Source organism: Sciurus carolinensis, chromosome 14 (assembly GCF_902686445.1).
Source record: "Sciurus carolinensis chromosome 14, mSciCar1.2, whole genome shotgun sequence".
Taxonomy (NCBI): Eukaryota; Metazoa; Chordata; class Mammalia; order Rodentia; family Sciuridae; genus Sciurus; species Sciurus carolinensis.
Genome location: NC_062226.1, coordinates 31,895,335 through 32,472,050, shown reverse-complemented (window position 1 = coordinate 32,472,050; position 576,716 = coordinate 31,895,335). Strand labels below are relative to the sequence as shown.

Here is a 576,716-nt window from a genome sequence, read left to right as displayed (position 1 = left end):
CCTGTTTAGTAAGTGGGTACATTCCTGGAAAAGTTAACCTAAACTGAATCAGCATTATATAAGGACATTACCACACATCTTAAACTGGCAATTAAATGTAATTAAAGTTTCCTTCCCTTCTGAGTCCCTGAAGGGATGACATGTCTAGGGCCATAATTTCTTACCACACTTGTCAAGACGTTTGTTGATTACTTTCTCCCAGGCTGCAGAGATGTGTCTGATGTCTTTTCAAAAAAATGGCAATGGTAGTTACACTTACTGAGCACTTACTAAGCATGGAGAGCTGTACTACGGGTTTTACATGTACTAATTATTTTATTCTCATAATAACTCTGAGGTAGAAACTGTGAAGACACTCATTTCATGGATGATAGAAGTGAGACAGAGGTTGCTTAACTTGCCCAAAACACTCAACAAGTAAGCAGCACTGCCAAGACTGGAACCAGGCAGTCTGGCTTTAGTACCTGTCCTCTTCACCACCTCCCTTTTGAAAGGATTTCTGGCAAGTCCTAATGGACTGTAAGGTTTTATCACTTCCTTGATCAGATCACCTACCACAGAAAATTCATGTGTTACATATCCTGCATAACACATTTCTGGCTCCTCCCGCACTGTCATCTGCACACCATTATCAGAATCTGACAAGTTCTGGGCTGACTGTGAGCCTTTGATGGATCTCAATCTGCTGCACTTGCTGATGGATCATGAGGAAAGGTCTTTATTACTCTAGTCCTCAGTACTGTAATAAATGTAGTTGCATATGTATGTTACTATAAAAATATTTCTGAGATATCACTATTTCAAATCAACACTGTTTGGGGCAGCCCTAAATAAGGTATGCCAGTATATTATTTGTAACATATTATGTGGTAGCAACATATTTATATTTAAACCAGTTGTTTATTGAACTGCATTCAATAATATGTAATTGGTTTCAGTTAACTAACATATTTGATGACCTTTCTTTTCCATCTTGCAATTTATTTTTCCAATATTTTACTATGAAAATTTTCAAACAGAGAAGAGGTGAAAGAACTCTACAGTGAACATTCATACACCTACCAACTGGAATTTACACTTAACCATATTATAATATTTGCTTCATCACATCTATAAATTTGCACATCTTTCTCTTCATTCATGAATCTATCTTATTTTTTTTATGACATAATGCATTTATTAAAAAGCTTGATTTAACCATTCCACAGTGTATAAATATAACATGCTGTACATCATAACTATATATAATTTATACTTATTCAATTTTTTTAATTAAAAATGATAATATCATATCTGTATACTCTCTTATTTATACATAACTATTCTCTAATAGAAAATGAATCAATTTACTTTTCCTTAAAATCCCAGATTATTTTAATTCTTTTTCTTTTTTTTTTTTATTGTAAACAAATGGGATACATGTTGTTTCTCTGTCTGTACATGGCGTAAAGGCATACCATTTGTGTAATCATAAATTTACATAGGGTAATGTTGTTTGATTCATTCTGCCATTTTTTCCCTTCCCCCCTCCCCTCCCACCCTTCCCCTCCATCTATACAGTCCTTCCTTCCTCCATTCCTGCCCCCCTCCCTAAACCCAACTCCGACCCCAACACTAACCCTTCCCACCCCCCATTATGTGTCATCATCCACTTATTAGCGATATCATTCTTCCTTTGGTTTTTTGAGATTGGCTTATCTCACTTAGCATGATATTCTTCAGTTTCATCCATTTGCCTGCAAATGCTATAATTTTATCATTCTTTATGGCTGAGTAATATTCCATTGTATATATATACCACATTTTCTTTATCCATTCATCAATTGAAGGACATCTAGGTTGGTTCCACAATCTGGCTATTGTGAACTGAGCAGCAATGAACATTGATGTGGCTGTATCTCTGTAATATGCTGATTTTAAGTCCTTTGGGTATAGGCCGAGGAGTGGGATACCTGGTCAAATGGTGTTTCCATTCCAAGTTTTCTAAGGAATCTCCACACTGCTTTCCAGAGTGGCTGCACTAATTTGCAGCCCCACCAGCAATGTAAGAGTGTACCTTTCTCCCCACATCCTCTCCAACACCTGTTGTTGCTTGTATTCTTGATAATTGCCATTCTAATTGGGGTGAGATGGAATCTTAGGGTGGTTTTGATTTGCATTTCTCTTATTACTAGAGATGTTGAACATTTTTTCATATGTTTGTTGATTGCTTGTATATTTTCTTCTGTGAAGTGTCTATTCATTTCCTTAGCCCATTTGTCAGTTGGATTATTTACATTCTTGGTGTAGAGTTTTTTGAGTTCTTTATAGATTCTGGAGATTAGCGCTCTATCTGAAGTATGATTGGCAAAGATTTTCTCCCACTCTGTAGGCTCTTTCTTCGCATTGCTGATAGTTTCCTTTGCTGAGAGAAAGCTTTTTAGTTTGAATCTATCCCAGTTATTAATTCTTGCTTTATTTCTTGTGCTATGGGAGTCCTGTTGAGGAAGTCTGGTCCTAAGCCGACATGTTGAAGCTCTGGACCTACTTTTTCTTCTATAAGATGCAAGGTCTCTGGTCTGATTCCGAGATCCTTAATCCATTTTGAGTTTAGTTTCGTGCATGGTGAGAGATATGGGTTTAGTTTCATTCTGTTGCATATGGATTTCCAATTCTCCCAGCACCATTTGTTGAAGAGGCTATCTTTTCTCCATTGCATATTTTTGGCCCCTTTGTCTAGTATGAGAAAATTGTATTGATTTGGGTTTGTGTCCATGTCCTCTATTCTGTACCACTGATCCACCTTTCTATTTTGGTACCAATACCATGCCGTTTTTGTTACTATTGCTTTGTAGTAGAGTTGAAGATCTGGTATTGCGATACCCCCTGCTTCACTCTTTCTGCCAAGGATTGCTTTAGCTATTCTGGTTTTTTATTCTTCCAGATGAATTTCATAATTGCTTGCTCTATTTCTGTAAGGTACATCATTGGGATTTTAATTGGAATTGCATTGAATCTGTATAGCACTTTTGGTAGTATGGCCATTTTGACAATATTAATTCTTCCTATCCAAGAACATGGGAGATCTTTCCATCTTCTAAGGTTTTCTTGAATTTCTTTCTTTAGTGTTCTGTAGTTCTCATTGTAGAGGTCTTTCACCTCTTTTGTGAGATTGATTCCCAAATACTTTATTTTTTTCGAAGCTATTGTGAATGGGGTAGTTTTCCTAATTTCTCTTTCTGAAGATTCATCGCTTATGTATAGAAATGCCTTAGATTTATGTGCATTGATCTTATATCCCGCTACTTTACTGAATTCACTTATGAGATCTAAAAGTTTTCTGGTGGAATTTCCTGGTTCCTCTAAGTATATAATCATATCATCAGCAAATAGGGATAGTTTGAGTTCTTCTTTTCCTATTCGTATCCCTTTAATTTCTTTGGTCTGTCTAATTGCTCTGGCTAGAGTTTCAAGGACGATATTGAATAGAAGTGGTGAAAGAGGGCATCCCTGCCTTGTTCCAGTTTTTAGAGGGAATGCTTTCAGTTTTTCACCATTTAGAATGATATTAGCCATGGGTTTAGCGTAGATGGCCTTTACAATGTTAAGGAATGTTCCCACTATCCCTATTTTTCTAGTGTTTTGAGCATGAAGGGGTGCTGTATTTTATCAAATGCTTTTTCTGCATCTATCGAAATAATCATGTGATTCTTGACTTTAAGTCTATTGATATGGTGAATGACATTTATTGATTTCCTGATGTTGAACCAACCTTGCATCCCTGGGATGAAACCCACTTGATCATGGTGCACTATCTTTTTAATATGTTTTTGTATGCGATTTGCTAAAATTTTGTTGAGAATTTTTGCGTCAATGTTCATTAAGGATATTGGTCTGAAATTTTCTTTCCTCAATGTGTCTCTGTCTGGTTTAGGAATCAGGGTAATATTGGCTTCATAGAATGAGTTTGGGAGAGTTCCCTCCTCTTCTATTTTCTGGAATACTTTGAGAAGTATTGGAATGAGTTCTTCTTTAAAAGTTTTGTAGAACTCGGCTGAGAACCCATCTGGTCCTGAACTTTTCTTTGTTGGAAGGCTTTTGATGACTTCTTCTATTTCATTACTTGAAATTGGTCTATTTAAATTGTGTATGTCCTCCTCGTTCAGTTTAGGCAATTCATATGTCTCTAGAAACCTGTTGATGTCTTCGAAATTTTCTATTTTGTTGGAGTATAGATTTTCAAAATAGCTTCTAATTATGTTTTGTATTTCAGTCGTGTCTGTTGTGATATTTCCTTGTTCATTCCGAATTTTAGTGATTTGGGTTTTCTCTCGTCTTCTCTTTGTTAGTGTGGCTAAAGGTTTATCAATTTTGTTTATTTTTTCGAAGAACCAACCATTTATTTTGTCAATTTTTTGTATTGTTTCTTTTGTTTCAATTTCATTGATTTCAGCTCTGAGTTTAACTATTTCCTGTCTTCTACTACTTTTGGTGTTGGTGTGTTCTTCTTTTTCTAGGGCTTTGAGCTGTAGTGTTAGGTCATTTATTTTTTGAGTTTTACTTCTTTTATTAAATGCGCTCCATGAAATAAATCTTCCTCTAAGTACTGCTTTCATAGCGTCCCAGAGATTTTGATATGATGTTTCTTTGTTCTCGTTTACCTCTAAGAATTTTTTAATTTCCTTCCTAATATCTTCTGTTATCCATTCATCATATAGTAGCATATTGTTTAATCTCCAGGTGTTGGAGTAGTTTCTGTTTTTTACTCTTTCATTAATTTGTAACTTCAATCCATTATGATCTGATAGAATACAAGGTAGTGTCTCTATCTTCTTGTATTTGCTGACATTAGCTTTGTGGCAAAATATATGGTCTATTTTAGAGAAGGATCCATGTGCTGCTGAGAAGAAAGTGTATTCGCTCTTGGTTGGATGGTATATTCTATAAATGTCTGTTAAGTCTAAATTATTGATTGTGTTATTGAGATCTATGGTTTCTTTGTTCAATTTTTGTTTGGAAGATCTGTCCAGTGGTGAAAGAGGCGTGTTAAAATCACCTAGTATTATTGTGTTATGGTCTATTTGGTTTCTAAAATTGAGAAGGATTTGTTTAACATACATGGATGAGCCACTGTTTGGGGCATAGATGTTTATGATTGTTATATCTTGCTGATTTATGCTTCCCTTAAGCAGTATGAAATGTCCTTCTTTATCCCTTCTAACTAACATTGGCTTGAAGTCCACATTATCTGAAATGAGGATGGATACTCCAAATTTTTTGCTGAGTCCATGTGCATGGTATGTTTTTCCCCATCCTTTCACCTTTAGTCTATGGGTATCTCTTTCTATGAGGTGAGTCTCTTGCAGGCAACATATTGTTGGATATTTCTTTTTAATCCAATCTGCCAGTCTATGTCTTTTGATTGATGAATTCAGGCCATTAACATTCAGGATTATTATTGAGATATGATTTGTATTCCCAGTCATTTGGTTCATATTTAAAATTTTTGACACATCTTGGTTCCTCCTTTATTTGACAGTTCCTTTAGGATAATTCCTCCCTTTGCTGATTTGCTTCTTTGTTTTTTATCTCTTCCTCATGAAATATTTTGCTGAGAATGTTCTGTAATGCTGGCTTTCTTTTTGTAAATTCTTTTAGCTTTTGTTTATCATGGAATGATCTTATTTCATCGTCAAATTTGAAGGTAAGTTTTGCTGGGTATAAGATTCTTGGTTGGCATCCATTTTCTTTCAGAGCTTGAAAATGTTGTTCCAGGCCCTTCTAGCTTTTAGGGTCTGGATTGAAAAATCTGCTGATATCTGTATTGGCTTCCCCCTGAATGTAATTTGGTTCTTTTCTCTCACAGCCTTTAAAATTCTGTCTTTATTTTGTATGTTAGGTATTTTCATTATAATGTGCCTTGGTGTGGGTCTGTTGTAATTTGTGTATTTGGAGTCCTATAAGCCTCTTGGACTTGATTTTCCATTTCATTCTTCAGATTTGGGAAATTTTCTGATATTATTTCTTCAAATAGATTGTTCATTCCTTTGGTTTGTTTCTCTAAGCCTTCCTCAATCCCAATAATTCTCAAATTTGGCCTTTTCATGATATCCCATAGTTCTTGGAGATTCTGTTCATGATTTCTCACCATCTTCTCTGTTTGTTCAACTTTGTTTTCGAGGTTAAATATTTTGTCTTCAGTATCTGAAGTTCTGTCTTCCAGCTGTTCTATCCTATTGGTTATGCTTTCTATGGAGTTCTTAATTTGGTTTATTGTTTCCTTCATTTCAAGGATTTCTGTTTGGTTTTTTTTTCAATATCTCTAACTCTTTATTGAAATGATCTTTTGCTTCCTGAATTTGCTCTGTTAACTGTCGATTGGTGCGATCATTCAATGCCTGCATTTGCTCTTTCATCTCATCGTTTGCTTCCCTAATCATTTTAATTATGTACATTCTGAACTCCCTTTCTGTCATTTCTTCTGCCATGCTGTCGTTGGATTTTATTGATGTAACATCTAGATTTGTTTGGGGCATTTTCTTCCCTTGTTTTCTCATATTGTTCAGGAATTAGTGGGTCATTAAGATATTGCAGATTTCCTCTATCAACTTATAATGTCCCTGAAGATTGCTAGTATATCCCCTCTTATCCTTCAGTAGCCTGAAGTCTTGGAGGAGGTTGATAATGCAGAGCTCCACGAAGAAGCTGCCTCTTTAGGGGTGGTAACCCTCAGGTGGCATATATTCCCTGCTAGTGGGCAGAGGTGCCTCCACTTGTTGACCAATGGTCATCCAATGGGGAAGTAGACTGTGGGCTGAGGCAAGGCCTGTTTGTGCCTGTGTCTCTGGTTTTACCGTCCCTGTGGGAAAACCTCCCCCGGTTGGGAAGACTCACTCAGTGGGGACGTCTCGCTGGTCAGTTGTCCTCCTAGAGGTTCCCCTCAATCTACAACTACCACCTGGGCTGGGCTGTCTTCCTCTGCAACGATCCCAGGGGCCCGGACCTACGTCCTGGGCCTGGGAGCCTCACCCTCTGCAGGCGAGTCTCCTTAGGCTGCCTCTCCCAGAGAATCTGCCCGCTGCCCTGGAAACTTCGCTCCGCCCCTAGGCGTGTCTCTGTGCGGCTCTTCCAGCAAGAAGCCACCTAGCTCCTGGGACCCTGCTCTGCACCAATCGCCTGGCTATGCAGCCCCTCCCCTGAGCCACCACCTGGAGCCCCGTACAATAGCTCTGAGACCCAGAGACCCGCCACACATCTCTTCCTCCGGACAGCCGCCCAGTTTCCAACGCAGTCACTAGGAGTCCAAACAACTCACTTCGCTTCTCCTCCTCCCGCCAACCACCCGTAGCCCTAGGCAGTCACTCCGAGTCCAAGTGACCCGCCCTGTTCCTCCTCCTCCTCCTTGGGGTAGCCCCCCGGGTGTTCAGGAGCGGTGGCTCCGAGACCAAGTGACTCACCACGCTCCTCCTCCAGGCAGGCCACCGGTGTTCAGGAGCGGTCGCTTTTAGTCCAATCAACTCACCACTCGCCTCCTCCTCTGGCAACCGCCTGTGGTTCTGATGCAGTCACTCCCAGACCAAGCGTCCCACCGCTCTCCTCCTCCAGGCAGGCCACCAGTGTTCTGGAGCAGCTGCTCCAAGTTCAAACAGCTCGTCACGCAGCTCCTCCTCCGGCAACCGCCCGCGGCTCTGATGCAGTCACTCCCAGGTCAAGCAACACGCCGCGCTCCTCCTCCTCCGGGCAACCTCCCGGCGCTCAGGAGCACTCGCTCTGAGTTCAAACAGCTCACCACGCAGCTCCTCCTCTGGCAACCGCCTGTGGCTCCGATGCAGTCACTCCCAGACCAAGTGTCCCGCCGTGCTCCTCCTCTTCCTCCAGGCAGTCCCCCCGGTGTTCAGGAGCGCCCACTCTGAGTTCAAACAGCTCACCACGCAGCTCCTCCTCTGGCAACCGCCTGTGGCTCTGATGCAGTCACTCCTAGACCCAAGCGACCCGCCGGGCCTCTCCTCCTCCTCCGGGCAACCCCCCGGTGTTCAGAAGCGGTCGTTCTGGGTTCAAACAGCTCGCCACGCAGCTCCTCCCCAGGCAGCCGCCTGGAGCCCCAGCGGCTGCTCGAGTCCAAGCGCTGTGCTGAGCCGCCTCCTCTACGATGATCCCAGTTGTCCGTGTTTACCGCTCCAGCGGGGGGAGGGGCGTCTCGCCGAGCAACTCTACTTCACAAATTCCCTGCGTTCCGGGGCTACCGCCCCATCCGGGACGCCTCCCCAACAGCCCATCTTATTTTTAATGCATTTCAAAGTAACTTGCAATATAAGAACATCTTTCCTTTAAATATTTTGGCATGTATATTATTAATCAGAGCTTAACATTTATTTTTAGTTCCTTTTTAAGACAAAATGTATGCTTGGTAAAATACAAAAAAAAAAAAAAAACTTAGCTGCAATAGTTGATGAGTCTGACAAATGCATACCTGTATAACTCAACCTATATCAAGTTATGGAACATGATCATAGTTCCAGAGATTTCCTTCATGTTCTTTTCCAGTTGATCCCAACCCACACTCATCAGAGACAACCACTGTTCTGCTTTTTCTTTTCCATTATTTTTTAACCACAGATCAGTTTTTCATGTTCTAGAACTTAATATAAATGGAATCATCAAATATTTGCTTTTGTTTAATTTTTTCATTCAGCATACTTTGGGGGCTTAGGATTTTTTTCAAATTTTTTTTCATGCTGTTGCATAGATGAGTAGTTTATTGTTTTTATTGCTGAGTAATGCTCATTGTTTTAACAGATCACAACTTCTTTTCCCATTCTCTTATATATGGAAACCTGGGCTATTTTCAGTCTTTATTTATTATAAATAAATCTATAATGAATATCCTTGTACCAGTGTTTTTGTGGACATAGATTTCATTTCTCTTAGGTAAATACCTATGAGTGGCATTGCTGGACAATAAGGAAGTTGTATATCTAACTAGTTAAGAACTTCCACATCATTTTCCAAAACAGTTAAATCATTTTACACCAGGCACAGTGATTCAAACCTGGAACTGTGTGATGGCTCACATCAGCAATTCAGGAGGTTGAGGTAGGGACATCACAAGTTCAAGGTTAGCATCTACAACTTTTGACCCTGCTCAAAAAAAAAAAAAAAAAAAAAAAAGACTGTGGATGTAACTCAGTCAGTCATAGAGTGACCCTGGGTTCAATCCCCAGTTCCAAAAAAAAAAATACATTTTTAATATACCCACCAACAATGTTCCAGTTGCTCCACATGCTGTCCAACATTTGGTGATACTAGACATTTTAATTTTATCCATTCTCTTGGGCATTAATATTATTTAGTGTGGTTTTAAACTGCATTTCCCAAATGACTGTTGCTGTTGAGCACATTTTCATGTCCATATTATTGGCCATTTGTGTATCTTCCTTTGTGAAGTATCTGTTCAAATCTTTGGCTTGTTTTTATTAGGTTATTTTTATTATTTATTTTTTTACCATGATGCTTTTCATAAACTCTAAAGAAAAAAAGAAAATCTCCTTCAAGTCCCTAAAGCAAAATACATGAACTGAGCTTCTTCCCCAAGGCACATTTGTAGTCATATCAGAACGTAGGTTAGTAAAAAAAATTAATTTCCTACTGAAAAAACTCAAACCCAAATCTCTCAAAGTGGAATGGTTGGGAATCCTTAGGTTGCAAGATAACAGAATCCCAGTTTGAATTAAATTAGGAATAAAGATGCATTGCTTTGAGTGGTGAAAGAAGGGCAATTTACAACTGTCCCCAAAGACAGAGCAGCCTTTGAGCAGCCTCAAAAACAAACTTCAATACAAGCAACTTCACAACCAAAAATCTGAATCCCACAAGGACTTCCCATCTCCTCTTTGCTTTTTTCTGCAAGTTTTTTTTTTTTTTTTTTTTTAAACTAACTACAAACATACAATGAGGAAACGGTGGCCAGGAGCTACCATATACCACCAGAGAAGAATACACCATACTTTCCCTCATTTATAGTTCAAAAATCAAAGCAATAAGTTCTGACCACCTGTCAGTCATTAACTGGGGTCAGGTTCTAGGTTCATAGGAACAGGGTAGCTCACATTCAAACCAAACGGCTGGCATTCTAGAAGGAGCATTACCCAGAAAGGGTAGAAAAAAAGAATGAAACCTTTGAGGCAGACAAAATAATAGAGATTCGATATAAATATTGCCAAAACCCCAAAATGACTCATGCAGGTAAAGGCAAAAGAGGCTGAGAGGTAGAGAAGGTCGAGCAAAGTTTCATGTGGGATGAAACTATTTGCATGGAGGCATACCTCTTTCTGTTGCCTTCTTTAGATAAGATGTTTGAAAAAGATAAGTAATACTAGTCCAGAAATGTCCCAGCTCCTTACTCCCCATACCTAACAAAGACACTCAATACACTACAAAAGAAATCCTAATGCTTTTAATCCAACCATCTGCAGTCCATTTCTCGGCTATTTCTCCACAACAAACATGCCAAAATACCACATACTTTTCAGATAGGTTGCATTTATTCTTCAATAATATCCATATATCATAAATTATTTGAAGGAAAAAAATGCAGAAATAGTTGAATCAAACTGTTCTTTGGCTAAAGTAATCTACCCTACTCTAAGTGTCTAAGTTACATTTTTATCCCAAATAGATGTATTCATTTGCTGAAGCCAAAAATGGTTTAATATTTAATATTCCTTTAAAATGCAATCTTTCTATTGTATTGAACATCTTCCATAAGTGTTTGTTAAATAAGTAATTCAGGATCCATGAAAGCAGAAATAGATAAAAACTTACCTCTTCCTTTAGAAAGGAAGACAAAAAAAAAAAAAAAAAAAACCTTGTGAGTTCATTAAGGGACAAGGAGAGTCAAGAAACTAGATAAGAGCCGACTTGGTGGTGCAGGCCTACAGTCGCAGTGGCTCAGGAGGCTGAGGCAGGAGGATCTCAAGTTCAAAGCCAGCCTCAGCAAAAGCGAGGCGCTAAGCAACTCAGTGAGCCCTTATCTGTAAATAAAATACAAAATAGGGCTGGGGGTGTGGTTCAGTGGTCAAGTGCCCCTGAGTTCAATCCCCAGTTACCCCCGCCAAAGAAAGAAAAAAAAAAGAAAAGAAAAAAGAAACTAGATAAGACTGTGCAGAAAAGAAGCGTGAACCAGCATGAGAAGGCCGACAGAGAGTACAAATGCGGAGAGGGTCTTGAGAGGTGCAGTAAGAAGAGCAGGCAGGGGTCAAATCGTGATAGGTTTTCTAGGCCATGCCAATCAATTAGATCTTCATTTTGAAAATGATGAGGCTTCTAAAGATTTGTAAATTGGGAGGGGGTGAGAAAGAGGAAAAACTAAACATATTTGTAGTTTCCACATTTTGTAAAAATCATGCTGAAAGCATTAACGAATGAATTGAAATGATCTAAGCCAGAAGTTTATAAAAGGATAGTTTGTTGAATGAAAATTATTAACAATATATGCATACATACATATGGATTTATATATGTATTTACACACACATAATAGAAAGTATACTGGATTCACTTGGGGCTGGGTAACCACCTTCAATGCAGCATCCCCTCAAAGGATCATGAATGGAAATCCTCTTCCTTCAGCTGAAGTAGGTAGTAGGTACAGGAAGCACTGAGGGTATTTTCCACACAGAAATTCTCTCGAAGCCCATGTGCTAACCAGAGTATTTTATACTTGAGCTTGGGTAGCTGAAGAGGATACTGAATGCCCTTGTGAATGGCCTGCAGTTTTCCCAAGTCATGAAAGCCTCCGAGATGAGAGAATGCAGTTGTTCAAGGGGCATAGCAAGGTTGCAAACAGCCGCTGCTGTGGGACTCTGTGCACTGCAAGAGCAGCAAGTTTGACCTGAGATCCTACCGCAAAAAAAGAGGTGAACTATCCTGTGAGCTGATTCCAGTGGCTTGAGTCACAGAATCACACAGTTGTAACACGTGGGCATGGACATACAGCCAACCACCCTTTTACTGTAGGCATGATATAGACCAATCTCTGGAGAGTAAAATGAGTCTCACTCTTGAGTTCTCAAATAGTACACATTTTTCAGTTGACCTAGGGATTCCTCAGGAAGCATTTGTAAAAACTATCAAAGTCGGGACTTATAGGACAGCAAGTCAGAAGGATATCATGTCACCCCAGAAGACCATGATTCCTCAGTCCCAGCTTTCATCAAGATGTTATTGATTGGGTGTTGGAAGATGGCCAAGGAGTGCATGTGTCAAACTATCCCATGATATACTCAGAGTCATCAAAATATACCTGGAAGGATATTGTCTACTAGCCAATAGTTGTAATTACTAGCCAAGAGTTACAACTGCCCTGGCTACCAGATTTATGGACTTACGCCCTACATTCAGGAAAACATGATAATGGTTATATAATAGCCCATTCACTGAGTAGGTCTCATGTGCCAGGTCCTGTGCTAAGAACTGTACATGTATTGGTTCATTTCATTCTCACAACAGCCCTGTGGTAGATAAACAAGACTGAGATCAACCTTTATAGGGTCACATGATCAGAAAGTGGTAGAGTCAGAAATCAAAGTCAGATCCTGTTAGCTCCAATATCTGTGCTCTTCACTCTTATATGCCTGTTCTAATAAGAGTCAGTCGGTGTTGTGCACAAAGGGCATGCTGTTGTGCACAAAGGATCAGTTGTCTTGCTAGAAATGGGAAACAGCATGCTTTTTCTTACAAAAGAGAACCAAGTTGGCCACTTCAGGAGTTGATAAAGCGTAAGTGTTGTCACACGTGTAGAAAGACTCCACGTGTGCATTGATAAGAAGGATCAGCCTTGGTTGTGGGGCAGGAGAAATACCAGGTTCCAGCTCTGTCACACCCCATCTTGGTGATGGGCATAGAAAGTGGGGGCAAAGGCAGACCTTCTGCCTTCCCATTTGAGAATTCTTACCTGTATGTGGGGGAGATGCTCAGAATTCAGGACGGCACACAGCCAGGAAACAAGAACATGGTGGCAGAGAAAAATGAGGGTGTGAGGTAGACTTAGTGGAAGCAAAACTAGCTTGAGCATCCAGTGAAAAGTGGACACTCTTGACTTAGCTTTCAGATACGGCATAATGGGGGCCATTCTTCTCAGAATGTGGCTTCATAAGGGCTTCAGTCAGTCTTTTTCACTGCTAAAAGGACCCCACCAGGACAACTGTAGAGGAAGAAAGGTTTATTTTGGGGCTCATGGTTTCAGAGGTCTTAGTCCATAGATAGCAGGCTCCATTCCTTGGGGCTCGAGGTGAGGCAGGACATCATGGTGGAAGAGTGTGGCTGAGGGAAGCAGATCACATGATGATCAGAAAGGAGAGAGAGAGAGAGAGAGGGAGAGAGAGAGACCACTCTCCAAATAAAAAATATAGACCCCCCCCATAGCCACACCTCCAATGAACCACTTCCTCCAACTATGCCCCACCTGCCTCCAGTTACCTCTCAGTTAATCCCACTAGGGATTAATTTGCTGATTAAGTAAAGGCTATAGTCCAATCACTTCTCCTCCAAACCTTCTTGCATTGTCTCACACATGATTTGGGGGGGACACCTCACATCCAAAACCATAACAATAAGTAAGGACATCTGTGGACAAGGTCCAGGCTTTCAAATCACATAGGAAGCCTGGCCTACCGAATCCAGGCTTCATCATACAAAATGTCCCAGTACCTCACCAAGGAATCCAGGTTCCTTAGTTAGGAATCCCTCTGAAATGTAGAACAGCCCTTCTCAAACTGAGACCCGAGAGGGAGCAAGGGTGAGGCCACTGCGCCAGGAGGAGCTATGAGTCTGTACTGTCAGCTGCAGGGAACGTACATGCGCTCGCGCGTGCGCACACACCAGGAGGGCTAGGTACCTTACTAACATTGCCTCTGCTCCGAGGACTAGGTCTTCCAGTTCAGGAACGTGTTAAAGGTTCAGCACCACTTCAGTGTGAAGGGCTCTCTTGAGCCTCGAGGCCTCATGGAATTCAACCAAAAAACCTGAGTCATTCCTTTCCATCTCCTGGGCAAGAGGCCAAAACCTCATTGACCCCACCTCGTGCTGGAGCCTGGGATACCACTGATGTCGTTCCCATCTGCCGTCATGGCAAGATGAACAGCAACCAACAATGACAGCGTGCTCTGAAAACACAACGTGTCTAACGGCACTTTCATCTTTGCTTCTGGACTCACTTTCTGTTTAGTTTCAGCAACAGAAGAGGAGGCTGGGAGGAGGAGGAGAAAAAGGAAGAAAAAAAGAAAGGTCTAGAGACTTGTCTAGCCAGGACTAATAATAATATTCTGTCTATTACTGTGACAGTTGTCCTATCTGTGGTTACAAAAACTTCATGTGGAAATGACACAGAAGAGTCGTGATCACTGTCCTTGGCCCCTGATGATCACTACTGAAACTCAAGATAAAGTTATTATTTGATCCTGTCCACAGTGACAAATGGGCATCTCTCTTCACTACCTCCTCTGAGGGAATTCAACCTTTCTTGGAGCTCTGTTGAAAAATGAGTTCTCAGAAATTCAAAGCTTCATCTTTAAGAAGATTTATAGAAATTTAAGGAACTAAGACTTGAGATCTGGGAATAAATTAAATACTTTTTAAAATGCTTTAAATAATGTTCTCATTCCATTACTAGAAATGATTGATTACTTCTGAATGTGTAACACTGTTTCAGATTATCTTCCACAACTGTAACTTTCACAGCGAAAACTAGACTTTCATTATAGAATGGGCATGGTGACAACTGAGTTTCTTTTAGATAATAAGTCAATTGGCAGATATATTGTATAAATCAGACATTTAAATATTTATATGCACTCATAATTGTTTAAACATTTGACAAAATAGTCTTGCCCAGAACACACACTATAATTTAGAAAATATTCCTGAATCACTTCTTGTGACTCACTGACCAACCGTCATGTTTGTTCAACATCCAGAGGCATTGATCTTTTGTTTGGGGTCAATTTCATATTTTCCAAATTTAGTCAGATTTAACCAATTCCCTTAATTAACTTTATAACCAATTGTCTTTGTCTATTTTCATTCAGGGAAGCAAGAGTTAGAACTCCAACAAACTTATGAATAAGTTGCTTAACTGCTCTGAAATTAAATCTTCGTTGGTAAAATAGCATGGGGGCAGGGAGAACGCTAAAATTCTGAGTGCCACTAGAATTTGAAATTGTTTTCATTTTCTTGGATCATCTTTCAACTTCCATCCCCCTGTGCCTCTTCATTACCATGCAAAAACCCCTCTTGTTCACCTCTTACGAACTCCCTGTTCCATTCCTTCTAGTGGCCTTTCAAAACTTTCTCTTCCTCTGGGTTCCTAAAATCCCCAGTCACAAGACTCTCCTTCTGGCGTGCTACCTTTCTGAGAAAATAGAAGCTATCCGAGATACTTCCTTTCTTGTCCCCTCTGAATTCCTCTGTACTGTGTATTGTTTTACTCCTCTCAGTACTGAGCTCCAGAATGAAATGTCTCTCCTCTGACAAAGTTATCTCCTTCACCTTCACTCTTGATTAAAAACACTCCCACCTCCTTACTTCCTTGCTCATTCATCTCTCTTTCAAGGGAATCCTTGATCCCTCCTGACCAGTTGTCTCTTCTTCTCCCTTCTCAGGTAGAACCAGTCAGTCTTTAAAACTAATAAACTGAATCATTTCCTTGACCTTGCCTTGCCATCTACTCCTTCCTCCTTTCCTTCACTTGTCATCCCTTTGACACCCAAATTATTATAAGAGCGGTCTTCATTTCTGCATTTCTTCACTAGCCCTTTATTCATAAATTCCCTCTCTAGGATCATGAGTGACCTCCTACACACCAATCCAAGTGCATTCTCTCAAGCTTCCCACAGCACTTAAAATTACTGATGGCTTTGTGCCTCCACCCTTCCTTTGCTCTTCTCAGCCCTGTACAAACCTGTTTCTCCTGACAATGTCCTGGCATGCCTCCCCTGGTTCTTCTTTCCTTCTGCCCTGTGACACAGATGTTTCCATGGTTTCACTCTAGGTCTTCTCTTCATACCTCCTCACTCTCTCCTTTGAAGCTTCTGTTCTCTAAGCCTGTATCACCAACCAGATCTCCAGTCCAAAAACTCCCTCCCAAGCTCCACAGAACATCTCCACTGACAGACAACTTACCCATTAAACTAGGAGTTCCTAAAGGCACAAGTCATATGTTATCTATTTTCATGCCTCAACTCCTCACCACTATCCAGGGCCAGGAACAGGGTAGTAGGGACTCAATAAGAGTTATTTCAACAGTATTTTCCACCATCGCCTGAAACCCAATGGACTCAAAACTAAACAGCCTTCTGGCTCTCCACAATCCAAAACAATCCAGCCTCCTAACTTCCCTGTTTCTCTTACTGCTATTACCAACTTGCAATCCCCAAAACTTAAAAATCTCAGCTCCAACTTTGACTCATTCTTTTCCTCGTCCCCTAAACCCAGTAACTGATCACGTGTTGTTGATTCTGTCTTTGTTATATGTTTTACGTCTATTTAGTCACTTACCCTCCTTCTGTCATATCCTCAGTCTAAAGCTTTAATTATCTCCCACATATTTTATGGTAATAACTTCCCAAATCAGCTTCTTTACCTCTCCTACATACTACTACTAGATGAATCTTCACTTAATATGCTTATGATATGTATATACCACATCTCAAAAATTATTAATGTTCATCCATTGCCTAGCAAATGACATACATCTTGCCCTGGTATTCAAGTTCTTTATAATATGCTTGGAAGGACTAGGATCTACCCAAGTTAAAAAAAATGGAAAGGATACTCATTGACCAACTGATAGCTGCATGAAAACAAGAACACTCTAAAACTCAGTGCCCACCCTGTCCAGCATTGCTGCTTCTGTCCTTTTCCTTCCCTTCCCTCTACTGCCCTGCTTCCTCTGGTCATTCAGTTCCATTCCCTCAGTTTCAGTTAGCATACACTAGCCACTCCCAATACCTTCTAAACCTTGGGCACTCATGCATTGCTCTCAGTTTCTGAACCCACTGCTCATTGGCTCAGTCTTATGATTTTCCAATACCAAATTCTAATGAGTTCAAAACACTCTGTCTATCTTTTCATGGGGATCACAGAAATAACCCAGAACAGTCCATGGATTGTCTGCAATGGCATTAGATGCCCATCTTATTTCAGTCAGCTATGATTCAGTCACATGGTAGGTGGGTAGAACCACAGATCAGGAAATAGACTGTAGAAGCAAAGCTATGGGCAAAAGATTCTTTTAGAAGAAGGTGGAAAAAGCATGCAAAGTTCAACATTTCTAAAGCCAGTCAGTACATATGGTGGTATATATGTATTGAAATACACTGTGCACTATAAATATATATAATTATTAAGTGTTCATTTAAAAATTTTTGAATGTTTCAAGAGAGAGAAATGTTAACTACTATGATTTGATCATTCCAACTGTATGCATTATCAAATTATCACTGCACCCTATAAAGGTATACAATTAGAATAATAATAATAAATGAAAAGAACTTGAATCCCTAAGACCTAACCTTTTCCTGCCTCTTCTATGTACACACCACAATCCTGTCAAAGCAGAATTGCAGTCTCACAAGCCCATTTCACAATTTTATTATTCTAGGCCTCTGCTCAGATTTGGAATAATCTCTACCACCATCTGACTACCTCAAAATCTACTATTCAAAGGACATGAGTGAACACAAAATAATTCACAGAATGGTCAATGCACAAAAAAAATAAAAACTATGAAAAAATTACATCAGCACAATCAAAGAAAGCAAGCTATAAAATGGTGCCGTTTTTTCAATTAAATTAGCATGTACATTATCATGAGAGCTTTGTGTCTTCCTATAAAATATACCAAAACTAAATGCATTTATTTCATGTCAAAATTCTGCAAAGGTGTGCAAATAAAAAGAAGAGAAGCACTCTCAATATCAAGAATTTTAAAAATAACAGCACCACACCAAGTAGTGTTGAGAATACAATAGTTTTTGGTCTTATAAATGGCTGGTGATAGTGTAAAATAATAGGACCCTTGTAGAAAGCAATCTACCAAAGTGATTCATTCCGGAAAATATAGGAAAACCCAATCAGAAAAACAAAATTACTTCTCAATATGATCATCTTAGAGAAAACAACTTTCAACATTTTGGTACATAACCTTCCATTCCCATTTAGTATATACATTTTTACTTTTTTTTTTAATTAAATTTGAGCAGACTAAGTGTACCATTAGTGGTTTTATAACCTTCTTTTAGCTCTATATCATGAACTTTTGCCTACATTAGCAACAGTCTTCACAAATATTCTTTTTAATGGTGTATCATATAAATAAATATTAGATTTCTTTGACAGGGTTTCAGGTTGGCCTTGAATTCCTGGGCTCAAGCCATCCTCCTGCCTCAGTTCCCCGCAAAGCAACAGGAATGACAGGCACTTGCCATCATACACCACTATTATTTTTAACATTAATAACAACAACAACAAATCTCTTAAAGCCAGACTTCAGATTTTGTCTAGAGTTTCATAATTACTGGTGGGTTGTAGTGAACATCCATGTATGTAAATCTTTGGTGCACACCTCTGATTATTATCTTAAAATAAAATCCCAAAGATACACTTGATAAAGCAAAGAACACAACCACGGAAAAGAGTCCTTTAAAGAACTTCTAAATGTTGATTGAACCCATACTGTGACGTTCCCTGTGTTAGAATAGGGAGGGAGAGAAGAAAGAAAGGAATGGATAGTGAAGAAAACTACAGATCCGTTATCCATGGCAGAAAGTCACTGGCACATGAAATGAAAATATTTTAAAGTAAGTATAAGGCTGACATTTTAAAATTGAGGGGTTAAACAGCTGAGAAAGTGGAGGAGTCATCAGGAATCAGGTATGGGAAAAGATGGTCCAGGACACTGCTGTGTTCTGTGTAAGTCCTGCTCTGTTTGACTCTTTTAGTCATGCATCTATATTGGTTTGATAAAGATACGAACCAAATTAAAAAAAAAAAAAAAAGCAGCTTAATTCAGATACACAATTGTAGTGAAATATAGCAGATACACAATTTGGCTTAGATCCCACAATTCTCATAATTGGATAGAAAAGTTCCTCCCCTGTATATATCATTGTCTACAAAGAACCTAAATTAATGATCTTGTGGAGATTTCACTGAGGATCCTCTGTAAACAAAACACATGACTAGATGCTGTGGAATATACTAAGAAATTCTCTATCCTTTTATTTTCTCCAGAGAGAAGACAATTATTGTCAATAGCAGAAATATTCCCTCCACATGACTCAGCTATAGGATGTTAGAAAACTGCCTATGCAAAAAAAAAAAAAAAAAAAAAAAAAAAAAAAAAAAAAAACCTTCAGGTTCTCGCTTAAGAATTGATAAAAATAGAGAAATGTTAAGATTCCAATTCCGCCAATAACATTTGAGAGCAGGAATTTTTTTTCTTCAGGAAAAAAAAATCTTTTATTTTTCCACATTCTAGGCGATACTCCATAGGCAGTCCTCTGCAAAATATATGTCAGAAAGTTAGAAAAATCAAAGGGAGACAAATAGTAGGGAAAATGAGGTAGTGGAGGCCATAATTCTCAAGCAACTTCCTCAGAGATGTCGACATTTGTCCTGGGTAGATGTTCAGTTCTTTTTAGCTCACTTCACTGTGGGGACAGGAAAGGCCAAAAGCAGGAATGTTGTCAAACCTCAGACTGCAGTGCTTTCAGCAGAAATCATTCTTGTGGTAACACTCCCAAATTATCCTCCCTCTTAATCCAGCCAGTTTGCAGGGCTCTCATACGGGCATAATGAACCAAATGCATTTCCAGCACCAGCAATGGTCACATCTCCCTCCTTCATGTCATCTCCCGATAGCACACAGAAAAGGAGCTTTCCAGCCAGACTTGGTCTTGTTCTTCGGCTCTCCTCTCTCTCTCCACTGCACATTTCTCCTTTACTCTCCTCCTCTCACTTTCCACTTCCTCCTTTCCTCAAACCTCATTTCTGTGTTCGCTTTCTCTCTCTCTCCCCCACCACCCACTCATCCACGTCAAAGAACTGAGGTGAGGAAGATTTCTTGTTCTTCCTCTGCTTCCCTACTGGAGAAGAGCCATGCGTTTTGCCCTTGGCTGATAGAAGTCTGGTAAAGCCAGACTCACAAAAGCCAGCTAACATTTTAAATATAAGTCAGACTAAATTATTTCTAAGTTTACCAGAACAGCACAATTTTCTCTTCACACTTGAGTAACTACTATTTTGATTTTCAGTTGTAAACTAAATGTGGAATTATGCTCTCCAAGTCTACATGTATTTACTTATAACCCCTTTAAAATGGTGTGTCTAATGACCTTTATGTAACTTTATATCTGTTTACATGGTACTTCCTTCCCCAGGCTTTATCAAAATCAGTCTCTCTCTCTCTCTTTCTCTCTCTCTCTCTCACTCCCTCCCTCCCTCCCAAAGAGTAGGTCTTTGAAAGGCAAGGGTGAACGTTCCCTATTCTCATCGAAGAACTGTGCACTGATCAACATGAGTCTGTGCTCATGAGTAAACTTATAATGTTCATTCGGTGGGGAGGGGCAGCTACATTCAAATGTCATATCATGAAAGTTTGTGATCATGTCCTCACGGACCCTTGAACTCTAAAAAATGTGGCTTAGAATCCCAACGAGCCTGACTTTTGGAATGAACATTCCATCTTTCCATCAGGATGGAGCTATTACAAGAGGACCCTGAAAGGAGAGGATGAGATTAGGCTATCTGATGAATACATCAACTAAGAAATGGGAGAGGATGCCAGAAATAATTGGCCAAAAAGTAATATGGCAAGTATTTAGATTATTCAAGTAAGTCTTTACAGACTATCTAAATTTCAAAAAAAAAAAAAAATTGTGTTCAAAATTATGCTTAAAGCATAATAAATCCCAAAATACCAGCATAAAGCAATCATATAAATTAGGATAGCACCCGCACGTCCAGGACTAAGGCAAAGCTCATTGCCAATATTTGTTGGTGAATAGACAAACCGATGAATAGAATTACAAATAAATTTAGGATTAGAAAGTTCTGCCTTCTACTAGGCAGTTTTTCTAACTTCTCCTTCACAGTGTCATGAGCTAACAAATTCAAAATTGATGAAAAACTGTAACAGGCCCACTGTATGTTAAGCGTTGTGAGAGGGAATTTAGGGCACTTCTGTGCCCTACATGATGAACAAATTATCAAAATTCTAAATAAAGACAAGATAAGTATTGCCTTAGGCTCCAATATGGCTTGGCAAGGTACCATGACGGATTCTATCTTTATTTAAAATTTCAACGTTTTCTTCATCATGGATTTTTTTTGCATTAATACTATTCGAATATTGTATTAAAATGTTACTTAACCTTGATTGCTAAGTTTTTGCAGTGCCTCTTTAAATTTCATACTCAGGTGGGACAATTAATTTTATGTGTCAACTTGACCTGGCCACAGGATGTCCAGATTAATCTTTCTGGGTATGTCTGAGATGTGTTTCTAGAAGAGACGGGCATTTGAGTCAGTAAACTGAGTAAAGCATATTGCCCTCCTCCGTGTGGGTGAACTTCATCCAATTCATTAAAGGCCTGAATAGAACCAAAGGCTAGCTAAGTGAGGATTCTTTCTGCCTGACTATCTAAAGCTGGGAGGTTGGTGTTCTCCTGCCTTTGTTTAAATTTGAACTCATGCTGAAATTTTTACCATCAGTTCTTCTGCTCCTCAGATCTTCAGATCCAGACTAGAACTACACTTTTGGCTCACCTGGGTCTCCAGCTTGTGACTACAGATCTTGGAACTTCTCAACCTCTGTAATCGCATGAGCCAATTCCTGTAAATAGTAAATTACTTGATTAATTAAATCTTGGTTCTGTTCTCTGGAGAGCCATGCTATATGAGGCAACTGACTCACTTTTCTCATCTGAGTCCTGGCCCTGCTCAGGGTTTATAATCTACACCAGAGTTTGGAAAAATTCTGAAAAGAGCAATAGTAAATATTTTAGGTTTTGTGGCCCTGTGGGCTTTATTGCAATTATTCACCTCTACCATTATAGCTCTAAGATGCCATAGACAATACTTAAATGAATCAGTGTGGCTGTGTTCCAGTAAAATGTATTTACAAAAACAAGTTATAGGCCAGATTTGGCCCACAGGTTGTAGTTTGTCAAACCACTAATATACAGTAAATCCTCAAGTAGTTATCAGTGCTAGAGAGTTACATAATTCTTGTCAAAAATGTGTCTCTAAATATCTAATGTTTATCATTTCGGAATCAATGCCTGTGATTTAACCAGTTTTGATCAAAATTTTCCTAAAATGAACTAAATTTATAACTTCCTCCTTTTAAAACTTTAATGTGGTAAAATTATAAAAGAAAATTTAAAATACCTACAATCACCCTCTTCATCCATAACCACTATTGAAATTTTGATGAACTGTCCTCAAATCTTTTAGGCATCATTTTACAAAAATAAGGGGATTCGGATAGGCCACATCTTTTCTGTAGTAATAAATTAACCCCCACATCCATGTGTCCTGACTCAATAAGGTTTATTTCTCATTCATGCTTACCTATCCATCACAAGTTAGCAAGGGCTTAGTTCATTAAGACCCAGGCTGGTGGAGACCCCACCACTTCTTGATGCATCTGGAACATGTGGCCTCTTAAGAAATAAAGCATAGCTTAAGGGCCTCACACCAGCTCTTCTGTCCCTCTGTCCAGAAGACACACATAATTTTCATCACAGCCCTTGGTCTGGAACTAGTGACATAACTCCAGGCATGGCGAGGGAGTTGGAAAATGTCAAGGAGCTAAAACAGAATGTTTGGTGAGCACCCTCTTTACCGCATTAAAAATCACACTACGCATAAAATTGGATTTTTCTCTCTCTGCCTTTAAAATTATATCATAAGCTTTTCTCCCACATTATTAAATCTCTTCAAAGGCATATAGATATAATCCTCTGCTATATTGAATCATTGTTTCACTATAATAAATATTGCTATGTGCCAGGCATTTTCTTAAATATCTTACACACAAGTTCTCATTGAATTCTTATAACTAGTCTATGAGGAAGATACAACAGTACACACATTTTACAGTGTGGAAAACAGAGGCCTGTGAGCTGGAGTAACTTTTCCAAGGTTGCACAGGTAGTAAATGGCAGATCAGGACTGTAGGACCTTCATCCTCCTAACTGATATAAATGTGAATGAAAGAGCTGTAGTCAAGGTGTGAAGCACATGTCTGCTGCAGTGGACCGTTGACAACAAAGTATATCATCACAAGATTAAAAAAGGACACATCAGACCATCAGGATCCAGTGTTACCTGTAACTTGTGGACAGCAGAAACCATGAAAGTTGAAAAGCAAAACCCTGCTGAAGGCTGACCAAATTTTCCAAGCTTGGGGCTAGGGGCGTAGCTCAGTGGTAGAGTGTGTGCTTAGCATACTTGAGGTCCTGAGATTGATCCCCAGCAATGACAACAACAACAACAAAAATCCAATTCTTCTTCTTCTGTCTCTGCGAAATATTTAGAAAGATGACTAGACTCTTTGAACTCATTAAGGTCCCTGGATTCTTGGACCATTATGGAAGGAGGGTAAACCCTCAAGGTAATCAACTCCTGCTTCTCTGGAAATCTGAAGGTCAGCCAGGTTTCCACTAGAAATAAATAAATAAAGAGTATACAAAAGAATTTGTTTTAAAAGATCTAAACATCCAATTGACTTAATTTGTGTTCTCTAACTGAAGCAAGGATTGGTGTGATTTCTGTGGTACCTTCTTTAGTATTTTTTATATATTCATAGCTTGTCACAATCATTCTACAAATTGTAGGACTCTCTTGTATCATCACATATCTTAAAATTCTTACTGAACTAAAACATTTACATTTTGAAGCATTAGTAATGCAGTCATTTAAATATTACCACTACGATCGTGTTTTAAGGTAACAGATCAAACCACATAACAAACTTAGGCATGCCAAGTTTTGTTTTAATGAGTTCATTCTCACAGTTTATCATGGAGCAGATAGATGAGAAATTTCCAATGGTCAAATTTTGATTACTTACAAGATTTATTAGTTTCCTAGGGCTGCCATAACAAATTATCATAAGCCTGGGTGGCTTTAAATAATAGAAATGGATTGCCCCACAGTTCTTGAGGCTAGAAGTTCAGAATCAAGGCGTCAACAGCACCTTGCTCTTTGTGAGGATGCCAGGAGACAGCCCTTCCTTGCCCCTTCCCAGCTTCTGGCATTTGCCAGCAGTCTCGGGCATTCCTTGGCTTACTGACCCATCACCCACAGTCTGCCTCCACTGTCACATAGCATTCTCCTTGCGCCCGTGTCCAAATTTACCTCTTCTTATGAGCAAACCAGGGCCCACCCTTATCTAATAAGACCTCTCTTAAATTGTTTGCATCTGCAAAGACCCTGTTTTCCAATAAGGTCACATTAACAAATACCTAGGATTAGAATTTCAATGTATCTTTTTTATTTTGGTGGGGGGGAGGACACAATTCAACTCACGATGGCAGACATAAATATATCTTCCTGTCTTGCTTCAGGGTGTGGGTAGGACGGTAGAAGAGAAACCAAGCTCCAGTAAAAGACTCTGTGAGGTCTTGACAAATTTTCACCAAAAGACCCCCACTTCAACCCTCTCTCATAGATTAAACACATAGAGCTTCACTTCCTGAGTGAAGGGGAGAAAACTGGGCACATATACACCCATAAATAACATTCCCTCACCTTTTTTTAATAAGTAAAAGGGAATCCAATCAAACAAACTTCTGTACAAACAAAATTTGGCAAACAACCCATTTGAAATTTAAGAACCGCTTATCATTTTGACCATTACTCATTTTTCTTCCTTTTTCCAAGGGCATGGACTCTTTTGTTTAATACATACTGTTTGTAAATGCTATTGAAATTTATGATAATCCCTGAACTAAATGATTAGCAACTAATATTAACCAATAGTAACAGATAATGATGATGATGACGATGATGATAATGAATATGATACTGCTGATAATTATATCAATAAATCTGAACAGACATTTCTAAGAATGCCATAGCCTTCTGTTTTTAATCATAATAAGTAACTTTTTAAATGTAGATAAATGCATTCAACTGTTTATTATATCTTACATAATAAGTACAGATAGAGATCTGGAGCTTATTTTAAAAATAAAAAAATTAACCAAGGCTCAAAATAAATATATTCAGTAGGGAACAATAGTCTTGTAACAATGTAGCCTTTAGCAGAGCACCTTGGAGTGATGAATCATTGTACTGGATGATCTTAAACAAGTTTACATATAATTAGAGAGGCATGGAAGTTAGGGGCTGGTATTGTTTTCTACAGAAACCTAGCCCAGATATCTAATAAACATTCAGAGATTTGTACTCCTATTATGTAAGAATTACAACAACCCTAACAAAAAAAAATCTCTAGTCAAACTGTAAAATGATTTTTCACTTCCGTTTCTGAGTCATTTATTGCAAATAGCAAGCCAAAAATAAAAGCACACAATCAGGAAGGGAGTGGAGCTAATTTTGTTATACATATATAACAAAATTATATATATATTATATATATATATATTATATTAATTTTCAGAGTAGCAGGAGTCCATTCTCTCTCCCTCTCCCCTCCCTCCATATTTCTCTATTTATGGTTCTGTTATATGCAGTCATGAATGTGTGTGTGTGCACACGTGTGCATGTGTAGGGAGAGAAAGGTCTTAAGATGGTGTCTATCATAATACATCTGTCTGAAGATATATACTGTTTTTTTCAGGGATTGAAACCAGGGGTACTTAATTACTGAATCACATCCCCAGCCTTTTTTGTTTTTTATTTTGAGACAGGGTCTTGCTAAGTTATTTAGGGCCTCCTCGCTAAGTTGCTGAGACTGGCTTTGAACTTGGGATCCTCTTACCTTAGCCTCCCAAGTCACAGGAATTACAGGCGTGTGCCACTGTTCTCAGTAAGACATATACTTAAGATACATTTACATTTTACACATCTGAGAAAAGTTTTCAGGCACTATTCACAAATAGACACTTATGATTTTTTTAACTTTTGATCTGTATTTTTAATACTTAAACCTTCCAGAGACCAATTTTTCTTTTAAATTATTTTTGAGGTTTTATGTTATATAATAAATGCTATTCTTTCCTTCTAAAAATTAAAATCTTGAACAAGACCTCTGTTTTCCCAAATCCTGACTTCTTCTTGCTCGTACCCTAGCTATACTTGTTAGCCTTAACCTTGCTCGACACTGACATCTGGTTGTCCCTCTCTGATCTAAACACTGGAATCCTTTACCACTTAAATCCTTATTCCCTGTGTCTAACCCTGGGTTCTCAGCCCTACTGCTTGTGATCTGACACATTAAGACCTGATCCTTCCAGGTTCATCTGGTCACTCTTCCAGGGGAGAAAAGTGCAAAGTAAGCTCTGATCTCTGACCCAAGGAGCAAAAACCAAAACAATACAACAAAACAAGAACAACAAAAGTAACTCTATCCTCCCTTAGCAGAATCAAACATAATTGCAAGATTTGAATTTAACTTATCTCTGGGGTTATATGTTATATAATAAATGGACGCCTCAGCCCTCTTCTCATCCTCTCCCTGGTCGTCTCTTTACCAGGACCTGGAAGCCCAATCACGATTACATCTCCAAGGGCTGGGGACCATTCCTCCTGGGCTGCTTCAACACTACTACTCGACCTGTGGTCCCCACGTAACCAGGTTTTGGAACAGGATCCATCTACTTCCTCCATCCTGTCCTGAACCTGCTAAAGAAACCTCTGATACATTAGATAAGATAGACGAAAACACTCTGCTCCTCAAATCCTAGAAAATACCAAAGCTCCAGAAATAGCTGCCTATTTTTCCTTAAGTTCCTGAATGCTCAAATAGCTCTATCTCTTCCACTACCAACTCAGTCTGATTCCTAAACATTAAAAAAAAAAAAAAATCTGCCTGCTTTCCACAGAAACTTTCAGTGACTATTTCTGTAAACTCACCAGATCTTTAGGCATTGATTCCGATCATTATCCCTTATCCATTATCCCTTAGAATCTCATTCAGCTATCTTAACCCATGAGGGCAGTATTTTTGCTTCTATGGAAAGAAAGAGGAAGCACAATGGGTTGGTAAGTTAATGGAGTCTAGAAAAACTAGTGCATATCACACCAGGAAATTAAGGGGCTAATAGAAAACTCACTGCCACTTTGCATAGAGAAATTTAAGAAACAAATGTTGATGCTCTACTCAGTAGCAATAGAGTACTATGTTTCTTTGGGTCCCTTATGTAACAGACCAAGAATCCAAGGGGAGGGAGAAACTCAAAAGATGGTTAAATGCTAAGAAAGCCACAACCGTCTGAGAGCATACCTCTGTGGGCCTGACCCTCCTGGCACAATCTAGCAGTTACAAAACTCAGAATGAGTATCAGTGAGCAAGCAGGACCTTGGCGCAGAGACCAGTATGTTCAAATGCTGGTCTAAATAATAGATAATTATTTGTTGCTGGATAAATAATAGAGAATAATAGCCATTGAAGTATTCTAAAACAGATCTGAAATGGTTTTACGTCAAAAATATATACCATCTCAATGTAGATGTATTTGTAGATAGACATATCATTGTTAAAGTTTAAAAAAAAGAAAAGCCACAAGCAAAATTAAGCAAGAGAAATTCTTAACACTCTTTGCCATGTTTAATCACACAGTTCTGACCACTTGCCTTGGTGTGATGGATGAAGCTGATAATGGAAGAATTATATCACCAACAGGCATTATGTTCATGAACTTGATGCAAGGGCAACTTTTCTCACTCAGAAAATTGAATCTTCTCAATTAACAGTCACCAGCCTGTTGGAAGGGTAGTGTACAAGGGCATTATTTATAAGAATAAAAATGGCATAATAATAATTAATGACTCTACAAATAGTATAGAAGTGGATTTTCTTTTTAATTGACCTCTCCCTGCCAATGAAACTGAACATGATACAAGCTGTTTCTTCACAATTCCTGTAATTGAGCTTTGACCACATGTGGAACACTAACACTTATAGATAATTTTGAATGGGCTGTAGTACCACTTGATAATTATATTTGGAAAACATTGAGTTTATACTAACATGGTATAACCATGATACCCAAAAGAGATACTAAAGGTAAATAAACAACCCAGAAGCTCAGTATTCCTATTTCCATACTCAAAAACACTGAGGCAGAAAAGTCCCTTTGATATTCTTGAAATCAATTATAGAAGTTACACATAAACAGGACTTGTTTTACATGACTTTAATATGTGATAAAGAAAAATCACAAATCAGTGCAGAAGTGAAGCAATGCATGATAAACATGCTGTGATAAATTTGCATCTGCATCTCATAAACAAATTTCAGAATTACATGTAAAAAATCAAACTTTATGATGCTTATAGTAATATATATGTATATACGTATATATATATATATATATATATATATACACACACATATACAAATGTACAGAGGGAAAAGGTCATGGAGGTCATCTTGAAAGTCATGAAGAGTTTTTAAAGTAAAAGATTTACACAGCTAACTATGTAGAGCTATTAAGATTCCATATGCCCTAAAAGTGAAAAGTAAAAATTGAAAAGGCAAATACAAATGGAAAAAAATGACACAAGAAATATAACTGACAAAGAGTCAATATATGCAGAGCATGCACAGGTTAAGACGAGAAATCTTAAGATTCCAATAAACAAATTAGAAATGGCATAAGCAGATACTTCAAAAAAAGTAGAAGCACAGACACATGGAAAATGTTAAATCCCACTTGTGATCAAAAAATAAAAATGTGAATAAGATTTTTTTTGCCAACCCAGTTAGCAATATCTTCGTTATTTTTGTATTCTTTTTAGTTCTATACAACATTAAGATACATTTTGACATAATCACAAAAACATGGAATATAATTTGCTCTGATTCAGCCCCCAGCACTCCTCCCTCCCCCAGTGCTCCCCTCCCTCTACTCATCTTCTGCAATTGATTTATAGGTATTTCTAAAATTTCTTTAATTTGTTTTAATTAGTTACACGTGATGGTAGAATGCACTTTGATCCATCATATATAATGGAGTATAATTTCTCATTCTTCTGTTATACACGATGTAGAATCCCACTGGTCATTTAGTCATACATGCACATGGGGTAATCATGTCTGATTCATTCTGCTATCCTTCCTACCTCCATACCCCCTCCCCGCCCTTCACTCCCATATTGGTGTCTTGTGGATGCGCCTGGTGTTGGGATTCACTGTGCTGTGTTCATAAGCATACATAGGAAAGTTCATGCCATTGTTCTTCCCTTTTCCCGTCCCTCCTTCCTGCACCTCAATCCTCTTTCTCTACTCTACTGATCTTTCCTCGGTTTTGATGAAATTCCCTCTCCCATTTTTTTTCTTTCTCTTTCTTTCTCTCACCACCCCCCTTATTCTGGATTAACGTTCACATATCAGAGAAAACATTTGACCTTTGATTTCTGGGAACTGACTTATTTCACTTAGCATGACTGTCTCCAGTCAGCATACAACAGTGACACAGCCACATCAACGTTTTTAGCAGCACAAGTCACAACAGCCAAGCAATATTTTTTAAAGGAATACTTAATTCTACTTCATCCCTACCAGAGTTAGTGGAACAGAAACAGAGGAAATGAGACCTGCTAATTGTAAGGAAAGAAATAAAGATTGCCTCCAGCGAAAGAAGGGAATTAATTACCATCTCTGGTACTTCAAGTAGCACTGATGTCAGAGGTCCTGGTCTGTTCCAATTTGCACACCCAGGCTATTCTCCCTCCAAAATGGTTCTGAACTTTGCCTTTTAAATCCAAAACTATCAAGCTTGACCACACTGTGCTATACCTTATTTCTAGTTATGCACACTCTTTAACCATAATCCTCCTTTTGGTCCTCTCAGTCTTTTAGATGGAATCTAATCTCTGCTGTCTGTTCTGAACTTGACTGCTTTCTGCTTCAGTGCTCCATCTATCTGGTAGAGTGCCCAGTCTTGGCCTCCCCAGCCCCATCTGACATGCTTCTATTCAAGTTGTGTATGGCATTGTCTGTACCACAGAGAAATGAAAGGAGTCAACTTTACTGCCTACCTTCCAGGATCCACGCATCCTGTTCAATGGTGTACACACATTATTCCGTGGTAGCCCTCCTAACCCTCTGGGTTAGCAGGTTCTATTGTTTTTATTTTACCTGTGAGGAAGATGTGCAGTGACCTCCCAGTCACACACAGTTGATGATTCCAGGCCAAATCAATTTGACTCCGAACTTTTCCCTACTGCCTCCCTGAGCACCAGGGGCTTTGATTATAGAATACATCTGAAGGCCATGGTTTGACATACAGAATAAACTCCTGTTATAATAAACAATGTAAACATAAAGTCCTACTGCAGTTACCGCATCCAGCTGGGGAAATCAAATATTTCCTGGGAAACAGCTCAGTACTAAAGTAAACAGAGCTATTTATTATTCTTTATAAACCATCACTCTCTATGGCCTTTCTAGGAATAGGAATTGATAGATTAAAAAAAAACAAATGAAAAACCATACCATCCCATAGCACTGAAAGGCCACAGACCAATAGGAAAACACATTCAAATGTAAAATTGGATATCAGCAGGCCAGTATTTCGAGTAGGACTTTCCCTGTGGCCCCAGGATGGACACTAGTCAACAGGTGAAATCCGCAGGCGCTAAGCCTCTGTATCTAAAGGGACAGACACCTTCTCTCAGGATTTATTAACGGGCGAAGCCAACCCTACCATTGACAGCCATCAACCCAGCCCATACCCTCTCTCTGGTCCATGTGAGAAGCCTGAGGTTGGAGGGCAGTGACCAGAGCCCCCATCCCTGCAGACAGTCAGTGAGGACATTTTTTTTTCCCTCTATCCCAACAAGCTTGGGGATGTGCTACTCCCAGAGAATTCCCTGTAGACTTGGGACTGACTATAAGAGGGAGATGAGGCAGAATGCAGCCTGGTGAGAGTGCTGTAGACAGACCTTGGACACAGAGACGTGGGCCCACTTTTCACTGTGGATCTCTGAAGGTGAGAGGCTTCCTAGAGGTTCCATACAGCAGCACAGCAAGTAAGAAGAATAGGGTAGTCTTCTTGGGAAGAAAAGGTCACACCCCTACCCATGTTTCATGGCCGAAGGCAAGGAGGAAAATCTCTGTGGTATCCATAGCAGAGGAGGGATATGGGGCAAGGAGACACCCAGAACAAATGACGTGGCACCTACCAGAGAGGGGCCTGAAGGCATGGACCACGGTAGAGCTGTTGCTCTCTTAGGAAGTCCTCATTGACAGAGACGAGACCTTTGCCTCAGCAGAGGCCACCAGAAACAGACAGACGCACACGCACCAGAGCAAGACCCAGGCACCTTTCCACAACTGGCAGGTGGCCCAGTGTATGTTGCTGCCTCCTCTATCCAAATGCCCTCACCCCGATCCTGGATGACCTATATGTACAGAGAGAAGGGGAGGAGAGATATCTTAGAAGTAGACCCCCTGCCTGTCCCCCACTCTGTCTCTCTCCCTCTCTCCCCCACTCCCACCCCTTTCCGTCTCCCTAGCCCTCCTTCTTTTCTCACCTCCCTCTCCCTGTCTTCCTTTCTCTTTGCTTCCCTCTTCTCCTCCTCCTCTTCCCTTTCCATATTCCTCTTGGTCTTTTACTCCATCCCCCTCCAATTTACTCATTGGATCCCTTCAGCTAGGGGTTCAAGGAACTGAATTTTAAATTAGTTTTGAGTTTGGATTGAATTTTACCCATCAAAATGATTAGGACATCTGTGGTTGCTGGGGGTTAAGCAGTGGGGAGGGATGGATATGTGGAGCACAGAGAATTTCTAGAGCAGGGAAAAGACTTATTGGTAGATAAGTCTCATTTTAGACTTGTCCAAACCCATAGAATGTCCAATACCAAGATTGAACTTTAATATAACCTGTGGACTTTAGGCAATGCTGTGCCACTATAGATTCATCTATTATAATTGTTGTAGGATTAAATTTCTATGAAATTCTAGAAAGTACAAACTAGTCTCTAGTGACAGGAAGCACATCAGTCCTCTGGGGAAAGGGATAAAAGGAGAAGTGTGTTACAAGAGGGCACCAGGGAACTCTGGGGCGGGATGGAAGTGTTCATTATTTGGATTGCAGTGATGACTTCACGGGTATTACCTATGTCAAAGTTCATCACGTTGTGTCCTTTAAATGTGTGCAGTTTATCATGTGTTGATCACTAATTAAAAGTAAAACATTAAATTGTCAAAATGTTTTGGTATCTACTTACGAGGCCATTAAAGAAGGAAAAAGAAGGTTCTATATAGTAGAAAGAAGTTATAGGGGAAAATATAAGTCCTTAATGTATCCCAACTGAGTTGTCCAAGGTAGGTCATATTGTAACATACAATTCTTTGTAGAACCTTCCCAAAAGTAACCCATTTTAGAGAACAAAGTGCAAGAATGACTGGGGTGCACTCTAATTTTCTAGAGTAGTTTTTTTTTGGGGGGGGTGGGGAGCACTTAATATAATTTCCTTTCCATCACTTAATATAATCACTAGAAGTCAAGGCACCACAAGTTTAAGAATGGAAAAAAAATCAAAGAAATCAGTCAAATTTATGCATGACAGGTGAACCTGAGTTGGACCAACAGCCCCATCCTTGTGACTCATCTTAAAACTACAGAAATCTGTAACCCTGCGTTTCCAGGAGAGCCAGCCATACTGCTCTGCAGATGAGTCATGAGAAACCTGGCCAACCATGCTTGACAGCCTCAAACCACCTCCTGTGGAGCTGGTCGTTTTCTTTCTGCTCATTTTTATTCCTTTTTTTTTTTTCTCTCTCTCTCTCACTGATATTTCTTTCCAGACTCTATCCTTATTTGAATCGGTATATTTTAAGAACATCCTATCTGTCGCCCTATGAAAAGGACAATAAGACTTTCAAAAATCACTCTAACTACAAAGTGATTCTACTGTATGTTTCTTACTTACAAAAGTAAAATGGAATTTTTTTTTCTCCTCCAACAGAAAATGGTCCAGATTCTCCACAGTCTCCAATCTCAGTTTGATACCATGATTGCCATAAATAAATTCTTACGCACTCAAACCAGTTTTGCCCTTTTCCCAGGAGGCTTTTGTAAAGCTCAACATAAACTCAGCTATCTCATATGATGCAATTGTGATTTAGGAAAAGCAAAGACCATCATCAATACACAGTTTCATCCACCCACTCCAACAGCCCAATCTATCTGCAGCCAAGTCCCCAAACCCTGAAACTCCCACCCACAAGCTGCCAAACCCTCTGGTTGCCCTATCACTGGCAGATGCTACGATGCTCTGTCAGTAAAAGGTTTGTGAGAAACTGAAAAGTGTACAAAATCAAACAGAATGCAAAGACATTTTTACTGAATTCAGTATTTCGGGATTCTGGAATATTTAATGCTTTGGAATTGAGAGATTTTGGGATCCACAGCCCTATGCTTCTCTTTCTGGCCCACTAAAAAAGAGTTGCTACCTGCCTACTCTAAGGAATCAGAGATGGCAGTTTGCCCCAAGAAAAGCATCAGATACACACAACTTGGTAAATATAAAACATTTCATTCGCTGGGAGCTTGCATCTGCCATGGTCATTATTTCTACATTTAAGCAGCACAATGAATACTCAAAAGTGGAGTGAAAGTTACTTTGCTGGGGGAGAAGCCGTGGTCCATTAGATTGAGCCATGCCTGAGATGTTGACTTGGTGGCACAATAAGCTGAAATGCTGTGACCACAGCCACGTGACTCCTAAAGAACTCACTGGTCCTTCACCAAATCATGCAGCTTTTTTTTTTTTTTTTTTTAATCTAAAAAGCAATTAATTCCAATACTCCAGGCCCCTTGTTTTACCTATGGGAAAGTTGAGGCCTGGGAGTTTTAAAGATTCATCCATTTCAAACACCTCAGAGAGAAAAATGACCAAAACCCAGACTTTTACCCCCTCTCTTTGTTTCCCAGCCTGACACAAGCCTACTGTTTCCACATACACTCTCCCCACTCAGACCTTACCTCTGCACTATTACCCAGATACTCCAAATCCCAAAAACTGCTTCTCTGCTACTTGGGCCAAATTCCCATTTCCTTATTTTTAATGCAGTCCCTCTTGGCATGACACTGCCCTTTTTCCTAAGACCCCGACCCTTAAACTCAGGCTTCTTAGACTTCCTAACCAGTACCCACTACCTCAGATTTGGCTCCATCCAGTCCCAGGGCTCTCTTCTCTGAAGGCCTCGGGCCTCCCTCAGTTGCTGAGACCTATTAAGGACGTATTTTATTAGTTTTCTGTTATGTCAGCATGGTGTCAGCATTCCACTGTGCTTCAGCAAATTACTACAAATTCAGTCACTTAACACAAATCTATTATTCTGCAGTTCTGTGGATCAGAAACCTTACATGGATCTGACTGGACTAACATCGGATTGTCAACAAGGCTGTATTCCCTTCGGGAAGCTTTACGACGAATTCATTTCCTTGCTTTTTCTATCTTTCAGGGGCCACACACATTCTTTGACTTGTGGTCCCTTCTTCCATCACATGGCCTTATCTGCCTCTGTCTTCTACTTTTAAGGAAACTTGTAACCATATTGAACCCACCAGAATAACCCAGGATAAATTCCCTATTTTAAGGTAAATTGATTAGCAACATTAAATTCCCTTTGCCGTGTAAATTAATGTATTCACAGATTCTGGGGTTGAGGATATGGACATACTAGCGGGGAGTGGATTATTCTGCCTACTACAAGTATCCTTTCTCTCTTGTTCTTGTCAGACCCTTCTCCTCCTCCTCCCTTGACACTCCCCACCCCATATATTCTTCTAGAGAAGAAAGGATCCTGGATTGAGTGAATCTCCAAATGACCCCAGGGGCATAGCTTGTCCCACCCACTCTCCTCAGAGTTCTGGGTAGGTCATTGGCAGGGCCACTCCACTGCCCTCTGTCTGCATTGTACTTTCATTACTCCTACAGTCAGGGAGGGCTGAGGAGCCTAGAAGTAGACTAGGAAATGGCAGGAGATGTTGTGGAACCCAAAGATCCAGAAAGACAAGCACACACACCTTGCCATTGCTGGTCACCTTGGTGCCAATCATGCCCTACATAAATACACAGGCCACTGAAGGTATGTGTTGAGCCTTCAACAGGAAATTTCTTGGGAACAGACTTCACAGTCAAAATTAAGAAAATCCACTACATTGTCAGTTAATCTTTTTGCTTTAGGACAAAAAAGCCACAAATCAGACATTTGCAGTCATTGTAAAATCAGACTTAGTGCCCTATAAACCAAATGTAAAGGCTTACATTTTTTAACTTTGAAACAAAGATTGACAGGAAGTTGTGAAGATAGAACAGAAAGGTCCCTCATGCCCTTCACCCAGCTTCCCCCAATGGTTGCATCTTACATAACTAAAGTACAATATCAAAATTAGGAAACTGACATTTGCATAACATATGTGTATAACTCTATGCCATAATACATTTTTTAAAATATAACTGGACAAATATATATGTCTTACATCCACCACTCAATCGGAACCCTACAAAGTTAGCAGCAGCGCTCTATGGAAATTACAGACTCGTCTTCTACAACAGGTCTGGATTGGGTGGCATCTGAGGACCCATATAAGCCTCAAGTCAAGTATACAGTAAAGCACAGAACTTCACAAGAACCCATGCCAGTAATGTGAAACCACTGCCACAGACTTCCCCTGCCCTGCTCGGAGCCCTCAGTCCTCTTGGCACACCTGCTGAAATGAGGAAATGCTCCTTAAACATTTTCATATGGTTTTCCTCAGTGTACGCCAACTATCTTCAAACTTCAAAGATGCCAAATATCTCAGGGAAGAAAGATGGATAAGCTGATCGACCCCATCTAGGGGGTCTCATTCCTCTCCACACCATGCAGGAATTCAAGTCAAATCCTCTGAATTAGACTCACAAAACATCACAGAATGTTAGACCAACAATGGCCCTGAAAGACTTTCTCATTTGGTCCAATGCTACTATTTACAGATGAGGAAATTGAAACTTGGAGGTGGAGGAAGGATTGCTCAATGATACAGCTAGTGCGTGGTTGTTCCAGTATTAGAACCCGGGTCTTCTAACTCCCAAACTGCACATTTTCTAGTTTCCACGTTTTTCTACCCAAAATATATATCTCCTTAAATTTCAACACGATTTTTATTGAGATTTCAGAAATATGTACTTGAAGATTAGAGAAGCAAAAGAATAACACAGTCAGCCCCATAAGACCATGTAGAATGAATTTGCATGAGGCATAAGTTGATAAGAAGAGACCAGGAAAGAGGCTATTGGAATACGCCAAGGAATATATATCATGGTGACTTCAATTAAAGTGATGGCAATTAAGTTGGAAAGACATGAGAGGATATATTTTGGAAATAAAATCAGCTAACTCTGTCATCTAGGTCATCAGCTACAAATTTCTGAATCCCCCAAGGAGGCCTAAGCGTTTAGACTATAACCATGGAATTGATCAAACATGAGTAACCTTTGATGGGCTATACCTGGAGCTTGGCCTGATTTTCACCATCACAGTAGAACCCACCAACAGCTACTTGGTACAACTGTTCCATTTGTCTTGGCAAGCAACACCTACTTCTTTCACACATTTATAGATCATATTCTCGCCATGTACAGATGAATGCCTAGAAAACTGATACGAAAACTACAGGTTTAGGCTCAGCTGTGCACCTGGAGTAGGCTACTGATCACCCCTCTGTCAGCTCTGCTCTGTTTAATCAATAAACCCAGTAAAAGCTTCCTCCCTGGTGTGCCCCGAAAGGTTGCTGGTATAAACATCAAATGAGACCTGAACCATTTAAGCACTGGGAATATGGCAGACACATGGATTTACCCCTTCTACCCAAGATCCTCTGCTCACTGAAGGAACTGGAATCCTGTCCTGAAAACCTAAGCAGCCAACCAGAGGAACCTGACCTCTTATCTAAGGTCTGTAGCCCTTTCCTGAGACTGGTGTCCACACTCCTCCCTGTATCTCCCATACTCCTCCCAGGCTGGCAACCCAGATGCACCCTGACACCAACTACAACTGCCCTGAAGAGTTTCTTGCTGCTCTCCACATGTTTCTCTTGGATGAGATGCTGGACCACATGAAAGTTGATTTTGCCACATTCTTCCCAGCTTAGGTCTAGGAAAACTTGGGAGAAAATCTGCCTAATTTGTTTATTTTACTGGGGGAAAGAGAATGTGTGAGTATCACATACTGCTAATTGAAACGTAAATTAATGCAAGAGAAATGAGGCAAAATCCAGAAAAGTTAAAGACGCATGAATCCTAGGAATGTGCCTCAGGAATATGAATGATATGTCTACTAAAAAAAAAAAAAAAAAAAAAAACTAGTTTTGTTCACAGCCACTTTATTCTTAATAGCAAAAAATTTTACCAAAAAAATCGTAAATAGCCCAAAGTTTCAACAAAAGGAATGGGTAAGGTGTAACATAGTTATAAAATGGAATATTTTTAAAACATACTAATATATTCAATAATACAAATGAGTCTTAGAAATATTATGTTGGGCAAAGTAACCCAAATTCAAAAGGTACATACTGGATGATTCCATTAATAAGTTTCAGAATAGGCAAATGCTAACTCAAACTATTTCAAAATAGTGATTACTTCTGGTGGGGCACATGGAGTGGGAGTACTGACTGCACTAAGAGAGGAGGAAACTTTCTGGGATGATAGATATATTCTATATTTTGACCTGGGTGGTGCTCACATGATCTTATACATGCATAAAAAGTTATTAAATGGTGCATTTACCGTATCTAAATTAATTACTACCTCCAAAGGTACAAAAATAAAAAGAGCACCAATACATTATCAGTATAAAACGTTTAAGAATAGAAGTTCATTGGATTAGACAAAGGGGAATGCAGGGAAGGAAGTGGGATGGGAATAGGAAAGAGAATAGAACAAATCAGACACAACTTTCCTATGTTCATATGAACACACAGCCAGTGAAACTCCACGTCATGTTCAATTACAAGAATGGGAAGTTACACTTCACGTACGTCTAATATGTCAAAATACAACCTACTGTCATGTGTATCTAAAAAGAACAAATTTTAAAATTAATCCCAAAAAAGTAAGCAAAAGAAAATATTTTAAACAGAGGTAAGAAAAATAGTAAATAAAAGTGTTCACTTCCCACCACTCAAATGTAACTACTAAATCTTTTTGTAATTGTGGGGTTTTTTTAATTCACAAATCATCTGCTTGCTAAACCAATTTTTCCTATGAACATTTTTATCATTTTATTGTTTTTCTCAGAAGCAATCTTCAAACATTTTAGCAGCAGAAACCCTTCCTGAAACAAAATTGTATGTGAACACATAAACACATAAACATTGCCCCTGTCAAAGTTCATTTAGGAAGCCAGGCCCTACCTGCTGGCCCTGTTCTTGTCCTCCTCTGGCAGCCTTGAGCTGTCCTCATCACATCCGCATGGTCGGAAAAATTCACTGTCGCAGTTTCAATTTTAACAGCTGCATTCTGGTTCGCGAGTGACCCACAATTTCTTTAACTCTGACAGTGATGAAAAGATCAACACCTGAGTATTCAGACTCTTCTTTCCACCCACAAAGGAAATTCTGCAGTTGTCTGATGAGAACTGACCCCGTTCATCACCTCGCCCACCCCAAATATCCCTCAAAAAAGATCGTTTTGTCCAGTCCAGTCAGAAGTACTATTTCGGGTAGACAGGGGCACTAAGCCAAAAACACTCATGGAGTCCTACCCGGCAAAGGAAGAGAATCATCAACTGGAAAACAGATCCAGGAAGTAGAAAGTTGAGGAAGAAGATAAAGCTGGGTCCAAAAATGTATTGAAAGAAATATGGGACAAAACAGTAATGCAAAAGAATTGCTATGAATTTTTGTTTGCTTTTTTTTTCATCTAAGATCAGGTCTTCTTTATTGATTTATGAAGTGCATTTTGCATCATTTCTTAACTGCTAGCATTTCTATGATTGAGATTTTATAATTTTATTCTAATTGATAAATAATTATACACATTTATGAGTACAATGTAATGTTTTGATATATGTTTATATTGTGGAATGAGTAACTCAAGCTAGTTAACAAATCCATCACTTCACATACTTATTTTCTTGTAGTGAAAATATTTAAAATTTTGAAATATATTGTGCACTATTATTTATTATAGTCTCCATTGTGTGCAGCAAATCACTGAAGCTTATTCCTTCTAACTGAAACTTTGTACACACTTTGATCCACATTCCCTTGTCCCTACCCACCCCTCTTCCCCAGTTGCTGGTAATCATCATTCCATACTTCTATGGCTTAAACTTTTTAAGATTTCACATATAAGTAAGCTTATATGGTGTTTGTCTTTCTATGCTTGATTTGTTTCACTTAACATAATGTCCTCCAGGTTCATCTATGTTGTCACAAATGACAGATTTCTTTTTTAAGGCAGAATAGTACTCCATTGTGTACACACATTACATTTTTGTTATCCATTCATCTCAAGATGGACACTTGGGTTGCTTCCATGTCTTAGCTGTTGTGAATGATACTGTGATCAGGGGAGTGCAGATACATCTTCAGTGTACTGATCTCAGTTCCTTTGGATGTATACTCAGAAGTGGGATTGCTGGATCAGAGGTAACTCTACTGTTAGTGTTTTGGAAAAGCTCCGGATTGATTTCCCTATGGCCACATTAATTTACATTCTTACCAATGGTGTCTACATATTTTTTCTGTACACCCTCACCAACACTTATCTTTTGTTTTTAGGATAATCGCCATTCTAACAGGTATGATGGGTTATTATTGCACTGTGGTTTTAATTTTCATTGCCCTGATGATTAGTGATAAGGTTGTTTTCCTTTATCTGTTGGCCACAACATGCTTTTCTTAAGATAAGTTAACTAGTGACCCACTCGATGTGATTTTTTTTTTTGTAGTACAGCATTTTCTGCTGATTTAAAATGAATTTGTAATGTCAATAATATACTGATATGCAATATACACTTTGTAACTATTTCTAGGCTTTTGATTCTATTCTTGTGATCCACCTGCCTCCTTCTGAACCAGTTCTGAGGTGAACAAATTTTCAAAGCTTTTTAATATGTTTTAATAACTTACAGGGCAAGTATCCCTTCAGTACCTTTGAAATAATTTTTCTTAGATATTTTAGAATATCTGTGGTTCCATCTACACTTTGCATTTCCAATTTCCAAATTCTGATATTGTGATTTTTGTTACAATTTAATTTATTGAGTAATTTGGGGGACAATTACACTTTCATAATCTTGAGTATTTTCATCCAAAATATATGCTCTACTGCTACACTTACTCAAGTCTTCTCTTGTCCCTCAAAAAGTTTTGATGCTTTTTTCATGTAGTTTAACACTATTCTTGCTAAATTAATTACTGGGTGTCTGTATTTTTTATTGTGATTGTGAAACGAATTTTTTTCTATTATATTTTCTAGGTGGTTTGTATTGATTTATAAGAATGCGATTATACATGCACAAACACACATATACATACATGTATATACAGACACATATGTATGTATGTGTACACACACATTAACCAGACAGCTTACCAAACATTCACATTAGCTCAAATTTTTTCATTTGGGTCTGGAGTTGTGGCTCAGTGGTACAGCATTTGCCTAGCATGTGTGAGGCAATGGGTTTAATTCTCAGCACCACATATAAATAAATGAATAAAATAAGCATCCATCATGCCTAAAAAATTTTTTTAAATAATTTTTTTTTCATTTGATTCCTAACATTTTCTAATTTTTTAAGGTGACAATTTGTCTCTTCCTTTCCAATATTTATACTTATTCCTTGTTCAAAACAATGACTAGGAACACACAAAATAAAGCTAAGTATTTCAGTGACAATGGAATGCATTAATGGAATGCTCCTAAGTTTTCATCATTGAGATGTTTTCTCTTAGTTTCTCATGCATAGGCTTCTAATGTGTTAAGAAAATCTACCTCTCTTAGGAATTTAATATAGTAATTTAATATAGTAGGAATTTAATACAGTAAATTTCATTAAATGCCCTTCTGGGATTATATTTGTCCTTTTCTAGTCCACTTAATGTAATGAATTACATTAATAAATTTCATGTTAAACTACCCACAAATCCCTAAAATAAGTCCAACATTAGATGGTTATGATATAATATCTTTTCATATAGTGCTGAATTTATTCCTGAGTATTTACATCTATTTTCATAGATGGATTGGTACAGTTGTGTGTGTTTTTTAGTGTGGGCATACTAGTTTAATCAGATTTAGCATCAGAATTATACTTACTTCAAAAAGATGAATTGAGAAGATTTCTATGTATTTCTAATATCCAAAACTGTTGCTTTAAAAAAAGAATATCCCTGTCCCTTGAACATTTCCAGAACTTTTCCACGAATGATAAGCTGAAGCTTTCTGGGTGGAATAGACCTTCAACTATCTGATTTCTTCCTCATATGGTTCCTGGTGGGCACAGGACTTCTTTAATTTCTTTAATTGGTTTTGGAAAATTGATACATTTTTCTTAAAAAAAAAAATGACCATTCTGTCGTGACTTTTCCAATCCCTTAGTTACAGCTGAGTGTCAGGCTTTTCTGCGGCATCCTTCCTCTTGTTGGGCCTGTGGTTTCGTGCCCTACTGCTGTAGATGTTTTCCTTTCCTCTTTGACTTATAAGAACTTTCAGTTTTTTTCTCAGCATACTAAATGGATTTACCATCCACCCTCTTTATATTTACCAATTCTCTAATTTCTGCATTTAACTTTGTTAGTTTTATCTTCTACCTATTCAAAGGTATTCATTGTTCTGATTTCTTCATTCATTCTTCTCATTTGTCACATTCAATACTAAAACATGCTTAAGGCTACAAGATCTGTTTTGAGTCTTTCGTTTCTAGAAGATACAACATTGAAATATATAAGACAAACTATTATAAGTACAAGAAGTTGAGATGACCTCAGTAACTGCAAGAAGTTTCTAACTCAACTCTCTCAATAATTGTTAAAATAGTGTATAATAAATAAAAATACATAAAATTTGAATTTGAAAAACCAGCATTATGTATAAAACCTTATACCCTAAACAGACTCTCTGCATTCTTTCCAAATGTCCACATTAAACATTTACAAAATGTGACTATATAGTGGTCCAGACAGAAAATTTCCAAAAGCAGAAGATACATAAGCCAGAGTCTCTGATCACAATGTCATAAAAAATTGAAATTGATAATTAAAGATTAACAAATAAAGCCAAAAATATCTAAGCACTTGTATGTTTCAAAAGACACTCTCTTGCTGGGTATGGTGGCATGTCTGTAATCCCAGCAACTCCTGAGGCTAAAGCAGGAGAATCGTGAGTTCAAAGTCAGCCTCAGTAACTCAGTGAGACCCTGTCTCTAAATAAAATACAAAATAGGGTGGGGGATGTGACTCAGTGGTTGAGTACCTCTGAGTTCAATCCCTGGTACCCACCCCACCAAAAAAAAAAAAAAGGACACTCTCTTAAATCGTTTTTTGGGGGCAAGGAGAAAATGTGTACATTAATGACAATGAAAACTACTCTTAAAAATAACAGAATGAATCAAAAACTATTACCCTAGGTAAATGTATGATTACACAAACGGTATGCCTCTACTTCATGTACAAACAGAGAAACAAGGTGTATCCCATTTGTTTACAATAAAAATGAATTAAAAAAAAAAAAAACTTAAGAGTACAGCCAAAGTTACCAGATCCTCCTGTAGTCAACCACTGTTCTTACCTCCATCCACATACCTGTTCTAGAACTTCATATAAATATAATCATTTGGTGTATATTATTTCATGTCTGGCTTCTTTCACTTACCATGATGTATTTGGATTTGCTTTTGTTGCTGCATACATCAGTAGTTCACGTGTGTGTGTGTGTGTGTGTGTGTGTGTGTGTGTGTGTATAAATTACACCACACTGATCCTCCTGGTGATGTACACTTCTTTCCAATTTGAAGCTAGTATAAATAAGGTTGCAAACATTCTTATAACATGTCTTTTTATGGGCATATGTTTTCATTTCTTTTGGATAAATACCTAGAAATACTTCTAGGTATACCTAGTATTTCTAGGTATTTCTGGGTCACACCACAAGTATATGATTAATTTTATAAGAAATTACCAATTTTTTTTCCAAAATGGTATACAATTTATACTCTAACAAGCAGTCTCTCCACATCCTCCCCACTTCTTGTCTCTTTTTAAATTTAGTCCTCCTACTGGATGTGAAATGATATTCCATTGTACTTTTAATTTGCATTTTTCAAAGACTAATTATATTGAGAAATTTCATGTGTTTATTGACTTTTGTACATCCTTTTTATGAGCAAACTTCTCAGATGTTTTGCCTATTTTGTGATGGTTTCTCTATTGCTGATTTATAGGAATGTTTATTCATTCAGGTCACAAGTCCTTTGTCAAATGTGTTTATTGCAAATATTTTCTCCCATTCTTTTATTTTTAAGGTAACTTTTAATGAGCAAAAGATTTTAATTCCAATTCATCAACTTCTTCATTCCAGTTTAGTACTATTTATGCCTTTTCTAAGAAATCTTTCTCTAAATCACATTTGTGAAGATAGTCTCATGTTTTCTTCTAGTTTCAAATTTCACATTTGGGTCAGTGATCTATCTCAAAGTACTTTATTTTTTGGTATTGTCTTATATGGAATTATGTTCTTCATTGCCTTTTCCAATTGCTTGCTGCTAATCTATAAACATATAATTGATTTTTATACATTGACCTTGTATCATATGGCCTTTGGAAATTCATTTATTAATTCTAGTTGGTTTTTTGAGGGAGAGAGGGAAGCCAGTACCGGAGTTTGAACCCAGGGACACTTAACCACTGAACTACATACCCAGTTCCATTTCTTTTTTTTTTTTTTTTTAAGACAGGGTCTCACTAAATTGTTTAGGGTCCCACTAAATTGCTGAGGCTGGCTTTGAACTTGCCATCCTTCTGCCTCAGCTTTCCATGTTGCTGGGCTTACAGGAGAGTACCACTGCACCCAGCTTCTAGTTGTTTTTTAAATTCGATATTTGCTATCTAAAGAGTCCTGTCTTTGAAAGAGGGTTTTACTTCATCCTCTTCAGGCTATATCACTTTTACTTATTTTTCTTGCCTTGTTGCAATAGCTAGGACCTCCTACATTATCTAATTTTTGTGGTGAGAGGACAGGCATACTTTGTTCTCGATCATGGGGAATGCTTTCAATTTTAAATGTTAATAGGACACCACTAGAGGTGTTTTGCAGATGTTTATCAGACTAAAAAAAAAAAAATTCTTGCCATCCCCAATTTGCTGAGTCAAGAACTATTGAATTTTGTGCGACACTTTCCTGAGTTTGAGAGGATTATGTTTTTCTTTTTTTCTATTAATATGTGAAATACATTTTTGACTGATTTTTTTTGATTAAACAATCTCATATTTCTGGAATAAATCCCTCTTGGTCATAATGTAATAATCTTTTTATTGATCTCTGGATTCAACCTGCCAATACTGTATTAAGGATTTTTGTGTCTATGACCATAAGGAATATTAATGAGAAATTTTCTTTGCTTGAAATATTTTTCTCAGATTTTGACATTTGCCTCATAAAACAGGTTCCTTTATTTTTTTCAGTTTTCCTAAATTCATTTTTTTTCTTCTTTAAATTTTACTAGTATTTGCCAGAGAAGCTATAGAGACCTGGAGTATTTTTCATGGGAAGACGTAAATACAAACTCAAACTTTAAATAGATATAGGGCTATTTAGATTTTCTATTCCACCTTGTATTAGCTTTAGTAAGTGGTGTTTTAAAGGAATTTGAAAACATCCAATTTCTTGAGTTTAATTGGTTAAAAAAAATCATATTTCCTTACTCTTTTAATGTCAATATGATCTATAGGAATATTCCTCTTTCACTTTTAAGGGTGGTTATTTGTTTTCTCTCCTTATCAGTCTTGTTTGGCAATTTATCAAGTCTACCATGCTTTTCAAAGAAACAACTTTGAGTTTTGTTAATTTTCTCTATAACTATCTTTTTTCTATTTGGTTATTCTATTTTCTTCAACTTGGTTAGTTTCTGCTATCACTTACTTCAAGTTTAATTTAGTCATCTTTATCAAAGTTCTTCAGGAGGTTTGGAGGCAGAACAGGCAGTGGGCAAGATCTGTGTGTGAAGCATACCAAATTCAAGCTAGGGTATCACTTTTACTTGAAGTCTTGGAGACTAACTCCAGGTTGTAGACATACATACTCACACAGGATGCTTGGGCTTTTGGAGGTGTTCTTCATCTCTGCACAAAAATTGAGTGGTTCTGTGTATTACAGCACACTCAATGAAATCCAAGGTTGAAGTTCTAAAGGACCAGGTCAATTGCATTAAGCATGTCTGGATGGCCCACTGGTGCATCATGACCCAGACTTTTCGTGAGCAGTTCTTAAACTCTCAGGTAAAGGTAAGGTCCTAATATGTAAGCTTCTTTTTCACATTTCTAAATACTTTCCTAGAAAACCAGCAGGAAAGGGTGGTCTCAGCTTCACTGTGTACATAAACTTGAGCTCTTTAGACACCAGAACTATGAAGGATCATGGGCTCTGGATGTCAATAGCTATAATTTTGTAGGCTTTAGCATCCTGATCAACAAGTAGTGTCAACCAATCTGAATTAAAAATTCTAAAAATGTATTGAGTTCATAGAAGAAAAGATGTGTGGGAGGGGTGGGGTAGGACAGCAATGTGTCAGGATTACTATAGTTCCAAATGTAATTGATGATTCAAAGGGTATAAAAATGAGAAAGTAAGAGAATTGGGTCTGATACACTACTAGTGGGAGGTCTATAGAAGACAGTGATTTCCAAGGAAGTTTTTAAACCTCGAAAGAGTTAAAGCAATGAACTTGGTTTTTGTAGGTATCTTCTACTTCCCTTGATTATTTTCTCCCTATCCCTTTCCACCAGTAAGTAGTACATCTCCTCTGATTAATTTCCTTTATGGCCTTAAATCTGTATTTATTTTTCCACTTAAAATCAAGAAAATTGCAAACAATCTGAAGCAATTACAGACACAATGAGCTAGACCTGCTTCCAGCCTGGAGATCTCCTTCAGTATGTGTAAAGCATCCACCCAGTTCCTTTACCACTCAGATATATACCCAAAGCAATCAAGTAAATACAGAAGTTTTGAGAGCTCTAATGTGTCTGTAGAGAAGACGTGGGGACCATGTACTAAGAACATTCTACTCTCATTTTAAAAATGTAAAACAAGTTAATTTTTTGCACTTTTTAAAAACTGAATATATTAAGGTATTGGATATGCATTTTGCCTTTCTTTTTCTTTTTCTTTTTTTTTTTTTGCCTTTCTTTGATCCTTCCAAATCTAGTTATTGAATGCCTACTACATATCAGGTATTGCACAAGGGATAAAGGGAGAAAATGACAAAGAAACAGAGAAAAGAAAGCTAAAAGGCAGTCATGAACAAAAAATATGGGAATGAAGACAAAAAAAAAAAAAAGGAGTTACTGGAGGGTTCCTGTATGACCGAACACATTGTATGTTCTTGGGCCCTTAAGTCAGAAAAAAAGTAGTAGTTATGCTGGACCTCTGCTGACATGTATGGTGGGAGTGTGGGCTGTGTGTTTGTGTGCACGTGTGTGTGGTGGGTTTTGGAGAAGATAAGGGAGCATAAGGAGAATACCTCAATTTCTGCCCAATAGAAGTGGGAGGATGGAATCACTGATGTTCCAGAAGCTAAGAAAGGAAAAATGTAAATTATTTTCTTTACGCATGTGGTTTGCACAACATCCTCCAACATAAGACTCCCACTCGGGTCCTAAAGTTGGAAAAATCTGGGGAGTAAGGGGAAGGGGAAGAGATCAACAAGCATTAACACAGTATGCCAGATGTCAGCACTAGCAGACCAGCTCCTAAAGGGAGACCCTCCAAAGCTATTCTCAGTTTTTTCAGTCATGTGCATTAGGAACCTAAAACTAATGACATTAACCTTAAATAAACGTAACATTAACCTTAAATAAACGTATTTCCCATATAGGGAAAAAGTGGGGGTAATTTGACAAGCTCTTAAGAACTCCACTTTCTAAAAGTTCTTTCCCACATTATTTCATTGCTTCAGGACCTGTCAATCTGTAATCATCTCACTATAGCCACAGAAGCCGTTATAGCATAGTTCAGTAATTACATGGTATGCATTCTGAGATTACCTTGTTCACCCTGGGCTTCTCCAAAAGTCATTCACATGACTTTGGCGGGTTGTTTTGTTTTTTGCTGGGGGGCGGGTGTCTCTCTTTCCATGTCACTGGGGATGGAACTCAGACCTCACACATGCTAGGCAAGGCTTCTACCACTGAGTTCCTCCCACATCCTGGAGCATGTTTCTTAATAAAAGCTAGGCTAACATTTACTGAAGATGCAAGTGTAGGGTCAAGGGCTTTACATGCATTAACATGCACACTATTCCTCAAGACATGCTCATCATTTTATGGATGAAGAACAGAGGCACATATGTAACTTTCAAATCAAAAATTAGTTAAGGGGCTGGGGATAGAGCTCAGTTGGTAGAGTGTTTGCCTCGCAAGCACAAGGCCATGGGTTCAAATCCTCAGCACCGCCCCCCCCAAAAAAATAACTAGTTAAGTGGGGAAACTGAATTCAAACCTATGCAGACTTAGTTACCATGGTATAGTCTCCTCAAAACCTTTAAGTCACAATATCTACCTTGTAGAGTTGTAAGGATTAGGAATCTATAAGATATTGCTTATAGACTTGAGTACAAAAAGTGTTCAACATGTTCAACACTACTAGTTATTATTCCAGATAAATCAATTATTTAAAAAATTAGAACAGTATCCAGCAAACTCAATTCAACTTTACTGAGCCTTGATTATGTATTAAGTTCTATGTTAAGTGCTAAGATGATACAGTGATGGATGACTTGATTTCTGCCCTCACAAAGCCTATTGAATTCAAGTCTTTTTCTTATGTTACTCCCCCACATAAAATCCTCTTAAGATTTTCTTAATTTCAATTAAATTTCTTACTTCAATTAAAAATCTTAATTCTGCAGATGTTTTCAGCTCAATATTCTTTTTTTTAAATTTATTTTTAATTATAAACAAACGGGATACATGTTGTTTGTTTGTACATGGAGTAAAGTCATACCATTTGTGTCAATATTCTTTTATTTGTATTTCTCCTCATCCATCCATAATTGACCTCTAAAAACTTATATCAAAAATATGCCTATGGGTACAGGGAGGGGTTGTAGAAAAGGAAGAGTATAGAGAGAAAAATATTTAGACAAAACTCTCTAGATTGCTGTGTATTCACCCAGGATGCGGACCATGTCATCAGCTCTTTGATTGTTCTTACATTTATTTTTTAACTTAGTCATTTTTACTACACATGCCTCTAAAACAGTCCCATGCTGACCAGTCCAGGATGCCAGACACAGAGTTCCCTGGAGGCAACCAAGGTTATTTTAGAAGGGAAATCTTTAGCCTGTGTGCTGTGTTTCTCTACAATTTTTTAAACTGTTTTAATTCTTTAAAGTGGTATGTGTTCATTATAAAAAGACCAAAAATACTGATAGGCAAAAACCACAAATAAACCATCATGGTTTTGTATGTGACATTTATTTTAAGACCACAGTGTTCATACTTTTCAGTAAACTGCTTTTCTTCAGGCAACAATATATTACAACCATCTTTCCATGTTATTTACTACTTCCACAATGGATATTTATATTTATTTAAATAAGTGTACATCAAAAGCTATAAAAGCATATACAGTAAAAAGCATGTCTCTCATCCCATCCCCCCCATTAACTTACAATTTTAACCAGGAGCAGCCACCAGTTACCAGCCTTCTGTGGTCCCCCCAGTTTTTTGTGATCCTTCTACAAATAATTCTATGAACATATATATATTGTATATATACATATAGTGTGCACATATATATACACTGTGTGTATATATGTATACATATATATATTTGTTTGTGTATATATATGTATACATATATATATATATATATATATTTTTTTTTTTTTTTTTTTGGTACCAGGACTTGATCCCAGGGGTACCCAACCACTAAGCAACATCCCCAGTCCTTTATTTAGTTTTTATTTTGAGGTAGGGTCTCAGTAGTTGCTTAGGGTCTTGCTAAACTGCTGAGGCTGGCATTGAACTTGTAATCCTCCTGTCTCAGCCTCCGAAGCCACTGGAATTACAGGCATATTACCAGCTATTTTTCTTTCTAAATAAGCGGTAGCAGTGCAGAGTTTTGTGCCTTGCTTTTCTCTCAGTCATATACATATCTCTGTTTTGTTCCTCTTTGTGGTCACAAAGTGTTCTACTGTATGTACACAATGCTACATTCACCCAGTGCATTTTTATGGACACTCAGAATGTTTCTAACCTTTTATTATCACAGTATTGCTAAATATAAGTTTAAAACATATATATGTGCATATCTGTGAATAATTCTATAGGAAAAATTGTTAGAAGAGAAATTTTGAGGCCAAAAAACATGAATATTTTAAAATTTGATAAATAATACCAGAGTGCCCTCCATTCAGGTGATCCTAATTTCCACTCCTGCCAACTACAAATGAAAATGTCTATCCAGTTCCTTACCTGTGGCTGCCCAGCCAGATACTTTTTCTAATTTCCCTTCCCAAACATGCACACACCCTAAACACAGGTGAGGTCATGTACTTAGTTCAGGCCACGGAATGTAGAAATGTTAACAGAAATGGCGTGTGTCACAACCAGGTAAGGTAACTGAGAAGAAATGTGCATTCTCCACTCTATTCTGCAATTCCACCGGCTGGAAACAGAAGAGTCCAAGGCCCTAAGGAGTGATGCAGTCATATGATGGAAGGAAACTAAATGCCTGAACCACCATACCAAAAAAAAAATGTCTACCAACATGGACTATTACAGGAGGCAAAAATAAACCTCTATTGTATTAAGTCACTGAAATGTGGGCACTTGTTATAACATCTTGCTTTATCCTACCTACTACACAAAGATACCCTTTTCTATAAATACCAGATCCAAGGTTCTGAGGACACACTTAGGAAATATTACTCAAGAATTCCACTATCAACTTTTAATGTTAACTCTGTTAATGTTAAGAAAATATTATTCCTTTACCATATTACTAAGAACTGTTTTATGTTTATCAGGAATGGGTATTGATTTATCAAATATTCTTGCCATATCTGTGGAAGTGATGAAAAGATCTTTTTCCTTTGATCTATTAAAGTGATATACTACATTAATATTTCCAAATGTTGAAATAATCTCACATTTGTAAAATAAACTGTTTACTTATATGTTTTTACCTCCTATATTGTTGAATGCTAAGGAATAACCAGAACAAAACAATAGATTTGGGAATTCTTTAAACACAATTCATAAACTTTAAATTCCAACTGAGGAAATAAAAAGTATAACAACCCTTCCAAGGACCAAATTTCTTATTTGGAAAAGTGAGTGAATGAGTATCACACTATCCAGATCAAAAACAAAAGAAATGGAGTTTCTGAATGAAAAAGAAAGAGATCTAGAGGACAGGTCTAAGGGAATCTAATTGAAAATAAGACATTCTGGAGGGAGAGCAAAGACATCCTGGATGGTCTAGGATAATACACAGCACAAGAAAACTTCCCTCAGGAGGAGAATAGAGCTGCTACATCAAAAGCACTCCCTGGTGCCAAGAAAAGTAAGTGAAAAAAAGGCATTCACCTTGATATATTTTGAGGAAATTTCTGAACTGTAAGAATAAGGGAAAATATGAGCTTTCACAAAGAAAGAACAGGTTACTTAAAAATGAAATGAACACAAGATCATCACTGGATGTAATGAAGAAGAACAGGGGCTCTGAAGTAAGACTACCTGGGTTCAAATTTTGGTATGAACTCAATCAAGTTACTTAACTTCTTGTGCTTCTGTAAAATATGGATGATGACAGTACTCAGCATTTAAGGTTGGCTGGAAGTAACCATGAAATAATACACTGAAGAGTCTGGCACACAGTTCAAGTCCCTGTACTTCCATCTGTAAACACCAAAAGTTGTGACAGTGAGTCAAAACTTCAAAGACTTAGGAGGGCATAAGTGTGAACCCTCCCTAGGGCATGGTAGGCAGACCAAAGGCCTGAAGAACTGTACCACAAGCCCCAGCCCAACACCTCTAATGGCAGCTGAACCCCAGGGTAGTAAGAAGTAAACTAGGAAGAGTGAATCTCACTGACACAGACAACCATTTTTTGGCCTGACAACCATTTTTTGGCCTGAAGCTCAAAATTACTGGAGATGAAAAAGTTGTCAGCTCTATCATGATAAACAGACTCAGTGGAGTTTCTTAAAGTAAATGGGAATATTCCTTCAATGAATAAACCATATTACCATCCAAGACCCTTCAAAGTAAAATGATGTGGGATTTGGGGTGCCTGATTTGGGTGTCATAAAAAGTAATTTCATTCATAGAGCAAATGTCTGAGCATATTTATCACGTGTCAAGCACTACTCTCTAACTGTATAAAAGACATGCCAAATCCCTGCCCTCATTTGCATACTTGCATCACCTAGACTTATATGACCCAAATTAGAATGTCTAGTAAGACTCTGATCATACTGACTAAAACCATCTTACACACTGCATCTTTCTCTCTCACACACACATTCCTTTTAGCACAATTACACAAGAAATGAAAATGTCAACTTATAATATTGCCAATCATACAAAATCAGATAATACTTCAATCACTTGGAGTGTTACAAATGTAAAAGCTAGCACAACAATTTGGTACAACTTTTCAGTTGACTACTTAGATTCTTTCAGCCAAGGCACTGTCAATAACTACCTTTTGAAGAAAATACCACATTTTTCACTTTACAACAGGTTACCCTTTCTTCAGTTTGTGTCAGAGATATCTGTCTGACCTCTGAAAATTTAACAAGCCCTTACTGAGCACTTGAAAACAATTAGAAATATTTAAAATGTTCCTCTCTACCTTCTAGCTAAAAATTCACATCTCCAGACAGTTTATTTTCTCAATTTAAAAGAATTAAAATCATACTACACTCAGAATATCATAAAATCCTGTGCAAATATAAACTATTATACTTTATCTGGAATTTCAAATGATAGAGTCTGCATTTTTTATTCAAGTCCATTTCCTGCAATTCTTTACATAAATCAATATTGCCTAATTTCAGCAATGCCAACATCATATCAATTCTTAATATCAACTTTTATTTATATAATTAAGTTGTCACTAATGTATATAGTAATTCTCTAGAGCTGGGATTTAATTACCACTAACCTTATCAGCTTTTTCACTTCCCTCCAGATATCCTCTACTACTGTCACACTAATTTAGCAAAGAGATCATCTAATTGGTTTATTACTCCCATACATATTAACAAATCAGTTTTAACCAATTTGCTTTCAACAATATCTGTGAATTCACTTAACATAATCATAATTCTTTCTCTGTCCTTAATTATTCCATACTGAATTTTTCTCAGCTAAAAATGAGCCATTAATAACCTCTTCCTCCTATTTCTGGTTTTCCCCAACAGGTGGATCCTGATCTACTGCCAGACCTAGTTCTTCTTTCCAAAAATAAAATATATTTATGAAGCTTAGCCATAAACTAAGGATATTAGTTTTATAAAAATTAACTTCAGAACTTCATAATCTCACTAGGTCCATGTATTCATAAAGTATACATTTATAGTTTTCAGAGAATTTTTCCATTATTATATCATAAAAAAATGTCACCAAACATTAAAATTTATAGAAAGGCTGGCCTACTGCAAGCTTCAATTTCTTTAGGGCAAAGATGTTTGACTATAAAGAAAGGCGTGCTGACAAGGCAGTCATGTACCCTAATTCATTTTCTTGTGTCTTAAGCATTGCTATTAGAGATGTATGGCATTGAAATCTTCCTTAGATATAACACAGAGTATCATTAAAATGTTATTCTCTAAAATTTTGGCTCTTCAGAAATCATTAAATGAAGTATTTCCAAACAGAAGTTGAAACAACAAAAACTTCAAAGGACTATGAGAGAGACTTATAATAATCATAACTATGATCATTAAAAACATACTTTTATATTTTTTAGTTGTCGATGGACATAATACCTTTATTTTATTTATCATTATGTGGTGCTGAGGATCAAACCCAGGGCCTCACACATACCAGGTAAGCATTCTACCACTGAGTTACAACCCCAGCCTAACAACACACTCTTACGTGATCTTTCAAGAATGCATTAGGTGTTGCTCCTGAGCCACTGAATCATGGGTAATGTCATTTAATATATTTCATTTCATTGCCATTTAATAGGAAGCAATTATATCACTTCCAAGACATAAATTAAACATCTGGTTCTCAGAACCACTAAAAACTTCACATCAAAACTATAGCCACTATTCTGCATGAACATAAGTGACTACTACTCTATGGCTTTATCCATGACTCTAATATAGGACTTATTCCCATGCCAATGGGCTTATAAAGATACCTACCACGTTCTCTCAGTCCAATAAGAAATTTAGTAACAATGAACTAACTCATATGATCTCTCTACATAGCCTTTACAAAAGTAGATCGTGAACTTCTCAAACAACTGTAGCCTCTACATTTTTTCAGACAATAGATTCCACACAGTTTTGAACCTGAGAAATGTGTTAACTCTCCTGATTAAGGAAAGCCTGAACTAAAGATCCTCCTTAGGTACTCTAACTCTAGATCCTGAGCATTCTCTTAAGAAACTTAATATCTAAAATTCACCCAATCCTGTCATCCAGAGCAGCAACCAAGTGTAGAATCTGGCTCCTCGCCACTAGAGGGGAGTGTTTCTTCTATTGGTTTCATTTCTCCTAATGGGGGCTGACCAGAATTTCTGGTTGAACTAGAATTAATCCTCAAAAAGATCACAACCTGACCTTTATTTCCCCCTTAATATCGTGTGGCCCTGCCCATTTTTTTGGCCTTACATTACTGGTAAAATACAAAATTCAACTCATATTATTTTTCCCACATTATACTCCACTGCCTTTCTTTTGTTGTTCTTTTCAGATATACATGATGGTAGTGTATTGGACATATCATACATGCATGAAGTATAATTTACTCTAATTAGGATCCCATTCCTATGATTGTATATGATGTGGAGTTTCACTGGTCATGTATTCATATATGAACACAGGAAAGTTATGTGTGAATCATGCTTTCTTTCCTATTCCCATCCCCCCCTCTTCCCTTCATTCCCCTTTGTCTAATCCAATAAACTTTTATTCTTCCCCTTATGTGTGTTAGCATGCCTTTCTACAAACAGACTAACAAGCTACACAGTTTATTCTAGAGACCTTGACATTAGTTCACTGGAAAATAATCAGAAAATTCAACTAAGCTTGAGTATCTTCTTAAAATTTTTTTTTTCTCATTTGCCAGGTTCTTAAATTTTCTTTTAAACTACAACAATAACTACCAAAAAAATTAGACCACCATTAGCAAAAAAATTTTTAAAGGAAACTCAATGTCTTTAAGGTACTTACCCAAGATTTCAGGCAGCAGACAGTAAAGCAATAGTGAAAACTCAAATGCCCTTATTCCCAAACCATTTCTGGGTCTACTTACTCTAAGCATGAGTAAAAAGTACTCAGTGAGAAATGGACCACTGCTTATTTAACTCATTATTATTCCTGGAAATCACTATATACTACATCTGTTTGGAACAGTCCCCACTGGCAAGAAAGTCAAGTTGGAGACAATGAAAAAGAAGAGTTGAGGAAGATGGAAGAAAGGAAAAGAAAACTATCAACAATCTTGAGTCTAGGCATAAGATACAAAATATGGAAGAGCATGGACCAAGACCAAATCAAGAAATCAAAATCAGGAATAAACGACAAATGGGAACTGTCCCACCACGAAATACTCAAACAATCCAAAATGCTCCAGGAGAAATGGTGAGTGCTGTTTAGTTCCTTGCTACTTTCTGTTAAGAACGCTGGTCTACAACAGTGTCCCTTAAAAAAGAGAGAGACAAGAAATGGCCGATTAGAATCCATCCTCCATTTTATAAAGCCAGAAGATAGGAGGAAGGAAGCACCTTAATAAAATGATACCACTCAGAATAAAATTAAAATCCACCTGCTGTAAATCTGGTGGGACCAAGTGGATATATACTCAGGTTGCTTTGGCTGCAAGCAACAAGTCTCAGATCACACTGGCTTATACAGTGAGGAACTATATTATCTCACAGAACTGGAAGTTCAAAAGTACAATACAATTAGCAATTCAGTGAGGTCACAAACAGCTCAGGTTTCTTCCATCCTTCTGTTCTGCCATCTTCAGGATCAGCTTCAATCCAAAACAAGTTTCTCTCTCAACTGCCCCAAGATAGCTAGAGCAGCTGTTGCCATCAGACTCGGACATCATCAAAGGAAAAGGAGATGTCATCTCTTTTCTCTCTTTTATGGTCAAGAAAACTTTTCCTGAAAGCACGTGGCCCCTCTTCAGACCTTCCTTTACATCCCACTGACCAAAATAGGTTCCTAACACTTCCCTGGCATGGGAAATGGGATTACTCATGCTGATTACCCAAGCTTACTAAGACTAACCAAAGGGGTGGAAGGGATGCTGAGGAGTCAGTCACCATGACAATACGGTGGGCCATATATAATGAAGAGTACTATTGTGACACTGTTTTCATTTCATAACAAACCTATAATTTAATTATGCTGCTTCTATGATCTTAACTAGGAGGCATGAGCTTTGCCTGAGATTCAGATAATTATTCTTTTCTTACATCCCATACTTATTATAAACTTATTTATCAAATATAAAACATTTATTATGATTTTCTTGGTTAATCTACTATTTTTTAAACTAACATGTTAGAGTAAGAATGATAAGTATGTTTGTCTCCCACAACTCCAATGGATATAGTTACCCTGAACCCCATTTAGAGAACAATTCAAAGTTGAGTTTGGATTCAGTGAGAAGTAAGTACCATGACTGAATAGTGAGTATGTCGTGACTCAACTATAGGCACAACACACAGCACATATTTGCCAACCTTGTTTTACAGAAAAATCTCTTTAACTAACTGCCCTCCAATGAAAATGGGTTTCTCAGCAGCAATCCTCTTTATTTTTATTTTGATAGAGGCCCCTCCTCTCTCCTTACATTCCCCATCTAATTTACATACATATACACAAAACATACATCAAGCATGAACTCCAAAAAATATTTTATATATAATCAGAGTTCCACAGGAATTCTGGAACTGGGCCCCATAAGTAACTCCACAGAAAAGCTTGGCAGGATAGCTTCATTTACATACTGTCTCACTTAAAGCCAGCAGGGGCATCTTGGGGACCCAGGCTGGATGCAAGCATAAGCAGAATAGAGGAAGTAAAGGCAAAAGAGAATGGCAACCTATTCCCAATTACAAGTGAACTGACCCACAGTTGCAAATCAAAAGATATAAAGGAACAAAATCCTAATCCTGGCCAAAGGTAACTATCCAGTAATTGGAAAATGCTTAAATAAATCATGGCAAATATAAACAGTAAGCAGATTTTATATGCATAAATGAAATGCATTTAAGAAGATGAAGAACAACAGTGGTTATTCCTCAGTGGCTTGATTTATGGATTTTTTTTTCCTTTTTCCTTCTGTTCCTTATCTATATTTTTCTGAGTGTCCTGTACTGTACAAGCATGCCCTTTTTAATGAAGGAAAAAGAAAAACAACAAAGCAAATGTTTTTATCTTACACTAGATGTTTTGATTGTTCCAACTAACTTCTTGCTGCCTTTCAGTTAAGATCACTCTTGTCCAGCTATTCTCCTACGACTGAGCAGCGAGGTTGCTTTAACTTTTTGGTATCACAGGCAACAAAGTGGTGGTGAAGAACAGGCAAGGTGGCCTGAGGGAGTTTAGAAGGGAAAGACGCTTGAGGCAATGGCTCAGAGTGGAAGGAAGTATTTATCAAGGAGCTCTAAAATAACCCAAGCAGCTCAGAAAGCACTAGTAAAGGATGGAGGGAATTCAGCTCCATCTGCCTGCTTGGACAGGTTCTCCTTGTAGGACAAAGCTCATAGTTCAAATTAAGAGATGTTTCCAAAATAGTTCATTCACAATCATATTCCCAGCAAATAAGGTCCTGGAGCTGGCCACTGCAGGATGGGGCCTCCAGCAATACCTTTTGGCACATTATGGTTTCCATTCCAACGTACAGGAGGCAATATCCCATACTATTGAACAAGACAGAGGTGGCAGATGAGATGTGCATGAAGAGAAGCAACTGAACTGTATGCCTCTGGAGTGGAGGGTCCAGGCAGCACACCTTCAGCTTCTAGAGTAACAGCTGGTTAGTGGTGACTAGAGAGACACTTCTAGTTTCAACAGTCTTTAAAGGAACCTTATTATACTTAAATTTCCTTTTAACCAGTTACTGCTCCATGAAACATCCTGGTCAGCATTCTGAGCAGCCTGTATTCATTTACTTGCTAACTGCCAGGCTTCTAGTGTTGCTGAGGAAGGCAGAGACAGCATGGTGAAAGACATCTTCACCACTTCAGAAGGTGTTCTATAGGAAGGAAAACAGAGGTCTGTGTTCGTATTTAGTCACAGCAAAGAAAGTGTGAAAAAGAAGTAGATGAATCAGTCTTGTTTTTGGTAAAAAGCAAACAGTACAGAGGCAGATTATTCACAAATGAGGTTGAGGCAACTGATAGTCATTTAGAAAAAAGTAAAGTTGGACCTATTCCTCACACCATATACCAAGAAAAATGGATCAAGAATCAAAATCTAAGGGCTGGGAAGATAGCTCAGTTGGTAGAGTGCTTGCCTTGCAATCACAAGGCCCTGGGTTCGATCCCCAGCACCGCAAAAAAAAAAAAAAAAAGAATCAAAATCTAAAACAGAAACCATAAAAGTAGTAAAAGCCAAGAATTCTTTCATAACCTTGGAGTGAAACAGGTTTTTCTAGTGATGACAAAAATTCAGAAGTCATAAAACAGAAGACTGACAAATTCAACTATATTTTAAAAACCTACATGACAAAAAGATCATAAGCAAAGTTGAAAGACAAATAACAAACTAGGGAAAAACATGCTGCAACTCATATTACAAAGGGCAAATCTCCATATTATAAACAGCAACTAAAAGTGGTTTTTAAATCACCTCCACCTCCCAAAATAGTCAAAGGGTATAAGAGATACTTTGCAAAGAGGAAATATAAAGGGCTCTTAAATGTATGAAAAGATATTCAAATTTACTCATAAGAAAAACAGAAAGTAAAATTACACTAACATTTTTTACCTCCCAGACTGGAAAAAATCCAAAGGTTAAATAATGCATTTTCTTGGCAAGAATATGAATAATCAGGCACTAGCCTAGATTCCTGTTAGGGTATAAATTGCACAACCCCAATGAAGGGCAATTTGGCAACTACTATGGTATTTACCCTTTGGTTCAGCAATTGCATTTCTAGGAATTTACACTACAAATATATTTTCACAAGTGTGAAATAATCTACATAACAAAAGTATTTATTGTAGCACTGCTGGTAATGACAAAGACTGGAAACTTCCCAAATGTCCACCACTATGGGACTGGGGTTGAATAAATGATGATGCATTCACACGACAGTGTGGAAAGATCTCCAGGATACATTAAGTGAAAGACCTCTTGGATTGTTTCCGCTGTTATAGAAAGAACTCCAAGATACAATGTTAAGTGAAAAAGGCAGAACAATGTGTATAAGCTTCCATTTGATTAAAAAAAAAAAAAAAAAAGAAAGGAAAACAATTCATATATGTATTGTTCTTGAAATGTATTTTAAAACTCTGGAAGGATGGTAATTTAGAAGATGTGGGACAGGGGTGGAATGGAAATTTTGCCTCTCCAAATGTTTTGTTGTTTAAATCATGTGAATGTATTAAATTTTCAAAAATTAAATTGGACAATATTTAAATGTGTGGTAGCTATAATTTGAGTCCCTAGTTAATATCCAGTTTATGGCCCCTCAATCTAGAGGTGATAACATCAGGTATGTTTTGTGCACCTGGAGACCTTGAAGAGTAGCATCCAGACCTAGAAAGTGTAGCAAGGGTCTCATCTGATGCCTAGAGATGAATTCACTGTTGAATAGGTAGGCACAGGCCCAGGACAGAGATGGTGAAGAAAAGAGAGGACACCATCTAATAAAAGTCTTATAGTAAAAATGACACCTCAAAATAAAGAGATAAGGCAGAGATAAATAAATGGGGATGTTTGGGGCCAAAAGTGGTTCAATTCCTTTGGATGCCTGGCTTGGTTCAATGTGTAACTCAGGGGTGCAACCAGAAGTCTCTGTAAACTAGCGGCAATGATGGGACAGGGTAGCACAGTTACAGCAGCACAATGACATATAGCAGGTCCTCTATGTTCTTCTCAGGACTACCCCTTGAGTAAAACTATCACAGAAAAAGCTAGTAAGGCTGCAACACTGGTAAGAATAAAGCAAACAGCATATTTTGAATAAGACTTCCTAGCTTCATTCAATCATCAAAATATTTACTGAGTATCTACTCCATATCAAGAACTGCTGCAATTGCTCAAAAAACTCATCCCCAAAAATACACAGGTCCAAAGTGTTGAAACAAAAAGGTGTGTGTGTGTGTGTGTGTGTGTGTGTGTGTGTGTAAGTAACTGGGGATTGAACCAGAGCTGCTCTACCACTCAGCAATATCCCCAACCCTTTTTTAATTATTTTTTAATCTTGAGACAGGGTCTCTCTAAATTGCAGAAGCTAGCCTCAAACTTGTCATCCTCTTGCTTTAGCCTCCCAAGTAGGTGGGATTACAGGTTATGTACCACCACATCCAGCTCAAAAAGACATTTTTAAAGATTTTAAGATAATATAAGCTCCTCTCAAAAATTTTTGAAATATGGAAAGGTCACTGAAAAGTCAATTTCACAACTATAACATGCTATGAAACTATAGTAAATGGATTTCACATTTTGTAGTTTATTCTATTGTTTTAAAAAATGGCAATTTAGCATGTGATTTTAAAATAATTTGTTTTCAGAAATCAGAAAAGTGAGTTAGCTTATTTCAATTTTACTGAATTTAAATAGCAGAAATCTCTAAATATGGCTTTCTATTCTCCTCAACACAATTAATAAAACAGGAAAACATAACTGGAAAAGGGAACTAATTCAGAACAGATGTCAAGGAAGAATTTTTCCAGTAGTGAACTATAAACATGAGGAATAAATACTGGAAAAGGTATTATGGGTAAAAAATCAGAATCAGTTACTAATTACATGATCTAAAGTAGGAAAACAGATACCTAAATATATAGGACAGGAATTAAAAAAAAAAACTAAAATAATTGACAAACCATGTTTTTATCATCTAAAACTGACTTCAATAATATATCAATCGGCAATCTGTTAAAATTCAGATATTTTCCAGTGCCTATAGTCAGCTCTTATTAATCCAAGAGATGTATCCAGCTACAAAACTAACAAGTTTGTAAACAGGATTTACTGTATTCTTCCTGACTGCTTTACCAACATTTTCTCAACACCTTCTTGGTACTTCCTTATGACCTGCCTTAACATTTCACTTTATCTCTTCATGCTCAGAAAGGATACAACATAAAGACTTGTAACCCCAAAATCGCAGACCTTCACTTGGAAAAAGCAGAAAGAGGACAGTTCTGCTCTGGCTGCTATACTTGAGAAGAAATGGCTTATGCCTAGCATGCAGTGAGGATCAGAAAGGAACTGAAGAGGAGCAAACAACAGAACCCATTCCAAGAAAGTTTGCTAATTTGTATGAAGTCAATTTGTGACTCATCCATATTCAAATGAATGTACAAAGACAAGTTCCAAAGCTAAATATAAAATGACTTTTGGACTATCCAGGTTTCTGCTCATTTCTACTTTATGGACAGGAAAGGGCTATGATGCCAGTAGTACATTAACTCTCTTGGGCTACCAAAATCCCACTCAAAAGCCATAGTTAATTATTGTGTGGGCCAAAGCAGTTTAATAAAATACTTCTGCTAATAAAACATTACTACTGAAAACACGTGTGTTACAAGAGTTAATGAGCCTCCTGACTCCAGCAACCAGGTAGTGACAGGACACCAGCACAGAGTTAATTGATGGTTCACAATAATTTAACTGACCTAAGAAACTGTTAGACTGTTAGACTTTAGGAGCTGAAAAATCCTTAAAGATCGTAAAGTGAAACCATTTTACAGTGATAAAGATTAATTTACCCAAGGCTGGGCACCCTCACAGCAGCAATGCCATGAAGAGACCTTCAAGAAACAGTGAGTGCTCTTTGTGACACACAGCACCTCATTCTTGGAGAATACGCAGAAAGAACTGAATTTGTACATGTGAGGCAGCTTTTTTTTTCAGAGCTGGATGTTGGGAAAGAGTTGTGCAGCTATATTTGGAAAGAGTTATTTACTTCAACTCTAGCTAAAATGCAGATCTTATTTCATAGGCATAAATAATATCCTAAAATTGATTTATCACACGTGAGTAATAACTTTTCACCCCCAAATTATTATGGTCTTTCAGAGTCTACCAGTGATTGGGAAAAACATGACTAAGAAATAAACTATGTGTTTAAAGAGATTGGAAGCCTATCCTGTTATTATTACTGAAATATAGGAAAACGTTATTTAATGAGATTTTTAAATGTTATTAGCACTTATACCACTAAGTAATATTTCTGTCTCAGGTTTCTACTGTTCCTTTTCTATAACACAGAGAGTCCTTACTGACCTATTATCTTGCTTTTTTCCTTCTTACAGTAAATTTTAATATTCTAAGTCACATGGGCATATAACAAATCACAATCCCAAAATCTCTTTGCCCAGTTCACCTCTGCAAATATATGGCATCATACAAATTGATTTAAATATATTTTGGAGGCCGGGTGTGGTGGTGCATGCCTGTAATCCCAGGGGCTTGGGAGGCTAAGGCAAGAGGATCACAAACTCAAAGTCAACTTCAGCAACTTACCACGACTTAGTGAGACCCTGTCTCAAAATAAAATTAAAAAAAAAGGGCTCGGGATGTAGTTCAGTGGTTGGGCACCCCTGGTTTCAATGCCTGGCATCAATAATAATTCATACATACAAACACACACACGTATACATATATTTTTTGGAAAAGATAAGGAATTCTTTACCTTTAACTGGTTATACATAGAGGGCATAGTCCACTACTTTCTAAACATCAAAACATTTTTCTAAAAGAGACTAACATTTCCTAGCCTACAGCATCCAGTTCATCACTGAAAGCAGCATAAAAGAAAATGCCAAGAGAGGAGGAAAGAGGTTAGAATTAGAGTCAAACCAAAAGTGTACCAGGAAAAAAAAAAAGATCATAGCAAATCTTCCTACGCAACAAGCCAAACTGCCATTTCCTTGTATCACCATGCTGCTGTCTGTGCTTCTGGCAGGTATGTTCAGTTAGGAATATCAAAAGTTCAGGTAAAGAAAACAATTAATGTATGACCTCATATATGCCCATTTGATGCCAAGAACATCCTAATCCATATAATGTTACCTATGTTATGGCTGCTCTCTATTCGCATTCAAATTAGACGAAGCAAAATTTTATGGGTATTTACTATCTATACTAGACATTCTTAGGTGCCAGAGATATTACTGAGGTATGTGAGGCATGTTTTCGAAGCTTATGGTTTGAGGGGTTGCAGGCTCTGTACAAGAAGAGCACACAGAGAAGGTAGTAAAATAAAAATTATTAAAGACTAAAGCACAGTATGAGTTCACTTCTTGAACTAGTTTTAGAGGAAGGGTAAGAGTTCAATAAGTGGAGAAGAAGGGAGAGAGGGAATGCCATAAAAAGGAAAACTATGAACAAATGTGGGAGGTTGAAAGGATGTTTGAAGAACAGTGAGGACACGAGTTTGACTAGGACAGGGAAATTCTGCAGAAATAAAAAGGCCTTTGGTTTTACTTTGGAGACAATATCCAACTGCTGAAGATTGCGAGGCTGAGAATGATATAACAAAAGCTGTATTTTAGGAAGACTAATTTGGCAGTGATACAATTGATAAGAAAGAGGATATGCAGGAGGTCTGATAGAAAATTACCACAACAGTGCTGGAATTCCTAAACCAGGGACATCTTACAAGATATATATCAATGCTGGCTGAAATTTTTAAAATCTGTGTAGGTACCATAAATATAGTATAGAACTCTGTACTGATTCAAGAAAATGTTGAAAATTCATTGATTTCTCCTTATTTTCACCTCAGGTAACAACTTCTGGTTTAGAAATTTTACTTCACCTTTCCTCACTCAATCTTTACATTAATAAGAACTTTACATATAAGCAAAATCAAAGGGATTACATGTCATTGTTTCATCAGAAAAGCTAAAGCACTTTTAAAATCCCACAGTGTTTGAACAATTGTTTTATATCACACACAGTAAATTTCCCCCATATTTTACTTTCCAAGAAAAAAAGTACTTTCATTCTTGCAGGCAAATAAGGCCCACAAAATAAAAAATAAAATAAAAAAGAAAGGTAGTTATCAAGTGAATCTTTAATAGTTACTTTATGGAAAGAGATTTTAATAATCGGCTGCAGTAAAGATCATGAGAGCAGAAACTGCTTTCTTTACTTTGTGTGTAAACTAGGCCACATATTGTATGTCCCTCTTTTAGGAAAAGGACATGTGCAGAGTGAGGCAGTCTTTCAATATGTTACAGGTTACATTTTCAACATGTCACAGATTAAGGTAGTTTTATTCTATTTGTTTTACCAAACGAAGAGATTTACCTGTAAAGTATTAAATTTCACTTAGTAAAAAATATTGTAAAAAAATTAAAAAGTCATCATCAAAAAGTAATTTAGAGTACTGAAACAGTTATATTACATATGCCTTATACAATACTATGCCTGATTTCTAGTAAATCAGACCTTTAAAAAGACATAGAGGAATAGATATTAATTTTTTTAAAAATAGCAAAAAATTAATTCTGTTTGGGTCACTGAATCACCTGTTTAGGGACCAAGTATTAAGCAGAGGACAGTGTCCCAGTTTGTAAGAAAGCATTGTCTCTGCTTCCATGACTTCCCATTTGAGTGTAAGAACTGCCACTTATCAGTGACCACTGGAACCTCTCCAATGGTCAGTCCAGCTACCTGCCCAGAGGAACTCCAGCCAGGAGCCCTGGGTCCAGCTCAGCACATCAAATAGCCTTCAGCCCAACAAAGCAGCCAAGAAACAGAAACTAGATTGAAGAGCCCAGATACTCAGGAAGGAAAGGATATAAAAGGAGGCAGAAAGTTGGGAGAAAGGGGAGAGGGAGGCACAGGATTCACCAAGACAGAGGTCCTGAAGGCACACCCACTCAGAGAAAAATGCTTTATCTGGAGATTCTCAGTCAGGGATGATTTTTCTAAAAAAATATAAACACGGATATTGGTTTGAAATTCACTTAAGGAGCCCAATTCGTGTAAGTAAACTTGGTTAGTAGCTTTATAACGACTTTGAGTGGGCAAGGACCTTTTAAATATTAACAATTAGAAAAATGTAGCTTATTCAATAAATTCATTGAAAGATGTCATGTTTCCTAAAATCCGTCCCTGATTTTAGGGTTCCTGCTTACAGTGATTCCAGTTCTGCATGAAATTTTAAATTGAAGGGGGGAAATGGATGGGGTGCAGAACACAGATGAAGTTTTTACAGCATGGAAATAAAAGTATTTTTAAACCTTCTTGAGGGTGAAGAGTTAGGCAAGAAGTAATACGTGGAAACTGTCAAGTGCTTCTCTACACACCCACCCACCAGATACCATCGCAGCCGGCTGGGGGAGTCTCCCTCTTCTTGCCTGACAGCTTCACTTTCTTTGAGGTCTGGAGCTGGTGATCACACTGTCCCGTCATGGTATTTTCAGTTAACAAAGCAGTTACTCAACAGGGGAAAAAGCCACAAAGGAGCAGAGCAGCTGCTGCTGCACCCGTGATGCAAGTGCAGGATGAGCCCCGGGCCGCCACCGCCGCCTCGGCTCCTCCGTGACGTCCGGGAGGGGTATCCCCGGCTCTCAGGAAGTGGTGGACGCGGGCAGCTCCGCCCCCACGCGACACGGGGCTGGCCGGGCTGCCGGGTGGCACGACCGCCAGGCCTGCGGAGGACGGGCGGGGATCACCGTCCCTGCCACCAGACTCGCGCGCGCGCCGGGCCCACTCCGCCGCCCGCGCCGCCGCTCGAGGCGGACCCCGCTCCTGCTCACTCCTCTCACAGCCCGCGCACGCTCTCTCCCGCAACTCACACCCACTCACCCCGACCCCCGGCGCTGAGCCCGGCCCAGCGTCGCAGGTCACCAAAGCGGGTCGACCCGAGTCCAAGATGGCGACTCCGCCGCCCCCGCCCCCTCCGCACTCCAGGCGGGGTCAGGACGCCCCTCGCGCGGCGCGCTCGCGCCCGAGGCCTAACTAAAAATAGCCAGGCCCGACTATATTTGGTTCGGCCGGATCCCGGCGCGGCCGCGCGCACCCCGCCCCGCCCAGCCCAGCCCAGCCCCGCCCCGCGCGCCCCGCCCGGCTCCGCCCCGCCCCGCCCCGCCCCGCGCGGCGCTGAATGGAGAAGGGGCGGGGGTGACCGAGGGGAACCTACTCCGCTATCTGCGGCGCGCGCCGGCGGCTGGGCCGGGCCAACCGCCGAATTTAGTAACATCGCCTGCGTCAATCACGCGCCTCGCGTGCGTCAGCGCAGCGCGGCTCCAGGTCCTGCTCCCCCCCGCCAGCCTTTGAATGGATACAATGTAGCAGCGCCCTCCTTCCTTCTGAGACTGGATTGGAACCCGCGGCGGTGCAAAGGCTAGGTTCCTCCCAGCTGGGTCAACTTTCAGAGCATCCTCCCACGGTCTTCTTCACACTAGACTGCTTGAAGTGGACGTGAAGGCGAAGAAAGATAGGCCATGTATTTACATGTAGTTTTGTTTTCGAGTTTCTGTCCTAAGATCGAACCTTCTTCGATTCGAAACGTGCTTGTGGACAATGGAATCCGCCCCCTCAACTCTTACCACCACCACCACCACCACCCACACATGCGCGCGCGCGCGCACACACACACACACACACACACACACAGAGGACAGGTCAAAGAAATAAAACTGTTACATCTGATTCAAGAGGACCACGTGGGGGACAATGTCTGTGCATTGTTTCACTCAAATATTTTCTCCTCAAATTTCTGAAAGAGGTTGCTTTCACTGAGCAGCAACCTTTTAGAACTGGGAGTCTTTAGCTCTGATACATTATTGTTTTTGTTTTCAGCGATAAACTTACACTTAATTCATCATTTCCAGGAAGAAAATGCTCTCCCTCATACAGTGGCCCAGGCTTTCAGCACACTATTTCAAGACGAATGTGTCTCAGGAGACCAGAGCAAATCCCCTAGCAAGGGATTGACTAATAAATCCTGTTGATTGATTTTGAAATGTTTCATTTGGGAGATGGAGGGGGAGGGCATCTACAACCATCAAAAAAGTGAAAGTACGAGTTGAGTTCCATTTCAGACAGGGTGCTGGGGAGGAAGGATGATTTGCAACAGTAAGACTTGCTCAGCTGTTCAACACGTGTGTGTTTATTTTATACACTAAGTTTCTGCTACAGCGAGCGCGTGGATGATGGATGTGCACTTTGTTGGTTTATAATGTGTCCAGTTATAACTCACACCATAAGTGTAAAGAAATAAAATCTTATCCCCAGATCCATCTGCATTCCCGTGCGAAACACGCACCAAGAAACTAATGGCTGGAGGAGAGGAATTAGCCTAGGCTCAGGCCAGAGAGACGTAAACAGTTTTGGGACCATGGCATGAGGAAAGCGCAGCTGCACCTCGGGGAGTCTTCGGGCTGGTGCCAGACTCTTCAACACCCGCTGCCAGGTCACTCGGAGAAGCTGGCTGGCGGAGCCTTCCCTTTCGGAAGAGCTGTCCTCTCCCTTACCCCCTCGTCCTGGCTTCTTGCCTCGGGGCAGCCTCGGAGGCGCGCCAGCAGTACTCCTCCAACTCTACTCCACCCGAGCCTGACAGCTGGGCGGTCCCGCCTGACCCGCCGGCGGGCCACTGCACCCTCCCGAAGACGCGCGCCCAGGCAAGCAACACAACTGCAAAGGGTCTGGCAGCGCGGGTCCGAGAAGCCCCCGAGTTGGGGTCGGCAGCTCTAAGCAGTTTTCATTTTGCAGCGGTGCGAATGGCTGGGGAATGCGCGCGCACACATAAGCACGCACAAACACACTCACACACACACTCACTCACACACCCTCCCTCGCACACGCGGAACCGGCTGGGCCAGGGGAGGGAGGAGGAGGGTGACGTAGCGTCCCATGGCGTCACATTGACGTCTCGCATTCCAGGCACTCTATGGAGAGGCCGCTAGGGCTCCTGTGGCATAAATGACGTGCCGAGAGAGCGAGCGAACGCGCAGCCGGGAGAGCGGAGTCTCCAGCCTCCCGCCCCCCACCCCTCCAGCTCCTGCTCCTCCTCCGCTCCCAATACACAGACACGCTCACACCCGCTCCCTCATTCGCACACACAGACACACGCGCGCACACACGCTCCGCACACACACTCTACTCTCTCCCGCGCGCTCACACCCCTCTAACCCTGCGCCCTTGCTGGTGCAGCACCGCGCCGCAGCCGGACGCCCCTCCTGGGCTCACTTTGCAACGCTGACAGCGCCTGCGGTGGCAGTGGAGGTGGGAACAGCTGCGGCATCCTATCCCCTAGTCGCGGCCGGAGCCAGGACGCCGGCGAAACCTCTCGGCGGCGCTCTCCCATGAGTCGCGATCGCAGCATCCCCCACCAACCGCTCACCGCCTCTGGGAGCCGCTGGGCTTATACACCGCAGCCCTTCCGGGACAGCAGCTGTGACTCCCCCCCAGTGAAGATTTCGGGACAGCTCTCTAGAAACTCGCTCTAAAGACGGAACCGCCACAGCACTCAAGTACGTATGAGATTTGCCCAGTTAATAAGGGGACTTGTTAAAAAGTTGGCGCGCTGGGAAGCGTCGCTCTTGAAAATGACAACTTTGAGTGTGGGGTACCCCCCCACACACACGCCTCCCCGCTCCGGTTTTGCTTGCCAAGCGGCCCGTGGGTTGATCTGAAACTTTTTCCCTTTAGCGGGCTCGCGAGGACTCTGGAGCTCGTGGGATTCCTCTCCCCACCCGAAGAGGCGAAAAGCCTTTAACAAAGAGGAGGACCGGGATTTGTGCAGTAACAGCTCCAGCGATGTAATTCAGGGTATTTCGGCTCTAGTTGTCATGGTAATGATGCTCTCGGCGGCGGCGGCGGCGGCGGCAGCGGCGGCGGCAGGGAGTTGCAGCCCTGGTGATGAACGGCAGTAATTCTCCTGCCTTTTAAGTAGGATTGAAAATAGGGGCTCTGGTGGGTCCAAGTTAATGTACCTAATGGTGGAACGGAGCTGGTCGTCTGGGAGAAAGCTTAGGAGGGAAGAGGCCTGGGCAGTAGCGGCCAGTTTGCAGAGGCGCTCGGAGATCTCAGGAAAGAGGGTGTAATTGTAGGAATGTGGTTTATTGTATTGAAATGAGCCTAGGGCTTCACTAGGCACGTCTGCCTGGCGTCGCCGACTTACCGGTTTACACTTTTCCCTTCGGAGGTAATAGGGTGTAATTGCTCGCTCCAGCGCCCCGACACGCGTGGGGACAGCGTCCCTCTCCTCCTGGCTTTGACGTGGTGTAGGAAAGGAATGCTTTACTTTTCACTGACAGAACTCACGCTTTTGGAGAAGTTGTTTCGAGTGTTTTACTCTTAGTAGAAATGAAAGTTCTCGGTGGTGAGAAGAGAGCGGTGATGCGAGCGTAGCCTGCGGAAACTGACTTCCAAAGGCACCTCTCGAACCTGTTGGTAGCTTCGGGCAGTCATGCGAGGGAAAGCATTTGTCCCTTCATTTCCGAACGTTCTTGGAGATTACCTTTTATCTATGCGCCCGTCGCAAGAGGAAAGAGCTGCAAAGAGTTTAGTAATCGGAAATCTCGAACTGTTATCCCAGGGCCTTGGGGTGCACAGAGAGGGGTACAAGGCGCCGTTCAACCATTCCGTCGCGAATCCAATCCCGGGTCTCCTTTTCCCACGGGGAAATATTTTATAGAACCGAGTTGGGAAAAGAAAAAGCTGCCCAGCGCGGATACTGGGCACAATGAATGAAATTACTTTATTCGAGTTATTTTAGCTGAATAAGGTGCGAGCAATGTGAATATCAAAGACTCCTCATGCCACGACAACCTCCACACCCTCTCATCCCCTTTCCTGGGACCTTGCGCTCGCAGAAATGCTCCCCCGCGGTTTGTCAAGTCTCCCTCGGTCTTTCTGAGAATCTCTGTCTTTGCCTTTCTGTCGGTCTCTCCTCCACTGCTCCTGCCCCCGCCCAACCTCCGCCCCCGCTCCCCAGGGTTGGAAACTCCGCGGAGGAGCCCCAGTCACAATGGTGCGTTTCACGGTTTCCTCCACACACTTCACCGCGGGGAGGGGAACACGGGGGTGTTCCTTTCGTCTGCCCACGAGAAAGAAAGAGGCTTTGACAGAGGTAGTTATTTCTTCCTAATTTACAACCCCGAGGTTCTTAGCTCCCCGGCCCCGGCGGCCGCGAGCAAGAGCGGCAGAACGTGTTTCCAGGCGCCGAGGCTTTGCCTAGGTAACCGGCCGTTTGGGGGGCGGAGAGAGCGGTGGGGCGCTCGGCTGGGCTGTAGGAAGGGTTGTATGGCTTTCTCCGCGAACGCTGGGCGCTTGAGAGGAACCCCTTCCTTGGGGAAGACGCGACCCCCACCCACTCGAGTTCAGAGGTCGCCCCTTAGAGAAAGTCTCTGCTTGAAAGGCTCCCGGAGAGGGGCAGGAATGTGGGCACCCACTGGAGAAGGAGATGGGAGTTGCTGGAAACCCCCACTGAAGATGCTGGGGGATGAAAAGCACATGCGACAGCCGTGGAAAGATCCGCTTGTGCCAGCTCTTCAGCGAGCGCAAGCTTTCGATCAGAGCAACTCGGGCTGGGGTTAGCAAGGGAATCCCCACTTCCTGACTGTCGAGGGTTTCCCGGACCTGGGGTCTCCGAGCCCCTCTCTCTCTTCTTGCAAGCAAGCTCCCGCGTGCGAGTGGCGGGAGACGAAACTTACGCTACCCTTGCGACCTGCACACCCGGGAGATTTTTTTGTTTGGTTTGGGTTCTTTTTCGGTTTACGTTGCTACCCTTCAAGTTGTGCCCACCCCGAGCAAAGGGGGCGCTATTGGCCGGAGTTTGGGGCAGCCTGATCCTTCCCAGAGGGCAACCAAGCGGCGCTTTCAGCTACAAAGTTTCGCTACTCTGTACGCTGAGACATTCGCCTGGGAGCTGCGCTTGGCGCCCTCCGGAATGTGCCCCCTCCAGGTCAGGGGATGGCCCCGAGCCTACAAACCGCCCACCCTCGGGGCATCCGCCGGCTGAGTGCAGAGAACCTCCCTCCACCCTCTCCACCAACTGCAAACGCTGTCCGCCCCATCGCCTGGTTTTCAGCTTGGGCCGTTTTCCGCTGTGCCCTTTTGTTTGCTTGACCCCTGGTCCCCGAAACTCGCGTCTAATAGAAGCGAAGCCCCATTAGCATTTAGAATGAAAAGCGTAGACTTTCTTAATTCCTCGGGGCATTCATGCATTCGTTCCGGACCTTGTGCATTTCCTATGCATCCTGTGAAATTTGTATTTAAAGGGTGGGGGCGAGAGGAGTTGGAAAATGGCTATTTTCCGCTCGTGCACTCACTGACCCCCAAATTCGGGTGGAATTCATTCCTCAACTGTTCTCCTTCCTTCAGTTTTCCTGATTTAGCCAGCTCCGAACCAATTGTGAGGGTAGAGAGATAAATTCCTGGACGACCACAGGCTGCGGGGCTTGTAGCCTCAATTGGCGCGCCACAAAACCACGGTGTGCGCAGTGGTTGCGGACCTTTCCTCAGCTTCCCCCAAGGCAATGTGATGCTTCTTTCTCAAGGACGCTGGGACCCTTAAGCACCTTTACCTCACCTTATGATAATTCTTTGTAATTAACCAGAATTTCTAGACAGCACCACACTCACTCACTCCCCACCCATTCGCCCAGCCCAGAGCGCGGTGACATAGCCTGGTCTCACAGAGATCTCTGTCTTCCTTCCCGGTGCCTGTAGAACCCACTGCGGGAGAACGCAGCCCGGCAAGCCCGGGCCGGGAGCCTGGACCCTCAGCGGAGCCGGGCAGCACCGCCGCAGCTTCGCCTCACCAGACGTCCCCGCCTCCTACACTCTCAGCCTCTGCTGGAGAGACCCACAGCCCCACCATTCAGCGCGCAAGATACCCTCCAGGTAGGTCTGACTGCGCCAGAGAAATGGGTGGAGGGAACCACACACCTAGCGGGCAGACCGGTCATCTTGCCCAGTGCCAGCACAGTGACTGCTGGCCCCGTATTTCACAGCACAGGTGGCTTCCTAGCACGAAACTCCTCTGTATACCACACCCTGTTGCTATCCAGTTGGAGCAGCCAAATTAAATTAAGTGTTCCATTCCTCAAAATTATATTTCCCAAGAAAAATGCAAATATCCAATGAAGGAGGGTCTTTTTACATTTTAATGTCTTAATTTTTGTCCTTTTATATCCAGTGTATGCGTTTAAGAGTTATGGGATCACTTCAGAGCATGAGGAACGCTCTAAAGTAATTTAGCTTCTATAAAACCAAAATTATTTGGGTGCAGAAGTTTGGATGATTGAAGCTCAGAGGGAAAGTGAAAAACATAGAAGCTGAAAGCCAAGAAGTAAATGTAAATTTGGCAAAAGAAAGGACGGCAGGTTTGGTTTGCACCACCTCTTTACAAATTTGTTAAAGGGATACTAGATGCCAGGCCTGTGTAGGCACCAGAGATATGAAGATAAATAGAACACAGTCCCAGCAAGCTCATCTTCCAGCTGGAAACTTCAGAAAAACACAAAGAAAAGCAGTAGGTAGGGAATGGCAGTTAAGAATGAGAGAAAAGACTAAGGGAGAAATCCTAGAGTTGCTGAAGGGAGACAAAATGAAAGACCAGGCAGGCAGTGTTCTTTCTTTTAAATGATGAGCCTTTCATTTCATCCCAACAAATGAACACCAAGACAAGTGATCCTTTAACTACAAACTAGTGTGTTTTTAAGGCCCTGCTTGGAAAAAGACAAGCTTGAACTGGCCTCTCCTCATCACTGCTTCTTCCAACAGGCCCTCATCACCTTTTTTCAAGTCAAGATTGTATCCCATACACGCATGACTCAATCAGATTTGGAAATGTGGGTAAGAGAAAGATGTCAAAGGAAATGTGAAGTACTCATTTTTCTGTTAGTCACACCTTTTACACCGTAGACTACAGACATTAAGTACCAGGTTTTTCTTTGGCTCAGAAAAATCAACCACCGGAAACATCCCATTTTACCAATACTGTTTAGCTATAAAGAAGGAACATAATCAGATAAATCATCTAATAGAGCCAATAGCTCTCAGAGTCTTCTCAGCCAGTTCCACCTCTCTGAACAATAATAAGCACCTTGGATACCAGTTGGTTTGGGACTTACCATAGTCAAACTGGCAAAGAAACCAAGCCTATTCAGAAATTACGTTCTTTTCTAGGAAACTCATTCTTCTGTCCTGGTAAATTCTTAGACTAACTTGCTTATTATGATAGCTATTAACTATTAACTGTTTTCTTTAAACAGCCACTGATATATCTTATTAGTCAGAATTGGGATACACACACACATGTGCAAGTGTGCAGCCTACACACACGTACATACAAACACAGTGTAGCAGAGAGCCGTTTTGGTGGGCGTTTTGTTGCAGCTGCTGGTCTTTTCTCTGCAGATGGCACAAACTCCCCCGAGTCCATTTCCTGGGCCTATGTTCCCACCTCACCACCTAGCTGGCTGAAGTCATCAACAAGGGTCCAGTTCGTGCAGGCTGCTAGAGGAGTAGGGAGGTGGTGGGAGAAAGCAACCACAACGTGTGTGGGCAGTCTCAGTTGGCACTCATAAAATGTTAGAATGTCACTGTCTCCCTTGGCCAGTAAGTCCCACACAGGACATCTTTTTGACTAACTCATAGATCTACAAATCAATGTGCGTGGCTTGGGAGACCAAAAGACTTCCTTTCTCCCAAAATTAACCAATAAGGCATTCCGTGGCTTTTCCTTTGTCCTCCCAGCTTGTGACTGAGGAGTCACTCCAATTAGTTTACAGGACTCAAAGTCACTTTTTAAATACACCTCTGGGCTTATAAGGGAAGACATCAAGTTCCCAGGTCTGGTAGAAAACAGGGCAAGGGAAAGAAGATGGGTATTGAGGTTCCCAGGAGGCCAGATTCTGGGTCTTGTGGCCCCTTTTCAGGATTCAGCTATTTTCCCAGGGAGGAAGAAAGTCTGTGCTAACAGAAAGAGAAGAGGTCACTACTTCTCTGCTTCCCAGAGTAGACAGCAGTGCATCCAGTTGGCTTGTTTCTGAAAGACCCTTTTCCCTGCCTCTGCAGATATGCCCTGCGTGCAAGCCCAGTATAGCCCTTCGCCTCCAGGGTCCAGTTATGCAGCGCAGACGTATGGCTCGGAATACAGCACGGAAATCATGAACCCCGACTATGCCAAGCTGACCATGGACCTCGGCAGCACAGAGATCACTGCCACGGCCACGACGTCCCTGCCCAGTTTCAGTACCTTCATGGAGGGCTACCCCAGCAGCTACGAACTCAAGCCCTCTTGCCTGTACCAAATGCCTCCTTCCGGGCCGCGGCCTTTGATCAAGATGGAAGAGGGCCGCGCGCAGGGCTACCATCATCATCACCATCACCACCACCATCACCATCACCATCACCAGCAGCAGCAGCAGCAGCCGCAGCCGTCCATTCCTCCTCCCTCTGGCCCGGAGGACGAGGTACTGCCCAGCACCTCCATGTACTTCAAGCAGTCCCCGCCATCCACCCCTACCACGCCGGGCTTCCCACCGCAAGCGGGGGCGCTGTGGGACGACGCCCTGCCTTCGGCTCCTGGCTGCATTGCGCCTGGCCCGCTGCTGGACCCGCCGATGAAAGCCGTGTCCACCGTGGCGGGCGCACGCTTCCCGCTCTTTCACTTCAAGCCCTCGCCGCCACACCCGCCAACGCCCAGCCCGGCGGGCGGCCACCACCTCGGTTATGACCCGACGGCCGCCGCCGCACTCAGCCTGCCGTTGGGAGCCGCGGCCGCCGCGGGCAGCCAGGCTGCCGCGCTCGAGGGCCACCCGTATGGGCTGCCACTGACCAAGAGGGCGGCCGCGCTGGCCTTCCCGCCCCTTGGCCTCACTGCCTCCCCTACTGCGACCAGCCTGCTGGGCGAGAGCCCCAGCTTGCCGTCGCCCCCCAACAGGAGCTCGTCTTCTGGCGAGGGCACCTGCGCTGTGTGCGGAGACAACGCTGCCTGCCAGCACTATGGGGTGCGCACCTGTGAGGGCTGCAAGGGCTTCTTCAAGGTGAGCGCACACCTCTTCCTGGCGCCCCCCTCCCCTCTGCAGCTAGCCCCTTAGCTGAAGTTATCATCTTAGTGAACGTAGAGGTAACCCTTGTCCTTCGGGTTTGAGAGGTGTCATCTTTACACTTTAGACCCATTTTCCCCAGGATTTTAACTTCAGGCCACCCAGAGATGGACCTAAGGGTTCTGCACACCTCCTGATCTGACATGGCCTTATGAGCATGTTTCTGAACAGAACTTTCAGCAGATTGTCGAAAGGATCTGTAACCTCTACAATGCAAAAAACACATTGCATTCCTTTTCTGTCTGTCCAGAGTGTCTGAGGTGATGGAATCTGCATGGCAGGCCCAGGACATTTGTATTTCACTTAATCCTCACAGTATGAACTGAGACTCTAGAATTAGCAAGACCTGTGACTGAATTCTGGCTTCTCAATAGCTATTTTGGTCAACAGTGCCTTGATAATTATCCTTATTTCAGAACTGGGGCAATGGAGGGTGAGAGAGGTCATTCAACTTTGGCAGAACACACACTCAGAGTAGGATGGAGGCAGGATGCTGACTCATGTTTTGTGACCCCAAAGCACCTACCTTATTCAGAGTTCTGCTTTGCAGAGTAGATAGTATCACTGGCTAGATGCAGTTTGGGTGACTCCCTTCATAAGAGATAGAAGTTGGGGGCCTCATAAATCCACTAATCTAGGAGCCCTTCCTTCTCTACATACTGCCCACAGTGCCAGGTTTCAACTTTGTTCATTCTCTCATAAACCCAGAGGAGAATTTAACAGTGGGAGGGTCATCCATCTTCCCAGACTTTACCCATGCCATGAGGAAGCTAAACCCTAAAGAATTGAACCCTGGAGCAGGCTGTACATAGTGATTTAGCTGCACACAGCATGGATCCAGCTGGCTTCTCTTGACTTCTGAGTTCAATGCTATTTTCACCCAGGGTTGGGAAGGGACCTCATTCTCTTGCTGCTCTGCCTTTTGCCATTACCAGACTGCTGCAGACATTTACTTCTCTGCCACCCTCTTACCTCCCCACACCACTGACCATTATTTCAGGCATTTGCAAACCCACACAAGTCACTCCCCAGCCTCCAGTGCTGGGCAGGGTAGAGGGAGAAGGGACGCAGAATGCTGATTGGGTAACTCGGACTTGGAGACCAATAGGATACATCTGAAAATGTGCCAGAACTGGGTGAGAAGACTCAAATAGGACCTCTAGTTTGTCACCTACCAATGGCATGACATTATGCATGACACTTCTTTCTAGGATTTAGTTTCCCTATCAGTGAATAAAACTCAGAGAAAGGCTGTATTAAAAGAGATAAAAACATATGCAAAAGCACTTTAGAATTCTTAAAAGGCTATAAACAATAGTTCATTATTAAATGAAAACTACAAAGTATTTGTAAAAATGTGTTTGTGGATGGGAATACTTAGCAACAAGCCACAGTCATTTTGGATGTGGAGATGGTAATCATGTCATTAATTGAATTCTGTAGATACATGATAAAATGCTTATGGAAAGACTTTGCAATATAGAAAGTGCCCTACAGGTATGCAAGATTGTGATGTTTTAAATGCAGAACCTTAGCCATGTTGTTTTGCATGTTAACTACTGAGCTTTATCAGGGCAACTTTGAAGTAACTGCATCCCCTTAGCAGATTTAATTTGTACAGCATTAAGGACAGTTAAAAAAGCAGCAGAAAAGGAGAAAAGAAAGAAAAACAAGAGAATCACGAATAGTCTGCGAATAGAATCACTCCTTAATAACTTAGAGTTGACTGAAATATGGGAGTGGTCATACATTCTGAATCTAGAAATGTCCATTAAGTGCCTTCCAACAGCCTCCCTCTTCTGCACAATCCCTTGAAAACAAATCTATACTTGAAATGGTGGGGGTGGGATAGAGGAGAACAACCCCACAGATCTGTTAATTAAGGGAACGGGAGCAGGTTTTACCCAGTGGCTTTCTACCATTAAATTGAATTCTTTAAAAATGTGACATGAAGTGCAGTTAATGATGGGAATCCAGTGATTGAACCGTAACGATCTCTCTCTGTCCTTAAACTGTGCAGGCACACACAAATGTGGGGAAGGCTTCAGGTTATTGGGAAAATGTATACCTGAAGCAAAATGCCACTAGCACTTAAATTGGCATATCACCTTGAGGATAATGGCAAGAAATAGAGTGTTAGAAATTACTGCATGTTCAATGAAAGAGAGCTTCATTCAGAAAGCACAAGTTTCCTATCCTTACAGACTGTTGAAAATTTAAATGCCAGAAACTCAAAAGTGTGTTTGTGTCTCAGAATTTTGCATTTTAAACTGGGCAAATATATCTTAATCTTGAGATAGGTTGGCTTTGTTATATTTTTTAAGTTTTATATAAGAAATTTAGAAACTATATTCTAAGATAAAATTAAAAGATGACAAGATGCAAACTGAAACATGGGGGCTGAGGATCACTGAAAATAAAGGAAAGGTTGAAAGGAATCCTAGAATTTTGAATGCAAAAGAGGTCACAAAGCCCCAGTTATCTGGATTTTTCTTTTTTTAATGCAGCCAGATTTCCCAAATAGATTTCCAACTTTCTGCTGTATTTGGAGTTGTAGAGATCCAGGTAATTTCTGAAGAATTTTACCCCAAGTGATGAAATGCATCCATTTGTATAAATGTTTTCAGTTTAAAAAACAAGCATTTTTTTTTACATTTGGAGCATAAAATATATTTAATTATTTCTCCATGTGTCATTTTAAAATTCTATGTGATTCTGAAAAATACATTGTTTTTATATCCAAGCCCAAGTTTTTATGATGTATTTTTTACAATATAGCTATTTTGGTGTCTGCATAAATAGTCATTTATGAAATAACCAGTTAGTGGGAATTTTCACTGAAAATATATAACTTTCACATTTCTATCTTTCTCTTGATCTTATTTGTCTCCTGGGGTTACTTCATTCTTCCTTCCTTTCTTTTTTCTTTCTTGTCAGTGACTTTGACATTCAGTTTTAAGATTTTGTTTTAAAAAATTAGAAATAGCCAGTTTACCATATATATCCTTTAATGATAAACTACACAAGCCAATTAAGTGAATTTCTTTTTGAGTTAAAACCTTATTTCTTATGTGCTCTAACAAGACAAATCCTGATTTTGCTTTTTACGATTTCATCTCTATTGGGTAACAAAGCCAGTTACTGAGATATTTGACTTACAATAGTGATAGCATACAAAGTACATCCCAGATAATTTTGATTTTATTTTAATAAGGTCAGCAATAATCAGGGGAGTGGAACAAAGTAGAAAATTGTTCCCAAAGGGATATTAAAAGTGGAGATAATCCAATCCTCCAAGGTATGATATGTTGACCTGGTAATTTCAGATATGATTTTATCATTCAGAGTTGGGTGTCTCCTGAGACTTGCTTCAGAACAATCCAAGATGATTTTCATTGTCAGCAGCTAACACTAATAAAATTGTTTTTCCTGCAGGCTAGCATGTTAGGAAATTAAATTTATCTAATTATACGAATTGCGCTGTCGCTTTTCACATTGTAATTAAAATACATCTTGTCAGGTCCTACCTCTTTCCAGAAACTATTAGTTGACTATCTCTGTATTGTATTTTCTCAGAGAACGGTGCAGAAAAATGCAAAATATGTTTGCCTGGCAAATAAAAACTGCCCAGTAGACAAGAGACGTCGAAACCGATGTCAGTACTGTCGATTTCAGAAGTGTCTCAGTGTCGGAATGGTTAAAGAAGGTACGGATACCATGCTTTCCATCCAGTTTGCTTATATGTATTCTCAGTCATCACACAAAAAATTAATATTTTTGATGGGATACTCAATTTTTCTAGTATCTCTTTCTTTCCAGCATTTTATTTGTGTATTTTATGCTTAAAAATAGTCACAGACTACTAATTCTAATTTCTTAAAATCAATAGACAGCTTGTGTACATGCATCTTTGTTCTATTTAAGAAGGATACTTTCAGAGCTAATTCATTACCAAACGTAAGTATGGGCTGTCTCTTTTACTGCTTGTTTCAACTCTCATTAAATCATTGTTGAGTACTATTTCAAACTTCTTGCCACTTTTTAATGGTTGTTCCTATTAATGATTGTCTAACTATGGTGTATTTTTCTTTTTGTGATTTATGCCTAATCATAACATTATCTCTATTTTCATAACATAATCTTAAAGATTGTTTTCTCTCTCTCTCTCTCTCTGCATCAGTTGTTCGTACAGATAGTCTGAAAGGGAGGAGAGGTCGGCTGCCTTCCAAACCAAAGAGCCCATTACAGCAGGAACCTTCTCAGCCGTCCCCACCTTCTCCTCCGATCTGTATGATGAATGCCCTTGTCCGAGCTTTAACAGACTCAACACCCAGAGATCTTGATTATTCCAGAGTAAGTTTTATGATGTCCTGCTTTGGAGTGAATGATCAGGATCTCTATTCGTGATGCTAGTAGTAAGAGCTGATTGAATGACTGTGCTTGGGACCATGCAAGTCAGTTTTCATACCTTTTCTATATTTCTCATTTTATTTTGAATTTAGTGCATCCATTGCATCAAACAATTAGCCTTATTGGATCTCTAAATGCCTTAACAAATGACCCTGACAATGCTGCACCTGTCGTACCCATTGTTGTGGGGTTCTTGTGGTTGTGCCAATGGAATTCTGCACAGGTGAACTGCAATTTGTAGATTTCTTTTATGGTCTAGACAAAATGACTACTGTTTTTTGTTTTCTTTTTTTCATATTATGATCTTACCTTCTGGGTAAGCCTCAAGTCATTCCTAAGCAGTTTCCCCAATTGCATTGGAATTGATTGACCTGCTGCTTATTTAGAGGAATTAGACCATTGATGGAGAGGAGAGAGCTCTGGCCTTGACATCAGGTGGTGTCGGGAGGACGGGATGGAACGCCACCTCAGTTGCCTCCTGCCTGTATCACCAGGCTTCTCTTCTCAGCTTTCTCATCCCTACAATGGAGATGATCACAATATTTAACCACAGAGGGATGTTTCAAACATCACCTACACAAGAATCATGGAAACACTTTTAAAACTTTAAATGGTTACCCGTGTTGTGATTTAAATCAGCCAAAATATATCACCATTTTTCTTGCATATGGGATATAGTAAAATCTCATCAGTTTGAATCCTGTAAATTTAGGTAACACAAAGAAGAGCCATGAGAGAGGATTTTCTGAGAAAATGTACAAACAGTACTATAAGGCAGGGTTTTTTTTTTACAGGATTTAGAAAAGCAAACTTTTTAATAAAACAGGGTCTGACTGAAAAGGGAAAGGAAGAGAAAAAGATCACAATTACTGAATAATTTCTATAAGCAAGACATTGTAGTTTATTGTCTCATTTAATCCTTAACCATTCATGGACTGTAGGGATCATTATCTCCACTTGAAGACAAGAAAACTTAGAAATACAGAAAAAAGGCAGACCAGCACAGGCGTCCCCAGTTGGTCAATCTGATAGGCAGCAATTACCAGACTGCTTTCCCAGGTTTAGTCAGAATTTCAAGCATCCAGTTGATTGTCTGGCAAAGTGTGCAAGTGTGTCTTTGCTGTGTACCCCCCTTTGCAGTTGTAGTGTTGACAGAAATGACTGATGTACCTGCTGGGATCCTCTCTCCCACATCCCCACCCTCACTAGGCTGTGAAGCCTCCTTTACACCTGATCACAAGACTCCCTTTAAGAAGCACAGTTGATCCTTAGCACCAAAAGCTGAGGACTCTTCTTCTGATTACAAGTAGCAGCTCTTGACTAAAGTCAAGTCTCAGATAATAGTATAACAGAATAATGCAGTAGTTAAGGGCCTACGCTTTGGAAGCAAGCAGGCCTAGATTAAAACCCCAACCCCATCATTTCCTAGTTGGGTCACCTTGAACAACTGATTACATCTTTTAATGTCTCAGTTTCCTCATCTGTGTTATGAGGTAAACATCTATTTCTGGGATCGTTCTTGAAAATTAAATATGATGATACTTGTCAAAGTTTTAGCACAATGCTTTATATGTTATTTCCTTGACCAAACTTTTTAACGTTGCTATTTGTTGAATATACTAATAAGTAAGAACATACATATGTTAGGTACCATGCAATGACACCATTCAGAGAAGTATTACGAGCTCCATTGCATAGTTGAGGCAATTAAAACTAGGACAGGCTAAAGGACTGATTTGCCCAAGGGCACAGCTAGCATGCATTTGAGATAGAATTTAGGAGTCAAATATATGAAACCCAAAGTCTGTGTTCCTTAAAACCAAGCTTCACTGCCTCTCTGATTTCAATGAGTGAATGCTGGAAAAATGTTTGGGAATGAAGAAATACCGCTGCCCTCTCCCCATGCAGTCCATCTATATGAATGAAGCATCTAGGCACTGCCTTGGCCAAGGCTACAACACACAATCTGACATTGTTCCAGGGCCTTGACATCACTCCTCATGGTCAATCCCATGAAGTTAGGCTCCAGAAGTGATATTTTGGTCCCAGATTATCCAATTATCAGCCTATGTGGCCTAATAACTCATTCAGTGGCAAACTTTCCCTAGTACTTTGAGTTGTCCCAGCTAGGAACTGTCTCCACACTGAAAAATCAATCCAGTGTGTTTGCTTGCCTCTGCACCATTCAGTCTGTTCGTCTAGAGTCATCATCCTCATCAACAAACATTTATCCAATTTAATTGTTAGCTTTGTCCAAAATAGCAGATTGACCATGCCAGAGTTTGGGTCACATTGAGACTACCTTTGGGGTCTGGCTCAATTTTGCAAAGCATATTTATTTTAATTGCATTGTTTTGGAATCAGGTTGAACCTTATAGCTTAGGTTCTCCTGCTTTTAGATAGCTTTACAGAATTATCAAAAATTGGACCAAAATCAACTAAATTAAAAGACTTTTTAAAAAATACAGTGAGTTTTCGTCAAAAACTTGGATGAAGGCATAGGAGCATGCTGATCACATTTGCAGATGACAGAAAGCTGGGAGGGATCGCTAATATGATGGATGTCAGTATCAACATTCAGAGTGATCTCGACAGGTTGGAACAGGAAGGGCTGAAACCATCACGAAGAAAGTTAACAAAAATAAATGTGAAGCTCAGCATTTAGAATTAAAAAAAAAAATGGGAGAGCCTTGGCTTGTCAGTGGTTCATGTTAAGAAGAATCTCCGGAGTTTATTCCATAGACACTCAATATGAACCAACGAAGTATGTGTGTGGTGAAAGAGAGGGATGCTGAATTACCTCCTGCAGTAGTAGAAGTACGGGACCAGAACCAAATTTAGTATAGTCTCATGGACTCTGTCCTGTCAGACCACTCTTCAAAAACTGAATTTGGTTCCAAGCTGGGATTTAAGAAGAATGTGGGTACTGTTTCTGGGAACTTGTAAGAGATGATTGTAGGAAATAGAACTAGAGAGAAAGAAAGGAAGTTTTGGTGGAATTAGGTCACTCTTTTGCCCCGTGGCAAAAAGGACTATTGCTCCCACTGGCAGGGCTAGACCTCTTCCCGATCACTCTGAGGTCAAACCAGCTGCTGTCAAAGTGTGAGATCAGCAACACAAGAAGTAAGGTTATTTTAGATGACATTAAGTCCTTTCCCAACTCTTAAGATTTTATGATTCTGAGATTTCCCTTATCATACTGAATGCTAGTGGTTACATATACATATACATGTAAGAATATATAAGGCTAAAGTAACTCGATATTAAAATTAAACTTTCTCTTTTCTCTATCAAAACATTAGCACATGAAATGAATGAAACAAAATGAATTTGTTGATTTTCTACTTTGAGATAGGCACCATCACATATATTTTTATATAATTTCATTTAAGCCCCCTCTGTGGCAAAATATATGGTTTCAGTAATTTAAGACTGTCATTGATTGAAATTCAACTTTCATAACCTTTCCCTTAAAATTTTATATTTCAAATTCACATACTGGAGGTGACCTTGAGATCATCTAATTCAGCCCCAGTATTTTCAGAGAAGTGAAGACTTAAAGGGGTTAACTCGCTTGCCTAGGGTCAGGGCGGAACTAGCATAAAACCCAAGGCACATCACTCAAGGTATTTACATTTCATCATGTTGCCACTCTATTTAATGGCAACTTTATACTAGAGTTGTTTTGGGGTGGTGTACTGAGGATTGAACTCAGGGGCACTCCACCACTGAGCCACATCCCCAGTCCTTTTTTATGTTTTATTTAGAGACAGGGTCTCACTGAGTTGCCTAGCATCTCGCTTTTCCTGTGACTGGCTTTGAACTCAAAATCCTCCTGCCTCAGCCTCCTGAGCCACTGGGATTACAGGCAACTCCAGGGCATCCAGCCTTATCAGAGTTTTAAAGATAGAAACTTTGTTAGGTGTTTACAAATTTACAATAATAGTAATATATACCCATTTTTTAAAAGATATTTTCCTCTTCATTTATACCTGCTAGATCCCAATCCTCAGCAGTAACTTATGTTAACATTTCAATATGTATCCACAATTTATTACATTTTGAATAAGAATTTGCCCTGTCAAGTTCAAGTCTGAGAGCTGATTTCACCAATACAATTTATTAAAGGTGCAACCTTCCCCCAGCGAATCAGGTCAGTAGAGAAAGGAGATGCTTGCCAGCGCTGGTATGTTTTAATCTCCATGTAACAGCATATGCGCCTGGAAGGTAGAAATTGAGCAGTTTTCTCCATTTGTGGGAAGGGAAAGGGTTTTGTTCCAAGTCACAGAGGGAATGAATGCTTCAAGAGGCCAGAACAAGAGCTCCTGAGCTCTGTGACGCATTCCTGGCTCTGGGACCTTCACTTCTCCTTTGGGCCAAACTTCTCTCCCTCAGAAATGAGCTCAGATCATTGTACATCAGTGCAGTCAAAACATGTCACGTTTGATTTGTTTCTTCTCGAAATGCTGCTATTCTCTGCCCCACAGTTGCTTTTAATTTAGCAATACAAGTATATATAGACACTGGGCTTGGCTTCAGTGCCTGCATAATTACTAATGAGAAAATATACTTAATGTCCTCATTAGTTGGTCATTCCAAGTATTTTCAGCACACTAGGATGTTTTCTGGTAATCAATGCCATTGAATGCAGTAACAGACTGCAAATATAAGAGGCGCTGCCCAGACAAAACGAGGCATCAGCAAATAGCGTTTGTGTTCACAGAATAGTCTATAAGAGGCAACGCGGCTAGCACATGTTAAACCTATGGAGAGAGCGGCATGAAGAAGACCAAAAAGGAGTGGTTTTACGAATCTTCACAGAAGACACTCAAACTGCTCACAATTTATTCCCTAGATGATTTCAGGCCAGTTCCTGTCCCTCCGAGGGCCTCAGTTTCCTCATCTGAATGATGATGCGATTATACTAAATATGCTTCTGTGGTCCCTTCCAACCTTCTCTCCCTGACCCTCCAACCATCACACCTGCTACAGTTCTACAGTTCTATTCTTGAGTACAGGTCAGGATTTCCCTGATCAATGATACCCAGAAAAGCTGCAGTGTTTGCATTAAAATGCAGATTCCCAAGCCACACCCAGACCTAATGAATCCGAATTGAGGGAAGAGGGAGACAGGCAGGAATTTATATTTTAACAGGAGCCTCAGATGGTTCTTTGTCACTCTAAGGTTTAAGAGCCACCAGTATGTCTTAATAATGAAAATTCCATTTGACCTTGACTTTCCCAGTTTTTCTTGGGGTTCAGAAAGAATGAACAATAGAGATACAAATTTTTTAGAAAGCATTAATTCATTTAACACATTTGTTGAATGGCTATCAGGTTTCAGGCACTGTAAGCACATTGATTGTTGAACAAGACAAAGCTCCTGCCCTCAGAAAGCTCTCATGCCCAGTCGAAAGAAAAAGGGTAAATATGGATCTATGGTGGTGTCATTCGTTGCGGGGAGGGGAGTTTTATTGGCTTTGACTTTTTGCAGAAGAGGAGAGCAGGCAGTTAGATAGAAAAGAAGAAATTTGTGGGAAATATATTCATTGCCAATTTTTTTTTCATTGCCAACTTAAAAAATCACTTTTTAAAGTGTAAGAACCTAAGAATACATTGCTTGACTCATAGAATGATCATGTCTAAAATTTTTAGAGATATAAAGACCCAGAGAAAAGTAACATACTAAGGGGAGAGAAACACATTCTTAGAATATTTTATATATTTAGCTAGAACTGAAAATGAGACAAACATTTGATTCTACTGTACTATTAAAGCATCACATCACTAATTTTTTTAGGGTTGATGTTGTCCCTTTGAATAACTTATTTTAGGTCTAGGTTGTTGCTGAAATCTGACTTGTATGGTTGAGTTATTGCTGCATGAAATGTGCAGGTGCATTTTCATTTAAATAACAACCATTACTATTGTTTGTGGCTCTGGATATCTTGCTTCAGAGAAATCTCCATTTGGCACTGACTGTCAGTGGACATAATGCAATGTCTTTGACTAGTGGTAAAGCCAAATTCTGATGGATCAAGTGTTCTTGTATGCTGGAATAAAAAATTAGCATAAACAAGAAAAAATTACTAAAGAAATTCTTCTGTATTTGGTCTGGGTTTGATAGGCATAATCAGTAAGCAAATATTTCTAGATTTTCTTCAGTGAACCTAAACTTATCTTTCCCAGAGTCAAAGCACTGTAAGAGAGTGTAGAAACAGGGCTGGGGATCTGGTTCTTCCAACTCCAAGTCTAAACTGCTCAGGCAGGCAAAGAATCTGGAATGTTTTGCTCTGTTTCTTTAAATATTTTGTTCAGTAGAGAAGATGATTTTTCTTTTCCCCTAGCATTGGATACTGACCCTCCAGTCACCCCCAAGGTACTGGTGGTGGCTCAGGCTGAATCCAGTTTGGCTCCAGAATTCTGGGATTTGGACCAGAATCGCTGCAGGTGAAGCCCAGAGGGTCTGGCTGGAGACTGACAGGCTAGGCCTGCTGGCTTTCCTCCTTGCTGGGCTCCATCAGAGAAAAGTACACACACAGGGCAGGCAGGGACCACTGTTCCCTGAATGCAGGAGGCATGAAATGTGAGCCCAGCAGGGGCAGAGGCCTGCAGAGGACCCCAGGTGAAAGCTACCCGCTCTAGTGAGTTCTGAACAAATATTGGAAGCTGAGAGATTGTTGAGTTGTGAGCCACCGTCCAGGGAAGTCAATGCAAGAGGGGGCTGTTAGATCCCATCTCCAGGGGAAAGTTCACATCCTTTAATCTCTCCATTTAACCCACTTGTTAAAAACAAATAATGCTGAATGGGTGTCAAATTCCAGGCAATAACATCATATCTGGTGTGATTTAGCAGTATTTATAATCTTTGAATGCAAGACGCAGAAGAAATCTTAGTGATCAGCTAATCCGGTTGATTCCTGTTTCAGAGACAGAAACAGAACCAGAGAAGTTAAGGGATTTGTCTAGAGTTGCATAGTAGGTCATTGCCAGAGCCTGGAGGACCTGCGACTGGGTCCAACATACTTTCCCCTTCCTCATGCTACTACTCAGTAGGGGGTTTCTCATGTAGTACTGTCAACTTTTAAAAGGAGGTACTCCCCTGAATTTCATCTTTGGAAAGAATATGAAATTAGGTTCATAGAAGAAAGAAAAGAAAAATCCCTCTTTTCTCCTCTGGTTAAGGGTATGTGTGCTGAAAGGAGGTGGTGGGAAATGCCTGTGAGATAGGGCCATGCAGCATTCTCAAATGTCCTTGGGAAAGCCATTCTTCTCCTGGACGTTAGTCCCATGGTCCAGAGCATTGCACAGTATCCATGGTTTCATAGACTCCCAGGAACTGTGTGGGATTGTTGAAACAGAGGAGTCAGAACTTTAAACTGGACCTGATGTTACAGGATCTTAGAAAGCTAGAGTGAAAGTGAGAAAACTCTTGCTTCAGCCCATTCCCCCATTCAATAAACAAAAGCTGAGGCATGGTGACAATTTCAAGTGTCACAACCCATACCCCATCATCGCCATCACCATTCGTTACACTTGTTCTACATGTCAGCCCCTTTCCATACGGTATCACATTTAATCATCACAACGAGATTTTGAAGAAGGTATTATTATCCCCATTCTACAGAACAGAAAACTAGGCTCAGAAAAGTGAAATAATGCTACATTATTTTACAAGTTAGGGGCCAGCTCTGTCTGATATTCCTCTAGTTATGTCTTGATGCTTCTTGGAAAAACACAAATTAAGAAATACCTGATTAAGTCTAGATCTAATGAAGTCCTCATGCCTAGGTAGCTCTGAAGTCAGTAGCTAACTGCTTAGTGACTGTTTCTCCTCCAATCAGCTTTTGGCATTGTGGCTAACCTAGGCACTCCCCTGACTCTTCTTTCATTGAAAAAATATATTTGACAACCATCTATTGAGGGGCAGTTATGTGCCAGCCACTGTGCTGTTGACAGAAGCATGGGGCCAATAAATACATACCTGAAGAGCCCCAATTAGAGTAAAGCAAAACGCTTTTTAAAGATCTCAGTAACCATCCCATGGGCTACCAGCTATGAACAGCCAGGAAGTGAAGGACTTGAAGTCCCAGAGCCATTTTGAGTCCTGGCTTGCCACTATTACTAATGTAACTTGGAAAAGTTTCTTAGTGTCTCTGAGTCTCAGTTTGCTCATCTGTAAAATAAGGATTAAAATCCCTGTCCCTGAGGATCAGTGGAGAAAAGGGATACCAAATCTCACTTAGCCATGTTAATTGAAGGCAATGAAAGACATATTTACATGTGTGCTTCTGCATATCTCTTGAATCTGTGTTGTTGGCTGTCCATTGATTATTATCTTGCTATGTCAATCTTCCCGCCTGAAGCAGAAAAATTTTTCTTCCAGTGATTCAAGCAAATCAGTCCTTCTACCAGACTATAAGAAAGCTAGGTAGAGACTTCATTTCTGTGGTACCATTCTTCTTTCCTTTTGAAGCTTTCTAGATCAATGCTGTCCAGTAGATTTTCTGTAGTGATGGAAACGTTCCATTCTTCAATTGGCTATTGAACACTCGAAATGTGGCTAGTACAAGGAAGAACAGAATTTTAAATTTTATTTCATTTTTATTAAGCAGCTACAAGTCCTGACTCTGAAGGCACAAGGTTGCCTAAGCTCTTCCAGGCACACACTTCACACTTCACCCCCTACACACACACACACACACACACACACACACACACACAGTCCTTTGTTTCTTTTGTCTCACAGAAATCCATCAAAGGAAGCAAAAAAATTGTTCCTTCTCCTATTGGTTAAATCTGTGATTCTCCAACTTCAGTGTGCATGAGAATTACCTGGAGGTCTTGATGAAACCAGTCTGCTGGGCCTACCCCCAAAGTTTCTGGTTAGGTAGGTCTGGGTTGGGGCCAGAGATTCATTTTAGCAAATTCACAAGTGTTGCTAATGCTGCTGGTCCGGAGCATCATCCAGAGCTGCTGGGTTAACACAGCATCTTGTTGAGAAACCACTGTGCTATCATAGAATCACTAGACCCTGGAGGTTCATGCAGACACAAACCCTTAGGGCAGTGATTCTCAATGTGGGCTGCCCTTTGGAATCATCTGGGAAGCTTTTAAAATTCCAGATGGCCAGACCTCACCCCAGACCAATTAATAGAATCTCTAGGAATAGGACCCATACAAGAGCGTTTTTATTTATTTATTTATTTGTTTATTTTAAAGCTCCCCAGATGATTGCAGTGCACAGTCGAGGTTGGAAACCAAAGGAACATACACCAATTTCTTTGTCTATTGAGTAATAATAATGAATTCACTTTATTTATATCACAGGGCCGTTGTGAGAATCAGATGAGACTATGAATGCAAAAGGATTCTATAAGCCTTGGAACCTTAAAATAAATGTAAAGATTGAGGCAGTGATAGACTGCGAAGAGCCAATTTGTAAATGGTGGTGCTACTCTCACCACCATTTACAATCAATCGGGATGACACTGCTCTCTCTGGTTTGCATTGCAGTACTGTCCCACTGACCAGGCCACTGCAGGCACAGATGCTGAGCACGTGCAGCAGTTCTACAACCTTCTGACAGCCTCCATCGATGTATCCAGAAGCTGGGCAGAAAAGATTCCGGGATTTACTGATCTCCTCAAAGAAGATCAGACATTACTTATAGAATCAGCCTTTTTGGAGCTGTTTGTTCTCAGACTTTCCATCAGGTAATTACTATTATTTCATCTTCCTTCAGTCTGTTTCTTCCTTCAAAGAAGATTGCAACCTTCTGTGTTCGCAACCAAATAATTGGTGAAGAGTTTACTCAAGGAACAAATAGGAAATATGATCAGGTATTGGAAACACTAGCAGAAAGTAGCAAAAAGAATACCGACGAGGTAACCAGGATGTCTGGGATTTAGTCCCAGTTCTAAAATGGGTTTGCTGTGAGAGCCTGAGCAGGTTATTGCCTTACTGGAAATCCAGTTCCCTCCTTTGTAAAATAAGGATGAATTTGCTGATGTCTGAAGTCCCTAGCAACCTCAACATTCTATGGTTCTAGAAGATTCTCATGGTGGATATGGTATTTCTTAGGAGCAAGTATTTGCTTGGGAATGCCGTGTTTACCTCATAAGTTTCTATTGCAAGTTATTGTTCTAGTATACTCAATGGGGCTCTAAAGAGTTCCATGTCCTCACAACCCTCAGCTCTTACTCCAAGAGAACAGCAACATCCCCCACCCAATCAAAAGATTTGGTCCAGCCTCTCGTGCTCAGTGACACCAAGTGCAAGAGGAATTGATTTTTCAAAAGGCTTCAACCTCAGATCTCTCTAAGCTCCTCTCGTATATTCCACGTGTAGCTCTTTTTAAAAAAACTTTATTACTGTTTTTATTCGCACATGCTTATTTCCATCTTCCTATCTTTGGGAGATGATGCCAACATTTCACTAAATCATACAGGAAGAAGTCCAGCACCTGCATTCTTAACTCATACTCTGTACATTTTGATTCCAGCAGTCATAGGTCCGTGTTTAAACTCTGAGACTGAGTCATTCTGTCCTGTGTGCCCTGTGTGGCAGAATCAGGGGGAGAGGAAGGGCTGAAATTCCAATTAGAGTGTCAGCAATTAGTTTAATATACAGCCAATTCAGTGCATGCCAGAGCCCAGCAGCAATGTGACTGTCTTCTAATAGGCACACGGCAGAGGATTAAGTAGGGAGTAAGCTCCTTTCAGGCAGGCACCATATCTGTCCTGTTCACCAAGTTTTCTCCAGTGCCTGGCTCCAGGAATGGTGCATATTTGGTGCTCAGGAAATACTTGACGAGTGAAGGAATACTTAAAGCTATTCATCCAAATAGCATGTTAAAGAAATACTGACTCGTGAATGTGACAGGACAACATTGATAAATGTGTAGCAAGATATTTTAAAGTTAAACTAGGATTAATTTAAGGACCACATGGAATTCAGAATTAGTTACTGCTAATATTTTTGCATCCTCCTGTGTACTAAAGGCACTGTGCATGGGCTTTCCAATCCTTTATTTTATGTAATTCCCTCAAAAACCTTAGGAGTTAGCAATTTGAATTCATGTTTTCTGGATAAGGGAAAGGTAGTCCAGAGAGATTTAAGGAATACCCAAGGTCACACTGCTAAGCTATCATGTCCAGCTGGAGGTTCCAGAGCACCTTTCTTAAGAGATGAATGGAATGATTATGGTGATTATGGAAATAATCATTCTCTGATTTTTTAGGGGGGATTGAACCCAGGGCCTCATGTGTGCTAGGCAAGCACTTTACCACTGAGCCACATAAATAGCCCTTTGCAGCCCCACTGTTCAAAGAGAGAAGGAAATACAAATTTAGGCCACTTTTTAGTTTGTGATTGACTTCTGGTGCTTGGAAGGACTTGATGCTTTTAGAATCTGCAGAATGGAATTATAGTAACAGACTCAGGTCTGATCTGTTTTGGTATTTAAGAAAATAAGGGACAAGCCCAACTCAGGAGTCTCCATGGGACCAGTCACTGGGCTTCACCTCCGTAATCCATGATTACCTGCTACTCCATTTCCTGTCCCAGGGCAAGCAGCAACTGATTCGAGGAATAAGACAGCAGGTGTCATGACACTATCTCACCTTGGCTGATGCTCCCCAAGGAGTTAACCTAGACAAGCACTACCAGTTGTTTAACCCCCACCGGTCCCCAGACTTGTTCTCAGGGGTGCCTCAGCATACTTTGAAGCACCCTTGAGGTTCTAAACACTGCCCCTTGGCTGTCTGCCTGTTATCATGTTATCCCATTGGCCAGACCCAACAGACCTGTTTCATGTATCTCCTCTCATCCGCGCCCCCAGGTCAAACACTGCTGAAGATAAGTTTGTGTTCTGCAATGGACTTGTCCTGCACCGACTTCAGTGCCTTCGTGGATTTGGGGAGTGGCTCGACTCCATTAAAGACTTTTCCTTAAATTTGCAGAGCCTGAACCTTGATATCCAAGCCTTAGCCTGCCTGTCAGCACTGAGCATGATCACAGGTGAGCCCCACCTTGCCAAATCCCAAAGCGATCCCAGGTGGATTCTGGCCTTGGCCATTGCACACACCTAAGAAAATTATGAAAATGAACCACTTACATGAAATCTGTGATGGTTTGTCTAGTTTAAACAAGGAAATGTGTCTACAGCTTGCTGTCATGTGCTTCTAGGAAAGAAGATTTCTAGCCTATTGAGTTACCATTGTCAACAAATCCACTGTATGAAAAATCTGCCTTTCTAGCAGAGCTCTGTTGACTGTTGGACTAACTGCTTCAAAGTTGTTTTTACAAAGGTTTCCAAGGAAGATTAGCTTAACCAGCCCATTCCTGTGGAGCAGAGGGTTGCAAATCTTCCCTTTCCAGTCCTTGCCCAGTAAACCAAAGTAAAACCAAAGAACTAGATATATAAACGACAACTTGACTTATTAACTTTGTTGGGAGAGGACTGAGGAAAATGGATATTTGTCAATAACAAAAATAGCTCAACAGTTTTTTTAAAGTTAAGAACCAGAAGCATAAAACAAATATTACTGTCCTTCTAGATGTCTGTCTCCCATTTTCTCTTTAGGGAGATAAAGAATTCCTGGAGTGGGGATTTTGGACAGGGGAGGGAATACCAACCATCTGCCTGTGGCTACAAGGTCCAGCCCCAGCACCCCTTCCCCTCCACACTTGCAGAGTTTTCTGTTAGATCTCATCATTTTCAGTCAAACTAGGGTCTGATGAGGCAGTGATAGCCAGGGGTTATGTCCAGGTCCAGGAAGGACTAGCCAGACCCAGGGCTCATCTCTGTCCTTTTGGTGGGACCCAAGCACAGGCTAGGCTGTTGGACTGAGGTTAAAGGTCAGACCTGATATGCTCGTAGCTGGAGGAATTATTTTTCAGGGAGGTGGTGAGTTTCCAAAAGGCACAGATGGCCCTTTCTTTCAGATGCATCAGAGATGTGTATTGGTTTACCCAGGCATTGGTTGCATGCACCATCTTGGGGTCTCTCTTTTGAGCTAAAGTGAGACATGTTTGTGTGCCTTCAGAGGCTGGGAAGATGCATCTTCTGACCCTACATGGAAAGCAAAGCAAAGTAAATGGTTATGTGCTGCAGTTAGAGAAGAGGCACTCCTGTGTTCATTCCAAGGGGAGCGTGATTTTCGCTTGGTCTTTGGACCTGAATGAGAAACTCACATCTTTCCATGGGGCTTCCGCTGACTTCTAAGAAGGATACATATGCAACAAATACAACGGCAGCCTCAGAGTATGGATTCCATTTAGAGGGTTTCCCAATGGCATGCCAGAACACCTAAGGAAAATAAGCACATTTAAGGCCCAAATGTTTTGTTCCAGCAGGACTATTAATGAAACTGGTTCAAAGGCTTCCTTTGAATTAAAGCTCTTCAACTCAATTTCAGAACCATTCAGCTCTTCCTAGGACAGTTAGACGTTCAGTACTACAAAGTATGGAATTTAGCCCATTTTAAGAAGACAAAAAACAAATATTAGACCCAGCCTCAGTTTTCTGCTAGCAAAACCAGTCCATTGCCACATCTCTATGGAGATGGGTCTTGGGTCTAGTTAACCAACATATGTCCACTTACCTAGGTGCTGTGACACGTGCCGTTGCTTCTCAAGTTGGTGAGACACATCCCTGAACGTGTAGACTCATGCGTGTGAGGTCCTTGATAAGAGCAGAGGCTAAGGGGGAAGGAGTGAGAATTCCAGGCATGAATCAAAAATCAGAATGACTGAAAAATAGAGTGATGGGAGATGCTATTGGGCAACAGGTCAGCAGCGGGGCAGGGCATGAAGAATGTTTCAACCCTAGATGAGGCAGGGGGAGTTTATCTTGAGAGCGGTGGTAGCCACAGACGTTTTGTCCAGAGGAGCATGTTGCCAGGCTCGTACTTTAGAAAGATCTACTCTGAAACCGCTGGTTTTGAGCACAAATTAGGGCAGGAAGGAGACCAAAAGAAAAACAGTGGCCAGGTCTACAGTGTGAGAGCTGTGGCTTAAGAATAGGACTCGCCCCAGAAGTCTACATTTTTTTGGTGGTTGTTGTTTTATGCTTTAGGTGGAAAATAACGGACACCTAAGAGACCAGGATTTGTGGATGCCAGGCAGATCCTACCCGGAGAGATTGACAGTTCAGCTCAGAGTGCAGAGGTGGAATTAGAAGGGTGGGGACAGTCTATATCCCATTTGCTGTGTGCCAGAGTTATAACTCTTCAGCCTGTGGCCCATGCATATGGAGACTTGCTAGAGGAGGTGGTAATTTTGCATGGTAGAAGTAGCATGGAGTTTGGAATCCAACATCTCCTTATTAATCTGGGATGCCATATTTAATAAGTATGTACTACTGAGTAATGCATTTCTTCTCTCTGAACTTCAGTTTCCCCATCTGTAAAGTGTGACTAACAATAGCTATTCCATGGAGTGACAGTGTGTATTACAGAAAATTGAATTTGCAATGTACCCAAACTGGACTCAGAATAGGCACGCAATCCACCTGCATTCCAACTTGGAGTGATGGTGGCAGAGGCCCCCTCAATTTGGTGCATGCCTGCTCCTTCCCCTTGGAAGCCCTGACTGGTCTGAAATCAAAACTAGCAGTGGGAGGAAACAGGTGATGGCTTTAGAAGGCAGTTGATTTGGTGACTAATTCCTTGGACCCTTGAGAGAGAGGCTTGAGGGAGGACACAGTATTAAAATAACTAAGCTGCACTTTCCAAGGCCCCAGTGCTTTAAGGTCCTGTGTTTGGATCTCCCCCACAAGACAGCTCTAGTGCCAGGCCTCACTCCTACAGGCCTGTGCAGAGCTGGCTGTTACAGGGGCTGTGGTTATAACCCACAAGGAAAATATACCCTCTGCTCTGGTTTCTGGTCCTCACAGCACTGTCTTGTGATTGCTGGCTGCGAGGCTGGGTGAGTGTGTGAAAGCGGCAGGAAATAGCAAAAGAGGGGCTGCCTTGGGAAGCGGAACGTATTGTTGTGGACAGTAACTTTCATTTGATTGTGGACTCCAGTGAATCTTCTGAATAAGCTTCATCATCATAAAGAGGACTGTGGAATATCAACTGTGGGTATTAGAAAAATCATCTCAGAATTATCTGTTGGTAAACCAGAGAAGAATTCATAAAAGGGAAGTAGGGTCTTACAAGTTTAGCCAGCCTTGCTTCCGGGATAAACATTAAGAACCTGGATGATATTGGTGACTTAGGCAAACATGGCTTCCCCTCCACTCCAATTATTTTTCCTTCTTCCTCCTCTTCTCTCTAGGCCCCCTCATGAGAAATTAGGTGCTGAGGCGGGGCAGGAAATGGTTTCTTTTAGATCACTCTCCCTTCCTGCAGTAATAGGGAGTTCCCCACAGTTGTGGTTTTAAATGTTTTTAGGTTCCCACTTTATGTACCCTAATCTTTACCTTTGGCCAGTGCTACATCCCTGGAGTAATGGAAATGCTTTACTTCTGATGGGATGCCAGTGTGTTGCTATCTGGTACAGTTGATTGTGTTTAATAAATAAGAAGTCCTTCAAACAGAAAGTTAGGGTGGAATTGCCATATTATAACTATCCATTTATTAAGTAAGTATGTGCCAGGAACCGTGACAGTCCCCAGGGATATGAAGATGAGCAGGCATGGACTATGGTGTCAGGAAGTCACATATGATTATGATATAATGAACTCCATATAAGGTTATTATGGCTCAGATCCTTAAAAAGGACTGATTCTGTGAAGGGGAAGTCCAGATAATTGCCAACTTTTAGGGGGTGAAGACAGTGCAGGTGTTGGTCATAAAATGACTTCTCAAAGAAGTAGTATCAGGACATAGGAAGATATAAAGAACATTCCTGATCAAGGAAACCAGACAGCAAGGGCATGGTAGTGGAACACCTAAGTACATTTGGGGGAAAACATGTGCAGTGGAGTTGCATTATGCATGTTTAAATCATATCTATGATCTCAGTAGAAAGTAGAGGAAAAGAAACAGAGCACAATGACCATATATTCTGGGGTAAGCCTGAAAGAGAAGATAGGAAGCCACTGTGGGTTACAATTCTCAGGCCTCTGGGGTGAGGGCATGTCCTGTATTTAGGGGAAATTGGAAAGATTTTCAGGGAAACAACTGCATCTGTGAGACATTGACCTTATGACCTGATATTATGACCTAACCTCAGAGAAAAATGCATTTTCCACGTAGTAATAGGGGAAAATAGATTGAAAAGATTGTTTTGGACCAGATGGCAGAGGGACTCTCAAATGCCCAAATGCCATTTTGCAAATCACTACACTAAAAGAATGTTCCCCTTGGCTTTCTTTTCCACACTCAGGTCTTCTGTCAGGTGAGACAATGACTTCTTTCTCTTCTATCTGTATTTTTCCTGGTCTTATTGGAACATGACCTCTAAGACTGAAGAGGAGGAAGGAAGGCAGAACCAAGAGCAGAAAGCGGTGAAACAGTGACGTGGCAGGAACAGGCAGGTGGCTGATCCTGCCACACCCTCCACCACCTGTCTTTCCAGAGCTCCCCTGCTCACTCTAAGTGGTTACCTGGTTACCCTGTTCCTGCATCAAATATAGCCATCAGCAACATTGCAAGGAAAACTAAGGGTCAAACTTGGCAGGCTGGTGATGTAGTTTGAAAAAGGGTGGCTTCAGGCTTTGGAGATTGAAGATCAGAGTTGAAGTTTTTACCAGCCCACTTTCTGGCCAAACAATCCTGGTACATTTCTTACCTTCTCTGAATATCGGTTTTCTCATTTCTTAAAGGGACATGGCTTAGGTAAGATAAACAACAGAAATGTATTGCTTGCACTTCTAGAGGCCAGGAAGTCTGAGATCAAGGCAGTAGCAGGTTTGGTCTGTTTCACAGGTGGTACCTTCTTACTGTTCCTCATGTGGGAGAAGGGACAAACAAGTTCCATTAGGCCTCTTCCATAAGGGCACTAACCACATCCATGAGGGTTCTTCCCTGGTGATTTTAAGGCCCCACCTCTTAATACCATCACATTGGGGTTTAGGTTTCAACAAATCTGTGGGACAGGGGGCGACACAAACATTCAGACCATAGCAGATAATGATGCCTCTGTGTAGGTTTTTTGTAAAAATTAAATGAGTTAATGTGTACTTTGCAGAGAAAAAATTAAGAGAAAACTTCAGTGTTATTATTCTAAATGTTAGCTGTCTTACATTTTTTTATGGATTCTCAGGAGAATAGATAGCTCTTCCTGGAAGTGTATAAAGCAAGTATCTGCTACATGCCAGGTACACAATCCCTTATCCTCAAAGAGTCTGTGGTGTTGTTGGAGAGACAGACACCTACTCAAAGATGGTCAGATTGAAAAGTACTACTACACCTCAACACAGATGGCCAAATGACTTGTGGCTTCCTAACCAGCGTGGGCTCCGTGTCTCTGGAGCTGCCCGTTGGTAAAGGATGTCCCATGTGACAGGAGAAGTAGCAGTACATGACTTCCTAGAGAAAGAGGTGGAGCTCAGAGCAGGAAGTCCTGTTTCTTGGTGTTTGGGTTACAAACACATCTCTCCTGCCTCTCCTTACCCTTTGACTGGAATTGCATGGTTGTCTCTGAGTTAGCCTGTGCCCTAAAACCTGCTCAAAAAGAGAGGTCACTTTTCCTTGAGGGGGCTTCTGACAGCTACTACGCATCCCTTTCCTCATCCCCTGCTGCCTGCCATAAGGAAGAGAATTTGATATTCCTTAAATGGGCCTCAGAGGCAGAACTATAAGATGGCAAAATTTAGCTCAATATAAGAAACTAAGAATTATTTGAAACTAGAAGAAGCTCCCCTAGGGAGTGAATTCTCATAGACAGAACTATCTAAAATGGAATGAGCTGCCTTGGGGAGTGAGTTCCTGCCTTGGGGAATGTGAAACGGAGGCTTGATGAATCCTAGGGACAGATGAGTCAAGCAACTTCTGGGGACAAGGACTGACGAGAGCAGAGCTCCAGCTTTCAACTGCACACATGTCACTTGCCATCTTGTTTAGTTACAGATTCTGATGAGGTGTGTCTGGTCAGGGCTTGAGATTCTGCATTCCTAACCAGCTCCCATGTTATGTGGATGCTGCTGGTCTGGGGATCATTCCTTGAGTAAAAGAAACAAGTGAACCTACTAGCAATTGGGATTTTCTGAAAATAAAAACTATCATTTTTAAATACTAAGTGCTGGGCACTGTGGAAGGGCTCTATACATATTAATTTGCTTGATGTTGTTTAATAAATGAATTCGGAATTACCTGATATGGGTTACAGCAGAGGCAGGAAGCAGGAATACTGGTCAGGAGCTTCTAAAACATTTTAGATAGCAGATATTGAACATCTGGTTCAGAGGAATTTGGTACAGAGGAGGAGATAGATGCAAAGAACATCGCAGAGATAATAACTGAAGTTCTTGGGACAAATTAAATTGATGGACTACTCGGGGAAGGAATTGTCAGGTTATTGTGAGAGAGGCGGGGAAGATTGTGATATCATTAATGAACAAATCAGAAACATGACTGATTTGAAAGGGAACATAATGAGTTGAGTTTTAAATATAGAGGATATTTGCAAATATTTATTAAGTGCTCACTAAATGTTCGGCATTATTCCAAATGCTTTACATGTAATAACTCATTTAATTCTCACAACAACCCATGAAGCAACTACCATTATTATCTCTATTTTTAAAATGTGGAAACAGACCCAAAGTCATCAAGCTAGGAGGTAGAGCCAGGAAATCTGGTTTCAAAGCTTCTGATGTGGGAGGTTTTAGTTTATAAAGAAAGCTCTTCGCTATTACTGTTATAAAAACTCCCAATCTGTGTATTTAATCTGAGCACCTTCCAACTTCAGTATTTAACCATTTTTAACATGTCCCTGATCCTCCTCTTATATATTTATTTAACAGCTATTTATTGAATGTCATGCAGTTCTGGGCTTGGTGCTAGAAACACTTTGGTGAGTGAATATAGCCCACTTCCCCACGGACCCTACATTAAATAAGAGACAATTGCCACATAAATATCTGACTTCAAAGTATTATGTCCTGCAGAGGGAATGAGAAGAGTACCATAGGAGAATGTGATCTAGAGACAAAAAGAGAAGCTTCCCTGAAGAAATACTTGAACCACGATCTAAACAATGAGTAGGTCTTAACCAAATGGAGATGGAAAACCGTGAGCATGAACCCAATCAAGCTCTTCCCTCTCCTCTGCCTCCCCCCACCCTCGTTCTCTCGGGCACAGGTGACTACAATGCACAGGCATCCAACTGTGTCCTTAGAAGTTAACTGCAGACACAGGTTAAGATCTGCTGTTTTCTTCTCTGCTTCAACCCCAGCAGTTATAGCATTGCCACAGAATAGGCACTCAATAAATATTTGTTGAAAGAAGTAGGTACACAGAAAGTTGGAAGGCGTGATAGGGAGGCTGGGATGAGGAGGTACTTCCTAACAATTACAGGTGTTCAAAGAAGGGAAGTAGCCAGGTACAAAAGAAGTATCTCTGAGCTTGGCATTAAAGAAGTCTCTTCTTTAATGAAAGAAATTAGCCACTTGGTAATTTTGACCCTGGGCAAGTCACTTAACTCTTTGAGTCTTAGCCTTAACTATTAGTTAAATATCTTTAACTTTGTCCTGCCTAATTAATTCACAGGGTTGTTGTGAGGGTGAGATAAAGTAAATGAGTCTAATATAAAGTGCTATTAAATATATTTTTCTTACTAGACTGAGATAGTGACGCTCACAGTACAGCTGGTACTTACGTCTCATTGTACTATCTCATCATGGAGATTGTTCTCTTAGGTGAAAATTTGAACTAAGTGAATCAGATTCCTTCCAAGTTACATACATAATGATTGGAATACATAAATCTAATACTTAACCATTTTCATAAGTCGTACTTGGAAGTTTTGAATACATATGGCCTGAGTTAAAATACTGAAGTATAGCATAAATATTATATAGATCAAAATGCAAAAAAAAGCAAAGAAACTTGTTTAATAGTGGAGGCAGATATTAAGCAAAATTCTTCTCTGTAAAATTCTCTATCTAAAGGGAAAAAATCCAAATGTCTGATTGCCCCCAGAATGTATGAACGCTCCATACATCAGCTCTGCAGCTATGTTTACCAAGCTGTTAGAAGAAAGGGGTCTCTTCATCTAAATGTCAGTGATTGGGGTTTTAAGGAATTTCAAATGGCTGGGAAGGTACCAGACACTTAGTGACTCCCTAGTGATGTAAAAATCCTGCTGGCTGCTGGCAGTAGTTTGCATGGAGACTGATTTTATCTTAGCTCTTTTGGAAAAGTAAAGAAGCCACAAATCCAGTGGCTGTTCAAAACAACAAAGGAGGGTTGAGGTGCCTTTGGCTTCCAACAGGAGTGTCTCTGAATTCCTCAAGGAATTCCAGGCCTAGGGTTGATCCAGCTGGCAGGAGGTATCGATCTCCACTTGAATTCACTGAATAAATAATGGTTGCCATAGTTATTGAGCAGGCGCAACTGGCTAGAGAGCAGGGAGAACTCTGAGGCCCCTTCTGTGAGTTTGGCCATGAGAAAGTCTGGCTACGGGGTTCTACAGTCAGCCTCCTCCAGAAATCCAGTCAGCGAATTGCTTCGTTCCTTCATCCCCATAATGAATATAGGATCTCCAATATTCTGTAAGATAGGAGGTACTGAAAGGAAGGGAAAACTCACAATTCAGTGCACTGGTATTTAATTCTGAGAAACACATCTCTCCCTGGCTTGTGAATCTAATTTGATACATCTCAGCACTAATAGAATTTAGTATCAGCAAGATGGTGCTTGACCGTGTTATAGCTACTAAAGGCCTTCACAAAGCCAGCTCCCATCATCTTCTATATTAACATTATTATACAAACAGCACTAACCTGGAGATTTTAAAAGAAAGGTAGAAAAGTTATCCATCTCTCTCATAAATATTTTCACATTTTTTGTTTCCTTTCCTCCTCTACATGCAGAAATAATTTTGCAGAGATGTGATCACAGCCTAGATACTATTTACTATTCGACCCTTTATTTGATGATATGGGTATTTTTCCATGTGGCTTCAAACTCTTCCTGTCTGTCCTTTTTAATGTCTGTGGAATCTTTCATTAAGTGGACATACTATTGTTTATGCAACAATCCCCCGATTCTTCATCTCTTTAGCTTTTTCCAGTGTTTTGCTTGTTTGTTTTTGTTCTTGGGGTTAGGGGTTCTTTAAAAGATAATGTGCACCAAACTTCTCTGTGCATACGGTTTTATTTCTCTGTTAAATTTTTCCTTTGGATAAATTCCCAAGAGTGGGATTACTTGGTCAGAGACTATGAACATTTTGTAGCTCATGAAATTTATTGTCGAATTTGCAGCCTGCTTTTTATGTTTTCTTTTTTTTGGGAGAGGGGAATAAAACTTTAGACAGAACATCACAGCAGGCAGAATTTCTTTTGAAGTTCAGGCTTAGGTCCTTTTGAGACTGAGAGACAGGGTCTATGTATTTATTACAGATAAGCCGAGGGGAAAGGTTTGCACCTGGGCTGATTAGCTAATAGTTCCCTGGGGAAAGCAAAGACATGCACTGCAGAACTTGGGAATTAGGGGACATCATTGCTCCACCTTGCTGTTGTGGTCATTGTCTTAAGGTGCTGACTCTCCCATGTCCGTGGTCCGTGGCACTCCACAGTCGACAGAATGCTTTCATTTAATGTCATCTTAGTTGAGCCTGACAACCACCCATAGAGGTGGGTGTTATTATAGTCACTACCCCATCATTGCCATTTTCTTATAAAGACACTGAACCTTAGAGAGATTAGGTCACACCTAAGTGTGTAGTGTGCCAGTAAGTGATAAAATCAGCCCTGGAATTCAGATCTCACTCCAAGCCCAGTACCCCTTTCTCTATATAGTGTTGCTTTGAGAAGAGACACCTGCAAGTTATAATCCACTGAGGTACAATCCATTGCCAGCAATTATCATGGTTGCACTTTAATGCAATACATCAGAGCTGGAAGGGACTTTAGAGATCATTAAATCCAACCTCCTCCCTTGACAGGTGAGAGAGAGAGAGAGAGAGAGAGAGAGAGAGAGAGAGAGAGAGAGAAGAGAGGAGAGAGGAGAGAGGAAAGAGAGGGAGAGAGGGAGAGAGGAGAGAGAGGAGAGAGAGGAGAGAGAGAGGAACTCTCCTGAGTAATATACTACTAGCCCTGCAGGAGAGATTGCAGATTTCTTGGTTCCCAGGTCTCTCTTATTTGGGAAAAGAAAAGAGAAAAAAGGTGTGGATAAGTGCTACATTTTCTGATTGGCTCTTACTTTAGGGAAATAACTTTTCTAATAAAATTTCTTCAACTAAATCTAGGGGAAACTAGAAACTAATGTTTGATTTTTCCATTAGAGGGATGTCTTCCATCTCTTTAAGAATTTTGGTTTTTACATGTAAATATACTGAGAGAAGAAAACTTTGAGAAAACAGAGACCAAGCTCTGCTCTTAGGAAAGAGGTGTTGCTATTTAAAGGCTGAGGGAGAGCTGTATTGGGTGTATTGGGTGTCAGGCTCCTTCCTCGTTCTAGGGAGATGCAGCGGTGACTGCACAAGAGTACAGAATCTGTTTTGAAGATGGGGTTCAAATCCCAGCTTTTAGTGGCTGTGTGACTTTGGGAAAATGGCTCAACTTTATTCAAAAAGTAGACACTAATATTTAACATGTATTGTTTTATAAAATATAAGATAGTGGTATTCGCGTTTTGACATGTTATAAATTGCCTGCACTACATCCTTTCAGGCCTCCTCCACTTTTCTGACTTTTCAGCCTCCATGGCAAGAGGACACATGTGTTTTGTACAGAGCATCAGGTGTAGTTCAATAGGTGTTTCAAAGGGAGGGGAGAAAAAGGAAAAGAAAAACTGGAATCTTCTCAGTGCTGGTTAGTATAAAAACAGAATGCATTTTGGATTGGGTCTTGCAGGGCTCTTGCATTAGCAAATAGAACATACAGCCTCCCCACCTCCCTCAAGTAAATTCATTTGCCTGGATGTGTTTCCGGTTCACTCTGAAAGAGACTGCCTACTGACAGAGCTTTTGTGAGACCTTAGCAGGATAATGGATACAAAATAGTAACAACCCTGTCATGCACTTAGCATGGCTGTGTGCCAGAAACTCTGTGCTTCTCTCCTGTTATCCACCTAAGTAGGCCCTCCCAGAGTTGATCATTGTGTTCATCTCATAAGGAAACAAGGTTCCAACATTAAGAATGGAGGAACTTCAGATTACGTAGAGGGAAATGGGGGGGGGGTAATGAAAGATGATGAATCAGACAGACATCTTTACCTTATGTACATGTACGATTACATGAATGGTGTGAATCCACATTGTGCACAACCATAGAAATGAAATGATGTACCCCATTTGTGTACAATGAATCAAAATGCAATCTGTGAAAAAGAGAGAGAGACAGAGACAGAGACAGAGACTTCCTCCATGGCATGCAGTAAGTTAAGCGGCAGGACTGGGATTCCAACCCTGGTGTTGTTTGATACAGAGGACAGGAACAAACTCTCAGAGGAGGGCACTTTGATTGTAAAATACCATTCCAACTGGCAGGAAGGGGCACAGACCTTGATCTGGGATTTGAAGTGCCGTGAGATAATAGCCGCGCCCTAACCTTGCCCTGTTTGATCCCTCTACAGAACGACATGGGTTAAAAGAACCAAAGAGAGTGGAGGAGCTATGCAACAAGATCACAAGCAGCTTAAAAGACCACCAGAGTAAGGGACAGGCTCTGGAGCCCACCGAGCCCAAGGTGCTGGGTGCCCTGGTAGAACTGAGGAAGATCTGCACCCTGGGCCTCCAGCGCATCTTCTACCTGAAGCTGGAAGACTTGGTGGCTCCACCTTCCATCATTGACAAGCTCTTCCTGGATACCCTACCTTTCTAAGCCGGAGCAGCCTGAGCAGGGAGCAGCTTCTTCTGCTGGCACCTGCTTGCTAAGCAGCAAAGGAATGGGTCTGGACACTATCACTTTCTGTCCTTCCTTCAGAGAAAAAGCAGCTCCTGTAGAAGGCAAAAGACTTCTTCCTTTTTTTTTTTTTTTTTTTTTTTCTTTTTCTTCTTTCTTTCTTTTTTCTGGCACCTTTCCTTACAACCTAAAGCCAGAAAACCTGCAGAGAATCGTGTTGGGATTGTGTTTTATAATTAGGTTTTGGAGGGTGGGGCTGGAGGGGTATAGTTCATGAGGGTTTTCTAAGAAATTGCTAAAAAAAAGCACTTTTGGATGATGCTATCCCAGCAGGGGGGGAAAAAGGATAATATAACTGTTTTAAAACTCTTCCTGGGGAATACAATTAAGGTTGCTTTGTATTTAAAAACAAGAACAGCCAAGGGTTGTTCGCCAGGGTAGGATGTGTCTTAAGATTGATCCTTTTAGATCACACTTTGTGTATCAAGGGTACGTATGTGGTGCAAACAAGGCAGAAATTCCCTTTTGTTAATTTCTTTCTTTCGATTATTTTAACTAATGGTGAAAGATGAAGAATTACCTACAAATCAGACATAGCAAAATGATAATGGCCGTTCGCTTCCATATACAAGTGCAATTTTTTTAAAGTGCTGTCTTATTAAGTCTTGTTCATGAACTCTCCTTTATTTTCTATGGAAATAAAAAGGAGGCAGTCATGTTAGCAAGTGACATGCTAATTTTCCTAGCACAGGCTCCATCCACCTGCCCTGTAGAACCCTTCTGAGGTCTGGCCCATCCAAGATTTTCGGCCATTCTTGATAGAACTAGATCCCTGCTGACTGTTCAGCTGTCCCAAAAGGGGATCGAGTTATAAAATGGATTCTATATACCTGTTCTGGCTGTGTTCCATCGACCCCACCAGAGTGTTCTAAACTTGCTTCAGTTGAAGCAGCTTACTGATACATTCATTCAGAAGCCAGAGAGGAGCATTTGATGAGTCAGTCAAGTATTGGATCCCCAGATGAGAACATGCAAATGAGTAGAAACTGGGTCATACAGGGTAAGTACCAGGGACAATAAGGATTTTTATATATAAAATTTAATTTTTGTTATTGGTTAAAGAGACAATTTTGGAGAGCAAGCAAGTCTTCTTTTTAAAAAAATAGTATTAATGTGAGTACTAGAAGAGATTAGTGGGCTGCGTTTCAACATTCCGTGTTCGTACTCCCTTTTGTATGTTTCTACTGTTAATGCCATATTATTATGAGATAATTTGTCGCAGTGTCCTTATTTGTATAAACATTTGTATGCACGTTATATTGTAATAGCTTTGCCTGTATTTATTGCAAGACCACCAGCTCCTGGAAGCTGAGTTACAGAATAATTAAATGGGGTGTTCACAGTGACTTGGATACACCAGTTAGAAATTAAATAAACAAATATATATATATATATATAAATATAGCAGGTTACATATATATATTTATAATGTGTCTTTTTATTAACCATTTGTACAATAAATGTCACTTCCCATGCCGTTATTTTATGGTTCATTTGCAGTGACTTTTAAGGCAGTACTGTTTAGCACTTTGATATTAAAATTTTGCTTATGTTTTGCTAAATTCAAATAATGTTTGAAGATTTTTAGGTCTAAAAGTCTTTATATTATATACTCTGTATCAAGTCAAAATATCTTTGGCCATTTTGCTAAGAAACAAACTTTGAATGTCAAACTCATGTCACAGTAGTTTTTGTTAGCTTTAAATCATTTTTGCTTTAGTCTTTTTAAAGGAAAAATAACAAAACTATGCTCTTTATATTGTCATTAAATTATACAATCAAATGCCAAATGAATTGCCTAATTGCTGCAAAGTATAACCCAGATAGCAAATCATATACTTTCTTTTCCAAGAGTCATTCTGATATTTGATCATGTATTATGTTTGTGTAAGCTTTTATGAAAGATTATTATTTTTATATCAAGATGACAGGTCCTGGAATGTTCGGACTTTGAAATGTTAGACTTGGAAAGGGCCTGACTTGTAAACCAGTCCAACTTCCTGAAATTCAGAGGAGAAAATGGGCCCATTGAAGGATACAGAGTTACCCAAGGACAAACAACTAGTAAAGAATCAAGACTAAGATTTAATTCACCTTTCCATAGTCTTTCTTACTGAACTTAATGCATCCATAGGAAAACGGGCTTTTACACATAACCACTAACATTAACATTTTACCTGAAGATAACCACGAATAAAGTAGTACTTTTGCTTTAATTGTTTGAGCTTATATGCAAACATAATAAACATTATTAAATATCAGGAAAGCTAACATTTCACACAAGATAGCTTCAGACCAAATTCAAATTGAATTTGAATAAATTAGAAGTACTGGGCATACATAACCTTGTGCACCATGAGTATTTGGAAAGTTAATCCTTGTTTTGTCATGTCTGTGAAGGAAAAGCAAAGCAAAACAAAAATACAGAGCCCTAGAGAAATGCTTTTTTTTTTTTTTTTTTTTTAACATCCATCAGATTTAAGGAAAAGGACTTTTTAGCCCTCCTATCTATTGATTGGAAGGCATGAAGAAGCTTTTCTAGTTATAGGTCCAGACACTTGTACTGAAAATAAAGATGATAGCCAGTGTTCTTCTGTCTTCCATAGTTACTACAACTATGAGAGCCTCCCAAGTCAGCGATCAATTCAACTTCTTTCTCTTTTTTATTTTTTGTCTTAATGTTGACACACCAGTGTATAGAGTGGATGACCACACTAGCTCAGAAGAGGACAGGAAGCATTGAAGCAGGTGATTCTTCCCCTGGTGGGAGAGCTCTCTCAGTGTGAACATGCCTTCCGTGGGCGGAAATCAGGAATCCACCAGCTGTTAAAGGAGAGTGCCTTGCTTTTATTTCAGACGGCAGAGTTTCCCCAAGTTCCTCTGCTCCTCCAACAGCATTGCTCTTTAGTGTGTGTTAACCTGTGGTTTGAAAGAAATGCTCTTGTACATTAACAATGTAAATTTAAACGATTAAATTAAATTACATTTTACCAATGGCTGCTGGTGTGTTGAATAAACATGCTTCATTTAACAGTTTTCTCTTAATCATTTATATAATAGTATTTGCTGTGGACTCTCAAGCACATCCCAAAATGGATTTTTTAAAAGGCTTAGTAATGCTGAAAAATTAATAGGCATTCTGAATTGGAAATAGATTAAACCTCACTGATTGGAAAGAAGGACACTCTAAATTCAATAACCATTTATTGACTACTTCCTGGGGCCAAAGCTCTCCTGCATGCTCTGAGGAAATACAAACACACAGCGTGTGAAACTCCATTTCTCTTCCAAAACTTAAATATATCTTAAATGGAGCTAACAATTTCTTGCCTAACAGTGTTTTTTGTTTTTTGTTTTATTGGTACTGGGGCTTGAACCCAGGAGTACTTAACCACTGAGCCATATCCCCAGCCCCTTTAATTTTGATTCTTTTTTTAATTTTGAGACAGGGTTTCACTACGTTGTTTAGGGCCTCACTAAGTTGCTGAGGCTGGCTTTGAACTTGTGATCCTGCAGCCTCAGCCTCCAAGTCCCTGGGATTGCGGGACGAGCACTACCAGGTGCCATACCTTTAGAGGTATGGAGGGTTTATTTTTAAATCAAGATGACAGGATATTATTTTTTAAGGCTTTATTATTTTTTAAGTTGTAGTTAGACACAATATCTTTATTTTATTAATTTATTTTTATATGGTGCTGAGGATGGAACCCAGTGCCTCACTAGTGCTAGGTGAGCACTCTACTGCTGTGCCACAACCCAAGCCCAGGAAATTAACTTTCTGTGAATGGAAATTGACAAGAATCAGGACCACAGCTCTCAAAGAATGAGCAGTGCTCTGCCTTATTGTTTAAGCCATGGCAACTTCGTTGCTTAGAACCCCTTCTTTGTGGGGGCTGCTCATGCAGTTTTTATTCAACTCTACACAAACCATCATATATTCTCAGTACAAATGTTCTTTTCATGTTGATGGTTCACAAATAGAAAGGTGGGGCTCTCCTAATTTAGTTCATCAGTTCATGCATAGGTGTATTCTGTGACATTCAAGTCATGGGTGTGGTCTAGGGACCAAATCTGTCTTACTGCTTCCCAATGGGACTTTATCAGCTGTAAAATACGATTAGTAAGAAAAGAAGGAGAGATGCAATGGAGCACAATTTTGCATATGAATTAAAGCATAGATGCTTGACTGAAAAAAAAAAAAAAAAGAGGAAAGGGTTACACTCCCTCTTTGGGGACCACAGGGAGAAAGACCTGGTTGGAATGGGGACGGGGAGAAGAAAGTCAGGGCTAAGTAAGGACCATATGCCCAGAGCTGAATGCACAAAAGTAAAGAAACTCATTGTTAACTCTTTAATTGTGGTAAAATACACATTAAATAACATTGATCATCCTAACCATTCTTAAGTGTACCATTCAATAGAGTCATGTACGTTTACACGGTGCACCAATCTCCAGAACCTTTTCTTCTTACAAAACTAAAATTATACCTGTGAAACAACTCCCTACTCCCCCATCCAAACATCCTGGGAACCACCATTCTTTCTCTGTGAATCTGCCTACTCATGTAAATTAAATCATACAGGATGTATACTTTTCTGAGCAGCTTATTTCACTTACTGTATTATGTAGCATGTGTCAGAATTTCCTTCTTCTTTAAGGCTGCATACTGTTCCATTGTCTGTATATACCACATTTTGCTATTCATTGATGGATGTTTGGATTACTTTTACCTCTTGGCTATTATGAGCAATACTGCTATAGACATGGGTGTACAAATATCTCTTTCATACTATGCTTTCTATTCCTTGGGCTAATTGTTGACTTTTCAGCTTAAGTATGATTTAAGTGCTTTCTAAGGATAATCTTGATTTTATGTGGTTTTGGTTTTGGTTTTGTTTTAGGCACTAATTTCAGGAGATCCTCATTTCCTTCTTTCAGGAAATATCTTAGATTGCTCTGCAAGCAAGGATGTTTATAAACCTTTGTTTTATAGCTGGAATAAAACTGAAAGGGCTAAAAGTCTAAGAGGCTTAATACCTGTCCAAATGCTTTTCTTTGAAAAGGGTCCAACTAATCCATCAAGTGTCAAAGGGAATTTCTCTCCCTTCTTTTATTTAATACCCCTCACCATGAATAAAATTACCCAAGAAATGCTTCAGAAAATTCTTCCTCAGGATTGAGTCTAAGTTGCTCTGTGACATTGACCTGGGCATTATTTTGTTTGGCTTGTGTCACAAGCACACTGTCATTTCAGTATTATTGTTTCTGTCTCTGACCCATTTCCTGGCTCCATCATTGAACCCAGAGATCATCAGTTCCTTTGATTACCTGCTGTGATACTGGCTGATCCTCAAGCTGGGCCTCCAAGGGTATTTGATTTGAGGGAAAGAGGACAGAGACCTAATGTTTATTAAGTATGTACAGTGAGCATGAGATATTCTAGTAAGCATGATTATCCATGATCTCATCTGATGCCTTCTACCTTGAAGATAGAGTGGTTATCAGTCTGAAAATGGGGAAAGAGGCTGGGCTAGGTTAAGCACTTAGCCCAAGACCCCACAGCTAGTGAGTGGTATTTGAACACATATAAGTATGACTCTCTCACCCTGATGCCTTCCTGGAGACCCCTGCTCCTCCCCAGAACACAGTCACTTAACTGTGTTCCTTGCTCATCAGCAAATGGTAAGAACTCTCTAAGCACCAAAGCTACTGTCCAAACTCTGACTCAACTTCATTTTTGCTTTCTGTTGAACTTAACCACCTGGATTGCTAATTCTTTAGATTCCTGGACTCCACAGGCCCCCACTGGACTGTCCCCTGTTCACAAACTCTGCTCCTCACTGGTCTTAGATGCACTGAGCCATGTGACAATGAGGCCCTGCTCCACTCTGGTACTCCCTTCTGGGGCTTCCCCATCTAACTGCAAACATTCCCTACCCTCATGGTGGGCCTCCATCGTTCAACCCCTTATTTCTCTTTTCTGCTTTGGGCCAAGTTTCGAATTTCCAAGTGATCTAAAACTTTTGCACAGGCTCTAGCATCGACAGCTTCAAAGTTGTCCTCCTTTGGACTCTGCCACCACCTCTCAGCCCCCTTCTGGCCATTTTCACCAAACCTACACCCACCAAATCCATCACCCCCAAGATCTGCTTTCATTGTCCCCTCAGAGAGCTGTTGGGACAGTGCAGAGATCCAGGCAATCATTGCTCATCTTGGACTTGTTCTCTTTCTAGCAGCCCGCGACTTTATTTTGTCCTGTGAATTTATGAGTCCCCTAACACTTTCTTTTCTTTTTTCTTTTTATTTTTTTTAGTTGTAGATGGACACAATACCTTTGTTTTACTTATTTATTTTATGTGGTGCTGAGGATTGAACCCAGTGCCTCACACGTGCTAGGCAAGTGTTCTACCACTGAGTCATGACCCCAGCTCCCCTAACACACTTTCTGTCTTTAATTTCTAAAACCTTCCTTCCAGCCCCCCAGCCATTTTATCCTTGCTCATTTTTCCCTGCCGGTTTTTAATCAATTGCTCAAAATTATACAAAAATGATTTTGAAGTCTCATGATGTGCTAAATAATGATGTCTCTGCCAAGGACAGATCACATATACAACCGAGGTCCCATAAGATTATAATGGAATATAATTTGCTTCATTTCAGCAAATAATATCCCATGCATGTATGATTATGGCAAAATGAACCCCACTATTATGTATAACTATAATGCACTAATAAAAACATTAAAATGAAAAATAAGTTGAGACAAAAAAACGCTTCAATAAAGTCATTTATTATTTCTTAAAAAAAATTATAATGAGCCGAAACATTCCCATTGCCCAGTGACACTGCAGTCGTCATATTGTCTTAGGGTGATGCCTGACCCACTGTGGTGGCACTGGGGAAACAAAAGGGCTGTACTGCCAGTCATACAAAAGTATAGCACATACAATTATGTACAGTAATAATACCTGAAGATAAAAATGATTATGCTCCTGGCTTCTGTGCTTACTGCACTATGCTTTTTAAACAGTATTTTGGAAAATACTCTTCCTAGTCATTTAAAAAAAAAAAAGTTTACTATACAACAGTGTGCCCTGTAAGGCCAGCAGCAGCCTCAGACATCCCATGTTTACTGCGTCTCTTAATTGCATCAGAGACCATGCAGAGTGACCTGCCTACACCATCTGGGTTTGAGTAAGCACACTGCAATGTTTGCATAATTGACAAGTCACTTCCCCACCGGTCTCAGAATATACCCCTGTCATTAAGCAATGCATAACTGTATAAATGCACATACATACAAACACCCAAGTATGCCATCCTAAGCCAGCTGATCTTACATTTCTTTGTCCACAGACACATATTTAGGGTGTTTTCTTTCTTTAAAATAATAGTCCTCCTTATATTTCTGTTTAGTATTTTACACTGCCAAGATTCTATGGGAAATTAAAATAGTATAAAATTGGAAATACACAACTAACTAAAAAGAAATAAGGTAAACTATGTTGTACATAGAAAAAAATGAAAGTGATTTTAAAGCATTTTATAAATGCAAAAGAATCTTTTATACATACAAAAGAATACTATAACAAACATCTTTGAAACTACCATGCACCCCAAGAACTGCATGCCTCCCTATTGAGTGTCCCTGTTCCCCCTGCCATTCTGAATGTTGGTTTGCCATTGCATGTGTATGCAATCCTAAACAACTCATTGTTTAGATTTACTTATATTTTAATTTTATACCAGTGGTAGCATAAGGTGTGTATTCCTCAGCAACTTGTTTGATTTTCTTTGCTCAAAATTATATTTGACATTTATCTATGGTGTTGTACAGCTAATTCATTAATTTTCAGTGCCATATAGTACCTTTCTTAATGCACTATAATTCTCTATTCACTTTTCTAGAAATGGATATTTAAGTTGTTTCTAGGTTCTTGCTATTACAAGCTTTGATGTTATGATATTTGTATATATCTCCTCATAAACACAGGCAAGAATTCCTTTGGGCTGGTGGTTTTGAAAGTCGAGTCCCAGGACCAGCAGCATAAGCATCATCTGGGACCTTTCTAAAAATGTAAATTCTTGGGCTCCACCCTACCTACTGAGTCAGAAACTCAGTAGGACTCAACAATCTGCTTTAATAAGCCCTCGAGGAAACTATGATGCATACTAAAGTTTGAGACCTATAGCTCTGGGATAACTAAGAAGCAGAATTACTAAATTACTGGCGATGTAAATCATCTCCTTTACTAGTTATACCAATCTCTTGTTATTTCTTATTATTGCTAATCCAGTAGTTACACAATTCATTGTGCTTTATACCTAGTTTTTTTAAGAGAACAAACTTAATATGTTCAAACTACCATTCCCCTTCCATTTAGAAACTTTCTCCTCTCCTCTCCTCCTATCCCAACCCTCCCCTCCTGCCTCTTCTCCTCTCTTCTCCTTTTTGTTTCTATTTCCCCACTTCTGAGATGGTGTTATTTGTACCATCTTGAAGACTAGAAATCTGGGAACTATGTTTTATATGCAGCCCCCTCTTCTAGATGGCATTTGACAGTGGCCTTCTAGAGAATCCTGGTTGTCTGGCTCCAAAGAGTGGTTCTACAAGTGGAAATATCAACCTGGAGAAGAGTCAAGTGTCATGATAGGTGACATTTTCAGATAGTCTATAAACAATAGCTGGCCTTGGAATAAGTCTGATTCATATTGTAACTCACAAGTTAGTGAGCACCTTTTCTTCCTGGGATTGAGTGGGGATTATGTTGAACTGTTTCACAAATAGGGAAACACAAAGACCCCCTCCGCCCGCCCCCTGATCAAGTTTTCTACAAATTCTGCCAATTTTAACACTAGCTCTGGCTTCCAGCTCCCACTTCTGTCTGCTTAACTCTGTGAATGGATTTCCTTGCTCTTTTGCTGGTGTTGTCTGTTTCTCGTGTTGCTCTAGAAATAGGACTCTCAGATATTTTGCATAATTTCCATCCATAAATAATGAAAAACACTTCCCAGCTGCTAGAAATGTATGGTAAGTGACAGCTGGTGATTGTTACCCTTTCTCCTTCATCCCTCTGTCTGTCCTTCCATCTGGTACATGGATGCCACCTTAGACCATGGGGAGAAGGGAACCTCGTAGGGATTGTAGGAAATCAAGATGGAAGAAACTGTGTCCCTGAGGGTTTTGTGAAGTATCACTATAATATCAGCCCTGGTTTACTTATAACTAGATTTTTCATGAGAGAGAAATTAACTCCTTGTTAAACCACTATTATTTTGAGTTTTTCTATTAACTCGAAACTGAACTATATCCCAGCTACACACAGATTGCCATAAACATGACTCATCTGCAGCACAGGTGAAAAAAAGGGTTGCAAATAGTGACTCAGTATGAATCACACGTGTCTTGAGGACATTTTAAAAAGTCAAGACATCGAAGATCACAATCATTTGCTCCTTATTCATTCTTTGATTCACTCAACATTGAATTAGGCCTTGTGTTCCTGTGTCCTCAGAACCTCAAAGACCTGCCCCCTCGAGGTTTTAATTCTTTGTGGTGCATTTCTGTCTTATTCACTTCTAACTTCACCTTTATCCCTAACATCCTATTTGACATCTTCTAAATCCTTTCCCTGAAAGAGAAAGTCCAATTAGTCTAGCTCAATTTTTCACCAGGCCATGTTGTAGGTGCCTGGACCATCTGTGGATTAGGTGCCCTTGGGTTGTCTCTGATTCAGTTGATTTGGTTGAGGAGGAACCCTCAGAAAACACTGTGATTTGAATAGTTTCACCCTGGAGGGGTTGTGAATACACTGGCACCACTCCCATCATCCCCCATCATGTATAATACAGTAGGAAGCTCGACTTGGTGCATGGGACCAATTGTGGGGAGGCAAGTTTGGTAGAACCATTTCCTTTTATCTCCTTACTACCTAGCACAATGCCTAGCTTACTGCAAATCCCAAGAAAATTCTTGTTGAGTGAATTCAAGTTACACCTTCATTGTTGCGGGTGAGAGGTGAAAAACAAAAATGTGTCGCCTTTCCAAGAGAAGAAACTATGTCATGATTTTCAAAGTTGGTGTTCAGAACCAGGGTCTAATTTCATCTTTTTCTGAACTTTAATGCAGAGAGAGAGAGAGAGAGAGAGAGGGAAAAAATCAACAAAACCCCAAGGAAGTTTTGTTTTTTCCTTTTCTTTAGAAAGCAGCTGTCAGTTTAACTTATCCCAAAATACTGTCAGTGATGAGCATGACTGAAAATGCATTTTATCTGTAATTAGAGAGATTACATTAAACACTATTATTTGCAGACACACATTGAATTAACCCTAATCGAGGCTAGCAAATAGTAGAGCCTGCCTATTTTTTGCCTCAAAATTTTTAGAAAATTGTGACAGTTGACACACGAGGGACAATGCTGACGAGATTTCTTTCCATCAAATGCCAGACAGTAATTGTAATTGCCTTTAAAAATGTTTTAAGCAGTTTCGTTAGTAAATCAGAAGTTGCCACAAATCATGCTGATAGTTTCTAAACATGGGGGTTGTTGACTGTGCATTCCAATATGAGTTTAATGAATTGATTTTCTAAGGAATTTAACTTTGCATCTGTTTTCAGGTGTAATTAATTCACTCTGATTAATGTGATTAGCATGGATATCAGTGGATTACACATGATGCCCTTTATTTATTCACTTATTTTTAATCTGCCACAACGTCCTTTGGGAAATTATGTAAGTGATTTTTGGGGACACATCTTGCTGGTGGCTCAGATCACATTGGATTTCTGTAAAAGAAGAATCCTGGTAGGAATTCACTGATTATTCACAGACTGTGCAGCAATGTACTTTTGTTTGAGGGACTTATTAAAGTTTACACAGTCCCTGCCTTTAAGGAGCTTATAATCCAGAGGGGAAGATGAGACAAACATTCCAATGCAAGTCACTCACAAGGAAGAACAACTTCTTTCTCTGAGCACCCCTCCCTAGCTCTCTTAAAATAATGCTCTTATTTGGGTATGTCAATGGTCCTTCTCTGTGCTAATGCTTCTCACTCTCTTGAGCAGTCTCGTATATGGCTTCAACTGCTGCTCCCAAATCTGCATCTCCAACTCAGTCTCACCCTGAGCTCTAGACCAGGATGTGGGTGACAGATGCCTCCATCAAGATATCCCAAAGGTACTTCAGACTCAACATATCGGAACTAAATCCACAACATCCTAAATCCCTCCAAGCTCGCTCCTCTTCCTGTCTTCCCAATCTCCATAAATGGTTCCTCCATTCATCCATCCAAGCTCAACTATTACCATAAATCTCAGGACAGAAAGGAATTCATTTATTTCCCATAGTTCTCAAACTTTAATATTCATCTTTAACATTCACTGAAATCCTCTGGAAAGCTTACTAAAACATAGTTTTTGATACTCCTGCCCAGAGATTCTGATTCAGTGGCCTGGAATGGGGACCCATGAATGTGTATTTCTGATAAGCTCACAGATGGTACCAATGCTGTTGGGCCAGGAGCCACATTTTGAGCAGCACTCCCTTAGAGAATAAAAAGAATGTAGCACATTTCCGTGAACCACTAAATCACTACTATATGAATAGCATTGCTAGAGTATGAAGCCCAGGAAGCAAATCCCCTCTGGAGAGAGTATTTCTGCATCATCCAGAGACAATATAAATAAACAAAATAGCACGTGACCTAATTATTCCTCCATCTACCAACCATGTATTGAGTTTTGCCCTTTGCTAGGTACAATGCAAGACACTGAGCTAGGCTCTGAGATATAGTGCTGAGTAAAACCATCACATGTCCATGTTTACAATCGGGTTTTCAATGAGTCTCAGTCATCTCATCCGTAAAATAGGGACGATAATACCACTGTGTACAGACTTTATGAGAGATGTCAAATAGGAGACTACATTAAATACCTTGTTCAGTGCCCGGCACATTGATTCTCAATAAGGATACTTAATAAGTGGTAGTCAATTCTTATTATTTTTATGTTAGAATTATCCACTATAACGTGCTATGTAAATACCAGTAGTTATTTATTTCATTCCACTTTTGGTGTTGGGGATCAAACCCAGGGCTTCCTTCACACTAAACAGGTATTAGGGTGTTCTACCACTGAGCTACACCCCTACCTTTTGTTATTATTATTTTTAGCATTATGTCAGGGACTCACTCGATGAGCTGAATCAGGTAGTTGATGAGTTTTCAACAAATATGAGAAGAGATTTCAAATCACTGAAGACTTGATGGAACTTGGAAGTTTATAAAACACAGTTTCTTCCATTCTTTAAGATTATTGGGAGTTGAGTGTTAATAGTAGTTTCTAAATTTCCCTCTCAAGGATCTTTTTCCAAATTAGTATATTGTTTTATTATGTGTAATTTTTCCAGATAAACTGGAATTGACTGAGAAACCAAGACGATCAACAAAATCTGATCTTCCCTACTAGATTTTAGGATTCCAAGCATCGGCTCTGAAAGAAGTGGATAGGGATATAAAAAGAAAACTACTTGTTTCTAAAGACTAAATGAAGTACCACCATTGAGTGCTATAGAACCTTTGAAAATGATATTAATTTGAATGTATTGATATGGAAAATGATAACAATAGAAGGCATATTACATAGCAGTATGTATATAATATTTTTATTAATGTGAATAGTTTATTTGTGCATAGAAATTCGTGCTAGAAAGATGTCCACCAAATTGTTAACAGTATTTATTTCTCTTAGGCTTAATCTTCAAAGATTAATCTGTATTTTCTAGATTTTACACAATGATTATATTCGATTGGTGTAGTATCTACAAAAGAGAAAGAATGAGTACACAAGTCCTAAAAGGGACAAGTAAATGGCAGGAGCCCTTAGACAACATTCCTCAGGCTTAGGCACATATTAGTATAACCCTTGGAGTTTTAAAAATATCTAAATGACCAAGCTGCACCCATGATCAATTAAATCAGAATCTCTGGGGCAGTAACCCAGGATTCAGTGATTTTTTAGAGCTCCTTGGAAGTTTTAAATGTGCAACCGAGACTGAGAACCACTGCTTTGGGAGGTCATCTCCTGCATTTCCCAGCTCTTGGAAGCACCACCTGGGAGCTCTGGATACAGGGGATATCCGTGGGTTCCCGCAACCAAGCGAGTCACCAGGACAGATTCCAGTGTTCTTTGGCTTGCAATATCAACATGGTTTTATTTAGATTTCAGACTAATTTTGAAATGGACCAGGGCTAGAAGACACTTTGGGCACTGGATAGATATAGGGAAAGGAAGAAAGAAGTTAGAATTCCTGGTCCTCTGTAATCTGTCCTCTAATAGGGGTATGATCTTGGACAAATTACTTTTCACTGAGCCTCAAGTTCCTCAGAGCTCTGCCTCTCTGGGCTGCTGTTAGGGGTAAGAGAACCAAAACACATGAAAAAAGTTTTGTAAAATGTGAAGTACTGTATAAATATTATCATTTTATTTTGTAACTACTAACATAAAAACGTCCACAGAGAGAGATGGTATCTGAAGACAAGAGAAAGCTCAACTTATTCTCCCACAGGAGACCTAGGTCTCTGTATAGACATGGGATCTAAGTTCAAAGGGAATTAAATAAGGGGCAAATCCATGGGCTGGAATTAAAAGCAACTTGACAGGCCAAACACGAAACACTTCTTTCTCAGAAATCCAGAGAAAAGACTCTGAGAAAGATCTTCCCTTTACTTTTCTGATGGCTTCCAGGAATTTATCCCAAAGTAGTGATGTCCCAGAATAAATAGGTTTTCTTCTCATAATTAAGCCTGAGGTTCTGGGAATGGGCTGAGCACAAGGTTGAATTCATTACTGAGATTGCTTGCAATTTAATTCAGGTCTCAAGGAGGTGGTTCCTATGTGTCACCAGAAAAGAATCCTTGCATCTAGACAACAGTCTACATATGTCTCTAGATTGACTTTGAAATGGGGATTTTTTTTCCCATCTCAACTTAATTTATTCTCTGAAAATAACAGACCTTGGGAGGAACTTCACTGCAACACTGTCTCAGGGAGGAGTTCAGCATTAGAGGGACCATCTGAGACATCTTTGGACATGAGCAGTGACTGAAGAACGCTGAGTGCTCCTTAAGAATGGATTCCATAAATGTTCCATCTTTGTATTCCCTGCATGTCACATAGTGCGGCTGCTCAGAACAACACAGTGAATCCTTGCTTTGGATGCTTCTCCTGAAGACACATTTCCTAGTGCATGGGAGGAAACTGGTAAATATTTGTGGAATGGACAGCATTACCACTGGCCTAGCACACCAAAAATGTTGTGCAAGTGTGTTTTCCCTTTGTTCATCTCAACCCATGATTGGCTGCAACTTGTGCCATAAAATGGATCTATTGTCCACATTTTTGGGGTTCATATGGGTCTACCCTGAAGAAAAACCATAGTGTTTGTCTGGTGCATTCTAATTGTATTATATAAGTAGAACCTCAGAACTTTAGGAAAATGCCTATATCATTCTTCCAGACAAGAGATAAAGGAAGCCTAAGTAAGGAGAGTGGACACGAGAGGGAAACAAGGGGCACACTTTCATACCTGGCTTCTGGTTTGGACACCTGGGTGGATGATTGTCCGGCATACCAAGGACCTGCAGCTTTGAGGGGAAGCATGATGAGTGTAGTTATGGCCACACTGCACTTACCTGACTGCCATCCCGGGGGAGGGGTGGAGTAGACCATTGAAAATGCAAAGATAAAACTCAGCTGAGGGAGTGGGGCTGTGGCTCAGGGGCAGAGCGCTTGCCTACTGTGTGTGAGGCACTGGGTTCGATCCTCAGCACCACATAAAAATAAATAAAATAAAGGTCATCAACAACTAAAAAATATTGAAAAAATTTATTCAAAAAGAACTCAAAGGAGCTAAGGCCATATAGCCCATCTCGTAGAGTGCCTGCCTATCAAGCTGGTGGCCCGGGTTCGATTCCCCAGCACTCTGGGATTGTGGAAATAACAAAAAGAACTCAAAGGAGACAACTGGGCATATATATTCTTCTTGGGAGCCATCAGCCCATACCAGTAATCGAAATTTTTTAAAAAATTAGTACAGGGAGAAGAGTGGCTATGGCAGTTTTAGGGGGAGACAGGTGGCCAAGGCCAGCAGCAGAGGATGGAAGAGAAAGGTGAAAAATGGACCCAACCAGCATAAAAAAAGAGAAGCAGTGTAGAGGGGATAAGAGGACAAGGGGCGGGGGCGTAAATACAGAAAGACTTATTAAATGCTAATGGGAGAAAAATGGCGAGAGACCCTCTGGGCATCTCTTTATATATCCATCACTACATCTGACCATAAAAACCTTCAGAGAGTAATCATAATTGTTTATGCTTTTCAAACTTAGCACATTGCTCTCTTTTTTAAAAATTTGTCCTACTAGTTATACATGTTAGTAGAATGCACTGACACATCATATAAAAATGGAGTATAGCTTCTCATTCTTCTGGTTGTACATGATGTAGAGTTACATACAAGTTGTGTAGTCATATATGCACATAGGGTTATAATATACCATTCATTCTACTATCCTTACTACCTCCATATCCCCTCAGCTCCTTTCACTCCCCTCTGTCCAAAGTACCTCTACTCTTCCCTACCCCTTTCCCCTTATTGTGAATTAGCATCCACATATTAGAGAAAACATTTGGGTTTTGGTTCTTTGGGATTGGCTTATTTTGCTTAGCATAATATTCTCTAGCTCCATGCCATAACTGCCAAATGCCATAGTTTCATTCTTTATAGCTGAGTAGTATTCCATTGTAAATATACCACATTTTCTTTATCCATTCATCTGTTGAAGGGCGCCTAGGTTGGTTCCATAGTTTAGCTGTTGGGAATTGAGCTGCTATAAACAACAATGATGTGGCTGTGTCACTGTAGTACGCTGATTTTCAGTCCTTTGGGTATAAATCAAGGAGTAGGACAATCAGGTCAAATGATGATTCATTTCAACTTTTGAGGAATCTCCATACTGTTTTCCATAGTGGTTGCACCAATTCGTAGTCCCACCAGCAGTGTTATGAGTGTGCCTTTTTCCCTACATCCTCACGACATTTATTGTTGCTTGTATTCTTGATGATTGCCATTCTGACTTGAGTGAGATGAAATCTCAGCATAGTTTTGATTTGCATTTCTCTAATTTCTAGAGATGTTGAACATTTTTTCATATATTTATCGAACAATTATATATCTTATTCTGTGAAGTGTCTGTTCAGTTTCCTTAGGCTATTTATTAATTGAGTTTTTTTTTTTTTTGGTATTAAGTTTTTTGAGCTCCTTTAATATCATGGAAATTAATGCTCTATCTGAGGTGCATGTGGTAAAGATTTCCCCATTCTGAAGGCTCTCTTTTCATGTTATTGATTGTTTACAGAGATGTTGCTCTCTTGGCCAACTGTAACTTAAAATTATACAGAAAATGGATTCTGGGAAATGTAGTTCTCAGTTTAACCACGTTGACAGCGCAAACCAGCATAGTCCACCCTTGTCAGCTTAGCATCTGCACACATACTTCTTTAATTATATTTAATTTCCAAATAAAAACATAACAAGACCATGATTCAACTAATGGGACTTACCATTCATCTGGCACTAAACTTAGTCTTCAAAAGATTATTACCAAATTCTATCAGTTCAGCTGCTTTCAGGTTATGGGAAGATCACTACTGTGTTTGTTCTCTGTAAAGTGAGTTCCTAGAACCAGAAGTAAAGGCCTATGAGATGCCACGATGACATAACAAATAAGGCATTCTGTAAGAACACTGTGTTTCTCCTTCTGAGGTAGAGATAGTCAGATACAATCACTCTAATCTAGGTGCCCATCTCCATTTGGTAGTGGTCTTTGCTGTAGATAGTTGGAGACTCAACCATGGAGGTAACCAGAACTGGCTTTGGAAAGTTCATGTTGCTGGATAACCAATATCTCTGCAGCCATGTCCACCATATTTATGGTTGTCCTTGGCAATGACAGGAATAACTGGGGGAAGAGGCTGACTGACATCCACAAAACATATCATCCACTACCTGACTAGTAACTTCTTTCTTTGGTAAGGTTGCCCTTTGATGCGAGCATTCACATAGGACACAAACACTGTCACATTTTATGCTCCTTTGTGCATTTCTTTATATTTCCCTTCTAGACTTCAGTGGAGAAAACTGGAGAGTTTTCCTATCATCTTCCTTTCTCAGTTTTTGAGCAATTAACCAAACCATTAAGCACTGTCATAACTTGATTGATCCATAATTCTGATCATCTCTTTCCAGACAAATGAACTAACAAGTACACTGCCCACTGGGAATCTTTTCTTTTCAACACTGTCCTTCATAAGCCACACCTGAGTAAGTGGGGCTATAGTGCTACAGGCATCCAATTTCAACTTCTTTCCAGCATTTTTAGAAGACATATTTGTAAACCTAACTCCATTTTTCCCCTTTCCTCAATCCACCTTAAGAGGAAATAGGGAAGCAACCGAACAGAAGTAGGGTTCATGGGAATCTGAACCACTTGCTAATGTAATTGAATTTGTGTCTTCAGGATCTGCTTGAGGCTGACCTCATGCATATCACTGTCACTTGATGGCAAAGTGCTGATGTGCACACCCAACATTATAGCCTGTTTGTTCAGACATCACCCACTTTGTAATAGGCAGCTTAGGTTGCATGGTAACTTGGTGTTCCATAGTTAAGTGTTTAGTCTCTACTAGGGCTCAATAACAAGCCTGAAGCCATTTCTCAAAAGAAGAATAATAATTAGGAGAGAATGACATACTTTTGTTCCAGAATTCCAAAGGTTTGACTCGCCCATATATGTCCATACAGTTGCCATATATGCTATAATGAATCTCTGTCAAGACACTTCAAGAACCATTGTATCCACTGGATCAGACAACCATTCTTAGTGGTCTTTACTAGTGCACATTGAGAAAAAAGCATTTGCCCCACCAATAACTGCCAGAGGATATGCTGTTTTACTTTAGCAAAGCGACTACATCTGGAACTGAAGCAGGATAAGCAGTCATAAAGAAGTGCTATTGGCAGGGTGTGGTGGCACAGTGCCTGAGGATGGCAGATCCCAAGTTCAAGACCAGCTGGGGAAATTTAGTAAGTTCCTGTCTTGAAATAAAATTTAAAAGGGCCAGGGGTGTAGCTCCATGGTAGAGCACTTGCATAGCATGCAGAAGGCCCTAAGTTTAATCCTTAGCACAGCAATTTTTTTTTTTTAAAGGAAGGGAGGAAAGAAAGAAGGAAGGAAGGAAGGAAGGAGTGCTATTGACATGCTGATAGAGCGGAGGAAAGCAAGGGCAATTTGGACCCATTGAGAACCTCTGGATTTGTCCATCTGACCATGACAACCTTCACAACATAATGGCTGTGGCTCCATGTTCAGCTTCCACATTGTGCAAGTTCCTCTTTGGGGGCAACTCTGACCCTGAGTCACAGAGGTAATGGAGAACTGGGAAGCACCATTACCACCTTAACAAAGTTTTGACCCAGCACAAGTCAATACACTGAGCTTTGGGTAGTGTTATTATTTTTTTATTCTTTAACATATACATTTACGTTTATTCTTTTTCACATATGATTCAGTCCACAATTTTAAAAGATTTAAAAATCATTTTTAAAACTGATGTTTAGAAGCTCTTAGAATAGAGACCTGTGTTTTAAAATTATGGGTTTTCTGGGGAAAATTATGTTTTAAGTATGCACACTCTTCCCTTTTCTGAAAAGGGGACTCCTGAGTGCTCAACTTGGCCTGAGAACGGGAATTGGAGAGGGGATTATGGGATGGGGGCCTAGGGATGAACTGGGATGGAGCTGAAGGGGAATGTGAGTCTGGAGAACAATCCTGGAGGGAGGGGGAAGATTTCTGAAGAGAGAGATGACTGCTATCCACAATGGAAAACTGGGGAAATAAGAGAGGTATTTAAATGGGATTTTTATTAAGTTTTGAAAAAGGATTTTCATAACATAAAACTTTTTCGACTAGTCTCTCGAAATTTGGGGTGGACTTTTCATCCATGCGTGGAAGAGGTAGACTGACCCTGGGAAAACCTCACTGTCAAGTGCAGCCTCTCGAGCCGGCCTGCAGCAGGAGCTGCGGCTGCTCCCGGGAAGCCTGCTACACTCCAGTTGCACTGGGAATAAGACAGTGTGGAGCAGTGTTATTAAAACACAGTGAGCAGTTTCAGGCCTGCAAGAAGACACTTGGAAACAGATTGTCCTTTGTTTCAGGGGGACAAAGTCCTGAATAGGCCCTTTAGTTACACAAATATAAAACAAGCTTCCACTCATTGTTCTTGGGAAGATGTGTGATGTAACCTAAATGCTGATATTTCAGCCTAAAAAGCTGAGTGAATGTGCTATAATATAAATTGTCCTGGTGAGGTTTTAGCAGCCAGAATTATGCAACTACAGACTTTGTTGCTTCTTTGGGAAAAACGTTTATTTTCTCTGTACAGAATTAAACTGGGTGTTCTACACCTAGAAACTGTTGCTTATTCCTGTGGAGACGTGTGTGTCCTTGTGTGCAGAAATAGGGAATCACGAGGAAGAGAAAAGCAAGAGGGAGATGAAAGAAAGTAAGAGCTTTTCCTTACCCCGAAATAGTCTTTAAAGACTGGGCTCAGCTGGAGGCATACTAGCTAATGTTCTGTAGTGGGGCCATATAATTAAGAACATGGGCTCTAGGGTTAGACCACTACCATCTGAATTTCCCTCTACCAGTTATAGGTTGTGTTGTCTTAAGCAAATTACCTACCTTCTCTGTTAAGAACAGGAGGGAGGCTAAGGTTATTAAAAGAATTGAAAGGGGCATGGAGTTTAGAACAATGATTGACATTCAGTCAACTTTAGATATTGTTATTATGTTGATATCAAGGCAGAATAAGCTAGAAAATATTAATATTGGGTCATTCGTGATATAATTGTCTTCTTGAAGCCAGAAGGTGAGGCCACATTCCTATAGGTAGGTAGGAGTCTCTCTGGAAGAACAGAAATTCCTGTGCCACTCATCCTCGATGTCAATCTCACAGAAGCAGATGACAGAATGAAAAGTCAAAGATGAACAGTGAAAAAAAGGGGCCAGAAAAGAGTGAGACAAAAATACTTATGGCACAGTGGTGTGCCTGTAATCCCAAGCAGCTCGGGAGACTGGGGCAGGAGGGTGGCGAATTCAAAGCCAGCCTCAGTAACAGCAAGGTGCTAGGCAACTCAGTGAGACCCTGTCTCTAAATAAAATACAAAAAAGGGATGGGGATGTGGCTTAATGGTTGAGAGCCCCTGAGTTCAAATCCAGTAACCAAAAAACCAAAAAATACTTTAATTGAAGTCCCAGATGTCCTGAGAGAAATGGAGAAACCATCTCTGAGATTAACGGTGGAGCCAGAAGTAAGAGCCTCAAAAATCAGAAGAGAGGAAGGCTGTTCAACTCCGATGAGAGGAGATGCTTCAGGGTAAGAAGTCTGTGTGAGTAGGGGGGAGCTGGACTCTACAGCACCCAGAGCGTGCTCTCACTTTCTGAGAGGTTCCCATAGCTATTGCTGCCCATTGAACCACTCTTAAAAATTTGGCGGCATAGAACAATTTTATCGTACTCATAGTTCCTGTGGGAGTAGGAATTGGAGCGCAACAGGGATGGTCTGCATCTGCTCTCTGATGCCTGGGTCCCAGGCTGCCAAGGCTTGAGGGCTGGGGGTTACTTGATGGCTGGGGTTGCGACCATCTGGAGCTGTTTGTGGTTGATGCTGGTTGAGGCTGGGCCACGGTTGGGCTGTCTGTCAGCTGGAAGAAGCACAAATGACCTCTCCGTGTGGTATCTCTGTGTGAGTTAGTTGGGTTTTCCTCACTGCTTGGTGGCTGGGATCCAAAAGGACACCCCACGAAAGCCAAGCAGAAACTTTATCACTTTGTATCACTTGACCTTGAAAGTCACAAGGGATCGCTTCTTCCAAGATCACAAGCCCACCCAGATTCTAGGGAAGAGAACATAGATTGCACTCTTCTGAGGAAAGACAGCCAACATCACATTGTAAAAAGAGCATGTGGAATGAGAGTAATTCTTTTGGTCATCTTTGGAAAATGTAATTTGCCTCAGACGAATGATACTACTAAACTTCTCTCTTGCCTGGACCTTGGGGGATTCTTTTTATGTTCCTCAACAGTTGAGAACCAAAAGCTAAAAGAGTAAGGTATCTCTACTGCTAGGAGTCCAATAGCACAGAATTTCTTTAAAAGTTATATTGGGAAAGATAGACTGGATGATAGATAATTACCTGGAAGAAAGAATTTCTTCCAGTGTAGAGAGTGGAACAATAGGAACCAAAACATCATTTTGGAAAGATGAGAAGCAATGGAAGCAGGCCCTGCTTGGAGGAGCAATTGAGGAGAGTGGAGACAGAACAGAGAACGGAGTGAAGTGGCAGATCGACCTCGGCTGCAAAAGGAAAAAATATTTCTGTGAAATATAGATAAACCTTAGCCATAATTAACCAATATTAATTTAGAATAATAGGCAGCAAACTCTTTTCAATTAGGGGAGTCATTAATTAGGAGACATTATTTATCATTAATGTGGCATTAACATCAAGCATTCTGACATATTTAGGAGTAAAACGTCAAACAGGAGCCAGTATGGACCGTTCTTCTAAGAGGTGGGTGGTACCGTGAAACTGCATCATGATTCACTATCATCACGTCCTATAAACTTGTTATGATGGGTATATCACATTCATTATTTATTATATTAGTTTGGGTTATTTATTATAACAAATATCCATCATCTTAATTTGTGTTGTCTCTGAATCTAGGCTATACTTTCTAGAATTTGTTAAACTATTTAGTCATCGCTTCCTGGAACATTTTAGCACCAGGTGGCAGCAAAATCTGAGGGCTGAAATAAATTTCTTGGCAGGGAAGTAAACACCTAATTAAGAATTTACTTCGAATTTCAGGATGGTCAATAAGGAGTAGGAAATACATGATTTCCTCACTCGCCTTGTTAATGTTTAGCTATTATGTTCAGCCTCTCTGTCTTTCTCAGTGAGTGGCTTTCCAAATCCTGTATACACCTGTCCTTTCCCCATCTCATCACCACCCCCTACACTCACACCTACTCTTGCAAAAAAAGTCAGCCAGCCAAAGGGATGGTCCTGGAAGTGAGGTTCAGAAGAGCAAGAACAACTCACAGAGAGTCAGCAGCATAAACCAAAGTAGAATGTGTTAGGAAAATCTAGGATCTAAAGGAATAGAGAGCAAGTTCAAACACTAATTCCAAAGGGCTGGAAGCAGAATCAAAGACAGGTAGCCAGAGGGGTCAGAGGAGAGATGTAAATAAAGCAAGAACAGGTAAGAAACATAACAATGACTCACCCTTCCAGGTCAGTGAGGCCCTACCATGGTTATTTTGAGCTGGCATAGAGACGGAAAAGGAACTTGACTAGTGCTGTTTTCTTAAACGCATCCAAGAGTTGAAAATATAAGCTCTGAAAAATTCTCCATTCCACCTTCCACTTTTTTTTTTAAAGGCTGGCTGAGTGCTTGGAACCTTCTCTGGGTTTCCCTGTACTTGCTGGGTGACCCAAACTGGCTGTTTGCAAGCTTGAGGTGACTCCCTCTTCAGAAGAGAGTGTGGGTGCTAATATGGTCTTGCTGGGAGAGATGGTAGTGATTTGGAATGGCAGGTCCAATTTGCTCTTATTTAAGAAGCATTGCCTTAGTCACTTCAGATTTTATCTGGCCAGAGCTTAGTACTTAAGCTGTCAACCTGGATAGAGATGCATAGTTTTTAAACACAAGTATGAAATATTTTAAAGTCCATTAAACAGATTTTTCAGTTGGAAAGTAACTCAAAATTGCCAAGCAACTTTATTTTTAGATGTTTCCTTAATCGTGACACAGTTCCAAATAGTATTTTTCAATAATTATATTTTGCAAGCATCTTTAAAAACGAGTATAGAGCTTTTAGGCATTTTAAATCCTTTTTCTTAGTTCTTATAAAAGTCCAGGATTTAGTCCTTGGAACATGTATCAAACCCTCAAATTAGACACCATCATTTGAAGAATCCTTAAAAGGTTTGGAAAGGAGTCTATTGTAATCTTTCTTTATTTCAGGAGCTTTCCACACAGCTGCATATTTCACTGTATGGCTGTAAAAATGGATTTTCATGTCATACGCCTAGAGAAACAGCAGTCTTTGTTCATGGAGCCTTTCAGAAGATTTACAGGTGTTAACAGGTGGAAGAATTCCAGATTTTTCTCTTAGGAAGAAAAGGTCTATTGTGGTCAGTAACCACCTCTTGAGAAGTAGCTGGGTTGATAGCTGACCTTGCAAACCAAGAGGTGGAGTCTTCACAGAACAGGTGTCTGTGAACAACTAGCAACAAGATGGAGTCAAAGTAGCCCATGGAGAAGGATTTTGGGTACTGGGAGGCCTCAAAGGTGGCCCTGGTGTGATCTCCAGGGGCTACACCTCAGGAGCCTGATTAGTCACACGGTAAGAGGATTCTCTCCCCCGTCCCCTCTGTTCACCACCCCCCCATGGACACCACTAACAAGTTCTGATGTATAAACCAGGAAACTCATTTGTTAACTTATAACCAGGGATGTGGATCCTTTGGTAGATATATTTGTCATCTATAGACAGATTTTCAATTATTTTTTTTTATTTTTAAATTTTATTTGTACTATTTAGTTGTACATGACAGTACAATGCATTTATACATTTTGATAGATCATAGATAAATAGAGTGTAATCTCTCATTTTGCACACAATTATTATCAAAAGTCTACTGCTACCCATAAGCATATACTCAGATCAAGGAGCATTATTAGTATAGAATTCACAGGTTTGATAGCTTGATCTCTGATTATAGCCCACTGTACCTATCTCCACAAGAAACAAGACAGATTAAATTCCTCACTTGTTTCTTTGTCTAGACTTAATCTAATAGATTTTCTAGTTTTGACATCTTATACTCGATTTCAACGTGATTTCCATTTTCTTCTGGTGCACATGGACGCTTAATAGGAACTTACAAGGGTCAGACAAACCACATGAGTAGAAAACTGTGTCACAAGATATATGAGGATAAGGAAAGAATACCCCTAACTACTTTGCATGACTTCAAGTCTCTAGACCCAAATAAATTACCCAACAATGTGCAAGAAACGGTTGCTCATCCTGAGACATTTGAAAACATTGTAGAGGTGAGATCAAGTGCTTGGTCCCTAGGAACAAGCAAATGTTCTGATTTTCTAAATAGAGAAATGATTCCAACCTGAAAGGACAGGAAAACAGGTTTAAGGTATATATCTGGAAAAATGTGGGCAGATTATTGAGTCCAGAAAAGAATGCAGTACCAATGCAGCAACCACACCAGTTCACCATCTGTGTTCTGGGTTGGTCTGTTAGTTGACATATTTACTTACTGGTTTACCAAATTTGAGTTAAAGTCCATATTTAAGTCATAAAATCAGCTGAATGGTATTATATTTTCTCTCTATGTTCCAAATCAGTTCATATAGCAGCAAGTGCTTATTCATCAAATCTGGATAAAATTCTGAGTCCTTCCTGCATAAGAATCTGAAGGCAATCATTTACTTTCAGTAAGATTGCTTTTCTTAGAGCATCTCTAAATTCTCCTTTCAGAATTTTCTTCTGAAATTTACTTCTTTTCTACAGGTAGAACATTATTGCCCTTCGGAGAATAGATTTTTAACTTTTTCAGAAACAGTTGGGGCCTTAAAACAAAACAAAACAAAAAAGATGAACTTTGATCTCCTGGTCAATTAAATGAGAAGGTGAGGAAAGAGAACAGCAAAGGTTGAGGGTGTACATATAAACCAAGGGAACTGGTTTAGTTGTGGGTCTTGTGAATTGGCCCTGAAAGCCATCTCCAAGGAAACGTTTGTTTGTTTGTTTTTTAATGGAAGAAAATGTCCTTAATATTTTCAAATTCTTAAAGATTATCTTGCTTTCCAAATGCAAGTTAAAAACCATAAGGTACATTGAGTATGGGAATATATATAGAATTTTTTTCTATACCTTCCTTTCTTCTGGTCTAGCAATGTAATCTAAGCATTATAAATAAATACCTTTACTACAAGAACAGGTTTTATTCCATTACAAATGCATCTTTGTATGTATGATTTTTAAAAATCAGGATAAGAGATTTTATCATCTAATGTTCTATTAGTATATAAATCCCAGCTTTTTTATTTGAATTAAATAGAATTTTTAAAACACACAAGAACAGAGATTCAGGTATTTTTCAGTTTGCATCTTTTCCTAAATTCCTTTGAAAACAAAGTTCAAACTTTAAATGCAAAAAAACTCAGTTACCAGTAGATTTCACATTCTATTCAAGTGTTATACAGTACATTAACCAATTTTTAAAAGTTGGGAGACAGCCATCATGCCAGAAAGTAACCTCTGTTAACATTATTTTTCCAATATATTCCATCCATACGAATTTCTCCTGGGGACATTTCAAATAATCTTCAACAAAAGTTGATTAAATAAGAAATTAAAAAAAAAAAAAAAACAGAAAAAGTTATCTATTTTTAATACACCTTATTAGAATGAATTAAAATTGTTCTACAAAAGTACATAAAATGCAGCAAAATTTTCTAAAAACAGGAGAAGGAGTGAAAAGAAAGTGAACATGGAAAAAATAAGCCAGGACTGAGCAAGGATGCACATTCAAATATCTGAAGTCCTATATACTTGCTAAATTTGGTTTTAGGCTTTCTAAAAGAAGGAAACAATCAGTTCTATGATTCATAAGTTTAAAAAAAAAGTCTATTGTGAAGGGTACGACATCCTAGGCTTTTGAAGCGAGAGGATTGAGGAGTTCAATCATCTGCTAACCTGAAATACTTCCTGGGGGCAATCTAGTTGAAAGCTGAATTTGGTACTTTGACAGAAGGTCTGTGGACTGTGTCACTCCTCTGCTTTAGCAACGTCAGTGACTTTCTATTGCCCATAAATTAACTACAAACTTCTTGATCTGAATTTTGAAGCCATCCTCAAACCAAACTGAGGTGAGCTTCCTGAAGGTAGATACCATTTCTTATTCAGTCTTGTGTTTCCGGATTTATCACAGGATCAGTGACAGAGTAGGTATCGACAAAACTCCAAGACAGTTGAATTAGAAGGTCTCTCAATCAGTCAGGAAAGTTGGCAGAAACCTCTCCAGTCCTCATCTCTCTGACAATAAAGCCTTTCCCTGTCAGCTCTACCTGTTAAATGCCAATTTCTTCAAAACCCATAGCCATAATAATAATATCTTCATCACCACTATAAGTTACAGTAAATCACTTCACATTTATCGAGTATTCTACGGTGCACAAAGCTGACCCCCAAATCTTATTCTACCCTTACAACTTCCCTGCTTTGTAGCCACAGCGGGAATTCCGGTTCACACTCCTTCATGCAGAAACCGTCTTGTACAGGCCACGTCCCTATTAACTGGGAGATGCCATTTCTGCCCGTTTTCCAAAATGGAAGGTGGTCTCTTTCCCTCCTTTAAACCCTCATGGCCTTCAATTTGTACATCTCTTATGATAGTGACTGTACGTTTTATGTAAACACCTTCTCATGCTCTATTTTGTTTTCATTCTCAGAACAATTTCATTGGGAGAAAAATAATAGTCCTCTCCTTATCTTGAGGACACTGCTGTTCTCTCCATATTCTCCAAGAATATAAAAAGTGAGAGCCATTCAATAGATCTGCCCACTCATCACCACCACCACAGCCATTTTATGAAAAAATGGCAAGTAACATTTTCAAGGTGCTTGCTTTCTGGCAAGTGCTGGGAGACTTTATATATATGTCAGATAATACTGCTTCATTTTATGTCTCCTTTGCCTTTAGATCATTAAATTTGACATACACACACAACTCAAAACAAACAAAATCTGAAAATAAAAAAATATATTTTCCTTCCTGTGGACCTCGACTAACGATGAAAGAGAAAAGGCTGGTAATGCTGACGAAGAGCTGCTATCCTTTCTAGAACGCTGCTGCAGTGACTGAATTAAGGACCACTTCTGGCTGGAGTCCGTCAGGTAAAGGACATGTTGACAAGGAATTTCTGATGAAGGTCTCATCAGGTAGGGAAAAACTCCCACAGAGATTTTATTGGTAAGGAAACTCTTCATTCCTCACCTAGGCTCAGTGACAATTCACAGTCAGAAGTTTGGGGAAAAGAATCAAGGTGGAGGCCACCATCAGAAATCTCCCAGGTCTGACGATCACAAGATCTTTGTGCCAAGATACAGCATTACATAATTCCAGGAGGCACTCTTCACTTGGAACACAATGGGCATGGTGCCTTTGGAGTTGTGAAACATGGGGTCCTCCCCACCGTGTCTGGCTCTGTCTTCTGAATCTACTGAATAAGTGCCATAAGGGACATCTGTCTCGGTCCATTTTCTGTTGCTAATAACACAATACCACAGACTGTATAAGTCATAAAAAAGAGGTTTCTTAGCTGGTGGTGCGCGCCTATAATCCCAGCAGCTCAGGAGGCTGAGGCAGGAGGATCAAGAGTTCTAAGCCAACCTCAGCAAAAGGGAGGCACTAAGCAACCCAGTGAGACTATATCTCTAAACTAAATACAAAATAGGGCTGGGGATGTGGCTCAGGGGCTGAGTACCCCGGAGTTCAATCCCCAGTAACCCTCCCCAAAAATATACATATACATATAAAAGAGATTTCTTTTGGCTCACAATTCTGGTTCAAGTTTGAAGGGCTACATCCAGTGATGGTCTTCTTTCTGGTATAGCCCAAGGCAGCCCATGGCATCCCATGGAGAGACAGAAGAGAGCACGTGTGTGTGTATCTCTTTAGCTCTCTCTCTCTTTTCTTATAAAGCCATGGGTATTCAATCCTAGGGCTCCACCCTAATGACTGTCTAATCCTAATCACCTCTCACAGGTCTCATCTCTACACATCATGGTCGAATTAAGTTCCCACCCTTTACCACCTCACAATGGGGATTAAATTTCAACATGACTTTTTGTAAGGGACAAACTATATCTAAATCATAGCAACATCAGTGTCGGAGACCCTCAAGGGAATTCTCAAGTCTTCCCAGCTCATTTAATGACTTAGTGCTTGATGCTTTGATTTTAATTCATTTTATGGCTTCCTGTAACTTCATTTTACAGATGTCTGTGAGGGAAAGAACTGGGATTTTTTTACACACAATGCACTGAGCTGGGAGTATCATGCCAATTGTGTGATTCTTCCCACAATGCAACTCAGGCCCCTTATAGCAAAGATTTCTCTAGGAAAGGGTCAATTTCATCCAGATTGTGTGGCCTTCTTTCTTTTAGCTGTTTTCCTGGGGAAATCAACACCTTTCGAGAAGTGGATTAGATATTATTCTACATCACATTATGGGGCCTGGTAACTATTTCTCATCTGCCCTTTAGGTTGGAGTTCTCAAAACTGTTCTCTAGAGTTATTTAGAGAACTTTAAAAATTTGATGCATGGCACTATAGTTTGGATCTGGAATGTCCTCTGAAGGCCCACATATTTAATATTTATTCCCTAGAGTGACACTACTGAGAGGTGGTGGAAACTTTAGGAGGAGGGACCTAGTGGGAGTTTATGGGTCATTGGGGGCATGCCCTCATAGGGGATGTGGAACCTGGGGTTCTTTCTCTTCCTCTCTTTTGCTTTTCCATCATAAGGTGAACAGTTTTGCTACTTTACGTGCTCCCTGCCATTATGTGCTGCCTTGCCACTGGCCCCAAAAGAAGGGGACCAATTGCCTATGGGTGAAACTTCCAAAACTGTGAGCCAAAGTAAACCTTTCTATTATATAAGTTGATTGTCTCAGGTATTTGTTATAATAATGGAAAGCTAACAAATACAAGCTCGTTTCCACTTCAGAGACTCAATAAATCAGGACATGTGAAGGTGAAGTTTAGGCAACTATAGCTTTTAAAGGTCTCCAAATGACTTTGTGTGTGACTTTGTTCCACTTCTATGGGAAAAGGATTGAGAACCCATGCCTTGAGTATTTTTCTTATTCTTCCTCTGATCTTAGCCAATGACAAACTGAACTTCAGAATGTTTGCCCAGCTGGAGGAACTCAGTTGTGAAACTGAAGAAGACACCAATGAGATCACAAAGACCATGAGACAAACATGTCATCAAAAACAAATATTTACCAAGTGTCACAATCTAGGCCATGTATAAAGTTCTGGGAACACTAAATAAGACAAAGTCCCTGCCCTCACCAAGTTTCTGCTCTGTTTAGAAAGACAGATATATAAGTGATGGTCATACAGAGCAAAATTAAATGAAGGTGCTCTGGAAACAGCGGCTGGAGAGATAAAGGAAGGTTTTGGAGAGAGAAAAGATTTGAGGTGGGTCTTAAGACAGTAATATTTTAATCAATGTGAAAAGAGGCAGAAGGATTCCAAAGAGAGGAATAGACAGGACAAAGCCATTGGAGCAAAGCATTCCTATGACATTGAAGTGTCATAGGAATCTGGTTCAGAAAATGGTGGCCTATGAGGCTGGAAATTTAAATTAAAATTTGGTGAAGTGCCTCAGAAGCCTCCACAAGAAATTGGCAGGTGTCATGTAAGTCAGATAATCTGCATAATGTTTGTCTTTGTGGAAGACACCATAAAGATTTGAAACTAAATAGTGCCGGGACAGATATGAGACAAATGGCAACATGATCTACAAGGACTCTGAGGAAGACATCTGAGTTAGTTCCTGCCTTCTGGCAACCTTCTCTCTGTTTATCTCTTAGCACTTTTCTCTGTTTATACCATCAGGCAAAAAGGTACACAGACACACCACTTAAATTATTCCTACTATGTCAAATAGAGTTTAAGAGTCTGGGGGTCCTCTTGTTGCTCCCTCTACTCTGGAGGTCCTGAACATATACTGTGAGATTTTTTTTTGTACCTTCTAAATATGTCTCTCTGTTCAGAAATTCCTCCCTTCTTTGATAATTCCCATATACTGAATAAATTCTTAGTTCACTGCTCTGTGCTTCTTCCTATAGCATTTGTGCAGAGACAGCTAATATAGCACTTGTTAATTAAATTGTATTTATTAACATGTCTCTCTTTCCTTCCAGATTGTGAGCCCCTGGAGGACAGGAACAGGATCATTACAAACTTTTAATCACTGGGACTCAGCACAGAGGCTGGCATGCCAGGGGCATCAGTTGACTGAATAAATTAGAAAGCACTTACCAGACATTGGAAAAGCTCAAAGTTACCAATTACACCCTTTAATGTTTAAGTACCAGGATTCAGGGCATTTTTTTTTTCCCATATTTAAAACCATTTGCTCAGGTTCAAAACATTGCTTTCTCAAATGTTCACTTACACAAGCAAACTGACAGTTGTTGAACCTATCAATTTATTTCCGTGGAACAAGCACCAACATTTCTTCAGTAATAATTTGCCAAGGAAACATTAAAGTTAATGTATCTTTGGCTAGAGGAAATATAAATATCACTCAAAAAGCTTCTCAAACCATTGAAGCCTACAAAAGGGGGGAAGGAATCCCCCAAGGAGTGTGACAATGGAATTTGGGGCTTGCTGGGCTGTGAAGAGGGAGGGTGGGGCTCTTTGTGGATTTTGTTGATTTCCAATTCTTTAAATGTATTCCACTAGTTGGGGGATTAAAAGGTTTACTGGTGAGAGTGTCAGTTGTCAAAAGACTTAGGATAGATTCTATAATCCTGTAAAAGAGAGCTCCGGCAGCTTCTCCAACAGGAATCTAGAAATATTTGGTGTCTCAGAAATAATTTTGCCCTTTGTTATATTCACCTGGTTCTTCTGTAACAATCCTGCTGCTTCTGGAAGAAATGACAGGTTACATGAACTCAATTTTTGCCCTGTTGCATTCATGCTGTATCCGTAAGAGCCTCTCTTTCTCCTTACAGTTCTTTGAGTTTTTGCCTCATTTATTTTGAGGCTCTGTTAGGTATGGGTGTATACATTCAGGAATTGTCATGTTTTCCCAGATAATTGAGCCCTTTATCATTAGATAATGTGCTCCTCTTTGTCCCTGATTGTTTTCCTTGTTCTGAAGTCTGCTTTGTCTGAAATTGTTATCACTATTTGACCTTTGAGTAGTCTTAGCATATATTCTGGGCTCAACTGTGAACTTCCCAAGAATTCATGTGAAGTCCCAACCCCCAGCACCCCAGAATGGGACTGTATTTAGAGATAGTGTTGTTAAAGAGGTAATTAAATTAAAATGAGATCATTAGGGTGGGCTCTCATCCACTATGAATGGTGTCCTTCTAAGAAGAGGAAATCTGGACACAGACTTGAACAGAGAGAAGATATTGTGGAGACCTAGGAAGAAGATAGCCATCTATGAGCTAAGGACAGGGACTTGGAACAGATCCTTCTCTCAAAGTCTTCAGAAAAATAAAATAAAATAAAAAACCAATCCTGCTGACCCCTTGATCTCAGACTTCTAGTCTTCAGGCTGAGAAGATAAATTTCTACTTCTTAAGCCACCAAGACTGTGGTGCTTTGTTATGGCAGCCATAATATATGAATACAACATGGTATTTCTTTCTCCACCCCAGTACTTCTTAACTGTGTCTTTATATTTAAAATGGGCTTCCCATAAACAATACTCAGTTGGGTCCTGTGTGCTTTTTTTTTTTTTTTTAAATCTACTCTGACAATCAAACTGACCAGAAAATAGTATATTTAGACAATTCACATTTAAAGTGGTTATTGAGGGACTGCGATTGTGGTTCAGTGGTAGAGTGCTTGCCTAGCATGCATGAGGCACTGGGGGTTCCATCCTCAGCACCACATAAAAATAAAACATAAAGGTATTGTGTTCATCTACAACTAAAAAGTTAAAAAAATTAAGTGGTCATTGATATGTCTGATTTAATATGTACCATGTTCCTAGAATTTTCTGTTCATTGCACTTATTTTTTTGTTTCTTTTTGTTCCCCATCCTTTTCTATCTTCTCTGGCTTATCAGTTATACTTGTTTTGGGGAACCGTTTTAGTGATTTCTCTACTTGCAACATACATTTACAATTAATCAAAGCCCACTTTCAAATAACACCATATCACAGTGTAAGTATCTTATAACAAAGTATTCCAGTTCTTCCTTCCCATCCTTTAAAACATTGCTGCCATTCATTTTAGTTATCCATATATTACAATCAGTCAATGCATTGTTACTACTATTACTTCAAATAGACAGTTGCAAGGTTGAAAAGCACTGGAGAGATAACAAGACATACACTAAATTACTGTGATAAAATATAGACAGTAATGTGTCAAGAAAAGTTCATGTTATAAGTCATTTGGAGGAAGGAGACATTAAATCTAGAAATTCCAGAAATATTAGCATTTGGGATAGACATGGAAAGATGAATAGGGTTTAGACATGCAGAGAGGGAGGGGCAATTGATGAAGAATATTCCAGGTGGAAGGCACAGGCTACAATTGGGGGAAGGATTCAGACAAAGAATACTGAAAGGGGCGGAAAGCAGGGAGGGAGGGGGGAAATGCTGGGGAGTGATGTTGGCCAAATTATATTGTTGTATTTTGTGCATGTGTGAATATGCAACAATAAATCTCATCAATATGCACCACTACAATGCACCAATAAAAATGTGAAAAAAATAAAAATAAATAATGATAATCAAAGAATACTGAGACTTTCAATCTGGATAGAACAAAGAATGTTTGAAGGAGAATAATTGCAGAGAGAAAGCAGAATTGGGCTCAAGTGGATTTTCTATTAACTTGCATATCTGTATATGTATCATGTAACTTTGATATTTGTGATAATAACTAAGGTACTACAAATTCCAAGATGCATTTTAATTGCTAAGGTTTAAATAACGTTTAGTATAATTTTAATATGAAGCATGTTTACTGTGTTCTAATTGCAAATGCAGTATAAAGTAAAACTGCACCTTTGAAGGTGAGTTGTGTTAGTAATGATTTGGGTATGAGGAATTTAAATCAGTAAATAAAGCATTTTTCCTTGAAAAAAATCATTAAATTGCCCATAATATCCATTAACCATGACTTTATAAATTCTACCTTACATAATGACTCTTAGGCACACTAGGTTTTGAGAATAGCTAAGGTAACTGCTCTAAAGTACAAAATGGGGGGGATAGAAGGAGGTTTACAGTCAGATGTCTGGTCATGAAAGCTACTCTACAAGCAAAATGATTATTAAATTCCTACGTGGTGAATGGGAGATGAGTGGAAAATCCTCGTGTTTCTGTTTCCCTGCAATGTTTACTCCTTCCAGTTTGATATAAAGTCTTTATAATCTTAACATATATGAACAGTTTAGTGATGGTGTGTGTGTGTGTGGTGCACTTGTGTCTGTGGTGACAGGAGACAATAAAACAGAGTGGGGAGGTTTAAACACTAGTCAGTGAATACGTTATATTCCACTTTAAAATGATTCCATCAGATAGTAAAAACAAATAGGATTTTGTTTCTATGATTGTTAAAACTCTTTTGATTAAGAATAGCAATTCATGTGAGTTAGTTAAAATGATTAAGGAAAAATGAGGGGTGGTTTTTAGAAGATTTGGGGGGGAATAACCAGACTTAAGTGTAGGGATGCAGTTAAGCCTCAGCAGTGAACTGGAACCAGAAATTTGAAAAGTACTCCAAACTCTGTTTCTTTTTTGTTGCTTCAAAGAATCCTCTCTTCCTTCTCTTTTCTTCCTTGGATTTTTATTGTTTTCAAAGTGGTCAAGGTCTTTTAAAAAGATAAGGAATACTGCTGGTATTTTGCCACTATTCAAAGAGAGGTAATAGAAATAATATTAAGGAAGTATATATTCCTTGATTACTAAAGATTTTGTTTTAAATCAAGAATTGATTTAAATTGCTATTTTCCCTTTTTTATTAAGGTACACTTACATGAAGTAAGTATGCAGCTTGATGGATTTTCTCATATGCAATCACACCAGATCAATACATAGAACATTTCCAGCACCCCAGAAAGCAACCCACGCTAATTTAACCCCAAACATAACTGCTATTATCACTTTAACTTTCCTCTGTCTCAGGTGGCCTGATGGTGGAGTGATAAAATGCACAAAGAAATAGAACACGTTCAGAAGTGCAATAGATATTTTAATAATTCATGGCTAGAAAACCAGTGAAGATAGTGGCTTTAATTTAACATGACCTACAATTTTAAAAAAATCATCACCTAGGACATACATATATTTACCTCTCCACACTTACAAATTGATCTACAAATAGCATGTCTCCCGGATTTGCTAATCTATAAAGTCAAAAACATGATGTTATGGACTGAACGTTTGTGGCTTCTCCCCAAATTCATGTATTTTAATCCTCACTTCCTAATGTGATAATATTAGGAAGCAGGGCCTTTGAGAAGTATTTCGGCATTGTGGGTATTGAGCAGGATGAGTAAGTACCCTCACAAAAGAGACCCCATTGAGCTCTCTGGCCCTCTCTTTCACCCTGTGAGCATAGAGTGAGCAGTTGGTAGTTGGCAACCTGGAGGAGAGCCCTCAGAAGAACCCAACCACGCTGGGACCCTGGTTTTGGATGTCTCGTCTCCAGAATTAACTTTTGTTGTTCATGCCGCCCATTCTATGGTATCTGTTATAGCACCCACACTAACACATGGCCACCAAGCATTCAGTTGTCATCATCTTTATTCAGGAAACCAGCTTAGACTAAAGTTAGACTCTTACTCCCAATACTAACTTCCCAAGAGAGAGATTTTATTGTTCTAGTTTGAGTCACATGTCTGCTCCTGAACCAATTTGCTTTGTCAGGAGCCTGGGTTCATGATTAAGTGAACTCATTACCAGAAGCTCATAACTGTTACCATTCAAATCTGGAGGATAAATGTAGTTCTCAGAAAAGGAATGAGCTGGGAAGATGACTTCTTAGATCTATATTATTGTGCCAAATTTAAATTTGACCTCAGGTTCTCCATAAACTTGCTTCATGATATTAGAAAATTTCTTAATTCTCATAGTAAATATATAGTTTTCCTCGTTTGTACCATGCTTAAGTTCTAAGTAAGTAATAATATATAATTTTCCTCAAAATATTTAGCATCTAATAGGAAACAGATATAAAGATGAGAAATTCTGCTAAGTATGATAAATACTATTAAAGTTATGTATAGATTACAATATTAGCCTATGAAGGAGCATTAAACGTGGACTTAACAAGTTGGGGAAAACTACCTAGAGACTTTTGAATCCTAAAGTCTTTACTTTGGAGTGGGGAAAAAGAAGAGGTGGGGAGAAGAAAGCAAAAATGGCATTTCGAGAAGAGAATAATAGTTGTAAAGTCAACTGGAATTTTTAAAACCTGTTTCATTACATTTCATTTTCATTAAAAAATTATAATGGAATTTTGATGGGGGTTTCGCTGAATTTTAAAAATAATTTCAGGGAAACTGATAACTTGACAGTATTGAGGGGATTTTTTGCCAGGAAAAACAAAGTATATTATTTTTCCACATATTTAAGTCTTCATTCGTGTCCTTAATGGAAATATAAAGACAAGGTTAAAAGTGCATATTTGGTTACTCCTTTCATCTAATATGTGAGACCTTGACCTTGGGCAAATTACTTGTTAAGCCTCAATTTTCTAGTCTGTGAAATTGGGACAACTATAGTACCTGCTATTTGGAATTTCCCTCCAGATGTTTTCCTCATATCACTTTGTAATTCTTTCCTTTGTCTCCATCCCCCATCTAGCTTCTCAATTGCTCAAACAGGTTCTATAATGCTTATAAACACAATTTTTTTTTTTTTTTTTTTTTTGCAATGCTGGGCAAGCACTCTACCACTGAGTTACATCCCCAGCCTTTATTTTGTTATTTTTGATGTGATCTTTTCTCCACTACATTTTAAAATTAGTGATTGTCATTTAGAAAAGCTATTTCTCTATCTTATTGAACTTGTTTCTGGATTCTCCTAAAAATAACCATAATACTAGAAATCATAAATTTTTTTCCCATTTTTTTCCCCAAATGCATATTTATCATTTTGTTTTGTTTGGCATTACTGAGTTTAGTTAGATCTCAGGAAGATATCTTGAAGAACAGGCCTGTCACTAACAACTTAAAGGCCCAGGGCAAAACACACACACACACACACACACACAGGTCCACACACCATATGTTCAAATATTTAAAGCTTATAAAACAAGCTAACCAACTGTTACGTTAAAAATATCTATTATCCTACCTGACACACCTAACTTATAGCAAACATACATATAATAGTTTAGAAGGTCAGATTCAAACGCACAATCCTTGAGTACCACATCTCCCTATTGTACTTGAGGTATCCTATTTCAGAATAACACCAACGACCTTTACTTCAAAACGTCATTAAAAGACATTTTGCCATGGTATTGCTTAATACTTCTATTTTCTCCTTAAAATTAAAATTTGATAAACACCTCATTCCTAGGGCTAACTGTAACATAAACATTGGTATTCAGTATACACTCAAAGAAAATCTAAATTGCTTAGAAAATTTTGTGCTTTATCTTAGATATTGCCTTTCAAGACTTTGTTAGCCACCTAATATGTAGTCCACAATTTCTACCTCCACTTTCATGCCACTTGAAGACCTTAAGAACTGAGTTCCTTACAAGTGGCTTGAACATTCTTATGACTTCTGAAAAGGCTATCAGTGGATACATTCTAAGCAAGTCATCTGAATATTCAGATACATAGTTTTAAAATAGCTGGGTCTGGAAATTAGGACATCCAGGGAGGAGGACCTGCACAGGGCTTCAAAATCAGCCACCTGCTTGTTCTTGTGGTAGCAACTGGTCTAACTGGAATAACTTGAGAAGGAAATTAGAAAAACCAGTTGGGAGTTCCAGCTCTGTCACCAACTGAGCTGAACTGCAGTGAGTCACTTAAAACTCTTTGTTGTGCCTCAGAGTCATTACCTATAAAACCGGAATAATGCCTTAAGCATTAAGCACTTCACTGGTTTTTTGGAGAAAATCCCAGTTTGTCTGAACTTCCACTTCTGTGCCTGTTGAAGTTAAGGTAAGCACTCCTACCTTATCCACTTCACAGAGTTTTTGGGGCGAGAGAGGAGGCACAACCTTTCTGAGTTTCGGTTTCTACACATGTAAAGAACAAGAACACAAGGCCGGCCCATCAATAAAATTCTAGATAGGAGAGAGGAAAAATATGCAGGAAAACTTCCAAATGCAGACAGTCATACAAATGTGAATCATTTTACAACAAACCACACAAAGACCTAAAAAACGCTTATGCGTCTCTTTCCGGCTCCAGTGTTACAACTCCACCTTTCTAAACCAAGATCACTATTTTTAAAAAAAAGGCTGTGGTCCACAACAGTCCCCGTGTTCACTCACTGCAGGCTCACCGCCAGGCCCTGCCGGTCCCCGGGGACAGGAGGGGGCGGGGCTCATCCCGCCCCGCCCCTGGTGACGCCCCGCCCCGCCGCGCCTGCGCCTGCGCTGTGCGAACCGACCGGCCTCGAACGCCCCGGCGGGAGGTAAGGGGCTCGCGGGAGGCCTCCTCGGGGGCGTCGGGCCTGACAGGCTCAGTTGGCGGGGCACAGACCCTGAGCACGGGCGAGACGCCCGGCGGGAAGCGGGACACTAGATCGAATGTGCGAGTGCCGCGCGGGCTCCTCCCGGCTACAAGAAGTGGCGGAGCCTCGCCCCGGTTTCGTTTTTGGGAAGCGCTGTTGGAAGTGACTGTAGGGAGGCCGGGACTGGGCGTAGGGGATGGCTCCTGGAACAGTGGGGTGGAAGTTTCTCGTGCCGTCCTACCCGCGTCGCACTGTGGGCCCCAGCTCGCCAGGGTCGTCCGAGTGTGGGTCCCGGGACCTGACAGCTCATCTTTTTGCTGCTGGGCGGGTTGGTGTGTGTGACCCAGTGTGACCCAGGTGCGCCGTGGGTGACCCTGTAAGGGATGGCGCGACGCTCGTGGTTACAGAGGGGAGGCCAGGAGCAAGAGGCCGGAACCTCCTCTTAGCCAGACCAGGAGGTGGTTTGCAGAAGGTCCCACGCCTAGCTCCCTCCTTTTCCATGTCCAAGGCCCAGAGAGGAAACCGCACAGTGGGACCAAGGGCCTTGACCTTTCTCTCCAAATTCTGTACCTCTTGCTGTAGTCTCTGGGCTCATCACTTTTGGGAAGATGTTCATTACTTTGGGGGAATGGTGTTGCCAGATTTTGAAGTTTTTCTGGGAAATGGAATTTTTCACTTATAAATAACTTCTTAAGTACTTTCCTTAACTTTTGAATACTTTTTCATCATCGGAACTTGAGTATCATGTACCCATCTCCTTTTAGTTGTAAGCACTAAATGATAAAAAGTTTGTAAAGCATCTGGTGCACTCCTGTCACCTCTCCTGCTCCAAGTTTTCATACAATGAATTGATTGCATTTCTTTGGCTTATAAAAGTTGCTACCTGTCTTCTATGAAACATCAATTTTTGTACCTGAAAAGACTTCTTATTTTGAAATAACTTTAGAATTACAGAAAAACTGCAAAAGTAATACAGGATTCTCTTAAGACTTCAGTTAATATCACCATTCTAAATGCCATACAACGATTATCAAAAGCAAGAAATTAATCTCAGAACAATACTTTTAACTGAACACCTAACTTTCTTCTGATTTCATCATTTTTTATAGTAATGTTCTTTCTGTAATCTAGGATCCAATCTAAAACCCCATATTTAGTTGGCATAGCTCCTTCATCTCTTCCAATCAATGACAGTTGCTCAGTCTTTACCTGTCTTTCATGACCTTTACATTTTCTGAAGAGTCTTGGTCAAGTATTTTGTAGGTACCCCACAAATGATGTTTTTTCAGTGGTTTGTCATGATTATTTATTAAGGTTATGTGTTTTTGTTAGTGCCACAAATGTGTATGTGCCATTTTTAGTTTGTCTCAGGGTACGTAATATGACTTATGGCTTGTGATATTATAATCTTGATCACATAGTTAAGATGGTGTCTACTGGGATTCTCCACTGCAGAGGTACATTTTTCCCCCTTATAATGAATAGTTGTCTTGGAGAAAAACTTAAATTATGCAAATATCCTGTTTCTATTCAAATTTCCCTTGCTCGATTTAGCATCCATTGGTGGATCTTGCCTTCAGTAATTATTACCTTGGTGTTCAAGTGGTGATTTTCTACTTCCCTCACTCCTTCTTTATTTATTAATTGGAATTCTTCTGTAAGAAAGAATTCTCCATTCTCCCCATTTATTTGTTTTGTTATTTATTTGTATCAGTGTAGACTTAGTTATTTTTCTTTTATTTTGTTGTTGTTTCAGCTTTGATCATTGTGAGTTTGCTTTTTGCTGTTGTTGTTTGCTTGCTTTCTGTGCCCTTTTGATATAGTTCTCTCCTTTATTGAGAATGTTATTTCTTTCTGGCACCATAAAATGTTTCATATGCATCTTGTGTTTCCCCTGCCACACCCCTGAATCAAAGACTCCTGATTTCTTTTTTGGAGAATGGTATTTAGATACCAAGTTCTGTGCTTTAGGTGTGCTCATTACTACTGGGGTGTCATTGCTTTTAGAGCCTTTCAGAAGACAGCTGTATATGTACATACAAGCCCATGCGTACAAGAAGATCTATATTTATTTCTGTATTTATTTACCTATATATTTTTTAAAAACAAAGTTCAGCCCATTGACTTCAATTCTATTCTGACATCCCCAGGTTCATCTAGTTTCATCCCTTACTTTAGCTTATTTCTCTGACAAAAATCTGGCTCTTGTGTTATGTGAAATATTTCCTTATTTGTTCAATCCTATTATAAAGTCATTTCAGAATTTCTAACCTGTATCCTTGTGAGAAACAAATTTACTAGCACACAGTGCAGTTGTTTTTTGTCTTTAACCTTATTGTATTTAGTTAAAATATTGTTTTATGAAATTGCTTATATTATTTTCTTCCCTATTTCTTTTCATAGTTATGTTATTCATTTATAATACAGTTAATGTTATTTTTGATAGTTCATGTTTTATTTTGGATTCCTTCCACATCTTATTGTTGTTTTTAAATTTATATACAGTAGCATTCACTTTTTGTAGTGTACAGTTCTATGGGTTTTAAGATGTGCATATAGTTGTGTGTGTGCCATCACAATCATGATAATAATTTCATAAGAATTTTATCACCCTAAATATTTTATTATATTTTTTAAAGATCTAAAAATATTAATATTAAAATATTAAAAATTAATGTAACAACTATAGGAGTTTGGGAAATTAGTCACTTTTTTGTAGTGTTTTATCTTTTTCTTAGTCATATTTTACACAGGTGAGATCTTGATATAAACCTTTTTTATCCTAATGTTTTAATTATTCAGAAATATTCCAGTTTTATGACTGAAAAATAAAGAAATGGCAAAGTATACTTTCACTCATTAGTCACACTTTTAAATCACATTAAGATATAGAATTAGATTTTCCCGTAATAGCTAACAAACAAACATTTGAGCTATTTTCTGATCAGATCCACTGCTAAACTTTCTGGGTCAATAAATCATGGTATCTGCAATTATTTGCATGTTTCATAAAGGAATTTTATTGTTACTTTGTAAAAATAGAAAATGGTAGAGAAATACTATAAGATACTAGCAGAAGGAGACCAAGAGTTGAAAATCTTCTTGGGAGGTTCTTGGGGGCAGAATATTTTCCCTGGGAGATCTCCCTTGCTGAGATAGGTTTTCCTTGTGCACACAAAGCTGAGGGGCAAAGTCATATAATGTACCTGGAAATGCCACTTTTGGAACTCAAGAAAGAAAACTATTATACAATAATAAAGGAACAAGAATAACAAGCCAAATAGTCAATAATAAGGGATTAAGTACACTACAAACTGATTAGTGGAAGACAAGGCAGAATCACCTGAGTTATATCTCATCTGGTAAATGATACATAAGGCAGGTGAATATCAAAGTGCATCTAGACAGAGGGAACATCATTTCAAAACTAGAATTAGAGAGAGAGAGATAATAGGTGGCTAGATAGATGACTGTACTTATAAACATTATATTTTCTTATTCAAATAATAGTGAATATTGAAAGTTTTTGTGTAGAGAGGTAAGATACTGCAATTGGTTTTTATATAGATTCATTGGTGATAACTTGTGGGGAGAAAAGGGAGAGGGGAAAGAGTCTAAAGGCAGACCAATTAAAGATCTATTATAATGTGCTATGCATATTTTGCCATTTGACTGAAGTGATAGGATTGAAAATAGTGAAGACTTCTTAGCTCAGGTAACATCTATTGAGCAACAGGTTATGTTAGAAAAACGTTTTACTAGGAATGAAAGTAGACCTCAAGTTATTTTCCTATAGTACATAATCTGCATAGTAGAAAGCAGAAAAGGCAACGTGATAAACTGGAAAATGTTAACATTAGACTAATAATTTATGTATTTGGCATATAATAGACTATTGCAAGTTAATAAGAAGTAAACATCCCTTGAAGTAAAACAGATGCATAGCATAAGTAGGTAATTCACAAAAGAAGAAATGCAAATGGCTAATAAATCAATTCCATTAGTAATTTAAGGAATGCAAACTAAAGCAACAATGAGACACCTTTTTCTACCAATTAAATATCTAAGATATCTAAGAAGAATGCAAATACCAAGTGAATTAGTTGGAATATGGATAAACGGACATTATGATATGTTGCTGGTGGAAATGTAAATGGACACAACCTTTGGTGGGACATTTGGGAAAATGTATATAAATGTAGTTTTAAAATGTATCTTCCTAATATTTCTATTTCCAGGCATTTATTTTAAAGAAATAATCATGAATTTATAGGTAGAGAGAATAATTACTGTATTGTTTATAATAGTGGAAAATTGGGATCAACCTAAATAGCTAACAGTAGATGATTACATTATGAATCACATACATAAGATGACACTATGCTGCTATACAAAGTCACATAATAGGAAATTATTTACACGGGAACATTTTTCTTATACTTAATCATGTTATTCAAATAAATCCTTTCTTTTATTCTTTTATTCACTCATTTATTATGTCCAGTACTAATTTATCATATTCAATGCTTCTTGCCATTCTACTCCTTTGATTTTATTTTCTTTACTGTTAAAATATGACTTTAAGTAATTCTTTTAATGAGGGATTTGGTAATTAACTCTGTCTTTATATGTCTGAAAATGATTATTTTGCCTTCACTGTGAATGATAATTTACCTAGGTATATACCAACTTCCTTAGCACTTTGAAGATAGTCCTATCTTTTGATACATTGCTTTGATATAAAGGTTGCTGCTTTTGTTGTTTATATTCATCTTTTATCTCTAGTTTTCTTTTTTAAATTTTTTTCTTTATCCTTGGTATTCTTCAATTTCCTTTCCATATATTTAGTTAAGTTGTTTTTCATTTATACTACTTGGGACTTATGAACTTTTCCAATTTGAGGTCTTACAGTCTTGATTCTTGGCATGTTCTCTTTGAATAATTTCTTTTCATTGTTTTCTTTATTCCCTGTTTGTTCTTTTTTTTTTTTAAGATTTGTGCATTTTTTAAATTGTAACAAATGGGATACATGTTGTTTCTCTGTTTGTACATGGAGTAAAGGCATACCATTTGTGTAATCATAAATTTACATAGGGTAATGTTGTTTGATTCATTCTGTTATTTTTTCCCTTCCCCCTACCCCTCCCACCCCTCTTTTCCCTCTATACAGTCTTTCCTTCCTCCATTCTTGCCCCCCTCCCTAACCCTAACCCTAACCCTAACACTAACTCCTCCCACTCATTATTCTTTATGGCTGAGTAATATTCCATTGTATATATATACCACAGTTTCTTTATCCATTCATCAATTGTAGGACATCTAGGTTGGTTCCACAATCTGGCTATTGTGAATTGAACAGCTATGAACATTGATGTGACTGCATCACTGTAGTATGCTGATTTTAAGTCCTTTGGGTATAGGCCAAGGAGTGGGATAGTTGGGTCAAATGGTGGTTCCATTCCAAGCTTTCTGAGGAATCTCCATACTGCTTTCCAGAGTGGATGCACTAATTTGCAGCCCCACCAGCAATGTATGAGTGTACCTTTTTCCCTACATCCTCGCCAACACCTGTTGTTGCTTGTGTTCTTGATAATCGCCATTCTAATTGGGGTGAGATGGAATCTTAGGGTGGTTTTTGATTTGCATTTCTCTTATTACTAGAGTTGTTGAACATTTTTTCATATATCTGTTGATTGCTTATAGATCTTCTTCTGTGAAGTGTCTGTTCATTTCCTTAGCCCATTTGTCGATTGGATTATTTGTTCTTGAACTTGTTGTTTTTATCCTTTATGTCCCTTATCTTCTTTTCAAAATATTTTCATCTTTTTATTCATCTGTGTTCCAAGTGATATCTTTCAATCAGTACTTCTCTTTTTAGCTGTATAGTTTACCGTTTAATCCATCTTTTGAGGCTTTAGCTCTTGTCTCTTAGCTATGAATTTTTCTGTTTTTTTTTTGGTCTTTGGACTCTGGTTTGGCAACTAACTTTATGTTTCCACTTCCCATTCACTATTGCAGCAATTTTGCCCTCTTTGTTTCTGGCGTTTGAAAATTTTCTTTTTTTTTTTTTTACCTTGTGTCAGACATAAGAACCAAATTACTAGTGGATAGGCAGTGAAGGCAGTCATATAACCAATACTTCAAAGTTTTTCAGCCGTGAAAGAAAGAAAACAAATAGACTTTATTTAGAGTAGTAACTCTTAATGTTTTGCGGGTAGTAGAGCTCTTGAAAGCAACAGACTCCAAAGATAACAGGAATGCACAAAGTCTAAATGTGAACTCCTATCTCTCCGAATCCTCGTCTGACACCATAACCTAATGGGATTAACCTAGTCAGCTTAAATATGAATATTTTAGTATGAGAAAGCTTATGACTGATGAGATGGCATATAAGCGTGGTGTACAATAGTGGTTTTCAAGTTTGGCTAAGCAGTGGAGCCCATTAATTCACATAAGATCTAGTAATCTCCAATTTATAAAATAGATGTAAATAAAATTTCTCCAGCTGAAAAAAGGATTAGGTTCTGGAGCCTGCTCACTTCTAGCCCCTTCCCTCTCCTATCCTGGCCCCAAAGGCATACCCTTGGACTTCCTGGAATGCTGGTAGAAAAATGATGAAATAGAAAAAGCCTCTGATTGTAGTGTCAGGAAACTGGTTTTTATTCCAGTTCTGTCACTGATTATTTGAATCAGTTGCAGACAATATTAATAATTTTGTCAGAATGGGAAGAGTAGATCTAAAGGACATCCATGAGAAGAGTTCTGCATTTTGTTATATTTGATATATGTAATTGCATACATTTTGATAACATTAGAAGTGCAGTTTGATACAAGCAGAAATGTTATGAAATTTTTCCTTCACATTTCACCATTTGACACCTTTTTTTTAAAAAAGGTTATTCAATGTCCAGGATATTTCAGGACATGAAACTTTCACTGCATACTCCTTTTTAAAAAATATATTTAAACAGAAAAAGACCTGGAGAGACATACACTGAAATGTATAGTAGTGAACTAAGGGTGAGGAGATAATTGTTAGTTTTACTTTAATCTTTCCTTTTATTTATATTTTATTTGTAAACAGCCTAGAGTGAATATACATAACTTTCATAATGAAAATTTTGAAATGCATGGTTTCATAAAGAAAAAAGTCAACTCAAGTTCAGCATTAAGTCGAATACATATTTGGAATAAATTGTAAATCTACCTAATTGTTGACTTTAAACATAATGAAAATTGATTGAAAAACATTCTTAAGAAATGTTTCCCTTTTAGGTTTTTCTATATGAGTGGAGAAGAGAGTTATTGCAAGTGGAAGTAACACAACATTATTTTAGGATGTCTGAAGATGAAGAAAAAGTGAAATTACGCCGTCTTGAACCAGCTATCCAGAAATTCACCAAGATAGTCATTCCAACAGACCTGGAGAGGCTAAGAAAGCACCAAATTAATATTGAGAAGGTGGGCTTTTTCATTTTCTACCATAAGAAATGGTTATATAATATGAATTATGTTTGTTGCATTTTTCAGCTAAATTGAGAATATTAGACAAAAGGCTTTGTTAAAATACCTGACTCCTAATGATTTAGCAACATTATTCATTTTTTAAGCTGGTGTTTCTCTTCTACACATAGACCTCTTATATATTTCTTTTTCTAGGAAGTGATATAAGAATCGATTCTATGCCTTCTTTATTGTACATGTAGAGGTTTTAGGCCGTTAGAATTAAAATACAAACTGTTTGATATTACAACCTAATGTGAAGGAGGGGAACTTTGGATAATGGACCTGTTTTAATTTCATTCAGCCCTTGGCAAGATTTTTGAACCTGGAGGGTGTATCAGTCACCCTCCCATCCCATCCTTTTCAGATGCAAGCATATTAAAGAAGTAAATCAATTGTGTGACATGAGGGAATTTCCTTACTTGAGGAAAGTCCTAAATTGAGACATCCTGTGTATATCTGTTGAGGAAATAGAAAGAAGATGGACTAGTCTCAGGAACTATGGCCAAGGTTGTGTAGAACTTACACTGGCCAGGGTCTGGTGGACGGATTTTGGCATTTATGTCAACATCAAGTTTACTAAGCACTGAGTATTGACTTGGCAGGTCATGATGTATTTGCTGTGGGACAGTTCAGCGACATTTGTTCTTTCAAAAGGAACTCTACCTGTATAAGTTTTCAATGTCTCTCTCCATTGGTGGTTTTCTTTTTCAATGGAAGATCTGGTCATTAGTCCTTTCCATATTAACACTATTCATTGCCTTCAACTGAGTAGTTTATACAAGAAAAATGCCAACTTTTTCTACCATGGATACCGTGTATCTTCCAAGTATTAAAGTCCTTTTAAAAATATAGAAAATAAGTGCCAAGAATACTAAGTGGAAATTTAAATGCAAATATGACACTCTCTCTAGAATTCAGGGTTAGTATTTTGTCATTCCTTAATTTCTTTATTCTTTACTCATGGCATATAGGTGATGCCATGACTTTTTAAGGATGGTGAAGTAGTTGCCTGGTAAACTGGTTATTCTTGTCATGAATAGAAACAAATTAAAGAGTTCCACGCTTTGCTTAACAAGAGGGGCTGGTTCTTTTAGCACTATAATATATAAATACAGCTGTTTACTTTTGATTGATCATCTCCATGTAGAAGATTCGATAAGATGTGTTTTAAAGTCCTGACCTCATACTGAAGTGCTCAGTTACAAAGAAGATAGGAATTCAGCAAGTGAATTGATTCTAAAAGGTAGAAACAGGTGGATTATGGTGTATTTAAGGCCATTTCTTCCTTTTATTGTCATAGTTCATACTTTCCCTTTGAGCTTTGACAAGTCTGAGAGTTTTCTTTTCTTATATTTATTCTATATAAAAATGCCTCCTGTCATTATCCTCAGATCCTAGCCACATGAATGACCAAATCAGTCATCACTGGCAAAACCAGAACCTGGGAGAAAGGTAGTTGAGATAGGAAGGGTCTCTTGTTGATTTCACTAATTGTGCCATGTGTCATCAGAAAATTATTCCAGGTTAGTTACATTGATCCCTCTCTGCCCAAACATTTACCATTAGCATTTTGTGCAATTTTTTAAAAATTTCAGACATTATCAGAATAACTACAATTTATAATATGTGATATTATCTTGTGTCAAACAATTAAACTCATACTGAGCTTTGCTTTATTTTATATCCTCGATCATTCTACTATCTATAGGATTTCTAGTTTAATAAGAAAGTAACATTTTATATAGCATTGACTAGTTTATTTTAGTAGTTATATTATGGCAGTTTAAAAACATTTGAAAGCTGCTGTGCTCTGGACAAAAGAGTTAAGAACTAATTTTAGACTCCAGGTGTCTGACAGTGCCTCACTTCAAAAAGTCATATTCTTATTGGGAGAAAGGTGTAGAAAGATAAAATATTTATTATGCTGGCCATCAGTCATCCAATATGAATTTAAAAGAAGAAAGTCAGACTGAAGGGAAATTGAAGGTAAGCCTTAGTGGCGTGATTCTGCAACATCTGAAAACAATGAGGGTAGTGTGCTGTGGACACCTGTGACTGTATTCCATAGGTCCTTCAGCATTTCGTTTCATTACACATGATAAATTTTATTAACATGTAATCCTGAAATACAGAGGGTTAGCATTCAGCTTGCTTGGCTAATGTAAGATAGACTTGAACATAGATAATAGGAATGACATGATAGTAAGCTTTGGAATATGATTTTCTTTGGTTTGTATTGTAGGAATCTGGGGGAAATTTTACTTTGTAGCACATACACAGCATTAGTTAGCACGTGTAAGTATATAATAAGAGTCAAGTTGCAGAAAACCCCAAAATAGTGTATAAAATAAGGTAGAGTTTTGTGCTTTTGTTTTGTTTTGGTCTTTAATCTCTCATGATAATGGAGGTGGTCCCAACCTGCAGTGGCAGATCAGCAGTCATTAAAGACCCAAACTCTTTTTATCTGATTCTCCATCTTCAAATTGTTTCTGTCCTTTTTGTAAAATGTCTACTCTAGCACCAGCTATTGCATCCATGTTCCAGCTTAAATACAGCTACTGGAATTATACTTTTTTTCTCTGTGTGTGTGTGTGTGTGTGTGTGTGTGTTTTCTCCCTCAGTGAGCTTACACACATGTACACACCCAAATACTCTCTATACTTTTCAAAAGAATCCTTGTTTCCTGGATGCAGTATCATATCATCTCTCTATCTTGGTATTGTTTTTCAAAAACTTCTTCTGTTTCTTTGTTTTTCCTGAATGAGTTCTTTCCTTCCTTCTTCCTTCCTTTCTGTCTTTCTTCCTTTCCTTCTGTCTCAGCATATAGAATTATAGGTCTCTTTGACTAGCTGTTGATTTTTAAGAGTGCTAATCAGAAAGTAGAGTTGTGTGTATGTTTCTGTGGGTATATGAGTAGCAAGATAGTAATGGGGGCCTTGTTGTCTAGAGAGGTGAACAAGTGAAGATTATTTTAAACAGGGAGCCACCAGATCTCAATATCTGTAGCTACTCAGGATGCAGAGAGCTTCTAGTCCTAGCTGTTGGGGTTGTTTATCAGAGGTCACGGTGTGACAGAAGTGGGGGTGGGAAGGTTGAAGGGATGGATATAGTATAAATTTTGTGACAAGCCTTTGAGACGGGAAGGAAAAGACGCAAGAAGGAGAGCAGGCTCACTACTATTCAGAGACTCCTGGTCCAGGCTTAATCTTCCTGGTTGTGGTATGGTACCTCAACCCTGCCTTTGCTGTGCTTAGACTCCAGGATCCCTAGCTTCTCTAGTTTGACCTCTCCAGAGGCTATCTTCTAGAGTACTGTCTTCTCTAGAAGGGACAGGGTAGTCATGTGGGTAAGTAGAGAGGGGATCTGGTAGATGACTTGATCTTTACATAAACTTTCAACCAGACATAATCAGTCTTACTTGTTATTCATTTATGTGTTCAAATTTTTTCTTCATATTTATTTGTTTGTTAATTTGTAATTACAGTGAAAATCAGTTTCCCTATTTAGTTGGTGAATATCTATTTACTGACTTTCCTTGCTTCTCATGAGAAGTCTCTGTCATTCTTCCTTTGTTCTTCTGTACTCCATGTCTCTTTAGTACCGCTAGCTGCTTTAAAGATTTTTTCTTTATCACTTTTAAGTAGTTTTATAGTATATGCATTAGTGTGATTTTCTTTTCTGTTTCATTTGTTTGTTCTTTGATTTTCTGTGGATTTATGGTTTTTATCAAATTTGGAAAAACTTTGGCCATTAATTTTTTTCTAATTGTTTACTGCTCTTTCTCTCCTTCTCATGAAATTCAATTACATGGAGAGTGTATTGTTTTTGTTTGGCTCATGGCTCACTGATGCTCTGTTCATTTATCACACTCATTTTTCCTTTCTGTGTTTTGTTTTGGATAGTTTCTATTGTTATGTCAAGTTTACTAATTGTACCTTCTGCATTGTCTTATCTGCTGTTAATCCTATTCAGTGCATTTTACATTTCAGATTCTGTTTTCTAACTCTAGGAATTCACTGTTTTGAAGTTTCATATGTCTCTCCTTAGTATGCTCATGTTTTCTTCTAATTCTTGAATACATTTTTAATATTTATGTCTATTCCATTAACTATCATGTCTGGATCTGTTTCTGTTGATTTAATTTTCTCATTATAGATCATATTATTCTGCCTTTTTACACACATGGTGATTGTTTATTGTATGTCAAACATTGTGAACTTTATTGTGTACTAAATCGTAATGAATTATTTTAAATATATTTGAACTTTATTTTGAGGCACAGTTGAGTGTTTCAGTTAAGTTACTTGGGAACACTCTGAGTCTTTGGAGGCTTTCTTGAAAGCTTTCTCGTGTATGACCAGAAGAGACTTGAGTTCAGGGCTAGTTTCCCCCATAGTGGGCAGTACTTTGGAGTATTCTACCTGATACCCAATGTATTTGAAGGTTTTCTCATTCTTTCTTGTGGTCACATGCAATGTGTCTGGCATTATATGACCATTAGAAGTATTCTACTGGTTTCTTTTCAGTGATTCTTCTTCTGACTACAGGTTCTTTCTTCACATGCATGTGCTAATCAGTACCCAGCCAAAGACTCAAAAGGAAAATTCTGCATATCTCTGATGTTCTCTCTCAGAGTAGTCTTACCAGTTTTCTTCTCACCTTGAGGTTCTCTCCTCTCTGGTATTCTGCTTCATGAATTCTAGGCATTGGCCTCCACAAATTCTCAATTCTGCTTCTTTAATATTAATTTTTCTTAGACTATTATGACAAATTAATAGTGAGTAATAAATTTTAAAATGGTTCATTTCCAAACATGTCTTTGTTTTTTTTCCCCTCAAACTTATATTATACCATAACACTATCTAAAAGAGTATTCACACCAGACCTGATATTTTTCTTATAAATGAAAGTGTTTTGATGATATTTATGAATATATATTTATATATTAAACTTTATATATATTAAATTTATTATTGTTTAGTTCTTAACATAAAAATCTTATGAATATCTAAGAGTTTTTTTTTTTTTACTGCACCATTCACTAACAAATTCAAAGAATATGCAGAATAAAGAATATAAAAATGTCCTAGAAAATTTTTTCAGTACTCTCCTCTTATGATTTATTATGTCTTCCATGCATGTATGGGATATTTTCATTTCTGTCTTTTCAAATCATTGCTAAGTTGATTCTTTTTCAGTATGTAGTATACCAAAAATGTATTTAATGTTATTATTTACTTCTAACATTTTAAATTTTGGATCTTTTGTATCAACCAAAAATCATATGTGATATTTGGTGTTGATGTTTATATGCTATATATAAATATATACACTACTATATTGTTATCACATTTTCTCTGGTTCTTGTCAAGTAAAAAAACTTTCATTATTATACTCATGGAGTTTCCTGGATGATACTCTGAAAACTAAATATTGCTTTGGTAAAAACTGAAACACATATGTTACATCTTCAATCTCAGTTTTGTTTACTGTCTAGTCTGCAGTATTGATGTTACTTTTTTCAAATTCAGATTTTAATTTTCAGTACTTTATACTATCATTGACAAACATTTAAAATTCATAGTGTATAACAAAATGTATAAAGAATGGTGCTGATCTCTTTATTTTTCACATTCTTTTCAAAATTATTTTTATTGTTCTATTTAGTTATACATGATAGTAGAATGCATTTTGATTCATTGTACACTAATGGGGTACAACTTTTCATTTTCTCTGGATGTGCATCTTTTTCACATTCTTTTACGTTCTCATTCTTTATATTTCCCATCTCTAAAAATGGTTGCAATATAGACAAAAATACCCATTTTTTTCAGTAAAATTAAATAACGTAGATCTGTTGATCTTTTGTTTGTTTTATTATTTCCAGAACTTTGTATGTAATATTTTCAAAAACTTCCTACCTATGTGGTCTTTGGAAAGTTAACTACCACCACTAAATCACTATTTTGTCTAGGTGGTATGTTTAAGTTTGAGTAAATGAGTAGAAATTTTTGTGGTAACATGGCAACAAAATAATCCTCTAGTGATGATAAATTGAGTACATTTTCCCTCTCTTTTATGTAGTATCAACGGTGCAGAATCTGGGACAAGTTGCATGAAGAGCATATCAATGCAGGACGTACAGTTCAGGTAAGGCTATTATATTATTTCTGGTAAATCAATATGAAAAAGACCGTCTTGAAAAATTTTTTGCTAAAATAATGCAAGTTGAGTGTCCCTTATCCAAAATGCTGTGACCAAAAGTTTTAGATTTCAGATTTTGGGGGTTTTTAGAATATTTGCATATATGTATGTTATCTTGGGTATGGCACCCAAGTCTGAATATGAAGTTCATTTTCTGTTTCATATACACCTTTATATATATAGCCTTATATATACAGCTGGAAGGTAATATTATACAATTTTTTTTTTTTATTGTATCTGTGTTCTGACTGCAACCTGCCACGTGAGGTCAGGTGTAGAATTTCCCTCCTTGTAACTTCATGTTGATTCTCAAAAACCTTTCAGATTTTGGATCATTTAGGATTTGGAATTTTTGGATTAGGGTGCTAGGTATGACCCTCTGTGCCCAAATCCTTTTTAAAAAAATTTTAAATTTGTTCTAATTTATTGTACATGACAGTAGAATGCATTTATACATTTTGATAGATCATACATAAATGGAATGTAATCTCTCATTTTTCTGATTATACACATTGTAGGATCACATCAGTTATGCAGTCCTATATGTACATGAGGTAATAATGTCTGTTTCACTCTATTACCATTCCTTCCCCCATACCTCTTCCCCTCCCTTCACTCCCCTCTACCTATTATAAAGCAACTCTGTTCTTCCCTATCCCCACCCCTTATTGTGAATTAGCATCTGCATATCAGAGAAAACATTTGGCCTTTAGTTTTTTGGGTTTGGCTTATTTCGCTTAGCGTGTTATTCTCCAACTCCATCCACTTACCCGCAAATGCCATAATTTCATTCTTCTTTAAAACTGAGTAATATTCCAACACACACACACACACACACACACACACACACACACACACACATTTTCTTTATCCATTCATCTGTTGAAGGGCATCTAGGTTGGTTCCATACTTTAGCTATGGTGAATTGAGCTTCTTTAAACATTGATGTGGCTGCATCACTGTAGTGTGTTGTGCCTGAATCCTTTTAACATTATTTGTTACTATTTCCTTAAGGATAGATTTTTTAGTAGGAATTTCTGAATCAGCTGTCATGTATATTTTTAAGGTTTTGTTTCATATTTTCCTATAGAAATGATACATTACTCTCTCCCATTCAATACATTTTCCCAGAAACCTTTTGTTAATTGGCAGGTTAAGATAATGCTTTTTTTTTAAATTGCTTTGAAAGGTGAAGGTTTTTTCACATATGTCTTAGGCAGTAATATTTCTTAATTGCCTGTTTATGTTTCTTGCATATATTGTATGTTGACATCTTTCATAAGAGTACCTTGTAATTTGAAAAATATTTCTTCTTTATATATTATGCATTGCAAATACTCTTTGCTAGTTACTTTTTTTTTTTTTTTTTTTGGTACCGGGGTTTGCACCCAGGGACACTTAACCCAGGGACACTTAACCACTGAACCACATCCCAGCCCTTTTTTGTATTTTATATAGAGACAGGGTCTCACTGAGTTGCTTAGGGCCTCACTAAGTTGCTGAGGCTGACTTTGAACTCCTGATCCTCCTGCCTCAGCCTCCCCAGCTGCTGGGATTACAGGCGTGCCCCACTGTGCCACCTCAGTTTTTTGCTTTTGAAAAAGATAAATTTAAATTATTTTAAATTAATTGTTAAAAATATATTCATATAGTTTTAAAAGTCAAATATAATTAGACATAATTATAGTACCCTACTCTTCTTTTCCAAGTCCTACTTGGAAGAAACCATTGTGAACCTTTTTGGCCATTTACCCTGGTATTTACCTCTTTCTTACTGAATACCATGAATAGATTGGTATTTTCTGATTAGGTGTTACTCTTTATTTCTTGCCATAATAGGTGGAGTTCTAGTTTCTCACTTTACTCTCCTACCTCCCTTTCCCCTATATAATTACATATATTGCAAACTTTGGTTAAATTAGTGCTCAGTATCTCATTGTTTTGGTTATTGAGATATTGTTTTCTGTCAAACCAACTAGTGAAATACAAGTATATACAGTACGGTATAATATACTTTTTTTGGAAGTTAATAATTGCCTTGTTTTTAAAACTTGCCTGACATTCAGTATATTTGTGATTATTTCTTTCAAATGCTCCACATCACTGTCACGTGTTTTCAGGATGTTTTTCATATGCTCAGATGTATCAGTTTCATTCTTTATTTTGACAACTCCCTCCTGAAGCCGTTCTCCCCCCAGCTGCACTGTGTATTCCCTTTCCAGTCTTGCCAAACAGCGCTGCTCTGGAACTTCCCTTAGATGCTCCTTTGTGTTGAGTCCCTGTTTTCCTGAATATCTTGTCTCCCTCGTTTTTTAATTTACTTCAGTATTTTGTTAGAATAATTCTTCAGTGCCTGGAGGTAAATATTTAAGGAATGGTATGTCTAAAAACAGCCTTTAATCCTCTTCTACATGATTGATAACTTTGTTAGGTGTAGAATTCTATTTGGAATTCTCTTTCAGTAGTGAAGGCCTTCTAACTCTTTTGTGTTACTCTTTAAAAAGCTGGTATCATCTGATTTCCCAATCTGTGTAGGACTTTTTTTTTTCTCTCTCTTTGGGAGCTTTATGATCTGCTTATCCCTGGTATTCTGAACTGATAATCTTGTGCATTATGTTGGACCCTTTCAATCGAAAAATTCATATTCTTTAGTTCTGAGAATTTTTCTTTGATAATTTATTCTCCTGTCTTTTCTGTTTTGGCACACATGCACACACACACACACACACACACACACACACAAGACATGTATACATATATATGTATGTGTGTGTATATATATATTTATATATAATACATATACTTCTATTTATATGTATATATATTTACTTGTAGATGGACACAATACATTTATTTTATTTATTTTTATATGGTGTTGAGGATCAAACCCAGTACCTCACACATGCTAGGTGAGTGTTCCAGCCCTTGCTTTCTTATTTTTTATTTTTTAGATCTTCTATTTTAATGGTCAGCAAATTGTGGCCATAGGCATATCTGGCCTTTTGTCTGTCCCATTTGTTTACTTCTTTTTTTGACTGTTTTCATACTATGATGGCAAAATGGTGTAGTTGCAACAGAGACTGTGGCCTATAAAGTCTAAGCTTATTATCAGATCCTTTACAGAAAAGGTTTCCCAACCCCTGTTCTATTGAATGTTAGAACTCTTAGATTGCATGTATAATTTTATCTTCTGTTTTCTGAGAGATTTCCTTAGCTCTATCTTCAACTCTTTGTATTGAGTTAGTTATTCTGTCCTTATGATATTTAATTTATGAGAGCTTTTTCATGTTCTCTTTTTCCTTTTTCATAACCTTTCTTCTATAGGTGTAATAGGTTCTTTTATTTTTCGAGACACTAAAAAACTATTTGCTTGTCTCCTAGTAAGCTTCACTTAAAGGTACTTTGGCAAGTTGGCATTTTCCTTGGGAGAACTGCCAAGTATCAGTATCTGGAGATTGTTCTGGTTCAGTTTCCTAATGCCAGGGCAGACAGGTCCTTAATTTACAGAGATACCGAGGCAGCTTAGATGAAGGCTGTTGGACTTTCTACAGGCTTTCACACAACCCCCCACCTTTTTTTTTTTTTTTTTTAGCTCCGCCTCATGTTTCTGAATCCAGAATCAGTATCTCCAAAAAATACACATCCTCTTACATTTTAAAAAAGTTAATGTAGCTGCAGTATTTTGAAAAGATTGGGATACAATGAAAAATGAATACAAGAGGTCATTAGGAAAGGTCACAGAGGTGAAAGAAATAAGATGTTAGTAGCTTAGAGTTAGGGAAATAGACAAAACCAGATTTGATATGAGATTTAAGTGGAAATAGAATATATCTCTCTGTATTTTACTGTGTGATAACTAGATTATAGGGCTGAGGAGCAGGAACTATAGGTCTATATGTATGTTCCACAGCTGATACTCAAAAGATTCAGTGTTTATCGAATGGTACTGAGCATGTTAATGTTAATGAGATTAAACTGTTCAGTGTATTATTAAAAAAAATCACAGGATTTGTTTGAGATATTGACTATGGTCAAAGTATTTGTTTACTGATTTAATATATAAATGTATATATATGTGTATATATATATATATATATTTACATTATTGACCTCCATCTGGCAAGGAAGATTTGTTTGTATCATTAAAATAATGAGATTAAAAGTACTGTTAGATATAGGTATTTGCTTAGTTTTATTTATATCTGCCTGAATTTTGTGTATAGACTTGTTTTTTCTAGTTTGTGTACAAGTTATTTTTGGAGAAATAATTTCATGAATAGTCATCATAAGTTTTCCAAATTTATCACTATTGCACTTATATAATTAAGAACTCTTTTCACTTTCATTATGGTATCTTTTGAGAGAAAGTACTTTTTAATTAAATATGGTCTAATTTTTCAGTCTTGTCTTTTATGGTTCATGCTTTTGGTGTCGTGTTCAAGGAATCCTCTATCCTGAGATCAAGAAGATAAACAATATTTTATTTGTTTCAAATTATGTTATTAATCTATTCTTAGATACCTTACATTTTAGGTTGTGTGGCAGGGGGGGCTGTGTTAAAATGTTGCTTTTCTTTTAAATTATGCTAATTTTTTGCTGCTATATGTAGATATAGTTAATTTTCCTATGAGCCAGTTATCTTTTAACTATTATAATAGACTATAATCTCTTTGTATCTTCTTTTTATGGTTTAACTATTTGAGTAATATTTTTCTTCTCTTTTAATATCATCCATATTTTTCTGATTCTTTCTTGTTTTGATTCTTTGTGTTTTTTTTTCAATCTGGCTCACTAGTTATTGGAAGAAACAGTTGGTTATAAATAAGCTTATTCAAATATATCTCTTTTTAAAGACTATAAAAAACAATAGCTCCCTCTGCAAAAGAATTCTTAATGCTCTTTATACATGTTATTTTTCTGAAAGTAAAATCTCATTATACTGTATTCCAATTAAATTTTTCGTGATCATTTGAATCATATGCAGTACTGTCTGTTTGAACAAGTTATTTACTATTCTGAACATCAGTTTCCTCAGCTGTCAAATTAGCATAATAGTTCCTAACTTTTGGAATGGTCATAAGGATTGTCCATCATGTGTGTCCAGGGTCTACACAGCCCCTGTAGATATATAGTAGATGTTCGGTAAATAAGAAGAATTAGTAATAACAAGTTTGATTTGATACTTCCACTTTTAACTACTAGATTCAGCTAACAAAATGTTGGCTTTTTTTTGTTTAATTTAAAACATTATAATTGCATTTCTTTCCTCATTTTCATGAACTTGTTATACAGAAGCATGAAATATAATTTTAAAAGCTCAGTCTTCCCTGCCCTCCTCCCCGCATATGTAACATACAGTAACAGTCCTGGTTGATAATAGAGGATTGTGATAATTGTGTAACAATTTCTGCTATGAAGGAACTTGTCCAGATGACAATTCAAAAAAAGTTAATTAAATATTTAAATAATTGTTTAAAATTTTAGTAAAAGTTAATGTAAGTCAGTATGTGATTGTTAAATGTATTACAGAAACCAATAAACGATACAGTTCCAGCTATCTGGGTTCTGGATAAAGGAGTATTATCCTCATTTTTTAGATAAAAAGAAACTGAAGAGCAGAATTTAGTATTTGTCTAAAGTAAAAAAATAAATAAATAAATTTAGTATTTGTCTAAATTTGAGAAATTTAGTGTTTGTCTAAATAAGTGGTAGTAAGGAATCCAATTTATCTGGCATAGTCTCACTGCTCCTAGTTGGCATTAAAGAATCCTTAATGAGAACCAATCCAATGTGGTACCTTAATGTTTTCTTTTTAATCTATAGATTGTTTCAATATTAACCCAGGCAGAAAGGGACTGGGTTCTGCACTTAATACCTGTAGAGTGGGTACTTATTAGATATTTTAATAAATGAAGTACTTTTTCTCCTTTGATTTTTCTTTTTACTTTTTAATGGTTTAATATTTTAAGCTATTCAGATATATGTATATATATTTCCATCATCCATTCTTTTCTTGTAAGTTTTAAATTACGTTATTAGCACATATTAATCCATCCATTCTTTTTTGTACCTTTCATTAATAAAATGTGAAATCATTATACTACTATCAATACCTTATCATAGTGATTAGAGAATACAAATAAAGACTAGTCCATATTTATGTTAATTAAATTAGATATAACTCTGGAGTCCTTAATAATAAATTACATGATTTCTAGAATGTGTTTACTCTGTTATTTAAATGTTTACCAGTGGACTTGTGTTCTGTTTGTAAAGAAATCAGATTAATTATTATGATACCAAATGTTTTCTGCTATACACAATTTTTTCTTAAAATTACATGTTGTAAAAACACATTAGGAATCCTAAATCAATATTTAATGAAGGCAAATATATGCACAGCCACTCATCTTTTAATCATTAAATACATAATTAGCAATTTTTTAGAATTTTCAATTAACTTAGAATAATTACTTTTTACAATTATCATTATAGAGTGAGTATATATTTGAATATATCTTTTAATCTTGAGACAGAAGTTTGATGATATTTCTGAAAGGCAAAAATTCATAGCTAGTTATTAAACTAAAACTAGAGAGAAATTGAAAGTCATCTTTATTGTTCTGAAAGTCTGGCCATAGTTTACAGTTTGCTGTTTGCATACTGCGAAACTTATTAAATACTGAGTTGATGTACTTTCTTTTTTTTTTTAATTATTTGAATGAGTTAGACTCATTGATATTTCTGCAAATTTTGAGATATTGGCACATCTGCCTTTCTGACCTGATTGTTGGAAGAGAGACTATTCTTGTTTTAATAGAACTTGTATGTTGAAAGAGGCAAGTACAGAGAGAAGAGACAGATTTTATTTTCACTTTAAAATTTTTATTTTTAATTGACATAATAATTGTACATGTTTATGGAACATAGGGTATGCTTTGATATATGTATACATTGTATGATGGTAAAATCAAGGTAGTTAACATTTTCCATCACCTCAAATATTTATCGTTTCTTTTATTGTAAGAGCATTCAAAATCCCGTTTTCCAGCTGTTTTCAAATATACAATTTATTATTATTATTATTTTTGTACTGGGGATTGAACTCAGGGGCACTCAACCATTGAACCACATCCCCAGCCCTGTTTTGTATTTTATTTAGTGACAGGGTCTCACTGAGTTGCTGAGGCTGGCTTTGAACTTGAGATCTCCTACCTTAGCCTCCAGAGCCACTGGGATTACAGGCATTTGCCACCATGCCCAGCTTACAATATATTCTTGTTAATAATAGTCACCCTGCTATGCAATAGCACACCCAGAGCTTAGTCCTCCTATCTAACTGTACCTGTGTACTGGTTGACTAACCTCTTCCACTTATCCCCAGCCTCTGGTCACCACTATTCTACTCTCAGTTGCTATGAGGTCAACATTTTTAGATTCTCCCTTAGGTCACATGATTTTTATCCTTTTGTGCATGTCTTATTTCACATAATGTCCTTCAGATTCATCCTTGTGAGTGACAGAATTTCATTTGTTGTTAATGGCTAAATAGTATGAAGAATATTCCATCGTGTGTGTGTGTGTGTGTGTGTGTGTGTTTCCACATTTTTTTTATCCATTCATCCATTAATGGACACTTAGTTTGATTCTTTAACTGGGCTACTATGAATAGTATGCCATAACCATAGGAATACAGATACCTATTTCCTTTGGCTGTATACCCATATTGTTTTTCATGACTGTGCTAATTTACATTCCCATCAAGAGTAGGCAGTAGTTCCCCTTTCTCTACATCCTTGCTAATATTTGTTATTTTTTAGAAAGATTTGTTTTAAAGTAAATTAACGTATAATATGTTAGATGATTAAAAGTGCCAAGAAGAAAAGTAAAGCAGATTCAGGGGAACAAAGAATCATAGAAGGTAAGGAGCTTCTATATGAATAGTGGTTATAGAAGATGATGATGTTTGAGGCAAGACCTAAAGGAAGTGAAGGCACAAACTATGGGAGAATGGAGTTTTCCAGGCAGAGGGAAAACTGAGTGTGAATTCTGTAGGTGGGAAGATGCTTGGCATATTCAAGGAGTAGTAAGGAGGTTGTGTGACTGGTGTGAGCAAGAAGAGTATAGGAGTTTTAAGTCAGAGAAATTAGCTAGATCATATCATGGAAGACCTGGCAGGATGTGGTAATCAGAGTCGGGTAGAAAACTTTGGGAAATTCCTGAGCAGATTATGACCTGATTTAACTTTAAAAGATCACTTGACTGTTATGAAAAGGATAGACTCTAAGGGGGCAAGGTTAGAACCAAGAACACCAATTTGGTGGCTAGTATGACAATCAGATACATACACGTACTAACAATTTGTATAGAATATAAGAGGCCTGATATGTTAGATTTTTACGTACTGTCTTTGTAACCTTAGTATGTGATTCTGAACCTACTTGATAGAAAAATAAGGAGTTGCTCTAATATCAACTTTAACATTGAAGTACTTTTTGAGAAAGTACATACACACACTTAAAACATATAAAAATTTAAATAGTGACAAAAATAATATAACAAACACTACATAGTGTCATCACCCAGTTATGTCAGACATGTGAATGTTTTGCCATATTGCTTCCTTTACTTTTGTTGAAGAAAACCTTACAAATCCCACCCAAGCCCTTTTTGTCCCCTTTTTTGATTCTATTTCCCTTGCTCCCACCTTCATCTGAAGGAAATCTTTTTGCCTGATTTAGATTTATTGTTTCTGTTCATATAACTGTATTTAAATAATATATATTGTTTTGCATTTTCCTTTCTGCTTTTTTCAAACAAGTCTCTGGGTGTATAATTGACATACAGTAAGGTGCACATATTTTAAATATTTAAGTTTGGACATGTATATACTGTAAGACTATACCTACAATCAAGATAATAATATATGAATCACCTCAAAATGTTTCTTTATATTCTTTTGTAACCCCATACATTCTTGATCTCTCTCTGCCACATCTGTCTTGCTCTCCCCCAACCCTCCAGATTCAGGCAACCACTGACTTGCTTTCCTAGAATTTTAAGTAATATATACAATATATCATATAATATAGTCATACAATATGTATCTTTTTTGAAAATCTGCCTTCTTTCACTTTGCATAAATATTCTGAGATTCATCCATGTTGTAATGTGTATCAGCATTTCATTTATTTTTATTATTGAATAATATTCTATTATATGGTTATACCATGATTTATACATTTATCTATTGATGGGCTTTTGCTTTGTTTAGCTTTGGGCTATTACAAATAAAGTTGCTATGAATATTTGGGTACAAATCTTTGAATGGGCAAAGAATTTCATTGCCCTTGGTTAAATACTTAGGAATGGAATGACTAGATCATATGGTAGTTGTAGTTTTTAAGAAAATGCCTCATGTTTTCCAATATGATTGTACCATTTTATATTCCCACCCAGTTCTTCTATGTCCTTGCCAATACTTGACAAAGTTTTCTTAATTTTAGCCATTCTAATATGTCTGTAGTTGTAGCTCCTGATTTTAATTTTCATTTGTCTAGTGATTATCTGTTTTCTTTTGAGTTGAATTTTTTTTATTCCGTTTTGTCTCTTTTCTTGTCTTGCTACATGTAACTCTACTATTATAGTTGTTGCTTTAGGGCTTGTAGTGTACTTCTTATTGTAGTTTATTTTCAAGGTATTATATTATATTTTATACATGTTTATGAAACTTATCTATACTTCTGTTTCTCCTTTCCCAGTCTTTATGCTGTTGTTCTCATGTATTTTACTTTACATATGTTATATACCTTATAATACTTAAACAGTATTATCTTGACAGCCAATTATTAAGTATTATACTTAAGCAGGCAATTATATTTTGAAGTTATTTAGCTATTAAGGGGAAAATCTTATATATTTATTTACCTTTGTCATTTCCATTACTGATTTGCTTATTAATACTTTTGCATAGATCTATTGTATTTTCATCTGTTTTGGTTTTCTTTTTGCCTTAAAGACTTTCTTTAACATTTCTTGGAATGTGTGGTTCTGCTATGATGAATTTGTTCAGATTTCATATATCTTAAAACTATTTCACCCTTTTTAAATGAAATTTTGCCATGTATAGAATTCTACATTGACTTTTTTCTTTCACTATTTTAAAGATGTTGTTTGATTATCACTTGCATTCTTATGAGAAATTTGCTTCATTTTTATCTTTGTTTCTCTGTTATGTAATGTTTCTGTTTTCTCTGGCTGCTTTTTAGAGTTTACTTTTATTACTGGTTTGGGGCACTCTGATTATGATAGACCTTGTAGCATTTTCTTCATTTGCCTTGTGCTTTGAGTTTATTGAGCTTCTTGGATCTCTGGATTTATTGTTGCATAGAATTCAAAAATATTTTGACCACTACTTCTTCAAATGTTTTTCTGTCTCCTTGCCTTCTTCAAGAACTCAAATTGCATATATATTGCTTAATGTTATCTCACAGCTCATTCATACTCCTCAGTTTTTTTATTTTTTTCTCTCTGTTTCATTTTTGTAAAGTATCTATTAAATCTCTTCAGAATAAGGAGTGGTCTTGAGCTGTTCTGCAGATACTTATTAAGCAAAATAGAATTAAGGTTATGGAAAATAAACACCAGTTTCTTTAAAAAATAGTATCTATTGCTTTGCCTCATGTTACTAATCTCAGTAGCAGCAGTGCTGAATTTGCCATTGATCCATTCAGTGTATTTTTAAAAATATCACATGTTATAGTTTCATCTCTGTAATTTTGCTTTGGGTCTTTTAAAATACCTTCCATATCTCTACTTAACTTTTTGAACATATGGAATAAAATTATTTTAGGGGGGAGGGGGGAACTGGGAATTAAACCCAAGGCTGCTTTATCACTGAGTCACATCCCCCAGTCCTATTTATTTTATTTTGAGACAGGGCCTTGCTAAGTTGGCTTCAAACTTGGAATCCTCTTGCCTGAGCTTCTCTAGGTTCTGGGATTATAGGCATACACCACCACAGTGGCTTATAAAACACAGTTCTAATAATTATTTTAATATCTGTTTCTATTAATTCTAATGTCTATGTCAAACATAGGTCTATTTTGATCATTGATTATTCTTATTATGGATTTTCTTGTTTCTCTGTACGTCTGGTGATCTTTAATTGAGTCTTTTTACCTTGTTAGATGCTGAATGTTTTTATGTTACTATAAATCATTTTGTGCTTTGTTCTGGAAAATCAGTAAGTTACTAGTTACTTGGAAACAGTTTGATTCTTTTAGGGCTTACTTTGATGATTCATTAACTGGAGCTTACCTGTGGGAGTGCATAGGGTGTGTTTAATATATATTCCTTCTTACCTACTGAGACAAAACCTTTCTAAGTACTCTACACAATGTCTTGTGAATTGAGTTTTTCCAGTTTAGTTGATGGGAACAGGCACTGTTTCCAGCTTTGAGTGAGTGCTAGACACTATTCCTTTTAACCTTTGCAGATGGTTGGTTCCCCAGCTTTGGGTAGTTTACTCACATAAAATGTTCTAGTCAGTTTTCTGATAAATATAGATCTTCAGTGAACCTTAAATACCAATATATCAATGACCTCTCCGCATTACCTCCAGGATTCTTCTCTGTGTGGCTCTCTCCTTTCTAGTACTCTGTTCTGAGACCACCTTGGCCAAAAACAGAAGTTCCTCGTTATGTTTTAGGTCTGTAAGTAAAATAGGCTTAGCAGTTTTCTTCTGTGGAACAAGAAAACATTGACTTTAAAAAAGATTTTCTGATAAAAATTTGAACCTAAGAATTAGAAATTGTTACTATAGTAATTTACTGAAGAACATTAACTTGACTTTTATAGAAAACTTGATCATCCTTGCTTTTTCTCCAAGGTAGTAATGATGTAGAACTTGTTGAGAACAGTTTCTGGGACTCACCTTAGAGATTCTGATTCAGTAGATTTCAGACAACATTTGGAAAGATACTCCTCTGCAGAGAATCAATCCTAGTTCCATAAATAGCACAGATGCACAAAAATAAAATCAGCCTTGGAATTTGTAGACGTGAAATGTGTTCATGATTTTACTAGGAGAAATATAGAACACTTAAGCTAATTTCTAAAAAAAGGTATTTAAAAGGGAGAAGCAACATACAAGAGAGAGGAAGACAGTGGAAAACAATGATAGGAGGCAGAAATTAGGAGAAAAGAAGAAAAAATTGAGAACAAGGCCAGGTAGGGAATGGAATAAAAGATAGAAGAGTAGATTCCAAAATAAATATCGTTAGAATGTAAATTATTTTAGGTTATTGTCAGCTTTAGAGGAAATTATAACTTAAAATTTGCTTCAAATTTTTATGTACTAATTAATCAGAATTTAGGATTCTTGGACTTTACTCCAGTTGGTATAAGTTCTACAGAATCTTAGGAAATTAAATCCAAGACATGATCAGTTGTAAGAAACACTATTATTTTGTATACCTCTAAGAAAGAAGAAGCACTGCTAGTTAAGTATGACACATTGCTTTTTTACCATCTAATATAAGATACAGTGTTCTAATTTCAGTGATGTTAAATGTAGAAAAAGTATTGTGTCCCAAAATTGATAAAATATATTATTGAGAAGGCTTGTTTCTTTCCAATGCGTTCTTTTTATTTAGTATGTTCTTTTTTCCCATGATTTTTTTTCAAAGACAAATCTCCCCTCCTTCATGAAACCTATCTAGATCCTTACAGTAAAGGCACGTTTTTAAAAATTTCCTTTGAGCATGTTTCTTACCCCTTTCAATTTTGAATTTCTCCTTAATAATCAAAAACAAAATAGGAGTTAAGTAGTTCTGCTTTCTCTGCATCATCTGTTAACATTATACCATCTGCCCCAAGCAGTAGGCCTGAACCTTCTTTCATGTTCTTGCTGTACATGTGTTTTTAAAATCCTTTTTATTGTTCTTAACATTTTTCACCAGCCTCCGCTCATTCTGGGCTCTTACTTTACTTACTTGATTCTCCTTGTTTCACACCACTCTTGCATTCATGTGCCTTTCATTCCCTTTTTTTTTGACAAGTCTCTTAAAATCCTGAACTTACCATAACATACCCTCCACAATCAGATTCTTTAGATGCCACTGTTTTCTTTCTTATGAGGTTAATTTGTTTTTATAGTGTGAGAAATTCATATTTAAGAAACTAAATTGTATCTTTTTTCAAAAATAATTTCTTCTTATCACAATATAATTTATGTTATGGCATCATACAGCTGTTTTTCTTTGAAGTTGATAATATTAACCTCCCTAAAAAAATCACTCGTCCCGGTATTCCTAACCATTAGGAACTCTAAGGCACTTTCTTATTTTCACTACATTATTTTATTGTACGTCAGAATCAATTCCAAAGGAGTAGCTCTTTTCATTGTTTCTTCTGCCCAATGAAAGACGTATTTCATATGCTTGTGACTAATATTGTGCTCTTCCAGGGCAGAATCTTGGTTAATTTCATGATACCTGGTGATCTGTCTTACTGTTGGATCACTACTGTGCTACTTTGTGGAAAATATTAAGAAGGAATTTATTCATTTACCATGTTTATTGAGTTGTACTTTATACTAAGAACTAAATACAGCCTTGAAAGGACACAGTGGTGAAGAAGTTAGATGCAGTCTCTGTTCTGACAAACTTTATAGTCTAATCAAATGGGTGAATTAATATCTTTTATCCAGTAGATGGTACTTAATATACTTCTACAATAAGATCCCTACTGAATTTTTTCCTACTCAAATGTTTTCAACCTCTTTTCTATCCTTATGTTTATTTACCCTTCAGGCTAATATAATATTCTTTTCTAAAGATATTGAAACTTTTTTATTTTAAACTATAATATAAATGCCTAAATCTTAAGTATACACCTAAATAATTATACTGTGAATACTCATGTGTCACAACTCAGATTAAGAATTCAGCAAATTTTAAAAATAATTACTGGATAGATGAAAGTATGTTAGTTTTTCTTTAATTTACAAAGTTTTATTTTTGTATATGTGCTCAATATTAGGAACTGTGGACCATCTTTCTGCCAGTGTGCAGGCTTGTAAAAGTATGTAATTAGGGTGATGAAATTTCCTTTTAGGAATCTGAATTTAAAATAAAAATAATGTGTGTTCATTTGAATAGAAAAAGAAAGAAACAGACCACTGCCAGCATACCAGAAGGGCTTCATAGCCTCTTCCCAATTATATCCACCTCCCCCAAAGTAATCACTGTCTTGATTTCTGTGGTAAATACTTCCAAACTTTTCTGCATAATTTTACAGAAGTAGAAAAGGGAGTCTTTAAGACTATACTTTAACCTGTTTTTTAACATAATATAAATTATATTAAACAAATCTTTTGTGTCTGACTTGAACTTTACCTGTTGTCATCTATAATAGTCTTCCAATCCATCTATTGAAATGAATTATCTATTCACTTACTATTATTGCTGTATTTTTATGTGCTCCCAGATTTAAATTGCTGACATTTTCTTTAGGATTTGTGTATCCTTGTGCATGAGAGTACATGAGTCTAGAGTGAATTTTTCCTTTATCTTACTCCCCTTGTCAAGCTTTGTATTGAGTTTCTTCTATCAAAAAGAGTTAGAAAATGATCTTTTACCATTCCCTCAAAGAATTTCTATAATTTCTTTTAAATGTTTGGTACAATTGGCCAGTGAAACCATTCATGCTGGGTTTTTTGATTTGGTTGGTTTTGGCTTGTGTATGGAATGGGAGAAGGCAGGGGAATCTCAAAATGATGGATTTAATTTCTTTAATAGTTATGTGACTATTGAGATTTCTACTTATCAGCTTGGTAAATTGTAGTTTTCTAGGAATTTATCTATTTCATCTAACTTTTCTAATGTATTGGCATTTATTTGTTCATAATATTGTCTTGTTTAATTCTGTAAGATCAGAATATAAATGATATCCCCTTTTGTTTATTTCTGATTTTGGTTATTTGTGCCTTCTCTATTATTTTGAACTAACTCTCAGGTTTAACAATTTTTAAAAATATTTCCAAATTAAGTTTTGGCTTTGATCTATTGTGTGTTTATTTTTCTGTTGCATCAAATTTATGTTCACATCTTTATTATTTTCTCCTTTCTACCTTTGCATTCATTTTTGCTATTTTCGGGTTTATTAGACTAGATATTTAGTAGGTTACTTTCCAGCCTTTCTTCTTTTCTAATGTATAAGTACTTATATACATTTCTAACTATGGTTTTTAGCTGGCTGTAAGTTTTAGTATGAATTATTTTCTTTTCATTCAGTTCAAAGCATCTTTAATTTCCATTGTGATTTCTTCTTTGACCTATGAATTATTTAGAATATTTTTCTAAATACATGGTGTGTATATAGCTATATTTTCCACTAATTATTTCAAGTTAAATATATTATGATCAGAGTATTATAGAACTTAAGATAGTACATAGTCAATTTCTGTAAATGCTGCCTGTGTTTTTTACATGTATTTTCTCAACTTGTTCAGTGTAATGTTCTATATAACTTAGATCAAGTTTGTGTTAATCTTGTTTAAATCCCCTATGCCTAACTTATATCATTTGTCCATTTGTTCCATCAGTTACTGAAAAGGTATTAAAGCTTTCCATTATGATTGTGGATTTAAATTTTTCTTTGTAGTTCTGTCAGCTTTTGGATTACATATTTTATGGCTGTTATTAGGTACCAAACTTTAGAATTATATGTTCCTGGTGAAGGTATTATTATTATAAAACAGTTTTGTAGTTCTAGTAATGTTCTGTCTTTAAAGTCTGTTTTCTGTGATATCAATATTGCTACAGTGAGTTTTATTGGAGAGTATTAGGGTTTGTTATATATTTTTCCATTCCTTTATTTTTTTTAATATGTCATAAATGTACTTCTTTTGCTTTTTTATCCAGTCCGAATTTATTCATTTTACAGCTGGAATACTTATTTCATTTATATTTAATACAATTGGTGATATATTTCAGTTTAAATCTTTCATGCTATTGTGTGCATTCTAACTCTGCCTTTTTGGTTCTTTTTCATCTCCATCTTTACTTTTTGGGGGATGATTTTATATTTTTAAATTTTCTCTGTTAGCTTTTATATTATAGACTTTGAATAAAAAGTACAACATACATCCATAGCAACACAGATAATACAAGCACACTAGAATATTTCAGTTCCATGTATGTTCCTCCATTTAAATGTTATTTACCATGTATATACTGAAGATAATTGCTCAGTTTTTGTTTTTCTAAAAATGTTATTTTACCTTCGGTCTTGAAGGATGTTTTTGCAGGGAATACTTTTAAGTTGACAGCAGTTTTCTTTCTGTACTTTGAATACATTATTTAGTTGTCGTCAGGCTTTCATTATTGCTATTGAGAAGTTATGTTATGTTCTTACTGACTCTGCAGTAAACGGTTTTGTCACTAGTTCCTCTTGAACATCTTTTTTCTCCTCTTTTCCTTTGTTTTAGCTAGGCATATTTTTCTTTTTATTTATTCTTTTCAGGATTTGTTGACCTTCTTGAATCTGTGGATTGATATCTTCCTCCCTATGTTTTTGGAAATTCTCAGCCATTATCTTTTTTAATTAATTTTTTATTTGTTCTAATTAGTTGTACATGATAGTAGAATGCATTTATACATTTTGATATATCATACATATACATACGCATAATACATAAATGGAGTTTTAATCTCTCATTTTTCTGATTATACATATTTCAAACTTGTTTTCTATCTTCTGATTCTAAATAAATATATTATTTATTATTATTATTATTATTATTACAGTTAAATAAATAACTTTCTCTATGTCTTTTAACTTCCTCTTCTATATTTTTAACTTTCCTTCTGTATTTTTTACATAGATTCTTTAGATCTATTTTTCACTTTTTCTTTAGCTGGACTTAATATACAGCTAAATTCATTTAAATTAAATTAAATTCATTTAAATTCAATTAAATTCTTTCTTTTGGACACTATTTTAAAATTATGGAATATTAAATCTTTTAAAAAATCTATACATTGCTTTATATACTTTCTAATTGCTAATTTTCAAGCTTGATTTTTTTATATCTGTGAACAAAATAACTATAAATATTTTGTAAATTTATAAATTGACAGATGTCAATTTGTATGTTTGTTTGTTGTTTCTTCTGCTTCTTCGTGTTCCATATGTCCTTGCATATATGATTATCTTTGATTGATTGGTGGACATTATATTTGAAAAATTATTTGAAGGTAGGAATGATGTTATCTTCCTTATGAGAGGATTTGCATTTGACTTCTTTTTTTGCTCCTGAGGACACTTTCTAAGATTATCTTTGTACAATTTCAGAGTGTAAGGGTTTTGTAAGCTACTCAAGAGATAAGAAGCCGATCTGCTGTTCATGCAAGAGGTGTATCTGTGCAGTGTACCTGTGCTTCTAGGGTAGAGCGCTTTAAAATTCCAGCCCAAAGCACCAGGGCCCTTACAGTTAGCGTGTCCTGCCTTTGAATTTTTATCCCAACCTTTGTGAGTTTGCATTGTTATGTGAGTATTATCAAAGCAAATGTGACCTGAGTTCAGGACTACTTTTCTGGATTTCCATCTTTGCCCGGTTCTTGTCTTACAAATTACTTATTATCTTGTTTACTTTTTGATGCTTTTGAGTTTTTTTTCTTTCAATTGGTTTTATGACTTTTTTCATTCAGCTTTTAAAATAATCATTAGTGGGAAAGTTATTCTGAGTCATCTGGTATACTATTTCCAGAAATAGGAACACCTACTTTATGTTTTTTACATGTAGTTTTGCTATCCTGTTCCTACTATTTGATTTTGGAGAGACTCCATACCTGTGCTATGCAGTGTGGTAGCTCCAAGTCACAGAGGTCTGATGAGCACTTAAAATGTGGCTAGTTTATATTAAGATGTGTTGTGAATATAAGATCTATACCCAGTTTCTAAGATTGACTACAAATAATATAAAATACTCAATTCATAATTTTATGTTGATTGCATGTTGAACTAATATTTCAGATACATTGGGTTAAATAAGTATTAAAATTAATTTCAACTGATTCTTTTTTCTAATGTGATTATTAAAGAAATTAAATACATGTGTTTTGTATTATATTTCTGTTGCCTAGTGTTATAAGATCCTTGGCCTGAATTTGATTTCTAATTGTATCATTTACTAGCAGTGTGATCCGGGGCTACTTTTTTTACTTCTTGCTTTAATTTTCTCTTCTGTAAAGTGATAATAATGTAATATCCATTTTAAAGATATATTGTGGAGGTTAACCATTTACCACAATGGATAGCTTATTGACAAAAATGTAGTCATTAGTTATGTTTTTTATTTTATTATTATTATATTTGTTATTATAGTATCATATTTTATACTTAAGTAGGCATTGTCTTTCCCTTAAAAATTTTTTCCCTTCATCCATAGTAATAGAGTTCTTAGTTGGACATGATAATCCATCTGTTGACACAGATATATGTACAAGTCCTTTAGGAGAGAAGAATATGTGACAGATTTACCCATAATAAAAGAATTCTTAACCGTTTACTATAATTTACCTGGAGACACAGACATATGTACAAGTTCTTTAAGAGAGGAATAAAATGTGACAGATAAATGCTTATCGAGTTTGCAGGAAAACATCAGTGCTCCTTCACGATAATATTGCCTAACTGGGTATGGTGACATGTACCTGTAATCCCAGTGACTCAGAAGGCTGAAGCAGGAGGATCACAAGTTTGAGGCCAGCCTCAACAATTTAGTGAGGCCCTAATCAACTTAGTGAGACCCTGTCTCAAATTAAAAATAAAATTAAAAAAGGGCTGGGGATGTGGCTCAGTGGTAAAGTGCCTCTGGGTTCAGTCCCAGGTACAAAAACAAACAAACAAACAAAAAAGATAATATTGCCTAAAATATCTCTATAGACTATATGGCAAATATATAACCAGGTTTTACAATTGTAATCCAGAAAGGAGTCACTCAGGAGGTGGTAGTGTGTTGGAAACAGTATTGGTCTAGGACTTAGATGTGGTCTGTTGTCCTAATTCTACTATGTGTTTAGACTTGTTTCCTTCTTGTGAAATCATCACAACTTGAGGAGCCCTTAAGGTTATATAATTTTGACATTGTAGTGCCTGTCAATCATAGGTTTTGAATATATAATCCAGTTATCCCAAGGTTTTCTAGCTCATATTGGAATGATGAGTGGACATAAGGTTGAAGGAAGTATAGGGTCATGGTAAGATAGAAGCATTAGACCATCAATATTATGGAATATTAGTGTAACTATTGGTGTAACTATTGATCAGGAGGGATGCCCATGATGATATTGTCAAGTTGGGGTGTGGATGACAAGTTATAGATTGTTATGCATAATATTATTCATTTTTTTAATAAAGAGAGAAGGCCTATATAGGTCAAATGTGTGCATTGCCATGAGAAATACATGATGGAATTGGGTTAAGAGAAGGTATGGGATTAGTGAAATGGGAAAATCAGTTTTTCTTTATATGTTTCTGTAGTGTTTGATTTTTTTCTGCAGAGCACTTATTACCTTTGTGGAATAATCACATTTAATGATGGAAAACTGCTAAATAATTCAAAGTATGAGAATGTGGATTCTAAAGATGTGGAAAATAGAGAAGTATTATGGCACACCTTCTGTTGTAGAGAAAGTATAATCATTTTCATTCACAATCATTATAACAAAGTACTTCTGAAAACAAATATTTTATATTAAAAGCCAGTGATATTAGTGATTTTTTTCTTTTATAGCAACTGCGCTCCAATATCCGAGAAATGGAGAAGCTTTGTTTGAAAGTCCAAAAGGATGACCTGATACTTCTGAAGAGAATGATAGATCCTGTTAAAGAAGAAGCATCAGCAGCAACAGCAGAATTTCTCCAACTCCACTTGGAATCTGTCGAAGAACTTAAGAAACAATTTAATGATGAAGAAACCTTATTACAGCCTCCTTTGACCAGATCCATGACTGTTGGTGGTAATGTATTATACAAAGTCTTATTCTTGGTCACAGTAATGCAGTTAATTAAAGCTCACCTCTTCGCATAGAGATTGCTGATTATCTGTAGGTCTCCAGGGGTTACCTGATATCCCACTATGTTGAATCCTTGACCCTGAGTGAGCTGCAAATGTGTACGCTGGAAAATTTGCAGGATAAATTGCCATATGGAGAGGAATCTCAGAGCTTCAAATACCTATTTGCCTGTATATTGAAAAGAAATGTAAAATATTTCCTAAGGCTATGTCATCCTTGTCTGCAGCATACTCCTCACTTCTCTCCAGTGCAAAGGTGACATCTTTAGGCATGCTTTTTTTTCCTTAAGCACACTAGTTTTCACAGGAGATATTAGATCTCTCTCCCAACTCAGTTCTCTGAATTTATCTGACGATAAAAAGTCTGCAGTGGGTGTCATGCCTTTAAGTTTTATGAAATGATACTCTAAGATTAAACAGCCCTGTAAAACTTGTCCCTTTATCTTTTCTAAAGATCTAGTTGATAATCATTGACCACTTCTTTATAATGGTGTCTTTTTTTTTTAATAAATTTTTTGGACCTTTATTTTATTTATTCATTTATTTGTATGTGATGCTGAGAATCGAACCCAGTGCCTCACACATGCTAGGCAAGTGCTTTACCACTGAGCCACAACCCCAGCCCACTATAATAGTGTCTTTAATTCTGAAAAATTCTTGGTTTAATCCATAGTAGTACTTCAAAGTTTTTTTTTTTTTTAATTTTATGGTTATTGAATGGAGTGACTGGTAAGGCTTCCCTACTTGAGTTATGTACTATAGAGCTTAAAGCCAAATTTTTTAATCACCAAGATTTAAATTTTTAAAGTAACCTGTGTTTATTTTATAATTGTTGCCTTCGTTTTCTACTTTTTTTGTTTTATTGTTTAGCTTTTATTTTTTATTAATTCTATCTTATTATATCTTAAGTATCATAAGATGCCTTTAGTCCTTGTGAAAAAGGTAAAGTGTAAATAAGGTATGAATTATAATAGAATCTTAAGGAAGTTATGCTTGCCCAGTTTTTCTTTATTTTTATTTACACCTATACCACTCCCTATCTCCAAATCCAGATGATTTTTAAGTTTATATTTTCAGTACTAATGATGCAGTAATTACAGGGGAATAAAAAATACTGGAAGAAATATTTAGGCTATTATTCAGAGTTTCTGGGTAATCTTGTTTTGTTGTATCCTTAGAATTTAGCACAATGTTTTACACATAGCAGACCATTCCTAAATTTTTTGTTAATATTTTTTAGTTGTAGGTGGACATGATACCTTTATTTTACTTTTATGCGATGCTGAGGATTAAATCCAGGGCCCCATGCATGCTAGGCAAGCACTCTACCACTGAGCCACAACCCCAACCCTCATAAATGTTTTATAAATACATAAATAAGTATCTTTTTAGGGACAATTTTGCAATTTCACATGTGCTACAATCACTTCACTCTGGGGATAACCAGTGTCTAAATGTTTTGAGGAGAAAGAGATGTTAGCATTCAACCCTTGTTTGAAGATTATTTGGGAATCATGTTTTTAATAGTTTGTAGTTACAGTTTTCATTTTCGTTCATCTGTAGTTACCACTGCCATGTTGGTGAGGAAGAAGGCTGTTATCACTTAGCACAAACTGATGTTTTATCTGCATGTGTAGAGACATTGGGCTTTATAGTTCAGTTTGATTAAGGGGCCACCTTATGTACCCAGACGGTGTCACAAGATGGCAGTAATAACAGTGAAGATAAGCTGAATATTCTGGAAAAAGTATCTGGCATCAGTCTCTTTTGCTATTTAGCATTGAACCCATCCCCAGCAATTCCTTGTCAAGTAAAATTTTGAGTTCTGAGAGTTTTCTCACAATATATTGATAATCTAATGCTTGCTTTAATTTACATTTTATTATTGCATTGTTTGTGTTTCTACCAGTGAAAGTCCACGTTTGTGCTTAAGAAACTTGGATTTATGTATCATTAGAGAAACTGGGTGATTATTAGAGGAAGTCATTTACCCAACCTGCTGATAATTAGCTTTTTCCTTAAGAAGCAGAGTGGTATAAAGACTAAGATTGGCAGAATTTGAGGAAGCATGTATAGAAAGGAAATGAAAAAGATTACGGTAGAACCAGAGGATGAGGGAGAAGAAATTGGCAAAATTCATTTTCCAACTCTATTGATTTTCAAAGTTCTCAATTCATTCATGGGATACCAAATAGGTTAAATATCTAATTACTTGCTATTGGAAGAAAGCTACAAAATTAAATCTCTGAAACTAGCGTTGCTTTAAGACAGTCTTTCTATTTATAAAGTCACTACCTAAGCTAAACCTAAAACAGCATGTAGAATTTCAATTCTGAATAGTCTCTTGATCAGATTGTGCTTTGACTATGAACACATTGCCAACAGAAAGCAGTTAAAATTACTGTCTCACCAAGTGCCTGAGTATTTTACCAAGTGTGAGTTTCTACTGGATTGCCTTAAATTAAAAAAAAAAAAAAAGAAAAGAAATTATTAACAGATAATTGACAGGATGGGAAAGGAGAAGAATAATGAAAAGGATTCAAGTGACTGATTTACATAACACTTTTAATAGTGGGTAGGAATTGGGTTTGCTCCATATGTGGTCTTCTTCTAACTATAGACTCTTTTCTGTCATTCTGCATGTTTTTATCCTGTGTTCTCTGGTTTTTTCCTTATTTTTGCTTTAGATACTCATTATAGTAGTGACAGCCTATATAGAAAAATATGTTTTATTTGCATAGAAGTTAAGTGCCTTAAAATACTTTTTCCTTTACAAGTCTGATTCTAAATAAATTGGTTGGAAACATCAGCAGAGATTCAGGAGCAATGTTGCCACATTTCCATGAGTGAGATAAAAAATGCAAAAATAGTTTTTCATTTACAGATAGAAATAACAAGTAGAATAGGACATTTTATGTGCTCTGGAGAATGAAAGAAGCTTATTAAGTTTGGGGGGAAGCTGTGATGATTTTGCTGTTTCTTTTGTCCAGATTCTAAGAATTCCTGAAGCAAATCTTCTCTGCCAATCTTGGTTGATCTGAGAAACTCCTTCTGTCTCACTTGTGTGTCTAGTTTCATTTTTAGCATATTGCTTCCCACCAAGAGAAGTGATGAGCCCACAAATCTGATTTGTATTTAGAAAGGTGGTTCAAGCCATACAGAGCGAATCAGTGCTTCTCTTCATTTTTTGTCTTTCTTTACTCCCAACCAGGACACACACTTCAACAGCACAGTAGGAACAGAATCTTATTACATTTTAAACAGATAGTCACAAAAGAATCTAATCTTAAAGCTGCTGGGAAGTTCAGACCAGCATATTGAATTTGGTAGAATATTAGATTTTTATCTCAGGTATATACATGTATAGAACATTTTTGTGAGACATGTAGATAGTTTTGTATTATATTATTTTTCAGATGTATTTTTCTGTTGGTTTTAATTTTTTTAAAAAATTGTTTGCAGTACAGGGGATTGAACCCAGGCTGCTCTACCATTGACCTACTTCCCTGGCCTTTTCTAATTTTTATTTTGCGATAGAGTATTACTAAGTTGCCAAGGTTAACCTTGAACTTGTGATCCTCCTACTTTGGTTTCCTGAGAAGCTGGGAGTACAGGCAAGCACCACTGCTCCCAGCTGGTTTTAATTTTCTCAATAGTCTTTCTTTACAGTTAGGTTAAACTATGGCTTAGAAGTAATTTTATTTTGATAGATGGGTTTATATAGGTTATCAGCAAATTAATTCACTCTTAAACTATCAAAACTTGAAAGAAATTAAGAATTGTTTTTTCTTTTTCTTTTTTCTTTCTTTGCCAAGGATTTAATCCAGGGGAACTTTACCACTGAACTGCATCCCAGACCTTTTTATTTATTTTTATTTTTATTTTTTAGATAGGGTCTTGCTAAATTGCTTAGGGTTACTAAGTTGCTGAGGCTGGCCTTAAACTTGCAATCCTCCTGCCCCAGCCTCCTGAGTCACTGGGATTACAGGTGTGACCACCACACCTGGCCAACATGCTTTTTAATTAATCTAGATTTTAGTGAAACTTTTCCTTAACATGGTGAAGTTTAGTGGGAATTTCATGTTTTCTGTTGTAATTTTAGTAGGATCATTGCTATTTACGAAGTATGGGGAAAGAGGGAGAGAATATTTGAATATGTATAGAAGAGGAGGAAAAAATCTTATAGTCATGCTGTTTAACTTATTTCTCACTTCAACTAAAGTATGTCAACTGTCTTAATGTTTATTTGAATTTATGTGAATAATAAGGCTTTAACACCAATTTTAGAGTTTGAGGAACAGGGTGAGTGATACACATGCTTGCCCTTTATGCTTACAGTTGTTTGTACATGGGCAGGACCGAGATTGTTATGTAATGTGAAACAATTACAGTTTTTTACTTCTGTGAACAAGCTAAAGTTCTTCAGTGCTCTTTCCTGTGGCTATAATCTATCTCAGTGTTTTGCCTCAGCAATCCGTAGAAGTTTGCAAGAGTTCAAAGACAAAGGATGATCACTGAGGTATAAGTTGAAATTGAATGATGGGAGTTGTAGAAATTAAAAGGTTTGCTTTCTTAATTGATAGTCATGCCTTGAATTGATTAGTGATGTTCAGAGTTTTAAGTTTCCAGCAGGGTTTTCTATGGCAGAGAATAGGCTTCTTTGTTCTAAGATTCTATTTGAACTAAGATGCATACGCAGTTTGGTTTTGAGTGAGACGGAAATGACTTAAATATTTCTTATTTTTTACTAAGGGAAATCTTTTATGTTTATTTAAATGTCAAACATTTCTCATCCCTTATTTTAGATAAAGAATTTACATATGATAATATTTCCTCTTTTTCTATATATACCCTAACATACTCCATTTAAATCCTTTTTAATAGTACATAGGTTATAGCTTAAAAAATCTTTAGAGTGGGCAAGGTCATAAAGTTCTGCTTTGCATTTGGTCTGATAATAATGAAGTTATCATTGTTCACCAATATGTAGGAATGTTAAGTAGAAGAAAGGTCATATGGTAATGCATTTATCTTGGTTAAAGTGAAAATGAAAGTATCTTAATGATGATTACTTAAGGTATTAAGTAAATATTTTAAGCATTTACAAAACTCTTTGAGAACTTTTAAAGTATTGGATATTTGTCATAATGCTGTAATGTAAAACTTGTTCTGTATCTGATGTTTTTGCTCCTTCTTTTTTTTTTTTTGGGGTGCTGGGGATCGAACCCAGGGCCTTATGCTTACAAGGCAAGCACTCTACTGACTGAGCTATCTCCCAGCCCCTTTTGCTCCTTCTTTAAGAAATATTTTAAAATAAATTCAAAATTAAAAGAACACTGTCAATCCTGATAAACTTACAAATTACTTTTAAGTCTACAGACTATGCTCTTTTTAAACAGTTCAAATAAGTTTTTTATTGAGAGGTTAAGTGTTCATAAATTTTGAAGATAACTGTAGTAATGCAGTTTTTATAGAATATCATTCAATTAAATGTTTTGAAATAAGGAAACAAAAGAAAATATGGATATAGTTTTATAACGACTAACTTTTAGGAGTAGATCAGGTCACATGTCATGTCATTTCAAAACCCACTTATAACCTCCTGCAACTCTCTGTTGTCTGCCACATAAAGTCTAGAGTCTTAACCTGGTCAACAAGCTCCCTCCTCATCATCTATAATGTCTTATCCTTATAACTCTTTTATTTTACTTCATGTTTTGTTAGCACTGAAATGCTAATTTTATATTAGTGATGCTATTTCTTTCTTGAGGGCCTTTGTTTAATCAAGTTTCTCTGTCTAGAATTATATTCCTCTCTTCTGCAACCAGTTGTATCAACTTTTCTAGAAAGCCTTCCCTTGTATACCGCATCAAGCTGGATCAGATGTCACCCCCAGGTTGGAACTTCCACAGAAAACTACATGTATCTCTGCTCATCTGGATAAAGAGATATCAATGAACTTTCCCATTGTTTTATGATTGTCTCTTTGTATTTCTGACTTTTCTAGAATATAAGTTCTTTGAGAGTAGGCACGATGATTTATTTACTTTTCCGTCCCTGGCACCAAACACAGTACCTAATGGGTGGCCAGAAATTGTTAAAATGATAGGTATTTTGAGCTTGAAGTGAAAAGGAAAAAATAAAACTTCAGGTCTCTTCTTTCCATTTCCACTCTCACTATCCTAGAACTGGACATATTGCCCTGGACATACTGGAAAGCCTCCCAACTGGTCTTTCACTTTCATTTCTTCACCTTTCAACTCCATCCTTAATGTATTCTTCACCCTGCAGCTTTGACTTTTAAATTTTAGATTTTAAAATCTAAAATCTGATTGTGGCAACTTCCTACTTCCCAGTGGTCTCCTTTTCGTGGTTCCTTAGTGATCTTGTGAGAAAGACACAACTCTTTAACATGATTTACAATGCCATGAAAACCTCAGCTTGGATATTTAGCCTCAGCCTTTGCTTTTCTCTTTGCAGTCTATGCATCAACTATATGGACCCTCTTTTAGTTTTTTTGTTTTTTTTTTCCCTGACCTGGTATAGTCTGCATCTTCCTGTACCTTTATGATTTGTTCATCCTTGGGCTTCAGGCTCAGAGTTTTCTCTGACCACTCTCCCCACCACAAAGCAAGGTTTGTGGGCTTCTGCCAGGCTCACGTGGCACTCTATAGTGACCCACATCATAGTCTTACCAGACTATCTTTTTTTTTTTTTTCCATTTTTATTGTAAACAAATGGGATACATCTTGTTTTACCAGACTATCTTGAATGAACTTTACTGTTAACTGGTGTGTGTCACACATTTTATGGTAAGCTGTATTAATAATAGTAGCAATAGCAGTGGTAGTAGTAGTAACTATTTATTAAGCATTTGTTTTTATGTATAAGCCAGGTGCTGTGCAAAGTAAAATCAAGTTATCTTGCAAATGAGAAAAAAAAGCCAGAAATGAAATACCTTCTCAAGTCAAAAAGCTAGTACATAGCCAAACTAAGACTCTAACCTAAGTCTTTCTGGCAAGACCCATGCTCCTAACCACTACTGTATGTTGCCTCCTGAGAACTTTTGTTGAGGGGTGGGGCAGGCAGGCTACATGGGATTTAAACCAGGGATGCCCTACCACTGTACCACATCCCCAGCCCTTTTTAATTTTTGAGACAAGGTCTCACTAAAAGTTGCTGAAGGGTCTCACTAAGTTGAACTTGTGAACCTCCTGCCTCAGTCTCCTCAGTTGCTGGGATTACAGGCGTGCACCACTGTGACAGAATTTCCTAATTGTTTTTATAGTGTCCCCAGCACTGTGTCATACTGACTGGCCTATGGTCAGCATGTAATAAATGTCAGTTGAATGGATGAAAGATTGGTAAAACCAAAATGAGGAAATACGAAACACTTTTAAGATGAATTTTTATTGTAAATTAATTTATCATTATAGCAGTGTTAAATAAGCAAAATGTTAATGAGTTGAAGGCTTTTTAAAACCCAGAAAAGAAACAGAGGAAACAATGGAGTAATGTACCAGAAGAATGACTCTAATGAGAACAGTGACAATATGTACAAAAATGTTCATTTGGTGACAAACTCATTGTCATCAGTAGATGCAGTGCTAGGAGTCAAACCCTGGGCCTTGTTCATGCTAGGCAAGTGCTCCACCACTGAACTACATCTTCACACCTGCTTTCATTACCTTGTATATCTTATATTTATTACTAACATAACCAAATAAAAGGTTAAGAATTTAGCAGTGAAACATTGGGTGTCTCCTCATGGAATACTGGCCAAATAGATTAATTTCCCTTTGCTGGTTCTGTTATTCGGATTGGATAGATGGTATTTGTAGCCATTTTGTAGATGACTTTCTGGATAGACCAAAAAAAATGTGGATTAACTAACCAAGGAAACAAGCTGCCCAAGGATAAATAATTCTGTTCTCATAGAATAATCAACTTGAACTATTAGCCCAAATTTAATTTCTGAGAATTTTACATGGCAGTTGTTTTATGACATTGATTCATGCTGTGCCCTTGCTAAAAAGCAAATTCCATACATGAATCTGTGTTCATCCAGGAGCATTTCACAATACTGAAGATGAAGCTAGTTCTCAGAGTTTGACTCAGATATATGCATTGCCTGAAATTCCTCGAGATCAAAATGCTGCAGAGTCATGGGAAACCTTAGAAGCGGTATGTTAAAAATTATTTTCTTCTTGGTAACTATGAGGCATAAAAATAAGTAACTTTCTCTCTCTCTCTTTTTAAGGATTTAATTGAACTTAGTCAACTGGTTACTGATTTCTCTCTCCTAGTGAATGTAAGTATATAACTGTTTTTGGCTCAGAATTGGTAGGGTATTAGAATGAGAGACTTTGATCATTCACTGTGCTTCTGATTAGAATTTTAATAGAAATTATAATTTTTAAGACTGGTATGGAACCTCAAATTTCAGTTCAATTTAATAATGTAGTGTAAAGGCACTGTGTTGGATACTCAGTACTGGGGAATCTGACAGGTTGAATATAGAAATAAATGAAACCCATTATTTGCTTTTGGGGATTCTGCAGTGGGTGGAGATAGACTTGAACCCCCAAAACTGAACTTTTAAACAATAAAAAAATGAGATATGAAGGGAAGTATCACCTGTTCCAAGAAACAGCATTGAATTCCAAGGGAGAGAAACCCGTTTGTAAGGTAGAAGCATGAAGGGTAGCTTCACCAAGGCAGATAGCATTTGTATGAGCCTTGAGAAATGAGGAGACAATCAAGGGGGGCGGTGTAAGGGAGCCCCTTTCAAACAGCTGTACAGAGACAAGGTGTAGAGAAGTGCATGGCCTGTCTGAGAGTGCGAAGCATGACAAACCAAAGCGTAAGGTACAATGGGCAGGCGAGGAGAGTGGGGGCCAGCTTGCGATAGAACTATACGCCATACCAAAGAGTTCGAGTTTTACTTTATAGGCACTACAGAGTCACTGTAGATTTTTGAGCAGGTTAAATTTGTAATCCAGTCTGCTTTAGAAAGTCTACTATTAACTGGGTAAAGAATGGTGGAAGAAAGAATCAGGCATAACTTTCCTATGTTCATACGTGAATATACCACCAGTGATAGTGTACCACATCATGTACAACAGCAAGAATGGAATCCTCATTAGAATACGTAACACTCCGGGTATGTATAATGTCAGAAAATACTCCACTGTCATGTATATCTAAGAAGAACAAGTGGAAAAAGAAAAAAGAGAAAGAGGTCATGGTGGGATGACTAGTTAAGAAGCAGTTGTAGGAGTTTTACCTGGAGCAGTGGCAGCAATACTAGGAGGTATTTTTAGGGTAGACTTAGCAGAAAATGGAGGAAGATGGAGTCAAAGATAAGAAATATTATGCCATTATTCTGTATAATCAGGCCCCAGTGATACTGTACTATTACAAGGTAGTTTTGGTGAGAATAATAGGTTTTCTATCATTATATTTCTAAACTATTCTTATTTTTCCTTCCCAGGAATTATGGGAAGTCAGTATAGATGAGTAGGTGTGTTATATATGCATATTCACAAAGGTACTAGCCTGTTTCTGCTTATCCTTCTGTGTAGGTTTAGTTTTAAATTCTTGATGAGATCATTATTTGGGGGTTGTACTTCTCCTAGGTATGGTTTCTCTTAGATCTGCCTTTAAGTTTAAAGTGCCTAGAATTAGAATGGAAGGAAATTAAGAGGCCAACTAATCCAACACCACTACTCTTGTCCCAACTTCTCAAAGGGTCTTTTAGCTCCTTGTTGCATAATTACAGTGCAGGCATCCTTGATGTTTCTACCATGCCATGTGGAGGCGTGAAGTCAGAAGGTCTTCCATGTGTAAGCTATGCTCTGTGATAAAGACTCTTTGGTACTTTTGCCCTCCAGAGCCACCTACCAAGCACATTTGACTTTTTTTCCATAAAAAAGATTTTCAAGGTCTTAAGACCTGTATTACTTTCCTCTCCCTACCCCTCCTTACCATATTTTCACTTCTTAAGAACTTATTCTTTTGTCTTCCTTCTGCAATATGATTTTTAGACTTTCTAGTACTCACCCCTTATTCTGCTTATATTCTAGTTTGTGGATATTTTCTTGAAATGTAATGACAAATTAAATGCAGTAAATCATTTGAATTATTTCTGATGCGTCTAAGTCAGAAGAAGCAAAATGCTGGAAGTCTCTGGATTAGGTATCTATATAATCTAATAGTATATTTGCTTACAGCAGGGAATCCCAAAATATGTGTTGCTTAGAATCAAAATTTATTCCATTATTGTAACTAATAATCTCTGAATCTAATGCAGTTTGTAAAATTTACACATTTGCCAAAAGTCATCAGCCTGTACATTTAAAATATGTGTTTTAATGTATGTAAATTATACCTCAATAAAGTTGATTTAAAACAAACAAAACATGTACAGAGTTCTTCTCACTCCAGACAAATACTTTTCCTTTCCAATGGGGTAAGCACATGAAAGAAAAATGAAAGCTTTTAGCCATTTAACAGTTATGTTAAACAGTTATGTTTGATTATGTTACATAAGTAGCTCTTAACCCCAGCCCAGGGAAGACTCATGCAGGAAGACTCTGGCTATAACCATAGCTCTACACAAATGTCCTATTTATAATAATGTGTACAGGACATGAGCAGAATGCTGTTTGGCAGAAGCTCAAAGGAGAACCCCTGATTATTATTCCCAGAGTGACTGAGTTCTCATGACCACATGGCCAAGGACTCACAGAAGCTCCATTTAGGTATAGAATGACCTGGGAACATAACCAGAGTGACCACATCCTCTTGTTATCGTCACATGGACACGATAGTATCTATGCAAATTAATCATGCACTTAAGGAACACTTTCTGTGTATGTAGTACTATGGTTAACTCAATGAAGAATAGAGACTAGTATAAAAAGAACCTACAGAATGGTGGTAATGGTTGTATGATATTGTGAATATACTCAATGCCACTAAATTGTATACCTTGCAATAGTTAAAATGATAAATTTACATTTTAGGTACTTGACCACAACAAAACGGGCCTATAAAGCCAAGGAGAGAGATCAAAGCATGGTCCTGTTGATGTTAACAAATTAATGTCTACTAGGCATCCTGCTTCAGTTGTCTTCAGCTTTACTGCCCTTTTCTTGTAACCAGCCCTAGTAAATTCAAGGAGAATTTAAAGAACTCCAGGCCAGTAGTTTGATAGCATGTCATCCTTGCTGCTGATCCTATTTTGACTTTTACCTTTTACCTTATTCCCTATGGCTTTTGAAATCCACTTTTACTCTGGATACACAAAAACGTGGATTAGATCAGATTTCTCCATTTATTACCTACCTGTACGATCTTTGGGATATTATTGGGCAACAATTGACTTTATAAAACCAGTGGGAGGACCAAATGAGATAATGTCTATTACTTCCCATCCTCTTCCTTTCCCCTGACCCCATCTGCCTTTCTGCATTTGTCCTTGGATCCCTTTGGCCTCATCCATAAATTCTACTTTTGTACCACCATTGACATTTTAGTACTGAGTTCCTTCAGTCCCTTTTCCACTTCAGAATCCCCAGATGTCAGTGTCCTACTTCTCTACTCTGCTTATTGCCTATTCTAGGCCAATATAATTTTGTGCTCTGCCTGTATATCATAGTGTTTTTATGTGTGTTTCTGAGCTTCTCTGTATATATGATTGATTGCACATGAGTAAGTATGGAACTTAGGAATAAAGGAAAATACCTGGAGTTTTGGCATTATCTTCTTAAAGAAACTAATAGTTTTCCAAGCACACTAATAAAATTACACAACTAACTCTCCAAGGAAGAGCATTATTATTGATGTAAATGGATTTGGGTATGAATTTGTTGAATGTATTACTATTATTACTATTATTATTACTATAGATAATGTTGGGCTTACAAGTGCCCATAATAAGCATTAAAGGAAAAAATAATTCCTTGTTGGTTTAATTCATATGCCCAAATTGCATTTTTCTTTATAATAAGTATTAATTTGATAAATCACATTTGCTTCAGAATCTTAGTGGCCCCTAGAACTCATCAAGATTCAGTTATTTTCAGGCCAGTGGGAAATGAAAGTCAGTGTTCCTTAAAATGAAATCCATGGACATATTCTCTGAGTTTTGAGTTTTTTTTTTTTTTTTTTTTTCCCCTTTACAAAGGAATCTATACACTACTCTAATTTGAGAAGCACTGCAGTGTCCCTCATAAATGGCTTAGCTCATTGTTATAGGAATGCTGAGAACACTTTTAAGTGCCAAAGAACAAAATACCAGGCAGGGGTTTGAAGTTTGTCAGATGTGGAGGCCTAAGCAGATGAAGACCAACATAAGCACATCAGAAGCTAAGAGGGCGGTTGGCAGATAGAATGAGAAGGAGCTGAGCTTCTGCTGTTGCAGGAGCTTGGCTTCCTAGGCTGGGGTAGGTTGTGTATGTCCGGTTTGGCCCAGCATAAAGAGCCACAGACATAGTGGAGAAGTGTTGGCCAGATACAGCTCTGATTGGAGTCTAGTTGGGCCTCCTGCTGATAGTGACTGACAACTCTGATAACATTTTGTTGCCTGACTCTAATCATTGTGGGTGTCATTGAGTTCTTATTCATGAAGCAGAATTTGAAGATATGGGCAGTTTGAGGATTCAAACCAAGTAAGGTAAGGAGAAAAGCAAGGTAGATCCACAGACTTTCTACTCTCTGCCTTAACCTCCCCTCCCCAAAATTTACGCAATCTTCTGGGGCCAGTGAATAGGACCTGCAGATGTGGGCAAGTCCAGGGCAAGACAGGTCTCACAAGTGCTGGGGATTACAGTGGTAGAGGGTGTTATAATTCAAATAATCAGTAATCCTAGGATTGATTTTTTTCTTCTAGTCTTTTCTCCATTTATTCCAAAGGATTTTCATTTAAAAATATTAAATTGATATTTAAAATTTCACTTTAACTTAAAAAGTCATAAGTTTGCAATATTCAAACTTTTTTTTTTTTTTTTTTTTTTTTGTGGTGCTGGGGATTGAACCCAGGGCTTTGTGTTTGCGAGGCAAGCACTCTACCGACTGAGCTATCTCCCCAGCCCAATATTCAAACTTTTTAGGAAGGAGTATTAAAAGGTATTTTCCTGAAGCCTTGAGCTCACACCTGGAGATGGAAATGGCAATAATCCTGGTGGCTCCTCCCTCTAGCCAAAAATTATTGGGGGTTGAGGGAAAGGAAGAACATGGACTATTTTTCCTCTACCCTCAACTCATCAGGATACAAAGGTTGATGACAGAATTTTACCCCTGTGATTTATCTGCTAGCATAGATTCTTTCAGGCAACAGTGGGGAGTGTTGGGGGTGTCCCAAGCAGAAACAATCCTAGGGCATCAGAAATGCGGGCAGGTTGGATATTGGTGCTGGCACTCTTGCTTCTATGGATCAGAAAAAGAAAGCTGACTTTAAAAGTTTTACAGTCTGAGAAAAATAAAAAGCCAACAAGTGAATGCTAAGAGATCTAATGTTTGCCCTAGAATTTTCAAGCATCATAGGGAAAAGTTCGATATATTTTTTGATAGGAAAATGAGAGTTAACACTTAGGAAAGTCAGGATGAATTTTTCTGTTGTTTTCCTCATGCTTTGAAGACATCTCATTCTCCTTTCAACTCCGTGATGTATAAATAGCATTATCCTCATTTGATAGCTGGGAATACTGACAGAGAGAGCCTGAAAAATTTGTCCAAAAGTGTATATCGAGAATCCGAACACAGAATTTCTGACCAGAGGTTATGCCCTTATTGTTATCATATGTACTAGTGAGTTTTAAAGTTTTGCAAATCGGCAGCATGAGTGTCATCCGGGAACTTACTTGAAACGCAGATTCTCAGGTTCTACCCCAGGCCTCCTGGTGTGGGGCCAAGCAATCTGTGTTTAAAGAAGCCCCACTGGTGATTCTGTGGCACACTTAAGTTTAAGAACCTTTGTTGTACTTGTCTCTGAGACAAAGAAAACTGAAAAAGGACTTTTTAAGGGATTGTACTGTGGTGTCAAGATAGTGGTGGAGAATCCCAGAAGGAAGGGATACCACAAAAGGTCCAGTGAAAAGGTACAAACCGGGAAGGGAACGAGTATCAATAATGCTACTAGGAGACAACCATGGGGAAAATGAGCTGTGTTGTTTGTTCTCAAGTGAAATGTTGATTGGAATTAGGAGAGTGCTATTTATGTCTCCCTTAGTATAAATGAGCAGGTCAGTTATATAAGGGCAATCAAATACTTCAGGATTCACTCTGAATTATTTCATATTTATTGTAGAAGGCATTTATCTGGAATCAAAGACGAATTCTCTTTTTTCCTGCGAATTACAAAAATAAAACCAAAAGAATCTCTATGCTAATTGTGATGGTGGTTTCATGGGTTTATCATTTGTCAAAATTCATCATACTGCACCATTAAAATGAGTGCACATCATTCTATGTAAATTTGAATAAAGTTGATTTTAAAATGAGCATGTGTTCCTGCAAAGAACGTGTTCTTGTCACTGGAAGTGTTAGAGTGGAGGTTCAGTGACTTCTTGTCAGAAGCACTGTCGTGGGGTTTCACACTTCATAGAGGAAAATACCCCTCGCCCCAGGATTCCTGCCCCCGGGGTCCAGAGCCACAGTTGCACCTACATCAGCACAGGTGTTGCTATTTAATATATTTTATTAATATATTCGATCTGAGATAGTTTAACTTGTCATGATTTTTTAATGTATTAAGTCTAGCATACAGGTGTAAAACCCAGGACAGTAAGTTCATTCACTGCTCCCTACTGAATTATCACAAGTGGAAAGGTTTCGTTGTAGATCAAGCCATATTATAGCCTTATTCCTAAAACATAACACTTTTCATATTTATTGGACCAACGACATTTTATTCCTAAGGTGAATTTGCCTGCTAAACAGAATCGTCAAAGAAGATAGGTTGGGGAGGGGTTTTCTTTTGATTTTGTTTTTTTCCCCCATCAAACCCAACATAACATGTAAATGCTTATTTGTATTTTTTTCCTCCTGAAAAGTGGATTCATTTGAACAATAATATGTTTGTATGTTTGGATGAATTTCAGTGTGAGATGCTTTTTGCTATGAAGGTGCCACCCTTTTATTACCTAATAATTAAGTCCCCCTCTTTTTTTTCATGAAAGTGGATTTGTGCTTTCGACATGGTTTATCAGATGCTATTAATGAACCGCTATTAAGACTGCAAGGCTGCAGGACCCGGGGCCCTGATTACAGGAATTAAAATAGTGTGTGTTGGCGTCCCACCGCTCCCCAGCAGGAGCGCTCACTCATAATTCCTTTGCATCTAGTCGCAGCAGGAGAAGATTGACAGCATTGCAGACCATGTCAACAGTGCTGCTGTGAATGTTGAAGAGGGAACCAAAAACTTGGGGAAGGTAAGATTCTGCTCCTGCTGACAAATCAATGGTACTCTGGCTCCCAGGAATCTCTAGTATTAACCCAATTGATCTGCTCTCTTCAGTGTTGAGGGAACCAGCAATTAAGGAAATAAGGAAGAAATGACACATAGGTAGTGCAAGAAATCAATGGTTGTAATATTCTACTCGAAGCTTCGTTCTATTAGGAGACATTTTTTCTCTTTTCAAAGAAAGAATAAACTGTAGCCTGAGTATAAAGCATTTGGTGTCATGAGGGAATGAATGTCTGCAGAGGTCCAGGGCGAGGAGGGGCAGGGCCAAGAATCAAAGTGTAAGGATGTGACCACATGCATGGATTGGGACCATCCATTTTCCATATGATGTGGATTTGAACACCAGGTTCATAATATGGAATAATCTCTGTGCAGAAAAAAAAATGGTTATGGAATCTGTGGCAGAAACTATTTAAATAAACCAGCTAGTTAGTGGATTGATTGTTTTACAAGTAAAATTGATTTGTAGCAGTCCACTCGTTGTAGCCCATTTCTCTGAGTCCTGAGATCTGCAGCAATTGTAGTACCTACCTGTGGAATACATTTTTTCTCCCTCAACAAGTACAATCTCTAAGGTTAATTATGGACCAAGAGTTAAAGAGGCATTGCCAGGAGTAATGAGAGGAAAATGCACATCACCACAGGCAGATATTCTCAACTCAATTTCTAAATTGAATTTTTTTTTTTTTTTTTTTTTTTTTTTTTTACAGGCTGCAAAATACAAGCTGGCAGCTCTGCCTGTGGCAGGTGCACTCATCGGCGGAGTGGTGGGGGGTCCGATTGGCCTCCTTGCAGGCTTCAAAGTGGCAGGAATTGCAGCTGCACTTGGTGGTGGGGTGTTGGGCTTCACAGGTGGAAAATTGATACAAAGAAGAAAACAGAAAATGATGGAGAAGCTCACTTCCAGCTGTCCGGATCTTCCCAGCCAAACTGACAAAAAGTGCAGCTAAAAACCAAATTTCAGTATTATTGGCACCAATGTATCTATCCTAACAAGCACCTTGCTGCTGTGGACACACAGCTTTTGGAACATCACGTATCAAGGCAGTGGCTCTAGATGCCCAAGTGGAATTGAAGCGTGTTAAGTGATGTATTTTGTTTGCTGGGTGTTGTTGATGTAGAAATCGGGGAGCCTGGCTGAGTGTGTAATGTCTGTGGGGTCAAGTTTAAAGACGGTCAAGGTGCAGATTTTCTGCCTAGAAATGTGAAAACTGAATCTGTAACTCCGAAAAGAACTTAAGATGTGTAGAAATGAACTGCAGACCCTAAGGTTAAGTGTACTTGTAGATTATTTAGGCCTGATATCTAGGGAAAGAATGGGAGTTCAGGAGCCTTTTTATCAGAAGCCTTTTTATCAGTTAGGGAAATCAGGGCCTCACAAGGGGCAAAGGTGAGCTACATAATGGAGCCCATTTGGTGAACAAAATTGCAGTTTGATCCAAATATATTTTCTGGTGAAGGAAATTAGTAGTATAAGGAAATGGAAAGAGCAGCCCAACTTCTCTAAGACATCTTAATTTGTGACTGCTGCTTTTCTGAATTCTGCCTTGAGTCTCAGTTGGCAGGAGACTTAGCCAGCCACCACACTCACTCTGTCATCCTTCTGTAATGCCTCAAAGTCTAGAGCCCTTTGCTGTCCCTTCCTCATAATTTTGGAAAGCTCTTTGGTTTGTGGGGTGAATTCCGCCCATGATTAGTGAAGGCTTTTTTCATAATCTGCCTTTTTCTATCATTTCCTGTTTTTATCCACCCTTTCCTATAATCTCTTAAATTTTAAAAAAAGAAAAAGAAATTTCTAAGTATTTCCAACATGGTTAGAGTTTGGCCTAAAAATGAGCAGAGGGGAAAAGAGCAAGACCGTATCCTGGGGCACCTTCTGATTCCAAGGGGCTGAGGTAGCCGCCACACAGAGGGTTCTGACTCATCCTTTTTCCAGGTGGCCATTGGAGGACACTCTCTACCTTGGTGGCTAGCACACCCCTTTTCCTGACTTTGCGTTGTCTGTGCGTTCCTTCACTTTCCACAGCTGCTGTTTCTTCCCAAGAATGGTGCTCAGGCTGACCTTTGTTCACATTCTAGATGATGACAGCCCAGTGCCAAGCCTCAGACCCAGTGAAGGACTTGTGGTGCTAATGCCAACACATTGACAGCAAGCCTGGTCCAGCCCAACCCCACATCTATCTCCAACAGCATAGAGGTTTTAAATCTAGAAAAGAAGAATTTAAAATTGCAGGCAGCCTCACTCTCTACTGTGAACTCGTTTGAAATAGGAAGGAACTGCTTTTCTGCCTTGCTCTTTACTCTTTTCTGAGGACACAATGGGCACCTGCACCCCAAAAGGTGTAGGCAGTCTCTGCCCAGGAGTCCAGGTTCATCAGGGGCTTGAATGATTATCACTTAGCTTTTCTCTTGTTGAGTTTACCTTTCACTTCTGTGTCTAGCTAGGGATCTTTCTCTTCCATACTTTTTGAATTTCAGCAATAAATTCCAGTGAGACAAAGCACCATTCATGATTATCATTAATGAAGCATCAAATGTTGTTTTCTGTTTACCTGTATCTTTAAAATAATACCAAGAAAGAAAGAAATATTTTACATAATTGTCAGATTATGATCCAGTATCTGATATTGGATACGTGTAAGGTTGTTTTAAACTCCACCTTTTTTCTATTCTCTGGTTCTTGCTACCCCTTTAACATAACCTATTCAAATTTGAACAGGATCAGTGCTCACCCAAATATTTTTAAAAAGCTTTTTAATTAATTTATTTTTTGGTACTGGGGATTGAACCCAGGTGTGCTTAACCACTAAGTTACATCCCCAGCCTTTTTTAATTTTTATTTTGAGACAGGGTCTTGCTAAGTTGCTGAGGCTGGCCTCAAACTTGTAATCCTTCTGCCTCAGCCTCCCCAGGAGCTGGAATTACAGGCATGAGCCACGACACCCAACACTAAAACAAGCTTTTAAAACTCAGTTGCAGGGGTGATTTCTAATAGGGCCAGTACAGCTAGTCGGCTAAAATGATAAATGTAGATAGAGTTATATCAAGATTCAGTGGTGTTATTCGATTCTATAATTTCCAGAATTCCTCCCTTCTTCATCACTGCATAGTACTCTACTCTGTCATCCCCAGATTGCCCATGCTTCCCACACTCCATCTTAGGGGCAGGGTCAGGGACTCTAAAGGACCTAAAGAAGAGAGGAGGCCTGTATTTGTAACTCGCGTTTTATTTTGGAATTTTTCATTTTTACTGAGCTAGTGTGGGACCCCATTGTACTCAGATAAGCCTCTAACTTTCACCGCTCATCAGGATTGGAATATCACTCTGTCTTCGTGCTTTGTCAAGGTAGTCATTTTTTAAAAGCTTTATTAAGATTATTTAGAAATTCTATCTCATTTTCCCATAATAGAACACAATAGTCAACTTTTTATAGAAATTAACTATAAATGATATAAAGTATTTATAAATAAGTCAGTGACACAGATACCAATCTTAAAATTGAATTTAATGCTGTATAGTGTCAGAAAATTTATCTTCTCTATGATTTATTATTTATTGTAACAAGTTAGGAATGCTTTGATTAAGATCTGAAAATTGGTAGGGGCTCATTGGAATAAAGGCAGCACATAACCTGAACATTTCTCTGTAGAGCAGAGATTGAAACTTTTTGGCTGTAACCCACAGTAAAAAATGCATTTGTATCAAAACAGCCTAGACATGATGAAACATTATTTGCTATTATGCACAAGGCATTTGGATCATTATTTTTAAAATATGCCAGTTGCAACCCACTATACTACTTCATAATCTACAAATGGATTGTGATCCTTGGTTTGATAACACCCTTTTGGAAAAAGAGTAATACTCTTCAGAAAAGAGTATTCAGTAAACTCTTTGCCAGGCAGACTTAACTAGGCATTTTATAGGGGGGACAACTGAGCCTTGGAGGAATGAAATACTTTGGAGAGGGTTATTCAGCCACAAAGGGTGAAGCCAGGATGTAAATGTGACTGGTGAGCTACAGAAACTTCGATATGCTGCCTCTCAACAAAACTGGTCACCTATTCTGCCTCACCCAGATGCCCATGTATTCTGTAATACAAACTTGGAATTGCTGTGCCATTTATTGGCACCTTTGTCCTTAGCCTTCTGATTCCCATCAAGTGTCCAGAAGCCTCAAAGTCTGTAATGGCAGCTGTTGCAGAGGTACATGGTGCTGAATTTGGTCCTCAGGCTATAAAATTAAGAATGCTTCCATACCATTCACACACCCTACAAATTACACTCATAGGTTATAATCATTGTTCAAAGTGCTTTTTCTTTGATTTTATAATAAAATTCTAAAACAAATATAACTCAGAATCAAATCATTGCTTTAAAGTGATGCCCTTGGGAAGCCATCACTTACTGTAGTGATGCTATTATTACTTAAGTTACTTTTAAACTTTTCTTTTGGAGTTGACTCTGAAGCCATCTTCATTTTTATTAGTCATAGGCCATTTGCCCTTGTTCTTGGGTCCTCGCCTCTCTTCCTGGCTTGACTTTCCCGTACAGGGGCTGCTTACCTAAGGATGCCCAGAATGGGGCTGTGCTGGTACTGCCGATAACTGGCCAAAGTAGCCAGTGCAAGGACTTTGAGGTTATACTGAAACTGGTGCTAACAGGGAGAATACCAGGAGACCAGAAACCTCCCTGTGGCTGCCTGCACCCATGAGTGCTGTAGGTTGTTTGCACATGAGTAAGGTCTAAATGCAGGTAATAACTGCTCACCAGAGGTTGAGGAAATCTGTAATATAAATATTTAGCGTACACTGTTTTCCTCCTGTGAAAGCACAGAAACCAAACCGTGCTTTGGGTTTACCGTGCTGTAAAAATGAAAGGTGTTTCTCAGGGTCCCAGCCACCCTTCCTTGCTGCCCGAGGACCCTTCAGGAGGATGCATGAAAAGCCTAGGATAAAGGTTCTCCTGTGATATGGGATGTGTTCTCATCAAAGTAGAAGGTGGCTGTGACTCTTGGTGCTTATGTTTTTTTTTTTTTTTTTTTTTTTAAACTGTGTTTCTAGTAGGTGGTTCTCACATTTATGTTAACTTGACCCCCTTGCATACATAAGCTTCTTGGGTGTAGTAGACAAGCAATGGTGAAGGATGCACACCGTACCTATATTGCTACCCTCAAAGAAATTAGTTTACTGTGACAAAAAAAAATACATTGGTGCAATATTAACAGAATACATACATTGAAATAAAAACAAAAAAGGTGTCCAAGGCAAATGACTCCCCATAATCACGTAGATAATTTGCACAAGAGCTAGGATCACGACCATGGTATGGTCTGGGGGAAAAAATCCTCCCTAATTAACATGTATCAAGCTGCCTGTTGAGACCTGTGGCCTTTCAGCTCCATTTCAACATTCCAGATCAGGCAAAAAGGAAAGAAACCTTTCCCCTAGAGGAAATGACACTCAATTTCTTAACTCTCAACAACAATGTCAGTCTTGTCACCTGTGCATCTGACAGCAGAAGCCTGAGGATTCTTCAGCAGCATGACTACTCTAACCCTGAATGGACAGCTCCCGTGGAAAACTTCACTTACCAGAGAAAGACATCCAATGGTACATGTTTTTCAAACAATTCTCAAGTATTGGAGATTTTCTTAAGATTAATAACTAAGTTGTTTACTTGGATTTCATTAGTTAAACCCCTCAAAGATGTTTTCCATTTTATTGTTAAAACTTTTGGTGTTGGCAAAGGTCAGCACAAGTAAAGGTCCAATGGTGAGAACTTCTGCCAACTTCTAATTCTTACTGAATTAATTGGTCATTTATTATGTTGCTGAGTGGTGCCTGAATAAAAGAAATTGCAATAAAATCCACCACAAACTTTCAGCTTAATCCCTGTTGTGTGTTGAATGCCAGGGCCATATGTCAAAAGATATCAGACCTACAGAATTAATCCTGATCCGCCATTTAGGCTACCTAAAGCAGTAAATCCCAGCAAAGTACCCTAAAAGAGGAATGGACAAAGTGACTCAAGGCCACAAGGAGTGGAGGGACTAACTGCTGGAAACGAAGGGGAAGGCTGTGGAATGTGGGGCATACGAGCAATAGCCTAAGAATGTGCTGCCTGAAGTGGGTATGGGCTTCAAGCGGAAGAGGAGCTACATGCGGAAGAGGAGCTGCACGCGTAAAACTTCAAAGAACACGAGAAAAACAATGAATTAAATGTAGCTCGGTGATGAGGCTGGTCATATGGAAATAGACTAGGGATAACAAATTTGAGGTGTCCCTAGGCACTTAAGTGAGACCATGTGTCAAAATAAAATAGAAAGGGCTGGGGATGTAGCTCAGTGGTACAGTATCCTCAGGTTCAGTCCTCACTTATCCCCCACCCCAAATACAAGTGTTATGGAGATACCTAAAATGAATGGAGACTTGAGAAAAATACTATAATTTTAAAATGACTTTTTAAAGAGTTAGTTATAGCAAAGGGGGTATGATGACAGATGCCTGGTAGAAGGTGTATCTTTTTTCTTTTTTTATCTTAGTGAAGAATGATATCTAAACATGAAAATATATAACATCTAGTTAGGAGCAGGAGAGTAATCATACATTCCAGCTTATCTGTTGTCCCAGTGAAAGTGTTACTGATCTCCCCACTTCTCCTTCACTGTCAAGATGTCCTGATCTGGATGAAAAATTACATGGTCACCCTAGTTATAAGGGCAATGACAGGTTAAGTGTGGAGTTACAAAAAAAAAAGGGGGGGGGGAGCATCTATGTTCTGTTTTAAAGAAATGTATGTATCATTTCTAGGCTCAAAATTAAAACATCCCAAGCTTAGTGGGAACTTTTGCATGTGATTGTAAAGTATTATCCATAATTTTGAGGAACCAGAAAATAGAAATGTACCAGAATGAGCTTTGGAAAATGCCTAAAAAAAATTTTTTTTTGTTTTGTTTTTTTTTTGGGTGCTGGGGATCGAACCCAGGGCCTTGTGCCTACAAGGTAAGCACTATACCATCTGAGCTATCTCCCCAGCCCCAAAATGCCTAAAATGTAAGGGATAAAGTCAGATTCTAGAAGCTACAGACCAGGGAATTTCCCTTTGAATTCTACAAAATTTCTGAAATGTACTGTTACGTGTTTTACATCAGAAAGCCATGTTCGTTATGAAGCCAGAGCTGATGTCCTCTTCTACCTTCCCCACTGTGTGCACAGCCAGGGGATGCCATGTTTTACTCTCCTTCCCGGACGGTGGTTAGGGCAAGGAAAGTACTAAGCTTCCAGGACTGAGCTAATCTAATCCTACCTGGGCCCAAGATTGTGGGCATACAGCTTCCTTCCTCAAGGTCATCCTGATATGTAAAATACACAGGACACATCACAGATATGCAAATATGTGACCTTTATCTGAGTTGTAAGAGTCTGGAGAAAGAACAGGTCAGTAATACTTAGCATATGTTACTACTGCTCTAAGAAACAGGAGATTGATAGCTCTGCTAATACTGTTCTCCTGGAGGAGAGGAGCCTGCTGCAGGTAGGAAAGAATCTTCTTGTTCCTAGTCAAGAAACCACTTCCTCTAGAAAGGCTCCTGATTCCCAAGACTGCACACACCTCCACGTTCCTTATGGCTAACTCACATCATTGCATTACAACATTCTATTACAATCACCTTGCTACCCATCAATTTTGCTCCTTCACTCAGCTTTCAACTCCATGATGGTACGGGAAGTCTCTTGTTAACAGCTGAATCGTTAGCCTGGCAACAGTAATTAATGCTTACTGAACGGTGTTTTATAAAGTACACATGCCATTTTTGTTAACTAACTATATTCTGTCCTTCCATGAGGCTGAGGGACTAAACCGGGGATCGGGTCTACTTTAGAATGTGCAGTTCTTGAGAAATTGATCACCATTTCTACAGGACTCTGTATTGCCCGAGAGAGCACTTGCATGTAATTTTAACAATTATGTATCCTTAGGTTGGTGTACAGTGTAATATTTAATTCTACATAAAATTCTTCAGATCCCAAAGTCAGTTTAGGACATAGGATTACAGGTGACAATGGATTCACCCAAACATGTTTGGGACTGACAAAATCGTCAGATAATTGAGGTTTGCAGATTAGTTTGCAGAATCCATTCCATTATGGTAGTAATTTTTTGTCCTTTATTCTTTCCTTCACTTATTTTTCTCTTTCATCAAAGATTTCCTGAATGAGGACATATAATGGGGGGTGGGAGGGGTTAGCGTTAGGGTTAGGGATAAGGAGGGTGGTAAGAATGGAGGAAGGAAGGACTGTATAGAGGGAAAAGAGGGGTGGGAGGGGTGGGGGGGAAGGGAAAAAATAACAATGAATCAAACAACATTACCCTATGTAAATTTATGATTACACAAATGGTATGCCTTGACTCCATGTACGAGAAACATGTATCCCATTTGTTTACAATTAAAAAAAAAAAAAATTTCCTGAGACTAGTGTACCAAGTTGCTGAACATATGAAGATTGGGTTTCTGTTTTCCTTATAACTTGTATTCACATGTGATAAAGAAAAGGGATATGTGTACTTCCAACTCTGAATTATCTAAACTACATAAGGGTTGTGAGGTCAGTGAGTGGCAACTGCCTTACTACTGAAGGATGAATTTGATAGGCAAGATTGTAAGAGAGTATATTTTAAAGTCATTTGCAAACTGACTTTTCAAGAGTCCAAACCCTACTAAGGGCAGGGCAACCTTTCTTCAATGTGAAGGAACTTTAATGCTGGGCTGGGTTGAGTTATCAGCATGTGCATTCATAGTTTTCTATTCTGAATGAAGTACAACTAAATGACCTGGAAAATAACTTTAAACCCGGAAAAGCTGGTGACTTTGGTCATCTAGACTCTGAGTAAAATATTCACAATATGATATTATTTATGACAGTGAATTAGTAAAAAGTCTCAAATATAGAAATATTTTATAAATATAGTTTTATTACTTGGAAATACATACAAAAATTCAAACACAGCTAAAAACAATTGCTAAGCAGAGGTCCTATCCAACCTATTTTAATGAATACATACGTCAATTATAGTCAGCATTTAAACAATTTAAGTCCTGAAACAACTTACTGTCTGCAGGATCTTTAATATTGGGCTTAAAAATTGATTACACCTATTTAAATCTTTCCTCAAAATACAGGCTATTAACATTTCAGTTTGATTCATGAGTTTTTATTTTAGAAAAATAGCTAAAGCCATTAACTGTAACTATTTTGGAAACTGGAATGCTATTTGCCCATTTCCAGTCTTCTGTCACCTTATATTCTCTACTGTTTCTCAAAAATTCCCAATAATTGCTAACAGAAAGCATTTGCAACTTCCAGTAGCTCTCGGGGATACAGAAGTGTGGGCCTAACAGCCTTGAAATCATTTAAGGTGGCAAGAGTTTTTTTCTTTTACTACTTCCCATTTTGGCAATTTTATGCCATTTTATTTTTGCCCAACCAGACTCTCTCTCTCTTTGTCAAAGAAAAAGTAAAAATTGAGTTATTCTGTCTTTCCTGATTGTCGGTCCATTACACTACTTTACCCATTCTTCTCTGCCTTGAATCAGGTTTAAAAAAAAAAAAAAGCCTTCTCGGCAACTTCAGCATTTTCTATAAATTTAAGCTCATTCTGAGCTTTACCACTTCAAACACTGTTTTATATTTCATGCTCCTCTTTGTAGCTTTTATCATGCCAGTATCCCTTCTTCTGCACGATTTTTGACAACCTTACTTCATCAGAGAGCTCTCTGTATTTTCAATGCCTATTCTCTACCTTCCTAAGTTCATTTAACGTTAAAAAAAATTTTTTTTTTAGAATGTCATCTAAAGAAAATTTTCATCTTTTGCTGGTCCCCTCTCATGATTGGTACAATTTTTTAAAAAACTGGAAAGGGGAGCTGGCAGAGAAACTGAAAGACAAGCTTCTGGTTTGGATTTTGCTACTCAACTGTGCTCTTCAGTCTGGTCTTAAATCCTCTCTCGTCACAGCCCAGGAAACACCAAATAAACTAGGAGTCTTCTACTGTAACATCCTCTGATTCAGGTTCAGAGGGAAGTCTAAATTATGAGACCTGCTTCCACAATATTCTTCCTCAATCCTAAATATGAACATACTTCCCTAAGATCTGGCAACAGATCTCTACTACAATACAAATACAGTACAGATCCCATTTTTGGCATATAAGGCCTTCTGTGATCAGCTCCATTTCCTCTCAATCTCTACTGCACTTGACACTCCTGTAAGAACTTCTTGTTTTCTCTAGTACACTAGGCTGCTTGATACCTTTGCTCAGATTATTCCATCTGTCCAGTTCCCTACCTGCTGAAGTTATCTCCTCAATAAAATCTTGGGAACTCAGTGATCCTTTATGCCAGCCACGTGACTATTTTCTTCTACCTTTACACCTGTTAATATTTAAATATCCATGTGCCTAACAACACTGTAAGGAACTCTAGAGCACAAATTATACCTTATCCATCTTCTCCTTCCTCACATATGATAGTACCTAAAAACTGTCCTTGACTATACATTACAGAAACTTGCTTCCCATAACTTCTTCAGATCCTAGTTTGATCTCTAAGATTCAGACAGTGCCAGCCCTTCAAATATCTACATTGTTCCCAGACCCCAGTTTTCTCCAAGCAAAACAGCCTTAACTAATTTGTTTCAAAATCTATTACCCTAAGCTGTCCTTTCATGGAATGCACTTGAGCTTGTTAATAACTTTTTATAAAATTGGGCATCAAGTCCTGATGAGTGCTGGACACTCTCAGGGGTACAAAAATCACCCAAGGTCACTTTGCTTCTCATTCATTTAATAAGCATTTGACGATGACTACTAAGTGTCCAGGAATGCCAGGCACTAGATATAAAGACATACAATTCAGTACCTTGTCCTCAATGATTTCAGCTTAGAGAAGACAATGACAGTGGCAGGGCTACAGCCTAAGTCCAACATGTATGAAGCTTAAGAATGCATCTTCAAATCCAGTCGCTTTCTTAACAACTCTTACCCTAGATCACGTTGAACATGTGCTCCTTGAGGCTTTTTCATAATACCCTAAAGCCTGCTCTCTGCAACCCAATACTTGAGTGCTTTCTTTTCTTATTTTTTTAAACCTAACTACAGGATTACAACTCCATCAACTGAATTGCATGTGCTGCTTTTGGTCTTGTATGTTAGCTTGTTGTAGTACCTGGGCATTTTCATCCTGACCCTCTCAGATTTGGCCCATCCTCTGACCTGAACACTGCAATTCTGACTTCATTCAAGTTATTAATTAAAAGCAATGAAGAGAAAGGAGCTAAGGCCCAAACTCTAGAAAGCTCTGTTCTACTTTCCTAATAAAATTCTCTAAACATGCCACTTATCACTTTATTGACATTTATTATTCTGAACAAAACTACGGAAATTAAGGATAAGTCATGCATAACTAAGAGTTCTAGACTGGTTTTAAAAATAACAATTATTAAATATCCATTATAAATATTGATTTTATTTTAAAAGGACTGAAAGATGTTACATATATTATATACTACATATAATGGCACATGTCAATCTTTTAGGCTTAAAAATAATCTTTCCCCAAACTGGGATTGATTTATACCCCAAGTAGAAAATGACCCTTGGCCTATAGCACCAACCCAGGCCCCGAGGAAAGCCAATTTTGGACCTGTCTGTCCTCTAGCCATGGGATTCCTGAATGACACTGAGGGTCCTCTCCCTCTGGTTTTTCTCCCTGGCAGTATTGAAGCCTGGCACAGGGACCATCTAACTGTACACTGCAGGCCTGGGAAATCAGGGAATGTAGAGAGGGGAGGATCCTCCAACAATTTTACAATGGGAAAAAATTAAATACACATGTTCTTATTGTCTTTTCTATACAGCTATAATAAAGACTCTACAAGACAGAAGGAGGCTTAAAATTACTGAAATATAATTTCTCTGCTGGTTTTATCTTAGGAAACTGAAATCTTATGATATAAGAGGAGCCTTAAAAAATTATCTAGTTCAATACTATTAACCTGCTCAACAGTATCTCCCCTTCCCAGATTTAGGTATAATTCTTTCAAAGTTTTAAATACCATCCATATGCCACTTTCTCAGACAAACACATAGAAATTTAATAATACTTTCATTTTCTTTTTCTTAATTCATAAGGACAATTTCTGCCAAATGTTCTGGCTTATGGCTCTCCTCCTCTTCATAGTATGTTTAAGTTTACACATTAAGAATAAAAAAAATACCACTATGGAATTTTCATAAGCAATATTCAACCAATCAGTAAAACACAGTACACAGTGTAAAAATTTTAATTTATTCCCCTCCCAAGTATCCAGAATATATACCCCCTTAGCTTTCAGAAATGTGATAATGAAAGTACCAAGAAAACTGATCATATGAAAGGAAAAAAAAGAAAAGCACATACTACATAGGAAACATCCCTAAATCCTCCCTAACCTATAGTGCAAGTTAATGGTATGTATCTGGCAATGTAACTGTTCACTTGATTTATAAAAACTGTACAGGACAGAATTAAAGCAAAGAGAGGCCTCTGATTTTTATTTATTTTTTTTTAACCCTAGCAGATTTTTTAAAAGAGGCTATTTTAAATGACAATGTATTTTGAGTCAGGGGGAGGAAAAAAAAAATTAAAAACCCAAAACTTCTTTCAGTTTATTCAAAATAAAAATACACATAGAATTATGAAAATATAGGTTTACTATTTCCACCACGTAAGTTGATGTTGCTGTTGAAAGGCTTGCAAATTGTTTTTCAAGTTTTTAAAGCTCATCTCGATCCCTCAATAAAGTATACCTATATTCGCTGGGTGCTAGCTTCTGGAAGGAGCTCTCAGGTGGACTGCTTGCTACATCCTGGACTTGCTACAAAAGAAAAAAATGAGACATTTTTGTACCATTATACTTTATGGAGTTAAAATATTTTATTAAGAGTATTAGATGAATAGTGTTACCTTATAATTCTTTCCTTATTAATCGATAAAAGATAGCAAGTGTACCAAAGGCAAGAGTTAAGTTTGAAGCCTTGATTTCCTCATTTAAAATGTCCTTCCTCTGATTCTCAACAGGCTGCACAACCTGAGTTTGGCCCAACCCTCCCTTCTTACAAAGGATTGCTAAGACAATGGAAAGCACCTTACTCTGTAGATACAGCTCTTATTTATCAGTTACTCAGATGCCAGAAATTATTCAAGCTCAGTTTAAATAAGGAGGGAAAAATATAACACACTGAAAGAAATTAATTTATGCAGTATTTTACTTGTATACCAGAAGACCAAAATATATGGCAAAACTGTAAGAGTGACTTCCAAGAATTCTAAAGAAAAGGCAGTGTAGTCTTTCTCTTATCTCCTCACTGTAAGCTCCTCAAGAGCAGGCCTGAATGCTGCCACTTTAATATCCCCTATAATGAACATGGGCACACAGTGCATGTATTACATATTATATATATTAGCATGTTCTCATTAAAACAGAAAGTAAGGTATCTACAAACTTACCATGACTTTGTGATATTCTACTTCTCTGGTACATTTTTAAATTTTGCTGAGATACATGTTTGGATTAATTAAGCTGAAATTATATTACTATAAAGCAAACATTTACAGTATTCAGTGCCCACTGGGTATTAGTACACAAAGATGAATAAACAAAATATAAGGAGTTCATTGTCTAACGGAGAAGCAGAAACACATTAGGACACTACAATAATGGTAAACCACATCTTTCCTAATCTGATAGAATGCTAAGCGGGCCTTTTCTGAGAAAAATAATCACCCTTGAGTTACTGCCAATAACCAGTTTGCCTCCTTCTTGCTATCAAAGAAAAGTCTAATCCCCCATTTTTCAAGGAAAAAGCATGTCATCAGATTCCCAAAGAGAACTCATGACTCTGAACCTTATCTGACTTTAAAAAATTGTTTTTAATTATATTTTTTCAGTTGTTGATAGACACAATACTTTTATTTTATTTATTTATTTTTATGTGGTGCTGAGGATTAAACCCAGTGCCTTACCTGTGGTAGGCGACCACTCTACCACTGAGCTACAACCCAGCCCATAATCTACTTTTAAATAAGGTAAATTCAGATTTTATTTTTCTTTCATCAATGGAGGTTCTTTGGGCAAAATAGAGGAGGGTTTGTGGTACATGTCATTTCCCTTCTGGTATTAGACATGCTATAAACCATAATATATCAAAATGCAAATTTAGCACTGTTTAGTAAAGCAGGGACATAGAAATAACTTGTAAGAGAAGTTACAAAGTAGAAAGAGTAAAATTCTCATGTTAACCATTTTATATATATAATATATATATATATATATATATTTTTTTTTTTTTTTTTTTTTTTTGGATACTGTGGATTGAACCCAAGGATTTTTAACCACTGAGCCACATCCCCAGTCCTTTTTATTTTGAGACAGGATCTTGCTAAGTTGCTTAGGCCCTCAATAAGTTGCCAAGGCTGGCTCTGAACTTGTGATCCTCCCGCTTCAGCCTCTGAAGTCAGTAGGATTACAAGTGTGTGCCACCGTGCCTAAGCATATTTTAACTAAGAATTTATGTATACAAATAAAAGCAAACATTTTGATAAGTAGTTGTGAAGCATTCTAAATCTCAGAAGGGAAAGCTACATTAAACCGTAAGTTCTGAGTACTACCAATACTTTATTCTTCGTTATAAGAACAGCAAAAATCATCGCTTTCTTTATAGTATGTTCAATCTTCTAGACACAGGAAGGCTTGAACAATCACTAGAATTCACTGACTTCAGTGACTTATCTGCTCCCAACTCCTACTTTTATCTGAAGCCAATTGTATCTAACTCTTTTATAGTCATTTTCTGCAGAGATCATAATCAAACCACCTTAGTTTAGATGATCAAGAAACTATAGTGTAAATATTTCACATTTCTGAAGCCCTAAGGTTTTTAAAAGTAATTTGAAAGCAGCATAATTTGTGTGTTTTCTATAGTATATTCAGAATTTCTTTACACAGATACTCAGAAGTTAATACTCAAGTCAACTCAGGAACTTCACATCCTCTCTAAAAAAAGAGTTCTCATTGGAAAACAAGCAGGAGTCCTACCTCTCCTGGGGCTGTATCAGTTGGGTCAGGTCCATGATGGAATTCTCTGTGCAGTTTTCCAGAATGTAAATCAAAAACAAATTGCTTGAGTTTTCCAGGAATTCTAAAACCAAAACAAAATAAAAATAGTTTAAACTGCTGAAACACATATATCTCTGTTTTACCAACCTCACAATATTTAAAAAAAAAAAAAACTTAAAAAATTTTTTTACCTACAATCCCATCAATGCAACCATAACTATTACAGGACAGGTATATGTCAATATGGCTGTAAACACAGCATCTAGATACTGAGTGCACTTGTTTCATACATATTTTTCTATGCATTTCTTTCTTTTTTTTTTTTTGGTACCAGGGATTGAACTCAGGGGTACTTAACCACTGAACAACATCACCAGCCTTTTTATTTTGAGACAGGGTCTTGCTAAGTTGTTGAGGCTGGTTTTGAATTTGCAATCCCCTGGCTTAGTCTTCCAAGTAACTGGAATTAAAAGAGTGCATCACCGTGCCCAGTTCTATGCCTATCATTTTAACAGACACATTGTAGGCTGTCAAAATGCTGTATCCAAATTTACTTAACCACACTGTTTATGACTGGGCATTTAAATAGTTTTCTTAATTTTATATATATATAACTTAGAAACCTAGGCCCTGCAAAATCACATTAAAAATAACAGGAAGGGTTCAAGGAAAAAATAATGTTAGGAGTTATCTTAAACTAAGCAGTTTTGCATAAAGAGCCTACAACAAAAATACTAGTACTACTCAACCTGCACCATCACTTGAACCCAGTGCCCCTCGTAACCTTATCCTGGAGCCTGTGAAATGCAGGTCCTTGAAGGCATTCACTGCCAGTAAGAACCAGTTTCATGAAATTAATCTGAACCAGGCGTAGTCACATTTTTTTCTAAACATACGCAGAAACATCTTCACAACTGCTTCAACCACACATGTAGCCTCACTGAACAGTTTAGAAGCAAAGCACTGGGGCTGGAGTTGTGGCTCAGTGGTGGAGCACTTGCCTGGCATGTGGAGGCCCTGGGTTCAATTCTCAGCACCGCATAAAATAAATAAATAAATAAATGTCCATGACCAAAAAAAAAAAATATGTCTCTCTCTATATATATGCAAAGCACTTCTCAAAGCCATTAAGTGAACTTTTATGTCTACTAGAAAGGCACTTCTACATGATTTTCAGTTATTTTGTTTTATTTTGGAGACCTTCATCAACCCCTGAGTCATTGTCTTTAACTGTGAAAAAAGCTTAATTTCATGGTTTCAAAACATTCCGAGGAAAATGATAGATGAACCAATACAACTCCACTATGGACATGGACATTATTCCCTTAATTACCTACCAATTATGTAGAAGCAAATTTACAGCACAGAGACATACACTGTGGCAGAATAGACCATAATGAATTAAGCAGATTTACATGAGGCTTTTTTCTTTGTAATTATTTGAGTTATAGCTGATAAACTAGGATTGCTGTGTCAAAAGAATAAGAACTTTTGACAAAATGTGGGCAAATCATACCCAAAAGTCAATTTCTGCTATCTGTTGAAGTATTCTCTGAAGTCTTGCCAGCATGTTTTTTTTTTTTTAATTGAAATTTGTTTTGCTAATTTGGTTAAGAAAAAGGTACCTGCATTTTAATTTACATTTCTTCAGAAATTAAGTATTTTCTTTTCATTATTTGTTTCAATTTATATTTCTGCTTATATGAATTATCTTCTTACTGAGATGTTGGTACTTTTAAAAATTTACTATATATTTAAACAGAAACACTCTTTTTCACATCTGTTGTCAGAATTGCAATGTAGTTCCACACACACTATCATTCCTTGGGTAGAACTGACTCTTTAAATCATTTCTTGGTAGCAAAGAATAGCTGGCTTGTGTTAATACTGCCAGTTTCTTTTTCTTTTATCCTCTCTTGAGGTCCTGAAGTGCTCTTTTTCCCCTTCAATATCTCCCACTGAGATGTACCAACCAATAACTTCATTGTACAGCCATTTTGGCTCCCCACTAGCTCCAATGCAACAGAGACCAGCAGGTGCCAAATGCACAGTTTACAAATACAAATGACTGTCAGGTAGCTGTATTGACAGACTGCCTTTGAAAGGTTCTCTGGTGTTGAAGTAATTGCACATGCACCAGAGATAAACAATGAGAGAAGATCAATTTAAATTTAATCTGACATCATCTACTGTCACCCATAGCAAAGTGCTGAAATAATATCTATAGAAACACAAATGGTCTATAATGTTTAAGACAGAGGTCCTGCTAGTCTGGTTTCATAAGGTCCAAAGACTATCACAACTAATACAGTGTGAATTGGATTTGCTAGTCAAGAAATAATTTATGAATGATTCAATCTTAAATGAGACAAATTCATAGAGAACATTCAAGACAGATTTTCCCTAACTTGATTTTTCCCCTCTTGTCAACAGATTAAAGAATTGTGAGCAAAAGGCAAAGACAGGGAGATAGGATGAATCTGAAGTGATGGGTAGAAAAAGAGATTACACAAGGGTTCTTATCCAGCACCTGGCCAGAAACTATCCATTATTATTAAGGAGTAACAATCAGTGAACAATAAATGGTCAAGAAAAGAGACAAAGTGGTAATCTGCTAAAAGATCCTTACCATAATCAGCAAAATTATATTTTTGCAAATAATTTTCCTAACCAGGACATTTAAGTATTCTCTTCCATCCTTCACTTTTCCATTGTTTACAATTATTTATTTTTAGATGAGGCAAAACACAGTGAAAAACACAAAATGTTAAATGTATGAACAAGCTTTGACAAATGCATATGAGTTATTTTTATTATTTAAAAAAATTTACATATAGTAGATAATTCACTTTTTTTGAGAACAATTTTCTTATTCACTGATAGTCCATCTTTAGATGTTTCTTTTCTATGTACATATCGTTTGTTTTATTACAAAGCAAAGCCCTAGGGCTGGGGTTGTGGCTCCAGTGGTGGAACACTTGCCTAGCATGTGTTAGGTACTGAGTTCAGTTCTCAGCAATCACATATAAGTAAATAAAAAAAAAAAAAAAAAAAAAAGCAAAGCCCTAAAAAGGGAGACCAGTTAGTCCTCAGACTCTGATCCACCTTCATCCTAATCTGGAAATAACAAAATTTGTCTCTTTGTCAGACAAAACCACACAAAGCCAATCACGAAGATTATTCTTCTTAAGGTATTTCTTGGTAAGATATTTCAAATACCTCTTAGAGGACTGTTTCTCAGAAACAACTGTGATTTTATTCTTGAAGCGTTCAATGTGAACAACATTCTGTTTTCCCACTGACTTTAACCTTCTCCCTCAGAAACTGTTACTATTTTAAAATAGAGAAAATGCAACACTAGGGAAGAAAACCCTAGATATTCACTAGGGAGGGTACCAAAATTTTCAGAATCAAAATTCCCTTCTTCTATGAGACGAGTAAGGTCCAAATTAAACTTCTGGTTGTTCTCTTAGGCTTCCTGTCTTTCTGTGGTGCCATCTTGACTGTTGGCCATGTGACCAGAGAACAATAATTCACTTTTTTTCAAAGTTCTACAAGCTTTAACATATACCAAGAATTTTGTTACCACCTCCACAAAACCAGGTAAGGACAATTCAACACCTTTTGTAAATTCAGACCTTTCCTTTTCCACTAACTCTTGGCAACTACTAATCTGTCCTCTCTGTTCCTTCAGTGTTATATACATGGAATCACACAATATGTAATCATGAGACGGGCTCTTACCCTTAGCATACTACTTTAAAGGACATTCATTCACTCTACTGCTGAACAGTATTTCATGGACGTATATACAATAATTAGTTTGTCCATTTACCCACTTAAGGGCATTTTGGTTGTTTCCAGATTTTGGTGAACACGAATAATGCCACTACAAACACTTGTGCACACATCTTTTTGTGAATTTTATTCCTTTAAAATAAATACTAGGTCAAATGGTAAGTATATGTTTAACTTGTTAAAGAAACTGCCAAACTTTTTTCTAGAGTGGCTGTATCATATGCAATCTCACCAGCAAGGGCTGAGAATTCCAGTGGATCCACATCCTAGTAAACATTTGATATTGTTATTATTTTAATTTAGGCATTCTAAAGAAATACAATAGCATCTCACTGCAGTTCTAACTTGCAATTCTGTAAGGACCAATGATGTTGGGCTTCTTATGTGTTTATTTGCTATCTGTATATCTTTTTTACATTCTAATGATTTTCAATGATAATGAAGACCAATTTATTAATTTTCTTTTATGAATGGTGCTTTTGATATTCTAGGAACTCTGTTTAATGTCAAGCCATGACAGTTCTCCTATATTTAGTCCTAAGAGTTTTCTAGCTCAATCTTCTACACTCATGTCTTATGATTTTTTCTACACTCATGTCAACATTTTTTAGGGGGTGGATACTGGGGATTGAACTCAGGGGCACTCAACCACTAAGCCACATCCCCAGCCCTATGTGTATTTTATTTAGAGACAGGGTCTCACTGAGTTGCTTAGTGCCTTGCCATTGCTGAGGCTGGCTTTGAATTCACAATCCTCATGCCTCAGCCTCCTGAGCCCCTGGGGTTACATTCTATGATCAATTTTAAACTGATAATTCCTGAGAGGAAATTCTTCTTTGGTATGAGGATGTTCAATTGGTGCAGCATCCTTTGTTAAAAAGATTATCTCCTCTGAATTGCCTCTGAATCACTAAAAAAATAAAAAAACATATTGCGTCTATATTTCTAGACTACTATGTCCCATACAATGTACCTATTCTTTCATCAATATTACACAGTTTAATTTCTTTGGACTGGCTAGTTGGTCGGGCTAGAGTTTCAAGGACGATGTTGAATAGAAGTGGTGAAAGAGGACATTCCTGCCTTGTTCCAGTGTTTAGGGGGAATGCTTTCAGTTTCTCTCCATTTAGAATGATGTTCTCCATGGGTACAATAGATAGCCTTTACAATGTTGAGGTATGTTCCTACTATCCCTATTTTTTCTGGTGTTTTCAGCATAAAGGGGTGCTGTATTTTATCAAATACTTTTTCTGCATTTATTGAAATAATCATGTGGTTCTTAACTTTAAGCCTGGTGATGTGGATGTTGAACCAACCTTGCATCCCTGAAATGAAACCCACTTGATCATGGTGCACTATCTTTGTAATATGTTTTTCTATGCCATTTGCTAAAATTTTGTTAAGAATTTTTGCATCTATGTTCATTAGGGGTATTGGTCTTAAGTTTTCTTTTCTCAGTGTGTCTGTCTGGTTTTGGTATCAGGGTAATATTAGCTTCATAGAATGAGTTTGGAAGGGTTCCCTCCTCTTCTATTTCATGGAATACTTTGAGGAGTATTGGAATAAATTCCTCTTTGAAGGTCTTGTAGAACTCAGCTGAGAATCCAACTGGTCCCAGACTTTTCTTTGTTGGTAGGCTTTTGATGACTTCTTCTATTTCATTGCTTGAAACTGATCTATTTAAATTGTGTATGTCCTCCTGATTCAGTTTGGGTGAAGAACTCAAACTATCCCTATTTGCCAATGACATGATTCCATATTTAGAGGAACTGAAAAATTCCACCAGAAAACTTCTAGAACTCATAAATGAATTCAGTAAAGTGGCAGGTTATAAAATCAATGCTCATAAATCTAATGCATTTTTATTCATAAGTGAAGAATCCTCTGAAAGAGAAATAAAGAAAACTACCCCATTCACAATAGCCTCAAAAAATAAAATAAAATACTTGGGAATCAATCTAACAAAAGAGGTGAAAGACCTCCACAATGAGAACTACAGAACACTAAAGAAAGAAATTAAAGAAAACCTTAGAAGATGGAAAGATCTCCCATGTTCTTGGATAGGCAGAATTAATATTGTCAAAATGTCCATACTAGCAAAAGTGCTATACAAATTCAAGGTAATTCTAATTAAAACCCCAATACATACTGCATAGAAATAGAGCAAGCAATCATGGAATTCATTTGGAAGAATAAGAGACCCAGAATAGCTAAAGCAATCCTTAGCAGGAAGAGTGAAGCAGTGGGTATCATAATACCAGACCTTCAACTATACTACAGAGCAATAGTAACAGAAACAGCATGGGATTGGCATCAAAATAGACAGGTAAATCAATGGTACAGAATAGTAGACGCAGAGACAAACCCACATAAATACAGTTTTCTCATACTAGACAAAGGTGCCAAAAACATACAATGGAGAAAAGATAGCCTCTTCAACAAATGGTGCTGGGAAAACTGGAAATCCATATGCAGCAAAATGAAACTCAACTCAAAATGGATCAAGGACCTTGGAATCAGACCAGAGACCCTGCACCTTATATAAGAAAAGGTAGGTCCAAATCTTCATCATGTTGGCTTAGGACCAGACTTCCTTAACATGACTCCCGAAGCACAAGAAATAAAAGCAGGAATCAATAATTGGGTAGATTCAAACTAAAAAGTTTTTTCTCAGCAAAGGAAACTATCAACAATGTGAAGGGAGAACCTACAGAGTGGAGAAAATCTTTGCCACACAAACCTCAGATATAGCACTAATCTTCAGAATCTATAAAGAACTCAAAAAACTCTACACCAAGAATATAAATAACCCAATCAATAAATGAGCTAAGAAAATGAGCAGACATTTCACAGAAGATCTACAAGCAAATAACAGATATATGAAAAAATGTACAACATCTCTAGTAATAAGAGAAATGTAAATCAAAACTACCCTAAGATTCCATCTCACCCCAGTTAAAATGGCTATATCAAGAATACAAGCAACAATAGGTGTTGGCAAGGATTTGGGGGAAAAGGTACAATCATACATTGCTGGTTGGGTTGCAAATTAGTGCAGCCACTCTGGAAAGTGATGTGGAGATTCCTTAGAAAACTTGGAATGGAACCACTATTTGACCCAGCTATCCCACTCATTGGCCTATACCCAAAGGACTTAAAATCAGCATACTACAGTGATGCAGTTTCAATGTTCATAACTGCTCAATTCACAACAGCTACATTGTGGAACCAAACTAGATGTCCTTCAATTGATGAATGGATAAAGAAACTGTGGTATATATATACGCAATGGATATTAGCCATAAAGAAGAATAAAATTATGGCATTTGCAGGTAAATGGATGCAGTTGGAGAATATCATGCTAAGTGAGATAAGCCAATCCGAAAAAACCAAAGGCTGAATGATCTCTCTGATAAGCGGATGATGATACATAACAGGGGGTGGGAGGGAGGCAAGAATGGAGGAAGAATGGATTGTATGGAGGAAAAAGAGGGGTGGGGAGGGAGTGGGGGGAAGGAAAAATAATGAGACAAACATCACTACCCTGTGTACACGTATGATTACACAAATGGTGCAACTCTACTTCGTGTACTACCAGAGAAACAACAGTTGTACTCTATTTGTGTACAGTGAATCAAAATAAACAAATAAAAAAGAATAAAAGAAAAGAAAAAATATTACATACTTAATTACTTTAGTGTCTTAAAATCAAAGTCCACGAACTTTGTTTCTTTTCCAAAACTGTTTTGGCTTTTGTAGTGTTGTCTTTCCATATAAATTTTAGAATCATCTTGTCTAAATCTACAATGAATCTAGCTGAAATTTTGACTGGGTTTATATTAGGTCTATATAGGTCAATCTGGGGACAACAGATAACTGTACTATCTTTCGATCCATGAACACAATATATCACCTCATTTGTTTTGGTCTTGGATTTCTTTCCTAAGTATTTTATAGCTTCTATCTAGCATACAGATCCTATGCCTATTTTATCAGATTTATAGTAGGTAAGTATTTTTTTTCCTCTTTTGAAACTATATAATAAATGGAACTTTTAAAACTTTTGCTTTCCAATTGTACATTGTTAATTAAGAAAAATATATTTTTTTAAAGTTAACTTTGTATCCTACTAAAATAAAATCACTTCTGAGTTCTAGTTTTTTAATAGACTCAGTGGTAATTTCTACATAGACAATCATGTTATCCACAAAGAAAGTGAGTTTTATTTTTTTCTCATTTGAATTCCTTTTATTGATTTTTTTTTTAAACTGTACTTGCTAGGACTTCTGGCACAATACTGAATAGAAATGGCAGTTTTCAACTTTAAGCATTCAGTCTTTCACTATTAAATATTAGGTACAGGTTGTTTAAAGCTGCCCTTTGTAAGATAGAGGAATTTTTTTTTTTTTGAGGATATTTCATGCTGTTTCCCATAATGGCTGTACTAATTTATATTCCCACCATTAGTGTACAAGTTTCCCTTTTCTCCATACTAGCACTCATTGTCTTTGTGATAAAAGCTGTTCTAACAGTTGTGAGGTCAATGTCTCATTGTAGTTTTAATTTCCATTTTCTTGATGATTTGTATTGAACATCTTTTTTCATATCTTTTGGCTACTTTTATGTCATCTTTTGACAATGTTCAGATCCTTCGTTCATTTGTTTTCTAACTATTAAGTTGAGTTCCTCATATTTTGGATATTAATCAATTATCAGGCATGTGGTTTGCAAATATTATCTCCTATTTCATAAGCTGTCTCTTCATTTTGTGTTTTTTGCTGTGCAAGAAGCTCTTTAGTTTGAGGCAATCCCAATTGTCTCTGCTTTTGCTGCCTGTGCTTTTGGGGTTGTATCCACAAAATTGCTGCCTGGATCAATGTAATGGAGCTTCCCCCTACATTTCCTCTAGTAGTTTTACAGCTCAGGTTTTAAGTCTTCAATCCATTTTGAGTTGATGTTTGTGTATGGTGTGATATAAGGGTCTACGTTCCTTCTTCTTCGTGTGGATATCCAGTCTCCTTCCACTTTTCCCAGCACTATTTATTGACAGACTGCCCTTGCCACCACTGCTGTTAGCACCTATAAAAAAAATTAACTGACTGACCACAGATGAATGGATTTCTTTCTGAGCTCTCTATTCTGTTTCATTTTTCTATGTCTGTTTTCATGCTAGTGCCATGCTATTTTGATTATTATAGCTTTAGAAAATATTTTAAAGTTAGGTAATGTGATACCTTTGGTTTTTTTGTTTTGTTTTGTTTTGTACTCAAGTTGCTTTGGCTAGTCAAGGTCTTTTGTTATTCCATACAAATTTTAGGTTTGTCTTCTCTATTTCTGGGGGGAGAAAATCACTGGTAGGAACTTCAAAGAATCTATACATTGTTTGGGGTATATTTTTCATTTTAACATTAGTAATTCTTCTAATTCACGATCATAAGATATCCTCCCATTTCACTGTGTCACCTTTGATTTCTTTCAACAATATTTTTAGTTTCAGTGTACTAGTGTATCGCCACCTTTTCTTTTTAATCTTTTCACTTTTTTGTTTTGTTTTTGTTTTGCAGAATAGGAACCAAACTAGAAGTGCTCTACCACCACTGAACTACAACTCCATCCCTTTTAATATTAATATGTGTGTGTGTGTGTGTGTGTGTGTGTGTGTATTTTTTTTTTTTTTTTTTTTTTTTGAGACAGGGTTTTGCTAAATTTAGCAGGCTGCCTGGAATTTATGATCCTTCTGCTTCAGTCTCTGGAGCTGCTGGGATTACAGGTGTGTGCCACCACACCTGGCTCTTTTCTTTCTCTTACCTACTGTGCTGGTTAGGACTTCCAGTACTACATGGAACTGAGTGGTAAGAAGAAGCATCCTTGTCTTTCAACTTTCAACCACTCACCTTTCAACTTTTCACCACTGAGTATAATCTTTACTATGGGTTGGTTGTACATGAGCTTTATTATTTATTACACTGAGGTACATTCTTTGTATACCTAATTTGGTGAGAGTTTTTATCGAGAGAATATTGAATTTTGTTGAATAGTTTTCTGCATCTATTAAGATGATCTTCTGGTTCTCATCTTTTACCGTGTTAATGTAGTATTATCATAATTACTAATTTATTTTGTTGAACTATCTATCCTTGCAACCCAGGAATCAATCCTACTAGATCATGGCAAGTCAACCTTTTAATGCCCTACTAAATTTAGTTTGCTAGGACTCTGTGAAGGATTTTGTATTTGTTCACCAAGGATACTGGTCTATAATTTCTTTTCTTGCAGTGTCCTTGTGTGGCTTTGATACCACGGTACTGCTGGTGTCACAAAAATAGTTTGGAAGCTTCACTCCTCAATTTTGGGGAAGAGTTTCAGAAGACTGACATTAGTTCTTCTTTAAAAGTTTGGTAGAATTCAGCAGTGAAGCCACTGGGTTTTGTTGTTGTTTTTAAATGGGAGACTTTTTATTACTGATTCAATCTCCTTACTTCTTATTAGCCTGTTGAGATATTCTATTTGTTCATGTTTTAGTCTTGGTAGGTTGTATAGATCTAGGTTGTATGGAGTCTGTTTCTTCTGGTTATCCAAAGGAAGTTTCCTTATATTCCTAGTTTGCTGGGCATGTTTTAAAAATCAGAAATAAATATGGGATTTTGTTAAAAATTTTTTCTCCATCTACCATATTATCATGGGGTTTTTTCCTGTTTATTCATGAATAAGCTGAATTATGACAATTGAATTATGAATGTTAAATCTGCTTTGCATGCTTTGGAGAAAGTCTAGTTGGTTGTGACATATATTATCTTTTTCATATAGTGCTGGATTTAGTTTACTAATATTACTTGCTACTTTTTAATTCAACTTATAAACAGCACAATACAAACTTATTTAGAATGCTTAAGCTCTGAGTTTTGGATTTCTGGTTCATAAAATAAGAACTGACAGCTTTATTCAACTTCATTGCATTTTTTTTAATAGTCTGACAGACTTGGGTTTGAATATGTACACATTATTGCCTTTAATCATAAAGACTAGCTTTATAATAGCACTTACCATTTATTAGACACTATTCTTATATATATATGCATTCATCTGATGCTCACAATTCTATAAAGTAGATACCATGATAATTTCCAAGGCACAGAGGTGCTAAATAAATTGCCCAGGGTGATAGAGTTAGTAGGTAACAGAATGGAATTCAAACTTAAGCAGTCTGTGCCCACAGTTTATGTTCTTTACCATTATGCTATATTGCTTCTTTACTCACTTCAATAAAGTTACTAAATCTCTCAGAGTTTAATTTGTTTGAGGTGGAAATATTACCTAATGCATACAATGTATAAAGTAAGGTCAGTACATTGGCTGGCTATTAGCACTTGATGTCCACTTTACTGTCAGAACCAAATATAGTAAAAAAAAATCTGAAAATCCAAAATCTGAAATGCTCTAAACTCGGGAACATTTTGAGTGTCATGTCAGCATTCAAAAAGTTTGGATTTTGGAGCATTTTAGATTTTTTGAATAAGGAATGCCCAATCTGTATAAGATCATATCAACTGCAAACAGGAACAATTTAACTTCTTCCTTTCAGATTTGAAATGACTTATAAAATATAAATTACTAATAAATAGATAATAAGTGTCAGTTGTATAATAAGTATAAGAGAATAAGAATAAGAATGGTATTTAGGGATCTGGACCGCTGTATTCTCCAGTGGCTGATAAGAGAGGCATATTCAGAAAATCAAAATGAATAGGAGAGGCAGCAGTGGTAGGACAAATGAGTAACTGATAAATACTACTACATGTTTCAGATGTGAAGATACAAGGTGTTAAAAGTACTCGAACTCTTAGTATTGTAGTAAGCAACTAAACTAAAGGCAAATTAATCAGAACATTTACTGAATGCCTACAGATAATAATAAAAATATAAGAAAAGCAAAATGTGCCTTTTAAGAAATTCTATCAGTGCAATTTTTTTTTTTCCACTTAAGAAAATTCTCAGAAAGGGAATCAGGAGTTGGGGTGTTTGGGGGAGGATCTACTGGATGATGAACAAAAACTAGATTCTCAAGAGTTAAAAGAGATCTTCATATTACCAAAAGCAATATGAAGATTCAATGCAATCTGCATCAAAATACCAATGACATTCTTCCCAGAACAAGAAAAAAAGAGTTCTAAAGTTCATTTGTAAGAAATAAAGACCTAGAAAAGCCAAAGCAATTCTAAGCCAAAATAGGCAATGTTGGAGGCATCATAATACCTGACTTCAAATTATATTACAGAGCTACAGTAACAAAAACTGCATGGTATAAGCATAAAAACAGATACACAGATCAATGGTACAGAATAGAAGACAGAGAGACAAACCCATAAAGATACAACCATTTGATCCTTAACAAAGTTGCCAAAAACATACATTAGAGAAAAGATAGCCTTTGGTCCTGGGAAAACTGATTATCCATATGTAGAAAAATGGGACTAGATTCTCTCACACTGCACAAAAGTCAACTCAAAATGAATCAAAGGCCTAGGAATTAGACCAGAAACTATGCAACCCCTAGAAAAAAATGAGCCAACAGTACAGGTGTTGGCAATCACTTTCTCAATAGGGCTCCTAAAGCTCAGGAAATAATATCAAAAATTAATAAATAAGATGCATTAAATTACTTCAGCACAGCAAAGGAAACAAGAATGTGAAGATAGAACCTATAGAATTGGAGAAAAATCTTTGCTAGCTCCTCCTCTGACAAATGATTAATATCCAGAATATATAAAGAGCTCAACACCAAAAAAAACAAATTATCCCATTAATAAATAGGCAAATGAACTAAAGATACTTCTCAAAAGAAGAAATACAAATGGCCAACAAATATTAAAAAAAAAAAAAAATTCAACATCAGTAGCAATTAGGGAAAAGCAAACCAAAACTACTTTTCATCTGTCTCCAGTTAGAGTGCCAGCCATCAAGAAGAATACAGATAATAAATGCTGGAGAAGATGTGGAGAAAAAGAAATACTTCTACACTGTTGGTGGGAATTATAAATTAGTAATAATCACTACAGAAATCAGTATGGAGGTTTCTCAAAAGACCAGGAATGGATACCATATGACCCACCCATACATCTCCTCAGTATTGTCCAAAATAATTAAAGTCAGCATACTATAGCAATACAGGCATACCCATGTTTATAGAAGCCCTATTCATAATAGCCTAAACTGTGGAACTAGCCTAGGTGTTCATCAATGGATGAAAGAACAAAGAAAATGTGGGTTATATATATATACACCATGGAGTTTTTTTTTCAGCTATAAAGAATGAAATTATGCCATTTGCAAGAAAATGGATAGAATTTGAGAACATTATGTTCAGCAAAATAAGCCATAATACTCAGAAACTCAAGGGTTGTAAGTCTTCTTTCATATGTGGAAGCCAGAAAGGAAGAAGGAAAAGAAAGGTGGGTGGGGAGACCTCAAGAAAATCAAAGGGAGATCCATAGATGAAAGCAACCAGGAGGAGAGGAAAAGGGAAATTATTGGGGAATGATACTGTCCAAAATATTTTGTTATATTGTTTGCATGTATGAATATGTAACGACAAATTCCATTACTATGTACAATTATAATGCACCAATAAAAATATAGGAAAAAAGTTAAAACAGGTTTTAATGATGAATTGATTTGAAATTTTTCTTCTACCTATCCTGAGTTCTTTGTAACTCCAATTCCTGGCTTGCTCCTTTAGAGGTCAAGGAAGCAGGCTAATCTGTCATAGTGAAAAACCAAACTGCTGTATTAGTAAGCGTTATGGTTTGGATGTGAGGTGTTCTCCAAAAGTTCACATGTGAGACAATGCAGGAAGGTTCAGAGAAGAAATGACTGGGTTGTAAGAGTCTTAACCCAATCAGTGGTAGGGTATGGCGGGAGAAGGTGTGAATTGGGTCATGGGTTTGGGGTATATATTTTTTATCTGGAGAGTGGAGACTCTCTCTCTCGGCTTCCTGATGATGCAAGCTGCTTCCCTCTGCCACACTCTTCCGCCATTATGTTCTGCCTAACCTGAAGCCCTTAGGAATGGAACCGGTCTTCTATGGACTAAGACCTCTGAAACCATGAGTCCTCAAATTTTTCCTCCTCTATAATTGTGCTGGTTAGATCATTTAGTAACAGCAGTGAAAAAGTTGACTAAAACAGTAGGATACTTGTCTCCTACCACCTCATTTTAATTTTGCTGCCCTCTGCTAATGTGCTCACCACAATCCCTTGCTACCATTAATATAGCCAATAAGCTGCAGCAAACTTCCCAGACTGATTAGTTTGAAGAATTATAAGAATAATTTGCAGTGATTCAGTAATTTGGGAGAAACGACCTGCAGTCCAGAGGTAGGGAAATCATTATCATTAGAGTAACCTATTACATTTTGGGATGGATCTGACAGTAACAAAAATCTTCCCAGAAATGACTTGGATCTGTCCTACTGCTGCTTTTGTTCCCATCACTTAGACTCCAAAAAGAGTTGAGAACTTTAGCTGTCTGGCCATAATTTTTAAGACGGTTTTTTGAAGTTCTTCCATAGTCTCACACCATGTCCCATCATTTATTCTTCTCTGAGGGCTATAGAACATTCCTAGTCCAGTCCATAGGTTCAGAAATTATCCCCTATCTTTTCCTATCCCATATAAAACCTATTCATTTATATTTGGCAGGAAACTAATCTGTTCAAACAATACAAAAAAAAAAAACCAAAAACCAAAAAACAAAACAAAAAAATTCCCACAACAACAAAAACAAGGATTCATAAATCTGTGATCTAGTTCCAGATACAAGTAAGCAATGGCTTTTCAAATTTCTTTCACATGCATACTGCCACTGCATTTTACAGGTGCTGAAAATGTCACTATTTTCATACAGAGTTATAAGTTTGGGACTTTGGGATTCACTATACTCTGTGAATCCTTGCTTTGTTACTAATTAGTTGTGAGGCCTTACAAATTGCTTTACTTCACTGAGCCTAATTTGTCTGAAATAAGGAAGACGTAAACAGAACAATGGTAACCTCTACCTCCCAGTGCTCACCACTGTCAAGGGAGGAGACTATGCCCCATAAATTCATTCAGTTTTCCTCTTTTACCATAGTCATATTTCCTATAGATGACCCCAGATATTCTGAATTACTAAGTAAAGGTAATAGTAATTACAATAATTGATGCAAACTGCTTATCATTTAAGCCTTAATTACCATGCAGCACAATAACTATTATAAAAGCCATTAAATGTGTCAGCCTCAATTTACTACATGTTTTATTTGATTTTAACAACGATTAACGTAGGTTTAGTTTGTAGCTCACACAGCATGTACCTCCTCACAATTTAAAACAATGTTCGAGGGAACAGTGCCTAGAAAGGGAAATCAGACACCTAAGGGAGAAATTAAAGAAGAAATTTATTTAAAAAAAAATCTTCAAATATATACCAGGTGGATGGCACATGCCTATAATCTCAGGAGGCTGAAGCAAGAGGAGTCTAAGTTCAAGACCAAACTCAGGAACTTAGCAAGGTCCTAAGCACTTAGTGAGACCCTGGCTTAAAACATTTAAAAAAGGGCTGGGGATGTGACTCAGTGGTTAATCAACCCTGGGTTCAATTCCTGGTGAAAATAAAATTAAATTAAATTAAAATAAAATAAATTCAGATCCTTTGCCCATTTTCAATTAAGCTATTCCTTAGTGTGAAAATTTTTTAGTTTAATATAATTCAATTTGTTTCTTTTTACTTTTGCTTTCTGTGCTTCTGGGGTCATATCCACAAAATCATTTCTTCAAGTGGCTTTACAGTTTCGGGTTTTACATTCATCTTTAATCCATTTTGATTTGATGTCTGTGTATTGTACAAAATGAGGGTCTAATTTCATTCTTCTGCAACATGGATATCCAGTTTTTCCCAAAGCTTCCCAGCACCATTATTGAATGGACAGTCCTTTCCTCACTGTTGTGTTCTTAGCACCTTTGTTGAAAATTAATTGACCATAAATGAGTGAATTTATTACTGGGCTCTCTCGTTTGTTCCTATCTGGTTGAGGATTTTGTATCTATATTCACTAAGAATTTTTCTAGTGTCCATGTCTGATGCTGGTTATCAGGGTAATGCTAACCTTGTAAATGAGATGTGAAGTATCTCCCTTCTTCAATTTTTGGGTAGTTTGGGGAGGGCTAGTATTAGTTCTTTAAATATCTGTAGCACTCATCGGCAAATTCATCAGGTTCAGGGTTTTTCTTTGATGGGAGACTTTTTATTACTGATTCAATCTCTTTACTCATTATTGATATGTTAAGATTTTCTTTACATTCAGCCTTGGTAGGTTGTATGTATATAGAAATTTGTCAGTTTCTTCTAAATTATCAATTTGTTGGCACAAAATTGCTCCCAGTAGTCTTTTCTCCTTTGTATTTCTAAAGCATCATTTTTATTATCTCCTCTTTCTATCTTTAATTTCATTTATTTGAATCTTCACTCTTTTTTAGTTTAGCTAAAGGCTTTTCAATTTTATCTTTTCAAAAATCCAAGTCTTGCTTTCATTAATCTTTTCTAATACTTCTCTAGTCTCTATTTCATTTATTTCTGCTCTGATCTTTACTATTTTCTCCTTCTAACACTTTGGGCTTAGGTTTTTCTTCTTTATGTAGTTCCTTGAGGTGCAACATTAGGGTGTATTTGAGTTCTTTCTTTTTTGTGCGTGTTCTTCAGCTCCAGAATTTCTGCCTACCTCCTTCTCTTACTTTCTTTTTTTTCTTTCTTTCTTACCAGGGATTCAACCCAGGAGCACTTAACCACTAAGCCACATTCCCAGGCTTTCTTATTTATTTATTTATTTAGTTGGTTAGTTAGTTTTAGAGACAAAGTCTCACTAAGTTGCTCAGGGCCTTACTTCCTCACTAAGGCTGGCTTTGAACTTGCGATCCTCCTGCCTCAAGCTTCCAAAGTCTCTGGGGTTACAGGTGTATGCCAGCACACCTGGCTAACATTTTCTTAACATATGTAATTTTAATCTCTGTTAATTTTCTCATTTTGATCTCTTACTGTTTTCTGAATTTCACGGAATTGTTTCTCTGTTATTTTCCTGAAGTTCACTGAGCCTCCTTAAAGCAATTCTTTGTCAGGGAGTTCATATATCTCTCTTTGGGCTTAATAACTGGGAGATTATTGTGTTCTTTAGCTGATTTCCCATACTTCTTGTTGACTTGCTTCTTCACCTTTCTTGTTGCATTATTCTGATGTCTGCTCATGTGAAGAAGTAAGGCCTTATTTATCCCTGGAGATTGACACTACAGGTATGCTCAGCATACCCAGCCAGCCCTGAGGGACCAGGCTCCAGGTATGTCTCTGATCCTGTGCCAGGTCACCCCAAGAAGCTTCAGGTTCTGGAAAGGCCCCAGCACTGGCTGGCCCCCACATCCAGATTTGTCCTGTTAGATTTCAGTGCTGGACCATCCCCCATGGATCTGAGCTCCAGACTGCCTCTGAGGACCCAGGTTTCAGGCCGTTCTCCAGGACTTGGGCCATCCTTTTGGGTCTAACCTATAGGCGAGCATCAGCTGAGCTAGGCTACAAGTCAGCCCCAGTGGTTCCTGGCACCAGGCCAGCATCCACTATCCTAGGCTGCAGAATAGTCCTGACAGATGAAGGTTCCTCACTAGCCCTAGCACTAGGCCAGCTCCAGGTTTCAGCAGACCCAGTCTTAATAAACTTTAAATCCTTGGTTCCTAGCATAATGGCTATCATACAGAAGACCTAGATAAATACTTAGTGAATTAATAGGCTAAACTTATCCTTTTGAATGTAGGTTAAAAAGTCAATTAAGATACCATACTGGTTTCTAACAACCATTCTCTCTCTAGTATAGGTAAAGCAAGTGCAACTAAGATTTCTCATGACTTCAAACACAAACTGCCTCTCATTAATTTTCAAAAACAATCTCACCAGGGAGGTGGTACCATCAACCATAGTTTGTGTACAAAGAAACCAGAGCAGAGAAGTTTAGTGACTTGCCCAAGTCAGGACTCAATTGTTGGCCTCCTATGCAGTTTTAGGACTGAAAATTTTCCATCTAATAATCACATCTCTATTGAAATGTCTAGAAGTATGTGAGGTGAGATTCATTCTGAGAAAGGATTTAAAAATCCTCTTTGTGCAATTTAGACTTTTGAGATTTAAAAAAAAAAGAGGGGGCATTTAAATTGTATTTTAAAAGACAAAGTCTACATTGTTGCTTAAATTTTTTTATATCTTAAGAAATTCTTCTGGGCTAGGGCTGCAGCTCAGTGGCAGAGCACTTGCCTAGTACATGTGAGGCACTGGCTTCAATCCTTAGCACCACATAAAAATAAATAAAATAATGGCTTTCTGTCCACCTACAACCACAAAATAATTTTTAAAATAAAAATAAATTAAAAGAAGAAACCTTTCCACTTTTAATCATTGTCTTTAACGTCTCTGAAAGGTGATAAAAATTCAGTATATATAGCAATTAAAAGGTTTACACGTTTATTAATACTATGAATATCTGAGAACAGAACCAGAAAGTTTACCTATTCTTGGAAAGGTTCATAGCTGTGTGCCATTAGAATTGTCTAGTGATAGCAAAATTTTGATACACACACACACCCTAAAAGTTCTTGCTAGGTAGAGTTACAAGTGAATAGCAATATTACCAATTTCCTTTAACCTGACCTAGGATTATAACCTGTTTTCCTTGGTGTATGCCAAACTCAATGCAAAGCTAATTTCTCATAGAACACACATTTTCTTTCAGAGATTAGTTCCAAAGAATTAATCACCAATCACCCAAAAGTTAATTACAAATCCCAATAATCTAATATTGGTGCTTCTACAAGGATCTATCATAATTCTCATAGTTAATTATGCCAAGCTATATAGTGAAAAGAATTTCACTCACTTCAATTTCTTCTATCCAATTAACAAAATATTACTGTAGAACATGAGATTATTTGAAATATTGAAAAATTGTTTTAAATTCAATTTTGAGACACATATCAATAATTTTTAAAAAGCAAAATGTGAATACTTACAATACATCCTGAAAGTCTCCAAAAACATACATGTGCCTAAAGCTGTCAATAGCTATTACAGGACAATCTGCAGGAGTTTTCTGTATATGCAGAAGAGGATGTCTAAATTTGTCACAATCTGCATGTAAAAAGTTTATTGTACCTTTGAAAGAAATAAAATTTTAATAGATTAGAATTTTTCATTGTATTCTCTCATGTTTAAAAACTCACAAAAACTGACATAACAAAAAACAATATTCTTTTGAGTAACATAGATCAGAAAAACTAAAATCTAAATACTAGAATATCTTAAAAAAAGGTAGGATTTTAATTCTAATTCTCGGGTAGAGAGTATAGTTTCCTTAGAAATAATTTTAAAAACTCAAATTCAAATATTATAGTGAACTTTTTATTTTCTGTAAGTGGGCAATTATCAGTTCTGAAGGTTACTCAGGTCTGGGCAGGGAGTTCCTAAAAGATATATGAGCTGTTCCCAAGAGATCCTCTTCATTCCAGCTCCTCACAGCCCCTATTGGCAGATTTTTAATTTAATTCAACCTCAAAATATTTACTAAGTGACTAAAATGGGTACCTCCATATAATGCTGTTAGTTTATTTTATTTGACTTTCTTCCCTAACCACAGAAGGGAAACTGTTGATGCTTCAAATTCTGTTTAGATACTTTAGAGAAATTCAGACAATTACTCAACTTTCTTCCACTGAGAAATTAATGTGAATCAGCAATATCTCTGGGATTGTCTATTAGAAAAGGTGTCAGATAAGCATCTAGCCACAGGGAAAAAGTAAAGTAATATTGTTAACCCATGACTCTACTTTTCAAGTTCTTTGATTTTTCTGAAATAGACATGCTGCAGGAAACATAAACAAGAGCAACATCGTGCCCAACACTTGTTAAGCTTTTAACCTAAATGTTTATGGTGAAATTAATGTAACCGGAGAGGTGGGGAGAAAGAGAAAAAAGAGAAAGAAAGGATGAAAATAAACACCTTAATCTGTCTACCTTTTTCACTTATTAATTGCCGGGCTACTTCATTCTGGAATATTTCTAAACTTTCTGTATCCTCTTTCATGTGGAAGAGTATGAGAAAAGGCAGTCCTTCTTCTGTCAATTCCTATAGAGAGAAGCTTTAGATAAGAATTATGAGGCCACTCCATTCAGTTCCAGCTATTTTCTTGGTGGGAACAAGTCCTTCAACCCATGTAACAAAATAGTTGCAACATTCCAGGGGGAAAAGTCTAAAGGTATAAAAAAACACAAGCCTTATAGGAAGAATGAACTCACACCCTCTCCACCCCAAGTACCCACACACTCAGGACCCACTTGCCCTGCTCTGTTGCAGAAACTGATCCATCTCCCTGGGCTGATCCATTAGCTAGTACTGCATATGAAGTATTAGGGAGCACCCAACTGAGGTCGTAGCATTTGGAGTTGACCAAAAAAGAACTATGCTGGTTCTTTATCATGGTGTTAATTTAGGAGTAAACATGGTATATTTTTCCATTCTTCACAGGCAAAACTGAAAAACTGAGTGTATAAGCAATAAGTAAGCAAACTTATTCTAAGGTTTATTACAAAAAAGACATTCCACTTACATGAGAACTACCCAAAATCAAAGAGTGTTTTATTTAGAGTAAAAAAACAACCCATAATACAGTAAGTTTTCAACCAATACACAACTTATCAACATTAACAAATACCTACCCCTACATATGTGTATTTTTTACAAACCTCCCTCTCTCTATACACACACACAAACACACACATACACACACACACACACAGAGTACAAATTTTTATTATTAGTGGAGAATACAAATAAGATGGGCAAAAAGGATTTTAATCATTTATTCTTTCTAACAAATGCTAAGTTCTGACTCATGAAGTTCAAAAAGGAATTCATAACACAATTATTTCCATTAGCTATCCTTTTGAGAATCTCTCTAATTTAGGAACTGCTTTGGCATAAAGCAAAAATGCTCTTTATCCTAAAAAGACAAACTAGGACCTATCTTTTAAGACAAATGTTTTCTTCTGGTTCCTATCCCCATGTTTAAGCCAGTTTCACTTATACACAGGACATAAATTATTAAGTTTCTTGTCACCTTTATCTTTTATATGAATCAAGATATGATTTACATATGATAAAACTCACCATTTTTAAGTGTACAGTTTGGTAGTTATTATATTTACAAGGCTGTGCAAACAGCACCACTAATTCCAGACCATTTTTATTGCTTTGAAAATAAAAAAAACCTGTACCTGTTAGCAGTCACTCCCATTTTCCTGTCCCCCAGGCCATGGCATCACATTCATCTTTTGGTAAGGTGATTTAAAATGTCTTCTTTTTCAACTTTTATCTCTTGGGCTCACATTTTTTTTTCTCCTACCATTAACTGACGCTACTCCCCATGGTTTCTGTCTTTAGACATCTCTGCTCTGGCCTAAGCAACCTCACTTAGTTCAACAATTTCAACCACCAGTTCTAACTGGTCCCTTTGCTATATAAAAGCCCAGCTCCAACCCAGAATCCAAGCCTCGGTTTCCAACTGCATGCTTAATATCTCCTATCAGTCTAATCAGCACCTTAAACAAATTAAGACACAGTTCCTTCTTCTTCAATCCCTTCTCCTAATCCTCCATTTCCTTCAGCACTTCATTTCAGGGCTGAAATGCCTCTTTATGAAAGTACTCCTGGATTCTGCCCCTCTCTAAAGGAGGAAAGGAATGCTGTCCTCTAAACTCCAAGAACATTTTCTCAGTGATAGTCACATGGCATGGGGCACATATTTGGTAAAGTTATCTGTAAGCACAGAATATTGGGTTGAAAGCCCCCTGAAGACAATCTTATTTTGCTTTTTTTTTTTTTGTACACAATAATATGCAATTAACATATAATAAAAACTAGAAAAACTAATGTTACTGAATAAATTTGGAAAGAAGACTCAGAAGTTACTTCTGAGGAAATTTTAAGAGCCAGGAAATTAAAAGTAAAAGCATACCTAACATTTTATTAGACTCAAGGAAAGTATGGATGAACAATAGATTAGTAGTTGGAAAATGTATCAATTAATTTGCTAAAGTCAAATTTTACATAGTAGCTGATAATTTACAGTTCTTTAGCTTCCTAATTTACCTGTGCCCACATCAGCATTTTCTTTACCACACAAATATTATAAGATTCAAGATATTAAAACAACCAGTTTAATGAAGCAGATCTTTAAGTGATTTATAGATGGTTGGTTACAACATTCAATAAATCTCAAAAATTATTAAATGTGCCAACTACCACATGAGGAAAGGGGAGACACTGTTTAAGACTTTCCAGGTCTAAATCTTTAAATTCTGTGTTTGAAACAACTCCTATAAGAACTGAAGAAAAAAAAAAAAAAAAAAAAAAAAAGAATAGTATAAAAAGTTTTGAGCCTCTGATGACTACATGAGTTAGTATAATAAAAAAATGTAAGTAATTCAGCTAAATACATATAAGGACTACAGAACTGAGAAAAGAACCAGGGACATTCATTCATTTGAAAAACTATATGCTAAAAGAAATGAAAGAGTCTAATCTACCCTCTTTCAAAATCAAGGATAAGATCAAAATGTAAAAGATGAAGAATAATAATTCAATTGTTTCTATCTTTTTAGACAGACAGGAACCAGAAAATACCTTTTAATGGTAAAGGATTATTCACTATAACTCAAATCCATGAAGTATTGCTTCTAAAGCAAGACTTTAACAAGGACTCTCAATTGGGTGGGTATCAGAGTCATCCAAGTATTTCCAAGCCCATTTTCAAGGCTACAGTGAATTACTCATTACTGGAAATGCAACAGAGGGGTTCTGGGATAGCAAAGATGAAGAATCACTGACATATATTATAGAAATAGCTACAATTCAGTTGAGTTCACTGTGTGATTTTTTCTTTTTCAGGCACTGGGGGTGAGGGGTACCGGGGATTGAACTTAAGGGCACTAGACCACTGAGCCACATCCTCAGTCCTATTTAGTATTTTATTTACAGACAGCGTTTCACTAATTTGCTTAGCACCTCACCATTGCTGAGACTGATTTTGAACTCACGATCCTCCTGCCTTAGCCTCCCGAGCTGCTGGCAGTGATGATTTTTACAACAGGAAACTGTGTTAAAATAGCACACGGGTAGAGAAAGTTTGTTCTTTCACACATATGAAACACACACATACACACAAAAGCCCATACCTCTCCATTTTCAAATGTTATCTCTCGGACAAGAGGAACACATTTATCTTGAATCCAATTGTAAGTAAGGTCAAAATGTGTCATAGATCCCAAGTACACCATATCTGGAGCAGAATGCTGTTACAAAAAAAGAGGGAAAAAATGAAACAAATCAAATAAGTCTAACCAGTAACAAAAAACACATTTTAAAATCTACATATGAACACAGAAATCTACAGGAGAGATGAAAGAAATATAAAACACAGAACTTCTGAGAATGAAGATCATAGATGGTTGAAAACGCTAATTTTGTGATTATCAGGAACTTGATAATACAACCTATGACATATAAACCTTCTGCTTTCCCTTGGATTTAAGTTATTTAACTATGAATATCTTCACCAAAGGCATGCAGGCATTCTGAAAAGAAAAATTATGATATGAACAAATTAAGCTATTCCGTAAAGTTAAAAATGTTAGAAGAAAATTTGGACGGTTAAAAAGTCTTGAAAAAGAAAACATGCTACACAGATCTAAGGCATGGGTATCTCTAACATTAATTACCTACAGATTTGTTTCCACATTCACTCAAAATCTATCTTTATGAAGTGTCTAAAATTATGATAAAAATAATTACCAACATTAGCTGAGTAACATTACTATGTCAAGCACTATGTTAGGCATTTAAAATGTGCTGATTCATTTAAATCCTCCACACAGCCCTATATGGCAAGTATTATCATCCCCTAATAACTAAAAACAAACTGAAGCACAGAGAAGCTAAGAAACTTTTCCAGATGAATACACCTGGAAGGTGGTAGATTTGATAATCGAACCCAGATAGTCTAATACCAGACAGAACCTTTGCTCTTAGGACCATGTTACACTGGAAGATATTGTACTGGTTTTTGATAATTTGATGATGATACCGTGTAAACTATTATTAAAGAAATCATGCTAAAAATCCACGCAAATACCCATCTGCCATGGTTGGAATATGGTTTGAATATGTCCCAAGAGTTTTGAGTGCTAGAACTTTGGTCCTGTGCTTCAATATGAGAGGTGGTAGAACCTTTTAACAGGTGGAGTGGTAGAAGGTAATTAGGTCATTGGGGGACGTTGCCCTAAGAAGAAATAAATGTAGTTATTTCAGGGCTCTGTTTAGGTTTTATGAGAGAAGTTGTTATAAAAAGAGAAAGCAGTCTCTGGTTTCTAGTCTCACCATAAAACCCCCTTAGTAGATAGCCGTTCCTCTTTCTGCTCCTTTACCACACTGTGACAAAGTTAAAAGGTCCTCTCCAAAGGTCAAACTGATAACGCCACCTATCTTGGACCTCCACCTTCTACTAAACAAATTTCTTTTCTTTAAAAAGTATTTAGCCTCAGTCTTTTTGTTATATCAACAGAAAATAGACTAAAACACTAATTGCTGTCTTGCATTTAGAACAGGAAATAAGTTTTCTAAGCCAGAAATAAAAAACTGTCTAAATAAATAAAAATTTTAAATTTCAATGTCAAAATACTGCAAACAACATTGAAATGAAAACTACAAAATGAAAAAATGACCAAAGATTTCTATTTGTATGTATATTAAAAAAAATGCAATGACAGACCTTTAGGTCAATATGAAATAACAAACTATAATTCTTTCCTTTTAGTTGTGGCTACCATCACTTTGCCTAAGCAGCTATTTCTTCTTCTTTTTTTTTTTTTTTTTAATTTTATTTTGGACACATCTTTCCTTTTATTTTTTTATTAATTTTTTTTATTGTAAACAAATGGGATACATGTTGTTTCTCTGTTTGTACATGGAGTCAAGGCATACCATTTGTGTAACCATAAATTTACATAGGGTAATGTTGTTTGATTCATTCTGTTATTTTTTTTCCTTCCCCCCCACCCTCGCACCCCTCTTTTCCCTCTATACAGTCCTTCCTTCCTCCATTCTTGCCACCCTCCTTAACCTTAACCCTAACCCTAACACTAACCCCTCCCACCCCCCATTATATGTCCTCATCCGCTTATCAGTGAGATCATTCGTCCTTTAGTTTTTTGAGATTGGCTTATCTCACTTAGCATAATATTCTCCAATTTCATCCATTTGCCTGCAAATGCCATAATTTTATCATTCTTTATGGTGGAGTAATATTCCATTGTATATATATGCCAGTTTTTTTTTTTAAACAATTTTTTTTTTATTGTAAACAAATGGGATACATGTTGTTTCTCTGTACATGGAGTCAAGGCATACCATTTGTGTAATCATAAATTTACATAGGGTAATGTTGTTTGATTCATTCTATTATTTTTTTCCCTTCCCCCCACCCCTCCCACCCCTCTTTTCCCTCTATACAGTCCTTCCTTCCTCCATTCTTGCCACTCTCCTTAACCCCAACCCTAAACCTAACCCTAACCCTAATGCTAACCCACCCTCCCCCCATTATATGTCATCATCCGCTTATCAGCGAGATCATTCATCCTTTAGTTTTTTGAGATTGGCTTATCTCACTTAGCATGATATTCTCCAATTTCATCCATTTGCCTGCAAATGCCATAATTTTATCATTCTTTATGGCTGAGTAATATTCCATTGTATATATATATAACACAGTTTCTTTATCCATTCATCAACTGAAGGACATCTAGGTTGGTTCCACAATCTGGCTATTGTGAATTCAGCAGCTATGCACATTGACGTGGCTGTATCTCTGTAGTATGCTGATTTTAAGTCCTTGGGGTATAGGCCAAGGAGTGGGATAGCTGGATCAAATGGTGGTTCCATTCCAAGCTTTCTGAGGAATCTCCATACTGCTTTCCAGATTGGCTGCACTAATTTGCAACCCCACCAGCAATGTATGAGTGTACCTTTTTCCCCACATCCTCGCCAACACCTAATTGTTGCTTGTGTTCTTGATAATCGCCATTCTAATTGGGGTGAGATGGAATCTTAGGGTAGTTTTGATTTGCATTTCTCTTATTACTAGAGTTGTTGAACATTTTTTCATATATCTGTTGATTGCTTGTAGATCTTCTTCTGTGAAGTGTCTGTTCATTTTCTTAGCCCATTTGTTGATTGGATTATTTATATTCTTGGTGTAGAGTTTTTTGAGTTCTTTATAGATTCTGGAAATTAGCGCTCTATCTGAAGTATGAGTGGCAAAGATATTCTCCCACTCTGTAGGCTCTCTCTTCACATTGCTGATAGTTTCCTTTGCTGTGGGAAAGCTTTTCAGTTTGAATCTATCCCAGTTGTTGATTCTTGCTTTTATTTCTTGTGCTATGGGAGTCCTGTTAAGGAAGTCTGATCCTAGGCCAACAAGTTGAAGATAAGGACCTACTTTTTCTTCTGTAAGATGAAGGGTCTCTGGTCTGATTCCGAGGTCCTTGATCCATTTTGAGTTGAGTTTTGTGCAGGGTGAGAGATAGGGGTTTAATTTCATTCTGTTGCATATGGATTTCCAGTTTTCCCAGCACCATCTGTTGAACAGGCTATCTTTTCTCCATTGCATATTTTTGGCCCCTTTGTCTAGTATGAGAAAATTGTATTTATTTGGGTTTGTGTCCATGTCCTCTATTCTGTACCATTGATCTACCTGTCTATTTTGGTACCAACACCATGCTGTTTTTGTTACTATTGCTTTGTAGTAGAGTTGAAGATCTGGTATTGCAATACCCCCCTAAGTAGCTACTTCTACATTTAGACACATTAAAACTTCTTAGCCAAGGGTTAGAACAACCTAGTTGTTCCTTATTATCTAGCCAGATTAATTTAAACCCTAGAATATCTGCTAACTTGGTCAGTATAATATAGCTAAGAGTGACAATCATGGACCACTGAAGCATATTTTGAATTTGGCTCTAAGAATAAATACAAAACAGAGGAAAGGAAAAGGTCTAAGAGTCAGGGGCTCTCTAATTCCAATTCTGTCAATAAATGCCTATGTGACTTTAGGCCTCTGTGGTTCTGTCTTCATTTTGAAACATTTGGATTGGCAAAAGATGATGCTTCAAAGTTCCTTTCTATTCTGAAGTTCTATGATTCTAGGAACATTCAAACATCTAAAACTATAAGTTATACTACAGATGCGTTTACACACTAAGAAATAGAAACTTACCCCTGGTGGTTTGTAGATTATGTTGTCTCCACTATATCTTTCTGGTTTTGAAACATCCCTAACAGGAAGGAAGAAACAGTAGTAACATTTTTTAAAGAAACATATTAGCAGTAAGATACCTGAATAAAGTAGAACAAGCTGGTTATTTTGCAATGCATGAACTATAAAGACTTGAACTATATACCTGTCCACCATCTTTCCTATTTATAAGACTATGCAATACCAAGAAAAGTATACATTTAAAGAAAAAATTTAACCTGAGACAGACTTTTTAAAGGAAAATTTTAGTTAACTGTTTTTATGGCTAGCAGTTTATAAATTTGGATTGGTAGTTTTAGCACTAAAGTTGTTCTGACACCAGACTGTTTTTTTTTTAATATTTCTAGTTGTTGATAGACTTTCATTCATTCATTTATATGTGGTGCTGAGAATCAAACCCAGTGCCTCACACATGCTAGACAATCGCTCCACACTGAGCTGTAGCCCCAGATCTACCAGACTGTTTTTTTTTAACTATGAATCAAGGATATTAATTTGGTCACACAGACTAATGAAAGAAATATATATTGTTTGCTTACAAGTTAGACTCAACCACAAATTTTCTACTTCTTACTTTAAGAAATAGGTCTAAAACAGATGAATTAGAGTACTCTGGAGCTAGGGTTATGGCTCAGTGGTAGAGTGCTCGTCTAGCACATGTGAGGCACTGGGTTTGATCCTCAGCACCACATAAAAGTAAATAAATAAAATAAAGTCATTGTGTCCATCTACAAATAAAAAAATAAATTTAAAAAATAATCTTGAAAATAAAATTTCATAATAAAGCATTTTTTAAAAATTTGTCCACTGTTGTTTCCTGTGCCTTGTATATAGTACCTGCGACACACAGGTATGTAGTAAATATTTGATGAGAGAATTCTACGGTAAATACTAAGTCAAATGTTAACACTTAATTTCTAAATTATTTTAAGATTAAACAATAATTTACCTCTAGTTTCTGACTAATGTAGTCTAGGAGATAGGGGGAAAGGGTGTTAACCTACACCTAACGATAGAACAGAAAGAAAGAACAGTGCATTCATTTGTTCCAAAATTATTTACTATGTGCTTCCTTTGTACAACGTACAATACTGGCACTGAATAGACAGCGGTGAATAAAACTTATAAAACCCTCGCTGTCACAAAGTTTACATTTTGGTGAGGAAAGACGTTCTTAATGAGTCGACATATTTATCTTGGATGGTTAAAAAAGAGTGCTATGAAGAAAAATAAAGTGGACTAAGTAGGTAAAGGATGACAAGTTGACTAGGCGTGGAGGCACATGCCTGTAATCCCAGCAACTCAGGAGCCTGAAGCAGTAGAATCATGAGTTCAAATCCAGTCTCGGCAACTTAGTGAGACCCTGTCTCAAAATAGAAAATAGCAAGGACTGGGAATGTGGCTTAGTGGTTAAGTGCACCTGAAATCCCTGGCACACACACACACACACATACAAAAAAAAGACAAGTTGACTAAAGATCATGCTACTCTTATCTAAGGTTATCAGCACTTCCAGATACAGAAGCAGCAAGGGCAAAGGCTCTGTGGTAGAAGTGAGCCTACAGAGTCTGAGAAATAGCAAGGAGGCCTGTGCTGCTGAAGAGTAGTGATGTAAAAAGCACTGAGGTACAGAGGGTTCCCCTCTGTACATTCTGTACAGTGAAGACCACTGTTTTTTTTTTTTTTGGTTGTTGCTGGGGATTGAACCCAGGGCCTTATGCATGCTAGGCAAGCACTCTACCAAGTGAACTATATCCCCAGCCCCTGAAGATTGCTCTTACAGAGATCTTTAAAAAAACATGAAACATGAATAATATTTACAATAAAACATACACACAAACAGAATCACAAAAGCATTAAAGCAAGGACAAAAATAAAAGTCATAAAATACTAAGCTAGAATCTGGACCCTATTCAAAATAGCTATTGTAATTAAGTCTAACAATTATGGGCCAACAATAAAAAAAGAACTATATGAAAGTCAAAGGATGGTTGAGATAACCACCAATAAGAAAGGATCAATGAAAGGAGAGAACCATGACTTCATTTGGAAGAATAAAAAGGAAAAGAATAAAAAGGAAAGTAAGTTGGAAATATCAGAAAGATACAGAGCAAACCAGAGGGATTTCTTTTTCTGACATCGCAGAAAAAGAAAAGGGTGAGTGTCATATCCTTCAGAGAACTCGAAAGGATTAAGAATAAAAAAAATGGGCTGGGGAGATAGCTCAGTTGGTAGAGTGCTTGCCTTGTAAGCACAAGGCCCTGGGTTCAATCCCCAGCACCGCAAAAAAAAAAAAAGAATAAAAAAATTTTTGGTGATTAAGGAGTCATTCTGTGACTGAGCAGAGACAAGTTTCATGGAGAGATGGAGGTAAAAGTCAGGTTTCAAGAAGTCTAAGTTTTTTTTTTTTTCTCCAGCATAAACTAACCTGAAAAATGTGGGATTGAAAAAAAAAGAGATGAGATCATAGTTCAAGCAATAAAAGTAGTGGGTCAGGAGAGAGAAAGAAGCATGTTTTCAAAATAGGAAAGCAGTTCACCAAAAGGGTCAGGGTGAAAACACAACAAAGCAGGGACAACTGATGATCAAAGCCCAAGAGAGATAGTTACAAGGACACCAGTGAAGAGGTTAGCCTTAGAAAGGAGAATGGCTGGGCTGGGAGTGAAGTTTAGCACTAGAGCATGTGCTTAGCATATAATGGCCCTGACTATGACCACCAGCATAAAATATTAAAAAATAAGAGAAAAAAAGTTAGACTTGTTCCTCTAAGACAAGAAAATAGAAGAAAAGGTAGTAGACAGACAGATGAACAAAGACAATGAACCCCATGCTTGTCAACAAGGAGAGCTGTCCCTTTCAGTCTGTTATCACATGTTGCCATTTTGCCATAGGGTAAGTGCAGTAAATGAGATGAATAAAAGCAGGAATGATTTCACTGTGGTCCATTCTTTTCCTTTTACCCACAATGTGAAAAGATCTTACAAAAGAAGAATAAAGAGACTTTTAAATCCCTAAAAGAATTCAGAGACAGGTATATAGGTTTAAAGACTGTTAGTGACTTTAAGAGGACCAAGACAATCTTTGGAGATGTCATCTTCAGAAAGTGACCAAACACACCAAGAATTTAACATGGCAGCCAAGCTGACCCACTAATACACTCTCAATTAAAATACTTACCCAAATGCAGAAAGGAAGGCACAATCATCATGCAAATACTTGCTACTCTTTCAAAAATTCTGTAGTTGTCTGAATCCTTTTGTTCAAAATATCCAATGATATTTCTTTTGCTGCGCTGTAAAATAAGGTATTTAATTATTTTGAAAAAAAATATAGTTCTTTAAACATGCTATTTCATTTAGCCATTATTCTGATACCCAAACAGTTTCACTTCAGTGGTCTCAACTGAAGTATAACCATAAATGCATATTTAGTTTTTCCCACCTAATCCAAAACTTTTAAAAATTACATTGGATTGTAAACAATCTTAACTACAATAAAATGTAGCTATAAACATTTCTGTCTAGCATTTTATCTTTTGTTTATTATTTTAGTGGTAATGGGGACTGAACCCAATCTACCAATGAGTTACGTCCCCAACCCTTTTTTATTTTTTATTTTGAGAAAGGTCTTGCTCAGTTGCCAAGACTGGCCTCAAACCTATGATCCTCCTGCCCAGGCTCCCGAATTACTGGGTTTACCGGAATAAGCCATCATGCCCAGCAGCATTTTATTTTAAATATTCAAGAAATATAACTATTTAATCAGTGAGTCTTTTCCTAAACAAATTGACTAATTCTAAAATCTGTTAAAACAGCACATCAACTCATAACTTGTGACTGTTGATAGAAACTCCTCCACAGGTCTTTCACACTCCCAAACATCTTACTGTATATGCCACAGTTAAAGATCCTAACCACTCTATACCCAGGCCGCTTCCCAGGGCTATGCTGCAGGGAGCAACACTGAGTATGAGGTAATGTCTTCATCCAGGACAAAAAGCAGAGTTTCAAAAAGCTTGCTCTGAAATGGGGAGTTTCCCCCATCTTGTAATGTGTAGCTGTCCATCTGGGCCTTTTGTGCTATCTCCATAGGATTTGGGGGAAAGGAAACAAATACAAATATTCTCACACTGTTTACTCTGATGTGTCTCTGACCCAGGAGTCTTCAGTCGTCTGACAGCATCCATGGAATGGTAACTAATTTATTACTTTATAGGTAGAATAAAATCAAATTTCAAAGTTGGCAGTGAAAATCAATGACTGTGATAAAGTCCAAACTCAGTAGTTTTTCTTCTGTTTGTTGTACACTATTTTTTAAAACACTATTTAGTGTACAAAGAAAGGGTTTTGCTAAGTTTACGAAGAGGGGGCTATTCCAGAGGATGCTAAAACTTATAGAAAGAGTTGACAAAGGAGTAATTAAAGCAGATAACCTGAAGGTCTCCACTAAGAAAAATATGGCAACTTTGGTTATGTATGTTTGATTTTAACTTCTATCCCATTGCCCGTAATTAATTCAAATTAGAGCAACTTTACTGTATGCTATATATTTTATCCATAAGTTCGGTAAACCATTAGCATTTTTCTTGAGAATTAACTCAAGAAAAATTCAACCCACTAAGTATGTATATGACAAATCCATTGCAATGAACTATAAGAGAATGTTCAGATCCTTTGTTGCATTAGAATTTGTTTACATCAATTAAATGTTCATTTGATCTAGCAAAAGTTAACTTACATCAAGAGTGGTGATTTCTGCTAAGTCCTGAATTTCTTGAATGGGGTCACTTTTTTGTTGCCTGATGTAATCTGCAAGGGCTTTCACTGATCGTTGACCCCTGTATTCTCTCTTCATCATCATCCCATTACGAAACAATTTGAGGGTTGGGTATTTGCTTATCCTATATCTCTGGGCTATATCAGCTAGAAGAACAACAATAACAAAAATTAACATTACCTCTTACTTGGTCAGGGTGAGCCCATTAGTTCAACAGTCAAATATCTTACAATTACTTAAACAAGATCTTTTTGGTTCATGTCATTCTGAGAAAGGGAAAAAAATAATAATCATGACTTTTGTTTATACTGTTTAAGAGGTCAGGTTCTGGACTCATATTGCCTGGGTTTAAAACTCAAACTTTCTACTTACTGGCTGAGATAACTTAAATTTCATAAGCTCTCTATGCCCTAGTTTTTAATATATAAGCATAATAAGACTGTTTTAAGAATTAAATGAGATAATACAAATGCATGGCACAGTAAGTACAGCATATGATACTGGACTATAAAAAACAGCAATTATGTCTTGTGGGATTTGACATAAACATGACAATGACAAAAGCAGCACCTATGCTAGAGAGGAGAGGTAAACAGAAGGTAAATTACTTCAAATATTCTAATGTCTCCGCAATGCCTAGGAAGAGTCAAATACTTACAATATTTTGCTATATCAAGGCTGCATTTCATCCTCTCCAGGATAAGCAATGAGATAATACTAACAGTATATGAGAGGTGTGGATGAATACGGATTCTCAGGAGAGGGGTTGAAGAAAAGACTATGTAATTAAGATTCCATAATACTCTTGAAATGCCACTGAAGATTTATGAAGGGGAAATCATTACTAAAATTCTTTAAACAAAAGAAAATTTGAGTAAACAGAGGGAACCACTGGTTATATGCAATTTGGGAGAATGCTTTATTCACCAAATCATGGAAATCTGAAATATTTACACATCTTAATTATCACATACTTAACATAGACAATAATCTATCTAGTTCAGGAGTTAATAATTCCTTAAGCAGATGACTATTAGATCAGTTAGCTGTAAACTTGACAAATTATAATAAGAATGTCTTTGAGGTGTTATAAAGATGATGAATCCCTTTACCTGAGCAACAAATTATTGAGACTAAATTGAATTACACATTGAGGGGTGAAAATGATACCATTAGAAATAGAGGTCTTTTAAGTTACATAAATGCACTTATATAAGGCAAGGGCCACAAGATTTGAGCTTACTTTACTAAAACCATCTGGAGAAATAATTGTAAAATAATTTAATAATAATTTATCTTCCCAATTAAAAACTACATTCAGTCCCCAGCACACTACACACTGACACCATATTACAAAATAAGCTTTTGCAGTGATGTATAAATAAAAAAGCGTGAAATAAAAATGCTGTTAAAATTATGTTAAGTAGTTGTACTGGTCAATGCAACAAAGCTATGGTCTACGGAATAGAAAATATCTTTTTAAATAGCCAGACTGTGGAACCAACCTAGATGTCCTTCAATTGATGAATGGATAAAGAAACTGTGGTATATATATACAATGGAATATTACTCAGCTATAAGGAATAATAAAATTATGGCATTTGCAGGCAATGGATGAAACTGGAGAATATCATGCTAAGTGAGAAAAGTCAATCTCAAAAAACCAAAGGACAAATGATCTCGCTGATAAGCGGATGATGACACATAATGGGAGGTTGGAGGGGGGCAAGAATGAAGGAGGGACTGTATAGAGGGAAAAGAGGGGTGGGAGGGGTGGGGGGGAAAGTAACAGAATGATTCAAACATCATTACCCTATGTTGTATGATTATGGAAATGGTATGCTGTTACTCCATGTACAAACAGAAACACGTATCCCATTTGTTTACAATAAAAATAAATTAAAATTTTAAAAAATAAAAAAAAAAAGAAAATATTTTTTTAAAAGTTACTATTTCCTCAAATCTCCATCAACAGGATAGGAAACTGGTTAAATAAAGTATGGTGTACCTTAACAATGAAGTACTAGGCTGTTAAAAAAAGGAACAAAAAAGATCCCTGTATGTTGCCAAATGCAATATTCAAGATACGCTATTAAGTAAAACAGTCAGGTACAAAGAGTATGTAAAGGAAAGATATCTTAAGTAAGAAATATGGAAAAGAAAGTAGAAGAAATATAAATACACACACATATACATGGAGAATATATATATATATACACACACATACATGATATACATACATACACATATACATACTTAGTTATATTTGTCCCCCCAACCTCCAAAGGAAAAAAAAAAAAAAAAGAAGAAGAAAATGAGAAGAAATTTATATTTTCCTGCTGTACTTTGGTTTTATAGTTTTGACTTTGGAATCATGGATATGTTTAACATTAAGACAAACTTAATTTTTTAATAATTTAATACTGACATGGTTTATTTTGAAACTTAACATACACACATGTTACAGATAAAGCAAATAAACAATTATGCTAATGCCCTTAAAATTAAGACTTTCAGTATAAGGGAAAAATACAAAACTGAGGAAATGCTCCATGGCATTGATTTCGGCAAGGATTTGGTGAATAAAATTTTAAAAGCACAGACAACAGAAGCAAAAATAGACAAAACGGATTACCTCAAACTAAAAGGCTACACAATAAAGGAAATAATCTACGGCAACAATCTATAGAATGGGAGAAAACATTTGCAAATTATATACCCAACAAGGGCCAATATCCACAGTGTACAAGGACTTTAAACAACTACATAGCAACAATACAAATAACTTAATTTAAAAACAGACAAAAACCCTGAATAGACATTTCTCAAAAGAATATATACAAATGGCCAACAGGCAAATGAAAAAAAGGTTCAACAGCACTAATCATCAGGGAAATGGAAATCAAAACCACAATGAGGTGCTAGGGATATAGCTAAATGGTACAGGACTTGCCTAGCATGTGCAAAACCCTAGGTTTGATTCCCAGCACCACAAAAAATAAAAAGGAAAACACAGACACACAGAGACACAGACACAATGAGATACTGCCTCAGTCCAATTAGAATGACTATTAATAAAAAGACAAAGAACAAGGCTGGGCCCGGTGACGCACACCTATAATCCCAGAGGCTCGGGAGGTTGAGGCAGGAGGATCGCTAGTTCAAAGTCAGCCTCAGCAATAGCGGGGTGCTAAGCAACTCAGTGAGACCCTGTCTCTAAGTAAAAAGACAAAATAGAGCTGGAGATGTGGCTCAGTGGTTGAGTGCCCGAGTTCAATCTCTGGTACCACCCCAACCCCCAAAAGAGACAAAGAACAAATATTGGCAAAGATGTAAAGAAAAAGGAACCTTTTCACAGTTGGTGGGTATGTAAATTAGTAGAGTCATAATAGAAAACATTGTAGAGGTTCCTCTAAAGATTAGAAATAGAACTATCAGATGATATAGCAATCCGCTATTGGGTATATATGTAAGGGATACAAAATCAGAATGATGTCAAAGAGAAATCCATACTCGAATGTTTATGGCAGCACTGTTCACAACAGTCAAGATAAAGAATCACATGATTATTTCGATAGATGCAGAAAAAGCATTCGATAAAATACAGCATCCCTTTATGCTCAAAACACTAGAAAAAATAGGGATAGTAGGAACATTCCTTAACATTGTAAAGGCCATAAGCCCATGGCTAATATCATTCTAAATGGTGAAAAACTGAAAGCATTCCCCCTAAAAACTGGAACAAGGTAGGGATGCCCTCTTTCACCACTTCTATTCAACATTGTCCTTGAAACTCTAGCCAGAGCAATTAAACAGACCAAAGAAATTAAAGGGGTACGAATTGGAAAAGAAGAACTCAAACTATCCCTATTTGCTGATGACATGATTATATATTTAGAGGAACCGGGAAATTCCACCAGAAAACTTTAGAACTCAGAAGTGAATTCAGTAAAGTAGCAGGTTACAAGATCAATGCTCATAAATCTAATGCATTTTTATACATAAGTGATGAATCCTCAGAAAGAGAAGTTAGGAAAACTACCCCATTCACAATACCCTTGAAAAAAATAAAATACTTGGGAATCAATCTAACCAAAGAGGTGAAAGACCTCTACAATGAGAACTACAGAACACTAAAGAAAGAAATTTTTAAAAAACTTAGAAGATGGAAAGATCTCCCATGTTCTTGGATAGGCAGAATTAATATTGTCAAAATGGCCATACTACCAAAAGTGCTATACAGATTCAATGCAATTCCAATTAAAATCCCAATGACATACCTTACAGAAATAGAGCAAGCAATCATGAAATTCACCTGGAAGAATAAGAAACCCAGAATAGCTAAAGCAATCCTTAGCAGGAAGAATGAAGAAGGGGGTATCGCAATACCAGAACTTCAACTATACTACAAAGCAATAGTAACAAAAACGGCATGGTATTGGCACCAAAATACACAGGTGGATCAATGGTACAGAATAGAGGACATGGACACAAACCCAAATAAATACAATTTTCTCATACTAGACAAAGGGGCCAAAAATATGCAATGGAGAAAAGATAGCCTCTTCAACAAATGGTGCTGGGAAAACTGGAAATCCATATGCAACAGAATGAAATTAAACCCCTATCTCTCACCCTGCACAAAACTCAACTCAAAATGGATCAAGGACCTCGGAATCAGACCAGAGACCCTTCATCTTACAGAAGAAAAAGTAGGTCCTTATCTTCAACTTGTTGGCCTAGGATCAGACTTCCTTAACAGGACTCCCATAGCACAAGAAATAAAAGCAAGAATCAACAACTGGGATAGATTCAAACTGAAAAGCTTTCCCTCAGCAAAGGAAACTATCAGCAATGTGAAGAGAGAGCCTACAGAGTGGGAGAAAATCTTTGCCACTCGTACTTTAAATAGAGCACTGATTTCCAGAATCTATAAAGAACTCAAAAAACTCTACACCAAGAATACAAATAATCCAATCAACAAATGGGCTAAGGAAATGAACAGACACTTCACAGAAGAAGATCTACAAGCAATCAACAGATATATGAAAAAATGTTCAACAACTCTAGTAATAAGAGAAATGCAAATCAAAACTACCCTAAGATTCCATCTCACCCCAATTAGAATGGCGATTATCAAGAATACAAGCAACAATAGGTGTTGGCGAGGATGTGGGGAAAAAGGTACACTCATACATTGCTGGTGGGGTTGCAAATTAGTGCAGCCAATCTGGAAAGCAGTATGGAGATTCCTCAGAAAGCTTGGAATGGAACCACCATTTGATCCAGCTATCCCACTCCTTGGCCTATACCCAAAGGACTTAAAATCAGCATACTACAGAGTTGCAACCACATCAATGTTCATAGCTGCTCAATTCACAATAGCCAGATTGTGGAACCAACCTAGATGTCCTTCAATTGATGAATGGATAAAGAAACTGTGGTATATATATACCATGGAATATTACTCAGCTATAAAGAATAATAAAATTATGGCATTTGCAGGCAAATGGATGAAATTGGAGAATATCATGCTAAGTGAAATAAGCCAATCTCAAAAAACCAAAGGACAAATGATCTCGCTGATAAGCTGATGATGACACATAATGGGGGTTGGAGGGGGGCAAGAATGGAGGAAGGAAGGACTGTATAGAGGGAAAAGAGGGGTGGGAGGGGTGGGGGAAGGGAAAAAATAACAATGAATCAAACAACATTACCCTATGTAAATTCATGATTACACAAATAGTATGCTTTTACTCCATGTACAGAGAAACAACATGTATCCCATTTGTTTACAATAAAAAAAAAAGCATGATGAAAAGAAATGCATCTGATTTGGACATTAAACTTTTCTGAGAAATTTAAAATCATGTAACATTTTTATAGTCAAGAAAAACTTAGAAAAAATTTCCCTTTTCCATTAAAAATGTTTTCCAAATTAAAAAAAAAAGAGATAAGGAATCAGTCTAAGAGTCCATCATTAGATAGATGGAAAAAGAAAATGTGGTATACATAAACAACTGAATACTATTCAACTACTGAAAGAAAAATGAAATCCTGACATCTATCACAACATGAATAAACCTGGAGGGCATTATGTGGAATAAACCAGGCACAGAAAGAGAAATACTGCATTATTTCACTCATGTGGTATCTAAAAAGTTGCTCTCATAGAAGTAGAGAGTATATGGTGATTACCGGACAAGGTGGTTAGGGGGAATGAAGAATGGGGAGATATTAGTCAAAGGATACACAATTACGGTTAGGAGGAACAAACTTCAGAAGATTTTGATACCGTAAGGTGACTATAGTTAATGATACATACTGAATTCTTGAAAAATGTATAGAGAGCAGGGTGGTATTATGTGTTCTTAATACAAAATTGATAACTACCAGAGGTACTACATTTGTTAATTAATTCAATTTAACTATTCAACAATGTACAGACTTTAAAACATCATGCTATACACAATAAAAACATACAATGTTATCTGTTAAATTTTTAAATAAATAAAACTAAGGTGATTAAATAGCCTATCTATAATATTTAATCTTTATTGAAAGTAACACATGATTTTTAAAATTCTATTATTTATTTAAGAGGTACTGGGACTAGAACCCAGGGCTCTGTACATGTTAGGCAAGTGCTCTAAGCTACATCTTGCAGCATAAACTCTCTTTTTTTTTTTTCCACTTTTGGTACTGGGATTGAACCCAGCTACATCCCTAACCCTTTTTATTTTGAGACAGAGTCTCAGTAAGTTGCTTAGGGCCTCACTAAGTTACTGAGGCTAGCCTCAAACTTGTGATCCTTCTTCCTTAGCCTCTTGAGTTGCTGGGATTACTGACATATGCCACCATGCCCAGCCTAGCATAAACTTTTAATGTATTTTTCTCTTTCAAAAATATACTTTCTAAGCTTTTCCCCTTGATAGTTATTATCAACAACTTAATGGCAACAAGTATAAAAATGTAAATTGAAAATTTTCCATGAAAATACAACTTACCAAAACTGACTCTATAAGAAATTGAAAATATAAATGGTCCTAAAATTATTAAAGAAACAACTTGTAATTCAAACCTCCCACAAAACTCTATTCCTAAACACCTACTAACTAGTAGATTCTGCTAAACATGTAAGGAGCCAATAATGCCAAGTTTACAAAATTATTCCAGAAAAGATACCAAGAGGGAATACTTCCCAATTAGTTTTTTGAGGTCAACATAGTGATAGATAGCACACAGACATGACCAGTGGGAACATGAAGTTAAGGAATAATTCTATAAACTGGACCACTTGCTTTTCTTAAAAACAAAACAAACGACAACAACAACGACGAACAATTTCCCTAAGGCCATTCTGACCTTGCTCTGGCTTAAGACAATAGGATGTTACATTTCTTCTTCTTCTTTTTTTTTTTTGCGGTACTGGGGATCGAACTCAGGGCCTTGTGCTTGCGAGGCAAGCACTCTACCAGCTGAGCTATCTCCCCAGCCTGCTGTTACATTTCTTGACAACCTGTTATCCTTAGGACTACTCTCTCAAGACTGAAGACTGTAGTCCAAAGACTTCTTTTCCCCAGTAAGAAAAACAGAAATTACCTTGAAAGAGACTTTTGTAACCTTTACACAGACCAAAGATTCTAAGACTCAGGAAGAAAGGACCATAAAAATCTGTAAAAACAAGTTCTAATTAGAACAGGTCAGCATGGACCAAAGTGAGCAGGAGTTACCTTTAGCTCTTTAGCAAGTTATTTTAGTAATTGTAACAGCAACCTCCCTGTCTGTTTTGCCTGGGTATCTGTGGGCAAAATCATGTGCAATAGGGACTTCGAAATCTGATGCAATCCTACTGTCAGTCAAAAGTTAAGAGGTGGTACCTGGGTGGAACTCTCTAGAAACATCCTTAAGACAGCAATAAAATAGAAAATAAAGAGGTATAACTCACTCTCCCCTTTGAGACAACCCACCCTCTCTCAAAAAGGATAAGTAGAATGAATATATTTTTTAATTTTTGAAAACTAAGTGGCCAGTAAACACAAAAAACATGTTTAGCTGCAATCAGGAAGTTATAAATTAAACTACCAAATGACATTTGCCTTTCATATTGGCAATAATAATAATAATTTTAGAACCTAAATTTAATAACATGAAGACCTATGAAAGTAAAATAAGCCTACTATGTCCAATTTAGGTCCATATTCAGTGTAAATAAGGCTAAACTAGCTGAGCTGGTTAATTTGCCTAACTGGCCAATAAGAAGCCAAGAATATTTTGAATCCCCAAAAGATTTGCCAGAAAGGACTCAGAAGCTCTCTCATATGTGGATGCTAATACAAAATAAGGGGAGGGAGGAAGAATAGAAGTTCACTGGATTAGACAAAGGGGAATAAAGGGAAAAGAGGGGGGATGAGAATAAGAAAGACAGAATGAACTGGATATTAACTTTCCTACGTTCATATATGAACAGACAATCTGTGTATCTCCACATCATGTACAACCACAAGAATGGGAAGCTATACTCCATGTGTGTATAACTGTACTGTCATGTATTTCTAAAAAGAACAAACTAAAAAAGAAAGAAAGAAAGAAAGAAAGAGGAAGAAGGAAAAGAAAGAGGAAGAAAGAAAGAAAGAAAGAAAGAAAGAAAGAGAAGAAAAGAAAAGAAAGAACGAACGAACAGACTCAGAAGGAAAGTAACTAGTCCAATAGGAAATATCTATTTTTCATTTATGGTCTAAGGATCAGTGTGAAAATGGATAGCAAGAGACACTGCCAGAGACAATATAATACTTTAACTTTCTAAATTTGGTGAATAAGTGGACATAATGAGAAAGTAGCATGCTAAAAACAAATATGCATAAATCAGTAGAGTAAATAAGGCTAGAGATAATCAAATCTGAATTTTATCCTGTTTGTGATATGCAGCAATAAATGTATGGTGTTGGGCTTTCTAACAGAGAACAAGGAGTCTAGTAAGGAAACTACCGCAATGGTCCTGGAAGAAATAACAAGAGTCTGTTAACAAACTGAAACATTTACAACATTTAGGTTGCCTTAATATTATGGTTATGGAGCAAAAAAGATTACAGAATATTTGAAGACCACTAGTGGATTAAATAGTAGTGGTTTCATTCTCGAACCATATCATGGCAGCAAGTATACTGCATAATGTGGTGGTTTTTAATTCTTTAGAAGCAAAAACCTTAAAATTACATCAATCAATAATCAGACATAAAAGTGACTTTTTACAGGCTTTGGACAAGAGTGATTCTAAGATAATTACAATGCAACACTGACGATATAACAAAAAATTACTTAAGGGGTATAATAAATAGTTTTTAATAAACTGGATAGATTAAATGTTAAAATGGATGTCAGAGGAATCATAAATTTCAGAGGGTTAACAGTTCCCTGATTGGAAAATTAGCATGTATTTTTGCTTCAATGACTTACTTTTTTTGATGGGTGCTTCCTGCCTGCCTCACTAATGCCCAGTAGGGTTCCAAATGTAGAAACTGCTTCAAGCTCTTCATCTGCTATGATTATCCATGGCAGTCAGTACAAAGAGGCAGATGGTTTCAACAGGAAGGTCTTACTGTTCTGATTCTAGGACAAGGATTACTGCTGCCTATGGACCTTTTCCTATTCTAAACCATACACCTCTAAAACAAACAAAAACCCACACAAAAACAAAAACACAACAACAAAAATATAACCCTAAATATAAAAATTAAAAGCAAACCTAGAAGCTTACTCAGATTTCAGGCTTAACTTTATCATCCAAATTCTGTTCTATGTATATGCACTCTTCACTTTATATTTTGTCTTCATGTAGTATTTATGTACAGTTTTTATAAGAGCTTCTCCATTTCCAAAAAGGAAGGCTCAAGATGCATTGGAAGACAGACAAGTAAGAATAACTCAGTATATGGGTTCAAAGACAATTACAAAGATCTTTCTTAAAAATCCTAGTGGGAGTCTGAAAGTCCTGCACTAACCAAAAAAAGCAACATAAGAACCGCTTGCTTAGTGCCATGCAGCCTCTAGCCACTGGAGGTCAGCAGAGAACTTGGCCCCACCAGGGGCAGACTGATGGGATCTTCTGGATCCAAGGAAGCATTACCATCAATGATGAACTCTACTTCTAAACTTTCCCAAATGAGATTACAGAAGATGAAATATGACCAGGTTCCACAGCTGAAGCAAGGGCATGTTTTAAGTATGTATATGTGTGTGAAGAAATTGTGGAAAACAGGCAATTATAAAGAAAACAAGAATCATTTGTAATCCAACCACCACTGAGAAAAACCACTGTTCACATTTTGGTTTGCATCTTGCTGACTTTGGTTAAAAGGTACTTAACTCAGTGATGTTTCAACTGATAAAAATAAATAAATTCTTAGCATCAATCCTTACAAGTAGGTTTCAGCAGCTTGGAAAAAAACTATAGAGTAGAGTAAGACTCTATAATCAAGAGTATTGCCAACACTCTTAATGGTAGAGTCAACATTGTGTGGACAAACATAAAAACTGACTCAGTTGGAAAATGATGCACAAGAATGAGACTCTAGATGTCAAGTTGTTTCACACAAATTTATTTTCCTTTTAAGGTACACACATTAATAATACAATTTTTAAAACTACATCTAAATGAATCTAAAATAGTTCTAATGATAGGCATAAAATTTTTTAAACAAAAAGAAAGCACTATGATGTAGTTCAGTTTTCCTCCATTTCTGCAGCTGTAAATAAAATTGTTCCTTATGGTCAATGATGAATTTGATTTGGCAAAATACAGCATAAAATATTTTATTGCATTGTTGGAAGGTAATGAGATGATCTACTTAAATCACTTAATGCTATATCTACAAAAGTAACAGTACCAGACCTGGGGCTGTAGCTCAGTGGTAAAGCGCTTGCCTAGCATGTGTGAGGCACTGGGTTCAATACTTAGCACCACATAAAAAAATAAAACAAATAAAAGTAACAGTTCATAAATTCTAGTTACCATGTTATTCATTTACCCATCCATCTTTTTGACAATTATAACTAAACACACTATTTGCTAGGTACCAATTCAGGGCTAGGGATAGGGGAGTAAAAAGATAAGGTCCCTACTCTTATAAAACTTACATTTTATCATTATTATCATTATTAAATTACTACTGCTAATTCAAATTGTTTCCACAGTATAGAACCTTAAATGAGATTTGGAAAACTCTTAATATACAATATACATACCAAAATTATGTACCAGTTTGGAGTCCCTCAGTACAATATAAGAAAAGCTCAGATAATTTCTTATGACCCTATATAAAGTGTCAACAATAAAACAGATCTTCACCAGATATGTAGTTTATGTTAACGGGCCCTCCACATGGGAGATACTAAGGGAGAACAACTGTCAGCACTATGATAAAATGAGTGCTAGCATTCCACTCTGCAAAACAAGTGGGGATACTTGCTGCTATGGTTTGGATGTGAGGTGTCTCCCAAAAGTTCACATGTGAGACAATGCAGAAAGGTTCAGAGGAGAAATGATTGAGTTGTAGGAGTCTTCACCCAATCAGTGAATTAATCCCTGAAGGGATTAATTGAAGTGGTATGGTGTGGGCTGAAGATTGGAATTGGGCCGTGGCTTTGGGGTATATATTTTGTATCTGGAGAGTGGAGACTGTCTCTCTGCTTCCTGATGATGTGAGCTACTTCCCTCTGCCATGCTCATCTACCATGATATTCTGCCTCACCTCGAGCCCTGAGGAATGGAGCCGGTCTTGTATGGACTAAGACTTCTGAAACCGTGAACCCTCAAATAAACCTTTCCTCCTCTATAATTGTGCTGGTCTCATCATTTAGTCACAGCAGCAAAAAAAGCTGATTAAAGCACCTGCTCTGCTGCCAGCATGAGGATAAGACACAGCTCCTAGGCATGGGAAAGTTCTGTCTCTTTTCCAGTTGCCCTGACCTTTTTTCTTCCATTTTTTATTCCTGTTCTCCTCATACCTTGTCTGTTCACTACATTAAATACAGCAAATGAAGAATTAGGGGGTCTTAAGAAGTGAACTACAAACTCTACACCAGAATTTTTAAAAATACATTTCAGCTCAGATAGTCGTAAGTTTCCTAATAACAATCAAGCCTTGGAAGAAGATCAACATTATCTACTACAGTTCCCAACTCCATTATTTCGGGGCAAAGGGGAGATAACCAAGGTTGTTAAATCCAATTCTTACACAGAAACAAAAGAGGCGATAGGGTGGAATTAGTCTCTAATATTCACTCTTGCTTTCTTTTCGTTCTCCAGTTCTGAAGTTCTCATCCCACTGAGCTGAACCTTTCAACTAAGAAAATCTTTGAAAGTTCTAGAAAGATATATACATATCTATCTATCTATCTATATAGATAGATAGATAGACAGATATGAGGTAAAGGCAGGGCAGAGAGCTTCACAGGATGCTGGTAACTGAAAGAGAAGTATTCCCTCCCAAAGGGACTACTTTGAAAATACTCGCTTGAAATGCTTTCTGAAAATTAGTGTCATTACGTTTTTATATTGTCCTACAATAATTCTACAGTCTGTTTCTTTGTGGTCTTCACCTCATCGTCAATTCTTAAAGTGGACTGACAAAGAAAAAAAAATTGTAGCATAACATATACAATAGTTTCCCAAAACAGGACAATATAAAGGCTTCTGGTTCAGACAGATTTCAGAACTAAATTTAAACAGGTCACATCTCAATTTAATCTTGCAACACATTAATGAAGCAATAAAAAGCCACAAGAGGTAAAAAAAAATCATATGCAAGCAAAGCTAGATTCATATTAATTGCAATATTAATTTCTTTTAAGAAAATGCATTTTGTCAAGTCCTTTGGTATCTACTGATAGTGTAAGCTAGTTTTCCTTATTTTACATATTGATGGATCTACTGTGTTTCCTAATATTAAACCATCCTGATAATGGAAGAATTATCCATTTTGATAATGGGAGAATATTCACAAAATGCACGTCTGCATTTCCCAAGATCTGTAGGAAAGAAGAGATGGAAATGGCACTTATGAAAGAAGGCAGCTTCATGACCAATGAAATGGCCTCCTCAAATACTATACATGCTCATGACTGCACATGCTCATGACAGGTTTTCAATGAAAAACTTGGGACAGTCACACATAGCTGTGGGGAAGTTTCCAAAAGCCATTGAGTGGCACTAAACATTCCCCAACAAGCCCGTAAAAATATCTACTCATAAAAACTCCTTTTAAATTCAATGACTGTGTTGAAAGTCATTTATCGTAGTGAAAATAAACAGAAATTACAATTAACAGTAATCACAATACACCTGTACAGTGCAGATGTCCAAATATTTCCTCAAAAACTAAAAGCAATATGGTACTCCTACTTGATTTTTAATTAGTAAATGACAAACCACAGGTTCAGTGATTTTTTACACCAACTTTTTTAATCTAAAAGTTTGAAAAAGTTCATACTTACCAAAAAGATGAAAAATTAATATAATGAACACCTGCATATACATATATCCTTACCTGAATTCAATACTTAATCACACATGTTTACTTTTCTCTTTCAGTACATATACACACATATATACTTTTTATGAATAATGCTGAATCAAATTTAGTGATTTTTTTTTTGAAGTGGCTTGCCCAACTGTATATGGCTTAGAGAGTAAGTGTCTTCTGGTTCTAGAACAAATGATTCTACCTTAGCAGAAGGTTGGGTCACATAGTATAGAAGGAATAATGCCACATACAAGTCACAACATTTTTTTAACATAATGATTCCTTAGAGCTTATTTAAACAGAAAATCCTTTAATTCTACAAAAAATTTCTAGTCATCTTAATATAGAAATGGGTGAATTCTCAGTTTCTATGAGAAATTTAATTAAAATTACTTTATTTTGACCTTCAAAAAAGTATAGTTAGCTGGTAAAAGCTGTAAATTCCTGGGTTATAATCTGGCTCCCTCCACTTACTCTATAATCTTGGTAAATCAGCCTGTATTTGTTTATATAATCTGTAAAATAATATACTTAAACTTCCTCAAAAACCTAATGTTCAAGGCTATGGCTGTGGCTGTGGCTCAGTGGCACAGCGCCTGCCTAGCATATGTGAGACACCGGGTTCAATCCTTAGCACCACATAAAAATGAAATAAAATAAAGTCATGCTGTCCATCTACAACTACGAAAATAAAAATTTTTAAAAATGTTCAGAAACTTCACAACTGTTGTTCTGTCTGAAACATTCTTCTTCCCCTACATCCCTTGAAAATTCCTACTCTTAAGGTTTTGTATTATTTCCTCAAGAGAACTTCCCTCCCGCAACCCCCAAACTAAGTTAGACTTAAATGATCTCATAGCAGTCTGTACCTTCCCTTCAGAAAGATAATAAGCAACTGTGTGTTTCTCTCACCTATTAGTGCACTTAGTACCTACCACATGGCATTACACAGAGTAGGCATACAATTTATTGCTGTTGTTGTTGAATGGATGAATAATATTATCTAACTCAAGGGACTGTGTGGTAAAGGTAACTGAAGTAATACATGTAAGAGCATGTGTAAACCCACGTAGGCATTCAGAAACCAGGTTTTTCCCAGGTAATCTGATTAATAACTTTTCACAGGAACTTCTCCAAGAAATAATACTATGACTTTGGATAAGAGGTCTAAGTGAAGCAGTGAGTCAAGCAGCAAGGTAGACAGAACTCAAGTATTAGAAAGCAGGTCAGAGTAGCATGCCACAGCACCAGACAGGTGATTGACAATAATGAAACAGATGTGTGTAGGATATTTTGATTCTGAGGCTATCTCCTGCCCTTACTAAGAAAATTCTTATAAATCTAACCAACAAAAACTAATCCTAAAGCAACACTTGACAGGCAAGACTACTCTAAGGAAGTATAGACTATAAGAAACACATCTGTTTTTATTTGCATTAAATGTAACTAAGTAAAAAATCCTATGTACTCTACATCAAACTTATTGAAACTAATAAATTCCAGTATTGCAAGAGCAATATGCTATACAAAATTCAACTTATGTCTATGTACTAGAAACAAAAAACTAGAAACTAAAATTTAAAAATATCAATGCCATTTATAATAGCATCAAAAAATAAGAAATATTTACAAATACATTTCCAAGAGATGTGCAATGCCTAAGAAAAGATACCTGATAACCCTAAAATGAGGGACCTTCTACAAATTATTTGACCAATACTCCTCAAAATTGTCAAGGTTGTGAAAAATTTAAAAAGATCAAGAAACAGTTTGATATGACTAAAGATCTGAGGACTAAATACAATATCCTGGAACAAGGGAAAAAAAAAAAGACATCAGTGGAACAGCTGATAAAAATCTGAATAAAATATGCAGTTTAATTAACAATAATGTATCAATATCAATTTCTTTGTTTTAACAATGTACCATAGTAAAGCCACATGTTGATGGTAAGGTAAAAGGAGTAAAGGAGTACAGTATAAGGGCACTCTTTATATTATTTGTGCTACTTTTTTATATGTATATATATTCCAAAAATAGTTTATTTTTAAAAATTTTTTACCTTTGGTATTAAAAAAGACAAATGAATCTGACAAAGATGTGTAATGCATTGTAAACTGAAAATCACAAAATATTCCACAGAGAAACCAAAATTACCTAAATATATGAGAAAATATACAATGTTCATGGATCATAAAGTACTGTAAAAAAATAAAACAATTCTCCACAGATTGGTCTAAGAATTCTAAGTAATCCTAACTAAAATCCCAGTCCTTGTTATAAAATAACAAGTTGATCCTAAAAGTCATATGAGAATCCAAAGCAACAAAAATATCTAAATCACTTTGGAACAAAAAAAGTACAAAGTTGAAAGAGTTAAGCTACCTGACTTCAAGACCTCTTAGGAGCCACAGTAATCTAGAAAGTGTGGTACTGAAATAAACACAGACAAATAAATCAACGGTACAAAAAAAAGAGAACATAAATAGACCCATAAATATAGGGTCATTTAATTTCAACAAAGAGGCAAAGGCTGTTAGTAAAAACAAAGGTAGTCTTTCCAACAAATGACAGAGATGCTTGATAACTATATGCAAAAAAGTACTCTGATTCATATACTGTGCCATGTGGAAAAATGTAAGGTTCATTTAAAAAAAAAAAAAAAAGACAAAATCTCTGTGATCCACAGAGGTAGAGATTTCTTACACATAACAAAAGTCTAATCTATTAAAAGTTAATAAAGAGGATTTCATCAAAATTATGAACAGATGCTCTTCAAAAGACACTCTTAAAGCTGGAGGTCTCAAACTGGAAGATTTCAAAACTATTACAAAGTTACAGTAATCAAAAGAATGGGAGACTGGTGTAAAGACAGATATATGAACCATGACGCAAACCAGAAAGTCCAGAAATAAACTCCTACAAATATGATCAAATGAATTTGACAAGGATGCCAAGAACATTCAATGGAGAAAAAAATAGTCTCTTCAAAAAATGGTGTAGGACAATCTGGATATCTATATGAAAGAAGTTGAACCTTTTCTTTACTCCATATGCAAAAATAAACTCAAAATGGACCAGACATAAATCTAAGTCCTAAAACTATGAAACTCTTAGATAAAAACACAAGAAAAAAGCATTATAACATTGGCTTTCCAATGACTTCTTCAATAGTAACACCTAAAAGCATGGACAACAAATGTGAAAACAGATAAACTGGACTACATCTAGATTTCAAAATCTTATGCATCAAAGAATTCAACAAAGTAAAAAGGCAACCTGAGATAGCAGAAAGTATTTGCAAATCATATATGTAGTAAGAATCCACAAAGAACGCAACAAGAAATCAAACTTGGCAACAAAAATAAAACAAAAAACCTAATTTAAAAATAAGCAAAGGATGTGAATAAACATCTCTCCAAGGAAGATATACAAATGACCAACAAGCATAGGAAAAGATACCCAATATCACTAATCAGAGAAATGCAAAACAAAACCACAATTACCTCATACCCATTAAAGTAGTTTCTACCAAAAATAAAAAGTGTTAGCAAAGATGTGGAGAAATCAGAACAAAAGAAAAGTAAATGGTTTACATTTGAAACACTATTACTATTACCATGAAATATGGTACATCAGTTCTTCAAAATTTTTAAAATAGAATTACCATATGATTCAGCAATACCATGCTTGGGTATATATCCAAAAGAACTGAAAGCAAGTTCTCAAAAAAATATTTGTACACCCATGTTCTTAGCAGCATTATTTACAACAGCCAGGAAATGAAAGTAACCCATGTCCATCAATAGATGACAAACAAAATATGATTTATAGTAGTTCCCCCTTATCAGCTGTTTCACATTCTGCATTTTCAGTCACCCACATCAACTATAGCCCAAAAAAATTAAGTGAAAAATTCCATAAATATACATTTCATAAATTTTAAATTTCACACTATACTGTGTGACAAGATGAAAGTTCACAATGTCCTGCTCCATCTGGCCTGGACATGGATTATTCCTTAGTCCAGCATATTCACACTGTATATGCTACCTACCTTTTAGTCATTTAGTAGCTGTATTGGTTATCAGATGAACTGAGGTGGTACAAAGGCCATTGTGCTTAAGTAACCATTAGTTATCTTAATGACCCCATGTTAAGTAGTGATTCTGGCAACTTCGACATGTGAAAAATTGTCATAAAATGTTTCCTTTAGTATACTCATACACTGCTGGTGAGACTGAAAACTGGTGCAACCACTCTGGAAAGTAGTATGGAGATTCCTCAGAAAACTTGGAATGGAACTACCATTTGAGCGAGAAATCCACTCCTCAGTCTATACCCAAAGGACTTAAAATCAGCATACTATAGTGACACCACCACATCAATGTTCATAGCAATTCAATTCACAATAGCTAAGCTAGGAAAACAACCTAGGTGACCTTCAACAGATGAATAGATAAAGAAAATGTGGTATATAAACACAATGGAATATTACTCAGATATAAAAAACAATTTAATTACAGCATTTGCTGGTAAATGAATGAACTGGAGGCTATCATGCTAAGTGAAATAAGACAATCCCAAAAAAACAAAGGTCTAATGTTTTCTCTGATATGTGGATGTTGACTTTCATTGGGGTCAGGGGTGGGAGTGGAGGTTCACCAGATTGGAGGGGGGGAGGAATGGAGTATAGGGAGGGGGATGGGAATGGAGTATAGGGAGGGGGATGGGAATGGGAAAGACAGTAGAATGAATTGGACATAATTTCCCTAAATTTATATATGAAAACACAATCAATATTTAACTCTATATCATATACAACCACAAGAATGGGAAATTGTACTCCATGTATGTACAATAATGTCAAAATACATTCTACTGTCCTGTATAACAAAAAAGAACAAATTTTAAAAATTAATTAAAAAAATGTTTCCTTTAGGTGAAAAGATGAAAGTACAAGAAGATATTTTGAGAGGGAGCCCATACTCACAAAACTTTTATTACAGTACGCCATTAAAATTCACTATTTTTGTTAATCTCTTCTGTGCCTAATTTATAAAGTAAACTTTATCATAATCAAGCATGCATAAGAAAAATACAGCATATATTGGGTTCAGCATGATCTGCAGTTTCAGGTTTCTACTGAGGGTCTTAGGACATATCCTCTGTAGATAAGAGGGGACTACTCTGTAAGAGAGAGAGAGAGAGAGTGTGTGTGTGTGTGTACACAATAAAATATTATTTAGCTTTAAAAAGGAAGGAAATTATAAGATATGCTACAATACAGATGAACCTTTGGGACATTATACTTAATGAAATACACTAGTCATGAACATAAATACTGCATGGTCCCACTTATGTGGGGGCATCTAGAGAAGTCAAATTCATAAAAACAGAAAACAGAATGGTGGTTTCCAAGGGACATGGGGGAGAAATGAGAAGACACTGTTTAATGGGCATAGAGTTCTGCAAGATGGAAAAAGGTCCGAAGACTGGTTATAGAACAATATAAATATCCTGAACATTACAGAACCTGTATAATTAAAAATGGTCAAGATTGTAAATTTTATGTAATATGTATTTCATCAAAATTTTTAAAAAGACATTCTCAAGAGAGTAGAATGAGAGAAAATTTTGTAAATTACACATTAAAAAAGGACTAATAATATATAAAGAGCTCTAAAGTCAATAAGAAAATAAATAATTCGATAAAAAATATGCAAGATTTAAATTATACTTCACCATGTAGTTCAGTGGCAGAGCACCTCCGGGTTCAATCCCAGTACCACAAAAAATAAAAATAAATAAGTATAAAATTATATCATTTAAACATGCAGATTTATATGTCGATTATAACTCAATAAATCTCTTTTTTAAAAAAACCCTATCAAAGAACGATTTGAAGTCTGGGATGTAGCTCAGTGGCAAAGCATCTGCCTTGCATTCGCAAAGCCCTGGGTTTGAACCCCAGTTTCAAAATAAAAAGAACAATTTGACTAATAGGCTTGTCTCTTTAAACCACAAAATTCCTAAAGTTCTTGAAGTTCAAAACCTCTAAATGAAATGACATATAAAGGTTTAACAAAAGTATAGTCTGTCTTACAAACTTTATAGACAAAGTAGAAAATGTGGATAAATCACCAATAAGCATTTTCTATTATCATTTTTTAAAGCAAAAAGTAAAAATATTTAGAGAGAGTACATGATACTTCAAATGCAATGTTCCTTAGTAACTACTTTCTAGTGAATTGAAAAGCATATGGACAATGACTATTTTCTCCAATTAAAAGAAATTCTATAACAATGGCATTAGATTTATTTCAAAAGTCAACTTTCTTCCCAATGACTATAAGCTTAAGAGCATAAGTTCAGATATTTCAGTTCATATTCAGCAAAAGTAGGAATTCTTGCTTGCACTTACTGTCTAATTAAATACATAAAGAATAGAAATATTTGGAGAGCCCACATCAAATATACCATGTTCTCTGTCAAAGAAAGAAAGGAGGAAAGATTCTGAAAGCATGTGATAATAACAATCTTTTATGGCTCCCTTCATTCCATCTAGTCGTGAATGTTAGCAAACAAAAATATGGCTATGATTTGTAAGACTTTGAAATGACTTGCTGTTAGAAAGAAAAATGCTTTTCTGCCTAGCACAGTGCTATACCAATAAATCCTCAAAATGCTTATTGAATTGAACAGAAAAAAAGCAAACTGGTATGTGACAGTATTTGATCAGGAGACCAGGATTCTAATTCCAGTTTGAATAACTTCATGCTATGTGACAATGGTTAGTCACTTTATTTCCATTTCCGCATAACTAAAATGAAAAGTTTGTGTGTGTGTGTGTGTGTGTGTGTGTGTGTACATACATATACCTCCACAGACACTAATTCTAATCAGTAGGTGAAGTGTAAAGGATAAAAAAGTTGAAGAATAAGAAACAGCTCTGTATTCTAGCCAACTTGTCAATAACTCAATACAAAAAAACTTTTAATGAGCAGTCTCTAACACCCAGAAACTCAAACGCTTTAGAAACAGAGATTAGTAAGTAGTTTAGTCTCCACTTAAAAGGAAGACTAAAAAGAAAAAAAAAGTCCTGCCTTGAAGAAATATTAAGTGCAGCTGATGAGACAACTAAGACACAATAAACCAGAACTATCAAATTCAATAAATTTGGTACTAGGAGAAAGCAAAGTTCAAATGTAATGGAAGCACTCAGGAAGAAACAATACTGCTAGCTCACCAGCTCAAGGAAGAGAAATATGTCATGTATATATAAATCTACGAAGATTGTACACAAGTACTCACAGACAAGCAAACTATAAAAAATTGAAATTTTAATATAGTCTAACCAAGTTCTTAACACTCTCAATAAAATTATCATCAGTAAAACAACTAATTACACCTCAAAGATATTCTTAAGTCAATCTCAGCAGAATCTTTAAAATAATAAAAATGCAAAAAATCATAAATAACAATGGTATTTTTGCATGATTCTTAGAGTAACAAAAATCCGTATTTTCTTTTAAAAATATAATTCAATTTTACTTATTGATTTTAGTATTTGCTTTGGTAGAAAATATTGATAGTTATAATTTATTATCTATTTTACTGACCTACTAGATTTTAAAGAAAAAAATAACATCAAGAAAAACCTTTCACCCAGGCAAAATGGAAAATAGTGTTATATGTAGATTAAATATTAGCAATTTAGCCAAGGTTACTAGAATCATTTTGTTTTTTTCCCCACTTAAAGCATGGTATTTTAAAAGAGAAGAAAAAAAGGTATGCATACAAGAGAGGAAGGAACAGAATTGTTTTTCCCAGACTTCCTCAAGAGTTACTTACAATGCTGATCACAATCAACTCTGGCAAACACTACTTGATTTTTATGTGGATATTCTTCCTTAATGACATCAGAAGCTTCCTCAAAAATTGGATGCAACATCTGGCTGAAACGACACCTATATACAGATAAGCATACCAATTAGAAGTGAAAAGCAGAAGTAATAAAATCTTACTTTGGTTATCACCTACTTATATTTAGTATATGTAAAACAAATAACTTTGTTAGACAATCATATTTAATTTAATCACAGGTTCTGATATCATTCAGTAGAAATGAAGGCAATTTTGAATTAAAAAACTATACTCCAAACACTGTCTCATTAATTAGAAGATTTTTTTTTCACCTTAAGACAATTGCCAGTATTAGGGAGCACACAGTTAACAATCTCAGAATCTCTAACAGAGACCATGAGATAAGTCTGCGATATTCTCTCGAATATATATTTCTAGGATTTATAACAACTCAGGTTTGTGCATTTACAAAAGAAATTGCTTTCTTTAAATAACAAACATATTTTTAGACTACTGAACAAACTCTTACAAGTTTATTGCAAATATTATTCTAATCCACCTGGCTATCATACCAAATTTCAGCAACAAGTTAGTATATTAAATAAATAAGTTGTATTAGAGAATATATAGCATCTGATGAATCATTTCCCCTCAAGATTTATCCCTTATTATGAATTTAGTTTATCTGTAAAAATTCTAAATATATCAAGTCCCAAAGCAAATATTTTAAATTCTCAAAGACTTCCTGTCTATATTTCCTATTCTTTCTTTTTATTACTTTAAAAATGAGGGGCAAAGCAAAATTCCAAACTTTTTACTTCTAATTCTGATTATTCCTTAATCAGGCCAACCAATTTCACAAACACATGTTGTAGGTCATTAAAGGGACTGAGAAGAAAGAGAAGAATCAGCATACACATACATTCAATCACTGGGTTGGAATGGACATTCTCATACGGAATTGAGGCTATGTTAACAAATTATAATGGCTACCACTGCTTCCAGAGCCCTTGTGCATCAAAAAATTTACTTAAATGAAGCCTGTGAACTCTTTAATATGTGTGATTATGTCATATATATTAGCCATAATCCAACCTAAATATTGTAAAGATTATGAAATGATGCAAATATTACACCTCCTCCCTATTTCTTCTTGTATGCATTTCTTCTAGCCTACTCACCTGACTTCCTAAGGAGATGTCCTAGAATATATCAAGGATCTGTATCTTCAATCTCTTGCTTTCAAGTGGTTCCTTCCTCTTTTAGCATTCTTAAATCTCTCCCATCTGGGATAGGTGGATAGGGTCTGTGGACATCATGGACCGGGTCTTACGTGACTATATAGTCTAATAAGCATTCAATAGATGTCTGTTAAATGAATAAGCTGATATAATGGAGGAACCAGAGAGACTAGGACTCCAGGTTTGTGGGTTTTTACAACTGGCTGAAAATAGGATAGGTGGAGGAAAATGGGAGGCAAACACCAAAGACTGATTTAGTTTTTTGAAGAATTTGGATATGGCCTAGTAAAGAAATAGTGGACAGGCTTCTGGCTTAAGGGCAAAGTAAAGACTCACGTCAAGGGCTCCTTCTCTGTGGACTGTCCAGTTTCTGCCCAGCAAGTATTTAAGCACAGGTTCATGTTTAAAATTGCATCAGTTTTAATATTAACAGGCTAAAGGGGAAGGTGAAATAAAAGTTCATTTCCAATATTACTGTACCTTCATACACATCTACCCATACACATGGAAATGTTACATTTATGAAAGTAACATCAAAAAAGCAATGAATCTACTGGAAGAGCCATAAGATCATGTGATCCCAATCTCCTATCTAGTGCTTAAATTAATCCTTAATAAATCAACCAAACAGGTAAAAGTCTGCAGAGACACTTAGGGGTCACTTACTAATATGATCTACTGGACGGGGGTCAGGAATAAGCTTTGGAGTTAGACATACCTGAGTTAAATCCCAGTTCCACCACTTACTAAGCCGTATGACCTTTCTGAGCCTCAACTTCCTCAACCTAAAATGGAAATTATAATACCTACCTGCAGGGCAATTCTGAGCATTAAAAACAATACAGATGAATCTGGTACATAACAGCATTATTAAGTACCTACTACGGTTTATTACTCTCTGAGGCATAGCAGTATTTTTAGGCAGTTCTATGAGAGAACTACTTCCAGAGAGAATCCAGAGTCTAATTTTTGAGACCACAGAGAATACATCCATGTCCTACAGTCTATTACCCCACTTTTCTCAGTTGAATCAAGAATTTTAAGTCATTAACAGCTCAGGCATTCCTTAGGTAGTATGTTTTCCTAAGTAACTGAAATTAGTTCACATCTTCAATTCAGTTTTTTCAAAAAGGTCAGTAGCATGTTCTATTTTTCTTTCTTAATGCAAACAAAATTGCTCAGCCAAGAGAACTGTGTTCTAGTTTTTCCTCTGCTGCAATCTAATCAGGTAACCTTGGGAAAATACTTTACTCCTCTGAATCTCATTTTTCTTATTTTTAAAGTGAACTTGCCTAGATAATCTTCTACCAATTTTTTTGACAAATATTACATTTGGAATCCTAATTTACCTTGAATTTTTTTTCTTTTTTGTACTGGGAATTGAACCAAGGGGCACTTTACTACTGAGCTACAACTCCAGTCCTTTTCATTTTTGGTTTTCATACAGGGCCTCATTAAGTGGCTGAGGGTCTGTACCCAAGTTGCTGAGACTAGCCTCAAACTTGTAATCCTCCTACCTCAGCCTCTCAAGTTGCTAGGTTTAGAGGTGCATACCACTGCACCCAGAAGAAAATGTTATCTTTGTTATACATTTATAAAGGATATTTTCTCTGTATATCTTCAACTTTTTACTAAAGTTCTTTAAATACCCATATCACACATACATTCACATTCAGTAGATATTTATGTGTACTTAGCCATGTATTATGCAAAGTGCTTAGCAAATAATGTTGAAAAATATAGCTGTGGTGACTATTTCCTCAAAGCAAAAATAGTGAATTACCAACTAGAGCATAGCATAAAAGTGCTACCACTGGGTAAGATTGGGGTGTTACAGGAATTACAGATGTTCTTAAATTTATAATGGGGTTAAATCCCAATAAACCTATTGTAAACTAAAATTATCCTAGGTTGAAAAGCACTTAATGTGTCTAATTAAGCACTTAATATGTCTAAACATCATAGTTCAGTAACAAAGAGAGGGCACTGCAGAATATCAGCTGACTGGGAGCTGCAGTTTTTCACCACTGCCCACCATCAAGAGAGAGTATAGTACCACATAACCAGCCCAGGAAAAGATCAAAATTCAAAGTATGATGTCTACTGAAAGTGTATCACTTTTGCATCATAGTAAAGTCAAAAAATCATAAGTTGAGTCCTTGTAAAATGGGGAAATTTATATAAGAAAGGTTCCTAATCTGACTTGAGAGTAAGAGTAGGCATATTGATATAAAGGGTTGAAGAAAATGGCATTTAAATCACTGAAAGATGATTAGCACTTAACTAATTAAAGTAGTGGGTGAGAACAAAGAGTGATCTATCCAGGCAGAGGAAAAATCATGAGTTCAGTGATGAAAGAAGACAGAATTTCACAAAAATTGAAGGTTCTGTATAACAAGCAGAATGTGGGAGTAGAGAGAGGCAAGAGATACTGCTGTGGAGATAGGAAGTAGCCAAATTATAAGGGGCCTTTTAGGCCAAAATAAGGGCTTAAACTTAATCCAAAGGTAATAGAAAACCACTTAACTTTAAGATGGAGAGTAAACTAAACTAATTTGAATTGTAGGAAAGAACTCTGGCTTGTATTATAGAAAACAGAATGGAAATACATAGACATAAGTGAGGAATGAGTGAGGAAATTGCTGCAAAAATCTAGGTAAACTGCTGGACTATAGCTAGCTTGAAGCAGCTACTAGGCAGCTACTAGGAAGTAAGCTCTTAACAGTCAAATTACGCCAGTGTTTCAAACCTCTCCAGCGAAATCTTCCTGCTTCCTATCTTCACAACACATTCTTTAAAATACTATATATCATGTCTTTGTTCTAGAATCTGGGAATACCAGTAAGACATAATCTCTGCCATGGAAGTCTGTTTGCAAGGGTACAAAGAGAAAATAAGACTAAACCTCATACATGTTAAGCATCCCTAATTTGAAAATTCAAAATCGGAAATAATGCTCAAATAGTTTCAGATTTTGGAGTATTACAGACTTTGGACCTTCAGATAAGAGACATTCAACTGGGAAAGTCTATGCAAATAGTCCAAAATTTTAAAAAATCCAAAATCTGTAACGGTTCTGGTCACAAACATTTTGGATCAGGGATATTCAGTCTCTAGTAAGAAAAAGGAAGTGGTCAGTGGTCTGTAGGCTACCACATAAACATAGAAGACAGGTTCAATTCAGATTAAATAAAGGCTCCCGTAAGGGGTGGCAGGTTGCATAAGTTGAAAAATATCAATAGTATTTTTTCTTCTAAACTTACCACATCTAAATTCTGACCTCCAAACTCTGCCTTCTTTCCAGAGTCAGACAGAGCACTGCAATACTGTTTTTTAGTTTTTGTTATATTTGAGTTTTTATGTTGCCTCTTTTTAAGATTTGGCATAATGGAATCAGTTATATTTCTCTCTTAAAACAAAAATTCTTGTCACATTAAGATATTAATATGTGGATGAGCCTTAATTGATTTTGTATATGGAATATTATCTTGAAAAAATCAGAAATTTTCCTATTCATTACTTTCTACCACAGGAATAGTCACCTTCAACAAGTTAAAAATAAAACAAAAAAATAAAAACAAGATTACTTACCAGTCTGCATAAAAATTTACTAAAGCAACATCAGCATTGTCTGAAATTGAGAAACAAAATCAGTTATTTGTGTCTATACAATTCTGAGATAAAGACATGATTTTCATCATGATCTTTCCCCTTTATAAAGGCCAAATAAAAATCCATGCTAACAGTTAAGTTCTCTCTCACCTAGAAACTCATGCACATAGATGGCTTAGATATAATTTGCCCCCTTTCTCTATATCCTCTACCCTCCACCTTCATTGCATCTTTGCCTATAAGGCAAAGAGGAAAACAAATCTAGACCAATCAAGTTAGCCTACTCTCTTAAAGTGGAATGATTTGGATTCTAAGGATCCATTTGTTGATAATTCACATTCATGAATCACTGAGAACTAGTTCTGTAAGTAAAATCCTATTTCACAAAAGAGACCTGTATTACTAAGCTATTTTTAAATCTCAGATGTCCCTTTAGTAGCAATAAGTGACCCATAACTAACAATGTTGCACAAGATGCACTTTTTTTCTGGTTCCTATCCATTGAACAGTTACTTGGTATTGCAAAAATAACCTGCTACCATTTGCATATCAGAATGTGAAGACATAAGAAAGATAAAGCAGTTTCTTTTGCCTAAACCTAATTCAGAGAAACAAATTCCTTAAGCAGTAATAAAATTGAAACTCCAAAGATATTCCAGAATTTGGAAGATGAAAAGTGTGAGAATGACATGTGAGTTTCAATTTCCTTCCCTTTTTACCTTACAGTACTTTTTATCCACTTGCCTATTCAATCTAAAGCCGTGGTTCACAAACTGTAGTTCCTGGATCAGAAGTACCATCATTACCTAGCAACTTACAGAAATGCAAATTAGGATGGGTCTAGCAGTTTCTACCAGAAACTGGGGTCATTATAGCAGTATAGATGTTAATAAACCCTCCAGGTAATTCTGAATCCTGATAAGTTTACAGAACTACTGCTCTTTAGATCCCATAAGATAGAAATAGACTTTTTATCATTTAAAGTTCCAGAAACACAAAACAATGTATGATGTTCAATGAATGTTTTAATCCCTTTTACCATTAATACATTTGGTTCTGTTATGTGCAAACCAATGGGTGATGTTTAAAAACAAAAAAGATTTGGTTTTAGAACTTTTTACACTTTTAAAAATTATTGGGGATCTTAAAGAGCTTTTATGTGGGTTATGATTATTGATGTTTACCATGGTAGAAACAAAAAGCAAGAAGATTTAAAATACAAGAAAACACAAGCAAAAAAAAAAAAAAAAAAAAAAAAAAAAAAAGAAATCATCGCACATTTTCTTAAAGCTCCTAAATTTTGATCTTCTATTAATCGTATCTTCACCTTCCCTTTATTATTCTTAAAAATCAGAAAGTTCCCCCCAACTGAATTTTATCCATTATCACAATGTCAATAAACAATGCATTCAATAAAACATTTATTGAATTTAACCAATGATGCTGTTAAAGAGATAAGAATAGGTAACTTAAAGAAGAAAAAAAAATCCAGGCTGTGTCCTAAAGACATAAACGTTTAGTATTGCACAGTGAGAATTATAAGCCTTTAAGTAGGCTTCAGCAAAATATTTTGTTAAGCATGGTATCTATATCAAGGCAAAGAAATAAAAAAGACTAAAAGCATTACTTGTAACACAAGAAAGAAAGACATTTGAAGAAATGTTACTAAAACTAAAAACCAAAAGTGCTTTTTTTAAAAAATTCAATAAGCCATGGAATTAATTAGAATGCCAGTTCTTCAACTATTCTAGGTAACTGAGATTTTGCTGTGTTTTTGTATATAAACTCTTCACAGAGAAAAAAATTATACTTTTAAAATACTGATGTACTTACTTAAAATTTCATCTATATTCTCTGTGTCAAGACTTGTTATTTCAGTTGTTACAGGAGTAAAAACCCAAGTTACCTGAAAATTTAAAAAATGTGAAATTAATAAATGTCTCCAAAAAAGGCAAATAAAGCAGTTTTAAAATTAATGAATATGCCCCACATTGTCCCCTCTCAGCCTGAAGCAGCCAGAGCAGTCATCCTCCATTTCCCCTTACAGCAGTAAGGGTTCCCCTAATCAGAGCGGGGAATGAGAGTGGGGGCAAAAGACAGGTTATCAAAGAAAAGGAAATGGATAGATAACACACCTCATCGCCTGGTTGCTAACAGCCTGAGGAGAGAGGAGAGCCCTGTGGCTCTCTTCCTACCTTTTGGTCACCAGGTAGGCAAGATAAGAGGAGGAAGGGGCATGAGAAGAAAGGAAACCCAAAATCTATAAAAGAGACAAGATAGCCCCATTCCCTCGGGTACCAGCTCTGGGCTCCCTCCTCTTCAGAGGAGTCTCTCTCTCTCTGTTCTGTTACTTAAACAAAAATTTACTTTTTGCTCTTGCAAAGAGAGAGAGAGATTGTAAAGATATGGGGAAGATGAGTGGAGCAGAAAAAGGAGATCAAGAAACAGGGAGGGGGGACAGGAAAGGGGAGAAAATGCAGAGCAAATTTAACAAAATTACACTCTGTGCATGTATAAATACACCACAGTATATTCCACCTTTATGTATATCTATAAAGCACCAATAAAAAATAAATAAAAATTAATGAATTAAGTTGGATCCACTAGTTCCTTAGAAAATCATCAAATGATTTTAATCTTTATTAACTATTCTAACCCATCACTGTATCAATGAAATAGGAGAAATAATAATTTCTCCAGCCTAGAAACTGGTCAAACGATAATGCCTATACTTCCAAACACAGAAAAGAAATTGTTTTTAGACAATTAAGAAAACTGAGAATTTACTCACCCAATTAAATGAATACTTTCAACAACTTTACATATACAGCACAAGAAAAAAATTGCCAGGAGATTATGGGTTTTGAAAACATAAAAGCAAAGCTGTTTTCTAACTCAATCCCATCATGTTCCTGAGAGCAAATTAATGAAGGATCAAGAAAAGACTTGCCAATTGCAAAGCAAAAGTACTTCCTGCATTAGTTTCACTTAGTGATGATAACAATGTATTAAATGAGAGGCTATTAAAAAAGGGATAAGAATGTTTTTGCTTTCACTTTAGTGTTTCTGAAATTCAAAGTTTCGAGAAAATCTTAGCCGGCCATCTGTAAAACAAAGATAAAATTTAAGCTAAAACAGCAGATTTTTACTTATTTAAAAAGTAATATTTACTCTTGTTTCATCTTTGGAAACTGTATTTCCTACCCAGAGAGGTTTTTGTTCAAAACAGAATTTGGTATGGAAACTCATTCACTGAATCACTGTTTTTTATTGAGTGACAACCAATGCCAGGCTCTGATCATACTGAAAAGTATGGCCATCTAGTTCATGGACACTTGCAGTACTCAATAACAGTGACTCAAAATTTTATGAGTCACCAACAATTCAATCTAAATTATATATAGAGACACCTTTATCCTAGCATGTAAATAAACCCCACTAATTTATATTTCTATACACTCATTCTTTTTTTAGGAAAAAAACTGAGGATAAAACGAAGGCTTATATTCAAATTACCATAACGGTGTAGCAAATAATGAACTACCATGTCTTTCAGCACCCATAAATTATACTTTCTTAAAAAGTTAAGTGAGCTGGGCATGGTGATGCACACTTGCAACCCCAGGAGCTCAGGAGGCTGAGGCCCTAAGTAACTTGGCAAGATCATGTCTCTAAATAAAATATAAAAAAGAACTGGGGTTGTGGCCCAGTGGTTAAGTGCCCTTGGGTTCAATCCTCAGTACAACAACAACAACAATAAAAAAAAAAAAAAAAAAAAAAACAAAAAACACTTAAGTGATTGTAATCTCCAAATAACTTGACTTTATAAATAACTTTGCTATTTTTAATGCCTGAAAAATTAACTGGAAAGATGAGAATTCCCTTACTAGCCTTTATTATTGATGGGGTTCAGGACATTCCACAAACAGCAGAAGTAGAAAGTTCTCTCTGCGTTCTCCCCTCAATCAGGCCATAAAACAATTCTCTGACTTTCTAAAGTAGGTTATAAGACCCTCATGGGAGAAATAACCTCCATAAAGCTAGAGAAAAAAAGTAGGCCTATCTCAGAAGACACAAAGACACCAAGAACAACCTGAACATGACCCATTAGATCATATGCCCTTTTGTCCACATTTCTTTCTGCATGATTTTTATCCATACTTCTTTCTGCATAACTGTTCATTTTCCATCAAAGCATAAAAATACGGTTTCCCTTGTTTCTTTACATCATTTTTTCTGAAGGATCTCAAATCACATAAAACTGTATTAAGCCAGGTGCAATGGTGCACACCTATAATCCCAGCTGCTCCACAGGCTAGGTGGGAAGACTGAAAGATCAAGACAGTCTGGGCAATTTAGCAAGGCCCTATCTCAGAGTAAAAAAACATTTTTTTAAACTCTGAGGATGTAGCTCAGTGGTAGAGTGTCACTGAGTACTAAATTCAATTCTCAGTACTTGGGAAACAAAAGAAAGAAAGAAAAAAACCTTATACTGTATTAAATAAATTTACATGCTTTTCTGTTAATCTGTCTTCTGATACAGGGATCTCAGGCAAGAACTTAGAGATGGGTGAGGAAAGAAGTCTTTTCCCCTCTATAATCACTCAACATCTCACCAACGATACTTCCCTTATAAGTTTAGGACTAACTCTCAATTACTATGGAACCCAGTTATATTGACACAGCAAGATTTTATAGTTGTGTGTTGGAAAAAATCTTAAGAAAACAGAAAAATATTATACAGCAATAAAGTTGGTCATTATCAAAGTCAAGTCATTAAGTAACAGTATTTAAGAGAGTCTACTAGGTACTGAGGGCACTGAGGCATGGTATGCTCTGTCTCCAGAAGCTATCAATCTAGTAGGAGTGATAAAGAGGGGAGCAAAATGTGATAAATGCTAGATTACAGATATGGTGATGATTTTCATTTGCATAATCCAAGGGAGACTGAATCTGAAGTTAGTTATCACCTATTCAAATACATGTTTACAGGGAATTTATGTTAAAATTCTAAAGTTAATTGCCTTTGACTCTGAAATATTTACATGGGAAGAATATTTTTACATGATAGGTAATGGCATAAATGAGGCAATAATCAATTTGGCTGTATTAAATAGATAACTATTACTTAAAATAGATAACTATTACTTAAAAACACTGCACTAATAAATATGCCACAGATAAGACATTGGCATTCAGCAAATCGTTCTGTTTGTAAAAGAGTCCAAAGCAAGAAAACTGTCTCTAACCCAATAATATCTCCTTCCTGGAGGGAGTAAAGGAGCCTTCTCTTATTATCATGAACATTTCTATTAATATGCAGTATGAAAGGAAAGACAAGTTGTTTATTTGAATTCTTAGCAAGCTCCACTAGTCTGACAAATTGCTTCTTTTCATGTCAGCCCTGGGCAGAAATAAGGTTCTAGGGAAACATCTTTATGTGTCAAACACTACAAGGCTTAAGTAAAATAAAGACAAGTAGCTGCAGGTCAGGGAAGGAGGATGGGAATCACTAATGATTTTTTCTTTTTTATTTTTAACTTAGATTGGAAGGAAGCTTTCAATTTTTTTTCAATAAACAAAACATAAGAAAAAAATTTTTAAAGAGATTCTTTTTTAAAAAAATTTTTAGTTGTCAACAGACCTTTATTTATTTAAGTAATTAATTTATATACAGTGCTGAGGATCGAACCCAGGGTCTCACACATGCCAGGCAAGTGCTCTATCACAGAGCCACAATCCCAGCCCCAAGAAAATTCTTTATGATATTTCATCATTAGAGGTTAAATTCTCCATGACTATTAAGATCTTCTATTAAGAATATGATATATGGTAGACAACACGTATAAATATACAGACATAGAAAGTATTTACAACTTGGTCATTCTCTTCAGTTCATTAGCTTATTTTCTTGCTATAGAAAGCAGTGGAGGAAGGCAACTCCAGTCATCCTCCACAATTCATTAGATAATAACTCAAACATGCATTAATTGTATCAACTGTTAAACATTTCAGACTGAGATATCCAGTGACGAGATCTTATACAAAGAAAGCCACACCAGTGAAATGGGTAATATTGTACAAAAATACATTTAAGAAACAGTGACAGACTAGCTTTAAATTGTAAGCACTTTGTCAACAAGTAAAAAATGTTTTCTTCCATTATATTGAAGGTTTTTAAAAATTGAGATACCTATGAGAACTACAAAGCTTTCCTTAAACTTCCCTGTGTCCTCCAAGGCCACCTAATTGGCTGGTTATGCATGCCAGCTTAGGCCCATTTCCACAGCACTTTGAAGTCACCCAGCAGACAGCTTCTCCAAAAAAAATGCCCTACATTTTTTGCTCCCTCTTTTTGCACACATAGTCTGCTCTAACCAGAATATACTCTTCTCCACTACTGCATGATTAATCCTTTAAGGACTGAGTCATTCTTCCATGAAGCTTTGGTTTTCCTGGTAGAAAATGGCTTTTCTTTCTTATTAGTCCAATCTGCTCCATGGGGTGGGAAGAGAAAAAGGGGAAAAGCAGGCAAGGGGAATGTTAGTAATTATTTTTTTTTATTTAAAAAAAATTCTTTTCATACATGTATATAGGGTAATAATGTCTGTCTCATTCTACTGTCCTTACCATTCCCATCGTCCCCCCTCCTCTCATAATGTGAGTTATTAATAAATTAAATTTTTTTCTAGATTAGGCATCAAGGTTGAAACAAGATAACAACAATGAAGTCAATTACATGGTAAAGCCAAGTATTTTAGAAATAAATTTCAGCAACATTTTTATTAAGCATTCTCTCAATTGCTACAATATTAACAATGTATCCATGCTATAATACTATTACATATAAATACTCAGGTATTCACAGCTAAACCCCAGTGCTGTTCCTCTTTCAAAAAAATCAACAATTGAACAAGGCAATAATCCAACAGAATTTTTTTCAGAATTACAAATTAACATTAATAATAGTACACAACAGAAATTAATTATTAAAGTTTCTCTGTACGCAATTTAAAAAATAAATGTGGGTTGGGGATAGAGCTCAGTTGGTAGAGTGCTTGCTTTGCAAGCACAAGGCCCTGGGGTTCAATCCCCAGCACCGCCAAAAAAAAGCAACAACTTCCTACTACATTAAGACCAATGGTTACCATCCAAATATACTCTTAATGAGAATATCATGATACTCTCTAAATTAAATGTCTCCCTTCAATTTACCCTGCCCAGAGGTCAGATTCATCTTTCTGAGTGCTGCTCCATGTACAACAATTCCTCTGCCAAAAATCTCCAAGGGTTTTCTGTCTATAGAATAAAAGTTTAACTCCTTCACCACCTAGCATTTACGGCTATTCACAAACTAGCCTGTACCTGCCTTCCTGAATCACATCCTATAGCTTTCCACCCATTCGTCATGTTTCAACTAAAATGAACAACATTTAGGATAACCATATATTCTAGCTGGTCATATATCCTAGCTTACTTGAGAGACCCCTTCCCGCTCATGTCCGTTGCCCTGGAATTTTATTAGTAGTACCATCCACTTCAATCTTCAGGGGTCCCAGTTCAGGCAATAAATTATATGGTCATCCTGTGTTTGGTACACCCTAAGCAACTAAGAGGAATTATACCATGATCTTCACAAACTCTAAATCATTTCAGTTAAATTGTCTTTGCATATAACATATGGTAGAATGAAAAATGAAAATGAAAGTGAACAGAGAAGAATAAAGATTGACTAAGATATGAATGCTAGGCCAACCATTAGCCTCGGTCATTGACTTGAAACACTAGGCTCTCAGCAAGGAAATAAAATCAGTAACTCAGAAAAATTGCTACATGATCCTTTCAAAGGTCACACAAACAGTACAAATCCTGGAAGTTATAAATTTGGAATGCAAGGGGTCTACAGTACCTGCAATTCCTAAAATATGTCTCATTATTCTCCTGCCTCCATGTCTTGCTCATGCAATTTCCTCTTTTAGAACAGCTGGGAAAGTCTACCTAATTTTTAGGGCCAAATTCAAAAGCTATCTTTTCTATGAAGCCTTTCCTTGTGGTCCCAGACAACAGCAATCCATTTCTCTCCCCTGTGAACTCATAGAGCACTTTCTGTAGGGCATTGATTTCTTATTCTTTCTTAAGGAAAGAAATATACTAATTTTAGACTCAAACTGGATATTTGTGTTGGGAACTTCCTCCAATAGATTATTAATACTTTTGAAAGTAGAGACGGCACCTTACTCAATTTTTATTCCACAGATTACCTACTACCATACCTTACTGTACACAAAAGCATTCAAATATGTATTAAATGAATACATGGATGTAGATTATGTTAATACACTAACAATTCAGATATGAGAATTCTTATCTCAATGCTGGAGATTAGAAGTGGGAGGTAAAAGTCCAGAAATCACATAGCCAAGAAATGTTTTTAACATGTTTAGGAAAATAAAGTTATCAAATTAGAATGAAGTCTATACTACAATTTGATTTTAATTAGTTGATAGTAAAAAGTAAAATATCTGGTGAGAATTCACAGACTTACAAGGAATCTCTGAAGTGATCTTACCATCTGTCACAGAAGCCCCTCTAACTCACTATCTAAGAGATGTCATGAGCTTTTTGTAATACCTTCTCTGGTTCCCCACACTGTTCTTTGGCATGATTTATAGGCACTTCAGCACTTACACTATCCACACATAAGAACAGCTTTAAGATCTATTATGCACAGTGTGGTGACTATAGTTAATAATAATATAACATATTCTTTAAAGTTGCTAAGAAGTTAGATCTCAAATGTTCTTATCACGAAAAATGATAAGTATGTAAGGTGAGAGATATGATAATCAGCTAGACTTAATCATTTTGCAATGTATACATATATCAAAATACCATATTGTACACTGTAAATACATATAATTTTTCTTTGTCAATTATACTTTAATAAAGTTGAGAAGAAATAAAGTGAGCCATTGGTAAATTATATTTCTCTTTCTCTCTTACACACACACACACACACACACACACACACACACACACCTGAGCTATGTTACATTAGTGGATAAAAATCCAATCCTTATGGAACTTGTAGAACCTGAGGCTAATAAAATACCAGGCAGAGGTTATCAAACATTATTTCTGTTAGTAAGACACATTTGCTAGACTTTATTAGAACATCTTAGTACGTGAGTTAGAAAACAACAAGTATTTCCAGTGAATTTGTTTGTTTAAAATTCAATAACTTAAAACCTTAGTATTCAAAGTGTGGTTCCTGAACCAGCAGCATTGGCATCACCTGGGAGCTTATAAGAAATGCAGAACATCAGGCCTCAGCTCAAATTAATAAATCAGAGCCTTCATTTTAATAAGACACCCAGATGATTCCTATGCACATTAAAGTTTGGGAAGCACTGCTTAAGCATTTTACTTCAGCAGCAAGCATAGAAGTTCATGCAAAATTCTGCATGAAGGTTGTGGTCCTCAAACATGCACACAAGAACAGGTATGACTTGTGGCAATTCTCCAATGACACATACATTGCTGTGATTTTAGAAAAATGCAGCATTTATAATCTTATAAGAATTCACAGATGTTCCTTTTTAAAGGAACTGGGGATACAGCTCAGTTGGTAGAGTGCCTCGCATATACAAGGCCATGGGTTCAAACCCCAGCAAAAAAGTATATTGTTTTCTGCTTAAAAAACATCTTAAGTAGATATTTTTGCATATTAATTAACATAAAACAGAAGCAACAATAAAGGATGTTTCCTTCCCTGTGCCATTACTTCCACCAGGATTTTTTTTTTTTTTTTTTTTTTTTTTTTTTTTTTTGCGGTGCTGGGGATTGAACACAGGGCCTTGTGCTTGCAAGGCGAGCACTCTACCAACTGAGCTATCTCCCCAGCCCCTACCAGGATTTTTGCAGTAATAGTTTAGTATACTTTTACTAAATCTTTCATTTACTTGTCTTTCTGTTAGGAGATTCTCAAAGCTCTTTAAAAACTTTCTTTCCTATAACAAAAAATAAGTGATAAACCAGATAACCACTCTTTTACATTTCTAATCCAGACTGACAAGTACACTTACCACCCAAAGTCCCAATGCCATGAGACCCAGGCTGCTTCTCCTCCCTGGAGGCCACTTCTCTGAGTACAGTGTCAGTCCACTCTCAATCTCAGTTTTGCATTAAGCTGGCAGTCAACAGAAGCAAATAAAGGTTTGCAATTGGCTGCAAGGAGCTAGGAGATGTTGAAAGGTCCCTGGAGAAAAGATGCTGAAGCTGACAGGAACTAAGGGCCTTAAAGCTGGGTATCAATCAAGGCACATCTCACACTGTTAGTATTCCCAGAAGCATTATAATGAACTAGAAGTTCAAAGAGAAAGTAAAAATAGGACTAAGTGTAGAGTAACACTAAGAAGCTACTTTAACCCTTAAATTGCTTAGTGGTAAAACCATCCTATAGTATCAGTAAGACTTATGTTGGCATATCAGAGGTAATCTGCACTTATAAAGGAACATAAGAATAATAAGCATTCTCCATTAACTCAAAAAACGTACAGACATGTTTTAGAAAACAAATTCTATAACAAAAAATGCAAAATTAAGTAATATAATCCCTAATCTCAAATTCAGCCAACAAAAGCAAACACAGACAAAAAAATAAACAAAAATTATTGTAATTCATATTTTTTTAAGTCATCTGATCATGTGTGGACTTCCATTAAAACTGATGTCTCTTTTGGCATTTGTCAGTAAATGGATGGAAGTGGAGACTATCATGCTAAATGAAATAAGACAGTCCCAAAAATTCAAAAGTCGAATGTTTTCTCTGATATACAAAATCTAATCCAAAATAAAGAGGGAAGCAGAGTACAGCAACAACAAAGAGAAAGGGGAAAAAAAGGGAGAGAAAATTTCATCAAAACAGAGGAAAGATCAGTACACTAGACAAAAGAGATTGAGGAGGAGGAAGAAGGGAGAAGAAAAGACAAGAACAATAGAATGAATATGACTAAACTTTTGCAATGAGCATGTATGGATATGGCACAGTAGGGCTCCACACTGGGTGTATCCACAGGACACTAATTAAAAAAAAAAAAAAAAAGTAAACTGTAAATGGATTGAAGAGAGATTGTGGAGTAGGGGGAGGGTAGGGGAAAAGTGCTGGGGACTGAACTGGAGCAGACTGTGTTCCAAGCTTTTGTGATAATGTCAGAGTGTATCCTTGTGTTATATATGGTTAAAAAGAATAAATTAAAAAAACAAAAATTAAAAAATTAAAAAATTGATCTCTGCACAATACAAATATGTAACAAGTAATCCCTCTATTACATATAATTATAATTCACCAATAAAAAAAGCAAAACAAAATTGTCATATGTTTTATTTTTCACTCTATCTAAAAAATGGTACAAACTAATTTATCTGAAAGAGACAAGGTACTTCTCTGACCTTCAGAGAGGATGTTCTTGTTATAAAAAGCTTCTCAGAGCTGGTGTGAGTTTCTCAATTTGTGGAAAGGATTATTTTCTTAAAATCACCATACTGTGCTCTTCTAGATCCCAAACTCCTAACAATGGCAGTACTAACAAAGCATGGGAATGAAGAGAAAAGATGAGAACTATTCTCTTCTTTTTCTGTACACACCCTGGAGCCTGGGGGTAAGAAGTGGTGGTAATAAGGAGACAATGTCCTATTTATCATTTTCTCCCAATAGTAGCCAGTATGGTCCTTATAAGTAACTTTCCAGAACAAACACTTGCAAATGAGAGAAAACTACAATTGCTTCACTTCGAGATGCACTGTACCTACTGCCCAGGATGCCTGATGAAACAAAGTCCCCAAAAGAGAACTGTTATGGTTTGGATCTTAACCCATTAAATCCCATGTTTTCAATTCTATGAATATTTCAATGTAATTGACACAGATGCATTAAAATAGGTTAGAAATCATAATCTAGAATTGATTATATAATTTATTATCAATAATATTAATGGCATGAGTAATATTATTGAGTATTATCACTGCTCATTCACTATTACTTTTCTCAAAAAGCAGAAACTTAAAAACATAAATATTTCAAAGTTACCACAAATGATATATTCGTTGTTCAATTTAAGTTTCTATAGGCATTCATTCCATCAATAGGACACTGGAACAATGGAACAGAATGAGTTAAAATTCCCACAAAGGTCACGCACTTAGGCTTGGTTGCCAGCCTGTGGCATTAGTGGTAGGTGGTGGACCCTTTGGAAGGTAAGGCCTACTGAAAGGAATTTAGACCACTGAGGGACCCTAGCCCCTTCTCTTTCCTTCATGGTTACCATGAGGTGAGCAGCCTCCTCTACCACACACTCCCTACCATGATAAAATGCCTCACCACAGGCCCAGAGGCAACAGGCCCACTGACCATGGACTTAAACTTCTAAAACCATGAGTCAAAATAAATCTTTTCTCCTTTTCTCAGGCATTTTGTCACAGTAACAGAAAGTATATTAACACAGAGCATCTACATGCATGCTGATCCATATATTCTCTTGTTTTATTACTCATTCTACAAATATTTCACTGAGTCTTCTATTACATGCTAGGTACTGTGGGAATAGTGCAAATATATGGAGTTTACATTACATGAGATCATCAGACATTACTTTCATACTAAAACTGATTTTCTCACTTAAATATTTGAAGAGTCATGCATAGTTCTGGCAAAATCATCTATTCTCAAAGGAAAATAACTGCTGGGCACTAGACAATGAGAATCACTTTGTATGTCAGTACTCCCTTTTTGCCATATATTCAATTAGGTTTCAGTTAATTTTAACATGTAGCAACTGTAACATTGTTACTGAACAATCTTAATATCAATTAAAGTGGGAAAACCAGACATGCTTCCTGGTGGATTGTAATAAGAAACACAGTACCATTTGCTAAGCGTTCTTAACAAGAAATTAAACTTAACATCAGTCTAACCAAGTCCAACACTTGTGTATAGGAAACACTGGATGTAGAGAAACAGGTAAAATGACAGTATGAGGATCAAAGCAGCCTTTCTCAGAACATAGGTGATTTTATAGTAAAAATGACAGCCTATATTCATGTGGGCTCCCCAGGAGTGGACCTTGAGACAAGGAGACAATACCTGGGAGATGAAGGAGAAATGGGAAGTGTGACAAGGAAGGGAAGACAGTCAACACACTATAGTGGGTGAATGATAGTATACCAATGTTTTGGTATAATCCACATTGGCCACTATTTTCACTGAGCCTTTTTTTTTTTAAAGTTTCACAGTTTATGCTGAATAGACCCTGATATCTCCTAAATTACAAAACAAATTATTTAATCTTCTTGTTTACCAGCTTTTGCTGTCAGCATATACATTCTACACTGTAAAATGTGAAGAAAATATCTCCTACACATGTCAAAGAATGCCTTAATTCCACTACTAACCGTGTGGCCCTGATTATTTTTTGGTGAGAAAAGAGCCTCAATGAAAAACTGTTTTTTATATTTAATTAGTTCTAGAATAACTTTCTTATAAAAGAAAATCATTATTTTATAAGCATCTCTGGTCAGAATACAGTTGAGTTTTACTTTGTACTTCAATATAAGAAAATTTAAAAGTTCAGTTAAACCTATTGTGGTTACTGGTATGGTAGATGTGTCTGGTCTTATTTCTGTCAAATTATTTTTTCAATTAGTATGGTTTTTAAAAATGTTTTTACTTATTCAAAATAATTTTTGTTTTAAAAGGTAGTTCTTTTAATATGCAGAAAGTTTTATTTTCTTTATAGTGATAATCATAATTAAATCTTTTATTCATCCACATATGTTCTGCTGTTATATTCATCTTTATTAAAACTCTAGACTAGCCAGGCATGGTAAACACACACCTGTAATCCCAGCAGCTCAGGAGGCTGAGGCAGGAGGATCACAAGTTCAAAGCCAGCCTCAGTAATGGTGAGGCACTAAGCAACTCAGAGAGACCCTATCTCTAAATAAAATAAATTTTTAAAAAAGGTCCAGGGATGTGGCTCAGTGGTGGAATGCCCCAGAATTCAATACCTGGTACTCCACAAAATATATATATATTTTTTTAATTAAAAATAATTTTTTAAAACCCTGGACTATGTTAGTTCCCTACAACCAAATTTCTAAGGCAGCTCACCAGAGGACAAAGTCCATAGCTCTTCATATTCTGGTCCTAACCTAACCAAACTTTATCTTTCAATGATTCACAACTTGAATTTCCACAGCCAGGCTTACTCACTTAACTTCATCCATAGAAACTCCTCTGTTCATCCAACCTACACAGTGTTCTCTGACTTTTCTTTGCCCTAATTTTTCTAGCATGCTTTCTAGAAAGGAAGCTTACAGTACTTGTGGCACACATCCTGTTTGCTCTTTTGCTTCATCATGAAAATCTCTATAGGTAAACTGTAAACTCTTAAAGGGCAAAATGTATCATTAACTTCCTATGGGCCCTACCTGGCTCAGTGCTTCCATCCCCAAGGGTTCTCATCTGAGGATGGCCATGAGCCTGTATAAGAGTGGGTGGATAGGTTCTTGGGGAGCTGAAATGAATTGGGATCAACATGTAGAATTGTGATCAACATGTAGAAGGGAAAGGTAAGAATGTTCAGTTCTGTGAGGCAAAACTTTCTAGTGGCAAGACTTTACAACAGATTGGATTTTCCTGTAAGCTCTCTACTGTAGCAAGTTTTCAACTGGAAGACAAATGGCCATTCTGCCAGAGATACTGTCAAGGACAGCCATGCACAAGGCAGAAGGGGAAAATATTCTACAGCTAAAGAAACTATTATCCCCCTCAAATTTGTAATTGTGAATAACTAGTATTTTGACCTAAACAAAGCAGAGACTATAGAGGCTAATGGGGGCTAAAGAATTGACTAGGGAAATGAGATGAGTTAACCAGTAAACAGATAATTTATTGTTGAGTAATCTTTGAAGTTTCTGATTCTGTTTTAATGTTCTCTTAACATTCCAGGATACAAAAAAAAAAATTATAAATTACATATTCTTGTAGCCTTCACATTTGATACTGATTTGACTAAGTGATCTATTTAGACGACTACACAGACATCTTATACGAAAACTGTTGTTTGAATTACTAAAAACAAAATGTTCAATAATTGCTGCAATGATTTCACTTACTGATAAACAAGAAAATTATGTTCATCCCTACGACATGTGAGAATTACTTTCACACCTTACACTGAGGAAGGCCTTCCTAATCATTAACTACAATCCAAAAATAAAAGATTAAACACACACACATACAAGCACACTCTGTAATGTGAGTTATCTGCATAATAAGTAAACAGAATGAACAAAGAAGAGAAAAGAAATTCAGAAAACATATGAAGGGGAATAATTTTCCTGAACTGTAATAGTTCCTAGAAATATGTAAGAAAAAACATCTCAGTAGAAAAATTATAGCCTCCAGGAAGAGAAACAGAGGCTCCTCTACTTACAAACTTTCAATTTACAAACTTAAAAGTTTTCGCAGATGGAAAGCCACATAGGTTCTGCCTGTCACCAACAGATGAAATTATTCATCCTTGGTATAATGTGTCATTCCAGATTTATGGCAAGTGTTATTAACAAATACAACTTCAGAATCTAAATATAAAGAGAAATGCTTCCATTATGTTTTAATGGTTTCCAGTTTAAAAAAAAAAAAAAAAAGTTATGCGGTGCACACCTGTAATCTCAGTGGCTTGGGAGGCTGAGGCAAGAGGATCACAAGTTCAAAGCCAGCCTCAGCAACTTAGCAAGACCCTAAGCAACTTACCGAGACCCTGTCTCTAAAAAAATATTTTAAAAGGGCTGGGGAGGAGGCTCAGTAGTTAAATGCCCCTGGGCTCAACCCTTAGTACCAAAAAAAAAAAAAAAAACCAAAAACCACACATACACACACACTTTCTTTTATTAGTACTGGTTTTAATTACTTAATACAATTTACTGATATAAACTATCCCAGTCCCTGACAATGAGTTAATAAATTTTGAAAATAAGAATCCTGCTTTCTCTTAAAGGAAAATGTACCCTAAAGACACTCGTATGCCTTTCTTAAGCCTTAAAAAAAAAAAAAAAAACCACTTAAACAACCTGAATAAAAGTGCATTTAAACCCACTCACAAAACATCTTTTATCCTATCTTCATAATATTCAGAAATCTTTAGTAACTTACTACTTCAAAGTAATATTCCAAAATTAAGTGACAGGCTCTTAGGAAATCATCTCATATGGAAATATAGAAGATTTCTCTGCTAGTTTCCTCAAATACCACAAACCACTTGCATTAGAAGAGCTAAAGATGAACCAGGAAAGTTAGATACTACTGCACAAATGAGAATTCCCCAAATAAAGTAAGCTAGAAAGACATCAAACACAGCAGCCTTATGTGCAATGAGCAGATCTAGTCAGCTGCTTTCTCTTGCCTCATGGTTCGAATGAAGAAGAAAAACAACAAATCTGATTATTTTGCTCCAGGACATTAGATATTTCTCAGAATTAAAAGCTATTTCTTGAGGGTTCAAGATATTATATTTTAAATCACTCTTGTTGAAAATAGTAACCATTGTGTACAAAGGAGATCTTTATAACTTTATTTACTATTGTGGATTGAAAAATACAGTTTGCCCTCTGTTCCAATCAACCCCCTTGATCTTTTCAGTAATGGAAGGTATAAGTATTCATAAGATTAGAAAATTTACCTTAGAAAAGTAAAGCCAGACAATAAGCTTTTCTTAATCTAAACTGAAATGCCATCATAAAATATCTCATCACCTTCATCATAGTGCCTAAATTTCAAAAGATTTGTTATATCCCAGTTTTTTTTTTTTTCCAAATCTATAAACAGATTTGGCTTAATGGCCAAAACTTAACTAAAAGTAGTAAATATTACACATGCTTTTTGTGTAAATAAGTTTACCACCTTTTGGAAGCAATATTTAAGGGCTAACTCTGCATATGTAAGTCAGACTTACTGGAGCAAATGTAACTATAAACCAGAAATTTGAAATCTTCCACACTTACACAAATAGGAGTTTTATTTTTTCATCTTTACAGTGACCAAAAGTCTGCAGTAATAATCTCTTCCCTTACTAAATTCAACTAGAAAAAGATTATATATTTCTAAGAATCATTATCATTTTCCATATCTAGTCAATTACAAGTCAGAGATACAGTTTTGGAAAGATTTTGAATGTTCAAGGTAATAGAAATGATACTCTTCTAGAAATATGAAACTAATGATACCTTTCCTTTCAAGAAGCAAGAGCATAAAGCTTATTTCCCCACTTTCACCATACCACTTAAAGGAATTTATTTGCTTTTGTATTAAAAGCAGAAAAGCATATCAAGTTGGATCTTTATTTCTATCAATCATAATTACCTTTGTCACTATTTTGAAAAACCAGTGGAAAGTGACAAGTTGATAAGCACTTTAAGAAACTACTACAATTTGGAATCAGACTTTTAAAAGTCTCATCCATTTATTCATTTCAGAGGGTCAAAAGACAGAACAGTCACAAAAGGATGGTCAGTACAAGCCCTAGCCTCCTCCATTATACTTTCTCCATTTCACAATGATTCTATTTGTCTGGTAAACTGCCCTTCTCTACCCAATACCTACAAAACAAACATCTCCTATACACCAGACAGGTAATACTTTGTGGACACTGTATCTTAATATTACAGCCTTGCAATAATTAACCCCACGTTTAAGTCAGAAAAAACTGAGGCTCAGAAAGGGAAGGAAAATTGCCTAATATCAGACAGCTAAAAAAGAGGAAATGAAGCAAGTCTTTCTAGCTTCAGTCTCTCTGCCCTCTAGTATTGTTAATTATCCTGGAAATCCATGCCCTAGAACTACTTCCATAATGCATCAACTCTCCCTGAGACAAATGTATATTATATACTTAGTCTTCTGGGGGAAAGAATCCAAATAACAAACATGTATTTCAAGCATGCACAGAAGTTTTAATCTAATACTTACTTTTACAAACACATTATTAACATCAGTATTATACCTTTACATCATCATAGAAACTCAAGCTAAAGTAGGAATCATCTATTTTATGAATAAGGAAATCAAAATTTCATAGTATCTAGCATATAGTAAAAGCAAAATACGAATAGGATCCAAATAAGCTAAGTGACTCATCCAAATTAGTGGAAGAAAAGGGTTCAATCCAGGTTCTTTTTTTTTTAATAGGGGAAAGCCTGAATGCAGTCTCCCACTACCACAAATTATGTAGTTGAGTTTCCCACACTTGGGGAAATTGCTGGGGTCAGAACATCCAGAGTGCAAAGGATGAGACTCACCCTGGGAAAACCACCTTCGTGATCATAGTATCTCCCTGCCAGGTAAGTATCCAGGTCTTTTTAAATTCTAAAGGCAGTGGACTCTTCAACAAAACACAAGTACCTCCATTAAACTAGTTTCATAATTATACAATGAATAAGTACAAAACTAATTAAGTACAGTTATAAAACAGAGCTAAGAAGACCATTTATTCACTTATCACATTTTTAAAAAATATTTTTTAGTTGTCAATGGACTCTTTGTTTATATGTGGTGCTTGAGAATTGAACCTAGTGCCTCACACATGAGGCAAGTGCTCTTCCTCTGAGCTACAACTCCAGCCCTACTAATACATTTTTAAGCTGCTTCTGTCAGTATTATGACAAGGTTCAGAAGACCACAGGGGATGAAAGCTAGTCTTGTGAGTTCACTACTTCAGTACACACAATTTTAGTATGACTAGATGGCAATCTGAAAGTTTTCTTTTTAAAGGGTACATATATAATCTTCTACTTATTTGTTGATTCCCCTCATCCTAACATTTACTGACCACATACTATGTGGCAGATACCAGAAGAGTTTCCTCTAATATACTGTAGACACATTCACAGTCTTCCTTGTTACCCAGAACTTTTCTGTATCATTAAAGTATATCCCTTTCAGAAATGTTTTTAAAATGTAAGGAACTCATTTGGTTTAAAATCTTAAGTGATCACAATTGTGTTTATCACACTTCAAGTGTTACATCTCTCTCCCCAGTCACACACAGAATATTTCAATTTAATATAGTAGAGGTACACTTCTGATACCTGAGGCAAACGCTTAAAAACATCAACAGGTCATCTTTTTACAGGGAATTTCACTAATTTCATAACAATGTAGATATGTTCTTATTCAGTAACATTTCTCCCAAAGCATCATTTAAAGATATACACCTCAAATGGGATTTCACCACAGACAAATTGCAGAGTCCATTAGAGTTGAGAGAAACAGTCTATTCAACCCTACTTAATACTCAGCTAAGACAATAAAGCCTCCATGGGAAAATTGCCTAAATGACCTTGTAAATAATAAGAGTTGGGCATTATGATACACACTTGTAATCCCAGCTACGTGGGAGACTGAGGCAGGAGGATCACAAATTCAAGGTCGGCATGGGTAACTTAGTGAGACCCTGTATCGTAACCAACAACAACAAAAAGATCTAGGGATGAGCACTTGCCTAGCATACAGGAAGCCCTCAGTTAGATTCCCAGTAAAAGGTGTGGGGAGGAGAGGGGAGGTCTATAGGAAGAATAAACACGAAGACTCAAATTGTTATTTCAAATTTTAACTATTATTCCTGGTGCCTCCCTAACCACTAGGCAACTGAAATCCAAATCTATACTCACTGACAAGATTAATGACATTTTACAGATTACTGCTGTCTCATGAATTGAACAAGATATATATATATTCTTCAAAGTTTTGAAACACTACTGGAGTCATTTTCCTCATTATCTCACTTTATCTTGCTCTAGAACAACATTATTCACTTCCTGTGGATGGTGCTTTCTGGGATGATGGAAGTATGTTCCATGATCCATAACGTGTACTCAAAATGTAGCTACTGTGACTGAGGAATGGAACTTTTATTTAATTTTAATGAATTTAAATTTTTTGAACAACTCTAGACAAGTGTAACTTCAGTCATTATTAGTGCACTTGATCCATTCATGGTTCTAAAGAGCCTTTCCCACCAGCTAAACTGAGGAAGACACGTGATAGAGTTTCTTAAAAATAAAAAGGGCTCCAACTCTTCCCAAGGTTAAGCACTCTTCCGATTCTCAAAGACCTTCTTTTAAAATCTGCTGAATTCAATTACAAAGGTCCTTCTATCAGACTGTGACAATCTTAAGGAAGAAGTAGAGAAATCACTGGCACTCTACTATTCAGCGTAGTTTTTTGTTGTTGTTGTTGTTATTGTTTGGGTTTTTTTTTTAATTTGTAAATGGACACAATAGCTTTATATTATTTATTTATTCATTCATTCACTTATTTTATGTAGCACTGAGAACTGAACCCAGTGCCTCAAACATGCTAGGCAAGCACTCTACCACTGAGCTACAATCCTAGTCCCAGCCTAGTTTTCTTTATTTCAAATACTAGAAAGTATTTTTGAGATGGTTTCTTTTTTCTTTTTCAGATTAGTAATGTTAATGCCCACAAACTCAAGCAACTTTTAAAATTAGAATCCAGAAAAATGCTCAAGGTATAATGACATATCCACAAGGCTAGAGAAATCATAGAGATCCTGACCACAATATCACTGAGGATTTACAAAGCAGTTAAAATATGATTCGACCTGAGGGTCGTGGCATTACAGGCAAGACTGGTGGGAAGTGGCGTTGTTTTCCTCTCCCCTCTTATTGTGAATGCTGATGAGAATTCACTAAAAACCATGATTCTTATTTTTGCTAAATTGATAACTATTATGGAAGCTGGACAAAGGGTTTGCCAGCTTCTTTAGGACAGATTCTTATATTTAGCCACATCAGCAAACCAGATGGCAAGACTTCTTAAAAAAAAGTATTCATGTAAAAGATTTATTAAGTTATTGAAAGGCATAGATAGCCCTTGTTCTTCATTCTATTCAAGACTAAAAATTAACCAATCAATTAACCCTTCAAGTCAATATTCATATTCATATTTTCCCACTAAGCTGCTCTTCCCTCCACTGAGAACTAATCTGTTTCTTACAAACATCTACAGCAGTACTTCTCAAACTTTTTAAAGTGCATTTGAGTCACCTGGGTATATTGTTGAAGTACAGGTTCTGATTAGTAGAACTGAGGTAAAGTTATTTGGAAGAAGCACGCCTAGGTTCACAACCCCACCTCTGAGTATCTATAAACCATCTCTACAAATACCTCCAGGTATCACTTTCCTTTTGGTATTCTAATTAGTACATATACATCATCTCTCCAAGTGAATGATAAATTTCTTGAAGGAAAGATTTACATCTCAATTATCTTTTTCTCTTTCATAGCAAATAGTAAACAGGTATTCAAGAGACAGAAGGAAAGAAAAAATTCTAATGAGAAAGAGTTCCTATAGCCTGGGCTATATAAATAGTTCCCTTCTATGGGATCAAAAGTAGGCTAAGGATCAATAAATGCTATTAAAAATCAAACTTTTTAATCACCTTTATGACCAGATGAAACAGCACAGCAGTAATCAATATCAGAAAAGCTGTAACCAAAGCATGCTTTCCCTTACATGTATAATGGTGAGTGACACAGCCCTACAACTTGTGAAAAAGTTAGCAAAAATTTTTAAGGAAGTATCCAAACAAATAATATGTCTACAACTAGGGGGAATTAGAAGAATATCCTTTTTGAAAACAAGCAGAGTACACAAAGAATTACTGAATCATCAAAGTCAACGTGCTTGCCTTATGACTACAAATTTGAGTTTGATAATTTATCTAAGGTTACTATGTGAAGTAAATGGAAGAGTTTGGAACTTGCACATAGATGTCCTAACATTTCTTTGCACAGTGCTGCCTCTTGAATGAACACTAATGAACAAAGGAATAACACCTTCCATTATTCTTTTAAAAATATTTTTAGTTGTCAATGCATTTATTCAATTTACTCATATGCAGTGCTGAGAACCAACTGAACCCAGTCCCCACACATGCAAGGCAAGCACTCTACCACTGAGTTACACCCTAGTCCGCCTTTCATTATTCTTAAAGTTTATCTTCTGACTACATTTATTCTGAGTTAAGGTAGGAAGGAGGAGTAACAGAATTTTGGAAAAGAGGGCAAATAACATTAACAAGTCACACACACACACACACACACACTCTCTCTCTCTCTCTCTCTCTCTCTCTCTCTCTCAATAAATATGTAAAACCTCAATTCCAGTTATAATAAAAATGTAAATGGAAATTATATAAATTATTTATCATTTTTTGGTCTACTAAATTGGCACAGATTATACAAGCACTCCCTGTTGATTAGAGCATGAGGAAGTGGCATTGTTAGTAGAAATCCACATGGGTACAACTTTCCGGTAGGACAATTTGGTACCATATATCAGAAATTCCACACAAAAAACATAGCACATGACCCAAGACATATAATTTTAGAAGTATCATGATGATATATTTGGAGATTTGCAGTGAACATAATCACTGTATACATATCTTTTGTACATTTTCTACAACCCTGAAAAACCTGAAATAACCCACAACCCAAACGTCTTTAACAAAAGATAGTAAATTATATAGAGCATCTGTAGGTTGAAATATTATAAAGCTATTTGAAAACCCACAGGTTACAGTTTAGGAAATGTTTACAGTACTGTGCAATGAGACATCTTCTCCAAGGTTTTTATAAATTTTAACTCATCAGATACATTACTTAATTCAGACAGGGTAGTACATTCCAGTGTCTCTCAACACTGAGTACATAGATTAAATAACAATAATATAAAGGACAACTTTCTGTGTGTGTACAGCATACAGAAATAGAAGACCAACAATTCCGTAACAGGAAGATACTTCACATAAAAAATATGCAAATGACATTTATACATTTTAAAAAAACTCAATCACACTCATATTAAAAAGAAGCAAATTAAAAGACATTAATATACCAATTTCCACCTATCACAAACACATCATACCTTGCTAAGAATACAGGAAAACTTATTGTTGGCAAGATCACAAAATGGCACAACCCCTAAACATATGAATTTCATAATATCAGCAACACCTATGAAGTTACATATACTATACATTTACTTTTTGCTTTGGAAGCAGTAAATTTTATTATTTTTTTGAGAAATTTAAAAAGTGTATTTATTATCAAAACAACAATAATAAACCAACTATAGGTTAACATAAATAGCATCTATTAGGAAAAATAACATTTCCTAAGCAAAATAGATTTTATCAAGAAGTGTGGAATTATTCAAGTTATTGCAAAACTAAGGGCTGGTTTAATAAAAGATGGCAAGATTCTCATATTTGCCTTTGAATTTAATCTGGAAGCAGTAAATTTTACATGATTATAAATTTTAAAAAACTAAAAAATGAGCTGGGTGCGGTGGCCCATGTCTGTAATCCCAGTGGCTTGGGAGGCTGAAGCAGGAGGATCTCAAGTTCAAAGCCAGTCTCAGCAAAAGCAAGGTGCTGAGTAATTCAGTAAGACTTTGTCTATAAATAAAATACAAAATAGGGCTGGAGATGTGGCTCAGTGGTTCAGTGTCCCTGAGTTCAATCCCCAGTACCCCTCAAAAAAACCAACTAAAAAATGAAAAATAAATGAAACAAATGAACTTAACCATGTATATTAACTAGTGGTTAAAATCACATGAATTGAATTACAAATTTACAGCAAACATGAGGAACAGAAAAACATAAAACCAAACCACAAGGATATGATCATATATTATATTATTATATGTAATAACCATGTAAGAAATTCTACAGGACTGTTTCCTAAAGAAATTATAAGGAAAAAAAGGTGAGATGGAGAGAGACCTATAAATTTACAACTATGGCCTGGAGCTTGGTATAGTACGTGTTTAGCATGTGAGGCCCATGGTTCAATTTCCAGCACAGAAAAAAAGTTTTATGGAGATATGAATCAACTGGAATGTATACAACTTACATAGCCCCTGCTTTGATCAGTTCGGTTTTTTAAAATGGACATAATCAAGAAAATCTAAACACTAACTAGATATTTGTTAATTTTTCTAAATGTGGTAATATTACAGGAAATTTTCTTTAAACAACTAAAATCAATCCACAGATACAATTGATCTGTATAGGGCCCTGATATTTTTGGTTCTATTTTTCAGTGCTGGAGACTGAACACATTCTACCACTGAGCTCCACCCTAATATCACTTTATTAAAATTGTCCCAGGTGATCCTAATGAGTAGCCAGGTATTATAAGCCACTGATGTGGACAAAGTTATATCAGCAAGATAAGTAACTCACTTAGTTATGACTGAACTACATACCCCCTAAAGTACTTTTCTTCAAGATTGGAATCTACATTATTGGCATTAATGGTTAAAAATGACACCTTTGAATTCTACTGTACTTACTTTTAAGATACTTACAGAATTTTAATTAAATGTTTATTTAGCTCTCTAATTCACTTAACTTCCTACACTAAACAAACTTCAGCTCCCTATGCACAATGAACAAACCAGGAGCAACAATGGTAAGTCTTAAGCATTCTGGCATGGGCAATTAGGGCTAGTTACAACTTATGATATATACACATAGTTATCAAGAAATTAATGAGAAAACATCTTCAGTAAAAGAACTGGAGCAGAGTGCTAAAAATCTCTGAACAATAGAAGAGGTCACTTAGGATGTATGATCCAACTTCACTCCAATATAGCCTTATTTTCAAAACTCTTGTACACAATCAACGCAGAAAGAATAATACTAAGAAAAAAGCCAAAAATGATCAATTTAAATGCTGAATAAACCTATCTCAGAAACAAAAATAAGTAGAAAAGGTTGAATGAGTATCATATATTTTAACATACACCAAAGCACAGAAAATAGTTATCACATTGAACTTTTGTTTTTAGTTATCCATCCAGAGAGGATTTTCAGGCATAAAGTTAGGTATGTTCTAAAATGTTTTTGAGATCAGCAAAAAGATAGCTCCGTGCCTCCAGAAGCTTTGGACTGTGCTTCAGTTGTTATCGCACAAATACCACTAATTTAAGTAGATCTAGTTCTTTAAGGTTGATGTACAAAAGGCCTGAAAAAAACTTACTGTAGAAAGACAATACATAGCTATTTAGAGCATTCCATTTAAGGAAAAAAGGATGACCAAAGCTAAGTGGGAACCTGGGTTTTCTATGTCTAGATGTAGGAAGGAATAAATTTGAAGTCTGAGGGGAAGTTGGAGAGAGTTTGAAAAAAGTACATTGGAGAAGATAAGGAATATATTTAATTAAACAGGTGGAATACTGACTAAGCAGTTTCCATCATTTGACAGAATCATCAGCTAATCAGAGTTGTGATTACATAGATGTTTTATAAACATTTGTTAACTAGTATGAAATTATTAAAGTAGGTAAACACTGTGTTCAAACTGAATCTAGTTTGACTTGTAATTCTGGTTTATTAAGCCTTTTCTGGGGCTTTATTTTCCAGCCCATTAATCTTTATAAGTATTCTCTAAAATGTCTTCTACATTTGCTTAAGAAGATATACAAAATGCTAACTAAATTTTGGTTAAAGCTAGATTTTATTTAGAAAAAAATGTTCCCTTATATACTTAACAAGGTTGGTAGGTGTCCTAGGAAAAGCATGAATCACTTCTAAACAAATTCTCTTTTTGATTAAACTTAGCTCTACAACCAAAGAATATTATTTGAGCAAAGTGTATCTGATGTAGGTTTCCTATTCAATGTTTCAACTTTTCTTTCCAATGTCTTAAGATTTTTGCCCTTTGTACTTTTCAGTAACTTTAAAATAATTTATAACAGACAATTTTAAGTCATTTTATAGATAAGAGAAGCATTAGTATCTAGTGTCCTTAAGGAGAGATTGGTCTTTAATAATAGTATTACTGCAACATTTCTAGAAGGAAAAAAGAATCACAGTGTATAACAAAATCACCAAATAATAATAAAGCACTATATAGAATATTCTCCTCTCTACAGAAGTCATTCATTGTCCTGTACTTATGAAAAGTAGCAATAAGATATACTATAATTTAATATTACCATGTAAATATACAACTTTGAGTTCTCAGAAGTATTTTGCCAGGGCTGGGGTTGTAACTCAGTGGTAGAGTGCTTGCCTAGCATGTGTGAGACACTGGGTTCAATCTTCAGCACTGCATATAAATAAATAAATAAAATAAAGGTCCATCACCTAAAAAAATAGGTTTTAAAAAAAGTATTTTGCCATTTCACATAGTTTTTTATAGTGCTTTATTTGAAAAGGACCAAGTGGTATCCATATATGGCTTTTAAACATGCCTTACAAATCACAAAGAAGAAAACTATTTCAAATACAGATATCAAATCTTTAATGTGATATGGTGGAATAAGCACTTCAAGTTAAGAAACCTGTATCTCAGGCTATGGATGTACTTCCCTAGCATGTGGTAAAGCACTTGCCTAGTGCCAGGCCCTGGGTTCAATGCTCAGTACTTGTCAGTTACTTGACTGTGTTCCTTAAATTGTAAAGAATGTGGTTTTTACTCAATGATTTTCACCTAAATTTAGCTTTCTAAAAACTACAATTATTTTAAATATTGTATTATAATAATGGCCCAATTAAACACTCGTCATTTTGCCATATGGAGTTGGCCCTTCACTTTTGTCTCAATTTTACCTAAATCCTAGGTCACTTAGATTACACAATCAAGATGTACTTTGGAATTAGAGGAATTAGGGAAAGATTCCTTTATAGGATGGAATGACATTGAGCAGGTTAGGAAGTTAAGGAGTGCATGTGTATACAGAAGAGCTGGTCATTCTCAAGGTAAGATAAAAAAAAAAAAAAAGAAATATGCTTCAGTGGGGGAGGTAGGTTGCAAAGAGATTTGAGGGAGGCCTTGAGTTGAGCCTGTTAGATAATCACACTCTCCACCCTTTCAAACCTTTATTCCCGAGTAGACACCAAACCAGTCTCCAGTTCCGGGTTCCCAACCAATCCTATGAAGCCACAACAGAGGGTTGTGCCAACCTGGGCACCGTTTCAGAGCTCTAGAGTGAGATCTGCACGACCCCAGCACCTGTCGGCTTCACAGCCTTCCCAAATGGAGAGAGTGGGGAAAAATAACTACACTACGTGCCACCCTCCGCCTTTCGCACTGAGGGTACCACCAGTGCACACGCCCTCAAAACTGAAATAAACCCGGTAGCCCGGCGGTAAAGGGGAGCTCCTCACGGTGACCCTCACACGTACCACTCCTCCAAGACTAATTCTCCTGTTTACAGGTCCCAACCCCGACCACGGTTTCTCAGGCCTCTAGGACCCCGGGCCTAGGGAGCCGACAGACAAATGGAGAAAGTGAAGGCAGCGGGGGAGGGTGCACTCCTAGTCATCGGAGGAAGACAGGAAAGCAGGGGCAGTTGTGGTGCCCCTCAGTGAGGGCGGGAGGCGTCCGAGAGTCTGCTGAAAGGTCTGTCATTCCCCCACTCACTCACCAGGAGCAGCAGGGAGCATCTGACGTCGGATAAAGATAGGAAGACGGCAGGATTCATGGTAACGCGGAGGTCCGCAGCAGGGACAGGCGTTGGCGGCTGGGACTGGAATGGGCTGGGCTGGGCTGGGCTGGGCTGGGCCGGGCTGGACTAGGAAAGGGCTGGGCTCCGGGAGCCGGAGGCAGTAGAGGATTCTCCCGGCAGCTGCACCTCGTCCTCTCGACCCGGAGCTCCAGCGGCGAACACCCGGGACAACTTCCAGAGAGGCCTTGCACGCCCTCACTTCCGGGTCCTGCCCACCCCGGGGCACGTCGGGAAACGTAGTCCTGTGCTCCCCTCACCGAGCTTGTCACCGGGCATCCGGAACTCCCTTTCCCAGTAGGCCCTCGGCCCAGTCCCCCCCTCGCCCTCTGCGCGTGGGGCCCTATGGGATTGAAAGGGCGGAGGGCGGTGTACCTCGGAGCTTCCCAGGATAAGAACTACAGCTCCCAGAAGGCTGTGCGACTGAGCGCCTCAGGCGGCCTTCTGAGGGGCTTGCCCGCGTCAGCGCCCTGGGGTCTGACCCTGCCGTGTAGTGTCCTGGCCTGGCGGGAGGGGCGGCCCCGTGGGGGTCGTGCCTCCTGGAGCCGCCCCCCAGACGTCAGTCCTGGAGGAGGCGAGGGTGAGTAGGAAGGGGCCTGGCTGGGGAAGGTCGGATCGATCGGTGTGCACCACCGCCCTGGCCGCTGCCGCAGACCCTTGGCCCTCCTGTATTGTGTGGCCTTCAGCCTCCATCACTGGTCTCCTCGTCTGCTACCTTTTCTTTCTGCACTAAATCCTACGTTATAAAATAGGAGTCAGTGACTTATCCGTTATTGTTTCTGAGGGCTCATGTGAGGAATCGATCTGGTAAGGGACGGGAAAGCACGTTGTAAACTGTAAAATTCAGTGACAGAGTGATTGCTTCTAATACACGGATGAGTCGTACAGAATAATTACGAAATTCCTTAGCCACGCAGTCAAGAATGTTAACCTGGCCCCCAGTACATCTCCAGCACCTTCTCTAAACAGGTCCACGCGCTCCGAGGGATGGCCACATAATCACTACGAAGCACCCAGGAAGCACGCTGCGTTTTTGTGGTTCTCCCTGCCTTTGCTCCAGCTTTCCTGTTTCCTGAAATGGGCTTTACCCCCTTCTCTTTCTATAATGCCATCTCAAATGTTATCATCTCTGACATGTCAACAACGAACCAGTCCTTTAGTCCTTCTAATCAGAATTTCTTTTTGTGTGAGACTACAGCACCACTCGTTTTGTACCGTTATAATTATTACAGCATTTATTACACAAGCATGTTTTATAATTAGTTAATGATGCCCTTGCATTTTATTGCACTTTAACAAAATGGTTTTGATTTTCAGCTATAAAAAATGATTTACAAAAGAACACCAGAACAATAACAAAAAAAATCATGCTAAAAAGTACCCTAGAATAATGGCTTTCCCTGGATGACAAAATTAAACAGTGGCAGAACCAAGACACTTATTTAGATCTCCTAACTCCTAGGGCAGTGCTCTCACCTACCTCTCTGACTGAGCCCATGTGTAGTGCAAATGGGAAATCAAAAAAGAGCAGGGACTCATGAGCATCAACTCATTACTCCAAGAAATTAAACTTTGGTCCTACTTACTCTTTGGACTTAGTACTCAGCCTATGACCTTTAATTAACAAACATTTACTAAGCATCAACTATATATCTATAAATTCTAAATGCTAAGAATTATGAGATGAAATTTATAAATATATATAAATGAAAGCTAATTTTTATTTATTTTTCAAAGTACATAAAGAACTTTTTGTAGCTCTTATAACTGATCACTTCGAATCCAAATGACACCTGAGAGTTCAAAACAATGCCTGATTGCCTCTCAACTTGTTGAGTAAATGAACATAGTCCACCCTTTTTGCTTTTTATATTTTACAGAAATCCAGAAAGCTGAGGAAATTTAAGGACACACGGCTTACTATTAACACATCTAAGTCTAGAACCCAAAAGTAACTACTCTTCCATCATGTTTCCACCTCCACCTGTATTATGTAGATTTTCCCAAGTGACTTTAATATAATCCAATATATGACAGTTCTTTTGACATGACAGACATGCTCCACTTGACAACTGTCTCATAGTACTCTCTTCCTCCATGTTTTGTGCCATCATGCTAACTCAAATTGCTAGCAACAAAAAATCTTGAAGAGCTAACCTATACCATAATTTTAAAAATATTGTCTTTCTAAGGGAGAATTTGATTGAACAATCCTTGTCAATGACAAGTATTAGTTCATCAGTTGTGGAGCAAACCCAGAGTTTGTGGAGAAAACCCCCCAGGTCCCCAGGAAGCATAGAGATTGGAATGATACGTTTTATGGTGAAGATGACTTGCCTATCTTTCTGGCAACAATTAACTGGACCTGATTAATAGCTTCTTGCTTTACAAAAGTATGTATTCTGCCTGAACCCCATGACTCCTAGATTGTTTACACTTGTTTTCTCCCTGATCTGTGTATACATTCAACTTTGGAACTTTGATAGAGCATCTTAGATTTAGGAAGGATTTTTAAGATAATTGATACACCTACTTCTCTCTCTACATCTTTCTCAGATACTTGAATTCTTGCTACATTTCTGACATAGTCCAGCCTTTACTTAAATACTCTTAAAAGGAATTCACTATTTTCCTACTTAGCTAATACATTTCTACAAGTTTCTAAAAAACCACAAGAGACTACCAGCCAGAACAATTTTCATTAATGAAATATGTTAATCCTAAAATAAGATATTCTGAGTAAGATCTTAAGGTCCTCATGGATCAAAGAGAACAAAGAAAATTTTCACCTTTTGTGGGTATGAGGAAAGAACTAGGTACCTTTTAATTTAGTGCTTAAATCTAGTTAATTCTAACTTGACAACTGAGTTTATATCATACCCATTTCCTGGCTTGATCATCACCTTGATTCCCTATATAAATTGTAATGTTTAATATTATGTGGAATCATTTCCTGTATTAACTTGGAAGTCACTGTGACTTCTTTTTTTCACTGTGACTTTTGAGTCCAGTACTTAATGTTACTTATTGGATATTTTGTTTTTGTTTTTTCTAAGATTGTCTCTGAAAGGGGTCTTAGAAGTACCCAATCCTCTCATTTTACATTTGTGTAGAGGTCTCCTAATTTATAATATTATAACAATTCTAGGACTAAGACTGTAGATTTTAAAAAATCTTAGTTGAATATTTCTAGTGAATCATAACATACCCACTTGATACTGATGAGACAAGTTTCAGAAAAGTTTCCTGCAAGCTTGTGCTCTCTAGCCAGTGGTAGGGGCAGTCAGTGTTGCTGCTTAGGTCTGTGCTGCACACATCCTCTTGGGAGATGGGGGTCCTTGGATCCTCTTCAGTGCCAGAGTGTGAGCTGCAGGCAACTTGGAGGCAGCATAACAGACCTTCCTGATGGACTCTTCCTGGGCAGCTTTGCTAATTTGCAGCACCTGGACAATGTTCCTTATTAACACCTATCTGTCAGCATAGTCATGACATCATTTCACTATGGTGGCAGGGACTCAGCCCTGAATTATACATTAAAAAAAAGCATCTGGATCCCAGTCTTTTCATGGTCAAGACAACCAAAGTGCCTGGTATCTGTGTTCTTAGCTTTTGAACCTAGTGAACCTCTAGGCAAGATGTCCCTACCCATGGGGATGTGCCGCTGGGTTTGATGATGCTCAACTGTGATGATGCCCTGAGAACCTGCACTCACTACTCTTTCATCAGACATGGGCAGCATCCCCTGGAAGCTAGTGATTTCAGAGCGCAAGTATCAGCACCTTATTAAGGAGGAGGAAAGAAAGGCCAGTGTACTCCCCACCCCTGCCATGTCCCTGTCAAGGGTCACTGACAGTGTGGACAAGGTCCTAGTGTGAAGGCTAAAGCTATTCATGTTATCATGAATTCTCTGATCGCAAAACAGACCCAGGAGAGCGTTCAGCATTTTGAGCAACAGGGAAGACTAAGAGATGCTAGCTATGTACCCCACGAGGGCCTTACCACCAAGGAGACCAAGTGCCTCCGAGTGGCAGAAGCAGTCCACAAACTAAAGCTGCAGAGTGGAGAAATAACAAAAGAAGAGAAGCAACGTGCATCAGCCCAATCTGCCCCAAGTAGCACCTCTCACTCTTCCCGTACACAGAGGCCCAGGGGCTGGTTTACTTCTGGTTCTTCTACAGCCTTACCTGATCCAAATCCTAACACCATGGATCCTTAAAGTTGGGGTGAGGACAGGAACTCATCAGATAAGTGGAACCATTTTGAACTAAGATCACTTCAGAAATATGATTCTGGAGGTTTTGCCATCCAGGCCTACAAAGAAGCCAAGAAGTCCTCTCCCATGGAACTGATCCATGTCCAGGCCACCCCAATAGCTGAATATCCAGCAACCTTCAAGCTGCCCAAAATGGATGTCCCAGTGGTGGCAGGGGAGAAACAACTGCCAAGGACCCATAGTCTCAAACTGTGTGACTTGAATGTGCTCACACCCACTGGTTTCTAGAGTGCTTTCTATCCCAGGGTTTCTGGATGGAGGGCTTCTTGTCTGTTACTGCCCTTTTACCTTGGATCTGATATTAAAAAAAAAAAATGTTAAACAGTCTAGAGGTGGAGACATAATTAGTTCTTAGAAACATCAGTACACAGCTTGTCCTCATATGGAAGAAACAATTTTGAGCTATTTTAAAGTCAGAATAAGGCTGGTGTTATAGCTCACTAGTAGAGTGCTTGCATGAGGCACTGGGTTCAATCCTCAGCACCACATAAATAAATAAAGTTATTGCGTCCATCAACAATTAAAAACAAAAAATTTAAAAAAATAGAGTCAGACTAAAAAAATCTCAGAAGTAATGTGTGGGGATCTTCATTACCTTTTTTTGTATCATTTACCCCAGACCAGGATTTTGATCATGCTTTCTAGGTAAATAATGTTTATGCTATTCCAAAACCTAGTCTTCTTTTTACCATCATCTGCATGAGCATTGGCACATTATGGTGTAGAAGTGTCCAGTGACAAGTTTGGGTGACACTGGCCTTAACTCTGCTGGTGCTGTGCTCCAGCCTTGTTAGTTAGGGGGAACTAAGACCAATTTGAGGACTGGGTACAGGTAACAGCCAGATTTGGCATGGACCCCTTTTCTAGGGTGAAACTGGAGTCTCCTTGCTCTTTGTTCAACCTAATTTAACATCAGTTTGGTTGGAAACATCCTAAAGGGAGAAAACTAAGTATATTGATTTGATAATGATAAATGGATGTTAAGTTGTTTTTTGGGTTTTTTTTGGGGGGGGTGTATGCATGTGTGTATGTGTGTGTGTGTTGATGAGGATTGAACCCAGGGCTTTGCACATGCCATATGCCAGGCAGTTGTTTTACCATTGAGGTATACCCCTAGCTCCAGAATGCTAAACTTTTTTAGAGTAAGAAGATGATGAGTACAGTTAGGTTATACACTTGAAGTTCATGTGAAATTAGTGTCACCTTATTTCAATTTCTTTGTTCAGGTCAGCTTGAAACTGTTTTGGAAAGGAGGTGGAAGAATTCGAAATAATGAAAGCATTTTTCATCAAAATGAGCCTCATGCCATTATGTAACACGTCTTAAAAACTGATTTTTTATTTCTCCTCATTGTATACATTTGTTTTGAACACTGTGTCAGATACTTATTGATTTTGTTTTGGATAGGATTCTTTTTTAGGTAAAGAGCTGATTACCTCATAGAGAAGCCCTGATGTCTAAAATTGTCAGAACAACTACTTTATTTGTGTCTTATGATCTTTTGTTTGGACAATAAAAATCCTTACTACTTTATCAAAAAGAAAAAGAAAAAAAGAAAAAAGAAAACCAGGCACAGTGGAACACACCTGTAATCCTAGCAGCTCTGGAGAGTAAGGCAGGAGGATCACAGTTTTGAAGTCAGCCTCAGTAACTTAGCAAGAATAAGTAACCTAGTAAGATCCTGTCTCAAAATAAAAAATTGTAAAAAGGACTGGGGATGTGGCTCAGTAGTTAAACTTTCTTGGCTCCAATCCCCAATATCCCCCAGCCAAAAAAAGAAAAAAAAAGAAAAAGGAAAATTTCCTGCATGAGTTCATTGTTTGAATCATTGTTTTAGGTTGCTCCAGGTGTTGAGAAGACTATGAACAGATCAGAGAACTTGCTTTTTACTGGTTCCTCATCAGCATCACAAGTTCATGCTGCTGCAGTGAATGGAGATAAGGGTGCTCTTCAGAGACTCATCATAGGTAAGCAATCCCTTTAAATCTAGAAACTGTAAAAACAATTTTTTGTCCTAAGGGAGTTGGCTAATCTTAGCTTTAATTTGCAGTGGAAATATATTAGTGTTCAGGTTTTATTCCAAGACTTGGATAAGAAAGAAATTAAGTCCTGAAACTTAAAAATATGGATTAGGATTGAAGTGAAAAATATTTGAGAAATTTCTGTGTATTTGGCAGAGAATCTAGACACTTTAAAAAAATAATAGTATCTAGATGTTATTAGAATCCAGACAATCTACATGTTATTAGAAAGGGGATTAATTCATCTTTATAATAACATTTAGAATGAGACAGTGGACAATGATCTTTTAACATTCAATATACAATATACACAAAGTTAATTCTGACTTGACAAAGTGCTAATGTTTGTAAGTAAACTTTAATTATTTAAAATTGATTCAGTGGGATCCCTCTCATCTATATGGATAGATAGATAGAAGTGAAGAATTTCTAGAAGGAGGGAACAAAATGAAAAGGGGAGAGGTAGTATTTAAAGACAGAGTGGCTAAGAATTTTCCAGAATTATGAAAATCAAAAATTTAATTTCTTTTGTCTGTCTAATTGCTCTGGCTAGAGTTTCAAGGACAATGTTGAATAGAAGTGGTGAAAGAAGGCATCCCTGCCTTGTTCCAGTTTTTAGGGGGAATGCTTTCAGTTTTTCACCATTTAGAATGATATTAGCCATGGGCTTAGCATAGATGACCTTTACAATGTTAAGGAATGTTCCCACTATCCCTATTTTTTCTAGGTTTTGAGCATGAAGGGATGCTGTATTTTATCAAATGCTTTTTCTGCATCTATTGAAATAATCATGTGATTCTTGACTTTAAGTCTGTTGATATGGTGAATGACATTTATTGATTTCCGGATGTTGAACCAACCTTGCATCCCTGGTTAAAACCCACTTGATCGTAGTGTACTATCTTTTTAATATATTTTTGTATGCGATTTGCTAAAATTTTGTTGAGAATTTTTGCGTCAATGTTCATGAAGGATATTGGTCTGAAATTTTCTTTCCTTGATGTGTCTCTGGTTTAGGTATCAGGGTGATATTGGCTTCATAGAATGAGTTTGGGAGGGTTCCCTCCTCTTCTATTTCATGGAATACTTTGGGGAGTATTGGAATGAGCTCTTCTTTAAAGGTTTTGTGGAACTTGACTGAGAACCCATCTGGTCCCAGACTTTTCTTTGTTGGTAGGCTTTTGATGACTTCTTCTATTTCATTACTTGAAATTGATCTATTTAAGTTGTGTATGTCTCCTGGTTCAGTTTAGGTAATTCATAAGACAAAAGAAATTAAAGGGATACGAATTGGAAAAGAAGAACTCAAACTATCCCTATTTGCTGATGACATGATTATATATTTAGAGGAACTGGGAAATTCCACCAGAAAACTTTTAGAACTCAGAAGTGAATTCAGTAAAGTAGCAGGTTACAAGATCAATGCTCATAAATCTAATGCATTTTTATACATAAGTGATGAATCCTCAGAAAGAGAAGTTAGGAAAACTACCCCATTCACAATACCCTTGAAAAAAATAAAATACTTGGGAATCAATCTAACCAAAGAGGTGAAAGACCTCTACAATGAGAACTACAGAACACTAAAGAAAGAAATTTTTAAAAAACTTAGAAGATGGAAAGATCTCCCATGTTCTTGGATAGGCAGAATTAATATTGTCAAAATGGCCATACTACCAAAAGTGCTATACAGAGTCAATGCAATTCCAATTAAAATCCCAATGACATGCCTTACAGAAATAGAGCAAGCAATCATGAAATTCACCTGGAAGAATAAGAAACCAGAATAGCTAAAGCAATCCTTAGCAGGAAGAATGAAGCAGGGGATATCGCAATACCAGAACTTCAACTATACTACAAAGCAATAGTAACAAAAACGGCATGGTATTGGCACCAAAATACACAGGTGGATCAATGGTACAGAATAGAGGACATGGACACAAACCCAAATAAATACAATTTTTTCATACTAGACAAAGGTGCCAAAAATATGCAATGGAGAAAAGATAGCCTCTTCAACAAATGGTGCTGGGAAAACTGGAAATCTATATGCAACAGAATGAAACTAAACCCCTATCTCTCACCCTGCACAAAACTCAACTCAAAATGGATCAAGGACCTCGAAATCAGACCAGAGACCCTTCATCTTATAGAAGAAAAAGTAGGTCCTAATCTTCAACTTGTTGGCCTAGGATCAGACTTCCTTAACAGGACTCCCATAGCACAAGAAATAAAAGCAAGAATCAACAACTGGGATAGATTCAATTTAAAAAGCTTTCTCTCAGCAAAGGAAACTATCAGCAATGTGAAGAGAGAGCCTACAGAGTGGGAGAAAATCTTTGCCACTCATACTTCAGATTGAGCACTGATTTCCAGAATCTATAAAGAACTCAAAAAACTCTACACCAAGAATACAAATAATCCAGTCAACAAATGGGCTAAGGAAATGAACAGACACTTCACAGAAGAAGATCTACAAGCAATCAACAGATATATGAAAAAATGTTCAACATCTCTAGTAGTAAGAGAAATGCAAATCAAAACTACCCTAAGATTCTATCTCACCCCAATTAGAATGGCGATTATCAAGAACACAAGCAACAATGGGTGTTGGCGAGGATGTGGGGGAAAAGGTACACTCATACATTGCCTGTGGGGTTGCAAATCAGTGCAGCCAATCTGGAAAGCAGTATGGAGATTCCTCAGAAAGCTTGGAATGGAACCACCATTTGACCCAGCTATCCCACTCCTTGGCCTGTATCCAAAGGACTTAAAATCAGCATACTACAGAGATACAGCCACATCAATGTTCATAGCTGCTCAATTCACAATAGTCAGATTGTGGAACCAACCTAGATGCCCTTCAATTGATGAATGGATAAAGAAACTGTGGTATATTTATACAATGGAATATTACTCAGCCATAAATAATAATAAAATTATGGGATTTGCAGACAAATGGATGAAATTGGAGAATATCATGCTAAGTGAGATAAGCCAATCTCAAAAAACCAAAGGACAAATGATATCACTAATAAGTGGATGATGACACATAATGGGGGTTGGAGGGGGGCAAGAATGGAGGAAGGAAGGACTGTATAGAGGGAAAAGAGGGGTGGGAGGGGTGGGGGGAAGGGAAAAATAACAATGAATCAAGCACCATTACTCTGTAAATTTATGATTACACAAATGGTATGCCTTTACTCCATGTACAAACAGAAACAACATGTATCCCATTTGTTTACAGTAAAAAAAAGAAAATACTAAAATTAAAAAAAAGAAAATCACAAATTTACAAGTTCTAAGGAGAGTAGATAAAATAGATTTTTGAAAATCTTTGTACATATCAGTCTGGTAACATCATGATTGACAACTTGGTATGCAAAATCAAGTCCAAACTACTTGAATTTCCATACTTGTTCCTTCAGAATTTGTTTTCATCATACATTTCCAGTTTCTTCAGGAGTTTATACGTATGTATGGGAAGTAACTTCTGGCAAATCTAGCAGTTACTTCCACTTCCCAATGTGCCATTAATTTTGCCTTTTCTCTACACTGTCTACCCCCGTCCTCTTTTTTTATTTCTGCTACCAACGTACCTTCTTTTCTACTAAGAAAACTATTAATGGCCTTTAAAGACAAAACTATTTACCTCATGCTCTATGAAGATTTCTTGTTCCTCTATAGAGACATCATCCCTGCTATACCTCAGCTGCCTACATTCACAGCTCCTCTCTAAACTTAACATCTTCCACAACCTGCAAATCATTCATTTGAATGTTCCACCATTCAACCAAAACACTTTACTTCCAGTTATCTACTAATAAGAACACTAGTTTTTTTGGGTTTTTTGTTTGTTTGTTTGTTTGTTTTTACTTCTAGCCCTTGTATTATGGAGAAAAGAGATCCTTGGAGATTTCATTAGGAGGTAGCAGGCTAAATATGGTCACAAGACTTTTACCCCTCCTACTTCCTATGAGTGTAGCAGTCTCACCTGGCTTTAGGTTTAAGACCACAGAAAAAGAGTGGAACTGCAGAAAACTAACCGAATTTGGCAGATGTTCCAGAGCCATGTAATAATGAGGGCAAGTGAGGCCAGTCTCCCAATCCCCAAGTGCAAAAGCTGCATTTCTTATCAAGTCACCTGATTAAATATTGGGAAGGAATCTGATATTTATAAAACCCAGATTAGGTTAACTATAGATATGTACAAAGTTTAGTTGCTATGTCATATTTCTACTCCAGATGACTTTTTTTTTGCTTAAGATCCAATTTGGGGGTTGAGAGTACAAAGCCTCAAGTGAAAGACTGAGTATTAAAAATTAATCTAACCACAGAGGGAGTCAGTCTTCACAGCAAAGACAGGCTGTAGATAGGGAAACTAGGCTACATATGAATTCTATAAGCCCTTTTTGTAATTTAGGCTAAATGCTAGAAAAATTAAATATATTTAACATGTTGTCAACCAAGCAATTAGATACAAAAATGTAACTACAGAGCTTTTACAGCCTGCAGAACCACTGAACCAAGGGATGTTACATATGTATTACCAATTACTGTATCTTCTGCTTTTTTCCCCATTCTTCTAAATTCTTCACATCAACATTTTAAGCATACTGTATTGTATCCTCTGTTTAATAATCTCTCTCTTATTTCTTTATCACCCTCTATATATTGCCATCTCTTTCAACTTTCCTTCCCAACTGTTGTTAGTACACAACTAAACTGCCTTAATAGTGACTTAAAGAAGTCAGAAGCAGGGCTGGGGTTGTGGCTCAGTGGTAGAGCACTTGCCTGGAATCTGTGAGGCCCTGGGTTCAGTTCCCAGCACTACTTGTAAATAAATAAAATAAAGATTCATTGACAACTAAAAATATATATATAATAATTAAATAAAAGAAATCAGAAATGTAGTATATTTCAGTCTCATAATTGTTCAAAAGTACATGGGCAGTCTAGGATAGGTAGATGTCACTGCTTCACAGAATCAACCAGGAATGCTGCTGGGCATGGCTCTGCCATTCTCAACATCTATGTGACTTCCATATCTGGGTTCAAGGCAAATATTCTCTTTATAGTTAAAACCCAGATAGCAGGAAGAAAGAAAGACAGAGCATAGGGAAAGCAGTTTGTCATTAAGAGGGTGGACTAGAATTAGACACAGCCACACCTAGGACAGAAGAAACTCAAAAATGTCTTTCCCTCAATGCTGTCATACTCAGCCATAAATGAGGGTGCACAGTTCCTAAAAAGAAGAATGAGAGAATGGATGGAGGGCAATTATCATTATCTGTTGCCAAAGCCAAGTTTTTTAGGCCATCTGAACCCAGTGTCTCCACTTCTTCACCTCAATCTACTCTTTTATTAAAAGAAAACAAAACATACAATCCTATTTTGTATGTATACACATAGACAAGTATATACAACTTATGTATACAATTTAACACATGAATATAAAGCAAACAACCCTGTAACCACCGCCTGTGTCAAGGAATCTCCATTGTCAGTACCTGCAAAAGTCCCTAATGCATTCTTTCCTCCCCTCTAGAGTAATTTACTACCTCGATTACTTTTTTCTCCTTTCCCCTCACTCTCTCCTCCCTCCCCTCTCTCTTTCTTTTGCTGGTGATCAAACTCCTGGGTCTTGTATATGTTAAGCATGTGTTCTGCCACTGAGCTGTAGCCCTATCCTCTATCTTGACTTTAATAGTAATCATCATATTATTGTTTTATCATTTATAAGTATACACCCTTAAATGCTAGAATATAGTTTTGCCTTTTTTAAATTATTTTCTCTAAATGTTCCATTTCTACTTGAGCTGAAAAAAAATGTTTTTATAGCTCTATCATTTTTGTGCTCAAAATTCTTCAGTTGCTTCCAATTATGCTTTTAATGAAATTTAAAAGGCTGCATGTACCTCTTTCCCTCTCCAACCTCACTTGTCACACTCTCTTCTGTGGAAATCTTGCTTTCTTTCAGTTTCTCAAACCTGCCATCTTATAACTTTAACTGGACAGAATATTCTCTCCGTCCTCTGTCTGACTCTTAGTCACCCTGCAGGGTAACTCCACTCTATGGTCATTTCTTCAAAGAGATCTGCTCCAATCTCAGGTAAATCTGTTCATTATGTTCTCTCTTGATACTCTATAGTTTTCCTTCACAGAACTTGTCTCAGATTACATAACTGTACATTTACGTGTGTGGCTATTTTAATGTCTTTTTCTTTTACAAGCTAGTATCCTCCATGAGAGTACCCTGAATCTGCTTAATCCACTGCTTTTTTCACAAAACACAGCAAAGTACTTGACATATCAAAAGCACATGAAATATATTTGTTGAAGATTGAATAAATAGTATAATCATTCTTTAAGTATCTTTCCTCCCTGGTTGTCTATAATTATCTTGAGGGCCAGGAATGAAAGAGCATTGAGTTGAATGAAATTGAATTCAGTCAGGTTGGCACTAAATTCCATGGGGGAAATTTTTTTAATGAGAATGCCTCAAGAATACGAGCCATATAGAGTGAATTCTTTATTATTTTCATGAAAAATACAACCTTCAAAGAAAACAAAATGTGCAGTATGTTACAAATTTAAAACACTTTAACCAGCTCAGTCATATATATTAATGTTTCACTGTAAAACTTGAAACCTTCCTATAATTTCATAACCCCCAAAGAGAAAATCCTTAAAAACCAAAATGCAATTATGATCTGAAGCCAGTATAGAGTTAATAAATTCATCAATAGATTGATTGCCTATGTTTGCTGTCATCTTGTCTAAGGCACTCCTAATTCATTACTAACTGAGAAAACACTGCTCATTTTTTAAGGACTGTGCCATTATGTCTTCTGTGTACAGACAGTCACACTTTGCTCTGTGGCATTTCCCAGCACTTTTGTATTTGCACTAAAATGGTAACTAAAATTTCAATATATTTTAAACATCCTTTTGTAGTACGTGTTGGATGAGCTCTAAAGATGTGCTGTTTCTCTTTTCTAAACTAGACATATAGTACTACAGATGAATTTTTGTTTTCTTGAATCTTTGTTCACCAAATGCTCAGTGAATTCATTCACTTTAGCATTTTCTGTTTTCCCTTCTCTGTTTCCATGGAGAAGTATGTCAGTGATGTGTTTGACTCCATGGAAACAGATGACTGTCTCTTCTACATACACAACTAATTAAATCGAACACTTTCTGTGCTGCCCATTGTCCTGGAGAAGGACTGAAGAGGCCTTCCCTGAATGAGACATTATTTCAGTTGCAGTTCTTAGTGCTTAACCTAAAACAATGGCTTAATATTTTAACATAACCCACTACTTCCTAGATTCAGATGTATTAGAGTTTAGTTCTAAATATAAATATACACAGTAAAATCTTGATATACTATGATTATCATAGATATGTAGCTTTTTCTCTTAACATCAAATGCAAATAATTTAAATGGATATCAGAGATAAAACAGATAGTAAAATTCAGTAGATTCAGTCTAATACTGTACTATGTAGTGTAGTAGAAAGGGTATAGTTTTAGAGTTGGATAAACCTGGATTTTGGATTCCAGCTCTGTCATTTATTAGTTGTATTACCTTGGCTAAGCCACTCAATATTTTTTGAGCATCAGTTTCCTCATTTAAGCTTTAAATTATATTTACTTCATTTGTGTGAGCATTAAATGAGATAATGGCTATAAAGCATCCACCATGGCACCCGACTCAGTAGATAGTAAGTAATACCCTATTACTTTTACTGTAATATGAGGACGGACTCATGGTAAAATAATCAAGTCTTCAGTAGTTTTCAGAAATGAGAAAAGTAAAAATGCTAAATGCTGCAAAGATTCGTATTGTTTTTCCTGTGTAAACCAAATGAAATAATTTATAAATATGCACAGTGAATAATGATTAACATGATCATTACTGGTAACAGTGTTGACTTTGTTGGCAGTGTTAAAATGACTAAGCAGCATCATTCTGATTCTACTGCCACTTTTCTTGCATTGTCCAATGTTGTGGGCAAGCATAATCTCTCTGAGTCATTTCCTCTCCTTATTTTTAACATTTCCCAACATAGTAGTTAGATGTGACAAGGAGCCTCATAAGTGGCAAAGTAGAGGCACTCTTTCAGGTTACTTCTTTCTTTATTTCAACTCTTACCTTAAATGTTATGACCATTAAATGTTTTAAATGCTTGATTGTATACATATGCATTTATAAAAGTATAGTCAGCTCTCTCTTTCTGCAAATTCAATCACAAATTCAAGATTCAAATTCAATTTTTAAGATTGAAAATGTTTTAAAAAATTGTTCTGTGCTGGAAGTATATTGACTTCCCTAAATAATACAATATAACAATTATTTACATAGTATTTACCTTGCAGGATGTATTACAAATAATCTAGAGATGATTTAAGGTATAAGGGAGGATTATGAAAGTTATATGCAAATACTATGCCATTTTATACAAGGAACTTGAGCAACTATAGATTTTGGTATCTGTGGGGGGTCCCCCAGGTATACTGAGGGATACTCTACTACACTATGTGCATTGATGCTAATAATAGTAACAAAATTAGCCAACATTCATTTTTAGTTTACATACCAGTCACTGAATTAAGTGTTCTGCAGATCATTAATTCATTTACTAGTGAAACAAAGTATGTGGGGTACTCTTATTACCTTCTTTATGTAGATGAGAAAACCTTCTTTATATAGATGAGAGTACAAGAGAGGTTAACTAATTTGTCTCATAAATAGCAGCACTAAGATTAAAACCTGGAAGTTTCATTTTAGAGCCAGTGCTTTTAAATACTAACCTGTGGAACTCTAATATATGCATAGACATTTTATGCACACATATATACTTTCATATCTATGAATAAAAAGAAAGTAAGAAAGAAAGAACTATTAGGCCTGAACCTTGACTGATGAACTGAATCTAAATTGGATTTTTCTAAAGTTTTTTTTTTTTTTCTTGTACGGTGGGCTATTTTGGCAATGTGGTGAAGCTGATAGACCCTTTATCAGATAAAAAAAATTATTATCTTAAATGGTAAAAACTAGTTATAAAATAAAGTTTTAATATAATGTATAAAATCAATTATATTAAAATACAATTGTCAATGTTTTAAAATTGTGGTGTAGCAAAGTATCTACCATAACTTTTAGCAACACATTAAATAGCAAGATCTAATGGTAGACCTAACAAATATAATTTTGAAATAGCCATGAATGTAAATTATATTCTAAAACACTTGCAACAATTATAATGAGAAAATAAGTAAACATATTTTGTAAAATATCAAGTACCCTCAAAATTCAGTATGTCCCATGTTGTTGTTCTTATTATTATCATTTTGTATGTCAGGACACTGAGACCCAAAGTTTAAAAACATTTTAATTGTGCAGCTAATAGGCAGAGTTGGGTCTCAAACCAATTTATTTGATGATAAATTCTATGTTCTTTCCATTGTTCCCATGTTATCTATCTCTCCTTAACAATAAGCATATATTTTTAAAATGACAACAAATGCTTTCCCAACATTGCGACAATATGAAAAATGTGAGATAAGAAGTGGGTGAAGGCAGTTGAAATAACTACATCTTTGGTATCATATGTCATTTTAGAACAAGTAAACAGAACATCAGTAGAGAATGCCCTATTTATTTATGTTGAGCAATGTGGTAATATAGTTATTCTGTAGATTGACACAACTGCCACTTCTAGTGACTGTCATTTCCTTTAACTAGTAGAGCTGGAGTGCTGGTTTCTGCCCATACCAGCCCATTAAGTATTCAAACTCTTCTGCTTCAGCTAGCCTTAGAATGTATGCTGTCAGGCAGTGACTTTCCATCATGGTTCCAGCTCAGCTTTCTGAGCTGTGTTCAGAAAGAGCTCATACAGAATGCCAGCCCCAGTTACACAAGCACCCATTGGTCATGAATTAGAGACCGTCTCCACAGTTGCCAGAATAAATAAAACCACACAGCACACTCACCACCTTCTTTCTATATTAACTATTCCTGTCAATAAAGCACTTTTTTTAAACCAAGGATTGAACCCAGGGGTGCTTAACCACTCAGCAATATTCCCAGCTCCTTTTTTAATTTATTTTTTATTTTGAGAAAGGGTCTCACTAAGTTGCTGAGGCTAGCTTTGAACTTGCATTCCTCCTGCCTCAGCCTCCCAAGCCACAGGAATTACAGGTGTGCACCACTGTGCCCTGCTAAAATGCAAATTTTTAAATGCACTTCCATCTAGTGAACATAAATTTTTATCATAAGTTCTACATTTGTAATAACAAGTTGCAGTTCCTACATATATCCAAGCAATAAATCATTTTATTTGATCTTCAAAATAAGTTATGATATAGACTTGATAGGTTTTAGCTGAGTGTTATAATTGAATAAAATAAGGAAGAAGATTAGGGTAGGTTGATAAGTGCATAGACCTTGATGTTGCTTTCTTTTGGCCCGGAACCCCAGAATCTGATGATACCCACATTACTCAGAAACTAGCTGAGAAGCCATCATCTCTTCCCCCTCCTCACCCGCAAGCTACCCAAGACAGGACCCAAGTGAGACTGATTGTTGCTTTTTCTAATAATGAATAAGGAATATATACTCAAATAGACAAAATTTGCCTTACAGGCACAACATCTTGGATAGTGGTGACATGACCCAATTAGATATTCTCTTTGGGAAATATAAATATCAGTAACACAAAAACAAAGTCTGTCAGGAATTGGAAAGAAGACTTGAAATTTCCCTGAATCTTACAGCAGATTTGGAAAGAAGCAGCAAATGCCCTCAAGTTCTCTGTCCTAAGAGGTAGACCTACCTATTAGTACCATGATGCTGACTTCACTTTGACCCTGAGGAACGTAAGCAATTAGGATTATCCCAGATGTGATGATTGCCACCATTTCTTTGCATTTATTCTTGTGATTATAATTCCTAAATCCTCTCTTTTACTAAAGATTAAAAGGAGGAATTCCACCATAAGGGGACTTGTAAAATTAATTACTGTCATCTTGCTAATACCTGGAACTACTATCTTTGCTTAACACTAACAAATAAGACATTGGTAGAATTGCCCTTTACTTATCATGAAAGTCACCCAGAGATTGGACCTTATTTTAGTTTCTTCTTTATAAATATCACTTTGACTACAGAAAGACTCAAACCAATAAAGGAAGATGCTATACCTATACCACATTTTAGGCTAGTGAATTTGGGTTTAAATGAGATCTTATCTATAAATGCAGTGATAGGCTCTTTGGAACCTTCTAGACTAGATATGGGAGGCCTGTCAGAGAATACCCATCAGTGTTGTACCACTTAGAAACCTTATGTGCAGAGATTTCTATTTTAGAAATGTTGAATTAAATGCAAAACTTGTTTCCATCTTCACAACCAAGGTTCTGAAACCTTGCCTCCTGCCAAAGTTATACACAACCTGAATATATTTGTAAGGCTCTTCCAGTTTCAAGAGCAATGACCTTTGTTGTTTTATTAACAATATACATGGAAACATATTAGCAAAGTAAGTTATCTAAGAAACTATTAAGTCTTTCTGGGTCCCAGTACATCCAAGATTACTTCAACTGTGTATTGAAGTATCTTTAAAAATTAAAACAATAATTTCCTCAGGCACAGAAATACCCAAGCAGAAGTGCAATACATTTCTCTTTATCTTACACTGCTTTTTCCTCAAAGAAAACATTTAATTTGGTTGGTTTGCTTTCCTCATTGACAGAGTCCAGGTCACCTTGGAAATAACTGGCTTCCCACATGCTCAATACATGTATGTAGTTGCTTTGGGCTAGTATATATACTAGTACCTGATCATTATCAGATAGCAAAACAATTTTTTTCACTTGATGTGCCTGGAGTCAGAAGAAAGATCAGTGGAGTAGAGGAAAGGAATTGAGGGAGAGAGGAGGGAAGAACAGTGGAATGATTATGACCTAACTTTCCTATGTATATATGAATATACTACAGTGAATCTTACCATATGTATATCCACAAGGCACTACTTTAAAAAAAACCTGTAACAGAAAGATAAACACAGTAGAGGGAAGGGAACAAGAGGGAGGAGGGAAGGGAAAGAGGAAGTATTGGGGACTGATTTAGAGCAAGTTATATTTCATGCTGTTATAATTATATCAAAATGAAGCCTAATGTTATGTATAACTAAAAAGAACCAATAAAATATATAGAAAGAAATAAAGTACATGGAAGAAGTTTGGCATCTTTTGTTGTTTTTTTTTTTTTAAGTAAAGTTTATTGAGATGTAATGCAGTAAATTTCCCCCTGTTTTGGTATACAGTTATTTAATTTTGACAAACTAGTCTCCCCACTACAGTTTCACTTTTCCAGAATGCTGTGTAAATGAATCATACAATGTGTATCTGTTGAGACTGATTTCTTTAACTTGGCATAAGATGTTTGAGATTTTCAATGTTTGGAGAGTCCTTTTATTGTTGAGCATTATTCGATTGTATGGATGTACTATAGTTTGTTTTCTAATTTTCCAGTTGAAGAACAATAGGGATGTTTCCAGTTTCTAGCAACTAAGAATGAAACTACCGTAAATACCTACTTCCAGCTTTTCATGTGAACATAGGCTTTCATGTTTTTGTTTCTCTGAGTAAATACTTAGGCAAGAGATTATTAGGCTATGCGGTAAGTATATAATTGAGTTAATAAAACACTGACAGTTTTCCATAGTAGCTATACCATTTTATGTTCCTACCAGCAATGTCTGAGAGTTGTAGTACTTCTATATTGTCATCAGCATTTGATATTGTCAAGTTTGCTTCTGGTTTGTTTTCATTCAAACCTTTGTAATAGATGTGTAATGGTATCACATTGTGGATTGAATTTACATTTCCCTGTGTATTCATGATGTTGTGTGCCTTTTCATATGCTTATTTGGTGAAATGTCTACTCAAGCCTTTTGCCCATATTTTAATTTCATTATCTGCCTTTTTATTATTCAGTTGTAGGAAATCTTTACTCTGGAAGGAAGGCATTATCAGATAAGTGTTTTGCAAATATTTTCTCCAAGTTTGTGGCTTGTCTTTTTATTTTCTAATAATGTTTTTCAAATATAAAAGTGTTTTAATTAGGATGAAATCCAATGTATTAATTTATTTGTGGATCTTTCTTCGGTATCATGTCTAAGAAATCTTTGCCTAACCCAAGATCACAAAGATTTTCACCTTGGTTTTTCTTCTAAAAGTTTTACATCATTGTAGGTTTTACATTTAAATTTGTGATTAATTTCAACATAGTTTTTGTAAACTGCAGTTACAGACTGAATGTTTACTTACATCCCTCCAAAATTCATTTGTTGAAATTCTAAACCCCAGTGTGATGCTCTTAGGAGGTTGAACTTTTGAGAGGAAATTTAGGTGCTGAAGGTGGAGCTTTCATGAACAATATTAGGGCCCTTATAAAAGGAACCCCAGAAACTCTGTTTTCCCATGGTGTAAAGATGCAACAGGAAATAGTGAGTCTGCAACCCAGAAGAGGGCCCTCACCAGAACCTGACTGTGCTGGCACCCCAATCTCAGATTTTCAGCTTCAACTATGTACAATAAATTTCTGTTGTTTTTAAACGACCCCATCTATAGTACTTTGTTATAACAGCCCAAGTTGAGTAGGACAGGTACAAAGTTGATTTGATTTTGTTTTTTTGCATGTGAATGTCAGATTTTTCCAGTTTAATTTGTTTAAAAAAGCTGTTTGCCTCTGCAACTCTGTCAAAAATAATTGATTATATATATGTGGGTCTGTTTCTGTACTCTCAAATCTATTATATTGATCTATGTGTCTACTCCTTTACTACTACTGCACTGTCTTCATGACTATACCTTTACAGTATCCCTTAAAATCATACAGTGTGAATCCTCCAACTTTTCTCTTCTTTTCCAAATATTTTTATCTTTCTACTTCTTTTGCTTTTCTGGACCGATTTTAAAACCACGTGTCCATTTCTATAAAAATTGCTCCTGGCAATGTGAACAGAGAGCATACAGAGTGGGAGAAAATCTTTGCCACTCATACTTCAGATAGAGCACTAATCTCCAGAATATATAAAGAACTCAAAAAACTCTTCACCAAGAATACAAATAATCCAATCAACAAATGGGCTAAGGAAATGAACAGACACTTCACAGAAGAAGATCTACAAGCAATCAACAGATATATGAAAAAATGTTCAACTTCTCTAGTAGTAAGAAAAATGCAAATCAAAACTACCCTAAGATTCTATCTCACCCCAATTAGAATGGCGATTATCAAGAACACAAGCAACAATGGGTGTTGGCGAGGATGTGGGGGAAAAGGTACACTCATACATTGCTGGTGGGGTTGCAAATCAGTGCAGCCACTCTGGAAAGCAGTATGGAGATTCCTCAGAAAGCTTGGAATGGAACCACCATTTGACCCAGCTATCCCACTCCTTGGCCTGCACCCAAAGGACTTAAAATCAGCATACTACAGAGATACAGTCACATCAATGTTCATAGCTGCTCAATTCACAATAGTCAGATTGTGGAACCAACCTAGATGTCCTTCAATTGATGAATGGATAAAGAAACTGTGGTATATTTATACAATGGAATATTACTCAGCCATAAATAATAATAAAATTATGGCATTTGCAGGCAAATGGATGAAATTGGAGAACATCATGCTAAGTGAGATAAACCAATCTCAAAAAACCAAAGGATGAATGATCTCGCTAATAAGTGGATGATGACACATAACGGGGGTGGGAGGGAGCAAGAATGGAGGAAGGAAGGACTGTATAGAGGGAAAAGAGGGGTGGAAGGGATGGGAGGGGAGGGGGAGAGGGGAAAAATAACAGAATGAATCAAACACCATTACCCTAAGTAAATATACGATTACACAAATGGTATGCCTTTACTCCATGTACAAACAGAGAAACAACATGTATCCCATTTGTTTACAATAAAAATGAATTTAAAAAAAAAATTGCTCCTGGAAAATTTTTTATTTTTTTGGTACTGGGGATTGAAACCAGGGGTACTTTGCCACTGAGCTACATCCCCCAAACATTTTTATTTGTTTGTTTGTTTGTTTTAATTTTGAGACGCTGTCTCAATAAGTTGTCAAGGCTGGCCTCAAACCTGTGATCCTCCTGCCCTGGTCTCCTGAATCACTGGATTTTAGACATGTACCTCCACTCCTGGCATGTCTGGGAATTTTTGAATACTTTATTCTTAGTAGTACTTCAAGTGTAGAGTTTATTTTAAATTTAATTTCTTTAATATATGTCATACTATATTAGTTTCATATTGCTGTATCACAAATGAATACAAACTAAATTTAAAACAGTGAGCATTTGTTACCTCACAGTTTCTGTGGTTCAAATATCTCGATATGGTTTAGCAGGCATTTTTGCTCAAGTTTTCATGAGGCAGAAGTCAAAGTGTTAGCCAGGTTGGGGTATCATCTGAAACATCAAAATTCTATTCCAAGTACAGAATTCACCTTCTTTTAGCTTTAAGATTTATGGAAACTTGCTTCTCTAAAGCCAGAAGGAGAGTGTCGGCTTACTGATTGAAGTCTAACTTCCTCCATCTCTGACCTGAACTTTCTTTTAAAAAACAACATTAGGGGGTTGGGGTTATGGCTCAGTGGTAGAACACTTGTGTAGCATGCACAATGCCCTGGATTAATTCCTAGCAACACACACACACACACACACACACACACACACAAAGCAAAAAGCAATACATGGGATCAAGGATGTAATTCAGTGATAGAGTGCTTACCTAGCATGAATGAGGCCTTGGGTTCAATCCCTAGCATTGAAATAAGTAAGTGAATAGATTCATAAATACATATATACATACATACACATCCAAGCTAATAAGTTGCATATTTAAGGCCCTTAATTGCATCTGAAAAATCTCTTCAAATTTGCACAAAACAGAACCTAATCATGGGAATGACATCTGATCATACTTTAAAGGCCCTGTCCACACTCAAGAGGAGGGGATCACACACAGAACATATATACTAGGAAGTGGGTATCTTGGATGCCACTTTATAGTTTTACCTACCATAAATGCTATTGAGGGTATCTGTATCTTAAGTGGGCTTTGATAAATTATGCCTTCTATGGAACTTATTCATTTCACTTAAACTGGAAATTTATGGGATAAAATTGTTCAGATATTTCCTTGTTTCCATTCTAATGTATGCAAGCTCTGAAAGATGACCCCTCTTCATTCCTGATATTGGAATTTGTGTCTGCTATTTTTAATGATTAATCCTATTACAGATTTATCATTTTTTCCAAGAACTTTTAGCTTCATTGATTTTTCTCTGTTATTTTTCTGATTTTAAACTTCATTGATCTCTGTTATTATTTTTATTATACTCTTCCTTCTGCTTCTTTTGGGTTAAATTCGCTCTCCTTTCTTAGAGTATCAAGGTATAAGCATTTATATCATTGATTTGAACTTATCCTTGTATTTTAATGCAAGCATTCAATGCTGTGTGTTTCTGTAAGCCTCCCTCATGTATAAGGAAAGAATCTTACAACAGTATTTTTATTTTCATTCCTTCAATTAAATATCCCTCAATATTTTCTTTTTAGTCCATGGATTATCTTAAAGTGTGTTGTTTAATTCCAAGCATTTGGCGATTTCCAATTATCATTCCAAGCATTTTGCAATTTCCAATTAATTACATTATCACCGGAGAATATACTTGGTATGACTTCCTTTCTTTAAATCCTTTAACGTTGGTTTTATGATTCAGCAAATTTGTCTATTTTGGTGAATAGTCTCTGGATGTTTTAAAAGACTGTATCTGGCTATCATTAGACAAAGTGTTCAACAAATGTGTTAGATCTTACTTCTTTATAGTGTTGTTAATTTTAATGTATTCTTGCTGACTTTCATTTTAGAGGTTGTAGCAATTATTGAAAAAGGAAGTCCAAGTGACCAACTATAATTTTTGAAATTTTCAAATGTTTCTTTTAATTCTAGCAGTTTTTGCTGCATATATTTTAAAGGTCTATTATTTGGTACATATACTTTTTGTGTTGTTATATATTCTCAGTGAATTGACCTTTTTACTATTGTGTTTTTATTGGTCTCTCATAAATGTCTTTGCTCTGATGTCTACTGTATTAGATATTATTTCACTTCAGCTTTCTTTTGATTAATGTTTACATGTTTTATCTTTGCTCATTTTTTTTACTTTCAGCCACCTATGTCATTATATTTCAAGTGAGTTTCTTATAAATAGCATATAGTTGGCTCCTCTTATTTTTGTCCATCTCAGTCTTTTTCATTTAATCTAATAATGAATGTTAGAATTTAAGATTTCTAGTTTGTGTTAAATGTGTGTTTCTTCTGATTTTAATTTCTGTTTTTCTTTTCCTGTCTTCTCTTCCATTTATTAAACCTTTTTAGTATTCTGTTTTATTTAAATATAGTGGGGCTTTTTCTAACAGCTTTGAGATATAATTCACATGCCATACAATTCACCAATTTAAAGTGTACAATTTAGTGGTTTTATATATATCCACAGAGTTGTGCAAATACCACTACAATTAATTTTAGAACAATATCATTACCCACCCAAAAGAAATCTATACCTTTTATCTGGGATCCTGGAAATCCAACTCCTGCCCCCAGTTCTAGGCAACCACTAATACAATTTCTGTTTCCATAGATTTGCCTGTGACAGACATTTCATATAAATCTTACAGCATATGGTGTTTTGACCAACTTCTTTCATTTAACATAATGCTTTTAAGATTCACCCATGTTGTACCTTGTATTAGACCTCATTCCTTGTATTGAGTAATGGTTTGATGTGTGATATACAACATTTTGTTTATCCACTCATCAGTTGATCAACAATTTATGGACAATTGCATTGTTCCCATCTTTTGGCCATTATGAACAATACTGCTTTAGACATTGTGTAGTAGTTTTTGTGTGGATATGTTTTCAGTTCTTTTGAATATATACTTAGAAAAGGAATTGCTGGGTCAAGTGGTTACTCTGTGTTTAATGTTTTGAGGAACTGCCAGATTATTTTCCAAAGTTACTCTACCATTTTATATTCCTTCTGGCACTGTATGGGAATTTTAATTTCTCCATATCCTTGTTAATACTTGTTATTATATGTCATTTGGATATTTTAGATATTATAAGGCTAGATTCTATTTAAATATCCTATTTTAGTAGATTGACAGTCTGTTTCAGTTTGGAGTAAATATTCTATTTCAGTTTTGTGGACTGTGGTTCAAATATTGATTTATATTTCAGAATTCTTGTAGAATTTTTCTGGTCTGCCCTATTTCTGTGCTGCCTAGGCCAATTTAGGACCTGGAAAGTTTTCTACCTATAGTTTAATTATCAGAGCTTCTGCTGTTTTGATTCTGATCAGTTTCACACACATTTTGCTCAGAAGCATCTATGAACCTATGCATCAATTTAAAAAACTTTCTCTAGCTTCCTACTCTCCAGAACCCTCCCCTGTTCTCTGGTTGAGAAAGTAATACATTACCTCATTGCTATCATTTCCTTAATTTAGGAAGCTGTGGTTGACAGGGCTCCTCCTAGTAGTCTTTGCAGTGCCCGCTCAGAAGTGTGGTTTCTTTTTTAGTATGTGCTTTGAGTAGAGCAGGCATAGTCAAAATCTGCAGGGTTACCTGTTTCCTGCATCTTTTTTACTGGAGAGAGCAGGAATCTCTTGGGGAATACTGTATCGGAGCCAGTAGGTTTTTCCAGATTTTAGGCTACTCAAGCACCCGGGATAACTGGATACATACAGAAGAAAAAAACTTGAGACTCCTTGCCACCAGATTGTCACGTTCCAAAGTCTCTATTCAGTCTGCCTTCTCTTGTCCTCTTTTTACTTATTTTGCCCAGAGTTTTTAGTTGTAATTAGCAGGAAGATGAGGATATTGTGTACTTGTCCATTTTGGATAGAATGTGAAACCATGATTCATTTTTGTGTCACTTATAAAAGTATAAACAGTGCCTACTATATGATTGGCACTATTTGTTAACCAAAGAAAGGAGTGAGGGAGGAACATTAGTAACTCCATATCTCAAAATGTTTATTCAACCTTAGAGTAGGAATATGTCCTTTAGAGTCATCAATCAGTTTGAATTCTAGTTCTACCATCTACTTTGAATATGAATGTAGACAGGTTATTTAACTTCTCTGAACCTCAGTTTCCTACTATACAGGAATGCTAATATCTACCTCATAGTATAAGTAAAAATGAAGTAATATACACTTAATAAACAGTGTAATAAACACAGTGTAACTCCTTATAATAGTGATAACCATTATTAAATATCACTATCTGTTTCTTGTACTCACAGGAAATTCTGCTCTTAAAGACAAAGAAGACCAATTTGGGAGAACACCACTTATGTATTGTGTATTGGCGGACAGACTGGACTGTGCAGATGCTCTCCTGAAGGCAGGAGCAAATGTCAATAAAACTGATCATAGCCAAAGAACAGCCCTCCATCTTGCAGCTCAAAAGGTGAGAAGTAAAATTACCTTGAAAATTAAACATTTTGTGTGGTATTTGTTAATTGATTAGTGGAACTATGCAGTGGACAGATAAGAAACCACAAATACCTGACTCAGGCTTCATGTTTTCTACAGTCTTTAAACTGTGAAGAATAAAGCACAGTTATCTATCAGTGATAGCATTCTCTCATCCAGGTTTCCCAAACAATGGAATTTGTTCTGTGATCTCATGTTGAGTCAGGGAAAAGAGGAAACAAGTAAAATTTATGTGAGTTAAGTACATTACAAATGCATGTATAGGGAAAAAAGAAAGACTAAAAATAAATACACAAAATGTTGATAGTGGTTGGGTTTGAATATTAGAAGAAATACACATGAATATTTGTACTTTTCCATGTTTAAATTTATTTTCTTGAGTATTACTTTTACAATTAAAAGTTGCAACTTCTCTTGAGATTGACATTGGGGGCATAAATAAATTTATTTACTGTGTGTATTTTCAACTTTAAAAAAATCAAAAATCATATTGTCAGTGTTAATAATTTCAAGGTTTTATAGGCATTGTCAAAAGCTCAGATTTAAAAAGGTTAAACACATCAAAAAGAGAAAATGGGAAGTTTCTAAATTTAATTAAAAAACTTACCTAAAAACTAACTTTTCTTTCCTTAAAATTTTGGTCAGTGAGATATTTTCACTGCATGGTATTTTTCTTTTTGTTATTTTAGATGTCTATGTTTTAGGAATAAAAATCAATAAAATGAGCTGTATCCTGCAGAAACTATTAGTTATTTCCCTTCAAAAAAAAATGTGACCAGATAGAACTGAGTAATTGAGGGGTTAGAAAAATACCTTTTCATTAGTTGAATGCATAAAAAAGAGGCTGACATTAAGATATACTACTGAATATGCTGGTATGTGCTCTTATCAGTTAGGTCTGTCAGGTTTTTACCAAAGTTATTTCTCCTGAATTTGCTTTTCATTATAGTAATTTTTTTAATGGCCCTCATTTTTTATCTCAGTGTAACTACTGCTGAAGTATTTATAACCTTTCACCTAGGCTTGTCAACTGGTAAAATTATTCCCTCAGGGAAGGTAACTCCATTTAACTTGTTATCATAAAAAAATAAACAGCTCAGATTAGGAACAGCCCTAATTTAAAAATGTGATACCTTTTAGATTCTTCATTACGATTCATACATGTGTAAAATTCAACTTCAAAAAATGTAAGTTGGAAGAACTGAACATCAAGTAGATTATGTTGGGACAAAATGAGAATTTAGGTTGATGATCCAACACCATGACATCTTAATAGGATTAATATGACCAAAATAGTTGACAGAAGAAGTGTGTACAACCAGACATGTTAACTGTAAATCTCTTTATAAAATGTAGTACGTTGTTTTCTTTTGCTTTTTGCTTTTTTTAAATTATAGGGTTTTATTAGTGTCAAAGGATAAACAGAATTGTAATTTGTATGTTAAGACTTATTTTCATAAGTAACAGATAATTATACATTTCCCCCTTTCTCTGTTGCTCTTTGTTTTTCCATACTTGCCAAAAGAAGTAATATGTCTGTACTAATGCTAAGTAGAATTTCCAAAACAAGGATGATAATACCTTTTTAATGCTCTGCTCTGCCTGATCAAACCTGGGGTTCTTTTTGGTTTTGTCCTATACAAGAAATCAGAAATAGTATAGAACAGGCAGTAATAAGACAGTGAATGATATAGAAATAAATGAGTTTCAAAGAATAGCCAGAGATGATATGTCCCAGGTCTGTTTCTGAGCAGACACAAACACAACTTCTCTTTAGAGTAAACAACTTTACCTTAAGTTTCCAGAAATCGCTCATGTTAAAACAAATGTGATCTCACAATGAAAGATCACCAAACACATAAGGAAGTAACCTACCATGAATGAGAGTGAGCAGAAACAACAGATTTAGTCTGTGAAAAAAAATCAAATATTGACATCATTAAAGTCACAATATAAAAGAACCACTGATGGAATGTTTAAAGAAACCAACAGAAAAATTAGAAACCAACAAGAGACTTTCATCACTAGTCTTTAGTTCTGCCATGACTGCTTATTTTGGACTAACATACTTTCCAGAAACATATAAGAACTGAGCAAAATACCCACACTGTTTAAACACATTGAGAACAATCAGCATAGGCATAATCTTAGAAACTTTAACTCTTCAGAAAAGGGAAGCATAGTACATGAGTACCAAATTCATCCCAGCTTTTTCCTGCAAGGCATTTTCTAGATTGGAAATCAAGGTAGAGTTTGAAGATACTAGTAACTGCAACTTGAAGGGCAAAAATTCTGAAGCAGAGGAAACTGCAGAGAAGGAACCCAAAAATCTGGATACAAATTCCTCACAAGTCATCATCAGATTGCTAAAATATTCTTGTGTAGGGTGGGGCCCTAAGAAACCCAGCAGTAAACAACAGCTGGGAAACTGAAGAGCTGAGCAGAGGTTGTTTTAAAATTATCTATGTTTTCTTTCACATATAAGTCTTTTAATACATAACACATTGATTTTTTGCATAGAGATTCTTTTTTATTTTAACACATATGGATAACTAATTTTGCTAGTTCAACTTCATTAATTTTCAGCAATGTAGTGGTATCTGCTGAATGCTGGTGCCAGGCTTCTGTACTATGCAATCCCTGTGCATTTTTTTTAAATGAAAGGTCATGGATATTAGGGAGCCATTTAGGAAATCTGAAAATAAAAATAAAAATCACATTGTCAAAATAGCTTATGCCAAACTAGTATGGCAACCAGTGCTTCTTTGAAAAAGGGAGAAAATGGAGGTGCATTGAAAATTATTGTAGTTCAGACCAATAGAGAGGAGAAGTTGGATCTAAGAGATATATTTAGAGGTGAAAATATTGATTTGACAAGTATTTGCCAAATGTATTCTATGTACTTGTGGTTATGTACCAACAGAGAATATGAAAAAATGAATCACATAGGTCTGCTCATGGATAGGTGCCCACAGTACTGATTCCCTATTAAACTTCACTTCCATTTGTTTACTGAACCTTTTTGATATACTGGATATTAAGTATTCTGTTGAAGTGTTGTGTATTCACTTAATTCTGGTATCTATGAACTCAGAAGTGTGTTATTTGTGTAATTATTCACATTTATATATATTTGCATATATTCATTTATTCAACATAGGTCAAAAATACTATTTAACAGGTACTATGTTAGAATACAAAGATGAAAGACATGATTCTTAAAGTTGACTCATGTGCCTTATAAGTATTTTATAAAATATGAACAGTTATAATATGTAAATTGTCATTGTTATTACTGACCTGTGAAGAGCAACCATTCTCACATGTTAGTTACTATGTTTTTATTTTTTGTGATAATTTCATAAGCAGCATTGTACAAGAATTTCTGTGACTTTAGTTTCTTGATAAATAACTTATATGCCTCAATTTCATTTATAAAATGGAATTTACTTAACCCTGTCTTCTAAATAATAGTGACAAATTCTTAGATTTAAAGCATTTTGTTGGAGGAATATACTCACTCTCCAAGAAAGTTATCAATATTATTGCTATTAGTCATACTGCAATACAGATACATACATCAAATTACTCTTTAGGGATCAGCAGATGGCAGAGATAGAAAATCCTGAACTCTCAACAGGTCTGCAAAAGAGTATAACCCTAACAGCCTTATTAGACTGAACAAACCAAGGTAGAGTTTGAAGCTACTAGTGACAGGAACTCAAAGGGCAAAACTAGAGCAGAGGGATTTTGATGAGAATATAAATTGGTACATCTACTGTGGAAAACTGATGAATGTATCTAGTAAAGCCAAACATGTGCACACACACACACACACACACATAAGCCCTGGTGATACCTAAGAGAAATAAGTGCCACTTTCCACCAAAAGACGTGTGTGAGAATGATAGATTTATTTATAATAGCAAACATTAAATCAGTGTGGTTTGGTTTGGTTTGGTTTGGTTGATTTATTTTATGGTGCTTAGGATTAAACCCAGGACCTCAAACATGCTAGGCCAGTGCAATATCATGAGCTGTACCCCCAACCCCAATACTTTAATTTCTAGTGACAACAATCTGAATACATATTAGCAGGTAAATGAGGGAAATAAATTATGACATATTCCCACTACATAATTAGAAAGAATGAACTACTGATATGTTCAACTCCCATGAGTGAATTACGTAGACATTATGTTGACTGAAAGAAATCAGACACTTTTTTATTGATATGTTACTTATATGAATTTCAAGAATAGATAAAACTAAGCTATGATGATTCAAATCAGATTCATGATCACCTAAGGGCTGGGTATGACTGAGAAGGGATATGACGAATTTTTAAGGGGTGCTGGAAATGTTCCATACTTTGATCTGTATGGTGGTTACATAAAAATTTATCAATCTGTATTAAGATTTATATATTTTACTGTGCATATGTTCTACCATATAAATTATTATTAAAAATAATAAAATTTTAGAACTTGGTGACCATTATATCTATGTAGAATAAAAATGAAATAAAAAATGATTCTTGGCTTAAGCTCTCACACACTCAGGTCACATTTCACCAGCCCTAGCCTGAGGAGCTCTGCAAAAGCCCTGTACCCTGCTCTAATTCAAGGATTCTCAAACTTGGACATGCACCAGGATCACTTGGAGGGTTTATTAAAACAGAATGCTGAGCCCATCTCCAGTGTTTTTAATTCAGTAGGGCTGGTGTGGGGCCAGATAATTTGCTTAATCTGACAAGTTTCCAAGTGAAGATGATAGTGCAGGTAACACCCTTTGAGAATCACTGCTCTGTTATGTTTACACCATTTGCTTTTATGTGTTTTTTCTCCATATTCAATATCATTGACTTCTTACCCCCTAAGTACCTAACCTCTTAGACTAATGACTATTTTGATGGTGTTCTATTCTTGATGATATTATTCATCAAGGTAGGTTATACTAGTCAAGGAACAATTTTAAGAGGAAGATATTGAGTTCACTTGTGAAAATATGGATTTTAGGATCCTATGGGACATTTTGGTAGTAACGACTAGCATGAATTTTGATATACTAGTTTGGTTCTCCAATGTGGGGTCTGAACTGGAGTTATTAGTATATATGAAGGCTATAAAAGTGTGGTGCGTAGATGGGAACAAGGTCATAAATAAAAACAAACACACCAACATTCAAGGTTTAAGGAAAATAAACTTTCAAAGGAGACAATAAAAAAAAAAAAAAGAACTAGATCAGAATGGTGTTGTGAAACCACAGGCTTCTAGTAGAAGAGGACCCATTTCTGTTTCATCTTTATGATAATATATAAAGAATTCCTTTTATACTCAATGGTTCAGTAAATATTTCTTGAATTAATGAATGCACATAGATGTGGTAAGAATTTAAAAACTTCCTTTGGATTTTTCAGTTAGCAAGTGACCTTACCAAGAGCAATAGTATTAGTGGACACAATAACTAGACATCACTGTTGAGTAACCAGAAGCAAGATTATGAATATACTTAATATGTATTCTTCTTTCAAGATGAGAATGAGTGATAGAGTAATGAAGTTATTGATCCAAAGAAGTTTTAAGATGAGAGATTATGTGTGTGGAAAGTTTTAATAAATAATAATGTCAGGAAACTCATCTCATGTAACCATCACCCAGCTTCAATAATTATTAATTCATAGTCTTGTTCCCACTGTACACTACAGCTAGACTATTTTAAAGACAATCACAGACATGCATAAATATTTCAGTGTGTATATAAAAAGAGAAAATATGTTTTATAGATCCCCACATAACCATTGCACTAAAAAATAAATTCACAATAGCTCTTTAATATCATTAAATATCTAATCAGTGTTCACATTTTCCTCACTGTGTCTGAAGGGTTTTTTTAAGTTAATTTATCCAAATCAGGACCTAAACATTGTATTTAGGTGGTCTTTTAAGACTCTTGCAGTCTAACAATTAGATGAGAGATGTTTGAACATATTTAAATGTTAAGGGAAAAGAGACCCCCAAAATTTAAGAGGAAGAATGGATGATTGATGGTTCATGGGGGAAGAGGGGACAGAAAGAACCTAGAGTCGCTTAGACATTAGAATGTTTGTTCAATGAATGAATATGAAATGCACCTAGAATGTATCTGAATATTGTTTACAATTAGTTATAAATATATGAAAAATGAAAAGACCATTGTAATTACTCTCATTTTACAAATGGGAAGACAGGGAGCTCTAGATTTCAATTTTGAAAGCCTATAGCAGGAGATGTTTTGACCCTGAAGAAGAGATCACATAGGAAAGTTCAGCTCCTGTTAAACCAATCAGTGTCAAGGAAGATGATGGAAACCTGAGGGATATAGGAGACCTCTGCTGCCCCTCTCCCATCTTCCAAACTCAACATCCCTGATTCCATTAGACCCCCAAATTTAGGCTACAGGAACAAAAGAGATGAGAAAGTTAGTGTTTAAGAATAATTTGGCTTTTTACTGGATGACAGGGACATATTACTTTCTGATTGTTTGTAGAGTCAGTATAGTATAATGAAAAAGAAAATAGTATCTGAAGTTATGACTTATATTGCATTCATATTCAAGGACAGCTGGAACCACAAAGTCACTCAGTAGACTGTGACCTTACTCTGTTTAACTTTCTAAGACTCTGTAAAATGGGGATCATACTAGTAATCTACCTACCTCATAGAATTGTGAGTATTTTATAAAATGAAACACTGTGTTAACATGTGTGCCAGAGACCATGGAAGGCAGATAAGTTATGCGTAGTATTTACAAGTGCATATCAGTATGAAGCATTATCCAAAGACCATATGAGCAATCTGTCTTGCAAATATGTATTTTTCCAATTACATTTATAAGTTGATATGATTAATAAAACATTTCATTTAAAATTATCATTGAATTCAGTTCTTGTATTTTTTCAGTCAACTGACCAATACTAAAAGTAAACATATTAACACTAAAGACTTTTAGGAATTTTTTCCCCTGTTTTTAAACTTTAAAAAGAATTTAAAAGACCAAGATCCACCCTAATAATATATATGAATAATGTACTTTATTTATAAAAAAGTTTAACTGGGGTAACAAGTAGGTTTGACTCATCTAGTGATGTTAACCTTCTTTATTAATGAAGTTTTTCACTTTAATATATGTAATTCCTTATCCATTTAACCCTTAGAACAACTTAATTTTTTTCTTTAACTCAAAACATTAGATGTGAGTTGAAGAAACATTATAAACTTTAGTCATTAATGTTCCTATATCAGGTTCCTACTGCATCTAGATTTGTCATTTGCCTAATGAATCAGTCTTTTTTAAATCAAGAGAGATACACATAATCTTCAATTCTAGTTAGGTTCTAAAGAGACTCTACCAGTAAAATTTTATAGATCTTGCTTTAGATTTTACATGATTTTTTATGATGTTTTTCTTTGTCTAAATATTATTTATCCAAATCAAAGCAAACAAAACTATGTAGGGAGAAACATCTTTTATGGACATATTTTACAATTTTGTTTTATAGTACAGGGTACAGAACATGATTTGTGTGTTCAGTGTTATCACTTTGTTTTAATAAAGTACAATGTGACCTAATTTACCCGGACTTACTCTTTTCTCAATATTTATACTTCCTTATTTCTCTGATTCATTTATTGACCATTTGTTCCTTTTAGAATTTTCTCGACTCTGATGATACTGCAGTAATTCTTTTTTCCCTACTTCTCTGAGAGTCCTTTTTTTTTCCTTTACTTGACACCTCTTCTTCAACTCCCAGAAGTTCTGCCCCAAGATAAATATCTCTACATAAATTCCACCCTCCCGAAGTCTCATCTATTTTTATCATTTTCAGCTATTTTCTCTCAAATCTTCACAGCCTTCCCTTCCTCCCTAATTCCAGACTTGTATTTCTGGTTTCTTCTAGAAATCTCTAAGTGGGTATCCTTCCAAAATCTTAATTTCAATATATATGAACATGACCTTCCACCTTTGCCTATAAATCAGCCCCTCCATCTATTTTCAAAAATAACATACTGAGGTGAAATTCACACAACACAAAATTAACCATTTTAAAGTGAATAATCATGGGGGGGGTGCATTTAGTACATTCATAATGTCATACAACCAACACCTCTATCTAGTCCCAAAGCATTTTCATTACTCTAGAATAAAACCTCTTACCATGAAGCAGTTTCTCCCCATTTCCATCTCTCCCAAATCCTTGGCAATCACCAATATGCATTCTGTCTGTATGGATTTATCTATTACAGGTATTTTATGTAAGCAAAATCATATAACATATGATCTTTTGTGCCTGGCTTTTTTTACTTGGCATAGTGTTCATCCAAATTATCTATCACATGTATCAGCACTTCATTCTTTCTATGGATATAATTTTTGTATGCATACATGACCATTTGCTATCCATTCATCCATGGACATTTGGACTGTTTCTATCTTTTGCTGCTATAAATAGCACTGCTATGAACATATATGGATATGTGCTTGGATTACTTTTCAGTTTACCCAGAAGTATGTATTTTTTCAATTATGGTATTATGTTCTCTTGGTTACCTGGGTTTAGAAACTGCATGGCTCATAGTAAGTGCTAAATATATCTTGGTTGAATGGATTTGTTAAATTAATGTGTTAAATGAGTCATCTTTCACTTCTTTCTCCTATACCTCTTTATAATCACTTGTTAACTCTGAATTATAGTCCTAGCTCTGCCACTAATTGGTTGTATAACTTTAGGTAAAACACAACCTCTGAATGCTTGTTTTTTTCTTCTATAAAATGAATTTCTTAAACCACAAACATAAACAACATCAAAAGATAACCTGAGGGCTGGAGTTGTAGCTCAGTGGTAAAGTGCATTCTTAGCATATACTCTGCCCCAGGTTCAATCCCCAGTACCGAAACAAGGGGGGAAAGAATGCAACCTGGAAAAGATACTTCTAACTTATAGCAACATAGGGCAAATATAAAATGCATCTTAGAAATCTGAGCAACATGAGAGAAAAATCAGCCGAGAGGTCACATTAAAAGAAATTCAAATGACTCTCAAGTATATGAAAATATGGTCAATTCTATTAAAGAAATACAAATTAAAACTATGCTATGACAGTTTTTCCCACCTGTCAACTCACTGTGTAGAACTGTGGATAAGTACTCTCATATAGTGCTGCTGGGATAGCTGTCTAAATTGAAAATGCAAATGCCCTTTGACCCATTTCTAATCATTTATCCTAGTGATAAACATGCACAAATAAAAAATAATATATGTAGAACGTTTTTGTTTTATTTTGTTTTTTGTGGTACTGAGAATTGAACCTAGAGGTACTCTGCCACAAAACCATACCGTCAGCCCTTTTTATTTTTTATTTTGAGACAGGGCCTCCCTAAGTTTCTGAGACTAGCCTCAAAATTGTGATCCTCTTGCCTCACTGGGATTGCAGGTGTGAACCACCACACCAGGATGTAGAAGATTATTTATGACAGCAGTATTTACAAAAACAAGATTGGACCCAAAGCCCATCAATAAGGAGCTGGTTTTTTTTTTTTTTTTTTTTTTTTTTTTTTTGTGTGTGTGTGTGTGTGTGTTTTAAGTGGTATGTTTATACAATGGAATACCATGGAACTGGGAAAAGAATGATGATGATGATGTCTTAACTAATAAAGGGGAGATATCTCCAAGGTATTTTGTACAGTGAATAAGATTTGTGTTAAAAATAATTTCTGTATATAAATTGCAAAGAAAATAACATTTTAGAAACAAAACACCAAAAAAAGGTTAGAGATATAAAAAATTTCTAAAGACATATAAGAAACTGATAAAAGTTTTTACCCATGATGAGAGTAGAAGAAGGAATAAGGGAGAGGAGCAAAGGTGGGGAAAAGTTTGTACTATGCACCTTTTTGTATCATTTTTATTTTTGAACCATGTGAATGCATTTTATGCAAAAATTTTTATGTAAAAATTAATTGTTAAAATTAGGGCAGGGGCTTGGGTTGTGGCTCAGTGGCCGAGCACTGGCCTAGCATGTGTGAGGCACTGGGTTCGATTCTCAGCACCGCATATAAACAAATGAATAAAATAAAGGTCCATCAACATCTAAAAAAAATATTTAAAAAATTAGGGCAGAATGGGCTTAAAGAAATAATTATGTTTGCACAAGACTGGGAAAAGGCAGAAAATTCCAAGGGAAAAAGATATACATGGGATAACTGTAAGTTTACAAAGAATATAATGCCACAGGTACAAATGGTTACTTATCCTAACATAAAGAAAAATAGTTAAACTGTGTAATGATTTAAACAACAGAAGCATAAGTAAAATATTAGCACAGGATAAGAATAAGGCAGTATAAAAATAAGTCTATGTTTAGTACATTAAAATGAAAAGATTCCAATTAAAACTCTCATTTAAAGTTGTAAAATTATTTTAAGTAGAGAATATATTTTAGAAATATTCTCCATTTTTTTATACATTCTCAATCTTCACCTCAATTTTTTTTTTTTTTTTTTTTTTTTTTTTTTTTTGGCAGGGGTACTACAGATTGAAACCAGGACACTTTACCAATGAGTCACATCCCAACCCTTTTTTATTTATTTAATTTTTTAGAAACAGGATCTTATAAATTGCTCAGATTGGCCTCTAACCTGTGATCCTTAGCTAACCTGCCTTAGCCTCCTGAGTCACTGAGATTACAGGCATGTGCCACCATGCCCAGCGTCACCTCATCCTTCCTATGTAACCAACACATATATATCCCATCCATGTCAAGAAAAGTTCTCTATTATCTTGGAGACCTACATGGCATAACTTATACCTGAAAACATCCTTAAATCTGAGATTTAAGGTACTGTTAGGTAGATAAACTGATAGTAAAGTGACAGTAGGGTTTAGGACTACCATAATCTGACAGTAGGGTTAATAGACTACTATATATTTAAAATTGTCATTTTTTTTCAAACTTTTTGATGCAGATAAGACATGTCCATTGTAGCAAAAAATTGGTTTGTGCCATTACTCATATCTTTTGCTTTAAACATTTATAGTGGCTCCTACTAGGCTTATCATGGGTATATTCACTCATATAACCCATTTTAAAACAATTTAATAACTACCCACTCCACACAAATATGTAGCCAATGAATATCTGAATAGTAAACAATTAATTATAGTTCATGAGGTTTGGGCTATTGGTATGCCTCAAAAAGAAGGCACCAAAAGACATTTTTTATGTCTTCCTTGCTTAGAAATGTAAAAAAAACAGCATAGGAAACCGTTATGCCCTGGAATCTTAATGATCTCTCAAAAAATCTGTAGATGGAGATGGGTGATGTTAGACAATACTTACAGTTCGTTCACCCATTTAATTTCAACCCTAGCTAGGGTTTTCTAGTTTTTTCAAGGCAGGGAGAAAATTCTGTTTTAAAGAGTCTGGTTTGTTGTTGTTGTTGTTGTTGTTTGTTTGTTTGTTTGTTTGTTTTTGGCACCAGGGATTGAACTCAGAGCCACTCAACCACTGTGCCACATTCCTGGCCCTATTTTGTATTTTATTTAGAGACAGGGACTCATTGAGTTGCTTAGGGTCTTACTAAGTTGCTGAGGCTGTCTTTGAACTCTTGATCCTCCTGCCTCAGCCTCCTGAGCCTCTGGGATTACAGGTGTGCAGCACTGTGCTCAGCAAGAGTCTGTTTCTATATTTCAACTTCTGGGGTTTCTAAACCAGCATTGTTGTCCTCTTCCACATATTTAGAAACTGTCTCTAAACTTGTTCTCTTATTTTCCAGTTTAGAAACGGCTTTCAAATATTTAGGGTTTTACATTCAAATTAGTGTTCCAATCAAAACTGGAGTTGTTCTGCTTTAAACAAATCCAATAATTGAAATTAAAACCTGTCAGTCCTTTAACAGTTTGATTATAGTTCATGTACTTCTTACTTGCGTGGATAAAATTTATAGTCACAAGGAACAACACGTCAATACATCTTTATTGAAATCATTATTTTGAATTTGTCTACCATGATTCTAATATTTTTTAAAAGCCTTCATTTAACTAACAGGCTTCATAGCAGTTAGAAGAGTTGTTTAAAACCTATTTTCTATATAATAAAACTGAGGTATAGTTTGATCAAGTTCTTTGAGAACTTTTCGTCACTTGCAGAGTCAGGAATTATCTTGTTTTTCTGATTCCCAACTTAGTGCTGCTAATACAGCTGCACAGAAAGAAAACTTTCATATTTTCTTGAAGCTGGCATTCTCAGACTTCTGGTTCTTTTGGCCAATAGTCATTTCCAAATTCAGTTTTCCTGCCAAACCCCTAAAGAAATTCCTAAAGGATTCTTTCTCATAGATCAGATTCAGGATTTGAACTCAAAACCCTGCTTTTAATTCCAGTGTTTATTTTTGTTTGTTTGCTTTTGTAATCAGACCTCTTAAATAGAGCATGATTTAAAGATTATATTTTAAAATCTACATGGCTTGTAGAATTTTGTTTTAAACAATCATGTTTCCTATAGTCGTATTCATTTCCAAATCATTTTATCTCTTCATTGACCCCCCTTCTATCAAGGCATAAAAATACAAGTATATGCTTTCCATGAATAGATTCAGAGATCCCCACAAGTCTAGATTCCCATGGAAACCAATCAAAAACTAAAAGGAAAAAAAGAGTATATATTGAATTTCTCTGAGACCTACAGCTTGTTTTTCATTAGACTCATGCTGATTTCTTTTAAACTCTGGGCACAGGGCCAGTGAATATTTTTATGACTGGTAAAAAGGAACTTCAGATCCATTTACTTTCATTTAACCTTTTAAAAATTAATTTTGTATATAACATCAATTCCAAAGAAAATGTGAGCATTAATTTTCTAATTATCTTCTTATGTCATAGGAAAATAATTGTTCATGTAATTTTCTCTTCTTGCATTTCTCCTACTCATATTTTACTGTTCATAAAAGGGTAAAAGGGAATCAGGGGACTTATTACTATAGTATGAATATTGTCCACCCCTGGGCACAACATTTTCCCTATGATCAATCACAGAACTCTTTGTACCTTCTTTGGCTGTTAAGCTTTGTAAGTTCCAAATGATCACTTACAAATATAGTAACAGATAATTCAAAATACTAAAGTAAGAAGGATGAAGAGAGTCATTTGGGTGGGGAGGGCAGGCTGTAATTTTACTTATTTATTTATTTAGGTGCTGAAATTGAACCTATGGCCTATGAATGCTAGGCAAGTGCTCTACCACTGAGCCACACTGTTAGCCCAAATTGTAATTTTAAAATGATGCAATCAAAATAGTCTGTATTAAAATATTATCAGCAAAACTTGAGTAAGGTGGGGAAGTGGCCATATTTACACCTGAGGGAAGATCATTTGTTCCAAGCAAAAGAAACTGTCAGAACAAGGCCTTAAAATGGAAGCATGCCTAGAATGTTTCAGTAATAGCAAGAAAGCTAGTATGAATTAACCTTCTAATGAATGAGTAAGGGAAAATAGTAGATGAGGAAAGAGAAATGATGGCTGGATCCTGTAGCATTGTATAGGCCGTTACCAAGAATATTCCCTCTGAATGAGATGAGGAGTCATTGGAGGGTTTCAAGGACAGGAATAACATAATCTGTCATATGTTCTAATAAAAGAATCATTCTGGTCAGCCAAGTAAGGAAATTTTTCTCCAGTTTTAGTACTATCTATTCCTTCATTCGTTCCTCATATAATATGCTTTCACATCTCCAGCCCTTTCTGATCCCTTTCACCAAATATGCATGCACTTGTCTAAATCCCCCCACCTTGCAAATAAATTCCAACAGAATATATTGTCAATCTAATGAGCCCAAAGTATAACATGACTCTCACTATTAACTTTTTGGCCACCAAATATTGTTTATTCATATTGAAGTTTCTTCAAATAAAATCTCTGAATCTCATTTATATTTACTACTGCTTAAACTACATCCTGTATTCATATCACTGTGGTTTTAAATCCCAATGCAGTATCTTATAAGAACCATATTTTGAACTTTCCCATACTTACTTAGGTAAAGTTGACCATTCCTTCCTTTGTTCTTCTAGTACCTTATGTTCTCAGTCACTATTATATTACCTGTCCCACAGATAGATATTCTTTTGTTGACACATTTGATTTCCCCACAGATGATGAGCATCTTAATATGAAAGAATGTCTTAGTCATACTTTTTATTTCTAATGTCAAATACTTAATAAATAATGCATGGTGAATTGAATTGTGTTTATCATGCCACCTATCAAGGTCCTCATGGTTTTTGAGTTTGCCATTTAGTATAATTGTCCTTTCTCTCACTTATGAGTCACCAGGATTCTTATCCTAATCTTAGATATCAAAATAGATCCTGCTTATAGAAAACCTCAATCATTAAAACATCAGTACTAAGATCAACCTCACTGCTGGGCATAGCGTCTCTCACCTGTAATCCCAGCTGCATGAGAAGCTGAGACAGTAGGATCGTAAGTTCAAAGCAAGCCTCAGCAACTTAGTGAGGCCCTCTAAGCAACTCCATGAGACCCTGTCTCTAAATACAATATAAAATAGGGCTAAGGATATGGCTCAGTGATCAAGTGCCTCTGAGTTCAAACCTAGTACAAAAAAAAAAAAAAAATCAACCTCACTAATTTAAAAAGTGTTTTTATTCTTTCATATACTTGTATAAATTATGCTATCAGTGTTAACTAGACCTCTTGAAATTTTTTATATAATCTATCTGAATCTACTTGTTTGCCATCCCATTTCTCATGAGTATATCATTTATTCATTCATTCATTCATTCAACAAATACATTTTTAGTATTTAATATGTGTCAGGCATTGCACCATATATCTCAAAGCATTTAAATTCAACCTGTGTATAACTATTTAAAATCTCAACATCATAAGTTTAACATTTCACCAACAAAACTACTCATTATTAGGAAATTTATTAAGAGTGTACTTAAAGTTTATCTCAATTCTAGATTTCAGGAGACATTGTTTGGATTCCTTGAAATTTATTATTCAAATTCTATCTCTTCCTCATTCATTAGACTGATTCTGTGCAAATCATTTCTTAGGAATTTGAGCTAAAGTATCAAACTGTACTTTAAAATAATGACTGTAAACTTCTAACCTTGTATGTAAACTTGTCATTTCAATGTTGTGTAGATTGTAAACCAGTGCTGTGTGTGTGTGTGTGTGTGTGTGTATGTGCACACAGGTGCATGCTTTCATATGTTATTTAATTCAGTGGTAGTCCTTTTATACATTATAAAATATTAAAGATACTAAGGTTTGCCATAAATAATCTGGAAATGGGGAAAACTTCCTGTGAATTAAAATATAGAAGCAATAGAAAAAAGATTAATAAACATTGCTATATAGTGATAAAAAATTTTTCTTTCCAGAAAACATTTTGACCAAAGTAAGAAAAAAAAGGACAAACTGGAAACAGTATTTGCAAGTTATGTCATTAACAAATGGTTAATACCCTTTTGATATAAAATGGAGATGCAAAAGACCAATGACCCTATTAAAAATTGAGCAAGTGATATGAATAAAGCCCAGTGCGATTGTGTGTACATTGTAGTCCCAGCTATTTGGAATTCTGAGGCAGAAGAGTTACTTGAGCCCAGGAATTTGAGGCCAGCCTGAGCAACAGGGAAGAACCCACCTCAAAACAAAACAAAACAAAACAAAATAAAAAAAGAGATTGAGAGAGAGAGAAAGAAGAAGAAGAAGAAGAAGAAAAGAAGGAGGAGGAGGAGGAGGAAGGGAGGGAGGCAGGGAGAAGAGGAATTTAATAAGTATTTTTGTTTACATGTATTTGATTCAGGACCCAAATAACAAATCCTGGTTAATGTCTTTTTCATATTTTTTAATCCAGTTTATTCTCAATCTTTCTTTCTTTTATTTTCTTACAGTTTTTTATAAATGTAGCTTAATCCCTACCCTCACTTGACATCTCAGTGTAGACTGATTGTCTCAGTAGGATGTTGATTCTCTCCCCAGATGTAATTAACCTATTCCTCAGTCCTCTATATTTCCTGTAAATTAGTTATTGGATCTAGAGACTTGATCTCATTCAGAATCAGTTGATTTTTTAGCGGGTGAGGAGCGGTGGGTGCAAAATTACTTCATTACTATGGTATTCTTGTCATCAGAAGTAGGGGTACTGTTTCATTATCTCCGCTTTTGTGATGTTAGCAGTTACCGATGCTCTGTGCTAGAACCAGTTGTTCATTAGGGATTGTAAAACGGTAATATTCTAATTCTAACATCCCTTTTACAATTATGAGCTAGAATAATTAATTAAGGAGAAACTTAGCTGTATCTATTAGTAGATCACTCAATAGTAGAGTTTATATAGAAAAAAGAAATGCTTCTTTTTCTGTTACTAACAATTTTCAAATGAGTTGTTATCCTGGCATTCTCACATGCTGACCATTTCCTTTTTTTCCTTTTTTCTTTTTTATTATTATTATGAATAAGCCTAGAAGTTTTAGTATAATTTTAACATATTTGCTGTACCAATACACTGAAGTTATTATCCTTAATTGATATTCATAATAGTCCATCTTTGACCTATGGAAGGTCCTCCAAATTGGATTCTGAATCATTTGATGTGATGCTAGTATTTGATAGCCTACTTATTATTTCTGGTTTATTGCTGTATTTTTTGCTGCAGACCTAAAATTAGCCATTTTTCCAAGGAACTTTCTTTCAGTAGAAAAGAGTGTTTTGAGACCACAATTTAGGGTAGAAGTGCTCATTGCTACTGGGTTGGTGATTGTTTCTTTCCTTGCAATGGATAGAGTTTGTAAATTTATTTTAAAAGTATAATTACAAACTAGGCATGGTGGCACACGCCTGTAATTCCAGAGCTCAGGAGGTTGAGGCAGAAGGATTTGAAATCAAAGCCATCCTTACCAACTTAGCAACTTTTTGAGACCCTGTCTCAAAATAAAAAATGAAAAGGGTTGGAGATGTGGTTCAGTGGTTTAGCACCCCTGGATTCAATCCATGATACCAAAAAGAAAGAGAGAGAGAGAGAGAGAGAAAGAGAGAGAGAGAGAAAAGAAAGAAGGAAGGAAGAAAGAAAAATACAGTTTTATCACTTTCTCTTCTAGGACTAAAAGGGTTCTGACTTACTATCTTCTATTTTATATCTGTACTTCTTTTTTTCTCTGGCTGATAGAATATTGCATGGTAAAGATGAAGAAAGTGAGACTCAAAGAGCTTGAGTAAATTATCAAGTGGTAGAGCTAAGATTCAAACATAGATCTGACTCTAAATTCTTTGCTTATAACCATCTTTAGAAAATTTGGCTTAACATAGCTCCCTTGCCGCAAGGCATAGCATTTTCAGTAGAACTGCCAGGTGATGAATTCAGTTCAGCTAACATGTCTTGAGCTCCCATTTTTATGCAAAGTCCTCCTCACCTGTATGAAATAAGTGTTCATCAATGAATCTTATTAGCTGGACATTCTAGGTTTACCCAAATTTCAACCACTTTTCTCACCATCCCCGTTCTCATTGCTTTTGACCTAGCTGTCATCAGGTTGAACTGGATTATAGTACTAGCCTTGCTTAGATGATTTTGGTAACCTCCTAACTTGTCTCCTAATTTCTGCTCTTGCCACCTGCAGTCTTTGCACAACATATTAACCTGAATGATTCTTTGAAACCTAAGTCAATCATGTCACTCCTCTGTTCTAGACCCTGTAAGGGATTGCCATCTCAGAGTAGAAGCCTAAGTACAATTGACCCTTTATATCCATGGGTTGTTCATCTGCAGATTCAACCAACCATTGATTGAAAATATTCGGGAAAAAAAATGCATCCATATATAGATTTTTTTTTGTCTTCATTTCCTACATAATACAGTATAACAACTACCATTAGAAATTGTAAGTAATTTAGAGATAAAGTATGTGGGAGATTGGTGTATAGACTATATGCAAATACTTTACTATTTCACATAAGGAACTCGAGCATTTGTGGATTTTGGTATCTACAGGGATCTTAGAACCAATCTCATGCAGATACTTAGGGACGCTATATTTCCTATAACCTATAAAGCTATAAAGCCTTATGTGTTCTGAATTCCATTATCTGTATGACCTTATTTCTAATCTTCCTTTTGTTGTCTCTTCGTAAGCCACTCTGACTTCAGTGCTATTCCTCTAACAATTAAGGATGCTCTTGCATTTGCTCTTCCCTCTGCTAGGAATGCTACTCCAGTAGGATCTCCATCTTGAACTCCCTCACTTTCATCAGTTCATTCAAAAGGCCCTCTGTCAGTGAGCCCTTCCCTGGCTATTCTAATACCTGCCTTGACCTCAACACATTTTATTCACCCTACTCTGCTTTATGGTTGTTCCTTAACACTGAATACTATCTAAAATACTACATATTTTACTTATTTATCTTGCTTATTGTCTTTTACCCCTCTAAGATGTAAAGAATATCCATGACATTAGGGATTTTTTTTGTCTGTTTTATTCACTTTTGTTCTCATTGCCTAGGACAAGTACATGGTTGATGCTCAAAATTATTTGTTGGATGAATGAGTATACTTCTAAAGTTAGAGCTTTGTTAATCCTTGCAGGTGGTTCAGCAGTTCTTACATTATGCATATACTCTCAACTAAAAAGATGGCACTCTAGTTATCTAATATGAGAATATTTTCTAAAGAAAGAATAGCTCTGCTTTGCTACATCTTTTTCTCATGCAATCCTCTACCCCCACCCCAATGACTCTTGCTTATTCTTCATAGAATACTTCCTCTCTTGGGACCATAAATTTCTTTTTCTTTTCTTTCCTTTTTTCCCTCTTCTGGTTAAATTTCCACAGACTGTCCATTTGAGCTGATTCTTGGTGGAAAGTGAGTCACTGCAACCTAGTGGAGAGCAGAGGCCTGAACATTTGCATCTCCAGAATGTTTGTATTGACAAATGGCAGTCAGTTATTGACATTTATGTCCCTTGGTGATACTTCAATTGGCTTATCTTTGCTGGTCAAATGCCTTAATTGTTCTGGCCTTTAATTCAGTCAAAGTTAGAGCTAGAGCAGAGGGGAAAGAGAAGGAGCAAGTCTAACAGAACATCAAGCTTGAGCTGGGAGGCTGCTGGCAACGATCAGCCTGTCATAATGTTATGATTTGTTCATTTTTATACCATTTATTAGCCTTTACTTGTTGTGCCATTTGGCCTCCAGGGCAGATAAAGTGCTGTCTAATTTGGTAGGTTTGCTTCTGTCAGAGCAGCCTCGACAGGGAAGGTGTTAGCTGCAGTGACAAATAATCAATAGCTGTCGTTGTCATGAGGAACGTGAGCAGTTGGGCCTTTCATCTGGAGGATTAGAGGTCTAATTGGATTGAGAATAGGGAGGGTGGGCTGTTGGGTAACCCTGTCAGCCTTGTGAAGCTGTCAAATGTCAGCCTTATTCATGGTGAAGGGAATAAGGAACCGGGTGCTTTCAGAATTGAAGAGGAAAGCATGTGAAAGCCCTTTATACAAAGGAATAGATACTGAAGTTGACTCAGCTAACATATACTCCCCTTTTTATTTAATTAGATAGCCCTTTGGATAATAAAACTGTGGAACTTTAAATGATATTTTTAAACCTGGATATGCATCACACACACACATACATGTACACATATACCATATAAATTCAGGTTGTCTTTGGTGGTGCTAGAAGGTAAACCACTTAAATGAAGAATAAAAATGAAACTTTACAGGAAAAATTGCATAAATTCTCACCTCATTGCCATCATTAACAAATGGTAGGCATTTAAAACATTAGTACTAGAAAAAATAAGTGAGACATTAAATAGAAGAGTTAACAAAATGTAGATATTTGACAGTTATGTTTTACCTACATTCATTTAGAAATATGAAAAACAAAATCTTTCATTTATTTCTTTATGAACAAACTTGAATAATGAAGAATTATGTATTTACCAAATTGCTTCTTCTAAGGAATGCCCAATTTTTCCTTCATTAGCAAAATAGAACAAAAAAGTGACAACATTGAATTTAAATGCCAACAGTATCATATCCAATTCAATCTCAGAATCTCTTATTTTATACCCCTCTGTTTGTGCTTTTATACCCCCATGAATTTATGCTATTGTGCTATCATTTTGCATATGAATGGAGAAGGTAATTAAGAAAAATTAGTAAGTTTGTTCTCTAATACACAGAGGTCTTCATACCATCTTTTCAAGGCCAAGTTAATGACTTAAATTCTACTAAGTTCCATAGTACTGGAACAAATTTGATAATGATTGTTAAGCATAATGTTATAAACAAAATTATTTTCTTTTATAGATGCATTCTATAAGTACAAATTAAATTCAGTTCAGTTCATTCAATTCAGTTCACATCCAAAACCATGTGTAATCATCTTTAAATGTCATTACAGTATACTCAATACTGGGAACATTTATAATCATAATCCATACAAATATCTTCATGAAAGCCTTGAATAAAGGTGAGTTAATAGTCATGCCAAGGGCATGTGAATAGGCATTACTAAGTTATGCACTATATGTTCAGCCCATCTCCATAACCCTGGAGTCTTTCCTATGGTTAAAGTCCAGCCAACCAAGTTAATATGATTCAAAAAAGTATTTTAAAAGAACTAAATGAATGCACAAACCAAACATTAGGTCTATGAGCTTAGTGATCTCATTGGGCCCTTCAAATCCTGAGGTTCATTAGCCTTACAAATACTTGAGTTCTTCCTATATTTCATTAGATTCTTCCTATGTCAGTGCTGGCTTAAAAACTGCATGATTTTAATCACTTGTTATCCACCATGAAAATTAGCAAAACTCTCAATACTGTTAACAAAACACTTGAAACAGTGGTTATAAAAATACTTGTTTTGCTTTATATAAGCAAGAAAAATTGAAAGTTCAAATAACTATCCAAGGTCGAAGAATCTTCTCTTAGGTTTCATACTGTTCTTCAAGAATTATCTTTGGGGATGTATAATTGTGACCACATTTATACTTACGCAGAATTACTTATAAGAAATAGTAGAGGCAAATTTGATATCATGGCAAAATTCAAAGTTTAAGTAGATTTGTACTAAGGGTGTTTGTAAAAACATACTGTTTACAACCTATAAGCAAAATCTTTTCTTTTAAGATCAGCTTAGAGTATTTTGTTACTCCTAATAATCTTTATTACTCATTCAACAAACATTTGTACAGAAGCCACTATACTAAGTTACAGAAATACAACCATGAACAGGGACAACCCAGCACTCCAGGAGTTCATAGCTTAATGGGGACAAAAGGATAAATTGGTAATTTAAATATAATATTCTTGGGTTAAATGCTAGAAAAGGAGTAAGCCTAGGAAAATGTAGGAAGGGCACCTAAGCCATCCTAGGGTTTTGTAGACTGGAATGGCTTCCTTCAGTAGCTAGGATCTATGATAAGTGGAAGAGAGGAAGTAGGAAGGCCATCCCAAGAATATCCAAAGTATTCTTGGCATCGTCTCAAGGAAAGAGAGAATATATTGTTTAATTAATATGTATCATTGAATATAAAGTAGAAAACATGGAAAGATGATATTGACAAGTAAAGTGGGATCAGCATTGAAAGGCCCTACATGGAGAGAGGAGAGTTTCTTTTGTTGGTTATTTCCATAATCGCAGAGTGCTGGGGACTCGAACCCCTGCCTCCAGCATGAGAGGCAGGCATTCTATGAGATGGGCTATATGGCCGGCACTCCTACATGGAGAATAATGAATCAGTTTGAAATTTTATTTAAGGGTTGTATTTAAAACCTAAAAATTGATTTTATTGGGATGAAAGAAAGGGTTTTGTTACTAATTCACCACTGCTCTTCTTAACATCAAATTCAAAATCTTTCCTCAGTCCTCATACTCCTTTATTTCATTGGCATATTGACTTTCTCTATAGTCCTCTCCATGAATCCCTGTTCCCTAATGTATATAAGCTATAACAGTAGCAAAAGGATCTGACTATGGGAAGTCAGAAGATTGGGATTTATGACTTAGGCTCTGCTTCTTTCTAAGTGGTTTTTGGCAGGTTTCAAATTTAAACACTCTAGGCTTCTGTTTCCTATTCTTCAAATTTGTGACAATACTTAGGTTTTTATAGGGATGGATTAAAATAATCAATTTGAAAGGACTCTATATAACTTTTAATTATGTTAAGGGACCCATAATCTAAAGAGCCCTGACTTAGATCACACAATGATAAGCCCTTTGAATGTGTACAGAAGTGTATTTAAGAAGATTTAGTTAGTTACTTTGATGTTAAAATTAAGATGCATCAACTAAAACACTCAGGTAATACTTCTGAGAATATCATTGTACCTACCCTTACTTATGAATCTTAGCCCTTTTGTCCTCTAATTCATGAACCAATCCACTCCTGTTCTGTAAGCTTATAGAATACAGAGAGTCCTATTAGATTTATCTTTGTATCCCCTTCAAATGACTTGCACAAAACAGGTGCTAAATAATTATCTGTAAGAATGAAACAATGAATTCTTGTGCTAGTAGTGTCAGGATTAGTTCTGGATCCAATTTAATATCCAACATTCTTGAATCATTTTGTTCTCTAATTTTCAGTCTTGTAGAAATGTTAAAAATACTACTCATTCTATAAAACCTGTTATCCTAACTTTAGAATTTACAAGTGAGATACAGTATTTGACTCACAGCAAGAAAGGAGAGAATCTTGATGCTGGTCCCTCCTACTTGTGCAAGAAAAGGTCTGAGAGAATGTGTCTTACCCAACTGACAGTAGGGTTTCAGTAGGAAGGGATATTGAATACATAAGACTGTAGTTGATTTCTAATCAAGAAGAGCTATTGTCAGCATTTTAAAAATGTAGATAGAGTCAGGTGATAACTTGTGGGTCTATTGCAGATAGACAGTGGGCAAGAGTTAGCAGGGCACCAATCACTAGACAGAATAGAATTTAAGATTTAGTAGCCACATGTGGTGGTGCATGCCCAGTGGCTAGGGAGGCTGAGGCAGGATTGTGAGTTCAAAGCCAGCCTCAGCAACTTGGTGAGGCCCTAAGCAACTTAGTGAGATCCTGTCTCAAAACAAAAAATAAAACAGGGCTGGGGATATAACTCAGCAATGAAGCACCATGGGCTTTATTCCTGATACCAAAAAAGAAAATAGAAAAAAGATTTAGTTCCTATTCTATCCAGTAAGTCTAATTAGTAGTCCAATTATTACACGAAGCAGTGAATTGGCTGCTTGGAGTAAGATTTGAAAGCCCAGTGATAATCACTGGGAAACCAGGCCTCAGGTTATTATGATTGCATGGATAATTCAAGGTGTGATATGTTTAATATAGTTAGAAGGATGAGGATTATTGAGATTGACTAGATCTTTTTAAAATCATCAGAATTGATACAGTAGTTCTCAGCCATCTAGTGAGCTTTTAAAAATAAGCAATGCCTTCTGATAATGGTGAGTAGCTCATGGATCAACCCTCCATCAGAAAACAGTTATAAATTCTGGATACAATATAAAGGCAACTATCTTGAGAAATTGAAGAGTGACCAAAAGCAAACCAAAATTGTAGAGGAATCAACACTTGGAAGAAGGGAGGAAGAGAACAGCATTGATTGAGTTTCTACTTTTATGTTAGGGTCTACTCAAATTTTCAAGAGGGAAGAATCTGCACTCTTACTTGAAGAGGCCAATGGAAGGGAAACCTCAAACTCTTCATATAAACTGCCCAAATTTCTGACTGACTTCTAACCTAAATATTCATGGGGCAAGCTTCAAGCTACCAAGCTAAGGTTAAAATAGTTCATCAAAGATTTTACTTGCTGCCTTCTATGCAGGAGAAGCAAGAATTGAAGTTTGAGTTCAGCCAAATGATCTACCTGCTAAAACAAAAAGTTGAATACTTTGCAGTGTAACATAACAGAGTCCAGAGTCTCTACAGTATTATCATTTTTAATGTCCAAAATATTTTCAAAAATTACCAGCTATGTGAACAAACAGGAAACTATGGTCCATATTTAAGAAAAAAATACAATAATAGAGAATAATCATCAATGTTATTTCAGATATTTAATTATCAAAGATTTTAAAGCAATTTAACTTTGCTTAAGAATGCAAAGAAAAGCATGTCCTATAGAAAAACAGAAACTATAAAAAATAAGTAAATGGAAATCCTAGAACTTAAAATACAGTATGTTTAAAAACATTTTACTGAAGGAATTCCCAGCAGATTAGATCTAACAAAAGAGTCAGCGAACTTAAAAATAAATCAATATAAATTATCCAGTTTAAAAAAACACAGAAGAATGAGGGGGAAAAATGATTCTCAGTGATTTGTGGAACAATATTGACAGATCTGTTATACTTGTAATTAGATTCCCAGAAGAATAGAAGAAAAAGAATGGAGCAAAAAAATAATTAAGGAAAGATAACCAGAAATTACCCAAACTTGGTGAAAGATGTAAACTTAGAGATTCATGAAGTTAAGTGAACTCTGATAAGATAAATATGAAGAAAACTCCACCTATAAATGCCACTTTTGAACTCCTAAAAACCAGAGATGAAGAAAAAATCTTGAGAGCAAACAGAGAAGACATGATCTAGAATAGTAATCCAGGAAAACAAGTGACAGCATGCTACTCCTTAAAAAAAAAAAAAAATAGAAACAAGCAGACAGTAGAATGATAGTTTTAAAATGCTGAAAGAAAAAAATGTCAACTTAAATTCTTTATCTAGTAAAACTGTCTTTCCAGAATAAGAGTGAAATAAGGACAAACAAAAATAAGAGAATTTATCTCAAATAAACCTATGTTACAAGAAATACTAAAGGAAATTCTACAGGCTGGAAGGAAATGATGCTATACAAAAACTGGGGCCTTGGGGAAGGAATGAAAGACACCATAAAGGGTGAATATGTGGATAAAGATAAATTATTTTTCTCTTAATTTCCTTAAAATGAATATGATTGTTTAAAGCAAAAATTATAAAATTGTGTTGGGATTTATAGTATATGTATAGTGTACCTATAGATGTAATGTATATAATAACTATGACATGCAGGATGAAATGGGAATAAATGCAACTATACATTTGCAAGACTCTTAAATTTTATATGAAGTGGTAAAATATTAACTCTAAGTAGACTTTGTAAAGTTAAAGATATAAACTGTAATCCTCACAGAAAATACTAAAATAATAATGGTAAACAGTATAGCTTTTAAAAATTCCAATAGAGAAATTTAAAAAGGAATTCTTAAAAATCACCTGAGTCCCACCCCCCAAGATTTTGATTCATTTGACCTGAGGTAGGAATCAGACATTAATACCTTTTTTAAACTTCCCAGTTAATTTAAATATGTTAAAAAACTAGGGTTGGGAATGGTACTAGCAGGGTTAACCCAAGGTTACTAGATAGGAGCTGTATAGGAAAGTCCTTGCATATAACTTGAAGTTTATATGTTGTTGGAAGAATCATGCTGATCACCAAAGCATAGTTTTACCCCCACTGAAGAGCATTAGTTCCTAACTTCTAATCTACAGACCACTTGATTCCTGCAAATGACAAAGTTTTCACCATTTTGTAGAGAAAGATCATCATAGTATTAATATATTTGAGTATGTGTATATCTGTTTGTATAGTATCTGTTTGTATAGTATGTTTGTCTTCCTATTACTGCATGTTTTGAAAGTAGCTGGGTAGATTTTTATTACATTTGAAGGGCATGTTTACAACAATATGACTTAAAAGTATATGCTATATGACTTACAAAAATGTTTCGGGGGAAGGTCAGAGGACACTCAAAGAACTCTTCCAGAGCATCCCACATGGAGAGTCAGTGAGAAACCTGTTTAGGAGGCTACCAGGAGGGAGATGCCATAATTATTAAAGACATAACAGAGAGGAAAAACTGATTTTAAACATTTGCTACATTGAAAGTGATGGTGCATGCTTCAAATTACAGTAATTCGTTATCATTGTAGTGGAGTTGCTTCTCACGTGGTTAACTGTGTAATGTATGTCATAATGCTGATTCTCTTCAGGAAAGGCAAGAAGGATGTAAACAGAGGTTGGTGAAAGGTTTCAGTTGTCTTTTCTTGGGAAAAACAATCCTTTATTCCTTCTTTGAGGATTTTTTAATGATGTAATATAGAAACACACTTTTTAATAAATCTACATTTATTTTTAATACATCTACATAGCAAAATATAAACTTTTTATATTAGTCATAGTAAGTATTCGTATTTAGTTTAATTGACTTAAACTTTACAAATTGTAATGTACAGAGTATACATATTAAATATGTATTAATCGATGTGTATATCATGTTACCACCACCCCAATCAAGACATAAAAACATATCAGCAACACCAGAAAGTTTCTTTTTGTCTCCTTGACCAGTTCCACCTCCATGGTAACCACCATTGTGATTTCTAAATTGAGTTCAGTTTTGCCTGTTCTTGACTTTCTATAATTAGCAGTATGCCATGTTATATTCTTTTGTGTCTAGTTTCTTTGTTTAACAATATTTTTTGAAATCCATCCATATTTTTAAATACATAGAAGTGTAACTGCTCTTTAAAGAATAGGCATATGTGTAACTTTAATAGATACTGTGTAATGGTTCTCCAAAATGTTGGTATCGCTATCTATTCTGACCAAAATATATGACAGTTCCAAATGTTATATATTTTCAGCAATTCTTTATTTTGTCAGTCTTGAATTTCTCATGCTTATCTCATTTTTGTTTTAATTTGTGTTTTCCTAATAACTAATAAAGTTGAATGATTTTCATGTCCTAAAAATCATTCGTATATTTTCTTTTGTAATGTTTTCTGTTGACTCCTTTGCCTATATTTCCCACATTATTTTTTTATCTTACTACAGAAAGCACTAAACACAGTTTTAAAATAAGATTCTAGATCAGATTACCTATGATAGCAATGCATTTTAAACTCTCCATGGCAATGATTCTGTTTTAAATTATGCAAAAATTTACATAAAATTTACCATTTTAATTATTCTTAAGATAAAAATTCAGTGGTCTAAGCACATTCACAACATTATGCAACATCTCTACTATTCTTTATATTATTTTTAATAGTTTCTTGAGTTGTATATACAATAAATTACATTCATCTAAGGCATATAATTTGATAAGCTTAAACATATTTATATACTAATTAAGTGATCACTGAAAGCAAAATAATGAGGCTAGTTATCATCTTCAAAATTTCCATGACCATTGGAATCCTTCCCACCTGCTACTCTCTGCCCCTTCCTTCACTCCCCAGGCAAACATTAATCTGCTTTCTGTCAATACATATTGGTTTGCATATTATGAAATTTTATTGAAATAAAATCATACAGATTTTATTTTATTTTGTCTGGCTTCTTTCACTCTGTAGGATTATTTTGAAATCATCAATAATTTATTCATTGTCATTGCTGAGTAGTATTCCACTGTATGGACATACCACAAATAATTTATCTATTTGCCTGTTGATGGACATTTGGGTTGTTTTCATTTTGAGGCTATCACAAATGAAGATGGTATGAAAATTCATGTGGTGTATTCTTTAATTTCTTTTGGGTAAATACTTAGAAATTGGATGTCTAGATCATATGCAGGTGTATGTTTAACTTTTAAGAAACTTCCAGTTTTCCAAAATGGTTGTACTATCTTACTTTCCCAACAGTGAATGGAAGTTTTAGTTCCACCATATCCTCAACTTCATGTGAGGATACCCTGTGTAGTCATTATAAATTAGGTGTGTAGTATTTTAAATTGCATTTCTCTAATGACTAAGTGATGTTAAGGATCTTTCCTTTTCTTTGATGTGTTTTTGATGGGGGAGGCAGGGACATTGCCTTGTTTCCTATAAACTTGCTAAATTTTCTTATTAGTTTAATAAGTTGTTTTGTAGATTTCTTAGGCTTCTGTATAAACAATCATATGTGCAAATAAAAATGAGTTTATTTTCTAATCTTTATGCCCTTCCTTCCTTCCTTCCTTCCTTTCTTCCTTCCTTCCTTCCTTCCTTCCTTCCTTCCTTCCTTCCTTCCTTCCTTCCTTCCTTCCTTCCTTCCTTCCTTCCTTCCCTTTCTAGCTTATTTCACTAATTGAAACTTCTATTACAATTTCAAGTAGACATGGTTAGAATGGATATCCTGTCCTTGATTTCTGACCTTAAGAAGGAAGCATTTAATATTTCATCACTAAATAAGAAGTTAACTGTCAGTGTTTAGGTGTTGTTGATATAAAGAACAAAGGATAGCAATTGTAGAAGGAAGCTACTACATCTGAGGCTTAGGGGGAGTATCCCAAGGAAAGAACAAGCTTAGAAGAGAAATCTTCCTCCCTACAAAGCTGAGATCAGGCCTGTCAGAATGAGTATGAATGTGACCCTGGATAGTAGAGAAGTTCATTGGGATGCAAAGGGTCACAGCTGGGGCTGATGAGCAGAGAGCCACCCACCAAGGTAGTGGTGAAACTTGCTGGAGCACAAGATTCACGGGGACTCCTGTGGGCCCCTGACATCTGCATTCTAAAGAAGGGCACACTGATGAGAAGCTGAACATCATTCCTGTTGTTTCTGTGTAATGGTGGTGATTGCTTTTTTTCTTCTCTCAGTATTTTCTTTTTAGCTGTTTTTGGCAGTTTGTCTAGCATGTGCCTAGAGATACTATATAATATTTTTCTTTATATTAACCGTGCTGGTATTGACTGAGATTCCTGAATCTAAAAGTGGTTACTTGTATCAAATTTCAGTCTTATTTCTCAAATGCTTTGTTCTGTCCTCTCTTCTTCTGGGACACCAATTAAACATATGTCACATTTCTCTATATTTACCTACTAGGTTATTGAAGTTCTATTGATTTTTAAAAATCATTTTCTTCAATTTACATAACTTCTATTAATGTATATTGAAATTCATTGACCCTTTCTTCTGCTATTTGTATATTATTAAGTGCATGTAGATTTTTGCATTTCAGATATTGTACTTTCATATTCTAGAATTTCCCACTGATTCTTTTTAAAGTTTTATTTTCTGTACTGAGATTCTCTCATTCATTTAGTAGTTATGGCCATTTTTCTGTTCTGTCCTTGAACATATTTATAAAACTGCTACAAAGTTTTTCTGTACTATTTCTACCATCCAGGTTGTCTTGATATCTATTTGTATTAATTGTTTTCTCTCTTAATATTGAATCCTGATTTTCTGTTTCATATCATGTGTGCAAATTTTTTAAAGCATTCTTTTTTTTTTTAACCTTTATTTGTTTGTTTATTTTTTGTGGTGCTAAGAATCGAATCCAGTGCCTCACACATGCTAGGCAAGCTTTCCACCACTGAGCCACAATCCTAGCCCCATGTGTACAAATTTTGATTGTATACACAGAATTTTGGAATATACTTTATAGGGACTTGATTCTTTTACTTTCCTGTAAAGAGTGTTTTTTTTTTTTTTAATTTTTGTTAGACAGTTAAAACTGGCAAATCATATTAAACTTGTTCAGTGTTATAATTTTTCCCTTGTCTTTTGTTGAATTTCTTAGACCTAGTCCATAGTCCTGGTACATATTCTATCCTTGTAAGGCACAGTTCTTCTGAGATTCAAATGGAAAGCCTGGGATGTGTACCAAACCCTGTAAATAGTAGGTAGGTCTCTAAATTCTTTTTTTTTTATTTGTTCCTTTTAATTATACATGCTGGTAGAATGTATTTTGACATATCATACATATATGGAGTTTAATTTCCCATTTTTGTGGTAGTACATGATGTGAAGTTACACTGGTTATGTATTTATATATGAACATAGGAAAGTTATGTCTGATTCATTCTTTCCCATTCCCATCCCCGTTTCTTTCCCCCACTCCCCCTCACTTCCCACAGCACCCCCCACAATCCAGTGAACCTCCACTCACCCCGCCACTTATTGTGAGCATCAGCATATCGGAGAGAACATTTGGCCTTTAGTTTTTGCAGATTGGCTTATTTCACTTAGGATAATATAGGACTCTAAATTCTATGCCTCTGCCCTGGGTAGTAACTGAAATTTCTGATCAGCCTTACCAACTTTTTGTTTGTTTGTGTCTGAAGACTTCTTGAGTATCCCCCCATGCATCATCTTTTCTTTTGTTTTGTTTTTGTTTTTGTTTTTCTTTCTTTCTTTTTTTTTTTTTTTTTTAGGGCCAAGGACCTAACTCTGGGCCTTGAGCATACTAGGCAAGCACTTTGCAACTGAGCTAAATCCCCAAACCCTACCCCTATACATATTTAATACAGAGATCAGTCAAGGGTTTTAGTGAAGTCTGTGCATATCTCGGGCTCCTCTCCTCTTTGGCTCTTTTTTCCCATGAGCTAATCCAGTCTACCATATCTATTGTCTAATCAACTTAAGTAGCCTGTCAGTCTTTCTAATTCCAATCTTTCTCCTCTTTAAACCATTTTTCACACTGCAGCCAGATTTTATTCCATCATTTACTCTTTTATCAAAGAGTTGGTGAGCACTTTCCTAAAAGATAATACTGTTAAGTACTCAAGCTGCTGCAGCACCAAGTCCAAATTGATTTGGGTAGCTTAATACTTAGAGTGCAGCAGGCAGCATGAATTTCATGTTTGCTTTGGATCTCCTTGTCCCTAGGCCTCGTAAGGGCAACATGGAGGCATATCCAGATAGATACTGCCAGGCATCACCCCTGTGTTGTACCTGATCAGGGGTATAAGCAAAACTGTGGCAACTTTGCCCCCCACATAAAACATTATCTTTATTATTCTGGTCACCAAACAAATCTGTCCTCTATCACAGCTTCCAAATCCACTTGCTATGCAGACATCCTTGAAAAGATAGTCCAGATTACTAAATATTATGGAGAATTGTCTCCAAATAAATACAAGAACAAAGCAGACTTACCTGAGGTCAAGCATTGAGAGTGACTTCAGAGATGTCGGAAATGTGTTCATCTACCTCACAGCCCCTGTTATCTTTCTTCTTTCCATCAGCAAAGGTAAAAGAAATCTCAACCACTTGTTAATTACAGGCATATATTTCCATAATAGTTTTTTTTTTTAGTTGTAGATGGACAGTACCTTTATTTATTTATTTTTATGTGGTGTTGAAGATGGAACCCAGTGTCTCACATGTGCTAAGTGAGCACTGTACTACTGAGCTACAACCCCAGCCCTCCACAATAGTTTTAAATCTTTCATCTCACAAGTTACAAGGATTTAAAACCAGAATTACCTTGGGAAGTGCTGGAAAAAATACTGCAAAAGTATTAACTGTTTATAATTAGTGATTCATGCATACTTTGAACTATTATCCGAAAGAGTTGAGTTAGGTTTCATCAGGAGAAAGAGACTGTTCTAGCTGTGAGGACCTAGTGTACAAGGAGAATGGGTGTATCTGTGGAGAGGGCATAATTTTACAAGCCAGTGGTGAGTGTCCTTTACAAGCAAGTTAGGTGGCAAGTTCTTCTCAGGTTCAGAGATGGGAGCAATCATCAAGGAACTTTCCAATTTCTATTATTCCTCCTTCTCGATGTTAAGAAACAGTTGCTACAACAGCTTTTATTTTTGACTTCCTAGTGCAGCTGCAAATGTGCATTGAACTTAATACCCTAATCACAAAGGTGGTTTTATATTGTTCATGGAGTCATTCCTTGAAGCCTACCTAACATCCTTCTACTTACTTTATAAGCACATAATGCCTCTATTAAAATTCTTCCTTGTGGAGAAAAAGGAAAACTTTTACTCTGTTGGTATGATTGTAAGTTAGTTCAACCACTATGGAAATCAGAATGAAGGTTCCTCAAAAAACTAGAATTGGAACTACCATATGACCCATTTTATACCACTCATCAGTATTTATCCTAAAGAAATAATCAGCATACTCTAGCAAGACATTCATACCCATGCTTATAGAAGCACAATTCACAGCAGCCAAACTATGCAACAAGTCTAGGTGCCAATCAACAGATAAATGAATAAAGAAAATGTGGTATATATACAATGGAGTTTTAATCAGCCATAATGAAAAATTAAATTATGTCATTTGCAAGAAAATGGATGGAACTTGAGATCATTATGTTAAGTGAAATAAGCCAAACTCAAAATCAAGGATCACATGTTTTCTCTTGTATGTAGAAACTAAAGAAGAAAAAGAGAAAGGAAGGGTGAGAGAGGCAGGTCTCATGAAAATGAAAAGATTACTAGAGTAGAAGAAAGGCACCAGGGGAAGGGAAGTGGGAAGGGAAAAGGGAAATGCTAGGGAATGATATTGACCAAATTACATTGTTATATTGTATGCATGTATGAATATGTAACAATGAATCCCACCATTAGGTACATCTATAATGCACCAATAAAAAATGGAAAAAATTAAGCACAAGAAAATGCACATTTCACAAGAAATGCTACCTGAAATGTCTCATAGTGATTTCACCATGTAACCTGCCCAACCTTGCTAAAAGAATAAATCACAGTTAACAATTAAAAAAATAAAATCTTTCCTGCCAAAAATATCTAAATAACTTCTTTTTCTTGAACTGAACCTGCTTAGTATATAGACAAATGAAAATTTCAAATGGACCTTAAAGAATTGTTTAAATTTAGACAAGAAATGGGAATGGGGAATAAAATTTCAGGAAGAGGGAAAAGAGTGAGTGAAATCTGAAAGGCCGAAGTGTCCAGGCATTTTTTAGAGACATTGAGGAAGTTAATTACAGAGTAGAAAGCTAAGTTGGAGATTCCCGTCATACGAATTTCTTTTTTTCCTATCCTAATTTTTTTTCATTTCTCTTCTCCTTTTCAACTTATTTTCTTTTTTCCTTTATCCCCTCTTCTTCCTTCCACATATCACTTTTCTGTATCTTAAGCCTTCTAGTGTCACACAGTAGCATTCACAGACACTGCTTACTTGCTTTGGAGTGTTTCCGAATTAAAATTGCTACACTTCCAAAATTTTGTTCTTTCCATTGAGTGTTACACTATTAGGTCAGCAGAGTCATTCTTGAACTTGGCTCTATTACTAAGCAGACTCATTCATAAATTTAGTCTCCTTGGACTAAACAGATTTATTGTGAGCTACCAGAAATCCTCCCCAGACGTGCCTGACTGCATGTGGAAGCCCTGAGCTTTACAGCCCTATTTACTGCCAGTTGATTCTAACCAGGGCAATATCTCTTATCCATTGGCAGAGGAGAGTTAAGGATGTGATAGGGAATTTGAGTTAGTGGTAGGCATGAAGTAATGGGATGGGCTTGTAGAAGAGGAATCTGAAGACTGTTGGAGGCAATAAGATAGACAATTCACACAGTGTTAGGCAAATTATATCTACTATGATACAAAGCATAAAGTCCGATATACATTTGATATTTAGCACCAATAGCATTTGGTGAGCCATTTGCAAAACACATTCCAGGTACTTCTGATTAAGTAGGTTGAAAGGAGGCCTTATGAGGAAGAACTCCTGCTTTGGGTGTTACCCTTGTAATTTTTGTCTTCTTGCTGTATTTTCTGGCATTCAGTCTTAATGAATTTCGTATTACTTATTACTCAGTAGCTTGACTTCTTGTCAATGACTGTAGTCTTAAGTAACTTTTTCCTTGACTTTGTGAAAGTTTTTTTTTTTCCTCAAGCTTATTTTCTCAAGTTTATTTTATCCAAGCAAAATGAGGCTTAGAAGTCAGCAGCTCTGTATTTCTTATTTTAAAAAGATAAATTATAAAACTTAAAAGGAAGTTGATCATCATTTAGTGCTGCATCTTCCTTAAAGTGATGGTTCCATGAAATGTGTGAAAAATGGGCTCATGGTCAGTAAGTTTGGAGAATACCACATATTCCTTCTTGGAAATTCACACTGTATCTGAGCATCTTAGAGGCTTTGAGAAATCACATATTATATAAGAAACTTGTTTGTTAGTTGGTTGTTTTGTTAATCCAGAATTTCTCACAATCCTTTGATCCCATTTTTTTTCAGAATAAATAGTATTTAAGGAATTAGTGATCTGTGAAACACTTAGGTAATTTCTAATATTTATGATTTACCTGAACTCCCTCATTTTACCTTAGAAGAATCTGAGGCTCAGAAATTTTTTGTTTCATTATTGTTGAACCTAGAGATGCTTTACCACTGAGCCACATCCCCCACCCTTTTTAAAATTTTTTATTTGGAGACAGGCCTCACTAAGTTGCCTAGGGCCTTGCTAGGTTGCTAAGACTGGCCTAAAACTTGCAATCTTCCTGCATCAGCCTCCCAGTTGCTGGGTTACAGGCATGTGCCACTGTGCCTGACCCTGAGGGCCCAGAAATGTATCATACATATCCCTTCTAAAAACAATGCCTTACACAAAGAAAGTGCTCACTACTTATTTGGCAAATGAATGATGTGTTCATGTTTAGACAACTGGTTAGAGCCAGGACTAAAATCCAGAGACCCTGACACAGTTATATCTATAGTATTTAATAAAGATAATGCAGTTACACTTAAATTCATCATTACTCAAGATAATGATAAATAAAAACAACATTGTTATGGTTACTATAAAAAGTGTCATATGCTAACTAAAAAGATAAAGTTGAATAGTTTATGGATGTTTTAAATTATTTTAGACCATAGTTCTCTCTTTAAAGAGTGTCAAATATTGGTCTCTTTATATCATTTAAAGCACTTTGGGTTTTGAAAAACCTTCTCAAGTCTGTCTAAAGGTATCTGAAAAGGGAATTTTCTGAAGCTTTTTCTATTCCCATGATTCTCACAAAATTCTTCAATTCATTCTAGTCTAGAAAGTAATGGATCTTCTGTAAAGAAGTGCTAATCCCAAGGTGATCACAAAAAAAAAAAAAAAAAAAACTAGATTTCTAGACCTCTGAACAGGGTTCTTTATTTTGCTACTTTTTATTTTTTAGTATACTTGGTATTTTATCCCTAAGAGAACATTTGCTTCCCATAAAATATTATGCTATATATAAGGAACACCTCAGAATTTTAAAGGACTCCTTTTGGCATATTTTGGGGTCATATTTCGGTATCACCGAAGAAAATATCTTGGAATGAAATTCTTGAATTGTGCTCAGTCTTTCCTGTTGACAACCAGTTGAAATTAGATACTGTCCCCCATTGTCTTACAACAGACATTATCTCAGGAACATTACCATTTCTTGAAAAAGAAACTGTGACAGTAGGAAAGGGACATGGGTGAAGAAAATGCCCTGCATCTTTTGTTTATCTTCAAAAGTCTGTGCATAGTTTTTATTGCTAGAAATAAGCATGTATCATGATTGTATGGGGGATCACATTAGTATCAAAAGTTCTCATGGCCACACTGCTGGTTACTTGATACCACCCAGTATATTGTGCTGTGTTTTCTCAACTGCCTTTGTAAACACAGTAGCCTTAATAGATCATTTTGAAAGAAGCTACCATCCTGCTGCATCTGTTGGTAGCCTTCTTTCAGGTTTCTGACATATCCTTAATCTGATGCTCAGCCTTGTCATTTGGATCAATAGTAAACCAGATAAGATGTCTTCTACTTGCAAGGCTATGGCTATAAAAGGTATTTGAAAAATAAATTCACTTTTTATGTCCATGCCACAAACCTGGGGAGTACTAATTCATCATTTGTCTCTCCATCTGTCTGTAAACAGTCAGTTAAATTGGTTATTGATGAGAATAAAGTGAATTATACTTGAAGCAAGAGTAATATAGAAATAAACTTCATAGTAAATATCTTAGAGTCTTACAAAAGATGACATTTGCTGACTGTTAACTGTAATCTCTATTTCAGAATAATGAGCAATTCGTTTTATGTTGTTTTCTATTCAAAATCATCAGTAACAATTTTAATTATAAATTATGCTTTTAAAACTACTTACCTATAGTATCAAACCTTCCTCTATAACATAACTTTCCATTTTATAATTTGTAATGTGGTTTTTAGTATTTTTTAGTTGTCAATGGACATTTATTTTATTTATTTATTTATATGCAGTGCGAAAATCAAACCCAGTGCCTTACACATGCTAGGCAAGCACTCTACCACTGAGCTATGACCCAGCCTTCATTTATAATGTATTTTTATTACTTAAAAAATACTTATCTGGTGCCCACTATATATAAGGCACTGCACTAGGCACTACAGATTCTGTACTGTGATAAAGTCATGTTAGTACTGTAGCATTTCAGTGTTAAAGGAAACCTAAAAATCATCTACTCCAAAATCCTCATTTTACAGGAAACTAAATTGCAATTTGTAAAACATGGTCAACCAGTTATTTAGTTGTTTTCTTTTTTTCTGATAATCTTTTAAAAAGTAAACCCATAGTTTAATCTTCTTAATTTGTTTCCTTATCTATTAGGGATATTGTGAATATTAACTAAAACATATTGTGGAGCATTTTGAAATTTAAGTGCAATCTGGGGGTAAGAAACAACTTCTAGTAGACAAGAGATGGAAAAAGATTATATCAAAATGTAAACTATTGGTTCCCTCAGGTTTATGGGATGGAGATCAATCATCGTTTCCTATGTTTATACTTTTCTTTATGTTTGAAATTCCTTTAATGAATGTTATTACTTTTATGATACAAATAAAAAGTTTTCTCTTTTTTCTAACTCTATGTTTTAACGTCATTTCAGAGTTACAGAAAAGATGCAAAAATGGAGCTCAGAGTTTTCACGTACCTTCACTCACATTCCCCATGTGTGCACATCTCACTGCATGTGCAGGGTCCTCCTCTCACAGGGTATGTGAATATGTAGACATCCTTTCCTGAGCTGTGTGGAGTAAACTGCACGAGACACTCTTTTGCCCCCAGATCTTGTTAAGTGCATGTTAAGATCTTGTTAAGTGCATGTTTCCTGAAAACAAGGACACCCTCTTACATAATCACAGTTCAGTTATCAAAATCTGACAATTAAAATAAACACTATTATCAATACCACAATCCTTATTTGTTGGTTGTTCTACTAATGCCATCTGTTCAACAGAAAATCCAGGATCAAGCAATGCATTCAGTTGTTACATCATTTTAGTCTTCATTAATCTGCAACAGTTCCTCAGCGTTTTGTCTGTGCACGTACTCACTTCATGGCATTCACATTTTCTAAGATTACAGGCCAGTTTCTGTCACTTTTAATTTGTCTGATGTTTCCTCATAATTAGATTCAGGTTATGCACTTTTGGTACCAATACACAAGATTCATGTTGTGTTCTTCTCGATGCATCATAACAGGAAGCATCTGATGTCAATTTGTCCCAGTAGTGGTGATGTTAATTTTGAACACTTGGATAAAGTGCCATCTGCTATGCTGCTTGCTCCACTATAACATCACTATTTTTTCCTTTGTAATTAATAAGGATCTTGTAGAGAGCTAATTTTAAACTATGTTAATACTCTGACACTCCTCAAACTTTTACCCACTGCTCTTAGCATTCTTTGACCACTCCCACCTGAGTCTATTATTATGATGGTTGCCACATGACAAGAGTTATTTCGAAATTCACTGTGTAGGCCCTAGGAGTGTAGCTCAGTGGTAGAGCATTTGCCTAGCATGTACAAGGCTCTGAGTTCAATCCAAGCACCATAAAAATAAATAAAATAAAATCACTTTTTATTCCAAATACAAATTGGATGAATAATTTGAGAAAAGCTACAGAAATCAGCCCTCACGTTAAACTATAAAGCTAGAAAGGAATGGAAAAGATTGCATAGAAATGCTAACAGCTTGTGCTATGCTCAGGATATAGGAATTGTACAAAATCTTTTCTGTTACTTTATTTTTTCAGTTTTCAATAATTATCCAAATTTTTTAATCAGTAGGTATAAAATAAAATTTAGAAATTTCAAATGACTCTCTAAAACATAGGCTTATTTCCACTTGCTACACAAGGGACTTGAAGGAGATACAAAAATATGATTTAAGAATTGTGATGTACTTACACTTAGAAGAACTATTAGATTAGAGCTAAGAGATCACTGTAGCAAAATAGGACATGTACCCTGAGATAAAATTCAAATTGGCATATCTAAAATAGTCTGTTCTGCAATTCTTCCTTCTCATTCCAGCTGCTAAAGTGTAGCATTATTTTTTTTTACTATATATTTTTAAGTTGTAGGTGTTGTTGTTTTATTTTTATGTGGTGCTAAACTTGAACCCAGTGCCTCATGCATTCTAGGCTACCACTCTACCACTGAACCACAACCACAGCACCCACCTTTTTTTTAATACCCAGAAGTACTTAACCACTGAGCCACATCCCCAGGCCTTTTAATTTTCTTTTTTTTTTTTTTTTTTTTTTTTCTGAGACAGTGTCTCACTAAGTTGCTTAGGGCCTTGCTAAGTTACTGAGGCTGGCATTGAACTTGCAATCCTCTTGCCTCAGCCTCCCGAGTCTCTGGGACGTGTACCATTGTTATACAATTTTTAAAAGATGATTGGCTTCGAGGCTAGAAGATACAGGTTTGAATTCAGACATCGCCACTGTGAGGACTTAGGCTACCATTTTGAAAATGGTAATAGTTACTAGATCATATTACTGGTTATGTTCAACCTTTAATTAAAACCCTTAATGCATAATCTGAATGTGGTTCATTGAATGTTTCTGAGTTTGACTGGGCACAGTGGTGCATAACTGAATCACTGCTACTCAGGATGCTAAGTCTGAAGGATTGCATATTTGAGGCCAGCCTGGTCAATATAGCAATACCCTGTGTCAAAAAATAAAATTTTTAAAAAGAGTAGGGGGGTATAGATCAGTGGCAGAACAATTGCTAGAAGCACAAGGCCCTTGGTTCAACTTCTAGTACCATAAGACTTAGGGTACTTTAAAGGAACCAGGAAGTAAACAAGATTTGTTACAGTTAGCTTCTGAGTTTAATGTTAAAACAGGAGGTTATACTAACTTTTCTTGTGTGTTAACTCAGAAGGCTGGTCAGGGTCTGTATGGAGAGCAGGTCAGAGAGATTATAATAGACAATAAATGAGAACACGAGGAACAAATATTTATGTTTTGTTTACAAAGGCTACTTTTATGATGAAAGGAGATCAATAATGGTATCTGAGAAAGAAGCCAATATTTATTATTATTTTTTTAACCAAAGGGAAATCTGAGACTTCAAGAAGTAACTTATCCATAGTTAATGTAGCCAAAAGGTTCCCAGATCTGACTGGTTCCAAAACTCATTCTCAATTATACCATTCTGCTTCCCCATAGTGTGGCATTTCTGGATCTTCTGAAGTTTTCACTTCAGTATGCTAAGAAAATGAATTATTTGTATTAGGAAGAAAAGAAATAGACTCAAAAACTTTGAGCCTGTGATTAAGGAAAATAAAAATTATTAGAATTTGTTGAGGCAATTTTAATAAAAATATTTAGTTATGAAGTAGTGATAGAGAGTGGACCTTTTGCCTCTAAGAATTATAGAGTCTAAGGGCAGGAAGTTGGGTGAATTTAGATCATAATCCAACCTCCTCTTCCTTTTTTGTGGGAGGAAACTGAGGCTCAAAGAAGTTCATCAATAAATCTTTGGATGTGAGGATGATCTGGCTGAGCCTGCTCCCATGCCCCTGCCTTTCTTTTTTTTTTTTTTTTTCTTTCTTTTTTTTTTTTTTTTGCTGTGCTGGGGATTTGAACTCAGGGCCTTGTGCTTCTGAGGCAAGCACTCTACCAACTGAGCTATATCCCCAGCCCAAAGTGAGGGTATTTTTTTTTTGCAGTGCTAGGGATCGAACCCAGGACCTTGTGCATGCGAGACAAGCACTCTACCAACTGAGCTATACCCCCAGCCCCCTGCCTTTCTTAAATCCTTCAAATGCCTGAGAAAGAAGTCCAAACTTGAGCCCACCCCTTTCATCATCAGATTCTTGCTTCTTACCCTTTATTGGCCTCAGCTTCCTCTCTCCCCTGTTCTACTGTACTCTGGGCTAACTAATTTTTTAAGACTTTTGCTCTGGTCACCTCTTCCTCAATCCCCACACCACCACCACCCTCACACATAGTGCTCTTGCACAGTTAGTTTTCTTCCTCCATTAAGCTGACTTAATTGTATCTACCCTTTAAGATGCAATTCAGGCACTGTTTTCTTAAGGAAGGCTTTGCACCCTCAAGGCTAAGTTTGGTGCCCCATTTCAGAGTTCATACTGTTTGTCCTTACCTCTAGTATTACTGTATTATACTAATGAATAATGTTTACATACGGCTTCACCATCTACTATGGCCAAAGTGAGGGATAGTGTGGGGATTACTGCACTAAGAAATAAGAGGATACCAGAAAGCTTACAGATGTTGGCTTCAGGACATGTGTATAGAAAGAGTTCACTGGAGACCAGTTGATTGGAAAAAGTGGGAGTAAGACTTGAAGTTGTCTTAGTATAGCACTTTACATAAAATTCAGAAAATATTTATTGTCAATATCAAAGAAAAGGGGAGTGGGTGATGGAAACGGGGGTATTAAATTATTGGTGATCCCTAGTCAAGATCCTGAACAACTGCCATCTGCTTTGTGAAGCAAGTTCTGATCTAATCCCTTCCCTTTTCCACAAGGGACTGAAAGTACAACTTGTATTCTGTCGGTCTGTTTTGTACCCTTTTTATGCACTTACCTTCCTTGCTTATACTATATTGTATTGTATGTAAGCATATGTCTGTATTTTAGTTATTTTTAAATCTTCCACAACTTTTAGCATAGTATCTAATGCAGAGTGATTACATAGAAAATAACTATTGAATATTGAATGAATTCAATTAGTGCTTCTCAATCCTGATTGCATTTTTAAATCATTTGCAGAGAATTTAAGAAGTATTAACTCCAAAATGTTAGAAGTTCTGATTTCATTGATCTGGGATGGGAACAATCTTGCTTTTAAACTCCTCAGGCTTGAGAATGCCTTTAATAGGTTTCTGTTTAAATAATAGCCCTCAAAGTGTAGACTCCTAGACCAGCAGCACCAGCATCTTCCAACAACTTTGTTAGGAATGTGAATTCTTATGAAATCAGTGAATGAGAAACACTGGCGGAGAGTCTCAGCAATCTGTGTTTTCAAGTCCTCCACTAAGAGTCTGCACACTAGCGTTTGAGAACTGTAGATTGAAGACAAAAGGCTTGTACCCGTTAAATAAAATATCAACTACAAGAGACAAAATACCCTTTATAACCATCCCCAAAGTTGCACCAATTCAAAGCACTGCTCAAGAAAATAAGGTTACCTCACAAGCACAATAGAATTGTCCATGTGAAAATAAGTATTAGAACATTTTCTAACTGGTTTCAATATTTATTTTTGTTTTCTATATATGAAATGCTGTCTGCTTAAGGGACTAATTTTTTAAATCTTCTAAATAAAATAGATGTCAGTCAGGAAAAGCACATGAAAAATCTGGCACTGGTAAGGAAGCCTTAGAGTAAAAGATGTCTTTCCATAGTTTCCTATCATAGGAAGAAAGAACTATTTTTTTTGTTTTGTTTTTGACAGTAACATTTTCTCTTTCTCTTGTGTTTTTGACTATGTGCCACTTGATAGCTCTGTCTATTCCTATGGAAACCAAGTTAGTAGATGGAGCCAAGGCTTGGAGAAGGCATTGGGGAGAAATATTAAAAGAGTTCAGCCACAGAGCAACTAGAGATGTTGCCTTTCCTTCAGTCAAATCCTCTGTAAGAGCCAGAATCTTTTTCAAGCCAGAGAGATGTTCTTGGCTGATGGATTGTCTAGCTGCTCTGCCAGATGGATGAGCATCTTAAACTTGGAAAATAACAAATAAAGCCCCTATTCTGTCTTTGAAGCACCATTCTTAGCCTTTGCTTAGAGAATTCTCAAATAAGTTAAAAAAAAATGTTTTCAAAGAGTTGCTTAAGATGTCAGGTTAGTTATATAGTTACCATCATAAGTAATTAGAAATTTTAGCTGTAAAACACAGTGTTTAGTAAACTTGACAATCAGAAGTTTAAGGAAGGAGGGAGAATATCTATCACCAGGGAAAGCAATGCAGATTTAATTTCATTTCTATAACTCAGTGAATTCATGTCTTTCAATAACTTGATTTTTATAGCTGTTTACTTTTCTATAAAAATTCACTTTAAAGTTTATGAAACCAGAGTACACCCAGACACCTAAATCAATTGAGACAGGAAAATTGTCTAAAGAGAGAAGCATTTGTACTCTATATTTCATATGGTAATGATATCTCATGGTCTAGGTAAAAAAAAAAATACTAGATTGCATTGTATGGAGCCATTAATATGAATATTTAAATTATGCTTATATTTCAAGTAGGCTGTAGAAGTTCCTATTTCCAGTTATAGGCTTTGATTTTTAAAATAACAATTTTTATTTTAAAAAATTGTTGCCTTTGAAGAAAACAGTTGAGGCAACTATTAATGTGGCTGACTCATAAGTCTAAGTTTTGAATCTAGCAATCATCATCAATCTTCAGATTCATATCCTTTTTTTCTAGACACTTCTATATAGATTCACTTCAAATGCTTCAAACTCTGCATGTAAGAAAAGATAAATAAACATCCAGGCATAGGTTACAGTTATGTACCCATCTGCTCAAGAGGCTAAAGCAGGAGATCTCAAGTTTAAGGTCAGCCTGGGCAACTTAATGAGACTGTCTCAAAAAATAAAGAGAGCCAAGGAATGTGTCTCAGTGGGAAATCACCCCCTGGATTAAATCCCCAGTAAACCACACCCCCTAAAAATAAAAAAAGGCAAAAAAAAAAAAAAAAAAAAAAAAAACCAGACAAAACAGAACTCAAAAATCTTCATCCCTGTCCAGGTACAGTGGCAGAGGCCTATAATCCCAGTGGCTCAGGAGGCTGAGGCAGGAGGATTGTGAGTTCAGAGTCAGCCTGAGCAATTTAGAGAGGCCCTAAGCAACTCAGTAAGAGCCTGTCTCTAATAAAATACAAAAAAGGGCTGGAATGTGGCTCAGTGGTTGAATGTCCCTGGGTTCAATCCCCAGTTAAAAAAAAAAAAAAAACACCTTTATCCCTTAACCCTCATTTTCCTTCCATCTTTTCAGTCAGTACCCACTCTTCATTCTGTACCCATTCAGGAATCCTCTTATATATTTCACTGATCTGTCCCTTTATTTCCTATATTTCTATTCTGGATTGCTGTCATAACTCCCTAATTTCTCCTTTCATAAAGATTTGTTCCCATCAAATCAATGCTTCATACAACCTCTAAAGAATTTTCTGAACTTTAGGAATCTACCATTTTCATAGAAAGCAGTAAATAAGCCTTAAGGAAGACATGAGCTCATCTCTTTAGTTGCTTGTTGCACATATAACCTTGACAAGTTACCTAGGTAAAGGGCAATCAATACTTTGCATTCTTCACATATTCAATAATAACACACAGGAATGCATAGGGACCAAGGTGAACTGCTTGTCCCAACAACCCATCCTTCACCCCTACATTTTCTTGACATGAGTATGCCACTCCATCATCTACTCTGATTACTCTGACCAACAAGGACTGGGACCAAATTACTTTAATTAGTCTCACACAGCATATGATTGACAGCACTCCCAATAGCAGGATGAAAAAAATTTTTTTTACAATATTGACTTCAACTATGTGCCCCAGTATCCTGGACTAAGTCAAATGTGAATAAATACCAGAGAAGACAGTAGTTCCTACTTCAAACAGCCAAAACATAATCTAAGGTTATCTGTTATGACCCATGGAGGGGAATTAACTGGATCTTTGGTGTCATTGCCAACATTTACAGGAGAAACTAGATAATCTAAAAAGCAACCTCCATACCCAATGGAGGAATAAAATATAGCCTACTCTCGCCTACATATAAACATACGACCTTAAAAAGTACAATTCAGTTTTGCTCAATTTGTTGCTAAATTTGAGGGAGCTATAAATATAGTTGATTCATAAGTCTAGATTTTTATTCTAGCTTTCTCCTCCAATTTTCAGATCCATATCCTCTTTTTTTCTAGGCACCTCTACATAGATTCACCTCAAATGTTTCAAACTCCACATGTAAGAAAGATAAATAAATGGCCCAGCATGGGACTCATACCTGTAATTCCAGCTACTCAGGACTACACTGATTTGACTATGCCACATGGGAAGTATCATAGGAGTTACAGCTTCAGTTGGCATATATGGCATCACTCAAGGCTTCTTATGCATCAGAAGCAGCATATGGCTTTTATTCGTCAGATTAAAATAAGCTTATGCCCAGTCCCTGTGTTTCTACATGTACAAGTATATCCATATTGGTGGCTTTTTTTTTTTTTTTTTCTTTTTTTTGCGCAGTGCTGGGGATTGAACCCAGGGCCTTGTGCTTGCAAGGCAAGCACTCTACCAACTGAATTATATCCCAAGCCCCATATTGGTGGGTATTGATGAAGAACTACCATTGATAGCATTGGGCATAGCAGAAGTGAAACCGCTGATGTCTATGAATTTTTCTTTCATTGGATATGGATGGGGGTGGCAAACACAGTAGCAGGTCAGATTGCTAGCCGCAGCTGCTATTTGACTCAGGTGACACACTGTCTTGTTTTGCCATTATATGGTACTGAATTCAGAGGATAAAGATAATACTAATTGTTGTTGCCCCTCTCTGTATTTCACAAGGTCTAAGGTGTTCCCTTCCCAGGGGTGGAAGTTGCTCCTTTCCCTCTTTAGTCACAAAATCAGTGTGTCCCATCCTAGTGCAACTTCACCTTTTCTCCAGTTATCTCCTAATTGTACCTACACCTTTCATCTAGAAGGATAAGAGCATATGGGACAAATTTATAGAGACGCATTATATCCCTCATCTTATAGCCATTAGAGGACTCAGAAAGCAGGGTACTCAATCAAATGGTGATTGTGGATGTTTATGATCTAGGACAATATTTCTTGAACAGATAAACCCAGGGAGGTGAACCAGAATAAAGTTTTAATCTCTAAAGTCTTCTTTTGGTTGGGCTGCCACCTAAAGGATATACCAACTAGACCAGCCTAGGATTGATTTTAGGGAATAGAAAGAAGCATCATACCATGCATGGACAGAGCAGAATCCCAGAGTTTCTAAATAGATGCATATAATCCCCTGCCACTTTTGTCCTACTTATCTCCCAGGAGGGTGCAAGGAACCCTTTCTAGGGGTGACTGCTTTCAGTAACCAAACTGTCTCGTTCAGGTGTAAGAACCAGAAGGAGATAGCAAAGGTAGAGCTAGAAATATTTTTTAGTTTATTTTCAAGTAGGCCATTCCTTCTCTTAACAATCCCAAATTCCTCAGGATGATAGGGAGCTTGGAGTGACCATCAAATACCATAACTTTTGGTCCACTGTTACATGGTCTTTGTGATAAAAGGCATATAATGGTCAGACCACAGATAATCTCTAAATCTCAAAACGTGAGACAGTTTAGTTTCAAGGGCCTCAGTACTATGACTGGAGTAGACTGAACAGCAACAGTGTGACCTGAAATGTGTCTATAGTAGTGAGACACAAAGTAGGTTCAAGAGAGTAGGGTCCAAGGTCTCTGCTAGGAACAGACAAAAGCATTGTAATATGGCCTTTTTCACCCCAAGAAAAAGAGAACAACTTGGCAAGAGACACAAGTCTAATATGTGGTGATATCTTCTGCACCAAAAAAAAAAAAAAAAAAAAAAAAAAAACCTTGTTATTTTGTGTCTAGTCTAAAATGATGGATTCATTGTGTCATCTTATACAATGATGGATTTAGGTGGCAAGCAGCCAGTGACCTGGGTGATGGAGAATTATTCTTCAACTTGATTCTGGTGGGTCTTATCAGAGAACAGGCCCTTACTATGTGCTTGTACATGAGTGACCCTGACTATCTGATGAGCAGCCACGATTTGTTTCCACAGTTTGTGGCCCCAAAGGGGAATGTCTTTAATCTACCATCTATAGTCTTCCAAGTATCAGAACTGATGACTACGGCATTGGAAACTACCTAAGAATTATTAAAAGTATGACTAGTCCTTAGGAGTTTTGACTAAAGTAAGGATAATGACTTTCACTTCAGCCCATTGAGCTAACTGGCCCTTACCACAGTCAATCTTTGAGAGCTACCATTGAGTTTGGGTAGTTACTGCCTCCCGGTGGATATAATCAGGTTCTTAGCCAAACCACCATTAAACCAGGCTGAGGCATTCAGGGGAAAGTGTGCATCAAGGGCACCATTAAGCCAGCAGTTTTGCTTCAGAGACTGGCCACCTCTGTGCCAAGTGTTTAGTCCTCAGTGCCAAACAAGTCAGACTGTAACAGGGAGCAGTTACATAGCACAGTAGGCTATGTGCTATCAGGCTAGGCTTTGCACTCACTTTCACTTTTGAGTAGCTGCACTCAAGTCTAAACCAAATGAACTTCCAGTGTTTTCACTCCACCTAAAGTTGTATTTCAAATACAAGATCCTTGTTGCTTTCACTTTTCATTTCTACTTTGGAGATTCCTTGGCTTAGCAACCACAACACATTGCCTTTTAGCTTGCTGCTCTATTATCATGCTAACATCCCTTCCTCTGCTTGCCCAGAGGAAGGTGAGCAAAGACCAGAGCCCTATTTGGGCAGTGTGCTTTAATCCTGTTGTTCACCATTCAGACTCACTAATAGGCTAGTGGAGTCTCTCATACCCCCAATCTTGCCCACCACTTGGGAATGATATCAGGTAGTCTTCCAATCCCTGAACCTGAGGATGGATCTACAGAGCCCTTTTTGTGCTCTTCATGAAAACTGTTCACATTTCATCTTTTTTTTACTGTCTTGTCAGTTCTGGGATTTAATTTTACCTTACAAGGTAACAAGTTAGCTGCACAAGACACAAAACTTTATTACCAGTGGCATAGCAAGTAGCATGAGTACCTACCTGCATGTTTGCATCCATTTCCCTTGTCCCCAAGTATCATGGGGGCAACACAGAGGACTCAGACACACCACCTAGGGGATTTGCATGATATCTGAAGAATGCTGAATTTAGGGAATCTCTAGCTTTTAGTGAGAACTAAGCAAGCCTGCCCTTTGTCCCAGTGGATAATATTACTTCATTCCTCAAGATCACTCCTGCAAACTCAACTCTGAGAAACAGCCCCAGTGTAGAGTCAAGGCTTTGTATCCTTGGCATGCCCAGTAAGTACATGCAGGGATACTCAAAGCTCATGACACATTTCTTCTTCCAACACTGTTGTGATACTTCCAAAATTCATTTGTCTGCAACTATTACAGAAAAGTTTTACTGATTACTGATAATTGTGACCTATATACTTCCTAAGGATAGTAATTCTTTTAAAAAATTAATATAGTAAATGCCTTGAAAGTTTATAAAAATATTTTATATAGATATCATTAGAATTAATAATAAATCATGTTTCTATTATTTCCATTTCAATTTTAAATAAAGTATTTTTGGCATATAATATGATTAGCATTTAGAATGAAATATGACAGAATGCCTTCTTTACATTTGTATTTGCTGTTATCAATATAGTCATAATATTTCCAGGATAAAATTATTTACAAACCTATAAATAAACAAAAAATATAGTGCAAATTTGAATGTAAGTGAAAAATAGTTTACTCCCAAAGTACAGTGAGGGTAAATATACACACTGGAAACACAGAACAAGAATGCAAAGAAATTAATGGGAAAACAAGTTTTGTTTTTGGTAAAACATCTTGCTCCTTTGGTATTCAGTGGGGAAAAAGGCTGCTATAGACCTTGTCAGCCAAGGTTTAGGCATTGGAATCTGTTAAAAGTAATTGTTTCAGCTGAAGATGAGGCAAATAGCAAATGCTCTTAGCAGCCAGATATAAAAAATATGGTAGTCATTTGGGAAGGAAATGTAGGGGTGGGGTTCAGAATGTTTTGAAGATCAGCTGCCAACTATTTAGAAATTAGTGATAAAAGAACTTACCAGAAATAGACAGCAGTATTGAAGAAAATTATTTCATGTACCTCTGGCTCAGAAAGATAATCCCCTCCATTGAGTAATGGAAAAAGGTAGTTTTATTTTTGCTAAAGCAAAGAAGATATTTAGAAGTTTGGGATATTCTTTGCCTCAATCTGAGTTATAGTTTTAGAGGAATCTGTTTGTCTAGAGAAGTGGCAGGAACAGGACAAGGTCCAAGTCACAGGACTGGGAAGTTACCTGATGGCTGAATAACAACTGCAGTATCCCTGAGTATCATTGGAAACAGGGCTTGCAAAAGTCTAAGACCAGATTCTTAACGATAGACAGGGAGCTGAGTGTAAACAAATAGAAGGGTAAACAAAGAGAAAAAGAAAAGAAAAACAAAGAAACAAATTTAAAACAATAGCAATCTTCTCTTTAAAATCCACTTAAAACAAAAATTCTAAAATACATGAAGAAATCTAATGCTAAAAAAGCTAACAAATTCATCATTCAGATTATTAACTTATTTCTAATGGAAGAGCTGAAGTAAAACAAAATAAAAGATTGGTTGATTAGATTAGATTAGATTGACTGCATAAGGAAGACATTTGCAAGACCAACAGTTAGTATCCAGAAGGTATAAAGAATTCCAGTAAGAAAAAGATAAAATTAAGTTCCAAAATTAGTAAACAATGCAAAAAGGTTATTCAAAGAAGAAGAAGCAAATAGCCAATCAGATTTTCCAGCTCAATTAGGAAATGCAAATTAAATTTATAATACAGCACAAGTGTATACCAATTAGACTGGCAAAAGTTAACAAGTCTGACAAAACAAGGTGTGACAAAGATGTGGACAAACAGGGATTCTCATATGTTAGTGAAGGGACTGCAAATTGGAGCAGATATTTTAGAGAACCCAGCAGTTTCAGAAATTTACCAGGAGACATATACAAGAAAATTTATTATAGTATTGTTTGTAATAGTGAAAAATGAAAAGTATGCTAAACATACTGTTTTGGGTAAAAGATGACCAGTGGTTCATTCAGGACCATGTTTATAAAGATTGAGAACATACAAAACTCCATGTAGTTCTGGAGATTTTATGCCTATGTAAATACACATGTAAATATATACTCACACATATACATATTTACATATACATGCACATATATGCATATATACTATATATAAAATACAAAATTCACTGGGATGATAAATGTCCAATTCAGGATTATAGTCTCCAAAGAGAAGATAATTGGGGACACAACATAACATATATACCTGTTATATTTTATTTCTTAAAAATGAAAAGGCAAAATATCAAAATAGTTTGCTCCAAATCTCCTATCATTGTCATTAAGATTAAATAACTATATATTTTTTTCTAAAAAAAGAGTTTATCCTAAGAGAATGAGATATTACAAAACTATAAAGTTCAAATTGGCATTTGGGGCTGATTTGTTTCTAAGATTTATTTCAAGTGCTGTTCTCCAGGTCAGAGAACTTTTTCATTCTCTTTCAGAGAATATACCACTTTTCATACATTTGGATACAATCCAAATGTCAAAATCATTCATGTGATAGACAAAAGAAGCTCTTGGTGTTAATAATTACAGAAAGATGAAGATGAGAATTATGACTACCTGATGAAATATACACACACAACTTTATTCACTGTTTCATAGGCATTTAGTGATGTTTTCACATTTTAGAGGCATAATGGACCTAATTGTATCAGAGTAATATCTTTATAGTGACTAAGTCAAGACCTTCCTGTAATGTATTTCTGTCCATTTTCCATTGTAGTTTCCTTAAGAATATGCACTCTTTTGAGCTGGGCAAGGTGGCACATGCCTGTTATCCTAGCTATTAGGAGATGAAGCAGGAGGATCACAAGTTCAAGGCCAGCCTAGGCAAATCAATGAGATCCTGTCTCAAAATAAATTTTTTAGAAAAGGGTTGGGGATATAGCTTAGAACATGAAGCCCTGGGTTCAATTCCCAGTACCAACAACAACAACAACAAAAATACACACACACACACACACATGCATACACACGTGCTCTACATACACATTCTGTCTTTGATCTATTATCTTCTTCACTCTTTCACTATTTTCCACCCAGTCAGAAACTATAAAAGCAGATCCCAAAGTAAGCAGTTCTCACCTGAGAACCAGTTTTTGTGTAGCCCTAAGAGACAGTACCAGATGATTAACTTCCAAATCCTCCCAAAGGATTTGCACTGTAAGAATATTCCTAAAAACTAAAGAAGTACTCATTTCAAGCAATACTGAGGAAATGCTGAGACATTTTGGTTGTTTATGTATTTAGAGGGCTTTCTGAGAAGCAAAGTAGCCTATAACATGGTCCCCAGAGTCAAACAACCTCCTGAGGTTTACAAATTAACCTGCTACCCCAAACTGGTATCTTCCTTTTCCACTGACACTAGAAATGTCCTCCTGGCTTTGGGGAGTTTTGTTTTTTGTTTTGCTTGGTTTTTGCTTTTGATTCTTTGTGGTGTTGGGGATCAAATCCAACTCAACATGGAGGTTGTCAGAGACCTGCTAGATGTAGTCATCTTGGAAGAGTGTGACTTCGTGCGAACTAGGCAGATGCTCTTATCATTGAACTAAGCCCTCAGTTCTTCTCCTGGGCTTTCAAATTTGCCTGCCCCTTCTTCTCATTCCCAGATATTGAATTTGCATACAATAGATTTTGCTCAGCAGAGCAAAGAGGTTGACCTTGATCCAAGTGAATTTCACTGTTTCTAGAAGCAGCTATCATAGCTGATATGTGATAGGTCTCTGTTCTTGGGAACAGGAGAAGCCAGACTGTTGACCCCTCCCCAGGGTACCAGCTAAAGGGTATGCTTTGTTGGTCCTGTGTCGTCAGTGTCTGTAGGTAGGGAAGATACAACTTTCTCAGTGTAAGGCAGGAAGGCAGGAAGGCAGGAAGGCAGGAAGGAAGGAAGGAAGGAAGGAAGGAAGGAAGGAAGGAAGATCATTCCAACTATTTTACTTTTACCTATTTCTTACCTTGAAGGAAGGAAGGAAGGAAGGAAGGAAGGAAGGAAGGAAGGAATGAATATCATTCCAACTATTTTACCTTTACCTATTCCTCACCTTGGTTCTCTCCTTAATCACTAGCTGAACTGTGAACACAATTAAATCTTTCTATCTACTGACCTCTACCATGGGCCATTCTTGGTTTCACCAGGTCATCTATGGCCTCCTTCACAATGGAGAGCTATTTGTAGTCATACTAGCAAACATTTGCTGAGCATTTGCTTTGTGCACTGTTCTGAGTACTTTACAGATATTATCTGTCTCATTTCACAATTTCTTACCTTGAAGGAAGGAAGGAAGGAAGGAAGGAAGGAAGGAAGGAAGGAAGGAAGGAAGGAAGGAATATCATTCCAACTATTTTACTTTTACCTATTCCTCACCTTGGTTCTCTCCTTAATCACTAGCTGAACTGTGAACACAATTAAATCTTTCTATCTACTGACCTCTACCATGGGCCATTCTTGGTTTCACCAGGTCATCTATGGCCTCCTTCACAATGGAGAGCTATTTGTAGTCATACTAGCAAACATTTGCTGAGCATTTGCTTTGTGCACTGTTCTGAGTACTTTACAGATATTATCTGTCTCATTTCACATGCATCATAACTTCAAGTACCATTATTATCCCTGTTCTGCAGATGAGGAAATAGAGTTACAGAAGGATACCTTATGTAATCTGTAAATGTTTTCTGTGAGTCTTCAGTAAGGAGCAAAGATGAAACTATTTTAAAGAGCTTTGTAATAAGTAAAGTGAATGCAAACATTGTACTGTTTCCTGCTTCATAACAAGACTTAATGAATGCTTGTTGAATGAATGAATGAATGAATGAATGAATGAGTAAATATTGCTGGTATGTGCCATGTTTGTGAAGGTAGAATCCCAAATGTAAAGTAAAATGTAAATATGTCAAGTACTGTGTCTGTTACTTGGTAGTCACCCTATCCTGACATATATATGCCAGTTTCCTTCTTCTCCTTTCATTTCCTCTAATTTCACAATCAAAATAATTGTCTGATTGAATATCTTTAAAAGGTCATGATGAATTATTCTGTAATATTTGAAATGTTATTCTCATAAAGGTCAAATCTTATTTTTTGGTGTGAAGTGTTGTATAGATTTGTTTTTCCTGGGCACTTTTTTCTTTTTTCAAAGATGGGAAGAAATTTAGATTGGGGTGCCCTCTTGAGGAAATTCTAGCACTTTCCTTCTCAAGAACCAACACAGAATAAAATGAAAAGTCTATCAATTATTACACTATTAATAAAGGTCAAATAAATGAAATATTAAAAAGTAATAATAACCAGATACCAGTTATTTGAGAATTAAGATTCTTAACTCTGTGATCTAATATAGCATTATAAATAAGAATTTTTAATGAAAACAAAAACTTCTGAAAGATATTTCATTTCTTCATTCTTGCCTACTAGTCTTTTATGTAATTTATTTATATTTATTAAGCACCTATTTTGTGCCAAGAACTGTGCTGAGCACAGAGGTCAATAAAACAGCATCTGCCTTTGTGAAGCTGACAGTATGTGAGGGAATTTTTGAGAGGAAGTGAATATATATGTAACTACAAACTGAATAAAATACAGTGAAGGAAATGGAAAGGTGGTAGGATAAAGAATAACAAAGTAGGTTCTACTTAGGGTTGTCAAGAAAAGTCCCTCTAAGATGAAACAGTTGAGCCGAGTCAGTTTGCTTTCAGTCCATTCCAGTTGTGCTCTTCTAATATAGTCCTGTGCGCTTCTAACCTCCATCTCCTCTCTCCTTGTCTCTGCCCCAGCCCATGGGGTTAACCCCTTGTGGGCAAGTATGTCAGTCTCCTTCATCTTCTGCACCTCAGAATTACCCTACCTAGTCCCCTTTGCCTTAGAGCCTCACATTCTTCACCCTGGGTTGTTTTTTGATTAACAGGTATCTTGTATCTTTATGCTCAAAGGCCCCACCTCCATCAAGATTAAGGTCCGAGAAGATGAAACGTAACCCTGACTTCCAATATGCTTTGTGTAGGGAGAGACAAGTAGGCATGAAGTAGGCAGAAAACTTGAATATGTAGTACTGTTTGGTTGTATCAACCTTGAAACACATAGAAGCCTCCAGTCAGAAATGGAAGAAAGGAATTAGATCTCAAGAAAGAGCTGGGAAGAACTATTTTTAGGGAGTTTTATTTTGCTTCAAAGCTTCCATATTACACAGATTTACTATGTAATGGTTGTCCAGGATCCCCAATATTGTATTACCTAAACTTCTTTCTCTAGATGGGTTGATTCTATAAAATTAGAAGATTTAATTGATATAGAGAGTATTACCTGTGAGTGAATGGCCTATAATGACTTCAGGATTGGAATTTAGGTGCCCATTTGAATCTGGGATATGAACTTTGAATAAACTGCTTTACTTGTTGAAAAAAATAAAATAATTACTATCTTAGCTTAGTAGTATCATAAGTATTTTTCCTTTTATTAATTTCTCTGAATGTTATGCTCTAAGATAATTATTAAAAATACTCAAAATATTTTAAAAATTTAAAAATGATTCCAAAGTAAATTTCTTCATATTGTTTCTTTTTGTTTTATTTAGGGAAATTATCGTTTCATGAAACTTTTGCTTACACGGAGAGCAAACTGGATGCAAAAGGATTTAGAAGAAATGACACCTTTGCACTTAACCACACGGCACAAGAGCCCTAAGTGTTTGGCACTTCTGCTGAAGTTTATGGCACCAGGGGAAGTAGATACACAGGATAAAAACAAGGTAATAGACTGGCAAAGTCTAAGACAAATGAGAAGAGAAAGCAAATGTTTCCTTTTATGATATGAAACTTCAAGTATTAAGGCCTAAATTACCACCCATACCTATAGTAGAACAACTTCATGTGTTCATATATTCTACTTAGTGAAATTATGTCACTTAGTTCTGCTAAGTACTGCACAGTAGCTACCATGTAGATACTATCATCTCCTTTTTATAGATGGGGAAACTTAAACTCAGGAAGATTAAAATTTTGCTCAAGATCCAAGTGACAGAACTAGATTTCAAATCCAGCCCTGTTTAACTCCAAAACCCAATATTGACGAAGTGTCATGATAATTAACGTAGTGATTAGACTCATGGTGACCAAGGCAATGTCCCAAGGCATAGTGGCTTAATGGCCTGGGCTTTGGCATCAGATTCGTCAGGTTTAAATCCAGAAGCCACCACTTACTTGTTCTGTGCTCTTGGGGAATGCTTAATTCCTATATGTCTCAATTTTCTCATATGTGAAAATGGGTACTGAGATTGTTAAAAATAAAATGAGATAGCCATAGAAACTGTTTAGTGCAATGCTTATAAGTACATAGTATACGCTCAATAAATGTTCAGTGTTAAATAATTATTAATTTCATTTTAATTTCTAACATCTGATCTAGCTTTGTTGCTAGGATTCATTATATTCCCTGTTACTAAATTTTAAATATTGAACATAATAGTCATTGTTTTGATTAATGCCCTGATCATTCTTTATTGGAGGAAAAAATGTGGTTGTTAGTTAAACAAGAACAATAATCTTCTTTCTTTCTACCAGGTGTTTAGTCTTAGAGTCTTGATAACTCCAGTGCTTTTATGTAATTAAAACTCTCACAGCCAAGCACAATGGGACATGCCTGTAATCCCACATGCTTGGGAGATGAGGCAGAGGATCACAAGTTCAAGGCCAGCCTCGGCAACTTAGTGAGACCTTGATTCAAAATAATTTTTTTTTTAAAAAAAAAGAGGACTGGAGATATAGCTCAGTGGTAGAGCTGCCCTGGAATCAGTCCCCAGTACTGGACGCCCCCCCGACCACACACAGCCTCCTCTGATTAACTCCACTGTGTTCATACTTAATAACCTTTTTACTCTCATAGTGTTTTTATGTAGTTTTCAAATGTTGTTAGTAGTCACCCAGAGTTCTGAGGTCAACTTTTGCTTTAAACAACTATACATTAATATTATTCATAACTCATGGTATTTACAGTAGTAATATTTCACTAGAAAAAAACAGTTCAATCCATCCACAAAAACCATTAAACTCTTAAAACCTCCCCATGTTTTTAAGCTTTATGATATCTTCCTCAATGTATTCTAGGCACTTCCTGCTGTCTTCTAGTATCTATATGTTCTGTTGTTAAACAGGGAAGGGAATTTATCTAGTCAGACAGATAAAACAGAGAGCTGCACAGTCTAGGCAGGCACAGAGAAGACAAGACAAAAGCTTAAAGTGATTCTTCAACCATCTGTGGTAAAGGATCAGTGTATTGTGTTTTTTTTTTAATTTCTAATCTGTCACAGATCAGTTGTTTTATAACATGCATTAAAAATGAACAACAAAAAATTAATTAAAAGATGGACAAAGAACTTGAATAGACATTTCTCCAAAGAAGATACACAAACAGCTGAAATAATGCATGACGTCACTCACCATTAAGGAAATGCAAATCAAAACCACAGTGAGATAACTCTTTACAACTGTTAGTGTGGCTGTTATCACAAAACAGAAAATAGCCAGTGTGGGAAGTATGTGGAGGGATTTGAACCCTTATGGCTTACTGGTGGAAGTGCAAAATGGTACAGTCACTGTGCAAAACAGCATGGCAATTTCTCAGAAATTAAACATAAAATCACTGTATGATCTGGCAGTTCCATTTTTGGATAAATACCCAAAGAATTGAAATTAAGAACTCAAACAGATATTTGTACATCCATGTTCAGTAGCAACATTATTCACAATAGCCAAAAGATGGAAACATTTGGTACTCACCCAAATGTCCCTTGATGGATAACTGGATGATCAAAATGTAGTAGCTATATACATATATACAACAGAATATATTCAACCTTAGAAAGGAATGAAATTATGACATAGCTACAATACGAATGAAGTGTGAAGAAATATACTAAGTGAAATACATCAAACACAAATGAATAAATATTGTATGATTCTACTTATGAAGTACCTAGAATAATCAAATTTATTGAGACAGAAAGTAGCATGATAGTTGCCTGGAGATGGGGGAAGGTAAGACTGGGTAGTTATTGTTAAATGAGTACAGAGTTTCAGTTTGGGAAGATAAAAGAGTTCTGGAAGTGTATAATAGGGATAGTTGTACAGTGATCTGAATATACCTAATACCACTGAACTGTCCACGTAAAAATAGTGAATTTTCAATTTTAAAATGGCGATTTTTAGATTATGTATATTTTAACACAGTAATTAAAGAATTACAAAAAACAAAGATGTAGAAAAGTAAGTTCAAACTTTTTACTATTAGGCTAAATAGACACATTTCCATAAATATAATCAGAATAAACATAACAGGAAAAAAGGATGATTAATAATTCTATTTTACTTGTGATTTTACTGTGTCCTACAGTTGTTATTAAACAAAAGTAATGACTTAAATAGACTTCATTAAATGCCTGTAGGTACACTTTGAATAATTGTGTGTGTCAGTTTTTAATGTGACAGATGAGCTTGGTTTCCTGCTCATTAAATTATCTAATTTTTGATTGGATTGATGATTATGCTACATCAGGGATAATGTATATATAAACAGTTTCTGTTTTTCCTTAGTAATTCTCCTAATAGGGAAAACAGTCTTACAGAGGTATGTGGCTGAGAACTTAGAAGTGATTTTCAAGCAGTTTCAACAAGTTGAGGATGATCATTTTATTGGAAATAAAGCAAATGTTGCTGTGCTTTCAAAATGTATCTTTTCTTCAGTAACTAGGTCTGATAATTATCCTATATAAAATTATAAATTTGAATTTATCTTTTGATATAAAGAATGGATTCTAGATCTGTGAATTTTGTATGGATTTATCTTTTTTGATAGATACTAAAATTCAACTCATTCTATCAAATTCTAAGGTACTTGGTGAAAACCAGATGTACAATGCATCAAGTTTAGTATTTCCTTCATTGATAATTATTCATAATTATTGGGTTGTTTTTACCTTTCTTAGCAGTAGTATTTGATAAACTAAGCAATTGTGTCATTAAGAGGTCAGACTCTGCAATCAGACCTCCTGGGTTAAAATCTCAGTTCAGCCACATACTACATTTATGTTCCTGAGTAAATTACTCATCTTCTTAGTGCTCTTTTCTTATCAATCACATGCAAATTAAAAAATACTTAGCTCCCAGAGATGTCATGATGACTATGTGATATGAAATCATAAAACTCTTACATCCATGCCTGTCACACAATACAAGCTTGGGGAAAGTTAGTTGTTCTTTTGAGATCCTATCACTCTTGCAGCAAACAGCTCTGCATTGGAGTGCCTACTATAACAACCCTGAGCATGTGAAGCTGCTTATCAAGCATGATTCCAACATTGGGATTCCTGATGTTGAAGGCAAGATCCCCCTCCACTGGGCAGCCAACCATAAAGATCCAAGTGCTGTTCATACTGTGAGATGCATTCTGGTGAGTAGAACAATGCTCTGGACCTGAATGACCATTTATGGAAAATAAATCTCTTATGAAATATCCAATGTGTACAAAAGCATATATATGTATATACATATTATATGGACAAATTATGAAGCAAAAGAATACAACAAACATGTGGAGTTATCCCCCAAGAAATAGAGGATTTCAATACCACTGTTTAAGACCACTGAGTTCCAGTTCCGGTTCCAGTTCCATTTCCAGTTTCCTGTGTTCCAGTTTCCAAATACATTCTCTCCTCCTATGCTTTCTCTCTTTTGACCCCCACCAACTACTTTCCTAAATTTATATTTAACGTTCCCTTATTTTGCTTTATGTTTTTTAAATTAAATAATAAGTAGATATAAGCAAATATCAGGGACTTGCACATGCAATATAAAAAGGAGACAACAGATTCATGTACTCATCACTGAATTTTACAAAAGGTACATTACCATTACCATTGAAATCCTCTGGGTAGAGTACCTTCCAGTACCATTCCATTCTCTCCTTCCTTCTGATTTTCATTAGTTTTACCTCATGTATTTGTATCATGAAACAATGTACTGTTTCATTTTTAAATTTTATATACATGAAATCATACTGTAGGTATTCTTTTGGAGTGTGATTTTTCTTGTTTAACCTCATGCTGGTGATTGTATATATGTTACTATGTGTAGCTGTGATGTATTAATTTTTACTGCTATGTAGTATTATATTTAATGAAAAAACTACATTATTTATTCAATTTTTGACAGACATTTAAACTATCTCCAGATTTTTGCTATTTACAATCAGTGCTTCTTCGAGCACTTTTGAAAATAATCTGTGACATGTATTTAACTGTTTTTTACAGTTGTATAGGAATGTAATTGATTTTTTGCTCACTGATTATATAACTAACCCATTTGCTAAATTTCTTATTAATTTTGAATACTTGTCAGTAGATTGTTTGAGGTTTTCTAATCACTCTGTCCCAACTTCCAACTTTATATACTATGGTAGTTCAATATTTAGTCCTATTTGTTTTTAATACATAAATTAGACTTTTAAAAGTGTTATTATTTTGTATATACAATGATTATTTATTTTTACCTGCATCCTAATTTCTTTGTTCTGTGTTTCTTCTTGAATCTTAAGTCTTCCTTCTGGAATCAGTATCTTCCTTCCTAATATGTAGTTCTTAGAATTTCTATTAGTATAGATATATTGGTGGTAAATTTTGTTTTTTGTTTGTTGGGGGGGTTAATTTATTCTTTTTAGTTATACATAACATTAGGACATATTTTGACATAATCACGAAAGCATGGAATATAATTTGCTCTAATTCATTTCCCAATATTTCCCCTCTCCCCTCTTCCTGTTCTCCCTTCCCTCTAGTCTACAATCTTTCTGCAATTTATTTATAGTTTTTTTTTAATTAGTGTCTTGTGGATATACTTGATGTTGGGATTCACTGTGGTATATTCATGTATGTACATGTGCAAGTTCAGTCAGATTGATTCTGCTGTTCTTCCTTCCTTCCTCCCCTTCAGTCCCTTAGTCTACTTTACGGATCTTTCCTCTATTTTGGTGAAATTCCCCTCCCTTTTTTTCCTTTCTCCCTCCCCCGACCACCACTTATTTTGGATTAGCTTCCATATATCAGAGAAAACATTCCACCCTTGACTTTTGGGGACTGGCTAAACTTTTTTCTAATTGTTAAGAATGTCTGGGGGCTCAGTGGTAGAGTGCTTGCCTAATATATGTGAGGCACTAGGTTCAATTCTCAGTACCACATATAAATAAATAAAATAAAGATTCATCAACAACTAAAAAAAATACTTAAAAAAAATAAAAATAAAAAAGAATGTCTGCCTTGAGCTGGGAATGTAGCTCAGAGGTAGAGCACTTGCCTAGCATGTGCAAGGCCCTGAGTTCAGTCCCCAGTACCACCAAACAAACAAGTCTGCCTATCAACCTTGCTCTTGCACACTCTTCCTGTGTGCACAAGCCCAGGTAGTTATTTTTCTCAGCTCTTTCAGGGTATTATTTTGCTCCTTTCTGCCTTTATTGTTACTCTTTGGAGTCTATTATTGTTCTAATTGTCATTCTTTTTTAAATGATCTTGTCTTTTTCATTCCAGCTGCTTTTAAGTTCTCTCTGTTTGGCATTCTGCAGTTTTACTACAGTGTGTCTAGGGGTGGCCATTTTTAAAAAATCCTGTTCGGTTATACATTCTGATTATCGTATCTCAGTTCTGAAACATATGTAGCTATTATCTCTTTAAGTATTGCTTCTCCTTCACTCTATTCTTGCCTTTTGGGTCTCCAGTTGTAGATATTTTAGAACTTTTCACTTTATTCTCCATGTTTCCTCACTTCTTCTGTTCCCAATTCCTTGTATCTCTGCCACATTCTGAGTAATTGCAATGGATTCGTCTTGTAGTTTACTAAATCTTTCTTCAGCTGAGTTCAGTCAGTAGTCTGCCTGATCTAGTGAGTGTTTAATTATAGTGGTTGTGGTTTTTTTCACTTCTAAAAATTCTACTTGGTTCTTTTTCAAATCTGTCTTATCATTTTGGTAGTTTTTACTTCCTTGCTCATTTTCCATTTTATTTTTTATCTTTTACATGTTTCACATAGTAATTTCATTTATTTGTTTATTTATTTTGGTGCAGGGCCTTGCACATGCTAGTCAAGTGCTCTACCACTGAACTACATCCCCAGCCTTTATTTTATATTCTTTATGTGTTAATTTCAATATCTCAAGTCCTTGGGGGCGTTTCTCACTTATTTCCTGTCAGATTTGACCTTATTTTTCCCTTGTGTAAACACATCTTACTCACTGGGAGTCTCCAGGGCCTAAATCATACAATTTTTTTGTAAAATATGATGACCGGATAGGAAGATTTAACTCTGGGACAGCCCTTCAAAGAGTTCTCACTTGAAGCAAGAGGGTTGGACCTAACCTGAGAAGGAACATGATCTTGGGTAAGGTAACTCTTTAGCTGAAGAAATTCCAGAAGGCTGATAGTACTCAGCTGGTAGTACTCCCAGCAGCTTTAGTTTTGAAGGGAGACCTAAGCAGTGCCTTATAATGTCTGCTACAAAGATCCAATGGAAAAAATGAATAAATATTGTGAGCTGTCAATTTACAGAGAAATAAAAATGAATCACCAATAAGCATATAATTAAAAATCTCTCATTCATAAAAGAACTTCAAATTAAAACATCAGTGAAATGTCTTTCCTACTCATATGGGGAAAATGTAGTAAACTTGATATACCAAGTGTTTAATTTGTGCCAGCATGTGGGGAAATAAAAAATTTTGCACATTGTCATGGGTGTGTTAATTGCTATAACCATTTGGAGAGCAATTTGACAATATCTGGTTGAAGATGCAGATATCCTTCAACCCAGCAATTCCCCTTTTGGTATCTAGCCAAGAGAAAAATCTTACACATGCTACAAAGGACATGTAAAGAAAATATATTCATTGCAGCATTATTTGTAATCATGAAGAAATGGAAATTAGCTCACTGTCCCTCAGTAGAATAGACAACTAAATCATGTTTTATTCATACACTTCAACAAATGAACTAGTATCAGCATAGATACCCACAAGTAGAGTGTTGAGAGAAAAAGTTACCAAAGGATATACACGTATACTGCCATTACGTAAATATTGAAAACACACATACAAAGTTTATGTATTGCTTATGGATGCACCCATATGTACAGAAGGACAAAATACAGCTTTAACTGAATCTATAACAAATACAAAAACACATTAGGCAAAATATTGATACTTTTTGACATAGTACTTGGTGGCTGTTCTTTTTTGTATTTTTTATAGTTAAATATGAAAATAAATTTTTAAAGTTTTAGACTGTACACTTTTCTTTGGATTTATCACTTTACTTATGCCTATAAAGAATGAGGAGGTTTTGTTTAGAAAATTGTTCAGAACTGATGCCAATTAAAATTTATTGAGGATTCCACATATGTCTGTAAGTCTTTGGTTCTTTTAAAATAGGATGCTGCTCCAACAGAGTCTTTGCTGAACTGGCAGGACTATGAGGGACGCACACCTCTTCATTTTGCTGTTGCTGATGGAAATGTGACCGTGGTTGATGTCTTGACCTCATATGAAAGCTGCAACATAACATCTTATGATAACTTATTTCGAACCCCACTTCACTGGGCAGCTTTACTAGGTGAGTTGGCTTTAAATCAAAGGATTAACAGTAGGAGGAACTGCATGAGTCTAGGAAAGTTCCTGTGCCTTCTCTTCTCCTTTGTTTCCTACCTCCTATTAAATTATTTTAATTTTTAATTGATATGTTAGATTATTTTATAAACTGTCTCCGTTCATTGTATGCTTAAATTTTAGTTATGTAGATGTGTTTTCTGTTAAATGATGTTAGCTTTAATTTTAACATCATATTTTAACTTTTAACTTTTGCTTTTCATGTTCATTGCCTTTATTTGTGGGGAGGGGTGCTTTGATTTTATGTTTGTGTTAATGCCATAATATTGGTTTTTTTCTTCATATTTGCCTTTTATTTAACCTTTTTAGGGATCATGTTTTCCTTCCTTTTTCTTTTCTTTTCTTTTTTTTTTTTTTGAGATATGGATCTCTCTATGTTGCCCATGCTGAACTTGAACTCCTGGGCTCAAGTGATCCTCCTGCCTCAAACTCCTAAGTAGCTAGGACTACAGGTGTGAGCCACTCTACCCAGTTCAGAAATGGGCTGCTTTGGGGCAGTGCTGAAGATATCAAACCTAGGGCTTGGCCTCATGCATGTCAGGCAGACATACGCTCTACCACTGAATTACATCCCCAGCCAAGGAATCACTTGTTTAAATGAGTGAGTGTGTGTGTGTGTGTGTGTGCGTGTGTGTGTCAGATTTTTTTGAAGGGAGTGCAATCTGAGAGTCTTTCTCTTTTGCCAACCCATTAATAATAAAATGGGTCTTTTTTCCCCCTACTATTATGCTATTATTAGTATTTTCAGGGTTTTTCTTAATTTTGTTTGGTTTTCACCTGTTTCCTTTGTCACCTGTCTTTTGGTTTATGGATTAGGTTTGTTGCTTGTATTTGGCATTGAATTACATAGTGTTCTAGGAGGACTTTTAGTTTTTGTTAGTGGTTACTTTTAAACTTATCAAAAACAATTTTTAAGCCTGAGTCAGTCTATTCATCTGCTACCTGCCACATATTTAAGACAGAATTTAGCACACTTTTGCCATAATTTGTTTAGTATTTGTTAACATAATCTGATGTTTTACCTCCAATTATTATTATCTTGATCTTAGTCTTTAAATTACACACTCTTTTGCAAATGATTGTTATGTTGCTTTCAGTTTTTATAATCAAATTTACAACTATTATTTAAACTTCATTTCAGAGCATGGTTTCATCCCTTTCTCCTTTTCCTATAAAATGTGAGTGTATTTGGCAAATTTGTATCACCACTAAATTGGCTTTTTATCCATAAATTCTGCTTTCTTTCTGCCTCCTGTATAGATTGTAATTTAGATTGCATTTTTACTTTTGTCTCTCCATATTTCTTTTCATTTTTTTCCCCATCAGTATTGGGAATTGAACCCAGAGATGCTTTATTGCTCAGCTATATCTCATCCCTTTTATTTATATTTTATTTTGAGACAGGTCTCTTTAAGTTGCCCAGGCTGACCTCAAACTTACTTTCCTCCTGCCTCTGCCCGCTGGTTAGCTGGGAATATAGTCATGCACCACCACACCTAGCTTTGCCTGTATTTCTTTAATTTCATCTTATTTCCTTTTACCTCCTTCCATTCATTACCTTTTCATTTCCATCTGTTTTCTTCTTAGGGTGTTCTGTTTATATTTCCTAGAAGCCATCTCTTTTTATCCTAAGTCAAAGATGCCAGTTTCCTGAATTTTCCTCTGGATCCTTCTTAGATCACTTCAGAGGTATGCTCTTTATCTTCTGGTTCCTTTTCCCCTGTCCTATAGTATGCTTTCTAGTAGTCTTCACTGAATTTTTATCTTTATGCCTCAAACAAGATGAGGTGTGTTCAGATTAACTGTGTGGCATAGATTGCCGTGTATTCTGGAGACTCCATCTTAAGCCATATATGCAAAGTAAAAGAGCACAGTTCCACTCAAATTCCCTTTTTTTCTGCCTGGCTTTCATTCAGTGTATCCTTGCTCTGTTAATATGGCATCTTCTTCATTGTTCAGTTCCCCAATGTGCTCTAGTAATAAAGAGTATGAAGTTCAGGTTTCTACATATGCTGTTATAGATTTGATATTTTTGATCTTTTCTATAGTTCTTCACTTGTAGAAACCACTTCCTCCAGAGTATACTACAGAATATTATCCCAACACTACCTTGTCATACCTGCCTCCTTATTTTGTGGGATTTAAAATCACTGCCTTGATGTTAAAAGACTAGGGGAGGGAGGTTTGAGGGAACAAGAGGCATTTCAGGAAGTAGAAGAAAATGTATTATAGTTTGTCTAGCAGAATAGTAGAAGGGAACAGCTGTGTAGTTCTAGTTGTTTGGTGATGGAACCTTGAAAAGGGCACAGGGAATCCTCAGAGGATCTGTCTCTAAAGCACTTTTCCTCCTCTGGGACTGACCATGTATAAAGTGAAGTCAGAGAATGCAATGAGGTGGTACCTAGTATATTTTTTCTTGTTCTGACAACTATACTCAATGTCATTTCTTTCCCAATTGAAGCATTAAGATTTGAGTGCTGTAAGTTTTTGTGTTGTTCTACTCTATCTAGCATGCTGGTGAGAAGTTAGATGAGTGTGCACTGGAAGACAGTGCTACTCACATAACATTTTGAAGGCTGCATTATTTGCTAGTGATTTTTCTAAAATTTTTCTTTCAAATAGATTATAAATTAATTGTGTCCTTTCTATGTTATAACTACCTTGTTGTGTTTGTTCTCAGGCCATGCACAGATTGTTCATCTCCTTTTAGAAAGAAATAAATCGGGAACTATCCCATCTGACAGCCAAGGAGCAACACCCTTGCACTATGCAGCTCAGAGTAACTTTGCTGTAAGTAAAATTTTAAAATTCTCTTTTTAGTTTTGGAAATACTGGGGACTGAACCCAGGGCTTTGAGCATGCTGGGCAAATGCTATACCACTGGGCTATATACCCAGCCCAATAATTCTGTTTTCTTTTTTTAAAATTATTTTTATTTGTAAATGGACACAATACCCCCAATTTATTTATTTTTACGTGGTGCTGAGGATCAAACCCAGTGCCTCACGTGTGATAGGCAAGCACTCAGCCCCTGAGCTACAACTTCAATGCCTCTTTTTTCTTAAATGTTTTACTTTTGTATAATGTTCACATGCAGTTGTAGGAATAATACAAGATTCCTTGTACCCTTCACCCAGCTTAGCCTAATAATAATATCTAGTACAATTATCAGAAACAGGAAGTTGACAGTGGTCTTCAAATTTCACCAGTTTTATGGGTGCTCATTTGTCTGTGTTGATGTAGCAATTATCTTCTGACAGTTGTTCATACTGTTAACTCTGTGATACATGTGACATTTTGTTTTTGCAAAGTTGGCAAAGTTTGGTGTAACTTTTAATGTTCAGTGTAATATTTTGCTTTATGTAAGTAAATTTGCTTCATCTTTTTGTTACATTGATAGCACTAAGGACATCTTAGGGTTCAGCAGTCTGTATTGTCCTGAAAGCAGTGTGACAAGGCTTTGGAACTGGAAAGATGTTGGCGGAAACCTGACTGCAGTGTGCTAGCTATATGACCTTAAAGGAAGTTTCTTAACCTGGGTCTTTTTTTCTTCATCTGTAAAATGAGGATAATTATACCTTTTCTTTCTAGATTATTGTAAAGACTAGAGAAAATTTATGACAAGTGCCTACTATAATTTCTGGCATAGAACAGGTACTGAAGAAATAGAATATGTTTTTATTACTAGTGCTAATAATTATGTATTTTATATCTGAGAAAGCAAACATGAATTATTACTTTCAGAAATACTGAATATCATCTATAACTCTTCCCTGATAGCTCTTTATGTGTTACAAAGAACTTTCTTATCCATTATGTCCTTAGTCCACCCCACAACATGACAGTGTCTAGGCTAGATCAGCTTCCTAAGTTCCTATGACCATCAAAAACTAGAGACTCAAACAAAAATTCGCACATACCTTAAAGCAATCACAGTTAATTGTGCTGCCTTCTACAGGGGTGTGCATTCATGAAACCCTTGGTGTCATTAAATTATGATAATATTATCATCAGTACAGCATAAATTTCAACTTCTTGACTTCTCCAAATATTTTTTAAATACTCGGAGGGTGAAAATATTTTATTTTCATAATCTTCTTTACTCTCTGATCTCCAGAAAAAATATACCCGTAGTCAGTCCTTTCTTCTTGGCATTCTTAAAAATTCAATTTATCACCTGGAGTTTTATCAAGTCATTATTTTCTATTTTCTCCCAACATCACAGAAAAAATGCCAAGTAGTATTTTGAGGAAGAGCTCTTTTTTCTTACAAATAGGTAAGAAATTCTCTTGGCCCAGGCTTGTCAATCTATGAATATCAGAACTCAACCCATAATTCAACACAAGTGTATATTATTCAACACAAAGTCAAATCATTCAGTATGCAGATTTTAAAAAAGAGCAAGATTCCAAGAGATTAAATTACTTGTCCATGGTCTCAAACCTCTTTTAGAATCAAAATTTATAATTGTACAGATACCAATAATTAAATAACTAATGGAGTAAGAAAGAATGGTCAAACATTATGGATGTTTATTCAAAGGAATATTTTCTTAGCTATGCGCCAATTCCCGAGTTAATTCTTAATATTATGCAGATTTCTAAGTTCTCTTTCAAGTCCCTTGATCAACTTGGCCCCTGTTAACTCACAGGAGGTTGCAACTTTAATTTTGAAAAATACCAAAAAACAAAAACAAACAAAATTCCTACAAACATTCATGGGTGTGGTGGTGCATGTCTGTAATCCCAGTGACTCTGGAGGCTAAGGCAGGAGGATCAAAACCAGCCTCAGCAATGGTGAGACCCTAAACAACTCAGTGAGACCCTGTCTCTAAATAAAATACAAAATAGGTTTGGAGATGTGAGTCAGTGATCAAATGCCCCTGATTTTAATCCCTGGTACCCAAAAAAGTGAAAAGAAAAACTATACTCAACAACAACAACAACAACAAAAAATGCAAATTAGTAAAAGAAAATTTTAAAAAATCACCAACTTTTAAAGTATATTTCTTTATTAAAATATACTTAATGAACATACACACTAGACCTGAGAAGCATAAACTTTTCTTCTTCAATTTTTTTTATAGTTATAGATGGACAGAATGCCTTTACTTTATTTTTATGTGGTGCTAAGGATTGAACCCAGTGCCTCCCACATGATTGGCAAGCATTCTACCACTGAGCTGCCACCCCTGCCCAAGCATAAGCTTTTATACCTTAGAAACTCACCAGATAGTTTTAAGACTAGGAAATAGTGTGTGATGCAGTCAGAGGAGTGCTGTAATTTAGCGAAGTGTCTATTTGTGTATCTACCCCCAATATTTGTATGACCTTGAATCTAAATTTTTTTCATCTATTAAAAGAGGGACTGGATTAAATGAGTCCTTGATTGTATTCTTTCTGTACAATACTAAGACTCACATTTTATACATTTTTGATAAGTTAACAACATCCAAAAACTTCTTTTTGAAACTTTCATATCCATTCAAGTGAAAGTTTCTTGATAGTCCTAAAAAATTGTAAGAATCTGAGTTCTGAGAAAAGAGGTAATTTAAAATGGAAATGTTAGCAAGACCCTATCAAAATAAAAAGGGCTGGGAATATAACTGAGTGGTAAAGCACTCCTGGGTTCAATCCCCAGCCCCCTAACCCAAAATGCTGAAATGTTAACCCCCACTAAAGTTGTCAGACACTGTTAGAATTGTCAAGGGTCTTGATTTTTGTATGATTCCAGCGGAGGGACCTGAAATATAGGAATTGCTAAATAAATATGTTTAAATGAACACTGTGTTTCTCAGTAACCATCAATCAGTGTTGAGTAAATTTGTTAACCATCTTTAAAAGTTTTAATAACAAAACACACAAAGTATTTATTTTCTCTTGAGATGTGCTGAACATATGGGTCCCTACATGTAAAATGTCTAAGAAAACATATTTTAATGTTGGTCGTGACACTGAATATGCCTGAGTGTTTTGACTGTCACTTCCAAGTGACCAAAGGTTTTTAAGCTTGATTGAAGATGATCATTCTCAATTTTGAGAATGTTGAACAAGGGATTGAGACTATGTTTTTGAAATATAATGGAAACTAAAACTAATATATAAGGACATTATTAATATATAAGGATATTTTCAATGAAAACTTTTACTTTTGTTATTCATAAAAAAGAATTTAATTTGCTTCAAAAGCAGGGGGAAATACTTTACTTTTTAGTGAAGTCACATATAACTAGCTGCTTTGTTACCATAAAAATGTTACTCTGTTGCCTCAATTTTTTAAATGAAGTTTTCTTACAGGAAACAGTTCAAGTTTTTTTAAAACATCCTTCAGTGAAAGATGATTCAGACCTTGAAGGAAGAACATCCTTTATGTGGGCAGCAGGGAAAGGCAGTGATGATGTCCTTAGGACTATGCTAAGTTTAAAATCTGACATCGATATTAACATGGCAGACAAATATGGGGGCACAGGTAAGAACTGGTAGATAAGTTCAATTTGCTTTCACTTGCCTTCCAAAGTGTAGGTGGTGCTATAAAACTTGTAAAATAGTAACTTGAAATCATTGTATCTAATCTAATACTGTTCGAATTTGCTGTTCACTTTTGGAGTTTGAGTTTGCCTGCCTTTATTTCTTCCAAGTATAATGACTAAAATTAGCACGTTTCTGCTAGGTGAATGGAGGCATTTGGTTTAAAACATTGGTTGCTCCTTAAACATGATTATGGGAACTCTTCTGATCATTTATCTTTGTGCTTTAAAAAAACATAAACCACTTTAAAACTGTGCATTTTTAGTAGTTACTAATTATATTTTCAAAAATTTAGAGTCATGTTTTAAGGAATGCCTATGTTCTCACCAGTCTCACTTACTATGTTCTTTTCTCAGGTTTGAGTAGCATGACTGAGTACTGAATCGCCCACTCTAGAGATAACCTTCCATGACTCTAGATTTCACAACTTCAAGGCAGCCTTGCATCAGAAGCTCTTACTACATGCTTATTTCATCTTTTTCTAATAAGAGAGCCCTTTAACTCTGTATTGATTACTAAGAGACATACACATTTTTTAGCATTCAATGTCAACTTGGAGGTCTCTTTCTTGTGTCCTAGCAAGATCTTAAGTTTCTATAGGGATATAAAGGAGACCCATAGGACATTGAGTTTATAAATGGTCTGAACATTTAATTTTTAATCAGATTCCCATTACTATATAGTCTTCTACTTTATCTCCAGCCTTCCTTTTATTTTAATTTTTTCATCTATTTTAGTAAGGTATGGGCAAGGATACTTACATCCTTTTGACCAAAAGTGTGTTTCTGATATAAACTGTGATTGTAGTTCAGACATAAATTCTCAGATTCATTAATTCCTGGGTTCTTTCTCCTATGGGGATTTTTCTGTATGTCAAAGATGCCTTCCTATAGATATATATATACTCAATGGAAATTACTCAGCTATAAAGAAAAATGAACTTATGGCATTTGCTGGCAAATATCATGCTAAGTGAAATAAGCCAATCCTAAAAAACCAAAGGTCAGATGTTCTCTTTTATATGTGGATGCTAACCCACAACAAGGGAGGGTGTGGAGGGAAAGAATAGAAGTCCATTGGATTAGACAAAGGAGAATGAAGGGAAGGGAGTGGGGAGGGGAATAGGAAGGACATAGAATAAATTGGACATAACTTTCCTATCCTTATATTTGAATACACGGTCAGGGTAACTGCATCATGTACAACCACAAGAATAGGATCCTAATTAGCACAAGTTATACTCCCTGTATATATAATATGCCAGAATAATTCTACTGCCATGAATATATAAAAAGAACAAATTTTTTTTAAAACTGGGCTGGAGTTGTGGTTCAGTGGTAGAGCTTGCCCAGCATGTGTGAGGCACTGGGTTCAATTCTCAGCATCACATATTAATAAATAAAATAAAGGTCCATTGACAACTAAAAAAATAGTGGGAAAAAAAGATACCTTCCTGACATTTCTCTTCTTTGAAGGTGAGTTTCTCCCCGTCATCCCTCTATAGGGCTGTTTTTTCCTCCCCATTAAAAGAGGTCTTGCCAATAGCAATATATGGACATCGTTTGGAACGTGATTCAAATAAATGAACCATTTTTAAAAGTCATCATAAAAATATGATATGTGACTATCTAGACATTTTATGATGTTATAGAATTTCTGTTAGTATTTTTTAAGTATGATAATTGGGCATTGTGGTATACCAGTTGTTAAACTATTATTCCTCAGCTTCAAGGATAACAGCTGAATGTTTAATTTTTGGTCACATCTCCATTACTAAGGAGCTTTCCACTTTTTCACTAACCTTGCTTTTTTTTTTTTTTGGGTGCTGGGATCGAACCCAGGGCTTTGTGCTTGCAAGGCAAGCACTCTACCGACTGAGCTATCTCCCCAGCCCCACTAACCTTGCTTTTAGTTGAAGCTTTTCTTTTTATCTTTTTTTTGCAGTGCTGGGCCTGAGGTTTTGCAAATTAGATTTTCCCTTTGTGAGTAAGTGCTCTGTTAGAGTCCGCATATAGCGGGAAGTAGAGGGAGACTAAGAGGTTTGAAGAGAAACAAAGGATTACATCTTCCTATTCACTTCCTCTTCTTTTGTTTTCTTCTCTGGTCATCATCACCCTGTAATGTTTCTTCAGTGCAGCAGTCACACTTTGTTTCATTGACAACAATTAATTTCACTCTGCATTTTTTCTAACACATACAGTGCCAGTCTCAAGAACACTTTTCTCAGAGATGCCCATACCATCCCAGCAGAGCCCCTCCTCACAGGTCTGAGTTTCCACTCTGCAGGGCTCGTCTAAGCTTTTAGGTTTTAGTAAGTCCATCCTCTTCTTTTTTATTCCCCTCGTTGCAAAATTGGTAGCTACTTACTGCATTTGTTCTCCTTCTGCCTATTCATTTCTTTAATACATAGCTAATAATTCTTTAATCTGAATTGTGTCTGCTAAAATATTTGGTGTGGTTTCTGGCTTCTGACTAGACCTTGACTGATACACTGGTGTTTTTAAAAAAGAACCCTTGTCTTCCAGAGATAACAAAATATTTACCAATGAGAGGAAATGATTCTGGAATTTCAAAAACCAGGAAATGGATGGTGGTTAGATGAAACAGGATTAGCCATGTATTGATAACTGTTGAATCTGAGTGATGGCTATTTTGAGTTCACTGAACTACTGTCTAATTTTGAATATGTTTGAAGTTTTCCATGAATATAAAGTTAAATTTTGAAACAATTTAAAGTTCAGCATTTTTTCAGAGTAAGTAACAATAGTTAAGTCTAACTTTTTTAAAGTAAACACAAATAGAAATGGATAATTTTCTTTAATACGTCATTATTCTATTTTGCTTAATTGAAATTTTGTCTTTTTAAAAATTTGATATGTGTATTATTTATCTATAGAATATCTACTTCATACTTGATGCCACATTACAGAATTGTAACATTTCAAAATTAAATGTTACTTTCAAATTAAACCTAGTCTGGGGTTCCTAAACTATGCTCTTCAGAAGAGCAGATTTCTCTAGAGGTAGCTGAAGTGCTGCTGAGGGAGTAGACAGTCAAGTGGGTAACCCGCCACCCCACATTTAGTCAGAACCACTCAACTCCTATTTCACGTGTGTTTTATAAAATTCATTTGGTGGGGATATGGTTCTTATGCTCTTAAAATGTGAAAAATCCCTGAAATATCACAGGTATTATGCCATGCTTTCATCTGTCTTATAACATTCTCACCAGTGGTCTTTCAGCCTCTGGTTGACAAGCTTCCATACAGCACACCCACAATTTCCATGGTAACCAGACTCTTTTGGAATGCTCTTCCTTATACTGAGCCCAAATTTGACAACTGAATGATCCCTCTGTGTTATCCACGCATGATAGGGCTTCAGGTATCTGAAGTCACTCTTATCTATCTGAATCTTATCTAGGTCAAACTAACATGAAGCCATTTAGGTCAGTAGTTCCCAAACTCAGGAATGTGTAAGAATTACTAGAGGTATTTGTTTAAAAGCAGATACCACGGTATTTGGACAGAGATCCTATTTCAAATCCTGTGACTCCACCTCCAAAATATATTCTAATTCTTTTTCTGTTGCTCTCCATCTCTACTTCTACCACCCTCATTCAAGCCACCATCATTTTTTGCTCAGTCTACTCCTAAATAACTGGCTGCCCTGCCTATATTTTAATCTGCTCCAATGCATTGTTCTTATCACAGCAAGATGAGCCATTTAAAGTATAATTCAGATACAGTCACTCCCCTTACTTCAAGCCCTTTTGTGCTTCCCATTAGTCTGATCTATATGACCATTTATGATCTAGTCTTTTCTACCTTTCTCATTTACCTCACTCTCACTTAGTGTGCTGCAGCTACTCTTGCCTTCCTTAAACACACAAAGTCATTCCTGTCCTATACCAACTTCTCCCTTTGCCCAAAATACTCTCTCTTTTTATATTTCAGGTCTCAAATTAAATGTCAGCTCTTTTGCAAGGCCTTCCTAACTGTGAGTCAAAAGTAGTCTCCCAAGCTGGGTGTGATGGCAAATGCCTGTAATCCCAGAGACTCAGGAGGCTGAGGCAGGAGGATCATAAGTTCAAAGCCAACCTCAGCAACTTAGCAAGACCCTAAGCAACTTACTGATACCCTGTCTCAAAATTAAAAATAAAAATAAAAAGGGATGGGGATGTGGCTTGGTAGTTAAGTGCCCCTGGGTTCAATCCCCAGTACCAAAAAGAAGTCTCCGAGTTACTCTATATCAAAATACCTTTATGACATACGTCTCTTATTCTGTTCATCACTATATAATAGTTTATTGATAGGATTTTAAAAATGTTTTGTGTTTGTTTTGCTTCGCTTTGCTCCCCTTCTTGAATATAACTGTCTATTTTGTTCCCAGCATTCCAGTAGTACCCAGCCCAAAAGTGTGTACTTTTACACACATCCCAGGTTTGCTTGTGGATTACCCTATATGAAAGAGATGTTATTCTAGGCATTGTAGAGGCAGAATACCTAAAAAGAATTTGCAAAAGCCTCTAAACTGTGAGTGTGGCTCATTCAAGCATAGAATGACAGCCTAAGTCAAGTACTACCATGGAGTAACACAGGAAGGGATCAGTATACCATTCAATATATGTAGTTAGAACTACTCTTTAAAACCCCTTAAAAGGCACCAGAGAGGAGACCACATTTCACCTATCAATTTTTTTTCTCCAATGTTGAAAAGGATTGATATTTCTTAAATTGAGCCCTGAGAAAGTAGCTGTCATGCATTTAGAGCCATGTAGTATGAAAAATATACAGTGTGTGTGCTTTCAGAACCACATGGGTACACAGACCAACCTGTAGCCCACTGAAGAAATAGATTGATGTCTCTAGTCACATGGCCCCTTATGGACATGTGCTTATTGAGTGATTGATGGGCAGAGTTGCCAGCATTATTTACATCATTTCTCCTTGTCATTTTTTGTTCTCTTGCTGTCCTAAAAGAGGAAAGATTAAACAAACTAGTAACTGAGAAGAGGATACCATTTTCAGACCAACAGGATGGAAAGAAGAAAACAATGAATTGAGAAAGGTAGAAGAAAAGGGGGGCACGTATGACTATTACATGAATTGGAAGGAAGTTAGAAACCTATAAAAGTGAAAATAACTACAGAATCTTTACACTTTGGGTTGCATTTAGCCAAAATATGGGGAAATCAGAAAAGGAAAAGATACGAACCAATAAAAAGGTAAAGTTGTTAGAGTTTGTCACTTTCCTTTACTTCCTTTTTAGCTTTACATGCCGCTGCCCTTTCTGGCCATGTCAGCACTGTGAAGTTATTATTGGAAAATGATGCTCAGGTAGATGCTACTGATGTCATGAAACACACTCCACTTTTCCGAGCCTGTGAGATGGGACACAAAGACGTGATTCAGACACTTATTAAAGGTTAGTTAATCAAGTAGACCTATTAAGTCACTCACAAAAGTAGAAATTCTTGTATGCTTGGTTGGAAATAAAGCTTTACACAGCAGAGAGCCACCCAGGTTAAAAGGTGAAGGGAAGAACAGCCAAACTGGTATCAGGAAACTCCAGTTCTGCTCCCAGCTCCACCTGTTGACAGTCGTTTGATTTTAGAAAAGTCACTCCACCTGCCTGATCTTCAGTTTCCTTTGATGTAAAAGGAAGTGATTCCTACTCTGACCAACTCACAGGTTGGTTGTAAAACTCTGAAGTAGACTAGTATGTGGAAGAATTTCAACGAGAGTAACACATTGATGGGACTATTATGTTTTCTAACTTTTTTTTTGATAATGCTATCTCCATTAGACATTTTCAGTATGTTTTTGCTTTTCCAGGTGGAGCAAGGGTAGATCTAGTTGACCAAGACGGACATTCGCTTCTACATTGGGCAGCACTGGGAGGAAATGCTGATGTTTGCCAGATTCTGATAGAAAATAAGATCAATCCGAATGTGCAAGATTATGCAGGAAGAACCCCTTTGCAGTGTGCTGCGTATGGGGGATATATCAACTGCATGGCTGTGCTCATGGAAAATAATGCAGACCCTAACATTCAAGACAAAGAGGTAGAACTCCTCGTTTTTTCTACATTGTGTGCTCCAAAGTGTTTATAGTATTTCTTCTTTGTTGTAAACTTAAATAATTTACCAAAGAAGAGATCACCCACAAATCCATATAATCATAACTTTTATTTATCATGTTCTCTACTAGTTCTTATCTATATCTAATCTAACAGTCATAATATAGACTGGGTGTCATTTTATAGCTTTTATAAAAGATATTTATGGCATATGTATGTATGTATACAAATATATATTATATTACTTTATGAACCATCTTTTGTTCACTTGAAATTATCATCAATATTGGCTGGGGAGATAGCTCAGTTGGTAGAGTGCTTGCCTTGCATGCACAAGGCCCTGGGTTCGTTCCCCAGCAATGCAAAAAAAAAAAAAAAAAAAGAAAGAAAAGAAAAAAAAAATGTCAAGTAAAATTATCATCAATATTTTGTCATTTGATATATAATCATTTTCAGGACCATGAATTCTTTATTTATTTAGTTTTCATGAATTCTTAAGATTCCAAAATTCTAAGAGCTTTATATTTAATAGATTGTTCAATCCTCACAACTCTATAATTACTTCATTTTACAGGTAAGGAAATTGAAACTCATATAGTTTAAATCATTACCCTAAAATGACAACATTTGGGAATGGGAATGTCAGGATTCAAGTTACATCTTTAACCCAAATTTTAGAATTAAATAAGTAACCTCCTGTTGCTGGATACTTTTCCATAATTATAGATGATAGGCAGGAATCATCTGTATGCATTTAACTTTCCTTTTGAATTATTCCCCTAAAATAATTCCCCTTAAGTGAGAATATCAAATCAAAGCAAAAAATGGTATGTGTGTATATGTGTGTGTGTGTGTGTGCATTTATACATTTTTTTTGGGGGGTGGGGAGGACAGGGGACTGAACCCAGCAGCACTTTAGCACTGAACTACACCCCCAGTCCTTTTTATTTTTTATTTTGAGGCAGTCTTGATAAGTTGCTGAGGCTGACCTTGAACTTGTGATTCTTGTGCCTCTGCCTCCCACGTTGCTGGGATTACAGGTGTGAAGGGATTACCACTTCACCTGGCAACAAATGGTATATAAATGTGATTCAGTCACACTGCCAACCTAATATTTAAAAGAAATGGGTTAATCTGTACTCTACCCAACTATGTAGTAATGTATTTGTTTTTCTTATTTTAGCTAGTATTAACTGTTTTTTGAGGGAAAGGGACTAGCTTATTTCAACTCTCTAAAAATATTAGCATAAATTATGTTTTCCAAGTCATAAAATAGATTCTCTTGTAATTCATCAAGCAATTTTTTAATCAAGATTGTTAATATTTGTAAAAGTATCATAATGAAAAACATGTAAAATATAGTCCCTTGTCTTTATATTCTTAGAAATGTGTCTTTTATAATTTGTCATACCTTTTATATTTTACCAAGTTGCCTATTCCTCATATGAGTAGTATACTATGTTCTTTTCCAGTTCCATTAATTTTTATGTGTACTTTGGATTATCTACATTAATAATCTTGCTATTTGTGAATAATAACATTTTTCTTTATTTCCAAGCTTTTCATTTCTTTGTTTTATTTTGTTGAACTAGCTAGGATCTTCAATAAAATGTTGAATAGAATTGGTGACAGTTGGCATAACTCATTGCTTCTCAAAGATCAAGCTTTCAATATTTCACCATTGAATGAAATTGTATTTCTAGTTGCTAAGGGTTTTTAAATATCATAAATAGTTTTTTGTTGAGTACAATTTATGCATCTATCAACAAAAATCAAACTATTTTTCTACTCTTTTCTGTGAATATGGTAAATTATATTGATTGCCTTTTTAAGATGTAAAACCACTCTTACCTTTCTAGACTAAGCTCCACTTACAATGTATTAAGCAGAATAATAAAATTATAATTAATTTTATATATTACGATGTATTATGTTTGTTAATATTTTAAGATTTTTGCATCTATTTTCATGGAACATTTGGCTTATAATTTTCCTTTTTCTATGTTGTATTTGTAAGGTTTAGTAGCAAGTTAATGATGGCCTTATAAAAAGAGTTAGAAAATAGTCCCCTCTTATATTCTCATAACAAATTTATATAAGAGTGGTGTTACTTCTTCCTTAAATATTTGGAAAAATTTATTGCGGTCTCCTGATTTGGGGGTTTTCTTTGTACAAAGGTTTTTAATAACTGATTTAGTTCTATTAATAAGTTTTCTAATTATTTTTCTTTCAATTTTAGTAAGAGATAATTTAATAGGAGTATGTCAAATGTGTTTGCATAAAGTTAGTTATATCTTCATTTACCATTTTTATGTTGGTAAGACCTGTAGTGATTTCCTCATCCTCTATATATTGGTAACATGTATTTTCTCTTTTTTAACTTTTCATGTGGCCTATTCTCTCTTCAGAGGACTTCTATCTTTGTTGACTTTATACATTTTGAGTTTGCTTACTACTTTGATAATTATTTACTCTCATCTTTATTATTTCCTGTCATTCACTTTCCTCAGGTTTGATGTACTACTCTTTTTTTTCCCCCATGATTCTTTTGATGAAAGATTAAATCATCAATTTAATTTTTTTCAATATTTTCTAATATGTGTATTTAAGCATACTTCTCCTAAGCTCTACTTTAGCTTTATCTTACAAGTTTAAGTTGTACCTTCACTGTCATTTAGTTAAAATATTTTCTACTTTCTAATTTGATTTATTCTTTGAACTATAGAATATATTATAGAGTATATTATCCTTTGAACTATAGAATAATATATAGAATATATTATTTAATTTCCAGGCAGTTAGGCATTTTTTTCTCTGTTTTATTTGAATCGATTAGGTTAGTTTCCTATACTCTTGTGACAAATTACCACAAATGAACAACACGAATTTATTATCTTACTGTTTGGGATGTCAGAAGTCAAAATGAGTCTCACTAGGCTAAAAAAAAATCAAGGTGTCAGCAGGGCTGTATTTATTTTGGAGGCTTTAGAGGAGAATTCATTTCCTTAATTTTCCCAGTTTCCAGAGGCTGTCTGCTTACCTTGGGTCATGGCCCCATTCCTCCACCTTCAGAGCCAGCAATGGCTAGTTGGGTCTTTATTTCACTGTTTGACTCTGACAGTCTCCTGCCTCCCTCTTTCTCTTGGAAGAATCCTCATGAATACTTGAGGGCTACCCAGGTAATCTAAGATAATCTCCCCACCTCAGAATTAGAACTAGTAACCTTAATTCCCTGCTTTCTACTTAACAACAAGGTTCCAGCGATTGAGATATGGATATATTTGCATTATTCTTTATAGAGTGCATTATTCTTTATAGTCTTTCTTTATGGTCAGGTATATGACTGGTTTTGATAAATATTCTGCGTACACTTGAAAAGAATGCTGTCATTGCAGAATGCAGTGTCACTTAGAGCAGATCTTTAAATTATGTTATTTAGGTCTTCTATATCTTTTGTGAGCTTTTGTCCTTTTTTTCCCTATCAACTATTATTTTAAAAACACTAAAATCTCCCACTATAATTATAGATTTGACTAGGTCCCCTTTAATTTTGTGAGATTTTGCCCTAGATATTTAGAAGCTCTGTTATTGGATATATATAGATTTAGGTTTGGGACAACTTTCTCTTTAAGTCTTTTAACACTATGAAATATCCCTCTTTAGCAATGCTTTATACCTTTATCTTTCATGACACTGAAGTATTTTAAGAATGAAGGCCACCAAGCCAGGTACAGTGGCCCATGCCTCTGTTCCCAGCTACTCCAAAGGCTAAAGCTGAAGGATCACAAGTTCAAGGCCAGCTTCAGCAACTTAGCAAGATCCTGTGTCAAAATTTAAAAATTAAAAGAACTAGGAATATAACTCAGTAGTTAAGTGCTTCAGGGTTCAAGCCACTGTACTGGGGTTTGAGGGGGGCAATACAGTCCATTTTTTTTTTATTTGACTCAGTTTGAGTTTATCTTATGCTGCCTTATAATTAGATACAGATTTTAGATTTTTGGTTGGAATATTATATAAGTGACTTTGAAACTTTCTCAGGTATCACAGCTGATGGCATATGGTACCCTTTCACATAGTGTTACGTATGATCTCTTGGTTAAGATGATGTCTGTTTTCTCTACTGTATATATAATATTATCCCTTTTTGTAATTGAACAATTTGAGGAGAGGATTATTTATATTTTTAATTAGCATAGTCACATGTCCAAAAATACTCACTCCAGGTGCACTTGATTTTGTTCATGCTTATAGGGAAGAACAGCTTTGCACTGGTCCTGTAACAATGGATACCTTGATGCCATTAAATTATTGCTAGACTTTGCTGCTTTCCCTAATCAGATGGAAAACAATGAAGAGAGGTAAGTTGTGGATAAGAAAAAAAAATAGAGAGAGAGTATGCTTTTGTTCATCCCACATCCTTTCTGCCAGATTAAGAAAACCTCGAGTTTAGATATTGGTTCAAAAGTAAGTAGAATCATAAGGAAACACTACACTAAGAAATCCTGAGCCAGAAAAAAGAGTTTAAGTCCCATACAATATTTATTTAGAATCACAGGATATCATAGGTATTCAGAACTTTAGATATGATATTACCTAAGACAGGTTCACATTTTGCAAATGAGAAGACTTAGACCTCCTTCTGGTTGGTTACTAGCATGAGGTCAGTGAAATCCTGATTGACCAAGACCAGGAATTCAGTTAGGCAAGTGGAATATGTTATATATATCAACAGGTTTCTCTTGATGAAGAGGACATTATCAGTGGACAAAAAGGTGCCATCACGTAGCATGAAAATATGTGGAGAGCTGGTCACAGTTGTGCTTGCCTGTAATCCCAGTAGCTTGGGAGGCTAAGGCAGGAGAATCATGAGTTCAAAGCCAGCCTCTGCAATTTGGTGAGACCCTGTCTCAAAATAAAATATTTTTAAAAGTGGGGGTCTGGGGATGTGGCTTAGTGGTTAAGTGCCCCTGGGTTTGATCCCCAGTACAAAAAAAAAAAAAAAAAAAAAAAAAAAAGAAAAATGAAGAAGCTCAAATGAAAGTTCAGTATTTACTCTATAGATACAACTTCCTTGAATAATATATGGTTCACAGAATTATGCTGTGGTTATTATCGAAGGACCAGGCCCAATAAAAAGAACCAGACACAATGTGAAGTCTAAGCAGGAGAGACTCTTGGTGGTCTTAGAGGGAGTCTAGTAATTTGAAGGTAACCACCAAATTTGTGACCAGACCTCCATATCTGAGGCCTCTTTGGCCCAGATCTGCACATTAGTTGTCACTGTGCATGGCTGCTCTAACTAGAATGGCCCCATCTGTTAGCCACTACAAGTTCTTGCTTGCTGTTAGCAGGTAGAAAACCTTCTAGAAAAGGAGGGACTTCTTTAAATCAACTATCTGGGCTGGGGAGATAGCTCAGCTGGTAGAGTACTTGCCTCACAAGCACAAGACCATGAGTTCAATCCCCAGTACTGCAAAAAAAAAAAAAAAAAAAAAAATTCAACTATCTCAGAGGAGACACATTCCTCCTTTCTAGAATCAACCCCCTTCTCCCTTCTTTCAGAGCCTTTCCTTAGTGAGAGAACTTAAGATGTCCCCTTTAAAGTTCTAAAACAAACAGAAAAGAAAAATGAAGAATCCTAAGAGTTAGTGATGATTTGTGTCTGTGAACTTACTCTAACAATATTTACTGTCTGGATGCTATTTTTTAAAGAAACAACAGAAAAATACATATTTTTATAAATCATTTCCCATTCATATGCTAAGCTTGAATTTCAAACCTAAGTTACTGCATGAATAAAGGTGCTTACTGCCCCTTGGAATAAACATATATTAATTGCAGACCAGAAGACCAAAGGAAAAATTCTCCTAACTCTACTTGCCAATCTGTAGATAAAAAGACAGTGGCCATATCCCAGTCTCTTTTAATGTTTCATTAGTAATGCACCTTGATGTACAAACATCAGAAGTTGGCACTGCCTTTTATATTTATTGACATTCTGGTTTAGGCATTTCACTGATCCCATCAGACCATTCCCACATGGCAAGTCCAATTGTGTCTTATCTCTTGTCTTTATCTACATTGTTTCTTGGCTGGTTACCATCAATGTGGTACTAATTTTTACTTCTCATGCATTGACACTAACCAGTTGATGTACATTGTATAGACATAATTTTTACCAACTTCTTCTGGCTTTCAGTCAATAACTATCTGACAGTCACAATCTAGCATCGATGAAAATATTCATGGTACTTGAATGGTTCTAAATTGAACCATTGAAAAAAGATTGAGTACTAATAACAACAATGTGGTCAGTTGTTAATGCTGGGTATAGATTTCGATCTTAAAATCTTGCTAGATAGTTGGATTATGTCTCTTTGAATCAAATATTGACTGGGAATCCTAATATGAATAAATCAATTATAAAAGACATTTTTGAGAAAATGGGAAATTTGTACAGTGGCATTAGTTTTTACTAAGGAATTCATGTTGATTTTGTTAGTATAATAAAGACATTGTGTCCATGCCTGCATTATTTATAGATGAAAACTGAAATGCATAGAGATGAAATGATAGGAGTTCTAATATTTGTTTTGAAACACTTCAACAAAATGAAAAGAGGTTGGAAGAAGCAAATCTAACAAAAAGTTGTTCTGATTGTTAATTTGAGGTATTGAGTACACAGAGGATTATTATGCTATTCTATTTTTATGCTTGAAATTTCTCATAATAAAATTATTTTTTCATAATAAAAATATCTAATATGTAGTTTTCAATCCAGAAGCAGCCCAAGAAATCTAATTCTTTTCCCCTCCTTTTCCCCCTTTTTATAAATGAAGAAACAGAAGCTCAGAAAAGTTAGGAGAATTCCCAGGGTCATACAGGTCCCCTGTCTCCCACTCCAACATTCTTTAGGGCATATTATACTGCACATTATTTCCTTTGATCATATTCCTAAGTAAAGACATGGTTTGAGCCTCGTATTTCTTAAACCAGATTTTGGTAATTGTTCTTGTATACTACATGAAGAATACTACATATTAATAATTATAATTATTAATTATCACATTTATTAAATACATATGTTGTTTACACATTGATTTTAGAAGCAGTTTCATTCTGTGGGAAACATTCAATAATTGATAGAGGTATTATGGAAGGATTACTGAACTGGGAATCATGTGGCTTAGTTCTAGTCTGCATTCTGTAGAAGATGGTTACATAATCCTCAGCAAGTTGATTTACCGTACTAGGTCTGTTTACTCATTTACAAAACAAAAGTGTTGAACTTGATGACCTTTTAAAGTGCATTTAGTTTTACTGTTATGTGGTTCGATTATGGTAATTTTTTTCTCCAAAAAGCATTTTAGAACATATAGTAAGAATTCTTTTGAATTTACAAAATGTCATCTACTTATAAATGTTTGAAAGTTTATATAGGCACTGCAACCTATGGCCATCTGGTCCCTGAACAGGAGTAGCACATTGAACTTTTGGGAATCAATCTCACAAAAGAGGTGAAAGAGCTCTACAATGAGAACTACAGAACACTAAAGAAAGAAATTAAAGAAAACCTTAGAAGATGGAAAGATCTCCCATGTTCTTGGATAGGAAGAATTAATATTGTCAAAATGGCCATACTACCAAAAGTGCTATACAGATTCAATGCAATTCCAATTAAAATCCCAATGATGTACCTTACAGAAATAGAGCAAGCAATTATGAAATTCATCTGGAAGAATAAAAAACCCAGAATAGCTAAAGCAATCCTTGGCAGAAAGAGTGAAGCAGGGGGTATCGCAATACCAGATCTTCAACTCTACTACAAAGCAATAGTAACAAAAATGGCATGGTATTGGTACCAAAATAGAAAGGTGGATCAATGGTACAGAATAGAGGACACAGACACAAACCCAAATAAATACAATTTTCTCATACTAGACAAAGGGGCCAAAATATGCAATGGAGAAAAGATAGCCTCTTCAACAAATGGTGCTGGGAGAATTGGAAATCCATATGCAACAGAATGAAACTAAACCCATATCTCTCACCATGCACGAAACTAAACTCAAAATGGATCAAGGACTTCGGAATCAGACCAGAGACCTTGCATCTTATAGAAGAAAAAGTAGGTCCAGAGCTTCAACATGTCGGCTTAGGACCAGACTTCCTTAACAGGACTCCCATAGCACAAGAAATAAAAGCAAGAATCAATAACTGGGATAGATTCAAACTGAAAAGCTTTCCCTCAGCAAAGGAAACTATCAGCAATAAAATGAGAACTCTTTTTAATTTTAGCATTTGGGGTTTCAGTAAGAAACTCTGAACTCACAAGTTTCCTTGCTGAAGTGATCAAGCCACCCCTATTCTGAAAACCTGTTCCTTTAATGTCTTACTGTGACTGTGAGGTAAATTTTCAAGAGAGATTTTTTTTCTGTAATCATTGACTAATTCTCCAAGTTGAATCATGCATCCCTATAATCATAATTTTTTTCCACCTCACAGAGCAGCTGATGATTTCCTCCTAATACTTCGGATTGCATAGACTAGTCATAGTTATCCAGAGAGGACTTGGCATCAATGGCCATTAGGTGGTCATAAACACTATTTTGGACCCTATGGAAATGATATTTATGATAAGCAACCATAGTATCACAAACCGTGCTGCAGCTTAGGGTCTGCAATCATAGCAGTAGTAGCTGACATTTATTATTACCAGACCTGTTTCCTTTATGTCAGGCACAATGCAGTCCTCTTTATGTTCATTGTTTCATTTTCTCCATATTAACTTGTTTAACATATGAAAAAATATGGGGCTTAGAAACATCAAGTACATTGTTTAAGAAGTGACAGTCATCATTACCATCATTGAGATATTATTCTTTTACTTCAATTTTTGTACTGTCATTTACTGTTCAGATTCTTAACACATGTATTATTTATATAAAGTAATAATTTTTCTTTTAAAAAGGAAATCTTGATGTTTTTTGCCCTGCAATATATTATTATTTTTATGTAGTCAGAGTTACCAGATTCTTTTATGGTTTCTGAGTTTTCTATCTTTTTTTTTAAGAAAGGCTTTTCCACATTAGTATTGTTTTGTTTTGTTTTGCAATGCTGAGGATTGAACCCAGAGCCTCTGACATGCTTACGAAAACACTCTACCACCGAGATACACCCCAGACCCCACATGAGTATTTTTTAAAAATTTCCATGATATCTTCTAGTAACTTTTTTTTTCTTTAATACTTTGATCTTTGCTCCATCCGTAATTTATTTTGGTATAAAACGTAATACTAGAATCTCTTTTTCCCCAGATAGCTACCTGGTTGTAGCAATACTATTTAATATTTTAATCTTTTCCACCATAATTTAAAGGGCCAACCTTATTATATACAAACTCTCTCCATTTGGATGTATATTTTTCATTTCATGACCATTAACTGTCAGTAACCATGGGCTCAAATTTATGTCTCACAGAATATAATTTGTAGCACTTTATCAAATAGGAGTGGGAGTTATTATTTGGTACATGGGAAAGAAGGAACGTGATCATGTATTCTCAATAGTCCCCAATTTGTGAGCCAGTGAGCCAAACTCAGCAATTGGCATGGTCAACAGCACAAAGCACCTTACCCACAGCCATATTCAACCTTATTTTATACCCCTCAGAAAAAAGAGAATAGCCTTGGAGTAGAGATAATGGCTTTGCCCAGAGAATATTCTGCATCTTGGAATGAATATTATCTGTTTACCAGTACCTTGAATCTGTTTTGTTAAAACATACAAACAAACAAAAAAAACGAAAAACTCTTCTTCCTGCTTCAGGTATACACCTCTTGACTATGCTTTGCTCGGTGAGCGCCATGAAGTGATCCAGTTCCTGTTGGAGCATGGTGCCCTGTCCATTGCAGCCATACAAGATATAGCTGCCTTCAAAATCCAAGCTGTCTACAAAGGATACAAGGTCAGAAAAGCTTTCCGAGACCGGAAGAATCTCCTCATGAAGCATGAGCAGTTGAGGAAAGATGCTGCAGCTAAGTAAGTGTGAGTGTGGAGATTTTGTTCTCACAGCTCAGAATCAGGGTGGAAGGAGGTGGGGGTGGTAGCCAGGAGAGGAAGACAGGAAAGAATTTGATTTTCTTTTGGTCCCTGTACCCATGTCGTCTTCCCTTTTCTGTTCACCTCTGTCTTCTCAGGACCAAGGCTACAGTGAAGGATGAGGGCCTAACCTCCACTTGTTGGCTATAACCCAGGGACAAACCACTGTCACCAGCATCCATGACAGGGAGTTAGGGGTGGGATTACTACCGAGGGTAAACTACAAAGAAATAAGTGATCTTCTTGGCCTTTCTGCCTTTATGATAACACTAGTTATCTGGCCTACTTTTACTAAACTAAACTAAGTCTTGTTTTGATTTGATTAAAGCAACTGTCTTGTATAAATAACTGACTTTCCTCACCCATTCCTTAAAAAATCTCTACTAAACACAGTTGGTATTCTGTACATATGGAGGATTGATTCCAGGACTCCCCTATTAATACCAAAAACCACAGTGCTCAAAACTTTTATATAAAATGCCCTAGCATTTGCATTTGACCTACATGCATCCTCCTGTATATTTTAAATCATTCTCAGATTACTTTTAATATCTAATACAATGTGAATGGTACATAAATCATTGTTATACTATATTGTTTAAGGAAAATGATAAGAGAAAAATTTAAAAAAGGAATAATGACAAGATAAAAAGCTTATATAGGTTCTGCACAGATGCAATTTTTTTCTGAATGTTTCTGATCTGTGGTTGATTCAATATGCAAATACAGGATCTGTGGATATGGTACCAATTGTAAAGTACTTTCCTCACAAAATTTCATTTACTGCTTACTACACATACACCACCCTTGGCTAGACCCTAGGAAGAAATGGTAGCTAAAAGCAAAGAACTTACTTCAAGGACTTCATATTTTTTTAACAATGATACAAAATGTATAAAATAGCCATTTGTGCCTATTACAACATTGTGATTTTATCACATAAATGACTAATTATAGATTCTGCTTGGGTGTGCCTTTTCTTTTATACTTAGGTTAGGTAGGAATATTTTAAATATCATCAGCATATTGTATTAGCAAACACAGATACCAAAACCTCTTATGATGAAGATATAGATGACAGGCAGTTTCTTTTTTTCTTTTTTCTTTTTTTGGTATTAGGGATTGAACCCAAGAGTGATCTCCCTCCAAGCTACATCCCCAGCTCCCAGCCCCTCCACCGTATTTTTTTAAAGTTCAAGACAGGATCTCAATAAGTTGCCTGGGCAGGTCTTGAATTTGCAATCCTCCTGCCTCAGCCTCCTGAGTATCTGGAGTTTCAGGCTTGAAAGGTAGATTCTTGGAGACGAACTTCTGACTGTATCTTGAATGTTTCCAAATCTCCAGTCCTTCAACTCTTAAATCCTTCCATATCTCACCCACAAGGGGGAAGCATAAGTGTAACAAACAACCACTAAAAATATTAATAAATCATCATTAAAAATAAAAGGACAAAATAAATCATTTTAGTGAGAAATTAAATAGTACCAGACTACTAACTATAGGATCCGTTTAGTAGATAAAATAGATGGAAAAACATAATTTTCTGTGACTTTGAGACCACAGAAGTAGATGGTATCTTAGGAAATCGTATCTTGTACTCTCCTCTTAATTAGTCTCTCCTCTTCACCTCTACCCAAGAATCCAGTATTAAAGTCTCTACACGGTCCTCTTTCAGGGACTCTCTACAAGGAATAGGACATTTTCTGGTCGTCCTCTTTATTCATGAGCAGTGCATTCCAGGATCCCCAGTAGATGCCTAAAACCTTAGGTAGCACCAAACCCTTATAGGCAGTTCCCAAATTACAATAGTTGGACTCATAATTTTGGGTCCCTTAAGATGATAACACAAAAGCAATAATGCATTCAGTAGAAACTGTACTTCACATTTTGAATTTTGATCTTTTCCCAGACTGGTGGTATTGCAGTATGACACTTTCATATAATGCAGAGCAGCAGCAGTGAGCCCCATCTCCCAGTCAGCCCCTCAGTTCCATGGGGAATCAACTGATGGCTGACCTAGGATGTTCCAGTAGGCTAGGAGTGTTCAATATATGTTCAACTTATCATATTTTAAGCTTACCATGAATTTTCCAGAGTGTAACTCCAGCATAATCAAGGAACATCTGCATACACTATGTTTTTTCCTGTATATACATACCCACATTAAAGTTTAATTTATAAATTGGCACATTAAAAGATTAAAACCAATAATGATTAAATAAAAAATTACAACAGTATGACATAATAAAAATTAGGTGAATGTAATCTCTTTCTCTCTCAAAATATTTTAATGTACTTCACCTTTTCCCTTAAAGGAAACACTTTACAGCTTCTCTTCAGCATCTCCAAATTGCCAGCATCATTACTCTTGCACTTGAGGACCATTATTAATAATGGTTGCTTTGATACTAGCACTGTGATACTGCAACAGTTGATCCAATAACTAAGATATGTCTATTAAGCAACTAATGTGCATATATAGTGAGATTATACTGGACAAAGGGATAATTTGTGTCCTGGTCAGGATAGAATGGGAAAGTAGAGATTTCATCATGCTACATACAAACTTACTGTTTGTTTCCAGAATTTTCCTTGTAATATTTTGGCTCAGGGCTCACAGTGGGTAACTAAAACTGTGGAAAGTAAAATCACAGATAAGGAGAGACTACTATATTTACTCCTACAGATGTTTCCATAAACTCCAGTTTAATGTATGAGAATCTATTTTCAGAATTCAAAGTCATACTTACCTGTGTATGAAGTGGGACTCGACAAAAGCAGAGTGGCTGAGTTTCTATGTTCCCGTAGGAGTGTGTATTAAAACAAACACATTCCACTTCATTATTGGAAAGAGGATACCCTGGAATCCTACTTTTCCCCAAACTCCCTTCCAGCAGAATAAAAAGGGTATGGTAGAATGGGAAGACACTTGGATTCAAACCCAGCCTCTGATGCTTTCCTGTGATGATTCAAACACAGCATTTCTCTGTGCACCTTTCTCTCCTCATTTGCGAAACATGACTTGTTAGGCCAGTTCATTTCTAGGCCTCTCCAGTTCTGTAGAAACTCCCCAGTCTGCATCATTAGTGAGCTGCAGCTTCTTTTTCTTCTCCTTTGCCTGTAGGGCTGCCCAGAGGTTGTATGCCTAGAGCTAAGAGTTGGGATGGGTATATTCTTGAGTCTGTTTATAACTGGAAACCAAGAACCAACCTGTGAAAGGATCTCCTGTACAGAGTAGGGAATTTAAAATACTGGCATGCTTAAATAACATAGTGATTTTAGTTTTTTTTCTTTTCCTAACATAGACTTTTGTGACTTCCTGTCCAGGGGGTTTGAAACAATAAGATTTAGGAAACTAGCCCCAAACCTCTTTTAGTTATTATTCTAATTAATTAGTTTCTCTACCATGGAAGGTTGTTTTTTGTTTTTATTTTGTTTGTTTTGTTTTGTTTTTCAGTGCTGGGAATTGAATTTAGGATTTATTTTAGTCAGTCATTTTGTTGCTTTGACCAAAAGACCTGACAAGAACAATTTTAGAGGAGGAAAAGCTTATTTGGGGGCTCACAGTTTCAGAGGTGGAATGATGGGTTATGAAAGCCTTAACCCAATCGGTGAATTAATTTCTGATAGGAATTAGCTGAGTGGTAATTGAAGGTGGGTAGGGTGTGACTGGAGGAGCAGGTCATTGGGGATGTGCCTTTTCGGCATATATTTTGTCCCTGGTGAGTGGAGCCTCTCTCTGCTCCCTTGTGCAATGTCTTGAGCGGCTTTCCTCCACCACACTCTTCTGCTGTGATGTTCTGCCTCGCGGTGGACCCTGAGGAATGGAGTTGGCCATTTATGGACTGAGCCCCTAAGTAAGCTTTTCCTCCTAAAATTGTTCTTGTCAGGTCTTTTCCTATCAGCAGCGAAGAAGCTGACTAAAACAGGGCCTCCCACATGCTAGGCGAATGCTCAACCCTAACACTGATTTTTAAAAACCCTTTTAAATGGGAGCTGTACTTTCTTGTTATAATATTTTTAAATAGACAAAATGGAAAAACTGCAATCTTTTCTACTCTTTCTTGATTATAGTGTTTCCTTTATTGGGTATTATTATTAGAAATGAACAAGTTTTTTAACAGTTCAGACATCATTCCTATAGTTATTATAGTATAGATCCCCAAGTGAAATATTTCAATAGAAGAGACACTGATTTAACTTGTTCTAAGTTTATTTTTCAAGAATTATTTCTTAAAATCTGAGTCGATGTTAAGTTTTGTTTTCAATTTTTGCTTCAAGAAACAAAAATAGGAATGTGGCATCTGCAGCATCGACTTAAGGTGGGCCAGGCACATCATGTTACCTCAATGTACCTTTCCTATTTAATCATGCTGGGATTGCAGAAATCACCTTCCTTCCAGTGAAGATGTGAAAGGAACTTATTAAACTTGAAGTAAAGTGGTCTCTAATTTATGATAGAGAAATTGGAAGAGAGAAAAGTTGTAGTCATATTTAGTAAGTCAGGTATTTTAGAAACTCCTATTTAAGAAATATCTATAATCCATTTAAAAGCACTTTATAACTCACAGTGCACTACCCATGTTGTTTCCAAAATGAACATTACTATAATTTACCTGCCAAAGTGCAGAGTGGAATGCACTCTTAAATAGACCATGTTTATGTTGATCACCCTTCTTCCTTGAAGCTTCCTTTTTGCCAGGTTCTTATTTCTCTCTAATCTCAGAGCTCCTCTCTCTGACTCCTCTCACATCTTTTAAGTATACCATCACCACACTGAGGTCAGCCCTGGAAGTTACTCTTTAGACTTCTACTCATGCTGTACTGTTTTCCATTGAAAATGTACCCACTCTTAAAATGTAAATTAGAGTCAAGTGCAGTGGTATATGCCTATAATTCCAGCTACAGGGAGGCTGAGGCAGGAAGATCAGAGATTCAATGCCAGCCTGAGCAACACAGCAAGACCCTGTCTCAAAAATTTTTTCAAATTAATTCATCTCAAATTAATTCATTTTTTCAGATTAATTAATCTGTCTCATATCCTGACCTCTGGAACTCTAATCCCACTGTCTCATATCCTGACCTCTGGAACTCTAATCCCACTGTCTCATATCCTAACCTCTGGAACTTTAATCCCACTGTCTCATATCTTGACGTCTGGAACTCTAATCCCACTGTCTCATATCTTGACCTCTGGAACTCTAATCCCACTGTCTCATATCCTGACCTCTGGAACTCTAATCCCCCTGTCTCATATCCTAACCTCTGGAACTCTAATTCCACTGTCTCATATCTTGACCTCTGGAACTCTAATCCCACATTGTCAGTTGTCTTCTGGGCTTTTCCACTTTGCCAACCTTTTGTCACTTGCCAACATTTCAGATCATTCATTGTTCCCATTTGCATGTCTTGTGGTTACTATCACTTCAAGCTCACTGTGCGAAACTTAGAACAATCTGTCTGTCTTCTGACCTTCTTATTTTCTTGGTAGTGCTACCACCAGTGATTCTGTTCATTCCTCCTTTGAAATGTTCTTTTAGATCCATTTGCTTTCATTCTTCTCTCTTACCACTCTACATAGGCCATTGCTCTTGAATATCAGCCATGATGCTATGTAAGACCTTCTAATATTTTACTTCCATTTATATCTCCAAGTCTTATTTCTGTCCACTTACCAACACCTTCCCACACTCTCATACTTGAGATCTTGGCCATCCTGAACTTTCTTTAGTTCCTCACTTACAATGACCTCTGGGAGACCTGAATTTCTTTCTGAGATTGAGTATGTCCCTAAAAGTGAGGTAATCAAGTCAAGTTTTGGTCACCAGTTCAAATCCTTGTGATGCTTCAATCCCTTATACAAGAGAGTGCTCTGTGTCAAGTGGCAAGGAATTCTGTGCCTCTCAAAACAGCTCATTCCATTAGTGAAGGGTTCTATCTGGAAGTTCTTCCTGTCTTTTGCCTTGAAGCCAAAGAGAAATGTCTAAATCGTTTTTCATAAACTAGCTTTCAGATAGTTAAAGGAAATGCTTATAATACTCCAACTCCTGCCTCAGGAATTCCTTTGACTTTATAATTGATCCTTTTGCATCCTGCTTCCCTGAATATTTCCAGTTTGTCAACACCTCTCTCCAGGGTTGGTCCATGTGTCTAATTCCTGTTCTCAGAAAACCATCTGATCCACAGGGAATTACTTCCGTGGTTCTACTTCATGCCAGCCTACTTCAGAATCTCTCACTTTTCAGTAAAATAAATAGGAGCTTTCTTATCTGGAATGGGCTCAGGGCTCCATGGATACCCTTAAGACTATATCCAGCATTTTGTATATCAGGAGCATATATTCATTTTGGTGGAGAGGCTCTAGAGTTGTTGTTGTTGTTTTTTTAAATTTCAGTCTCAAAGGAGGTCCATAAGTCACACACACACACACACACACACACACACACACACACACACCAAAAAGGAAAAAAAAAAAAAAAAACTAGACTAAATGATCTCTGAGGTCTCTGTTAGCAATAACATTCTGTAAGTCAGAGGTCCTAAGACGCACACCATTTTCTTATTCCCTTGAGAGGAAGTTAAAGACCAAATATTACTTTGCCTGATATTCATTGACAATGAAGAGATAGACTCTGACAGACCTCTAAATACCATGCAACAGCAACTGAAAAGGTTACAGCTAAACCTTTTCTGTCTCATGAGGTCATCAGTTTCCTCTTGCTGGAAATGTTCCAGCAGGAGATGAATTATCATCTCTACAGGATGTTATATAAGAAATTTTTTAAATTACATGAACAACTGGTCTGTGAGGATCTCCTGTGAGTCAAAGCGTCAGTGAGGGCTAAGTGGCAGGTCTTTGCTCATGCTCTTCCCTCTGCCTGGAATAGCCTTCTCTCACTTCATTCCTCCCTCATTTTGACATCCTTAATTTAGAGCCTTTTCTCTCTCAGTTTAATTAGCAACTTTCTCCCACATCTTCCTAGAGCTCAGTGGAGATACCTCTATTTTGGCACTCATCACACCTCAATCTCCCTATCTGCAGAAGTGTAGTGTCCTGGTTCCCCCACTTCATAGTCAGTTCCTTAAGAGCAGGGGCTGTTTGTTACATGTCTGAATCTCCAGTTCTTTGGAGTATTTGGTAGATAGTAAGAATTCGAAAAGTATATTGGGTCTAAGACCTTACGTATGTCAGTCATCACTCTAGGCCATAGTTTCCCCACCTGTCAAGTGGAAGGATTGAACCAGATACTCTCTTGGATCTCTTTTTGCTTGATTACTGTGAATCTCTGTTAAGTATGCCACTTGAACTTATTAGCCCTACCCAAGGCAGCAAACACTCTTAGTTACTCATATCCTCACAGTGTACTCTAGCACTTACACATTTGTGCATTTGGATTTCCAAGTCCCTACATATTGATCATGAGCAAATTACCATTTGACAGGTTTATGACAGGAACTGCCCTAAGAGGCTCATGCCTGTAATATACTTGAACATATACCATGATTTTCTTAACCTCTTAGACCAAAGCAGCATACAAATCTTACCCCTGCCAGATTCAGACAATATTGAGAAAAGCACGTATTCAGTATTGGCAAATGAGATTATTATTTGTGCTACCTGGAATATTTTTCTTTATGAAAAATCAATTTTTTAAAAGAACCATTTAATAAAGTCATGAAATCAAGGCCTAATTATATATTCTGATAGTCACATTATTTCTCTTAATTCTGCTTATTTAGTTCTTCAAAATGGAAAATCACCTCCTGCTGTAAACCTCCTCCTCCAAAGAAAACTTTGGAAGGCAGAGTCCCATTGCTTTATGGATATCCTCATTACTCCAAAAAGCTGCATCCTTTTTTTTTTTTCCTTTCTTTTATTTTCATGTGGCTGCTTTTGTCAGAAGCCCAGAAAGTGCTGCAGTAAAAGATTTTGCACAGGGACTGACTTCTTGGAATTAAGAAGAAGGGCTGTTTGATTTCCTAAAAGAAACAACTGCTCAAATAGCAGAGTGTAACTTACCACCTTAGAGCCCTCCCCCTTAATGGCATTGAGATCCATGTAGATGCCAGCCATGTGCATCTGTCTAAAAGGCCAATATTATTCTCTCAAAGCAGCTCAATTCCTTGTGCTGTGTGGAGAGCACAGCTCCCTCTTCCTGCCAGGAGGGAGCTGTTGGGTCGTTAGCAGCACTCCAGTTCACCCAGTGCTTCCACTTTCTCCAGACAGATTACACTGAGTGACGCCTTCTGGCATCCATGTGGGTCCCAGGCACTGATGATGCCAGACTGTCCAGTTAGTATGGTGACCACAGGGCAGCACACTCAATGTCGGCAGTTAGCTGGGCTCTAACAAAACCAGGGACAAATAAAAACATCTGAGCTGTACAGGAGTTAGCCAGGCCCATCTGGCCAAGTTCTCTGCAGTGAGACATACCAGAAAACTAGATAAGCAAGCCTGGACCCCAGATTAGGGCTTCTCCAAACTGAAAAAATGTAACCCGATGTCTGTCAGCTGAGTCTTCTCTGTCCCTTGAGATCTTAATAGGCTTTGCTTCAGATTCCTGACTGGAGAAGTCTGAATTCTACACCTGTTGGGAGTTCTTGCTTCCATAGCTGGTGTCAGCTCTGTAGCTTGTCAGGTTGCTTATAAAAAAGCACTGCTGAGCATGGTAGACCTTACCAAAAGTCAGTTCTTATCCCTTACTGTACAGTTAACAGGCTCTCCTGTTCTCTAAAACCTTGCTGCTCAAAGTTTGGTCAGAGGACCAGAAACATCTGTCACCTGGGTGCATGTGGGAAACGTAGAATCTTGAGTCCCTCCCCAGATTTGCTACATCAAAATGTTAACAAGATCCCAAGTGATTCAGCCCATTAGAGTTTGAGGAGCAAAGACCCAAGGTCACCTCATCATGGGAGGCTTCCTCTTCTGCCCTGGCCCTGCCTCTGCCGCCTCTCACCTTCTCCTTCTCCCCACACCTTCCCTGTCCTTTGTTCTTTCACCTCCTCCTCCTTGTCAGCAGCTACCAACACATTTGTCTCTTGCAGAATAGCCCTTTTCTCTAGAGCCTCTGATCTGGCCACCACCAAGGTCCTATAGGTCTCCCTTATACCAGTCCTCAGTCTTGTCCCCAAGCTTATTAGAGTAGTTGTCCCAACAAGGTCACCTAAGAGGGGCTCTGATACCAGCCAGCGATCAGGATAAAACAACTCTCCATCTCATTAAAAGAAATCCCAAATTTTGTAAAGATAGCTGCTCCCAAACAAACCTGTAAATCAAAACAGGATTCTGAACTAGCATACAAGTGTTGGACCTAGCAAAACAGGAGATTTCTTAGGGTCATTTAGTAGTTACTGGCAGAAGCAGAATTAGAAAACTTTTACTTCCCAGCTCGGAGTTCTCTACCCTAACCTAACCACTCTACACTGAATGGGACCTTTAAGAGGCAACTATAGTCACTGTCACTGTCACTAGGACTCATCTGGGAAGTGGATATATATTGAGTGCCAGCTATGTATCAAAAGTGCCAATCAAAGATCAGAAGCAGCAAAACTAAGCAGGTTTTTCCATATTACCTGTCTTTGCCCAAACTCCTCTTTCAGCCTGAAATCCTCACTCCCCACTCTCTGCCTAGTGGATTTCCACGTATCTTTGATAACTTCTCGATTCCTCCAAATAAAATGTATTCCCACATCTTCTGTTCAGGCATACCGCTATAACAGTTCTTCCATAACAGGTTAGGTCTCCATTTTCCTGGCTGGAAATTCTGGATAGAATGTTTCTCAAGGGACAACCTGAACTCTTTAGTTCTCATTCTGGATCTTCAGTGCCCTGTAGAGAAGAGACTTATAAAATGTTATTCTTATTTCTTCCTATCTTTCCTTTGACAATTCCCTACAAATTAGTGGCATTGACCAAACAAATCCTGCCCTTAGTTCAACCCCTTTGTTCTAAAACTCTGGTCTTTTCTGGGCTAGGCTACCTGGAATCCATCTGCCTCACCCTGCTACTCATTTTGAGACCTGGTCTCTCCTACATAGCCCTCTTCTATTCTGTTGCTACTCAAGGATTGCAGCTCAGCTACCAGCTACTTGTGTATGTCTTTTGAAAATTATCCTACCTTCTGGTCCTCATTGCAAAGAGAATGGGTTTGAGTTCTTAGCTAGAGCTCAGGAGCAGTGTTGCATTCTTAGGTGTGTTTTAATCAGTTGGGAGATGATTTGCAAGTGATTTTTTTTTCATATATTCATTAAGATTTGTCAAGGGTCACCAGGTGTGGTAGCTCACACCTGTAATCCCAGCAGCTCAGGAGGCTGAGCCAGGAGGATCTCGAGTTCAAAGCCAGCCTCAGCAAAAGCAAGGCACTAAGCAACTCAGTGAGACCCTGTCCCTAAATAAAATACAAAAAAGGGCTGGGGATATGGCTCAGTGGTTGAGTACCCCTGAGTTCAATCCTTGGTACCCAAAAAAACCAGAAGATTTGTCAGGGGCCTTTTTCTGATAAGTAGAACACATTTGAGACTATCCCTGTCATTCAGTTGCATTTTGCTGTGCTTCCTGGAATAGGAGGAAAAAGGGTAGAGTTACAAGTAGCTTCAGGATCACACACACACACACACACAAGAGACACACACACTCTGATCATCTGTCTTGTGTCTCAACAGTGCAAGACTGATCTGTAAGATTCTTTTTGGCTGTGTCACCCTTTGAGGTTTATGGTGTGATATAAAAAGAAAGGGTTTTTATTGTATCTGAAGAAAAGACTGCTCATGGAAAATGTGAATTTCCAAATCCCTCCTATGCTGTGGTAGCTCCTCTTAAAATTTCAGTCCCATGCAGGGACAACTGAGCAAATGATACTCTTTTAAACTTTTCTTCTTCCTCTTTGATTTTCCTTCCAGAAAGCGGGAGGAAGAAAACAAGCGAAAAGAGGCAGAACAACAGAAAGGACAGTTGAGCCCAGATGCCTGCAGACCGCAAGCCCTTCCCTGTCTGCCTAGACCCATTCTGCAGAATGAGACCAGCAGACAGAGCAGTGCCCCCAGCAAACAGCCTCCTACCAGCCACACAGCCCAGAGCCCTGAGCTGAGAAACAGCAGAGGGTCTCTAGGTGGGTCTCCAGACAAAGCCCCCCAGAAGGAGCCACATGTTTTCTCAGACCTGCAGGAAACAGACTCCAGAAAGTCAAATGGTATGTGTGTAGACTGTTGTCTAATGCCAGCCCATGGATCATGGGCTCTTTTGATTGGCATATTTAGACCATTTACATTTATTATAATTATTAGCACTTAAGTCTGCCATTTTGTGGTTTATCTGTTTGTTTCCTATGGTTCTCAGGTCTCCGTTCTCTTTCCTTTCCTTCCTATGTGTTTCTAGAACATTTTTTAGGATTCCATTTTAATTGGTTTATAATGTTGAGCGTTATCCTTTCTATAGTTTTCATAGTGTCAACTCATATGTAACTTGTAATAGTCAACATTTTCCTCCGAGCAAAATGTGGAAATCTCACTTCCATTTAGGTAGCTTTACCTTCTCCACTTTTAAATTTCGTTGCTTGGGGATCCAATGATGTCATAATTGTTATTTCAATCACCAAGTCCAGAGGAAACTAGGCACAAGCTTCCAAGAGTTCTCTTCCAGTGGAGTCCCACATGGCATACTTAACTCCTTCAGCAATAAACTGTAACAACCAGATTTTTGTCTACCCTGTCTTCCCAGCCCTCAGAATGAGCCCAATAGATAGAGGGAGCTCCCAGCAAACGGTCTTCTTCCAGTCGCACAGCTCAGGACCCTGGATTAGGAGACAGCAGAGGGAATCCAGAAAAGCTCACTTGAACCTAGAACTCCAGGATTTTAAGTACATTGAGCCACTCATAGGTTAGGGAAAGGTGGGAAACCTCCAGATATCTAAGTGCAAATGCCAACATAGTGAAAAGGGCAAATAATATCAGTATTATTATGAAAACAGTTTTCACCTTGTAGATTCTCAGAGAGGGTCTTTGGGATCTCATGATTACTTACTTAATTTAGGGCTTGGACAACCTGATCTATTTTTCTGGACCCAATTTTCTTAACTATGAAATGGGTGTATATTCTCATCCCTCCAAGGTAATTATGGATGAAATAAAAAAATGTAGAATACTTGTTATAGCCTATAACCCATAGTAGGTCTTTAGTAATTATTATTGTTAAGCCACACTGCTAATTTAACCAAGACTTCTTTCTACATAAAAGTGTACATAAATGACCACAAACATTTCTGGAATATAATGCCATAATCTATGTACAGTGACAGTGTGCCATCCACGTAATACTTAAGGAAGGTGTGATATTTTGTTACATACTCGCTCATTTATTCTTTCATTAATTAGGATTCCATGATGTGACATCCATGTTGAATTTTCTTGAGTTTTTTCCTAGCTTAGGGCCTTTGTAGATGACATTCCCTCTTCCTGCCATGGGGATACAAAAAGGTTCGTATTCTTCAGATCTCAGGAATGATCTTTCTGTGCAGCCACATCTCCCCACTAACCAAGGCTGCATTTTCCTGTGCTGTGCTCCCATATGTCTCTCATATTTCCCTATTATGCATCTCATCACCTTTCACTGTTCTTACTGGTTTGTCTACATTTTCTACAAGATCACGGATCTGTAAGAGCAGGGTTATTTCAGTCATCTACTGCTGTGTAACATGTGACACCAAAATTCAGTGGCTCAGAACAACGGTTTATTCTCATAATTCTGGGGTTTGGTTGGGCAGTTCCTCTATGGATTCTATTTGGCCCTACTCGTGAGGCTACATTCGAGACAGCAGCATTGCATGGTCTGAGATAGACTGACTTGAATGTCTGACAGTTGGTGCTGCTGTTAGCTGGAATTCCTTGACTCTGTGTTACCTGGCCCTCCATCTTCCAATAGTGGTCTTCCATCTTGCATAGTGGCCTTTGAATAGCATTCTCAGAAAGCAAAGGCAAAAGCTACAGACCTCTTAAGAAATAGGTTCTAGAATTTGCATGCCACATTCTTTTTTTATTTTTATTTTTTATTTGTTCTTTTTAAATAGACATGACAGTACAGTGAATTTTGACATATTATACATACATGGAATATAACTTATTCTAATTAGGATCCCATTCATGTGGTTGTACATGATGTGGAGTTTCACTAGTCATGTATTCATATATGAACATAGAAAAGTTAGGTCCAATTCATTCTACTATCTTTCCTATTCCCATTCCCCTCCCTTCTCTTCATTCTCCTTTGTCTAATCAATTAACTTCTATTGTCCCTAACCCCTTATTATGTGTTAGCATCTTCATGTCAGAGAGAACATTTAGCCTTTGACTTTTGGGATTGGCTTATTTTGCTTAGCATGATAGTCTCCAACTCCATCCATTTACCAGCAAAAGTCATAAAGTTATTCTTTTTCATGCTGAGTATTGTGTATATATACATTTTCTTTGCCAATTCATCTGTTGAAGGGCACCTAGGTTGGTTCCACAGCTTGGCTATTGTGAATTGGGCTGCTGTAAACTTTGATGTGGCTTGCATGACACATTCCATTGATAAAAGCAAGTATGAAACCATCCCAGACTGATGTAGAGAAATAGATTCCACCTTTGTGTATATGGAAGGAATTTTTGGCTATCAAACAATCTATCAGAGTACCTTTTTGATCATAGATTATTCACATGTTTCCCAAACCAAAGTATTCTTACCCTTATCTAAGGCCCCCCCAAATCTCATCCCAAGTTGAAGTCCAGACGTGGTTCAGGTTCACCAGGTGAATAACGTGTACCAAAAGTACACATTATCAGTCCTCCCACACCCACCAAGCAATGGTGAGTCAAGAACAGAATAACCACAGTGGACACATCTCCTCCTGAAAGGGTGGGCCAGGAGGCATATAGCAGCAGCAGCCACTAGTGCACAGCCAGGTTTGTAACTGAATAGCTTTACCTGCCTGTTTCCTGACTAGGAAATTTGGGCCCCAGAGGCTTCTTTTTCTTTATATTGTCTCACCATTTCAAGTTGGTGCTGTTCTCAGTAATACTATTATCTCAAAAACTTTGAATTTCCTGTGAAGGATTGACTCCATGTTCCAAAAAATGACATTCATAATTATGTTTCAAACTTCTTTCTGGTTTGAGTGGCTCAGATTTCTGTGCTAAAACACCCTGGAAACTCTTTAAAATTCTTTTGTGTAGCTGAGAAGGTTTACTATGCACCACTTTAAATATTTTTTTGTTTTTATTTATTTTTATTGTAAACAAATGGGATACATGTTGTTTCTTTTTGAACATGAAGTAACAGCATACCATTTGCATAATCATACATTTACATAGGGTAATGATGTTTGATTCATTCTGTTATTTTTTCCTTCCCCCCACCCCTCCCACCTCTCTTTTCCCTCTATACAGTCCCTCCTTCCGCCATTCTTGCCCCCTCCCACCCCCCATTACATGTCATCATCCGCTTATCAGTGAGATCATTCGTCCTTTGGTTTTTTGAGATTGGCTTCTCTCACTTAACATGATATTCTACAATTTAATTCATTTGCCTGCAAATGCCATAATTTTATTATTCTTTATAGCTGAGAAGTATTCCATTGTATATATATACCACAGTTTTTTTATCCATTCATCAATTGAAGGACATCTAGGTTGGTTCCACAGTCTGGCTGTTGTGAATTGAGCAGCTATGAACATTGATGTGGCTGTATCTCTGTAGTATGCTGATTTTAAGTCCTTTGGGTATAGCCGAGGAGTGGGACAGCTGGGTCAAATGGTAGGTCCATTCCAAGTTTTCTAAGGAATCTCCACACTGCTTTCCAGAATGGCTGCACTAATTTGCAGCCCCACCAGCAATGTATGAGTGTACTTTTTTCCCCACATCCTCTCCAACACCTATTGTTGCTTGCATTCTTAATAATCGCCATTCTAATTGGGGCGAGATGGAATCTTAGTGTAGTTTTGATTTGCATTTCTCTTATTACTAGAGATGGTGAACATTTTTTCATATGTTTGTTGATTGCTTGTAGATCTTCTTCTGTGAAGCATCTGTTCATATCCTTAGCCCATTTGTTGATTGGGTTATTTGTATTCTTGGTGTAGAGTTTTTTGAGTTCTTTATATATTCTGGAAATTAGTGCTCTATCTGAAGTATGAGTGGCAAAGATATTCTCACACTCTGTAGGCTCTTTCTTCACATTGCTGATAGTTTCCTTTGCTGAGAGAAAGCTATTTAGTTTGAATCTATCCCAGTTATTGATTCTTGCTTTTATTTCTTGTGCTATGGGAGTCCTGTTAAGGAAGTCTGATCCTAAGCCAACAAGTTGAAGATTTGGACCTACTTTTTCTTCTATAAGATGCAGGGTCTCTGGTCTGATTTCAAGGTCCTTGATCCATTGTGAGTTGATTTTTGTGCAGGGTGAGAGATAGGGGTTTAGTTTCATTCGGTTGCATATGGATTTCCAGTTTTCCTAGCACCATTTGTTGAAGAGGCTATCTTTTCTCCATTGCATATTTTTGGCACCTTTGTCTAGTATGAGAAAGTTGTATTTATTTGGGTTTGTGTCTGTGTCCTCTATTCTGTACCATTGATCTTCCTGTCTATTTTGGTGCCAATACCATGCTGTTTTTGTTACTATTGCTTTGTAGTATAGTTGAAGTTCTGGTATTGCGATACCCCTGTTTCATTCTTCCTGCTAAGGATTGCTTTAGCTATTCTGGGTTTCTTATTCTTCCAGATGAATTTCATGATTGCTTGCTCTATTTCTGTAAGGTACATCATTGGGATTTTAATTGGAATTGCATTGAATCTGTATAGCACTTTTGGTAGTATGGCCATTTTGACAATATTAATTCTTCCTATCCAAGAACTTGGGAGGTCTTTCCATCTTCTAAGGTCTTCCTCAATTTCTTTCTTCAATGTTTTGTAGTTTTCATTGTAGAGATCTTTTACCTCTTTGGTTAGATTGATGCCCAAGTATTTTATTTTTTTTCAGGCTATTGCAAATGGAGTTGTTTTCCTCATTTCTCTTTCAGCTGTTTTGTCACTTGCATATAAAAATACTTTAGATTTATGTGTGTTGATTTTATAGCCTGCTATTTTGCTGAATTCATTGATGAGGTCTAGAAGTTTTCTGGAGGAGTTTTTTGGATCCTCTAAATATAGAATCATGTCATCAGCAAAGAGTGACAGCTTAAGTTCCTCTTTTCCTATTCGTATCCCTTTAATTTCTTTAGTCTGTCTAATTGCTCTGGCTAGAATTTCGAGGACAATGTTGAATAGAAGTGGTGAAAGAGGACATCCCTGTCTTGTTCCCATTTTTAAAGGGAATGGTTTTAGTTTTTCTCCATTAAGAATGATGTTGGCTACGGACTTAGCGTAAATAGCCTTTACAATGTTCAGGTATGTTCCTACTATCCCTATTTTTTCTAGTGTTTTGAGCATGAAGGGGTGTTGTATTTTGTCAAACACTTTTTCTGCGTCAATTGATATATGATTCTTATCCTTAAGCCTATTGACATGATGGATTACATTTATTGATTTATGGATGTTAAACCATCCTTGCATTCCAGGGATGAACCCCACTTGATCGTGGTGCACGATTTTCTTAATATGTTTTTGGATATAGTTTGCCAATATTTTGTTAAGGATCTTTGCATCTATATTCATCAAGGATATTGGTCTAAAATTTTCTTTCCTTGATATGTCTTTTCCTGGTTTGGGTATGAGGGTGATATTAGCTTCATAGAATGATTTTGGTAGGGTACCCTCTTTTTCTATTTCCTGGAATACTTTGAGAAGTATTGGAATGAGATCTTCTTTGAAGGTCTTGTAGAACTCGGCTGAGAATCCGTCTACTCCTGGGCTTTTCTTGGATGGTAGGTTTTTAATGGCTTCTTCTATTTCATTACTTGATATTGACCTGTTTAAATTGTGTATGTCCTCCTGGTTCAGTTTGGGAGGAGCATATGTCTCTAGAAATTTGTCAATGTCTTTGGTAGTTTCTATTTTGCTGGAATACAGATTTTCAAAGTAGCTTCTCATTATGTTCTGTATCTCAGTGGTGTCTGTTGTGATATTTCCTTTTTCATCATGAATTTTAGTAATTTGAGTTTTCTCTCTCCTTCTGTTTGTTAGTGTGGCTAAGGGTTTGTCTATTTTGTTTACTTTCTCAAAGAACCAACTTTTTGTTTTGTCAATTTTTTGAATTGTTTCTTTTGTTTCAATTTCATTGATTTCAGCTCTGATTTTAATGATTTCCTGTCTTCTACTACTTTTGCTGTTATTCTGTTCTTCTTTTTCTAGGGCTTTGAGCTGTAATGTTAGGTCATTTAGTTGTTGACTTTTCATTCTTTTCTGGAATGTGCTCCATGCAATGAATTTTCCTCTTTGTACCGCTTTCATAGTGTCCCAGAGATTTTGATATGTTGTATCGTCATTCTGATTGACCTTTAAGAATTTTTTTATCTCCTCCCTGATGTTTTTTGTTATCCATGTTTCATTCAATAGCATATTATTTAGTCTCCAGGTGTTGGAGTAATTTCTGTTTTTTATTTTGTCATTGATTTCTACTCTCAGTCCATTATGATCTGATAGAACACAAGGCAGTATCTCTATTTTTTTGCATTTCCTAAGGACTGCTTTGTGGCATAACATATGGTCTATTTTCGAGAAGGTTCCATGTGCTGCTGAGAAGAAAGTGAATTTGCTCGTTGATGGATAGAATATTCTGTATATGTCTATTAAGTCTAGGTTATTGATTGTGTTATTGAGTTCTATGGTTTCTTTGGTTGGTTTTTGTTTGGAAGATCTATCTAGTGGTGACAGCAGTGCATTAAAAGTCACCCAGAATTATTGTGTTGTGGTCTATGTGATTCCTGAAATTGAGAAGGATTTGTTTGATGTACAGGGATGCACCATTGTTTAGGGCATAAATATTTACTATTGTTATGTCTTTTTGATTAATTGTTCCCTTAAGCAATATGAAATGTCCTTCTTTATCCCTTCTGACTAACTTTGGCTTGAAGTCCACTTTATCTGATATAAGGATGGAAACCCCTGCTTTTTTACTGAGTCCATGTGCATGGTAGGTTTTTTCCCATCCTTTCACCTTTAGTCTGTGGATGTCTTTTTCTATGAGATGAGTCTCTTGCAGGCAGCATATTGTTGGGTCTTTCTTTTTAATCCATTCTGTGAGTCTATGTCTTTTGATTGATGAGTTTAGGCCATTAACGTTCAGGGTTATTATTGAGATATGATTTGTATTCCCAGACATTTAGCTTATTTTTGGTTTTTAAGTTGGCTTGGTTTCTCCTTTGAGTGGTTTTTCTTTAAGGTAGTTACTCCCTTTGCTGACCTCCATTGTTGTTTTTCATTTCCTCCTCATGGAATATTTTGTTGAGAACATTCTGTAGTGCAGGCTTTCTATTTGTAAATTCTTTTAACTTTTGTTTATCATGGAAGAATTTTATTTCATCTTCAAATCTGAAGGTTAGTTTTGCTGGGTATAGGATTCTTGGTTGGCAACCATTTTCTTTCAGAGATTGAAATATGTTGTTCCAGGCCCTTCTAACTTTTAGAGTCTGGGTTGAGAAGTTGGCTGCTATCCGTATTGGTCTCCCCCTATATGTAATCTGATGCTTTTCTCTCGCGGCCTTCAAAATCCTATCTTTATTTTGAATGTTAGGCATTTTCATTATAATGTGCCTTGGTGTGGACCTGTTGTGATTTTGTGCATTTGGTGTTCTGTAAGCCTCTTGTATTTGATTTTCCATTTCATTCTTCAGGTTTGGGAAATTTTCTGATATTATTTCATTGAATAGGTTGTTCATTCCTTTGGTTTGTGTCTCTGTGCCTTCCTCAATCCCAATAATTCTTAAATTTGGTCTTTTCATAATGTCCCATAGTTCTTAGAATTCTGTTCATGATTTCTTACCATCTTCTCTGTTTGGGCAACTTTATTTTCAATATTAAATATTTTGTCTTCATTGTCTAAGGTTCTGTCTTCCAAGTGATCTAGTCTTTTGGTGATGCTTTCCATTGAGTTTTTTATTTGGTTTATTGTTTCCTTCATTTTAAGGATGTCCGTTTGGTTTTTTTTGAGAATCTCTATCTCTTTGAAATGATCTTTTGCTTCCTGTAGTTGCTCTTTCAACTGCTTATTGGTATTATCATTCATTGCCTGCATTTGCTCTCTAATCTCATCCTTTGCTTCGTGAATCATCTTAATCATGTATAATCTGAAGTACTTTTCTGACATTTCTTCTAACATACTGTCATTGGATTCTATTAATATAGAACCTAGATTTGTTTGGATCATTTTCTTCCCTTGTTTTTTCATGTTGTTCATGTATCTTCCCCGCCTGCAGTGCAGATCTGGGGTATTGCAGATTTCCCCCTATAGGCTTATAGTGGCCCTATAGGTTTCCAAAACCCTTTCTTTAAGAGGAGATCAATATTAGCAGTGCCCCATTCAGACACTATGTAATCCTAGACCAAATAGCCCCTATGAGGACAGTAACAAAATTGTCATAATAAACAGAATGAGTTCAAATATTATCTTCAGGCTGGGGAAATAGCTCAGCTGGTAGAGTGCTTGCCTCACAAGGACAAGGCCCTGAGTTTGATAAAAAGAAAATATTATCTTCAGTAAAACAAACAAATTTGCAATAAGGTCTGCAGATTCTAATGGAGGACAAAGAGGATGCAGAGGGATGTAGAATGTGGCTGTTAATGGGATAAGAAAAGAATATACAGAAGTTCTAGATAATAGAAAGGGTGAGAGTGTAATTGAAAGAAATTGGATGTTAGCATGCAAAAAAGGGAGAAAGAGACTCTGAGGGAACAGGTAAACAAAAGGAAAAGAGAGCAAGAAAAGTAAAGAAATAAGAACTTAAATTTTTTCAATAAGGAGAAAAAAGAAAATCTACAGTATAACAGTCATATAGTAATGAAACCTCCCAGAGTTCAATAGCCTGATGCATGAGAGGTACCTGCCAATGAGCTTCAAGCCTCCAGCAGGCGTCTCAGGATGGGATTTGCCCCACCTAAAGATCGGAGCTATGACTTCCAGGATTATCCAAGATGGCCGCTCTGGCTTCCAAATGTGTTGGCAAATGGGGAGCTGCAGCTCAGGGGTGGACGTGGTCAGCTGGAGGTCCTGGAGGCGGGATGTGGTTGGTCAGGCAGGGGTCCTGGAGGTCGGATGTGTTTGGTGTGGTTGTGGGATCCTGGAGGCCGGGTGCAATCAGTCAGTCTGGGGTCCTGGTGATAGGGCGCAGTCAGTTGGTCTGGGGGTCCTGGCGGCAGGGAGCAGTCAGTTGATGAGAGGGCCCCAGAGGCAGGGAGTGATGGGTTGGGCTGAGGGATCCTGGAGACAGGGCTCAGTCAGTTTGGCCAGGGATCCTAAGGGGCCTGGCTGTTGTCTCAAAATGGCGGCAGCCACGTGTAATCAGACCTGCAGGTACTGTAACAGTGAACTTCCAGGCAACAGTAGGCAGCTGGTGCTCCACTGGTGGTTGGCGATCAGTTTGCTGACTGTTGTCAGACGATCGGGAGGTGAACCTCATGCGTTGGGTGATGGATAGTTGTAAGGCAGGTGATGGACAGGCGAGAGGCAGGCAAATGGCGGATGATAGATGCCTACAGTTAGCAATCTGCACTCAAATAAGGTGTCGATATGCTGGCAGACTGCAGGTCATCACAGCAGACAAATGGGGTAAACACCAGGGGATAGATAAGCAGCAAAAACTACTTTAAATATTTTTGAGGTCTTAATAAAGGGTTGCATAGCCACACTCTTGATTCAATCTTTATCCTGAGGCCACATCTCATTATGAGACTCTTTTGCTGGCTGGAAAAAATCAAAATGTTGAACAGTTTTAATTTTTATTTTATACCCAGAACATCCTGAAATCTCCTATTTTCTCCAATCTACTTGCAAACTGAGTGATATATTCTTTATCTCTTTCCATTGTCATCTGCTCTTGATATTTCTTCAACCTGCCAGTAGGAAGTCTCCTGAGCCATATCTACAAGTTCATTAGGATATCTTCTATTTTCTGTATCACTGCAGGTGATAATTTTGCTGGTTATTCTTCCACTGGATAACAAGGTTCACCTCTCTCCAGATTCCAGTAGCAATTTCTTCTCTGGTTACAGTCTTCATTAACAGTCTCTTCACACTCAACAATCCCAAAGTCACTCTCAGGGGTTTTGTTGGGACAATACCTCTCCCCCAAACTAAGTAATGTTGAAAAACAACAGCTTATTATTTCTCACATTTCTGTGGGTCAGCTGAGCAGTTCCTCTGCTGGGTCACCTGGGCTCACTCATGCGGCTGCTGCAGAATTGACAGCTGGGAAGTCCAAGATGGCCTCCTCTGGCAGTTAGTGCTGGCTGATGGCTGAGGTGCCTCAATTCTCCTCTGCGTGACCTTTCACTCTCCAGTAGATTAGACCATCCTACTTACAGACTGTTCTCAACCAGCGTTCAGAGAAGGCAGAATCTGCAAGGCCTTGTGAGGCTTAGACTCCAGAACTTTTGTGGTCTTTTCTACCACATTCTGTTGATCAGAGCAAGTCACAACACCAGTCCACATTCAGGGGAATGAAGAAATATGCTGTACCTCTGGATGGTGTATGTACTAAAATCACATCAGAAAGGCACATACACATTAGGATGGTCATTAAACAATCTGTCATAAGAGGCAATACAACATGTCTCTTACTTCTGTATCCCTAGCACCTCACAGGGTGTCTGGCACACAGGAAATAAATATTTGTTGAATTTATAGTTGGATGATATTAGATAGTACTGGAGATTCAGAGATGAAATGCAGGTTGTTGAACATAAGACAAAAAGTATTTATAGCGTATAGTCATGTTTTCAACTGTTCTTTTCAGAATCCAATTTTTTTTTTTGGGGGGATACATGTTTTTTCTGTTTGTACATGGAGTAACAGCATATCATTTGCATATTCATACATTTACATCTTTAGTTATAAGAGAGATGCAAATCAAAACTACACTAAGATTCCATCTCACCCCAATTAGAATGGCAACTATCAAGAACACAAGCAACAATAAGTGTTGGAGAGGATCTGAGGAAAAAAGTACACTCATACATTGCTGGTGGGGCTGCAAATTAGTGCAGCCACTCTGGAAAGCAGTGTGGAGATTCCTTAGAAAACTTGGAATGGACCTACCATTTGACCCAGCTGTCCCACTCCTCGGCCTATACCCAAAGGACTTAAAATCAGCATACTACAAAGATACAGCCACATCAATGTTCATAGCTGCTCAATTCACAATAGCCAGACTATGGAACCAAACTAGATGCCCTTCAATTGATGAATGGATAAAAAAACTGTGGTATATATATACAATGGAATATTACTCAGCTATAAAGAATAATAAAATTATGGCATTTGCAGGCAAATGAATGAAATTGTAGAATATCATGTTAAGTGAGATAAGCCAATCTCAAAAATCCAAAAGACAAATGATCTCACTGATAAGCGGATGATGACATGTAATGGGGGGTGGGAGGGGGGCAAGAATGGAGGAAGGAGGGACTATATAGAGTGAAAAGAGAGGTTGGAGGGGTCGGGGGGAAGGAAAAAAAATTACGGAATGAACCAAACATCATTACTCTATGTAAATGTATGAATATGCAAATGATATGCTGTTACTCCATGTACAAACAGAATCCAATTTTTATGACCAAGATTTTCTTCTGCTCAAACACTAAATCACTTATGTATGCATTCATTTAATAGATAAGTTTTTGAGGACACACTATGTGCCTGTTCTACTAAATCATCAATTAAGATCAAAGACCATGCTATGAGCTTCTTTCCTACAGCAGTGAGCACAACATTGGTAACATGGAGTTTACTCTCTACCCCAAGAATACATTTAATCCCTATAACTTCAAACAGACAGTGCTAAACATCCTAATCCTATGGTCTACAGATTGGGGGATGGGGATAAGTTCAGGCTTTTTACAATGACATAGGGTAATGGTGATTCATGTTATCCTTATTATAAAACACCTTCAGATAGTCACACTGCAAAGCCAATCAGATCTACTATGGACGTGATGCCATTCTAATGGTGTGGCCTCTCGTCCTGAAAAAACCATGCTGTTTCAATTTCTAGTGACCAGTCCTTTTGTCCTTTACACTGATATTCAACATCCTCAAGGTGATCTGGTGGACAAGTTTACAGTGATTTTTCAAGCCAAGGATTCGTGAAATGAATTTAATGGATTGGACCAGACTAAAGTATTTTTATTTTGTTGATAGAAAATATCAAAGTATAACACACACATGTGTGAGAGTGCGTTTGGGTGTGTGTGTGTGTGTGTGTGTGTGTGTGTGTGTGTGTGTGCATGCATTTGAGTACATTGGGACACAATGTAAGATTTATTTCTTGATATAGATCATTTTCAAAAATGTTTGAAGGTTTCTGTTCTAGAACAACTCTGAGGCAGGGGAGCTTCTCACTCATTTGGGGGCAGGAAGTGATACCCTGAATAATGGACTTTAGCAAAGAACCACATTCAGATATGCAAACAAGGTCTCAAAACAACCCAGAACCCAGACTTTGAGGAACAGCTGAAGGACAGGAGGCTAATGAAACCAATATGGTTATAAGAAAAAGGAGCTCCAGTCCCATGGACAGCCTTTATCCTCATCATCTGCCTAAAAGGCCACAGTACAAAGGAAAACAGGGAGATGCTTCTAGGAATCAAGCACTGACTGCAGCATCTCTTAGCATGGTATTCCCAGAAAACCCCAGCATCATTGGACAAAGGACATTCCAATGCACATTGTATTTGGCCCCATAAGTAAGGGTTAGAGCTGCTTCAACTGATCAGGGATCAAGAGTATACACTTTGAGGGGTGGGTATCCCAGCAAGAATCTAGAGACAGGAAATAACTACCACTTCTTTTTCTCTTTCATCCAGTCTCACAGAGAATGTTAGAGTTGAGGGTCTTTGCAGAGCATCCAGGGCACAGCCTAATCCAAACAAGGCAGGAATCCATGGGGTGGGGGCGGTGTCTGATGTAATGTTTAGGGAGATGACTGTGGCTGAGTGGGATGTATTTGAGGAACCAGATAGGGTCTGTACTAATATAGTAGCAGCACAGTGAAGAATCAAGGATGGTCTTGAGAGTAGAATTGAGGTGACTTGGTAGCAGATTGCTTGTGGGAGGTGGTGAGATAAAGTTGCTTTTGAGTCAGTGTGCTCTTCAGGAGTCTGAGGATAAGCTCACTGTGCCAGTCCTGGTGTTTTCTTATTTTCAACCATATGGACAGTCGGAACTGGTGGGTGTGACTGGTATGAGTACAAGTGGATCCTTATGCTTGGTACATGTACAATGACTGAGTCAGCAAATTCGCTTACTACCTATGCACTAAAGATTTCCTGACCTCCCTTGTTCCAGTTATGCATATCCAGTTATTTACTTATGTCCTCACTTGGGCATCTCAAGCACATCTCAACCTATTTAAGATAAAACAAATGTATAATGACGTGGATTGACCATTACAGTATTATACTTAGTAATTTCACTATGCAAAAAATTCTCTGTGTTCCACATATTCATTCTTCCCTCTCTCCTAAAACCGCTGACAATTGATCTTTTTCACTATGTCCAAAATTTTGCCTTTTACAGATCATCAGTTTGAATCATACTGCATGTTTTAGTCAGCTTTTTCACTGCTGTGACTAAAGGATCTGACTAGAACAATTTTAGGGGAGGAAAAGTTTATTTGAGGGCTGACAGTAACAAAGTTCTCAATCCATAGACTGCAGGCTCCATTCCTCAGGGCTCCAGGTGAGACAGGAACATCATGGCAGAAGAGTGTGGCAGAGGGAAGTGGCTTAGGTGGTGATCAGGAAGCAGAGAGGTCTCCACTCCCCAGATACAAATATATACCCAAAGCCACACCCTAATTCCCACCTCCTCCAGCCACACCTACCATTTCAGTTACTACTCAGTTAATCCCTATGGGGGATTAAATCACTGATTGGGTTAAGACTCTTAAAACTCAATCATTTCTCCTCTGAACCTTCTAGCAATCATCTCACATGTGAGCTTTTGGGGGACACCTTACATCTAAACCATAACACAGCACGTGACCTTTTCATATTGCCTTCTTTTGTTTAGTAATATGCATTTAATGTTCCTCCATGTCTTTTCATAGCTTGACATCTCATTTCTTTTTTTAGAGTTGTGTAGTGTTCCATTGTCTGGAGGTGCCATGGTATATTTATCCATATCTCTGTTGAAAAACATCTTGACTGCCTCCAAGTTTGGGCCATTAAGTATAAAGCTGCTCTAAACATTCCTGTGCAGGTTGTGTGAACAAAAGTTTTCAACTTCTTTGGATAAAGACCAAGGAAGATAATTGCTGGATCTTGTGATAAGAGCATGTTAGCTTTGCAGGAAACTACCAAACTCTTCTTTCAAAGTGGCTGAATCATTTTTCACTCCTACCAGTAATAAATGAAGTTCCTGTGGCCCCACATTCCTACCAGCATTTGCTATTGCCAGTGTTCTGGGTTTTTACCATCCTACTAGGTGTATAATTGTATCTTGTTTTAATTACTTTTCCACCCTTTCCCACACTACCCACATAGGACATCAGTCTGTTTCACTGCTAGTTTATGCTATCTATATTTCTTTTGCACAAGTAAGTACATGTGGATATTTTTTACCTTCCCTTATTTCTCACATGAAGAGTAGCATAGTTTATTCTTTTGCGCTTAAGAATGGTTATTTTGAAGTCTCTTTCTGAAAACATTATTTGGATAACCTGTTTCATTATTCATTCTCATTCTCGCCCTCTCTTTCTCTCTGTTGCCTTATCTTCTCATGAGCCCATATATTTTTGATTTAGTGCCAAACATTAAATATAAAAAACTGTAGAAATGACTTGAGGCCTCAGATGATAGTAATTTCTTCGAGATAGGATTCACATTAGCTTCTGGCAGGTCGGAGCTCTTGCAATCCCCAATCGCCTTAATCCACTTCCCAGAACAGAGATGATGCAAAGCTGGCTTCAGACCTGCTAGGATCACCTTATCTTCTATGGTATAGCCTTCTCATGTCCCAGTCCAAAAGAACACTGCTAGTAGGTTCTGCTCTGTGTTTTGTCCCCGAAGCCTTGGGATATGTACCCCCAAATGCCTTACTCATCAGTCTGGGTTGCTGAGACCTTCTGAATCTTGATTCTTTATTTTTTCTGCATTGTTAGCTCTTCAGTGCCTACCTATGGGTCATTTACAAATTTCTGTTCAATATTGGAAATCACAGCTCTCCAATTCTGAGAGCTTATAATTCTGCCATTATAGAAGCAGAAGTTCCCATACTGAAATTTTTTCGTTTTACATGTTATGCTTACTTCTTTTTCAAATATATCTATTCTTTTCTAATATTTTCCATTTCTTTTGTGTGTTTAATCAATTCGTGTGTGTACACTAAATTCTGGGAGAGCTGATCTTGCTACATGTTCATTCTTTTTTGCTCATGGTAGATTGTGCCCCCATGCATTTTAGAATTTCAGACCATGAAGCCATTTTCAGAGGACCCCTTTGTGTATCCAGTTGAGAACTAAGCCAATGTTGTCTTTGCCTTTATGAGACATCCTGGAATATCACATCCTGAAACCATTTTTTATGTTATCTCATATGAATTAAGAATAAATAAATACCATACATCTGTCTGTACTGAAAATAGAAGGAAGTGAGGAGGACAAAATGGTCATATTAAAAGATACTTCATATTATATTCATTGCTACATGTGCAATTTTATTTACCAGTGCTGTGTGCTTAGTGGAAAAGTTGTTATGTAAATATCTAGTCCTTTTAGATATTTAGAAGTAGAAGTAATAGAACAGAACTTTTTGTAAATTGCTTTTAAAAACTGATGGGAAGTACTGTTTGGAATTGTTAAACCATCTTTGAACAGTAAAAAATAAAAAAGAATAAATACCAAACCCACATGAGGTATGGAACTTTGGTTTCAAATTCCCATGGAAAAGTCTTTACCCAATCCAGAATCTAGACTGAGACCAAATTTCCTTATCATGTCCCAGAGCAGGCAAACGGACTTTCAATTGAACTCTCGTTTCCTAAAGCAAATGAGCCATGATTCACAGGGGTCTTCATTCTAGTTAACTTTCTGCCTTAAAGGCCTCATTTTGTTCTTCTCTGGCTGTTAAAACACAACCAGATATCTAATACCACCGTCCGTTGTCCACCCACCACTACTACCTGCCCCGACAGTGGCTGACTTGCACACATTTATTGCTCTGATGTTCAGTTTTCTATTTGTTTTCAGCCTCCAGAGATTTCCTTTATTTTCTCATAGCCATGAAGGTGCTTCTAGAAGGACATTCATTTTATTTTAGTTGGCATTGCTGGTGAGTGAAGGCGGTCAGGTTATCCTGTCTATCATACTGCTGAAAAGAGAAGTCGACCAGGTTTTCTCCTCATCATAATCACCACTATCATGGTGACGCTATAGGCAGGTCTGAATGTTTTATGTGAACAAATGAACAGAATTGCCCTACTATGCAAATTTTGGACAATAAATATTCTTCCCCTTTTTGTCTCCCCAAGAAACATCCAGGGAACATTCTAAAGGCCACTCTGCCTGTGTCTGCATCAGACCCAATGAAGACAGTGAGGGAGATAGGCATTTGGGAGTCTCCTCGCCTGAGAAGACCAGAGACGAGACAGTTGGTGAGCAGCGATGTGAAAGGGGGAAAGGCACCTTGAAGCAGCCCTCCTGTATCAGGGGGGCCAGACCTGATGAGAAAGGAGAGGACTTTCCACAGCAGGACGGCCACTGGAAGCCCAGCAGGCGGCATGATGCAGCACGCAAGGCCAGAAGTGCCCCCCAGAAAAGGCACCCTCAAGAGCTCAGAGGAAGGTGCTCCCCGGCTGGTTCCAGCCGGCCTGGCAGTGCCAGTGGGGAGGTTACTCATGCTGGGCAGAATCCTCTCCACCATCGCACACCAAGAAACAGAGTGATGCAGGACAAGCTCCCAGGAGGGGTCTATTCAGATTTGCCACAGAGCACAGAGGAGTTGAGGTCAGGAGCCAGGAAACTGGGGACATCTACCCTGTCTGAGGATGTTCAGGTATCTAAGGAGACTGATCCAGCACCTGGTCCCCTCTCTGGGCAGAGTGTGAATATTGACCTTCTCCCTGTAGAGCTCCGACTGCAGATAATCCAGAGAGAAAGAACTAGGAAGGAGCTGTTTCGCAAAAAGAACAAGGCAGCCACCATCATCCAACGTGCCTGGCGAAGGTAGGAGCGTGAGGGGCTGCCACCTCTTTGGTTGTTCCTGGGCTTTGATGTTTTTCAGTGAATTCCATGTGGGGGCATCACAAGACCAATTTTATGGAGCTGACCCATGAAATTTACATGTATATCCTAGTCATTTACATACTACTTGGCCTCCTTGACCCTCAGTTTCCTTATCTGTAAAACAGGATTTAACAGTTGGTGCACTTATCCTATTTATATGATGGGTTACTAGAATGAAGTAATGTATACTTTGTGAATTCTAAACCACTTAGCACTACATGCATATTTTTTTTATTAGTTCAAATACCTAAACCAAGGTTTGGATGTAGTGGAGTATCTGAAACTTATTATATAAACCTATCTGAGCATCTACCAAGCTCAGTACGGGTTAGAGCTGTGGGTTAGGTGGAAGTTATCCTAAAAGGTTGGGGCAGTGTCCCAGTATGAGAGACAGACACCTCTCCAGAGGACTGGAAAGGTCCTTTGCTATAAGTTGTCTCAGTCTCCATCACACTGCAGGCCCCCACAGAGGCCTCAGTCCATATTAGGCCTTGCAGAGATGACTTGGGCCCTTTGCTGACTGGTGGGAGTTACATGGCCTCCATCTCTGAGGAGAGGAAGATTGATGGGGTTGTAAAGTGAGTAGATCTCTGCAAGCCCAGGTGCACCAAGTCTCCAGGCCCATGTTCACAGAAAAAGGAAGAAGAGAACGGAGAAAAAGAGAGCAAGATACGTTTGTGGGAGGTCGCAGTAGAAGCCAATGGAAATATCATGCCAAAGACTGCCTGACCAGAGCGAGGCAATCTGGTCTGCTCAAGCACATGCGAGCTCCCAGCCACACCAGAAGGCCATCATGACAGAGATGGGGACTTCTGTATTTTAGATAAGCAAACCACTCAGGAAACTGAGTTGTGTTATCCAGCATAGTTGTGCAGATCCAGCACTTGAACCTCTGTTTGACTGACACTGGAGAGCCTACCCTTTACAACAAAGTGTTCCTGCTGTGGCCAAGACAGGGCTTTGGAGGCCAGCCTCCTGCTCCTCACCTGAGAGCAGGCTAGAGAAGAGCTGCCTGGAGGGTGCTCACACACCCGCGGGATCAGTCCAGAGTGGGGTGATGTTGTTATGCCTACCATTGTTAATACTAGTAGTTCGTTTAGCATTTATTGGGTACTTGTGGCAGACACTATTCCCAAAGTAGTTTTACAGGTATTTTTAAAAAATAATTTAGTTGTTGGTGGACCTTTATTTACTTACAGGTGGTGCTAAGAATTGAACCAGTGCCTTACACATGCTAGACAAGCCTCTACCACTGAGCCACAATCCCAGCCTCTAGTTTTATAGGTTTTAATTCATTTAATTCTTCCAATAACCTGAGGTAGCTACTATTCTTGTCCCTATTCCACAATGAGGAAACTGAAGCACAAAGAGGCTAAACAACTTAACAACATTATAGAGCTAGTAAGTGCCAATGCTGGCTTTGAGCTGAGTCTCCCTCTGAAGCCACAGATGGGAACATCCATGGCTCCCCTCCATGGGAAGCTACACTAGGACATGCACTACCATCCAGAGGGACTTTTTGTTAAGTATTTTGGCTGAAACCTGGGATCTAAACAAGCTGGCAAGGTTTACCTCCTCAGGCCCCACATCTGTTCCCTAGCTGAAATGTCTCCCTCTCAGACTGTCCTTTGAAGAGTCAGAAGCTGACAGGTCCTGTCAGTAAGTATCCAGACTAGCAAATGAGCCTTCAGTCATTCCTCACCGGAACAGTGGGCTCATAGTCTGGCATGCCCATCTGGAAAAGCAATTACCCAGGCCCCCTCTGGCTGCACCATTGTGCAGTTCTAAGAAACATCAACTCCCAAAGGGCCTCTGGGATGCCACATGTTGTGGAGCGCCACATCTGGTGGGTGAAAACACTTTTGTTGATTCTGTTATAATGTAACTGTATTTTCCATTTTAAAAATAACAGGCCCCCAAAGTGCTGTCCTGGAACTGTATCTGACACCAAAACCAAGGAATAGTGAGGGACAGCATAGGGGCTAGGTCTTGGCACTTAGTGCTCAGTGAATGCAGAGTGTCTTTATAAGAGACATGACAGGACAGAGAAAGTGAGCTGGAAAATAGGCAGCAATGGATGAGCAGATTGACCTTGGACCTCAAGAAAATGAAACTTAGTCTTAAAATTAAGTGTGAGTTTTATTAACAATGAAGCCTTGACTGTTGTGAAAACTTAAACCAAATGCTGGACAAGCTAAGCTGGAAATCTACTGTTTAAAACATTTATTACCTAATATGTGGAAGCCCCTTTCTGTCAGCTTTCTCTAGCATATTCTGAGATAAATAACCAAGGATAGACTATAGACAGCATGAAGACCCCTGAACCCATGGCCTAAAGGGACTATGGGGCATGTTTGAATTCCCATAGTCTGTTCTTCTGGAGGAGGGAGAATGGGGCCTGTTCCTCTGCCCCAAGAACCTTCAAGTTCCCTGGATGCAGATCTAGTCTCCATACCAGAGCTGATCAGGGGGAAACTGTGGCCACTGAAAGCTGAAGCTCTCCCCAGCCTCAACTAGTACCTAGGCCTCCCAGAAGACCAGAGGATGGGGAGATGCTCAGCACCTCTAACATAAGAAGCCTTTATGGAACAGTATTGCCCTCTCTCCCTAGTTCTTCTCTAACACTGGCTTTCAGAAAGGTGGGACACATTCTAGTTGAGGGATGCTATGGTTTATCACTCTTCAGGAAAAGAAAAGAAGAATCCTGCCAGTTGCTGAAATCAGCCCTTGGGAAGGAGGGAGGGCTGCACCAAGTGCTGCAAGTTCTGGGCAGCCTTGGGAAGACTCTCCTGTGTGGCGTATTCTAACACCAGCATGGGCCTGTTGCTCCCCTAGGTTCTCGGGGAGTAGCTGATGCAGTACCCGGATACAGCTCTCCCTGACAGGGTTCTGAACAGTTGTAGTTGCCAGTAAGTTTGGGTGCACGGGGGATAAAAAGCATCAAGTAAAGACTAGCTGTAAATACTGCCATCATTCCCCTGCCTGTCTTCCCCACTCCAAGCTCCACTCCCCAGCAGAATATTCTTAGTAAAATGCTGCTTTTACCTTTGCCACTTTTTTTGGGGGGGGTGGGGGGGCGGGTAGTGCAGATTGAACCCAGGGGTACTTTAACACTGAGCTACTTTTTTATCTTTTGATACAGGGTCTCCCTAAGTTGCCCAGGCTGGGCTCAAACTCACAACTCTCCTGCCCCAGCCTCCTAAGTCACTGGGATTACAGGCATAGACCACTGCACCTTGCTGCCACTCTTCTTAAAACCCTTTGAATCCCCATCATGTATGGAAATCAGACAAAGTCCTTAGCAGTGTTTGGCAGTTGGGCCAGATAATACTGGCTCTGAATGTTGGTTTCTGCTGGCTCTTGCTGTGTCGCCTTCTGTAAGTGACCCTGGTTCTCCAAACCTTGGAAGGTCTGCCTCCCAGGGCCTTAAATCACAGGGAGAGTGCCTGGAATGCTGCAGGTCCCTTCCCAGGGCAGCCAGCCCCACGCAGAGGGCCCTCCTCTGCCTGGTAAGCTCCTCCTCATCCTCGAAAACAGCACAGTGCACAGCACCCCTGGGAAGCCTACAAACCGCTACATCTGTCCCCATGTGCCCAGCTCCTCGTTCTGGCATAGTGTTTCTTCCATGCACTCACTGGTTTCCGCCTCAGCCTGCCTCCCTCACCTGTGAGTCTCTTGAGGGCAGGACTCATCTGATTGGATCCTAGTTCAGTTAGTATTTCATGATGGGAAGAGAGAGAACTCAAATTCCACATGCCCCCTTTGAAACCAGGAGTGGAGCTGGAAGGTACCTCCCAGGAGTTCTGCAAATACTATTCCTAAAGCTTCTAGGAAACTGAAAGAAGCCTGTCATTCTTAGTACTGTGATCTTAAGCCTCTTCTCTCCTCTCGCCCCACCAGCTACCGGCTCAGAAAGCACCTGTCCCACCTGCTGCACCAGAAGCAGCCTGGAGCTGGAGACAGGCACAAATGGAGTCGCGAATGCACAGCACTGCTCCTCCAGGTTTGGAGGAAAGAACTGGAACTAAAGCTCCCAAAGACCATGGCAGTCATCAGGGTTCCCAAGAGCCCATCCAAGGGCATCTCAAGCACCAAATCCACCAGGCACTCAGTGCTCAAGCAGATTTATGGTAACTGTCCTTCTGGGCACTCTGGTGTTCAAGCACCCCCAGGGTGCCACAGCCGAATCGGAAGTACGATTTAATTACACTGGGCACACCACCATTCAGAAAACTTCCATATTCTACTTCTGAGCACAAAATTTTCAGTACCCCATTTATTGCCTCCCTTCCAGCAATTCAGTGTCATAACTGGTCTCATGAGGCATTCTAGCATCACAGCTCAGAGAGCCTTTCAGCCAAAAGATTCTTCTCTAGGCTCCCTGACTGATAGTCTCATCCTTTGAACCTCTCTAGAACTCTGCTTGGGTGTCCCCCAACTTACATTATCCATTTGGACAACTCTAGACTCATATCCTGTCTGTCTCTACCTAGTAGAAGGGTTGCTCATCTATGGAATGCCTGAGGCCCATCCTCTGTAGTGAATGAATACTTGTCCAGCAGATACATTGCTGAAACCGAAACATTTTCAGCTCTGGAGAGAGTTCATCCAAATAAACTTAGCAAAGTTCTGGCTAACTCCCCACCAGAAAAGTTGAGCACCTTCAGAAAGATCTCCTGCAGTTCAAGCAACAAAATCTCAAATCTTGGTCAGTACCTACACGGTACTGGCTGAGCATTCCAACGTTTCAGACTTTGGAGTATTTCTGATCTGGGATTTGGGGATTAGGAATGCCCATCTAGTGAAGTTGTGCCTGCAAATCTGAAAAGCTTCTGCTCCCAAACATTTCAGATAAGGATCCATCTGTACTTCCATGCCACACCTACTCTATCTTGGTAGCTCAAGCCCTTACCTCAATGAGGAATTCAGAATTTGATCAGGCCACACTGTCATTGGTCAAATATAAATGACTGTTGTTGGTTGATTTCAGGTTGTTCTCTAGAAGGAAAAGTACATCATCATCCCACAAGACTTTCAAAAGCCCCTCCTGCACTGCATCTCAATTCCGGTAAGGCACCTGAAGCAGGTGGAAGAAAACATGCAAAGGGTTTTTCTCTTTGTTTCCTTCCCAAATATAGGAGACATTGGAACAGAGGTGGCCAGGGTCTTCCAATGGTCATTTCAAGTATACAGTGTTTTTATCCCCCTTTCATGGGATTACTGCCATCAGTATATGCCTCTGTGAGGCAAATTACTTTCACAACTAAAAGCTGTTAATCTTACCTTCAGTAGAAACAATAAATGGTAGCTATCATAGCCATTTTTATATGCTTGTTCATATAAAGAAAATACTGCCTTTCTTCAAATGAATGTTGGAAGTCCTTGGCCCATTTGGTGTCACCTGAAGATCCCCCATGTCCTTACCAAAGAGCACCATGAACAGAACATTTCATGAATAGCACATTCCACTCAGGCTCAACAGTACACTTTCACTCAGGTGCTCGGCCGCTTTCTTTGCAGCCACAAGACAAGAGTTTTACTTAGCGCCCCTTCCTTCACAGCAGCATTAAAAGTGGGTGATAAGTTCAGTGCTGTCAGCAGCTAATGCCAGGTCCAGTGTATCTCACAGTGGCTATGGCAACCCGTGGCCCCAGCCCCTGATCCACAGTCATCCTGTAGAAGCAGAGCGCAGCTGGGAAGGTGAACAATGACTGTCAGCATGAACTTTAGCATTCATTTAGGTTTTGATGAGGGGAAAACCTGGAGGTGGGGGGACAGAGTAATTACTGCCAAACCTTTCATAAATTAGGGAACTCATGTAACCCAGGCAGGCTGATCAGGGAGCTGGTGGGTGGGATAGTTACAAACTTTCAAAGGAATCAAACCCCATGGTTCTATGTAAAGAGACCTTCTTTTTTCTTAACTGAATTGAATATTTCAACAATGGAACTGTCAGTTGGAACAACCAGAAAGTATTATTTAGAATAATATTAGTAAAGATAATCAGATCATTTTTCACTCTGATTTAAGAGAAAAACATATCCAGTACTACCAGAAATCCTTAAACAATGAAGATCCATGAAAGGTTTTTAGTGAGGGGACAGAGTAAACAAATTCAAAGCATCTTAATGGTTTCTTAGAACTTCACATAACAAGCAACTTGTTTGTCTTACTTATATTTCTTGACTGGTTTGAAGCCAGATATGAATAAAGAGAATCTTTCCCCTAACCTGAACTTGGAGGGAACAGGTTTTGTCAGGGCCAAACCCACCTACCTGAAGCATCAGCCAGTTAATGACGCTGGTCAGGCAGTGCTAGCTAGTGTAGCTGAGGTCTGTTATGTTTTATACAGAAAACATGTCTATAAGTGAAATAATTTCCATAAAATGGGCATGACTTGGATACACATACAAGTTTGTGAATGGTGGAATCTGATAACAAATTAAACCAAAAAGGGAAAGAACATTAACTTTGGTGTTCACTTTGAATAAAAAAAAAATGTTAGTTCAGGACTGGGGATGTGACTCAATGGTAGAGCACTTGCCTAGCATTCATGAGGCACTGGGTTTGATCTCCAGCACCTCCCTCCCAAAAAACCCACTTTTTTGCCTTAAGAATCCTTACGGGGCTAGAAATTTTCTGATTTTGCTCATTGTTCTTATCCAGAAAATTACTTGGCACATTGTAGATGTTTAAATATTTGATGAGTATGTTCTTCTCACCCCAACTAGGGGAGATGCCCTCCTAAATTTTTTTTTTTTTTTTTTTTTTTTTTTTTTTTGTGGTGCTGGGGAATCGAACCCAGGGCCCTGTGCTTGTAAGGCAAGCACTTTACCAACTGAGCTATTTCCCCAGCCCCGAAAGTTTTAGTTATTCTGCCAGTTGAAAAAGAAGAAACAGAAAAATGTGTCAAAATGCAGTTTGTGGGTGTTTCCATACATCCATTTAGGAGACAAGATAAATTCCCTGCTTTCCCAGTCTTACGCAGTGCCCCCTGCAAGCCACCCACAAGCCTATCAACATAGCTTCTTATTGACACTTACATACTTGGGACCATTTCTTTAAACCTCAAAGAGCTTCCTGTAACATTCCATACCTGTGAATGGAATACCAAAGCTTATGTGAACATTGCTAATGATGCCCCTGTGTAAATCCATTATATTCTGCCACCTGTACAGGGGTATGCAAGTGATTAATTCCAGTTATATTGAGGGTAGCCGAAAGCATACAGGAGTTTCAAAAGCATTTAATTCATTTAAAAATAATTTTGTTGCAGTTATAAAACCAGGAGAGAAAAATAAAGGCATATGCTCTATTTTTTAAAACTTACCTCATATTTGCTTTTGTGTTCCAGGGTTAGGAGCAAAATATAGCAATATGGCTTCAGCAGGGTCTCCCAGCTGTATGAGTTCTCAGTATCCTCATTTGTCAGTTATCACTGTTTTCTGATAGTGGCATTCAATAAATTTGTTATTTCAAGGTCATAAAAAGACCTCTAATATCCATTTTGAATTTGATATGCCTATTGGTCTATCAGTCTATCCACCTTCAGGGTATAAATAGGTTTCAAATTTTATCTTCTGGAACAAAAAGGGAAACTAAAAGATGGTGCAAGTATGCACTGTGTCATGTAAGAGACACTCTGAGAGAACATTAGTTATTCCAGGCAGACTGAAAACCAAAAGTTCCAATCCCAGCTCCTCAAACACCTGTTTCCGCCCAATCCAGGTGCGTCCTTGAAGAAATGTTCTCTACAGCTGAGAGGAAAAATGCAAGGCCAGTGAGTCTCCCTGCCTCTGTAGCAAACCGGCCCATCAACTTATCTGGCTCCAGGGATAGCAAAACCTAAATTATTTTTCCTTAGCACCAAGGAAGTCTTCCCTTCAGCATTAAAATTAACTTGCCTATCTGGTATTTGTTTTTAACAGTGAGCAATCTGCAGTGTATACAGCTCCTTGAGAACAGTGGAAGATCGAAGAACTTTTCTTATAACCTGCAGTCAGCTACAAAATCAAAAAACAAACCAAAGCTTTGACGGCCTGTGGAGAAAGATGAATAGCTATGCAGAGTTCTGATTCTCTGTGGATGGATTGTCTTTTACATCTTGGGAAAACTTTAATATCCATGCCTAAAGCCTTATTACCTTGAAAATGTCATAACTGAAAGAAAATATCCAGTGATTCCTCTGCTCTTACACAGTGCTGTTTTGTAAATCACCTCAGCCTACAGAGAGAACCAGGACAGACTGCCCATGCGTTACTGCCTATCCATGTGCCTTCATCACAGGCAACACGGCTGGAAATGAGAACTGATAATTATCTGTAACGTAAATGTGGTGAGCACTGCAGGGGCTGCTGGGTTGGGCTAGCTGGTGCAGGCCTCATTTCCCGGTTCAAGTGATGAACCTAAATGAGACAGGGAACCTGTCTTCCTCTTTACCTGCCCAGCAGGCATCATTTCACTGCTTGCATGAAATCTACTATAACAAACTTCCTGATAGATACCATATCCTGTTACTCCAACATTATCAGTCTTGAATTTTATATCAGAATTATGTCCCAGTGTTTGTATTTGGAAAAAAGAACTTAAGTACATTCTCTTGACTCTTTGCATTTTTCAGTTCCCATGTTAGCCTCTGAAGGCCACAGGTAGGGCCATATCCTTCCTTGCTGTATGGCCTTCCCAGGGCCTAGCACCACCAGCAACGTCAGTATTAAGGAGTCAGTCAGGTAGGGTTTATAAGCCAGGTCTCATGCAGCAAGGTGCTAACTCAGGCCTCCGCATCCCACTTGTACTTTCTGACCAGCTTGCGAGGTGAGCAGTCTTCTCAAAATGCCTTTCTATTGGCTGGCAGGGAAAACCACACACATTCTAGTTCGAAGAACACCTGATATAAATGAAACGTGGTGACTGTAAGCCCTTTCACATTTTTTAGGGATAAGACTGCTATGGGGATGTAGACAGGAAGCACAAACTATAAACTGGGTTCATGGCTTTTTTTAGTCACTTCTGTAAGATCAGTGTCACGCCCATGCTAACAGTAAAAGAGAAAAAGCAGTTCGTGTTTACCTAATTACCTTGATTTTTAGTTAATAATTATATTTTCAAAATTATGAAAAGAATGGTATTTATCTAAATGGGATCACAAAGATTTTGCTAGTATGTTGATAAACAATAGAAGGTACTATACTACCATTCTGTATTTTGTAAATATTTGGCTCCCATGAAATGTAAAATGTACTACTACTACCTGTAACCAGGTTATCTCATGTATATGTACTATTCCAGGAAGCCAGCCTGAGCTTCAATGGGAACTCACACACATACTGCTTTGCAAATGAAGGTTCAAAAACTTCTTTAAAAGTTTAGCTTTATTGACAAACATCTATTACATCAGTTTCTCTTCAAAATAAGATAGATGTGAATAAACAATTTCAAACAGTAGGTACCACAACGTCTCTTCAATACACTGTACTCAACGCGTTGGGCCCCTGGGGATGCCCAGTGATATACACACTGAAGCAGTAATGTAGGTCCGTGAGCCACTGCTCCTGAGCACTTCCACTCTTCAGTGTCTGCAGAGAAAAACAAGAGTAGTTTTGAGAATCATACTAAAATCACTGTCACCTGACAGTACTTTTCACACCTAAACATAATTTCTCAAAATCTAGGCAACGGTATCCCCCCATCTATAAAAGGGGGGGGGGACTATTAATTGAGCAGCAACACAGACTTTGAAAATTCCTACCTAGTAAGCTATGTCTTTGGGTATTACTGGTTTCTGGGTGAGTCTGTTCCCTCCTGTATATTCTGAGAATTAATGAAATTTCACCATTGACCACTCCTATATCACAGACCTGTGATCCTCTCCCCTTGGCATTCTACTGTCTCATAATCTTTGCATTAACAGCAACTGAGAATAATTCTGACAATTTCTATCTCTTTATAGAGGTAGGCTGATTCTCCAATATGGGAATAATTCAAGTTCTTTTCTTTCCTTCTACGGGTTCTGAATTATGCCATTGTCATTTTCACTACTTCTACAAACGCTATTCCAAAAATTCAGAATGAGTACCTATCTTAAGATCTATTATTACATAATAGGCTGTATGTACCAATGAATAAACCCCAAACACCTCTGCAAAACACCTTTTAACCCTCTCAAACAAAAACACAAAAGGAACCCTAGAAAATAAAGTTACCTCCCAAAACAGATCTAGTCAAAGGCAAGAGCCACCCAGTAGACAAAGCTTGATTACTTTCTCTTCCTATCCAATGAAATAAGTGATTAGAAATTGGCCTGAAGTTGCTACTAAATAATTTCCTTCCTTAATGATGGCTAACATTTAGTGGGCAAATAAATGTCAGGTAAACTAAATACTGTCCTTGGATAATCTCATTTATGGTCACCAAAACTCAAAGGCACACACAAAAAAGGCATTATTCCCATTTTTGACAGGTAGGAAAACAAACCTGGATAGGTAAGGGGGAAAAAAAAAAAAAAAAAAAAAAAAACTTGCCAAGTGATCCCTGTTAAACAACATAGAGTCCAGGTAGGAATGACTCTGATGACTGCACCTTTTCTAACTAAACTGCCTGGTAGTACCTTCATTAAGTGTGTGTACTTAGCAATCATCACACTGGGCTTAAGTCCATGCTCAGGAACCCCACCTCACCTCTCCCATGAGCCTACTCTTGTTGGGCTTCTTACCGTGATATTCTTGATGATCTGCTGCACCAAGATGGCATTGGTCAACATGTGGGTCCTGAGGGGTGCGTGCTGAAGCAGCAGGCGAAGTAGCTGGCCCACAACAGGCAGCTCCTCAGGCCCAACTCTGTTCACGCGCAGGCTCTGCAGCATCAACCTGAGAACTCGAGGCAGGAGAGCCAGGATGGAGACACAGGCCCCCCACAGCTTGTCTCTATCAAGAAAGAAGTCAGTCAGTGAGCCAAAATACACAGGGAACGTGTCCTTTCCACATTCCCCACAACTAAAGTGGCCTTTTAAGAGAGTCAGCATTTTCTTGATAAACTGCCACAAACCATAATAAAAAAGAACTGGGTTTAATCAGAACTAAAGAAGTAAATCCAATGAAGAATTAGCTGTTCTCACCTATCTTGTGGGTTCCAGGAAGCTTAGCAATCAGTACTTTCCTGGATTAAACAAGATATTCTTCAAGCCCTAGTAATCATATATAACAGTACTAGACAAGAACAAAAGGATCTATACGTGCATACCCCTGACACTGAACAATGGACACTATTCAACTATTATACAATGTAAAAAAACATCAGAAGAATAAGAATATTCCACTGGTAAAAAAGGAAGAAAAGAAACTCACAAAACTTTAGCCTATGACCTTTAGTCTAACACAGGAACTATTACTGCAACAGAAAGTCATGGGAAGCCAGAAATGGTAAATCCAAACGCCAGTAAACATCATCATTCTCCTGGTATCTTTACAGAACAAGAGCAAAAAATGGTTTATGATACAGACTAATAAACTTATAGTTAGTCTAACCACATTCTAGAAGAGTGTCAATTAAATGGAGGTAAAGGCTCTGACCTTAGTCTGTTGCAGTTTCTGTTCACAAATGCACAACCCTCCTAGTCCCATCTTTTAAGAGAAGCTTACTACCCTCTAAGTGATGGAGCAGCCCCTTCCCCATATGGCCAACCTCCCTGACTTCACATATAGCAATGGCAACTAAGATGGATAATGAATCCACCTTTAGGTCAACAGACCCCCTTACTTAAAGGGTCCTTATTCAGTCTGTTGACTGAAGCAGTGAGGCTGGCAAAGCCACATGCAATGAGAAAAGACTCTAGACATAGTTAATAATGAGGTACAGGTATAGAGATAAAGATCATACAATCTAGGGAAGAAAAAGAGTAGGCTGCTTTGGTTCCAACTGAATTTATAATACCTGCTGTTGGGTATTTACAAGTTGCTCCTATAATGGTCCAATATGCAGTCATATGTCACTTAACAATTGGGATACATTCTGAACACTGCATCATTAGGCAATTTCGTCATGTGACTATTATAATGCACTTACACAAACCTAGATGGTAGGGATCACTGAGCACAATCTTTGAAAGCAATCCAGAGATGGATTAAACACAAGAAAAATGAGGCTTGCTGCCAGCATACTGTTTTAGCTTTCTTTTCTTGTCTTTTTTTTAAAAAGGGAATATTCTCTAAAATAATACAGTAAATACACAAACCAATAACATAGCCATTTATTATGAAGTATCATACTGTACGTAATTGTATGTGCCATACTTTTATACCATGGTAGTGCAGTAGGTTTGCTTACACCTGCATCACCACAAACAAAAATATGTGCTGCATTACAATGGCTACAGTGTTACTAGGTGATAGGGATTTTTCAGCTCCACATCTTATGGGACCCCTACTGCATACATAATCCTCACTGACACAGATGTCATTATATAACTCATTTTCTGCTTTTATTAATTACAGTGGATGTAAAATCATAAATGGATAAAACTTCTACATGCCACAGAACAGTGGAAGAATTCCCAGAGAGATACCCAATAGGGTACATGATAATGTGGTATTTGGGAGCTGGAATTTTCAAGAGTTAATAATGTTGTAAGCTGAGGGTTCAGACCCCAATTATAGCAGGCAAAGAGCTTGAACTGGGCTCCCTGCATACGGTGGGAAGCCAAGAAAATGCTAATGTTATACTATCCCACAGGGAGGCCTCCATAAACCTCCAGAACACTTTTAAAAGGCACATTTAGAGAAAAGGTATGAAGCCCAAGACACAGGAGTTAGTTCAACCCTGTGAAAGATAATCTCCAGAGCCCCACTTGTTCTCCAAAATGAGGGAGAATTTCCACACCAGAGGAAAAAAGATAAAAGAACAAACTGATGGGAACTTTAAAGCAACACCAATAAACCATAAGCAAATAAGATTTAGAGAATGCCAAGTAAAAATCCAAAACAGAAACAAATCCAAAAGAAAACCAAACAGTATTAGATAAAATAAATGTTCAAAGGGAAGGCTGAAAGAATTAGCAAGCTGGAAACTATAAAGCTTCCTACACATAAAGGAGTTTTTGAAAGAACTGAAGAGAAACAATGGGAGGAGACAATAGTCAAGAACTAACAACAGAAGTTTCCAGGGTGAAGGGAAAAAAAATTAGTCTTCAGATTGAAGGAGCACACCAAGTCTCCAGCAAGATAAATCACAAATATACAGTAGGACACATCTCAATTTACAATACAAAGAGAAAATAAAAATTAAAGGGTATTAACCTACAAACCAAGAGGGCTCAGAATAACAGCTAATTTTTCATTAGTAACAAAGAGCCAAGAAATCAACAGAATAGTATCTTCAAGGTTTGGTGGACAGTTCTGAACTTTTTGGTCAGCACTTGTAAAATCAAAGGTTCCAGTCATTTGGGCACTCTCACCTTTTGTGATCTTACAAATTCCTTCTTCAGTGGTAAAGGGATAGCTCAAAAGGGAATTTTAAGTATTTTTGACTCTGGCTATGAGCACTTTCTTCTGACTAATGCCATCTTGATGTACAGGGTGTATTAACAACTTGGCCAATATCCATATAAAACTGGGCACTTTCAACAGGGCAACAAGTATAAAGCACACTGAATTTAGTTCAGTCCTACTACATAAAGTGAGCAGGATACTCTTCTCTAAAAGTACAAAAGATCTATGAAACTTCAGATAACAGTGTTTAATAAAGGAGCTTGTATTTTAAGTAACAGAAAGTGACAGATAACAATATACACAGTGTGTAAGTAAAGACCTTACTATAAAATCTTTAGAACCTTGAGAAGTTTCTTGATATTTAAAAAACCTTTTCTTGACCTATCAGACATAAAGTCTGATGATAAATGAAAAAGATATCAAACTTATGTTCACTATGTCAATTTTATAGTATGTTTAAAGTGAAATACACATTTTCTACATACACACACACACACTTTTTTCTTTAATATATATACATTTCTAGTTGTAGATGGACACAACACCTTTCTTTATTTTTATGTGGTAATTTTATAGTATGTTTAAAGTGAAATACACATTTTCTACATATACACACATACACTTTTTTCTTTAATATATATACATTTCTAGTTGTAGATGGACACACCTTTCTTTTATTTTTATGTGGTGCTGAGGATCAAACCCAGGGTCTCACACATGCTAGGCAAGCACACTACCATTGAGCTACAACCCCAGTCCCATATACTCTCTTAATGAAAAAAATCCAAATGAGTGTAGACAGTAAAATAGGTAAATTATGGTACATTCATATAACAAAATACTGTAGAGTAGTCAGGCAGTTAGTGCCAAAACCAAACCTAGCCCACAGACTCTATGTGTAAGTTTAACTGAGACGCAGCACATGTACCACTCTGCATACTATCTAGTGCAGCTCTCGCACAACCACAGCAGTGTTGAGACATTATGGCCCATAAAACCTAAAATATTTAACATCTGACCCTTCAGAGAAAGAACCTGACTGACCCCCTAGTAGAGAAATAAAAATGAATGAAATATGAATCTCACAAGTGACAGTGAATCAGACCAAAAATAATAATAATAATAATAATAATAATACATACATACATACACATATGATTCTTATAAATATCCTTTCTTTCTTAAAGGCAACGAAGTTAACACAAAAGTGATTGGGGTGGGGGTAGAACAGAAATGTAACTGTGGAGGGTGCATGAAACTGAATGTATTGATGTTCTGTTTCCAAACGTAGGGGTTAGTTGAAAAATGTTCAGTTTATACTGTTTTAAAGTATATAAGTGTTATACAATCAGTGTGTATGATATATTTTCATGACACAAATGTTAAAAAAAGCTGAGCTCTGTGGTGTATGCCTGTACATCCCAGCAACTTGGGAGGTGGAGGCAGAAGGATCTCAAGTTCAGGCTAGCCTCAGTGAGACCTTATCTCAAAAAGAAGGACTAGGGATGTGCCCAGTGATAAAGTGCCTTTGGGTTCTATTCCCAATTAAAAAATAAATAAATAAAAGAACAAAAATGAAAAATAAAGGAGAGACCAGAAAGGCACATATCAAAATGTTAGCAATAGGTGAATTTTTATTTTCTCATGTTGGTCACTTGCCAAGATTTTTAAAATAACCTTCCACGATGAATCTTATTAGGTATAAGAATATAAATATGGGAACAGTTTTTAAAAATTGAAGTGGAATTTTCCAAACTATCCTACAAGGTCTAGTTTGAATATTACCTAGGAGCAAAAGTACTGGCTAATTAAAATCACTAGCATCTTAGAACAGTTTTCTTAAACCCAAGAATTTTATATTCTACTCTGGTAGCTCTAATGAAGCCCAAAACAAAATACAAAGGCTTGAGTAACAGCCCATTCTCTTAAGAGTAGAATTTTTCTAGACCCACAGCAATGTTAATAAGGGAAAGGGCTCAAGAAACTGTATAATGCCATCTAACTTACAGAATTTATAAAAGAAAACAAAAAAACTAAGAATTCTCACTACAACACAGAGGATTCATAACAGAACTAAGCAAAAACAAGCTAGGTTTACACAAACTCTCTAAAAGAGAATTTATAGTATTTCTAAAATCTAATTCTCTTTCACCCCAATTTATCTGAGGAGAAGGGAAGTGTAGGAAAAATTTAAGATTAAAAACAAACAAAAGAAACTATTACCTCTTTTTTAGATGTTCTGCTTCCCCTTTCTCTAGAGTGAGTAGAAAATAAAGAAGACTGTAGCAACAAGAAGCCAGAAATGGCAGTAGAGTTTCACTAACTACACACGTATGATCCAGGAGCTTACAGATAACACCAAAAACACAGCCGGCCGTGCTGTCTGGAATTACAGTCAACCCAACCTGAGCAGAGAAAAAATGAGATTAATTACCCTTCACAAAAGTTCCCATCCCCCAAATAAAACCAAAACCTGTTAACTGGAGTCAACCTTATATCACACTTCTACTAAAAACTAGCATACACAAAATATACACCACCTGCTGGACCTGAAGGTCATGTTTCCCTTTGAGAATTTAATTGACAAATAACTTTGAAAACAAGAATTTTTTTTTTTAAAGTAGTACTAGGAACTGAACCCAGGGCCTCAAGTATGCTAGACAAGTGCTCTACTACTGAGCCCAAGAAATACTATTAATGCAATCCACTGCCTCCCCTTCATGATAAAATCTTCTAAAATTTTTCACATTACAATTTCTACTGCTCACCAAAACAACATTATTTTAAAGGATTATTTCATGCATCCAAAGAAAATCTTGATATCAACAATCCCAGTTAAAAACTTTGACCTTGCAGACTAGAAAAACTCTGGAATTTGGTACCACAACTCCATCCCAGGTAGTTAAATGTACAGAGTTCATTTTACATTTAGCCTTTCCCTGCCTTCTGATTTAGTCATTCAGACACAAATAAGGAAAATGCCTTTAGAGGAGTGGGTAGAAAATATTACCGTATGTAACACTTGACTGCTTCACAGTCAAGAAACCCTGGAAGGCCAAATAAGGGTCATTATGGTGTGTTCATTCATCTAGACTACACTGTCATTAAGGTAAAGTCTAACTTGTAACTGTACAGAAACCTAATTTCAATCTCCTGAAAACTACTGTCATGTAATCATTTTAAAAGCCTGTAAATTCTGAGGTCTTAATCTCTTCCATTAGGCTGTCTGAAAATGGTGGCCAAGCCTGGCTGGCATATTGATCTTTTACTAGGATAATGAATGCAGTCAAAGGAAAGCATAACCCTCTGAGGTGGCAACAGAAAAAAAACGGTAGGCATCTTTGATGACACAGGTATAAGAATTGGAAGTTTGATAGCAAGGAGAAAAAAAAAGTACCAGAAATTCAAAGAAATACTCTTTCTCTAATTCAAGAGAAATAATATTTTAAAGGAAAAAAGGGGGGTATGGATGTGCCTATAAAATTATCCAAACGAGTGAGTCTTTGGGGAAGATAAAATTTTGGAATTCTCCTGTGCAGTGTGACACATTATAAAAAGTGAAAGATCAAAGTATAAACATTGGAGGAACTTAAAAGCAACAAAGGAGGAATGCCTACTCTGAATTTAATACTAATGGGGACAAAAGACAGCCAAGGGAAGTCAAGTCAATCTTAAGGCTCATTCTCCTGCTTCCAGGGACCAAGCCTTAGAATCCAAACTACCTAGGTGGAACCCAGGCTCTGGTCTGTCTGCTGGGTTCCCAATACACAAAACCATGCACATGCAAATTACAAGAGCATTATAATCCAAAACAGAACTGAAGTATAATATAAAGGGACCTTATTTCACAGATTTAGAAAGGAAAAGAAGGGATTTTTCCCAAGGTCACAGAATTAGTAACAGCTAGAAATAAGAGGATTTCTCAGTTCTTAGAAACTACATCATGCTATGAGAGGCAATGCTATCCTTAAGCTTAGAATTCCAAACACTATCTCTTTTGACTTTGACAAACTCAATGTTAACTATTAAATTGGTTTTATTTTTTAAGACAAAAAAAAATTTAAAGATATTTACCAAATGCTTACTGATGGCACTTTGCAGGATGTCAAAGCTCTGACTCCGAGCAGGGATAACCAACAAACTGTGACAAACTGCCTGTCAGAAAAGGAGAAAAAGAGTAACCAAATCTTAACATTTTAGGTAAGAAACAAGTTCAATAGGTTTTCTTTTAACCTACGTGCTCTACATATTAATGAGAAACAGGTTAAAAAAAATGATGCAAATGTCAATCAGACCTCAGATATAGGCAAAATTTCCCCATTCATCTATTAAACATGTACTTAAGCACTGAACTAGGTTAGGTGTCACGCATAGAAACCAAAGAATGAGAAATTGAAAAGTAAGTTACTACAATAGAAAGATGTGAATGATATGAAGGAAGGGCTGATAAAAGTCACCTTGCCATTTGGTTGAAAAAAATGCATCAAAGAAAAATACTCATAATACAGAAAATACAAATACAAGCTAAAGGTTGAGTATCTCTTGTCCAAAATGCCTGGGACTAAAAATGTTTCAGACTTTGGAGTTCTTCAGATTTTGGAATATTTGCATATTTGGCTCTCATGGAGTGAAATCTATGGAAATATTCCAAATCCAAAAACTTCCAAAAATCTAAAACACTTCAGATTCCAAAACTGCCAAAATCTAAAACTTTTTGAAAGTCATATCCAGGCTTAAGAAGTTTCTGATTTCTGAGCATTTCAAATTTCTGATTTGTGAATTAAGCATGCGGGGAGTAGAGGTGGCCCAGATTAAGCTATGCATGAATAGGGGCAGACTGTGCCCAAGAGTCAGAGTCCGAGTGGAATGGAGAGGGGTCGAGGGGACAGCAAAGAGAGACTGATTACAGATAGAAGAAATGATCAAGTAAGTACAAGAAAGAAATAGAAGACAAATAGAATGAACCCTGTGATGGTGAAGTCCTGACTGTTGTCCACTAAGCAGGACAGAAATCCAGCAGCAATAAGCACATTTAAGAGTCTTCATTTTGGTTTCTAAAAGTCATTCTCCATTGTTCTATGTAGAACTGGTTTGCCACAGACTACTATAATATAAGTTGCTCTTTGTAAATGAGAAAATGAAAATACCTGAACTCTCCTTAGTATTTTTCCTAACAAGCTGCAAGTACTACAGAATTAACATTGTCAAAATGGTCATTCTACATTCCTCATAGAAACAGAGAAAGCAATCATGAACTTCATCTGGAAGAATAAGAGACCTTGGATAGCCAAAATAATCCTGAGCAGAAAAAGTGAAGCAGGAGGTATCACAATACCAGACCTTAAACTATAATATAGAGCAACAGTAACAAAAACAGCATGGTATTGGCACCAACAGAGACAGGCAGACCAATGATACAGAATAGAAAACACAGAGATGAACCCACATAAATAGGTCACCTCATACTAGACAAAGGAGCTAAAAATATACAATGGAGAAAAGATAGCCTGTTTAACAAATGGTGCTGGGAAAACTGGAAATCCATATGCAGTAAAATGAAATTAAACCTCTATCTCTCACCCTGTACAAAATTCAACTCAAAATGGATCAAGGACTTAGGAATTAGACCAGAGACCCTGCACCTAGTAGAAAATAAAGTAAGCCCGAATATTCATCATGTCGGCTTAGGATCAGACTACCTTAACAAGACTCCCAAAGCATAAGAAATCAAAGCAAGAATCAATAAATGGGATGGACTCAAACTAAAAAGCTTTTTCTCAGCAAAGGATACAATCAATAATGTGAAAAAAGAGCCCACAGAGTGGAAGAAAATCTTTGCCACATGCACTTCAGACAGAGCATTTATCTCCAAAATTTATAAAGAACTTACAAAACTTTACACCAAAAATACAAAGAACCCAATCAATAAATTGGCCAAGGAACTAGACAGACACTTTTCAGAAGAAGACATACAGGTGATTAATAAATACGTGAAAAAGGGTTCAACATCTCTAGTAATTAGAGAAATGCAAATTAAAACAACTCTAAGATTTCATCTTATTCCAATTAGAATGGTTATTATCAAGAACACAAACAATAATAGATGTTGGTGTAGATGTGGGGAAAAAGGCACACTTTTATATTGCTGGTGGAGCTACAAATTGGTGCAGCCACTCTGGAAAGCAGTGTGGAGAATCCTCAGAAAACCTGGAATGGACCTACCTTTTGACCCAGTCATCCCACTCCTCAGTTTATACCCAAAGGACTTAAAGTTAGCATACTACAGTAACGCAGCCATGTCAGTGTTTATAGCAGCTCAATTCACAACAGATTGTGGACCAACCTAGATGCCCTTCAACAGAGGAATGGATAAAGAAACTGTGGTGTATATATATATATATATATATATATATATACAATTGAGTATTACTCAGCCATAAAGAAGAATATTATGGCATTTGCAATAAATGGATGGAACTGCTAAGCAAAAAAAGTCAATCCCAAAAAACCAAAGGCCGAATGTTTTCCCTGATAAGTGGAAAATGATATATAATGGGGGTGGAGAGTGAGAGAAGAATGGAGGAACTTTAGATTATGCAGAAAGAAATGAGAGGAAGACAGGGTATGAAAAATTGTGGAATGAGACAGACACCATTACCCTATGTACATGTATGATTACATAGAATGGTATGAATCTACATCATGTACAACCATAGAAACAAAAAGATGTACCCCATTTGTGTACAATGAAACAAAATGCAGTCTGTAAAAAATTTAAAAAATATATATATATTTTTAAATGTGAGATTTTAAATTCATTGGTTGGGCCAGGTGCAGTAGCACACACCTAAAATTCAAACTACTTGGGAAGCTAAGGCAGAAAAGGCCAGCCTTGGCAATCTAGCAAGACCCCATCTCAAAATAAAATGAAAAGCTCTGGGAATATGGTGGTAGAGTATCCCTGAATTAAATCCCCAATACCATAAAATAAACAAATTTAAGCAATATTTAAAATTCACTGGTTGTATATAAAAGAAGCTAACTACTATTAAAAAGATTAGTGACCTGAAGACATAGTAACTTTCTAAAACAAAAAAAAAAGTGTCTAAAAAATATATTTATGACATGCAAAATAAAATCAAGTAGTCTAACACATGTTAATTAAGAGACCCAGAATAAGGTGACAACCCACTTTTTGAAGGAATAATGGCTGGTATTTTTTCTAAACACAATAAACTACAAACCAACAAAACACTCAGCAAATACAAGCCAAGAAAATGTGAAAGTAACATTGAGTACAACAAAAGCTAGTTAAAAAAAAGAAAATGGTTTTAAATGCAGAAAAAGAAATCAGGTAGCGAAATGAAGACACTATACCTACATAGAAAGGTAAGAATGACCTTATCTATCATTATATTTTCCATTATTATATAAAGTAGGATAGTATAATTTGGAGGTAGACTATGTCAAAAAGCAAAGACATAAAAGGGCATATTCTCAATGCCAAAAGTAGAGATAAAATGGAAGTCTAAAAATATTCAAAATATGAAAGACAATGAATTAAGGTATTTTACAATGAAATACCATACACCAATAAAAAAGAATGAACTACTTAACACATCAACATATACCTCTCTTAGTATGTTGAATGAATAAAAGCGAATTACTAAAAGGTATTTCATTTTTTAAAGTTCAATAACATGTAAAATAAGTTACATACATTTATGGTGAAACTATAAAGAAGCATGAACATATAATTTAATATGTTACAACAGATAAAAAGAGAGCCAGGTGTATCGGCCCATGCCTATAATTCTAGCAGCTGGGGGTGCTGAGGTAGGGGCAGAAGGATCAAGAGTTCAAAGCTAGCCTCAGCAACTCAGTGAGACCTTGTCTTTAAATAAAATACAAAAAAGGGCTGGGGATGTGGCTCAGTGGTTAAGTGCCCTGGGTTCAATCCCTGGTACTCAAAAAAAAAAAAAAAGAAAGAGAAAGACACATAAGGGTTTTAAAAATCCTGAAAACACCGTTATTTCTTAAAACTGTATGTTATTTTGTATTATTTTTTCAGAGTTTATTCATGCTTAACTAGTATGTGGTGGTACATGCTTATAATCCCAATGACTCAGGAGGCTAAGTCAGGAAGACTGAAAGTTCAAGGTTACCCTGGCCAACTTAATAAGACCCTGTCTCAAAATAAAAAAGCTAAGGATATAGCTCAATGGCAGAGGACTTACTTAGCATGTAGGAGGCCCCAAGATCAATTCCAAGTACCCCTCTCCACTAAAAAAATCTTTGGGAGTTTGTGATGTACTACAGACAGCACATGAGCTTAGCATACATGAGGCCTTGAGTTTGAGGGCCAGCACAACCAAAACAAAACAACCATTCCATATCTGACAAATGACAGTTAACCTTAAAACTGTTTGCTGGGCCTGGAAAGGGAATCTCTATTTGGGATCTTTGCCTTTTAATTACTGTTTCTAAAAGAAAGATCATACAATCATACAGCTGTATGATTCCTTTAGTGGTCAGGAAGAATGATCACAAAGACACTAAATGAAAATTGCAAGGTTCAGAACAATGCAGACAGTATGTTATTTCTATAAAAGGAGAAAACAAAAGAATATATACATATATGTAGTCTGTGGTAAAGACACAGAAGATAAAAGCTACTTACTATTAAAAACTAGATAACAGAAACTAGCAGAACCTGGGAGGGGAAAATGGTTGACTCAGGAACTCAGACGTTTTTTCACTATGATCTGTCCTTCCCAAGTGTATTTTGTAAATAGTACAAATTCCAAAAAATCCTGATACTTAAAAAAGTCTTTTCTACCTAAGCATATAACACTGCCACAATACAAACAAGCAAGTCCCCTCAAATAACTTGTCCAAATGGAAGGTATTGGAAAAATATTGTTGCATAAAGGATGTCAAAAACTTTGTATATTTCAAACACTTTCACCTGAAGACTGAAGTACAACAAAATTTATCCAAAATAAATTTTGTTTAAAAATTTCAAAAACTAAAAATGAGACTGCAAAGATAGCACTTAACACTGCAAAGATAGCAACCTTGGAATTTAATATGTGGTCTTGGTAAATGTTCACCTCAGAAATATAGATGATCACATTTTCATGACAACTGTGTTTTGGCTTTCTACAGATGATAGGCTTCTAAAACAAAAAAAAAAAATTGTTTTAAATTGCTAGTTAGAAACTAGAGAGCTGTAGGGGCCACCATATTTTATGACCTCATGAAAACAACACCTTAAAAGGTTCTGAGTTTTCAAGTCATCACACTAGACACTGACAAATCTATGCCTGGAATCAAGTCCAAATAATCCCCACACAATGCTTTCTTCAAAACGTCAGGGCAGTTGATTGGGGTGAGGGGGCTGCTAGATGTTCAATCCAGGGGTGCTCTACCACCCCTTTTTTTCTTTCTTTCTTCTTTTTTTTTTTTTTTAATATTTTTAGATGTTGACAGACCTTTATTTTATTCATTTATTTATATGTGGTGCTGAGAATCGAACCCAGTACCTCACACAAGGTAGGCAAGCACTCTACCACTGAGCTACAACCCCAGCCCTCCTTTTTATCTTTCAACAGGACTTCACTAAGTTACTGAGTCTTGCCTTAAACTTGGGATCCTCCTGCCTCAGTCTCCTGAGTCACTGGGGGATTACAGCTGTGTGCTCTACTGCCCCCAACAGACCACTTTCAATATATCAGAATCTGTCTGTGCTTTGAAAGGACAATAATTATTATTATTATATACTGTTGGCAATTCCACAATCTAGTATGCAAGATCTTAACCTCAATTATTTCTTTTCATTTAAAAAAAATCATTATTTTTGAAGAACCCACAAGTAAACATAGTACTAGATACTGTGAGTAATAAAAAAGGAGGATAAATGTCATTGGCAAAACCTCCGTGTCAAAACCAGAGTCAAAAAAAGGCCATAAGAGAAATATGTTAAGTATCTGTAAACAGTATAGCCCTAAAAAACAAAAGAACATGAAGAGAATTCAGAATAAAGATAAGTTAAATAAGTTGGTGCAACAAAGAGAATTAGAATCTAGAAACTACCCACTTAACAACAATGACAAAGGGTGAGGGGCCTAGTAATTGTGGGTTATAAGAAAGAATGCAGTATTCTGGCCAGGGCCTCTTCAATCATTTTTAAAAAAATCAGTAAGTAAGATTATAAATTATAAATTCAGATTATCAGTGAAAGATTAAAACCAAAATTACATGGGATGACATAATCACATTCTTATTGAATACAATAAGAATAAGCAACTTTGAATGCAAATGAAGTAATTTTAAAAATAAGAAAATAATTAAGAAATGAGGGGCTGGGCATGTAGCTCAGTGTCTGTAGAGCATGTGCTTAGAAAGCACAGGGGCCCTAGATTTAATCCCACCAACAAGTCCCCCCACCCCCTGCCAAAAAAGAAAAAGAAATACATCAAAATCTTAGTATTATTTGTTGTGGTGTTTTATGTATTTAGTTTAAGTATTTGTAACATATGCAACAATTTATCAGTCTTAGAATTCCAATTTAAAACGTCAGAATTTTAGACTTGGTTTGTTGTTTTGTTTTTTGGTACCAGGGATTGTACAAGCCCTTAATCACCAAACCAAATTTGCATTCCTTTTTTAATTTTTATTTTGAGACAGGGTCTTGCTTAGGGCCTCAATAAACTGCTGAGGCTGGCCTTGAACTTGTGATCCTCCTGCCTCAGCCTCCCAAACTCCCAGTGCCCAGCTAGTCTTGTGGTTTTAGTTTGAAGTTTCATTAAACAGTACTTAAACATAAACATATTAATATTTTAATATAAAACATTAAGATTTACCATATTTATTTTTGTTCAAGTTTTAAGATATAAGATTTACCTTAATATTTATAAAGGAAATATTGACTATATTAAAGTTATTTAAACAGTTTAAATTTCTCGTCTGCAAAAGGAATAATATACAAATCAAGTCCCCTTTTTAAAAGATTGTTTATTAAAAATTAGACTACTTTCCCCTTTAAAGTAGATGGATCTATCTTATGCTAGTAAACAAATATAAATATGTCTCCATGGTTCAAAGTGATAATTTTTTCTATTTCTAGTGGAGTTTCATAATGAAAACCACTCCTCTTACAAGTGTCTCCTCTCTAGGGTAAGTACTTTGAAAATAGGGATGATTTCTTACACTACTTCCTCTAAAAACACCTCACAAGGTAACTTTAATATATATTAACTGCTGGTGGTTAATGAACAGAATTTCAATAATTATCAGTTTCTTTTGAGAGGCTCTATTACCTCTGTTACATCCCAATGGTGTAAAAACTGATCCAAGTCTGTAAGGTAGAGAAGCACTGGGGAAAGCTGTGTCTGGATGACATGAGGAACGCCTCGGAGGTTCTGAAGCCAAGTCAACTCTTCTTTTGAAAACCCTAATGCAGATGACAAAGAAAGTCATGTAAAAATAATCACAAAGCAGTAACATTCTTCATAATTTTAAAAACAGATAACAGTACTTTCCAGCAAACCCTTCTTTAGGCTACCCTGTTTTTTCTGAGTTTCTACATCTCATATACTTATCTTAAGAAATGAACTTGTGGCAATGAGGCAGTTAAAGTGACGTAATTATATACACAAAGAATGTGCTCTAACCCAATGTGAAATACATCCTGAAATGGGCTATCCATCCTACTGGAACTTTACCACTTTTACTTAAAAAAAAAAAAAAAAAAAAAAACTGATGGTAAATTAAAAAAAAAAAAAAAAAAGGGCAAACAAATGAGTAAAAGCAATACTATACTCCTACATATATATACACCAAACATAATATTTCTTAGATAATAGCCGTATTTTAAAATTGCTCTATCTCCCCCAAGTCTTATTTTTGTTTTGTTTTTTTGTTTCTTGATTGAACCCAGGGCCTTGTGCATGGACAATACGTTTGTAATTCCTTCAATTACACCTCAGTTAACAATATTTTGATTCCCTTACCACCCCATTACATTTGGCCTAAGTTACACAGACAATGTCTGAAAGTTGCTCCTGACAGGTAGCCACTCTCAGAAAAATCAGATGCCAGTGATGTGGCACAACTTGTCTACTCTGATGTTCAGGTTACTATCGTTCCTTGAGCACACCCTAAAGAGGCATTATCTAGTTTAGTAGACCCATAACAGTACTGAATTTGATGAGTTTTCTAAAACTACTAAAAATTCCACCCCCCAACTTTGGTACCGGGGACTGAACTCAGGGGCACTCAAACACTGAGCCACATCTCCAGCCATATTTTATTTAGAGACAGGGTCTCACTGAGTTGCTTAGTGACTTGCTTTTGCTGAGGCTGACTTTTAAGTCACAATCCTCCTGCCTCAGCCTCCCAAGCTCCTGGGATTATGGGCGTGCACCACCACGCCTGGCTTCTAAAAACTTTTTGACAGGTAATTTTTATTAAAATATAAATCCCTCCTACCTCGAATGTGCTCACCCACAAATGAGATAAACATATAGGAGTTATGAGACAAACGTATGAGCTTTTTATTTTTAAATATTTATCTTGATAGATTCAACTTCATTCTGAAACCTGTCAAGTTCTTTCTGGATTTGGATATTAACTAACACTCCTAATTTCAAGCCTTCAGAAAATTTCAAACAATCTCGTCATTATCATCTAAGTATAAAAAGGCTAATATTAAAACAGTACAGTTATTCAAAATGAATAACACCTTAGAGCATTTCTACTCATTTTAGCAATTTTTTTTAAGGGTAAGTGGAATATAGTATATTAGAGCTAATCAAAATCTGATATATCAATCGAACATCTGGACATGTTTGAAAAGGAGGTCTGTTATTCACTGTATTTTTAAACCATGTAGTGGAATTTTCTCTGGTAAATTTAAGAAGAGCAAATTAGGTACAATTCACTGTAAACAAGGATGGAAAATAAAATTAAGAATAAAGACTAGGAAGGAAATGAAAATATAATCACATGACTTTCAAATAACACCAAGTTTTGGGTATTTATGAGAGATTTGAATCACTGAAGTTGAATCATTTATCACCTGCTTCAGGAACCTGAGTAAAGCAGGGTACAAAGATTTTCACTTAAAAATCATAATAAAAATCATTCCAAGATAGACCACTTATCATCTTCAATACTGAGAACCGAACAGATATGACAGCATATCTTAGAAGAATCAGGTTTTCTCTTTATTTTTAACCTGGCAAGTGAAATGGGGTTACCTGTAAGTGTGGAAAATAAGAAGCTGAAATAGTCCACATCAGTTATCAACCAGTCTTTAACTGAATACTTCCATCCAGAAAGTGATGATCTATAATAAAAAATGGGAGAACTATTAACAGAAGTTCAATTTTCTTTTCAGGGGGCAGAAGGGTCCTAAAGATTGAATCCATGGCATCCATATTGTTCTGTCACTGAACTAGAAACCAAATCCCATCATTTTCCTTTAACAAGACTGATTCAATAGCTTAAAAGAAAACCCATTGTACATATTGTTTTTGTTTTTGTTTTGTTTTGGTACTGGGTGCTGAACTCAGGGGTACTTTACCCCAGTTCTTTTTATTTTTAATTTTGAAACAGGGTCTTGCTTAGTTGCTGAGGGTCTCACTAAATTGCCAAGGCTGGCTTCAAACTTGTAATTCATCTACCTCAGTCTCCCGAGTAGCTGGGATTACAGGCTTTTGCCACCACACCCAACTATACTGTTTTAATTTTTTTTTTTTTTTTTTTTTTTTTGGCGTGCTGGGGATTGAACCCAGGGCCTTGTGCATGCGAGGCAAGCACTCTACCAACTGAGCTATATCCCCAGCCACTGTTTTAATTTTTTATGAACGGGCTCAAGTCCTATAATATGAAAATTTGAAATTCTAACACTTCTGTGTAAAGTTTCATTAAAAAGCACAACTGATGCACATATATGGTGTAACAAACAATTTCCACCCCATTTCAAAACTGAACTCCAAAGATGCAAGATGAAATTTTGCTTTTTCAGTACTGGGTTCTGTCAACTATGTACTTACAATTTGATTTTTTAAAATCTAACACTCAGCAAATGAGTTACGTTTAATCAAATTCCAGTTTCCTGCCTAAGCAAAAGTATCTTAATAGGCAAAGAAAACTTATCTTCAAAGCCACTATAAGACAATTATGTGTTGTTTTCTTAGCAAAGTTATAACTAAGTATATTTCACAATAGTGCAGCTAAGGTATTGGGTAAGGACTTAAGGGAAGAGCTAAATGTAAAGCAGCTTCTCATTAAATGAGGATTACTCAATTCCTGCTGAGGTAAGTTTCTAGTATCTCCCTTAAAGGAAAGGCTAAGAAGAGAGCAAACATCAATCACAGATATAGCAAAAAGATATGATCAGATCCAACAAATTGAACTTACAAACTCCATCACACACAGAGCAAATGGAAGTCAAAATTAGGAATTTCTAATTTACCTCTAAGCACTTATTAAAAATTATTTTTGTACCACTATAATAACTGCATCATATTTCTTAATGGTCTTAAATTGGGGGGGAGGGTTTAAAATTAAAGAAACATTCTTTTGAGTATCATGCACAGGTTATAAGTGAAAATTTATGGAGGGAATATCACAAGCTAAGAGGTTATAAAAAGCCACAGTTGCTCTATAGAAAGGAGTTCAAAAGAATGATTAGAAAACATTCTTCTGAACCTAGTAAATACAGGAAGCAATTGTGCCACCCAGTGGCTAAAAGAAGCAAATTCATTTAAGTTTTTTAGGGGGACAAATGACAAGTATTATATCAACATTGTTTTAAAAACTATGATGATCACATATACTGTCCAAGCCAGAACACTTCTGAGAAGGGGAATGCTATTACTAATTACACAAGAACAGAAGAGGTAAACTGGAACAGTTGCTGGCAAAGCAGGCTGTATGTTCACCCTTCTTAAAACCCATGCCAAATTTTCTTAACCCAAGCAATTTCTTTAACATTGCAAATTACCTTTCCATATTTATGCTTTATATTCCCCCCAATCCAGCTATAAACAAATCAGGGGTAGAAAGGAAAGAGCTGGCTATGATTGTGGAACAACACAAGTTGGGCATCAGAACAAATATGGTCACCATACTTTAGAAGACAATGTGATAAACAGCTTGTCACTTGTCCAAAGAGACACTTAGATGAATCTGCTGCCCCTTTTAGCCATAGGATGGCATGAGTGATTGCTTTTTGTACTGGGTTCAAGAGTCTATTAGTTTGTTTTCAAACTATTTCTGTACACCTTTTTAGTGAGCATGCAATAAAATGGTATGGGGGAAAAGTCAAATTCCAAGAAAACATAAATGGGTAGTAAAAAGGTAGAGGCAGCAATTCCAAGTGTACTTCTTTTTCTTTCTTTTTTTTTTACATATTTTTTTAAATCTTTGGTGGACACAATACCTTTATTTTATTTTTATGCAGTAATGAGGATCGAACCCAGGGCCTCACAGGTGCGAGGCGATCGCACTACCGCTGAGCCACAACCCCCGCCCCACCCCCAAGTGTACTTCTTAAGAGTTAAGAGAAAATAAACATGAATGATTTCTAGCTGATGATTTTTCACACATGGAACACTCTACTTAGGTGGTATCCTGCTTTTCAATAAACATTTCTGATAGAGACAGCAGGGCATCAAAACTACAAAAAATTGAGTTGAATTTAACCTCGTGGTCCAATTAAGGATAACGAGATAAAAGAAAGAAATAACTGCCAGGAACATTGGTGCACACCTATAATCCCAGTGAGTCGAGAGGCTGAGGCAGAAGAATCATAAGTTCAAGGCTACCCTTGGCAACTTAGTTGAAATCCTGTCTCAAAATAAAAAATAAAAAGGTCTGGGAATAGAGTTCAGTGGTAAAGCATCCCTGGTTCAATCCCCAGTAACTTCCCCAACAAAAAAATTTCAGAAATGATTAAATATTTCAAGAAAATTAATTTGACAACAGTACCTGTAGGAGATCATGAAAAAGCTGGCTAGTGTATAATCACAGACAAGGAGAAAAGGGGATATTTAGAAAGATATGAAGTGACCCAATATGTCTGAGGAACCAAATGTTAGTTTTAAATTCTGATCCTACCTGAAAAGTCATACAATTATAATGCCACAGGCCTAAGAAAGTTGAAAAATCCTAATTTTGTATTCTTTTCAAAGAGATCTAAACAGGAATAATACATAATAATACTAAAGAGCAAAATTCAGTTTGGTGGAGTTTTAACTACAACACCAGTCCGCTCTGTGTGTGTGTGTGTGTATGTATGTCAGGGCAGTTCATACATGCCAGACATACACTTTCCCACCAAACTACATCTCCCCCAACCCAATGTGCTTTTAATAATTATGAATCCTTATTATCAAAATGTGTAGATAAATATGCTTTTCCAGCACTATAAATCCCCCAGAAATAAAAAGTGATCATAACCGATGTTGACAAAGTGAATCAATTTCAAAAATTGTTCAAAATGTGCTCTTAAGTGGATGCTAAAAATTATATCTAAGGTAGAGAGTGCCCTCCAATGGAAATTAGTAAATATAAAACCACTTCAGTTATAGAAAAATATAGGAAACTAATCAATGTTTAAAATACTTAAAAATATAACCAAGTCTAACACATATACAGAGAAGAAATAAATTCCAAAACTTTTACACATAGCCAACATATTGCCAATAGCTCTCATCAGCTAGAAGGAAGGGTACTAGAAGCACACTTCGTAACTAGTCAAATATTTGTTCTATATTGTATGAAAAGACTGATAAAGTCTATTAAAATGGTGATCTACTCCTACTCACCAGGGACAGGAAATTAGCCTAATAGAATGTTTTACCTACAGCCTAGATTTCAAATGCTACCTAAAAACCACATTAGACATGCCCAAGAGCCACAACTTCTAATATTAATAAATATGAATATCAAAATACTCTGATTGATACAAAGTATTTAAGGATACCTTCAATACTGGCAATTTGAAATTATTACAAAAGCTTTTCAGAATAAAATGGTCAAGTCACTGAAATGAAAATGGCATAATAATTCCTCAAAAATTTAAATGAATGAGATAGGGGTATATCTCAGTGGCAGAGCACTTGACAAGCAGGCATAAATCACTGGATTTCATCTCCAGCACCAAAAAATAAATAAAAAACCAAACAATATTACCATATGATCCAGTAATTTCACCTCTTAGGTATATGCCCAAAAATTCAGAGTGGCCTCAAAAAGATATCTGCATACCAATGTGCATAAAAACATAAAATAGCCAAAAGATGGAAACCCAGATGTCTATCAAAAGATGAATAAACAAAATGTAGTATATACATATAATGCAATACCATTCAGCCTTAAAAATAGAACAAAACTAAGACACACACCTTAATCCCAGAGACTCAGGAGGTTAAGGCAGAAGGATCACAATTTCTAAGCCAGCCTCAGCAAATTAGACCTTCTAGCAACTTAGCAAAAAAGACCCTGTCTCAAAACTGAAAAATAAATGGGGGAAAGTGGGGCCGGGACAGGACATAGCTCAGTAGTAAAGCACCCTTGGGATCAATCTTGAGGACAAGGTGAAAAAAAGACAGTCATAAAAAGAAAAACAGTCAATGATTCCATTCACATGAGGTATCCAGAGTGATAAAAAGCATAAAGACAGACTAGATACAATAAAAAAAAATTAAAAAAAAAAAAAAAAAAAAAAAAAGGACAGACTAGTGATTAGGACGAGTTGGGGGTGGGGCATGGAAGAAATAGGGAAGAATTGTTTAGTGGATAGTATTTTACTTTGGTATGAAGTAGTAATTCTGGAAAATATCAGTATAGCCTTAAAAATGTAAAAATGGTTAATTTTATGATATATATTATACTACAAAAAAAGACAAGAAATTTTAAGATGATTCCTGATCTGAGTCCACAAGCTTATTTAATTCAGCAGCTAATTAAATTCTGAGCTCCCTGCAAGGTCTAGATGACAATTTCCTAACACCTAAGATTTTAAGCACAGTACTCTCACCTCCACACTTCTGATTATTCAATTTCAACCACCATTCTAACCTATCTATATAAAATACCAAATATGAACATGAAACAGTTTTATTCTAGCATACTTTCCTCAGCTAATAAATGTTAATAACTATAATTGTTATATTAAGAGTAAATGAATGTAGTAGCAATATGTGACTTTAAAAGCCTTCTGTATTATACCAGTTTCCATAAGAGGAAGAGGGGGAAAAAGATTATACACTTAAAATACAGCTCACTTGAACAAGATACCTCATGTGCAGTATCCCAATAAGCATGGCAGACAAACTTGAACTGAGTCTTCCCATAATACAGCAACGACTTAACCGAGAAAGCAAATCAGTAGGCAGACTGGGTAGAAAATACACAAGCTGAACCAAACGTTGCTGAGACTCTGCAGGGAGAATGACCACGGTGCCTTCTTGTGGATCTAGTAGGGTAGGTAAACATATTAAATTCAACTATACAATATAAAGAAACTGGAGAATAAATAAAACATGTTGATGGCTTTCACTGAATTATAGGCTGACAAATTATATTGAAGTTCAATCACTTTACATATAAAAATTTTATCATAAATCATATATCTATGGCTTGTTAAACTATTTCCTAAAATAAAACAGTGAACATAATCATTTATTCAAAATTTATTTAACACTTATAATAATTTCACAATATCTAAGCGTTCTGTTAGAAATAAGAACTTTGATGGGAATGAAAAGGAAATGAGATTGAGCACAAAGCACAACAGTGAAAAGCAAGCAATTCAGCTCACTAGTGAAAATTATAATACCAACCTAATTTAACATAAAAGACTTGATGGTTTGCTGTCTGTATATACATCTATGTACCTATACATATATGTACAATATTTTAAAATATAATCCACAATCCAGGTATGGTGATACATGTCTATAATTCCAGTGACTCAGAAGTAGGCTGGGGCAGGAAGACAATAAGCTCAAGGCCAGCCTCAGCAACTTAGCAAGATCAAATCTCAAAAAATAAAAAGGATGGGGATGTAGTTCAATGGTTAAAGCCCCTGGGCTTAACCCCCATCAACCTCCCAAAATTTTTTAAAAGTTATAGAAAAACATTATTTAAAATATCTATATAAATACATTATGTAAAATACATTAAAATGCTTAAAATATAACCCACAAAGGTGGAAACCACCCAAATATCCATCACTTTTGATATGTACAAGTGGCATATAAGGGAACATCATTCAACCATAAAAAGGAATGAAGTACTAAGACTTGCTGTAAGATTGATGAACCTTGAAATATTATGCTAAGGGAAAAAAGTTAGACATAAAAGGCTTTGTATTATATAATTCCATTTATAAGAAATGTCCAGAATAGACAATTCCATAAAAATACAAAGTAGATTAATAGTAGCCAATGGTTGGGGGTTAAGAGGACCTGAGGGACAACTACCAAGTACAGAGTATTTTTTTAGGGTGATAAAAATGTTCTAGAATTAAATAGTGGTGATAGTTGTACAACCTTAGGAATGCATTTAAAAATCATTGAATTATACATTGTAAAATAGTAGATTTTATCATTGTCTCAATAAATTATGTGAATCAATCTCAATAAACAAAAACTATATGCACATACATGTATGTATGTGTATTCATGTATTTTAATCATATTTTTTGCTTAAAAAACAACAGTAGGTCAGTTCCAGGGATGAAAAAATAAGTAAAAATATATAGAAGTCATACAAGATATTCATTATGATAGGTAATGAAGGTATTATAGTGCCATCAAAGCTTCAAAGGAATTTCTTAAGTCCCTTATTAATTTTGAATTTATAAATAGTAGGTGGTTTCAAAGATAACGTAAAAACACAAAAAGCACCTACAAACATTAATCCTCCGTAACTATTCCAATAAATAATAACACTGAAAATGAACTTAACTGTTTGGTTTTTAGTTTGGGCAATTTAACAATGGCATGACTAACTTGAACTACAAGGAAGGCAAAGCTAAAGAGCTGCCCTTAAAATTTTCTTTCCCACACTGGGATAAACATATGCCACTAAACAAACTCTTACCATAGATTCGAGGAGCAGTAGCTTGTAAACTTTTTAGTAATTCTTTATTTGCTCGTGCTGCAGCAGTATGAATGATATCAATAAGCTGTGTTGAGAGCTCAGGGTTTCGGGAGCCCAGATGAGAGAGTTGCAGTGGTAAACCAGCAAGCCAACGGGATAACACTTTACTACGGTATCTTAGGAAGACCAAGGAAAAACATAATTAAGTGTAATCTTCAAAGGCAAGGAAATAAAAGACAACAATTTAAACATGCCACCAAGTAACTAAGTATGAACCAGTAACACCACATTTGCTCATTTCAACATTTGGAAGCCTATAAGATGCCCCCATCATTTACCCAAAAGCAGCATTTTCCAAGACTGTGCCCACTAAATTATGTAATGTGGGATATTATCTAAATTGTAGTTTTACCTTAAAGAACAGAAATACTACTTAACTCTTTGTAAACTACTTACCCTATAATGTTAATTATTATACTCTATTATAAACAAACATGCATTTGCCCCCAAATGGCTTTGAACTTGTGTTATTATATAAGCTCTAATGTCTTAGGTTAACAGCAAAAATTGTGCTATCTTTTGAGAGTTTAGCCATTTAAACATATACTTTGTTGTCAGACAGACCTAAACTTAAATCTCAGCTCTGCTACCTATTAGCTACATGATACTCACCAATTTATTTAACTTCCTGTTAAATAAGAAAGCTTCTATTTCCTTCTGTAAAATGAGATTAACAATTCCTACCTCATAAGAGTATCAGCACCACTAAGATTGTTATAAAAAGTTAGCTTATAGCAAAGATCAGACTATAGACCAACAACTACCTATATATATGGAGGTATCCCAAATCAATCAATCTCCCCCCTCACCACTCTCTCTCACTGGAGACGGAACCCAGGGCCTCGTATATGTTATACAAGTATTCTATATCACTGAGCTACATCCCCAACTCCTCTACATGCCCCCCCCTTTTTTTTAACTTTAAGGCAGGGGCTTGCTAATTTGCTCAGGTTGGCCTTGAATTTGTGATCTTCCTGCCTCAGTCTCCCACATAATTCGGATTACAGGCATGAGCCAACAAACGTGGCAAACCCCAACCACACATCTTCCTGACTAGCCCAAATGACCTCAAAGTTACCACATCAAAGAGTTAATTCCTGCTGGACATAGTGGTGCACACCTGCAATCCCAGCTACTTGGGAGGCTTAGACAGGAAGATTGCAAGTTAGAGGCCAGGCTTGGCAATTTAGGGAAACCCTGTCTCAAACTGAAAAATAAGAAGGGCTAGGGTTGCAGCTCAGTGGTAGAGCACCCCTAGGATCAATACACTACTGGGCGCAAAAAAAAAAAAAAGTTAATTCCTCAGTTCCACTCTGTGTCTATCTCACCCGACAGTATTAAACTAAGCCAGGAACTTTTTTATCTTCTTTGTGCTCCCTCTTATCCCACATGTCCCAATATGTCACTAATGACTAATGATTCAACCTCCGTATTTTCTATGGGAAGAAAAAGAAAAGATTATGGCTATATTGTGGTTTGTATATAAAGTGTCCCCCAAAAGTTCCTGTGTTAATGCAGTAATGTTTGAAGTTGAATGACTGGACTGTGAGAACTGTAATCTAATCAGTCCTAGTTTGAATTGACTGGGTGGTAACTACAGGTAGGTGGGATGTGGGAGGACATGAGTCAATGAGGGCGTGCCCTGGAAGGGTTAATCTTCTCTGTGCCCCTATCCTCATTTCCTGGCCACCATGAGGTAAGCAGCTTTCCTCCACTAGACACCTTGGGCCCAGAGCAATGGACTCAGCCAACCATGGAATAAACTTCTGAAACCTCCTCTAAGTTATTCTTGTCAGGTATTTTGGCTCATCAATGAAAGGCAGACTAAAACAGGCTGCTATAGGTTGTTCCAACCGTTCACTACCTATAAGTAGAAATACATGCTAAAGAGGCTTTTACTGTTCATATATAAGTATAAAGTTCACAAGAACTATTACATATGCTTGTTTATAAAATTTTCTATCATTTCATAAACACACCAAATAGGATTAAAAAAGAGACTTTCTCCGAAGATTTCATTACTGTATTAGCTTATTTAAAATATTTCAATACACTACAAAATAACTCAGCAAGAGAAAAAAGAAATTTATATAATAAAATAAACCTTTACCTGAGTCTATAAGATTTCAGTTCTTCCTTCTGGTAGATTTTACTGAAAAACTTTAGTAACAAAGTTCGAACTGGAAGGAGAAGGCCCCTTTGTTGATATAATGTATAAACTGCCTTAATGAGGGTCTCTGTAGCCTCTAAAATCAGAAAGAAAATAACTGCATATCAATCAAAAATATTTCTTCAATAACCTCCCAAATTCCTCTAAATGCAGAGCAGTACTTTCACTCTGCTATGGCAAAAGCAGGTCTTAGCCACAAACTGATGATCATCGTCAAAGTCCTATAGTAATAAAAGCATAACTAAAACCAAAGTCAAACCAACCAAAAGTTACAACGTAAATTTTCTTAAGGGAAAATAAACCTTGGGATGACAAAAAAATAGAATATTAGAAAGATAAATTAGATGGAAACCAAACAGGAAAGCTTTGACTCTGAATGTAAAGAATTTGTAGTAAATCACTCCAAAAAATGGATAATGTAACTTAATCTCTACCTTGAAGAAAGGTAGAAGACTAAATGTAGAATGTTCATTCTACATGGATCACAGAAAAAGTTCTTAATTTTCAGTCAGACTAGATCAGGAGGCTAGAAATCTTCATTAACTTGCTTCAGAATGGATCTACCTTCTAAGAAAGGGTCAAAATGATTTCAGAGTTCAAGCAAATAGTGCTTTATAAATTCTTAGGCTAGCTACCTTATATGGTCTGAATATAATTAACTACATCGAAAATTCTTGAAGTAACTACTTCAAAGCTAGACCTTAAATACCAGAAGAGCACCTCTCTTAGATCAAGGCAAAACAGCATCACATACCTCTGTTTGGTTGTATCTGCATTAACCTCCATGATACTCCAAGTAATCTGTTCAGCTGTTTACTGTTTAGCCTAGAGCCATCTTCAAGGGTCTGTGTCACAAATTTCCTTATCATTTCTATCCAACTGGAATCTTTCTGCAAAGTTGAGGCATTTGCCAGGGAGACCATGATATCAGACAGTGTTAAATTCAGTAAGAGATGATCTACGTTATTGGAGAGAATCGTGCAATGCTTGATGCTAAAAACAAACAAAGACACACACACACACATCTATAAAGTGTTATGTCTACCATGCCTGCTTCACTTAGAGTACTTGAAATAAAAAATTCCTTCAAGAATTAATAAAATGCCAAGAAGACACAGTATGAAGGCAAGGTTCGGATCTTAGTTCTGTAAATAAAACTATTCATTATGGAATCAAGGTTGTTCAGAAAGTCTAAATTACAGTATAGGAATGGCTCAGTTCATTACTACGGCTGCTGTTTATACAGAAGGCAAATGATCTTATAATACTGCCTGGGAATCCTAGAAGACTTGAAAGATAAGAAAACCTGAAGATCTTTTAAAAAAACATGTATTTGGATGGACATCACAGTAGATCTTGGCTTTACTTCTAACTAAACATCTGACCTAAGAAACACTAACTCCTTCTGGTAATAATTTCCTCATGTTATGAAATATGAAGACTGATTAAGGTAAGCACTGGTTTGAAATAGTTTTGTAATTCACATACTAAAATCAGTTTATCTTAGTCTAACAAAAATGTTTCTTTCAAAGTTTGAAACAAAAAAATTTTTTTTTGTTGGGGGGGGTACCAGGGATTCAACTCAGGGGCACTCAATCACTGAACCACATCTCCAGCCCCATTTCATTTAGAGACAGGGTCCCACTGAGTTGCTCAGTGCCTCACTAAGTTGCTGAGGCTGGCTTTGAACTCGCCATCCTCCTGTCTCAGCCTCCAAGGTGCTGGGATTACAGTTGTGTGCCACCTCGCCCAGTTTGAAAGACATTTAAAATACCTGAAATACAATATTTATTGAACAAAATCTGCAATTCAAAATGCACTCATTTCATACTATTTAACGGTATAGTCCATTTCTTTCATGCTTAGAAAAAGGGAGAGTTGACTATATTGTAAATATCTCAAACCAATCAATTTTAAAGGAAAACAGTAATTCTGGGTGAGTAATTCTGGATTCAGCAAGGACAGTTGTGAAGAACCACACATATACGAAAAGGGAAATAAATTTGGTGTGGTAAAGCATCAAATGCAAAGTTAGCAACCACAAATGAGCCTGGAAAGGGAGAAGGGGACCAGATTACAAAGCATCAGTGACTAAAGACACCATAATTAATTTTGCAGGCAAGGGAGTAACACAGCTGCTAACTTCTTTCAGATGGATGATTCTACACATACAAAAGAAAAAATAAGAGATACAGACTGGCGGGGGGGGGGAATAACAGAATGAATCAAACACCATTACCCTGTGTAGATGTATGATTACACAAATGGTATGCCTTTACTTCATGTACAAACAGAAACAACATGTATCCCATTTGTTTACAATAAAAAGAAATTAAAAAAAAAAAAAAAAGAGTTACACAGACTATGAACAAAGAAGCAATGTGTGGCTATTGGAGCAATCCAGGCAAGAGAAGGTAAGGGCAAGAACTAGGGTCAATACTGGTATGGACTAGGAGGGAGGCATTTATATAGAACAAAAATTATCTGGGTATGAGATTTGTTCTAATAGTATACATACATGTGATCTGGGGAGGGTAGAGAAGGGCAGCATCAAGGATTCTAGCACTGGTGACTAAGCTGATAAGAGGAGATGAAGAAAAGGGAGCAGAGATCCAAAAATAAATTCTACCTTAGATATGTTGAACCTAAACTGTCATAAATCCAGGTAGCATGACTGACAGATAACTCAATATACAAGTCTGACACTTAACACTGGAAAGAGAAGTCTGAGCCAAATTTTATAGAAATTGCCCACACAACCACTCTCAGCTGGCTGCAAAAGAAACTAGGATAGTTTTTATTTTATGTAGCTATATGTTCAGCTAAAAACTGGGAATTCTATCATTAAGAGAGAATGCAACCTGGGATAGATTTGCAACATTTCCTCCCCACAGGTAGAGTTTTACAAGATGACACTATCCTAGGTTTATCTGATGCAGCACAATCTATTCCCATCTGGGAGATCTCAATGGGCAGCTGCAAATTTTAGAGAGTTCATACTGCTCCCCTAATAATTTACATAAAAAGTTTAAAGACTAAATATACCAACCATCAATTTGAGGGAGGCAGGTCTATAGGGAGACCTCCATTTCCAGTAAAGGCAATGGAAGTATTAGAACCAAATGTCCTTGCAGAAAATAACTTTAAAACCTGGAAAAAATCATTTTTTAAGCCTCAAAGTCATTCTGGACCCCAAAATCAAGGGGAGAAAAGGGTAACTTCCAATTCTAAAGAAAGAGAATGTAAATTGTCACTATGAATGATAATGATGTATCAATGTTAAGTTCACTAACTATACTGATAGCTGGAGAGGTTGTGCATGTGTCAAGGCAGGAAATATATAGGAACTCTGTACTTCCTATTTAATTTTGACAAGAACCTAAAACTGCTCTAAAAAAAGTTATTTTTTTAAAAAGGGAAAATTCTGATGCCTGCTACAACATGAACCCTGAAAACATTATGCCAAACACAAAAGGACAAATTATACTTTATACTTATACTGATGTGAGGTAACTAGAATAAGCAAACACAGAGAAAATAAGTTGAACCATAGTTATCAAGGGTTGGGGGAGAGTATGGGCAGTTACTGTACAGTGAATACAGAGTTTCAGTTCTGGAGATGGTTGCACAATAATATGAAAGTACTTAATGACACTCTACACTTGTAGTTTCAAGGGTTAATGCTATGTTATATACACTTTCTACAATAAACACAAGCTTTGTAACTGTATTTCAACATGAAGGGAAAATGTAGCTAAAGACATGGGGAGTACATAAATAAGAAGTGTGAAGTGTAAAGACCACTGGCCCATTTCTGACTTGTGCTGCCACCATCCACAGGGTATGCACTAAATATTCAACACACATACTTACAGAACAAGAGTAGCCTCTAGTCTCAAAAACTGAGTAATTGGCCAGGTGTGGTGGTGCATGCCAGTAATACCATGGCTCGGGAGGCTGAGGCAGGAGGATCTTCAGTTCAAAGCCTATCTCAGCAAAAGTGAAGTGCTAAGCAAGTAAATGAGACCCTGTTCTCTAAATAAAATACAAAATAGGGCTGGAGATGTGGTTCCGTGGTTGAGTGCCCCTAAGTTCAATTCCTGGTACCGACCTCCAAAAAAAACCAAACTAACTGACTAGGGATCTTACAAAGAATAAATTAATTATGCCAGCAATTCATCTTTGCTAAAATTCCAAAATTTTACCATCTCAAACTTCTCAGCAAGTTAACTCCATCCATACTTTTTGTACCGTGGCACAAATGTCACTTCATCAGTGTAGCCTTTCCTAGCAGCCTCAAGTCCCCATAAAAAACAAGGATCAATATTTTATTCTACACCTTTAAAAAAAAAGAAAAACAGTACTGGGGATTCAACCCAAGGACACTTTACCACTGAGCTACACCACCAGTCCTTTTTGTATTTTTATTTTAAAAATTTGAGACAAGGTCTGGCTAAGTTGCCCAGGCTGGCCTCAAAATTCTGTGATCCTCCTGCCTCAGCTTCCAGAGTCACCAGGATTACAGGCATGTGCCACCATGTCTGGTCCCTTTATTATATATTCTTATATTGTACTAACTCTTCTTTCATTTGATCACAGTGGGTCACTGATTCAATAATCAGAGAAAAAAAAATCTCCCTCATTAGACTGACTTCCACTGAGAACTGATATTTTATCACTAAATGTTCAGCACTGACTACAGGAAGTGCCTTGCACATATTAAATGTCCAACAAATTTATTGAATGCTGACAGTAACCCTAGTCTTAAATCATTTACTTACCTTTAACACTTCCTAACCATTATTCAAATTCACTTTGTGAAAATCATACATGGAACCTCTTACCAGAAAAAAACAAGCACTCATAAAATTTTACATCATGATTTCAAGAGTTCAAAGACTTTCCAGAACATGGATGGACTGAGAATTAAAGTTCTGTTCTAATAAGAAAATTCTAAGTGGAGAGAAAATATCTAACACCTTGCTTAAGAAAGGGTCTCTCTGATTCTAACTCCAGAAACTCCCTAAGTTAATATTCCTAAAACAGTTTGACCCAACCAAAAGTCCTCAAACACAAAAGAATCAAGGCTGAAAGAAAAATGAACTCTTGAAACAAGAAGTTATTTCCAGCATCAAGGTCAGTGAAGAGTAGAAACCAGATCTGACCCGGGTCCATACTCTCCATTTTTTCAGTATGTGGTCTCTTCATATTGTCTCTACTCCTTTGCACTTCTTTGCTGAAATCATATCCATATTCAGATTCACATCAATCACTACCCTCAATATAGCTTTGTCTATTTATCCTGACCAGAGCTGATCTGTCTCCTCCTACAAGTTCAGTTAATTAATGGTATAGTTATAAAGATATAAAGCCTTGGATTATCTATGTTAATTCACTTCTGCCAATTACTGAGCTATTGCTTCTCAGCTTCCAACTCACCCTCCAAACTCCACTTTGTGATCCTGGGGCTGGGACTCTGTGAGCCACAGCTTTCCTTTGCATCTGGCTTCTTGTTAGAGTCTAACAATAAAGAGATGGTAGAGAGAGACTTCAAAGTCGTAGAAGGAAAATAGGGTATTTTTTCCCTAGCCCTGTTTTACTTTCTATAGCTGCCAGTGTCAACCAGCAACTCTTTTCGCAATTCATTCTAGCAGTTATGGTGATTCCAGTTTGCTCAAGAGTCTCTCTGATTCTAACTCCACAGAACTAGCATCACCATGCCTATAAGAAAATACCAATAGTATCCTGCTAGAATCCCCTTTGCAGAGTTGTGGGCTCCTGCTCCATACATCCTTCTCTGAGGTCAAGACATGAACAGCAGCTGAATAGTAACCCTTTCTCAGGGGTCAGTTCTGGTTTCCTTCCTCCAAGCTTCTCTTCCCTTCTTTGTTCACTCAGTTCTAGAGATACAAGTTGCTACTTCTGTAATACCTTACTATTCCCTTGTTGTCTTTTCAGTTTTTTAATACCTAATTAATAATTCTTTATATTAAATTCTGTTAAAATTCACTGGTGTGGTTTTTGATCTCCTGACTGGATCCAGATACACTTGCTTACAATTTAGAATCAAATACTTAGGAGAGCATGGAATACAACTTAAATTATTTGATTATCTCTATCACCATACCTTATTTATAAGTAACCACAATAAGTAGTGAATGAATGTAAAGCTCATATGTCTATATGACAGTCTTATTTCTTCCAGCATAGTTCATGAACCCTGCTCAAAGAGCCTAAATGGGGCTAGGGATACAACTCAGTGGAAGGATACTTTGCCTAGCATGCATGAGGCCCTGTGTTCAATCCAGAGAACCAACCCCTCTCTCCCCCAAAAAATAAAGAAAAAAAAAAAAAAAAAAATAGAGCACAATCTTAATGCTTCTCCAGTTAGTCTCTTTCCTTTGGTATATTAAAGATCCTAAAGAACGTTTTGACAACTTTTTAAGAACCCCTTTGAATGTTCACTCATTTGAGGCAACTATAATTTTAGTGTTTAGCTTATACCTGCTTGCCAAGTTTTATTACATAACTTGTTCTTACATTTATCTGCTCTCACCGTACACATTTTAAATGCTTTCCAATGACTTTATTTCTATTAACTCCATCTTCTAATCTATTGTTCTCCCCCCCCCCTTTTTCAATTATCTTTTTTCCTCAGGACACTGATCCTAGTTTTACTACCAGTTTCCTTCTGTAAAAACGAGAATACCAGATGACTTTCCAAAGTTCTCTACACAGAGATTCAATAATTACATAGCACCCTCCCACCAACGAACCACTCAGGTTGGCAATTTTTATTAAATGCATTTATGTAATTTAATGCATTCACTGAGCACAAAATACTCACTGCATACTTTTAAAAATAAAAAAATTATTACTAAGCCCTGTTCAAATGAGCCATACTACTGCAACTTTTATTTTCACAAAATCCAAATACCTCATGGTGTACAAAGTTTCAGACTATAACTAATTACATTTTAATAATTTCAGGTTTAACAGTTTTTTAAATTTATATAGTGGAAAATAATCACAATACCTTTTATTTGTCTCTTTCCTTTTGTGCTTGGTTATTTCTTTCAAGGCATATGGAAAATGACTCATAAAATGGTGTTTGAAGTCAATAAGGTAATTTTTTCGAAGCCAGAACTCCTGTTGAAATAAAGATTAAGATTGACTATCTATGAGAAATAAATGTATAATAACCAATAAAACTTTAAGCAAGAATTTGACAATTTGTCAACATTCAATTATGGATGTTCCATTATAATACACCTTTGCCAGTGATAAAAGATATAAATAAAATTTTAAAATCAGAATGAACTGTTAAGAGTATCCAATTTTCATCCACAGATCCTTTAGGTGTTTGATAATTACTTATCTTGCATTTATTTGCTATTTAAGAGAGAAAAAGGAAAAGTATATGAGATTGAAGAAAATTCTGAATATGGACCACTAATGGAACATTTATAAAATATACAGAAAACTCTTCTACTTAGCACTCTATTTATACCATAACTCCAATCCACAGTGATTCTATTATTTACCATTAAAGACATCCAAAACTTAAAGCAACATACTTCCCTAAAATGCTTTAGCAATAATGATGAATTTACCATTTCCTAATACATGAGACACTTTTAAAAATTCCAGATCAACACACTTATTTCCTCTGATCCAAAGTAACCAACCGTCCATTTTGCCAGACACTTACAAGTTTCCTAGGATGTAGGATTTCGGGTACTAAAACAGCTAGCTAGAGTTCAGCTGCACCTGCTTAGTATACTGGGTTTTTCTCTTCTTCATGATCTCTAAATGTTTGGATGTACCCAGTTATCAGTCCTTAGACATTTCTAACTAAGCTCCAGATTCTATATGCAGAAGTACACTTGATAACTCTTGGACTTTTACTGTTAACCATTAGACGATGGTTGCTAGATGAGATGGGGAGCATATAGGATTTCATTAGTGTTCTATTTTTTATAAATTCAACACATTAAAGTTAGTTAAACATAATGCAAACATGTCTCTTCCCCCCTCAAAATCCACCAATTTTTTTTTTTTTTTTTTTTTTTTTTTACCACACTCGGGTTAAAAATTTGAACTCCTTACCAGGAACTACGGAGTTCTACATGATCTGACCACTGTCACTTTTTCTCCCTCATCTTCCACTTCTACCAGTATCTCACCTGCACCTGGTCTTCTTGCCATTCTCAAATATGTCAAACTTGTTCACACCTAGGAACTAGTACTTGCTATGCCCTTCACCAAGAGTGTTCTTCCTGTAGATCTATTTATAAGACTTGCTCCTTTGCTTCATTCGGTTGCTTTCAAATGTCTTAACTTCAGAGAGCATTTCCTGACAACTTATTCTGTTCTGGTCCCCACTCCTATTTCCAGCACATGATTTATTATTTTATTTTATTTTTATGTCCAGTATTAATATTGTATACTTGTTTACCTTTTATCAACTCAACAATAAGATAACCACAATAAGCACACTACCAATAAAGTTTATCTTTCTATCTGCAGAACCTACAACAGCACCATAGTATTCAAAAGACCTTTCTTCAGTAATGGAACTGTGCTCTATCTGTGCCATCCAATACAGCAGTCACTACTCACTTGCAGCTACAGAGCACTTGAATTGTGGGTAGCGTAAAAGAACTGAATTTTTATCTTTAATGAACTTAAGTTGCCCCACTTACAGATGCCAAATAAACCTTAGTAAATACCACAAAAAGCATGACTACATCTGACGGGTTACAAATTCTAATTCTCACAAGAAAAGTGTAACAACAACGAAACATATAAATAAAGTAGTAACTAAGCCAACATTAAAATACAAGGCACAAACAAATTTTATGAGTAATTATAATCCTGAAGTCAACATCATTAATCAAAATAAAAAGTTAAATTATATTTTCATTTTTAAAACTAGCTATACATTATGAGTATTATCAGAAATAAGCACCCTCAGTAAGGATCAGAGTATTCAACCACTGTTTATAAGATTTAATGTACCTTGAGATTTCTTTTCAAAGCAAGAATCAGTTAAAAAAACAAAACAAAACAAAACACTTGAGGGTTGGAGTTGGGGCTCAGTGGTAGAGTGCTTGCCTGGCATGTGTGAAGCACTGGGTTCAATCCTCAGCACCACATAAAAACACAGATTAATAAAAGGTATTGTGTTCATCTACAACTAAAAAATATTTTTTAAAAAACTTACTTGAATACAAATTAAACTTCTCAACTGTGATGCAGATACTACCAAAATTAAATTCATTTAACAGCACCAACACTTAAAGTAAGCAGAGATCCTAAGACTGCACCTAACCCAGAAGCCAATTTGTGAACAGAAAAACCTATAGACTTTCTAAGAGAAAAAAATTACAATTCAGTCTGTAGTCTGTGACTTGCATTAAAAGGCCAAGGAATACCATTTAGTTTTTCCTAAAGGTTAAACTGTTAGAAAGGTTATCCAATGTATTAACTAAGTCAACAAATAAAGGTGAGTGAGAGATGGGAACCAACAGTGGGAATGGAAAAAAAAAAAAAAGAAGAAGCCATTCAATGGCACTTTACATAGCTACTATCTCTAAGATAATAGTTCTTACCAAGTTATTAGAGTTTGGCACAATGAATCTCCAAAGGTAAATCAGAAAATTCTACCAGTAGATGCTTTCAAATATTGTTTGTGGGCTAGAAATGCAACTCAGTGGTAAACTGCTTTGCCAAGCATAATGTGAAGCCCTGGGTTTGATAAACTTTAGCACTGCAAAAATACCTACTATCCTATCTGAATTACTCCCCCATCCCAATTTTATGTGTTATCTCAATTTAGCATTCTGGTCTTCAACAGTCCATAATCTCTTTTTTTTTTTTTTTTTTTTTTTTTTTTTTTTTGCGGTGCTGGGATCGAACCCAGGGCCTTGTGCTTGCCTATCTCCCCAGCCCGACAGCCCATAATCTCTTATGCTTAGTATCCCATGTTTAAAAAACACAAACATAGCCATGTTATAATACAAAATAGTTCCATAGTATACTTTAAATATTCATAAAATTAAAGCAATATTTAGATCCTTTGTCATTTGAAAGATAGCAGATGACCCAAAACTAGCACAATTAATTAATTCGAATTTTTGCATTTGGGGCTTACTATTTTACCTAAATATAAATACTACCACTGAGTTATTAGTATAAACTAATACTAATATGTACTAAAACTAAATATACACTATTAAACTAAGTATACACTAATATATACTAAAACTAGAATATACTAAAATAAGCTTATTGGTGTACCATATAAAACCAAATACCAAGGTATCCTGGAATTTTTATTTCTCAGCTTTCTAAAATAGAATGAAAGACCAGTACTCAAAATCCATGTTAAATATCATTACTTTTATTTTTTCTTGGCCTTTCAGATGCAAATACAGCTTCTGACATATAGGATTATGTCCTAATAAGCCCATTTTCTGTGGAAAATATCCTAAGTCAAAAATGCACTTAATATACCTAATCTACTGAACACTGTAACTTACCCTAAATTACCTTAACTCATTTTATCCCAATATTCCAGATATATTTACCCAATGTCTTATTTATAGGATGGTTTTTATATATGTAAAAGATACTACATTGTCCCAGTGTCCAACTTATAAGACAATTTGTATTTTCAGTCTGAATCATAATAAAGGATATATAAGGTACAGATTATGATTTCCAAACTTTTTTGATGCATCTGTATCAATTTTGCTGACAGTCACAGAATTGAAAACCTGTGACTCAGTGGGTTAAAAACTGTTTGTTACAAATACATATATTAGCCTTTATTTGGGCAATTATCATCTAATACAAGTCTATTTTACAAGAAAGCATTGAATATCTCATGTAATTTACTCAATATTGTACTGAAAGTTTAAAAAAAAAAAAAAAAAAAAAAAGAATGGTTATATGGGCAAGCTCTCCCACCATTCTACAATAGAAAAATTTTAGGGTGAACCATCCTAAGTCAGGGACTGTGTATCCATTCAAGAACGCAGATAATGCATACTTTTCTAAGGAACTGTATACATTATTATGTCACTAGCCTACATCCCAAGTGAACTGCTATACGAAAAGCAAGTTTTGCTTTCTCAATATCATATACTATACCCTCAAACGATGATTAATTTTTCCAATGTGCCAATGAAGACAGAAAGACTCAAAATTTAAGTCAATAAAATGCTTACCTGAAAAAGCAATTTAAGCATCATCCCTAAAGACAGGTGATAACAGTGACAGAACACACTCAACCTACCTTAGTACAATTCCATAATGTTTCATTATCAAATACTACTACTTCAGGTTGAAATTTTAAATTAGAACAAAAAGACCTTCTGTTTGATGTGTTCATAGACAATTATAAGGATTTACACTTGTCTTGCCAAAAGTTCTTGCAGAAATTCTTTTAAGTGTGCTGGCATATTAGTTTAGCTCCAATTTAATTTCATAGATTGTTTTTCCTTTCTTGCACAGCATTTTTCTGTTAAATTTAGCAACATGACACAAACTAGAAAAGACTACTTAATAATTTTACTTGCACTTTTCTAATCCTATGAATGAGCACTGAAAACTAAAATGTCCCTAAATTATCAATCTGCCTTAAACATTTTAACACTACTGTGAATTATACCTAATAAAAACAAAAGGAATCAAGCAAAATTTTATACATTTCATTTAAAAATTAAATATATTCACAAATAACCTCAAAACTATTTTCATTTGTAGCAGTTAAGTTTACAGTTAAACTCTGGGTATTTATTTTGGAAAATGCATAATCAATTCACATAATAAGCTGATTTCTAAATTTCCCATTTATGATAAAAGGCTTTACTAATACAGTAAAAAACCCATTAGTTCTCACCAATTTATGGGTTTCATCACGTTGTTTAGAGAGTTTCCACAGAAGGGAAATAATATTAAGGACTTGCTGCATAACCTGTAGAGGTTCTCGCTCAATACCATTTCCAACAGAAGCAGTTAGTTGTGGAGGCACAGCTTCAACCCAGCATTCAATTAACAATGGAATTATTATCTCTATAAATCCTTTCAGGTTTTCAGTAGATGACAGGCCTTCATCTGCAGCACCTAGTCCTCCAACAAGGAACCTTGTAAGGAAAAGAATTAAAAAAAAAAAAAAAAATTAATGATTAAAAAAATGCATCATCCCTTACTTAAATCTTAAATATAAACTACCAGTAAAATGAAACACCATGAACTGATAATTACATTAAGACTACTAAGAAAAATGAAATTCCAAGATGACAAAGCCAACAGAGATCACCAAATTTTACTTCTCATTAGGCTTTTCTAGAAATGAATAAACATACTTTCAAATAAATCCTCCCATCAGGAGCCATCAAATCAAATCATGAGAAACTATATGAAAACTATGAAAGACAACTGCATTCTTCCCACCATTAGCCATCAATGGTCAGCAGTTAGAATTCAATATAGGAAAACTGAGTGTGGACATAACTGAAATCCTTCTTACCGTAGCCTGAACTGTGAACTGACATTTGGCTGTGAACCCCCATTTTCATAAACCTGGATGTGTTGCTGGTCGTTGGCATGTTCCTTCCAGTTGATAAAAATGGAGTTGCTAGTGGCATGGGGATTTTCTTTTTGTTCCTGAAGTCCTTCACTTTCTCTCAACCTACTGGATCCATCTGCCAAGGCCTGAAGGAATTTACTGAGTCTCACTAAGACTTTCAGCCTCCACTGCTGAGAAGTGAGTCTCCGATTAGGATTTACAGAAAGTATCCAAGACTGGGATCTGTCTCTATTTACCAGTCCTTTGGACAGCTGCTGATGAGAAATAAGTTCTACAAAATTCTTAAGCAATATACTGCTACGGCCAGTAATTAGAGCTGGGTACTGTTCCAACAGAATGTCCAAAACTTTTAGAGAATCCTCCTGAATTCCTTCAGTAATGTGAGTCATGGCACTAGAGAGATGGGCACTTACCAAAGGGAAAAATGGAGAAATTTGTTCAGCTCGTATTTTGGGGGCCAGGAATTGAAGAAGTTGAACTGCTGCTAATCGTACATTAGCATCTCTATCTGTAAACACAGCAGTCACTTCACTTAATATGTTTGAAAGGTGTGCATCAATTATAAATGGGTATTGAGACAAAAGGTCTTTAAGTCCAAGAAGAGCACTTTGTTTAACCCCAGCATTGTAGTGATGCATCTGTGACAGCAAATCCTACAAATAAAAAATGAAGATTTTAGGTGTATACATACCTACACATTATATCATTTCAACTAAACATGCTAACTAAAATTATGCTAATAAACTGACACTTCTTGTACAAACAGCATCAATGAGTATTTTAAATGCTATTAAACTTTAATTAGGATCAGAAAGTTTTGTCTTTAAAATATTTTTAGCTTAAAAAAAATTACATAATATTCAGTTAGAATTTTTTTGACATTAAACTGCAACCAGGATCAGACATTCTATGATTTTAAGTGACAGCAATCAACATCATCATTTACTATAGACCTACTCTGTAGCAAACATGGTAGGTGCATTTATGTACTTCTAATTTAACAGGGCCTTTCCTATTTTAAATGTTCTTTTACAAGTCTGGGGTCTTTTACAAGTGTTTATGTATTTTATTCAAAGGATACTACTTGAGAATTTTACTTGCAGACTGATTCATATAACAATTAAAAAAAACAACTTCAAATATGTTTGTTATTATTTAATCTTCAGAGCTTCAAAAGCAAAACTAGAAAATATATACCCTCCCAAAGACCTGTACACAAATGTTCATAATAGCATCACTCTTAAGAGCCAAAAAGTGATAACAAACTTAATGTTCATGAGTGATTAACAAAATATGACAAGGGAACACTGTTCAAGGATACAAAGTACCTTTCTGATGGAAGTTATAACATGGATGAACCTCAAAAATATGCTAAGTGAAAGACTAATAACAAAAAGAAAAATCTTCGGAAAGTCTAGTGGTTGCTAGGGCCAGGAGAAAGGAAAGGGGAGTGACTCCAATGGATATAGGGTTTCTTTCTGAAGTGATAAAAATGTTCTTAGATCACGGTAATAATAGAATAACTGTAAAATAAATTAAAAACCACTGAATTGCATACTTTAAATGGGTGACTTTCATTGCATGTAAACTATATCTCAATAAAACTATTAAAAATGTTTAAGCAAAACTTCTGTTCAAACTTTAACTTCAAGTGTTTATAAGCTGGAGCTCCTAATCCAAAAATCTGAAATCCATTAAGTTCCAATATCCAAAACTTTCAGACTATGTATAAAATGTAGACTTGAGTTCCATCCCTAAGGTATCTCATAATGCTTATGCAAATATTACAAAATATAAATAAAAAAAAATCTGAAATACAAAATACTTCTGGTTCCAAGCATTTGATAAGGGATATTAGATCTGTACTAGGAACCTATAACAAACTATGTGCTATACGGGTTCAAAAATGAATATGATGGAGCTGGGGTTGTGGCTCTTGACTAGCATGTGTGAGACACTGGGTTTGATTCTCAGCACCACATATAAAAATCAGTTGGAAAACTCTTCATCACAAATATGATACATCAAACACAACAGAAAGTTAAACTTAATAATTATTTCCAGATGAAATATATTATCAAATAAGTATACTAAAGGAAAATCACTATTGGAGGAGGTAAGAAAAACGCAGTTCCAAGGTCAGATATGGTTAACAGATGAACCCTGAATTTCATCTACCAATAAACTCCATGACCCTAAGCAAATCATTTTCTCTAAGAGTTTAAGCAACTTTTCACAAAAACTTAACATTCTACATGATTTCAAAGAAAATCTTATTTTATCAAAATGAGATTTATGATTTACCTTTATGTTTAGTTTTCTATTGTTTGTTGGAAGTGTTCCATCTTCTTTAAGTTGTTCAGGTAGATGTATAGTCTTTGTTTTAAAGTTTGTAGTAGTGGCATTTTCTAACTTGGGCTTCTTTTTACCAACTTTCAGTTTTACTTTTTGGAAATCATCTTGGCGTTTCCTTTTTTTGGTCATTCTTGAGTACTGTATCAAAAACAATTTAAAAACAATGGATAAAAGAGATTCTCCAACATTTACATTACTCTAACATTTCAAACATAATCGAGGCCAACAGTGATTAGGCCAGAGGATCAAAATATTAAATGGAAAATACTTTAAGTGCCGAAATAAAATCAGTTTAGTCAAGAAATACTATGGGAGTCATTAATGATAAGGGAACAATTTTGTCACTAGCTTTGCAAGCTTTTTTGTTTTGGTTGGGGGGTGGATTGAACCCGGGGGTGCTTAACCACTGAGCCACATCCCCAGCCCTTTTTAATATTTTAGAGACAGGGTCTCACTGAGTTGCTTAGCGTCTCACTTAGTTGCTAAGGCTGACTTTGAACTCATGACCCTCCTGCCTCAGTTTCCCAAGTGGCTGGGATTACAATCATGCACCTCTGTACCTGGCTCTGAAACAAAACATTCTGCCAAACAACACAATAAATGGAAACTGTCTGAAAAGTTTTTCTTTGTGTATAGGAAAGCAGCAGAGACTTTTTGGAGATACATCTTAGATCTGCTAGGAAGCTTATGGTCCCTAGAAGGTCCTGAGGATGCTTTAGCAAAACCAAGTTTGAAAGTAAATATTATTTAATGCATCCTATAATTATTAGAAAAAGTTTCATGAACCAAAGCTGAGCACTTGAAAAACAGATTAGGATTTAGATATTAGTAAGGAAAGCACTGGATATTTTATTAGCAAGTAAAACAAGGTAAAGACCAGAAGTAGGGGATAAACCTTGTACAGGCATAGGTGAAGAAACTATCATCTTAAATATCAGGCAAGTTTAGACTAGATAAACAAAAATCCTGGATGTCCCCCCAAAAAAAGATAAAAAGCAATATAAAAGGAAATACAATGTTACAGAGGGATAAGGAACAAAGACTAGCTAGACCACCATCATAATAAATAACTCATGATAACCATGTCACCTTGTACCACCTCCTCCTCACCCACCACATCATTCTTTGAACATAGGTCCAAATCTTCCTATTTACAAAATCTTTGCCTCCTACCCATTCCCAGGCCACAACTTTAAAGAGGTCCCATAATTTTACCCTTGATTATTCAACAGCTTCCTCAGTGGTATTCTTCCTTTGTCTCTAATGTCAACTATTTAGTCCCCTGGCCATAGTCACCAGATAACTCTTCCTAAACAGATCTGACCAAGACTCAGGAGACTGCAGTTGTTCTTTATACTCAGAGTAAAAATTCCTTAACATGACATATTATGATCTACCTAATGTAGCCTCAACCACACTCTCCAGCTTTATTTTCCCTCAAGCTAACTTCTATCTAAAAAATAGCCTACTCTTCTTGGAACCAGTTCAACTCTTATTGATACATTTTGCACATGCCTCAAAAATAATGAATTCTGCCTTCCACTGTATATCCAATAGAGTAGATAAGTATTTCTGAAATAAAACTTCTCCAGTCTCCGTAATTACCCTATGCCTAGCTATCAAGTCAGAGCACTACACAGGGGGACATAAAAAAATAAAAGGTTAGGGCTGGGGATATAGCTCAGTTGGTAGAATGCTTGCCTTGCAAGCATGAGGCCCTGGGTTCAATCCCCAGCACTGCAAAAAAATAAATAAATATAAAGTTTGCAGTATTTCAAAATTAATAAAATGGGGCTGGGATTGTAGCTCAGTAAGAGAGCGCTTGCCTAGCACATGTAAAGTACTGGGTTCAATCCTCAGCACCACATAAAAAAATTAATATATAAAATAAACTTATTGGGTTCACCTGCAACTAAAAAAATTTTTTTAAAAGATTGATAAAATGGCTGGTGTCAAGAGTGAGCAGCTAACCTTGTAGCCTCAAGTTCAAGAAGTTCAGATATAACTCAGTTGGTAGAGTGCTTGCCTTGCAAGCACAAGGCCCTGGGTTCAATCCCCAGCACCGCAAAAAAAAAAAAAAAAGTTCAGAAATCAATCAGATACGACATTATATCCAAATTCACCTGACTACAGCATTTTACTACCATAGATGCTCATTAGCTAGGATATGACTACACATTAAAAGTTACTTTCATTCTAAAGCCAAGCCTGCAGTTCCATATGCTCAGAAGGCTAAGGCCGGAGGATTGTTTGAGCCTAGTATATATGTATATGTATAGACATGTACAGCAAAATCCCATCTCAAAAAAAAAAAAAAAAAAGATTTAATTCTGGAACTACACTGATGCTTATCCAAACTCTGCCACTTTTTAGCTGATCTTAAACACTGTGCCTCAGTTTAATCTACAACATAAGAAAAATAATACTCACTTCATACTGTTGTTATGAGATGGAGTAAATAATGAATGAGTTCATGCTTGTAAAACACTCAGAACTATGCCTGGCACATTGTTAAATACATATGCTAACACAAACATACATGTGTTCCTAAAGTCTTAGGACCAGTACATACCAAGCACATAGTATCATGCTGCATATAGTAGCATCCTATCAACATGAAATCAACCAAGGAAGACAGTACCAAACCCTTTAACCATGTGTTTCAGAAAGATGAGCAAGTCAGTCCAGAAGAGGGATTCATTTGGACCGAGCAATGCAAACCATTTTTAGGTTATACATACTAGTATTAAAATAAGGATTGAAAGGCTGTGTGGCAAAATGCCTTGCGTTAGTTCATTTAACCCAAACCCAAATTTTCATTCCAACCACCACTCTAGTTAACCCAGTTTGGTGGGAGGAGGGTGTGTTAGGAAATTATGGATCTAAAAAGGCCCTGATACTCATGTGGTCTCTTTTAATATAAAAACGGCTTTTATTAACCAATTAAATACTTTTTGACCTTTTCCTACAATTTACCATTAGCTGGGACCGGAGATGAAAGTAAATGGTACAGCACGATGCGACAAATTAAACTATGCCTGCACCCCATCAAGTCCTCTGGGCTCTCTTTAACCATTAAGTACCTAGATTCCAACATGCAGTCACTTGTAAAGTTTATGCCATATTATCCATTATTTTCTATCAATTCACTGTTTCCCTTCATCAGGAAAATTAGGGGGGCTGTCCCACAATGACTTTTTGATCTAGGAAAAGTTTTCCAGGAACTTTAAAAGTTCTAGTAGCAATTGTTACTTTCAGTTAAAATATTTTCGCAGTCAGCAAGTCAAATTGTTTAAAGTCACTTTTACAGTAGTTGATTTTGAGTAGAAGGCAGCAACTCTAGCTTCAGGTACATAACTCCTACATCCTACCGCTGGTTCTCTTGTGTATGTGAACCCAATCCTTTTAGAAGCGAATTTCACTTATTTCTACTGCAGGTCTTCACTAACCCCGGCATATCAGGATTTCAACATAACCGAATTCCAACTGGTTTGCCTGCCATCAACCTCATTACCTTCCCTCATTTGCAACGTCTCCTCCCACCCCCCAAATTTAGGAGAGCAAGCACACAGCACTCGGCCCTTGATAAATTTCTCTTCAAACCGAACTGAGGGGCCAAAGACACCACCAGCCTTCCCAGAAAGCAAGCGCCCCAAGCAGGGGCAAGTCCGAAGCACTGCTGGTCTGGTTCGGTTCGGCACCGCTTGCTTCAATCTCTCCCGGAAGGCGAGAGGGTCAATTAGGGGACTGGACATCCTACCCCGTTTCGATGTTGCATCCCAGAAGTGAAGACCCCCAAGGGTTTTAGAGAACTACGGTTCTTTCTGCTCTTGGGGGCTCCGATTGGAGCCACGGTCGGGAAAGGGGGGCCCGAGCCACACACACTGGCCTAAAACTCTCCCAGCCCCGAAACCGCGCGAACCCGCCCAGTCACTCGAGGCGCCTCCGACACGGTGGGCGCCCCGCCCCCGCACAGTCCGCTCCGAACCCCGGCGACCCCGCAGGGGCGCACGCCGCCGCCGCCGCCCGCCCTGCCACCTGGGCCGCACGCCAACCGGGGGCGACGGCCCCACGCGACGTCCCACGCTCGAGGAGGGCCCGGTCCGACGGGCGGCGGCCGCTCACCTGAGGGTGCCGGCCAGGACCGGCGCGCGGAGGCTGAGGGTAAGAGCGTGCGAGCACAAGCCCACGGGGCGACAGCGTGCGCCACCGGCCTCAGCCTCTCACTCCCCGAGCGTGTTTTCAAATCGCCTCGTCCTCACGCGGCCGCGTCTCCTTCCGCCGCCCGGAAATCAGGGCCCCTCCCCCGCCGCTCCGCGCTCACGTGACCCCGGCCCGCAGCCGCGCGCAGCCCGGGAGGCGGGAGCCGGAGCAGCAAGCCCCGCCCCTGGGAGGAGGGGGCCGCGCCGGAAGCCCCTGGCTCTCCAGGGAGGAGAGCGCGCTGAGCCCTGGGCCTGGGTATAAAGCTGGCGGGTCAGTCCAGTCCGGGACTTCCAGAGCCAGAGTCTTGTGGGGTGTCGCACAGGTTGCAGCAGGTTGATAGCATGCTTGTTCTCCTGTCCCTAGACCACAGTTCTTCAGACCTGGAACTGCATTCAGAGAGGATAAGTTGGACTGAATTGAGGAAGTGAAAACTTTGGTACGCAAGGGTAGAATATCTGGGGACATTAACCTGGGACAAGGTAGAACAGATAAGAATTCCTCAAAGGAGAGCAGAATATACCTAGCAAATAGAGCATGAAAGACTTGGTATCTTCCCTAATTATTTCTCAGCATACAGTTCTTACTACTCAAATTAAGTGGGCCCAGAGAAGTTAGAGGAGATGAGAAGGGAAGAGGAAAGAACCTGTGAAAGGCAGTCTTGCCAAAGCCTGGTATGGTGGCATGGAAGAATGAGCCCCAGATATGGAGTGTAAACCTTGATTCAAATTTGTCTCTACAGCTTACCAGATATGACTTAATAAAGTCTCGTATCTTATATTGAGCCTCCACACTGAGTAGGGATAAAGTAATGACATCTGAACCTGGCAACCCAAGCCTAGACCTAAGCATACTTGCTCTGATCACAGGCAGTCCCAGAAGTCCACTCCACCTTTTGCTGGCAATACAGCCACACCACCATAATCTGCCTTGAATCCGCCCTAAACAAGAACATTTGGGAGTCATTGGCAACATATGTTTCTTCTAAAAACTTGGAGACTGTAACAGACGAGGAAAGTTTATTGCAATCCAGACACATCCCCTGAACTCCAGAATTGTCCCTTACAGCCTGTTCAATATTTCCTTCAGATATCCAATGTACATCTCAAGGTCAACATGTCCAAAACCCAACTGCTGATTGATACCCCCGTTTACCAGTGACGAGTTCTGCTCTGCTGAAGTTTGAACACTAGAGAAGCATGCCAAGGCAAGTATATTAAGCAGGTTTTATTTAAAAGTAGTAATAATACAGACTTCTCCCAGAAGGGAGAAGGGGGCATTGGCTGTTGTTCTGAAGTCCCAAGAAGTGAGCGCATCCTACATCTTTTATAGGTTAAGGTCTCTTTTGTTCTCCAGTTCTCTCCCCCTTTATCTCTCCTTCCTACCTACCTGACTAGGCCTGTTTTTGCAGGTGAGATGCATGAAGTGAGAAGCGGATGGGGCAGGGGGAGGGCCAAGGGGGCATTAATTAGCATCTCCTTACTTGCAGTCCTTGATAAAGGCAGGTAAATTAGGTAATCAATGGGTTCCAGATATCTTTGACATTCCATTCTCCCAGGGGTAGTCTCCAACTTTCAGAGGCAGATGTCTTTCATGGCCTTCATTTCCTCGATTTGACCCGATCCCTTATTTCTACACTAACTGCTGTCCTTAATTCTGGCTTCAATATCCCCCCTGAAATATGCTTTTCCTACAGCTTCTTTATGTCAAATAGCAACTCCATCCTGCCAGTTACTCATGCTAAAACCTTTGGGGTTTTGGCCTGACTTCATTCTTTCATACCTGTTATCTAATCCATTAGGAGATGCTATTGACTCTACCTTCAAACACATCTTCCACAACTTACCCACTCCAGGGCTGCTTTCATGGTCCATACCATCTTCTGACCAGCACAAAAAAACCTGAGAACAAGTTTCTCTACCGCCACTATTGCCCTTTTCCCCTGCTAAGGTCAAGTATTAGCCCAGCAGCTATGTGATTATTTAAAATCTAAGTCAGATCAGGTCACTCTTTTCTTAAAACCCTTCAGTGGCTCTCCATTTCATTAGATATAAAAGCCAGAGTCATGATGACCTCAAGGTCTGTCACATTCTAACACAGACCCTTAACCTCTGAGTAGTCTTCCCCTCACTCCTCTTTCATTGTGCTCCAGTTACATTTGTTTGCCTTCCTCAGCACATGAGATATGTATCCACCTCTAGACTTTTTTTTTTTTTTTTTTTTTTTTTTTTTTTTTTGCCATGCTGCGGTTGGAACCCAGGGTATCATGCATACTAGGCAAGTATTCTACCAGATGAGCTAAATCCCCAACCCAGCTGTTAGACCTTTTCTTAAGCATTTACCTCTGCCTGAAAATTCTTTAATAAATCCCCATGGCTAACTCCCTTCTTTTGAGCCTGCTCAGTACCTCCTCAGACAGGTCTATCTGGATCACCCCATTTAAAATCACAGCCTACCTTGTCCTAGGACTTGCCTCTCCCCTTCCTTGCTCTACTTTTTAAAAATTTTTATGACATTCTAACACACTATGTGATTTGAATTTATTAGCTAATTTGGTTCTTCATCTACCACTAGAATGTAAACTCTGCAGGGTACAGTGTCTCACACCTGTAATCCTAACAGCTTGGGAGGCTGAGGCAGGAGGATCACAATTCAAAGTCAGCCTTGTCAACTCAGACCCTAAGCAGCTCAGTGAGACACTGTCTCTAAATAAAATGCAAAAAGAGATGGGGATGTGGTTCAGTGGTTAATAGCTCCAGAGTTCAGTCTCCAGTATCAGGAAAGGAAATTTAAAAAAAGGATGCAGAAGATGATTGTAAACTCCATTGGTATCTTTATCCATTTTGTTACCTGGTATATTCCAAATATCTAGAGCAGTTCTTGGACTATAGTAGGCCCTCAATAAATATCTGTTGAATAAATGTCTAGAAAGCACTTGATACATAGTGGCACTTGGCAACAGTAACTCTTATCCTTACCCTCCTTGCTGCAGGACAGAAGTTACAAACACAGTAAGTGGGCCTGATGGTTGGGTAGTGGAGCTAATGGAAGTGCTCATAGTGTGTCTAAAGGAAGCAGCCAGTCTTCAGCAAAAGCCAGCTCTACCAAGAAGGAATGCAAATCTTTTCATTTTCAAGGAAGACTAGAAATTCAGAAATTATGACGAATCTTATCTTTAAATATTGGTGAGCTAGCACATTCAAATCTTATCTTTAAATATTGGTGAGCTAGTGATACCGCCGTTTACCGTTAACGAGTTCTGCTCCTTCTAATGTTGAAGATTGAACACTAGAGAAGCACGCCAAGGCAAGCATATTAAGCAGGTTTTATTTAAAGGTAATAATACAGACTTCTCCCGGCAGGAAGAAGGGGGCCATGGCTGATGTTCTAAAGTCCCAAGAAGTGAGCGCACCCTACATCTTTTATAGGTTAAAGTCTCTTTTGTTCTCCAGTTCTCTCCCCCCTTATCTCTCCTTCCTGCCTAAGTGACTAGGCCTGGTTTTGCATTAAGTGAGAAACCATGGGCAGGGGGAGGGCCAGGGTGACTCAGGCAGGTAAGGGCCCAGGGGGCATTAATTAGCAGCTCCTTGCTTGCAGTCCTTGATAAAAGCAGGTAAATTGGTAATCAATGGGCTCCGGAGATCCTTGACATTCCATTCTTCCAGGGGCAGTCTCCAACTTCCAAAGGCAGATGGCTTCATGGCTTCATTTCCTCGAATTGACCCGATTTCCTATTTCTACACTAACTACCTGTCCTTAATTCTGGCTTCACTAGTACACATTTACCATTATTTAAAAAAAAAAAAATTAGCTGTCAATGGACCTTTTATTTTTTTTTTTTATTTATACCAGTGCTGAGAATTGAACCCAGTGCCTCACACATGCCAGGCAAGCGCTTTACAACTGAGCCACAGCCCAAACCCCATTTGTAATGTAATGTATAAAGTTGCTCCCCGGCCCTTTCAGTTGCATCCATTTCCCTGCCTCCCAACTACTTGTCAGTCTGTGAACATCCTAGCTAGCTATTGGTCCATCAGTCAGCTTGCAAGTATCCTTCTTCTCCGTTATTGGTCCCCTGTTAGCCCTGCGGAATTCAACTGCTTAAGGGTAACTACCCGCCATCTTTTCTCGTGCTTTCTCTCCCCCTGACTCACTTTCTTTCTTCTCCTCGCTTTTCCACTCTCTCTAGTGCACACCCTTTCTCTTTTCCTCTCATTTTCTCTCTTACCCTGCAGGGAGACACTCTGTTTGCTTAATAAACCCTCTTATGTGATTTCCCTTGTCTGGTGTGATTTTCGTGGGTTTTCTTACACCATTTACCCTGATTTTTAAAATTGTGTGTGAAACAAAATACTTAAGAACAGGTTACCAGTTTACTATCTCTAATTTAAGACTTGAAAAAATGTACATAAAGTCAGGGTTTTCTAACTGTAAGTAATGAACTCAACAATTACAAGGATTGTCTGCTTAGAAACCTTCAATAAATAACAAGAATATAACTAATCAAGTTCCTTGACCCATGCCAGAAAAATATTAATTACAATGAACATACATTTTGGAATATATAGGACATTCTACTCCCAAAACCCTGTCCAGTTCACCACATAAGCTACTTTATTAGCTTCCTGAGGGTCACTATTAAACACACACACACACACACACACACACACACCAAAAACTGCAGGACTTAAATAGAAATTTGTTGGCTCTGAGCTCTGGAGACCTTAGAAGTCCAAAATCAAGGTGACATGTCTCCCTGACTGCCTAGCTGTGCAGCTGGCCTACTGGTCCCTGCCCAGAAACTGCAGAGGAGCTGTGAAGTGACTGAGTGGCAGCCTGGGTGGGTTAGAGTGCAACCAATGGCCAAGTGGAGGCCACCATGCAGGCATGGAAGTCCTGAAGCAGACAGGCTAGCACTGAGGTGAGTTGAGGCACGCAGATCCATCACCCCCACAGCAGCCTGGCCTGCACCCAGTGGGGATGCCCACTGCAGACGCTCATTGCACTCCACGGGGAACTGCAGTCCTATCTGAAGACCTCAACCTCCTGCTTCCTGATCTGTCATGAGAAATGGAATTGGAACTAAACCTAAATAGAAGTTGAGACTCAAGAATCGACCAATAACATTAGTACATTTCCAAGTCTAATTAGCGTAAATTTGGGCCAACAGCAGTGACCCATGTGCTATATAAACCCCTAGAAGAGCACATGCAGAGAAAATGCCCTGTTGTGTTGGCTCTTGCAAAAATCCTGCTCCTGTTTCTGTTCCTCACTAAATTCTATGTTACACTCACTCATCTTGGTCTGTGGAATTTATTCTTCAAATTCATGAGATGAAAACACTGAACCCTGAAAGAAGAAGAAATTGGTGGTGAGCTGCTGGAATTTGCTGCAACACTGGAGGGCAGGGCCCACCATTAAGAGCTGCAACGCTTCTTGGCTGCAGAGGCCTTCAACCTTATGCACACCCACCTGCTAGCAGAAGCAGAGATTCCAGTTTCATCTGAAAACTCGGATTTCAAAGGCATTAGCAGGGTTGGTTCCTCTGAGGGCAGATCTGTCCACTGCCTCTTCCCTTGCTTCTGGTAGCCCTATATGTTCCTTGCAAATGCTGTTCTGTGTCTTTACATATTCCCTTTGTGTCCGTTTTTCCTCTTTTTATAAGACACCAATCATCTCATTTTAAATCACCTCTATAAAAATCTTTTTTAGGGCTGGGGAGATAGCTCAGTTGGTAGAGTACTTCACTTGTAAGTACAAGGCCCTGGGTTTGATCCCTAGCACCGCAAAAAAAAAAAAAAAAAAACAAAAAACCTTTTTTGCAAATAAAGTTACCTTCTGAGGTACTAGGGTTTAGACCTTCAACATATCTTTTTGTGGACACAATTCAACCCATAACCATCACCAGGATCTGTGTCTATGCATCTCTATGATTCATTATCTGAACACCTTTTTTCCTTTTGTCTATGCTTAGACGCATCAGAAAATTCTAGATTAGGTAACTCACTCCCACACAGTCTACCTAACCTTTACAGCTTCTCTTAGAACGTTTTCTGTGCTAGGCTCCAAGTTAACATTTGCTTTGGGAATAAAGGTATCATTGCTAAAAAAGAAAAAAAAAAAAATCAAAATGCTACAAGTCTAATAAAATTTATTTTATAATGTCAAGGCAAACAATAAAAGCATAAATATATTGCACCTTCTAACACAAAAAGAGTTTCTTTGGAGAAAGCTGAAAAGGACGGTTCAAATTTGATGCTATAACCAGGGACAAAAATTCAAAGCACATGATTGATCTGATACATAGTATACAAATTGCTAGCATACTGCCTGGCACAGAGTAGGTCCTCAATAAATGACAAGTATCATTGCTGGTGATGTATCATTAGACTGTATTTGTGAAAAATGAACTTTTATTCAGGTTTCTTTTTGTTTGTTTTGGCACCACATATTGAACCCAGGGATGCTTAATTACTGAGCCACCAACCCTTCTTTTTTAATGTTTTTTTATTTTGAGACAGAGTCTCACTAAATTGCTAAGTGCCTCGCTAGGTTGCTAAGCATTGAACTCAGGATACACCTGCTTCAGGCTCCCAAGTCACTGGGATTACAGGTATGCACCACCACACTCAGTTTATTCAGTTTCTTAAAGTAACAGGAAACCAGTTCTGACTTTAAGTGGAAAGGAATCTATTAAGAAGGTATTGGGCAACACACAAAATGGCCAGAAAACCTGCTGATCCAGTCCTGAGGGAAAAAAGACAGGAAGAAGGAAGACCGATCAGGCCAGAAGTACAGCCATCATCACACAACAAAATCAGTCTAGGACATAATAATTGGAAAAGAGGAAGTGAAATTATCTCTATTTGCAAAAATGATTGTATACTGGAAAACAAAATCAACTGAAAAGGTGCTATAAAGAGTAAGAAAATTCAGAAAGGGTAAGAAGGTATAAATTAACATTCAGAAGTCAACAGTCTTCATACAAACAATAACCAGTTAGATGATAGGATGGAAAAGGAGGCCCAATTTGCAATAGCAATAAAAACTGATAAGATTCCTTGGGCTTAAATAAAATACGCAGCATCCTAAAGATATCAGTTTCTTCCTAAATTGACTATTAAATTGGAGATCACAATAAATATATCAACATTTTTTTTTCTAGACCTACACAAGGTCAAAATGTTTGTAAAAAAATTAAACAAGGAAGAATAGCCAAGAAACTTTGAAATTCAAAAGCAATGAGGGAAGACAACTAGCAGTCTTAGTTATGGAAACATCATAAAACCTCAATAATTTAAATGTGGTTTTTGCATATGAATAGACACATCCATGGAACAAAAAAAAGTCCAGAAATAGACCTTAATAAATATCAAATTTAGTAAATTATAAAGGCAAAATCTCATATCAATGTTCTAAAGATAGTTTACATAGACATTTAGAAAAAGATAAATACTTCAAATTTAGAAAAAGGTAAATACTTTAAATATTACATTCAAAGATATATATTTCAAAAACAAACTTATAAAAGTCCCAGAAAACAAAATGAATAATTAATTCTAAGAGTTTGGACTTCTGCTAGGACTTAAAACTAAATGCTGGGGAAACAATATTCTAAAAATTTGATTACAGTCTTTTCCTAAAATTTCAAAAATTTTCTGTATTACCAACAAAACCAAAATCAAAAGACAAATGACACACTTGAAACAAAGGTTTACACCTCACATCACAGGTAAAGAATTGATTTTCCTAAGATTCAAAGAACTCCTAGAAACAAATCAACAAAAAAATTTATTTCCAGACAGTTTATAGAAAAATAAATGTAAATGGTACTTCCACATACTAAAAAGATGTTCAACCTGACTCATAACAAGAGGAATGCAGATTGAAAGTCAGATATGTTTTGTCACTTTTAAAATTATTAAAATCTCAAAGTTTGACAACATCCTGGTTGATGAGGCATTGGAACAATAACATTCTAGCATATTGTTGGTGGAAGTATGAAATGGTGTAAACTCTACAGAAGATAACTATGTAAGAATTCAGTTTGGCTGAGAATAGCAACAAAACACAAAATAGGGCTGGGGAGATAGCTCAGCTGATAGAGTGCTTGCCTTGCAAGCACAAGGCCCTGAGTTCGATCCCTAGTCCTGAAAAAAAAAAACCACAAAATAACAATTTAATTTCTCAAAAGTTGAGGCAGTCTAGACAGGCATCACATATCTCCACCCTAGGAAGTTCTCAAATACTCAGGCTACTTTTATCATATTGTCCTAGTCCCAATGTCACCTCACGCTTTAAGATGGCTGGCCGTTCTAACTCCAAATACAATGCCCACATTTCAGTCAGCAACAGAAGGAAGGAAAGGAGAAGGGAATGACCCCTCCATCTGGGGAGACTTCTTAGAAGGTGCATCCAGCAATCTGCTCAAATCCCTGTAGCCAGAACTCCGATGGTCCCTGTCAAGGATCTAAAATTCTAAGGGCCTTCTATAAGTAATAAAAATCTCTGTCATAAGTATTGTTTTGTGAAATATTTGTTTCAATTTTATATGAACACATATGTGCACATACATCGACAAAGCAAAATATATTCTTATGTTGGGTCCTGATTTTAAAAAGCTTGAAAACCCCTGACCTACATGAGTCAGTGCAGTACAGTACAAAAGCACAGAAAGAGTGTAGACAGGAGTATTTGTTTGACCTCTAGGTAAAAAGGAGTTTTCAAAGCATAAGGTCAAAGGAATGAATTATGGGGGATTGATAAGTTTAAATATACAAACATTTTAAAGTTTTATATACTGAAACTATTTTAAACAAAATCGGTAGGGAAAAGATGGAGTAGGTAGTAGATGCTATAAGGACAATTATTTGGCCATTTAAAGAGAGGAAGACTGGCCTCTTTGAAATGCTTCAAAAACTTGTTACAACATGAAAAATTCTAAAGGAAAAGATTGACAAATTCAACAGTAACATTTCAGGGCAGGCAGGAAACAGAAACAGCACCGGTTATTTTAACAGAGAGAACTTAATATAAAGAATTGTTAGCTGGGCACAGTGGCACAGGCCTGTAGTTCAACTACTTGGAAGGTTGATGCAGGAGGATTACTTGAGCCCAGGAGTTCAAGACCTGCCTGGGCAATATAGGGACACTTCATCAAAAAAAAAAAAAAAAAAAAAAAAAAAAAAAAAGGAAGAAGGAGGAGGAGGAGGAGGATAAGAGGAGGAAGAAGAGAGGAAGAGGAAGAGGAGGATGAAAGTAGGTGTGTTCCTTTTTTAAAAATTTTCCCTATTCTTTTTATTGGTGCATTATAGTTGTACATAATGGTAGGATTCATTGTTACATCTTCACACATGCACACAATATAACAATATAATTTTGGTCAATATCATTCCTCAGTATTTCCCCTCTCCCTGCTCTCCTCCTTAAGTAGGTTTTCAAGAAATAAGAAGGAAGAAAGAGAATTCTTTTTAATATTTTTTTTTACTTTTAAGAAAGAGGATTCTGAGCTATCATAGGGAAATAACTGCAGGAAGCAGCTATTTCCCACTGGGCCAGGGAAACAAAGGGAAGGAGTGGGGTTCATTAGAATTTAGACAATTGGAGATGGGGACCACTAAGCTGCAGGTCAGACCTCAGAGTGTTGGACAGGTTAGGTGTCAACAGGCTAGTGTCCCTGAAGTGGAGCAAAGAGGCTGGCCAATTTGGCATGAGTTGACAAAACTGTAAATGGGAACCAACTGCTGCTCTAGAAGCATGTTGCCACTGAGTAAAGACCCATCACTTCAGTGATGTTGACAGGAACAAGGAGCAAACAGATAACAGCAAGGAACTCCCTTCTTCATCCTTTGTCCTTCCATCTTCTGCTCCCATTGGCAGTACCTAAGAGAAAGCCAGATGGCAAAGCAGGAATTTGATTTGTGGAGTCTCAGACCCAGCATCACAAAGCAGAATACCAACGGATGACCTTGAAACTGAGAGTCAATAACTTAATAATCAGCACTTCAACTCTATAAAAATTTAAACAACCAAATAAAATAGCAAATGTGTCAGAAAGACCTGAGTAATTTGTGAGTTGGGGAGACTTTTTAAAAAAGAGACAGGAGGGCTGGGCACACCAGCACATACCTGTAATCCTAGTGGTTCTGAAGGCTAAGGAGGGAGGACCAAGAGTTCAAAGCCAGCCTCAGCAACTTAGCAAGACCCTAAGCAATTTAGTGAGACCCTGCCTCAAAATTAAAAATTAAAAAAGGGCTGGGGATGTGGTTCAGTGGTTAAGCACCCAGGTTTAATCCCTGGTACCAAAAAATATAAACAAACAAACAAAGAATCAGGAAGCCTAGAAAACATTGAAAAAATATAGATATATTTTGCAATATTAAAATTAATTATGGTATAGCAAAAAATACTGTAGACTAAAGGCAATAAATAGCTTAGTGGAAATATGAAAGAAAAAAGATTAATATATGCAATACATAAGGACCTTGTCCAAAAAATGACAAAATAATTCAATTTTAAAAAGGGTAAAAGTTATAAATAGTGATTCACAAAAATATTCAAATAATTTGCTCAATCTCACTGATTTTCAGGGAAACATAAAGTAATGTAATAGTGGGATATAACTTCTCACCTATTAAATCTACAAAGCATGGGTTCAAGGTAGTACCTAGTAGAGATGCAAGGAAAAGCATGTATTCTTCACTGTTAAAGATGTAAAGTAGTGATGGCATTTTGAAAAAGTGTGGAACTATCTTTAAAATTAAAAAAAATTTATATTCTTTAAGTCTAGTAATCCCATCCCCTGTGCATTTGTCCCATAGATATAAAAATATCAGTCCAAAGTATGTATTTATAATATATTTATTATAACAATATCTGCATAGCAAAATATTGCACAGATAATGAATATCAATCAGTAGGGGTATAGTTGAATAAACTGATACATCCACCATTACAAAGTCATTAAAAAGACTGAATTAAGAGTCAACTCAAAAGCTTTTTCACAACTTATTTTCAAGTAAGGAAACATTCTTTTTTTTTTTTTTTTTTTTTTTGCGGTACTGGGGATCGAACTCAGGGCCTTGTGCTTGCCTTGCACAGCAAGGCTGAGCTATCTCCCCAGCCCCAGGAAACATTCTTTAAGGAAGTATATCTATTCAAATCACATTTTTATGAAATAAACCAAAAGTGTAAAACATACATATATGTGTCCATTTGTATAAAGTATCATGTCCCTAATTGAAACCAGGATACATGTATGTTGTTTTTGTAATTTACAAAAGAAACTTTATTTCTAATTGGTCCTCCCCATCATCACCAGCTTCCACATACATATAAATCCTCCCTTACATTATGGACATTATCATTAATGGTGTAATTGTACAAAATGGGTTGGGAATAAAAGTGTTTCCTTTTGAAAGCTCAGAAAAAACTACCTTGATTTTACTGTAAGAGATACAAGATTTTCTCATAACTGTTGAGGTCTCATAAAATATTATCTTAATAATCTATGATTCTTGAAAGATTATTTTAATTTTACTTCATTAAGCCTAAAGTATTATTATTATTATTTTCCTTTTTGGACAGGAGATTGAACCCAGGGATGTTTTACCACTGAGCTACAGTACATCCCCAGTACTTTTAATTTTTCATTTTGAGATAGGATCTTGCTAAATTGCCATGGGTCTCACTAAGATGCTGAGGATGACCTCAAACTTGTGATCCTCCTGCCTCAGCCTCCAGAGGTGCTGGAATTACAGGCATGCCCAACCACACCCAACTCTAAATTCTGTATATTTATTCTATTTCCAGTGTGGACCTCTGATAATAGACAAACCCCATGGTCTCGCTTGTCTTCACAGAGTACAGGAGAAGAAAAAAAAAAAGAAACTTCTAGTAAAATGGATTTTTTTAAATTAAGTTATACACAAACACACACACACACACACACACACACACTCTCTCTCTCTCTCTCTCTCTCTCTCTCTCTCTTTCTCTCTCTCACACAAAATATGTGCACATTTATATCTGTTGTGATCTAAGCCCAGAAAAAAAATCAAACCCATATTTTTCTCCTGCCGCATCATTTTTCTTTCTGTATGAAATGTGATGACAAAGACTAATAATTATAACATACGAAAGTTTACTATCTATAAAGAATGGTTCAGATATTTCCTTTTCATGTAACAGCTACTTTCTTTATAGCAATAAGCCAGATCTTGAAGTTGAGAGAATACCTAAGAATATGGTCTCCTACCTTAACAAAACAGTCATTCTTCAACCTTCCTTCCACCTTTAGAATCATCCACAACCCAGAATGGAAGAATACACATAAGCATCCCAAACTGTGAAAAATAACCAGAAAGTTTAGGAAGAACAAAAGTGTTAAAATTATTCCATCATTTATTCAGGCAACTCACCATTTGTACAGTAGAGTGAAGTAACTGGATTACATAAATATATTATGTATAAAATATGGCAGTGATACATATCACAGCTCTCTCTACGTAAGCTATACCTGGAGAGGCAATACACAATGAGTACGAGCAGCACTTGAGTCAGGCTTCTAAACAAAATTCCCCACACCATGATTTGAAAGTTGTGTGGCATCAGAAAAATTACTTCTGTACTTCAATTTCTCATCTATAAAATTTGGTTAATGTTAGTATTACTTTATTGGGTCTAAAACTTAAATTCATGAGTTTTCTTCAAGAATACTCACAGCAACTTCATTCATAACCAGAAACAACCCAAATGTTCATCAACACAAAAATTAATAAGCAAATGGTGGTGTGCTCATACAACGGAATGCTACTCAGCGATATAAAGAAATGAACCCCAGAAATGTTCAGCAACATGGATAAATCTCACATTATTTCGGTCAAATGCAAATCAAAGTTACTCTAAGATTTCATCTCACTCCAGTCAGAATGGCAATCATCAAGAATACAGGCTACAATAAATGTTGGCAAGGATGTGGGAAAAAGGTACACTCATAAATTGCCGGTGGGTCTGCAAATTGGTGCAACTACGCTGGAAAGCAATATGGAGATTCCTCAGAAAACCTGGAATGGAAACACCATTTGACCCACTCCTCGGTTTATGCCCAAAGGACTTAAAATTGGCACACTACAGTGATGTGGCCACATCAATGTTTATAGCAGCTCAATTCACAATAGATAAATTATGGAACCAGCCTAGGAGCCTTTCAACATATGAATGGACAAAGAAAATGTGGTATATATATTCGATGGAATATTACTCAGCTTTAATGATGAATGAAATTATGGCATTTGCCAGTAAATGGATGGAGTCGGAGAATATCATGCTAAGCAAAATAAGCCAATTCCAAAAAACCAAAGGCCAAATGTGTTCTCTGATATGCAGATGCTAATTCACAATAAGGTGGGGGATGGGACTAGGGAAGAAGAGAGCTACTTTGGATTAGGTAGAGGGAAGTGAAGGGAGGGAAGGGGATATGAGGATAGGAAGAATAGTAGAATAAAACAGACATTATCACCTTATGTACATATATGACCGCATGATTGATGTGATTCTACAACATGTACAATCAGAAAAATGGATGATTACATTTCATTTATGTATGATATATCAAAGGGCATAAATACATTCTACTGTCATATATAGTTAACTAATTAGAACAAATTTAAATTTTTTTTAAAAGTTGAAAAAAAACTCGCCAAGAAACAAAAATCAATATTAAAAAAATTTTGTTACTGTCATATAGATTTCCATCATTAAAAAATAACTCAATCTTGGGGCTGGGATTGTGGCTCAGTGGTAGAGTGCTTGCCTAGCATGTGTGAGGCACTGGGTTCAATTCTCAGCACCAAATATAAATAAATAAATGAAGGTCTATCAACAACTAAAAATAATTATTAAAAGACAAAATAACTCAATCTTAAAAAATAAAAAAGTAGCCAGATACTAAAGAGTACAACTTATGATTCCATTTATATGACACTCAAGAATGGGCAAAACTAAGTTTTAGAGATGGGAACAGTGGTTACCTCCACTGGGACAGGAAGGACTGACTTTGAGAACAAACCTTCTAGGGTGGTAGGAAAGGTCTATACTTTGTTTCTGTGCATGGATTTCACTGGGACATCAATGCTCATTGAACTATTTTCTTAGGATCTGTGCATTTTGTTGTTTTTAAAAGATACAAAGAGTTATGGCTTTGTGAAACAAGCATCTGCTTAATCTTCTTTATTTTAAAAAATATATTTATTGCCTGGTATGGTGGCACTTGCCTGTAATCACAGTTACTCAAGAGACTGAGACAGGAGGATTGCAAGTTCAAAGTCAGCCTGGGCAATTTAGCAAGACCCCTCTCAAAATAAAATGTGAAAAACAGCTGGGCATGTAGCTCAGTGGTAGATCACTTGCCTAGCATGTGAAAAGCCCTGGGTTCAATCCCTAGTACCACCCAACATTTTTAAAAATATTTATTTATTTACTTATTTATATTTATGGATTGTTTACTTTTTTTTTTTTTTTTTTTTTTTTTTTTTTTTTGGTTAACTTAGATTAAACCTGAGGTGCTCTACTCTCAGTCCTTTTTATTTTTTTTATTTTGAGACAAGGTCTCACTAAGTTTCCTGAACTGACTGCCAACTTGCCTCAGCCTTCCAAGTTGCTGGGATTAGAAGCCTGTGCTACCATGTCTGGCTTGATCATCTACTTTATACCAACAGTTTTTATACATATTCACATTCAAATACATGACTATATGTATTCACATATTCTTATAATGATTATATGATTTAGGTATTATTATTATACACCAAAGTATGATATATTTCTAGGAGAAGTTAAGTAACTTAACAGTGATCACACAACTAGTAAGTGATATCATTGGGGTTTGAGGTCTTATCACTTACAATGTTATCCAGTCTCCCTTACTTCAGATCGAGTTTAGAATTCAATATCATAACCAGGACAAATCATGTTAATTAGTATTCACTGTTACAAGTACTTTAAAAACTTTTTTTGAAATACTTTCAGACATGAGACCCATGGAACTATGAGATTATATTACTTTAAGCCACTGTGTCTATGGTAACTTGTCCCACCAGCAATAGTAAATTAATACAGATGTCTTATTTGTCTCCAAATTGGGCACCAGTCACTGCCAAAACCCTTCCATGAGAACCGCTATGGTAACCACCAAATGGGTGGCAATACCCACATTAAATGTTAAATACACTTGTCAAAGAATGAAATTACTGTTTTATGAAAGGATTTTTTGACTGTCAGGATCAGGAAATCATTCAAGCAACTCAAACTAAAAGGAGTAAGACTCCAAGAGGAAATCTCATGGACCACCAAGCACAAATGTAATGAATTCGGTCATCAGATGGCATTTCTGGGAAAGGTTTCCCTCACAGCTTCAAGCAGGAGCAGAGTGAGAATAAACATAAAAATAGATAATGCCAACAAATTAGTTGAAATTATATGCCCCATTTCCCCTCAACTCTGTATATTCATGGCTCATTTGATAAAGCCCTCTATACGTCTAGTAATGTAGGAGCAATGTCTCTTTGGATTTTTGAAAAACATCTAGAGCAGGGACACTGATGGGAAACAGAGTGGAGATATGGAGCAGAACTTTGGATGGAAGGAGAAGTCGCAGTTCTTCATGATGGAGTGGGTCAGAGGTGAGAGAGAAGGAGGGACCACATATGGTTCCCAGGATTCCCAGCTCTTCTGTAAGCACCAAGAAGAAAAATACAGAATCTTTATTTTCCTTTTCATTGTATCTGAAGTGTTAAATACCTCATCAGTGCTCAATAAAAAATGTTTATTGGGGGGTTTTCAAGATGGCAGACTAGACGGTGACTGCATCTCCCATTGCTCCAGAACTCAGATTTCAAGAATGGGAGTTATTGGGATTTTCAAGATGGCGGACTAGAGGGTGGCTGCATTTCACGTTGCTCCAGGATGCAAGATTCAAAAGAGGAGATAGTGAGAGACTTGGGACCAACTCAAAGCTGCTGGGTGAGTCTCTCCCATTGGGGAGGCGTCTCGGATGGGGCGGTAACCCCGGAACGCAGGGAACTTTGTGAAGTAGAGTTGCCCAGCGAGACGCCCCTCCCCCCACAGGAGCGGTAAACACGGACAACTGGGATCATCGTAGAGGAGGCGGCTTAGCACAGCGCTTGGACTCGGAGCAACCACTGGGGCTCCGGGTGGCTGCATGAGGAGGAGCTGCGTGGCGAGCTGTTTGAACTCAGAACGACTGCTTCTGAACACACGGGGGGGTTGCCCAGAGGAAGAGGAGAAGTGCAGTGGGTCCTTGGTCTAGGAGTGACTGCATCAGAGCCACAGGCGGTTCCCAGAGGAGGAGGCGAGTGGTGAGTTGATTGGACTCAAAGCGACCGCTCCTGAACACCGGTGGCCTGCGTGGAGGAGGAGCGCGGTGGGTCACTTGGTCTCAGAGCCACTGCTCCTGAACACCCGGGGGGCTAACATGAGGAGGAGGAGGAGGAACAGGGCGGGTCACTTGGACTCGGAGTGACTGCCTGGGGCTACGGGCGGTTGGCGGGAGGAGGAGACGCGAAGTGAGTTGCTTGGACTCCTGGTGGCTGCATCAGAACACCGGGCGGCTGTCCGGAGGAAGAGGTGTGTGGCGGGTCTCTGGGTCTCGGAGCTATTGTACGGGGCTCCAGGTGGCAGCTCAGAGGAGGGGCCGCATAGCCAGGCGATTAGGTGCAGAGCAGGGTCCCAGGACCGGCTTCTTGCTGGAGGAGCAGCATAGAGACACGCCTAGGGGCGGAGCGAAGTTTCCAGGACTGCAGGCAGATTCTCTGAGGAGAGGCAGCCTAACGAGACTCGCCTGCGAAGGGTGAGGCTCCCAGGCCCAGGAGGTAGGTCCAGGACCCGGGGAACGTTGCAGAGGAGGACAGCCCAGCCCAGGTGGTAGTTGTAGATTGAGGGGGACCTCTGGGAGGGGAACTGACCAGCGAGACCTTCCCACCGGGTGAGTCTTCCCTGCTGGGTGAGGTTTTCCCACAGGGACTGTAAAACCAGAGATACAGGCACAAACAGGCCTTGCCTCAGCCTGCAGCGTAGTTCCCCGTTGGATGACCAATGGTCAACAAGTGGAGGCACCTCTGCCCACTAGCAGGGAATATACGCCACCGGAGGGTCACCACCCCTAGAGAGGCAGCTTCTTCGTGGAGCTCCGCAATATCAACTTCTTCCAAGACTTCAGGCTACTGAAGGATAATAGGGAATACACTAGCAATCTTCAGGGACATTATAAGTCGATAGAGGAAATCTGCAACATCTCAGCAGTGCACTGATACCTGAACGACATGAGAAAACAAGGGAAGAAAATGCCCCAAACAAATCTAGATGTTACATCAATAAAATCCAACAACAGCATGGCAGAAGAAATGACAGGGAGTTCAGAATGTACATAATTAAAATGATCAGAGAAGCAAACGATTAGATGAAAGAGCAAATGCAGGCATTGAATGATCACACCAATCGACAGTTAACAGAGCAAATACAGGAAGCAAAAGATCATTTCAATAAAGAGTTAGAGATATTGAAAAAAAAACAAACAAATCCTTGAAATGAAGGAAACAATAAACCAAATTAAGAACTCCATAGAAAGCATAACCAATAGGATAGAACACCTGGAAGACAGAACTTCAGATATTGAAGACAAAATATTTAACCTCGAAAACAAAGTTGAACAAACAGAGAAGATGGTAAGAAATCATGAACAGAATCTGCAAGAACTATGGGATATCATGAAAAGGCCAAATTTGAGAATTATTGGGATTGAGGAAGGCTTAGAGAAACAAACCAAAGGAATGAACAATCTATTCAATGAAATAATATCAGAAAATTTCCCAAATCTGAAGAATGAAATGGAAAATCAAGTTCAAGAGGCTTATAGGACTCCAAACACACAAAATTACAACAGACCCACACCAAGGCACATTATAATGAAAATACCTAACATACAAAATAAAGACAGAATTTTAAAGGCTGTGAGAGAAAAGAACCAAATTACATTCAGGGGGAAACCAATACGGATATCAGCAGATTTTTCAATCCAGACCCTAAAAGCTAGAAGGGCCTGGAACAACATTTTTCAAGCTCTGAAAGAAAATGGATGCCAACCAAGAATCTTATACCCAGCAAAACTTACCTTCAAATTTGACGATGAAATAAAATCATTCCATGATAAACAAAAGCTAAAAGAATTTACAAAAAGGAAGCCAGCATTACAGAACATTCTCAGCAAAATATTCCATGAGGAAGAGATAAAAAACAAAGAAGCAAATCAGCAAAGGGAGGAATTATCCTAAAGGAACTGTCAAATAAAGGAGAAACCAAGTTGTGTCAAAATATAAATAAATAAATAAATAAAATTTTAAATATGAACCAAATGACCAGGAATACAAATCATATCTCAATAATAACCCTGAATGTTAATGGCCTGAATTCATCAATCAAAAGACATAGACTGGCAGATTGGATTAAAAAGAAAGATCCAACAATATGTTGCCTGCAAGAGACTCACCTCATAGAAAGAGATACCCATAGACTAAAGGTGAAAGAATGGGGAAAAACATACCGTGCACATGGACTCAGCAAAAAAGTTGGAGTATCCATCCTCATTTCAGATAATGTGGACTTCAAGCCAAAGTTAGTCAGAAGGGATAAAGAAGGACATTTCATACTGCTTAAAGGAAGCATAAATCAGCAAGATATAACAATCATAAACATCTATGCCCCAAACAGTGGCTCATCCATGTATGTCAAACAACTCCTTCTCAATTTTAGAAACGAAATAGACCATAACACAATAATACTAGGTGATTTTAACACACCTCTCTCACTACTGGACAGATCTTCCAAACAAAAATTGAACAAAGAAACCATAGATCTCAATAACACAATCAATAATTTAGACTTAACAGACATTTATAGAATATACCATCCAACCAAGAGCAAATACACTTTCTTTTCAGCAGCACATGGATCCTTCTCTAAAAGAGACCATATATTATGCCACAAAGCTAATGTTAGCAAATACAAGAAGATAGAGACACTACCTTGTATTCTATCAGATCATAATGGATTGAAGTTAGAAATAAATGAAAGAGTAAAACACAGAAACTACTCCAACACCTGGAGATTAAATAATATGCTATTATATGATGAATGGATAACAGAAGATATTAGGAAGGAAATTTAAAAATTCTTAGAAGTAAATGAGAACAAAGAAACATCATATCAAAATCTCTGGGACATTATGAAAGCAGTACTTAGAGGAAAATTTATTTCATGGAGCGCATTTAATAAAAGAAGTAAAACTCAACAAATCAACGACCTAACACTACAGCTCAAAGCCCTAGAAAAAGAAGAGCAGACCAACACCAAAAGCAGTAGAAGACAGGAAATAGTTAAACTCAGAGCTGAAATCAATGAATTGAAACAAAAGAAACAATACAAAAAATTGACAAAATAAATGGTTGTTCAAAAAAATAAACAAAATTGATAAACCTTTAGCCACACTAACAAAGAGAAGACGAGAGAAAACCCAAATTACTAAAATTTGGAATGAACAAGGAAATATCACAACAGACACGACTGAAATACAAAACATAATTAGAAGCTATTTTGAAAATCTATACTCCAACAAAATAGAAAATCTCAAAGACATCAACAGGTTTCTAGAGACATATGAATTGCCTAAACTGAACGAGGAGGACATACACAATTTAAATAGACCAATTTCAAGTAATGAAATAGAAGAAGTCATCAAAAGCCTACCAACAAAGAAAAGTCCAGGACCAGATGGGTTCTCAGCCGAGTTCTACAAAACCTTTAAAGAAGAGCTCATTCCAATACTTCTCAAAGTATTCCATAAAATAGAAGAGGAGGGAACCTCCCAAACTCATTCTATGAAGCCAATATTACCCTGATACCTAAACCAGACAGAGACACATCGAGGAAAGAAAATTTCAGACCAATATCCTTAATGAACATCGATGCAAAAATTCTAAACAAAATTTTAGCAAATCACATACAAAAACATATTAAAAAGATAGTGCACCATGATCAAGTGGGTTTCATCCCAGGGATGCAAGGTTGGTTCAACATCTGGAAATCAATAAATGTAATTCACCATATCAATAGACTTAAAGTCAAGAATCACATGATTATTGCGACAGATGCCGAGAAAGCATTTGATAAAATACAGCACCCCTTCATGCTCAAAACACTAGAAAAAATAGGGATAGTGTGAACATTCCTTAACATTGTAAAGGCCATCTATGCTAACCCCATGGCTAATATCATTCTAAATGGTGAAAAACTGAAAGCATTCCCCCTAAAAACTGGAACAAGGCAGGGATGCCCTCTTTCACCACTTCTATTCAACATTGTCCTTGAAACTCTAGCCAGAGCAATTAGACAGACCAAAGAAATTAAAGGGATACGAATAGGAAAAGAAGAACTCAAACTATCCCTATTTGCTGATGATATGATTGTATACTTAGAGGAACCAGGAAATTCCAACAGAAAACTTTTAGAACTCAGAAGTGAATTCAGTAAAGTAGCAGGTTACAAGATCAACGCACATAAATCTAAGGCATTTTTATACATAAGCGATGAATCTTCAGAAAGAGAAATCAGGAAAACTACCCCATTCACAATAGCTTCAAAAAAAATAAAATACTTGGGAATCAATCTCACAAAAGAGGTGAAAGAGCTCTACAATGAGAATTACAGAACACTAAAGAAAGAAATTCAAGAAAACCTTAGAAGAGGAAAGATCTCCCATGTTCTTGGATAGGAAGAATTAATATTGTCAAAATGGCCATACTACCAAAAGTGCTATACAGATTCAATGCAATTCCAATTAAAATCCCAATGATGTACCTTACAGAAAGAGAGCAAGCAATTATGAAATTCATCTGGAAGAATAAAAAACCCAGAACAGCTAAAGCATCCTTGGCAGAAAGAGTGAAGCAGGGGGTATCGCAATACCAGATCTTCAACTCTACTACAAAGCAATAGTAACAAAAACGGCATGGTATTGGTACCAAAATAGAAAGGTGGATCAATGGTACAGAATAGAGGACACGGATACAAACCCAAATAAATACAATTTTCTCATACTAGACAAAGGGGCCAAAAATATGCAATGGAGAAAAGATAGCCTCTTCAACAAATGGTGCTGGGAGAATTGGAAATCCATATGCAACAGAATGAAACTAAACCCATATCTCTCACCATGCACAAAACTAAACTCAAAATGGATTAAGGATCTCGGAATCAGACCAGAGACCTTGCATCTTATAGAAGAAAAAGTAGGTCCAGAGCTTCAACATGTCGGCTTAGGACCAGACTTCCTCAACAGGACTCCCATAGCACAAGAAATAAAAGCAAGAATTAATAACTGGGATAGATTCAAACTAAATAGCTTTCTCTCAGCAAAGGATACTATCAGCAATGTGAAGAAAGAGCCTACAGAGTGGGAGAAAATCTTTGCCAATCATACTTCAGATAGAGCACTAATCTCCAGAATCTATAAAGAACTCAAAAAACTCTACACCAAGAATGTAAATAATCCAATTGACAAATGGGCTAAGGAAATGAATAGACACTTCACAGAAGAAGATGTACAAGCAATCAACAAACATATGGAAAAATGTTCAACATCTCTAGTAATAAGAGAAATGCAAATCAAAACCACCCTAAGATTCCATCTCACCCCAATTAGAATGGCGATTATCAAGAACACAAGCAACAACAGGTGTTGGCGAGGATGTGGGGAGAAAGGTACACTCATACATTGCTGGTGGGGCTGCAAATTAGTGCAGCCAATCTGGAAAGCAGTGTGGAGACTCCTTAGAATACTTGGAATGGAACCACCATTTGACCCAGCTATCCCACTCCTTGGCCTATACCCAAAGGACTTAAAATCAGCATATTACAGAGATACAGCCACATCAATGTTCATAGCTGCTCAGTTCACAATAGCTAGATTGTGTAACCAACCTAGATGCCCCTCAATTGATGAATGGATAAAGAAACTGTGGTATATATATACAATGGAATATTACTCAGCCATAAAGAATGATAAAATGATGGCATTTGCAGGGAAATGGATGAAATTGGAGTATATCATGCTAAGTGAGATAAGCCAATCTCAAAAAACCAAAGGACGAATGATACCGCTAATAAGTGGATGATGACACATAATGGGGGGTGGGAGGGGTTAGTGTTAGGGTTAGAGTTAGGGTTAGGGAGTGGGGCAAGAATGGAGGAAGGAAGGACTGTATAGAGGGAAAAGAGGGGTGGGAGGGGTGGGGGGAAGGGAAAAAAATAACAGAATGAATCAAACAACATTACCCTATGTAAATTTATGATTACACAAATGGTATGCCTTTACGCCATGTACAAACAGAGAAACAACATGTATCCCATTTGTTTACAATAAAAAAAAATGTTTATTGTCCCATGACAGAAAACCATTACATTTTGTTTTGTTTTATTTTGTTTTCCTGCAGGGGAATGATATGTTCAGATTTGAGAATTGCTAACCTTGATAGCATCTGAAGGATGAGATGGTGTCAGAGACAACCTGTCTGAAAATCCAGTCTCCTTTTCTTCCTGAGCATTCAGCTAGATTATATTTCCAGCATCCTTTAAATTAGGTGTGATCGCATAAGTACATTCTAGCCAATGGAATGTGAGGTGGAAGTTACAGAAATGATGTGCACCATGCAGAATCAGAAATACCAACACCTGAAAATCAGGCTGAACCTTTTCCTACATTCTCTTTCTGGTTCCCAAAGCTGGAATCTGGTCATGGTGACCCTGCCTCAATTGTGTGAGTGAAAAGAATGTCCTAGAAAATGGCAGAGGACCAAGGTGGGAGATTGGATCCCTGAATTACTACCCAGAGGAGAGTCAACTGCTGACCTGGAAACCGACTTTGGAATGAGATGAGAAATGAACTTCTTCTCTTTCCCTTTCCTCTTTCCCCCGAGCGGACACGTTTTGTCCGCTTGAATAAAAGTTCCTCGTGTGAGACCTGTATCTGCGGAGCGTCTTTTCTGGGAGTTATCGACGAACCAAAACTGCCCCCTTTACATCTAACTAACATCTGGTGCCGAAACCCGGGATGGGTTTTTTTTCCGCTGACTAAGCAAGCGGAACCCCATCCGATTGCTCCTGCGCCCGCAGATTCAGGCTCACCTTCCATTTACCTGTATGCCCAGTTTTCTGCATACAACACCGGACTCCAAAATTGGTGAGTTCCCCTTAGGCAGGCCCCTGACCATTTAAACACATCTCGGCTACCCGCAGCTCCACCTGCAGTCCGCTGCAGTCCCCCTCCTTATTATAAAGCGGCCAGCCTCCAGCTCCCTCCGCCGGCTCGCAGCCTTTCGCTGCCCGCCCTGCGGCTTCATCTCTCACCGCCCTGCGGCTTCACCCCTCGTGGCTCCTGCCTCTCAACCGCCGAGGTGTGGGGGTACCTCTTTGGTCCTCATAATTGGTCTTAGTTGTTGGGTGGATGTCTGAATTTTATGGTGCTGTGATTCTTTCTCAGGGTTTGAAGTTCACTCACTTCTGCCGCTGCTAGTCCCTCTCGCTGCCCTGCGGCTTTCCCCCCCTCCCTCTCGCGGCTCTCGCTCGAAACCCTGGCCAGGTCTTCAAACTCTCTCTCGGCTTTTTGCCCGGTTAAACAGTGATTTCGGGTGACGACCTAATCATTGTTTTTAACCTCTCGTTGCCTGGCACCGTGGATTCTGGGACGCCAAATCCACTACCCAGGTGGGTCTCAGATTACCATGAAATTCAAAACATCCAACCCAGCAAACTCGCCCCTGAGATTAAATCATCTCAAACCCCTTCACCTATTCCCTGAATCAGAGCTAAACTGTCCTTTAGATAGTAAGTCAGAATGGTCTATTTATGACATCCTACATTCTAGATTTATACTAAGTAAAATTGTATGCCTAATTATGCTAGTTATAATTAAGTACATATATGGGCAACCTGATGATTGGAAAGGAACTTTTCCCCTTCTTGTTTTTCCTTTCTTTCTTGCTAAACCTCTCTTGGCTTCTCCCCATCTTTTAACCCTTCTTTCCCTTCCAAGTTCACCTCATTCTGTTTCTCCTTCCGCTCCTCCATTCAGCCCTCCAAGTTCCCCAACCATGCGGTCTCGTACACACATTCTAGCTCCTTTACTGGAGGTGGCTGACTTGGAGGGAGTAAAACCTGAACACATTCTCTTGGCTAATTCCTTATTTTCAAATCTTTTCTTTCTTATCTTAGCTCTCCCTACAGACTCAAGAAATTAAAAGGTCCTAAGCATTAAGTCTCTGCTAGAACATATTAGCCCCTTTCAGATTCAGATCTCAGTTAAGGGTTACATTGAAATGTAAATGAAGAAAGGCTCAGTAGGAGACCAGTTTCAAACCCAAGGAAAAAGTGTCCATTTTAAATTTCTCCTGGGCTACAACTCAGAATACTTTTCTCCCTTTCAACTTTTTTCTCCTTCTTATTTTCTCATGCTTTAATTAATAACCATTATCATTTTTCTTCCAGGACTTTATTTTTCTTAAGTGCTGTATTTTTAAGCTCACAATTTTGATCCTACAGACCTAGGTTAATGATTTTTGATCAGTTCTTTTTATCCAACTCGAGTTATTTTTGAACATTTGTTACATTGCAATGGAGATAAATATTACAAGGCCTTTACTTTTGTGTTAAATATAAGCACGCATAAAAATTAAATTTTTAAAAATGGATCCAAATATTTTTAATTCACGTGATTTAATGAGGTTCAATTTAAATTGGATATACTAATAGAAGTAAAATGTCCTTAAAATTAACTCACAAGTCTCTAAGTGGTCAAACTAATAAAATATTAATGTTTATAAAATGTCTAACATCAATTTTTCTAGGAATTTTCTTCAACAGAAAAGAGACAGCAAAAACTATTGGTACACTTGTCTAATATCTTGGTTTTTCTATAATAAGATGAGTGAATTGGAGTCAACATGTATGGGATTACTCAAATGTATTAGAGACATCTGATTAATTTATAAGGTTATTCCATGGAGTAACATACTTAAAAACATTATTCTTTGTATATTAAATGTGTTCATATTTTCCAGGTATACAAGTCTTTAATGGAGAAAATTTATCAAGCTGCTGTTCTCCAAATTAAACTTGTCTGTAATGGTAAACCTATCATTTAATATTCTGTTATAGGACCTGTCATCAATAGGGTATATGTAAAATAACATTTAAGAAAGAGTGTAATATGCAGTAGCAAAAATGGAACTCAGCCAAAATTCAAGATAGCTATTGCACAAACTGAATGTTTTACTGTTGGTAATTCTATTTTGTATTTTCCTTGTAAACTCTAATTGTTGCCTGATCAATATTTTGCAGAAGTACTGCTTCAAGAGCAAACACCATAAATTAACTTGGAATAGTAAGCCATCACCTATAGAACAGATAATGTAAACCCCAATTAGATAAAAGGGGGGTAAATAACTGTAAAGTTATAGACATTAAAGCTAAAGCCCAGTACTCTTACTTTATGACTGGTGAGACTGACTTGCTTGATGGTTAAGATCAAACTTAGAGATAGAAATTAAATACAGAGGCCAAGAAAAACTCCATATTTGGGTCTTGCCCTCAAAGTCAGCCTGAACCCAGGGAACAAGAGGACTTCTCCAAAAAGCTTTGCAACTCTGGGTCACACAACCTCCTGAGCAAGGAGATTGATGAGACTGCTAGAGAAAAAGCAACTCAGTGCATCTGCTGCAGAGGAGGGTCATGGAAAAAGGGAGACATCCCTGGCGCTTTCAAGGAAAGTCACGTCATCCAGAAGACCCTGCCTAACCAATTGCTCTAATGGAGCTAAGAAACTGCTCTTAAGTTCTCTATGAGTTACCCCTGTGGAAACTTAGCTGACTCTTTAACAGAAAGGAACAGGTCACTTTGACCAGTTTGATCTTAAACACCTAGCAAATCAGTTAAAACCAAAGTATAGGCATTCTTGGGCATTTAAAAATAATAGTAACTATCAAGAGAAACTGCTAGAGTCAGAAGTTTTTAGTCAGTTTAAGGCCTACAGACACAAATAGGCTTAATCTATGTTTGCTAGTACTAAATGTGTTCACATTCCTGATGACCTAAACAATGTTGAAACTCCCAAATGAAGGCCTGTCCTCTCCAGCCTTTGCTAGGCCTTGTTATGGGAACAACTTCTCAGTTCTTCCACCCCCTCTTCCATGTCAATTAATCAACTTGTATTGCAGAAATATCAGGATCTCACAATAATTGGAGCCTGGCTGCAAATGTGCCTCCAGAGAAACTATCAGGTCTCCAGTTCTTCCTGTCACAATGATACCAGCTCTACGTCCACACCCCAGCAGGAAGTAATTACAGAAGACTGACCTTCATCCATGTACCCAAAAAAAAAATTTTTTTATAAAAAAGGAAATGGGGGAATGTTAGGTATAAAGCCACCTTTTTCTCTCCCGCTACAGCCATCACCTGTCAATCTGTGTTAAGCCCGCCTCTCCCGTTACAGGAATTTCCGGCTTACATCGCCGTAACCTTCCTGCCCCCCGCCACATTACGTTCCAATATGTCATTGGTCCATCAGTCAGTCTGTAATAATTCTCCTCCGTGATTGGTTTCTCCCAGCCCGCGAAATTCCAATACAAGGAACCCTGCGCCATCTTCTTCCTCTCTTTCCCTTTCCCCTTTCCCCTGAGCGGACACGTTTTGTCTGCTTGAATAAAAGTTCCTCGTGTAAAAAAAAAAAGAAAGAAAAAAGAAATGAACTTCTTATTCTTAAGTCATTGAATTTTTGAGATTTTTTTTTTCTGTCATCATAACCATTTCTTATTAACACAGAATGGGAATTAGAGAGTAATGCTAGAAACAGTGCTGCTTAATAAACCATAAGTAGTGATAAATACCTGTGGTGGGACTTCAGGGGAGAATGAAGAGCAGGAGAAAAAAAGATATGGGGGTATTTATGAAACAAAACTCAGAGTGATTGCTTTTCCTTCAGATTTCTTCAAATGGTGACAGTGCTATATAGCTTGCTAATTGGTTTCCTGCAAGGAGAATTTTATTCCCACCAGTTTAACCGAAACTTTTCTTTCAAAATTTATTAGACCCTACCATTGTGTCCACCCACAAGAATGCGGTTCTAATTATAATAAGATATATCCTGTGCTTGCATAATGGATTCTACTGTTGTGTATAACTAAGAAGAACTAATAAAATAAAAATTTTAAAATGTCTTAAGGAACTGAAAAATAACAAATCGAATGACCTCGTCTCAGTATTTATAGTTTTTTCCCCTCAGTATATGCCACTGTTTTGATCACCCCACAACACTTTTTATTCTGGCTCCAATCTTTCACTCTGTCTCTTTTCTTAGTTCATTCTCATTCTACAGCCTTCTAAACAGAGGTGTTCCTCAAGGTCCTGCCCTTCAACGTGTTCTGTTTTATTCAGACAGTGAACTCATAAACTCTTGTAACTTCAACTAAGCAGAGTGTGACCAATGGTATGGCCCATCCTTGTGGAAAGGAACAGACACCAATGGTTTGGAATAAACATGTCCAACCCAGGAAGTGGGTGGGGAAAAGGAGGGCAGATGACCATCTCGCTTCCTATTCCAGATATAAACGAGTCATTTTCGCTGATGGAAAAAAATCTTGGAAATTTCCAAATGTAAAGGAAGGACTTTGAAGAGACAAGCAAGATTGTCTGAGAAATGACCCAAGAGCACTTTTGGTGTTGTCTGATTATGAGTAGTGGCTCCCTCTCCACCAAGCAAGAGAGGTGATGAGAGCTTCCCAGGAGACCTGGTGGCAGAGCTGCTAATATTTCCCTGAATCTGTGTAAACAGGTAAGCATCTAACTTCAGACTTTCTAATGCAAAAACCTGGAAGGTTTCCCCTTTGCTCCCAAGGTTGCTCACATTCACTAGTGAAAATGAGAGCCCTGGGGGGAAGCAGGGGCTCACTGCTGGAGCACAGCCTGGCTTAAGCACAACCCTTCATACAATACCAAAAGAATGGATGGGTCATGCCTCGCCTTTTCTGCCCATTAGTTCCAGCCTGCATACTGTGACATTTGCAAGTCTTCGCCCTGAGCACCTTGACCCACATATCCAGGTACAGTTCAGTTTATATTTCTTTACAATTTTACATGTTGTCTCTCTACTCACATTTTTAACAGAGTTTTAATTTTTAAAGAAGCAAATAGAAAGCATTTTCTTGTTTCTTGGAATTAGTCACATATATAGAGACCTATGATTCACTCATTAGTGGAAGAATTTTCTCACTGTGATGGTGTACTCACGTGCACACCAACTGTTCATTGGGAATTAAGTTTATTGGGAGATAGGTTTGTAAACCAGAGCATACACAATAAATTGATGTACTTTGTAATTGAGAGGTACAGAGAATTATAAGGACACCGCATTCTGATCGGTTAGTACCGCATCATATACAGTGGTTAAATATTGTGACATTATTCTGTGCGCTTAAATTATTCAAACTTAAAAGGTCTGAACAATATTAAAACCATCCTTAGCTCAGTTGCCCTATGAATAAATCTTACAGGCAGATTTGCCCTACTGCCTTGGTTTTACAGACTCTTGCCTTAATTGATGCTAAGTCAGATTTCCTTAATATCCCCAACCTTACCATCCACCCCAAATCTCACCTCCTCACTTACGACTCTATGTAGGGATACAGGTTATTGAAGTATAAAAATGTTGATAGATGATAGTCTCAGGAACTAGAATAAAGTCTTTTCTCCTCTCTCTCTCTCCGTGTGTGTGTGTATGTGTGTGTGTGTGTGTGTGTATGTTTTATGAGACATTCTTGCCATGTTGCCCAGGCTGGTCCTTAAACTCCTAGGCTCAAGTTATTGTTCAACCTCAGCCTCCTGAGTAGCTGGGACTACAGGTGTGCACCATCATACCCAGCCTAGAATAAAATTATTAAATCCATTTTCAATGCCATAAAAATAGTATTACCATATTATTAACTTATTCATTTTGCTATACATACTCGACTTTTAGGCGATTAAAAAAAGCGGGGGCAGAAATTCAAATCAAAAACATTTGGGAAATATAAACCCAAATCAGAGGTAAAACATTATTGACAGGGAATAGACTGCTTAAATGATAATGATACAGGACAAAAGAGCTAAAATCTTAGTGATGCTTGAGCAGAGAGAAGAGTTAAAACCTCTTAATTTTCTTTTTCTTTTTCTTTCTTTTCTTTTCTTTTTTCTTTTTTTTTTTTTTTTGGTACTGGGGATGAACCCAGGGACACTTAACCACTGAGACACATCCCCAGTCTTTTTATTTTGACACAGGTCTGACTAAGTTGCTTAGGGCTTTGAAAGTTGCTGAGGTGCTTTGAACTTGTGATCCTCCTGCTTCAGCCTCCCAAGTTGCTGGGTTTATAGGTGTGCACCACCATGCCTGATCGGTTAAATTTTTAAAAGATTGTTTCACATTCCCCCAAAAGAATTATGGGCTATTTATAATGCCCCAATTTAAAACACACAAAAAAACCTAAATGCTCAACAATAAGGTTTAGTTAAATCAATCATAGTAAAGTTATATAAGGAAATATTCTGTAGTCATTTCAAATGGTATATAATGTTAAAATAAACACGTTATGAGTGACAATAAGTTTTAAAAAGAAAGATTAAAACCCTGCAATGGACTGATTTTTATGTTTTTGTCCTCAGAATTCATATGCTGAAGCCCTAATTCCCAGTGTAAGTTCTTAGAAAGGGGGCCTCTGGGAAGTGATTAGGTCATGAGGGTGGAGTCCTCATGAATAGGCCTAGTGTCCTATTAAAAGGGACCCCAGCAGGATTGCTAGGTGCTGTCACCATGTGAGGACAGAACAAGAAGTTGGTGGTCTACAATGTGGAAGAAGGCCCTTATCAGAACCTGACTATGCTGGTACCCTGATCTTAGATGTCCAGTCTCCAGCTGGAAAATTTCTGTATTTTATAAGCCACTTGGTCTGTGGTACATTGTTATAGTAACCCAAACTGACTAAGATATATAGAGGGTATAGTATGTTCCCATTAATTTGTATTTTTAGGAGTAAATAGAAAATTGGATTAAGTTTCACCAAAGGCTAGGAGTAGTTATGTATTTTTGTGATATTAAGGGTGGTTTTCTTTCCACATTTTTACTTATATATATTTTCTATTTTTTCTACATTAACATGTATTAGTTGAACAATTAAATTTTTAAATAAAATATGCTCAACAGCACTAGTTATTATAAGAATCTAAAGCAAAATCACAATGAAATACTACCTCATACTCATTAAGATGCTATATAAATAAAAAATAAGACAGGAGCAGAGGTGTACCCCTGTAATTTCAGCAACTCAGGAGGCTGAGGCAGGAGGATGAAAATTTTGAGGTCAGCCTTAGTAATTTAGCAAGACCCTAGGCAACTTTTAGATACCTATCTATTTGTTTTTAATGATATTTTGGATAAATAGCTTTTTTTTTTCACATTTTGTGCGAATTTGGATTATAACCCCTTCTGAGTAGAGATTCTTATCTACTTTTTTCTTTGTAAATAGTAGACATTTAATTATATTTTGAATTAACCAGCATTTTGGACAAACTTTGGGAATTACTAAAGAAAATCAAAAGAAAGAAAAACGAATGGAGGCACCAACTGTAAGTTGTGTGTGTGTGTGTGTGTGTGTGTGTTTGTGTGTGTCTGACACTGGGGATTGAACTAAGGGGTACTCCACCTCTGAGCTATGTCTCTAACCCTTACTACTTTTGATTTGGGGACAGGTTCTCACCAAGTTGCCTAGGTTGACCTTGGACTTGTGATCCTCCTGCCTCAGTCTCCCTAATAGCTGGGATTATATGTGCAGCTGGGATTATATGTACACCACCACACCTGGCAAGTTTGAATTTTTACATTCTTTTTTTCTTCCACATTTTTTTATTGGTGCATTATAGTTATACATATTGATGGGAGTTGTTATTAACATATTCATACATGCACACAAGGATTTTTACATTCTTTAGTCAATGGCATTATTCTGTCCAGTTATTGTTCAGGCTCTCAACAAGCAACACAAAATATATTATAGAAAAATAAAATCTTAGCTACGTTTGCTCTCCCTGCTTAGTACAATCAACTACTTTGGAAATAATAAAATTACATTAAAACTAAGCTGGAAGGTTGTGGGTATAGCTCAGTGGTAAAGCACTTGCCTAGCATGCAAGAGGCCCTGGGTTCAATCCCCAACCTCACAAAAGAATGAAAAATAAAAACAAACTGGAGAAAGAGTTAAGTCCCAGGACTCCTGCCTGCAATTTGCCTGAGACTTGGTGGAAGGAATTGCCTATACCTATTATACAGTATTTCCCTTCTTCACCCTTCTTGGCATGAAATTATATTCTCTTCATCCTGGGTCATCCTGGAAGAGTGGGCTTTAGTCATATGTGGGCTCCATGCTTGCTGAAATCTTTGTTCTTTAGATAAATCGAAAACATGCCGTATTTAATAAAAGAAATGTAATGTAAAATAAGAGAGAAGAGAAAAAGAAGGAAATTGACATTTGCCAAGAGCTTATTTTGTGCCACCCTCTATGTGAGAATCTTCTTTAATTTCAATAGTTATTTCTTATAGAGCTCTTAAGCTTTTGATAATAATGCTTGTTTTCTTGTATGATTTAGGAAAATTTATCTCTTCATTGTCTGTAAAGGAAATTAAATTTATTCATCAATCTTGTAAGATTTAACAAGTTAGTAAACTTCAGAGATCTTGTAATTTACTCAATCAATTTACAAGTTTCCAGTTAAGAAAAAAAAACACTCATATTATATTTGTATTGTATTTCTCTATAAAGCAATTATGATACATGTGAAAATAAATAGTAATTATAGGAAAAATATTTTTAAAAAATACATTACAGAGCTAGACTTTTTTCATGATTGTTTCCTGAACCCACAACACTCTCCAGCACAATAAACTTATTAATTTAAAAAAATGCATAGATTTAGGGCATACAACCTGAGGCTTTGACACCCACATACATAGTGAAATAAATAATATGGTCAAGAAAATTTATCGATCATCTTGTACAGTTATCTTTTGTGTGCAAGGTTCTGTTAAATCTTATTAGAAAAATATGTAATGATTTCATCACAGGATTCTTGTAGAAAATATGTTAATGTGTAGGGATATTGCCTTTCTGTGAAATTTATGTGCCAATTTCATGTTATCTAGGTTATACTAACACAAATGTAGCCTTTTTATTGTTGTTGTTGTTAAAATTAAATGTTCGCCATAATGGAATTTAAAATCTAGCTTGAAAAAAAAATCTCTGCTAAATGTAAATTATTCACGGCAGTAATTTTTCAGTGCCTCTCTCTTCAGACTTACAATAGCCACTTTAAGCCCATGTCTAAAACAGAATCAGCCTGGATTCTTCTGAATTCTCTTGGAAATCACACAATTTTTTTCACTTAGAAACCCCATTAACCTAACTACATGATAACATTTTTACATTATCAATATTATTTCACTTCCCTTGCACATTGCCCAAATATGTTGACAAAATGAACAGATTGTATCTATCTTTGAATTGCATGTTTTTTATCTTCACAAAACAATTACACATGGCATATTTACTGATACCTGATATTAGGGCATTTGAAAAATATTTTGGTGAATATTGCTCAAATGGCTGTCAGAATTACTGAATTAAATACATCAACATTGAAAATGACTTCCAGAGATGAAAAAAGAACGTCCATTAAGAACATTTTCCTTCCGATCAATATTTCTAAGAGCTTCAACATCTAATTTTATTTTATTTTTTATTTTTATTTTCTAATTTATTTTGGTAGTGGGGATTGAACCCTGGGGTGCTTAACCTCTGAACCACATCCCTAGTCCTTTATTTTATTTTTAAATTTTGAAACAGGGTCTTGCTTCATTGCTTAGGGCCTAAGTTGATCAGGCTTGCTTTGAACTTGTGATCCTCCTGCCTCAGCCTCCTGAATCTCTGGGATTATAGGCATGCACCACCATGTCCACTCAACATTTATTTTTAAATTTCTTTTCCTTTTGACTTGCTTCTTTGCTGGTTTCCCTAAGGTGATTAAGATCTCTAACTGGCAGAGGGAATAAGTGCCAGGCTTAACCTGATGAATTACAGGTAATAAGGCCAATCACTAGCCTTATTAAATACATCATTCACCTAGAAGTTTGAGTATTTTCATTTCATTGCTTAGAAATTATAATTCTAAAAGGTAGAGGATTTTTTATTGTTAGCATAGAAACCAATTACATGATAACAAAATAAACATGTTTTAAGTAAACAATAATCACACACTGAGGGAGACTCTATAACTTTCAGAAAATTTAAATGAAAAATTTTAAGGCTTATAGTCATCAAGTATTTACTATGTACCAAACACCATTCTAAGACCTTTACGTGAATCGATTATTTAATTTTCATAAAAACTGAGGAAGCTATTACTGTTGTATATTTATGGACTCAGAACCGAGGGTAAGCAACTTGTTCAAGGTCAATAGTTTATAAGTGGAAGAGGCAGAATTCTGTCTTGGTCATTTGACTCTGAGCCTGTATTCCTAACTCCTACCACAAGATGGGGATCATATGGATCATGCAGTCATACCTGTACATGAGGTAATAATGTGGCCTCTATCTTAAAACAGTCTAACTTACTAGTTTTCAACTTCATAATGGTGTGAAAGCAATATGCACTGTGTATAAACTGTACTTTGAGTTTTGAACTTTGATCTTTGCCCAGGCTAGCAGTATGTGGTATGATGCACTCGTATGACGCAGGGGCAGCCAGCCTCAGCTGCCAGTCAGCTACATGATCATGAGGCAGAATAGCCTGGGACCGTACAGTGTACTGTGTTGTTAAACTGTGAGGCTTGGTAGGTTAGAAGTATTAAATGCATTTTCAACTTGTGAGATTGTCTACCTATACCATAAAAATATTTAGGAGCAGAGTCTTACCTGAAAGGAGCTTACAACTCTCAGGGCTCCATGAGGAAGACAGAGAACCTCAAAAAGTGACTCTCCTGCTTCACTCAGGGGTGTTAGGAGTCACTAGCAGTGTCATTCGGGTCCCATCATTGGTCACCAGAACTGTCAAAGACTAAAGAACAACGAATGTGGTTTAAAGATCTCAACTGGTTTTTATTTACTATCCTAGAATCAGGCAGCACTTCTTGCTAAAAATAGATGGTCCCCATTGAATGTGCTGAGCATTGGAGGTTGACTTTATAGACAGAAAAGGGCTGAGCAAAATAGACAAAGAACTTTCAAACGTGAATTGATCACTTCAAAATTATTTTTCTTATAAAGTTTAAGGCAGAGGGGACTTTCTTATCAAGTTGGCTAAAATTGGCCTGTTTAAGGATTTGACCATTATATCTCTTTCCTGATTTCTCAGGTCAGATAGACAATTCAGTACTACATTTGGTGGCATGAAAATTCACACAAGTTACTCCATTTTGGTTTTGTCTGTTGGGCCTAGTGCAGGAGTTTTGGACAAATGGATGGCCTCCCATAAGTTTTATTTAACAGACTCCACTCAGCAAAACAAAATACTTTCAATAAATGAGAGTATTTTTCTAAGAAAGAAGTTTAAGACCTTACCAAATATTTGTTCTAACCATTCATACCACAATATTTTTCCCAAGAAGAGTTTTTGTAAATAGAATTATTCTTTCTTCAAACCTCTTCAAAGAAGGCAGACACAGTTGCACACACCAGTAATCCCAGCAACTCAGGCTGAGGCAGGAGGATCTGAGTTCAAACAGCCTCAGCAACTTAGTGAAGCCCTAAGAAATTTAATGAGACCCTGTCTCAAAATAAAAAATAAAAAAGGCTTGGGATGTGTCTCAGTGACTAAGCACCCCTGAACTCCATCCTGATACCAAACCAAACAGAAAAACAAACAAACAAAAAACTCCCCTAAGGAGTTTTAGCACCCTTTGTAGATTTCTATCCAAGACAGCTGTATTGGCCTTCCCCTTCCTTTGGTTAACAAATAGTTCAAAATAAGTAAACTATTCCCAGAGAAATTAAACTGTATGTTCAGTTTTTTAAAACCTATATAAAGGGGGACACTAGGGCACATGCCTGCAATCCCAGGAACTTGGGAGGCTGAGACAGGAGGATTGAGAATTCAAGTCGGCCTTAGAAATTTAGTGAGGACCTACTATTATCAGGAACACAAGCAATAGTAAATATTGGCATGGATAAGGGGAAAAGGGTACAGTCATACATTGCTGGTGGAGTTGCAAATTGGAGCAGCCACTTTGGAAAGCAGTATTGAGATTCCTCAGAATACTTGGAATGGACCCACCATTTTACCCAGCTATCCCACTCCTCAGTTTATACCCAAAGGACTTAAAATCAGCATACCCTAGAAAAGCAGCCATATCAATGTTTAATTCACAATAGCTAGATTGTGGAACCAACCTAGATGCCCTTCAATTGATGAATGGATAAAGAAACTATGGTTACAGTCACATCAATGTTCATTGCTGCTCAATTCACCATAGCCAGATTGTGGAACCAACCTAGATGCCCTTCAGTTGATGAATGGATAAAGAAACTGGCATATATATATATACAATGAAATATTACTCTGCAATGAAGAATGATAAAATTATGGCATTTGCAGGCAAATGGATGAAATTGGAGAATATCATGCTAAGTGAGATAAGCCAATCTCAAAAAAACAAAGGATGAATGATCTCACTGATAAGCGGATGAGGACATATAATGGGGGGTGGGAGGGGTTAGCGTTAGGGTTAGGGTTAGGTTTAGGGTTAGGGATAAGGAGGGTGGTAAGAATGGAGGAAAGAAGGACTGTATAGAGGGAAAAGAGGGGTGGGAGGGGTGGGGGGGAAGGGAAAAAATAATGAACAAACATCATTGCCCTATGTAAATTTATGATTACACAAATGGTATGCCTTGACTCCATGTACAAATAGAGAAACAACATGTATCCCATTTGTATACAATAATAAAAATAAAATAAAAAGAAACTATGGTGTATATATACAATGGAATACTACTCAGCCATAAAGAAGAATAAAATGATGGCATTTGCTAATAAATGGATGGAGTTGGAGAATACCATGCCAAGTGAAATAAACCAAACCCAAAAAACCAAAGGCCGAATGTTTTCTGTGATAAGTGGATGATGATACATAATGGGGAAGCAGGGGATTGCAAGCATAGGGGTAAAAGAAGAATGGAGGCATTTTGAATTGTGTATAGGGAAATGAGGTTGTAGGGGTAGAGGAAGGAAAGATAGTGGACTGAGACAGACATCATTACCCTATGTACATGTATGATTACATGAATGGTGTGAATCTACATTGTGTACAACCATAGAAATGAAGAGTTGTACCACATTTGTGTACAATGAATCAAAATGCAATCTGTAAAAATAAAAAATAAAAAAAAATTAGTGAGACCCTAAATAACGTAGTGAGATTCTGTCTCTAAATAAAAAATTAAAAAGGATGGGGATACAGCTCAGTGGTAAAGTGCCTCTGGGTTCAATTCCCAGTACAAAAAAAAAATGTGTGTATATATATATATGTGTGTGTGTGTGTGTGTATACATACACACACACACACACACACACACACACACACACATATATTAAAACTTGTATAAAAATGTTTATTGCAGTTTATTTGAAAAAGACCTAAGGACCCCTGCTCCTAGGTTGGTGCCATCACTGGTTGGTCACAGAAGCGGAGCGAACAGGCTGGTGAGCCAGGCTGCCCACATCACGGAAGTAGGCGGCAGGCAGCTAACCCACCCAGCCATCAGGCAAAGGACAGACGTCATAACTGAGCGACCCCACCTGACCCCTGCACCTACGTCAGTGCCATCACTGGTCGGTCGCAGTTGCGGAGTGAGCTGGCGGGTGAGTCAGGCCGCTTGCATCGCGGAGGTAGCAGGCGGGCACCCAACCTGCCTGCCTTGCAGAGTTGGGCTGCAGGTAGCCAAACCACCCAACTCCAGGCCAAAGACAGCTGCCATCACTGAACATCCCCGCCTGACCACCACGCTGAGGTTTGTCGCTATCACAGGGTTAGCCAGAGGCTTCTTTATAGACTGGTGCAGGCATTTTGAATTACTCCTGAGGGCGTGGCCATCATCATTAGAAGGGCAACTCCCTTCCTGAGGCACATACAGGAGGCTAGAGGATCTTTGACAAGACCCAGGAGCCAAGAAGAGGAGGTATTGAGAGACTCGGGACCAACTCAGAGCCACCGGGGAATATACCCCACCTGAAGGCCACCCCCCTAGAAGGCCAGCTTCCTAGTGGAGCACTGCATTATCAAGTTCCTCCAAACTTCAGGCCACTAAAGGCTAAGAGGTGAGTTATTGGAAATCTACAGAGACAATATTAGTCAATAGAGGAAATCTGCAATATCCCAGAATTTCACTATTAGAGGGGTAGATACCTGAACAATATGAGAAAACAAGGGAAGAAAGTGTCCCAAACAAACCTAGATGGTATAGCAATAAAATCCAGTGGCAGCACGGCAGAAGAAATGTCAAAAAGGGAGTTCAGAATGTACATAATCAAAACGATTAGGGAAGCAAACGAGGAGATGAAAGAGCAAATGCAGGCATTGAAGGATGAGATGAAAGGGCAAATGCAGGCATAGAATGATCACACCAATCAACAGTTAAAAGAGCAAATACAGGAAGCAAAGGATCATTTCAATAAAGAGTTAGAGATATTGAAAAAAAAACAAACAGAAATCCTTGAAATGAAGGAAACAATAAACCAAATTAAAAACTCCATAGAAAGCATAACCAATAGGATAGAACACCTGGAAGACAGAACCTCATATATTGAAGACAAAATATTTAATCTTGAAAACAAAGTTGACCAAACAGAGAAGACGGTAAGAAATCATGAACAGAATCTACAAGAACTATGGGATATCATGAAAAGGCCAAATTTAAGAATTATTGGGATTGAGGAAGGCACAGAGAAACAAAACAAAGGAATGAACAATCTAATCAATGAAATAATATCAGAAAATTTCCCAAATCTGAAGAATGAAATGGAAAATCAAGTTCAAGAGGCTTATAGGACTCCAAATACACAAAATTACAATAGATCCACACCAAGGCACATTATAATGAAAATACCTAACATACAAAATAAAGACAGAATTTTAAAGGCTGCAAGAGAAAAGAATCAAATTACATTCAGGGGGAAACCAATACGGATATCAGCATTTTTTCAATCCAGACCCTAAAAGCTAGAAGAGCCTGAAATATTATTCAAGCTCTGAAAGAAAATGGATGCCAACCAAAAATCTTATATCCAGCAAAACTTGCCTTCAGATTTGATGATGAAATAAAATCCTTCCATGATAAACAAAAGCTAAAAGAATTTACAAAAAGAAAGCCAGCCTTACAGAACATTCTCAGCAAAATATTCCATGAGGAAGAGATGAAAAACAATGATGTAAATCAGCAAAGGGAGGAACTATCACCCTAAAGGGAGAACTAAATAAAGGAGAAATCAAGTTGTGTCAAAAAAAAAAAAAAAAATGAGCCAAATGACTGGGAATACAAATCATATCTCAATAATAACCCTGAATGTTAATGGCCCGAACTCATCAATCAAAAGACATAGACTGGCAGATTGGATTAAAAAAAAAGATCCAACAATTTGCTGCCTGCAAGAGACTCATCTCATAGAAAGAGATACCCACAGACTAAAGGCGAAAGGATGGGGGAAAACATACCATGCACATGGATGCAGCAAAAAAGCCAGAGTATCCATCCTCATTTCAGATAATGTGGACTTCAAGCCAAAGTTAGTCAGAAGGGATAAAGAAGGACATTTCATACTGCTTAAGGGAAGCATAAATCAGCAAGACATAACAATCATAAATATCTATGCCCCAAACAGTGGCTCATCCATATACATCAAACAAATCCTTCTCAATGCCAGAAATCACATAGACCACAACACAATAATACTAGGTGATTTTAACACACCTCTCTCACCACTGGACAGATCCTCCAAACAAAAATTGAACAAAGAAACTGTCCCGACCCGCGGGACATCAACGCAGGACGGCAAACCTAAGAGAGAAGGAATGAAGGGACAAGAGACACAGGGAGTGACAGCAAGACAGGAATTCTGATCAAGCTGCAAATTTTTATTGTTCTCAAGGGTATTTATGCTGAGGGAATGAGGGGTATGATGAGACACAGGCTGGTTGGCTGTGTTTTTCTTTTGGGCTCCTGATAAGGTGAAAGTTCATGCCGGCGGGAAGGTGAAATCCCGGAAGAGAAGCGGGGGCGGGCCATAGGCAGAACTATCAGCCGGGAGTGGGGAGGGGGCGTGCTCTGGGAATCTGTCAGCCTTCAGTTGCAGGGTGCCTGAGTCAGCTGCAGGGTGTTTGTACAGGGGAGGCAACCGCAAAATGCTCCCTGAGCTGCTGCTTATCATAAAGATCAGAACATCCTCAGAATGAGAACTTCTTCTTGGTCCCTGACAAGAAACCATAGATCTCAAAAACACAATCAATAATTTAGACTTAATGGACATTTATAGAATATACCATCCAACAAAGAGAGAATACACTTTCTTCTCAGCAGCACATGGATCCTTCTCTAAAATAGACCATATATTATGCCACAAAACTACTGTTAGCAAATACAAGAAGATAGAGATAATACCTTGTATTCTATCAGATCATAATGGATTGAAATTACAAATAAATGACAGAATAAAAACCAGAAACTACACCAACACCTGGAGATTAAATAATATGCTATTGTATGATGAATGGATAACAGAAGATATCAGGAAGGAAATTAAAAAGTTCTTAGAGGTAAATGAGAACAAAGAAACAACATATCAAAATCTCTGGGACACTATGAAAGCAGATCTTAGAGGAAAATTAATTTCATAGAGCGCATTTAATAACAGAAGAAAAACTCAACAAATAAACAACCTAACACTACGGCTCAAAGCCCTAGAAAAAGAAGAACAGACCAACACCAAAGTAGTAGAAGACAGGAAATAGTTAAACTCAGAGCTGAAATCAACGAAATTGAAACAAAAGAAACAATCAAAAAAACTGGCAACATAAATAGTTGATTCTTTGAAAAAATAAACAAAATTGATAAACCCTTAGCTACACTAACAAAGAGAAGAAGAGAGAAATCCAAATTACTAAAATTTGGAATAAACAAGGAAATATCACAACAGACACGACTGAAATACAAAACATAATTAGAAGCTATTTTGAAAATCTATACTCCAACAAAATAGAAAATCTCAAAGACATCAACAGGTTTCTAGAGACATATGAATTGCCTAAACTGAACGAGGAGGACATACACAATTTAAGTAGACCAATCTCAAGTAGTGAACTAGAAGAAGTTATCAAAAGCCTACCAACAAAGAAAAGTCCAGGACCAGATGGGTTCTCAGCCGTGTTCTACAAAACCTTTAAAGAAGAGCTCATTCCAATACTTCTCAAAGTATTCCATAAAATAGAAGAGGAGGGAACCCTCCCAAACTCATTCTATGAAGCCAATATCACCCTGATACCTAAACCAGACAGAGACACATTGAGGAAGGAAAATTTCAGACCAATGTCCTTAATGAACATTAATGCAAAAATTCTCAACAAAATCTTAGCAAATCTCATACAAAAATATATTAAAAAGATAGTGCACCATGATCGAGTGGGTTTTATCCCAGGGATGCAAGGTTGGTTCAACATCTGGAAATCAATAAATGTAATTTACCATATCAATAGACTTAAAGTCAAGAATCACATGATTATTGCGACAGATGCAGAAAAAGCATTCGATAAAATACAGCACCCCTTCATGCTCAAAACACTAGAAAAAATAGGGATAGTGGGAACATTCCTTAACATTGTAAAGGCCATCTATGCTAAGCCCATGGCCAATATCATTCTAAATGGTGAAAAACTGAAAGCATTCCCCCTAAAAACTGGAACAAGGCAGGGATGCCCTCTTTCACCACTTCTATTCAACATTGTCCTTGAAACTCTAGCCAGAGCAATTAGACAGACCAAGGAAATTAAAAGAATATGAATAGGAAAAGAAGAACTCAAACTATCCCTATTTGCTGATGACATGATTATATATTTAGAGGAACCAGGAAATTCCACCAGAAAACTTTTAGAACTCATAAGTGAATTCACTAAAGTAGCAGGATATAAGATTAATGTTCATAAATCCAATGTATTTTTATACATAAGTGATGAATCTTCAGAAAGAGAAGTTAGGAAAACTACCCCATTCACAATAGCTTTGAAAAAAATAAAATACTTGGGAGTCAATTTAACCAAAGAGGTGAAAGACCTCTAGAATGAGAACTACAGAACACTAAGGAAAGAAATTAAAGAAAACCTTAGAAGATGGAAAGATCTCCCATGTTATTGGATAGGCAGAACTAATATTGTCAAAATGGCCATACTACCTAAAGTGCTATACAGAGTCAATGCAATTCCAATTAAAATCCCAATGATGTACCTTACAGAAATAGAGCAAGCAATCATGAAATTCATCTGGAAGAATAAGAAACCCAGAATAGCTAAAGCAATCCTTAGCAGGAAGAGTGAAGCAGGAGGTATTGCAATACCAGACCTTCAACTATATTACAAAGCAATAGTAACAAAAATGGCATGGTATTGGCACCAAAATAGACAGGTAGATCAATGGTACAGAATAGAGGACACAGACACAAACCCAAATAAATACAATTTTCTCATACTAGACAAAGGTGCCAAAAATATGCAATGGAGAAAAGATAGCCTCTTCAACAAATGGTGCTGGGAAAACTGGAAATCGATATGCAACAGAATGAAACTAAACCCCTATCTCTCACCCTGCACAAAACTCAACTCATAATGGATCAAGGACCTTGAAATTAGACCAGAGACCCTTCATCTTTTTTTTTTTTTTTTTTTTTTTTTTTGGTGCTTGGGATTGAACCCAGGGCTTTGTGCTTACAAGGCAAGCACTGTACCAACTGAGCTATCTCCCCAGCCCCTAGACCCTTCATCTTATAGAAGAAAAAGTAGGTCCAAATCTTCAATTTGTTGGCTTAGGATCAGACTTCCTTAACAGGACTCCCATAGCACAAGAAATAAAAGCAAGAATCAATAACTGGGATAGATTCAAACTAAATAGCTTTCTCTCAGCAAAGGAAACTATCAGCAATGTGAAGAGAGAGCCTACAGAGTGGGAGAAAATCTTTGCCACTCATACTTCAGATAGAGTGCTAATTTCCAGAATCTATAAAGAACTCAAAAAACTCTACATGAAAAATACAAATAACCCAATCAACAAATGGGCTAAGGATATGAACAGACACTTCACAGAAGAAGATCTACAAGCAATCAACAAACATATGAAAAAATGTTTAACATCTCTAGTAATAAGAGAAATGCAAATCAAAACTACACTAAGATTCCATCTCACCCCAATTAGAATGGTGATTATCAAGAATACAAGCAACAATAGGTGTTGGCGAGGATGTGGGGAAAAAGGTACACTCATACATTGCTGGTGGGGCTGCAAATTAGTGCAGCCACTTTGGAAAGCAGTGTGGAGATTCCTTAGAAAACTTGGAATGGACCCACCATTTGACCCAGCTATCCCACTCCTCGGCCTATACCCAAAAGACTTAAAATCAGCATACTACAGAGATACAGCCACATCAATGTTCATAGCTGCTCAATTCACAATAGCCAGACTGTGGAACCAACCTAGATGCCCTTCAATTGATGAATGGATAAAGAAACTGTGGTATATATATACAATGGAATATTACTGAGCCATAAAGAATAATAAAATTATGGCATTTGCAGGCAAATGGATGCAGTTGGAGAATATCATGCTAAGTAAGATAAGCCAATCTCAAAAAACCAAGGGACCAATGATCTCACCGATAAGCGGATGATTACACATATAGGATGTGGGAAGGGGGCAGGAATGGAGGAAGGAGGGACTCTATAGAGGGATAAGAGGGGTGGGTGGGGTGGGGGGGAGAAAAAAAATAACAGAATGAATCAAAAACTATTACCCTAGGTAAATGTTTGATTACACAAATGGTATGCCTCTACTTCATGTACAAACAGAGAAACAAGATGTATCCCATTTGTTTACAATAAAAATGAATTTAAAAAAAGAAAGAAAAAGACCTAAACAAACACTTAAGAAACAATCCTAACATCCTTCAGTGGATTAACAGTTAAGAAAACTGTGGTACATCCATATTACTCAGCAATAAAGAAAATGTACTATCAATGCATGAAACAACTGGAATGAATCGCTAGAGAGTAACGATCTAGTGGGGGACCAATCTCAAAAGGATACTATATGATTCCATTCACATTGTATTCTTGAAGCAAAAAAATATGGAAATGGAGAACCGATTAGTGTTTTCCAGAAGCAGGATAGTAGGAGGTAGTCGAGGTTATAAGGCTTAGCAGGAGGGATTCTGTGATAGAACCTGGGATGGTTAGTTTTGTGTGTCAATTTGTTTGGGATAGGGATGCTCAGATAGTTGGTAAAATGTTACTTTTTCTTGGTGCATTTTTCAGAGTGATTAACATTGAATCTCTGGACTGAGTAAAGATTTGTCCTTGATAATAGAAATTGGAATCATCCAATACATTGAGGGCCCAAATAGAAAGAAAGAAAGAAAAAAAGTGGAAAAGGTGAATTCTCTCCCTTTCTTCTTGAACTGAGACATTGATCTTTTCTTGCTATCAGACATCACAGCTCCTGGTTTTTGGTCTTTTGACTCTAAGACTATCACCATCAGTCCCCCATTTCTTAGGCCCTTGGTCTCAGAGTTGGAGTTACACTGTCAACATCCCTGATAGGCTGTTGAACTTGAACTGAATTGAATTACTGGCTTTTTTTTGTTCTTCATCCTGTAGAACTTCTTGGTTTCTATAACCATGCAGGCCAATTCCCATATTAAATCTGTTTCTATCTATCTATCTATCTATCTATCTATCTATCTATCCATTCTATGCATTAGTTCTTTTTGGGTTGCTATAATAAAATACCTGAAGCTAATAAATTTATAAAGAAAAATGGGTTAATTAACCCCACAGTTTTGGAGGATCAAGAGCTTGGCACCCACATCTGTTCACTTCTGGTGGTGGCCTCATAATGAAGGGCATTGCAATGACAGGTGTGTGTGTGTGTGTGTGTGTGTGTGTGTGTGTGTGTGTGCATGTGTGCGTGCACATGTGTGATAGAGAGACAGTGAATGGGAAAGAGGTAGAAGCCACTTAGTGAAACAGGAAGCAAGATACTCGGGAGAGACCAGACTGTCTTTTATATAATTCGCTCTTGTTGGAACTTATCAATTCCTACAAGACCCAACCCACTCTTAAAGACCAACATTAATGCATGCATGAAGGTGGAGTCCTTGTGATCTAATCACCTTCCTCTTGAACCTACCTCTTTGCCTGTCACCTTTGCCACAGTGAGAACCATGAACTTTGGGGGACAAATCATATCCAAACTATAACATCCTATTGGTTCTGTTTTTCTAGAAAACTGTGTCTAATACAGAACTGTTGTACATCTTGATTGTTGTGGTAGTGACATAAATTTACATGTAGTAAAATTGCATAGAATCAAACACACATAGACACAGTATTCACACACACACACAAACCATGTAAACCCAGGGACACTGGAATAAAGTATGTGGACTTATCAATGTCAGTTTCCTGTTTGTGATACTGTACCCTGGTTATGCCTGAGGTTACCATTGTAGGAAACTAAATGAAATGTATATAGGTGTCTCTATTATTTCTCACAACCGCACATGAATCTATATTTATCTCCAAATATAAACAAACAACAAACAAAAGATGGCTTCAAATTAAAAGGGTGTTCATTAGTTTTATCCTTGAAACTGAACAGTTCTTTTCTAAAGAGGGCAATTTTTATAGATGCTTCTTGACTAACAATCATCTTACCTCTTGATAAACTTATTGTAAACTGAAAACATTGTGGCTGAAATTGCATTTAACTCTGAACGTCACAGCCTAACCCCCACAGAGTATCAGTCATTTACTCTAATGAGCACGCGACTGAATGGAATATTGACCCAGTTGCTGTCGCCCAGCCTTGCAGGAGAGGGGATCACACTACCTATCACTAGTTTAGGAAAAGATCAAAATGCAAAATTTGGACTATGGTTTCTATCGAACATGTGTCACTTTCACGCCACAGGAAATTTAAAAATTTGTAAGTCAAACTATCCTAAGTTAAAGGCCGTCTGTATTTTGATTTATTTTACAAAGTACTAGGCAGTTGAGGATGTAGCCATCAGGTCTTCCTGTTTTTACATATTTCCTCCTACTCATCCCCTTGCTTTAGGAACTGCAAGCCATCATTCATCCTGTAACAACTGCTTACCAAGTCTATCCTTCCCGTCAAATCCACCACAGGAGAAGATACTAGAGTAAGGAGTGGAGAAAGGGACCGTCCTATGCACTGCCCCAGTTATTCCCACACAGAGGTACACTTGTGCAGCTGAGGGAAAATAAAATAGTGGGTGAAAGCTAAACATTGGACAGGCAAAGCCAAAATCAGCCCTCAAATGACAAGATCTAACTGCAGTATAGTCTCCAGGTCCTGAGAAGCAGGACCATCTTCCAGGTGCAGGTGGGGATCTTGTCAAATCCCCTGCTCTCTTTACCCCAGAGTTTCAGCCTTGTTTAGTCTAATCTCCCTCAGTTAGGAAGTCAGAGAGTTGGAGGTGACTTAAGTAAAAAGGTAGTAGATAAATCTACTCCTATTTACAACCCAGAAAGTCCCTCATCTCTAAGGTTCAGGTAGTCTGTGGGAACAGAAGAATTTGTTTGTGCTGGGAGTTTCTGAACCAAATTGAATAGAGAGTTGTGGAACTCTACATTGTCAGAAGTGAAGGTAAACTGAGAAATCTCCCAGTCCACGTCCATCATCCCACAGATCCAGGTTCAGAAAGCACAGATGTTTACAGTATATTGGCCGCAAAACACAAGTTGGAACTAGGTCTCTTAATTTCTTCCCTTTTTTCCTTATTTATTTATTTGTTTGTTTGTTTGTTTTTGGTACTGGGGACTGAACCCAGGAGCACTTATCCACTGAACCACATCCCCAGTCCTTTTAATTTTTTGAGACAGGGTCTTGCTAAGTTGCTTAGGGTCTTGCTAAATTGCTGAGGCTAGCCTCAACTTGTGATCCTCCTGTCTCAGTCACCTGAGTCGCTGGGATTACAGGCCTGTGCTACCATGCTCAGCTAGTTCTCTTAGTTTCTAATCTGCATCACTGTTCTTTATTTCCTTAAAGATCAAGAGTAACAATCTGCTCTTTTATCGTAACCCTTTTCTCTCTTCATTACATATAATGTACCTATCTTCAATAATTCTCTGTACTTCCTTAACACCACCTGCCCTCACCCCAACCATCTAGAAAGCATAACCACTACCAGCAGAGTGTGGTGGCACATGTATGTAATCCCAGCAACTTGGGAAACTGAGGCTGGAGGATCACAAGTTCAAGGCCAACCTCAGTAATTTAGCAGGGCCCTAAGAAACTTAGTGAGACCCTGTTTCAAAAATAAAAAATAAAAAGGTCTGGGGAAAATAAAAAATAAAAAACCACTCCAGTAGTCAAGCACTCTGGATTCAATCCCTAGTGCCCTAAAAAAGAAAAGTATAACCAGTACCAACAGCACCTCGGTTGCCACTGCCACTAACTTGAACAAAATGCCATAATCTTACCACCATGTCCCATCACTGCTTTGCTCTTGCCAGTGCCAGTCTGTATTAGTTAACTGGGTCTGCTATGACAAAATATCACAGAGTATACTGATGAACAGCAGAATTTTATTTTCTTACTGTCCTGGGAGGTTGGAAGTCCACGATCAAAATTCCAAAAAATTTGGCTTCTGGTGAGGCCCTGTCTTGTCCACAGCCTATTTGTGCCAGGGCAGTGGGGTAGCTTGCACATAAGCCAAAAAAAAAAGAGGGACCAGACAGAGCATGGGAGACAGATGATTTATTGGGAAAGCTTACAAGAGATCAGAGACTGCTCCAAAAAAGAGTTCAGTGGCAACAGGCTGATAGCACTGCTGTCCCTCATGGTGCTTTGACAAGCTGCACCTCCTCTTCCTCATGGTGCTGTGTCCGGTGGTGGCTGGTTGAATGAGTGACACATTTCCTTTCCACAGTGCCCTCAGTTCTGCACCAGTCTCCACTCAGGGGTTTTATATGTTAGGCTACGGAAGCGATGACATCATCAGGATGAGCTTGCTTAGTTTGCTTGTGTGACCTGCACTCCAAGGAGCAATTGTTCTGGCATACACGTTGCTGAAACCTTGGTCCTTGTCCCCAGGTCAATCCAACAATGAGGACACAGTTCTGAGAAAAAAGAAAATGAAGGTTTATTGCTTTACTAGCAAAGGAGAAACACAGGAGACTCCTGTCCCAAAGGCTGTGATTCTGCCCATCATGGGGAACAGGGGGCATTTAAAGAGGTGATTCAGAGAAAATGAGATTAGGGAGGAGAGATCAGGAAGGAGAAGATCAGGGAAAAGAAGATCAGGGAGGAGAAGGTTAGGGAAAAGAAGATCAGGGAGGAGAAGGTTAGGGAAAAGAAGATCAGGGAGGAGAAGGTTAGGGAAAAGAAGATCAGGGAGGAGAAGGTTAGGGAAAAGAAGATCAGGAAGAAAGTCAGGGAAATGATTGGGGAAAAGATGATCAGGGAGGCTAAGGTCAGGGAGAAGAAGGTTGGGAAAAAGAAAAAAACATGTAAGTTTCAAAGTGACAAGGGATATAGTCAAAGCATCAAGTGAACCCAAGTTACATTTCCACACTGTCAATTTCTATTGGAAGTGGACAATGACATCTCCAAACTACTTCCTGCTGAAAGGGGGCAAAGTTGGGGGGAGTAATTGAAAGTCCTTGTTCTCTATCAGGCGGAGTGTGGACAGTTAAGGGCATTGAGCATCAGAGCAGTCCAGAGGTCCACAGTGGCAGATGGCAGGTGAGTGGACAAGGCGTACATCGGGCAGGGATCATGCTAAGACAACAATAAAGACACTGAAACATTACCTTTTTTGTAAACAATTAGCACAAAAACAATTAGTATTTCAGCCAGTCTCAAAACCATGAGGACTGTAACTCATAATCTTATCAGTGAAAAACAGATCAAGTTCATCAGTGTAGGAGGTTAGGAAGATTTGTAGGTCTATGAAATCAGACTCAGATTAACTCAAGACAAATTTGCAACTCTTGTGATCATTAATATTAGTTGCTCTCACATAAGAATCCTTCCTTTATAACCTCCAGCTTTACTGACTTTTGGTAGGACTGACACAAGTGTACATCTTAAGTTACATTAAAAACCATTGTTTTTCCTTTTAAATGTCCATGTAGGACTGTGCTTAGGCTATACTCTCCTGCCAGGTGTTTAAGACCAAGTTGGTCAAACTGACCTTATTCCTATCTACACTTAAGAGTCTGCTGAGATTCCTCAGGGATCACTTTTGGGGATGTGCGTGAAGCCTCCTGGTTCCTTTAGCTTTCCTCTACCAGTGGTGCCACTTACCGGGATAGGTGGGGTCTGGCTGACCATATGTGGCTTCTCTTGGAAGCATTAGGGACATTTCCATCTCCAATGACCCTCTTCTTTGTAGAATGTGCACTGGTTGGCTTCCTGTTCCATAGTGTCCTCTCAATCTCCCTGATTAGCAGATCAGTTGTCTCACCAGAGTTGTGAGGCCCAGAGAGGGATTCCATCATTCTCTGGGTCCTGGCTGACCTTAGAGGGCAAGGGCCAAAATGTTGGCTGCTTTTTTCCTTGACCTTTCACTTCCTTGACTTTGGTATCCAAGTTTTTGGTTTTAAACATCCAGCAAGCCATTTTCACCAGTCTTATAGAGGGAGTAACAGGTTATAACTTCAATATCTTATAATTTTACAGATACCCCTTTCATTTAATTGCGGTTAATATTAGTGCTGGAAATTGGCATTAGATACTATCTGACCTGTAGGTGATAGGTGATGGTTTATTATATCAAATTAATCCAGGTTGTTTTTTGTTTTTGCTTTTTCAGAAGCAGTACTTCTGTAAAACACTAACAGATAATAAAGTTTACAAGGAAAATACAAAATGAAATTACAGAGCAAAAACATATTCAGTTTATGTAATAGCTATGAATCAAGAAAAATGACTTTTATAATCTTGAATGTTTACTTAATTATATATTATATTCCCTGTTTGAGATCACAATTATCTTACCAAAAATCAAACTTTTGAACACAAATTTAAATGATCTGAAGTCTAGCCTATCTTGGAGTCATCTTAATATGGAGTGAGATAGGAGTCAGAGCCTTACCTCAGGTTAGGTGGTGCTCTTCACAAATAACACAATACAAATTACATCTGAAGCATGAATCAAAAAGGTTAAGAGAGTTTTTAACTTTCTTTTTCTTCTTTTTAAAAATTTTTACAGACTGCATTTGATTCATTGTACATGAATGGGGTACAACTTTACATTTCTATGGTTGTACACAATGTACATTCATACCATTCATGTAATCATACATGTACATAGGGTAATAATGTCTGTCTCAGTTCACTATCTTTCCTTCCCCCGCCCCCTCCTGCCCTATTTCCTTCTACACAATCCAAAGTGCCTCCATTCTTCTCTTACCCTCCTGCTGTTACATATCATCATCCACTTATCAGAGAAAACATTCAGCATTTGGTTTTGGGGGCTTGGCTTATTTCACTTGGCATGATATTCTCCAACTCCATCCATTTACCAGCAAATGTCATAATTTCATTCTTTTTTGTGACCTGAGTAGTATTCCATTGTGTGTATATACCACGTTTCTTTATCCATTCATCAATCAAAGGGCATCTAGGTTGGTTCCGCAATCTAGTTATTGTGAATTGAGCAACTATAAACATTGATGTGACTGCTTTGCTGCAGTATGCTGATTTTAAGTCCTTTGAGTATAAATTGAGGAATGGGATGACTGGGTCAAATGGTAGGTCCATTCCAAATTTTGTAGAAAAAGTGGAAGAATGTTTCCATGTTTTACAATGTCACATTTAAACAGATCAGACTCTCTTTATTACCTTCCAAAACTACACTTAAGTTCCTATTTCAGTGTGAAGAGCAACACAAAGTTGTATATATAACTTATCAATAACAGGTTACTTTATCCAGTTATGACATAAGTACCAACAAAATTTGTTATTTCTGTACAGATCTAAGACTTTTACTATAGATAATTTTAGTTTGGAGAATACCAACTTGGCAGAGTTCTCTCCAAAGCTTTACATTTAACTTAAGTTTAACTTTTAAAGTACAATTTAGGATCCAGAGTGCATGGTAATAATCACAGGTCTGCATGTGTTAACAAAAATCAAAAGGATAGCCTTAAATCTCTTTTACATTTAGGAAACAGTGTTAATGATCAGAAATTGACATAGTCAAAGCAAACCTAATGAGACAGGTCTTCAAATGACAGTGTGGCCCTTCCATGGACACATCAGATACAATGCATAAAAGAGAGCACTTATTGGTTATCTTGCCCATAAACTTTCATTTTATAAACTTTTATATAACACTTAGACAAGGCTTAGATGCATACATATACCTAGTCACATATTTTTGGGGTATCAATAATATTGTTATAACCTAAATAAGTCATCTGTTTAACCATTCATGAAGTAATAATTTAAGACTTTAAAACAGGTACAAACCCTAATTCCTTTAAGATTTAGTTCTTAAAGTAATAACACTTAACAAATGCAATAAAATTATCATGATAAGAGCAGATCAATGTTTCAGATTTTGCTTCATATAAGCACGTTAAAGTTCAAATAACTTTGTGCTCAGTATAGCCAATTTAATCACAAATTTTTGAGATTTACCTTCCACAAACCTTCTGCAACTTTCTTAAACAAAAACTTCTTTACATCCTTAGTTTTGTCCTCTTTCATCTTGGACTTTGGCACAAGAATATTACTTTACCAGACAAAATACTTTCTCATCCAGAAACATTTCTTTTACCTCCTAATTTTCCACACTAAAATATTTCCATACCTATAACTTTCTTCTATCTTTTCCAGTTTTGAACCCTTTCTTAAATTCATATTCTGAAACAGACCTTATGAATGTTATCTGTGCATTTAATTTACATAAAAAATTTCATCCTAGGAGAACGTTGGACACTCCAGCATATACAAAAATGGTACCTTAATCTTTTTTCTCTCAGGTTGCATTCAAGGGGTTGGAGCACAGGATATTTTGATCCTGATCTTTCTCCATTATCATTATCACAATGTCATCAACTTTAAGTGAGTTTCCCACTTTCAATTGTGCCCAGAGGCTCCAATTGGTTTTTTTTTCCCTAATACTAAGCATATTGATAGGCAATGGAGGAGGCCCTTTCCATCCTTCTCTTTAGGCTTCCTTGGAGATCCCTTTTGCAGAGACTGCCTACAAAACACAGGTTGGCCTTAATTTCTCTTTCTTTTCTGGGTACAGTTATTTCTTCTGTCAGTCTCCGTAGGCATTTAGTTTGATTGTATGTTAATCCAGGAAAACCATTCAAAGACCTGATTGTGTTACAATAAACCAACTCTCTCTTAGACAGGCTTATCCTTATAGGTGGCCCATGCAGCCAAGATCTCTCTGCTCAAGAGACTGCCAATAAGATCAATGCCCATGTCTTAAAGGGCCAGTCATAGACAAAAAGCAGATACGAGAGGATCACTAAAACCAGGCTGACAGACAGGAACATTTAAAATAGACAGACCTGCATGTGCAAATTTCTTCCACTTATTTTACCTTTGACAAGCCAATTCCAACTGCAAGATTGTACAATAATCTAGAAAGCTATTTAAAAGCCAGATCATTACAGTAAAACATTATCTTACACAGACTTATACCCGTAGCTGGAACTTTCTTCAACTCACTTTACCTCTGACAGTTGCTAGATTGTAAAAAAAGAAACAGAGAGAGACAACCAGAGAGGAGCCCCACAACCATGACTGGCAGACAGGAACCTTTAAATTGAGGAGACACGATCTTTTCCAAGAGACTACTTGTAGGATCAATGCAGTACAGACCATGTCTTAAAAGGGGCAGTAACAGATACAAACAAAACAGACAACCAGAGGGAATTCCCATGCCCAAGGCTGTTGCTGAAAGCTCTATCCTTGTCCCCGATGCCAATCCAATAATGAGGACACCATTCATGGTTTTGAGAAAAAGGAAAAGGAAGGTTTATTGCTTTGCTAGAAAAGGAGAAACACAGGGGACACCTGTCTCAAAGGCTGTGATTCTGCCAATCATGGGGAACAGGAGGATTTTAAAGAGGTAATTCAGAGAAAATGAGATTAAGGAGGAAAGATCAGGGAGAAGATCATGGAGGAGAAGTTTAGGGAAAAGAAGATCAGAGAGGTCAGGGAAAAGTTTGGGAGAAAGAAAAAAACATGTAAGTTTCAAAGTGACAAGGGATATAGTCAAAGCATCAAATGAACCCGTTACATACATGCAAGAAAGTAGCTTTCTGCAGATATCACTAACTTGCCCTAGATACCAGTGTGCATAAGAGAAAGGCCAGTGTCCTCCAAGGTAATATGTATCTGGACCTTCCAGCCAGGCTTGCTCTCATCACTTGGCTAGGTTTGGGGGAAGAGAAAGGGACATTCAGGGACATGGTGTTTTTCTGTCTCTCTTTACTATAGGGGTGATGTCCCCCTTCTATCCCCTATCTCTAAATCCTGTTACATTGGAAGTAGGGATTCAAAAAATAATTTTTTTTTTTTTTGGGTGCTGGGGATTGAACCCAGGGCCTTGTACTTACAAGGCAAGCACTCTACCAACTGAACTATCTCCCCAGCCCCCCAAAAAATAAATTTTGAGATAATACAATGCACTCTCTGAACTTAAAAATTCCTCAAACAAATGAAGCTCTTTAAATTTCCATTTTCATTATTAACAAAAAGTCATTAAGGAATCAATCTAAACAAAAGAATAAGATCTTCGCTGCTTAAAGCCCAGCCATGTAGAAGTTTGTTCTTCTAACTACATGGGAAGAAAAAACATTCCATGTGGCTGGTTGGGAAGACTCAAAATAAAATGATTTTCCTTTTGCCCAAATTAAATCTATAAATTTCAAGGTAATTCCATTTAAATATCCCAAAGGAAGTTAAAAAAAGAAAGAACTGGACAGGGTAATTCTAAAGTTTCTTTGATTTATTCTACACATTGTTATAGCAAAAGACAGAACTATTTATATATTGGAAGGGAACAAGAACATGCTACATAGTTAGTGAAAAGAATGAAGCAGAACTATAAATATTAACACTGTAGTGCTGCAAGATCTATTGGTAAGTAAAAAAAGCAAAGTACAATGTAGGGAACATATACTATGCTATAATCTGGGCCAAGAAGGAAGGAATATATTCATATGTACTATATTAGTTTTCTTTTATTATAACAAAACACCTGAGGCTAGTATTTTATAAAGAAAAGAGGTTTATTAACTCAGTTCTGAAGGTTCTAGGGAATGACACCAGCAGATCTGCTCAGCTTTGGTGAAGACCTCATGGTGAATGGCATCACAATGGCAGGCATGTACATAAGAGGGAGAGATCATATCACAGGTAAGGAAGCCAGAGAGAGAGGGGAGGGGCCAGGTTTGCTCTTATAAAAACCCTTGTGAAAACTAACTCAGAGTCCCATGAGAACTACCTGAATGCCATCTGAGGGCAATGCCGCGGCCTCCCATTAGGGCTCACTCCCTTTTTTTTACTTTTTCTAAGTACCAAGGATTGAACCCAGGGGCACTTAACCACTGAGCCACATCCCTGACCTTTTTATATTTTATTTTGAGATAGGGTCTCACTAAGTTGCTTAGGGCCTCGCTAAGTTGCTGAGGCTGGCTTCGAACTCACAGTCCTCCTGCTTTGAACTCACAGCCTCCAGAGTGCTGGGTTTACATGCATGGGCCAACGGACCCAGCAGGGCCCACCTCTTAAGGGTCTCATCACCTCTTCGTTTCATCTTGGGACCAAGCTTCCAACCCATAAACCTTTGGGGAACAGACTCAAACCACATCCAAATCCTAGCACACAATACCTGCACATAGCACAGTACCCACATATTCTAGTATGTATAGGAGTGTTTCTGAAATGATACAGGAGTTAGCAGACTGAGGGTCAGAGGTGGGAGGGAAACATCATATATCCTCTGTACTTTGTTGTCATGTATATGCATTAAGTACAAAGAGAGAAACTTTTCATGAAACAAATTCAGCTGTGAAATTGATTCATGATAATAGCCAATGGTCTTCTGATCAGGAGAACAATTTGAAGGAATTGCTGGATCAAACTCCAAGCCGTACGTAAAGCTGTAGTAATTAACTGTGATATCAGACGTAGAACAAATAGATCAATAAAGTTGAAGAGACCCACGTTTTACCTGTTAGTCCCAATCCTTTGAGAAGCAGAACCAAGATGGGATGAGAAGTGTTCCATCTATTGGGAAATATGTTTATGAAGGTAAATGGGAATGAGTGGAGGTAACTGGGAAAACCATGAGACCGTGATGCAGGTCTGACCTCCCAGAAAGGAGAGAGGGAGGGAAGGGGCTCCCTGGCAGTGCGATTCTAAGAAGTTTCCTCAAGGCCAACAAGGGGGTCTTGAGCCAAAGCCACATGTCAGAAGAATCCCTCACCTTCCAGAAAGGGGCCTATCTTAGTATCTCTTCTGGTCCAATCACTGACTGGGAGCAGCCCATGGGAAGGGAGACCAAAGAATAAAAAGGATGACAGGTTTCAGAGTTCCAGCTGGAGCCATTTGTAGTTACCCTCTTTGCAGTAGGTTTAAGATCTCCTCACATACCATGTGCACACATGCGCGCGCTCACGTGTATATATCCGAATTTAGGACATGATGAATGTGACATTTCAAGTAAGTGAAGGAAAAGATGATTCAATAGATGGTGTTGGATGATGGGCTATGAATCTGGAAATAAAAATTTTATTTATATTCCAATCTAACTTCTAAATGTTATGGGAAAACCATCTTGGGAAAAAATATAAAAGAATATTTTCTGAGGCATGGAGAAGGCCTTTACAAGCAAATCAATAAGCCCCAAATCCACTGCCATTAGATTTTATAAACATTTCCAGCTTTGATTAAAAAAAAAAAATATATATATATATATGTGTGTGTGTGTGTGTGTGTGTGTGTATACACACATATATATATATATATATGAAGGCGGATAAAAGACAAGCACAGACTATTAAAGTATGCACATAAATCTCATACACCCAAAAACTAAGCAAAAAATATTAATTTGCAAGATAAATTCAAATGATCACTAAACTTATGAAATGTTCTTATCAGTTTAATAGAGAAATGTACCTTAAAACCCTAAGATATCATTTTTAGCTATTCATGCAGGCAAACATTTCCAGAATTGAAATGTTTCAGTATTCGTGAGAGATGGAGATGAAAAGCACTTTAGATTGAGATTCTTTGTTAGAGGATGTGAACACTGGTACAGCTGGGACAGCTTTGGGGGAGGGAAATTGGGACAGTGATCATCAAAATTGGAAGTGATATTAGTGAGCGAGGGCCTTAACTCAGAAATTTCAAATCTAAAAATCTGCCATACAAAAACATTCACACTTATGCATAGAGATGAATGAACAAGGATGTTCAGTATGAGCAATGCTCGCAGAGCAAGACCATTGACCGCAACTTTGTCATTAGAGGAATATTAAAGGAACATTAGAGTATTGTCATGATTGTGGCTATGTACAGTGTATTTCATGTACAGTAAGTGGTTGTGCTAGGCACAGTCTTACATGTTATGAAACATTATGGATCCACGAAAAAGCAAAGAACACTATAGTTTTATATGTACTGATACAGAAAGATCTCTATGGCATATTATTAAGGAAAAAATCAACATGTGCAACTATGTGATACTGATGCTTTTTGTGTTAACTTTTAAAATGAAAGACTAATCTGTGTAATTTGGTATATTTTAATAACTGTATAAAATTTTCTGCTTATTAAGTGATACTTTAAAGAAGTTCAGGGGCTGGGGAGATAGCTCTGTTGGTAAAGTGCTTGCCTTGCAAGCACAGGGCCCTGGGTTCAATCCCCAGCACCGCAAAAAAAAAAAAAAAAAGTTCAACAACAAACTACAAACTGGAATAGACAAAAGGCAGGTAAGCAAATTATCTTAAAAATGCTTACAAAACAATAACAAAAAGGCAAATCCAATTTTTAAATGGGCAAAAGAATTGAACAGATATTTCACACATACACACATCTCCTAAACCTCTGAAAAGTTACTCAAAATATTCACCAAAATGACTAAAATATAAAAGATTGGTAATTCTAAGTATTGATGAATATGTAAGGTTATGGAGATGACTATAAATGGAACAACAACCTTGGAAACCTGTTTGGTAGTTTCTTATAAAATGAAACATGCATTATTTACTTCATGGTAAAGCAATTCTATTTCTAGGTATAAACCCAAAAGAAATGAGCACAACTATCTAAGAAACAACAACAAACTCATACTGGAATTTTCACAGCAGTTTTATTTGTAATAGTCCAACCTGGAAACAATCTAATTCTTATTATCACCAGAACCATAAACAATATATGCATAAGTAAAATACTACATATCAGTATAAAGGGATGAACAGCTTTTACACAAGGAAAGTGTACAACTGCATGATTCCATTTATAAGTCTGAGAACAGATAAAACCAAGCTATTGTGATAGAAATCAGAATGGCTGGATCTGGGAGTTAGCTCAGTGGTTGAGTGCATGCTTTGCGTGTGCAAGGCCCTGGGTTCAATCTCCAGACAAGGAAGGTAGGAAGGGAGGAAGACCAGAAGGAAGGAGAGTGGGGTGGCAAAGCCGGGAAGAACTCAGAATAGTGGTTGCCTGTCAGGGGAGGGAGGGGCAGGGTGATAGGAAGGAGATCATGTTTTCTGAAGTGAAGGAAATTTCTCTCTTTTGTAGATGATGGTTGCACAGATGCATTTATTTGTCAAAACTCATCAAACTTTACACTTAAATTTATCTATTTTTAATACATAAACTGTACCTCACTAAAGAATTTGACATAAAGAGTGAGAGAAAGTTGACAATGGGCATTCTGCAATTACCAAAGGGCAATACAACACATGTTAAAATATGTAAAAATTGATGACATTCCTTTCTTTTAAACACTCATTCTGTATTAAGTCCAATTTTACTCTGAAACTTTTGATTTTGGGTGGGTATCAGGGATTGAATTTAGGGGCATTCGACCACCGAGCCACCTCCCCAGCCCTATTTTTTGTATTTTATTTAGAAACAGGGTCTCACTGAGTTGCTTAGTGTCTCGCTTTTGCTGAGGCTGGCTTTGAACTCATGATCCTACTGCCTCAGCCTCCCGAGCTGCTGGGATTACAGGCTCACAACACTGCACCTGGAAAAACTTTTGAATTTATTTTTACCATTTCTAGTACTCATCTCACTTAATAAAGTTCACTTTCAGAACCACAGTAGAACTGAGATAAAGAGAGAAGAAACTGTACATGACGTTCTAAGACAAAGATAGAAACAAGGTTAATTAATGAAAGAAAAAGCCTGTAATAGACTTAACTAAATTGTGGGTAACGACAAATACAGGAAAAGAACTATTCCTCCAGAGGGAAGGAAGCAGATCTTAGAGGAAGTCTTCAGAGAAAACAGGTGAAGCGAAAGCACTAATTAGCTGGATCTGACCTCAGGGATGCCACTTAACCTCCCTGGGGATGATTCCAATTTTTAGATTTTCCTATATGTTAAATGATAGAATTGAACCAAAGGAACTCAGAGCATCATTCTATTAAAATACAATATAATAATTAATATTTATGACTCATTCAGAAGTGGCTAATTTGTGTCACCCTGTACCAAGTAATGTCCTAGGCAATATATTTCCATTGTCTTATTTAATTTATACTTTAATTGGTGAGTGAATTTTATAACTTGCATACTTGGATCAGGTAAGAATGGTTAAAAATAACATTTATTTATCTTTAATAACAATAATGCAGCCAGGCATGTTGGCGCACACCTGTAATCCCAGTGGCTAGGGAGGTGGAGGCTAGAGGATTGTGAATTCAAAGCCAGTATCAGCAATTTAGCAAGGTGCTAAGTAACTCAGTGAGACCTTGATTCTAAATAAAATATAAAAAAGGATTGGGGATGTGGCCCCTGTGTTCAATCCCTGGTACAAAAAAAAAAAAAAATCATAATTGTGGTAATAATAATAATAGTGATAATAATGATAATGCAGCATCATTACAGAAAACCAGGAAAATAAAATCATAGAGAAAAAAATAACCTTTCACTGTAAAAATAACTAGCAACATTTTAGAGTACATCCACTAAATCTTCTGAATATACATAGGTACTTTTGATTTTTAAAATAAAATTGTGGTAAAATTCAACATATTCTTTGTATCTTGCTTCTAATTTCAAAAGTGTGACTTTTCAATAACCACAGAACTTTCCGTTTTGTAAGTAAAAAGAATCGGATCCCTTATTATTGGCCCTAAGGGAAAGGTTGACACCAGTGATGTAAATTTTAGTTACAGGAAAAAGTCCCTGGGGCAGTGTCTTAATCAGGGTCCCCAGAGGAAACAGATGGTAAACTTCAAGAGGGTAATTTGGGAGTATTAAATACAGGAGCCATTTTCAAAGAAGTGGGTAGGGACTAGGGCACCACATGTGACAAGGCAGTATTTGACAGCACTGCTGATGGCACCCCTTAGCCTGAAGGGGCAAGAAAGAGGAAGGGGCAGTTCCTGGAACCTGGAGACAAAGGAATCTCCATGGAGACAGCTGCCTGACAGAGCTGTAGCTGGCACTAGATCGGGGAGCTGCCAGCCTGCTGCTTTCTGCCTGGAGGACTGGAGGGAGCTGGGGATGAACACTTTGAGACCCCTTGCTCTGAACTGCTGCCTGTGCTCCCCTCTCTCGGAGGGCCAGGGGGACAGTGTAGAACACACAGGTCAATCTCTGTGGGTGCCAATCATGGTGGAGAAAAGTGAAGGGTACAGTTGGAGGAGTGAATGGAATTCTAAGCATATATACTTTTTTGTTTTAATCAATCTTTGTAATGACAGTCTGGGAGTCGGAGAAGGTTTCTCTTATAAGTGATGCTGAATCTGAGACCTAGAAGATGGGCAGGTGTTGAGAACGCCAAGAGCAAGAAAAGAACACACTAAGCAGCTAGAAGAGCATGTGCAAGATCCCTGAGGAGAGAGGATGTGTTTCAGGAACTGAACAATGACTAGGGGTGACACAGAAAGACAAAGGGGAATAGCAGAGTGAAGACGTTGGCAGGCCACATGTTAGGTAGGTTCCACTTTGAATTTTGAACTTTATCCTTAAAACAAAAGTAAGACATTGACACATGTTAGTCATCCAATTACAGATTAGATTTGTATAAGAAAATTCTCTCTCTTTTGCTTTCTCCCTGGGAAGAAGGGAGGATTGAGGATGTGCCTTCTAGAAGCCCATCCTCAACTATTTGCTCCTTTGCTTCCTTTCCTCACTTCATGTTGTGGAGTGTTCCCACCCGACTGCAGTGTGAGCTTGTGGACAAGTAGGGCTGAGCCCGTCCATCTTTGTATGCTAACCATCGTAGCCCACTGTGCTGCTCATCTGTCTATCATTTATCCTGATTAATCTGAGTCTCTCCTGGGACTGACTCTGTGTTAGGAGCTGGGGACTCAACTGTGAGCAAGACCCAGTCTCCACTTCCCTAGATCATACAATCTTAGAAGGACACTGACACCAAAAGAGGCAATTCTTGACCCTAAAATAAATGCTGATGGTGAGGCAGGGGGGGAAGGTCAGGAGTCAGTATAGATAATGAATGATTGGGTGGAGAGAATGAGAATTGGTTATCAAAGAAAGGACAACTGGTGGCTCATGATTGTACTCCCCAGCACAATGGGTTGCTAAGGATTAGTGCTCCTGCTCCTTCCTGCCCCCTAGACACACAAGAGAAGAAAGAGAAGGCAGCTGGGTATTGTGGCCCCACACCTGTAATCCCAGGGATTGGGGAGACTGAGGCAGGAGAATCGCAAGTTCAAAGTCAGCCTCAGCAATTTAGCGAGATCCTGTCTCAAAATAAAAAAAAAAAAAAAAACGGATTGGGAATGTGGCTCAGTAGTTAAGTGCTCCTGGGTTCAGTCTGAGTACCAGAAAAAAAAAAAAAAAAAAAAAGAGAGAAGGCAATAGTTAAAAGGGAGGGGGGTTCCAAACTCTATACAAGAGACCAGACTACCTGCTCCTGTGGAACCCAGTTCTGGGTTCCCCTTCTCTTCAGAGAAGTCTGTCTGTCCTTTTTCTTAAATAAAACTTGCTTTCTACATTTGCCTTGTGTTTCATATTCAACTCCGGGAACAAGGACCTGCTCCTGATCTCCAAGACCTGGCATCAGCGGTACAAGAACGGGTGCCCCAGAGAACAAGGGATGGAACAGAAACCTGGAGACAACCTTGGTAGCACAAAAAGACAGTGCAGGATGCAAACCTCATACATCATCTCAACTCTGTATTGGGGCAGGGGGGATGAAATGGTGCCTGTGGACCCACTCTCCTTGGTGGAAAACGAGCCACAGAACAAAGAAAAGGACTGGGTGTTGCGAGCACTAAGAGAGGAATCAAGTTTGGTTCCAACAAGTGGATTTTATTCATGCAATGCACACTCAACTTAACATTCCTAATAATAGCAAGTCACAAATACATTGAAGATTCACTCCCTTATTCACCTAGAGTCCAACCCCCATGGACTTACTCAACGCAATGTCTCTTAGCCAAGAAGCCAGTCAACAAGACCGAGGGGATTCTTCCCAGCTATAGGCTCTCTCAGCTCCTCGGATGTCTTCAGATGTCCTCGGGTGCCAGTCATCATTGTGGGAGAGGTGGTTAGTCATGTGGCCTCGGTGACAACGGTCAATCAGCAATCAGCGATAGTGTGGACATCAGTCAGGGCAGTCAAGAGATAGAGCGATGTGGGGTTCTCTGGTCATGGTGTTGCTGACAGTTTGCTCCAAAAGTCCAGGGGTTTAAGTAATGATTTTCAGCCCAGTCGTGCTCTGGTCTTCATTGATAAGGACCAGAACACGACTAGACTAGGAGCCACCACTGAAATCATAGACAAAAGTTCATATCGGCATTGTTCAGGAGTGTCATCCTGCCACACAGCAAGTTTGTCACCAGGCGACTTTTATGATTTTAGTTTTACAAGTCCAGGCAAATACCAAATATAGCTTATTATTACTACATAACACACAACTATAGCAATTCCTATTATTTCCTTGTCTCATTATACTGGGTTTATATAGTTCATTTGAGGGGTGGGCTAGTGAACAGATATCAGTTTGCTTGGATATGCAAGCCTTTTGGTCAGGGACTGTGGGTGGTGTTTGAAGAGAGTTTACTTTGGAGATTACCATCTCCCAGAGACTGCTTCCTTTAAGGGTGGTAAAACACCTCCTCCCTATCTGCATCTGGCCAGCGGCCTGGAAAACATTTGTCCTGGGAGATGAAGGCTGTCAGTACATGGCCTTCATTTTCCCAGGTCCCATTATCTTGGGGATCTTTTTATTCTCCATATCCATTAAACCTGGCTGACATTCCGCTGCTAGCTGCAAACAGAAGTCCTGCCTGAGACCCTTTCTATCCTCCCACTGCGTTACATTTCAAGTGTGGACCTTGGGGTTGGGTGTGGGGTGGAGGTTCAAGGGACATCCCTAATATTCCCCAGTCTCCTGCCTCTGCATGTTCTGTGATACCTATCGAGTACAGGAGTGCAGAGAGCAGTCTTCCTGCTAGGTGGTGGCCACACTCAGCAGTTACTAATAAATATTTCTGGAATAAATGGGCAGGTCAGTGCAACACTTGTGCAGTTCGAACTTCCTGCCCCTCCTTCCACTTGAGAAGTGGATTCCTCACCATTCTTTCCGTAAACCCTAATCCCAGGCCACTCGGCCGCTGACAGAGGCCCCGCCCACCTCTGGGCGCGGCCCCGCTGGGCGCGCTCCCTCCGCATCCGCGCGCGCCGCAGCACTCCGAGACTCGCGGAATCAAGTTCCGGGTCTCAGGGCGCTTGCGCAAGTGGTGTTGCGAATGAAGGAGGGCGGAGTCTGAGAGCTTGTGCTGCTGTGATATTGAAAATACGGAAAGGATCAGGACAGTCGTTGGCTGTGGCTCCTCCAGGTTCCTTCTCTCCTGGTCCTTTAGTGGGTGTCTGTCCTATCAGGGGCTCATCTGAGTTTACACACAGCGTGCCTTTAACTGCTAACTTATCTGTTCATTTTTGTTTTTTTTTTAGTTAAGTTTAGTGGTGGAGACCCAATTCTGTCTTTGTTCTGACTCCGTGACTTTAGTCTTGAACAAATTATCTATCCAAGCTTCAATATCTATGTGTATGGAATGGAGCTGCTAACAGTCACGCACCTCACAGGACTTTTGTGGAGATTACACAGTGTGTGTAAAGTATTTGGCAATGTTCCTGGTATCCAGATAAAGTCTAATAAACGTTAAGTGCTATTGTGACCATTATTATTACTATCTTACTAATCATCATACTCTGGGTTTGTATGTGTCAGGATCTTTTTTATGCAACTATTATGCTGGCGATCTTTGGGAACTAGGAACTATCAGACAACATAAGAAAAAGTAACAGAAAATTCGAGACTGGATGTTACAGCTTGCTGCATGATGTTTTTATTTTGTTTCAGTGTGGACATCTTATCAGATCCCATAAGTGAGAACTGGGAATGAACTACCTCTCCCCTCAGAATGTTATGTCAAAACTTATCAGACCCCATACTTGAGTTACTGTCCTGAACTATTTGACTTCAAAAATACATATAAACTTATAAATATCATATTGGATAAACACCATCATACATGGAACATCACTAATTGGGACACTCTGAAATGCCAACTGATAGATTCTCCACGGTGGCACATTAACATACAGTGTTTCATGGTGCAAGACTATAACTAGGAGAAAGGAACTTCTTTATTACCCTTACATACATATGACATCAAAGCAAAATAGACAGAACTACAATTTAAAGCATGTAAATCTCTATTTACTACTCACAATGTGTTAAGATAGACCATTTCAGATTATACAGATAGATTATATAGGACCTGCCCCATATTTGAGAACCTGGCTTATATATGCACCATAGTTAATACTCCATCAGAATTAAGATTGCCATTATTTGACTGCACATGGTGGTTCACACCTGTAATCCCAGCAATTCAGGAGGCTGAGGCGGGAGGATTGCAAGTTCAGGTCAGCTTCAGCAACTGAGCAAGGTTCTAAGCAATTTAAAAGACCTTGTCTTAAAATAAAAAAATAAAAATAAAAATGACTGGGGATGTATATCAGTGGTTAAGCACCCTTGGGTTCAAGCCCCAGTACCAAAAAAATTTTTTTCCATATATTTATAAGAAAAATGACCAATAGCCTACCATTAAGGCATTAGGAATATGGACTTCGTGTTATGAAAACTCTTTAATAACTGAGTTGAATCAAGGTACTTACTTCACAGGCAAATTTGTACAATCATGAGTCAATGAACAAGATATTTTGTGGTATTTTCACATTTTTAATAAGGTCTTTGGTTCTACTGAATGCTTTAATGGCTTGTTTAAACAAGATTGCTCACTTACAAATGAAGGCAGGGACCAAAAGTCTATGACAGGGTACTAAATCATTAAACATAGGTACAAATCCAATGACTATGCTTTTTGAGAAATGTTACTATCCATACCAACAAATATTACTAACCATAAGATTGTAACTGATAATCACAAACACTGAAAAGTCTTAATTAGAAATATGATAACACCTTTTCTACAGGTGAAATTATTTTTTACTCCTCCTACTAATAAAACTCAGATAACAAAAGGTAAAGGTATCTTACACCAAATTAAAGACACAAATCTCATGTGTTTTTATATGACCTGAAAGCAATGAAACTTTTTACCTCCTTAAAAAAAAAAAATCAGAACAAAATGGGTGGGATGGTACATACACTTGGGAGGCTGAGGTAGGAAGATCACAAGTTTAAAGCCAGCTTCAGCAGCTTAGCAAAACCCTGTCTCAAAATAAAAGATAAAAATGGCTGGGAAGGGAGCTGAGTGGTAAAATGTCCCTGGATTCAATCCCTAGTACCAAAGAAAAGAAGAAAAAGAAAAAAGCAAGCAAGCAAGCAAGTAGTACTAGCAGGTTTGAAGCAATTACAAATTCCACCAACAAATATTTTGGACTTGCTTCTAATACATTAACATAACTTGTAGATATCGAGTTTTAGATGCATGCTTGGCATTAAACAAGTACCTACACTGCAAAGTACTGTAACATTTTAAATGTTTTACTTTTTTCTAAACTGGAATGCAATACTCTGGAAAGAACACAACAGTACCATCTGCAGAGCTGCTGACTTCATCTTTTGACTTGATAAACCAGGTTCTCCTCATCCCAACCTTCTGTTCCCCTACTACCAAGATGGAAAAGTTTTCACCAATGAGAGATGGAGTTCTACAAAAACCTGAGAGGCCACTAAAACAGCAACTCCTTTTTTCTCAGAGAGAATAGAATAGGACCATCTGGAAGAAACCACAGTGGCAGCGTCTGGCCTACATTAGCCATCTAATGGTGTAACCCACCTACTCTTGCTTCGGTTCTGTTACCAGGTACTGACCAGTCTATCTTTCCTGGAACTTGGCTTTGAGAATTAGGTGCAACTTTGGGTAGTATTCAAGGATTGTGTGAATTCTACCCTGATTTTATCCCTGATTTGTTTAAGCGTTGAATCATACTACAGTAGAAGAGCTGCAGCGTTTTCAGAATCGGCTCTAGGCTTTCTGCAACCAACTGTCATACCGACCTCTGCCACTGTTTGCACCATGCAATATATCTTGTGGCTTTTGCTCAGCTGGGTGCCTAGGAATTAGATTGCATCCTTTAGGAATTCCTAAACGTCGTCATAAATACCCATCTATAATAATGGCATAGACCACTTCTCTTTTTATACTTTAGGAAAATAGATTTGGGTACTAAAACTCCCAGTGTTACTAGTACTCTGGGAGGAACACCGTTTCTACTTCTGTTCTTATTACTCCTAATCCCTCTCTTCGTTGCTGAAATATAAAGAAAAATCTTTAACTTTGTCTATTACCAAGGCATGGTTAGGCAATATTAGTTTTTGATTAGGCAATATTAGTTAATGCTAATTAGGCAATATTAATTAGATTCCATATATACAAACCTACATAAACCCTTTTAATTGAAGGAGTTTTTGCACTACTGTGCAAAGGTTTAACCTCTCCTACAATTAGAGAATGAAATGTTTGCTTAAAAAAAAAATCATGTGTACTTTACTGATAGAATCACACCATATATATACAGGCCCACGTCTGTAATCCCAGTGACTCGGGAGGCTGGGGCAGGAGGATCATGAGTTCAAAACCAGCTTCAGTCAAAGTGAGGTGCTAAGCAACTCAGTGAGACCCTGTCTCTAAATAAAATACAAAATAGGGCCGGGAATGTGGCTCAGTGGTCAAGTGACACTGAGTTTAATCCCCAGTACAAAAAAAAAAAAAAAAAAAAAAAAGAAAGAAAAACCCATGTAACAATTCTTCACTATTAGATGATGCTCTATAAATACCTTTTATTTTACTAATTTTGGAGACAAAATGACAATGCTACTTGCCTCAATTGAACCTAAAACTGATTCACATAGATTATGTGAATGATACCTTGAACTTTCTTCTAAAGACATGAACCACTTAGCAATGTGGCAATAACTTCAGGATTGGATCACCTGAAAGCAGGACTATGTTCACATAAGTTACAAATATTCCTATGAGGAAGCAAGCACTGCAGACAGCATATAGACATCAGCACTCAAAACACCTCCATCACAACCAATACACCACTATTACCAATATCAGTCTATAATGAAACTCATTAATTCCACTAAAATATGCCCTCTATAGCAAGAGTATTTTATCTTTACCATACACACAAAACCTTCATTTAGATATTCCTGAGATCATAATGTTACAAATGATAACAATATTACTTGACTAATATCAGAATGACCTAATTTATTCTTTTCTGGTCACTTAATTGTACATGAAACTATGTGCCATTTCCATAGCTGTCTTCTTTAACCCCTTCTTCGACATCTCTCCTACTGTGAATTAAATTGGCAACATCAAACTTTTCCTCTTATATTCACCAATATCAACTCCGCCATATTTAAATATAAAGGAAATAGAAAGGAAAATATTTATCCCAGCAATATATCCACAGCTTGCCTATAGGCACATCACTTTGAAAAAAAAAAAAAATACAGTACTGTGAGCTATGTGTTTGTGTAAATAAATAAAAAGAGGCAAAGAAAGCAAGGATAAAATTTAAAGGTAATATATACATCAGAAAGTTCATTTTGTCAACAGGACTAAATATTGCCAAAATGACATCTAATTACAGGTGGTCTGAAGAGTCTATTGCAAGATGCAACTCTTCTGCATAGGAGAATGCTATATTCAGCAACTTTGCAGGACTTGCCACACTAGCACCACTTATGCCCATATTTACTGGCTACAAATATATGTGCTCTCCCAATATGGTATTATAATAATACACACATCAACATCTCTGCATCAATAGTACAAATAGCTTTGACTATAGTCTCACTTATTCTATTTGCAATAAGACTAAACTTTACAATAATCACACTTCAGTGACTGCTATCAATTATGTTTTACACAATTTTAAATTTTACATGTGAAATATTTTTTTAATTGTCAGTGGAGCTTTATTTTACTTATTTATATTTGGTGCTAAGAATCGAACCCTAGGCAAGCGCTCTACCACTGAGCTACAACACCAGCCCTGTGAAATATTCTTTAATGCCATGTATGGTACAGTTTACAAATACTCCTACAATGCTTCAGGAATAAATTATAATATTAACACATGGTTCAAACCTGAAATTTAATATGTTCAGACTCCTGTACTATTATATTTAACAGTATACTATGCACAATATCTGTGGACAAAACAACCTCTCTAACATTCCCTTTTGAGATAACACTACTTCAAAGATTTGGAATTTTACTACAACTGACTACATGGATTAGAAGGCTAGAATGAAATCTGATACACTATCTAGTAGCAGGTAGAATATATTCTTCGTTTCACTGACCTCATATGCAGATGAATTCTCCTCGTGATCTACAACATCTCAGGTTCTATAATATATGACTTTAGTTTGAATACTAATGTACATCCACGTGAAAAGGGTTGGGCTAAGTTACCTCTAGTGGTAAATGGTGTTAGGGTTGGATGTAAGGTGTCCCCCAAAAGCTCATGTGTGAGGCAAAGCAAGAAGTGATTCAGAAATGATTGTGTTGTAAGAGTCTTAACCCAATCAGTGATTTAATCCCCTGATAAGGGATTAACTGAGTGGTAACTGGAGGAGGTGGAAATTGGGGCGTGGCTTTGGGTACATATTTGTATCTGGGGAATGAACTCTGTCTCTGCTTCCTGAACATGAGGTGAGCTGCTTCCCTCCACCACACTCTCCCACCATGATGTTCAGTTTGGAGGAATGGAGCCAGCCTTCTATGGATTAAAATTTTTGAAACCATGAGCCCTCAAATAAATTATTCCTTCAATACAATTGTTCTGATTGCGTCATTTAGTCACAGCAGTGAAAGAGCTGACTAAAACACATGACTATTTAACACATCCATGACTGATGATGTATAATGTATATGTGCCTATAAAATAATTGAATACAGATGCATAGACTTTATGTCTAGATTTTAAAAACTGATCAACCTTGTAAAGTTTATAGAGGTAAAATTGCTATAAAAATTATTTTACCCTAGCTCATACATGGTATTTTACAGCAGATTTCTATTTGATTCCATCTATTTTCAAACAAGGATTTGGGAACTGATGACTAAGGATAAATTTAATGTAATTCTGTCACACCTGTAATCTCAGTGACTCAGCAGACTGAGACAGAAGGATTGCAAATTTGAAGTAAGTTTCAGCAACTTAGTGAGATCCTGTCTCAAAATAAGAAATAAAAAGGGCTAGATGTGATGGTGCACACCTGTAATCCCTGCAGTTTGGGAAGCTGAAGCAGGAGGATTGCAAGTTCAAAGCCAGCCTCAGCAATTTAGCAAGGTCCTAAGCAATTTAGAGAGACCCTGTCTCAAAATAAAATTTAAAAAGGGCTAGGGATGTGGTTCAGTGGTTAAGTGCTCCTGCTTCAAACCCTGGTACCAAAAAATAAATAAATAATAAAAAGGGACTGGGGATTTAGCTGAGTGGTAAAGTGCCCATGGTACAATCCCTAGTCCAAAAAGGAGGAGGAGGAGGAGAGGAGGAGGAGGAGGAGAATGATGGATACTTTGATCATCTCCTTATTTCCACATATGCAGCACTGGAAAATATACTGATTTTTTTTTTTTTTTTTTCAGTGCTGGGGATTGAACCCAGGGCCTTGTGCTTTCGAGGCAAGGACTCTACCAACTGAGTTATATCCCCTGCCCCTAAATATTCTGATTTTTAAAAGGAGAAAAAGGCATCCTCCCTATCCTGCTCTCACTACCAGAGTTATCCTGTATAGTGTGCAGTCTCCAGATATTTTTACTTACATATCTCTACATGGGTATGACTTGTAATAGTTAGGAGTTTGCTAGGCTTCAGGGAAATGGAAAAACAATAAAAGGAAGCAATTCATTAGTCTTTTTCAAAAAGAAGCCCAAAGGAAATGATCCAAATGTCCCTATATGAATAATAAACAAAAAAAGGATATACATACAATGGAATTTTATACAGTCTTTAAAAAGAGAGAAACTCTGATTCATGTTACAACCTGGATAAATGAAGACATGCTATGTGAAGGAAGTCTGTAATGAGACAAGGAAATAATAAGAATTGCTATAGCTGTGTGTTATGCAGTAATAATAAGCTATATTTGAAGGATGACACTCCTGAACAATGCCGATATGAACCTTTATCTGTGATTTCAGTGGTGGCTCCTAGTCGTGTTCTGGTCCTTATCAATGAAGACCAGAGCATGACTGGGCTGAAAATCACTGCTTAAACCCCTGGACTTTTGGAGCAAACTGTCAGCAGCACTGTGACCAGAGAACCCCACGTTGCTCTGTCTCTTGACTGCCCCAACTGCTGTCCACACTATTGCTGATTGCTGATTGACCTTCGTCACCAAGGCCACACGACTAACCACCTCTCCTGTGACGTCGACTGCCATCCAGTCTCTGGCTTATTGGACACCTGAGGACATCTGAAGACATCCGAGGACCCGAGAGAGGCTATGGCTGAGAAGAATTCCCTCTGTCTTTTTGACTGGCTTCTTGGCTAAGAGACATCGCATTGAGTAAATCCATGGGGGTTAGACTCTAGGTGAATAAGGGAGTGAATCTTCGATGTATTTGTGGTTCGTTATTATTAGGAACGTTAAGTTGTGTAGGGAACATTCCTCAAGCTTTTTTGACAGCAGTTGCTGACACCATGGTCTAAGTAAGCCAAATAGTCTGTACAGAGAAATTGAAGTAATGGTAAAGACTCACTATGGAATGGAGGTCTTCGCAGTTGCTGAGGCTGAGTTAGGAACTGAGGGAGGCCTTGCTTATCAAGCATCCCAGAAAGCTGTGATGTGAGCTGCCCGCTCATGCTGCCTTGCCTCATGCTGTGTGTAGGAGCTTACCATCCCCCAGTCCTTTGCCTCAGACTTATTGCTGGGCAGAGTTACTTAGGCATACTTGATTTGTTTACACTACCTCGATGTATAGTTCATCCATAGGCTGATTCTGTTATGCTTTATGAGCGTGTTAACCTGATTGGATAATGTGCCTATATATGTCTTGTACAATCCTACATAAAATTAGATCCTTGCCTTCAGAGCCCGGTCCCTGGTGTCTGAACTGGGGTAGACACCATATGTCCTCACCCTCAGCGGGACCCTAGTCTCTAAACATCTACAAAGTTGCATGTGTACTGCATGAATAAAATCTACTTGTTGGAACCAAACTTGATTCCTCTCTTACTCACTGCTTGCAACGAAGTCAGAAACAAGAAGAACTCAAATTACAAGATTCCTCTCATATGAGGTACATATGACAGAGAGTAGAATAGTGGTTGACAGAAGCTGGGAGTATAACATGAAGGGGGAGCATGTTTAATGGATGGGATCTGGGTTTTTTTCGTTGTTGTTTTTTTGGTGCCAGGGATCAAATCCAGGAGCACTTAACCACTGAGCCACATCCCCAGGTCTTTTTTTCTTTTTTTTTTTTTTCTTTTGTACTGGGGATTGAACTCAGGGGCACTCACCACTGAGTCACATCCCCAGTCCTATTTTATATTTTATTTAGAGACAGGGTCTCACTGAGTTGCTTAGCACCTCACCATTGCTGAGGCTGGCTTTGAACTCAAGATCCCCCTGCCTCCATTTCCTGAACCATTGGGATTACAGGAGTGTGCCACCACGTCTAGCCAGTGGGTGAGATTTGGGATGATGAAAATGTTCTGGAAATGGGAGGTGATAATAGGTGTGCAACGGTGTGACTGCACTTAATGTCACTAAACTGTACACTTACGTATGGTTTACCTCAAGAAGAAAAGGAAAGAAGAGAAGCCAGGGCAGGCAGTGCACAGTGGACAGTGTGCAGTTCAGCTCAATGATGACACCAGGAACCCAGGTTCTTTCTGTCTTTCAGTTCACTGTTCCCAGCATTTGGCTTTTGTCCTTGTGGTCATAAGATGGTTGCTGCTTCCCTGGTGTTATGTCCATGGACTAGAAAGGAAGGGCCAAAAGTCATCTTCTTTTGAAGTTTTTATATTTGCATTCAGAAAGAAAGCCTCATGGAATTTCTGCCTGTGATTCACTCTCCAGAATTTTATCACATGCTCTCAATGCAGAGTCTGGGAAAGTTACCTGTCAGGTATCTAAAGTAAATTCAGGTAAATTCAGGTAGCCAAATTTTCAGTGTCTGCCATAAAAACATGCATGTTTGCTTGGATTTTTTTTTTTCATAAATAGGTTTATACTGCATATTAGTTTTTTGCAACTTGTTATTTTTCTTAGCAATGTGAATGAGAATTTCCTATAAGGGCAGGAAAGAAAGTCCTTGGATCGGTTGGCTGCTGCATATAATCCTTGTTTCATTATTCTCAGGCACACTTTTCTATTCACATTTTACGATCTCTAAAATTGGTGTGCATTTTACAGTTGCTATCAGCCAGGCAGCAGTTGTGATGTAGCTGTCATTGCCTGCTGGCTAGGCAAGGAAACTTGCAGAATAAAATTCAGCAGCCTGGAATGTCAATGACTCTGAGACCAAACATTATTCAGAAATGTCTGACTTAGAGAAGGGGATTTAGATATGCTTTAATCAATTTATTTCATGAATACTTTCCTTTTAATATATGCCCAAGTGTGATATGGAACTTAAAAATCTACAGCTTAAGTCTCAATTAGCCTTTTCAAAAGGTCTAAAAATTATAAATGGTAAGAAAGTTTTCCATTAAAGTTCAATTAGAAGTATTTTTAATGATACAAAAAATGATGTATATAATTGATGACAGTGAAATATGACTTTAAACACTATGACTATTTCATAACTTATTTAATCATTTCCCTTTTGGTAAATGTTTTTACTTTTGTGTTTTTTTTTTTTTGGGGGGGGGGGGTGCTGGGGATCGAACCCAGGGCCTTGTGCTTACAAGGCAAGCACTCTACCAACTGAGCTATCTCCCCAGCCCTGTTTTCTTTTTTTTTAAATGATGCTTCAGTAAACCCTCCTTCATGACTTTTTTTACATCTACACAAGTAATATTTCTCTTGATGTCTAGGATTGTGCATTTTAAAATTCCAATAGCAATTGCCTCCAAAGAGGTCCTAACCTACATGGAAGTCTGAGGCAGGAGGATCACATGTTTGGACAAAAAAGAAAAAAAAAAAAAAGGAAAGATCCTATCAATTTATACTCTTTCCAAAATGGAAAGGAACCAATTTTTCCAACCAATTCAAAATTTCAGCAAATGTAATCTTCAAAAATAGTACATTATGGTTTTAATTTTGTCTTTTAACATCACTAAGAGTCTTTATTACATAGAAGTTGTGTGTGTGTGTGTGTGTGTGTGTGGTGCTGGGGATTGAACCCAGGGCCTTGTGCTTACTAGGCAAGTGCTCTGCCAAATGAGCTATATCTCCAGCCCTAGAAGTTGTTTTTAAAATAAACTTTTTATTTTTGAATAATTTAAGATGTAGAAAATTTTTGAAAATAGAGTATTTCCATATACTCACATCTAGTTTCTTAGCTGTTAACGTCTCACTGTTAAGTAGTATGGTACTTTTACCAGAATTTATGAGCAAATATTGATGGAGTATTGTTAACTAAAGTCCATGCTCTGTTCAGATTTCCTTACTTTTTCCTAATGCCTTTTTCTGTTGCACAGTCTCATGTGCAATCAAATGTAGTCCAAAGTTTTCTGTGTTCCTCTTGGTTGTGAAAATTTCTCAGACTTTCCTAGTTTTGATGTCCTTGATGTTTTGAGGATTACTCTTTAGGTATTTTGTAGGATATTCCTTAGTTGGGATTTGTCTGATGTTTCTCTCCTGATTAGACCAGGGTTTGGGTTTTGGGGCGAAGACCACAGAGGTAAAGTGCCATTCTCATCACATCATCTGAAGGATGTTCACTATCATGAGACTTATCATTAGCAATGTTAGCCTGGATTGTCTAGTGTTTGTTTATCAGACTTCTCCACTATAAAGTCACTCTTCCTTTCCCCCCTTTCCTTACTGTATGTACCCTTTGAAGGAAAGTCACCGCGCAGTCCATGCTTAAGAAGTGGGGAGTTACACTCCACATCCTTGAGTGTGGAGTATCTTCCTAAATTATTTAGAATTATTCTGCTTGGAAGGTTTTATTCTCTGCTACTTATTCATCCATTCATTCGTTTATATCTGTAGGCACTCATGTTATTTATTTCATACTTTGTGTTATAATTCATTCAATACTATTTTATTTTGTTGCTCAAATTGCTCTAACTGGGAGTACTTTCAGTTGGCTCCTGTGACCCTTCAATACATTTCCATAGTTGTGTGTGTGCGTGTGTGTGTGTGTGTGTGTGTGTGTGTGGTATGTGTGTTTGTATGAATGTATTTTTGTTCTTGCTTTTTTTTTTGGCACCACAACACGCTCCAGACTCATACATTTTCTGTTTCAGCCCTAGAAACAGTCATTTCTTTAAGAAATTCTGATTTCTTTTACAGGAGAACAGTATTAGAAACCAAGATTTAGGATGGGAGTAGTGGATTACATGCCAGCGACTGGGGAGGCTAAGGTAGGACAATTCTGACTTCCAAGCCAGCCTCAGCACCTTAGTGAAGCCCTAAGCAACTCAGTGAGACCCTGTCTCTAAATAAAATATAAAAAAGGACTGGAGAGATGACTCAGTGGTTAAGTGTCCCTGGGTTCAATCCCCAGTACTAAGAAAAAGAAAAAGAAAAAGAAAAAGAAAGAAAGAAAGAAAGAAAGAAAGAAAGAAAGAAAGAAAGAAAGAAAGAAAGAAAAGAATAGAAAGAAAAAAGAAAGAAACCAAGATTTGGATGCTTTCTGGGTAGAAATCAATTCTTACATAGTTAAATTCATCAATATCGTCCTGAATAGTTTTGATTTTTGTATCTTATAGAAGAAAATTTACCTTTTCTGTAATCAAACAAGTTCTATATTTTATTTTATACCTGTATAATTTCTTTAAACATAACTTTAGAGTCCATCTGGAATAATTCCTTTTGTATGATTCAGGCTAGGAATGTTATTTCATTGTAAATGGAGAGTTATTCTCACATACTTTTGGGGACTAATCAATTATTTCCTTTGTGGTTTAAATGTATGATAGTCCTACGTGTCCAAGAGTCTCTTATGGGATCTATTATATTCTTTTTCTTTTGCGGGGTGGGGTACTGGGGATTGAACCCAGGGGCATTTTACCACTGAGCCCCAGGCCCATCCCTTTTTTACATTTTATTTAGAGACAGAGGCTCACTGAGTTGCTTATAGTCTTTGAACTTGCAATCCTCCTGCCTCAGTCTCCCAAACCGCTGGAATTACAGGTGTGTGCCCCTGCACCTAGCTTCTGGAATCTATTGTGTTCTTTGGATTTAATTGTCTATTCCTATAAAGCAACATGCAGATTTAATTTCTATAGGTTTGTAGCATATTTTAATATCTGGTAGAGAAAATCCCATCTTGAATCCTTTGCAAAAATATCTTTACCATTCTTAAACATTTCCTCTTGCTTGTGAATTTTAGAATTAACTTGTCAAATTCCATAAAAAATGCTTTTAGAATTATTATTTATTACTTTTTTTTTATTTGTGGTGCTGGCAATTGAACCAAGGACCTTGCACATGCTAGGCAAGCACTTACCACTGAACTACATGACCAGCCCCCTTTTAAATTTTGTTTTAAGACAGGATCTTCACCAAGTTCCCCAAGCTGACCTTCTGCCTTGTGATTCTTCTTCCTTAGCCTCCTGAATAGTTGGAATTACAGGCCTGCTGTACTACACTTGGCTTTGGGATTTTGATTGAGAGATACAGTACCCTCTTTTATTACAGTAACTGTACAACAGTGATTTCTCAACTTAACTTGAAAAAGAATCCACCTAGAGAGTTTATTAAAATGCAATTTCATGGAACCCAGCGGTTTCGTTTGGGTAGGATCCATGAATTTAATCTGAATCTCCAACAAATTCAAAGTAATACTGCTGGTCCAGAATCACCCTCTGTGAACCACTGCTCTAGATAGGACCCTCTTGCTTGGTAACCTCATCCATTCCCACTGGGTACAAATACAGTTTGAGGTTGAAATGTACAGTCTATGCAAAGTAACTGGAAAAGAATCAGACATTTGGGGATACGTGATAAATTGTAGCACTTTGCATTGGCCATTCAGAAGGATTTTTATTGCCAAGGGATCTGTCTGAGAGTTAATACTTGGGCATAACTGCCCGAGGAGGAACCTGAACGGTGGCAGTGTAACCATGGTCCACTTCAAGCTTTGAATACAGCCCTCGCTGCTTTGCCACTGAGGCTTATTTTAAAACAGATCCGTTTTACTCTTTAAACTCTCCCAAATTAACAAGTGAATCATAACACTCCCCTCCCACCTCAACAGGGAACACCTGAAATGAATCACTTCTTTTTAAATAAACAACAACAACAGCAAAAACCATGTTCTCCCTGATGAGCAGAGTCACAGCCTCTGGAACAGGGTCCTTTGTGCTTCTCCTTTGCTAGTAAAGCAACAACACCTCTTTTTCCTTTTTCTCAAAACTGTGTCCTCATGATTGGATTGGCACTGGGGGCAAGGCCCCAGTTTTTGGTAAGGGGGTAGGAGGAGACTGAAAAGTTAACTGACTGAAGATGAAGTTGTGGGCAACACACTGTGACAGGCAAGGAGAATTTCCATCTAAAAATAAACACAGTCCCCATTATATGAAGAAACTACTGCAAAGATGGACAAAAGAACATTCTTTCAAACTGAAGAAGAAATGTGAAACATAAATCCAGGAAAAGAGGACATCAAGACAGCCGTGCTGCCTGGTTGGTAGAAATCTACTGCTCAGAGTGAGTCCTCGTGGCAAGCCCTGGCTCACTCATAATGTCACTGAACTCATTCTTTGTCCCCATGCCAATTTAACAAGGAGGACTAGGTTTTGCGGGGGGGGGGGGGGGGGAGCTTTAGTGCTTTGCTAGCAAAGGAGAAGCCCAGGGATGTTGTGGTTCTCCCATAAAGGAGAACAATGGTCTTTTAAAGAAACTCTTCAAAGGCTGCATTACAGGTGCACCCTGATGCTGTGTTGAAATTCACTTGTTAATTTGTGACATGGTCACTTCCTAAATCGTCCAGTGACATCTCCTTCCTGTGGTGGGTGAGTGTTCAAGGACAGATAACTCAGCCTAGGATGGGAAAAGGCAATCTTTTTTTTTTGTTTGTTTTTGTTTTTGTTGTTGTTCTAATTAGTGGGAAAAGGTAATCTTTTTTTTTTTTAATTTATTTTTATTATAAACAAATGGGATACATGTTGTTTCTGTTTGTACATGGAGTAACAGCATACCATTTGTGTAATCATACATTTACATTGGGTAATGATGTTTGATTCATTCTGTTATTTTTTCTCCCCCCCCAACCCTCCCACCCCTCTTTTCCCTCTATACAGTCCCTCCTTCCTCCATTCTTGCCCCCTTCCCACCCCCCATTATGTGTCATCATTCACTTATCAGTGAGATCATTCACCTTTTGGATTTTTGAGATTGGCTTATCTCACTTAGCATGATATTCTCCAATTTCATCCATTTGCCTGCAAATGCCATAATTTTATTATTCTTTATAGCTGAGTAATATTCCATTGTATATATATATATACACAGTTTCTTTATCCATTCATCAATTGAAGGACATCTAGGTTGGTTCCACAGTCTGGCTATTGTGAATTGAGCAGCTATGAACATTGATGTGGCTGTATCTCTGTAGTATGCTGATTTTAAATACTTTGGGTATAGCCGAGGAGTGGGATAGCTGGGTCAAATGGTAGGTCCATTCCAAGTTTTCTAAGGAATCTCCACACTGCTTTCCAGAGTGGCTGTGTTGTGCCCAGATCGCGAATCCCCAAAGACCACCAGGGAGCTGTCTCCGATACAAAAGCAAAAGGGTCTTTATTGCAAGCTCAGGCTCGGACTCACAGCATTCACTGACACAGCAGGTACTGGCTGAGAGTCCCGAGTCTCGATTCAGTGGGATTTTTATGAGCTCACAGTAGAGCGGGAAATTTGAACAAAGCAAAGTACACAGTTGGCTGATCTTCCAACCTGTGTGGTTTGGCATGTTTCCATTGGCTTAGGGTACCCAGGTCTTAACATATTGACATATATGGTTTGGAATGCTAGGCATTGGCTTGTTAGCTCCCAATTGGTTGTTTGCCAAAGGCCAGTCTTAATCTAGTAGCCTTCCTGGAATCGGCTATCTAGGCCTGAAATCTTTCATGCCCTAAATGCAGCCTGTCATGGCCACGGTTTAGCTCCCTTTTCAGCTGCACTAATTTGAAGCCCCACCAGCAATGTATGAGTGTACCTGGGAAAAGGTAATCTTGTTCTCCACCCCCAGGTTAGGGAGGGTAAGAGGGAGAAGAGGAAAGAAAAACATGTCCCTTTTAAAATAAGCAAGGACTGTGGTTGTGGCTCAGTGGTAAAGCACTTGCCTAGCATGTGTGAGGTACTAGATTCGATCCTCAGCACCACATATAAATAAATAAAATAAAGGTTCATCAACAACTATATCAAATACACACACACACACACACACACACACACACACACACACATATAAAAGCAGAGAGGGTTACATTTAAGAGTTAAAGTAGACCACTTTTACAAGATTTATGAGATCATCATGTTAACAGAGCTGGGAACTTCTGGGAAACTGAGGCAACATGAAGGCACCCCCACCCCTTTCAAACCACAATTCTTGCAATCAAGTCAGAAAGATTTCAGACATGTCACTCAGATTAACAGGCAAGAGTTTATTGAAGGAATAGGAAAAGGGAAAGGGAGAGGGTGGTCTTCTCAGAGAGGTAGAGTTAACAGTAATAGATGAGCTGGGCAGGGTGGCACACTACTGTCAGGTGTGGTGGCACATGCCTGTAATCCCTGTGGCTAGGGAGGCCGAGGCAAAAGGATTCCAAGTTCAAAGCTAGCCTCAGCAACTTAGTGAGGCACTAAGCAACTCAGCAAGACCCTGTCTTTTAATAAAATATTTAAAAAGGGCTGGGGATGTGGCTCAGTGGTGGCTAAGCACCCCTAGGTTGTCTAAAACCAAAATGTTTACCAGATTTTATATTACAGAATCCAAATGATTGTCAAACCAAACCAAACCAAAAACCAGCACGCAGGCAAACAAAAAACCCAAACCTGTATTGATAGAAGGCTTTAGCAGTCTTATGAAACACCACAGTTTATTGACGCATTCCCCTATTGATGGACCTCTATGTTGTTTCCAGCCCCTCCCTCCACCTTCCTTTACTTCTTATTATCAAAGCTTCTGTGGACGTGACTCTCTGCAACCACAAGTAACTATTTCTCTAGAAGAGACACCTAGAAGCAGAATTGCTGAGTTAGATATTTAACAGTAAAAGGATGAAGATAGCAACAACGAGTGTTGAAAGAGCCATTAGGGATCTAAGCCAAACTTGATTTTTCTAACACGAAATCTCTTCTCCAAGATTTCACAGCCTTTTAGTGGCAGAGCAGGTCTAGAACTACAAAGCAGTTTCAAGCAGCTTTATGAAAAGGAGCTCTGACTTTCCTGGGGTTGTTAGGTGATTTAAGGGGTTAGAGTTCATGCAGTTGTGGCAGCAGGTAGAGCAGCCAATGGAGCAGACTCTGAGGATGTGCTTGCTTTTGTACATGGGGTTGAGTCTGCAGTCACTGTTGGTCAGCCAGATTGGGAGCTAAGAGGAAAACTGGATACGGGTAAGATCAAGGATGCACTAGAACCTGAAAGGACAAACTAGCCCTCCAGGAACACTGGAACCCACAAGGGCACTCTGGAACCTTACTCTCACCAACTTCAAGCTTGATGCCCATGCCTTCATCAAGGCACAGGACTCAGAGAAGTTGAAGAAGCTGCAGGATTGGATGCTGCCCCAATGCAAAATGTCAGCGAGCAGATCAATGACAAGATGTATGAGATGAGTAAGGGATCCCACGGAAACCACGCTCGGACACGGGAAATCACATAAGGGAGTTTATTAAGCAAACAGAGTGTCTCCCTGCAGGGTAAGAGAGAAAATGAGAGGAAAAGAAAGGGAACGAGAAAGGGCACGCGCAAGAAAGTGTGAAAGCGAGGAGGATAGAGAAAGTGAGTAGGAGAGAAAGATGAGGAAACATGGTGGGGTAGCTACAGTAAAGCAATTGAATTCCGCCGGGCTAATAGGGGACCGGTATCGGAGAAGGATACTTGCAAGCTGACTGATGAACCAATAGCTAGCTAGAATGTTCACAGATTGACAAGTGGTTGGGAGGTGGGGAAAATGGCTGCACCGGAAAGGTCAGGGGGAGCAGCTTTGTACATTACAAGATGTCCCACTGCCTGTTGCCCAGGAGCCCTTCAAAGGGTAAGACATGTCTCCTGCTTCCAAATCTCTACCTTCCAAATCTCACACAAGTGTCTCTCCTGACCAAGGTTAACCCAGAAGAGTGCAGGAATGAAATTTTGGAAAACTTGGTTCTAGAGTAGCTAAACTGAATCTGCCTGGTGTCAAGGCTTTAATATATGCCTATAAATACTTGGCTATGGGGGAAGGACAGTCACCACTTCATGAGGATACTAACGCAGCCTGAGAAACCCACATGAAGAGTAACCGAGCCTTCTTGTCACAACCAGCATCATCTCGTCAGCCATGTGTGAGTCACCTTGGAAGTGTTTTCTCCAATCCCAGGCAAGACTTCAGATGGCTCTTTTCCCGCTGTAGCCCTATGGGAGTTCTAGTGGCAGATCTATTTGGCTAAGCTGCCACCCAAACTATGGAAACTGTGAAATAAGAACTATTTGTTGATGTAGGCCTTTAGATTTTAGATAATCTTCTACACAGCAATTAGTAACTGATATACCTAGGTGCCAATTATTTAATCAAGTACTCCCAAAGCAAATAATAAAAACTGCACTTTCCATATATGATGGGCTTAGAATATGTTTGCCAAAACTTCCTCAAACTCAAATTGTGGTAGCACTTGCAGCAAGTCCTGTAACCAGTACTTTGCAAATTCAGTCACACCATCATCTTGGGATACAGATACCTCCAACTTGGGGCACCAGCCAGGGCCTGGAAGTCCATTATCAAGGTGCCTGCAGGTTTGGTTACACCAGAGATCTTCCTGCGAGGAGTGTTAATAGCCACCATCTTGCTGCTTCTTCCCATGTTTACTCCTTTATGTGAAGGCATCCCTGGTAGTCTTTCTAATTGCAAATTAAAACAACATTGAGATCTTGGGACTATAGCATGGCAGAGCCTATGGAAACTGAAACCCAGATCCATGAGTTTGCAGCTAGGTCTTTCTGTTCCAGTCTGAGCCTAGCAATCCTGTGGAAAGTCAGAGACTGAGAGCATTTTGCCTGTGGGGGAATACAGGTTAGAGAGGATGAAGAGAGGTGGGGAGATGGACAGGACTGGTTATAGCAGGTGAGAAGGTTGGAAAAGGATCTGAGGATACCTTGCTATTGGATTGCCCTGCCAGGCAGTGTGGCATCCACTGGGTTCCTGGGGCCCACTTGAACCAGCACTCAATGGGTCCTGGCACCAGTCTGGTTCCTCCCCAGTGTGGCATCCACAGAGCCCCTGGTTCTGGCAGGCCCAGCACCAGTCCGGCACTCAATAGGGCTCTCTGGCTCCCTAATTCCCAGTCTCACAACCCCTCCCTAGCCCCCAACCTGGCCCACTGCTCACAGCTGTGCAGCTGACCCACAGGTTTAAGCACTTGGTCTTGATCCACCTGATACAGAACAGTTCTCCATGACAGGTACCCAGCTCTCAGGACTACCTAGGAGAAAATTGCCTGACCATGAATTTGTTAGGGTTGGGGAAGGAGAGATCAAGTTTGGAGACTAAATAAGAAATCAGGAATTGTAGGGTCTGCAGGTGACATAAAGGGCCAAGATCAGGCTCCTACATCACATGAGTGGAACCCAAAGGAGATTCCTGGGGTTTTCTTGGAAGCAAAGTGAACCAACAATTGCTATACCCTGCCTCCAGGAGTTCCACCTCTAGGACTAAGCCTCCCACCCTAGCAAACCTCATCATCCCGAGAGTGGAATTATCATCAAACTCCAGACAACCCCACCTGTCAGCTGAGAAGGGAAGTTGAGAAACTTCTGAATGCCAACAGAAAAAATTATTCAATTTTCCATCAAGATTTTTTTGTTTTCTGTCTCTCACATCTCCACAATGTTTGAAACCAAGTATTTTTTCATGCATCAGTTTATTGATGACTGGGAAGTCTGAATACTATATTACCATTTTGTTATTTATTCTCTTATTTTCACTTTTTTTCTTTTTAATTTTTTTTCACTGTGTATGTATTTTTCCTCTCACTTATCTGTTTTCCTGAATTCTCTTTTTCTCTTTTCTCCTGATAAGTCAACCTCTATTAATTCCTCTTTCACTCTTCCTATAATTTTTTACTTCTATCTTCTCCTTTCATAAGCATCACATCCTATACCACTTCTGTTCTCTTTGTCAACCATTTGAAATTGTGAGCCTTTTTAGCAAACTTACTGTTTATATTGTAGACAATAATTGAACACATCATTTCTGCTTATGGTGACAAAATGGTAGACATCCTAATCAGAGCTATTTGGTTTGGCTGTATATTGTTTGCATTGGATGATGTTACTATTGGTCTTGCCCTTAAAGGTGAGGTTCTGGAAACCTTCAGGGACACTATAAGTCTATAGGATGGAAACTATAATACCTCAGATCCACACTGCTAGATGGGAAGACACATGAATAACATGAAAAAACAAGGGAATAAGGCACCTCAAACAAACCAAGATGCTACAATTGACAACACGGTAGAAGAAATGTCAGAGAAGGAGTTTAGAATGTACATAGTTAAACTGATCTGTGACATAAAAGGATGATGTAAGGAGTGAAATCAGAGAAAAATTTCAGGAGGCAAAAGATCACTTTTATAAAGAAATAGAGATTCTGAAAAGAAGTCAAGCAGAAATCCTCAAAATGAATGAATCAATAAATCAAATTAAAAATTCAATGGAGAGTATCACCAATGGAGTAGACCACTTGGAAGACAGAACCTCTAGCAATGAAGACAAAATATATCATCTTGAAAATAAAGTTGAACTGGATGTGGTGGCACATGCCTGTAATCCCAGTGGTTTGGGAGGCTGAGGCAAGAGGATCACAAGTTCAAAGGCAACTTAGTGAGGCCCTAAGCAACTCAGTATGACCCTGTCTCTAAATAAGATATTTTTTAAAAGGGGGTTGGTGATGTGATTAGTGGTTAATGACCCCTGGGTTCAATCCCTGATACCAAGAAAAAAAAAAAAAAATGGAAAGAAAAGAAAGTTGAGCATGTAGAGAAGATGGTAAGAAACCACAAATGGGACTTCCAAGAAATATGGGATAACATGAAATGACCAAATTTAAGATTTATCAGGATAGATGAAGGTATGGAGATAAAAACCAAAGGAATGCACAATCTTTTCAAGGAAATAATATCAGAAAATTTCCTAAACCTGAAGAATGGAATGGAAAATCGAATACAAGAGACTTACAGGACTCCAAATGTACAAAATTACAACAGACCCACACCAAGCACATTATAATGAGAATGACTAACATATAGAATAAGAATAGAATTTTAAAGTCCTCAAAAGAAAAATATCAAATTATGACTAGGATAGGGGGAAACCAATTCAGATCACAGCTGATTTCTCAACCAGACCCTCAAAAGCTAGGAGGTCCTGAAATACTATATACCAAGCTCTGAAAGAAAATGGAGGCCAGTCAAAGAATTTTCTATCCAGCAAAATTAAGCTTCAGAGTTGATGATGAAAAAAAAATTCATGATAAACAAAAGCTAAAAGAATTCACAACTAGAAAGCCCACAGTGCAGAACATTCTCAACAAAATATTCCATAGGTTGAAATGAAAAAAAAAAGTGAAAACCAGCAAAGGGAGGAACTACACTAAAGAAATAGCCAATCAAAGGAGAAATTAAGTCAAATTAAAAACCAGAAATAAACCAAAATGACCAGAAATACAGATCATATCTCAATAACAACCTTGAATGTTAATGGCCTAAAGTCATCAATCAAAAGACAAAGACTGGCAGATTGCATTAAAAAACAAGACCCAACAATATGTTGTCTCCAGGAGACTCAGCTCATATGCAAATATATCCACAAACTGAAGGTGAAAGAATGGGAAAAAACATATCACTCATATGGATCATGTAAACAAGCAGGGGTTTCCATCCCCATATCAGATAAAGTAGACTTCAACCCAAAGTTAATCAAAAGGGACAAAGAAGGACATTTCATATTGCTTAGGGGAATTATACATCAACAAGACATAACAATCATAAATATTTATGCCCCAAACAATGGAGTGTCTACATACATCAAACAAACCCTTCTCGATTTCAAGAATCAAATAGACCACAACACAATAATACTGGGTGACTTTAACACATCTCTCTCCCTACAGGATAAATCTCCCAAACAAAAACTAAACAAAGAATCTATAGAAGTAAATAATACAATCAATCAATAATTTAGACTTAACAGACGTATATAGAATGTCTGTCCACCAATGAGCAAGTACACCTTCTTCTTAGCAGCACACAGATCCTTCTCTAAAATAGGCCATATCTTAAACCACAGAGCAACTCCTAGCAAATACAAAAAAATTGAGATACTATCCTGCATTCTAACAGATCATAATGGAATGAAATTAGAAATCAATGATAAAATAAAAAATAGAAGCTACTCTAACACCTGGAGACCAAATAATACACTATTGAATGATGAATGGATAGCAGAAGACATCAGGGATGAAATTAAAAATACAGGTAAATGAGAATGCTGATATGACTGGAGATCTCTGGGACGCTATGAAGCCCGTGATTAGAGGAAAGTTCTTTCCATTGAGCTCACTCATTAAAAGAATAGAAAGTCAATGAATAACATTATATCTCAAAGCCCTAGGAAGAGAAGAATAAATCAACACCAAAAGCAGAAGGCAGGAAACAATTAAAATCAGAGCTGAAATCAATGAAATTGAAAAGAAAGAAACAATTCAAAAAATTAACAAAGCAAAAACTTCTCTAAGAAAATAAATAAAATTGATAAACCCTTATCCACACTAATGCAAAGAAAGAGAGAAAACTCAAAGTACCAAAATTCCTGATGAAAAAGTAAATATGACAGACACTACTGAAATACAGAAGATAATTAGAAACTACTTTGAAAATTTATATTCTAATAAAATAGGGAATCTTGAAGACATCCACAGATTTCTAGAGACATATGACCTATCCAAACTGAACCAGGAGGACATGGATAATTTAAACAGATCAATTTCAAGCAATGAAATAGAAGACTCCATCAAAAGCCTACCAATTAACAAAACCCAGGGCTGGGGACCATCTATGAGCCATGGGGGAACTGAGCAACGTCTGAGTCATTGGACAGGGAAACCTGGTTTTGGGGACCCTCAGCTGGAATGCACTGGTTCCCGACTGCCCAATTCATGTGGCACCCTGTCTTCACTCACCACTGGAGTTCAAGCACAGCCTCCTAGAGATGAGTGTAGCCTGCCAAACACCAATCAACCTGTTTATTGCAAGACCCCTGCCACACCAAGAAACAAGCACTAGAAACAAAATTCCTCCCACTGAAACCTTATCCCTACCTTTGAAGTTACCCCTTAAATAAAGAATTGGGACCTTTTGCAGTTGTTCACTTCCAGTTCCTATCAGGACTGGAAGAGCCATCAGGTGCTCCACTTTTTGACTCTAATCTTCGGTTTTGTCTTATTTCTTACTGATTATGTCAGACTTTATTTTCCCAGGTGACTCACATCTCCTAAGCGGGAACCTGCTCTGTTGGGGTGCTGGCCATCCCATCAGCCGAGGACCAGACAGGTCTAGAAGACCTTCAAAGAAGAATTAACAGGAAACTCCTCAAATTATTCCATGAAATAGAAAAGGAGGGAACCCTTCCAAACTCATTCTATGAGGCTAGTATCACCCTAATACCAAAACCAAGCAAAGACACGTCAAGGAAAGAAAATTTCAGACCAATATCCCTGATGAACATAGATGCCAAAATTCTTGACAAAATTCTGGCAAATCACATACAAAAACATATTAAAAAGACAGTGCACCCAAAATATAGAGGCGTTCATCCCAGGGATGCAAGGTTGGTTCAACATATGGAAATCAATAAATGTAATACCTCACATCAATAGACTTAAAGACAAGAATCATAAGTCATCTCAATAGATGCAGAGAAAGCATTTGACAAAATACAGCACCCCTTCATGTTCAAAACTCTGCAAAGACTAGGGATAGTAGGAACATACCTCAACATTATAAAAGCTATCTGTGCTAAACCCAAGCCAACATCATTCTAAATGGAGAAAAATTGAAATCATTCCCTCTAAAAACTGGAACAAGACAGGGATGCCCTCTTTTACCACCTTTATTCAACATCGTCCTCAAAACTCTCTAGTCAGAGTAATCAGACGAAAAGAAAGTAAAGGAATACAGATAAGGAAAAGAAGAACTCAAGCTGTCACTAATTTTCTGATGACATGCTTCTACATTTAGAAGACCCAAAAACTTCCACCAGAAAACTTCTAGAACTAATAAATGAATTCAGCAAAGTAGTAGGATATAAAATCAACAACCATAAATCAAACACATTCTTATACATCAATGATGAATCTACTGAAAGAGAAGTTAGGAAAACTATCCCATTCACAATAGCCTCAAACAAACAAACAAACAAACAAGCAAAGACCAACAAACCTGGGAATCAAACTAACAAAAAAGGTGAAAGACCTCTAAAATGAAAACTACAGAACACTAAAGAAAGAAATTAAAGAAGACCTTAGAAGATGGAAAGATTTTGCCCAGTGTGTGGCACACACTTGTAATCCTAGTGGTTCAGGAGACTGAGACAGGAGGACTGCCAGTTCAAAGCCAGCCTCAGCTAAGCAACTCAGTGAGTACCCGTCTCTAAATAAAAATACAAAACAGAGCTGGGGACGTGGCTCAGTGATTGAATGCCCTTGAGTTTAATCCCCAGTACCTGCCTGTATCAAATAAAAAAAGAAAGAAAGAAAGAAAGAAAGAAAGAAAGAAAGAAAGAAAGAAAGAAAGAAAGAAAGATGAAAAGATCTACTATGCTCCTGGATAGGCAGAATTAATATTGTCAAAGTGGCTATACTACCAAAAGAGTTATATGGATTTAATGCAATTCCTGTTTAAATACCAATGCCATTCATAGAAATAGAAAAATCAATCATGAAATTCATTTGTAAGAATAAGAGACCCAGAACAGCCAAAGCAATCCTTAGCAAGAAGAGTGAAGCTGGAGGTATCCACTATCAGACATTAAACTACACTACAGAGCAATAGTAACAAAAACGGTGTGGTATTGGCACCAAAACAGACACAGATCAATAGTACAGAATCAAAAACACAGAGACAAACCCACATAAATAAAGTTCTCTCATACTAGACAAAGGTGCCAAAAACAATAATTGAAGAAAAGATAGCCTCTTCAACCAATGGTGCTGGGAAAACTGGAAATCTATATGTAGCAAAATGAAATTAAACCCCTATCTCTCACCCTGCACAAAACTCAACTCGATGTGGATCAAAGACTTAGGCACGTTTGACTCTGCACCTAATAGAAGAAAAAGTAGGCCCAACTCTCCATCATGTCAGCTTAAGAACCAACTTCCTTAACAAGACTCCTAAAGCACAAGAAGTAAAAACAAGAATCAATAAATGGGCTGGGCGCTGTGGTGCATGCCCATAATCCTAGCGGCTCGGGAGGCTGAGATAGGAGGATTCACAGTTCAAAGCCAGCCTCAGCAACAGTGAGGCACTAAGCAACTCAGAGAGACCCTGACTCTAAATAAAATACAAAACAGGGCTGGGGATGTGGCTCCATGATTTAATGCCTGGTACCTCCCCCCGCCCCCCCCCCCCCAAAAAAAAAGAATCAAAAAAGGGTTGGATTCAAACTAAAAAAAGCTTCTTCTCAGCACAGGAAATAATAACATGAAGAGAGCCTTCAGAATGGGAGAAAATCTTTACCACCTGCACCTCAGATAGAGCATTAATCTCCAGGATATATAAAGAGCTCAAAAAACTTAACACTGAAAAAACAAATATGCCAATCAAAAATGGGCTAAAAAACTAAACAGACACTTCACAGAAGAAATACAATTGACAACAAATATATGAAAAAATGTTCAACATCTCTAACAGTTAGAGAAATACAAATCAATACTACTCTAAGATTTCATCTCACTCTAGTCAGAATGGCAATTATCAAGAATACAGGCAACAATAAATGTTGGCAAGGATGTGGGGAAAAGGTACACCCATACATTGCTGGTGGGACTGAAATTGGTGCAACCATTATGGAAAGTAGTATGGAGATTCCTCAGAAAACTTGGACTGGAAACACCATTTGACCCACTCCTTGGTTTATACCCAAAGGACTTAAAATCAGCATACTACAGTGAAGCAGCCACATCAATGTTCATAGCAGCTCAACTTACAATTGCCAAATTAGGGAACCAAACTAGGTTCTCTTCAATAGATAAATGGATAAAGAAAATGTGGTATATGTACGCAATGGAATATTACTCAGTCTTAAAGAAGAATGAAATTATGGCTTTTGCCAGTAAATGGATGGAGCTGGAGATATCATGCTAAGTGAAATAAGCCAATCCCAAAAAACCAAAGGCAAAAGTGTTCTCTTGATATGCAAGTGCTAGTTCACAGTAAAGTGGGGGTGGCGCTATGGAAGAATAGAGGTACTTTGTTTTAGGCAAAGGGGAGTGAAGGGAGGTATGGGGTACGAAGGAAAGCAGAATGAATCAGACATTACAGTCCTATGTGCATATATGACTACACGACTGGTGTGATTCTACATCATGTACAACTGGAAGGATGAGAAGTTATACTCCGTTTATGAATGATGTGTCAAAATGCATTCTACTCTCATGTATAACAAATTAGAACAAATCAAAAATAAAATAAAATAGATGAAAGGGAAAGGTAGAGAGTAAGTATTTGAAATCCAGGAGTCCTGGAGTCTTCTTGCAGCTCATATTTTGTTCTGGATCTGTTCCCCACTACTTCTTAACCTGCTACTCTTCTAGGTTGCTTTTCAGCTCCAGCTTTTGGGCATTCAACAGCTCTACTGTGGCATCTTGTATTGCACCTCAAATTCCTCTCCCCTTAGTTCCTCCCTTCTCATGGATCATGATGGTTGAGGCATCTTAGTTTTTCTCAATGCCCATGTCTTACCAAAAAAACCCAAAAACCAAAACCAAAAAAACAAAAACAAAACAACAACAACAACAAAACCAGATATATCTGGAATTCTGAAGAATGACCTACCCTTTTCCAACTTAGGGAAGGGGACGTTGAGCAACTCTATGCATGGCCTGGTAAGATCATAGGAGAGACGAGCTGGGGCTGGAGCTCAGTAGTTTGCTTGCCTAGAATGTGTGAGGCACTAGGTTTGATTCTCAGCACCCTATATAAGTAAATAAATAAAGATCCATCAACAACTTGAAAAATATACTTAAAAAAGTCATAGGAGACATTACTATTATTCTCTGAAGCTTCCTAAAAGCTGTCCTCCTGCATGGCTATTGTTTTATGTTAATGTTGTATTTAAAGAGACTTGTGGAAAGAGATTGATTGGCAGTTAGGGATAGCTGTATCCTGTTGGAGTCAGAACAGATTAAGGACTATCCAGTTGTCTGCTATGTGATAATAATATCTAATATTTATAAAGAAACTTCAAGTTGATTTATGTATGTAAACTCATTTAATTCTCTGAACAATTCTGCTACATAAGTATTCTGCTTTATAAGATCACTTGCTATTTTATGGTGATAAAGATTTTCCAGGAAAGTCTCAATTTCAAAAATCTTGTTCTATTACTGGTCCTTACTTTTCAAAATACTTTGGAAGTTCCAGTATTTCAGAATTTGAACTCCATATTCCAGATTGCCTCTACTATCAGAGAGTATATTCCAAATAATTTTTATACTACTTAATATTTCAGGTTAGAGCATATGGTCATATTAGTACAATGATTTCAGAGTATCTATCCACTCATGCCAGCCACCTTCTGGTGAATACCATCACATAGAGTCCTTGCTGTGCTGGGTGGCTGTTTTTATATATAATGTTACCTTCACAACAGCTGATTGGATCAGAAGAAACTCCTAATCCCCAGTCAGGTCCTAGGTTGCCAGTTTGTCCTGGCTCAAAATGAGGGACTGGGCCAAGAAATAAAGAAGAGGTTTCCACATTGGCCCTGGACTGGGGTTGAGGTGTCCATCATGGCCACGTGCAGGATGACTGTCTGAGAAGAGAGAGAACAGGGTGGGAAATAGAGAATGGAGTACATATTGCAAGAGAGGTGTAAAAAGACAGAGAGAGGAGACTAAGAAACAAAGTTAGAGAGGCAGAGACATAGAAAGACATTGACTTCAAATGAGAGATAAAAATTGATCCCCAGTAGCTACAAAGTCCTGCTCAGGTTGGGTTTCTACCTTGTAATTCACCTAAGATTCAGTGTACATCCTTTAGCAAACTTGAATGAGTCTCTGTTCTTTGCCAGAAGAGATTGAAGACAATAGTTTCTAATGTCCACTCTTAATTAGATTTCAGGAGGACTGGATCTGATCAATCAAATTAGTAACAGACAGATGGATAAACTCACCATGTATTAATTTTCAAAGAGAATTTAAATTTCTCAGAACTCTGGAGTATTCAGGCTGGAGGTTTAGTGTATTTTCTCTCCTTTAAAATACTATAGAAATCACCTGCTATGTCAAGACTGCTTGGTGAGAGGAGACCATTCGTAGAGCTAGTCTCAACAACCTACTGGATTGCAATGCACCATCATCTCCTTTGTGGGAATGGACCTCCTGGGGAACCCTCATGCTCTTGGGGGAAGGGACAGTTTCTCTATGGCTTTCTTTTACTAGACTCTGTATAGACCCTATCCTTCTGTTAATAGTTCCTTTCCTCGGAGAAGTTATAATAGCTTTATCATTGATGATACTAGCTCATCATTTTTTCTATTAGCTAGCACTGTGCTAAGTTCTTTACCTAAATATTTCATTGACTCCTCACAACCCTATTAAGTAGGTATTGGGGCTGATGGTAGTAGCTCAGTTGAAGAGCACTTGCTTAGCATGTGTGGGGCCTTGGGTTAGAAACCCAGCACTGGAAAAAAAAAAAAAAGTTGGCATTTTTACTCCATTTTAGAGATAAGATTCAGATGAGTTTAAAAGCTTGTCCATGGACACTTGCCATTCTAACTCAGGGAACAAGGAAAAATCTGGGAAGGCAGCAATTACATTACGATCCAAATAGTTACCACGATCACATTGGTTTTTAAAGTTGGTAGCAGGGAGTAGGCTTACTCTTTTGATTTCAGGAAACTCATGATTAAACATGAGTTTTCTGGGGCTAGGGAGATAGCTCAGTCAGTAGAGTGCTTGCCTTACAAGCACAAGGCCCTGGGTTCGATCCCCAGCACCCCCCCAAAAAAAAACAACATGAGTTTTCCATTTTTCTTTAGCAGCATTTCTGCGTGTGGCCCATGTCAGTCATCAGTATTTTGAGTATCACAGATTTTTTTATTGAAGTCAGACTAGAAGCTTTCATCTACCCTGCCAGGTAGGCTTTGTTATTCTCACCATAGAAATGAGATAACACATTCTAGGAGATAACTTAGTTCATAAAGAACTAAGCAGTACAGAGAAGGATTCAGACAGAGGTCTGTTTGTCATATATAATGCTCTTCCCACACGTACCACCTATCAATCAAATTTCCAGAATTGACCTGATTTCATACCCCAATTGTTTTCCCTTGATTCTAATGTGGCACTAAGTGGAAAATACGAGTGGAAATGATGTTCAGCATTGGCTTCCAGGGTGATGTCATAAAGTGATTTTGCCAGTAGCAACTCTCTCGGGATGGTCTTAATTTCTAGGCTCTCTAGACAATTTCAAAACGACTTGCATAGGAGAAAATTTATTGTTAAAATAATGATCAAGGAGTAATATAGTTCTTAGCCTAATGTTTTTATTTTTCTTGGTATTTCTGTCCCACAGGGAGTGTTTGGAGGTTCTTTGTAGTCAAAGCCTTGGATCAGCAGTTTAAGGTCTGTGGGTGGTGGGAGCTGGACAGGCAGGCATTGGCCCCCCAAATATCCAAAGAATTAAAAAAAAAAAAAAAAAGGAAAATAGCAAGTGTTGGTGAGGTTGTGGAGAGATTGGAAATTTCATAGATTTCTGGCAGGACTGCAAAATGATTCATTCAGCTGCTCTGGAAAACTTTTTGGTGGTTACTCAAAAAGTTAAAACATAAGGGTCCAGGATATATAACTCAGTGGCAGAGTGCTTATCTAGCATTCCCCAGGCTCTGGATTAGGTCCCTAGCGTCATTAAAAACAAACAAGCAAAAAAAAAAAAAAAAAAAAAAAAATTTAAACGTGATATATTACCATATGACCCAGTAATTCCATTCCTAGGTATGTACTCCAAAGAGTTGGAAATGACATTAGACAAATACCTATGCAGGAATGTTCAGAAACAGCTATGGAAAAGGTAAACAAACAAACTAAAATCCAGCAATATAGGAAAAGTGGAAATA

At 37.2% G+C, this 576,716-nt stretch overlaps 5 protein-coding genes, 2 non-coding genes and 1 pseudogene across 12 annotated transcripts; 5 read left to right on the top strand and 3 right to left on the bottom strand.

Annotated features, from left to right (window-relative positions):
- Positions 1–67,768: 67,768 nt before the first annotated feature.
- Positions 67,769–106,285, top strand: Nr4a3 (nuclear receptor subfamily 4 group A member 3). Of its 4 annotated transcripts, XM_047524442.1 has the most exons (9): positions 67,770–68,267; positions 71,470–71,643; positions 72,526–72,597; positions 73,822–74,792; positions 78,432–78,561; positions 79,036–79,208; positions 88,782–88,981; positions 91,108–91,286; positions 102,959–106,285. In XM_047524442.1, exons 4-9 carry the CDS (start codon positions 73,824–73,826, stop codon positions 103,204–103,206), a joined length of 1,899 nt encoding a protein of 632 aa, XP_047380398.1. In that variant the 5' UTR covers positions 67,770–68,267; positions 71,470–71,643; positions 72,526–72,597; positions 73,822–73,823; the 3' UTR covers positions 103,207–106,285. The 4 variants fall into 4 exon arrangements, with proteins under 4 accessions (XP_047380401.1, XP_047380400.1, XP_047380398.1 ...); XM_047524445.1 differs by lacking the exons at positions 72,526–72,597; positions 102,959–106,285 and adding an exon at positions 98,185–98,234 and having other exon boundaries at positions 67,769–68,267; XM_047524444.1 differs by lacking the exons at positions 72,526–72,597; positions 102,959–106,285 and adding an exon at positions 95,604–96,429 and having other exon boundaries at positions 67,769–68,267.
- Positions 106,286–140,814: 34,529 nt separating this feature from the next.
- On the top strand, positions 140,815–196,972 carry Stx17 (syntaxin 17). The gene is made up of 8 exons (XM_047524190.1): positions 140,815–140,865; positions 148,180–148,365; positions 154,495–154,560; positions 174,416–174,641; positions 182,766–182,881; positions 182,958–183,008; positions 190,045–190,131; positions 190,877–196,972. The coding sequence occupies exons 2-8, from the start codon at positions 148,243–148,245 to the stop codon at positions 191,114–191,116; spliced, it is 909 nt and encodes a 302-aa protein (XP_047380146.1). The 5' UTR covers positions 140,815–140,865; positions 148,180–148,242; the 3' UTR covers positions 191,117–196,972.
- A 5,884-nt stretch (positions 196,973–202,856) lies between these two features.
- Erp44 (endoplasmic reticulum protein 44) lies at positions 202,857–291,361 on the bottom strand. The gene is given in 13 exon segments (XM_047524271.1): positions 202,857–203,085; positions 205,306–205,408; positions 224,203–224,344; positions 225,203–225,314; positions 228,422–228,538; positions 232,516–232,573; positions 235,732–235,768; positions 235,771–235,846; positions 237,292–237,476; positions 258,708–258,823; positions 263,552–263,591; positions 265,406–265,478; positions 291,090–291,361. Coding segments are annotated over 13 exon segments (1,218 nt in total). The 5' UTR covers positions 291,147–291,361; the 3' UTR covers positions 202,857–202,983.
- On the bottom strand, positions 281,811–281,973 carry LOC124965086 (U1 spliceosomal RNA). Its single transcript, XR_007105093.1, has one exon. It is a non-coding gene; the product is annotated as a U1 spliceosomal RNA (small nuclear RNA).
- Positions 291,362–291,594: 233 nt separating the features above from the next.
- Positions 291,595–438,912, top strand: Invs (inversin). Of its 3 annotated transcripts, none has more exons than XM_047523947.1 (17): positions 291,595–291,747; positions 297,278–297,407; positions 316,857–317,023; positions 370,635–370,808; positions 374,336–374,503; positions 378,524–378,704; positions 381,438–381,547; positions 385,054–385,225; positions 390,556–390,711; positions 391,122–391,351; positions 395,617–395,723; positions 401,194–401,406; positions 412,366–412,574; positions 429,111–429,804; positions 433,765–433,994; positions 434,855–434,932; positions 437,793–438,912. In XM_047523947.1, exons 2-17 carry the CDS (start codon positions 297,302–297,304, stop codon positions 437,897–437,899), a joined length of 3,102 nt encoding a protein of 1,033 aa, XP_047379903.1. In that variant the 5' UTR covers positions 291,595–291,747; positions 297,278–297,301; the 3' UTR covers positions 437,900–438,912. The 3 variants fall into 3 exon arrangements, 2 of the variants coding, with proteins under 2 accessions (XP_047379903.1, XP_047379902.1); XM_047523946.1 differs by having other exon boundaries at positions 412,366–412,655; XR_007104882.1 differs by lacking the exons at positions 434,855–434,932; positions 437,793–438,912 and having other exon boundaries at positions 412,366–412,655; positions 429,111–429,634; positions 429,708–429,804; positions 433,765–433,901.
- LOC124964071 (putative monooxygenase p33MONOX) lies at positions 294,653–295,668 on the top strand (annotated as a pseudogene).
- Positions 438,913–439,202: 290 nt separating the features above from the next.
- On the bottom strand, positions 439,203–484,945 carry Tex10 (testis expressed 10). The gene is made up of 15 exons (XM_047523949.1): positions 484,775–484,945; positions 480,599–480,787; positions 478,235–478,947; positions 477,605–477,848; positions 472,733–472,845; positions 466,451–466,689; positions 465,637–465,772; positions 463,467–463,642; positions 461,658–461,835; positions 456,608–456,696; positions 454,667–454,800; positions 447,420–447,500; positions 445,569–445,750; positions 440,576–440,786; positions 439,203–439,439 (listed from the first exon to the last, which is right to left on the bottom strand). Exons 2-15 carry the CDS (start codon positions 480,776–480,778, stop codon positions 439,326–439,328), a joined length of 2,790 nt encoding a protein of 929 aa, XP_047379905.1. The 5' UTR covers positions 480,779–480,787; positions 484,775–484,945; the 3' UTR covers positions 439,203–439,325.
- Positions 484,946–516,143: 31,198 nt separating this feature from the next.
- Positions 516,144–516,218, top strand: Trnaa-agc (transfer RNA alanine (anticodon AGC)). Its single transcript has one exon. It is a non-coding gene; the product is annotated as a tRNA-Ala (tRNA).
- Positions 516,219–576,716: the final 60,498 nt, after the last annotated feature.

Excerpts from the sequence above, each read along its gene's own strand:
- Nr4a3 (XM_047524441.1), top strand. The coding sequence starts at position 73,824 with ATGCCCTGCGTGCAAGCCCAGTATAGCCCTTCGCCTCCAGGGTCCAGT. Across the intron at positions 79,209-88,781 it reads GAGATCTTGATTATTCCAGA|TACTGTCCCACTGACCAGGC; the intron begins GTAAGTTTTATG and ends TTTGCATTGCAG. Across the intron at positions 91,287-102,958 it reads AGCACTGAGCATGATCACAG|AACGACATGGGTTAAAAGAA; the intron begins GTGAGCCCCACC and ends ATCCCTCTACAG.
- Stx17 (XM_047524190.1), top strand. The coding sequence starts at position 148,243 with ATGTCTGAAGATGAAGAAAAAGTGAAATTACGCCGTCTTGAACCAGCT. Across the intron at positions 183,009-190,044 it reads ATTTCTCTCTCCTAGTGAAT|TCGCAGCAGGAGAAGATTGA; the intron begins GTAAGTATATAA and ends CTTTGCATCTAG. Across the intron at positions 190,132-190,876 it reads GAACCAAAAACTTGGGGAAG|GCTGCAAAATACAAGCTGGC; the intron begins GTAAGATTCTGC and ends TTTTTTTTACAG.
- Invs (XM_047523946.1), top strand. The coding sequence starts at position 297,302 with ATGAACAGATCAGAGAACTTGCTTTTTACTGGTTCCTCATCAGCATCA. Across the intron at positions 391,352-395,616 it reads CTAACATTCAAGACAAAGAG|GGAAGAACAGCTTTGCACTG; the intron begins GTAGAACTCCTC and ends TCATGCTTATAG. Across the intron at positions 412,656-429,110 it reads AGACTCCAGAAAGTCAAATG|AAACATCCAGGGAACATTCT; the intron begins GTATGTGTGTAG and ends TGTCTCCCCAAG.
- Tex10 (XM_047523949.1), bottom strand. The coding sequence starts at position 480,778 with ATGACCAAAAAAAGGAAACGCCAAGATGATTTCCAAAAAGTAAAACTG. Across the intron at positions 466,690-472,732 it reads AGGAAAGAGACAAATAAAAG|CATCAAGCATTGCACGATTC; the intron begins GTATTGTGATTA and ends GTTTGTTTTTAG. Across the intron at positions 461,836-463,466 it reads TACTGCTCCTCGAATCTATG|ATCCACAAGAAGGCACCGTG; the intron begins GTAAGAGTTTGT and ends CTACCCTACTAG.